The sequence below is a fragment of the Leptidea sinapis genome, chromosome 27 (genome assembly GCF_905404315.1).
Source record: "Leptidea sinapis chromosome 27, ilLepSina1.1, whole genome shotgun sequence".
Classification (NCBI taxonomy): domain Eukaryota; kingdom Metazoa; phylum Arthropoda; class Insecta; order Lepidoptera; family Pieridae; genus Leptidea; species Leptidea sinapis.
In genome coordinates this window covers 4,515,507-5,024,854 of record NC_066291.1, presented here as the reverse complement: position 1 = coordinate 5,024,854, position 509,348 = coordinate 4,515,507, and the positions used below count along the sequence as shown (strand labels likewise).

The following is a 509,348-nucleotide window of genomic DNA, read 5'->3' as shown; positions in this document are numbered from 1 at the left end:
GGCAGTATACTGGCAGTCCATAACGGAACGTATTTTTCTACATTGATAGCACTGTGCCGTGCGCGCAGTGCATATCGGAACATACCCTAAATGTTTGCTTAGGTGTTTTCGTAAAAATAAACTGATTAAAACTAGTTATGAACGCACTTCCATTCGAGTTTGATTTGACAGGAGCACAGAGTACATTTTTTTTCATTCGTTCTTGCGAACCGGTTTTAGCCAGCGGCCTTACTGCCTCGTATTTAGTATTTTCAGTTTCGGTATTTATTTTCGGTATTTTGTTTTATAAAAAAGACCGATAAAGTTTTCTCCTCCATCTTTCATTAATTTAATGTTCTTTTTCTGTATATTTTTAACAAGTTATTAACAAAACGATTCACTTTCCGCTAATAATTAACAACTTTTTTTTAATCGCTCACTTTGACACATAAGCTATCCAGTTTATGTTGTAATACTATCTCATGGTACGAATAAATGTTCGAACTAAAACAGTTTGCGATTCACTTTCCGACTTGATTTGACGTCACCTAAATTGGATAGCTCTAATCACGTCGTGGTACGAAACAGCCGCGCAGTTCATTTTAGGTCGTCAATTGAATCGCAATAAGAGTTCATGGTAGGCCCGCAGGACTTGACTATGGTTTTGTAAATTTAGACATGTGTCGTTCTTTCTATTTTATAGATCCAGATCAATACTACTCTGTTGCCTAAATGAATCGGGTCGCGCGACCCGTTCGCTCGATTGATTGGTTCTGTACCGGACAGTGGTTCACGCCTCAGAACCAGAACGTACAATAGCAATTATATAATATGTCATTTATTTCAGGCATTTTAAACCCATTACAGTAAATTGAATAAGATGTACTTAAAAATAAAATTGTATACATCACAGTACTTAATAATTAAATAACTTAAAACTAAGATTGCCCCAAAGGGGGGTTCGTACAAAAAGTAATGTACTGATAATACTATTTCCGGTTAATGTCACGATGCACCGAAAGCCAGTAATGGAGTATAGGATTCTCTGGGTGCTCAGAGCATACACTGAGAATTTCGTTTTCGGATTCGCGAATGTGAGACCAAAAAGCAGCAACTCGTGATCTTATCACTGCGAAATAATCGGGGACTCTGGCGTCGGCAAACATGCCCGACGCACTGCAATATTTGGGCAGTCTCATCAGAATACGGTATGCATTATTATACTGCACTCTGATGCTGCTTTGTGCAGTTTTAGTGCAGTTGACCCAAAGCTGACACGTGTAGAAGCATTGACAATATGCTCTAAATAGTGTCAGCTTCGCCTCAGGACTGCATCGTGCAAACCGGCGTGCGAGCATATTGCATCGAACAGCCAGAGCCCTCCGCTCGCATTCTATATCTTCGCTATCACACAAACTCTCAGTTAGGATATGCCCCAAGTACCTGAATCGGTCCACTCTATCTATGAATACACCGTCTAAAAAGACCATCGGAATTCTCTCCAGACCTTTCTTAGCCGGAAACACCATGATTTGTGTTTTTTTAACATTATATTTTAGGCCATGCTGCCCTGCATATTTTTCACAGATAGCCAGCAGTTTCCTGAGGCCTCTGATTGAGGGACTTAAAAGCACCATATCGTCAGCGTAGCTGAAGTTATTCACGCACGTTTTCCCTATATGACAGCCAACTCCGGCATTCCTAAGTTCCACAATCAGATCATTGACATAAAGGCTAAAGAGGTCCGGAGAGGTTAGCCCTCCTTGACGCACGCCGCACTCTAATCTAAAGTCATTAGAGATGGCGTCGCCCCATTTTACATAATTTGTTTGGTTTTCGTACCAGTATCTCAACAGATCTACAGTTTTTTGCGGTACATTCGACCAGGTGAGTTTTTGCCATAGTAATTGGTAGTTTACCAGATCAAAAGTTCGGCTCAGATCTAAGAAGCATGCGTATACAGCGGTGTCCCTACGTGTGTAGTAGCTAACTGTCGATTTGAGAGCAAATATAGCAGAATCCGTTGAGAGACCGGGACGAAAACCAAACTGCGCATCATCAATCTTTAAATTACAGTTTATATCCGGGTAAATTAATCTCTCCAGTATTTTTCCTATAATTGTACCTAAGGAAATTGGCCTATAGTTTTTGAGACTGGAGAGATCGCCAGTTTTATTTTTAGGGATAGGAACCACCACAGTTCTCATGAGGTTTTTTGGCAAGTAACCTGTATTTATGCAAATGGTAAAGAGCTCCGCCAATTTACTATAAATTTTATCACCTGCATAAAGTATATGCTCCAGGCTCAATCCATCAAAACCTGGAGCCTTTCCCCTTTTCATTTTAGTTGTAACACTGGCTATATGGTCCGATGAATAACGAAGAGGTTTACATTCAGTACTACTATCATTACCAGGCGATGAGGCATATTCTGCTGTACGAGTAGACAATGGGTCCACTTTGAAGTGGTGCGAAAATAAGTCGGCAATGCGTTTTGGTTCATGCTCTTTATCAACGCTCGTAGGTAAATTTGATCTATAGTTCAGACGTTTCGTGGCCTTCCAGAATTTTACGAAGTTTTTATCTGCCTGATGCGAGGCTAGAATATCCATCTTTATCTGGTCCTCGTTATTTTGGCACCACTTCAATTTATTTTAAAAATCTTACGACTGTCCGCCATTTTATCGAAAAAAGCACCAGTTTGCGGCTTACCACACCATAGCCAGTATTTGAAATAATATCTCGCTTTTTGGTGACTCTCACGAACGTGGTAGTTCCATCCCAAAACTTTCTTATGTCTTACGGGTGCATCGTGACACACACTCTTTTTGGCAGCGTCTTGTAAAACCTTAACAATACTGTCATAATAGCGGTCTAATAAAAATAAATGGGCATTACATAAAATAAAATTACTAAAATTACAATCTATACAGCTTAAAAAATGACTAGATAAATTAATATCACTCAGGTTATCACAACAATGGATATTATACCTATTGGTTTCGTTCATGTCTCTGTTACCCCAGTGAACTCCAGATAGTGTCTTATTTTCTATAGATATTGTTTTTTTTTAGGAAGTACATCCATTTCACACTTAATTAGAAGGGGAAAATGGTCAGACCAGTACACTCCAAGATCCACAAAAACGGAAATTACTGTTTCACGCGCTGCAGCCGTCACCACGCAGTGATCTAGCCAACGCTTAGACCCGCTGCCATCATTAATATGTGTAAACGTGTCCGGAGCTAGAACCTCAGTGTCAACGCACACGAGTGAATAGTCTGTGCAGAAAGCAAGCAGCTCGTTACCGAATCTAGTACCACAATGTGCGTTGAAGTCACCGAGCACATAGATAGCTTCAATATCACTGTCACTGATCACGGCTTCAATACTTCCGAAACAAGCTATGAAGTCTGCCAGACAATCTTCATTACCATTATCAAATGGTAGATAGACAGTCATTACAAGGATATGGCGTCCGCCCAAATCAATTTGCACGGCCGCCAATCTGTCACTGGTACAGTCTATGATAGATACACTCGGAAACAGTGACTTACGCCACATCAGTGCAAGTCCCCCAGTCGGCCCTTAAGAATTCCTGTAGAGGTATCCACAGCTGATTTAGCAATACAACTGAAGTGCTGACTAAGTCCGTTCACAAATCCTAAATCATGTGGGAGGAGCCAAGTCTCCTGCAAGGCCAGAATGTCAACGTTCTCTGATAGCTTCTTTATTTGTTCTGCAGATCTTTTTATAGAACGGCAGTTAAACGTAGCTAATGTTATATTGGTTGGCTTACTATTCATATTATTTATTATTACTTAAAGCAGTATATAACTGTCGTTCCTTATAACGTCGGTATACTAGCCCCGAAGGCCAAAACTTGGCATCCAAAAATGTATTAATCTTACTTGCATGTATCTTAACTTTAAATGAGTTGAAAGAGGTCTCCCTATTTTGAGTAAGACGTTCAACACTAATACACTCCTACCCCATATCGTTAATGTGTTCCTTGATGTCAGTTTCGGAAACAGTTTTTAATGCGCGGGAGATATATATGCAGCATACTGGATCTACGACCTGAATTTTACACTGAGCCACAGATGTTCCCCTCATATTTGCTCATTAGATTTCGTCGCCGCGTCGCTTACAAGCGTGCAGTCCGCCGCTACGCCGATTAGGCCCGAACTAGTATTACGCGTACGGGTCCTTTTTGCTTGGCGCGAGCCTTCCTTGTTGTACACGATGTCTCGGTAGGTCGGTGCATACGAGCTCCACGTGATTACTTCGTGTACACCTGTAGGTTGCGGTGCAGTCACAAGCGGTAGCGGATTCGGAGATGTTAAATATTTCGCCTTTTCTGGGGTCGTCATTATCGGAGGTGTATTGACACCTCGCTCTTTATGCGAGTCTAAAGAAATCCGTAAATTCGCAAGCTCATGGCTGAACTTTGTCTTAAAATCTGTCATTTCAGCTTTCATTAAGGACATGTCCTTAAGTAAGCGATTTACGTCTACATGATCGAACGACACTGGTGGCAGGCGACTTAGATCCCTCGCGACAAAAGTTGGTTGATCATCGGGGTCAACTTCCTTTAAAAGTTTTATAACATCTTTTATGTTTTTGTTTTTTCTATCTTCACCTTTCCGTTGAATATTTCTGACGCCGTCACCACATGCGTTATATAGTGCACTTTTACCACTCTCTACTTCAGAATCCGTGAAATTTGTAGCACAGATATGAACGATGCTTAACTCATCTAAAACATCTATCTTGTTTTGCACAAACGTCAAAAACTCGTTAATAATAACACCCGCCATGTTCTTTTTAGATAGACCACACACCACATATTTTGTTTTAACTTTTAACGCATAGTGCGCGAAACACGTCCGTCCGCTACGGCGATGCGAGCGATTACTTATATTATAATTATACAATACGATAGTACTAAAAGGTACACAAATTTAATTTGAAAACAAAACTTATGTTATAACGTGTGGAACTTGAACCCGTGTTCTCTCACATTCCGGTGAGCTCTCTTACCACAGAGCCTACCGTTCGAGTGACGTATCGTTGATAAATCTTGTATGTCTTGTTCAACTCTCAGGTTGTGGCTTAATCTACAGGATCTACTTTACAGTTGATAACCTGGTCAACCCCATTATTTGGATATTAGAAATTTGACTTGAGATGTCTCTCTTTCAAATCTAAACAATATCTTATTTTTGAAAGGGATAACCCTCACTTCTGGATTAACTACACAAATTTAATTTGAAAACAAAATTGATGAACGAGGCGGGCCTCAAACCCGCGGCCTCTCGCATTCGATGCGAATGCTCTTTCCACCGAGCCAACCGTTCGAGTGACGTATTGTTGATAAATCTTGTATGCCTTGTTCAACGGGTTCGAGTACATGCGTTCACTGAATGAATACACTTTAATATCTGTGGTCTCTGGCGGGTCTCTGTCTGAAGTTAAAACTTAAAATTGTATTTTCTCTATGTTATGTTGTGACTTGTGGTCACCTTGTGAAGCCTTGTGGTAAATGGATAAGTTTTGGACTTTGGTTTCATCATTTCATTCAAAGAGAAATACATTCATGTTTGGTATCTGTAGTTATAGTTGGATTTGTTGGAAGAATTGATATAGTGAGACATGTGTAATTTATTTTAATTTTGAAAGAACTCTAAAGTTAAATTTAAAGCATTCTTTTATAATAACGGTACTGTATAGTGTATACAAATAATTAATCACATGTAAAGCTAATACATAACCTAAAACATGGGCGAAGAAAATAAAATGATGTTTCACGAAATGGAATTGGACGACCGTATTTTAAAGGTACCTCATATTAATATTACAATATACATATGTTGAGTTACTGCATGGTATACTTGTTTTGATGCCCACTGGCTGATATTGATGTTTTCGTCATTTGAATATATTGTAGGGAGCAGGATCGCTTCCTTAATCCTTCAAGTCGCAAATCTGGTAAATTTAAAACTAGATTCATAAATATACTTGGCAGATTCAAAATTATTTTAGGGTTCTACGTTGCAGAAAGAGATACATAAAATTTTTCGCAGTGCCTATTAATTAATTTTTAATAAAAAAAAAGTGTAAACAATCTGTCCTTACATTCTTCAGTGAGTTTTTGGTTTAACAGTAGGTGATTTATGAGTGGTCTAATCCAAACAAGCGGTCAGGGTTCACTAACTTTTTTATACCTGTATATGTATAGTAAACATATGTTATAATAATACTCATAAATATAAAATTGCTGCATGTAAGAATGTAGTGTATAACTTCAAAGTTGATAATTATAGGTAACTAAGCATCAGGCACTTATTGAAACTTCTTTTATCAATCAGCAACATCATCTTGGTCATTTCAAGAATATTTTTCAGAAAAACTTTGTAAGCTTGTCAGTATTTGTAAATAATTATTACATTGACAATCCAAATAGCCCAGTGAACCTGCCTATTGAGCTAGTAGAGGTCCCAGGTTTGAAATGCTGTAGGTACAAACAATTATGTGATGAATATGGATGTTTGTTTCCAAGTCATGGTTGTTTATTTGTATATATGTATGTGTAACTAAGTATATCATATATAATATGTAATTATCTTGCAACCCATAGCACAGGCTTGTGCCTAAGACAATTTGTGTTAAAGTGTGCCAATATTATCTATATATATATATATTTATAATGAAAATGGTCTTTGTTTGAGACTTATGGCTACTTATTTTTTGAATTCCAACATTCCTTCATTAATATATTTCCTTTTAAAATTCGGCCAGCGGAGAGGGCGGGAACGGCTAGCATTGTATATAAATTATTTAATTTAATAGAGCTTTTATTTTAAATACCACTTATAATTAATATTAAACACAGGAAGGCTCAAAGGAGTTGAAGTTTATATTTCTTTTACTCATTAAAGTTATAGGTATTTAGGTGATATAATTTTAAACATACAAGTTTGGTGTTCCTTCTAATGTGACCCAATACCTATAACTTTAAAGGTCTGGGAATGGATATCCTTCCTTGCTTTGCTGGAGTTGAGAGGTGTTCTGAAGACCTACATAGGAAGTGAGCACTTATCACTTGTTAGCGACTTAAAGGTTCAACAGTACTCCTATTTTATAAAAATATATGAATCTCCTATGTACATGTAAATACTAATACATATTATTATATTTTATTTATAAGACTTGTGTATCAAACTTCTTTTGACTTTTATAAAATGTTCCTGTTTGCTATTAAATGATAATAAAAATATTGAACACAGATTTTATTTTTCAGGCATTATCACAAGTTGGTTGGTCACACCCTACTGTAATACAAGAGACTGCAATACCTCTCCTCTTGGAAGGAAAGGACGTCCTGATGAGAGCAAGAACTGGTTCTGGTAAAACTGCAGCATTTGCAATACCAGTCATCCAAAAAATATTGAATTTGAAAAACACTAGTACTTATCAGTGTATCAGAGCCCTTATTCTCTCCCCAAGTAAGGAGTTATGTGGTCAGGTCAGTTTATTTATTTAGTTGTATGTAATGTTCATATCTAACTAACCGTCACTTTTAAATATTACCATATACAAGGACAAACATTTTTGCAAGACCTATAAATACGTACATAATTATTAATTATTGTAATACTTTACTCTTAAATTTTGTTATATTTACGTAAAAAATATATATCCAGAGTTTTTTATACTAAGCTATTATGAATTCAGCATTTCTTGAAATATAGCTCTATTTGTTTTATTAATTAAAACACTAATAAAAAAGAGAGACAAAAAAAACTAAAATAGACTTTTTTACTATACTAACTATTTACTATACTATTACCCAAACTTTAATATAAATTTGCTCTAAAATTTAACTAATAATTAATATCATAAACTCTTGTAAGAAATTTTTGTGGAGACATATTTTTTTAAAGTGAACTTGCATGATAAATTATTTTAAACATAACCTGATGTAAACATCACTACAATAATTTATGAAACATTCCTTATCACAAGAATCTTGGTATATAGATTTAATATACAAATCAGAATTTATGTACTTATGATGTGGGATTTGAACCAATGCCTCATGTGATACACACCAGCACTTTTACCACTTAACCATCCATGGGAATGACATTATTCATAACCCTTGGTATGTTTATTAAACTCTTTAATTGTGGATTGAGCTTATATAATTTATTTAATTAAGAATATTATACTGTACAAAACTCCTTCAAATTGTACATTGTTTAATGGCTATTCCTATGACATGTTAGTTAGTTTAGCTGGGCTGATTACACACTTAGCCTCTTGATTGGGCCATTGTGCATTTTTAAATATGTCTTCTTACTCCAGCCAGCCCAGATCATTCCAGAAGTCTAGCAGTCTTTTTAAGTTTCTGCAGGCATCTGAAAGTGATGCTGGTGATTGGAGTATTTGTGCCCGTTGTTCGGCCTCACTGCTGCACTCCAGAAGCACATGTTCTGGCATTTTCTCTGCCTCCATGCATCCTCTGCACAAGGGGCTAGACTTATGATAGACAGATGCTTGTTCAAGGGACAGTGACCGGTGACTACACCTACAATTGTGTGTATATTGTCCCTGTGTAGTCTCATCAGGTCGCGGGCGAACCTCTTTGGGGGCACCAGATCCACATTCTTTGTTTGTCTGCAACCTTTGCTGTTTCTCCATTCTGTTAGGTGTGATTGTTCCGTTTTTTCTCGTAGCCTTTGGGCCTGAGGTATGGGTAGTAGTGGCTCAGGTCCATATGCTACAGCTTCGGATCCCCTTGACTCCTAGGACATGTATACAAAAGTTGGTTTCCGCTATTATTATCAGGTAGTTTACCCACCCTTGGTGAGTGAGTCATGACTAGCAGATGTCTACTTTGTTGAAAGTTATGGGTAGTCATCATAAGTCATAAGTATAGTCATCGTAAACAGGGAAACCTAATATACAATATTTTAAATTAATTGCAGATTGCTTCAGTGATTGCAGATCTCACATTGAAATGCTCTAGAGAAGTAAAGTGCATAGATATCTCAGCCAGTGGTGACATGCATATACAGAAGTCGTTGTTATCAGACCAGCCTGACATAGTGGTGGCAACACCCGCCCGAGCACTAGCACATCTTAAAGCTAACAGTATGAGGCTTAAGGAGGATCTGTCCGTTCTAGTTGTTGATGAAGCTGACCTTGTCTTTTCCTTTGGATATGAAGATGAAGTGAAGGAACTGTTAGGGTTGGTATCTTGGATCTATATAATTCAAATCGTTACCAACATGTTTAGTGTTTGAGTGTGCTGAAGATGAACCTTCCATTGTTTACCGTTTCCGTTTCGGAAACTCGTGTATCGGGAATCCCATGGTATGCCTCACATTGGCGCGATTTCGATGGTAGCGCAGCGTTCTGTTAATGCGTTTTATTTTAAGTGTAGCAATAGATTGTGACCACAACAAGTGGTCACAGAAACTCACCCATTGGTACCCGAGAGGTGCTAAAAGAAAGAGAGGCAGACAGATACTAAGGTGGGAAGATGACATAAAGAAGGTTGCTGGACCAGTTTGGAGTAGAGTAGCGCGGGAGAGAGAGCACTGGAAGGTCCTAGAGGAGGCCTATGTCAGTGGACAAGCTAGACACATTGTTAAAAAATAGAGGAAATAAAAAAAAAATACATGTAACTGCATAACTAATGTCTAAAAATAAAGGCAATCTTTATCTTTAATAGATTGCTTATAATTAGGATGATTTGAGTGAATTTATCAGAAAGCTATTGAAACAAACTATAAGACCATGCAAAATAAACCATCTTATAAACAAAGTAAGGGCCAAGGGCTTTTGGTTTTGGTGTATCTGAAAAATCTAGTGCCCTGGGGCACTGCCTGCTGAATTGAGTAAATTATATAGTAATAAAGCTGATTGAATGATATCTGTTTAGAAACAGATATTTTGATTACCTACATACATTGCTTGAATATTGTTTGGGTGTGCTGGTGTTTATTGTTACAATGTTTAATATTGTTAATATTTATCTTATATCTCTAAATAAGCAATTCTTGTATATATATAAAATGAATCTTGGAAACGACTCCAATGATTTTCATAAAATTTAGTGTACAGGTAGTTTCGGAGGCAAGAAATCGATCTAGCTATGTTTCAATTCAAAAAAATGTAGTTTTATCCGTGTTTTAATGAGAAACAGCTAAAATAACATTAGAATACCAAGGTAAATTTCGCCACTATATACAAGACTATAATAGCTCACATTGGGTGATCCGGAAAGCAGAAGACCCCGGTTCGAATCCAGATATCCTATTAGTTTTGTATTTTTGTTCAAGTTTTGTACATTCTTAAAAATACCAGCAAGGCTGGGTCATCCAGATATTTTATATATATACCAGAAGTATTATAATTTTTCACAGAAGCTTAATTTATATTTAAAAAAAATATCAAGCAAGTACACCAAATAAAAATGGCATAGGCTATTATTACGTCATGGCATATCTATAGTTGTTGGCTCAGTAATTATTTCTTTAATTATATTCTATTCTTCCTACAGTGGCTTCGAATTATTATCTATTATTTATTTTATTTTACTATTTGTCTCAGAGTATAGAAATAATGTTTCTTATTACTGTATGTTTGCAGGTTTTTACCAAAAATATACCAAGCCGTTCTAGCATCTGCCACACTATCAGATGATGTTCTAAGTCTCAAAAAGATAGTGCTCCGTAATCCGGTAACCCTGAAACTAGAAGAGCCTGAGCTGGCACCATCATCACAACTGCAGCACTACCATCTCTATGCAGAAGAGGATGACAAGGCGGCCATATTGTATGCACTACTCAAACTTAATTTGATAAGGGGGAAAAGTATCATATTTGTAAGAACAGTGGATAGATGTTACAAGTAAGTTTAGATATTACCTTCAAGAATAAACTATGATAGTTGAATGAATGAATGAACGAAATTTCCTTATTGCACTTAAAATAAAGATAACTTTTTTATATTCAAGCTTTGTCAGCAAAATTGGGCCACCTAACCACTGATCAGTGATCTCTTCCAGGTAGCCTAAAATAATGTGTTCAACTCATTGAACAATAATAACCATAATTATGTAATATTTTTTTAAACTAATTTTGATCTTGGGGTTGAAAAAAAGGAAAAGAATCAAGAATGCTGTGTCGAAAAATGGCCGATAATGTTTCCTCTTAAGTGGCCAGCCATTTTGGCAAAAATTGATGAAAGAATAGAATGCTGTATCTGTGGTCATGATGAACAATTGTCTGATATAATTTTTCATTCTGAATAATGGCCAATTCTTACTCTACAGAAAAACAAAGTTGTTGACAGACCCTCTAAATATATTTACTTTCCAGTAAATGTATTTGTTATATTTTTAGAATTACATAATCACAATTGAAAACTACTCAATTGGGGATTTTATTTAATTAGTTTGAATAAGTTGATTTGGTTTTCGATGATTCAAATATATTAAAAAAAGAGTGAAGAAAGTATTTAATAATTTTTTCTGTAAGTATGTATTTAAACACTTAGTACAACTAAATAAATGGGGCACACTAAAAGCTTTGCACTTCTAGCTAATCGGAACTATTTGAATTTCGAATATTATTTTTTTTTAAACCTTCTTAGTAATAAAAAATACAATTGGCGGGTAATCAAACATTGTCGTCGTTGGATCCCTCATGAACTGACAGCGCAGCAGAAGTGGGCTCGCGTGGAATGGTGCTTACAGATGCTAATGAAGTACCACCACGGACATTATAATGCTGTTTATGACATTGTCATAGGAGACGAAACGTGGATTTATTGTTTTGAACCCGAAAAAAAAAACAGAATTTGTATGAATGTGTGTTTGAAAATGAGAACAGGCCAACAAAAGTGAGGCAGGCGAGAAACGTATTTTTTTTCTCAGCTGAAGAAGAAGTTCGCACAATTCCACTTGAAGATCAAAGGAGTGTTAATGCCGAGTTGTATTCTAAAATTTGTTTTCCCAGGGTGTTAAAAAAGTTCGCGAAACACGTCCAAAACGCCGCGTTCTCCTACTACATCATGACAACGCTTCTTCACACACGGCCAACAAAACTAAGCCATTTTTAGCTTCCGAAAAAGTACAACTCGTCACCCATCTTGCACATAGCCCCGACCTAGCACCCTGTGGTTTCTGTATTTTCCCCAAAATCAAAGATCTGATGAGAGGTTTCACTTTTACCAATTCCGAAGAGGCAGTGATAGTCTTCAATCAGCACGTATAAAGCATGCCTTCAGATCTGTGGTCCTCCTGTTTAAAAAATGGTTCGATCGCATGAAAAAAATGTTTAAAATGTAATGGAGAGTATTTTGAAAAGTAATAAACATAATATTTTGGTTATAACATGTTGCTTTTTTTAGTTACGCAAAACTTTTAGTGTGACCTACGTATACATGCTTAAACAAATATAAATACATATCAATGATTCTTAAACATTCTAGGTATTATAAAGTTATTTTAATTTTATTATTTAATTATCATTCAAAGTAAACTTCATTATTTTAGGCTTAAATTATATTTGGAACAGTTCAAGATTGGTTCGTGTGTTTTGAACTCGGAACTACCAGCTTCAATCAGATGTTTATCTGTGGATCAGTTCAACAGAGGCAGGTTCCAAATAATTATTGCATCTGATGAAAAGGCTTTGGAGAAGCCTGATGGAGGGTTACTAAAAGGAGAAGACATCAGAAAAAAGAAAAAGGTAAAGTGCTTTTGTGTTTTGTTGAAGAAAATTAGAAAACTTGGCGCGTATTATATATACAGTATACAGGCAAAGTAAATTGGACAAAATTATCCAGAGAGCCATTTAAGTTGATGTTAAGTCGAGAAAATAAATTCTAGATCTAGTATTCTGTCTGTACAACAGTATCACTCCAGTGTTCCATTCCTTAGACTTGTAAAGTTGACAAATTCTTATATTTATTTTTCATATTCTAGCAAAAATCGAAACGTAAAAAGGACAGAGAGTCAGGAGTGTCTCGGGGGATTGACTTCCAGCATGTCTCCAACGTTATCAACTTCGATTTTCCTTTAGATGTCAATTCCTATGTACACAGAGCGGGGAGGACGGCTCGAGGGAACAACCAAGTATGATAACTTTTAGCTAATCTTGTACTTCTTTTCAATTATACGTTGTTTTTTAAATGTTAAAACAAAAGTATGGTATTTTGTATTACAACAAAATAAAAAACATGTAAAGTATTGTCATACTTTATAAGTTTTTATAAGTAGAATAAAATTAGAAACTGGTTCCATTTAGGAAATATTTTATTTTTAGAAGATTTGCCATTCTGGGAATTGTTTATTGTTTTCAATTTAACGTCTAGTTTGATACGTGCATTACACACACTAATGTGGCATATAAATCACGAGTGTTACATTACGTTTGTTACTCACACTAAATTAATAAGCGCCGCCTGTTTTCATCTGTTGTCTAGCAGGAAGAGGCTCTATCTAGACATAATAATGATCTAACCTTATCTCATCTTGATTTTCAAAAAAAGTGTTATTTTAATTGAATTTTAATTATGCAGGGATCGGTGCTATCGTTTGTTTCAATTAAGGAGAAGCCGTTGATGGAAGATGTAGAAGCTCATTTATCAAAAGGATTCAATGGACAAAAAGTAATACAGTATGTTCATTTGTACATTCTATGATAGATACTATTTTTATATGCTTTATATTAGCTTCACCTGTATGTTTGTAACCGACTTCTTTGGGCGCGATTTTGACCCACTTTGAACGGCTAGATTTCGTTCAAACTTTGTAGATTTATTTAGGACCGATGACATTACACTAATTTGATAAAACTATTCAATTATTCAATTTGCAAAATATGATGGTTAATTTATATAATTTTTATCTATAGTCGATAAGATATTGATGATGATTATTGATGTTAAAGTACTTAATAGTTTTAAAAATACGCTTTTATAGAAAATTTAACTAAGAAATGAAAAATAAATGATAGTTAAAAAATACTAAAAAGCACGCTTTATAGAAAATTCAACTAAAAAATAGAAAATAAATTTAACAAGTTTATAAATTTGACAGTAGAAGATAGTAATTTATCTCTATCTGTATAATTATATTGGGAACAGTACAATTTTGAATACTTTAACCTTGTATTGTAAACAAGATGAAAAGGAAAATTAAAATAAATTTCTACACACATATAACATATAAATTAGGCCTGAAGTAATTCTGTTTTTAATACTAAAATGATTTGCCTGATTACATGTGTTTAGTGTGTAAAGAGATGAAACAACCTTTAATAGTGCCGATCAATTCAATGTTTGCCTTACTCCTGATACAGACTCATTGACATATTAAATACTTATTTATGTACTATTAATATATATAATATGTACTATTAATTATAACTGCATACATTTTAGAGAAATATGATTTAACCAAAACTTTATAGACAATTATGATATTTCAATAGTTTATTACGTGTTCTGAATATCTTTCCATATAATTCAGATACTGATCAGTTTGAGAAAATAGGAATACTTTTTGTTGTTATTTAGTTTGATGGAAATTTATTTTTCTTTTTTGGGATTAATTAAAAATTTAATTTGAGTTAATTGAGTTGAGCAGGTTATTAACTGCAAAGTAAATCCTAGAGCCACACCCTAAGAGTTGAACAAGACGTAACAAGATTTAAGAAACAAACGTCGCTCGAACGGTTGGCTCAGTGGAAGAGTGTTCGGATGGAACGCGGTCGCGGGTTCATTCCCGCATCCTTCCTAAATTTTGCTTACAAATTTAATTTGATTGTACAAAACTTTTTTTTTTTCATTTATTATAATAGTGTATCTCTGCCGAATCAGGAAGTACTCGTTCGCGCTGGAGGAAGTGGAGGGATTCCGGTACCGGTCGCGAGACGCTTGGCGCGCTGTCACTCGTATCGCCGTGCGGGAAGCACGCCTGCAGGAGATCAAACGCGAGCTGCTCAACTGTGACAAGCTGAAGGTAAACACGTCACTGACACCGAACTAACACCAGCGACACACCCCACTGTGAGCCAAATAGCCACTCCATTCAAGTGGCTTTATGGACAGCCACTCATGGACATCTACATAACAATACCAGAGGTCTTACAGATGCCTTGTAAGCCTGTGTGGTAGGAGACTCCTTTGCACAGGATGCTGGCTAGATTATGGTCCGTGAAGCAGTAATGTGCTAGCATCGTTGTGTTTCGGTCTGAAGGGCGCCATAGGTAATGAAATTACTGTGCTGATGAGACTTAATAACTTGTCTCAAGTTGATCAGCGCAATTGTAGTGCCGCTCTGAATTTTTTGGTTATTTCAAGAATCACCATCTACCATGAAGAACTACCATCAGTTGAACGTCTTGCTCGTCTCGTCCCTTTTTGTCTTAAAAAAAGGTGTGTGAGTATGCCCTCAGCTGGAAGGTCTTCAAAGTTTATCGGTTTCGTTTTGGGAACACTGTAACCTGATTAGATGAAGCTGCTTGAGGCAACAGTGGAAGGCCTCCTTTGAAGAGGATGCTGGATAGGCGACTACCACCTCGGTGCCATTTTCTGTGAAGTAGTAATGTTTAATGATTTTTGTGTTTCGGTTTGAAGGGCGCCGTAGTTAGAGAAATTATCGGATTAATATTATGTCTCGAAAGTGACGAGAGCAAATGCGATGTGGCTTAGAATTTCGAGTTGGCAGGGCGTATCACACCATAGTCTTGCTCATTTAGGCAATAAATGTTTATTGAATAGCGGGGTTGTGGAATGCCAGACATAAAAATGGTGCGGGTAAAATTACTTACTGCATCGTAATTATTGCATCATAATGCACTATCGAATCGCGTCGTTTTCAAATAATGGCAACATTTATCATGATGACAACATAAGCTCATATATCGTTGATGAACGACTAATCTTCTCCCTGAATCGGTAAAGTTGCAATCGCGGGTGCGTTTAGTTGGGGACAGGGCGTGACTGTGTGTGTGTGTGTGCAGGGATACTTCGAACAGCAGCCGGGTGAGCTCGCTGCCATCAAGCGGGACAAGGCGCTGCACACGGTTCGCCTGCAGCAGCACCTGGCGCACGTGCCCGCCTACCTGCTGCCGGCTGCGCTGCGCGGGGACGACGGAGACGAAGACACCCCCGCTCCGGCCCCCGCCAAACGGAGGCAGCCGCACAAGTTCGGAAGTGCCAAGCGGCACAAGTATCAGGTGACTAATTAGCTCTGTATCATTTTATAATATGACTAGCCACTACCCGCCCGCTTCGCTGGGCGAATTTTAAAAGGAAATATATTTTATTCATCTTTTTACAAATATAATAAAAAAATAAGTAGCCATAAACCATCTTAGATAAATTTCGCATCGAGTGGTGGTAGTTTCATGTCGATACGATCAGTAGTTTAGGCGTGAAAGAGCCTCAAAGACCATTTTCATTATATATATACTAGCTGACCCGACAGACGTAGTTCTGTAGCTGATAATAAAAAAATACTGTTTTATAGGAATTGGTCAATAATATTTCATAACATCAAGAATTATTTCGTAAAATATGCTCCCTGTTAAGTCCCTGTTGTTATAATGAAATTGTTTCACAGCAGAACTGTCAAACCGTGCGTTAATAAATTCTCTCACAGAAAAAATGTCCATACAAAACAAATATTGGAAATAAAAATAATTATGGGTCCCAAATCGAAATCAAAATTATCCTATCTCTCAAGTTAAACCAAACTGCACTCGATGAAGTAATTCCCATTAAAATCCGTTCATTAGTTTAAGAATCCATCGAGGACAAACAGCGTGTCACGTAATTTATATATATTAAGATATATATACCAGCTGACCCGACAGACGTTCTGTTCATAATAAAAAAAAAAACTTGGAATTTCGTACAATCCGTTCTTAGCTGACCTCTACTCGGTGAAAAGAATATTCCTACCAAATTTCAAGTCTTTAGCTCTAATGGTTCCAGAGATATCGTGATGAGTGTCTATATACGTGGAAATCACTCTTATAAATTTTAATAAATTTTTATTCTATTGTATTCTTCTATTCTATATATAGATATAGAGCCCCACTCGTTGACAATGGAACAAGACTCCTTGTAAGTCACTTCATATGATGTTACTGGAGTGAATAGATCTGTGGGTACCGGATGGACGCTCTACAAGGCGAAGGCGACTAACTGTAACTGCTCTTAAATCCGCGAGCGAGGACCAATCTTATGCGAGACACGCCCTTTACAGTCGCATTACGAAATTTAAACGAACTTTCACGTATGACTTGTTTGCTTGCTCACTGAACGAGTTTAAAATTGGGGTAGTTGGTGAATGAAAAATTAGTAGGTATAGATTGTCTCTTGTAGCTCTAAGATGTATGTTTATATTAATTTAAATGCTTAAATTTAACTCAAGCCTCTATTGCAATAGATCATTCTATAAGGATAGGGGATTTATTGGTTAAATAAATAAATGTCAGCCCCGGGCAGGCCATCCAAAAATCACAAATCCAAAGTAGATTCCCACATGTGACAAATATCAAATTATAATAATTATATGTATGTGTTACATATAGCAACATCTAATTATGACAGTATTTAACTCTAGTTTTAGACAAAAAATTTATAATAAATATCTTCCAGGCACGACAGAGCAACCCCTTGCACAGCTTCGAGGTGAAGGGCCTGCAGGGGGCTTCCACCGACACCACGTGACCAGCACCTCCTGCCGACCGCGACACACACCTGTTAGTATGGAGAAAGAAGATACCCCGAACCCAAGTTCCCATCCTGGGCGGTCACTCTATAAACAGATTCATATCGCATTGCAGTATACTATCAGGCACATTATTAATTAGATAAATATAATATTATATGACTATTCGATCATTAAGGTATATCGATAGTGAACATGACAGTATATTTTTGGTTAAGCATCATTATACCTATCTACAATGATACAAATTCCATAAGTAAAAAATATATAATAACATTTATTTTATATTCACGGCTATAAGAAACTATAAACTAGTTTTCTGTAGATATATTTATTTAAGATTGTGTTAGTCGCATCTGTAGGTCATTATCAAATCATATCAAATGTATTTAATTGCATACTTTTCCACTCGCTAAATTTGTGTCATAGTTGAAACATAATTAGCCAATATATAAAAGAAGCATTGGTACTGCAATGTGTTAAGAACACTAAAGTTTTGTACAACAATCTGTAAGTTGTTTAGAGTGATCGCTTTAAAACTTGGATATTTTTTAACAAACAAGTGTATTTTATATGGAATGATGTAAATGTTTCAATAAATCCTGCTTGATATTGTGTTTCCGTTAACACAGCGCGTCGCCCGTCAGCCGATTTCGGTTAGTACCCGCCTGTGTTATCTGTTTGCCACCGCAATACCACAATATACTATGTTCAATATAATGTTTTCTTTTTTTGATTAGACTTTTAAAAGCAAACTAACAAGTAATTCTATTAGTTCGTAGACGTAATCAGCTTACAATTTGAAGTCAAACAAGTCTCCACAAATACTGAGCGTAAGACTTACTAAACGTGCTGTAGATATGAGACAGCGTCGTTTAAATAAAACAAACGAAGTCATGGAGAAACGACTATCTCAAGAGAGAAATTATACCTAGAGGACAAATTCAAAAGAGACTTGCATAGAGTGCAGAAATAGAACGCTTGCGTCATGTACTTATGCAGCAACGAACATAAGCGCATTGCAATTTGATAGCAGACAGAAATTCTGCCCCGAATTGCACCCTTATTGTAAACCGTTAAGGAGTTCCATTGTTGATTATGACAATTGCTTGACCATAACGAAGTTACGGTAGATGAGTCAAATATCCGGACAGCATATAAAAGATTTGGCCGAGTATCGTTAATTTGCTCCTAAGTATTGAAGAGTTCCGTTATTTTCTCATAATCACAACCGTACCAAACTCTCATCAAACTATCGGTGGCTTGATATTATATATATATATTCTTAATGCAGATTTAACACTTATATAGTTTTCTCATGGATGCCATTGTCAGAACTGGACCAGTGTGGACAACACGGGAAGCACCAGCTTTCAAATAAAAAAGAATCATCAAATTCAAGTTCTGAAGTAACAATCATATAAAAATACAGTTGAATTTAAAACCTCCTTTATTAAAGTCGGTTAAAAAGAGCAATAAAGCTATTTATCACGTATCACGACTCCAAAATCTACCCTACACTGGATGACCATAATGATAGCAATAGTACCTACTAAGAGAAGTTTTTGGTTTCCAGTGGTTGTATCAATATTGCAATCAATAGTGATACGCAATGGAGATAGTGGCATGGATCCTGGCCTCAGCCTGAAATTGTAACTAAGGTTGTACTAATTGTTAGGCTTATATTATTTCAAATTTATCCATGTTTAAGTATCAAATATCCTCTGGAGGAGTATATGAGAGTTCATTTGAGTAGAAGTTAGAGAAGTATGCATATCATTCATATTATTATTTATTTATTAGACATTACAAATACTTTTACAAGCTACCTTCTTCGGCAGCAGCGGTGGCCATAACGCTCACATCCATGGGTAAGGATGCCACTTGACGTCAGCCTGGAGTAAATGGTCGACGCAGAAAGGTCTCTCTGTCTCTCTCTTTTTCTATTCATTCTCGCTCTGGGCTTTCGCCTCGGCGAATGGCTGTAGAATGTCCGTAATTATGCCCCCATCCCCATACTCTGGGAGACGGGTGTGAATGTATTAAGTATTAAACTACGTACATATTTTTTTTCTTGAATGTCAATCAATATGAAGCAAGAGTCTCGTCTCACGAGAACCTAATAAGCCTAAGTACAGCTGCGATATAAATAGATTTCTATAAGGAGTCCCGACGCAAACCTTCTGGCTTTATAGCCAGATTACTTCGATTGTATGTACTTTCTCCACCGCGGTTAGAATTGGTTGGTTATATTCGCTTAACTATCTTGTTACCTTTGCGTTTTTATACTAATAGAATTAGGACAGTTCCCTCCATTACCCATAGATTGTATAAGCAGATCTAATGTTTACCATTATTATTAATACCCTTTAAAACGAATAAAAAACTTAATGGTCCGTAAAATGACTGAATCGTTTTCCATCGAAGATACAAAAAAATTAAGGTATTTTTAATAAGTAACGTTGCCTAAATTGGTTGTTTAACGGTCGAAACTATGATTTCCTTAAAACCTATAAAAATATTTTCAACTGCATTAGATAATATGTATGTTATTAAAATTATTATTGAATATTGCAAAAAAAATATACTGCAATTGCTATCTTCACCTTAGAATGAAGTATTGTTCATACTTCATCCTTACATTTTCTGATTTATGAAGTTATAGTGTGGGTTAACATGTTAAATATCAACATCATATTTCTATTGAATTACATTGTACAAAATTTTCTGCTTATATGGGGGACTGCGCAGAACGCAAGTCCCAACTATCAAAAATTGTGCGTACGACGAATTCCACTTGGAATAGGTCACAAAGTAGCTTATTCCCACCGCAGTGCAATGGTGGGCGCCACTCCGGGGCAACCGCCTTCGTGATCACGGTACACCCTACGCAAGGTTAGTATGATTTGAAAAAATCAAAACAACCTCTTATGAATATACCAATAAATTTCGTAAGCGTGTCATAATCACATTATCAGTGACATCTAGTGTTTGGCTGTCAAAACTTTAATGTCTAAATTTGAATTATTGCAGTCGATGCAATAATTAATTTATATCATGTTGACGTAATTTTAATATAATATTATTACCTTCTATTAGACTAGAAAAAATAAGAATTATTATTATAGTATGTACTTTCAATAAGAGTTTGTTTTGAACAATATTACTATGGTTATGATGTGATTATACAGGAACATGTTATTAGAATTAAAACTAGGTGGTCAAGACTCAAGGTACTAATTACTACTGGGTTGCATCGAAATTGGCGAAGTATAACACGAACTCTCATAAACTGATACCTAATGATCTATGATGATATAGTAGGGGACGGATTTAGCCGAAGTTGTATTTTTGACTTTTGATGTAGTCAAGAATTTATAGGTCCAAATAAATCACATCGAATGAATAATGGATACCTCGCTCATGTGTATTCAATATGCATGCAGATGAGACACCCATGGTCAACCATTGTAGATTTTTGTTTGATTGTTTATAATCCGATTTTACAGTCATGATTTTATGTATGGTGGTTGCGCCTTGTGGAGCTAGTGCATCTGATCTAGGTCTGAAATAATATCAGACATCTATTTGATTTTGTTATTATTTGAGTTGTGTCCTAAAACTGGTATGATGAATATTTATATGCGTTCTATAACAGATGACACACAACGATATTATAGATTTTCTTCATTATTAAAGTAAAACTTTTAGATCATTTATACGTCTAGAAAGACTGTGACAGCTGTGTTGACTGTAAACCTCTATTTTGAGCAATGCACGCACACTAGCACTAGCTAACACAAAGTGACATACAAGTCGCGAGTGTAAGACACAGCTTGTCACGCACACTAAAGTAATAAACCTGGCCTCTTTTCATCGGTTGTCTATCAGCAAGAGGGTTAATCTAAACTCATAAACATTCAAACAGGTCAGACAAATCAACAAAATATAAGAGTAAAGAGTTTCTTCATTAGTCTATATAAAACTACCAAGGTTTCAACCGTATTCGACGTTCGGGACGAATAGATAAAACACCATTTTCAAATTACAATAAGAAATAGTGCAAAATATACAGATGATATATGAACTTATACTAAGAAGTACAAAATGGAAGGGCAAGACCAATTGCGAAAATAAGAACCATATTGACCCATAAAAAGACGAGCTAAAGTCATAAAAAAAAATAAAAAGACCTAAATGGATGGACTCAGTTACTTATTCATATATTAAAAGCTATTGCCCGAGATAAATTTATATAGTTACTAACAAAGAAATAAATATATGAACTTATACTAAGAAGTACAAAATGGAAGGGCAAGATCAATTGCGAAAATAAGAACCAAATTGACCCATAAAAAGACGAGCTAAAGTCATAAAAAAATTAAAAAGACCTAAATGGATGGACTCAGTTACTTATTCATATATTAAAAGCTATTGCCCGAGATAAATTTATATAGTTACTAACAAAGAAATAATATACACAAAAACGCTATCTATTCTAGATGTATCTGGTGATTGGCGGCAATTGACGACGTGCTTGCACAGATCGCCTCCGCTGAAATCGTAGTCATGGGTGATTTCAACGGACAATGCCGAATGGCTGTCTGTAGTCTGTGGTACGTGATACATCACGTACCACAGACTACGCAGCGTGATCTGTGCATAATTTGGCATTGGCGTATAGTCTGTCCCAATTGGTTGAGTCGCCAACGCGGCTCCCGGATGTGGATAGCCACATTTATCATACATAGTTAAATCAGCATTGATTGCAAAAAACAGGCGAACTGCAAAGTTCTTAAGAGGATATATTACCGTGCCTCCAGATTTTATAAACGGCAAATCGCCCGTGCAAAATCGAAGCACATCGTCAAAATCGGCAAGCAGCTTTCCAGTTACCAGACCGGAACTTACAAGTTCTGGTCGTTGTCGTAAGCTGCTTTTAGTAATTTCAACCAGTCGTCCCGACCGCCGTTGCACATATGGAATGATACCCTAGCCTATACGTTGACCATCCCGCGGTGTCAGCTATGCCTAAAGTACAGTTCAGACAGAAAACTGTTAGGCGAGCTCTGTTTTCGTTAGACGTTAGGAAGTCGAGCGGGCTGGATGGCATTTCTCCAATCGTGCTTAGAACGTGTGTCCCTGAGTTGACGCCGGTGCTAACGTGTTTATTCCGGTACTCGTATACAAAAGGCGTAGTCCCTGACTCATGGAAGTCAGCCCTTGTCCATGCGATCAAAAAAAAAGGAGACAGTTCGGATCCGCCAAACTACAGGCCTATAGATATTACCTCCCTGCTCTGCAAACTCATGGAGATTAAATTTATGCTCTCCATAACCGCCAGCTCTCCGTATACCTAGAGGGTCACCAGTTGATCAACGACCGACAATACGGTTTTCGCCATGGTCGATCGGCAGGTGATCTCTTGGTATACCTAACACAGATGGGCGGCGGGTATCGAAAGCAAGGGGGAGGGCCTGGCAGTTAGCCTGGATATAGCGAAGGCCTTTGATCGTGTATGGCACAAGGAACTTCTCGCAAAACTTCCAACATTTGGTCTTCCCGAGAGCTTATGCAAGCTCTAGCTCCTCTAGCTTCCTGACTGGGCGCAGTATACAGGTCGTTATCGACGGTTATTGCTCGAATCACAAGTCCGTAAGTGCTGGAGTGCCCCAAGGCTGTGTGCTATCTCCCACACTGTTTCTTCTGTATATCAATGATATGTTGGACACCTCCAACATACATTTTGCTATGTAGACGACAGCACAGGCGATGCCGTATAAGTGGGCCATGCAGGTCTTTCCAGGGAAATCGTCGACCAGTGCCGGGAGAAACTTGTGTCTTCTATCGAGTCCTCTCTTGAGAAGATCGCGGAATGGGGTAAATTGAACCTTGTCCAATGTAACCCCCAGAAGACTCAAGTTTGCGCGTTTACCACAAAAAAAAAACTCCATTTGTCGTATCACCGCTATTCGGCAACACTTTCCTTACAGCCTCGCCTAGTATCGTAATTCTGGGTCTCGAAATCTCGAGCGATTGCCAATTCCGCGGCCATCTGGAGAGCAAAGATCATAAATAGAGCACGGCAATACTTCAAGCCGTCCCAAAGCGCTGTACAAAGCGCAGGTCCGGCCACATATGGAGTATCGCTCTAATCTCTGGTCTGGGGCACCTCAGTATCAGCTCGATCCATTTGACCGCGTGCAACGCAGAGCAGCTGGAATTGTCGGGGACCCAGTGCTCTGTGAACGGCTGGATCATTTGGCGTTGCGTAGAGACGTCGCTTCATTGTGTGTCCTCTACCGCATTTATCACGGGGAGTGTTCCGAAGAGCTGTTTCACCTGATTCCTGGCGCCGAACTCCACCTTCGCACGACACGCCACTAGTTAGGATATCATCCCTACCATCTGGATGTGTAGCGGTCCTCCACAGTGCGGTTTTCAAGGAGCTTTCTTCCACGTACTACGAAGCTGTGGAATGAAGTTCCTTGTGCGGTGTTTCCGGGACGATACGACGGGTACCTTCAAAAAAAGCGCGACCTTAAGTCTTAAAGTTACTTAAAGTCCTTACTTACTTCCTTAAAGGCCGGCAACGCTCCTATGATTCCTGTGGTGTTGCAAGAGAAAGTGGGCGGCGGTGATCACTTAACACCAGGTGACCCGTACGCTCGGTTGACCTCCTTTTCCATAAAAAAATGAGATTTCAACAAAAAATTTGAAATTAATACCAATAGCAAAGTTAATATTGAACCCTATTCATTCATTCGTCTCAGACGCCATTTGACATAATATCCAATGGGTGAAATGTAATTATATTACTACCACATAATATTACTCTAAATGATGTACATAACTATCTACATGATGATGTCCATATTTAAAAGCCATGGTCATACTTCAAGTTTCTGGACCGGCTCTTTGTAATACAATGGAACATAACGAGAGTAGGTTACATTTTAGTTTGTGTGATTGTCATTTGTTTTCACTAAGACATCCTTTTGAAAATTGTATTGTATTAAATGAATTTATCATCTTGATGGGAAAAGTTGCCGGAAGAAGAGGCGTAGGTCGCAGAAAAAAGTCTTGGCTGCGCAACATCCGAGAGTGGACTGGCATTGCGAGTGCGGCATAACTATTTCCCCTCGCGAAGGACAAACAATTAAAACTACCAAGCTGACCGCCAACCTTCGCTAGTCGGAGAGGCACGCGAAGAAGAAGAAATGAATTTACCTCGAGATAATATTTGCCTTTATGATATTCGCTATGGACTGAAGTCAACAAGAAAGTTGCTAGAGATTTTCAATCGGCATTTGCTGATGAAGCTCGATCTCTTAGCTCTGTGTATTACTGTATACCTGATTCAGTTTGGGGATTCAGACGTGGGCGTGATCATCTTCGGGACAATTCACCAAGCAAATTTATATTAGGTATTGGTATGAGCTACCGAAGACATTCCAGCCTAAAACAAAAAGGCCCTAGGTGATGATGGAATTACAGCCGAGCTTCTGAAAGGTGGTGGTACTCTTGTGCGTAAAATCCTCCAGAAGCTATTAAATTCCGTCATCCTTGAGGGTAAAACGCCGCAAGCATGGCACGGAAGTATAGTGGTGGAACACCTACAATATACTTCTGTGAATAACAATTCAAAAAATTAAATAAAGCGCATTTGAAGATCTTTAGGCCCATATCACTTCTGAGGCATGTATATTTAAGCTGTTTTCAAGGGTTATCACGAATCGTCTCGTGCGCAGGCTCGACGACTTCCAGTCTCCCGAAAAGCCGGACTCCGAAAAGGTTTAGCACCATCGCCCACATACATACGATGGGGCAGGTTATACAGAAGACTGAGGAGTTTAACCAGCCAATATGCTTGGCGTTCGTGGACATGAGAAAGCCTTTGGTTCGATCGAGATGTGGGCGGTGCTTCAGTCTCTTAAGAGGTGTTTGTATGGAAATGCCAGCTTGTCAGTTCGTCTCCAGGATCAGTTCTCGAAGCCTATATGACTGCAGCGTGGAGTCAGACAAGGCGATGTCATATCGCCGAAGCTGCTCACCGCTGCATTGGAAGGTGTCTTAAACCTTCTGGACTGCAACGGGCTTGGCATCAATATCAATGGCGAATACATCACTCACCTTCGAATTGCAGACGATATGTTGATCATGGCTGAGACATAACCGTAAAAAGCTAAGGAAACGTAACGGACAAACAGTGACAATTATATTAGTTTTTTTAAATATTAGCATGGATCTCTTACTACATGATGGGTGGTGCCCATCTAAGCGCCTTTTTCTGCAGCAATGTAGTATTGTTCAAGTATTATAATTGTGCAAGTATATATATTGCGTCTTCGTTTTAAGGTTGACGTAGCTATAGCCAGTTACGGAAGTCTCATTCGTTGCCCTTCCCCGTAACACCACCCGCTACCTGCTGATATCTTTAGTCCCCCTCCCCGCTACCGTCGTCGTGGTTGTCGGACTAAAGTGAAATACCTGGGCTAATGGCTCTATCTTATATGAAAGTGACGAGCGCGATTGCGGAATTTTGGTTTCAATCACGAATCCTAATCCTAACCTAATATTAATATGACGATGACCCAACTAGGGTTGGTCGCGCGGGTAATCTAAAAGATTATTTTGAGTGGACTGTATGGAAAAAAAAGGTAGCGGGGTTCGTCTCCTAGTAATACCAATTAGCTCAATGCAGTAAAATTCCAGGGACTAACCTTGATATCTTCTGCAGGCCTCGCCAGGACGTCCTTCACTTTATTACACCACAGACACAGCTTATTTTCAAATTAATGTAAATTATGAAGAGCTCAAAATATTAAATAAAAAGTTTATAATATGAGGTAGCGGCGCGGGCGCGTATCGAACGCACGTTTTGAGATGCGGGGGTCGACGTATACTCTTCACGGTCGCTTCGCGAATAATGCCGCGATCCAAGTTATCCCTTTCATTCTATGCAATGAAGCTAATCGGCGCAACCAAGGGTAATTAACTAATTATGGCGGTTCAGGTAAAAAGAAAATGACGTAATTTTAAGAAAGTGTATTAATCTCAAATTTTTAAATAGATTTGGGCATTCTTCGCTTTTTAGGCTGTTCGTTGACGAGCATTCTGGAGTCGCTGTATGCTTTCCGGAGCGCCTTGGCCTGTTCCCGCAGCGATATGGTGGAGCTTTCTATTGACGGAAGTGGCCGGTTGAGGTAGTACCCGTAAGGACCCATTTCACGCCTGTGCCATGGGTTCGTTGTAATCCTGTAATAACGTACATTTTATATAGTTCATTTCACCTTGTTAGTATCTTCTAAGTTCAAAGAGAGTCTTTATTTAAAACGTAACGTATCAATCCCTACTATGTGTTTTTAATGACAAAGAATTGGTATTCAATAAATTTTTCTTTATTAGAAAAAAATGTGTTTTTTTTTTCATAAAATATAGTTTCCGATGGACGTGTTGCTTTGAGAAATACGAAAGCGTGTAAAAAGGGAAAAATTTTTTGAATGGGTGTTTCGAGCTATGCGTATAAATCACAGACTTAGAATATAACGCATAGACTATCTGACAGTCAGTAAATGTGTGCTTTAGCTCAGTGCCGGATTAACCACATAGCAAGGGGGCCCCGAATATTAAAACCCAATTATCTCTGTTCGAATTTTTGTTAGTGAAACTTATTAAGATGTGGTATATTGAGTTAACTTGATGTCACAAGAATGTGAAACTTTACAACTTTTCCTACTCAGACAATCCACATTAGACACTCGGTAACCGACAAGGTGTTTCCAATACAAACCAAGGGCTCTTTGAAAAAAATTGCTATAGGCCCCACGCTTGCTTAATCCTCCACTGGTTTAGCTAGTTGTAAGCTAGTTTAATATTCGAAATTCTAAGGAGCTAATTCCAAACGTAGAGATGTAGAGATGTTCTTCTCGCTTGCACAGTTTCTTCGTCTATACGCTAGTATATTGTAAGTCTATGGTAGGAATTATTTGGCGGCTGAATGGGGGCTAGCCGAGTCTTTGTTCTAAATACTCGTTGGATTCCAACTCAAACGATCCGGAATGAGCGGCCGTGTAGATATAATTTCAAAACATACCGTTAATGCTCAACAAATCAAAGGAAAACAATAATATAGATAAATAGTAGAATCAACTAAAATATGAAAATGACTCGAAGTAAATATCTATCTATTGGTACTAATGGTGTAATATTTTATTAATATTTCAATAAAGTAAAGTAGTATTTAATTTATTTATATCATCACCGTGCATAACCACGTTGATACATTCACTGCGCACCATAATTACGATTCAATGTGTAAACGAAAAAAAGCGCAAACCAGGTGTGCAGTGTTTCACTGTAAATTTCTCTCAAGTAAACATTTTGTGATAAACTATATGCTAAGAGTCAAAAAATAAAATCTTCCACGCGCACGAAACGCGGTGTCACCAATGGAAAATACGAGAAAAATGATACTTTGATGCACCATATCATCATAGGCTGAGGAGTACGGCGCGGCCGAGTGTGCACGTAGAATGCCAGCGGACACGCGCCGCAGAACCAGATTATACACTGCTGCACCAGCTTGCTGCCCTCCGTCTCCTCGTGGACAACCCTGCCTTCTCTCTGTGAAACAAACAGCATACAGCCCAACGCCAACGCTAACGTAGAAGAATATGTTTAGGACTTTGGGTTCCTACAGACAGAAGCCACCGGCATCTTCCTCTCGGGTTCTTCCGGCCTCGTGGGCGCTACTTGCTGACTTATCTGAATCAAACCAAGGGTTTGGTTGATAGAGACACTTATAGTCGTGGCTATCATGCATCCAACTTCTATTATCGATAATGCCAGCAGAATAGGTCTTGCCCAAGTCAACTTTATTTATGAAAATTGCGTTACATGCGTCTTAGTTACTCAACAAAATTGAAATACTACTAAATTATCACATCCACCTCGTAAGGCATAAAGTAATAAAGAACTTACAACATATTTACACCGTGTTGAAATATTCCTGTACTATTTAACATGGATATTCAGTAAAATGCGGAACACCGCTAAAAATAAAATTATAAATCAAAACCCCGCGCATAGCTTTTCAGCATACTAATGCAGGCCAGACAGCTGGATGGAGGAAGTACTGGAACTGTTCGCCCATTCCATTAATTGAGTTGTTCATTGATAAAATCCGTGGTAGAATGATATTTACATTTTAGCATCATGGAATAAGTCCTGGTCCGTATCAGCTTATCACAAGGCAGGCTGATACTAAAACGCGAATTAAAAGCTGGACATACAAAAGGTATTTAAAATGTGACAAACTTACTTCACTGTAAAGGAACTGAACAAGAAGTTTTGTAATTTTCACAAGAATCGCCCAAAAGTGAAGACTGTAAATGATGATCCATATGAATATTAGGTGCTGAAACAAAACGTAAACATTATTTGTTAGTGCTATAAAAAATGTTAAACAGAGCAACCTTCGTGAAGCTTCTTATGTGCTGCCTCCACTGAAGAAGGTCCTATCTACTAGCATTGTTACAAAGGAAGCACATACAAAACTAAGCGTAGTGGAAACTACCATAAATTTTCCTTTTTACCATCCTACTCTTGGGGCAAGGTTTGTTTTCCTTCGGATTATCCCAGTGCCTGCGCCGTTACAGTAGCCGATGTGATACTAGAGGGCATGGATTTTTTATACTAAGCTCTGTAGTACCGATCTATTAAATCAGGTAAACTAACTTATACTTAGCTGGATCTCAGCCGCTATGCTAAATTTATTTAATAACAACGTTTAAGTTGATTATGGACCAGTACCTACATGCTGGCTAATCCAGTGATGACATAAACGTTAAAAGTACCTGAAGTATAATTTCCCAGAGCGGGATTCTCCTAAACATGTACCGCTTGAAGAGTGAGGAGACGATGCGATGCGCGAACGCAGCGGAGCCTACCGCCCACAGCACTGTTGGAACTGTGGACCAGTTGCTGTCCCCACATCGCGAGTATTCTATTAACTGCAATCAGAGACAGGTGTAAAGAAGCGAAAAATTAAATAAATTGGCTTTGAAACTGCTATAGATAGATTTAAAATGTTTCGCACCCGAATACCTAAATCTATCATTGAACGTGTTATACAACATTAAGAAACTAAAAGTACATATTGGAATTTTCTATATCTAATAATTCCATAACGTCCATAGGCGGTAGTTTTAAATTTCTATCTCGTAAACTTGCCCGTGTACCTTCTCCTTAAAAAAGCAGTAAAGCTACCTCTGGGTAAAATTGGAAAGGGCTGTATTCATTAGCAATATTGAAGCCATACCGACTTTTAAACTATCGCGTGTTGTTAATTAACTGCAGCCAACCAGATTAGGTAATCATACAAACCTGAGAGGACTGGACATTAAAGTAATCAATTAAAGCGTTCCCCATATGTTTTTCTGTTTTCAGTCGGTTTTCTACTAACTTCTATCGTATTAGATCATTATTGGAGATATTGATGTTTCATATTCTTAAGATTTCGCCGTTTTGATGTAAACATAGCAATGTGGCCAAATTTGTGACAGTGGTAGAATTCACAATGATTAGTCGTGTGACACTTGTCAAACATTGTAGGTCGTTGAGTATTTTTTCCGTAGAGTGCCGTGTGCTTTCCCGGGGCATAAAAAGGGTAAAGAGTAGAAACTTCCCAGGCCCATAGGTGTCGTGAGAAGCGTCTAGGGGCTTTTTGATTTAGGAGAGTCACGCTGTCCTTTGACGACAGCATAAACGAGCTAGCCTTGACTGGCTCAGTACGACTCTCGCACAGAAAACAAGATGTGCTTCTTGCTGCGCTTAGATTTCAAAGACCATGTCTGCCCACGCAACTCCTATACGTAACACCTTCCTTATTGGATCTTCTGCTGAAGATACATCCCGAAAGTTACCAGGTTTCCATCGATGCCCCTCTTTGGACGCCGGACCAAACACATCAGCAGTGTATTGCCCCCGTCGCAGAACACCAAAGCCGCGTATGTTATTACGATCAAATTGAGATAGGTTAGGTATGTGTATTTCCGTAGTATTACGTTCGGTAGTATGTCATAGCCAATTAAATGCGTCTGGTAAAGCTGAAGCTGGGTGCCAACAACAGGCATATATTGAACCACTTAGGTTCTTACACGTGTACTTACACTGCATATTCAAATAAGTTATATAGAATGCAAAGCCAAATTGTCTTCTCGCACACATCAACTAGCGAAACTCTCTAAAAAAAACGATTCACTCGATTGTAAGAAACGTGCAGACTGATAACGGCTATTATCTTGTAAACAAAGGAGATCACGATCACCGAAATCCACGTTATGAGCAACTGTTCGCTTTCAAACTTAGCCGGATTATACTTCGTGGCCAATCGCGATACTATAATTATCTACTACTATTTCAAACTTATGTCAAATGACTGCACGTTTCATATTAAAATAAATTTCAATTTTTACTTACGCAGCATCTACGACAGCGACGCGGACCTGCGTCTTGTAGAATGTGACACATATGGCAGTCATCATTCATCAGCCCGAACATAACTGCTATACCCTCTCAGTGCAAGAGAACCACTCCCTACTCGCTCAGCATTATTACAGCCAAAATTCTGAGCGGCATTTTAATTGATAATACAATTATAAGCTTCCGTGGCCCTTTTTTCACTCACCCATTTAACTGAAATACAAATAGTGATGGTCTTATTGCTTGACGAAAGAAAATGACTGTGCTGTGATACCTACTCGCCCACATACATTACAAAAACGATCATACACATACCGCTCAATAATTAACAATTAATAAAATAGACAAAAACAAACTCTAGGAGGATAAACTTTATTTAAGCAGTGTAGGAAATGTTAGGAGAGTCTTATGTCCTTCCAGGGGTGTGTCAGTCCACAAGCCCTCCTCCGACCGAACCTGCCTCGGAGCCGGCGCCTTCAGGAACACGGTTGCTGGGCTGCGGTGAACAGCATCCTGAGTTCTATTGACAATAATATCATTTATTATATAATTAAATATCATGATATACTTATGTACTTATCGAATTTGTTTTTACTGTTAAAACTAATTAGGTAGGTAATTACCTATCGTCGCCTCTGTTCGTTTGTTCTAATTACCATATGTTAAATGTAAGTACTTGAGATTTGTTTTAAGCTTTTATTATTGATTTGAAGGCGTTGAGGTATTTGAAGGACGACTTATCAATTATAATTTTCATATATGATGGAAATGAAATAAAATGGGAGTGCTCAGAGGAGCTGTTCAGGTTGATTCCAGCGGCCGAATTCTACCACCGGACTTTACGTCAAAATGCAAAGTACCACCCGCATCACGTTGACGTCTGGTTTTCCACAACCGCGCGTTTTTTAAGAAATTTCTTACCACGCACAGCCACTTTGTGGAATCAATATCCGGCTATACAATGTGTCCTGGCATGTAGTAATAAAACTTTATGCAGGTCAATTCTAAACTCTACTTGCGCAAAATTCACCTTAATTCGTAAAATACGGCGGTTTAAGATCTACGTACTGCAGAGGCTCAATGTTGGCCTTATTTTAAAGGCAAAGGTGTAGAGTGACTAATAATATAAAAGAGTAGGCAAATGACTGTTATTTGTGATTAATATAAGTAGGAATGTTAATATAATATATAAGATGTCTCATTGAATATAGCACAAAGTGACTAGGTATTTCATGTTAGCCTAGTTATTTGCGCTTTGTTACCGATAATATATAAAACAGGTGGTAATTACAATTATTATTTAATTTGGATTTGAAAGAAGAAGATAAAACGCTATAATTTAGACAGGGTTTAAAAAAATTAAATAGTATACCGTAACACATGCTCGGAATTTCTCAAGAAGCTCTGGCGTAGTATCGCTGGCCTGATCGACACGTCCCGCACCAAGTAGAGGATGCGAGTGTCTTGGCGCGAGGGAGCAGGTGGCCGGAGCTGTCGCAGTCGCCGCGAACGACACACGACTAGCCGTTCTGCTGACCTCCAGCGACGCGGAAGGCAGGTCTCGCCGTGCCAGCATAGCGCCAGCGCCCTCGCCGCCACTCTACGTAACAATGCCAGGTCTAAAGATCATCATCATAACATGACCCATCGTTTCACCAGTGGGAGGCTCCTTTGCACAGGATGCCGGCTAGATTATGGGTACCACAACGGCGCCTATTTCTGCTGTGAAGCAGTGTGTGTAAGCATTACTATGTTTCGGTCCGAAGGGCGCCGTAGCTAGTAAAATAACTGGGCACATGAGATTTGACATCTAATGTCTCAAGGTGACGAGCGCAGTTGTTGGGCCGCTCAGAATTTTTGGGTATTTCAAGAATCCTGAGCGGCACTGCACTGAAATGGGCAGAGCGTATCAATTACCATCAGCTGAACGTCTTGCTTGTCTCGACCCTTATTTTCATTAAAAAAAATGTTGTCTATTATAATTATTTTATCTTATTCCAAGTGTAGGTATACAAATAACCTGCGCCTTTGGATACAATGTTTGAGCTCTTCAGAAGACCAGAAAAGATCCAGTATTATACTCTTCACTTTATCGCTTACTATAATACCTACCTATATAGTATATACATACTAGATATTATATAAGGTGAGGCAAACAGGCAAGAGGCTCATATAATGGCAAGTGAAAAAGTTACCGCCTATGGATATCCGCAGTGCATATATCGTTGATATACTCTTAGCTTGAGGGTCCTTAAGTCGAATCGGTTCGGAAACACTGCAGTAAGTTATTGATTCTACATAGCTTTGCAGGGTATAAAGTTTGTTGCACGACACCCCGGTTGATCAACCAAAAATCAATATGCTGCGAGTGGAATTTTGACGTAAGAATGGTCAAGCCAAAAACTAGTGACCCATTTCCATAACTTCTCTGGTAGCCTACAGGAAGGCAGCTTCGCTATATATACAGATATATTAACTCAATATGATGCTTTTTATTGTATCTTAATAAATACAAGAGGTTATTTCAATTTAATAGACACATGCCGCGTCAAATTAATTATCAGGCACGTAGAGGCGAGCGAGCGCGAGATATTGGCAATACCGCTCTTTTGTTTCGTTACAAAGTATGCTACGTGTGGTTACGTGGTACGTGTAATATGGTAAGATTCTTTGCGCCAAATTTAAAAGGAGCGTGCACAGTCTAAAATGAATTTACTAGCCTTCTCCCTAAACCATTCAATCTAATTCTTGCTCTCCTAATAGAAGATATATCTTTGTGATCCTATGTTGGTACCATTTGTGAATCGACTCTTTTCACATCTTTTATTGAGCTGCTGTTTCTTATCACAATTTATAGCTACTACTGTATTATGCAAGACAAAGTAAAAGCCACTCTCATTAGGGCTCCACTTTCCCATTTTCTGGAAGTGAAGGTAAGTTAAATTGACCGTTATAAGTATAGATACAAATTGGATATATTTTATGGATGAATCAGTGTGTTGTGTTAGAACTGTTGTTACGTGTGCGCATCGACGATGGAGTCCGGACGGCTGGAGTAGGTCCGCAGGCGCTGGTGCACCGCTCCCACGAAGCTGTTCACTTTGTCCATGGTGCGCTGCATGCCGCGTGTCGCACGCTCGTGCAACTCCAATTGCCTGAACACGCTCACAATCTCAATAAAGTATGAGAGAAATTGTAAAATTACGCATTACTTTAGTGTAATATACATACATATAATCAAACCTCTTTTCCGTAGGGGTAGGCAGAGACCACTTCTTTCCACTTGTTACGTTACATACTTGTTTCGCTTCGTCTACTTTCATTATCCTTTCATACATGAAATGCGTTTTTTCAAGACGTCCCTGATTTGGTCTCGAAAAGTCCGCCGGTCTACCCTTTCCAACACTTTCATTCACACTGGCCCTATACGCTTTTTTCGTCAATCTTTCTTCATTCATTCTCTCGACATGGCCAAACCATCTCAGCATAATATTGTATATAAAAAAATCACGCCTCTTTCCCGCAGGGGTAGGCAGAGACCACTTCTTTCCACTTGCTACGATCCTTACATACTTGTTTCGCTTCGTCCACTTTCATTATTGGTTTCATACATGCTCTCCGATTTAGGGTACTCTTGACCTGGCCTTTTTTCAAGACGTCCCTGATTTGATCTTGAAACGTCCGCCTAGGTCTACCCTTTCCAACACTTTTATTCACACTGGCCCTATACACTTTTTTCGTCAATCTTTCTTCATTCATTCTCTCTACATGGCCAAACCATCTCAGCATAATATTGTATTATTAATATAATATTATGATATTGTAACAAAATTGCTTCTTTGATATGACCTCGCATGACCTTAGGCCGTTAGCTTTGGCGCGAAAATTATTCGATGTTATGCGTGCTGAGTATAATAAATAGTATGAGTGTAGCGGGGTATGCAGTGCACGGGTGTAATAGGCTCTTACCGCATTTACTACTCAGACGATACATAGGTGACGGCTTGGTTTACAATTTGTTGATCAATGTAACATCTCGAATGTTTATCAGTTACAAACATATACTATAAATTTACTATAATAAAGTGTGCGAGTGAGAGAAAAACAGTTGTAACGGAGGTACAACAAGATCGAGAAGGAAAGCGAATCTATTGCGAACCGATTTTGATTGACAAGTCGTAAACATATAGCCACAGTAACATTAAGGCCGGGTTCCCACTATGCCGGACCGGCAGATTTACCGGCTCGGTAAAATTGCCGGAAGAGCTAATGGCTAAAGAATATATATGAAGCTGTTCACATTATCCCGTATCCGGAAAAAACACCGAGCCCGGCATTTTTACCGAGCGTTTTGTCACTGCGAAGTGCCGGTAAAACCACCGGACCGGAGTAATGTGAACGAATTTGCGCCGTCATCTGTCCCCCGCTCGCCCTGCCCGTGCTCCCCTCACGCATTTTCTGATAAAAGAAGACGTGTAGCATGAAATTTCAAGCAGAAACTTTAATTATGCTTGTCAGAGAGACCTGTTCTGTGGGATAAGACCGAAGAAGATCCGGGATCCGGTGTAATGTGAACACTCTGTCCGGTGTTCGGTTTCCGTCAGATCTACCGGTCCGGCATAGTGGGAACAAGGCATAACTGAGTATTTTCAATATTGAATCACTAGCTATCGCGGTGTGCGTTAATAATAATGCGTGACAAATCAAAATTGGTCACGCATTATTGTAATTGGGCTGTGAGGAAGTCTATTGGTACGCGAACATACTATAGTACTCTAATTCTATGGTTACAAATAAAGTTTTTTTTTAATTTGATGGGAAAAACAAATGCAAAGTTAAAACCAACAACACAGGGAGATGCGCATTATATACGGAGAGATCAAGCGATCCGTAAATAAATAATTTGTGATAAGTGCAAAAGCTTATATTGGCATTATCATTATCAGCCGGGAGACGTTCACTGCTGGACAAATGGTTCCCCCAAAGATTTCCACGAGGATCGGTCCTGCGCTGCCCTCATCCAACGTATTCAGGCGATCTTGACCAGATCGTCGGTCCATCTTTTGGGGGGCCTACCAACACTGAGTCTTCTGGTACGTGGTAGCCATTCGAGTACATTACTGTCCCAACGGCCATCCGTCTGTCGAACTATGTGCCCTGCCCACTGCCACTTAAGTTTCGCAATTATTCAGTTGGGCTATGTGGCGGTGACTTTGGTTCTCCTACGGATCTCACTTCTGATTTGATTTCGCAGGGAAACTCTGAGCATAGCCCTCTCCATTGCCTTCTGAGCGACCATGAGCGTTCTTATCAGGCATATTTTTTTTTATTTTGCGACCTGTAGGTACGTCATATTAGGTATTATTTGAGAAGATACAAATGGTGGTATTCTATAGTATTACCAACCACTGTTCCAAATACGGCATGTTAAAACTATGGCAGTAGTGTTTCCTGACGTAGTCCGCGTAGCAGAGAGAGAGGAACCAGCATATGGTGATGTGGATCTGAGGTTGCTGCTGTTTGAGGAACCTGGTGAGCGGTCCGAGTGGAACCACGTCCACCTGCCCGCCGAGGAAGCCAGCCGTTGTCATTTCCAAGATAATGTTCGGACTCTGTTATTGTAATAAAAATACTCACACTGATTATATAATCTAAACAAAATAATATTATTTTTATTTTATTTTATTAGGAAAAGCTAACAACTACAACATACTAAATAGCCACATAAAGAAATAACATATAAGTCTAATAAAATTGTAGTCAGATACGCTATCTACATCTTACTATGTAAAACTTTGAGGTTTTCAATACTAGGTAGGTAAATAGAAAAAGTGTTTTTGCAATACTAAGACAATTATGTTAGTGCAATGAATAAAAATTGTGTCTTGATAAAAATTATGCTTTGTGCCTTAGTATTAAATGATAAAGAAACTTGATTATAGACAATAGGATGTGGAAGATTAAGGTTAACTTCGTAATGGTAAATAAAAAGAATCTTCACATAACCCACAGTTCAAAGTATGTTTTAATTCAGGATTATTCTTGTCTGTCATCAACGCATTAGTTGGGCCCTAGCTTATTGCTAGTTCGCGCATTACATTATGAATAATTTATGAAGTTTCGGGTGAATAATATTAAATTTATTAAATAATTTATTAATATATATTTGCAGGCAGTGAAACAGACTCTGAATATGAAAGCGGTACTCGAGGACCATCAACTAAGTTTTACTACAGTCATGTGACCACATGCATAAAGCACACTCGTTTTTATCTAACTAGTTAGCTGAATCTCTAAAGATTCACTAGAGACTGAGGTCGACATGTGCAATCCGCTTTACTCTGTGGTTCGTTTATAGTTACTTCGTCGGTTTTTAATTAAACATTCAGGCCACCCCGAGTTTACTCTTATAAGTGGGGATGGAAAAGTTCTAGAGGCAAACACGCATATTAAACGGGTACTCGTAATGGGATCGCTGAAAAAAAATCGTCCCCGCAGCAGAAGTAGCAATTAGTGCGCCAATTAAGAGGGTTAGGTTATTAAATAGTGTTTTATTACACGCTTTTTATATATAGCTTCACCTGTATGTATGTTTGTGTAACCGACTCAGTTAGACCCACTTTAAACGGCCAGATTTCGTTGAAGTTTCGTAGCGTATTATCGAGGACGATGACAATTAACATTAATTTGATAAATTTAATACATTTTTCAATTTGCAAAATAAGATTATTGTTAATTTAAATAAATGTCGTTAATAATTAAAATAGATGTTAATTTTAAATTTCGAAATAAATTTTCTTATTTTAGTTCGGTTTTCTATAAAAAGCGTGTTTTTCACTTTTTTTAACTACTATTTATTTTATGATTTGGTGCGATTAAATTAGGTCAGCCAAACCTGTAACCGCTATGGTGTTAATACGTAAGTACAAAAAATCGCTAACATGGAGTAGATAATAAAAAGCTAAGCATGTGTCCAACTTACGTCTCTAATAAGGGTGTCGAGATAGTACTGAAAGAACCGCATGGAGCAAACCCAGAGATGGGTCATCAGCGCTAGCATTCCGACCACCATAGTTGACTGAAATGTTCAATAAATGATGATATTAGTTACACCAGTTATTACAATTGTGTATTTTTTTTGTTTTATGAAAATACGGGACGAGACGAGCAGGACGCTTGATTCTTGAAAAGCCCTGAGTTTCTGAGTGGCACTACAATTGGATGTAGTTCCTGAAAAATGTTCACAGCCACAAACATAGCATTTTAAGGAATTCGTGTTTAAAGTTTCATAAGTATTAGTGTATACATGTGGGTTGGGCTTCTATGTCATGATGTTATTTAAAGAGTGACAGTAGGGCTGGCATTTTGTGTTAGTCGGTTAATATAAATCAAGTGACCAGTTTTGTGTACTTAACTCAATTTCGACATGATTGTGGTGTGGAACGTTTTTCTGGAATTACGTCCAATTGCGCTTTTCACCTTGAGATATAAGATGTTAAGTCTCATTTGACCAGTAATTTCACTAGCTGCGGCGCCCTTTAGACCGAAACACAGTAAATTTTACACATTGCTGCTTCACGGCACAAATAGGCGCCGTTGTGGTACCCATAATCTAGCCGATATCCTGCGCAAAGGAGCCTCGCAATGGTAAAGTTGTTGTTGTGTGCCCGAAACACCTCCAACATAGAAATATGGCGAGCAAAGATAGGAAAGCGGGTCTTTTGTTACTGTAATCGATTTTGATTGACACGTCGTAAACAGTTCGCCACGCTTAGAATTAGTTCCTTAGTATTTTGAATGTTCAACCACATAGATAACGTACACTTCGACAAACCAAAAAATGGGCGCACATTATCGTCGATCTCAGGTCGCCTACATGATATTGGCAAGATGACGCAATATTATATTTTTAATTGTGTTATTATGAAATAAAAAAGAAACATACATCTACAATATCTAATAAATATTGTCCTCTTTCGCCTGTTTCGAGGTTGATATGATATGGGTATTGTACAAAGTGAAAGGAGGATAGCGTGGAGATGTCTATAAAAGGCGATGTCTCCCTGGCTTCGACACTTCTCTCTCTTCTTCCCACAAGCACACAGCCGGTCCGAGGTTCGAGTCTCCTTAGGAGACGCCCCGCGACTGTTATTGCGTAGTCTTTGCGGGCTCCACGGCCCAAGTCCTATGTCGCTGCCTTCAGGGCTGACAGCATAGAGGAGGTTTTTAGTCGGTAGGGGGTGTCCGTGACGTGTTTCCGGGTCTTCAATAACTAAGTGTATTTTCCTCCTCTCCAAAAAAAAGGCGCCGACACACTGCCGCTTCAACCGTTGACGAGTTAGGGCGTTACTCTTTCTAATTTTTGTATGAATATTAATTTGTCGTTTTAGAATTATTCTTAAAAGCTTAGCATTTTTAATTTGTGTTGTCTGTCTATTTAATTTTACAGTTAATAAATTATATGTGAGCTTATTTGTGAATTTTAGGTAGGCGGTATAAAATTTGTTATAAAAAATGCCTTTGATATTATTTCTTAGAGTATGTTCAAAAAGAGAGTGGTAAGAGTTTATCATGATGTAAGCAGCGTCTTCCTCGACCACATATAGCACCTCCTCAACACTCACCACCAACGATTTCTCGAGTACGGTGATTTGACCGTGGTCGCCACCCACCAGCACTGTCTCCTGCAGCTCGCTGAAGAGGAACAGGGCGGCCGCGCTCGCGAAAACCACGGTGGGGCCCATCCCCCACACCTCCCCGTTGCAGCTCACCCATTTCGCTATTGATTCCAAGTGGGATTCGCTCAGATCCTGAAAGATCGCAAACTATATCATTCTTGAATTATAATACGTGTATGATTTTATCTAACATCTAAAATGTCAGCCAGGGAATAAGATTTACACAAATATCAATATTTAATTTTCGTTTCATCAGAAAAGCATAAGCCTCATACCTTGTCCATAGATATATATCCCGCCATAAATAACATTTTCGTGCGACACCGCGAAAAGGCAAAAACCAGCACAATAGTTGATTATGGCTCATCCAGAGACTTTCGAAACCAAAGTAATTATGTAGGCACTTCCTACACTTTTTCCACGGAATCGAAGTCAGTAACATATTTTGTATGTGGTACCTACTGATTAGCATATATGGTATGTGTTATAAATTTCTTATGAAGCAGCAAATGAAAAACTATCATCAAATATTCTTGTTGCATCAGCTATCACAGATTATGTAAATATTTTGTAAAATACAGAAACTGTAAAATATGTTGGTTGATTTAAAAGAGTGACAATGAGTTTATGACTTAAATAAAGCATAAAAACTTAAACTTAACTTTTTTACTTAATTAATACTTACTTAGTTTTACTTCAAATTAATTCATAGTTTCCCAATTGGTAGTACCTTAACCTAAATGGTAAGGAGTATAACTTTGACATTTTCAATCTGCATCGTTATCAGTTAAATAAAAAATAAAATAAAAATAGCATTTATTATTACTAGTAACTTAATTTTTCTTATAAATAAAACTTAGATTAGCTTAACTAGTAATTTGTCTCTCGACAAGGCCTCCTCTAAAGACTTCCTCCTTATTCGGTCTCTGGCTACTCTCATCCAGTCCGGTCCTGCTATCCTTTTAAAATCGTCCTCCCAGTATCAGTTATTAATGCGTAAATAATTTTTAACTTAACACAGTCTGTTCAACTTTTTGAAGCCGCCTACGCTCTTTTGTAATAGGGCAGCATGTGGACAACTGCTTGCAATAATTAGTTTTTCCTTTGAAAGTAAAAAAATATGAACTTTTTTGGTCTACTCGAAATATTATATCATTTAAAAACGACTTATATAAATTAAGTTACGGTAAGACAATTTTCGAGTTCACGCTTGACGGGTATTTTTAAATTACAGCAGAAGAACTTTTACTTTGTTGCGATTCTGCAAAAATAGAGACTAACATCATACCAGTGGGAGGCTCCTATGCACAGGATGCCGGCTAGATTATAGGTACCACAACTTCTGCCTGGAAGCAGTAATATGTAAACATTACTGTGTTTCGATCTGAAGGGCGCCGTAGCTAGTGAAATTACTGGGCAAATGGGACTTAACATCTTATGTATCAAGGTGACGAGCGCAATTGAGGTGTCGCTCAGAATTTTTGGGCTTTTCAAGAATCCGGAGCGGCACTGCTTTGTAATCAATTAAGGGCGTATCAATTACCATCACCGGAACGTCTTGCTCGTCTCGTCCCGTATTTTCATAAAAAACATCTCACAAGACTATATTGAGTTCCCTTTGGGCAGCCAAAAGTACGCAAGCGTACTGCTAGTTCAACGACCACAACTCCCGCAGAAGTTACGATATCCCGTACTCACGTAGTGTGTATTGAAGCTTACAGTTTTTCCCGACATGCGTGCGGTGCGCGGTGTCTACTACTCCAGCTCTTCGCATCTTCACATCTACCTTCATGCAAACATTGCATTAATACACTAGAATTTTGTAGGAATTTCGGTGTCTATCAGTTATTTTTCCAGTTTGACGTTAACGTGTTAGGAACTAGTTGGTCAGGTGATATGTTAAAATGACGCTTAGACGTTTGGGTCAATAAGTTGACAGATTTGTCAATCAGTATTGATTATCTATGATGTACATACAGTAGCTGGGCTGTACTTTTTAAAAATATTTAGCTTCTTTTACATTTAAAGATGGGCAATGTTATTTTTTAAAGAGTATCAGTACTCATAATATAGTATTAATAATAATAATAATAATAATAATATATTTATTTGCAAAAAACATAGTATACAATGGTGTTTAAATTTAAATAAATAATAAGAGCTTACATGTTTTGCCAGCACTATTCCTAGCATGCAAATATTTAAACACAATGAATATAATCAGAATTTCATTTCCATAAAGTCCTTAATACTATAAAAATTATAATCATTTAGCCAACTATATAGCTTATTCTTGAATAATCTAGAATTTAAATTTTTTATGCTACCCGGTAACTTATTATAAATACGAACACAATTACATACACAACTTTTATTATATTTGGTAATTTTTGGAACATCATGAAGAACGAGTCTTTGTGGATCACGTCGTTTCCGCGGATTTAGATCATTAGCTGATTTAAACAATTCTTTATTTTTTTTACAAACATACATATCTCGAAGATGTAAAGCGACGGCAAAGGTAACAATCCTAGTTTTTTAAATATGGGTTGACACGATTGCTCAGGATGCATCCCGTACATTGCCCTAATACACTTTTTTTGAGCAATAAATGCTCTCTTGATATCTGTGCTGTGTCCCCATAATATAAGCCCGTAGCGTAGTACCGATTCTACATGTGCGTGATAAGTCATTATAGCAGTTTTTAAGCTTGTTACTCTTTTGACTTGCTTAAGCGCATATACGAACTTATTTATTCTCTTACATATATTATCTACTTGCTCTTTCCAATTGAAGTTCTCATCTATTATTACTCCTAGAAACTTTGTATGTGCTTCTTCTTTAATTGTCGTTATTTTTAGTTGTATATTGTATTTAGGATTATAACATTTATTGAAATTGATATATACGGATTTATTAAGATTTATTTTCAAATTATTTATATCAAGCCATTGTATTAATTTATTTATAGTGTTATTAATTTCAATCTCATGATTATTGATACAGTTATTATTTTTTTCAGACGCTACAACGATTGTGATATCGTGTGTTAATAATATCATTTATATATAATAAGAATAGGATAGGGCCCAGCACACTTCCTTGTGGAACGCCACATTTATTGTGCTTGTATTCGGACAAGAAAGGGACCATATCTCCATTGTCATCTATCTTATCAATAACGACACATTGTTGCCTGTTGCTAAGATATGATGCTATCCACTGAAGTGTAGGACCCCTGATACCGATTAATTCAAGCTTATCTAGTAGCAGATTGTGGGAGACTAAGTCGAAGGCTTTCGAGATATCAAAAAATAGTGCAGTAGTTAGATTGCTATTGTTGATACTTGTAACTATAGACTTTACAAGAGTGAATACCGCTAATGAAGTGGACTTATTTTTTTGAAAGCCAAACTGTTCGTTGCTAATTATATGAAATTTTTCGCAATATTCGCTTAATCTTCTGTACATGCACTTTTCATATATCTTAGACAATATGGGTATCAAAGTTATTGGACGATAGTTATTAATATTACATTTTTCACCTTTTTTAAATAATGGCTTAACCAATGAATATTTCAGGGCGTCAGGAAAAGTGCCCGTCTCAAACGATGTATTTATTAAATGTGTTAAAATGGCAGTTAATTGATTAGCACACTCTTTAATAATTTTGGTGTTGATTTCATCATAACCTACAGAATTGGAGTTAGTTAAAGACATTATTTCTCGTCTAACCTCATTTTCTGTCATGGGTTTTAGGAACATTGAGTTTACATGGGCACTAATATTATATGATTTTTTTAATACTTTTTTGTGTTGTTTTATGTGTTAAGTTAATGTAGTGATTGTTGAAGGCAGTAGCAATATCAACGGGTTTTGTTATTGTCGTGTTGTTAACTATAATTTTTTCTATGTTTCCTTTGCAGTTTGAGTCTCGTATTTCATTTTTAATTACTGCCCATGTGGCTCTACATTTATTATCATGTTTGTTTATATACTTAATGTTTTCATTTTTTTTTGAATTCACAATACATTTTTTTAGAATATTAGAATATGTCTTATATCTATTTTTATTACTAGTATTTTTATTTTTATAGTATTTACATCTTAGTTTACGTTTATTCAAACAACTTTTTTGTAAGCCTTGACTTATCCAGTTTTGTTTATTTTTATTTTTGTTATTTATTTTTACTTTCACTTTTGGGAAGCAAAGATTGTAAAATAGACATAATAGTTCATGAAATTCACTGAATGCATTTGCGTCATTTTGCATATATATATGCGCCCAGGATAAATTGTTTAAGCATTCCCTGAACTTGCGAATATTGTCCAAATTATAATCTCTTTTATAAATAAAATATGTAGTACTTCTTTGCGGCTTTTCATTAACAGAAAAGCTTAACATTTGGCCTGTGTCATGGTCAGAGAGATAAAGCGGCATGACTGTTGCGTTAGCATTTGGAATATTGCTAAGAATATGATCTATGCAAGATGACTTGCGAGTAGGTACGTCTATGTGAATTTTCATGTTAAAATTGTAGGTTATGTCTCGTAAATGATTAGTAATATTGCCTTTTTTTAACGTGTTTATATTAAGGTCCTATAAGGTGCTATAACTATACGCATTTTAAATTTATATTTATTATTTGAGTAGCTCAAAAGGTCGTTTAATTTACATAAGAATTGGGTGGGATCTGAGTTAGGTGTTCTGTACAGGCAAATAACTAGCAGTTTATAACATTCAATCTCTATGCCACAGGCTTCAAATGTGTTTTGGGTAGCATATTTTTTTATGTATGGTAAATCTTTGAAAGGAATGTCGTTTTTTACTAAGATACAAGTACCTCCTCTTTGCTGTTCTCTGCTGAAGTTGGCAGCAATTTGATAATTATATATTTTGATAAAATGCTCATATCCTTTTTTTATAAAAGTTTCTGACAGGCATATTACATCTGGATCTTTCTGTGACGCTTTTAACTGCTGGACTGTTATTTCTAATAGTTCCCGTTTTGATAAAATACTAGCAATATTTTGGTGCATAATATGAAATGTACGGGTGTTAGGCTCGAAAAAGATTTTTTTTATTTTTTTGTACAGGGAAGTAGTAAGGTATCGTACCTTTGCTTACATTTTCGATAGATGCCGTGGGCTTAACATTTTGTTTATTTTTATCACAGTTTTGTACATCGAAATAGAAAGGAATTGTGCCTTTTTTAGGCTCCTTTCTACACGTAGTCGTGTTGCCACTAGTTGCATTACGCATAACAAATTCCCTAATATTCTTAGGGTACAAGTAGGTCTCATCATAGTCGTTATAGTCTATTACATAATTTATAGAGTTATTCAGATAGAACTAACACTGCGTTACACATTTGTTAGTGTACCTACATTTTGTCTTCCTCGTACATATTAAGTAAGAGAGAACTAAGAGTACAGATGTAATAGATAATATTTGGGTATTGAATTATTTCCTTTAAAGTTTTATCTAATTCATCTCCAAGGCCGGCAATACATAATTATCAACTTCTGATATTGCTGATGTCTATAAGCGGCTGGTTTTTGCCATCAGCGTTTGCCCGTTTGCCCCATGTAATATAAAAATTAGAGCCCAAGAAGAAGCCGGATTTTATAAGCAAGTTTGGGGACGAATTGAAACACTCAAAAATTCACAGTACGACGACTTTAGTTAGTGCCCATTCATCATACATGGTGAATAATTATTGTCCGGGCCCCGTTTTGAACTGTGACTCTAATGTAGATAAAATATACATTATTTTTCATTTTTAGTTGGCTTGTTATACTTGTTTACATTTGGTATTTTGGTATTATTTTATTTCACTTTTTAGTTAACTAATCCGAAGAATTATTCAGGAAAATTAAGTCCACACATATAAATATTTGCATAGATATCATGTTATACGACTGTGCGATACGATGAGTGCAATATAATGATTCCTATCGAGCTCTTATGAAACTTCCAAGGTATTGCAGTGCTGCAAGTATGTTTGCGAGAGCGAGAGTGCCCGACTTCTTCGCAATAATTCGCACAAGAATTGCTTCTTTTTGGGATCGAATGAGACGCTCCAGCAACGGAATTCTGATTGATGTCTCTAACAATGTATATAATAACGATATTTTCAAAAGATGGATGGACATCCATTTTGATAAAAATAGAAAATAAGCTATTTAATATTAGTAAGTCATTGTAATTTATTTTGGTTTGAGACTTTCGGGGGGGCAGTAGAAGACCCAGAGAAAATTAAGGGGCATTGAGATGGCGCAGATGGGGCGTGGGTAGATTAAAAAATATAGTCTAAAAAGGCAAAAAAAATACAGTAAAATACTCTAGAAAAACATATTCTCAAAGTGGGCGGTGAGCAAAATAAGGTTGAGGAACTATGTCTTAGACAAATAGGTGGCAACCCTAATTGGACATATATAGCTCGCTATTCTCAATATCATGCCGGAGGTATCATTACTCCTGTTAACAGTTGATTAATACTCACATACAATTCTGGAAAATTTCTTGCTTGAACAATTTGGTTTGTGTTTCGGTTAGTAATAAAATATATGTACGAAATTTTTTCATTATTTGCTAATATTATCAATACGGTTACTTATAAGACCGTAAAAGGTTAAGGTTCCTTTCACGAAAGAAACCGTGTTGTCTACGGACAACTTGGCAGGTACCCATTGAAGGTTAGTGTTGGTATTGGGGTTTTGCGAATTGTCCAGTTGCCATCTTGGCGAAGATGCGACTGCAAATTATGACAGACCATCATATTCACGAAGCTTACTTACACAAACAAGGAATTCAAGCTCTAAAGGTTGATGCATCTATTATGTATATGATAATTTATAAGTATTTATTATTTATACAGTTTATTCTTTATTACTTTTATGATTCATATATTGGATGCAGCACGAGCACCTTACTATTTTATGTATTTTACATCCATTGTAAAATACTCTATTTAAATGAAAAGAGTTGCCTTTGAGTTTATTTTATGTTATTCTCACGAGCTCTACTTTTTCCGAACATATAGGGATTCAGAAAATCAAATTACTTTGACTTTAAATATTGTGAATAAAACAAAGAGTTAGTTAAATCAAATGATCAGACTGAGCTGCGATGGCTGCCACAGATCATGTCTGTCCATTTGGTGTTTATTTCTACCACAATCACATAATATGTCTCGCTAAACATGCTAGATATATATTTATAGATACTATACAGTAATGCAGGGCCTAAATATACAAACATTTTGATTCTTGATACATAAATACGCAGTAAGGAAGGTTCCTATAATTGTAAACTAGATCGAAGAACACTTTTCGAAAGTGTTATATGTATCAAGTTACTTCCGAGCGAACATAGAGACGCCGATTTTATTTTCATGATTACGATTTTATATTTATATTATAAATGCAAGTCTATCTTAGAAGCTAAAGTAACAGCACGTACTATTTTGTTTTGTCTTACAATAATTGTGAAAAATAAAAAATATACGGCAGTAAAGCTATTTTAATCATAGCAGTAGTAGTGTGGTAATAATCGGCAAAAAAGGTTTATCTTGCAAAGAAAACAACAAAATAACAGTCAATAGGTACAATCCCAAGCTAATATATAGCTAATATAATATTATTGCTTGTAGCTATTTAGATATACTTGCGTATATAGAAAACGTTACATTTATATAATATAGTGATAAAAATATCAACATATAATATTACTTACAACCAGGCCCAATATATATCATAAAATACAAAAATAATTTAAATTTTCAATATGTGGGTATATGAACAATTTAATAAGTTTTAATATAAAAACACTTAGACACCTCTATACATGTTTTGATAATATAAGTACCTAATGTAACCAACATTGCTTGCAATAATCACACTCACAAAAAGCCATGGCAAAGCGAGTAGCTATGTTAGAAGTGACTGAAACTGAAACTAACGAACGACGCCTTTATGTAAAAAAAAAACATTTGACACTAAATTATGTTTACTCTGTACTCACGCGACCATTTCTTTTAATGTTCTAACTATGTTCGTGATGAATATTAATGAGCCTAAAGTAATACATATTAATTAATCAAAATTAATACAAAGATGCAATCGATGTATTAACCCTTGGTAATGTTATGCTGTAGTGGTATAAAATTAGAAAGAATTTGAATTAAGAAGACTTGTGTGGCGCCAAAAAAATTGTTCGCCTGTAATGTCTTAGATACTCCAATAGGTACGCTTGAATTAACATGGGAGAAAATTAATAGTTAAAATGGTTAAGCACTTTAAAATTCAGCACTACCCAACAGGCTATATCAATTACATTGGTGTGTTAATTTTAAATAGGTTATAATTGTGTTACTTAGTATCAGCTATATAAGAGTAATAAGAGTTTGTCTATTAGGTTGATTACCTTACAAATCTTCCTTATCCGATGTATTAATTACGTGAAAGGATATGAAAGAAATATTTTTATGAACATACGTTGGTAGCTAGCTACACATTATTAATTTATCATAATTATTATTCTTAAGCGAAGTAGTAACATCACATAATATCTACCTACATTTACATCGAGTATTGCTATAATATCTATTAAAATCTGCCCAACAAGTTGGCTAGGTACTCTACCGAACTACAAGAGACTAAACATGGAATAAGAACAATAATTACAACTAGATATGATAAAAATGTTTAAACATTGCTGCATTCATTGCCCGAGAATACAGAAATGCTAAAACTTTATAACTAATTTTTATGTAAAAAGTGGAATATAATGCCAATACAGTGTTTAATATATAAGAGAATAACGGTGTAATAGTTTAAATAGATCTTTATTTATGACGACAAAAATGATTATTTGTACTTGAATAATTTTACACAGCATCCAATAATATTTACTTATTTTTAACGCACACAATTATCTAAAAGCTCACTAACAGCGTAAACAATATATATAATTAAATAAAACATTCTTTAAAGGATTAAAACGCGTGTATTTGTAACTTTGTTTTTACATTAGATTTTTAGGTAAAAGTTACAGTACAATTTCATAACGACAACTACCTATGAAAAATACTATCTTGACTCATTTCATCTGCAGTCACCCTGAAAACGGGATCTATAAAGGTCTTGAAACGTTGGGTTAACTAAAATAATAATAAAAATGTAACTTACGCAAAAATCTAATGTACAAACAAAGTTACAATTACACGCGTTTCAATCCTTTAAAAAGTGTTTTATTTAAATGTGTAACACTAGCGTTAATCACCGAAAATAAGTACAATTTAATATATATCTTATAGTCTGCCCAGCAATTTTATTTATTATATATACAGCGTTACTCTATTATAGAGTCTAAAACACTCATACTAAACTTATTTACGTACTGTGCCTAACAAATAACACACTCTACAGGTAACACAATAAAATTTAATAATACTTCTATTAGTAAACAGTTTTGCAACATAATTCAAAACACTAATTTAGGAGGCAACACTAACTAAACTACATGAGTAGTAATGAGTCTCAGATCTTAGATGATTATAATAAAACAGGGTTTCAGGATTCTCGACAGTTTCAGTCGATACGAGACACTCAAGGATCAAAGTTCTCGAACAATCTTCTACAATGCACAAAATGATAGTAGACTTTAAAAAAAATTCTAGAAGTTTGGAATTTTTTCTAAGAAAATTAACATATTATCTTAGATTTTTTTAGTTCCTGTTTCATTTGACCTTGGAACGACTCGTGTTCTTCATTCACGTTATTAAGTAGGTTGTTACCTACTAGGTTTGGCGTCTCTTACTAATAAATCAAACCTTTAATCCAGGGTATATTCTGAATATTACCTACCAACTGTAAATAACATAAAAGCATATAAATTATAATATATATAGACAAATTAAAACATTAACAATATTTATAATTTACTTATCTTCTGAATAGAGATTACATTACATATTTTTACTTATTTATATATATATTATAACATTATTTTAATCACTTATTTTTAAAATATGACTATAAATCTTGAAACCCGCTCGATTTTGTAAGTACCTAGCAATTATGAAAGTTTCAAGAACGTAAATACATAGGAACTCATAGGAAAAATAATTATTTGTAATAACTACACACCTGTAATAACTACACACCTATATTATAATATATTGTAGTATAGTATGTTAACATCAACACACGTACTCTAAAATACATTCTCACACACATATTTATGAAGCTCTAGTTGTGCGACGAACTGCCTACTATGTTTTTATATAATTACACAAAGATCCTTAAATTTATTCCCGTATTCAAGAAAGTGTCATCACCACGTCCACATGCTCTTTGTAACTTTTGTTTTTTTTTTTTTTGGAACTATTTCAGCTCTTCTCCACATACAAGATACAATAGCAAACGAAATACCTTCCTTTTTCTTGCCTAATTCAAACCTTTCGAATGCCATTCTAAGTTGAATGTGGACAAGGCCTTATTGGATCACGTATTTTTTTTAAGATACCTATTTGAATATCGGCGTTAGACTGTATTTTAAAAGTAGACTAGACGAGCCATTCTATCGCGTGTGGCTTGGTGTCTCGTCCGGTCATCTGATGCGAGGGGAGTGCTAGTATGGTGGTGGGAGCGGTGTCAGTGTTGCTCGGTCACAGCGAGCACAGAGCATCAGCTGGAGGGATGGTTGTCTGCTCCGGACGCTTGATCGTTCGGATTCGCTGGAAACAAAGCGCATACAATTAATAACTTTATTAGTTATACATGATTCCAGTTCATAGAGAAACCAAATTAAAAGACGTACAATTTACAAATTATTTGTAGAAAAAAAAAACACGCGATATTTCGCGTGTTTTTTTTTGCTATTGCATGGAATGCATGCTATTGCATGGATTGAAATATCTGTTAGTAATTTCACATTGATATTATTATAGCTTTAAAAAACTTTCTTATTTATTTCTTAATAACACAGAAGATTAATAGACCGGGTGATTCAAGCTGGTTTGCCTGTCTTTCTACAAAATAATTGTGATAAGTGAATGGAGTGTGCGAAAAGGCCTCTCACTGGTGTTAACTGTACTAGTATTTTTTATGGAGAATATTTATTTTTTTCGTGTTTCGCCTGTTATATCATACATATTAGATAATAAACACCAATATTTTTGTAGAAATGCCCTTAACTTTGTATTTTATCAAATTCCACAACCAAGAGTGTATTTGCCACAAGACAATATAACAGACCTTCAGTGAGAATGAGAAACAAATTTTCCTTAAAGTGTTTCAGCCGAAATGAAAAACAGGGTTAAAGCCTTGACAACATTCAAATGGAACTGGAAAAACTATCTATACACACGGGTGGAGTACCTTATAACTCAATATAATACAAATATTAATTTATTACAACAAAATACAAAATATACAATCAGTGTTGGGGTCTCCTTTTAAGCAATGAGTTGCCTGTAGTAGGTGGCCCCGCTCTTCCATAGCAAAAACATAATAATAAGATGTAATAACCTTAACATAAATATAATTATATAACTAAGGGAAAGAAAACTACTAACAATAATAACATACTAAAAATTGATTTATTTGTAATCTAAACTTAATGTGCTGTATGTGATTGTGTGAACGAGTGAGTGTGTGTGTATTGGTGTGTTAGTTTGAAAGAAAACTTAAAGATTTAGTATCTAACTATAAGTAGGTTTTCTGTATCTTCATAATTATATGACCTTATCCACTCAATTATTATTTTCTTGCATTCATGGTATGATTTTTCATATATATTTCATATATAATGTAAAGATCATTTAGCTAGATGATAAGCGAGCGCTGCCAGTTATTCCGGTCAACGGATCAGCCTAGCTATAATATATAAATGCTGCCAGTATTCTTGGTACGCTTCCCCTTAATTATAGTTTTAATTTTATCATAGTATTTATTGTTTAAGATTTATTTTGTTTGAGTAAATAAATATTATTTAGCGAGAATAACAAACTAAATTAACAGCAGCATGGACTTCTGTTTTCCTTTAGTGGTAAATAATCATTTCTCATTAGCTCAAGCTGCGGTCTGAAGCTAGCCGAATTTTATGTGTTCCTCATCATGCTACAACCATTGTACCGAATTCATTCGTAGTTGGAGCTATGAGGGAATTCTCTACCTATTTATAATAAAAAACTATTTCTTAGAACAAGTTACATAGTGAAAATGTATAGTATAACTTTTTACATAAATGTATATACATTATCTTATTATTTTTGTAGTAATTCAATCTCCTCTTTTGTGCGTATATCTAACAGTAAAAATGTAAGTCTTTTTTTTAATTATGTATGCGTGTTTATACCATAATATTATGATCATTTAATGCCCTATGTCAAGTTATAAATAAAATCACCTACACCTTTAGATTAGTACCTTCCAGTAGGAAGAGATCGCTGAGTAGCGATAATGTCGCCTAATTGTATTACCATAAATGTTAAGTTAAATTGTAATTGTTATTTGGTGCAATGAAGTCTTTTCATTCATTAATTTCTAATGGTCGTTATCATATTGTTATCCTTCAAAAGTACAATCGTTTACAAAAGTATATAGATTTTATAACAGCTACAAAGGTAGGCTAGGCTGAGTTGCATCATATTAGCTGTTATAGTTAAGGCTTAAGTCAAATTTAACGTTAACAGTACTGCTGACTTTAACATAGACTACGGAATGTGTTGCACCATGGTATTCCTTGGGATAGTTAAAGTTAAAAAGTGAGATATCAAGTCAATATTAAATATTTATTCGAAACTTTTATCAGGTCTCTATTTAGATATTTTACATTAGCAATATAGCTTTAACCAGCGAAGATTGCACGGTTACGGTTAACAGTTTAAGTTATGACGTCATCTAAAAATTGTCAAATGATGCAACACATTTTTTGCTTAACCGGTACTTTCACATATTTCTTAAGTTAGATGATGCAAGCCAGCCTTATAATATTTTTTTATTGCAATAAGGGACGAGACGAGCAGGACGTTCAGCTCATCAGTTACCATCGTAACTGATACGCCATGTCCATTACAAATGCCGCTCAGGTTTCTTGAAAAACACATAAATTTTCAGCGGTACTACAATATCGCTCGTCACCTTGAGACATAAGATGTTAAGTCTCATTTGCCCAGTAATTTCACTAGCTACGGCGCCCTTCAGACTGAAACACAATTATGCTTACATTTTACTACCAATGGTCCAATAATCCTCCCACTGGTAAATGTCCTTAGTCGCCTTTTACGACACCCTTGAGCCTGGGAATTGCCTTTCTTATAATGCCCCGGGGAAGCACATGGAATATGCAAATATTACAGTACACTTACAGTCGCAAGGTTTCCAGGCGTGATGATCAGTTTGTATATAATATATAGCGGTATGCAGGAGACTGTGGTGCCGGTCATTGCCCAGCCGACGTTGATAGACCACTCCGGGTACACATACTCCCCGCCGAGCATCTCCTGGTGGGATAGTACCGAGAAGACGAACAGCACTAGCAGGAAAACTGGACTGGATCAGAAAGAATACTTGTTATAATTTTTTTTCTTTTTTTATTGGAAGGAGGACAAACGGATCACTTGATGTTACGTGATCACCACTGCCCACATTATCTTGCAGCACCAGAGGAATCACAGCAGCTTTGCCGGCCTTTTAGAGAGGTGTACGCGCTACTTTTGAGGTACCAATGATACTGGGGTGCGCCAGACCAAAGATGACAGCAATACTCTATATGTGGCCGGACCTGCGCTGGCTAGAAGTATTGCAATGCTCGATTTATGACCCCAACTTCTTCGAAGACAATTTGGCTTTTTCCTATAGATGACCGTGGAATTTACAATCGCTCGAGATTTGTAGACCCAGTTTTCTGATACTGGGCGAGGCTGTATGGGAGGTGTTTCGAAGAGCGGTGATACGACAAATCCTTTTTTTTTATGAAAAAACGAGCAAAATTGAGCCTTCTGGGGGTTAAATTGGAATCCTTCTCAAGAGAGGACTCGATAGAAGTCAATCATTCTTTGTACAATTCAAACCAGAAAAGTTCTTAAAGTATCCCTAAATGAGAACTACTTTTGTTGGTAGTGGTTTAATAAGGAATCTGTCACTACTCGGTAGTAGCGGTAATAACAGTAGTACAACATATGTAGGTGCTATGAAAATATTATGTGATGTATTTAGCACTTCATAATGTACGATACATCGTATTAAAAATAATTTTAAACATATGTCACCAGCTTCAGCTTAGATATTTTTTATGACAATAAGGGACGAGACGAGCAGGACGTTCAGCTGATGGTAAAAACGCTCAGGAGTTTTGAAAAACCCAAAAATTCTGAGCGGCGCTACAATTGCGCTGGTCACCTTGAGACATAAGATGTTAAGTCTGATTTGCCCAGTAATTTCACTAGCTACGGCGCCCTTCAGACTGAAACACAGTAATGCTTACACCTTACTGCTTCACGGCAGAAAAAGGCACCGTTGTGGTACCCATAATCTTGCCGGCATCCTGTGCAAAGTAGCCTCCCACTGGTTAATGTCGACGCCTTTTACGACACGCTTGGGCTTGGGATTATCCTATTCTCTTTATGCCCTGGGGAAGCACATGGCATGGGATATAGAGCTCACCTGATGTAAGACCAGCAAGCTCGCCAGAACCAGCCAGGCGCGTGGCCAAGCATCGTGCGCACGTCTTCGGAGAAGCGGTCCACCCCGTAAACCCAGCATACACCAGCGGCCTCCGCAAACACCACGAATAGTATCGCGAGCCCTGGCCCGTACACGTTCAGCAGGTCCACCAGATATACTCCGCCCTACACATTACAAATTTCATTTTTCCTAAAAATACTTCTATATGTACCACGAGGGTCGTATAAATTATGAATTGATAATATTCAAGTAAAGGTAGGTCCAATTTCGAAAGAGGTCCCTCGTCGAATCCAATTTGGATGGGCAGCGTTCGGGAAGCTCCGTAAAATCATCTCGTCCCAAATACCACAGTGTCTGAAAGAGGTTTTCAGGTACGCAGACGTGGTCACTAACTATGGGCCTGATGAGAAAGCTTATGATCGCTCAGAGGGTAATGGAGAGGGCTCTGCTCGGAGTTTCCCTGCGAGATCAAATCAGAAATGAGGAAATCCGTAGGAGAACCAAAGTCACCGCCTCACAGCCCAAATGATTGTAAAACTGTAACGGCAGTGGACAGGGCACATACTTCGACGGACAGATGGCCGTTGGGACAGTAAAGTCCTCGAATAGAGGCCATGTATCTGAAGAGGCAGTGTTGGTAGGCCCCAACAAGATGGACTAATGATCTGGTCAAGATCGCCGGAATACGTTAGATGAGGGCACCGCAGGGGCGATCTTTGGGGAGGCCTTTGTCCAGCATTAGACGTATTCTAGTTGATATGATGATGCTGATGATGATTCAAGTTTCTCAGACATTTCTCTGTATTTCGGGGAATGAAAAGACAAGTCACGCAACAGTAACTCAATGACTGAGGTGCATATTTCTGTCAGTAACAATTCACTTCAGCACAAATGGACACTTTGTCCAAAGTTTACAAGGATAATCGAATGCTAAGTAGCGTCAGAACCGTTTATATTTTATGGTAGAGGAGAACAAACGAACGGATCCCCTGATGTTAAGTGATCACCGCCGCCCACATTCTTCTGCAACACCAGAATAATCACAGCGTTACCGGCCTAAGTGTACTCACTTTATTTGAAGGTACCCATTTCGTATCGTTCCTGGAATCATCGCACAAGGAAGCTTATTCTATAGTTTAGTTATACGTGGGAGAAATTTAATACAGATTGTTTGAATGATATGCTAATGCTGTCGTGCGATGATGGAATTCGGTAGCAGGAATCAGGTCAAACAGATCTTCAGTTCATTCGCCGTGACAAATGCGGTACAGATGGCATACAATGTAGCTACGTAGAAGCTCTACGCAAAGCCAAGCGATCTGGTAGTTCACCGAGGACTGGATCCCCGACAATTGGAGCATCTCTATATTATCTTTTGATTCTTTTTTTAGTGAGTCGGTACCAAATTCCCAACTGCCTCGGCACAAATACCTAGTTGCGATTTTGATGTTGCAACGGAGTTAAATAGATAACTTATTTCATAAAAACTAAGTACACTACTTACATCCAGCATTCGTATGTGATATTAGTTGTACCAACGTATTATTAGTATTTTATGATATAAATCATTCCTTTCTAACCTATAATTTAATTAGAGCTCAATAAATGAGAAATCCTTATTTTTTATCCGTAGCTATTACCAATCCTTACGGATTTATACATTTCGATACTATAAATGTACCGCTACAATCTTTTTCCTGTCGTTTTCTATTGATGTAATAAACAGTCCCATAAACATAAATAAATATTTAATCTATAACTGAACTAAAAATCCTACTAAAAAGTAGAAAGCAGAGCTCACGCTAAAGTAAAGATATAAAAGTCGTTTCTCTGAAATTATAAAAATCTCAACTATCTTTATCAGCTAAATACTTGGTAAAATATTCTGTGCATCTATCATCCGACACCAATTTATACAGTTCATTAAACAACAAGCAAGCATTCGAATTAATTCCACTTGTGAGGTGTTGCGAGGTGTTGCAGGGGTGAGGGGAACGGGGCGGAGGGCCATGATCGCGCTGGTCATCTCCTCGAGTGCTGATGAATAATGCAATTGTTTTCATTACAATTCCCACCCTTAGTGTTACTGATAACCTAACGATCCATCTCGCCACTCAACAGTTTACGGAAATACAATGTATTTTCCTAAACTAATAAATGAAAAATAAAATTGCTTTTTTATTATACACTGTAACATTACATAAGAACTTATTCAACTTTATAATAATCTTGTTTCTTCGATAATAATGTTTGTTAAAAAAAGAAAATGTTAGGAGTCGCAACTGCAGCGTAGGCCTTTTTTAAACTTCTACGTTTTTTTACGGACTTAAAAATTGATGCATTTGAAAGAAACTTGAAATTTGAATTTAACGTTGCCTACAGATAAGTTACTTATTCAAAGCATTAATTTATCAAATTTCATATTTTTGATAACAGTGGAATGGGAACAATTCATGACCTGAAGTTGACGGCCATACAAATAAACTTGCATAACGTTATACCTGAGTATAAAACAAGAATATGCAAAATGTTGACTACATCGCTGACAACATTGTATTGAACAAGGATAGTTCTGAACTTTGCCGAATGTCAAGCAACCTTGCAAGTTGCAAATAATAATAATATCGCTGTGCGTGTGCGACGGAATAGCGAGATCGGAAGAAAGCGGTGTCTCGTTTACGTCTATACGTATATATCTCTATAGATATTAATCAGCAATGATCGGTTCAGTGCCATCCTGATCTAAGTATGCTTTGTGTATGTACTTGTTTAAGTTTTTCTATTCTTATTTTATTAATCATTACGAACTCAACTCGTGATAGCAATCCGGAAAATCTTCATGATGTAACGTTTTAAATAAAAATATTAAAAAAGGCGGAAAACGTTATACGTCCGAATAAACCAATCGTAAGGAAAATGTCTATTTGTAAACATTTTGCATATTCTTGGTTTATTCGAAGGTAGAAATCTATGACAATTTCGTTTGTAAGGCCATGAGTGAGTACAACGTATAAATAGATGAATTAACTGAATTTTTTGCTGTCTGATCCAATATCGCTGACGTTTTACAACCCGAGACCCAACGACCGATAAGCTCGTAGTGGGATACTTTCACGCCTGATTAATTCATTATTTGATCAATTTGCACCTCGATGTTTGCGTATGTCTTCAGGTTCACATTTCGCTATCAGTTTGCATTGTGAAATGATAGATTTAATATTGAAAATACGATAGTCGCCATAATGTTTACCTGTAAAATTTAAGGAACTATTTTAAATTTTCATGGATTCCATTCTCAATATTTACAAGTACAATACGATACAATATGAATCAAATTGGTTGTACAAAATTTGTAAATAACCAAATTAGGTACCTCAAACCACAGAGTTCGGGGGAAGAAACTTACACATGACATTTATGGAAGAAGTGGACAAACGAGTGTATGGGTTGATGGTAAGGGTAGACGTAACTGATAGTTTCTGATCACCGCCGCCCACATTCTCTTGTAAGTGCCTTCTTTAGTAAGCGCTTCTTTTGAAGGTAAGCCCATAGGATTCGTCTTGGAAACACTGCACAAGGAAGCTTATTCCACAGCATGGTTGTACGGTGGTGTACAAAAATCTTTGTTGTATAGTAAAAGCTATCTTACGTATGTGGTGGTGGGAAGAGCACAGATATATATGAAGACCAGCAGACCAGCAACGAACAGCTCCCGATGCCTGCCGAGCGCTCGCGGGTATTCGTCGCACAAAGCCGTCGTCACAGCCTCCAGGCCTGCAACCAAGGCAAATCATTCAACGCTGCTGGCACGTCGTCTTAGTCACCTTTCCAAACCCATATGTTTAAGCATATGAACTTTCACGAGAAATGTTAAACACAAACGTTTGCTTTGACGAATTTCGCTGGTCCTTCGAGACCGTCTGAAGAATCTTAATCGACAATATACTTCAAATAATTGAAGTGTTTCTTTTTTGTACTTGTAAAACTTATAATAGGTACTTCATTATCCCACCAATACATGGAAGGTTAATAGATATTTATATACTGCTGATATATTCCATATATGTCACTCATTTGAGAAAAGAGTGCTGATAAAATAGAGATCAGTCTTACCACCAAAAGTACTGTCTAGGCCGAGCGTGATAAGCATGAGAAAGAAGATGATTGCCCAGAACACGGAGCCGGTCATGGTTGCAATGGCCTCTGGGTAAACGATGAACACCAAACCTGGACCTTCCAGTCCCACTTCTTCAATGCTCTTGTTTTGGACATGAGCCATATACCTAGAATTATAAAAAATATTAATATAAGACTTAAAGGTTATTTAGAAAGAAGTACGAAGAAGTAAGTTAGAAAATACTTAGTAGGTAATAAAAATACATAGGTCCATGAGGTCGCCCAACGAATACCTCTTTCAGGTCAAACTATGGTATAGTTTAAAAAACTATCATTTCTCAAGTACCTATGCTTGGAAAACTCTCAGTTCTATTCTGAGTACACAATAGTCATACCTACTCGTCTGCATTTGTATTAATGTGTTGCTTCTTTCGTTGCCTATAATTAAAAATATTTTATTAATTTTGGTCTTCTTCGTGGTCTTTACGCTCTCGACAGAGCGGTCATGGTTGTAAAAAAGTTTCAACCGGGGCAGATATAATGAACCTTACAATGTTTCGCTATCTCTGTTAGAGGTCATACGAGTACAGTCGTGTTCGGAGCGGCCTACAGCAGATTTGATCTAGTCTGTCCATCGTACCTATAGTAACTTCCGCGCAGTATATTCCTTTACCCTGGACAACAAGGCGTTCTATGGTCTGGCTACCTCGTCTCAATACGTGTCCAAAGAAGGAGAGTATGTGGGATAGCATTAACGAGTGAATCTTAATTTTAATTTTGTGAGCTCACCCTAGTACAGAAAATATAACGAATCCCGCGAGAAAGCTTGTGAGACAGTTGATGGAGGAGGTGATGAGGGCATCACGGTAGCAGTTGTTGTTGAACTTGTTGTAGCTGGAGAGTGCCAGCAGCGTGCCGAACCCGGGACCCAGTGAGAAGAAAATCTGAGAGGCGGCGTCGATCCACACCTGACACAGGAGAGGGGGAGAGTACATGAGATTAACAGACACAAAACAAGACAGAAAAGTTAGAAGATCAATTGGACGTAATTCCAGAAAAACGTTCCAAACCACAATCTTGTCGAAATTGAGTTAAGACCACAAAACTGGTCAATAAACTGACAAAAAATGGCAGCCCTAATGTCACTCTGTAAATGACATCATGACTTAGTAGCCCAACTCACATGTATGGAATACTCTAATACTTATTAAACTTTAAACACGAATTCCCTAAAATGTGATGTTTGTGGCTGGGAACGTTTTTCAGGAACTACATCCAATTAAAACTATCATTGATTGTTTCCATATAATGTGCTTACATATTTTGATTAAAATTGACTTTTACTTAGAATAGAATAATTTTGATTTGTAAATAATAATGCCTGTCCTATTTGCATCTTTCATCAATTTTTTCCTATCAGAGAGGCTAGATGGGCAAGTAGTTCTGGTTTTAGAATGGGCTTCTGCAATACTTGGTAAGTCCCATATAGTTGTTTCGGTCCTTTGAAGTGGGGGTACGATCTTAACTTCAAAGCAATATACGTCAAATCGGATGGGAAATTATTCTCATTTCACGAACTGGCTTCCTGAGACTAGACTACAAGCTTTTATAAAAAAAAACAACAAAAATATCCATAACTTTACAGTTCTTATGTACATGTGATACTGCAAATTGATTCCTACTTTAGAATTCTGCAGTTTGTGCCATTCCGGCGTAAGGTAGTATCGTATGCCCTCAGTCGCTCCAGGCAGCGTCACGCCCCTCGCCAGAAGGATGAGCAGCACCACGTACGGAGCCAACGCCGTCACCCATACTACCTGCGTCAACATACAACCATGCGTTTAAAATTAGCGCCCATACACTAATGAGAACAAACGTTTTTATAATTTTTTGTTGCCCCGTGATCATGATTTTTGCAACAACATTAATTTTGGATTTACCTAGTTCACAATTATATATTATAGTAAATACTAGCTGACCCGGCAAACGTTGTTTTGCCATGTAAATTAGTTTTAGAGTTAGACCGTTTCTTGAACATTGCAACATTAATTAATTTTTTTTAAATAAAATATTTTTCTAAAATAATACCGTCACCTAAGTTACTCCTTATTTCATCAGCTGCCTGCCAATAAATGTCTCGTCAAAATCAGTCCAGCCATTTCAGAGTTTAGTCGGAACATACAGACAGAAAAAAATTGTAAGAAATGTTATTTTGGTGTATGTATGTATATATTTACTCATATACATGTAATAAAAAACGGTTATTTCAATATTACAAACAGGGAGAGAAGATGTATAGAAACCCATTTCATTTTCTAAAATAGAAGTGCTGTTTGTTACTGTGTTCTGTATGCTATTTAAAACTGGCAAACAGAGATAGTAAAATTAAAAAAAAATTCTTTGCGGTATTAGTCATTTAATTGACACCGAAATTAATTCTCAAGGAATCAATACAAAATTGTATGACTACTACTGAACATTTTAAAACAGTTTAATGTTTTATGCTCGAAGCAAATCCTCCGAGCTTGTGACGTACCTTGAAGCTCTAAGATACTTTTTATTGCATACATTTCTGTTATTCTAATCCATCTTGTTATACTTATGTTGTTTCATACCTTGCCAGCACTTCGCACACCTTTCCACAAGGAGAAGTATACAAGCACAAACACTCCGAAGACACAGAGTGCCAGCGAAGGCTTGATCGGTCCCATGTACTCCAGTCCGTTAGACCTATGCTGCTCCAAAACGTTTCGTCTGCAAGAAATCGTTTGAAAGAATATATTATTTAAATCATTACATACAGTTATTGTTTATTAAGACCAGCTGAGTAAACATCTTTTTCGTGACCATCTAACCAAGGTATTGGATTTTATGTTTCAACTTTTAATCTATTAGCACCGAACACTGAGCAGAAGTTCTGAAAGTTGCCAAAGATAACTAAGTTTATCTATTTACTTTCCCAGCTCATTGCATATCTATACAAGAAAGCTAATGGTGAGAGAGAGTGAAAAGGTAGATTTTCGAATACCCTAAAGATGCTCCAAATCACAGTCATCCGCATTCCATTATGAATCCGATGGTGTTAAGCACCTTTACAAAGAATAATATTGAAAATGCTCTTTAAAAAGAAACATAATCCTTAATCCTTCATATTTAACTGACATAGCTTCTGCTGTCTCTTTAACTAATGAAACACTTGAAAACTTCTTCTTCAAGTCCAAAACTCAAATAACACTCAAAGCTTTCAAATGAGCAGAAACGTCTAGAAAATACGAAATTCTTAAAGCCATTAGAAAATACGAAATGCTTAAAGCCATCAGAAAATCTTCAGCCTCAACGCTCATTGTTGGGCGAATTGCTCAAAGAGCCAAAACAGGTAAACAGAAGATGATTGGGCTTGTGAACTATGAAGATATACTAAGCTGCTCTTAAGAGAGGAACGGATCCAGTGTTCGTATCGTATAGTTCAACCATGCGCATCTATTGTAAATCCTGATCTGAACAAACAAACATTTTAGCTGTGATCTGTGCATCTCTTAATGTGATAGAATTTATTTCTTATTATTTCGGTTTGAAGAGCGTTGAAAATAACTGGACTTATGAAACTACTAGGACATCTTATGTCTCATACTTAGCGATGAGCCGCTGAGACGCGGTTGAAGAGCCGGTAAGAATTTTGGGTTTAACAAGAATCTTGAGTGAATGTTGAATGAATAATGTTTTTGATTTCGTCACTTTTTCTTTTAAAACAATATTTTTTGATTTGATTCACAACAATATGATCTGTGCAATAAAAATGATTATTATAATTGATTATTTTATTTTAAGTTAATAATTCCGATTGTAGACAATTTTTATTATATCGAACAATTATTCTGTGATAATAATTTACCGGACTTGCGTCACAAAGTTAGAAGTATTTTGTATTAAATAAACTTATTTTATCGATAAATGATTAAATCTTTGCTAAATTCGCAATATATATTACATTAAGATTTAAAAAAACAATAAATGAAATATTACTTATTTGTTAACAAATTCATTTTTATCACCAATATACATTAGCCTATTTGTGAAATTTAAGGAATGTATGTTGTTGTAGAAAATATTGTTTTTATGTAGTTGACGAATGGTACGAAGTTACGGTAAAATACATAATAAAACTAGTATAGAAAGAACATTAATTTAACTTCATACTAGAGCGTCCGATTCTACGAACCCACACATACAGATAATTTACACGGCCGGTAAGCAATCGTAGGAAGACGAAACTATTGAGTGCCACGCCGTACGCCGCAGTGAATGTATTTATTATATTTTTCTATGAACCCACTTTAGCGCTCTGCCCAGACGTAGGTGTTAATTGGTTAAAACTTACTATCCCGTTGCACGAAATAGGAGGAAAAAATATTGTATTTGATAGAGCTTTAGTCCACGATTATAATGCTACCACTCTAATTATAAGGTAATGCACCGCTGCCGCGGCCCGCTACGCTCGGCTCGTGCGTTGTTTTAACAGTTCTAACATAACCTAACCTAACAATTTTTTATAAATTATAGTTGATGGAGTTGGTCTTGAATTTTTAAGAAAATAACGAAAATAATTTCAAACTCTAAAGGGGTACAACAAGTAAATAAAACACAGAACACAGGATCATTTACGCAACTACGATAAAAACGGAATAAAGTATAAACATTATAGAAAAACGGAATAAACATTTATGGAAATATAAGAAAAATAATTATTGTTTTTTTAGCCTTTTAAGTCTAAAAATTATGATTGATGAAGCCGTCTAGTATATCCCAGACAAGTTTTAACGTTTCATTAATTTACTGTTTTTCATTTATAATTGACAGTTATTAGCATGTTTTTAGCCTCATCTACAGTTTTATTTATGTGATTTTACCCGTTTTAGGTTAGATTTTTTTTTCATTATTTTCTTGAAAACGGTGCATTACCTTGTAATAAGAGTGGTATCATTATAGTCGTGGACTAAAGCTCTATCAAATACAATATTTTTTCCTCCTATTTCGTGCAACTGGATAGTAAGTACAAGCCTATTAATTTCAAGGAGATCGCTGAGTTATGTTAGTTCTAATAATTGTATTGTAGTAAAGGCGATAGAGCTTAGATGTCGCATAGGGGTCATACAACCCTCAGATATCATAGTGAGATGGCGTTGAATAACTCACTCGAAGAATTCCTTAGCGGGCGTGCTGGCGTTAGGGTTGGTTTGCGGCGCGGTGACCGGCGAGCAGAGAGGCGTGTTCCACTCGTTGTCGCAGCTGGTCCAGGGGAGCACGGAGTTGATGGAAGCCAGCGAGGCCACCAGGTAGTACACCGCCCAGCCGATGATGGTATTGTAGTACATGCCCATGTAGATGTCGATCATGCAAATGGCGTACCCGACGCCTGAACAACAAACAGCAACATGTAAAAATCTAATGAAGATTGTGTATATTTTTTTCTTTGATTAACGCGAGTGTTACACATTTAAATAAAACACTTTTTAAAGGATAAGGGCGCGTGAAATTGTAACTATGTATTTACATTAGATTTTGAAATTTACATTTTGATTCTTATTTTATTTACCCGACGTTCCGAGACAGTTTCCAGGTCACGTTTTCAGGGGGACTGGGGTTGAAATGAGTCAAGATACTAATTGTCATAGTTGTTATTATGAAGTTTAGCGCCATTTATTGCCTCGGAGGTGATATTTGCTGTAGACAGATTGTGTTTGGCAAAATTTACGGACAGTGTCCTCTTCTTTTTTGGTTTGTGTAGGGTTTTCTCAAAATAATCTCTAAATTAAAACCCACGTCCCCATGAAAATGTGATCTGGAATATTTCGAAATGTCGGGTTAACTAAAACAATAATAAAATTGTAACTTATTCGCAAAACCAAATGTAAAAACACAGTTACAATTACACTCGTTTTAATCCCTCAAATAGTGTTTTATTTAGGTGGTTGTTTAATATTTTAAAATAAAATACCAGACCGTATACAAGGACTCACTGAGCACAAATTCAAGAAACATTTTATAGCAGAAGCTGTATAGTAAGCCTTCTTTGGATGGCTTTTAAGAAGGGTGGTGATGGCCAAGTCGGAAACTACGAGACATAGAGAAAAGTCGTGCCCTCAATTTATAAGAAACCAATAACTGCATATTTAGTTTTTTTATATTTCTTGAAATTTTTGACGGAATGCAAACCGATTGATTTTTCAAAAAAAAATGATCCAGTATTATTGAACCAATGGACTCTACTGCTGATAAGGATCAATCTTTGCAAATAAATGTATTACTAAAAATATAAGGAAACAGAAATATTTGAGAAATTGCTTTTCATATCTCACTGTTACTTAACTAATAAGTTGCTCATAATGGTTTCCGTTGACTCCAATGCATAAGTTTATGCGTCTCTCGAAAGACCTTACTGAATTTGATCCTAAGACAGGATTTATCCTCGATAGAATATCAACCTAATCTTTGTAAGCACTCAACAGTTTCGTAAAGATCGTTCTTGACGTAACCCCATAGGAAATAATCAAGTGGTGTAAGATCGGTTGATCTTGCCGGCCATCTCACCGGACCATAAGACAGTGCCAATACATATTTCCCCAAAATGTTCGTTCAGCATCTCTCGTGCTACACGGCTGTTATGAGCTGGGGTACCGACTTGGTCTTGGACAGCTGGAAGTACAGGTCCCGTATCCCTGCTAATGGCAAATGCTACAGTGAGCACGTCTCTTAAAATTTTGACATACTTCGTAGCATTAAAAGTTAAATTTTGATTTGTGTGGTTTTATAACAAAAAGTTTGAATGGGAGGCGAGTTTTCTTCCGTTCTTAATTTTTAATAATATATTTTTTTAATTAATCCTTATCTGCAACAGAGTCTCTTGGTTCAATAATACAGGATGTAATTTTTTTGATACACCATTCGGGTCGATCGAGTGTTGCTTAGGTAATACAGTAAGCGAAGAAACAAAAGATACTGATAAAAGTCTTCCTAAATTTAGTAAAAATATGTATCTGAAGCCTAGGACAATAGTAATAATCGTATTTCAAATAAATCAGGCGAGACTAGGGCGATATAAACAACTTATCAGCGCTCAATAAATCTAACAAACACTTAAAATTAAATTAATCGTTTAGAGCGCAAAGTTGGCGGGAAGTTCTCCATGTTTGATCAAATCAGCGCCATCTGTCGGCGCTAATCAAATGATATCGAAGCGAGACTTTAATTGGTTTAGATGTGGGTGTTGACACGAGCTTATTGCATTGATAACAAATGATTTATTCACAATATTGCCGTTTCTTTCCGTTTGTAGGGTTAAACACAGAAGAGAAAGATATTCATATTTTAAATAAATAAAGGTACCAACTACTTATTTTTGGTATTGACTTATTTTAATTTGAACCCGACGCCAGAAAGGGCATAAAATTAAAATTAGTGTTCTTTTTACGAAACTTAGTCTTTAACACATTAAATGGTGAATAACAGCATGATATGAGTGTGCCTTGATGCTATTAAGCACGGGAATGTCTAAACGCGTACGTAATGGTATGACTTATCATGGAATATCATCTTCCAATGCGCGCAGGATTGGCCTTACTCCAACCAGCCCAGCCCCTTCCAGAACAGTAGACGGTCGCAGACTACTCGGAGCAATCTTCTTCATTTAGGAGTACTTTCGAGAATTGATGCCCATTGGTTCTCACAGCTCACTCCACTCGTACAGACCAGGATAACATGACTGACCGTTTGATATTCAAACAGACACCCGCAGCACTTAGGGCTTTCTGTTACGCTGCTTGTGAAAAGGTGCTTGATAATTTAAATTTTATATAAGAGGGGCCATCGTAGATGAATCTCACATGATGTGAAATATTGAAGAAATTCTTATGTATCATTCAATGAGGTTTTATTTTCGAAGCCTTGTGGCCAAACCAGAGTCAATAAAAAACATAAGTCGTAATACTCCTCAATTGCTTTCGAATCAAAAAAGCGACATCTGGTGTTATAAATATCAATATTGTTCGGAGAAAACCGATAAACATGATAAGGTAGCGGCATGAGTAGCGTTCTGTCTTGATGTATGGGGAGATAAGTCGCTTCAGGAGTTATTTCATATAAATGAGGTCGTAATTCCTTATCTGCCTCACTTAGGCATTTAGCACACCATAATTTCACGCGTGCATAGATTAAGTAAAATATGATTAAAAGTGCCTATAATTTATTTGTTTTGTATTTGACAAAACAAACAGGTGCTCCATCTGATGTTAAGACACCTATTCGTCTGTTAACGATTGTTAATTTTTTATACTACGAATTGTGATTACTGTAGTGGCCGGGCATAAGTCAATAATTTGTTATTATATTAAATATGATATGAGTCCTAACGCATAAGAAAACGAACTATGGCTTAGGCCCAGGGCCGGATTTAAACTTAATGCCGCCCTTGGGCACCGGAAAAAAATCCGCTCCAATACTGGAATTATACTTAAACTTATAGTTTATATATTTTATTTTTCAACTGAATTTCTTGAATTATCAATTAAACCAAAAATTATTAATTAACAGAATTAATTAATCATATTGAGCAATCTTGATAAGACTACAAAATTTTTTTTTCACTTTTCAATCTTAAGAAATTTGCCGCCCTGGGACCTTGCCCCAACTGCTCCTAGTGTGAATCCACCGCTGCGTAGGCCTTTGATAATGTTTAAGTTTAGATAGAACCAAGCAAGGCAATACATATGACAATAGGACAGGTTTATTACTTTAGTGTGCGTGACAAGAAATGTATTAGGTACACTCGCGATACGTACGTAGGTACTCACGTGCGTTGCTGAAAATAGAAGTTTACAGTTTGTCGCTATTTTTTTTGACGTTTTAACAGCTGTCACAGTATTTTATGATAATAAGGGACGAGACGAGCAGGACGTTCAGCTGATAATAATTGATACGCCCTGCCCATTACAAAGCAGTGCCACTCAGGATTCTTGAAAAACCCAAAAATTCTGAACAGCACTACAATAATTGCGCTCGTCACCTTGAGACATAAGATGTTGAGTCTCATTTGCCCAGTAATTTCACTAGCTACGGCGCCTTTCAGACCGAAACACAATATTATCTAAGGCGTTAGCTTTGACTCTCGAATAATTAAATCTACACTCATGTAATTACCAAGCATCCATATGTTAATAGTGACTTCATAAAGGCTAAATGCATCCTCTATGCAATTACTACTCAATACACCATGTATGGTATATAATTACCGAAAAAATGTTATGTAGACTAGTAAAAAAATCATAACCATCCGATCGTCTGATTTCTTCAATAAAGTACAATAGTTTTTACCAAAACTTTAGAAAGGGTCAAGCTATAATGAGAGGCAAATACAAAAAAATTACAACAATTAGTACACTAATAAATATAAATATATTTTACAATATTTTAAGTAAGAAATAAAAAAAAAAATGCGATGCTTCTTATATTTGAATCGTGTTCAACATTAAAAAGCGTGTAGATATATAATATTTCATGAAAACTAATAAAAATAAAAACTATGAAAGCGTTTTTTATAGTCTACCAAAATGGTTAATGGTTAATCAGTATCTATTATTGAACATATTATTTAAAAGAAATGAAATAAATAATATGTTAAAAATTATTCCATGAAAAATGTATAAAAATTTTCGTTCAATTCGCAATTTTGTTGTGAAAAGAATGTGATAGAATTAGAAATAAGTTCTTAGTGAAATACATTTAAATGTTGTAAAACATTATTTTAATACAATACAAATAATAAATTCGAGAAATCAAGTACATAATATAATATAAAAAAAAATAACTTCTGTCTTTTGCAGAGGTCAGGATGATTGGTCAAATTATCAAAGACGGCTTGGGAAACCTGGCTTTAGGCAGCCAATAGGTCACGATCCAAAAAGAATATTAAAGTTAGAAAAATATATTGATATTCTATAGCTTGCGGCCATGTTTTGTTCCCAATTCCCATGAAAGTTGTAAACTATTAACACAATCGTAGAGTAAGCTAAAGAAAATTGTTTTATAATAAATTACTATTTTTAATTGAACGAGTATATTGTTATTTATTATTAAGTTGTGACACCAAGTTTAAAACACTTATTTTTTATTATTATGAGTAATTTAATTGTTTTATTTTTATACGCGCGATGTTATTGCAGTAGTTGCGATGTAAGGCACAATAAGCCTATAAATTATTAATAAGTGTACATATACCGTGGTAATAATAAAAAAAAATATTCATCATATTTTAAAACTTTATTACAATTACAAAAGTGTTTTGCAAGTCATGAAATAAAAGGCATCTAATATAATAAAAATGTACGTACACAGACTATATCTATAAAGTTACTATAACCAAAGAGTTTATAATGAATATAGTGAGTGTAGACAATTATAATATATATTGTGTGCAAATATCCAATCAATCAATTAGTTGAAAATTCACAAATAAATACAACTACATATAAATCTACCTGTTCACTGATTGATAATAAATGATTTTGATCCGAAAATAACAATTTCTAGCTGGACATAGGAAACACCAGAGTATTGTAGAAGTTGTAACAAGGTTATCGCTGTCAATTTTATTGATATAAACAAGATAATTAACAGCTTATGTCTGTCTAGAAATTGGTGATGGAATTTTACATACATCGGCTACTTTAAGTAGTATAGAATTCTTTAATAAGTATTTGTGTGGATACGAAAATTACTAAAAGCTTAACATCAGGCTGTAATCTGTGAAATGATACTTGTAAAAGATGGAGAATTTAGTGTAATATCAAGTTCCCAAGGGAGAAGTCACCAGTCATTGGGACTCACAATGAAGGGCACCGGCAAATATTTGCGCTGAGCTCGCAGCCCTCGCGATTTAAGTCGTCAGTTCAATGAAACCATTCAATCCAACTCCAGCCATTTCCATTTACTTACGATTTTGTTATTCAATATTGATTTTAATTATTTAACGTAGGCTTCCGTCTTAGAGTATTGCAACTTTATTTCTTATTAGTTATTACACTAGTATAACAAGAGTGCGAAGAGAGACGAGTTTCGTAAAATCGTACAAGATATAAAATACTGCAACTTGATTCGAAACATCTTCTATCGTAACCTCTGGACAAGGTCGCAGAATGAAGAAAATTTAACCTAATTTACTTTAACATCCAGTAGACTTAAGATTGTGTGTTAACTACAAAACACCCATTTGCCGTATCAACCCTCTTCGAGAAAACTCCTCCTAATGACTCACCTAGTATTAGATACTGGGTCTCGTAATCTAAACCGATTGCAATTCTGCGGTCATCTCGAAGGCAAATCCAAATTAGCATCGAAAAAACTGGGAGTCATTAATAAATCAAGGCTCTACTAAGCGCATTTTTGGCCATCCTCTAGTCTGATTTCCAGGGGTTCCAGCATCGCAGAGAATATATTGATTGAGCAAGATTTGTCTGGGATACAGTACTCTGTGAAAGGGCTCGATCACTTGGCGTTTGGTAGAGATGTCGTTTCAGTATGTATGTTCTTCATTTATCATGGAGAGTGTTCTGAAGACGTCTTTGGTATCTGGTTCCTGCTGCTGAATTGTACCTTCACACGCCACATAATAAACGTGGATATCATCCTCATTATCTGGGTGTGTTGTTCCTCCACAGTGCAGTTTTCAAGAACTTTCTGCCACGTAAAACTAAACTATGGAATGCGCTTTCTTGCGTGCGTTCGTGTAACCTCTAAGACCACTGGGTGAGACAGTTGAGTATGTGTGGCGATATTCACTTAAGATCTTTCGAAAAAAAAAACTACTAATTATCTTAAATTCTTCTCTCGATTTGCTTCATCATAGTCAAAATACGCAATCACAATTAGAAATTTAAAAGTCATATCAATATCATTTCAACGTTCTTCCACTTTTAAAAACTGTTATTAAATACTATAACTGACAATCTTCAGCGGCTACTTTGGATCTGTTAAAATAATAGATATTATTAAGTACCTGTAGTCACAAATATACGATTCATAATGAGAGTAATAGTAAGTACTTTCTATACCTCTGAGATCCTCAAGAGTAAAATTCTGTATATATTGGAACACAAGTGTTTCGAGTAGCAGCTCCGTTAAGTCAATAGCATTAGTTTCATACATTTTAATCCGAGTCCAGTGCTCACCATTTGTCTTCGCTAAAAGCATTGCCTGTTGTATATTTATAAAGGAGAGAATTGTTTTCACGCGTCCAGATTCAACCGTCGATAGCCTTTGTAAAAGGTATTTGATTAGTCACGAAGGAAATGGATGACCTCAGAATTATGTATTTGTTAAAGTGCTTTGTTGCGTAGAGTTCATGGAGGTTAAATTGTTAACCGAGTGAGTAGAAGGCACAGAAAAAATGAGCTAGCATTATCGAAAATTGAGCCCTAATAATAGCTGTTACCCGTGACTTTGTCCGCATTAACCAATGTAACCACATTAGTTGTTGTTGCTGCCACATACACATATATGAAACAATCATATATCTCTCATCGTTAAGACAGCGTACGTTAGATAAGTTTTCGATCAACCGTTTTTTATCTTTACAAATCCGACTAACGTCATGGTTCTTATTGCTTATGGAGCCAGTGAAGTGGGTCGTGGATTCAGTTCCTCCTCGGAATAAATACGTATTCTTCTGTCTTGTCTGTTGTTGTTATGCTTTTGGAGTAGTTGGTAGGTATTCTGAAAACAAACTACCATTTGCAAGAACAAATGATGTGCACCTATGTTTCATTTTTTTAGGCTCTGGAATGTAACGTGCGATAATGTTCTTTATGCTCATGAGCACAATAACGAATTTGCTAGAAACTGCGACAATCTTAATGTTAAACGAGATACAAGCATAAACTTGTGCCTACTACTCGGCTAAGTCGAGTTAGTAAGTGTTTTATTGGGCGATTAAAATCTGTGTTAGATACAAGTGACAAGTAAGTAACATACTAATAGTACCTACCCATTATGTTAGTACTCGAATATTCTTTTATTTATTGAAGTGAGTTGCACACATATAATAAAAGTTATTTTTATGTCTTATAGTAGAGTTATTGAAATTTATTAATAAAATACTCCTTTATTAATTCTTTTTAAGACGAACTAAGCACTCCTATGGAAATAATACTTTAAACACGAAAGGAAAGAAACAAAAAAGAGTGAGAGACGCACACAGTTTTCTGAAACTACCACCTTGTTATGTCAAAGAAGGCTTTTCATTATTATTAATTCCCGATTAAGCCTTAAGTCAACAATGTATATCATTAAAGCTGACGAACTTGAAACTTGGGAATAAGAAAAATATTTCGAATAGAAATCTATTAATGAATACGCGAACAACGATTGAGTAGACTTAAGTCCTCTGGGATAGGGGAAAAGAAACAGGATGTCTACGATCACTTAAGCGCAGATAATAAATACAAATAAATCTGGAATATTTGAAAAGCTTTGATCATCGTTCATGAAATATATTATTATCCCCGCCATAATAAATGAAGTTTTACGCAGAATCAGATAAACAAATTATGAATTTATATTTGGTACATATTGCCGACGATTTTCGTTTTTAGGTGCAAATACTTTGTATCGAAAAGCAACCTCTAATTTCTTATGTTCATGAAAGTAATGCAAAGTAATATAAATAGCAATGCAAATGCCCTGTACTTTTCCCGGGGCGTAAAAAGAATAGGGGAGTCCCAGGCCCATGGGTGTCATAAGAGGCGACTAAGGGCTAGGCGTAAGAGGCTTCCACCCGAATATGACAGCGGTACTAAAAAAGATTTTACCCCAGGAGGGTACCGGCTCTACCAGAGTTGGAGAATCCCTCCCCGGGCACTCTAGCTCGGGCTGCCCTTCGTATTCTGGGGAGGGCACAGAACCGCGCATGACCAAGGACAAACGAGGCAGTATCACCACGGCACCCCGCTCCACACTCAACGTGGACTTTTGCAATATTAGGGGAATTCACTCCAATTCAAACGCCGTCCACCACCACCTTGAGACGGCGCAGCCGGCCTTGTGTTTCCTTACTTACGCAAATATCTCGACCTAGCGATACGTCATATTTAACGTTCCCCGGGTACAAAATTGAGCACAATTTTTTGCCTCATGCCGGGGTATGTGTGTTCGTTAGGGAGGATATCTGCTGTCGCCGTCTCGGCAATTTTGAGGGTAGGGACCTGTCCACTCTCTGGCTCCGCGTAGATTTAGAGGACTGCGTCCGCATCTATGCGTCCATACAGGTCCCATAGTGGTAACGCAGAAACCGATCATCCCATGGGCTGCGTTCAAGCGGCAATTGACGACGTACTTGCACAGATCCCCTCCGCTGAAATCGTAGTCTTGGGTGATTTCAACGGGCACAATGCCGAATGGCTTGGAACACGTACCACAGACTACGCAGTGCGATCTGTGCATAATTTTGCATTGGCGTACGGTCTGTCCCAATTGGTTGAGTCGCCAACGCGGCTCCCGGATGTGGATAGCCACATGCCGTCCTTATTGGATCTTCTGCTGACTACACATCCCGACGGTTACCAGGTCTTTGTCGACGCCCCTCTCGGAACGTCCGACCATTGCCTGGTCAGGAGTGTAGTGCCTATCCGACGCCAACGTCGCAGACCACCAGCGACCCGCCGCGTTTGGCACTAAAAGTCAGCAGATTGGGATAGGATGCGTTCCTTTTTTGCATCCTACCCTTGGGACAGGGTTTTTTCCCTTCGGATGATCCTAGTGCCTGCGCCGTTGCAGTAGCCGATGTGATACTACAGGGTATGGATATTTTTATACCAAACTCTGTAGTACCCATCGGTGGCAGATCACAGCCCTGGTTCGATGCGTCTGTTAAAGCAGCATCTGACTGCAAAAAACAGGCGTATCGAACTTGGGTTGCGGCGCTGGGCACAAAGGATCCGAACTGCACAGTTCTTAAGAGGAAATACAACCGTGCCTCCAGATTTTTTAAAAAAAATCGTCGTCAAAATCGGCGAGCAGCTTTCCAGTTACCCGACCGGAACACGCAAGTTCTGGTCGTTGTCAAAAGCTGCTCTTGGTAACTTCAGCCAGCCGTCCATGCCGCCGTTGCACATGAGGAATGACACCCTGGCCCAAACGGCAAAAGAGAAAGCCGATCTCTTGTGCACTCTTTTCGCCTCCAACTCGACTCTTGATGACAACGGAAAAACACCGCCGACCATCCCGTGGTGTCAGAGCTCTATGCCTGAAGTACAGTTCAGATAGAAAACTGTTAGGCGAGCTCTGTTTTCGTTGGACGTCAGGAAGTCGAGCGGGCCGGATGGCATTTCTCCAATCGTGCTTAGAATGTGTGCCCCTGAGTTGACGCCGGTGCTAACGCGTTTATTCCGGCACTCTTATGCTAAAGGCGTAGTCCCTGACTCATGGAAGTCAGCCCATGTCCATCCGATCCAAAAAAAAGGAGACAGTTCGGATCCGGCAAACTACAGGCCTATTGCTGTTACCTCCCTGCTCTCCAAAATCATGGAGAGCATAATTAGCCGTCAGCTCTTGGTATATCTAGAGGGTCACCAGTTGATCAACGACCGACAATACGGGTTTCGCCATGGTCGGTCGGCAGGTGATCTTCTGGTATACCTAACACATAGATGGGCAGCGGCTATTGAAAGCAAGGGGGAAGGCCTGGCAGTTAGCCTGGATATAGCGAAGGCCTTTGATCGTGTATGGCACAAGGCGCTCCTCTCCAAACTTCCATCATTTGGGCTTCGCGAGAGCTTGTGCAAGTGGACCTCCAGCTTCCTCACTGGGCGCAGCATACAGGTCGTTGTCGACGGATATTGCTCAAAGCCGAAGCCCGTGAATGCTGGAGTGCCCCAAGGCTGTGTGCTGTCTCCCACGCTGTTTCTTCTGCATATCAATGATATGTTGGACACCTCTAACATTCATTGCTATGCAGACGATAGCACTGGTGATGCCGTATACACTGGCCATGCAGGTCTCTCTCGTGTCTTCTATCAAGTCCTCTCTTGAGAAGGTCGCGGAATGGGGAAAATTGAACCTTGTCCAATTTAACCCCCAGAAGACTCAAGTTTGCGCGTTTACCACTAAAAAAACCCCATTTGTCGTATCACCGCTCTTCGAGAACACTTCTCTTAAAGCCGCGCCTAGTATCGGAATACTGGGTCTCGAAATCTCGAGCGATTGCCAATTTCGTGGTCATCTGGAAGGCAAAGCCAAATTGGCTTCAAAGAAACTGGGCGTCATTAATAGATCACGGCAATACTTCAAGCCGGCCCACAAACTAGCGCTCTACAAAGCGCAAGTCCGGCCACACATGGAGTATTGCTGTCATCTCTGGTCTGGCGCACCCCAGTATCAGCTCGATCCATTTGACCGCGTGCAACGCAGAGCAGCTTGAATTGTCGGGGACCCAGTGCTCTGTGAACGGCTGGATCACTTGGTGTTGCGTAGAGACGTCGCTTCATTGTGTGTCTTCTACCGCATTTATCACGGGGAGTGTTCTGAAGAGCTGTTTAACCTGATTCCTGCCCCCCGAATTCCACCTTCGCACGACATGCCACAAGTAAGGATATCATCCTCACCATCTGGATGTGTGGCGGTCCTCCACAGTGCGGTTTTCAAGGAGCTTTCTTCCACGTACTACAAAGCTGTGGAATGAGCTTCCTTGTGCGGTGTTTCAGGGACGATACGACATGGGTACCTTCAAAAAAACCGCGTACACCTTCCTTAAAGGCCGGCAACGCTCCTGTGATTCCCCCGGTGTTGCAAGAGATTATGGGCGGCGGTGATCACTTAACAACAGGTGACCCGTACGCTCGTTTGTCCTCCTATTCCATAAAAAAAAAGCAAAAAAGTTTTTTTTCGTCAGCAATTTGAGGCTAAATGATACTGTGTTTTTTACGGGAATACGTGTACATTTCGATATTTGGTTTTAAAGAGCGCATTATAATATGCCAGAAACCCATTTGGGACACTACGATCCTAAAGATCTTTAATTTTCTTGCTGATCGCAAATTATCCATTCTTTGAATCATGAATCTGTGAAATGAATATTTACTGTCATATTTAATATCTATAATGATGATGGCCTGTGACATTAGAAGTAAAAGACAAATTACCAATATTAAAAGTTATTTGAAAAGTTCAGGTTTTATTATTTATTAAGTGTTTTCCCTTGGTACTTATCATCAAAGATCTAATTAATTGGGAATTAGAATAAATTGGAAATTATTTGCAGCAGTGAACCTCAAAATGAGGATTTCTGCTCCTACACCAATAGATTCTATCAAGACACTACATACCTTTGAGAGCAGGACAGATCCGCTTCCAGAGCGTGAGACAGCCGCAGCGATGGTATTGTCCCAGCGCGAGCTCCATGAAGAAGAGCGGCAGACCTCCGAACAACAGCATCACGCAGTACGGTATCAGGAATGCACCTGATAGTGCAGACTCCGTACAATAACATATTCACGGTTCAATTTAAATTTGTGTTGAAGTATTAACTACGGTTGATGAGTTTCAATGCGATAATTACATTGGTTTTTATTTAGAAACAGGTATTATACTTAATATCTTTATCCTCATATTACAATGTGAAAACGGATGAAAATTGAAATGCGTTGGCAAGTTAGTTTGCCTTGGCAATTTCTAATGAATAAGAACGATTTAGCATTGGAGATCTATATTAAAAAAATAATGCTTTACTCTAAGGTCATATGAAGGACATACCGCCTCCGTTCTGGTAACAGATATAGGGAAATCGCCACACGTTGCCAAGGTCTACCGCGAACCCCACCACAGCCAGAAGGAACTCCGCCTTCTTTGCCCATGTCTCCCGCTGCCGCGGTGGTGTCAGAGATACCACCATTGACCTGCTCTTCGGGACCTGATATAGAATCAAAGGGTTTATTATTTATTATCAGGTAAATAGTTAATATTATTTTAATTATTGTTCAAAAGTTATCTAAGAAGTCCACGCCCTTCTGAAACTAGATTGTTAGAAGGTAGCAAGAAGAAGAATGTAGAGCTTTTATATACAAGTTAATATTATAGTAGCGAGCTTTCGCTGATTGCTCCTAGAAGTCTTCTAGCACACCAACGAAAATAATATAGTAGTCTTTGCGATAATTCTGGTTATAGCGAAGGCTTTTGATTGAATATGGCACAATGTTCTTTCCACAAAACCTTTATTGTATGGGCTTTCCGAGAGTTTTTGCAAGTATCAACGGTTGTTCCTCAGACTCGAAGTGCGTTAACGCTAGTTTTAGAGGCAGGATGTGTGCTGTCTCCTATTCTATTTTTTCTGTATGTCAATCAATATCCTCAAACATGCATTGTTATTTTATGTCAGGATATACACCACCAGGCGCAGGGGAGATACAGAAAGTCGAAATTTGAGCGATTGCCAATTCTCTGGTCATCTGGACAGCCACATATGAGGTGTTGCTGCCATCTCTAGTCTAGTGAGCCAAGTACCCACTCAAACCATTTCACCGCGTGTTATAATTGCTCATTTTGTCGAGGACCCAGTATTCTACGAGCGGTTCGATCGCTTAGCGTTGCGTAGAGTCATTGCGTATTTATTATGAGGAGTATTTGGCAGAGATATTTTAGCCTGATGACTTCCGTAAACTTAAATATTATCCTCACGATCTGGATATGCAGCCTTCCTCTTCATTGCGGATATTAAGGCACTCCTTCCATTCTTCCACATACCACTAAGCTGTATAATGACCTAAATTGCCGGCAATGCTTTACTACTATACTATGTATGATTCGATTAGCTTACGTTGTTGGAGAGCGGCTGTGTTACGGAGGCGTGCGCGGAGGCAGCCGAGGTCGGCGAGTCCGGTGTAGCGGAAGCGGTCGCGGTCGCGGGAGCGGACGTGGACGCGGGCGGAGGCATCTCGTCCTCACACTCGCCCAGCCGCCGCTCCGGCCCAGGGCTTTCGCCCTAAAACAACAAAGAACAGACCGTCAGAACCACTGAAACTAAACAGCTTGTTATTTTTATGTATCGGTAGCGATATCCCTCACTTCTGAGATTCATTATCATCATCATCATCAGTCGGAAGACGTCCACTGCTGGACAAAGACATCCTCCAAAGATTTACACGACGATAGGTACTGCGCTGCCCTCATCCAACGTATTCCGGCGATCTTGACCAGATCGTTGGTCTATCTATCTTGTGGGTGGCCTGGCCTACCAACACTGCGTCTTCCGGTACGTGGATGCCATTCCGTGACTTTACTGGGATTAAGTATACAAATTTAATTTGTACCAAATTCATGGCCGATGCGGGACTCGAACTCGCGCCTTTCAGGTTTCGTCGGAGCACTCTTACCAACTGAGCCAACCGTCCAAGTACCGCATCGTCCATGAATTTTGGTAAAAAATTGTGCATTGAAATTATTACTTTTAATTTTATTAGTATATTATATCAATGGAACAGACACACGCTTTGTACGATATCTGCTTTCGTAACATAACAACTATCTCATTGTAGATACAAAACTCTGGCATCAAGTTTCGATTGAAGATTTCTTTTCAACAGTTTTTCGAAAAATTAAAACTTCGTCCATCTGTGTTGTAGTAAATAATTTGAAGTAAGAGTGAATTCAACATATTATCTCTTATATCGACGTGAGTATCACACATTTAATTATAATACTTTGAAACGCGTAAACTTACTGAAGTAATGCAAATGTTCTAGATCAGTGTTTCCTAAACCTAATACTGCCATGGCCCCGTAATTCGTGACCCATCTTACTTTTAAACCCAAGCCAAAATAATATCTACACATTTTCTAATAGTAAAAAACTTTTTAGTACATACTTTGTTATCGCCTATTTAGTCACAAGATTTTAGTGCGAAGTGTGTAGCTGTTGCTTCAACTAATTCTTTATAACTAATTATTAATTTATGACCTAATAATACACACTTTCGATACATATTCCATACGTTATTCCGAATTTAATAAGCAATAAAATTATTATATTAATAAAAGCTCATAAAATTGGAATATAATCTTTATATCAAGTTTAAACGTTTTTAATCTGTCGGATAGCCTGTTACTCGAAGTAGCGAAAACAAAAAATGTTTGCAGACCAGAATTTCAAAGAGTACAAATTGTTTTTAAATAATGTTAACAGTTTGCAAAATCAACAAGTAGGTACGTTAGTTGGACAGTATATACGTGACCATAACGTGACAGCACAGTCCCGCACTTCGAGCAGTAAACACGGTGACAATTTGGCGTGTTTGCGAACAACCCACAATCCCGTCGCACAGATTGCTTAGCAAATAATAATAATGGGGAATGACCCTTCCGTTCGTAGAGCAAACGTTCAAAATATTTGCTTTTTTTTTCCAATTGTATGTCCCAGTACTTATTTAAAACACTTGGGCTTACTTAAACCAGATCAAAATATAGAAAAATCTGATAGTTTTATTAGCTGATAGCAGAGATTCCCATTTTTTTTCTCGTAGAGAACTTTTCCAAATTTTACTGGTATCTGTGAACCTCTGCTGTTACCACCATGTTCCCAAAAAATAGCTAAAGGTGTCTTAATAAGTTACTCTAAGCTTAGCATTACTTCTCCCTGTCATATAATTCTGTAGTGACAATTAATGTATGATAAAGAGAAAAAAATGGTGAAACAAAAAACCAATCTGAAGATTGGATCTAATGATAAAAATTTGCGGAGTAGCTAGTTCATCCTAAATTCAGAATGGGCTATAATAGCCCATTGGTTAGTGACCCTGCCTACTGAGCTAGAGGTCCCGGGTTCGACTCCCGGGAGGTGCAATCATTTATATGATGAATGTGTAGACTGCGTAGATGTAGCCAAGAACATCGCGCTAATCCGTGGACGATACGAAGCATCGTCCGCTAATGAAGCCTCAGCATTAGCATTCGTGTTTCTATTAGCGGAGAATCAAACATACTCAAATTTTATGCCTTTTCACTTAACAAGCATTGCAGGCCACGCGAAAAGCCAAGTCAAAATTTTTCTTCTTTATTTTCGAAATCACATAATATCTACGTGGAACTCTCCTTACAATTTGTGAATGCCGGGTCTCCCGTAGAACCCAAGAAGTCCGCCTGGACCACTTTGAGAATCACTGGTTAAAATTAAGATATAAAATAATGACAATTCATTTTACACAGTGAGGTATTTTTACAGTACCTACCATTAGGCAGGTAATGTAAAACGACATATATTTAAACAAATAGAAGATAATAAAAATCTTAATCTACTTTTATATTGCCTGTATTTGTCTGATTTTTATGTAATTTGAATATTGTGTAGTCCGGTGACGCGCGAAGTGTGATGTTATTGGGGTCATATCATAATATATTATAACTTAGGTCGTTAAATATTGTGTTACGGATACTGTTATGTCTAGGCTACGACGCTTCACATTAATTTAGATTTGTTGAATCATGTTCTCGTACTTGAATAAAAGTAAATAATTGCCATAAAAAAGAAGCCTACCAATTATTTCTATTCTTTTGCCCTTCTTTCTAAAAAAGGGCTGAGTTTGTTGTGGGCTTTATCTCAGTTAACCCCTTCAAAAAGGTCTTATCCCTAATGAAACCTTGGTATCTTCAAAGTCATGTCTTAAATTTAACGTTTTGTTATGAAAGGTTGATAATTTTTTTCACACATTTAATTTCCTTCACGTATATTTTAAATTCACAAACTGAATCCAAAAGGACCTAAATATATCTCAATAAATTGAAGATACTCACGAAGACTAAAATTTATCATCCCGAAAACACTCAAACACTGTTAGGTCAGCGGACTGGTGCGAAATTTATTTGAAGCCATCTACTTGTTTAAAATAAAACATAAAGATTGACAAAGGAAACAGGAAAACATAAATAAATCTTTGTAGATCGATTAAATCGGAACGAATCGTAAGGAATGCAATCAGTATCATCTAAGACATTTAAATCGCTTCAAGTGGGATCACGTTTAACTGCGGAGAGAATTAGAAGTTGATTTTCTTAATGGGATAAAAGCTTATGTTTTATTGTATTAATTAAGTTAAGGATTTATCGCGGATCGCCTGAGCAAGGTTTATCAAGATTGACGTTTGTGAGGGCTTTTGCTCTCCTGTTATCTATTATCTCACTGTTTATTGCTCGCAAATGGTGAAATTAACAATTATAAGTAATGATTATTTTTTTAAGGATAATTCATACCATTTAGGTGTTTAATGGTACATTAATTCTTTATTTGCATGATGTGTGTATAAAACTTAAACTCACTTCTGGGAACAATACACAAATAAAATTTGAAAACACGTCACTCGAACGAGTTAGCTCAGTTGGGAGAGCACTCGCACGGAACGCGAGATGTCGTGGGTTCGAGTCCTGCATCGTCCATAAAATTTTGTTATCAAATTTTATTTGTGTATAAAAGTTAACAAAAATACTATACGAATCAACACATTAGCCAAAAAGGGCATGCAAATTCCATTAGCTCTACGTCATTGTATAATAATAAAATTCTAACATTACAGCACATCATTTTTTATTGTTACAGCATATTAACATCTACACAAAATATAGATATCATATTATATATGTAGTCAAAGTTAAACACAAGATTATAAAAAAGAAAATTACAAATTTAAAAAGTCAGATACAGCATAGATTATGAAATGATTGATACGATATGCTGATAAACTAAACGTGTAAACTGAATTTGGGCAAGCGTGAGGTACTCCTGACTCAGACAACATGTCAAAAAAGCAGTTTTATCGAAACTTATATTGTTTTTTTTTTATTATATAGCACATGTTAATATGAGTGCACTTATATGTAGTTAAATAATATGTCAGACCGTACTTATAATTATTTTTCAATAACGTTTATTCTGTTTATGATAGTAAATATTAACATTAAAAATTTATTATTTATTTTTCATTTTTTAGTCAAATTAGTATAATGTCATCGGTCCTCGATAAATCTACAAAGTTTGAACGAAATCTAGCCGTTTAAAGTGGGTCAAAATCGCGCCCAAAGAAGTAGGTTACAAACATACAGGTGAAGCTAATATAAAGCGTATAAAAATGGTGGCAGGGAAATTGGTCGAAAAATTTATCATACCGGAACATATTTTTTTATTATCTAAAGTATCGCTGCAGACTTTCTTAATTAATATGAGCGTTCAATTCACTGTCATTTCATTATTACTTATAAAAAACTAAGATATGACTGGACATCGGTTACGATATTGCTAATAAACTTCACAATTATACTCTCTCCATTCAGCCTAGTGAGAAATCGGTCCGAGGATCGAGTTTCCTTCCGAAACGCCCTGCGCCTGTGAGCTATATAAAATCCGCTCGATTTTCTTCATCTAGCCAAGCTACCCTGACATTTATAGAACCATCTATTCTATAATAGGCTTCCTTAATTATTTTTTTACATATAAGATTTGAATTGACGGATTGATAGCTCTGTCACTTTTGATGGGAGTATTTTTAGAAACGCATAGAGTTTCCCATGAAAGAATCGTTAACTTTTTGTAATCGGTATTTTGGAATCAACAATTTATTCTTGTATCTTGTTAGTAAAATAAAGTAATTGACTAAAATGTTGTGTTAAGTTTAGATTTTGTGCTTACATTTAAATCTATACTATTAAAGAGTTGGGGTCATTTTATTGGCAATAACTCTAGCGGAGGCCGTAAAGTTGACAAAAGACGTTAGCCCTTGCGAGTATGTTGTATGTCGCGGCTGTAGGCCCGCCTTATCTTGCATTGTTACTTTTATCATACTCTTATGTCGCAGTTAAAAAGGCCATAACGAGCCCAGCCTGATGTTTATTGGATAATATTTAGTATGAGCCTGCTATCAATGTATTTAAAGTTTTTATTTAGGTTATGATGTTTATCAAGCGCTGTTTCATTCATTCATTTATTTGGAAACAAAACAGAAGCATCATTTAATTAATTACATACAAAAGATATGAAATTTTAACTAAATATAAAGAAGTACATAAAGTCGACACGGACGAGTAAAAAAAGAAGTACTCCACGCCGTGATATTAGCAAGTGAAGCACCGTTGTGCTAGTGTGTGTGCGGTTACGGGGGATACTAGTTACACAATTTTTTCTCCCTTACATATAATAAATATATGGCCACAAATACTTACAAAGTATCGTTTTTACACTTTGTCACGGCATTTTTAAAATATTTTATTGAGACGCAAACTTATCTGTCACAAACGATGACAATTCTCATAATGGTCGCCTATCGGCCTGTAGTAGTGTAAGTGTGTGGGACTATGTATTTCCACGTTAATCGGCTTGTTTTGGTGCTACACTGTTATGTAAGGTGACACAGAGTAATTATTTTTTTACTAGTCCGTGAAATTCGATAGTAAAATATATAATAATATTTTATAATTATAATATGATGTTACCCCAAATAGTTGATTAAATTATTGCTTATTGCCACAGAGATCAGGATAAAATATATTTGTCAATCGATTGTTATTATATATACATGATAAAATAAATCATAGCATATATACAAAAAGCCGCCAGTCGGACTCGCCCATAAAGGGTTCCGTAGCAGCAAATAACATAAGATAAAAGTTCTTGTAGTTCTTTGTAAGTTTGATCGATGTATCGATAATAGTGTATTTCTTTTAAATTAAGTTTTTATTACGGACGGACAGACAGACATGACGAATCCATAAGGATTTTGTTCATGATAATTTGATGAAAATGTTAATCACAATAAACTACACAATTATTATACGTGTGTCACCGTTTAATGTGCTGAAAACCTACCAACGATTGACATAATACTTACCTTAAGAATATTTTCTAGAGTTACTTGGAATCAATTTCAGTTAAGTAAAAATATTGCGTGCGTACAAAGTACATATGTCAGAAGTGAAACCTGCATGGTGCATCAACCTCTAAACTGCATATGAATTCCTGGTACGTGTTGCTCGGATGACACATGATTTCTACCGTTATGAAAGACATTCCTACCACCACTTATATACATAATAATATCTTCTCCTGGTGTCTATGTAATAATACGTCGTGCGCTTGGAGGCAGAATATATTAATGTATACTCGCGCCATACTTAAGACAATCTCTTCTTTAACTATGATCGCCTGGTTCGCCTGAAAACGTTGTATTATGCTTCCTATCTCATTATCTCCCATGTTAAATATTATGAATTGATATGACTGCTCTTTTTACTGTCGCTTTTTCGTTTCATCGACTTTCATATAACAACGATGATAAGGAAGTTTTCACTTCAATAGTATGCATATTTCTGTCTCATTCTTTGCCGGCTTCATCCTACACATTTTTGTATTTGTGTCTCTTATCTGCCGTTTTTTCCGTTGCATCCAGTTTGAAAACACAACGATTCTAAAGAAGTTTCACTTCAATAAACTAAATGATTCGAATTATATCACCCAATCCATCAATCTCTAATTTATACATAAAACGAAAAGTTAAATGAAATGTGCGTAAGCGGAATAAAGGTGAATAATAATAAATCTGTTACAGATTCAATGAATATTTGGAAAATTCGTTAATATTCAGAATATTGATATATTATAATATCTAAGTTTTTTATTTGTTTAATTTCAAAAACTTGGAAAACCGGAGCAAAAATCTGGTGTCTTTTTGAGGTTACCCTTATTTGAGTTTTTCAATTTGAATTTAGATTTGATCAAATCGCTTAGAGAAAATGGAGAAATATTTTGATTTTTTTAACTTGAAATGTGTTTTTTGAGATGCTAGTTGTGGATATTGCAATTAATAATCTGATAGTAAATCCTTCTACTATTAATATATAATATGATTAGTATGGTGAATATCTAAGTGATTGGAAAACCTGGGACTAGCTTATGATTATTTTATAGCAATAGCAATGACAGTACAATATTGTATAAAAAGGAATGCTGGGAGAGTTGCATGCGACGCTTCTTATCTCTCAGAGCGCCATTTGCTACCGAAGACGTAGTAGTATCTGGTATATTAGAAATGACAGCAAAAAGAATTCTAAAGGAATCAATTTTTGAGAAGAGAAATGCCTTTTATGACTTTTAATATTTACCCCCTTATTCATAATAGTCTGCTAACTTAAAGCATTGCTAATTCTCACTCTGTCTTCTCCTATTGACCTAAGTCAGAATGAGAAAAAACACTCCTTAGCGGCTGTTTAAAGTTAGCGGACCATTTTGAATAAGGGGTTAATTATAATAATAACTTGGTTTGAAGGAACAGGATTGTTTGAAAAATTTCGCTAACAATGAACGTAGAAGACGTTGGATAGATGCAATTGTTACAAATCACGTTGCGAAAGAGATAAAAACTTTCATCGAAGTGAACCCAAAAGTATATATGAAACTGTGGAGACATTGCATACTTGTCAAGGTATTATGTGGTACGATATTGTGCTTAGTTAGATGCAGTTTGAAACATCGTTACACAAGTTATTAAACTTCCAATCAACAATCTTGGGCATTGATAACTCTACAACCGTGACCTTTAATCTTCATGTATGGATATTTTGATGTTTATTTTAAGGATTTCCCATGTGGTAGGAACTTCAATCAAATATCTAATATAGTACCTACTAGAAAAAAGATAACAGCCTCAATTCAGCAGGAAAAGTTATTTTGGTTCAGTCAATGTGCTGACGTGGTAGCGCTTATTAAAACACGATAAAAAACACACTTCTAGGACACTAAAAATACATATGTTATACTACTTTAATTTTGTAATTATTCGACTTCGTGCGCGTGCAATCCTTATTTTGGGCAGCGTTTTTTCATATTTTAATATACTTACTCACTTTGCAAGTATTACACTACAAACTGCCGTGGTTAATACATTTTTATAAGCACCAAACAACCATAGTACCTTAACCAACTATAGAAATTTCATCCCTCTTTTTCAGCTCACACAGGTCCAAAGTTTAAAAACGCTAGAACAAATATTTATTTGTTTATTATCATGTGCCTAAATACAAAGTTGGTGGTTGAATGGTGTTATCTTCGATAATGACGAACTTTCATACAAACTTCCACTCCCTATTTCAACCCCGCCAAGTCTTTTATTCGTGATAAAAGGTAGCCTATATCCTTTTCAAACTCTTGTCTATCTTTGTACTAAATTTAATTAAAAACGGTTCAGTGGCTTAGGCGTTAATGCATAACAAACAAAAAATAAAAAAAATATTTTAAAATAAAAATATGTAATTCACCTGTTACTAATCTAGTCGCAGTTAGTGTAGGCACGATTTCTATATTAAATCTAGTTCATAAAATAATAATCAAAATTCAAATTCAAATATTTTTATCCAAAATAGGATGTGAAATGACTTATTGAAAGTCAAAAAACTACCACCCATTCCAAAATGAATGCCTCAGGCCTGAGAAGAATGGGCGCAACAAACTCAGCGGTTTTTTTTTTATCAAAAATATGTTTTACAATTAAAGTTACATTTACAAAGTAACAAAGTAAAATTGTACAATTAGACTTATTATTTAATAGCTTGAGGGCGGTCGCTCCATTCCCAATGTTCAAAGCAAAAGTATTACGTTATTCAATAGAATTAATAATCTTAATGATTAAGAAAGTCATTCATGTTATAGTAACCTTTACCACACAAACGTTTTTTAACAATTCTATTGAATAACGTAACACTTTTGCTTTGAACATTTTCTGGGATCCTGTCGTAAAAGCATATACATCGCCCCACAACAGACTTGCTAACGCGACTAAGTCGTACTAGTCTCCACATATTTGTAAACCTTTCTTTAAAAATTACAACATTACGAGGTACAAAATAAGTAGTATTATGTATACAAACAGAGGAAACAAATGAAATGTAACAAAGGAACGCTGCTCAAATACTTTCCTTTACTTTGCTTTCAACTTTTTTTTTCTAACATTCCTTTATGTGTCCTTGATGAGAATTTTTGTCTTATTTTGCGTTTAAATAAAAATAAACCGCTGTGAAACTCGCGGCTAAATTTTAACGGCCTTACAAATATACTTGGTATAAAGTTATGTATCTTAGAATAAACCAAGAATATGTTCGTTTTTTTTATGAATATAAGGGACAAGTCGAGCTGGACGTTAAGCTGATGGTAATTTATACGCCATGCCCATTACAATGCAGTGCCGGTCAGTATACTTGAAAAGCCCAACAATTCTGAGCAGCACTACAATTGTGCTCGTCACCTTGAGACATAATATGTTAAGTCTCATTTGTCCTTCGGACCCCTTCAGAGCGAAACACGATAATGTTTACACATTACTGCATCACGGTAGAAATAGGCGCTGTTGTGGTAGGTACCCATGATCTAGCCGGCATCCTGTGCAAAGGACCCTCCCACTGGTATACTGGTATATCGTATAACGTTTCCCGCGTTTATTTGCAAGGCTGCCTGATATTCGGCAAACTTCACAATTATCATTAGAAATATTGACAGTGTATCAACATTTTTCATATTCTTTGTTTATTCTCAGGTATAACTGTATACCAAGTTTATTTGAAGGCCGTTAAGATATTATTATGTCCTTGGGATTATGTTAAAACGTCTTACACTTTTCGTTAAATATTTATTATTGGATTACAGAATAGCCACATATTTAAGGGAATAATGGAGATATGAGGGCTATTCGCGCTATAGGTCCTAACCAATCATCAAGAGGAAAATTTAAATGAAATAACATTTTAACTGTTGCCTCTCAATATATTCTTGATAATGCTATGCATGTACATAGACGCGTGAATTCAAATTCAAATATTTTTATTCAATTTGATAATGAATTTGGTAGAAGCTGTCAAAAAAGCTAAAAAAGAACACGCTGATTGTTGGTTGAAAAGATAATTTTATAAATTTGATAATTGATAATTATATAAATGAACATCAATTCCCGCCTAATCGACGCTAGATGAAAAAAATATATACAAACTAGCTGACCCGACAGACGTTATTCTGTAGATAATAAAAAAATGCTGTATAGAACGTCATTGCTCCCTGTTGTTAACTATAATGAAATTGTTTCACAGCAGAATTGTCAAACCGTGCCTCAATAAATTCTCTCATAGAATATATGGCCATATTAATCAAATATTGGAAATAAAAATAACTATGGGTCCCAAATCGAAATAAAAACTATCCTATCTCTCAAGTTGGACTAAACTGCACTCCATGAAGTAATCTCCATTTAAATCCGTTCGTTAGTTTAGGAGTCCATCGAGGACAAACAACGTGTCACGTAATTTATATATATTAAGATTAACAAAAGTATTATGTTGCAAATTGAAAAATGGAATAATTTTATCAAATTAATTTATTGTCATCGGTCCTCGATAAATCTACGAAGCTTGAACAAAATCTGGCGGTTTAAAGTGAGTCAAAATCGCTCCCAAATGAGTCGGTTACAAACAAACATACATACAGGTGAAGCTAATAAAAAGCGTGTAAAAAGAAGCCCGCTGAGTTTCTAGCGACCGTTCTTCACGGCATACTTTTTCGAATGGGTGGTAGTTTCTGACTTTAAACAAAAAAAATTTTTTAAATAAACCCAACTGCCTTCAAAAATACTATTAGAAAACAATACATAATACGATATTTTATTTCTTAGGGACAACAAACAGTTCACACAATACATTTTACAATTATTTCAAAGTATAGTAGACATTAAATTAATTTTAGTGAGAACCCACACCGTTATCCACAGGTTAATTTAATAGTTACTACTATCTTACATGATGAATAACAAAGTTTAACATTAATTAAAGTAATGTGTATATACAAAAAGAGGAAAGAAATATAAAATTAGATGTCTTAAAACTAAGTTATTTACAAAATTACTTTACATTTAAACAAAAGTGTTACCTAATGAGATTTTATATAAAAATATATATGCACTAATAAGTATAAAAATAATTGCGTATTTTTATACAATCTAATTCTAGTTACGATTGTTGTTATTTTTGGAATTAAGCCGCGTGGACCAGCCATCGCTGCCCAGCGGAAGCTAACAGCCACCCCCGTGATGTATTTGTTAGTTACCATTTCGTTTAATTTACATTATGTATTTAAAAGATTTCTGTTACATATTGTTTTATTTATATCACTTTTAAGAAACGATCACATAATATATTTAAATAAACTATCAGCAAATTAGCAATTATTAAATCAAATCATAGTAGAAGTGGTATACTTTACATGGAGTTTGTATATGTGTGTCATCAGAGAAGATACAAATATGATTTGTGTCAAAATTTATGAACGATGCGGGACTCGAACCCACGCCTCTCAGGCTCCGTCCGAGCGCTCTTACCAACTGAGGCCACCGCCCAAGTGACGCATCGATCGTAAATCCTGGTATATCTTGATCACTCTAAGACTATGGCTCTATTTACAGAATCTACTTTACAGTTGATAACCTGCTCAACCCCAATAATTGTATATTAGGGAATTGACTTGAAATCTTTCTAACCTTAACAGTTAGTTATCTTCTAAGTGAAATCTCTCACTTCTGGAAAATATATACAAATATAATTTGCCAATTTAATTTTGGTAAAACTTCAGTAAGGTAGTAACTGAGTAATAAGAGATTCAACAAAAGTTCTGACGAGATATTTTTATTACATTTCTAAATATAACGATTCTTATATTATATATTACTAGCTGACCCAGTAAACGTTGTATTGCCGATATTAAAATCGCGATACAAAAGTAACTGTTGATCGTGGATGGGTGAAAATTTGAAGGTGATATGTATTTTAATGCTGACTCATAATCAAACAAATTAAAAAAAAATGTCAAAAAAATTAAAAAAAAAATTGACGTGGACCACCCTTAACATTTAGGGGTATGAAAAATAGATGTTGTCCGATTCTCAGACCTACCCAATATGCACTCACATGAGAATCGGTCAAGCCGTTTCGAAGGAGTTTAACTACAAACACCGCGACATGAGAATTTTATATATTAGATGGAAGATGACAAAATAGTATATATAACGCAACATTTAATATAATATCTAATTTTCAACATTGTACTAATGCTATGAATAGTTTAAAATGAAAAATGTAGATACAAACAAAATATTCAGGTAATGCGAAGGGACGCTTATACTGTGACCCTTCATACCTTCGTGTCAATGCGGAGTTTTGAAATAACTATGTTGCGACAACCCTGTCGGCTAGGGGTGTCTCCGTCAACTATGACATAACGCTGTAATATGATTTTATATGGAAATTTTCCTATATACATACAAAAATATGAAATCTATGCTATTAAATTTTCACCCACACCTAAACACAATTTATCGAGCCGAAATAAGACATCTTCGCGATAAATTGGCGACGCAAGGGGAAAGAGGCGCTGCAGTGGGGGCGGAGGAGGCAGCAAAAAATTATGTCTACATCTACTGATAATATATACCTAGCCTATATGTTTATATTCATACAAAATTTGAATTTAATCTATACAATAGTGTATGCCTTGTCGGAAAACTTGTCGGAGAACCTGTCTTGTAGGAGAACTTAAGTCACGGACATCGCTCAAGTGATTGCGAAACTGAAATAGCAATGGCTGGGCTCATAGTTCGACATTCGACTCATATATATCGACTAATATATATTGAATATATTACATGATTTCATAATCGTTGACGTCAAGTTCCTTTCTTAACCACGTTTTGCTAGAGCATGGCCGAATCTAGAGATTCGGCCATCATTTTTCTAGAACGTTAACTGAATCGGATCGCGCCTAGAAGGCAATATTGGTCTACCAAATCTAAAATATTTCTATTTCTATTTTGAGGGTTATTTATGCTCAAATAAATGATGTTACTCAACTAAACGTCAAAATTTTGCAGAATACGATTCGATCTTGTTACGAGAATACGCATCATACGATTTCGGTCGAAACTTCATCACAATCTGAATTCGAAATTTAACTTTTTGACATTAGGTCGCTTTGATCCTACTCTGGTTTTGTTACGACAATAGGGGTATATGGCCTCTTGCGACGATTATCTATTCCCAAATATCAAAGACAATACGAAGTACCTATTTGTATTACGAACCCTGTAGATGCACTAACGTTCGAAATAGCCATGGAACAGATCTGTTTAAAGATTTAAAAAGGAATGCAAAAAATAACAGTAAAAACATAAGAATCTGGATGCTTCATTCAGTTTTATTTTTTCTAATAATTGCTCTCAGTGTGCAATGTAATCAAACGATTCTACTACACTACCCACTGGCTCCTCACTATCGTGAGGACAATAAATTTTATGTTCTTGGAGGTCTGAATCTCGAACACCAAATCATTATATTGCTGAAGAGATTTGTGGCGAATTATTTTGCAGTTATATTTATACTTATAAGCTACTTTGGGTGCTAAGAAGAGATTGCCAGATTTTTTAATTAAAAATTATTTTCGAGCGCTTGGGGAGTAAGCTGGTGAATGCGTGACGAGAGCGTTACGAAACGTGTGATCGGGCGAGGCGAACGGGAGTTGAGAGGGAGATATAAGTTAGTGAAGATTGAAAGAGAGTTACTTTTCGTAGTTTAATAAATAATATCATTATAACCTTAGATTAAGGATTGGTCTCTGCTGCGCTCCAAATAGTTACCGCAGATGTAGTCGCAAAGTGCGGCAACTTTTACCACGCTCAAGTAATGGGCGAGGCGTATCAATTACCATCAGCTGAATGTCCTGCTCGTCCCATTCCTTATTTTCATAAAAAAAATCTGTACTAGTTTTTACCCACAACTTCGTCTGTTTTGAATAGTTACTTTGGGTAATTTTATTTATCTTTTAGGATACTTTTCAAATAATACACATTAAAACTACTCTTTCCGCTGCGGCAGCGCTCTTCTGTGATACAGTGCATATCTTTTTCAAGCTCTAGTCTATCTCTGAACAAAATTTTATCATAATCGATTAGGTGGTTTAGGCGTGAACGCGTAACAAACAAACACATTCACATTTATAATATTAGTAGGGATTATGTCTGTCTTGTATAATATGTATATTGGCGTCACAATCTTAATATATATAAATTACGTGACACTTGTTTGTCCGCGATGGACTCCTAAACTAATGAACGAATTTTGATGGGGATTACTTCATGGAGTGCAGTTTGGTCCAACTTGAGAGATATGATAGTTTTTATTTCGATTTGGGACCCATAATAATTTTTATTTTCAATAGTTGTTTTCTATGGACATATTTTCTATGAGAGAATTGAGTGACGCACGGTTTGACAGTTCCGCTGTAAAACAATTTCATTATAACAGCAGTTTTTTACGAAATAGTTCTTGATGTTTTCAAATATTATTGGCAAATTCCTATAAAACAGTATTTTTTTTTTATTATCTACAGAACGACGTCTGTCGGGTCAGCTAGTTATTTATATTTTTATTCCTAAATGTCATTTCAGCTCCAAAGGTCACACAATGGGGTCACTGAAAATCAGTGCTGTGCTCTTTAAGGTATGGACACAACTGTTACTGAGTAGACTCCAGTTTTGGAAGACCAGTGCCACATATAATTTAGTATTACTTTCTTTTTCTTTTGTATTTAAGTTTAATGTTTAAATTTTATGTTCATTGACTTGTTTGAATGTTTGGTAAAGTTTTAAAATAAATTCATTTTCATTTCATTTCATAAAAAGAGGTTTAATGGGAGTTTAAAATAAAGAAAGTTTCGCAAATGTTATCGGGTGTAACTATAAGGAAATTGTATGAATTGGACGTAGTTAATGAAAAACGTTCCAAGCCACAAACATCACATTTTAAGGAATTCCTGTTTGAAGTTTAATAAATATTAGTGTAATCCATACATGCATGTGGGATGGGCTACTAAGTCATGATATCATTTAAAGAGTGACAGTAGGGCTGCCATTTTTTGTCAGTCCGTTCTTCTTTCGACATGATTGTGGTTTACAACGTTTTTCTGGAATAACGTCCAATTATAATAATAATATCGGTGGCTAACTAACCTTATGTTTGAGCAATCGTCAGCGTTCCGGCGAAAGGAAGCTCATATCGAATCGTAGCAGATGAGTCATGGTGAAGTTGTTGGGTGCTGTGTTGAGTTGGAGCGTACTACCAGGAGCTCGGCTGCCGAGGAACTGTGCTGGAGCCGTCAGCGAGCGTTGTAGCCTGTTGCTGTGGGCGTGACCTGTTGAAGCCCCGCCCCCAGCAACAGGTCGCGCCCACGCGGCATGTGGCCTCAATACTGATGCAGCGGGATCCTGCCAGCTAAGGACGAGGCCATACTGCAACTTCTTTAAGGTACTCTAATAAAGAAAGAAAGAAACATCATTTGTTCAATTAGATCAAAATTTCACTTATGAAAGTCAAAGATTTAAACAATAACTTAGGAAAAGTAGAGCCTGAATGAGAAGAAGTGGCAGGAAACGCATTGCCACTCTTTTTAATGAGTATTTATAAATTCAGAATTTTACATTATATTCTATACAATGTATGTAAAGTGATAGATATATCAAAATTACTCAAACATTTTGATTAATTTGTGTTAATTAAAAAAAATAAGTGATGAATCATAAAAATACTCAAAAGAGTAGGTAACAAGCGCAGAAGATACGTCCATTCGCATACACTGTTAATATGTAAAGGTATTATAATATAAATAAACTAATAACTTAAAATGGTATATCATCTGGCGCAAAACACAAATTCAAATTCAAAAATTCTTTAGTGTAAGGGTACTTATAGCGTGACGCACAGATATGTGCGGTGGCGCATCACACATTAGGTCGTTTTTTTATGAAAATATGAGAAGATATGAGCAGGACGTTCAGCTGAAGGCAATTGATACGCCCTGCCCATTACCATGCAGTATCGCTCAGGATTCTTGAAAAACCCAAAAGTTCTGAACGGCATTACATAGCATAGCGCTCGTCACCTTGAGACATAAGATGTTAAGTCTCATTTGCCCAGTAATTTCACTAGCTATGGCACCCTTCAGACCGAAACACAATAATGCTTACTCATTACTGTCTCACGATAGAGAAAGGCGCCGTTATGGTGCACATAATCTAGTCGAAATCGTATGCAAAGAAGCATCTTTTCACTTATCACACACTCTTATAATGAACTAGCTGGTGCCCTAAAATAATCTAGCAATGTATTCCAATGCTATATTAGAAAAAAAAAAGAATGCTGGGAGAGTTTCTTGCGTCGCTTCGTCTCTCTCAGAGCGCCATTTGTTTCCGAAGCGGTAGTAGTGTCTATATTGTAAATGAAATTTATATAAAATAAATGTATGTTGAACAAGAAATGACATTCGTTTTCATATGTATGTTCTCATTTGATACCCATTTTTTCATATATGGATGTAAAAAGTTTTTTTTTGTCAAAATTGAGAACTGCTCTACAAATTGTTGAACCTGTTGCAGGGCTATCTGCAAAAACATCAAAATATGCTATCAAATAGGAAATTGTCAATATACAATATATAATTATAAAAATACGACTGGGGTCGGAATGCTTCACTGCTTAATAGCCACTTGGAAGATGGTTTCGATTTTAACCATGCGTTTAATGAAGGGTTAAGTTTTAGTGAAGTTGTTTTCGTCATCAATAATAATATCTGCATGTGTAGATATCATTTATCTATGTACATGAGTGGATAGTAGTACTATTGCTGTCTATTATCCATGATAAAGTTAAACCACATGCATGTATATACAATCACATATAACTTTTTCGACCCATGTCAAATGATACAAATCATTGCCACTAGCGCCACCTTACCGGCACTCACGTAACTATGTTCGTCAGACTGGTCATGTCGCCGACTGTTGTTTGTGTACAAGTTTCATTTCAATTAGGCTAACGGATCTAGAGTTTCATTGTCATAATTAAAAAGTGTTATTATTTCCTTTTGTGCTTGGGACATTCTGTAGTGTAAAAGAAAGGTAAATTATACTATCAAGTAGAATTAACTTCAATGGTAAAATAATTATTTCGAATCTTTAGGCATAAGAAGATCTATGAGCGGACGGATAATCTAAAAACATATCTTTGCCGGAATTTTTTATTTGCTTACTAGCTGACCCGACAGACGTTGTTCTGTATATAATAAATAAAACAATGTTTTTATATGAATTTGTCAATAATATAATATCATAACATCAAAAATTACTTCGTAAAATATGCACCCAGCTGTCGTGATGAAATTGTTTCACAGCAGAACTGTCAAAGCGTGCGTCAATAAATTCTCTCATAGAAATTATGTATGGACACATACAAATTTGTTGTTTTTATTTAATTTAGCAGCATTTTCCTTTTTTTTCACCTTTTAAACCATCCCTGGACTTCCACAAATAATTCAAGACCTAAATTAGCCAAATCGGTCCAGCCGTTCTCAAGTTTTAGCGAGACTAACGAACAGCAATTCATTTTTATATATATATAGATTTGATATAGCGACGAAGAAAAATCGTAAGAGAACAGTGTGCCCTCCAGTTTACACCATCAATTATAATAAATAGTGGGCTGACAGGTCTGGAGCCGATGTGTTGCACAAGAGGTCCGCCCTCGCTCCGGCTGTGATCTTCATAGATTGGACCAATCGACCGCTCTTGCCGCGACCTAATTCTTACCAACGCTCATACAGTCAACGCCAAAAGTGTTCATGTTTATTTCAAAAGGCATAAAAGACATTTATTTTCTCAAAATTGATTCCTTTAGAATTCTTTTTGATGACATTTCTAATATACTAGTCTCTACTACTGCTTCGGAAACAAATAGCGCTCTGAGAGAGAAGAAGCGGCGCAAGAAACTCTCCCAGCATTCTTTTTTTTAATAAAATATTTTAATTTATTTATAGATAATCCCTGAACAGTTGCTGGGCCTTTATTAAAAAAAATATACATTTACCCTTAAAGCTATTATGTATCTCATGAAGCATACTAGAATTAGTTACAAGCAATCCCTTATTTCTAGTGTAATAATATTGAAAATCACTATTAAGAGTTTTACATCGCCTTACGTATTAGATCAGCTATATTTATTAAAAATGAATCCACATACAATACGATGTCATAGCACCATATCTTGCAATAGTCTTTAATAATTGTATTAATCGTGGCGTGTTTCCTGACCTTCTGAAACATGGTAAAATTACACCAATATTTAAGTCGGGATGCTCTTCTGACCCGAATAACTATCATCCTGTGTCGGTTTTGCCGACCCTTAGTAAAAAAAATTTCCAGCGCAATTGTTAGGAAATACATCAAAACTGCCAGTTAGATATCAAACTTTTTTTTAAGTAGGCATCACCAACAAGTGAGCCAGAACCCAGGAATCAGAACCGGCGAATCCCTACTACAATAGGAGTCATTAATATCAACATGTATTAAAGATCTAAGATGCCTACCTATGTACACATTTGTAATTAGCTTTGTCTGTTCATAATAAATGTTCTGAGACTTAATGAAAACATTTTTGAGCTCGACTGTACCTCAGGATCTGCCACAGCGGCTCTACTTACAATCTTTTATTTGTCACGACTTGCAGCAATTCTTTGCGATACCGGTGATTGAATATTTGAATGAAATGATACAAGAAACGTTTTAGAGGCATAAGCTCCGATGAGGTCTTGGAGTTATATAGAATACTAGCATTTACCAGCGATTTCGCGTGCATAGCTTTGGGCAGCATTTCCATTTTTATATGCTTTATATTAGCTTCACCTGTATGTTTGTAACCGACTTCTTTGGGCGCGATTTTGACCCACTTTAAACGGCTAGATTTCGTTCAAACTTTGTAGATTTATCGAGGACCGATGACATTATACTAATTTGACTAAAAAATGAAAAATAAATAATAGTAAAAAAAACTAAAAGTCACGCAAAATAGTGTAAAAAAATATATATTTTATTTTAAAAGAAATCGTGGGGTATAGGCGAATTATTATTTTAATAATATCTTAAAAAGCACCCCACGCTTTTTTTACAATAAAATATTTTTTTTTTAATATTTTCAATTTAATTTTTTTTTCTATTTTTAGTTGAATTTTATATAAAGCGAGCTTTTTAGTTTTTTTTAACTATTATTTTTAAATATACTCACATTGCAAATAATATACAACAAACGACTGTGGTTAATACATTTTATAAGCTACCAACTATAGAACATTCAACCCCCTTTTTCACTCCACATAGTTCTAAATTTTAAAAATGCTAGAACAAATATTTAAAAGTTTCATGGTGTTATTTTTGATAATGATGAACTTTCATACAAACTTCCAACCCCTATTTATACCCCGTCAAGCCTTTTATGCGCGATATGCCTTTGCCCTTTCCCAAGCTCCGTGATAAATTTCATATCAAATCGGTTCAGTGGCTTAGGCGTGATAGCCTTATAATCAAACTTACATTCACATTTATAATATTATTAGGGAAATCTTGAAGCACTGGTAATGCGAATAAACAATATTTCATTAATCTAAATTGATGAAATAATAGGAACTTGTACTATTTATTCGCTTGGAATTGAGGTATCTGTAGACAATTTCATGAAATCCTATAATTCTTGAGTAGAGTAGTAGATAGAAGGATAGTGTTAGATCTTTTGTTTTTACACAATATTTGTAGCGGTTAAATAGATTCTCCATACTTGTTATCCAAATTCAAAATAAACGTTCCTCCAAAATTAATAAGAAAAAATGCATATTCGTTGTTTGTAGTACCACAATCTAGGACTAATCTGGGTCAAAACGCAACTATTTCTAGGCTCTGTAGGTCATATAACTCACTAGCCAAATCGCAGAACATTGATTTATTCATTCCACTTGCTCAATATAAAAAGATAATACTTAATTTACACATGTGACTTAGAAACCATGTTTTCATATTTTCATTTTTATTTTAAATTATGTATTACAATATTTTTAGTTTATAAATTTTTTAAACTACTGTCCTATAAGCGTAGTAAAAATTATGAATGCTGTGGTAGCTTATAAGTGAATTAACTCTTATCCATTTTATTATTATATTTTAAGTTTAAGCATGTAAAGAGTGTAATTTGTTAGTTGCCCAAATATAAAAAATAAATAGAGTGAGCACAAAATATTTAGTGTGCACAACTCAACGATATAAATCGGTAGTTTACAGAATATTAGTTTTGATAGTATTTATAAAGCCAAAGGAATGTTTTATCGCCATATTAACTAAGAATTTAGTTACCTAATAAACTATAAAGTAATTGTTTTTTTTTTCTTAAATATACTATGAACAAGGTGTGTTTAAATATACATTTTTTTTTCGTCTCCATTATTTGATTTAACAAGTTAAGTTTATAATTTGTACTTTCATTCCTTATTTTGTTTTTATTGTAGCTATAGTATTAGTTCTATTTTTCAGAAGTAATTAGAGAGTACCCTCCACCGCCCACATTCTCTTGCAACACCAGAGGAATCACAAGAGCGTTGCCGGCCTTTAAGGAAGGTGTACGCGCTTTTTTGAAGGTACCCATGTCGTATCGTCCCGGAAACACCGCACAAGGAAGCTCATTCCACAGCTTTGTAGTACGAGGGAGAAAGCTCCTTGAAAACCGCACTGTGGAGGACCGCCACACATCCAGATGGTGGGGATGATATCCTAACTTGTGGCGTGTCGTGCGAAGGTGGAATTCGGCGGCATAGGAATCAGGTTAAACAGCTCTTCGGAACACTCCCCGTGATAAATGCGGTAGAAGACACACAATGAAGCGACGTCTCTACTCAACGCCAAGCGTGTAAAGTTGTGATCTTTTTGAAGTGAAAATCTTCTTTAGATGCATTGAGCACAAATTAAATGAAATCTGTTATGACGGTTCAAATTACTTTAGTTTGAGACTGTGTGAATAAAGATAATTTCAGTTTGAGTTATAATAACCCGACAACGGCAGTCCGTCGCCCGTATAACGTATATATTCATGTCCACTGTCAGATGTCTTATCGTGATTAAATTGAATTATATCGTAAAATTATGGTATATGAAGCACTATCTGTTTCCCCAGTTCAAAATCAAATCAAAATCACTTTATTCACGTAGGTCACGGACATGACACTTATGAATGTAAAAAATAAATCTTATTGAATTTTCGCAGCAGCTGACCGTGTAGTGTATAGACATTTGTGCCAGTGCTCCATCCTATTTTGTTTGTTTTTCCAAGTATAAAATTAAGATTGATAAAGCGATTTCTTATACCCTTAAAGGTATATTATTCCGAACATTTCTAGTTAAATGTCTATAATGTCAAAAAATGTTTCACTTTTACCGTAGTTTCATAAAACCACACAATCTTTTTTTTTAATACTTTGAATTCGTAATACTTTGTTTTGAACATATTCTGGGATCTTGTTGTAAAAGCATATACATGCGGTAGGCATAATAGAACATATTATATTTATGGAAACAATTTTTTTATTAACTATATTTAGAATACTATGATTACACTTATTTAAAACTATCATTACATCGAAGTGTACCAAGAATACTGGCAGCATTTCCACGTTGGATAGCTAGGCTGATCCGTTGACCGAAATAGATGCCAGCGCTTGGGTTACCAGTAGCCCTATTGAGGCGCGTAGATAGTACTTTGTACATTCTCTGCGCCATTTTGCCTCACGGGCGCGGCTTGGTGCTGGGCTGCTGTTTCAGTTGCCGAAGACAGCAAGCGTCGCAAATATGTCGATCTCAGTGAGTCGAACATCTTTAGGCATAATATAATAAAATAATAATAACATTGCGTTCAACGAACTTATGTGATTCCTTTGACGTGTGTTAGTGTGTGGGCGTTGTTTGCCCGCGATGGACTCCTAAACTAATGAACGGATTTTAATGGGGATTACTTCATGGAGCGCAGTTTAGTCCAACTTGAGGGATAGTATAGTTTTTATTTCGATTTGGGACCCATAATTATTTTTATTTTCAACATTTGTTTTGTTTGGACATATTTTCTATGAGAAGATTTATTGACGCACGGTTTGACAGTTCTGCCGTGAATCAATTTCATTATAACAACAGGGAGCATATTTTATAAAATAATTCTTGATGTTATGAAATATTATTGACAATTCCTGAAAAATTTATTATTTTATTTATTATGTTCAAAACAATGTCTGTCGAGTCAGCTAGTTGATTATAAAGTATAAGTACCATAAATATACAGTGACTATTACGCTTTTTTAATTAATAACTGAAACTTCTTAACAAAAAACATTTATAAGAATTATACTATAAGATGTAATACGTAGCTGTCATCTCTGGACCGGGGTAGTCTTTATGGTTTTAAAAGACTGTTTAAAAGCTGTGAAAACGTCAAAAAATTTATGTTGACCTTTGACCTTGATACGACACGGGTACCTTCAAAAAAAGCGTGTACTCCTTCCTTAAAGGCCGGCAGCTCTCCTGTGATTCCTCTGGTGTTGCAAGAGATTGTGGGGGGCGATGATCACTTAACACCAGCTGACCCGTACGCTCGTTTGTCCTCCTATTGAGCAATGCACGCATACTAACACAAAGTGACGTACAAATCGCGAGTGTAAGACGTAGCTTGACACGCACACAAGAGTAATAAACCTGGCTTGTTTTCATTGGTTGTCTAGCAGCAAGAGACTATCTACACGTATTAATTATCTAAAGAATGACCTACAATGCGTATATCAATACAGCACTTGAGATATCTTGCTACTTTCACATCTGATCAAAACATGATTGATTCACAATTTCATCAATTTAAGATTGTAATATAAATTTTAACTACCCTCCAAATTTAATATTCTGTTACATCGTTAACATTGAACAAAGAACAATACAGAGTTGACTTGAGTATTTAGTTGATTTCGGTTCATTGTTATAGTTTGTATTTCAGATATTTTATTATTTATACCGTTTCTACAGTCTCTTAGCTCCACATATTTTGTTAGTTTCTGATATAGATAAATGTAAGATTTAAGCACAAAACACGAAGGTATTGAAAGCGGACGTAAGACGACGACAACAAGATTAAAAACAGTAATTGACGCAGTATTCCAAAGATATATTCTAAAGATATATTACACTCATGCACATACATAAACACACACATACATACACACACACACACACACACACACACACACACACACACTTACATACACTTGCAAGGGTAATCAGAATATTTTTTTTTCTAATATTACATTTTATGAAAAACAGATAGCTTAAGTAGGTAATCGGAGAGCCACAATACATCCACTCACGCTCAACACCTTAGAAAGAAGGGGATGGCTGAAAAACAGCGATGCATGGAAACATAAATCCATGATTCCATGTCAGGTGAAGATGAGCCTTTTCCTTTTGCCTTTTCTTTCATCGCGTATCCTAATTGTTTATTTTATATTTGTTTGTATGGCAATAAAGAATTTATTATTATTATTATTATTATTATTATTATTATATTGACCATATTAAAACCAAAGTATTTATTTCATACTTTAGTTACCCTAAGCCTCTTGTATCATTTATCGAAAATGTAAGCTCTTATTCTGAATAAATCTACGTAATATATACGAATAAAATCTAACATATAAAATTCTCGTGTAACGGTGTACGTAATTGAACTCCTCCGAAACGGCTTGACCGATTTTCGGGAAACTTAACGTGTTAGGGTGGAGAATCGAACAATATCTATTTTTCATCCCCTTAAATGTTAAGGGTGGTCCACCCCAATTATTATTATTATTACTTGGCTTGATGGCGTATCCTGGTCCACCCCAAATTTATTTAAAAAAAAATTGACATTTTTATTTAAATTTGTTTATTCAGTATTAAAAAAATACATACAACTTCAAATTTTCACCCATCTACGATCAACACTTACTTTTGTATCGCGATTTTAATATTATTCTAATCCATCCACAAACACGAGTGTTGCAATATGGCAATCGAATATAATGATTATTGTAGTACGATAAATTTTATGTACGATATATTTGGTAGGTCCGAGAATCGGTCGTCATCTATTTTTATACCCTAAAAATTTTTTTTTTTTTTTATTATCTACTTTATATGGCAATACAACGTTTGTTGGGTCAGCTAGCGTAAATAATAATAAATATAAATTTATTTATTTCAGGCAGCACTGCCCATATATTGTTAGTATTAACTTATTCTAGGATTAGTAATATTACAAGGATTAATTTTTAGATTTAAGAATAATATTCCATTTTCTATTAATAAAATTATGTACATTATTTAATACTCTTAATATACTATTTTCATTTTATTAATTCTATCCCTAATTGAAAAAATCTTTTACCTCAGAATAGCATAAAAATCATCTACTCTGTATAAGGCACTCAAATGAGATGCACTTCAAAAACGTGGTAATACCAAGAACATCCTAAAAGCATTATTATATCTTATATCTTTAAACGAGCAATTTTTGTATATATATATATATATAATCTGATTCTCGGAAACGGCTCCAACGATTTTCATAAAATTTTGTTTACAGGGGATTTCGGGGGCGTTAAATTGATCTAGCTAGGTTTCAATTTTAAAAAATTTAGTTTTATCTGTGTATTAATGAGAAACAGCTATAATAACATCAGAATACAAAGGTAAATTTCGCCACTATATACAAGACTAATAGCCCAGATGGGACATTGGGTGATCCGGAAAGCAGAAGACCCCGGTTCGAATCCAGATGTCCTATTAGTTTTTTTTTGTTCCAGTTTTGTACATTGTTAAAAATCCGAGCAAGGCTCGGTCGTCCGGATATTAATTATTATAAAAGCATTATTATTATATATTAAAATAATTATCAAACTTTATTATTACTATTGACGTTCAATAAGTGATTTTAAATCCTATTTTGAATAAAAATATTTGAATTTGAATATAATTAGAAATAAGTCATCCGCAGGGCATTTGCCGCTCTTAATATACCAGCTGTTTTAGAGCCAAATGGTATTACCCGCCGCGATGGCAAGCGTCCTGATGGAATGACGCTGGTGGCTTGGGCACGGGGAAGGGCGCTGGTGTGGGACGCTACTTGCGTCGACACTCTGGCTCCTTCTCATGTCCATGTTACGTCAGTTGGTGCTGGGGCTGCTGCTTCGACTGCCGAAGACGGCAAGCGTCGCAAATATGTTGGTCTCAGTGAGTCATACATCTTTGTGCCGTTTGGTGTCGAGACACTTGTCCCGTGGGGCCCAGAGGCGCGGAGAATGTTCAAAATACTAACTTCGCGCCTCAATAAGGCTACTGGAAACCCAAGCGCTGGCAGCTATTTCGGTCAACGGATCAGCCTTGCTATCCAACGGGGTAATGCTGCCAGTATTCTTGGTACGCTTCCACGTAATGATAGTTTTAATTTTATGTAGTCGTAGTATTGTAAATATAGTGATAAGATTTGTTTTGATTAAATAAACTATGTATTAGAAATAAGTGTGTTGCAAAATTTAGTTCCAGTTTATGCTTCGTAGTTAAAAACTAAAAACAATGTGTTATTAAACCACGAAGATACTCAAATCCGTGTTTTAATAGACTATGCCGGCTAGATCAGCACATCTGCGCCTTATTTTTGCCGTTAACAGAAGTCTTCAAGCAATATTGTGTTTCGGTTTTCCATGAATGTTCTCAGTAGAACTGAAAATCAGATGAAAGTGTAACTTACTAAAGAAGAACGTTACTAAAGCATAAATCTTGTACAAGAAGTAAATCGATTTTATATTCAAATTCAAATATTTATATTCAAAATAGGATTTAAAATCACTTATTGAACGTCAAAAACTACCACCCATTCAAAAGAGACTGCCTCAGATATAAATTTCTTCGTCGTTTATGATATTAGATAAAAGTCTAGCTCGTTACGTCAAAAAAAACATGAATAGAGAAAAGCATAGGAAAGAACTTTTACAAAAGACTAAATATGGTAGAAGAAAATCGATTGTAAAAGAAATAGAAAATTCAAAAAATTTATTACGAGATTCAAAAGAATTGTTAAATGACGTTTATGTGGTTAAGGTTACATAGATTGGCAATGGAGCGACCGCCATTAGGCTATTTAAATTATAAATTTTATTGGGACCTCATTTTATAACAAAGATGAAGCTCGCTGAGTTTCTTTCGTCCGGTCTTCTTAGGTCTCATGCATGATGCATTAATTTTCTAATGGGTTCTAGTTTTTGACGTTCAATGATTGATTATATATTGTTTTTTGAATAAAAATATTGGAATTTACGTTATTATCCATATTCAGGTTCATATATTATTATCCAGCTGGTAGACCTGGTGAACATTTGGGGTGACATCCCTCTCATGACTGCGTCAGCTTTTTTGCTGTTCACAAATCTGGCACACTCCATAAAGATACTAAACATTTTGGTAAGACGAGAGAAGATACAACACATCATCTCAAATATGGATGAGGTCTTACGAACTGAACGGAGTGTTGAAGGAAAGAAGGTTATTGAAAGGTAACAGAAAATTCAAGCACTCTATCAAATTGTTACACGATTTTAGCATTGAATCGCATAATTATAACTGATAAAAACAATTATGTATGGTATGTTATATAGTACCTATTTTCTTTGATTAGCGCGAGTGTTACACATTTAAATAAAACACTTTTAAAAGATTAAAACGTGTGTAATTGTAAAATAAAAACTGCCGCGGTAAAGCATAGCATTTTTTATCAACTTATGGAATTATAATTATGTATTTATTTTAAAATAATTTAAAAAAAACAAACGGGAAGTGAGTAAAATTTAACTTGCAAGATTACAGACAGACAACGGGACAGGTGAAACTAAATAAAAATGCTTGTCATAATAATAAAAATTGAAAAAACGTGATAAAAAAATAAAGAAATTAAAAAAAATCAAGACGTACCCCAGGCTCGAACCTGGGACCTTCTGCACAAAAAGCATACGTGATAACTGACCGCAACTGTAATGACCGTGGCCAAATATCTATATACATCTAGTAAGTAAGTGTTAGGTTATTTTCGTTACGGAATTTCTGAATTCGGTCTCCACGCTAAAGGCCCGCGATAGAAGCTATGCAATAGCTTAAAATGTAACTTTTACGCAAAAATCCAATGTAAAAACAGTTACAATTACACGCGCTTTAATCCTTTTAAAGTGTTTTATTTAAAGGTATGTGATAGGTGACTTTTAAAAGTAGTAGTGTAAAAAACGTTAGTTAGTTAGAGGAAGCATATCTTCACAAAACGATAATTTCGCACTATCCAAATGTACTTGCATGGCACCTCCTGAGTGTTACCATAACAAGAAGGTTAAAAAAGAAAAACCCACAGGATCTTCTACTGTAGCTTGATTTATGAAGCGGACTTGTCAATGGACGAGTATCGCACAAGCACGATATGTATAAATTCATGACCTATTGATGAAAGTCGTCCTAGACAGATTGCAATATATTATTTATATAAAAAAAATATGGTATGTTATACAGTATTTTCTTTGATTAACGCGAGTGTTACACATTTAAATAAAACACTTTTAAAAGATTAAAACGCGTGTAATTGTAAAATAAAAAATGTAACTGTTACGCAAAAATCGAATGTAAAAACAGTTACAATTACACGCGCTTTAATCCTTTTAAAGTGTTTTATTTAAAGGTATGTGATAAGTGACTTTTAAAAGTAGTAGTGTAAAAACGTTAGTTAGTTAGAGTTAGAGACAGTTAGAGCCTATTAAGGCCCACGGGAGTCATCACGTCAACGCAAAAATGCTCGAAAGCATGTTGATTCATCCATAATGTGCTAAGTTAGAGGTCCCGGGTTTGAATCCTGGTAGGTGCATGCATTTATATGATGAATATGGATGTTTGTTTACGAGTCATGGAAGAAAGTAAGAAAGCAAAGTAGATCCTGTAGATGAAGCAAACAACCTTAGAGTTGAACAAAGCAAACAGAATTTTATAGCGAGGCGGTACTCGAACGGTTAGCTCAGTTGGTTAGAGCACCGGCACGGAACGCCGGAGGTCGTGGGTTCGAGGCCCGCATCGTTAAAAAATTTTGTTTTTCAAATTTTATTTGTGTATTAATCCTAGAAGTGAGGGTTATCACTTTAAAAACATAACATATTGTTTAGAAATCAAAAAATGTAAATCCTTCTTCTAATAATATTACAAGTTATTTGAAATGCGCAAACGGTAATGCCTAATGATATTAATGGTAAGTGTACATTAAAGGTACCATTTATTAGTTTCATCAGCCGTTATATTAACAGCTAAGCCTTCTTACCAAAAGGCTGTCCATAATCACATCTATCTAGTTAAATCAGCAAAAAAAATAATAATATGGCTCTTATGGATTTAAGATCTTAAAATAAAAATTCCAGAATTCAAGTAATGTTATTATTTTGTGATTCACTAACGTACTTTAGCATAACCAAATTATGAATATAATAATAGTCCCTTTAACGAAATTAAACAGTTTTAAACCATCTAGTTAAAAGTTGCTAGTTGTTTTAAGCGATTTCAATAACTTACCAGACGAACGGCTAGGCATCCGATTGACTGGATATTTTAGTCAGATGGGTACATTAACTTTTTATTGAAGGTCATTTTCCTTTACTTTTTTTTTTAATGTTCTGCCCATTACAATGCAGTGCCACTCAAGATTCTTGAAAAACCCATAAATTCTGAGCGGCACTACAACTGCGCTCGTCACATTGAGACATAAGATGTTAAGTCTCATTTGCCCAGTAATTTCACTAGCTACGGCGCCCTTTTGACCGAACCACAGTAATGCTTATACATTACTGCTTCACGGTAGAAATAGGCGCCGTTGTGGTACTCATAATCTAGCCGGCATCCTGTGCAAAGGTGCCTCGCACTGGTATTTTTCCAGCAAGAAACCCTTTTCTGGACTCAAACTTGTCTGCTTCTTGAAATCTCTTTATTACCAGGTGTAACAGGAGAACGAACACACACCTGTGTATTTTCTTCTCTCTCACACTGATGACGACTTTGGGTTGGGCGGGCTCCGGCCTGGAAAACTACGACAGGCACCTGCCACTAAGAGCTTGGTATGTTAATAGCAGTAGATAAAATATAAGTCATACATTTTAAATGTTAAAACCACACATTATAGAGAATCCTGTAAAGATTTAGAAATATAAATTATTCGATTATTTATGTTTCTACTGTGTCATTAATAAAAGGCATACTTATAACGCTTCGGAAAGAAATGGCGCTCTGAGAGAGAAGAAGCGGCGCAAGAAACTCTCCCAGCATTCTTTTTTTTGCGCTCTTTATAATAAAAATATACTATATTGTACTGTCTTTGCTATTGCTATAAAATAATCATAATGTAGTCCCAGGCTGACCGATCACTTAGGTATTCAGCTGTGGAGAAATAGGATTTACGACAGAGTCATTTTTTATTAAAACATTTAAATTTATTTATAGATAATGCCTGAACAGTGGCTGGGACTTTATTATATAAGAGTATACATTTACCTTATGAATAAACGAGAAGTAAAGTTATTGCAGTTTTGTGTCACTACAGAATTACATGACAGGGAGAAGTAATTTAAAACTTGGAGTAACTTTACACTGCGTTTATTAATAAGAAATTACGTGATTACTCTCTTATTGGATTAAAATATATACATACATACAATATAATTTGAAGTTGAACAAACATATCAAAATTTATGGATCATGAGTCATTCGGACGGTTGGCTTAGTTGGTAGGAGCGGTGAGGCGTATCCAGCATTGTCCATAATTTGGTATAAATTAAATTTGTGTAAATTATTCAACTTGTTTTGTAATAACTATCCAGTATACTCCCTTGATACTTGGATAATTTATACATCTAGATAGACTGTGACAGCTGTGAAAACGCCGAAAAAAATGAGGATTACAGTCAACCTCTATTTTGAGCAATGCACATACACTAACAAAAAGTGACATATAAATAGCGAGTGTAAGCCGTAGCTTATCACGCACACTAAAGTAATAAACCTGGCCTGTTCTCATCGGTTGCCTAGGCTCTAAGAGGCTCTATCTAGACTAGAAGATTATATACGAAAAAGACTCTACTCAATATCTTCGTGTGGTTATTCATTCGACATTTGCCAACAAACAATTTGTTATGTTTTAAAGTGATAACCCTCACTTCTAGGATTAATTACACAATTTTTACGATTATATAAAATTTAAAAGCAAAATTTACTAGCGCTCTCCCAACTGAGCCAACCGTTCGAGTGACGTATCATCGATAAATTTTGTATGCTTTGTTCTAATCTCAGGGTTCGAGTCCTGCATCGTTCATAAATTTTGTTTACGAATTTTATTTGTGTAACTGGGTTAACCCTACCTATTCCTTATTTAATTGAAAAACTGAGAAACCAGCGTCTAAGTTTAGTTTCTCTGGGCCTCCAAGCATACTTGTACTTGTAAAAATTATATACCCGCGGCCGACGGACGGCGTACGGAGTTTTATCCGACGCGTCTTATCACATCGTCGCATCGGTCGGGTAAGAAAAACCAGGGCCTTAAATCGTAATACCAAAGAATATGTAATAGAACAATACTAATAAAATATAGACATACACACGGTCTATGGAGAAATCAAGTTTTTAACTTTAAGTATGTACTTCTGAAATTGTATGAGACAAAAAGATGATATACTTATTGTGATTTTCATAATCAATAACTTGTAATTGGACTTAGTATTGCTATGGACGAATTCTATATATAAAAATATAATTTATTTCTATTTTTAAGCTGTCTTTTTTAATTTTTAATAATTTAAATTAAGTTTTTTTTTCTTTATTATTATATAGTTTTTTTTGAATCTTAGCGGAGAAAACTTGAATGATCTTTTGGTTTATTAAAATCTACTGTAATGAGTAATTAAATTCTAAAGAATCTTTTTGTGGGCTTGCTTTGTGAGTATGTCAAAACATGGCATTACTTTTGGCGGCGTCGTGTACCAGATCGTCTTCTTCCCTCAAATATGTGCGGGTGCTGCTTTTGTTCCCTGGTCGATAGTTGATAAATCATTGAATTTATTTGATGCAACAGCAAATTATGAGTAATCACGACCATCATGTTCACGAAGTATCCTTACACAAGTTATTAACTCAAGCTCTAAAGGTTGATGCATCGAATATCCGCTCAAACGCCAAGCACCTAGGATAAAACGATGGCATTAAATATTTGTACCTAAATTAATACGCTTTTGAACTTAGAACATGATTCATATTCTACTGGATGTTATATATGTATATAACAGCAATTATACAGTATTCATTGATCTAAAAGCAGCCGTCGAGTTTCTTGTAGGTTATTTTCACGAGCAAAAGGTAGACTTTTCCGAACACATATAACATTCAGTAATTTAAATGAAATATTCATAATGATCATTCAAAAGCGCTTAGTTTGAGCCAATTTTAATAAAATTTATTTGAGTTTGGCTTTGTATATACTCAGGTACCCTTACGATACAAGTAAGTCTCCAGCATTCGAGCTGACCTACATCCACCAGTCATGCGGGGTCATACTGGCTGCCTGCCTCAACGTCAGCAAAGATATTCTGGTCACCTCGCTCCTGGCGCAGTGCCGGTGTCGGCTGCTGCTCATCTCCATTCGACTCCGAGCTTTGTGTCATGATGTTGAGATCAAGGATCAGGTAAACAGTTTGTATTACGGGTAGTTCTAGAAGATTATTCTTCCCTGTGCTTCCCTGGGGCATAAAAAGAATAGGGAAGTCCCAGGCCCAAGGGTGTAGTAAGAGGTGGACATTTGAAGCATTTAGCAGTGGGAGACTCCTTGGCACAGGATGCCGGCTAGATTATGGGCACCACAACGTCGCCTTTTTCTGCCGTGAAGCAGTTTCGGTCTGAAGGGTAAATAGTGATAATACTGGGCAAATTGTGTCTTAAGGTGACGAGAGCAATTATAATGCCGCTTAGAATTTTTAAGTCTTTCAAAAATCCCGACCGGCAATACATTATATTGGGCAGGGCGTATTAACTACCATCAGTGAACGTCCTGCTCGTGTCGTCCCTTATTGTCATTAAAAAATCAATCTTTTATTTACGCGGATGCACTCAGTAAGTCTAAATACTAAATCAATGTTATTTTATATTCGGAATTTGTCGCGGAAGAGGGGAGATAAAAACGACAGTAGGAATCTTATAGTACAGTACAAGTAATAGAACAGCAGCGTATAATGTAAATACAACTCAGCGGTGTCCGTGAAATTTATACCTACGTCTGGACGGAGCGCTAGGGTTGATATATATAACCTCTCAGCTTCTAAGTTACTATCCACGCATCCAGTGTTGAATAGATCAAGGTAAATTCAGCATCGGTATAAATTTTGATTTAATAAACGGGCTTTACCCAAACAGCTTGGGTAATGCTAAGTAATCTCGGGTAAATCTAGTATGCATTTATTTTTGTTAAATAATCGATATTTATACTTGTAGCATAAGCATTTTCTAATAATATTAACGTGGCCATGGAGGGAAATAAAATAAAGTATGAGACTCATCTTCACCCTCTCATTCTCATCATGATAAACTAAAATTGAATGTATTACAGCGCCATCTGTTTTTACACATAAAGCTACTACAAGATGTTACGAGCGTTGTAGCTCATATAAAATACAAACAACTTAGTACTTCCATTTTCGTATAGATGGCCCTTTTTACAGCATTTTTAAAAAAGATTTACAAACAATCTATATATTATTAAATCTGTCTCCACTGAGAAATAGAGCCGTTTTACTGCGAAAATTAATGAACGATCGGCATAAAACTTCTACCATAAGTTTTGGAGATGGTTTTAGTAAATGTTTGTTGCTTAGATAATTTATACGTCTAAATAGGTTCTTGCTGTTGGACAACCGAAAAAAACAGGCCAGGTATATTAGTTTAGTGTGTGTCACAAGCTACGTCTTACACTCGCGATTTGTATGACACTTTGTGTTAGTGTGCGTGAATTGCTCAAAATAGAGGTTAGTTCTAAAGTCTTTTTTTTTGACGTTTTCAAAGCTGTCATAGTCTATATAGACATAGGTTTAAATGATCTAAGTAATCTTCATTAGACGGAAGGAGTTAAGTTCAGCGTGAATTACTTTTTATTCATCTAAATCATTTTTAATGTGCTTAAATATTACAATTAACTTGAATATTAATTTAGCGGCTGAATGAGAATCAAGAGCGGAGAGTGAGAAGTCAGCTAGGTAAGTGTGTGCGGGAACACCAGGACGTGCTGTGGACGGTGGCGCTGCTGCAGGACTGCTTCTCGGAGCCGACCTTCGCGCAGTTCACCATCTCGCTCGTCATCATCTGCGTCACCGCCTTCCAGCTTGTATTTGTAAGTCATCAATGTAATAAAATTACCAATCATACACTTGTTTGTTAACAAAGATTATCTGTTATAAGTACCCATCTTAGAATTCTTAGATAATTAATACGTCCCCATACCATTATGCAAGTTGTGGTAGCCTATAAGTGGAGTGTACAACATTATTGTATTTTATGTAGCAATTGTATAATGAGGGTAAAAAAAACAAAAGTGGTGTGGGTTAAATGATGCCATGAGCGTTTTTTGACCTGTGTTAGTTATACAACGTGTCGCATACAATAATTTTTCTACGTCTAGGTAATTTTAAATAAAACAATCATATATCACAAGTTGCCGTTTAAATGGGCGGGAAATGTATAGATACTTATCTATGGTGAGTGCTTTCATTTTTCTTTCAAGGAATGGCAAAGGTACACCCATACAGCCAACGTGGGAAAATTGATATATACAAAATATACTTAGCAGCATCTTGGAAAATTATCTTATTAAGTTTATTTCTTATGTTGATATTAAAATGTTTAGCCTAATGATTTAAACATGTAAATATTATGTATGTGATACAGTATATTATTTTACAAATAATATTATACATGTAAATATATGGGTTTAACATTGGGGTTGAGCAGGCTATCAACTACCAGTGGGAGGCTCCTTTGCACAGGATGTCGGCTAGATTATGGGAACCACAACGGCGCCTATTTCTGCCGTGACACAGTAATGAGTAAACATTTTTGTTTTTCGGTCGGTCGGTTTGTCTACGCGGCCCGTAGGTAGTGAAATGACTGGGCAAATGAGACTTAACAACTTATGACCCAAGGTGACGAGCACAATTATAGTGCCACTCAGAATTTTTAGGTTTTTCAAGAATTCTGAGCGGCAATGCATTATAATGGCGGCGCATAACAATTATCATCAGTCCTGCTCGTCTCGTCCCTTATTTTCATAAAAAGAAATCGTAAAGTAGATAAACCTCAACTTGAGAGTTATATGAAATTTTCATGAACGAGGTATTTGATTTACGGGTTTTATCTAGGTGTTTCCTGGAAACAAAGAAAAATTTTTTTGCTTCTATTTAAAGGAGTTGTTTATAATATTATAACATCTTAATTTAATTTGAATCATTTTATCCAAAAAACAACAATACGTTATATTATGAACGGCACTTGTGTTTTATTTTTAATTTTTTGTGATGTTTCAGAATAGCACCGCATCGGTCAGAGCGCTGTCTATGTCGTGCTATCTGCTCAATATGATAGAACAAATATATATCTACTGCTACGAGGGCAATGAGCTTTCTATTGAAGTAAATCCTTAACTTATTCCTTAAAGCCTGAATTTACTTTGAATACCGAACATTCACTCTATTTCTAAAATTTGTCTAAATTTACATTAATTGGTACTATCAGTTCTTAAAAATTAAATCTATAGCGTATAATATAATACGCCTGTTGGTTGGTTTACTTTTTTTTTTCAAATTACGTCATGTTGTAACTAAAAAAGAAATTGACCTTCGGTTAATATTTTGATTTGTTCCTGTTTTGCCCCGAGTTTTAGTTCCACATTCCTGCTTCGTTCGACGTTCCTGTTTCGTTCCACGTTTCTGTTTCGTCTGACGTTTATTTTAATTCCTATTTCGGGTCACTTCAAAAAATGTTGCTTTAGTACAGCCAGAAAAAAAAATGTGAAGTACAACAATATTCTTAATATATATAAGAGCAATAGCTTACCCGAGACCAAACGATGGCATGAAAAGAGTTCATAAACCTATTACAGGATATGTTCCCGCATATTGCAGCACAGCTATCTCAGGTTGTTTCAAAAGTAGAACAATAAAACTTGGCAAACATATAATAAACCAAGTACATTGTAAAATTATCTTGATTCCGAAGTCAACGCATCAAGATGAAGGTGGTGAAAGCGGTAGATCATAATTCGAATCACAGACAATTTGTTCTATTAACTATTCTATCAACAATTTAAAATTATCATCCTAATATAGATCGATATACAAAAGTAAAAAAAATTTAGCGGGCACACATTGTACACGTTTTTTTTAAGATATTCAGGTTTAAAACCGATTTATGTAATATAAATTTGAATTAGTATATTTAGTTATTTTAAACATACACAAAAGTATTATATGGTATGTATTTAACGGTTAAAACAGGCTCCTATTGCCATTAATTGATTCCTGGTCCTGGTCTTGAGTACTCATTTGTTGAGTTAATAATAAAAAGTTAATACATTGTCAAAAATAAGATTAATTAAAATATTTTGTACGCTGTCCGTACAAAACATGTTGTAAAACATATGAATAACACCCGAGGCGAATAAAGAACAAAAAGAGTAAACAAGAATTAAATAATAAATTAATCATTATTCTTATTTTCGAGACGAAATAGGAATAAAATATAGGTTGAAAAAAGAATTTTTAGAAGTGTGGGACGAAACATTGCGAGGCGAATGAGGAACAAATCAATATTTCTCATATATAACATAATTTTTAATTATAAAAATGCATAAAAAAATACATCGGTTGGCTTTATTTTTTTTTAACTTATCAATTATTATTTTAAACTTAAGCTCTGGTCATACGCCCTCGCCCTATGAGCAAGGTCTCTGGCGTATATTAACACCTTAATGATTATAGATGCTCAAATGAGACACGTACCATGTCGTAAATACTTTTAGCTCATGTACCGCACTTATCACGGGGAGTGTTCCGAAGAGCTGTCTGACCTGATTCCATCCGCCTAATACCACCTTTGCACGACATGCCACAAATTTGTATAGGATCCCCATCATCTGGATGTGGCGTTCTTCCACAATGTGAGATTTTTGAGGAACCTTTTTCCACATACAATACGTATTTCCAGGACGTATTTCCTGAAAAACGTTCCAAGCCTCAAACATCACATTTGAAGGAATTCGTGTTTAAATTTTAATAAATGTTAGTGTATTCTATACATGTGGGTTGGGCTACTAAGTCATGATGTCATTTAAAGAGTTACAGTAGGGCTGCCATTTTTTGTGAGTCCGTTAATATGAATCACGTGACCAGTTTTGTGTTCTTAACTCAATTTCGACATGATTGTGGTTTGGAACGTTTTTCTGGAACTACGTCCATCTAAACTGACGAATAAGTTCGTTTAGCGGTGTTTCCAGGACGATTCCGATACATGGTACCTTCAGAAAAAGCTCGGTGATCACTTAACATCAGTTGATCCGTACGCCCGTTTGTAATCTCTTCGATAAAAAAGAAGCTTATTGTGCAGACAGCGCCTTGTATATAGACCTGAGGATAAGTGGAATAAGCTTAATAGATCAGATGCGTAATAATCCCAATACTATTTAGATATAATAGGTGATGGGGTCTCATTACAGAGATCCTGCTGAGTTAGAGATGGGATGAAAAAAACGCTGAGCTTCTTGCGCCCGTTTTTCTCAGGTCTGAAGCATACTTTTTCGAATGGATGGTAGTTTCTGACGCTGATTTTGAAGTGATTATTAATCCTTCCTTGAAGGGACACTTCCACATCCTAGTTACCTTCATCTCTTTGGGCTTACAACATTTAACATTGTTAGAACATATGTAACTTGTAATATAAATTATACGTCAGCATTATCACAGTATTATATGGTATGTGTTCATTCGCGCGGAGGACATGTTTTACCCAGATTATGACAAGAAGTGTACATTGATTAATTTTTATTATCATATTACCATCACCAATCTATTTATTTAACGATGACTTGAATTATTTTTGTGTACTAGAGTGAGAATATATCGAGAGCTGCGTACGAGTTCCCGTGGTACACGTGCAGTGTGGGCACACGTCGCTACGTGCTCATCATGATGACGAGGTGTCGCCGCATCGCCAAGCTCACCGCCGCTGGCTTTACCACTCTCTCACTCGCCTCATTTATGAGTGTAAGCAACGTGTTACACTAACAAATACTGTCAAGAATATATCGATACCTGTGTACGAGTTTCCGTGGTACACATGCAGTGTGGGCACACGTCGCTCCGTGCTCATCATAAGGTGTCGCCGCATCGCATACTCACCGCCGCCGGCTTAACCACTCTCTCGCTCCCTCATTTATGAGTGTAAGCAACGTGTTACACTAACAAACATTGTCAATAATATATCGATACCTGTGTACGAGTTTCCGTGGTACACATGCAGTGTGGGCACACGTCGCTCCGTGCTCATCATAAGGTGTCGCCGCATCGCATACTCACCGCCGCCGGCTTAACCACTCTCTCGCTCCCTCATTTATGAGTGTAAGCAACGTGTTACACTAACAAACATTGTCAATAATATATCGATACCTGTGTACGAGTTTCCGTGGTACACATGCAGTGTGGGCACACGTCGCTCCGTGCTCATCATAAGGTGTCGCCGCATCGCATACTCACCGCCGCCGGCTTAACCACTCTCTCGCTCCCTCATTTATGAGTGTAAGCAACGTGTTACACTAACAAACATTGTCAATAATATATCGATACCTGTGTACGAGTTTCCGTGGTACACATGCAGTGTGGGCACACGTCGCTCCGTGCTCATCATAAGGTGTCGCCGCATCGCATACTCACCGCCGCCGGCTTAACCACTCTCTCGCTCCCTCATTTATGAGTGTAAGCAACGTGTTACACTAACAAATACTGTCAAGAATATATCGAGAGCTGCGTACGAGTTCCCGTGGTACACGTGCAGTGTGGGCACACGTCGCTACGTGCTCATCATGATGACGAGGTGTCGCCGCATCGCCAAGCTCACCGCCGCCGGCCTTACCACTCTCTCGCTCGCCGCATTTATGAGTGTAAGCAACGTGTTACATTTACAAACACTTTCAAGAATAAATCGAGAACTGCGTACGAGTTCCCGTGGTACACGTGCAGTCTGGGAACACGTCGCTCTATGCTCATCATGATGACGAGGTGTCGCCGCATCGCCAAGCTCACCGTCACCGGCCTTACCACTTTCTCGCTCGCCTCATTTATGAGTGTAATCAACGTGTTACACCGACAAATACTGGCGAGAATATATCGAGAGCTGGGTACGAATTTGGCTCCTTATGACTTAATGCTAGAGCCCTCTGCTATTATGATAGCACTGCGTACGGTACGGTAGAGCCAATGCTTTCGCAGTGATTGACACTATTAAGCAATTAAATTTTATATATATTAAGTAAATTTCATTCAAATTCAAATATTTTTATTCAAAATAGGATGTGAAATCACTTATTGAAAGTCAAAAAAAACTGCCACCCATTTCAAAGTGAATGCCTCAGGCCTGAGAAGAATGGGCGCAGCAAACTCGGCGGGCTTTTTTTTTTCATCAAAAATATGTTTTACAATTAAAGTAACATTTACAAAGTAACATCGTACAATAAAACTTATTATTTAATAGCCTGAGGGCGGTCGCTCCATTCCCAATCTGTGGTATCATTAAGAAAGTCATTTATGTTATAGTAACCTTTACCACACAAACGTTTTTTATCAATTCTTTTGAATAACGTAATACTTTTGTTTTGAACATTTTCTGGGATCTTGTTGTAAAAGCATATACATCGCCCCACAAAAGACTTACTAACTCGACTTAGCCGAGTAGTAGGCATCATCAGCTTATGTCTGTTCCTGGTGTTAACATTACGGTTATGACAGTTTCTGGCAAATTCACTTATGTGCCTATGAACATACATTACATTATCAAGAATATATTGAGAAGCAACAGTCAAGATGTTAATTTCTTTGAATTTTGCTCTCAATGATTCTTTAGGACCTAGGTTATAAATAGCGCGAATAGCCCTCTTCTGCAGCACAAATATTGTATTAATATCGGCAGCGTTGCCCCATAGCAATATACCATAGGACATAATACTATGGAATTATATTTAAGCTTGCATTCATTGAATGTAAATATGCATAAGCCTTTTTGAAGATAACATTCAACATTTAAAAGTAAGACAGAAATACAGATCATTTACATTTACATTTTACATGTGTATCTACTTATTTTTTTTTACTGTTTGTATATTTTCTAAAATCAGATGTCTTTTACAGATTCTAAAGGCATCATATACATTCTTCACTGTGCTTCGTCAAATCAACGACAAAAAAGAATAAAGTGTTTTTTAATGTTTCTGCTATTAAGTAAAATTTGTGAAATATATTTATATTTTATAATTAATGAGATAGATAAAACGTTTTGTATTGTTTGTTTTATTTCCTCATCTCGTCGCCTCTTATATATCTTCATAGGAGCTTAAATATCTTATACATAAGGTAATTAAATGCAAGCATTGAAATAATTTCGAGCATCAATTTAAAAGTATAATCAACAGTAAAATCAAAGTCATCAACAGTTCGCCTGGCTACTGAGCCGGATGAATCGTGGCGTAATAGTTATTTATGCAACTGTTGCGTAATAAGGTGTTTTAATAAATAATTATCAATAGTTGCATACAAGACTTTATCTACCCCCATAATATGAATCCTCTAAAAGATTTTGAAACAGTTAGTTTACTGCTAACATTAAAACAGCCAGTCCTAGTAGTAACCTAATATCATCCATTACTGATTATATACAAATAAACTAAGTATTAATGAAAAAATATTTATTTAAGTAGTACTTTACATTTTGTATAGTACAATAATTAAAATTCACTTGAATATTATGTTCTTTTGCAGCGTTTAAAATGTGTCGCTCATTTTATGTAAACAAAACAGTAAAAATATCGACGTTCTGGTAGTGTGGAACGCGCGTAAACGAAAATGTTCTTTTTTTGAAATTCATACAGATACCACGCATCGTGCAATAAGAATGTGGCTGTCCGTTCAAACACTTGAGCATGAAGGGATTGAAAAAAAAATAGGAGTGTTGTTACGAAATTCAGTACATCATTACAACACTCGTTTGGATGATGTAATGGTTGTTAGAACATTGGGTGTTTTAATGTTGGCAATAAGCTAACTGTTTAAGAATCTTTAGAGGATTTAAAGCATGAGTGTAGATAAAACAGCTAACGTACCCACGGAAATACCTACTTTAAACATGATTTCCAAGCAACATTTATTTAATATGTAAATCTAAAATGGTAGGTAAAACTGCAATATTGTTTCCGAAAATTATGATGCGATTTGGTGTTTGGTTGGTTGTGGTTCTTAAAATCATTACATAGTATATGACGAAGTCGCTTTCCGCTGTCTGTCTTTATGTATGCTTAGATTTTTAAAACTACGCAACTGATTTAGATGCGGTGTCTTTTAATAGATAGATGATTCAAGAGGAAGGTTTATATGAATTATTATTCATTGGATTAATATGATAGAGAAATACTGATAGTTTTAGAGGTTTCTAATGTGATGTCGCATATGAACATATTTTTTGCGCTTACATTGCAAACGCCGCCAGAACCCTATGAGATAGATCTTAATAATGTACTACAATATTATACAACTTAAAAAGGTCTACTAAAAAGCTCGCCATGGTATATGTCTATCTCTTAGGGATAGCCCACAATTACCATATTTTATCCATTACGAGAAATAATAGCTAATTTACGAAGCGATTTTAAGCAATACAGAATTCATACTTATCCAATTAACTACTTTAAATACATTGTGCATTTCACATAGATTAATATGGCCCTTTACAACATATAATTAAAATGAACATTTGCGAAGATATTACTTAAAATACATGTTGAGACATAAATAACGGGATCACTCGGAAATGCCTATGCTATACATTTTTGTTTTATTTCTACTATTAACTTGTGACAGAACGAAGTCGATCCGGGCAAAGAATATGTAATAGTACTTAGTATAAGCTTTATCTCATCAACAGATTCCTTTTAATTCTAGATATACTCCATGGTCATTACAATTCGATTCGGAATAATACCACAAGTTGATTCAACAATAAGTGTATCTGTAGTTATTATAGATATAATTGTTGAATCAACTTGTAAATTCGTTTGGTGATAGGTATTCATTAACCTAATAACAACACAAAGCCGGGGTATTACTGTCATATCTGGAGAGCGGACGATACCATTGAGAAATACATTTCAATGACGAAAATATAATACACAACAATATGTTATGTTTTAAAAGTGATAACCTTTTAGGATTAATATACGTTTAAAATTTGAAAAACAAAATATTATGAACGATGCGGGATTCGAACCCACGACCTGCGGCGTTCCGTGCCGGTGCTCTAACCAACTAAGCTAACCGTTCGAGTACCGCCTCGTTATGAAATTCTGTTTGCTTTGTTCATCTCTCACCGTTCGAATCCCGCATCATTCATAAAATTTTGTTTTTCAAATTTTATTTGTGTATTAATCATAGAAGTGAGGGTTATCACTTTAAAAACATAACATATTGTTTAGATTTACAAGAGCGACATCTCAAGTCAATTTCCTAATATGCAAATATTGGGGTTGAGCAGGTTATCATAGATGAAGCCACAACCTGAGAGTTGAACAAAGCAAACAGAATTTTATAACGAGGCGGTACTCGAACCCACGACCTCTCGCGTTCCATGCTAGTGCTCTTCCAACTGAGCTAAGCCAGCTGAAATTATGCTGAGCCTAAGCTTAGACAGCTTAATGCAAATTCAAGTTCGCGTTTTATCGAACTCAAGTAAGTTTTACGTAAGTGCAGTCTGAACAAAAACTTAGTAGGCTCTATAAATGTCAGCCTTGGACGCCGCATCCAACAGTTTACTCTCCTATTGCTCATCTTTTGGTGAAGTGTAGATACCGAGATACTTGTGTAGCTTTTTAAAGTTGCTCCGTAAAAGTTTTTTTTTTTAATTTTTATGAAAATAAGGAACGAGACGTGCAGTACGTTCAGCTGATGGTAATTGATACAAGCTGCCCATTACAATGCAGTGTCATTCAGGATTCTTGAAAAACCCAAAAATTCTGAGCGGCACTATAATTGAGCTTGTCACCTTGAGAAATAAGATGTTAAGTCTCAATTGCCCGGTAATTTCACTACCTACGGCGTCCTTCAGGCCGAAACACAGTAATGTTTACACATTACTGCTTCACAGCAGAAAATGGCGCCTTTGTGGTATAATATAGGCGGCATCCTGTGCAAAGGAGCCGCTGGTAAAGTTAAAAAATAATACAAGATGATTGTCACACTATATTAAAAGAAGAGCATCTAAATTCTAGAAGAAAAGCGAATGTGAAGATGGTAAACATGAAAATTGCTTATTTACTTTGGTTCACTCTGTACGTAATAAATCGTACGAAGCCAATGTTTATTGTAATAACTAATAACTGTCTAATAGATACGTTGTTGTGTTGTGCGAAGATTGAACAATAATAACATCAAATTGTTCAACACGGATATCAAACATTTTTGTTAGGGAAACTTTTAAACAGGAAAAAAATAGTGATAAAGTATTTTATTTGATTAACGCAAGTATCCCCACATGTAAATAACATACTTTTTAATCCTTCCTACTCGACAATGTTAATTATAAGTATTACATGTCTATGTAAGATTTGCCTCAAAATATTTTCATCTATTGATTAATGTTTTATTTTAATAACTTTTAGATGTAATAAAAAATGTTATTTTTTTACACAGGAAATGCCTGACGCGTTTTGAAGTGGAACGAAAGGGGTTATGTGGGGCTTGCACCCACTAAACCTGTGTGTGCTCCTCGACGGATCCATTGGTGGAAATGCGAGATTCACTTGCGTACTCCAACCGGGTCTAGAACCACCACCCGTAAGAGCGGTCTCCTTCAATAGCGTGCCACCTCCTCAGTCTATTAATGCGGGCGCCGAACACCTCTTACGTTCGTCACCCGCAGGCCAGCAACTCATGGAGGTCGGAGGTCATTTATCCTCTGATGCCTGGTCCGTCTCCTGCGAGATGGATGCTCCGTTGCGGATTCCCTATCACACTCCACCGCTTCCTTTAATGACATCACCTCTTCGCTATAAGGAAACAACGGCATTCCACGTCGTCACGCTCTGAACCATCGCTCCGCCATGTAGGAGAGCGAGAGGCCACCGACAGACGAGACGAGTGCACGGCTCTGCTCTGCCCAAGCTGCGCAGTCCTCCAGCGTGTGCTGCATCGTGTCCTCGATGTAATCCTCGCGATAGCGGCAATCGGATGATTTCTCTCGACCGATGCGATGCAGATACATACCGAAGCATCCGTGTCCAGTAAGCATCTGCATCAGCCGAAGGGTTAAGGCGCCATTCTGGTGCTCCAATTAATCCATCATGGTGGGTCTTATTGCCGCTATCGTTCCGTGATCTGCGCAGGGGTTGTCAGTCACTCCTGCCAATTGTCCAGTAAAGCTCGACGAAGTCGGGGCCGCCACTGTATTCGCGCATATGTCTGCGGTATAGGCACTCCACCACCTCCTGCACTTCTTTACTCCACTGATATAGGGAGGCGAGAGTATTGGCTTCGAAATCCCGTGGCGAAGTTCCAGCAAGAAGGCTCGCTGCCTCGAATGAGGTCGTGCGGTATTCCCGTATTGTTTTGATGGCCATCGCCCTTGGCAGAACGCAGTTTTGAGACGTTTCGGCACCTCAATTTATGCGCCCACACGAAAAAAAATTAAAAATTAAGTTTTTTTATATCATACAACCCCTTGTTAACCCCTAAAGAGCCTGTGCAATTAGTGATTTTGTATTAAAATCAATAAATGTATAATATCATTAATTGAATCAACATCTAAACTCAAAATGAAAAAGGTTGTTGGTCTCTGAGACCGTTTTTTAAATATTAGGCTGCGACCGACCGACCAGCAGATTCAATGTGTTTGTTCATCGATTCAACATGGGTCTTGTAGTCGAGAATAGTTTTACCTCCCTGCAAATAACACTCACCTTCCTAAGGCTTGTCGGTTTGTGGTCACCTGACGGTCTCTTTGGCTGGTGGAAATGGCTTTATCGTTGCCTAACTATTGCTGCTTTTATGCTCGTTGTTGGTAAGGTAACACGAAAGTTAGGTATTTATTTACTGATTTATTTTTGGGAAACAATCAGCGTCTAAAACATTTACAGAAAATACGTAAAGTACACACAAACCTATAAAGTTTCCACTAATATAAGTACCTAGCCTTGCCATAAATACGGAAACAAAAAAAAAATTATTGTTGCAAATAACATTTATTACTTTTGCAGTGTAATTAGTTACGTTAATATATAAATATAAAACAGTTTTAAATATAGAAAACTTATCGAAAGTGGCTGCAATACAGTCATTTAAACACCAGTTATCAAATGAAGCACGCACTCTTTACATGGGAAAATTCTAAGCTGCCAATCGTACGTATAGTTTAAGAGACTTCAAATTATCATGGCGTTTAGAGCAAGCCGTACTCTCTAAAACTGACCGTTAAGCGGTCCGTCCAGCGGATTAAGATCGAAACTAGACGACGGCTAGTCTTCAGCTCTGATGAAGTCAGAAACGTTCGTTTCCAACCAAGAATACGTAGACTGAGCTTTATTGAACATGGTGTTGTTAAGGGACTTCACTACCTTCTCAGGAATGGTATCTTGATACACTTGTGCGGATGTTTTGATACCTTTTTCACAAAAATATGGCTCAGTCACTCGTTCATAGCTACTACCCCACTAAACCTGAAGTCGGATAGTGCCCATGTTGTACTCTGTCGACTAGCTTCCTTAGAACTTTGAGCATAAATACGGTCATTTTGTTTGTTAAAATATTGCTCAATTGTAAGAAATTTCTCAACCTTAGAAAAAAAATTTCTGTGACCTCCTTTGCGTATCGATTTTGTTTATTTTAATTTAACATTTATTTTAATTTATGTTAATTGTTACAGTTTTAATGGCCAGACAAAGTACATATCATGTTAATGAGCAGTCAAAAAAAGAGGAAAAAAAAAGACAAACGGATCATTCCTAACTTAAATGAACTCATAGTTACAAGTTTTGTCTAATATTTTTTTAAAACTGTGTGATCTAGCATAAAAGTATTTTGAAAATATTAAATACTTGTTGGTGGGATATAAAACAATGACTTATTACTACTTTCACGGTAGTAACAATAATGTAATCCTTACCTGGGTATGTGGTGTTCCTCCACAGCATTTTCTTTCACATACAACCAAACCGTGGAATTAAATCCTTTACGCAGTGGTCGAAGACCTGGAAATCGGCTTCTATACGATACTATAGGGCGGCTCCTATGATTCCTCTTGTGTTGCAGGATGTGTTCTACAACTGACATGAGATCAAATATAAATCATTACCCTCCCCCAAAGATCTCCACGACGATCGGTCCTGCGCTGCCCTCACCCAACGTATTCTGGCGATCTTGACTAGATCGTCGGTCCATCAAATTGTGGTAGGTCCCAATGCACTTGTCGCCACTGCGTCTTCCGGTACGTGGTCGCCATTCGAGGATTTTACTGCCCCAACGGCCATCTGTCCGTCGAACTATGTGCTCTGCCCACTGCCACTTCACTTTCGCAATCATTTGGACTATGTCGGTAGCTTTGGTTCTCCTACGGATATCCTCATTTCTGATTCGATCTGGCAGGGAAACTCCGAGCATAGCCCTTTCCATTGCCCGCTGAGCGACCATGAGCTCTATCATAAGGCCCATAGTTAGCGACCACGTTTGTGTACCGTAAGTCATCACTGGTATCACTCACTGGTTGTAAACCTTCGTCTTCAGACACTGTGGTATTTGGGACAAGAAGATTTTACGGAGCTTCCCGAACGCTGCCCATCCGAGTTGGATTCGACGAGTGACCTCTTTCTGATCATTTCACTAATTTCCATCGATAGGTGTGTTCATTATCATTCAAATGGTAGACCTGTGCAGTATCTGGGGAGATATACAGCTGATGACGGCGACAGCATTCGTTCTCTTCACCAACATCACGCATACCACCAAGATCATTAACTTTTTGGTGAGAGCATCTCGGATCAAGGCTATAGTCGACAATAACTGCAGGGTGCTAAGAAGTGAGGATAGCGCGGTGGGAAGGAAACTTGTGAAAAGGTAAAATAAAAGCAAAAAAGTTAAAGAATTAGTTAACTCAGTCAATGAAAACGCTAAAACCTGAAGAGCATCAAAAGTTCTAATTTCTTCTTCATAAGTAATAAATTTTACAATAAATTCCAGACAGTATACTAGAAATCACTGAGCACTAATTCAAGAAATATATTAAAGCTTCTTAGACAAAGGAGGCTTACTATTATAGTATAGTAGATTAAATAGAGGATAATGATGCACGGTTCGTCTTGTTCGGCGCAGGCCACCTAAAATTGTATAATATTAGATTTATTTATTATTTTGGAGAGGAGGAAAATACATTTACGTATGTAGGCCCCGAAACGGGGCCCATATGTCGGACTCGAGTTTCCGCACACGCGGACACCTCCTACAGACTAAAAACCTCCTCTATGCTGTTAGCCCAGAAGGCTTTTACAGCGACACAGGATTGGTCGTGGAGGCCGCAAAGACTACGCAACAACAGTCGCGGGGTGTCTCCTAAGGAGACTCGAACTTCGGCCTGGCTGTGTGCTTGTGGATATGTGTATTATATTATATATACTTTCTTTCTATTTCTTATTTCTTCTAACTGATTTAGTTTCATGACGTTTACCAAGTGTTGTTGCAATATGTCATATTATTGTCAATCCCTATGGTTAATAAACCACTAGTGAAAGGGTCCTTTGCACAGGAAGCTGACTAGATTATGGGTACCACAACGGAGCCTATTTATGCCGTGAAGCAGTAATGTGTTAACGTTACTGTGTTTCGGTCTGAAGGATGCCGTAGCTAGTGAAATTACTGGGCAAATGAGACTTAACATGTTATGTCTCAAGGAGACGAGCGCAATTGTAGTGCCGCTCAGAATTTTTGGGTTGGTTAAGAATACCCAAATATTCTGAGTGGCACTGCATTATTATTTTTTGCATTAGCATTAATTACCATCAGCTGAACATCCTAATCTCGTCCCTTATATACACAAAAATAAACATATTTCTGTTTCTTTATCGTTTTAAACAACTGAATGGATAAGTACTTATAAGCTGATTATGTATGATAAGTAAGCACTTACAAACTAAACCGATTCAAGAAACTTTGTATAGTTTGAACATATTAAAAATAATGCCATATTGTTGTCTATATCTTGATAACATATTTCGATTGCAGTTGCAACAACGAGTCATTTCACCTCTACGTTGGTTATTGGTTCATCACCACCATCACCGGTATACTTTGGTCCATGTCATCGCTGTTGGAGGCTGATCAGAAACTACTGCCTATGAGAGCTTGGTGAGATCTATTTTAATAGACAATATTTCCACAGTATTTCCAGGTCCATACGACATACGTTCAAAAAGCTTCCAAAGTACACGGGCTTAAGGGAAAGAAAGTTCTTATGAAGAATTCACATTCTAGCGCTGTACAAAGCGCAGGTCCGGCCACATATGGAGTATTGCTGTCATCAGCTCGATCCATTTGACCGCGTGCAACGTAGAGGTGGATCACTTGGCGTTGCGTAGAGACATCGCTTCATTGTGTGTCCTCTACCACATTTATCATGAGGAGGACTACCTTCGCACGACACGCCACAAGTTAGGATATCATCCTCACCATGTGGATTTGTGGCGGTCCTCCACAGTGCGGTTTTCAAGGAGTTTCCTTGTGCAGTGTTTCCGGGACGATACGACATGGGTACCTTCAAAAAAAGCGCGTACACCTTCCTTAAAGGCTGGCAACGCTCCTGTGATTCCTTTGGTGTTGCAAGTGAATGTGGGCGGCAGTGATCACTTAACACGGGTCACTTTCCGAACGCTCGTTTGTCCTCCTTTTCCATAAAAAAAAAGAATTATAATCTTGCAGAAGCAAGAGAGGGCTGCAAGATCACTAACCATCAGTTATGCACGTTCGTTCTCGTAAATCCATTAAAAAGTGGGTGTGTGAGTACTTATGTACGCACGCAAGATGTTATTCTTCTTTGGTGGAACTAGGATGCTGCAATCGCTCGCCGTACCGCTTCGCTGCAGCGTTTATTTGAGCGAGGCGTGGTAAACTAAGTCTATGTACTAAAACAAAACAAAATTAATCCAAACAAAAACGATAAACAGAATCTTCTAGAAATTGGCGCCAAATTTATACATGAGGAATTAGCGGCTAATTTGGTCACATGACAAAGGCCTTCCCCAAAGATCGCCATGACAATCAGTCCTGCGCTGCCCCCATCCAACCTACTCCGGCGATCTTGACCAGATCGTCGGTCCATCCATGTGGGGGGCCTACCAAGACTACGCCTTCCGGTACGTGGTCGCCGTTCGAGGACGTTACTGCCCTAACCGCCATCTGTTGGACGAGCTATGTGCCCTGCCCACTGCCACTTCAGTTTTGCAATCATTTGGGCTATGTCAGTGACTTTCGTTCTCCTACAGATCTCCTCATTTCTGATTTGATCTCGCAGAGAAACTCCGAGCATAGCCCTCTCCATTGCCCATTGAGCAACAATGAGCTTCCTCATAAGGCCCATAGTTAGCGACCACGTCTGGCAACACATACTCGTATTGGTTAAGAACCTTCGTCTTCCGACACTGTGGTATTTTTAAAATACCACAGTATAATAGTACTAAGCAATACGTCACATTCATAAGTAAGTTTATCTGTGCAGGTATCCCTTCGACACCACGAGGTCGCCCGCTTATCAGTTGGCGTTCGCCCACCAGTCAACAGCTTTGTACTTAAGTGCTATGATGAACATTAGCAAGGACACGGTGGTCATCACTCTTATCGCGCAGTGCCGTTGCCGGCTGCTACTACTGAGTCAGGCGCTGCGCAGTCTCTGCGATGATACACACGTCACCCATTTTGTCAGTATATCTTCAGATATTTGTAACACTTCAACGACTACCTTACTGTCCTCGGTTAGTGGATGAACTGCCAACTGCCTGACAGGCATCAACATGCTCGCTTAAATGCCACTGCCTGTGGCGGCGACGTGGTGCGAGTCGTTCCCTTCCCTTAAATATGGTGGAGGGCGATGATGGCTGGTCCGTGCGTTATGCTCTTGAACGGGCTACCAGCAGGTCTGCTTCATGTTTTCTCTATTTCTTTAAATATTCAGGTTATTATATATTTTTTTTAATAATAGCTATTAGAGGCTCGCATAATGCCTTTATTTATTTGCGGTACGTGTGGATTGATGCATCTGCTGTAGGTATTCAATATTCCTTGTATTTTTAATTATTAATTTACTTTTTTTTGACTAACTCGTGTAAGTTTAGTATTTTTAGTATTTGCAGTTTGAATATTTTTGTTGCTACACTTTGCATATATTGTAATTAAAATGATTTGTAAATTGAATTGAAAATAAGAACTTGTTTGTTTGTTGATACCAAGTTTGTTTTGAAAAGAGCAACCTTAGAGTTTCATGTTCGTTATTTTCTAAGAAAATCTGCTTGCCGAATGAGCTGTATTGAAAATAAATTACATTTTTCAAGTGGAATATGCTCTACCTATGAAATAAAATATTTTTGATGTTGATTTGATTTGACTGTGAATGTAAGCTGCCGAATCTGGTAAATACGTGTTTTGGTCCTTTGACGTTGTTAGGCAGCCATAGGCTATACCTAGTCTGGGGTTAGACAAAATATGGTGTGAACCATACTACAGTTTCATTCATCTAAATAGTCACTTAATTTGCTTCGCGATGTAAACTTTTTATCAGCCTTTGGTGTTTCGACTTTACTAGAGTGTTATTTTTACTTTCAACTGTCTTCTTTGTTATAAACCTTGTCCTATTTACCTTCGATTGAACTTGTTTCTCCTGCCTCCATTACGAAACCGTTTTTTTACCGTCATCTACGGCTTTCATAATGGCTTATGGCAATGACTGCTAATGATAATGAACGGTACTGTGGGAAAATTATAAAAATAATATAGATATCTACCAATTTAAGAAGAAATGTTTTTAGAGACGCTAATAATTTAAATCATATTTTACTTTACTAATTTTCTTTTTTTTTTTTATAATATAAGAGTTTCAAAATTGAGTCAATCACAAATATGTAGCAATTTTTTAACATCTTGCTAAGGACAGCTGCTGAATGAGAATCAAGAGCGGAGAGTGAGAAGTCAGCTAGGTAAGTGTGTGCGGGAACACCAGGACGTGCTGCGGACGGTGTCGCTGCTGCAAGACTGTTTCTCGGAGCCGACCTTCGCGCAGTTCACCGTCTCGCTGGTCATCATCTGCGTCACTGCCTTCCAACTTGTATTTGTAAGCACCTTATTTTCGCTCTTTTAAAATTAAGATTAACGGCCTTACAAATAAACTTGGTAAAAAGTATATCTTTTTACCAAGTTTATTTGTTATATATATTACTGAGAATAAACCAAGAATATGCAAAATGTTTACAAATAGGTATTTTCCTTATAATTGGTTTATTTGTGTACGTATAACGTTTCCCGCGTTTATTTGCAAGGCTGCTTGACACTCGGAACTTCAGAATTATCATTGTCTTGACAGTGTTGTCAGCGAAATATTCAACATATTCATTTTGTTTCATCAGTCTGTCGTTAACATCACCTGCTCGTCTATGACATTATTATTAGGTATTCATATTTTATCCGCATCATATTCATTAAAAAAACAATATGTTGTACTTTGTTTTAAATATTCTTCATTGATATAGTAATTAAATTCTATACATACATGTGCATTTCAAGAAAAAAAACTAGGAAAACGGTTGAACCTAAAGGCCCATCCCTGCTAACTACCCGCTAATTCAAATTGTACTTATGACGATTTTGAGTTCTTCGAGCTCAAAAATATTATATGTGTTGTTCTGTTTATAATAAAAAAAACTCCTGCGGGTGGAATTTCGTAAATCCGTTCTTAGCTGACCTCTACTCGGTGAAAAGAATATCGTGGTATATATATAGATTTTGAGCTTTTCGATGAGCTCAAAAGTCAGATAAAAGTTAAATAAAACCCAATCTAATAAATTTTTAAACCGCAATTACTTTTGAATGAAAAACTGATTTTCACAGTTTTTTTCAGTTTTAGTCAATCGGTAAAGACGCTTAAAAACTATTCCAAAAAAAAACACATTTAGAATTTTTTTTCGTAGTTGTATTGATATTTCTCAAATCTACCGGTCCGAATCGGTCCGAATTGCATTCAAAATCTCAGCTTGGTCAAGCCCTTTCATATGGCGTCAACCACGATGAACTCGATCTAGCCAATCGATCGAGTTCGATAACGCTATATCGTAAGTAATTGAGGTTGTTAGTTGCATTGGTGCATGCATAGACTTATATATTAGTATATAGTGACCGGGCAGCCTGATAATACCTGACGAAATTTGATTTGTCAAATGTGTGCTAGGGTTGACTTCCAAAAAAGAGTGTCATTTATTTTTCTATTTTCAAATATATTTTACATACTTGGCAATAGTATAGTAAACGTTTTATAAAAAAGAGTATTTAAGCATAATCTATAAGTGTTATAGATTATAGAGTATGCCTACATTTTTTTGTAATTTTTTTTTTATAAATTTATTTAATCATAAATATATGCACAGTTGGTACTTAAATTTTACATCTCGCCAAACTGTTGCAACAGTTTGTTGACGAGTTTACGCTCTTAGTCTATATTATACTATTGTGCATCTATAATAAATTATACCTAATTTGTTCGTTATATTATACACTATTACTAATACACATATAACATTACACACATATCATTACTTAGTTATCAATTCATAATATTCCTAAAAACATATTAAAATCTTACCTGTATACATATAACTAAACTATACTACTTTAAATATTAACATGATATAGAGTACAATACTCTATTTTAAATTACGGTTGGCAGCCCTGATGTGTGCGTTAGCTAGTAAAATACTAACGATTTTATTCGAAGGGTGTTAGTGTAAGTTGGATGATAATTAGTTACAGTAACAATATATTAGCTTACCTTTTTTATCTTGCTGATGTCTTTTATAATGTTCTTCTCTCGCACGCTTTGTTTGTCTATCCGCTAGTATATTGTAAGTCTATGGTTGCATCTGGAGCAACCAGTGGGAGGCTCCTTTGCACAGGATGCCGGCTAGATAATGAATACCACAACGTCGCCTATTTCTGCCGTGCAGCAGTCATGTGTAAACATTATTATGTTTCGGTCTAAAGGGCCCCGTAGCTAGTGAAATTACTGGGCATATGACACTTAACATATTAGGTCTCAAAGTGACGAGCGCAATTGGAGAGCAGCTGAGAATTTTTGAGTTTATTAAGAAACTTGAGCGGCACTGCATTTTATGGGCAGGGAGTATCAATTACCATCAGGTGTATGACTTGCTCGTAACGTCCCTTATGTCAGAAAAAGAAAACAAAATCTTTGCCTGGCGTGAAGTGACGTCATTAAAACGTTACTAAAAAGGCGTCCTTTTCCTTCTCAATGTTAGCAAACGGGGAAGCCGGTACGAATGCTATCAATGGCCTGTTATCTGCTGAACATGCTGTGCCAGGTGTTCATATACTGCTATGAAGGAAATGAACTTTCCGTTGAGGTAATTTACAATTTAAGCTTTCATATAAATTAAAGTCAGTGCTGCTAGCATCAGCATTTACACGGAGGTTTTCAAGCACATGAAGCTCTGTCAAACTGAGAAACTTCTTCTGCCTTTGATGTTATAAGGATGTAAGTCGATAATAATAATATTAGAATAATGTGCAAAAATCCCCAACAAACATCATACATGTTTCAAACATATTTTAAGAAATATGAAAGAAATTTGTAAGTTTGAAGTTTTATACATGTGTGATACCTTAACTTCTCGTATTATTAAGCTGTCTCAGTAATGTTATTTTCGCCAAACCTGTATTGAAATTTGAGATTTTTCACAAGCAAGCTCTTAAAAATGTCGTAGTTTATTGAAGTATTATGAATACACAATTTACTAAAATGTTTGTTGATAACGATCTTCACTATCACAAAAAGTATCTGTCTAATACAACTTGATCTAAAGCAATATTGAAGTGGGGCTGCCGGTGTTCCTGCCGTCAATTATTCGTATGTCTTTTCGTTTATTTCCAGAGTGAGAATATATCGAGAGCTGCGTACGAGTTCCCGTGGTACACAAGCAGTGTCGACACACGTCGCTCCGTGCTCATCATGATGACGAGGTGTTGCCGCATCGCCAAGCTCACTGCCGCTGGCTTTACCACTCTCTCGCTCGCCTCATTTATGAGTGTAAGCAACGTGTTACACTAACAAACATTGTCAATAATATATCGATAGCTGCGTACGAGTTTCCGTGGTACACGTGCAGTGTGGGTACACGTCGCTCCGTTCTCATCATGATGACGAGGTGTCGCCGCATCGCCAACCTCACTGCCGCCGGGTTTCCACTCTCTCGCTCGCCTCATTTATGAGTGTATGCAACGTGTTCCACTAACAATAACAAACATTGTCGAGAATATATCGATAGCTGTGTACGAGTAACCGTGGTACATGTGCAGTGTGGACACACGTCACACACGACGAGGTCTCGCCGCATAGCCAACCTCACTGCCGCCGGCTTTACCACTCTCTCGCTCGCCTCATTTATGAGTGTAAGCAACGTGTTCCACTAACAATAACAAACATTGTAGAGAATATATCGATAGCTGTTTACGAGTTCCCGTGGTACACCTGCAGTATGAGCACACGTCGCTCCGTGCCCGTCATGATGACGAGGTCTCGCCGCATCGCCAAGCTCACTGCCGCCGGCTTTACTACTCTCACGCTCGCCTCATTTATGAGTGTAAGCAACGTGTTCCACTAACAATAACAAACATTGTCGAGAATATATCGATAGCTGTGTACGAGTTACCGTGGTACATGTGCAGTGTGGACACACGTCGCTCCGTGCTCATCATGATGACGAGGTCTCGCCGTATCGCCAAGTTCACCGCCGCCGGCTTTACCACTCTCACGCTCGCCTCATTTATGAGTGTAAGCAACGTGTTCGTGTCTAGAATATATCTAGAGCTGCGTACGTTCCCAACAAAGACAAATTAGTTCTCAAGTCTCATTAATTATTTCATTTCAGATATGTAAGGCGTCTTATTCATTCTTCACTGTATTGAAACAAGTCGAAGAAGAAAATTATTAAAAATAAGAATTCAACAATTTGTCTGAATTATAAGTATAGTAAACACAAGATAATTTTTCGTTTTCATTAAAACCAAACAATAATTCGAAAATATGAGAGTAAATTCAAAAATGATGATGAAAGGAGATTGAAACGCTTTCATATATTCCTGGGCCGAAGTGATAACAAGATGAAAGTAGCACTATTTAAAAGATAACATTTAAATAATCCATAATTGAAAATTTAGCAAGATTTGTCAATCTAGGAGCTGAGTAATCGAAGATATAAAAATGAGGTTATGTCTTAAACTATATCTTGACAGCTTATCTTTTCTAGGTTTATTAAACGCCTAGCTGCTAAGGATTTATCACATACTTATATTAGATGGGTACCAACCTTGTTTTTTGTTTTAGATAAAAAATACCTACCTATTTACATATCCCTTTCTACTACTGTAACGACATTTTTTTACATTATAATATAATACAATTGGTAATTAGATAATATAATATAGTATACCTTAATTAAAAGATAGTTTTATTTGCTCAGATAAGAATAATATATACTCATTAGCTCATACATGAACTGTAAAACAGACTGCTAGACACAATTATTACTTTCCTTGGAATTCAATTGGGTAGGTAGGTAATTAACAAGTCGGTAACTCAACGAATACAATAAGAAACGAAGTGACAATGATGAAGAAACGAAATGATCTGTCAGACTGTCATTGTCAAAGTGAAGTTAGCGTTGAGGAACAAGGATTTCACTAGTATCGATATTTTATATAAATCGATTTATTGATCGATTTATTGATATTAAAATAATTGCTCAGTTCTGTTTTTTCCTGAGAAAATAATATATTTTATTCATAATAATAATTCAAACCTAAACTATGCACCTTACTAATATTATTTAAATAAAACAACTGGATCTTAATGTTATTTTAATCGATTAAATATTCATTCGATTACGTCATTTTAATCGATTTTCTTTATTTTAATGTTTTTTCGGTTTGTAGATTGCAAAATGAACTAGTTTTTTTGTATTTTACATCAGAAAAAAATACCCTTTTTTTTAAAAGTATATTTCAACTTATTAACCATCAGGCCCAAAAGTCCCATTCTCCTTTGTGTAGTTATAGCTGACGCTTAGCCCGGTTTACCTGCGGGAGGCTTCCTTGCACAGAATGTCGCCTAGGTGGGTACTGCAAGCCCAAAGTCGATCAGGCTAAGATTAAACTATTTCTGGTTCTAAATATTCTGTAATGTAAACTTTAACATGTTTTTCATTTACTTAACTTTACAAGGCTCTTAAATGATCGATAAAAAACAGTTCGTTGTTGGCGTGTCCAAATAAAATATCATTATTTCGTATTCGCTTTTTATTTTTCCCCTTTCTCTTTGTTTTTATATGCTTCATATAATTGTTAATCCTGTCTGTTTGTTTGTTCTAATGCTTCTAGAAAATATTTCGTGCCGTACTATGCCATTATTTAGATCATCTTTCAGTTTTTAAAACTAGTTAATATTCTTTATTTCCGGTTGATTTTTAAAAACGAATGATATCTCCGACATCTTATCTCTCTACGGTACAGTTTATTATTTGATATATTAAATTATTGTAATCATTTGATGCTGTTCACGATTTGTACATGCGTCCGCGTCAGTTCGATAATATAGTTTTACAATCTGATTGTGATTACAATCAACCGTTAGAACTGCGAGTCATTAAGTAATCATTATATGCATCGGTATACAAATAATTAACAAAACACGTACCTTTATTCATTGATTTAACAATTAGATAAATGCTCTCCAAGCAAATATTATTTGCTAGATAAATTTAGTATCAACAAAATCAGAAACTTCATGGCGAGAGTTGATGGACAAGAGTAGTATTTGAATGGAGACCGCAACGACCAGTGGGAGACTCCTTTGCATAGGATGCCGGCTAGATATAGTACCACAACGGCGGCTATTTCTGCCGTGAAGCAGTAGCTAGTGAAATTACTGGGCAAATGAGACTTGATATCTTATGTCTCAAGGTGAGGAGCGCAGTTGTAGTGCCGCTCAGAATTTTGGGGTTTTTCAAGAATCCTGAGCGGCACTGCGTTGTAATGGGCAGGGCGTATCAGTTACCATTAGCTGAACGTCCTGCTCGTCCCTTATTTTCATAAAAAACGAATACTAGAGGGCTACACAATACATCGAATCACCAAAATATGTTAGTAGCGTAGCGTGCCTTTGCCGGGCCCCGTATAAAAACTTGCTTGGGGCCCTGATGAAGGGTAAAGATTTCTCACAAAAGAAAAAAAATGTTTGCATAAAATTAAAAGAAATATTTATTCATCAAAATTATCTAGCTGTCACTTTTTACAAGCAGCAAAAGTTTTTATTAATTTTTGCTTATGCACATCTGGGGCCCCGTATAATTGAGTAGTAGTTGTAGTAGCACAGGATGTCGGCTAGATTATGGGTACCACAACGTCGCCTATTTATGCCATGAAGTAGTAATGTGTAAACATTACTGTGTTTCGGTCTGAAGGGCGCCGTAGCTAGTGAAATTACTGGGCAAATGAGACAACAACATCGTAACATCTTGTCTCAAGGCGACGAGCGCAGTTGTAGTGTCGCTCAGAATTTTTGGGCTTTTCAAGAATCCTGAGTGGCACTGTATAGGGCAGGGCGTATCAATTACCATCTGCTGAGCCGTCTTTTACGTCTCGTTCCTTATTACCTTAAAAAAAGCAATAAAGAGCTTTAAGTGTTTTAATTCCTACCTCTTGATCCGTCTGATTCCTAAGTTTAATTCAAACTGCCACACGTTGGGGGCGTGTCTCAAATATAAACAATTTATTGTATTAGATATTATTATTGTATAATAATCGTAAAGATAGTGATGGTGGATAGATATCACTTCGATCACGCCGGCCGCTACTGAGTTCTCGCATGCTACTTCGCTTGATATCCCGCTTCTGATGTAAGATTAGGATGGTGCACACTGGATACATACTCACAAAATGATTATTGCCGATTCTTCTCAGTATACGGTAAAAATGTAATACTGATCAATTATAACGATAAAAATGTAATACTGATTAAATTTAAATTTAAATAAATATATTTTTTTTTATAAAAAATGCTTTTCAGCGATTAACAGATATTAATAGAACAATAGAAACATATATTATCTATCTGCGTTAGTTTAAAATTTGTGGTTCAAGTGTTCAATAAGTATTTAATTATAAATGAACAAAATCGCCACATTTTCGGTAATTTACGCAAGTGAACTGCTAATGTCATAATTAAATTTAATTAAGTCCAGTTAAGTTAAGCTAGTTTAATTTAGTTAAGGTTTTCAACCAGTGTGTGTTGCCAGTGATGGCTTACGGTACGCGGACGTGGTCGCTAACTATGGGTCTTATGAGAAAGCTCATGGTCACTCAGAGGGCAATGGAGAGGGCGAGAGAACCAAAGTAACCGATATAGTTCAAACGATTGCGAAACGGAAGTGGCAGTGGGCAGGGCATAGTACGACGGACAGATAGCCGTTGGGGCAGTAAAGTCCTCAAATCGCGAATCCATACATATAAAGTCACTTTTTAACTATAACTATGCCAAGGGATACGATGGTGCAACACATACGGTAGCCTAAGTTAAAGTCGGCGTTATTGTTAAGGGTGTTAAATGTGACTTAACACGTTCCCTGCGCCATCACTTTCAAAAAACTTTCAGCTGGTGCTTTGGATACCTAAAAGATCTCCAAACTAACCTACCATTTGGTGCGTTTGAGACCTAATCGGTCTCCTAAAGATACAGTTTTCAAAATAGTTTATATCTTCCAAAAAAACAATCAAATATATTTTGAAGTTTTTGTGGGTGAAAGATAGCCTATTGCTATATATTTTGCTAGGTTCGCACGCAGTTATGACATTTGAATAAACTACAAATACCAAAAAAAAAAATGATATCGATTGTATCTCGTACCGCAACGGAAGATAGTTCAATATGTGTAGTAAGTAGTGATGGGAATAAAATAATATCTCAGTTGTCGATTGAAAAAGGTTTATTAATTATGCAAAGTGTTTTTCATTAAAACATGGTAAGGACATTGATTGCTTGCATTGCGCGCAAATGGTAACAATTCGTTTAGTTTTTTTAGAAGCGTCAGTGCTGTTTAATGTGCGTCGTAATTTTTCGTAACAACCCACACAACGTCTTTTTTTGTCGCCACGTTGGAAAACATGATCAGTACATCTTCCTCCGGGTAATTCTGTAATAAAGTGCATTGTATAAATAATCAGCATGCAACTATGTCAGTGAAGTAAATGCGATGGAATCTAATTTTATTAGTTTCATTATTCGAGTGTCTTATGTATATTTTTGTTCTTAGGCTGTTGTTTCTTTAAAAAAATATACGGAGGTATTAAATAAAAGCTGGATGTCACAGGTCTCGACCTCCCACGTCGATGCTAGGACAACACTAAAACGAGTCACGCAGCGCCCGCGCCGCCCACCTTCCCTCTCTTGCGTCTACGAGGCGTACGATTCCACGAGTACCGACATATCTTCTAACGCAAGGAATGAAAATAATTACAGTACTGTGCGTTAGGGACCTAATCCATCTCTAATTTCTTTTTTAATGTCCTTGAATTCATCTTTAAGTAGGAAGCAAATATGTATATTTGTCCTACTCATACCTAAAGAACTTTACACGTTAGATCCTCCCGCAAGGAGTGAAACAACACTATTATATTCAACGCACAATACAAAAGTCCTGCAAGAGATCTGATAGATCTCGTAATGCAACGAACGTGTTAAACCTTAACTATAACTGCTAATATGATGCATCTCAACCTTAGTGAAGAAAAATATATAAGCATGTATAATTCATTCATATCATGCATTATTGTATGTAATAGCTTTTTTTATCATTTTTTTATGTAAATAAGGGACGAGATGAGGAGGACGTTCAGCTGATGGTAATTGATACGCCCTGCCCAATACAATGCAGTGCCGATCAGGATTTTTGAAAAACACAAGAAATCGGAGAGGCACTACAATTGCGCTCGTTACCTTGAGACATAAGATGTTAAGTCTCATTTGCCCAGTCATATCACTAGACACGGTGCCCTCCAGACCGAAACACAGTAATGTTTACACATTACTGCTTCACGGCAGAAATAGGCGCCGTTGTGGTACCCATAATCTAGCCGACTTCCTGTGCAAAGGAGCCTCCCACTGGTAAAATCTATATATAGTCTATGTAAGTGAAATAAAATAAAAATGAAATTTATTGTGTGTTCACGCCCTAAAATTGATTTATCTAAATCTATATAAGACGTTTTCACAAACTATGCCGGTAGTAGATCGCAATATGTATACATATCAGATTATACTGTTACTTTTAGCTGTGTTTAATGTAGTGTTAAGTGACAAGTCATGTTACTGGAACTCAGAATGTCCGTATTTAATGTACGCAACAAAGACACCGTATGACTCTATTCGGGGCGATATTAGAGACTTTCCCAGTATACCGAGTAAGTCTTTTTTATGTTCACTAGACCTCCTTTAGATGTTTTATTGCCAACTGAAGACGGTGCTCCGTCTGTGTTGGGTATGTTGTCAATGTTGAAGAACTGATGAACTGAGGCTAAAGTGGATATAAATGGTATTTTGAAAACAAAAAAATGTATATAGCAATATGTAATGGAATTTAGTTAGTTTCTTAATAAAAATTCTTATGCAGGCACGCTGTTTTATCAGATTTCTTTTTTTCTTTATTTTAATATTAGACTGAAACAAAACAATTTTGACTAAACAAGGAAAGCATTAATGTCAACAGCAGACTACAACAGGTGCCATACAATTTTATTAAAATATTTATTTAGGCGCGCGAGCGCTCTGCATTGGACTAAATTTTCTCATGCTCTGCAAAAAAATGTATGGAGATGAAACCTTTTACATTAAATTACAGATAAATGATGTTTTGTTAGGCAATATAATTAGCAATTTCTGTAAAACATTGTCTTATTTCTCTATATAGATAATATACCCACAAATACTTTTATAGTATTGTTTTTACACTTTTTCACAACGCACGACGGCATTTTTAAAATATTTTATTGCGACGCAAACTGATCTGTCACAGACGATGGCAAATCTCATAATGGCGGCGTACGTCTTGTTTTAGTGTAAGTATATGCGTGGGGCTATGTATTTACACGTTTACCGGCTTGTTTTGGTGCCTCACTGTTATGTAAGGTGACAGATATAAAGCTGTTAATTTGTGTATTGTTATTACTAGCCCGACCCGACAGTCGTTGTTCTATTCATAATAAAAAAAACGGGTCGAACTTCCTAAGTTTCTTAGCTGATTTCTACTTGGCGAAGGGCATATTCCTACTAAATTTCATGTCTCTACGCCTTATGATTCCAGAGATATCTTGATGAGTCAATAGATAGGTGGGAATATCTTATACCTATACTTTGTTAAGCTCTAATTGCGATGGTAAAAAAAATAGACCCTTGTGTCTCAGATACTGTGCTGCAAATATCTGAGATACAAGGCGCACAGGAGTAAAAGCAGTATCAAATAGAATTAGTAGTCTAATTTGAATCAACGTTTATAATAGTCGATATCACTGTGAACCCAGTATTGAGTCTACGCAGTCGATGATAAGTAAGCTATGAGACCTTGCTTGATGTACAGAATATGTACAAACTGTATTATAGACAGATAATATACTAAGCGTCTGGATCACCATCTGGATGTTTGGTGGTCCTCCTTAGTGCGGTTTTCAAGGAGCTTTCTTCCACGTACTACAAAGCTGTGGAATGAGCTTCCTTGTGCGGTATTTCCGGGACAATACGACAAACGTACATTCAAATCGCGTACACCTTCCTTAAAGGCCGGCAACGCTCTTGTGATTCCTCTGGTGTTGCAAGAGAATGTGGGCGGCGGTGCTCAGTTAATACCAGGTAACCCGTATGCTCGTTTGTCCCCCTTTTTCCATAAAAAAAGCGTACAGACTAACATAGTGTGCGAGACAGAATAACATCTCTAACGGCATCTCCGTAGCAAGATTGAAAGGGTAAGTTTATCTATTGCTGTTGTGTTTACTAGTTGAGGAAATTATGGGTACCACAACGGTGCCTTTTTCTGCCGTGAAGCAGTTATGTGTAAGCATTACTGTGTTTCTGCCTGAAGGGCGCCGTAGCTAGTGAAATTACCTGGCAAATGAGACTTAATATCTTATGTCTCAAGGTAACGAGTGCAATTGTAGTGCCGCTCAGAATTTTTGGGTCTTTGGCTTGACTTGGCCATCACCGCCCCTCTCAAAAAAGCATCCTGTATAGCAAAGGTCATGTATTGTAAATTGTAGATTGCGAGGTGAGGAGCGTGTGGGCTCTGATCCGCCATGGAAACCGGAATCCCAGCGGCACGGTCACCGGAGAGATGAACGAGCTCCAAGCCAAGATAAAACACGAGATAATTGCCAGCTACGAGGCGGGAAACAACTCCCTGTGCGCTCAGGTTATATTGCCATTATTGTTTTAGGCTGAGATCTATAGACTTAGACTTTGCTCAGACTTTACTTACGTAAAACTAAGCTGAGTATGATAAAAACCGAACTGGTTTTTTGCATTACGTATTATACACATTCTTAATTCCTTCTGTACCTGAACAGGACATACAAGACTTAAGAGCGTGGACATGGAACTCCACGATGGATGTGTCAGAGTCATATCTAACAGGGACTGGCTACGAGGAGATCTACGATATGGCAAAGAGGATCAGGGAAAAGTATCCTCATTTGCTAGCAGGAACTGAGGAGCACTTCTACTTTCGACCAACGTACAAACAGAGAACGGTAGCCAGTGCAATGGCGTTCGTTCATGGTCTGACCGAAGGAACAAACCTCAACCTGACTGCTGATGAACCTCTGGAACGGGATGATATGCTTCGAGTAAGTTTTGTCCTGTAAACATGCTTCACAAATTTAGATATCATTTTACATATTTAACACATGAGAGACTGAGATAGAATCTATTTTTACACTACATTCATTGGTCTGAAGTTCAGTTCTAGAGAAATTTCAATAAAATAAATAGAAGGTGGAATTTGTATGATACAGACATAATCTATAATCTAGTTAGTAGTACTTAGTTACTAGTATAATGAAATCTTAGTTATAACTTAGCTAATCTTAAATTCCAGTTCAAATAGATCACTTTATGAGCCTCTTTCCCGCCACGTATCATTTTGTTTGGTTTTTTTATTCGCATGAGTGTTTAATTGACGCTAAGATCGGCGGCGCTGTTGTGGTTCCTCTCACGTGCCAAGAATTAGGTCCTGGTTATCACAAAGTTTCAGGTGACCCTTTGCATGATCGGTAGTCCTGAAGATGACTAGTGTGTATTGGTTAGGGAGCAGCATACATTCCTAGTAAAAAATCTATGATAAAATCCCTAAATCGACGAGCCATATAGCCGAATGGATAGTGACCCCGACTACTAAGCTAGAGGTAGGTGCAATCATTTATATGATAAATATAGATGTTTGTATCTGAGTCATGGATGTTTATATGTATTTATGTATGTTTTAGTAAGTATATTGTATTAAATATATCGTTGTCTTGTACCCATAGTACAGGCTATGCCTAGTTTTGGGCAAGATAATTTGTGTAAAGGGGTATCACTATTATTATTATTAACTTAGTAATAAAGTAAGTTAAAAGCATAAAAACAAATCGAACTTGAGTCATGGCGATCAAACGTTTCATTTACTATTTATTTAGTGTAATTTTAGAGAACTCAATGTATATTAAATTCACAGCCTTATGATAACTGTGACCGCTATCAAGAAGACGTGAAAGGAGGTCAACCCTTGGCGGATGAGCTCGAAGCCTTCTGGAGAACTGAAGAATATGTAGCGGTTAGTTCTCTGCATTATATTATTACCACTATAGCATAAGCTGACGATTTCTCTTAGTTATAATTTGAAATTGGGTCAGTATCGATCCAGTTATTCAAACTGGTCGTTCTAGGTGCTATCTTTATCTCCCGTGATAAAATCTTTTGCAGTCGTACAGGATTTTTTTGAATCTTTTCCCTTACTGCTTTGACCACCTTTTTCGTACGAACACTACGTAGGCGGCCAGATCGTTTTTTGTCACATACAGAGGAGGTCTCATTGTACCTATTTATAGCCCGGTACACAAACATTTTAATAATACCAAGCGTATAGAGAGTTTTAAATATTGCATTTGGCTCCATACCTACTTTGTGTACTGCAATCACAGCGATTCGGTTCTCTTTATCACCCCAATCCATATTCATATCGCAAAATATTGTACAATATATTGGCGCCAAAATGAGAAAACTCAATGAACAATCATATAAAAATGACAGATTCCAAATTTAAATTTAACATTTTGTGTATTTTTAATTGTAACAGTATTTATGGCCAGACTAAGTATAATACGCCTTCTCCATTAATTATACAATGCAATCTCAATACAGTAATGGAACAGTATTTTAACTTCATACTAGAGCGACCGAATCGACGCACGCATACATGCACACGATTAACACGTCCGCTAAGCAATCTTGGGGAGACAAAACTATTGAATGCCATGCCGTGCGCCGCCAAGTCAGGTTCGGTATCTGTCCGAGTTAAATAGCTGTACCGCGCTGTCCGCGTCGTCAATATTTTTGCATGTACCAACCACGGCCCGCCCAGACGTAGTTATAAATTTCATGGAGACCGCTGAGCTATGTTACTGTTCTATTAGGTACTTGTACTGTGATCCAATACTGCTCAGGATTCTTGAATTAACCAAAAACAGTGAATGATATCACAATCACACTCGGTACTTTGACCCTTTATTTTCTCTAGAGTAATACTCTTAGGAAATACAAAGATTATTACGAGAGACTGGAGCCTAAACTGAGCCATATGTATTTAAGGACTCCATGTTCTTTCACATCGGGTGTTACATTTCAATTTTCTGTGATACCCACCTAGTGACATCCTATATAAATAACATTTCATCATAATCATCATCATATCCGCTGGAAGACGTCCACTGCTGGACATGAGGCCTGTCTCAAAGATCTCCACGACGATCGGTCATGCGCTACCTTCATCCAACGTATTCCGGCGATCTTGACCAGATCATCGGTCCATTTCTAGTGGACTTACCAACACTTCGTCTTCCGGTACGTGGTCGCTATTCGAGGACTTTACTGCCCCAAAGACCACTGCCACCTCAGTTTCGTAAAAATGTTGACTATATTGGCGACTTTGGTTCTCCTACGGGTCTCCTCATTTAATCAAAACTTACCTCTATATTCATTTAAGTAAGATTATAGTGTTATACTAGCATCTCTGTATTATTATTCTGGAAGTTATGGATGTTGTAAATGAAGTTGTCAACACAGATGCAGCAAGGCGTGCAAAAGCGGTTGGGTATCCCAACACAACTGACAGCGGCCGAGGTGTACACGCTGCATGAACTGTGCCGGTTCTACCGCTCCTGGAGCCCGACCCTTAGGTCCCCGTGGTGTGCAGCCTTCACCAATGAAGACCTCGTCGTCATCGAGTATAGAGACGACGTCAGGCATTTCCAACGCAATGGATATGCTTCCACGGTACATCTGTTTCATACATTTCTGTTTACTTAATCCTTTTGTTACGTACTGGAAAGATCCCTGAAAGCGTATAACGCTCGCGCGTACACGCTCTTTGTCTCTAGTTGTAATTACTAATACAAAATAATAAAAGTTTTTATATCAGCTCTTCGAGCTCAAAAATATAATTAATATTATTTCAAAAGTCTGATACAAGTTAAATAAACCTCTAGAATGTGGGCGGCGGTAAACACTTAACACCAGGTGCCCCCGTACGCTCGTTTGTCCTACTTTTCCATAAAAAAAGCTACATCAGTTCGTAAAGGAGCTTTGACATGGCAAGAAGAAGTGATAAGAAACTCCCAGCCCATTTATTAAAACATATAATAACAGAATTGCTTAGACTACTTCTAATATATAAAATTCTCGTGTCACGGTGTGCGGGACGTAACTCCTCCGAAACGGCTTGATCGATTCTCATGAAATTTTGAGTGCATATTGGGTAGGTCTGAGAATCGGACAACATTTATTTTTCATCCCCCTAAATGTTAAGGGTGGTCCACACGAATCTTATTTTTTTTTACATTTTTTTTTAATTTGTTTGATTATGAGTCAGCATTAAAAAATACATACAACTTCAAATTTTCACCAATCTGCGATCAACAGTAACTTTTGTATCGCGATTTTAATATCGGCAATACAACTTTTGCTGGGTCAGCTAGTAACACTCTAAAATTCTAAGTGGCCTGCGCAAAATCAGTCAAAACCCATGCATCATTATCTCCTATATATACAAGATAATGATGCATAGCATATTAAAGTTTCCGTGACAAAGAAGCTTTGATATATTTCTTTTGAAATTAAATATTTTTATTTATTAAAACAAGAATCTAGAAACCAGTAAGGTCCAGTATGACTTACGTATAGTTCATATCAATTTGATGACATAATAATACACAAGATGTACTTGATATAATCAAACATTATAAGATATTGATATGATCTTTGATAAGATACCGTTATATTATCAAGGTACATGTAATATTGTTATAATGAGACTTTCAATTTGTGTTAGGGGGTGTCCATTAATGACATGAGGCATTTATGAGAGTTTTTCAACCCCCCTTACCTACTTGGTGAGATATCGTATTTTCCTCAACTCTTCAAAATGTATGTTTTGACTGTAAACGTGTTGGATTATTGAGAAAAAAAAAACAAAATTCCAACTTCTTCTATTACTCTTATTGAAGAGTAGCAAAGACTAGTATGTGTGAATATTACCGTAATGTTAATTCACAATCATAGAATAAATAAATTAATATTGAAGAAAAATTAATAAGACCCATGTACTGAATTAGAATAAATCTTTTTGCACATCCTCAAGAGTGACTTCTGGGACCAACATAATATTTGAGTGATTTTCAATAATATCAACTGCTTCTTCAACTTTGGTCAGAGCTAGCCACTGTAAGCCGTAATTGCTTGCGCACAGACGCCCAGTAGCTCGTCTTTTGACAATCAGCGAGGGTCGCAATTTGTGCATTAGCACAGACACACGCCCCGACCTCCCACCGTCTGTACTTATCCGTACTTTCTTAACCATACACGCTGTCTGTCAATGGAAGGACGTATAGCTTACCAGTGATAGAAGTTTGTATGGATATTGCAATTCACGCGTCCCAATATAAGGCGATAAGAATGACTTATCGGGTATATTGGGACATCTTCAGATTATTGGGAACGGCCGTTAACTCGCTACCCGCTGACATTTTTAGTACCCCGTTCCCACCACCGTCTGTCACTCATTGGGATGGTCGCGCACGAAATTGTCAGACTATATATACACTTATTTTTAAAGTGAAGCGACGTGCGGATATTGATGACGAGGTAAGCAATGCACTCTCAAAGATAGTGCGTTGGTTTGAGACGAATAATCTGCACTTAAACAGTAAAAAAACAAAGTGTTTACGGTTCATTACACCAAACACAGCGGAGGTACAAACCAACGTACTTATAAATGACCAGAGATTGGAACTTGTGGACACTACGGTCTTCCTGGGTATCACGTTAGATAAAAAGCTTCAGTGGGGTCCACATATTACCCATCTAGCAGATAGACTCAGCTCTGCGGCATATGCAGTTAGAAAGATTAGAGAGTACACGAATGTTGCGACCGCTAGATTAGTGTACTTTAGTTATTTTCACAGCATCATGACGTACGGTAAATTACTATGGGGTCATGCTGCTGACATTGATATAGTGTTTGCTCTGCAAAAGAGAGCTGTTCGTGCTATACATCAGCTTGGTTATAGACAGTCTCTCAAAGAAAAATTTAAAGAAATAAATATTATGACTGTTTATTGTCAGTACATTTATGAAAATTTAATATATGTTCACAAAAATCGTCACCTTTTTGCTCTTAATAGTGATTTTCATTATTATAACACTAGAAATAAGGGATTGCTTGTAACTAATTCTAGTAGGCTTCATAAGATACATAATAGCTTTAAGGGTAAATGTATACACTTCTACAATAAAGTCCCAGCCACTGTTCAGGCATTGTCTATAAATAAATTTAAATGTTTTATAAAAAAATGGCTCTGTCGTAAATCCTATTACTCCACTGCTGAATATCTAAATGATCGGACAGCCTGGGACTAGATTGTGATTATTTTATAGCAACTGTACAATATTGTATATTTTTATTGAAAAGAGCGCAAAAAAAAAGAATGCTGGGAGAGTTTCTTGCGCCGCTTCTTCTCTCTCAGAGCGCCATTTGTTTCCGAAGCGGTAGTAGTATCTAGTAGTATAAGAAATGACATCAAAAAGAATTCTAAAGGAATCAATTTTGAGAAAATAAATGCCTTTTATGCCTTTTATGCCTTTATGCCTTTTATAACGTTAATGTTACCCTTATTTTAGATAAACGCCAAGCTCGGCCACTTTGTGTTACGAGATATGTACGAGAACTTCGCCGCATCAGTACAGGGCGAGGGCAGGAACCTCGTGTCGTACTTCGCTCACGACACTCTCATGGAGATGACCTTCTGTGCGCTTGGTCTGTTCAGAGACCCTGAAGGTATAGCGGCGGCAGTACGGAACCCCAACAGGCAGTGGCGGACCAGTTTAATTGCTCCCTTCTCAACTAATATTATGGCAGTTTTAAACAGGTTTGTTTAATTTACTATAATATACCAATGATGACTTACGATACGCAGACGTGGTCCCTAACTATGGGCCTTATGAGAAAGTTAAGAGAGAGAGAGAACAAGAGAGGGCTATGCTCGGAGTTTCCCTGCGAGATCGAATCAGAAATGAGGAGATCCGTAGGAGAACCAAAGTTACCGACATAGCCCAAATGATTGCGAAACTGAAGTGGCATTGGGCAATGCACATATTTCGACGGACAGATGGCCGTTGGGGCAGTAATGCACTCGAATGGTGACCACGTACCGGAAGACGCAGTGTTTGTAAGCCCCTTCACAAGATGGACCGTCGATCTGGTCAAGATCGCCGGAATACGCTGGATGAGGGCAGCGCAGAACCGATCGTTGTGGAAATCTTTGAGGGAGGCCTTCGTCCAGCAGTGGACGTCTTCCGGTTGATAATGATATACCAGAGGGGGACTTTTTTGCACATTTCATTCAACAGCTGTGTTTTCGTATAATGGGCACCGTAGATAATGAAATTACCGGGCTCATGACCATTGACCTTCAATAAACAACTGGACTCAGAATCACGCTCAAAATTGTCTGAAGCAAAACTTAGCGTCTATTAGCAGATTTCATTCAGTTGTGTTTCGACCGCGCTTTGAATAGAACGCCACGCAATGACAGTGTTCAATGATAAACTGTCCAAATAAAAGCATATAATCCAAACTAAAAAGGATGGAGAGTCGTTTTTCAGGTTAGTGCCCCATTAAATTAACAAAATTATGTAAATAACTTGACACTTTTAATCATTTACGTAAGTAGTTACCTTTAAATTGCTAAAACAAAATTTTCTTGCCTCGTATTCGCTTCCGAGCTTCTAATGAGCGTAAGTATACAATAAATAGACTTTGAACATTACTGCCACGATATAAAGTGTTAATTTGAATGAATGTTTTATAGAGATCTGTATAAGTTAATGTATACCTATATACAACGCCGCTCGGAACTTTTAATAGGCGTTTGGGAAATGGGAGTCTAATTGTTTATTGTATGTCAATGGATGCCTTATATAATGTGCAGGGCGTATCACTAATCATCAGATGAACAACTAACTTGTTTCGTTACTTTTTCTCATCAAAATCAATAATATATTTTTATTATTAATATCTGATCTGTTAATATGTGATCTGTTTCCGCATAAAGGGCGCTATTTCAGTTTTAGGTAAATTGATGATTTGAGAATCTTAAAGAGAACTTCCCGAGTCAAAGTTTTTGGGAAGTTATACAGCGCTGAGATCTAATATAGATTTGTATTTAGATGTGAGACTGCAAACGATGTGTCACACCGTGTCCAGTTCTTCATAAACGAGAAGTTGACGTCGCTGTGTCCTCTCGAGGGCTGCTCGTGGGAGCAATTCTCCTCTATTTTCACACCCTTCACTGACACCACCCTGGAGTTCTGCAGACGGGACTACAGACAACCAGACGAGCCTGTGACTGGCTCCTCAGTAGCTATCAGCGGAAGTATGATATTATTCGCTGCTCTCACCATAGTTAGATACTTAATGTAAATGATAATAACTTAAAACTGAATTGTAATATATTTATTGTAAATATAATTTTAGATTAATATATTTTATATATTTTATTTGTTTTTTTCTAAAGAAACAAAAGAGTGTGTGTACACACGTTAGAAGTTATACTTCTTAGGCGTATGGAAAAATAAATCAAATTTTAACAAATAGTTAAGATCAAAGATAGTATAAACACTCAGCATTTAAGGTTAATATAAACAAGTATAGATTTTTTTTTTATTTATACATAAATTTTTAATTAACGATGTAAATAAATTATACATACCGACAAATAACCTCAAATCTATAAAATATGCACTCAAAACAGTTTTATCACAAATTATAAGTAAATACTATCACCGACGTATATGAAATTGATTTAATAAAAACACCAAAATAATATTAATTTATTCACACTGTTTAACTATACTGTTACGAAACACCTGTTCTAAATATAAAAATACTAGAATATACAACTAGAACATAGTTATCGATTTTCATGCCACCTAGAACTAACTTCACGATGTAAAATTAAGGTGTCGGTGTGCGCGCGCATCGTAAAAATTCACTCTCATCATTTTTCTCCATCGCGCCAAAAGAAGTATAACTTCAAAGAGTAAATGTAGTTTTGTAAAAAAATAAATATTTAATATGAATGTTTTTAACATGAAACTAACAAACATAGAAATTATTGTGTATGACGGCGCGTTTGATAAGAGTGAACGAAGCATCAGCTGTCACTAACGTCAGATGTATATTGACACTGTCGTTTACACTGTTATCACACCCAGCCCCTAGCGTAACTACCAAATTGTAGGTAAATACTACGTAATAAGAGGCAGTACCACCTTACTAAAAATTTTAATTTAGTTTAGGATGAAACGTGCAGTGAGATTTTACGACGATTATATGACGATTATAGGTGACAAAGTATAATACGGTTAAGTTTGAAAGCGAACAGTTGCTTAGAACGTAGTGGATTTCGGCTGTCTCAGTTTTTTACAAGATTATAGCCGTCATCTGTCAATCTATCAATGACTGCACGTTTTATACAAGTGCTTTTTTCTTAGAGAGTTTCGCTAGGCTGGTAACAACCTCTGAGAACGCTTTGCTTTGAGAGTTTGAGTCGGCGATCGGTTCGGATCGAATCAGTGCGCTACGTGTTTGGTGGAGGGTCCATTGATTCAATTTCTTTAATTATCTTCTTTTTTTTATGGAATAGGAGGACAAACGAGCGTACGGGTCACCTGGCGTTAAGTGATCACCGCCGCCCACATTCTCTTGCAACACCAGAGGAATCACAAGAGCGTTGCCGGCCTTTAAGGAAGGTGTACGCGCTTTTTTTGAAGGTACCCATGTCGTATCGTCCCGGAAACACCGCACAAGGAAGCTCATTCCACAGCGTTGTAGTACGAGGAAGAAAGCTCCTTGAAAACCGTACTGTACCGGACCGCCACACATCCAGATGGTGGGGATGATATCCTAACTTGTGGCGTGTCGTGCGAAGGTGGAATTTGGCGGCAGGAATCAGGTTATCTATGATGATGCCATAATCGGATTTGGTACAGCGCACCATCAGACAGTCCGGTGGGCTTCTCGCACCAAATGGTCCAGGGTCGTACTCGGTACGGTCCAGATGGATTGGCGATTGGAATTTTAGCGATGGACAATGCGACTCAACTAGACCGCGTCTGATGTTTCGGCCGTATCAAACACGATCATGTGTTAAGGCTATTTCAGAACTTATGTCTAGACGAGGATCTGAGTTTACTACTATTAAAATTGTTTATTTGAGACGTTTTGACAGAAATCTAAATTACTGTGGGTAAAGTTTTTAAATTTATCAACAAATTGTATCCAATTGCATGGACCTCCCTCGCACACCTCTAACTCCTTTTCATTGACAAAGAACTGAACTTTGTAGGTACTGCCTGTGGGGTTCTTGCATCTGCAATAAATTCCAATATCTTTAATTTTATGTTTTACCAATTTGGGAGCCAGCGAAAGATGTGATATGAGGACAAAATAACATTCAAAGCAATTATTTCATATTTCCAGTTTTTCAGATAAATTATATATGAACAGGCAACGAATGTTTGATGTGACGGAAAAATTACTGTAATGAATGCTTTATTGTTGTGACGAAGAAGTCGAATCAGTGTTAAATTGAATCATAAATAATAATCAGTGACGAATAAGTGACCAAAAAAGCAAAACGTCAAAAATGAATTTACTCCATATTTTTTATTAATACGAAATTTGTGAGTTTTTTTTTTATTATGGTAAAGGCGAAAGTACGGGTCACCTGGTGGTAAGTCATCACCGCCGCCCACTTTCTCTTGCAACACCAGAGGAATCACAGGAGCGTTGCCAGCCTGGAAGTTGTACGCGTTTTTTGAAGGTACCCATGTCGTATCGTCCCGGAAACGCCGCATAAGAACGCTCATTTCACCAAGAAAGTTCCTTTGAAAACCGCACTGTGGAGGACTGCCACACATCCAGATGGTAAGGATGATATCCTAATTTGTGGCGGCCGTGTGAAGGTGGAATTCCACGGCAGAAATCAGGTCAAACAGGCCTATACATGTGGTAGCAGACACACAATTAAACGACGTCTCTATGCAACGCGAAGTGCTTAGTTGTTTCACGTCTGCCAAGCATACCGTAGTAACCGACTGTTTTTTTAACGTGATTCATTCAATTAAAATACCTTATATATTTTAAGTGCTAAAAAGAAGTTTTTTTCGTATAATCTTTCATAAGAGCTAATAATTCAACCAGTACAATATGATATCTGACGTACTTGTTCAAAATAGCTATGAAGTTAGCTGCGTATGGAGTCAGGTATGACGTTCTCCATTTTCTATCTTCCGCTCGTTTGTTGCCAGTTATTTCTGGGTCGTCCTTATATAGACCAAGGGCTGCGTACATCATGCCGAGAAGAGTGTCGTGGGAGAAGAATACGGAGAAGGATTTCACTCCCTTCTTTGCTCTCACGAACTTATTGTAAAGATCTTTGAGGCTTGAACCTCCCAATTTTGCATTCATTGGCTGACCGTGACCATTCCTGTAAACATTAAATATAAGTTGATATTGAAAACAGCTAGATTTGTATACAAATAAAGTTTGTACCAAAATTTATGGAGGCTGGGGATTCATAATCCGCGCCCCTCGGGTTACATCCCAGTGCTTTCATAAACTAAGCCAAGGGAGGAACAGATATCACTTAAAAGTAACAAACTGTTCAGGGAACTTTGGTCAAAGTCAATCATTTTTAACCGACTTCAAAAAAGGAGGAGGTTCTCAATACGTCGGTATGTTTTTTTATGTTTGTTACCATAAAACTGGGTTAACAAAGATAATTCTCTTGTCTACCTTGGAGTCGGTGTCAGCCAAGGTAGGTTTGTTACTACATACATAGTTATAGGTGAGATGTGCTCAGAGCAGGGGCCGCGCCGTGAGGACACCGATTACAAAAATAACAAGAATAGTATTAGATTAATTAATTAGATTGTATAAAAATACGCAATTATTTTCATACTTTTTAGTGCATATTATATCTATTGTTTTGGAATAGTGTTTTTGAAGTCTGTTGTATTTTTGGAAAAATTATTTTTTTAATTCATGTAAGTTTTAAAAACCCGAATCATCAATTATTTTTTCTCTCTTTCTTTCTTCTTATTCTCGTCAAAAATTCTGCTCACCTGTAGTAATGGCGTATATCTTCAACGAACTCTAAGTGTTTAAGATCTTGATTAGTAAATATAGCACACCAGGGATCCTGCAATAGGACAGTGTAACTGCGGTAGTAACGACACACGTCGTACAGAGACAGGATTTGCTTCGGCGTCAGAGGCTCCAGAAGACCCGTTCTGTTCTGCACCGAAGATTGCACCTGTATGTAAGGAAATATAAAGATATTTATACCTATATACCTATTATACCTTATATTGTAAAGAATGATAAAGATGGTTGGCATTAATGTTTCTAAAGGAGAATGGAACTTTTGGGCCTGATGGTTAACAAGTTGAAATATACTTAAAAAAAAGGGTTAAAACAAAGATAATGGCTTAAAATGTAATCGAGTGAATATTTAATCGATTAAAATAACATTAAGATCCAGTTGTTTAATTTAAATAATATTAGTGAGATGCATAGTTTATGTGCAAATGACCATATTATGAATGAAATATATTATTTTCTCAGGAAAAAACAGAACTGAGCTATTATTTTATTATCAATAAATCGATTTACACAAAAAATCGATACTAGTAAAATCCATGTTCCTCAACGCTAACTTCATTTTGACATTGACAGTCTGACAAATCATTTCCTTTCTTCGTCATTGTCACTTCGTTTCTTGTTGTTTTCGTTGAGTAACCGACTTGTTAACTACCTACCCAATTGAATTCCAAGGAAAGTTGTCTCTAGCAGTCTGGTTTACAGTTCATGTATATAAGGTTATTACCTTATATACATGAACTGTAAACCAGTAAGTATATATTGTTCTTATCGGAGCAAATAAAACTATCTTTTTAGTTAGGTATACTATATTATATCTAAATACCAACTGTCTTATATTATAATGCAAAAAAATGTCTTTACAGTAGTAGATAGGTAGGTATTTTTTATCTAAAAAACCAAGGTTGGCCCAGCTAATATAAGTATGTGATAAATCCTTAGCAGTTTTATATCTTCGATTACTATGCTCCTAGATTGACAAATCTTACAAAATATTCTATGATGGAGCTTCCTTCCTACAAGCACACAGCCGGTCTGAGGTTCGAGTCTCCTTAGGAGACGCCCCGCGACTGTTGTTGCGTAGTCTTTGCGGCCTCCACGGCCCACGTCCCACTTCGCTGTGAAAGCCAGGGCTGCTAACAGCACAGAGGAGGTTTTAGTCGGTATGGCGAGTCCGACATATTACGCACCGTTTCGGGGCGTAAATACGTAACCGTATTTCCTCCTCTCAAAAAAAAAAAAATCTTTTAAATTGTGCTGCTTTCATCTTATTATCACTTGGACCCAGGAATGTATTGGAAAGCGTTTGAATCTCCTTTACTGAATATTGTTATACTCCTTTGAATGTTATTGTAACTTTTGTACTTCATTCTCACTTGCACTAAATCTCTATCTAATATATAAAATTCTCATGTCGCAGTGTTTGTAGTTAAACTCCTTCGAAACGGCTTGACCGATTCTCATGAAATTTTGAGTGCATATTGGGTAGTGAGGTGATGGTGTGAGAATCGGACAACATCTATTTTTCATCCCCCTAAATGTTAAGGGTGGTCCACGCCAATATTTTTTTTAATTTTTTGTATTTACTTTTCTATCGCGATTTTAATGTCGGCAATACAACGTTTGCTGGGTCAGCTAGTATATATATATGAGATTTCCACGTATATAGTCACTCATCACGATATCTCATGAACCATAAGGCGTAGAGACTTGAAATTTGGTAGGAATATTCCTTTCATCGAATTCCACTCGCAGGAGTTTTTTTTAATATGAACAGAAAAACGTCTGTCGGGTCAGCTAGTAGCTTATAAAATTTTACAGTGAATTTAACAAATGAATTTTTTTCATATTTGAATTTGAATATCCAGAAATTCATTCTGGGTATTCAAATGAATCAAACTTGTGCAGATTCTGCTGTGAAGCCACTGAAGACCCCAAACACATCCTACTGGAGTGCGAGGCCATTGCCAGCATCAGGTTGGGGTGTCTTAAAGTATCTTAACTCAAAGCAGAGGGCTTGCCCTGCCTAAACCCTCTGAGTATTCTACGCCTCTTAAAAGGTGTTGAGGATGTAATTTAAACTTCGGCACAGTTCACACGTTCCTTAGCCAATAGCCTAGCTAATTAGATACTTATTTATTTATTTACGTCATAGGTTTTCAACGTAGGCGATAACGCCGCATTGCGGGCGTTTGAGACTTTCGGGGGGGCACTCGAAGACCCACAGAAAATTAGGGAGCATTGAGATGGCGCTGATGGGGCGTGGGTAGTTAAAAAAATATGATCTAAAAAGGCAAAAAATACACGAAAATACTCTAGAAAAAAACATATTCTCAAAGTGGGCGGTGAGCAAAATAAGGTTGAGAAACTATGAGATACGTGAGGAGCTCGACAAATAAAGTAAACCTACTGCAATATTTTAGCAGCTGGGCAGAGATCTCATCTTAACCTGTTGATTGTGTATCTCTTAATGATTTTATTACCACTTTAAATATCTCTAGCGAAGAAGAAGAACTGGAAGGAGACTATGGATGACTATTTATTTAATCATGTCTAAACAATTCTTATTTTTTAAAGTAGCCCTCACTTCTGGGATAAATTAGAAAAATTATAATTGAAAATAAACTTATGAACGATGCGGGACTCGAACCCGCGAACGCTTGCGTTCTGTGCGAGCGCTCTTCCACTGAGCCAACCGTTCGAATGACGTAAAATTCATCAATCTTGATACGTCTTTGTTTAACTCTCCTGTTGTCGCTTCTACAAGATCTAACAAACATAAAAGATACCGTAAAATTGAGAACCTCCTACTCTTTTGAAGTCGGTCAAAATATATTTGATGATGTCCCGTAGAACGCATGAAATAAAAGTTAAAAGTAAATTGAATACAGACTCGTTTAAAATCCTCCGTGTTTATGTACTCGTTGATCTCTTTTGGGATTTTTGGTCCGATCAGAATGTCTTCATAGCGTTTCCTGCAATACCGGTAAGGCTGAAATGTTTACAATTTGTTAAAGTGATATCCCTCACGTCTGGGTTTAATTATACAAATTAACGTAACTAAAGGTGCGGGACTCGAAACCGCGACCTCTCGGGTTCCGTCAGAGCGCTCTTATCAACTGAGCCAACCGTTTGGGTGGTGGATGGATCGTAAATCGTGTTATCTTGTTCAACTCTCAGGTTGTCTACAGGATCTTCTTTACAGTTCGGAACCCGAGAAGCGCCGGTTCCAGTCCCGCATCGTTCATAAATTTTGATTACAAATTAAATGTGTCAAGACTTTCAACACCGTCACCGCAGTTGTGTGATAAACATGATCCATGCAATTATAAATCAATTAAATCGAAACATCGACTTTAAGTCTTGGATAATTAAAACGTCTAGAGGCTCTTACTTCTAGACAATCGATGAAAACAGGCCAGGTTTTTTATTTTAGTGTGTGTGACAAGCTACGTCTTACACTCTCGATTTGTATGTCACTTTGTGTTAGTGTACGAGCATTGCTCAAAATAGAGGTTAACTAAAAACCTCAATTTATTTAGACGTTTTCACAGCTTTATATCGTAAGTCCCGTAATAATAACATTATCCTACGAGTACATTCACTATAATAAAAATCATACTAACTCTGGTTGTTAAGTCGTTTGGAAAGGAAGTAGATATTTTGAAATATTGTCTGGTCTTCCTCAAGCCTTGGAGAAAGGCGCTCGCGCTCATCTGGGTCCTCTCCTCATGCGACGCTCTCATCTGATACTCATCTAGACTCTTTAGTAATTTATAGTATCTCTCTTCTAGTCTACTTGCCAGGCTTCGCAGCTGGACAAAGCCTTCAGGTGTTAGCTCAGAGGGCGTAAGATCTAATGCGTTTCTCCATTCCCACTTGTAGAGATTTTCTATATCCTAACGAGATTTAAAATTAAGGAAACGTTAAAAAATTTAAATTTATTCTAGTCTCTGTCTATATTTTAATTCGTTTACGTGGCAATCATTAAATCGGTATTTGTTTTCATTGGTCTGTGGACTTGCATCCCGTCCCATTAAAATAAATTAAAGAAAATTATTCTCGCTTACACACATTTTGAATTTTCTGTGCAAACATCTGTGTAAAACTTTATAATTAAAAGTTAAGTCAAAACGGGCCAGCCGCATTGGAGATTAGCCGGAACATTTCTAAATTGATAAACAGACAATTCAATTTTGTCATATTACAACACACTATTTATATTTATACGCAAATGAATAACATTTATAAATTAGCTTCAATCTTGTTGTGGGTATTACAACGGATACTCCCAAGGGAATGCCGTTTCTGCCTCTCTCTCCCCCTGAGAAGGTCGCCTCCAATGAAGGCTTAGCGAGCACTTGCCCAAAATTAACACCAGGTGGTGTTTAGTGGGTATGCACTTAGCTTCGTGTCGGTCCCACATAACCATCGCAGCTGGCTGTTATCCCGGAGGGTAATCACGTTTCCTACGTCTAGACATAGAAGATGGGCTTACCTAGTGGTGGCCTAGGCACAAAATAAAAAAATTCAAGTCTATGCACGTTTCAACTTTAAATTGCGATACTTTGTAGTCTTAGAAGTTAAAAAAAACACGGGTTGCACTCCGCGAGTGCCGGCAGAAGGGAAAACTTATTATAACATCATTAACCTTGTGCATTTTTTAATATTTTGTAATGGTTAGGATATAATTACGCACGAATTCGTTTAATTCCACGCAATTGCGTGGTTCAATACAATATTATTTTATTGCTATCGTACACAAAAATGACAATTATTACATAAAAAAATTAACACTTTAGAACTATTTCAATTATTTTACATTTAAAAGTTTATTTATCTCTTAGAAGAATCAACTTTCATCCACAATAAACTGTCAAAAAATATTTCACGGCTGAGATTCGATCCCTCAATCTCGCGATGTTTCGGCTTCGCAATCACAATGATTCAACCACTGGTGACTATTGAAATACCCGATCTATAATTAGTTAGAAGTATAAATCTTTCATCCATAATTTCAACGACTGTCTAACGAATTTTCGATCAGGCCACGTGTCCTGACGCGAGTTTAATATTTTATACTCATCCCAAGAAAAGTGCTTAACGCCGCTAAAGAAGTTTTACTTCAATATAATCGATTTATAGTATATTTTTTGTGGTGTAGGTAATACTGGGTGGATTAGAGAATCTACCATTCGGTGCACCAGCATTTCAGGCATGGTTCTTCGTAAGTATTTAACCATAAATTTTAAGATGTTATAAGAACTGTACCTGTGCACATAACTCCCCTCTACCTTCCATGTGCGCGTTTAATATCTGCTTCTTGACTCTAATAACCTGTCTCATTTGATGAATCTCTTTTTCCTCGGGGTGTCTGGTACCATGCCTTGTCATCATCCAAACGGAAATGGGTTCGCAATCTAAATAAATTGAATTAATATTATTGGTAAATCATATGGATCTTTAATGGTTACTTACAAGTCTATAACATAGGTACGAAAAGTCTTTGGGAAAATATAAGTTTTACAACAGCGTCCTAGCAAATGTGGAAAACACATATGTTGCGATATTTTTGTTATTTTAGCATAAATGATATCTTTCTAATTGCAATCACAATCTGGGAATCAAAAGACCGTCCCCGGGCTCTTTAATTTTTTTTTTTTATTGTAGTGTAATAAATTTAGGTGTGCGCAGATTCTTACGCCCGTTCTACTAATATTTGAGGAATATCTTTTCGAAGGAGTGGTGTTGTTTGGTAATCAATAAGTAATTTAAAAATGCTATTTTAATCAAAAATATTACAGTTTGAGGTTATAAAATGAAAATGACCTTTAATTGTGGTGAACACACGCAAAAACTTATGAATGTATCGGGATCGATCGATCAATCAAATTTTTTTTTGTTATGAAAATAAGGGATGAAACGAGCAGGACGTTCAGCTCATGGTAATTAATACGCCCTGCCCATTACAATGCAGTGCCGCTCAGGATTCTTGAAAAACCCCAAATATTCTGAGCGGCACTACAAATTCGCTCGTGAGACATAAGATGTTAAGTCTCATTTGCCCAGTAATTTCATTAGCTACGGCGCCATTCAGACCGAAACACAGTAATTACACACTGGTTCACGGCAAAAATAGGCGCCGTTGTGGTACCCATAATCTAACCGGCATCCTGTGCAAAGGAGCCTCCCACTGGTATGGTTATAGGCTATTTTTGGACTGCATCGTCTTTTCATCGGTCACACCAAATAATACTTTTTGCTTACAAATGTTGAGCAGTCCAACTAATAACTCATTGAGTTAAATACTCAGATTCGATCTTCTAAATTCACCGAGATACTGTAAGGAAAAAAAAATATTGCATGGAGTAAAGATCCCCACTAGGACTCTTTCCCATATATTCTAGGATGATAACCTGAAGCTTGGCACTTATTATCGATACTGTGCGCCAAGAGTCTGTAGCGCGCCATACCTAAGAATTCGTTATTATGCTTAAACTTAAATTAAATATGTATTCACAGGCCAGAGGCCAATTGCGCAGAGGCGACGAAAGTTTGGAAAAAGTAATTGTGGTTGGGAACACCGAAAGCAAAAGATCGTCCGGTCGTTCTTCAACAAGATCTAACCGAGCAAATTATCAAATTCTCCACTGTTGATAGAGACGCGCTGTATTTAAGCTGGTGATGGCAGATCATCCGCTCCAGATGCAACCCAAATGGTGACGATGATCTTAAGACATGATGAGCCAACCTAAGAAAAATAATAACAGGCCATTTTCTACTCAACGTCTACTATGCCCCGTTTTTTTTAGCCCAGTGCGAGTTAGTTAACTTTCAATAACGTCGTTTTCCTTCACCGTCAGAGCGTCGAACAAACGTATACAGTTTATGAATTCGGAAAATCAAAAACACGTTAGTACGTGGCGGGTGGTGATGGAACCGGTACCTCTCGGATGAGAGGCGACAGCAGTAGCCTTTACGGTACCGACGCTCTGAGCATGGGATTTAATACATATCTGCTCTCATAAATTCCTTTGATCGTGTATGGCACAAGGCGCTTCTCTCAAAATTTCCATCAATTGGGTTTCCTGAGAGTTTATGCAAGTGGAGCCTATCACGGGGAGTGGTGCGAAGAGCTGTTTAAACTGATTCTTCACACGACATTCCGCAAATTAGGGGATATCATCCCCACGATGGTGAAGGATGCCAGACATCCAGGTCTGGCATCCTTCACAAATGTAGTTTTCAAGGAACTCTCTTCCATATACAACCAAGCTGTGGAATAAGCTTCCTTGTGCGGTGTTTCCAGGATCATAAATGGGTAACTTCAAAAGAGAGCGTATACCTTTGTAAAAGGCCGGCAATACTTCTGTGATTCTGCTGTTGCAAGAGAATGTAGTTGACGGTGATCACTTAACATCAAATGACCCCCACGCTCTTCCATAAAAAAACTTCTTATATATAACGTCAAATTCACACGTCTTTTTTATTAAATTTTCTTCACAAGTCTTTCACTCGAGAACGTGAATTAGTTGCCCCGTTGAAATTCATTGCTTTAAAGTCACTCCAACAACATACACACACGTCTGGGTGATGTATTTATTTTGTTATGTATAAATTTGTTTGTACTTACTTCGTAAGGGCTGTGTATCTCGGATGTCACCCCGGATTGTATCGTACGCAGTCTTCGTACCGAATAATGTATACGAACACATGTCGTTCCAATAGCAACTACCATACGATCCTACGATTAATATACTTAATATGAACGTCCACATATCACTCCTGCGTGACAACTGATAGCCTAACGTGTCGATTGCAAGTGTTAACAAGCGCTACACCACTAATACGTAATGTTACACATTAATAGTCCTTTTGTTTTGCAATTTTCTCAATTTGTTCTATGTATTGTTACATTTTATGATTTAATAATAATAAAAATATTGACACACTTTTACACAAATTATCTTGCCCCAAATTAGGCATAGCCTGTACTATGGGTACAAGACAACGATATATTTAATACAATATACTTACTTAAACATACATAAATACATATAAACATCCATGACTCGGACACAAGCATCCATATTCCTCATATAAATGCTTGCACCTACCGTTAGTATAAGGAGTAGTTTGACAAGGCAACGGATTGCAGGTTCTATTCAGCCACATCTAGCATTAGCTCCTTACCACTGACAAATCAAAATTGGTCACGCATTATGACGCTGTCAGGTTGTCTTTACGATAGTATATTCTAAGGCTATTATCAGCAACTCGACGTCTACCGGATGCCTATTTTGCGTGGGTGGTGGGCGGCTAATATTCTATCAAACCTATGAAGTCACCATTTACCAGAGGGAGGCTCCTATACACAGGAAGCCAGCTAGATTATGGGTACCACAACGGCGCCTATATCTGCTGTGAAGCAGTGATGTGTTAACATTACTGTGTTTCGTCTGAAGGACGCCGTAGCTAGTGAATTTACTGGGCAAATGAGACTTGACATCTTATGTGACTTGACATCTTATTTTTCAATAATCTTGAGCGGCAGTGCATTGTAATAGGCAGGGCGTATCAATTACCATCAGCTGAGCGTCCTGCTCGTCTTGTAAGAGTGATTGATAAGACGAGGTGACAGGAGACAAAAGCACATATCTGTAAGATTCTAAGTTACTTAAATAAGGTTTTATGTTACTAAACATGGAAACCAATATACTAGCGTAGAGACAACCTGACAGTCCAAAATTGCGTGATCAATGTTAATTTGTCAGTGTGTGCCTTAAATAGTAGGTAACTATTTCTTTTTTATATCGAAGATGATGACAAACGAGCGTATGACCCCACCTGATTATCAGTGGTCAGTGCCGCTCACATTCTCTTGCAACATCAGAGGAATCACAGGAGGGTTACCGGCTTTTAGGGAAGGTGAACGCGATCTTTTTGAAGGTGCCCATGTCGTATCGTCCGGAAACACCGCACAAGGAAGCCCATTCGACAGCTTGGTTGCAGGTGAAAGTTGAAAAGCCAGAATAGTATTCGAAATACTAAGGAGCTAATTTCAAGCGTGTCTGGCTGTCAATCAAAATGGGTTACTGTAACTTGTTTTTTTTAATGAAAATAAGGGACGAGAGATTATGGTAATTGATAGGCAAAGCCCATTACAATGCAGTGACGCTCAGGATTCTTGAAAAACCCCAAATATTCTGAGCGGCACTACAACTGTGCTCGTTAAGTCTCATTTGCCCAGTAATTTCACTAGGTACGGCGCCCTTCAGACCGAAACATAGTAATGCTTACTCATTACTGCTTCACGGCAGAAATAGGCGCAGTTGTACCCATAATCTAGCCGGCATCCTGTGCAAAGGATCCTCCCACTGGTGAAACTATAGACTGTACCTATAGAGTCACTTTCCTTTTCTGTCTTGCTGTATCTCTCCATCTCTCCATCCATCTCCGTTAGAGATGTTCTTCTCTTATGTACGCTTTGTACATCTTATAAGTATATTGGAGGAAAATGAAAAAACCAAATAAATTGTATGACAACGATATCGCTTTATTGAATGTCAATAGACGGACGGTCGGTTCGGCGGCGGTCCGGTAGAAGGTTGTGTGGTGTGTCTCTAAGATGCCGCGGGAACCACCGCACCTCTCGCCCGTCTGTACGATACAATATATACTCCACGGTAATAAATAATTATAAATAAATATCAACAAATTACAAAATAATGTTTTGTAAGGACAACTTTACTAATATTCGTGTAAATTTACAAATTTTAGCCTTACAGTTGATCGTTCACGCGATTTTTACACAGCTGTTATAATAAATATTGGTTTAACGAAATAATTTACAGTCCATTATTTTTTTTAAGTGGAACGTTTAGAAATCGTTTTCGGGCCCTAGGTCGAACCTTGGTGGGAAGGTGCCGAAGCCATCAAATGCTGGGCGCGAACGTGGGGGCTGAAAAAGAAAATTATATATGAGTAACAGAAAACAGGTTCTATATGATATATAACGTGCAGGGAGCATGCTAGGATTAAACAAATTTTGAGTAACTAGGTCTTAATACTCCATACCATCTTGGCATTTAGTATTAGGGACAAGTACCACAAGATGGACCGATGATCTGGTCAAGATAGCCAGAATAGGTTGGATTAGAGGAACGTAGGGTGGATCGTCGTGGAGATCTTTGGGGGAGGCCTTTGTCCAGCAGTGGACGTCTTCCGGCTTAAATAATGATGACTCCATGCACTGGATTCATTTATTAAATATAACGTGCGTTTAGAGTTACGTGAATAGAAAATTCTAGTCGTCTATAGGTATGTATCATCTTTCATTGAAAAGTCTGAATGAGCACTGTACTTGGTGCTGTTCTTGAGACGTGAAGTCAGGTCAAAACCACTTACATTGACTGCTGTGGTGATCTAGGGACGTCCTTTAATGGACGCCTGGCCAAATAAAATAAAGTATGCTTAGTGAACTTCAATTTATTGTGTCTACTGTGGTAAATAGGTCTAGATTACCTATTAGAAAATGAACCTCCTTAGAAATGGAGAAATAACCACAGCATCGCACACCTTAAATATCATTCCCGTCATGTTCATGGGTAGCGTTCCCCTACAGTACAGTTTTCAAGAAACTTTCTTGCACATACAACGACACTATACAATAAGCTCTCTTGCGATGTGTTTCTAGGTCTATACGATATGAGAACCTTCAAAAAAGGTCTGGTGTTAATAATAACTATAAAATCATTTATTTCAGGCATACTACCTTACATCATAATTGATACAAATGTGGGTATAAATTTATTGCAGATCTCGTATGAGAATCACTTAAAATATTTATTGTCTTCGTGATCTTCGTATTAATGGATATGTACTTGTTGGCAGTTAGAGATAAGCTTAAACCAGACCTAACTGGTGAAAGGCCAAATTTATCGTTGTTCAAACTAAAGAATGAAACTGCATAATTAAAGAGTTGGAAAATCAATAATCAACTTACCGCCGGGCTGACTCCTCTTGCAGCAGATCCAGCACGTCCTTTGCCACGGAATTTGCTGATGGCTTGCTCGGCTAGGTCGGCTCTCTCCTCGGCTTCCTCCAACTCTTGTTGTGCCTTGCGGAACTTGGCCAAGTTGAGGGCAGCGATTTCCTCTGCTTCCTCAATCTGCCTCTTGTAGGTCTTGATCTTCTGTTGAAGTTTGTCAACAAGGTCTTGCATGCGTTCATGGTTCTTGCGGTCCTCCTCAGCCTGGAAGGTCAATTCCTTGATACGTCTCTCAGACTTTCTAAGGTTCTTCTGTGCGTCAGCGTGCCTCCTTTGTTCACCGTCCAATTCATTCTCGAGTTCTCGTACTCTCTGTTCGAGCTTCTGAATGGCCTTCTTTCCTCCCTTAAGTGCGTTAGCTTCAGCTTCATCAAGCCTGACTTGCAGTTCCTTGATCTGTTGTTCAAGGGCCTTGCGGAGTTTCTCCTGTGTTTGAGCGTGTTCTTGTTCAGCACGAAGTTCGTCGGCGAGCCTGGCAGCGTCAACCATTGCCTTCTTTGCCTTCTCTTCGGAGTTCTTAGCCTCGTTTAGGAGCTCATCAAGATCGGAGTGGAGAGTCTGTAACTCAGACTCAAGTTTCCTCTTAGCAGCAGATAATGAGGCGCTTTGAGCAGACAATTCATTGAGTTGTTCGTGTGCGTCACCAAGTTCTTGTTCAGCTTGGCGGCGAGCACGGTCAGCTTGTTCCAGAAGGGTACGAGATTCTTCAAGTTCGTTCTGGAGGGCATTAGCACGACGCTCTGAGATACCAAGCTGTTCACGGGCATCATCACGGGCACGCTGTTCTTCTTCAAGAGCAGCTTGGAGTTCCTTGATTTGTTGTTGGTAGCGTTTGATATTCTTTTGTGCTTCAGCATTAGCCTTGTTAGCGTGGTCAAGAGCAATTTCAAGTTCGTTGATATCAGCCTCCAGCTTCTTCTTCATGCGAAGAGCCTCAGCCTTACCCTTTGCTTCGGCTTCAAGGGAAGCTTGCATGGAGTCAAGGGCACGCTGGTGGTTTTTGCGGGTGTTTTCGAATTCTTCTTCCTTCTCTTGGATTCTCCTGTCGATTTCTTGTCTGACTTGAGAAAGTTCAAGTTGAGCACGTAGGACCTTGTTCTCTTCCTGTTCAAGGGCAGCTTCAGCTTCTTCAAGAGCAGCCTGGAGCTCATCTTTCTCGGCTTCAAGGCGCTTCCTGGCCTTCTCAATTTCATGGATGTTGCGGCCACCTTCACCAATCTGGTCAAGCAAGTCCTTAACCTCATCAGCGAGGTTCTTGTTCTCACGGCGGACAGCTTCAAGTTGTTCTTGGCCTTCTTCGTAGGCACCCTTAAGGCGGAACAGTTCGGTAGAGTAGTTGCGGCATTCCTTCTGGCTAGCATCGAGTTCAGCTGCAAGATCGTCAACCTTGAGCTTCCATTCACCAATGATCTTGTCGAATGCCTTCTGTTTCTTCTCTGCAGCGTTGGCAATAGCAGTAGCTCTGTCAACCTCGAGTTGCAAGTCTTCGACTTCGGTAGCAAGGCGCTGCTTTGTCTTTTCAAGAGCAACAACCTTCTGGTTGAGTGATTCAATTGTTTCCTCTGCTTCGGCGAGGCGGGCCTGGAGCTTGCGCTTGGCTTCCTCGAGTTCCTCTGAGCGAGCAACACCTTCGGACTCGTATTTGGACCTCCATAATTGAGCTTCGCTGTTGGCCTTTGAAAGTTGGCGCTGAAGATCAGCCTTGCCTTCGGCCTCCTCTTCCACTTGTTCGCGGATGTTGTCCAAGTCGTGTTCCAAGTTGCGGAACTTGCCAAGAAGAGTAGCGCGTTCCTAAAGAAAAAAAAATATTAATTTCATAACATAACAAGTATTGAAATTGTTATTATATAGCCATTGTTATGGTTTTTGTATTCACTATATAACCAAAACCTACCCTTGATTCTTCGTCGGCAAGCCTCTTGGTGTCCTCCAACTGAGTGGTGAGGGACACCTTGATCTTGGATAGCTGTGACACTTGAGACTCAGCCTCCTCCAGCTGGCGGAGCAGGTCGGAGTTTTCAATAGAGAGCTTCTTCTTGGCAGCATCCAGGTCATTAAGGGTACGGTTGGCCTCGTCAGCCTTGCCTTGCACCTCGTTGAGTTGGTGTTGCAGTTGCTTGACGATCTTTTCTTGGGCAGCCTGTTTAAACATTTCAGTTAAAATTGCTCCCCTTTGTTTATATTATTAAAAACTATTGACTCCTTTTTCATTTTTAATGAATTGGTTGAAGTTAAGACTCGATAAAATAACTAGTATAAAATGAAATTCTAAAATAGGTGAGTCATTCACAGTAATACATTTTTGTTTATTAAATCTTAGTATGTTTAAATCCGTTCTGAGAAGTAGTACCTAATCATAATTTACACATGCAACTCATTAGTTATAATATTTAATTAGTTTCGGTAGTTTGAGAATTAGTTCACGCGATATAATTAGAATTAAGGTTATTGGGAATTACTGAAAACAAGCGGCTGTCATGCGCTTTTTATATTAGTGGTGATAATTTTTTTGAGTTAAGTATAATTTTATTAATGGTTATAACAGAAATGAAATGGTTTTGGTTGTATAAATCTTGTTGAGTTTTTCTTTATTCGAATTTCGTGAAAAGCTGCAAAGCGTCCTGCTATTGCTGATTCTAGCAAGTTTTTAATTTTTTTTTATACCTTTTCGTTGGACAAATGGTCGAGACCGGCACGAAGGTCATTGACTTCGCTAAAGTATTGAGAGCGCTCTTTCTCAGCCCTGGATAAATGGAATACAACATAGCAATTTAATATTAATATCCCTGTACAATGTGTTGGAAATACTAGGGAATCATGTAATAGTAGATATGTTCAGTGGAGACGTCATGTTTTGGGAGTTCGAAATGTGTCTGTAACAAAGTATCATGCAGGGTCACCCAGAGTGGTAGACATGCCTCTGCCTATTGGCGACATGTTACCTTTTCCCTTGCAACACTGTCAATTGCTGCGCGCGTGTTGTTAAGCTCGTTGTAGCATTGTGCGCGGTCATGTTCAGCCCTGGATTTGCAATTCGATTAATAAACGAATATAGTACATCTATACTGTTTAGTCCTAATGTTCCTTTTTAAAACAACACTTAACATATTTTGTTTGGAAGAGTCCGTAAGTCGATACCAAGGTTCTTGATCTAAAATTACTCGTGCCCACGAATTTTATATTACTATCGAATACAAATAGTAACATAAAATACTGCTTGAGAGGTCATAAGTCTTTTATTCATCCCGATTTGTTTCGATAATATTTTCTTTTTACTGATGAACAATACCCCAAGATTACTGTTATTTTTCAAAATATCACCATCAACTTAGTAATTGACATTATTCTAAATATTTTATCTAAATAGGTATATATATACTCACTTAGCCTTGAGCTTGTTGAGCTGGTCGAGCTGCTCACCCATCTCGGAGACGGCGTCGTTGTGCTTCTTGCGGAGGCTGGCAAGGGTAGCCTCATGCTGGATGTTGGCCTCTTCCAAGTCGCGGCGGAGTTTGCTCAACTCAGCTTCACGCTTCTTGTTCAGCTCAATCTGAGCAGATGTGGCACCACCGGCTTCTTCAAGACGCTCACCCAACTCCTCGAGCTCGCGGGCAAGGTCGGCACGTTGCTTTTCAGCCTTAGCGCGGGCCTGGCGTTCGGATTCGACTTCCTCTTCCAGTTCCTCGATGCGGGCCTGTAATTCCTTGATCTGTTTCTGGACCTTGCTGACCAAAGATTGTTCGTCTTCCAGTTTGGCAGTGAGAGATGAGATTTCCTTGTCCTTGCGTTGGATGGTCTGTTCGAGTTCCTTCTTGTTGCGTTCGAGGTCGGCGACGGCTTCCTGGGTAAGTTTGAGGTCACCCTCAACCTTCCTCCTTTGCTTTTCAACATCACCGCGGAGTTTCTTCTCACGCTCAAGAGAGTCTTCCAGCTCGTCGAGGGTCTGTTCGAGCTTTTGTTTGACCTTGTTAAGGTGGTTGACCTTGTCTTCGGCGGCCTGGAGTTCCTCTGAAGTCTTCTGGTTGCTCTCTCCTTGTAGTTTCTTCTCCTTGTTCAACTTGTTGATGAGCTCATCCTGGTGGGCGATCTCATCGTTCAAGTTGCGGATTTGGTGGTCCTTGGTGGCCTTGTCTTGTTCAGCCTTCTGGACTGAAAGCTCAAGGTCTTCAAGATCCTTCTTAAGTCCAGAGACTTCTTGTTCCAACTTCTTCTTGCCCTGGAAGAGTTGGTTGCGGGCATCTTCCTCTTGTGTGAGACGGTCTTGGGTATCCTTTAATCAAAATAAAATTAATTTCATTTGAGATTCTAAGCTTTGCGTCTGTTTCCTATCGATCACCGGATAACTACAGCAATAAGAGTTTTAGCTGCAATAAAACTGTATATATTGCAGACGTGCAATATAATTTTAAACTTCGCAGCCAATTCGTAAGATAAACAAGTTTATTTGGGGAACCGCAGCCAATATAACACGCAAGTGGCTGTGATGTGAATGTAAAGAAAATCGTATGTTAAAATGTTTAAGTTTAGAATAACGTGGAAAAAAAAAATATTCTATTGATGATTAAACAGTGGCGTTTTAAAATTTTTAAATATATAATAAAAATATATAAAAAAGACCGTAAAAAATACTTGAACATACCCTGAGTTGGTTTTCGAGGTCAGCCTTTTGCGCTTGGAGCTTGTTAGCGCGCTCCTGTACTTCAGAGAGAGAACCCTTCTCTCCCTCGAGGTTAGCGAGCAGAGACTGCTTCTCTTCCAACAGCTTGGCGTTGAGTGCTTCAACTTCCTTACGGAGTTTCTCTTCCTTCTCGAAAGCTTCCTGGGCCTTCTGTGCCTTCTCCTCAAGTTTCTGTAAAATCACTTCTGGTTTATCCATACCGTCCCACACTGACAAATGATTCGCCGCCATATTTATATAATCACAGCATTAATATAGAAATATAAAAAAGGAATGCAACAATAACTATTTCGTTTCGTTCGTGAGTGAAGGAAGGGTGTAGCGCGCGCCGCCGACCGTTCCGCAACTGAGTGGCGCTGGAGAATTCCAGCGAGCGCAATTCCCGCCCCCGCGTGAGTAAGGAGCTAGCGCCTACTCGCTGGAGTGGGGCGGGTTCCAGAAATGGACGCGGCAGGTGCGGCGGTGTCGCGTAACCACCAGGTGGGCGCGGCTGATTCTATTTGTGGACCCCTGATTCACGCATCTCCACCGCAGAAATAATTACGGACCTATTAATCATAGCGCATCAGGTGTGCGGAAGTACTAACCGCGATCTCATCCTCGATGCGAGTGACGTTGAGAAGGGGCTTGACCTTCTGCCACATCTTCCACCAGGGCCAGGTGCGGAGCTGCAGGTACTTGCGCAAGTTGCGTTGCACAACTTGGAGAGCGATCCTGTGACAAGTTTCATAATTATTAAATTATTCAAAGTACAGAAAAAATCAGTACTTCGAATTTGTTGCAAGCTAAATTACCTCTGTTCTTGCAGCCTCTTGTATTCCTTGCGGGACAAGTAACCACGGATGTAGGCCTGGAGCCATGACACGATCTTAGACAACCTGTCGTCACGCAACTCTTCCATCTGACCCAAGACACCGGCACGGAAGAACACCTGTTCCAGCACAAGTATAATTAACGTCCTAAAATTTAGAATGTGGCAAAAAATATGTACGTGCATAGCAAATTTATATAGTGACATTACAATTGTATAATTATTATTTAATTTACATGTGCTGAAGTAATCAAATATATTTTGTGATTCATTAAATCGTGGATATAAAAATAGCAGATAAAGTCAAGCATACAATATAAATTATATATATTCATAATTATTCATGCACAAAATGGAAGCATTAGTGGGGTCTAGCTCTACCTTCGTCTTTCCGAGTCTATACGACTCCGAATCCAAGCCGGTATGTTCGAGAATTTTCTCAGAAGCTTTTTCCGGCGATATCGGTTCTTTGATCAGGTTCGGGCACAGAATTTTGTATCTGCGTTAAGTGAGCACACAAAATAAAATGACATGATACTTATGATAATATTATGGTTGTAAGGAAAATAAAACCGGGCCTTAGTAGCGTGGGCCCTAAGGGTGAAGGATCCTGCGAGGGTACTAATACACTACTTAACTAAATTTAAATTCAACTACAAACAAAAAAAGCATTGGGAAACACACCGATCCACCTGGTGTTTTGGATCGATCAAACTTGAGTTTGGTAAACGTCAACTTTAAGTGAACATGCCTTGGTGTGACCGAGACGGTATGACTCGACATCCAAACCGGTAGCGTCCAGGATTACTTGGGCGATTTTCCTGGGGTCTGTCTCTTTGTCCGCAGCTTGGGGGGCCAGGATCTTGTAGCTACATTATCAAACAATATCGACACACGGTAAAGGAAAGTCAAACGTGATTTAAATCTAAGCCAACGTCCCATACGAACGTTGGTAATGGTTGCTCAGTAAATAAAATAATCACGACCTGCTGCGTACGTGTATTCTATCTATGAGACCATTCCAATACTTAGTAGTGTCCTTCACTAACTCTATCTGTTAGAGTCTTATTAAGTCCTACCAGTCTCTGGATAAGGAGGAATTATTTAATATAAAATATTCGAGGAAATCCTTGCCTTTGTGTGACCGATACGGTACAGGTCAGGGTCGAGACCAATTGATTCGAAGCAAACTCTTGCCGCTTCTTTTGGCTCTTTTTGCTCAGCCATTAGAGCTGGTGCAAGGATCATGTAACTGTCATTAAATATAATATTAATATGTTATAATGTTATTAATATAGTATTTTAGTTTTAGGTGTCCAGGTGCGACATGAATTCCAGAATGACACACTTTCAGAACACTTGCTCCATAGTTCATGACTTCCGATGACGTCAGTGAAGCTCAGCTGCTGTTTAATAATAACTGTCGCAGATCCATTGAATATTCCAGAATAGAAAAAAGATTGTTTAGACTAGAGATCTAAAATAGATGAGGCATACTCATCGAAACAGATAAAAATAATAAAATTCTAAACTTTATAGTCAATACACAATTTGAATTGGAAACAGATGTTTGTCCAAAAATAAATTTAAGCGATGACTCGTGCTTAGTGTGAATCTTACCGCAGTTTGAAGTCGGGGTACACCATCCTGTTGGGGAAACCTTTACGGCAAATACGGATACCCTCAAGCACACCGTTACATGTCAGCTGGTGCATCACAAGGTGAGAGTCGATGAGACCTAGGGAACAAAGCCATAGCGTTGTGGAGAATGTAACATTTTTGAAGACACCAAAATATAAGAGCATTTAAAATAAATTTCTGTGAAGTTTCTATAAATTATGTTAATGTTAGTTTGAAACATTGCAAAAATATTTAATATGCTCCAAGTAATAGTGTTGTAAATAAAAAAAAATGTATGTGGAACGAACATATTTGGGTTGCCGTGTGAGATGAGCAACAAAGTTATTTTGATAGCTCAACACCTACACGACTTGTGGTTATAGATTCCTGATGGCGCTCAGTTTATTTATATTTTGTGGAATTCAGTGAGAATTTTATTAGAAGTTATGAAATCGACCTGATAGACCGAGACATTTATTGCAGACATGTTTTATTTTTACGCCAAGTCACATTTTTACTAATTAAAATCGTTCATTTGTTCAAAATTGCAAATCTCCTAAAGTTCTTCACAGTTTTATAATTTTTACATAATATTTCATTTAAAAAGGAGCCTGTTTTTCTATGTATATGATATATATATATATACATCTATGTATATGAAAATCTATTGTTCATTTGTGGAAGATCTCAAGTATCCTAAAATTCTCATCCGATTATTTTGAATTATTTACAACACAATATGAATGTATATACGACCTTTTTTTACTAATCTTTATACAGACAAGCTAAAGTGAAACGTTGCGGAGTTTGACAAGTTTTACATAAATATAAGAACTACGCACGGCCTATTTAAAAGGACTCTTTAGGACATTAAAACAGAAATTGTTATATTTCTGTACTAGTACATAATATGAATAAAATGTCTTTTTCAAAACTAAATAATATAAACTTACTTCTTAAGCATGATTTTTTTAATTTACAGTAATAATAATTATGATGTTAAATCTTTATTTATCCATTAAAAACTTATTCTAATGTATAAATACTGTAGTATTACGAAACGTCTTATCTTAAAGAAAAGTAAGCAAAAAATTTTTATTCATATAGTTGTAGATTTATTATAGCTCATTTAGGTCAATTAAATATTATGTTACATTCGTGCTTATATGCACTTTACTGATGTCTTAGCTAAATTCGTAAACTACTCGTGTCATAAACATTCATAATGGTAAAATAAAATCTGAATGTGAGTCTTTTTTGATTTCATAATATTTCGAGCTAGTATGGAGCTACATAATTATTTTGGAATAATATTAACGTCTTTGTATAGGGCATTTAATTTTCTAGATAATTAATTATATAACTAATTTTTTAGACTTCTGATAAAACTTTAACAAATAAAAACAACAAAATCACCATAATTGTTATTGTTTTATGAAAATGGTGGATGAGACGAGCAGGACGTCAGCTGATGGTGATTGATACGCCCTGCCCATTACAATGCAGTGCCAGGAATATTGAAAAATCCAAAAACGCTGAGCTGCACTACTATTTCGCTCGTCACCTTGAGACATAAGATGTCAACTCACATTTGCCCAGCAATTTCTCTAGCTACGGCGCACTTCAGACCGAAACACAGTAATGCTTACATATTACTGCTTGACGGCAGAAGTAGGCACCGTTGTGGTACCCATAATCTAGCCGGCATCCGGTTCACGTCATTATTGAAAAATGGTGTTTAGATGTGTAATGTTGTTTGTGAGTCGGTCTGAACTATAATTATTCAATTACTTACCAGGCTGTTTCAATTCGTTGGGGATGATACAACGTACGAAGTGAGGCTGAGTAGATCTCAGTGTAGTCATCAGGTTGTTCAATTGTTCCTGAATATAGATTTATATGTTAATCTGATGTCCTTGTGTAAGTGACACATATTTTTCAATTTATCCTTTAAGCCAATCTTACAGACTTCAATAGAATTGGTCCCGCAACATTTCATTTGTTGGGAACAGAATTATTTTAATTAGAACAGTTTTAAATCTTTTTAAATACGGCAATAGAATAACATTGCGAAACTGAAAAGAAGTTTCGTTTAAATTAAAACAACAAGCGACACTCAAATGACATGAAAGAAAGTGTTTTTATAATGAAATAGTGAACACATAATTATTAGAACATATAACGTTAAGTAACACACACTGAAAAACACAACTGTTAGTTTAGTACATTAGTTGATATAGCGGGTATTCCGTTTTTGATACTGATGCTGTACGGGAAGTATTGCGTATATACATGATCAATCTTCAATGTTAAAAAGATTCAAATATTAAAGATACAGAATAGACCATATCTCTGCTGTATTTTTTAAGTTAATTTGTACATATTTCTGTATGAAACAAATATATTTAATACAGATTTCTAGCAGAGACGTATGATCTATTGTGAATCATAATGAGAACATATATCAGGCGGTCTTTGCCCTTTCTTATGATTTATAAACTGCATCAGACATTGGTGACTTAGCGTTTTCATCTACATTCATGTAGTATTCTACGCTTGATGCTTCTACATAATATTATCATAATTTGAACCTTGTAAGCAGAGGACACAGTAGCGAAGCCACCTCCCTTTTTACCGCGACCGCCTAGGATTCAACATTAAGTCAACATTAAATGCGACGATCACAACACAGCGTGGAGGACATACCGTGGCGCCCATACCGTGGCGCCCAAAACCCCGACATTCACAAGAGAGGAAACATATTGGACAAATAATTGTTAATATTTTAGGGCTAGCAACTGTGTTTTAGTTTTGTCAACGCGAGTAAATACTGATGATTCGAATACCATTTGATTTTTGTTTATGATAATTAGGGGCGAGACGAACAGGACGTTCAGCTGATAGTAATTGATACGTCCTGCCTTTTACAATGCAGTGCCGCTCAGGATTATTAAAAAAGCCAAAATTCTGAGCGGCACTACAACTGCGCTCGTCACCTTGAGACATAAGATGTTACGTCTCATTTGCCCAGTAATTTCACTAGCTACGGCGCCTTTCTGGCCGAAACACAGTAATGCTTACACATTACTGCTTCACGGCAGATATAGGCAAATTCTATCTGGCATCCTCTGCAAAGGTGCCTCCCACTGGTTTTACACATTTAGGTAAAGCTCAAGATATATATAGGTTAGGTGTAAAGTGGAGTTGCTAGCCCTGGTGCAGAAGACGTATACATGAAGCTACGTGACACATAAGCTTAAACTGCTGACGTGATCCTTGTTACCCTGTATAGTGATGATACAGTCTGGAAGGCGGAACCCTTGGCACGCTTGCCACCAGCTCCTAATTTGTAAAGTCAAAATGAAAACACTTGGTAATCTATCAACATATAACACATCATCAGTCTCTATAGTGAAAGAAAAGGGAAACAGTTGAAAATTAATGCTTTGTATTCTGCACCTGCTCAAAAAGTACCTTTGTGGAAATTGCGGTGAGGGTGCTTTTGTAAGTGATCACCGATTTCCGATACTCTCCTGCATCACCAGAGGAATCGCAAGATCGTTGCCAACATTGTAAAGCGACGTGTAAGAGCACTACGTCCAATCAGAGTCCGATCCGTATCCGTGAAAACACGGTCTGAAGTAGTCGTAGAACTATTTCTGGATCTAGTGCGTAAACTATTAAAGAAATAGTTCTACAACTACTTCGGACCGTGCTTTCACGGATACGGATCGGACGTAGTGCGAAAGCGCTCTAAGGAATCGCTTACTTTCTTCCCTCAGCGAATCATATATTATTTCACATGTTTGATTACTAAATAAATTTGAGTATGTTGCAAGAGTTCTAATCCAAAACATGATTTGATTGTAATAAATAAACGTAAAAGATTTAGTTTACTTACATTACAGTTGTTTTTATACTGTACAAAGATATTGAATTAATGAAATTATCGTTCTTAAATAACAGATATATCTTATTATTTGTATTATGTTGATAGAATGGTACATACCCTTGCCACCACCAGCATCGGCACCACCAGACTGACCAGGATGATCAGCGAAGATCTCCACCAACAGTTTGTTGGCTCCCTTCTTGAACTGGTCAACGACGGTGTCGTTGAGGGGGTCCTTGTTCTTCTCAAGCCATCCAGTGATGTTGTAGCCGACCTGGTTCAATACAGTTAAAGTAAGAGACCTACTCAACAGGTCTACAGATCTACAGGTAATCTCTATTATAGGCAAGTGAAATTATTCGTTACTTTTCTGTCTAAATTGATTTCTGTTGAATAATTTTACTACTAATGTTATTCTTGGTACATAAGTATATTTATAACCAACTTTCGACTTTATAAACGTTACCCCATCTTGGGAATGGTTCAGTCGCCAGTTCAGTTCAGGCTATTTCTTGAAGTAAATATTTTTTGTAATGCAATTTTTTGTTAAAGAAAACTAACGGAGATTCTAAGGTTTGTTCTTCAACGTCTTAGACCACACAAGATTCAAAGTTTAAATTAGTGATAAAAATAAACAGAATTGAATAAAAAAAACTTGAATTTGATAATTAATGTTCTATATGATAAATGAGGGTAGTTTTTGAAAATCAATTGAATTTGCTAATATAAGTATGTTACAAAGTAGGTGTGATACTTACGTTACCGGCGTAGTGACCAATGGCGAAGTGAGCGGCCTGGCAACCAGGCTTGGGGGGCTTGGGCTTCAGGTAAGGCGCAGACTTGCCCAAGTGGTTGTTGTTCAACTTCTCAACGAATGTTTGGTCGGTGGCTTTCGGGAACATAGACTCTTCCTCAAGGATTGAGAGGATACCCATGGGCTGGAATCGAACCAATGAGATTAGAATTTCGAAAGTATGTATTAATTTGTGTAAAATGTGTGTATTAATTAAAAATAGTTTATTTCTCCTCGCATATTTCTATGTAAGTCTTTGACTTGTTAAAATTTGTGATTGAGTTGAAAATATAGTACATAATGTAGGAATTTAAAATATATTGCTATGTGTGTAGTGTGACTTAATAACTAAATGAAGCCTTACGATAAAAGCAACATGCATTAGAGCCTTTGGTGCAGCAAAATTGGTTTGTGTGCGTCAATTAGTGAGATTGTTTTGTGTTAGCGATTCAATAAAAATAACTCTAGTAATTTGTTTAAAAGCAGTTATTTTTTAACATGTAGCTAGATTTTCCAATAATTTTAAGTGCATCGTTTCTACATAATCCAAGTTTTACATATAGGTGCAAATAAAATTAATTTTACATAGTTTCCTAATAACTCAGCTATAGTATGGATCGCGGCTTTGTATTATGGAATAAGCGCGAGCAGTGCTTTGTCTAAAAACTTGACGTAAGTAAATACAGAATAAATTCTTGCAATAGCCTTGCATCAGCTGTCAGCCTGAAGCGGCGTTACGGACCTACTATCCTTACAGCTTCAAGCGTTTACGATATACCTTTCCTATAAGGCTTATTGTCGGTTGGAGATCCATACCAAAATCTATGAAAGTCCAAGCTATCCCCTCCCTCTCATACTCTTCTTGTTCTAGGACGAACATAAAATGATTAAAGAACTGTTGCAACTTTTCGTTGGTAAAGTTAATACACAGTTGATTAAACCCGTTCTCCTGATGTCGATACATGTGGACAACGAAACGGCACTTGTTAGTAACTTTCAGTAATCGTGTATGTGTGTGTGGGATGTGCGTGTATTTGTGTATTTGATGAGTGTACAAACAAAAAACAGACAGTTCACACAGCACAGGACAACATATGCTTGTCCGACGAGAAAAGTTCTAGAAAAATCATGTTCAACTTTGCTCGTGGACTCTGGCGAGTTGCAAGCGTTCATAGTTGCATTACCGCCATCTACCTTTTCTATAAGATCAATGCAATTTTGAAGGTCCATGCCAAAGTCAATGAAAGTCCACTCAATGCCTTCGCGCTGGTACTCTTCTTGTTCCAGTACGAACATATGGTGGTTAAAGAATTGTTGGAGTTTCTCGTTGGTGAAATTAATGCAGAGTTGTTCAAAACCGTTGAACTGCAGGGAGACAATTAATAGAAAAGTTAGTGTTAGCTGGAAGTAGAGACTACGGATCACATTCCGTAGCTAGTCCCTAAACAAATCCTTGTGCAATCCTAAACTAATACCACATCTATCCCCATAGAAGTGGCGGTGGTGCCAAACAGAATTCCATCTGTTGTAGGTGCAGTACACGTGGAAGGTCGGGTTACTATTGAAGGACTATTACCTTCTCAATTAAATCGATACAAGCAAGTAAGTCCATTCCGAAATCGATGAAAGTCCATTGAATGCCCTCCTTCTTGTACTCCTCTTGTTCGAGTACGAACATGTGGTGGTTAAAGAATTGCTGGAGCTTCTCGTTGGTGAAGTTAATGCAGAGTTGCTCGAAACCGTTGTACTTTGAGAATAACATAATACCCAGATAAGAATGAAATAATTACAAGAGTTAGAACTAAACTAGAAATCAATTAGTGAGCAGGGTACGTTGATAGCTTAACAAACATTGATAACACCCAGTGTGTTATCGGGCTTCCAGTCCACCCGAGTACCTTTTCGATAAGGTCAATGCAGGCCAGTAAGTCCATTCCGAAATCAATGAACTCCCACTTAATCCCCTCTTTGGTGTACTCTTCTTGTTCCAATACAAACATGTGGTGGTTGAAGAATTGTTGCAGTTTTTCATTGGTAAAGTTTATACATAGTTGCTCAAACCCATTGAACTAGACAGTGATATAGCATTAATATCAAAGAAATTATAATTTTAAAAATAAAATAAACAGCTCCTATAATAATTTGTCAAAAATATCGAAATTTTTTAAATAAAATTCTGTGTTATTACAAAAAAAGTTAAACATGTGTTGAACACTTGTTTTAAAAATTCTATTCCGAATCTGTCTTTCTGTTGTTTAGCGTTCATCTTTAGACATAGCTTAAATTTAAACACGAGTCGAAGCTTGTCTATGGTGTTTCTAACGCATATATTATATACTTATGTAAGATTTAGATTATATGATGACGTCATATAGAGGACAGCTGACAAAAATTGCGTTTCATTCCTTTATTTGCTCCTGTATATATTAGTTTATGTTGTGCTTAACGACGTTTTAGTTAAACACAAGCTAAACTCTGTGTTGTAATAGAGAAAGATAAACTCCATTTTAGACGTCGGTATTGTTAGGCCACTGACGTTGTTATCTCACTATCTAACAAAACACGTGTCTAAGCCATGTTTAATTTTTATTTTGTAATAACACCGTACATTTTAATTAATTTTAACTTTAAAGTATATTAAACATTTTAAACTGATTCAATATATCATTAATTCATTTGTTTTGCCTAACAACTGATACTCACGTCGAAGATTTCGAATCCAGCAATATCCAGCACACCGATAAAGTGCTGTCTCTTCTGCTTGGTGTCTAGTGTCTCGTTACACTTCTTGACCAGCCACTTGAAGAGACGATCGAAGATACCCTTGCAGAGGGCTCCCACGGAGTTGAGCACCTGGTCCTTGTTACGACCCTGGGTGACGAACTCATTTCCGACCTTGATGCGGGGCTTCAACAAGTTCTTGTACAGATCAGCGACGTCGACACCAAGAAGCGTGGCAACACGGTTACCTTCCTGTTAACAAAGAAATCAAATAAATTTATTAACTTAAGCATATCACGAGTGGGAGGGTCCTTACCAGTGGGAGGCTCCGTTGCACAGGATGCCGGCTAGATTATGGGTACCACAACGGTGCCTATTTCTGCCGTGAAGCAGTAATGTGTTAGCATTACTGTGTTTCAGTCTGAAGGGCGCCGTAGCTAGTGAAATTACTGGGCAAATAAGACTTAATATCTTATGTCTCAAGGTGACGAGCGCAGTTGTAGTGCCGCTCAGAATTTTTGTTGTTTTCAAGAATCCTGAGCGGCACTGCAGTCTCGTCTCTTATTTTCACAAAAAAATATTAATCTTCTTTAGAAATTGTACTAGGTGATTAGATACAGGTGTATCATTTTATGTAAAACTAAAATGTTGAACGAAAGTAATCGTTTAGTTCTACTTGATCTTAATTTTATCTGTACTTATGCTAACATACTTTGGGCAATTTAACTAGGTATGTATATAACGTATTTTACGCAAAGGCACAAAAAAGGCATTTATTTTCTCAAAATTGATTCCTTTAGAATTATTTTTGATGTCATTTCTAATATACTTGATACCCGCTTCAGAAACAAATGGCGCTCTGAGAGAAATGAAGCGGCGCAAGAAACTCTCCCAGCAGTTTTCTTGCGCTCTTTTTAATAAAATATACAATATTGTACAGTCATTGCTATTGCTATAAAACAATCTTAATCTCTAATCCCAGGCTGTCCGATCACTTAGATATTCAGCTGTGGAGTAGTAGAATTTACGACGAAGCCATTTTATAATAAAAAATTAAAATTTATTTATATATAATGCCTGAACAGTGGCTGGGACTAAATTATAAAGGTGTATACATTTACCCTTAAAGCTATTATGTATCTTATGAAGCCTTCTAGAATTAGTATATTGATACGTACCTCTGTGCCATCAGCTTCAGCCTGTTCCTCACGACCCCTCTGCTTGAACTTCATGCCTCCCATGTGCATGACAGCGGCGGTGATCTTGTATACGTTGTCCTTCTCTTCTTGGGTGAAGCCCAGAATGTCGAAGGCTTGCTATAATTATAAAACACAATTATATACTGGCATAACCTCGATCATTATAAAAGCGTGAATGATTTAGCAAAATTCACAAACATCAGTGAGTTTGATTTTAATAAAAAATAAAGACGTGTGGCACTCGTTGACTGCCGCGGTAAAGCTATTGCATAGCATTTTTTATCTACTTATGCAATTATAATTATTTATTTATACAGTATATGATTTTTGATAAAATTTTATTTAAAAAAAAACAAGCGGGAAGTGAGTAAAATTTAACTTGCAAGATTTGATTACAGACAGACAACGGGACAGGTGAAATTAAATAAAAATGCTTGTCATAATAATAAAAATTAAAAAACGTGATATAAAAAATCAAGACGTACCCCAGGCTCGAACCTGAGACCCTCTGCACAAAAAGACATAGAAATATCTGTATAGATCTAGTAAGTAAGTGTTAGGTTATTTTCGTTACGGAATTTCTGGATTCGGTCTCCACGCTCAAGGCCCGCGATAGAAGCTATGCAATAGCTTAAAATATTATAAAGTATGTTGTGATTAACAATGAATGGCAATAAAACTAGCGACTTCATTAGTAGGCACATAAGAAAGCAAAATACTTCTTTTTACAAAGAACTCCATATTATATTATACCAGCAATTGTAAATTTCTACTAGATTGTAATCTTATTTAAACTTAAACTAAATCCGATCCGTGGACTTTGTTGCAATATTCTTGCAAGTAATCAATTTCTAATTGAAATGATTTTGAGCGTCTCAAAGCTCGTCTAAGTCATTCAAAATATCTATTTTCTCTGAACTTACGTCGGTTAACAGACATTCTTCACCGTCATCGACGTTGGGGATCGTAATCTTACCCTGGGATACGATGAAGTAATCGTATATGTCGTTAGATAACAGACACATCTCTGTGGGCGAATAAAGGTTGAACATATTTAATACGATACAATACATACCCCATCCCTAACCGGACCTATGTACCTATCTGATAGTGTTGTGTGTGTGTTGTCTTATAAAATAATCTTAGAGAGTGCTGGTTACAAATGGAGTTAAATCCTGTTTGTACAGTGCACTCCAAGTACACTATTAAACATTTGCAAGCATAAAAAGCAAGGGACCATGCATTGTGAATGTCAGAACTTTCTGTATGTAGATACGCGCGCAATATTTTTTTTATGAAAATAAGGTACGAGACGAGCAGGACGTTCAGTTGATGGTAATTGATAAGCCCTACCCATTACAATGCAGTGCCGCTCAGGATTCTTGAAAAACCCAAAAATTCTGAGCGGCACTACAATTGTGCTCGTCAACTTGAGACATAAGATATGAAGTCTCATTTGCCCCGTGATATTACTAACTACTTCCCTTCAGACCGAAAAACAGTAATGTTTAAACATTACTGCTTTACGGCAGAAATCGGCGCCGTTGTGGTACCCATAATCTAGCTGGCTTCCTGTGCAAAGGAGCCTCCCGCTGGTAAATATGCCACATGCCTTTATTGATATAACCCAACACTACTCATATAGTGTTGTAATGTGTGCTTACGTTGTCTGACATACACTTTGATGATCAAGTTAATTGCAAGCCGAAATGACGTTATAAGTAAGTATAATATAAAGAACACAGCGTTATGTGACGAGCCAGTTGTCTCAGTCTGGACTCACGTCTGTCAGTTTCATTTCCTCGCCATCATCAACACCGGGGATCACGGTCTTTCCTTGTGCCACGATGTGGTAGTCATTGATGTCGTTGGACAAAATGCACTTGGCTACAAAACGACACCAAATAACAGTAAACATTGGTGTTCTAACTATCGAATAGGGTGAACAACATGCTTTATGGGTTGGGGCACCACTAGGGGATATACAAAGGGTTCATCTCGCGGTGCCTCAAGGCGAGATATCCTGACCTGGAGCTGGTATCTCTCGGCTTCCAGGTCAGGGGCTAATACTACAGGGAGTGACACAAGCCTTCAGCTCTTAGAAGGCTGCACTTACGTCAGTCAAAACACATTCCTCGCCATCATCCACGTTCGGGATGGTAGTTTTTCCTTGTGATACGATGTAATAATCATATATGTCGTTTGACAGCATACACATTTCTAAATAGCAAAACTGCATTAAGTAAGATGGTTTAGGTTTGTGTTTTAGAGAGAATTATATTGAAAATAAATTGCAATAAAGTAATCTAAAACTTAAAACATAATTATCGTAACATAATATAAGTTCAGACTTGTCAGCAATAATAGCTTTTAAAGTCAATATTTGAGATATCTCCTTAATATTAAAAAATAAATAAATTATAATGAAATAAAAAATATTTAATTAGATCAAAAAAATTAACTACTTATCTGAAAATTAATGTGATAAATGACCACTTGAATAGCTGATCTAATTCAAATAAGTGGCATAAAACCATTGCCACTCTTTTTAATATTTACGATATATTACAAAATATTTATAAAATCTGTGCAAAAAGATGAAAAAAATACTCTAACGATTAACTTAAACAAAAGAATTCAATAAATCATTAAAAAAAATAAGAGTTATGAATATAGTAGACGTATTATCAGTGGTATTAAAACAACTTAAATAATCAAAATAAATAGTTAATGACATATAGATATAAGACGTACCCTTAAGTCCAGGAACGGATCCAGACATCATCTGGTAGAAGATGTGGTAAGAACGCTCAAGAGCTTGTTGAGAGATGACACGGGCCTTCTCCAGCAGATCTGTTCAACAAAACAATGTCGACTTTGAAGTCACATAAAACAATCATCTTAACTTCTAGAAACTTCATGTCGTAGATGCTAGAATGAACTTTTAAGTTCTTCTTGATTTTTCTTATGAGAGTAACTGACGAAAATTTATACGCCCTTCCCATTACAATGCAGTGCCGCTCAGGATTCTTGAAAAGCCCAAAAATTCTGAGTGGCACTACGATTGCGCTCGTCACCTTGAGACATAAGATGTTAAGTCCCATTTGCCCAGTAATTTCACTAGCTACGGCACCCTTCAGACCGAAACAGATTAATGCTTACATATTACTGCATCATGGCAGAAATAGGCGCCGTTGTGGTACCATAATATAGACTAGATCCTGCAGTCTAAACTTAAGTACTTATATTGATAAGTTAGTTACTTACAGGTTTCGATGTCAGCACCAGCCAGTTTTCCAGATGGGCCGAAGTGAATACGGATGAATTTACCCTAGGGAAGTACAGAACAGAAGATTAATAAATGCCTTATACTAATAACCAATTTATCGTTAAAATTAGTAAATTTTTACTTACGAAACGAGATGAGTTGTCGTTACGGACGGTCTTGGCGTTACCGAAGGCTTCAAGAACGGGGTTAGTTTGGACGACCTGGTCTTCAAGTGAACCCTTCTTCTCCTGGTTAGGGTCTTTCTTTTGTGAGGCACCAACAGTGGCGAAGTACGCAATTACTTTCTTCGTGTTTTCAGTCTTTCCGGCACCAGACTCTCCGCTGTTGGTTTTAATAATTTATAGATCAAAGTTAGAATACGTAATAAGTAATTAAATTTCATTCTTCATATTCAATTTTTGTGTGAATAATGGATAATATTTTAAAAGATCTGTCTTTAACTATCTGTTGTATCAAATATTGATTGGGAATTAGGTTGTTTTTAGGTTTAAAAAATCAAAGGATGTAGCTATCATCATCATCATATCAGCTGGAAGAAATCCACGGATCCACTTGCTGGACAAAGCCTAAAGATTTCCACGACGATCTGCTATTTAACATTTTGGGCGGCTTTGCCATAATCGCCACGCTTGACAGGCAGGTTCGTGATCGCAGTGGATGCTGCTGCACTCTCGGATGGATTCTGCTGACCATTAAAGATCGGATCGTTGTATCCCTTAGTCGCCTCCTACGACACCCACTGGAGGATGTGGGGTGGTGTTATTCTGGCGCGACACCACACACCATGTAGGATGTAGCTATAATGTCTATATATTAATATAATAAAATAATGCAATACATACGTAATCAACATAGATTGATTCTCGTGGTTGGTTAACATGTTGACATAAGCGCCGTCGGAAATGGCGAAAATGTGGGGTGGCACTTCCGAGCGACGCTTGCCTCTGTACAGCTTGGCACATCGGAAGGTGTACACGGGGAATCTCTTGTAAGGGTTGATAGCCACACAGAAGAGACCCGAGTAAGTCTGGAGTAAAACAATAGATTAGAAACGCTCTCTCAAACAAAGTACTCAGCAAAAACAATAATTGAAACACATACAGTATACCGAGACGCAGCAGTATTGTATCGATACTTTATACGCACGTCTATAGTAAAATAGATCTTCGATCAACGTTATGGCATTCATTATTTAGTTTTGACTCTATTGTGCCATTGTCGATAGAAAAACTTTTCCAGGATACTTAAAATACATAATGAGCGAGGGCATTTTACGATGCCTTTTGCTCTAAAAACACCCAGCCGTTTGGAGCAGTATGGGGCTGAAGAGTTAGATACATCAACAAATTCTAATCATCTAAAAACAATAAGTTAGTGACACAAAGGGGAGAAAAGATGACCTGTAGTCCAGCTTTACCGACTTGTCCTGTAAACGAGGGTTCAAGATCGGCTCCCAGATACCACATCCATACCAAACAGATTAAGACAGATTGTATATTGTTGCAAGATTACAAAAGTTTTAAAACCGAAATTTCTCATTATTTAATTACTGTAAATAGTTTCTCGATATGTTTAAATCTACAAAACTTCTTAAAGTTCAAAATTGACACTTGAATTATAAATCCAAGCTTGTCTTCCAAAAATAAAACACATTGACCAGATACGATAAACTGCTTGAGAGCTGTCGATGTATCTATAAATATAGATCAAACAGATGAATGGGTTTTGTAATGGTACAACATCTGTCTCGTCTGATGGTGAAAGGATGAGGGTCATGCACAGTGCAACGCTGCAACTCCTTGCTGCCGACTTACGTAGATGAGCTGGTGGTAATATCTCTGCTTCAAGTTATACAAAACTGAAGCGTCGTTGAGGTATGTCAAGTTGGACATATCCTCACATTTTTCGTATTTGGGCGGGTTGACTTGAGCAACAAGATCCTTCTTGAAGTCTTTTGTCTGTGGGAGAGACAGATTATTAAGTTTATAAGTAATGATAATGGCGCTTATTGCGCCCACTTACATAGATGAGTTTCGCATAGTATCGTTGTCGAAGATTGTGAAGAACGGCTGCGTCGTTTAAGTACGTCAGGTCAGCCATGTCCTCGACTTTTTCGAATTTCGGCGGGTTCACTTGGGAGATGAGTTCCTTTTTAAGTGTCTTTTCCTGCTCATTTGATAAATAAGTTAATGCCGGTACTTAATATTAATTTCAAACCAACATTCCAATATATTCAAATGAAAATTGAAATTCAATTAACTCATTAAAAGATAGTGCAATTTATATTTTCTTTTATATCTAGAATTATGGTTTAATTATAAGATATTGGTATAAATGACCAAAAAAACTCTCATTAATAAGGACATAAGAAATTCGAATTACAAATTTTTATATTGGGTTACTTTTTCTGCTAAACAAATGCAGTTTCTATTCTTCGAACTATAAGTCTTACCCGCTATATATATTATTAGCTGTGATTGTAATATAATGCATATAACTTTAGTTTCTCTACTTGAAAATAAAGAATCTTTGAAATATTTACTGATATAAGAAATATGTCAATTACCTCGCCTCCAGGAAGGTTGACGGTCACCAGGTCGCCCTTGGTGGCCTTAATTTCTCCCTGTACGAAGCCCTCCTTCTCGTCTGGTACCCAGCAAGCCTTCTTACCATCGTAAGGCTTGCTTTGGTCGATACGCTTCTGTTCAAGCGATACGAACAGGTATGGAGTCGGATCGGGGTCCTCTCCCTCTTGCTTTTGTGGCTTCGGCATTTCGGAGGGCTAACGAGACTGGGGCTTGTCGAGACACGAGAACAGAGCCCTTGAGCCTTCCTGTGAACACGAGACCTGTTAGTCGGGCGCTTCGACAGATAAAACAACTGAGAGGCCCCGTGCGTCTATTTGTGGCTGAAACCCGAGTAGTAGCCGCTTTGGGAACTGTGCCAGATCGCACGCCGTTTGCGTAACTCCGCGCTGCGCTTGCTTTTTATTGGACTACAGCGATGAACGAACTCTTCGCGGATGTTACGTCACAGGAATGCGATGCTGGCAGCTGGAGTGACGCCAACGAATTAACTCAGCGTGGATTGTTGTTTGCTTTTATGGCAATGGCTGTACTATTCTGATATCGGTTCGCGAATGATTTATATATCCGGTTTGATTGAGCGATGATATGATTTGACGTTCAAAAAGTGATATTATATTCCTATTTAAAAAATATTTGCATCTTAATTAGATTACTTGATGCTCATTTATTTTTAATCATTATGATTAAAACAAACTTAATTAGTTTATCAAGCTTTTAACTTCACTTGCATACTTAAAAAAGTCTATCTAAGATTTAAGTTAGCAATTCTATAAAAAAAAATATCTAATTATTCCAAATATAGATTAAGAATTAATTTGATAACTTTTTCAATATAAGATTACAGTATTTTCACCGCTATTCTCAAATTATTTAAAGTAATTGAAGTATTCGGAATACCATCAAATAAAATTGAAACTTCAAATGTAATAAGGGGCAATCAATCACTGAAAACAGATTCCGTTCTCAATCCATCACCATAGAAGTAAACAAACAATCCACTTTCATCACAATCCAATCCGTTGGCGTCCTTGAGCTGGCACTACACTCGCGGTAACTATCGGGTGTTCGGGACACTCCGGACGCACAGGACACGTACGTGCGTACTCACGTTTGAAGCCGTTCTGACCGGCCGCGGGGCGCCGCTTTCCCTTTTATACTCGCAATACGACACCACCGCTCGCGATCACCCCATTTTAGGCGGATAGCAGCGCCGTGGCGAGCGGCTACTTTCAGACGAGCTAAGCTTTCACTCGATAAGCGACGCGCGACGCAAGCGCATCCATCCTGCCTCACCGACTCGAGATTTACACATTTCAATGAAACTTTCGCAAATCAAAACACTCAATGGAGCTGATTCACGCGTATGTTTATAAAATACGAGGATGTTTAATTAAAACGTTGTTAAATACGTTAAACTTTACTTACGACTATATTGAAAAGTTCAAAGAGTTTCCATGAAATTTTATAGAGTGTTGGTTCAATCTGCAGTGTTAACATTACTTTTTTAATGGTTATATCTTAAAGAGATAAATTCTTCGAGAGATTTCGTAGCAGTATAAAACTACTTTTGATACTAAACCGACGCCCTGAGGCGCTAAGTTGATCTTGAAAGGTGTTGTGTTTTAATGAGATAAAGGATTAAGAACTAATATTTATATTGAGTATTACTATAACTACAAAGCACAAAAGCTAAATAATTTTTGTAATTTTAATACAGAAATTTTATTATTTGTCATTTCCAACTCTCATTTCAATTTTCAACATTAATAGCTTTATATTTTTATAAAGTGCATAGATTTTTATGCAACATCATAAATGTTGTGTTTCGTAGCAAAAAATTCGTAGTAAACTCGTAGTGGGTCCAACTGCATTGTATGTAGCGGCTACATTTGCTACGGTGTCGTATTCTATTATTTGAGTGAACATGCGACACGTAGCTCCATATTTGGTTGAGCTGGTTACACGTAACCGTAGTAGGGTTAGAGCTCTGACGTCATATACTTCAATTGTCAGCTGTTTGACCTTGACATTGCTATTATTTTAGAGTTCTACATAACATAAGATATTGATATATGAGTATATGGGTGATATAAACAATATTACATTAATTTTTGTAGCTGTATTTTTAATTTTTACCTAGGAGACAACAAAAAATCAGCAATTGTTATATTATGATGATTTAAAAGTGCTTATATTAATTACTCTATCACCAGTATAGAGATTATTACGATATTTAAATTTGGCTACATTGCTGTTATAACTTCTATACTTACCTTATCATGACAACTTCAAAATGTTTTACCGAAAATTTATTTATTACTTTTTAAATGCGGCCGTTTTTGCATAACATTTAAAAACTATCTTGTGGTAGACGGACTTTTTATATGAGATTAGTCACAGATAAGCGTATATGAATTTGGAAATAAGGATTGCTGTTATATTTAGCTTTGGTGAACGGATGACAAAATCTTCATTCACAATAATACTTAATTTGCCATATTATATTGAAATCCACCGTTAAAATTCCTCTTCGCCAAGTCAAGCAGTTCTATGTTGTATGCACTCCTAGTAGTTCGATCTTATACTGGAGCGATTTACATACTAACACCGAAAAGTGCAATCAACAGTCTTAATATGTATGAACAGAGTTTTGATATTCTATCAAAGATCAAAGTCAGATAAACTTTATTCAATTATCAAGTCTCTATAAATATGACTTTTAGAAGAACATATAAGTAAGTCAACGGCCACTCTTTTCAATCAAACAGAGTATTTGGCGTTTCGTAGAGACGTCGCTTCATTGTGTGTCTTCTACCGCATTTATCACGGTGATTGTTCTCTCCGCCGAATTCCACCTTCGCACGACACGCCACAAGTTAGGATATCATCCCCACCATCTGGATGTGTGGCGGTCCTCCACAGTGCGGTTTTTAAGGAGCTTTCTCCCTCATACTACAAAGCTGTGGAATGAGGTTCCTTGTGCGGTTTTTCGGGGGCGATACGACATGGGTACCTTCAAAAAAAGCGCGTACACCTACCTGGCAAGGCAAAGGCCGGCAACGCTCTTGTGATTCCTCTGATGTTGCAAGAGAATGTGGGCGGCGGTGATCACTTAACACCAGGTGACCCGTACGCTCGTTTGTCCTCCCATTCCATAAAAAAAAAAAAACAAAAAATATTTTACAATGGTTATAATATACATAACAAATTAGTTTACAAGATGCTATATGCATTGTGTTGAAAGTTAGAAGCGTTTTAAATTTTAAATATTTGAAAAGAAGTGTTAAAGTGTATAAATTTAAATTATCGTATATTGAATGTATAAACCTTTAGAGCTTGAATTCATTGTTTGTGTGAGGATGCTTCGTGAACATGGTGGTCGTGATTACTGTCATGAATTATAGTAATCGCATCCAACAAATACAATCCAAGCAGGACTTCCGCTCGTGTCTCATCCTACCTACTATGCTAGAGGTCCCGGGTTCGAATCCCGGTAGGTGCAAGCATTTCTATGATGAATATTGATATTTGTTTCCGAGTCATGGATGTTTATATGTATTAATGTGTATGTTCATAATGTATTTATGTATGCTTATATGAATTTATAAATGTTTAAATAAGTATATTCTATTAAATATATCACATTGTCTTGTAACCCATAACACATCTATGTATGCTTAACTTGGGGCAAGATAATTTGTGTAAAAAGTGCGTCAATATTATTATATATATATTATATAGATGATATATAGTATAATATATATGTACTATATTTTATATCTAATCAAGCATATTTGTTTGATATGAATTATTATTATAGTAGGTATTATAAAGTATTAACATACTAAAAATTCAACCTGAATTCATACAGAGTATCCTATGTTATCGTATTCGTAAGAAAATTGTTTTTTTATTTATTTTTATTTATTCATGTATAGGAAACAAACAGTTGATAAATATTAACAAATCTTAAAACTCACTTTCACCAGTGAAGTTTCCAACAATTATACGACACTTTTAGGTAAAAGGTAACCAACGGTAAGATAGAAACTTTATTTAAAAAAAAAAAACAACAACAAACAACCGTCTTCAAAAACACTGTTCCAAAACAATAGATATAATATGCACTAAAAAGTATAAAAATAATTGCGTATTTTTATACAATCTAATTCTATTTACGATTATTGTTATTTTTAAAATCGGTGTCCTGCCGCCGCAACGTATGCAATGTATGTAGTTACAAACCTATCTTGGATGACACCGACTCCAAAAATCACAATAATCGTAACTAGAATTAGATTAATTAATTAATTGTTTAAAAAAACGCAATATTTATACTTTTCAGAGCATATCATATCTATTGTTTTGGCATAGTGTTTTTGAAGTCGGTTGTTTATTTGTTAATTTTTATTTGATTTTTTTGATTTTTATTGATTTTGAAGTACACTAACTCACAATTTGTCTAAATATGTGTAGATATACTAAGTTTTTCAATGCAACAATGAAGTATAACCACAATTACTTGACCATAACAACGTTACGGTATGTGACTCAAATATCCGGATAGCATAAATAAGATTCGGCCGAGTATCGTTAATTTGCTACTAAGAATTGAAGAGAAAGAAATCCGTTACTTTGTCACGGATTCCGTAATCAGAACCTAACCAAACTCTCACCATACTATCTTTGAAGTAAATTCTTTCCAATAAAAAAAGAATCATCGTAATCGGTTGGTGCGATATCGAGTTATTCGTAAATTTATCATCCAATCCATCAAATTTAAGACTTTTGTTGTTTTCTCATGGATACCATTGTCAGATATGGACCAATACAATGGGACCACACGGGAAGCACCAGCTTTCAAATAAAAAAGAATTATTAAAATCGGTTCACCCAGCCGATAGTTTTGAGGTAACAACGATAAAAAAAACATACCGACGAATTGAGAACGTCCTTCTTTTTTGAAGTCGGTTAATAAATTTTATAAGATGAGAGATGATGGAGATGAGATGAGAGGGAGCCACAGCGACACTGTTGACATCATGGTCGTTGAGGAATTAAATTGACTTGAGAATCCTTTCCTTTTTTTTCGTAGGTTAAAAATAGGAAATAATCGACGTGACAGATACGTGCAGATCCTCAAAAATACGCGTACACTTTTCTAAAAAGCTGGCAACACTCCTGCGATTCCGCTGGTGTTGCAAGAGAATATGTGCGGCGGTTATCACTCAACATCAGGTAACCCTAATAGCTCGTTTGCTGTCGTCTACCATTAAAAAAAGTCTGTTACTGATCGACCGGCTAAAGCCAAGAGACTGTGTGAATACGACAAACTTAATAAAATATATATCATTCAGTTAATATCATCGTTCAGTTATTAAGATTAATGAAACATAAATATCTTGTTATTTGGCAGTAATTCCACTGATTCCGGTAATTATTTTATAATAAACAACATGTGTTATAATATATTATATTAATTTCATAAACAAATTTCAGCATAATGTCCGTGATATTTCAATTTTAGTAGAGTGATGGTAGTTGTAACAAATTCATACGGCAACCAGATTATTACACTGACGTAACATATATCGTAGTTATTTAAGTGAAACTAATTGAAGTTATAATATTACTATTATTGATTATATTACTAATTAGAATCAGAAATATAAGGGAGTGGACTAGCATCAAGACAGTCCAAGAACTATTCCACTAAGCCATGGACAATTAAAAGTTTAAAAAGTTGACTGCTGACCTCCAGTAATGGAGAGGCACTTGAAGAACAAGAATTGAAATTGATATGTTATAAATTATTTGTAACGGTATATTAATTTACCTTATCTAAGAAATGTTTCAGTTTCAATTAAAAAGGTAACATTGACCGATTTGTCGTGGTTTTGAAGTTTCTCTATTAAACCCTCTTTAGATGGTGAGGAAAGATGCACGAATTGGCGTTACGTAGAGACATCGGTTCATTGTGTGTCTTCTATCGCATTTATCACGGGGAGTGTTCCCAAGAGCTGTTTCACGTGATTCCTGCTGCCGACTTTCACCTTCGCAGGGCACGGCACAAATTAGAAAATCATCCCCACAATCTGGATGTGTGGCATTCCTCCACCGTGCGGTTTTCAAGGAGCTTTCTTCCACGTACTACAAAGCTGTGGAATGAGCTTTCTAGTGCAGTGTTTCCGGGACGATACGAAATGGGCACCTTCATAAAATGCACGTACCTTCCTTAAAAGCTGGCAACGCTCTTGTGATTCCTCTGGTGTTTCAATACAAGACCCTATAGCAAAGTGGTCAGTGTCCCTGCCTACTGAGCTAGAGGTCCCGGGTTCGAATCCCGGTAGGTGCAATCATTTATATGATGAATATGAATGTTTGTATCCGAGTCATGGATGTTTATTTGTATTTATGTATGTTTAAGTAAGTATATTGTATTAAATATATCGTTGTCTTGCACCCATAGTACAGGCTATGCCTAGTTTGGGGCAAAATAATTTGTGTAAGAGTGTGTCAAAAAAAAATGTGGGCGACGGTTATCACTTAATACCAGGTGACCCGCACGTTCATTTTTACCATAAAAAAAGAACAAATTCGACCAGATCAGACTGTGTAGATGTCAATTGATCACCTCCTTCACCATCATTAATGCGTGGCCCATCATTGTCTTCATGTACAGGGGAGGTACAAGCTAACTTCGAAATGCGCAGTGCATTTTAGGCAGTCAAATTTTTAGGAATTATAATTCTTTATAGATAAATGTCAATAAGAATCATCCCTTTTGTTTCTCTAGTTGATCTCAACTTGGTTAGCAATGTTTAAATCGTTTGAACTCTTAAAAGATTATTACATTTTTCTTCATACACTGCTTTGTTGGTTTAAAATTAAAGTTAACATATCAAGTAGGTATAAGAATCACAATAATACTTAAAATTACCTTTTCAAGTAAAAATAAATTGATCTCATAACCAAAATTATGTCCTTCAGTGGAATGGCTGTAACAATGACGTCACAACGCATGTGGTCACATATGTTGTGACGTCTTACCGTTTACAGAACAGGATTATATGCGGGATCGTGAGTCATCAACTTTGGAGACTTACTGGATATATACTTATAACTCCGCGTTTGAAGCTAATTACAAATAATTAGATATTGCACATCTATTGTTTTTTATGATAATAACAGACGAGAAGAGCAGCACGTTCAGCTGATGGTAATTGATGCGTCCTGCCCATTACAATGCAGTGCCGCTCAAGATTCTTGAAAAACTCAAAAATTCTGAGCTGCACTACAACTGCGCTCGTCACCTTAAGACATAAGATGTTAAGTCTCATTTGTCCAGTAATTTCACTACCTACGGCCCCCTACAGACCAAAACACAGTAATGCTTACACATCACTGCTTCAAGACAGATTAGGCATTGTAAGCCGTTGTAGTACCCAGAGTGAAAGAAGTGTTTTCGATTTAAGGATGTCGTATCTAATAAAATTACTGGGCAAATGAGACTTACCATCTCATGTCTTAAGGTCACCAGCGCAATTATAGTGCTGCTATGAATTTTTTGTTTTTTAAGAATCCTGAGCGGCACGTCTTCATTATAATGGGCATAGCGTTATTGTCTTAAAAAAACATTTACAGCGCCATCAATCAAGTGTCACCTTTACTCAATCTTACCAAATATTTATAAAAGCCATTGAATCTAGGCGTTCACATAGTTCTAATTTCCTTGTATTTCCACTGCGCGAATAAATCTAAGATTTACTGGAAAACTTGGCAGAGTGAACAAGGTCACTGATAGACAGTCGGCCTCTCTATTTCAACCTATCATTTACATCTCTCACTAAATCCTGTCCAATTCCGAAATATTACGAATTAAATATTGTACCATTTTGGAATCTGATTAAACGCGCCAATTTTTGATGGAAAAGGCCAAGGCACACTCGTACTTTTTTCCAGCAGGCTCTGTCAAAGTCGTGATATTTGGAAAATGTTGAATTCATAGTTCGGCAAAAAGTGTTATTTGTAAGAAAATTTGGGCAGTTGTTTTATTATTTTTTATTGTTATTAAAGATATGTTATTTAGGGTCATGGTGACACGTTTGAAATGGTCAAAAATAATAAAATAGTAACCACAAATTGGTTAAATAATGGAAAATCTGCTTTTTTGTTTAATGCCCATAATTTCTAAAGAACATGGGATGGATTTTTTTTCTGATTTTTCGGTGATGTTTACCATCTAGCCTATCGCCCCGTTTAGGCTTGACGTTAAATTTGGCGTCATCCTGTATATAAATTTGAATACCGAAAACCCATTGCCATTGGTGGTAACGTGGGGACAGTCTACCTTTTTCAATTTATCAAAATATTTATTTAAATATAGTTTGATCACCCGCCTATTAGCTTACCTGCTGTACCAGCGATATTATCTCATAGCAATTAGAGTTATTAGAATCATATAAATCAGTAACGTCATTTAATTGAATATCTAAACTGAGCCAGTACCTAGCGAGCTGAGAGCCGTACATTCTTGGCAGGAGTCCGTGACGCCAGCTTGTTGCCAGCGAGCGGGATTCGATGCCGGGATTTATTGACTTATTATCGTAAATATTATATGATGTGTATCATGTTATCCTGCTCTGTTGTCGATAATGCGCATTTATTTCACTCTAGATTCATCCATCTCTGCCAATTACAAAGTCATCAAAATTTTAAATGTTTAGAAATATTCGAGAAAAACATAATTACCCGTGTAAATAATAATTTTTTTAATCGAGGATACTTTTATCATAATTTAAAATATTATAGTGGGGCGCTCATTGGTCAAGTCATATAGAGCGCGCTTTTCCAGTTTCCTGTGACACATTTCCGTCCGTTTTAAAGAAATCACTCCCACATAAAATTTCCAGCAAGCGAAAGGAAAGCTGTTACCAATGAAAACGTTGTCATTGGTTTACAAGGAAGGTGGAAAAATTCTCTTAACACACATGGAGTGGAACTGGATAAAATCGTTTTTTTTAAGATACACAAGTTTCGGGTACCTCGATACCAAGTTTACGGGATGGGACGACACGAACACCACGAAAGGAAGTCCATAGTTTAGAGATGCATGGTAGAAAGGTCCTCGAAAACCGCACCGTGGAGGAAAAACACATATACAGATAGGAATGGCATACATGTGTGTGGCGTGTCGTACAAAGGTGATAATCGGTGTCAGGTGAAACAGCTCTTTGGAATACTCCAGTAAATGAATGCGGTAGAAGACACACAATAAAGCTCGCTTCTTCTCTACACAATGCCGGGTGTTTACCGACTACTAAATAACTAACTACGATTTTACATTTCGCGGTTCATGAGTGAAGTTTAAAAAGCACAAAATCAGACACTTACATAAATAAAAATCTAGGCGAAGTATCGCATAAACAGGACTTATAAAATATTATGTCTACAAAATTTTAGCCTTTATTTGTATAAATTTAAATTGGTTGAAAAAGTGAGCCTCACGTGTGATATATGAAAAGATATCAAAATTATGATATTCAGCAATAAATTTTAATGCCAAAGAGAAGAAGTCATACTTCCGACTAGATGCACGAACATTACTAATAGCTGACCCGACAGACGTTGTGCTGTTCAAAAAAAAAATTTTTCGGGTGGATTTTCATAAAATTCGTATCAAGGAATATTCCTACCAAATTTTAAATCTTTACGCCTTATGGCTCCAGAGATATCATAAGGATTTCATCTCCAAATAGATGAATGTTTGCTTGGTATCAAAATCCTAAAGCAAAGTTTCACGGTTTATCTCCAAAAATGACAAATTCCTATGAAAACATTCATTCCTTATTTCAACCCCTTTTTAACCACAAAGAGTAGCTTATGTGTCTATTTTTTAACCAAATATAATCACAATCGAATTCGGAGTTAGGCATGATAGCGTGACTTTGTTTGGACGTCCATTCGATCTTTCATCCCCGAACATGTCGAAATTTAATAACGCTAGAAAATATATTTATCTTTTTCTTATCATATTATCAAGTGCCTAAATACATAGTTTCATGGTATCATCCTCGATAATGTCAAACTTCCATACAAACTTCCATCTCTTTTGGCGATAAAAGATACCCTTTATCCTTTCTAGGCTCTAGTATATCTATGTACTGAATATCATCAAAATTGGTTCATTGGCGTGTAAGCGTAACAAACAAACTTATTAAAATTTATTATATTAGTAGGAATAGATTAAGTTGTCTTCACGATGAAGGTATGTCAACTAAATTGCATCATTTAAATGCGCGGTGCATGTCGACACACGTCGCGGTACAAATGACACCCAATCAACAACATCATAACACCACATGAAGCTCACTTCCTCTCCACACTCCGCCGGTGATTTATGATCCACACTCAACGTAATTGACTTTATTACTACAGATATTTCAATTTAACTACGGATTACTTGCGATAATTTGGAAAATAATTATGACAAAATATGTTCGTCAAACGGGAAGTGTAATATTACACTGGTAAATACGGGTGAAGTCGTAGGTAACGGCTAGTTGTAAATAAATCGATTCATTAATTAATATAGTGAATTAAACTATTTATGTTTAATTATATATATTTTTATATTTGTAGGTTTTTTCATCTATATCATTTATCATAGTTAATGTTTACAGAAAATATCTTTTCGTGAAACGGCTTAGAAGACCAGAACTGAGAGAAGAGAAAAAAAAACGCGAATTTGATTTTAATGGTTTAATTTCTTGTCTGAAGTTAGTTCTAGTTACAAGTCAAGATCACTGGGATAGGCGGGATGAGGGCAGCGCAGGACTGATCTTTTTTTTTTTTTTTTATGGAATAGGAGGACAAACGAGCGTACGGGTCACCTGGTGTTAAGTGATCACCGCCGCCCACACTCTCCTGCAACACCAGAGGAATCACAAGAGCGTTGCCGGCCTTTAAGGAAGGTGTACGCGCTTTTCTTGAAGGTACCCATGTCGTATCGTCCCGGAAACACCGCACACGGAAGCTCATTCCACAGCTTCGTGGTACGAGGAAGAAAGCTCCTTGAAAACCGCACTGTGGAGGACCGCCACACATCCAGATGGTGGGGATGAAATCCTAACTTGTGGCGTGTCGTGCGAAGGTGGAATTCGGCGGCAGGAATCAGGTTGAACAGCTCTTCGGAACACTCCCCGTGATAGATGCGGTAGAAAACACACAATGAAGCGACGTCTCTACGCAACGCCAAATGATCCAGCCGTTCACAGAGTACTGGGTTCCCGACAATTCGAGCTGCTCTGCGTTGCACGCGGTCAAATGGATCGAGCTGATACTGGGGTGCGCCAGACCAGAGATGACAGCAATACTCCATGTGAGGCCGGACCTGCGCTTTGTAGAGCGCTAGAATGTGGGCCGGCTTGAAGTATTGCCGTGCTCTATTTATGACGCCCAGTTTCTTTGAAGCCAGTTTGGCTTTGCCCTCCAGATGGCCACGGAATTGGCAATTGCTCGAGATTTCGAGACCCAGTATTCCGATACTAGGCGAGGCTTTAAGGGAAGTGTTCTCGAAGAGCGGTGATACGGCAAATGGGGTTTTTTTAGTGGTAAACGCGCAAACTTGAGTCTTCTGGGGGTTAAATTGGACAAGGTTCAACTTACCCCATTCCGCGACCTTCACGCGAGAGGACTCGATAGAAGACACAAGTTTCTCCCGGCACTGGTCGACGTTTTCCCGAGAGAGACCTGCATGGCCCGTGTATACGGCATCACCAGTGCTGTCGTCTGCATAGCAATGCATGTTGGCGGTGACCAACATATCATTGATATGCAGAAGAAACAGCGTGGGAGATAGCACACAGCCTTGGGGCACTCCAGCGTTCACGGGCTTGGGATTCGAGCAATAACCGTCGATAACGACCTGTATGCTGCGCCCAGTGAGGAAGCTGGAGGTCCACTTGCATAAGCTCTCGGGAAGCCCAAATGATGGAAGTTTTGCGAGGAGCGCCTTGTGCCATACACGATCAAAGGCCTTCGCTATATCCAGACATACTGCCAGGCTTCCCCCTTGCTTTCAATAGCCGCCGCCCATCTATGTGTTAGGTATACCAGAAGATCGCCAGTCGACCGACCATTGCGAAAGCCGTACTGCCGGTCGTTGATCAACTGGTGACCCTCAAGGTATACCAAGAGCTGGCGGTTAATTATGCTCTCCATGATTTTGGAGAGTAGGGAGGTAATCGCAATAGGCCTGTAGTTTGCCGGATCCGAACTGTCTCCTTTTTTGGGATCGGATGGACAAGGGCTGACTTCCATGAATCAGGGACTACGCCTTTTGAATAAGAGTGCCGGAATAAACGCGTTAGCACCGGCGTCAACTCAGGGGCACACGTTCTAAGCACGATTGGAGAAATGCCATCCGGCCCGCTCGACTTCCTGACGTCCAACGAAAACAGAGCTCGCCTAACAGTTTTCTGTCGGAACTGTACTTCAGGCATGGAGCTCTGACACCGCGGGATGGTCGGCGGTGTTTTTCCGGTGTCGTCAAGAGTCGAGTTAGAGGCAAAAAGAGTGCACAGGAGATCGGCTTTCTCTTTTGCCGTATGGGCCAGGGTGTCATTCCTCATGTGCAACGGCGGCATGGACGGCTGGTTGAAGTTACCAAGAGCAGCTTTCGACAACGACCAGAACTTGCGTGTTCCGGTCGGGTAACTGGAAAGCTGCTCGCCAATTTTGACGACGTGCTTCAATTTCGCACGGGCGATTTGCCGCTTAAAAAATCTGGAGGCACGGTTATATTTCCTCTTCAGAACTTTGCAGTTCGGATCCTTTGAGCCCAGCGCCGCAACCCAAGTTCGATACGCCTGTTTTTTGCAGTCAGATGCTGCTTTAACTGACGCATCGAACCAGGGCTGTGATCTGCCACCGACCGGTACTACAGAGCTTGGTATAAAAATATCCATGCCCTGCAGTATCACATCGGCTACTGCAACGGCGCAGGCACTAGGATCATCCGAAGGGAAACAAACCCTGCCCCAAGGGTAGGATGCAAAAAAGGAACGCATCCTATCCCAATCTGCTGACTTGTAGTGCCAAACGCGGCGGGTCGCTGGTGGTCTGCGACGTTGGCGTCGGATAGGCACTACACTCCTGACCAGGCAATGGTCGGACGTTCCGAGAGGGGCGTCGACAGAGACCTGGTAACCATCGGGATGTGTAGTCAGCAGAAGATCTAATAAGGACGGCATGTGGCTATCCACATCCGGGAGCCGCGTCGGCGACTCAACCAATTGGGACAGACCATACGCCAATGCAAAGTTATGCACAGATCGCCCTGCGTAGTCTGTGGTACGTGATCCAAGCCATTCGGCATTGTGCCCGTTGAAATCACCCAAGACTACGATTTCAGCGGAGGGGATCTGAGCAAGCACGTCATCAAATGCCGCCTGAACGCAGCCCATGAGGTGATCCGTTTCTGCGTTACCACTACCCTCAAAATTGCCGAGACGGCGACAGCAGATATCCTCCCTAACGTACACACATACCCCGGCATGAGGCATGAAATTATGCTCAATTTTGTACCCGGGGTACGTTAAATATGACGTATCGCTAGGTCGAGATATCTGCGTCTCCGTAAGGAAACACAAGGCCGGCTGCGACGTCTCAAGGTGGTGGTGGACGGCGTTTAAGTTGGAGTGAATTCCCCGGATGTTACAAAAGTCCACATTAAGCGTGGAGCGGGGTGCCGTGGTGTTGCTGCCCTGTTTGTCCTGTGACATATACGGTACTGTGCCCTCCCCAGAATACGAAGGGCAGCCCGAGCGCGAATGCTCGGGGAGGGATTCTCTGGCTCTACAAGAGCCGGTACCCTCCTGGGGTAATTTCTCTTTAAATACCGCTCTCATATTTTGTTGGGGGGGGGGGGGGGGGGGTACTTCACGCCGGTATGCTGTGCGAGTGTGGTAAGTAACCCGGACGAGTCTGGCCCGATTGTGCTGACGTCATGAGACAGCAGCGTGACTCTCCCACTTTCAAAAAGCCCGTTGTCGCCTCTTACGACACCCTTGGACCTGGGACTACCCTATTCTTTTTACGCCCCGGGGCAGCACAGGGCAAAATCTGATCGTCGTGGAGAGATTCTGGGAGGCCTTTGTCCAGCAGTGCACGCATCTTCTCACTGAAATGATAATAATGTTGATCATGATTATGTTTTTAAAGATCCTTTAAATTGGACCCCTTACACTTTTAAGCATCGCTCCATCCAGGAAAGTTTAAAAAGTCTTCTTCACTTTTTGTAAAAAAAAACCGTAACTAGCTGGTTCCATATTTCAACACAGATAAATATGAGTTATGAAAAGTTAACGAAAAAGGTAGATTAATAAATATAATAAAATTGTATTTAAATTGTTTTAGAGTTAAATATAATTAGAGTTACGTAATAAAAGTAATCAATATAAATAATCGATTGAGCTCACAACAGTATTCGATTTTTACGAACTACTTACCAGTGGGAGGCTTTTTGCACGAGATGCCGGCTAGATTATGGCTACCACAACGGCGCCTATTTCTGCCGTGAAGTAAGCATTACTGTGTTTCGGTCTGAAGGGTGCCGTAGCTAGTGAAATTACTGGGCAAAAAAGACTTAACATCTTACGTCTCAAGGTGACAAGCGCAGTTGTAGTGCCACTCAGAATTTTTGGGTCTTTCAAGAATCGACGAAGATCGGCACTGCATTGTAATGGGCAGGGCGTATCAATTACCATTAGCTGAACGTCCTGCTCAACTCGTCCCTAATTTATATAAAATAAAATAAACCTGAAAGTTGGTTATCTAGGATGATACAAACCCGAAGAAGATAGTCTTTGATTACGACAGAAATATATTTACATTTTGGTCATAAGAAGAAATTTGTGTGCGAACTGCAGTATGTTAGTTCTACGCATCAAGATGATGTGAATTGTATAAGAGTTAGTGTAAACATACAGAATTAATCATTCGGTTGCAGGAATTGGATCATATAGCTCTCCGAATTATAAATATTCTAGCTGGAACACTTGGAATTATCTTATGGAGAGCTATGATTGGCTAGCATTTTAATGTGTAAAAGTGATGAATAAAAATACATTAATTTTTTTTAAAGAGGCGGTAAATACATTTATCTACACCCATGCTTTAAATACTCTATTTAAGATTCTAAAACAGTTAGCTTATTGCCAACATTAAAACACCCAAAGTCCTCATCACCATTACATCATCCAAACGAGTGTTGTAATAAAATTCAGTACAATATTATATCATCCGTTTTCATAATAACACTCTTTTGGATGATATTATGGTTACTAGGGCTGGCTTCTTTAATGTTAGCAGTAAGCTAACTGTTTCAGAATCTTTTATAGAGGATTCATATTATGGGTGTGGATAAAGCCTTGTTTGCAACTGTTGATAATTAGGTATTAAAACACTCATGTGATATACCCCTTAATACACAGCAGTCGTATTTAGATCTCGCGGAAACCTCCTGGTAGACCTAAAAGCTTTTCCCTGGAAACCCTACCAGTTGGTTAGAGCACTGGCACGCCCCCATCGTTCATAAAATTTTGTTTTTCAAATTTTATTTGTGTATTAATCCTAGAAGTGAGGGTTATCACTTTAAAAACATTACAAATAGTGTATAAATTATTTCTTATCAAGTGCCTAAATATAAAGATTCATTGTTTTATCTTCGATAATATTGACGAATTTCCATACAAATGCCATCCCCTATTTCAACCCCTCCATTTATTTATTTTTTGCAATAAAAGGTAGACGATGTTCTTTTTCAAGCTCTAGTCCATCTCTGTACTAAATTTTATCAAAATCGGTTCGTTGGTTTAGGCGTGAAAGCGTAACAAAAAAAACTGACATTCACATTTATAATATTAGTAGGGATTATACAACAAAAGTGTATGTACATATTATGGTCAATATTTAACTATACGTACTGCACGCTATGATGGCCGTTTTGACGTTTCTCCACTCATGAAGTTTCATATTAATTAATAATTACATTGAAGGAGCAAATTACTGTTCTTTATTGCCAATAGTGACGTGTCATAAAAAATTATCGAATGTATAATTTTAGGACACAAAATTTATTTATTACATTGATTTCTAAACTATATTAGGGTCCCGCTAACATTTATTTTTTATTTTTATAAGATTCTAATCATTGGTGCATTTTTAATTATAGGGAAGATTATGAAAGAGATGTGAAAATAGATGATATTTTAGAAAACGAACTTATAATTGATATAGGTGATGATAGCAGTGACGACAGTGAAAATAGCAGTATGGACGAATCTGATTAAATCTGGCCTTTTGTTACACCTTTTTTTGGTCTTTTTTTGTATTCATATGTTTCTTATGTGCATATAAAGTATGTGTATTCATTTTAATTCCAATATTCAGTTCGTTCAAATATATTAGGTAAACATTTATATTTTTGTTTTATTAAACCTCTTTAATCAGGTTCTACTTGCAACAAAAACTAACAGATTTGATTATATTTTTTTCGAGAATAGATTGACATTTCACATCACTATAATAATATGTCAAAACGGCCATCATAGCGTGCCGCTAGTATAGTAGTCTTGTGAAAGATTACGCAAATGTCAGCGAACGCATCCGTATTGTAATTCGTAGATAACCCGGAATGTGGAACGCGTCACGCGGTAACGGCTTTGTTGTCTAAACTTAGATTAGCTGAAATAGTCTTCAGGGCGCGAGGTGTACGCTTTTAGCAGCGCCCGAGACGACCGCTCGATATGACTCGGTGTTGCCAGCCTTACAAACTATTTTCCAGGTTTTTAAATCTACTGGAAACAACTCAAAATTTTAATACACTACGCTGTTGTCACATAAATGCTAGACAAAGAATTTCATTGCCACCATTACGAAATATAATATAACTTCTCGGAATATTCAAAAAAAGGAAAAAAATCTCGGAATTCGCACATGAACTGCGGCTTATCTTCAAAAGTGTCGTGTGTCTGATAAAATTCTTAGTAGTTATTAAAGGACAAGGTATATGGATGTTTGGACTTCAGCATATTTTGAGACTATACTCTAATCTGTCCATAGCTAAGGTAAGTCTAATTGCAAAGTTAATTTCACCGGGCAATTTTATAAAATACTGAAACAAATCCACCATATTAGTGATCTTTTTAATAATACCGACTTAAAATGTTAAAATGTGCCAATTCGATCATTCCGATTTGTGTTAGTCAGATATTGGTAGTGTAGAGAGTGGTATGCTCTCGATATCTGAAGATGCAAGAAACAGCAAGATATATATTTCTTATGTAAATAATTTATTTAAAAAGTTGGGAGATATTTCCCTAAAAACAGGGTACCTTCTGTTGTATGGCATGCTAAACACATCGCTAAGTACCAGCGTTTATATCTCGACATCTAGATGAGTATCATCTTGTTGGCTGTCTCGCGAGACTATGTTCTACGACTCATTACCCTTATCAGTTGAGACCTAACACTAACTGTATACTCTTATGTCACTCTAACACTATTATAACGTTAAATCATATTCTATGGAGTCTAGTTGAGATGTTTGATTGTCAGTATTCGTACGATAATCATATCGGAACCAAAGTTTCCTTACGATTGTACAACATATAGCACAAAACGTAGCACAATCTTGTTATTACTGGCAGTGACCTACCTTGAGGGGACTCAATTGATGGCTGTAACAAAAACATATATTATTTGTGACCAAAAATTCAAAATCTTCATTTTGCTTTGCGGGTATTGTGTCCAAATTTCGTTATATCTGAGTATTGAAAGTCTTTGGAATAAGCTGAACATAATCTATTTTTTCTCTACGAATTAGCGAACAGTTATTCCGAGGTTCGAGTCTCCTTCGGAGAGGGCCCGCCCCTGTGTACTACATTTTTAAACTCAGGAGTTTAAAAATGTTGGTTAGAGCACTGGCACGGAACGCCAGAGGTCGTGGGTTCCCCCATCGTTCATTATTTTTTTTTCAAATATTATTAATTTTTAAACATTTTTCGAGCATTTTTGAAACTTTGACCTTCAAAGGGATGAAATAGGAGATTTAAGTTCTTTTTAACAAAAACTCTCTTATTTGAAAAGTATCCTAAACAATAAAAATGCCCAAAGTAACTATTCAACGAAGAAGAAGTCGCGGGTAAAAGCTAGTTGTTAATGAAATTTATTGTTTAGTTTTATTTATTTATACAATTAATCATTTACAGCCTTTATATATATACAATCTGACCCAGAAAACGTTGTATTATCGATATTAAAATCGAGATACAAAAGTAACTGTTGATCGTAGATGGGTGAAAATTTGAAGTTGTGTGTATGTTTAATGCTGACAAACAAATTAAAAAAAAATTTCAAAAAAAATAAAAATAAAAAATTTCGTGTGGACCACCCTTAACATTTAGGGAGATGAAAGATGTTGTCCAATTCTCAGACCTACCCAATATGCACTCAAAATTTAATGAGAATCGGTCAAGCCGTTTCGGAGGAGTTCAAAGTTTAACACCATGACACGAGAATTTTATATATTAGATATATATTAATATGGTAAAAAATCTAGTTTCAAGTCAGTGTTGATAATAAATATTTCGTAAATTTAGTTGTAAATTTTCTCTTATAGGATTCTTGTCGGATGTCCTCAGTTTGCCCAGTAAATTGTTTTTATATGGAATAGGAGTACAAACAATTATACTTACGTTACCCGATGATATTTGATAACCTAGAGTATACCAGAGGAATCACAATAACTTTACTGACTTTATAAACAGTCTTACGAATTCGAATACAAAAAATAGAGGATTGAGCCGGGGGCTCGGTGGTGACAGTCAAAAGTTCTACCGACTTTCTGCAGTAACTTAGTTATTTGGGACCTCGAAATATAAGCTAAATTATCTTGCCGCAAACTAGGTATAGCCTGTACTATGGGTACAAGACAACGATATATTTAATACAATATACTTACTTAAACATACATAAATACTTAAAAACATCCATGATTCGGAAACAAACATTCATAGTCATCGTATAAATGTTTGCACCTACCGGGATTCGAACCGGCTATAGGGGTCGTGTCTTGCTTATGTTTTATTGACACTGAAAGTTTTTAGAACTGGCCAGTTAGAAACATTGCTAATTAAAACTTTTTTTGAATTTCAATTTTAGAACTCTTTGGTAACCTAATGTAGTATATTGCATTCATTTGTCATTTGTTTTTGAGAATTGGCCGCAAATCTAAAACTCTTGTTACACGTGAAAATGAACCTAACGCGAGAAAATTTTCGGTCAATGATTTATTATAACTTTCGTTGTGGGCTTACTTAACAACAAAGCTATGATAGGCTGCGATTAGTATTTCTTAGTGAAGCCCCATCTCGTGCCACTATTTACAATTGGTTTAACGAGTTTAAGCGTGGACGTAGCAATCTCAATGATGATCCGCGTGAGGGACGTCCTTTAACAGCGAACACTGAAGATAATATCAGTGCTGTGCGACGCATGATAGAGGAAGATAAGAGAGAGACCTATCAATAGATACGGGCAAGCCTAGGCATTGGTATGAGTCAAGTTCAAAAAATATTACACGAACATTTCGGCGTCAGGAAGCTTTGTACCAGATGGATTTCCCATACTTTAACCGACGACCAGAAGCACCTTCGCATGGACTGGTGTCGCCAAATGTTAGATAAATTCAACAGCAGCAGTGACTCAAATGCTTTATTTGACATCGTAACAGGCGATGAAAGCTGGATTTATTGCTACGAACCCGAAACCAAAAGACAATCAGCTCAGTGGGTGGTTCCTTCGAGGATCGGCCAACTAAGGTAAAGAAAGGAAGAAGTCAAGGAAAAGAGATGATTTCCTCATTCGTTGGCCGGAAAGATCATTTCGCGACAGTTGTGCTAGGAGATGGAAGGACAGTTACTGCAGACTGGTATGTCAATCGCTGTTTGCCTGTTGTCTTGGAAAAAATTCGACAGCAGCGCCCTCGAAGCAGGTTCCTCCTTCACCGCGACAATGCTTCAGCGCACTCCACAAAACGGACTGTTGAATACTTGACTATGGCAGTTGTCGAGATAATGAGTCATCCGCTATACAGTCCTAACCTGGCACCCTGCGACTTTTATTTATTCCCAAGAACTTAAGATAAAATTCGAGGTATTCGCTTTACGAGCCCTGAAGATGCGGTGAAAGCGTACGAAAATGCCATAAAAGAGACCCCTGAGGAAGAATGGGCCCACTGGTTTACTCTGAAAATTTTTCCATATATTGTTCATTGCAATAACATTTTTTTAATATTGAGGGGAAACTTTCAAACATTTTTTTAAACTTTCTCCGTTGCAGTTTCACTTCTACTATGTGTCACAGTACACATTTTTTTACCTTACAGATTATGCGACTTCCTATATTAAGTCCACTCATACTAACCTGTTAGTGCAATATAATTAAAAAAATCAGTTTCGAGAAACCTTTTGACATGTCGAGAGTGTACTGTGTGTACCAAACGAGTACACTCTCGACAATGAACATGAGACAGAATTGAATTCAATTTCTTATAGCTTTCCAGAGTTTGACAACATAATAACAATCGAATATATTTTTCACGCTTTTTATTAGCTTCACCTGTATGGTTGTAACCGACTCATTAAGGACGTGATTTTGACCCACTTTATAAGATTTTATTTTTAGTATATTATAACGCCAGATTTCGTTCAAACTTTGTAAATTTATCAAGTACCGATGACAATATATTAATTTGATTCTATTCCATTTTTTTAATTTATATAATTTTCATGTTCGTCGATAAGGCAGGAATTGATGTTAATTTTAAATTTTAACCATTATTAGGAAGCTTTCGAATACCAGAGATAATTTTGTTCTTTTAGCGGTTTTTTTTTTATTTAATCTATTATGAATTATATATTAACGCGAATACAAACATTTATTTCTAGTAATTAATAATAATTAAATGCCTCAACGTTTTCAACGTAGTTATCAATCTATAGTTAGTCTTTTTCGTGTATACGGTAGACGGGTATACGGTTTGCAAAATGAGACTGAAGTTAATAACAATCTTTTAATTCAGTAATTTTTGTCATAGATACAGAAACACTACATAATAATTTCCCCCGGGAAATGTTGAACCATAGTCTGTATGTCTGGATTGAGACGACCAACCAATGAAAACAGGCCAGGTTTATTACTTTAGTATGCGTGACAAGCTTCGTCTTACACTCACGATATGTATGTCACTTTGTTTTAGTTATATAACTAAATTTTTTCAACGTTTTTACAGCTGTCACTGTCTATCTACACATATAAATGATCTAAGGGTTAAGCCAGTCGGAGGCTCCAGTGTACAGGATGCCGACTAGATAATGGATACCACAACGGCGCCCATTTCTGCCGTGAAGCAGTAATGTATAAGTATTTTTGTGTTTCGGTCCGAAGGGCGCCGTAGTTAGTGAAATTACTGGTCAAACGAGACTTCATCTTCAGTCTCAAGGAGACGAGCGCAATTAATCGCGATTTTTTAGGATTTTCAAGAATCCTGAGCAATATTGGAGATGGGCAGGGCATATTAATTACCATCAGCTGAACGTCCTGTTCGTCTCGTCCCTTATTATCATAAAAAAAAACCTGCAACCTGCTTTTCGAAAGACAGACCAACAAAGCTACGGATCTCGTTAGATCATGAGTTAGCAACGTGAGTGAAACACCGGGCAACGAGGAAACCTAATATACTAGAACCAGTGCTCACAACTCATGCCAAATCTATTCTTACAGTGACTCTAACCGTCCCCAAATTCAACCTTATCACATCTCTTTAGAGTTCCTTTTTCAAACGCCTAATATACGCATTAATTACATAGAAATTTCGACTTTATTTAATAAAAGATAAAGTCGTATCTTTAATAATGTTAAGAGTAGTTTATTTGTTTGTAACAAAGCATCGTTTAAACGGATTTATTGAAGTTCATCGGATATAAAAATACTTTGGAGGTTTCTATTAAAAGAGGTGTTAGAGTAATTACTGTTTGTGATACTTTAAATGAATCTGAAACAATGATTTACTTTTTAAACGTACTGGTAATAGTTTTCAGGGTTTAGCTGTCAAATTTCTGATATTTCTAGTATAAACATTTATGTAAAATTCAAATTCAAATATTTTTATTCAAAATTGTATTTAAAATCACGTATTGAACGTCAAAAACTACCACCCATTCAAAAGAGACTGCCTCAGACCTGAGAAGAATGGGCAAGAAACTCAGCGGGCTATTTTTTTTATATAAAATATGGATTACAATGTGTACAATAAATATTTATAATTAAAGAGCCTGAGGGTGTTCGTTTTATTCCCAGTACGTGGTGTCATTAAGAAAATCGTTTAAGCTATAATAACCTTTCCCACACAAACGCTTTTTAACAATTATTTTAAATTTCGTAAAACGTTTGTTTTGTACATTTTCTGGGATCATATTGTAGAAGCATATACATCGCCCAACAAAAGACTTACTAACTCAACCCAACCGAGTAGTAGGCATAACAAGATTATGTTTGTTCCTCAATATGCTTATGAACATACAGAAATGAACAAAGATACAAATACTATAATTTTAATATTAATGTAATTTAGATAATTTATATGTTAGATAAGGTCTCTGTCTGTCTAATAGCAAAGTGAAAAATTATCTTTTGTTTATTTCAAACCTTTAGATCAAGTATTGGTCTCCGCTGCGCTCCAAGTAGATACCGCACTACTTACAATAGCTTTTTTATTACGGCAACAATGACACTCATTGCATCTTTAAAATTTTGTAACATACGCTTTTCATTTTATTAAATGTTTTGAGTGTTTTATATAGTTTTCGCTATTAGTCTAAAATTCATGGACACACACAGCCGCGCTTGAACAACAATACTTCCTTCCATATAAAAATTCCACCCATTGAGCTGCCTAGTTTCAATGGAAAGACAGAAAAATGGCCTGTCTTTTATGAGTCATTTAAAACAAATATTCACGAGAATAAAGAACTGACAGACTCTCACCGTATCCAATATTTAATGGGTAAGTTAACTGATTCCGCTTTGAAAATAACCGCAGGTATAATACCTACAGGTGATTCCTATAAAATTATTTGGAATTCACTAGTTAAAAAGTATCAAGATAAACGATCGTTAGGCACACATTACTTAAATAATATCTTAGAATTAAAGGGTTGTTCTCATTCCGCATATAGTTTAAATGCTTTTATAGAAAAATATTTGTCATCACTAGCCGCTTTAAAGCAATTAGATATAAACGATTTAACAGATTTTATTCTATTGCACTGTGCTTTAAGAAAAATAGATTCTCAAACCGCACATTCATTCGAGTTATCCGTCCGCGATGTTGAAATTCCTTCTTCAAAAGACTTGATAAACTTTATTCAAGATCAAGCTAAGATTTTAGAACGTTCAGAACAAAATACGTAATTCTAATATCAACACAGGCTTCGCCCCGGCTGGGAACAAACCTACCGCTGCGACCACGCGTGAATCGCGCGCACGAACCTACAAGTCATTCGTCGCGAGCCACGACTGTACTCCTATACCTACTTCTCCCGCTTATTCAAATACACCGCTTGTGTGTGTTTTTTGTTCAGATAATAAGCACACAAAACTTTATAATTGTTTTAAATTTAAAAACGTACCTTCTGTACATGATCGGTTTAATTTCATTAAATCTAAACATGGATGTGTTAATTGTCTTAGTGTTACGCATACCATAACTAACTGTAGGTCGTCGTCTGTTTGCGAATTATGTCAAAAGCGACACCATACACTTTTGCACTTTAATAAAGATAAAAAATATGATTTTAGTAGACGTGAAACACGAACTGTTGCGCTGTCATCGCAAGATATGCCGGTGAAGCTCGCGGCACCACCGCCGCCGCCTGGGCCCTCGCTCGCGAACGTGGCCACCTCCAACCATACTACCGCCACCACCGCCACCACCGCCGTGCCCTCTGCTGGTAACTTGTCGGTACCACTGTTGCGCGATGTCCCCGGATATATTAATCCGTCGGTTTCGTTGACGGTTTTTGCAAAGCCGCAGGGGAGAATGGGGCGAGTTGTACCTGACTACGTCTTATTGATAATGGTTCACAGAATAATTTGATTACTGTTGAATTGATTGTACCGTTATGTAATTCGTTTGTTAAGGGTGTTGGTATGTCGTCTCGACCTATTCATGACTATGTTTATGTTGAGATTGAGTCTCGCTTATCTACTGAATATAAATATAAGATATACGCTTTAGTTGTAGATTGTATAACGGATGAGTTACCTTCCCGCTTTATAAAATTAGATAATGATTTAAGATATTTTGATAAGTTACCGCTCGCCGATTTGACTTGGAATATTCCAGGTAACATCGACATTGTATTGGGTGCACAGTTATTTCCATACATTTATTTGGGAAATAAATTAGATATTGGACCGCGCGCCCCACCCGCCTTATCTACTGTTTTTGGTTATGTTTTTATGGGTTTCTTTCCTTCTCAGAAAAATGATAATATCGCGCGTTTGTGTACTAAGACCGCTTCGCTTATTGAATCGACCACTTCCGCTGATTTTAATTGTAATGTCACTACCGCTTCTTTTATCTCGCTGAATTTAAATGATTTAATTCAAAGATTTTGGCAACTTGAAGAATTACCGCAATCTGAATTTTTATCGCCTGAGGAAACGGAATGTGAGAATTTGTATACTTCCACTGTGACTCGGGACGATATCGGCCGTTATGTTGTCTCTATCCCTTTCTGTAAAGAGCCGTCAGAGCTTGGAAACTCTCGTGCTGTTGCATTGCGTCGACTATTGGCCTTGGAGAGGAGATTTCGACAAGATGTTAAGCTAAGAGATAATTATAACAAGGTTATACAAGAATATATAGATAACGGGTATTTGAGTTCGGTCTCGGAGTCCGAAGTTTCGCATACAGGTTATTATATACCGCATCATGCTATCGTTCGTTCCGACAAGCCTATGCCGCGTGTTGTGCTTGACGCTAGCGCGAAAACTCATACGGGATTATCATTAAATGACGTTATTCATATTGGCCGTAACATGCAAACCGATCTGTTTCGTTTGTTATTAGAATTTCGATTATTCCCTGTCGCTATGAATGCTGACATTAAACATATGTACCTCCGCATTGGGGTTTTAAGGATCAACGCAAATACATACGAATATTATTTAGATTCAATGAAAATGAAAATATCCGCACATTTGAATTTAACTGCGTTCCTTTCGGTCTCAAGTCAAGCCCATTTTTGGCAATGCGAACAGTGAGACAGCTGGCTTTAGACATGAGTTCCCACTTCCCAGAATCTGCTAAAATTGCAGAATCTAGTCTATACACAGATGACCTAGTATACTCCGCTCCCAATGAGGAAACTGCCAAGAATTTGGCTCAGGACCTGATTAAAATGTTCGCGTCGGGTTCCTTTGATTTGGTAAAGTGGCGAAGCAATTCGCCAGAGTTAATGAGCAGTCTACCTGATACACACCGTTCCTCTTTACACTTTGACGCTTGTCAAAATATATCGAAGGTTTTAGGATTATCATGGGAACCTTTGAGTGATACTTTCCGCTTTACTTCCTGTCAAGTTTCTGAGGAATGTACTAAGAGAAAAATACTCTCCGTAGTAACCCGCTTATTTGACGTGCTAGGTCTGGTCGCTCCCGTCATTATGTACGCTAAATTACTCATTAAAGAGCTGTGGCTGAGCAATATTGGCTGGGATGATCCTACTCCATTGCACATCACACAAAAATTTAACGCCCTAATACAGGAATTGCCGCCACTAGATAACTTGCGTATTCCGCGTCATGTAGGTGTTACACTTGAGTGCACTTTAAACCTTGTTGCATTCTGTGACGCAAGTATTCAAGGATATGGTTGTGCGATTTATGCCCACTGTAACTTCCCCTCTGCTGTCACAGTGACGTTGCTTTGCGCAAAGTCTAAGGTATCACCAACTAAAGTGACAACGTTGGCACGACTCGAGCTATGTGCAGCCGTGCTAATGTCTAAATTAATATTAACTGTGAAGGAGTCTTACTCCAGCCGCTTTCCAATTTCAGAAATTTATGCTTTTTCAGATTCCACGATTGCTCTATCCTGAATTCACTCATCTCCACACCGTTTTTCTGTTTTCGTCAGCAACCGCATCGCCCAGTGTCAAGAAAACTTAAGTCCTGAATATTTCTATCATGTCGCTGGAGTTGAAAATCCCAGTGACTGCCTTTCTCGTGGTTTGCTGCCATCCCAACTTGTATCTCATCTGTTGTGGTGGAATGGCCCCTCTTGGCTGCAGCAACCACCAAATTTCTGGCCCATTCAAAGATTTTCTCCTACGGATTCCGTAGAACTTCGAGAGCATAAAGCTCATGTTTTAACCGCTACCGCTATGACCGAGCCTCCAATATTATGTGAGTTAGCTCATCGTATCTCTTCATGGGATAAATTATTGCGTACAATATGTTATGTACTCCGTTTTATTAAATATAAAAATAATGTAACCGCTAATTTGACTCCTGTTGAAAATATAAATTTGGCGGAACGAGTTATGATCCGCACACTACAATCTGTATATTTTTCACAAGATATCGCTTTACTTAAAAACTCGAAATTGCCGTCTAAGAAACTTCGACCATTGGCAGTTTTCTTAGATGAAAAAGGTATTTTGAGAGTTGGCGGAAGACTATCCAAGTCAAGTCTTCCCTTTGATGCCAAGCATCCCGCTCTTCTTCCAAAGAATAATCACGTGGTTAATTTTATTATTCGACATTACCACGTAATGAATTGTCATACAGGACCAGGACTTCTTGTATCAATTCTTAGACAGCGTTATTGGATATTGGACGCCAGAACTGTCGTAAGATCCGTAACTGTCTGTCGTACTCAAAAATGTAATTGTTGTTTTAAATTAAACCCGCATCATCCGACACCGTTCATGGCAGACCTTCCTGCGTATCGTGTCTCAGAGGCTAAAGCATTTGTGCATACTGGAGTAGACTATGCAGGTCCTATTTGTATCACTCTTTCTCGACGAAGAGGACAACATGCTCAAAAGGCATACATCTGTCTATTTGTATGTTTAGTCACAAAGGCAGTCCACATTGAGTTAGTCTCTGATTTAACCACTGATGCGTTCTTAGCCGCTTTCAAGCGTTTTATTTCCCGTCGGGGGCCAGTGTCTTGCCTTTATTCCGATAACGGAACAAATTTTGTTGGCACTAAGGCACAATTGGATGAGTTATATACATTTTTATTGACTTCAAAATTTAAGACTTCCCTTTCTCAAGAATTTATCTTGCATAAAATTAATTGGAAAATGTTACCGCCTAGATCACCACATTTTGGTTCTATGTGGGAATCAAATATTAAGAGTTTGAAGACACATTTATATAGAGTTATTGGGTTGCAGCTTCTCACTTATGAAGAGCTCCAAACAGTTCTAACCCAAGTTGAATGTATCATGAACTCACGTCCTCTTAATGTGGTATCCTCTGATCCACATCCTGAGGTTATTACTCCCGCTCATTTTTTAATGGCATCACCGCTAAAATATTTACCTGCTCCAGATTTGTCTGATCAACCTGTTCATTTAGTACAGCGTAAACATTTGTTAGACAGCATGGTGCAATTGTTTTGGAAGAAATGGCACACTGAATATCTGCATACGCTGCAGATTCGACAAAAGTGGTCTACTCCTGATAAACCAGTGGTGGTTGGAACTGTCGTATTAGTTGGACAGGATGACTCCCCCCCGCTAAGTTGGCCAATAGGGATTATTACGGAGGTTTTTCCTGGCACCGATAATATTGTTCGAGTTGCAAAGGTTAAGACTAGATTCGGTATTTTCAAGCGTCCGGTTGTAAAACTTTACCCTATACCAACTCAGTAACTTCTTTATTTTTTCTGTTAGTTTATAAGATTTATTTTAGCTTATTTTTAAGAAAAAAAAACTATTAATTAATTGACCACTCTTTGAGCCATTTTGTTTTTACGTTTTTTTGTTTTTTGTCGTAATTCTAAGTTAATCTCCTTTACCGCTTAAATTTATTTCTTATGGGATTAATTGAGATTTTTCACTAGTACTCATGATACCGCTTAGTTAGAGGTAACTATAGATAATTGGTTGTACTCTTTTATTTAATTTATTTAATATTATTTCATTCATGTTGAAAGGTCTCCGACCTTCCAAGGCTCATTGCATAGTGCACTAAAATATTAATTCTTCATTTATGTGGATAAATTATGGCGGCGTCTGGTGCATTGGGCCTTCTGCTAACTTGAAATTGTATTTAGTTACGCATGAAAGGTCTAGATTGCGCTAGTTGTCTCGCATGCGCGCTGAATACGTGCGAATAATCGACTCACGCGCCATAAAACAGTATCAAAGTAGTCTTCGAGTTGTCTGCCTGCCGTAATTGATTCTATAACCTTATAAGTGTCTTGTATGCCACGTGTCCGCTACATATATTTTGAAGACTTGCTTGTGACATCAATCTAGTTCCCGAACCGTGGATGCTTCCTGATTGCTGTTTTTATCCGCTCTGCTGCGACAGCGACAAGCCACGAATCAAGACTGATCTGCGAGTATTCCTCCTTAGGAAACCCTAAATTCAATACAGGTTAATGGATTGGTTTTTTGTATTAGTTGTCGCCATAATTATCCGCTTTCTTTTTCGAGTTACGTTCCCCGCGGTAGACTGTCTATTTACACGACAGCCTACCAACATTTATGTGTAGGGTTTAAATGCCCGTAATAAAGGGTTTAAATATATTTTTAGTTTATTCATAGAACAGCGTCCGTTGGGTCAGCTAGTTAATTATAAAACGTATTCACTGAAATATTTGCATGTCTGTCAAGATGAAACATATGCCTTGTCATAATTTTGTAACAACTTTAGCTGTAAATGTTTCTTGCATCTAAAGAACTATGACTGTGATATCTAATAGACATCACTCTACACTGAGAGTTATACGTACCGGGCGCGACTGCCTAATCCCAATCTCGTCTCACCTCATTACTTTAGTTCATTGTGATACTTAATTTTTACAAATAACTATCCCATTAATATGTTCCTAATTTACCCTAATCCCGGACAAACCCAATTTTTACATTGACATTGATCGCACCATGGCTCTCACTATAAATTTTAAAGTATTTAATAGATCATAGTGTCTCGTATGAATGAATTTAGCTGAACTCATTGCCACTGTCCTTGCCTATTTTAAGACGTTACTAACGGAATAGGCACCTGATATCTTTGCCCCAAATGTGTCCAAGTTGACAGCGTTCATGGAACACATAAATTGTTTTTTTTTTTGGAATATTGTTATTGATCACTATTTATTTGATAATTGCTATTCCAAGTATTTGGGGCAGAAAAGACTGGCGACCACGTACCGGAACACGCAGTGTTGGTTCCCCTTCAAGATGGACCGACGATCCGGTCAAGATCGCCGGAATACGTCGGATGAGGGCAGCGCAGCACAATTGTCGTGGAGATCTTTAGAGAAGGCCTATGTCCAGCAGTGGACGTCTTCCGCAGTATAATTATCTGACTTATCTATACTAATATTATAAAGAGAAAACATTTGTTTGTGTGTTTGTTTGTTTACATTGAATAGAACCTACACTTCACTGTTGAGAAGCTACACTTTCACCGGGTGACATATGCTATTTTATATCTTCATTAAAATTAGGATTCCTTATTAATACTCCAATAAAGTAATCAAAGGTGTAAAAAATTACCTAAAATATTCTTAACATCGCGTGCGCTACGAAAAGTTTTGATGATAGAATTTGCAGAACACATCATTATTTATATAAAATATTGTGACACCATAATATGTTATAAGTGTTCTGTTAATTTAAAAATTAATTTGAAATGTCGCTACTACGTACTCAGTCCTCTGTGTACGCGAACAAAGTCGTGGGGCATCAGCTAGTTTGTCACAAGTTCGATATTTCTATTATTTTCATCTACTTCACAGATTCGACGATATTTTAAAAATGGAGAAACATAAATAAAGCAAAGCATATTAAAAGGTCATTGCGATCCAATTTTAAATTTTTTAAGCTTCCTTTAGACGCTGAAGAAATCAAATTTAGGTTTGACTATGTCGTGGTCTTCCAATACATACATTACTTTCTGCAAGTAATGTAGGTTTGACAACTAAAGAATATTGATTTCAAAATTACGATTACATACCTATTTATACTATAGAAAACACTGTGCTAGCTTTTTAAGATGAGCTTATATCAGTAGGTACAGTTTTAGGTAAAAAAGATAACCCTAATGTCACCAGAAGAGGTAAGAGTCACGCGATAGAAAGAGAGGCAACTTCTAGGTGAATAAAAATGTAGGTTAGTAGCGCTGTGCGATCTGAAATACACCTTATTGTATGAACGCAACAGTCACTATTTCTTTAATTGATTTTGCGAAGTGAGACTTCCGTACTTAATTATTATATCCTTTACTATAACATAAATGTCTTTCAAGCGATTGGCCCCAGGCTATAGAAATAATAATAAATGTACCCCCTTAGTTTTTACGGTCGTCCTTCTCAGATATTAGGCATGTCTTTTTAAATGGGTAAAAATCCCATTTTGAATCAATTATTATCAAAACTTGATAACATTAACATTGGCAATTTTAATATTTTCTTCATTTTATGCTGACGGAGCTTTGTTCCGGCATAATATTCGTATTTCGTGATTTAATAAATATATGGGCTAACTACTCATTAGCTTTTTATTTTTAGTCTAGGCTGAAAGAGCCGCATTTAATGAATGATATTTTATATATTTTTGTATATTTTATCCCAAAAGTGAGTGACATACTATTAATATGTTATTAAATATCTCTTAACAGCTGAAAAAGGCTTTTATTCAAATACTTTGCACCAATTTTTAGTACTTCATTGTAGAATATGTTGGTTTTATATGTTATATTTCAATCGTAGTGTGGAATTCTTGGCGTTGAGTTTGTTCTCGAGTCGCCAGTTATTTGTTGAATATTTTTAGAACTTTTTACATTTGCGATTACGATTTATCGTTCCTATATCTAATGAAAATAAACACTCGGTTATGTTATTTTACTTACAATTTATGGCGCTCTATCGACAATAGCCGTTTGTTCAAGTAAAATTAACTGAGTTCTGATTGGTCTGTCATATTGGATCATCATTGGATCTTTAATGGAATACGAGGTCTAACTTTACAACACCTGATGGATAAACGTCTCAAGCTGAAGACAGTCGAAAGAAGCGATTTATGCACTATCGCCCAAACAGACTTTTCCAGTGGGAAAAGTCAGTTTGCGCGACCTCCTTTGCACAGGTTGCCGGCTAGATTATGGGTACCACAACGGCGACTATTTCTGACGTGAAGCAGTAATGTATAAACATTACTGTGTTTCGGTCTGAAGGGCGCCGTATCTAGTGAAATTACTGGGCAAATGAGATCTAACATCTTATGTCTCAAGGTGACGAGCGCAGTTGTAGGGCCGCTGAGAATTTTTCGGGTTTTTTTAAGAATCCTGAGCGGCACTGCATTTTAATGGGCAGGGCGTATCAATTACCATCAGCTAAATGTCCTGCTCGTCTCGTCCCTTATTTTCATAAAAAAATAAACACGTTGACTTTTCAGCCTAAACAGACACGATATCCGAATCATACTGGGGAACCTTAAGGGCTATATTTCACCGGGACAACACGGTGGCACAACCATTCGTCGCTACCAACAAAATATACTCGTATACAGCTCTATAGAGAGTTACTCACCTGGTGTCCGTTTGGTTTCGCAAACAATTTGCTGGCATGACTAGACGGAGGCGTCATACCTCGGTTTGTTTTTTTAATGAAAATTCTTATTTTCAAGACAAGACGAGCAATAGGCAGAGGCATGTCTACCACTCTGTTTAGTTGATGGTAATTGATTCACCCTGCCCATTACAATACAATCCCTAAAATAGTGAGCGGCATTACAATTGCGCTCGTCATCTTGAGACATAACATGTTAAGTCTCATTTGCCCACTAATTTCATTAGCTAAGGCACCCTTCATACCGAAACACAATAATGCTTACACATTACTGCTTCACGACAAGAAAAAATTGTCAAGTCAATGTGAAATAAACTTTATTCTAATAGGCGTAAACTAAGCGCTTTTAAATAGTCATTTTAAATATTTCTTTTAAAGTACTGAGTCTCTGAAGAAAATTTAACGGAGATACTGCAAGATAGAAAAGGTAAGCAAATCTATCGTGACTATAACCGATTTTGATTGAGTCAGCCACACTTTGCATTAGCTCCATAGTATTTTGAATATGGAACCACTAGCTAACGCACACATTGAAAAATCTAAATTGGTCACGCACTGGACAGGCTATTCCATATGTTTGACAGCAATTTTTTGTGCCTATTTGAAGCGTCACTCGCGAGCGTCCGGAGAACAAATTTTGACGCATAATACAAATGGCTGTGAAGGAATGTACAACACTCTGAAGTACTTTTGCATTCTGAATTAATTTCGTTCGTTCTCCGTGTTATTTATACTTCAAGAATCAACGTACTAAGGAACACAATTTTTTTTGTTAATAGTTTGCCACCATCTATCGATTTTTGCTGAGGTTGTCACCACTAGTTTTAGTACCGCAGACTCTCTCTACATGGCCAACAGCGCCAAAATGGTGAATATCAAACAGGCACAAAAGCACTTTGACAGCCGCCAGTCCAGTGGTATATAGTAGAGGTCAGTGGTCACGCATTATTAGGCTGTCAGGATATCAATACGCAAGTATATTCTGAGCCATAGCTTATTCCGTGTAAAATAAGCTTCGACCAATAACAGTTGATAATGAGACGGACAGATAAGGTTAAAAAACTAGGTGATCCTCAAATAAAGTTGGCTTGAAGCAATGTCTGTGAGTCACTGAAAGCATTTTACATCCTGGCCCTTTGCTATTCTTAGCAAGCTTGTACTAATCTCCGGCTATTTTTGACTCGCCGATGTAGATACAATTTACCTCTGTATTCTCAGCTATTTCGTTTTTCACATTATATTAATTTCAGTATTTATGCAATACATTCTAGATAATTTATACGTCTAGATCTAGTCTCTTGCTGTTAGAGAACTGATAAAAACCGGTTTATTACTTTAGTATTAATTAAAAGCTTGTCACGCACACTTTAGCTTTTATAAGCTACTTCTTACACTCGCGATTTGTATGACATTTTGTGTTAGTGTGCGTGCGTTCCTCAAAATAGAAGCTCTAAACTCAATTTTTTTCGACGTTTTCACAACTGTCATAGTCTAGATGGAATAAATGATCTAAGCAGTACATATTCTATCAATTGGTTAAGTGTTTTAAGAGAATTCATATGGCAAAACTAAAATGCAATTTTGTTTTATATAGATGAGCGTGCGGCACTGAGCAAATATATCGCATTTTAGCAGCAGCATGTAGTGAATCTTGTAAATTTTTGTTTGTTTAAAAATTGTTAGTATTTAGTTTTATTTATTATGTTGCTGTCACTGGGGAACTGCCAGTGACAGCAACATAATATGTCTTCAAAGAGCACAAAACGGTGTCTTGCGGACAATAGTAAATGCACCCTGGTTTGCTCGCAATGACGAGATACATAAATATCTGGACATGCCCACTATAAAGGAGGAAATAAAAAAACATTCCAGATGATACGCCGAACTCCTAGCCACTCACCCAAATTACTTGGCTACTAAACTGCTTGAGTCCTCTCAAGCCATTAGAAGACTAAAAAGAAAGCAAGTCTCATTAGAATAAGGGCTGGTTGAGGCGATGGCCTCCAAAACCCAAATCGTTGAACCAAACTCTACGGAACTGATTATAGTCGTTACCGACTGATGGCAGTCAATAAAATAAAAAAATACCCTATATAATGACGTAAATTTAATTCCAAAATAATTTTCCAATACGGAGCTAGCTCAATGGAACAACGGACACTGTCGAAATCCGCCTCAGACCCGATGAACATGGGACTTACACCATAATTATTTAAATATTTTATTACATGTAATTATATTAATATAGTACTCTGTGAACGGCTGGATCACTTGGCGTTGCGTAGAGACGTCGCTTCATTGTGTTCTGATTCTTCTACCGCATTTATCACGGGGAGTGTTCCGAAGAGCTGTTTAACCTAATTCCTGCCGCCGAATTCCACCTTCGCACGACACGCCACAAGTTAGGATATCATCCTCACCATCTGGATGTGTGGCGGTCCTCCACAGTGCGGTTTACAAGGAGCTTTCTTCCACGTACTACAAAGCTGTGGAATGAACTTCCTTGTGCGGTGTTTCCGGGACGATACGACACGGGTACCTTCAAAAAAGCGGGTACACCTTCCTTAAAGGCCGGCAACGCTCCTGTGATTTGAAATATCAATTTTTTTGTTTTGTTTTAAAAAATATAACAATTTTCATTTGATGCACTAAAGAATCCTCTTAAATAGCTGCTTATTTATCAACGCGCTGTTAATGTCATCATTGGGTATTTGATTTTATATGTCTGGATGTTTGTAATGCTGTTCATTTTCAGAGAAAGTTTAAATAAAGAATTCTGGCAGGGAAAAGATTTTTATGTTTGTGCTTAATGTTCGACTCTCTCTAACTCTCTTACGGTGTTAATTTGTTAAAATTTTTTTTTATTGACACACTATTTACACAAATTATCTTGCCCCAAGTTAAGCATATATAGCCTGTGTTATGGGTTATAAGACAGTGATATATTTAATACAATATACTTACTTAAACATACATAAATTCATATAAACATAAATATAAACATACATAAATACATTTAAACATCCATGACTCGGAAAAAAACATCCAAATTCATCATATTATAAATGCTTGCACCTACCGGGATTCGAACCCGGGACCTCTAGCTTAGTAGGTAGGATCGCTAACCACTCGGCTATACAGGTCGTCCATTTATGCTTACGGTTTTGAAGTAAAATCATTCAAGCATTTATTAACACATTGTTCAAATTGGCAAAACATCCAGCAGACGTAAGGGTTCTTTACAGAAGCCTTAAACCTATAACTTCATTGGATTTATTCTGTTGAATGGTTCCACTTTCATGCTGTCTCGAACCCTGTAGAGTATTTACGAAGAGATTAAAGTACATAGGACGGTAATAAGCAAAATTTTCATACAATATCTTTAATCCCAAGCGATAGTGGCGCTATAAATATTTCAATAGCTGTAACACGTATTCAAACAGGCGATTTTAAGCATTATTTCAGCTATCGAACGATATAAAAAGCGCTTGTTTGAGCTACAGTGAACTGTCAAAGTATCATCAATCAATAGCAGGTAAAAAACCTAAAAAATACGCTTTTTATAGAAAACCTAACTAAAATATTTGAATTTTTTTTTTTGAAATTTAAAATTAACATCATCTCCTTCGTTTTAGACGATTGATGAAAATTATATAAATAAACAAAAATCTTATTTTGCAAATTGAAAAATGGAACAATTTTATCAAATTAATGTATTTTCATCGGTCCTCGATAAATCTACGAAGTTTGAACTAAATCTGGCCCTTTAAAGGAGGTCAAAATCGCGCCCAAATGAGTCGATTACAAACAAACAAATATAATACAGGTGAAGTTAACTTGTTATGTAAGGTGACAGGGAGTCCTTATTTTTTTTCTCGTCCGTGGTATTGCAAGGACGTATAGCGTTCGGGATGTGGCCTATTACATACTCGAGCTTTTACTTTACCTTTTCCGAACTTGTTCCGACTGTCAACTCTTGTCTTGTCTCTTTGTCGGAACTCTTTGCAATGACAGGCTTTCCGCACTCGTAATGAAATATACTTTTACGCAATTTGCTAATAAAATATTGAATTATTCTTTTGTTCGTATTGTCCTCTCCATGTCATATATACTTAAATCTCTTCAGTTATCTAGAACGATTTTTAGGTTTTCCTTTTACTTTTGAATAATGTTGGATATGCTTATAAGTCGTTATAATTATAAATACTTTCAGAAACAGTGTGTGAAACCTGATCGGTGAACACTAGGGATCAGTTTAACTCTTCATTAGTCCTATATTACATAAAAAATTGGTTGTTCGGTAATTATTAAAATGAACGATGCGGGACTCGAACTCACGACCTCCGGCGTTCCGTGAAGTGCTCTAACTAGCTGACCTAACCGTTCGAGTGACGTATCGTCATAAAATCTTGTATGATTTGATCAACTCTCAGGTTGTGTATTAATCCTAGAAGTGAGGGTTATCACTTTAAGAACATAACAATTTGTTTAGGATAACAATTAAACCATTTAATTTAATAGCGATATCAGAATTTACCTCTGCGAAAGTGTTATTCTTTTATCTTGTAGGTACCAGTAGTGGTGGCGATACACAGTCGATATCAATTATATATGTCAGCTAAATGGGTCCTCACTAATTTGGGTTATCGACACGACTTGCAGGTGACTAATATTAGACCGTGTTTATGTTGCATGGGCGGAACGAACGCTGTAGCGTTTACGACGATCTATCAATATATTTATGTCCACCTCTCTACGCACCACGTGATAGCATAAAAGCTCAAAACCGAGACTTTAGTTATCCGCAAAATTTGATATAATTTATTTTAACTTATTTCAAATTGTATAAAAATACTAGCTGACCCAGCAAACGTTGTATTGCCATATAAAGTAAAAAAAAAAATTTTTGGGGCATAAAAAAGACGACCTATTCTCAGACGCACCAATATATAGTACATAAAATTTATTGTACTACAATAATTATTATATTTGATTGCCATCTTGCAACCCTATTGCGGATCTGTGGACAGAATAATATAAAAATCGTGATCAAAAACAGGGTTTGATTTTAGAAGGGTGAAAATTTTAAGTTTTATGTATTTTCAATGCTAAATCATAATAAAATTAAAAAAAAGTATTTAGGGGTCACCCTTATCATTTAGCGGTATGAAACATAGATTTTGGCCGATTCGCATACGTATCCGATATTCATACAAAATTTAATCTCTCTTGCCCGTTTGCCCCCTCCTATATATAAAAAAAAGTAAAACTCGTGCATAATAAGCAATACTACGTAATAATTGAAACAACTATGAGTTTTTAAAGGTTTTTTAGTTTATAGCTTTATGTACTTCCAACAAGTTTATCAAGTGCAGTTGAACTTGGATGGGCAATTGTTTAAATTATTTATGGAAGCTTGAAAATAGTACAGTTTCATAAGTTGTATTAAAAATTGCTTGCGTACAAATCACACATGTCAGAAGTGAAACTTCTTTGGCAAAATAATTTTTAAAACTAGTTTATATATTTTATACTAACCTGTTCTCAATCTAATGTTTTTTTGTCAATATTAGAAAATATTAATTATTCTTATTATGCTTTTTAATAAAAATGTAGATCAAATATTTTATATTTTATGAAAAATAATATAATAAATTCTCAAATAACAAGTGGCAAATTAAAATGCCACATGTTATTAGTAAATAAGTATTAAAATTTTCTAACCTTCAAACGAATGAACATAAAAAAATTAACAAAAAGATAACTAATATATTACTTACTCTGAACAACTGCTTAATATAGGATGATTTACAAATTTATCACAAAATATTTATTTATGCATTTAACTCATTATTTACACACTGTATACATACTAATGATAATCACACACAGAATACATCAACTAATAGCGTGTTTTTCTTCTCGATCTCCCTTTTTCTCTTGCTCTCTCTCACTCACTCTCTCCCTACTCTCACTCTTTTTCTATGTGCTTCAAGCTACGTTCGCCCTTTCTCACTCCCTCTCAATCGGTCTCAATCGCTCTCTCCCGCTTCTTGGACAAAAACGTCCCATATTTTCGTGTCACAAATATTATTATTATTGCTTTTCAACCGTAAAAATTTAAGCCTCATGCGCGCAAAGAAGTTTCACTTCAATAAATACAAACTATCCAAGTCCATGAAAGGACAGTTCCTGCCGATCAGTGTATATTAGTCATTGTGTTTGAGACGGCTTATCGATTATTTATTTACAGAAAGTAAATTTTACTTTTAATAATATATTTCAGTGTATATATTTTGTTTCATTTTATTACTTACATCCATATATTAATGATTGGTCTCCACTGTGCTCCAATCACATACCGCACTACCGAAGGACAATAGCTTTTTTATTACGGCAACTATTAGATGCTTGTGTGCGTGGCATCTTGACACGCAATGGCATCTATAAAATATTATAACATACGCTTCGTGTTATTTTACATTGATATTAATAAAATACAAAGTACTTACTGATGATATGTGAACCCAGTGTCTTGTTTTTTCTTGTAGTATTATTTTTATAAAGTCTTCTACGCAACTTGGCATTTTAGTTTCAATTATCAGCAAAGTTTAACAGAACATGTGGCACGTCAACGTCACACATTGTTCGAGACTAGCTCGAATACCACTTGGGCGCAGTATTAGTTGCCGCACTTTGAGACTAGATACGCCTGCGGTATCTAGTTGGAGCGCAGCGGAGACGAATCCCCAATTTAAACTTACATTATTTATGAATTAAATCGCTCAGCTTATCAAAATGTACAAACAGCTACTGCCAAGTCGGTACAGATATAATTGTTGTTGGAACACATGTGCCAACAAATAACTCTGTGGAGCATACCGATAAATATAATATGTTGCTGATTTATTCGATTCTACTGTGAGAAATATTCCTGAACAGTTATTTTTCATTCTCTATACTATTAGGAAAACCAAACCACGCCTTTCTATGAACAAAACCTTAACCTTAAGCTTCTTGTGTTTCTTATTTCATATTAAAACAGATACTTGATAGAATCATCAATATTTTCGATACATTGTAAGTATACATACATTTGAATAGTATTTGATAGAGATAATTATTGATGTATAGTTCCGCTTTATAAGTGTACCTACATCTGTTTTTTTATGAAAAAGGAGGACAAACGAGCGTACTTGGTCACTTGGTGTTAAGTGATCACCGCCGCCCACATTCTCTTGCAACACCAGATGAATCACAGGAGCGTTGCCGGCCTTTAAGGAAGATGTTTCGCTTTTTTTGAAGGTACCCATGTCGTATCGTCCCGGAAACACCGCACATGGAAGCTCATTCCACAGCTTTGTAGTACGTGGAAGAAAGCTCCTTGAAAAACCGCACTCTGGAGGAACACCACACATCCAGATGGTGGGGATGATCTGTGTCTTTCCTCAAAACAATTTAAGCAATAAAAAAATGCATTTCATAATGTCTACTGATAAATCATTATTAAATTATCATCATTATAAAGGACGGCATTAACATTAATAGGATGCCGGCAAGATTATGGGTACCACAACTACGCCTATTTCTACCGTGAATCACTAATGTATAAGCATTACTGTGTTTCAGTCTGAAGGGCGCCGTAGCTAGTGAAATTACTGGGCAAATGAGTCAACATCTTATGTCTCAAGGTGACAAGCGCAATTGTAGTGATGCTCAGATTTATTGGGTTTTTTAAGAATCCTAAGCGGCACTGCATTGTAATGGGCAGGGCGCATCAATTATCATCAGTTGAACATCCTGTTCGTCTCGTCCCCTATTGTCATAACAAATGCAGATGACAGGAGCAGCTGATAGTTATGTCGTTATTGTTACGTTTAATTTTGCGTTCCCATAAAGGTTTCCAGAAATTTCTCTGACATACTACTGTGGGTCAGTTAATAAAAGTGATCTTTCTGACGTGCAAAAACTAATTGAGGTAAGATAAATAAAAATACTTTGGAATAATAAGCAGCTATCACTACATATTATAAAACGAAGTCCTACGCCACGTTTGTCTGTCTGTCCGTTCGCGATAAACTCAAAAACTACTGCACTGATTTTCATGCTATTTCCAATGGATAGCGTGATTCTCGAGGAAGGTTTTAGTATATAATTACGTAACAATATGTTATGTTTTTAAAGTGATAACCCTTACTAGTAGGATTAATACACAAATAAAACTTGAAAAGTTGGTTAGAGCACCGGCACGGAACGCCGGTGGTCGTGGGTCGAGTCCCGCATCGTTCATAAAATATTGATGTTTTTCAAATTTTATTTGTATATATATATATAATTACATAGTTAAGTTTTTGAATACATTTTTGTATACATTAACGATTTTAGTTACATGGCTATCACAATAGATCACATTGATCGCAGTGAAACAGGGCTGAACTGAACTGGAACAAAGCCACTTTACAAACCATAACCATACATTAACGATTTTTTTGGAGGTGTCGGAAAACAAATGCCAAAAGCCGTCTGGGAATCGAAAACCCTTTTAGATATAACAAAGTCATAATGTATGATGGAGTAGTGAAACTTACATAGGTCTACAGAAAATCCCGCGATTTCTTTCTGTTAATTGTTTTATTGACACTGACATCTCTGTCTATGTCTTTATAATTTCTGACAAGAAAGAGTGGGAGAATAAAAATTACAGGTACATCCATTAATTGCACAGAAAAGAGGTTAGGCCGTACATTTAATTTATTGTAGACTTGGTGGTTAATTTTATTCTCCATCTGCATATCTTACATTATATTCATTTGCGGGCATAGAAACATTGAAGGTGATAGCGTAGTAATTTTAAGCAACAGAATATAATTGCACAGATAAATTAATACAAATAGTTCAGTAAACATGATTCCTTTCGCTCTTGGCATCCAGCGTTGTGTCAGAGAGTCCTGCAGATGAGTTCCTGTGCCTGCGCCAGCACAGCAGCGGCTTCAGAACCTCCCACCACACGTTGTACAGGATGTTGATGACGCCTATCACTGATAACCCCAACAGAAAACCCTGAAATCCAAAAGGACACTGTCTTATAAGATCTTAAGAACTTTATTGAACTTTATTCTCTATGTGTTTATAAAGCTTATTATACAATATATTAGCGAACACATTACACACTCACATACATAAACACACATATCGTCACGCTTACACACACACCAACACCTTATTTGTGTTAAGTAGGTACCAACTTAATTCAAATTCAAATATTTTTATTCAAAATAGGATGTGACATCACTTATTGAAAGTCAAAAACTACCAACCATTCCAAAACGAATGCTTCTTAGGTCTGAGACCTAAGAAGAATGGGCGCAACAAACTCAGCGGGCTTTTTTTCATCAAAAAAATATATTTACAAAGTAATATTGTACAATTAAACTTATTATTTAATAGACTGAGGGCGGTCGCTCCATTCCCAACCTGTGGTATCATTCAGAGAAAGTGAATTATGTTATATATTTACCTTTAACCACACAAACAATTTTTAACAAATCTTTTGAATGACATAATACTTTTGTTTTGAACATTTTCTGGGATCTTGTTTTAAAAGCATATACATCGCCCCACAAAAAACTTAGTAACTCGACTTAGCCGAGTAATAGGCATTACAAGTTTACGTCTGTTCCTGGTGTTAACATTATGGTTATGACAGTTTCTAGCAAATTCACTTATGTGCCTATGAACATACATTACATTATCTAGAATATACTGATAAGCAAAATCAAGATGCTAATTTCTTTGAATATTGCTCTCAATTATTCTTAAGGAAGTAATAAATAGCCCGAATAGCACTCTTCTGCAGCACAAATATTGTATTAATATCGGCTAATGATTATAGATATGGAAGAATGGGATCTTCTGACACAGGGTTTGTCTCCTAAAATAATGTTCCAACAAACAATCACGTAATACTTTTGGTACCAATAAAGAAATTTGAAATGTAAAATATTATTTACTAGACACTTCACCAAGGAACATTAGTTACATTGAAACCTAGGTGTGAGAAAGAGACGGAATAGATGAAGACTGTGAATCCGTTTTGAAACAATTTAGTGTCCATTAGTCTTAATTTTAATGTTTTATCGTTATTGCTGTATGTTTTAACGGGTATTATTAAAAAATAATATAATGGTGTCGTGTTCTGCATTTGATTATGTTGTTACATATAGCAACAATCCAACTAAAGAAACATTTCACAGGTAAATACTGATTTTTATATTTGTAAATGTATTAATATGTATTCTGTTGAAGTGCATAATAAAATAAATTAATAACTAGCACATAAGAACATTTTAAGTCACGCCGTAATGAGGAGAGCGTTTGTTATTTACGCTAGTATACTAATTTTGTGGAGTAAAGTGACAAATATACGCGGAAGTGTACCAACATCCCCAGCATTTCCGAGTCATAACTACAGATATCGCGAGAGTTGAATGCAGTGATTAAAATCTAAAATTTTTGTTCTGCCTTTCTTCAACACACATGTCTCAAACATTTTTCGCTATTTCTCTTGCTTAGCGATAAATAAAAACTCGTTTATTTTGGTACGGAACTTGAGATGCTCCCGCTCTTTACTACAGGTCCCGACTGCATTCAACTCACAAGCTAACTGTAGTGTTGATCCGTTGACCAAAAGAACTGCCAGCTCTTGGTTTCCTGTTTACTCTATTTTTTTTATAACAGTAAGGGATGAGACGAACAGGACGTTCATCTGATGGTAATTGATATGCCCTGCCTATTACAATGTAGTACCACTCAGGATTCTTGAAAATCTCAAAAATTCTGATTGGCACCACAATTGCGCTTGTCTCCTTGAGACATAAGATGTTAAGTCTCATTTACCCAGTAATTTAACTAGCGACGGCGCCCTGCAGACCGAAACACAGTACTGCTTCACGGAACAAAGAGGCGCCGTTGTGGTACTCATAATCTAGCCGGCATCCTGTGCAAAGGAGTCCCACTGGTAATCTATATGATTTATATGCATTGACAGTTGTATATTATATCAAATCAAATCAAATCAAAATCAGTTTATTCACGTAAGTCACGAAAATGACACTTATGAATGTCAAAAAAAAATTTCTTTTTGAATCTACCGCTACTTTGTAAAGGGTTGAGCTAATGAGAAGAAGTAGCAAGAAACTCATTGTCACTCTTTTATATCAAGATTTACAGATCATTTCAATTACAATATAATATGTAAAATGTAAAATGATACAACAAACACACTCAAACGTCAAATAGTCAATGTCTTACACGAGTAAGTAAAAAAAAATAAATGTAAATTAATACAAAAGTTATTGAGTACAGTAGCTGCATCATCCACATACACCATAAATCAATAAAGGTATTCTGTGAGCATTTTATAAGCGATTATAAATAAATAAACATGTATATATCCACATATGTATACACAATAACTTTTAAGAATCTAAAACCGAGTCCCCGGCAACAGGATCATCCCGCCACCACAAGCAGCGCCCGTTCACGAGCATGACGCATGAGCCAGCCATCGCCTCCCTAAACCATATTTTAGGGAAAGGAACGACTCGCCCCATGTCGCCGCCACAAGCAGTGCCATTAAAGCGAGCATGATGAAACCTGTTACGAGAACTCAGCAAACAACAATAAAATAATCCTAATAAAACCATATAATCCTACATATCATGCAATACTCACCAAACACCTCTACTTACAATTTGATAATTCTGCTTAAACTTGTAATTAATATTATATTTTTACTAACAGTAATCAAAAGCTCAATCCTTTAGGGTAATCAAATCAAAATCACCTTATTCAGGCAGATCAAGGAAATGACTTTTCTTTTTATATCCACCTCCTTTGAGGGTTGGGTTTTAATAAGAAGTGGCAAGAAACTCTTTGTGGCAATCACTCACAAATCATTTCAGTTACAATATATGTAAAGTGATGCAGCAATAATACTCAAACTACAAAATGTAAATTAATACGTAAAAACAAGAGCTATTGAGTACATTCACGGCCGACTTCTACTGTATCAACAATAATACTAGGCCATGGTACAGTAAATGCATCAATCCACACACACCGTAAATAAATAAAGGTATTTAGTGACCATTTAATTAGCAATTATAAAAAAAAAAATTAGTTTTAAAACCATGAGGTATAGTTTCCGGCCACAGGATCATCCTGCCACCGCAAGCAGCGCCCGTTCACGAGCATGACGCATGGGCCAGCCATCGCCTCCCTCGACCATATTTTAGGGAAGGGAACGACCCGTCCCACGTCGCCGCCACAAGCATATTATATAAGCCACATTTAAGCGAGCATGATGAAAACTGTCACAGGAACTTGAGTTCCTGTGACAGTTGTGACAGGAACTTGAGTTCCTGTGACTGTTTTGTGTGTGACGTGTAAATAACAAAAAACAAGAATGTTCATCTAAAATATATACAACAACACTCACTAAACACCTCTACTCATAATTTGACCATTTTGCTTTTACTATAAATTATCAATTTTTCAAAAATTATTCATAATTATAAATACAATTACATTTAATTAAGGGTAACTAAAGCTCAAATCTTTTAGAGCAATTCATACCCATGCTTTCTTATCATCTAAATAGTCCTTTAAATTGTAATATGATTTTTCCATAAGTTTATGTTTAATATAGGCTTTGAACTTGTTGAGGGACATTTCCATTATGTTCTCAGGAAGCTTATTATAAAATCCAACGCAATTACCGATGAATGACTTGTCGAGTTTACTAAGCCTAGAAGTGGGCATTAACAGTTTATTTTTGTTTCTAGTATTAATATTTTGTTTTTCATACACCTTTTGAAATTTATTGCCATTTTTATGAACATACACAAAATTTTCATATATATATTGGTTAGAAACAGTCATAATTTTAAAATCTTTAAATTTAGATCTAAGCGTCTCTCTTGGTCCCATACCATAAATTGCCCGAACAGCTCTTTTCTGCAGCACGAATATAGAATCAATATCAGCAGCATTACCCCATAATAATATACCATATGACATAATTCTGTGAAAGTAACTTAAATAGAAGTGGGAGAGTCACGCAGCCGTCTTTTGACGTCAGCACAATCGGGCCAGACTCGTCCGGGTTAATTACCACACTCGCACAGAATACCGGCGTGAAGTAGCGGCCTAGTACCGCTATGTTTCGCATAGGTTAGTGTCGAGGACCGGAGGCCATTCCCCCCCCCCCCATCCCCAACAAAGATTATGAAAGCGGTCCCTAAAGAGATAGTACCCCAGGAGGGTACCGGCTCTACCAGAGTCGGAGAATCCCTCCCCGAGCACTCTAGCCCGGGCTGCCCTTCGTATTCTGGGGAGGGCACAGTACCGCGCATGACCAAGGACAAACGAGGCAGTAACACCACGGCACCCCGCTCCACACTCAACGTGGACTTTTGCAATATCAGGGGAATTCACTCCAACTTAAACGCAGTCCACCACCACCTTGAGACGGCGAAGCCGGCCTTGTGTTTCCTTACGGAGACGCAGATATCTCGACCTAGCGATACGTCATATTTAACGTACCCCGGGTACAAAATTGAGCACAATTTTTTGCCTCATGCCGGGGTATGTGTGTACGTTAGGGAGAATATCTGCTGTCGCCGTCTCGGCAATTTTGAGGGTAGGGACCTGTCCACTCTCTGGCTCCGCGTAGATTTAGAGAACCGCGTCCGCATCTATGCGTGTGTCTACAGGTCCCATAGTGGTAACGCAGAAACCGATCATCTCATGGGCTACGTTCAAGCGGCAATTCGACGTGCTTGCACAGATCCCCTCCGCTGAAATCGTAGTCTTGGGTGATTTCAACGGGCACAATGCCGAATGGCTTGGATCACGTACCACAGACTACGCAGGGCGATCTGTGCATAATTTTGCATTGTACGATCTGTCCCAATTGGTTGAGTCGCCAACGCGACTCCCGGATGTGGATAGCCACATGCCGTCCTTATTAGATCTTCTGCTGACTACACATCCCGATGGTTACCAGGTCATTGTTGACGCCCCTCTCGGAACGTCCGACCACTGCCTGGTCAGGAGTGTAGTGCCTATACGACGCCCACGTCGCAGACCACCAGCGACCCGCCGCGTTTGGCACTACAAGTCAGCAGATTGGGATAGGATGCGTTCCTTTTTTGCATCCTACCCTTGGAGCAGGGTTTGTTTCCCTTCGGATGATCCTAGTGCCTGCGCCGTTGCAGTAGCCGATGTGATACTACAGGGCATGGATATTTTTATACCAAGCTCTGTAGTACCGATCGGTGGCAGATCACAGCCCTGGTTCGATGCGTCAGTTAAAGCAGTATCTGACTGCAAAAAACAGGCGTATCGAACTTGGGTTGCGGCGCTAGGCACAAAGGATCCGAACTGCATAGTTCTAAAGAGGAAATACAACCGTGCCTCCAGATTTTTAAACGGCAAATCGCCCGTGCAAAGTCAAAACACGTCGTCAAAATCGGCGAGCAGCTTTCCAGTTACCCGACCGGACCACGCAAGTTCTGGTCGTGGTCGAAAGCTGCTCTTGGTAACTTCAGCCAGCCGTCCATGCCGCCGTTGCACATGAGGAATGACACCCTGGCCCATACGGTAAAAGAGAAAGCCGATCTCCTGTGCGCTCTTTTCTCCTCCAACTCGACTCTTGACGACAACGGAAAAACACCGCCGACCATCCCGCGGTGTCAGAGCTCTATGCCTGAAGTACAGTTCAAACAGAAAACTGTGAGGCGAGCTCTGTTTTCGTTGGACGTCAGGAAGTCGAGCGGGCCGGATGGCATTTCTCCAATCGTGCTTAGAACGTGTGCCCCTGAGTCGACGCCGGTGCTAACGCGTTTATTCCGGCACTCTTATTTCAAAGGCGTAGTCCCTGACTCATGGAAGTCAGCCCTTGTTCATCCGATCCAAAAAGAAGGAGACAGTTCGGATCCGGCAAACTACAGGCCTATTGCTATTACCTCCCTGCTTTCCAAAATCATGGAGAGCATAATTAGCCGTCAGCTCTTGGTATACCTAGAGGGTCACCAGTTGATCAACGACCGACAATACGGGTTTCGCTATGGTCGGTCGGCAGGTGATCTTCTGGTATACCTAACACATAGATGGGCTGCGGCTATTGAAAGCAAGGGGGAAGGCCTGGCAGTTAGCCTGGATATAGCGAAGGCCTTTGATCGTGTATGGCATAAGGCGCTCCTCTCTAAACTTCCATCATTTGGGCTTCCCGAGAGCTTGTGCAAGTGGACCTCCAGCTTCCTCACTGGGCGCAGCATACAGGTCGTTGTCGACGGACATTGCTCGAACCCGAAGCCTGTGAATGCTGGAGTGCCCCAAGGCTGTGTGCTATCTCCTACGCTGTTTCTTCTGCATATCAATGATATGTTGGACACCTCCAACATTCATTGCTATGCAGATGACAGCACTGGTGATGCCGTATACACGGGCCATGCACGTCTCTCTCGGGAAATCGTCGACCAGTGCCGGGAGAAACTTGTGTCTTCTATCGAGTCCTCTCTTGAGAAGGTCGCGGAATGGGGTAAATTGAACCTTGTCCAATTTAACCCCCAGAAGACTCAAGTTTGCGCGTTTACCACTAAAAAAACCCCATTTGTCGCATCACCGCTCTTGGACAACACTTCCCTAAAAGCCTCGCCTAGTATCGGAATACTGGGTCTCGAAATCTCGAGCGATTGCCAATTCCGTGGCCATCTGGTGGGCAAAGCCAAATTGGCTTCAAAGAAACTGGGCGTCATTAATAGAGCACGGCAATACTTCAAGCCGGCCCACATTCCTGCGCTGTACAAAGCGCAGGTCCGGCCACACATGGAGTATTGCTGTCATCTCTGGTCTGGCGCACCCCAGTATCAGCTCGATCCATTTGACCGCGTGCAACGCAGAGCAGCGCGAATTGTCGGGGACCCAGTACTCTGTGAACGGCTGGATCACTTGGCGTTGCGTAGAGACGTCGCTTCATTGTGTGTCCGCATTTATCACGGGGAGTGTTCCGAAGAGCTGTTTTACCTAATTCCTGCCGCCGAATTCCACCTTCGCACGACACGCCACAAGTTAGGATATCATCCTCACCATCTGGATGTGTGGCGGTCCTCCACAGTGTGGTTTACAAGGAGCTTTCTTCCACCTACTACAAAGCTGTGGAATGAACTTCCTTGTGCGGTGTTTCCGGGACGATACGACATGGGTACCTTCAAAAAAAGCACGTACACCTTCCTTAAAGGCCGGCAACGCTCCTGTGATTCCTCTGGTGTTGCAAGAGAGTATGGGCGGCGGTGATCACTTAACAACAGGTGACCCGTACGCTCGTTTGTCCTCCTATTCCATAAAAAATAAAAAAAAATAAAACAATCTTGCAGTTTCAATGTCTGTTAAGGAACGAATCTCTTTTATTGCGTATGCAGCAGAACTTAGTCTACTTGATAAATTTTCTATATGAGGGCCCCATTGGAGTTTGGCATCTAGCGTTATTCCAAGAAAAACAGCGGTATCAACTATATCTGTTTTATTTCTCGTTCGTAATATCCGCTGAGTTGACTGGCTTAATAATAAATATATTTCCATAAGTAAACAAAATTAGAGCGTGATTCATGATATGGTCGTGGCATTGGATATGAATCATAGAGGCAACAATCAACCAAATATTCCACCAAATGTCCAGCACAGGTGGCATCGTGCCAACGTACTCCATTGAAACATTGACTATGAACATTCTTAGACGGAGTGTCCTTGTTACTGCATATTCGTTCACTGCTGGCGCCACAATTGTGTATTCTCGTTGTTGTAACTTTTTTTTAATGCAAAAAAGGGACGAGATAAGCCTACTGGGTCCCCGACAATACACTCGACACCCATACACTCTTCTATTATTCTTCATAAGATGCGTCCAAGCTTCACGGGATGCGATTACTAAGTACAATTTAATAAAAGAAATCTACGGCAAAATTCCATATATATAAATGCCAAAATTTTCGGATTGCGTATGTTATTTGTAACTCAGCTCTCCAAAATTTTAATAAATTTTAAAAGCTGAGCATTATTTTTTTTTACTTCACTCATGTTCTATCATCTATGGCATTCTGTACATAATTTAGGCTCTATTTGTGTCTATTGGTCACCACAGCCAACGTACGGGTGCGCTAGCGCAACAAATATGTTCAAAATCACACATATACGATACTAAAAAGCCGTGAACCAACTTCCTTGAGCGGTATGCTCATAGGTTCACAGGTCTTGGCCATATATTCAAAATTCATATTCAAATTCAAATGTTTTTATTCAAAATAGGATGTGACATCACTTATTGAAAGTCAAAAACTACCACCCATTCCAAAATGAATGCCTCAGACCTGAGAAGAACGGGCGCAACAAACTCAGCGGGCTTTTTTTTCATCGATAAAATATGCTTACAAAGTAATACTGTACAATTAAACTTATTATTTAATAGCCTGAGGGTGGTCACTCCATTCCCAATCTGTTCAAATTCAAATTCAAATATTTTTATTCAAAATAGGATGTGACATCACTTATTGAAAGTCAAAAACTACCACCCATTCTAAAATGAATGCCTCAGACCTGAGAAGAACGGGCGCAACAAACTCAGCTGGCTTGTTTTTTCATCGAAAAGATATGCTTACAAAGTAATATTGTACAATTAAACTTATTATTTAATAGCCTGAGGGCGGTCACTCCATTCCCAACCTGTGGTATCATTAAGAAAGACATTTATGCTATAGAACCATACAAACGTTTTTTAACAATTCTTTTGAATATCGCAATACCTTTGTTTTGAACATTTTCTGGGATCTTGTTGTAAAAGGTACATAGGTACAATCTAAATCACGAGCGTTTTAAGGGCGGGCAATACTCTTACAACATCAATGGAATCTAGCTGAGGATAAATCAAATCAAATCAAACCAAAATCATTCGCGAAATACAGTTCTGTCTATAAGTTTTTTGTCGCATCTTTCATAACACTGTCTTTACAATCATAATTCTATATTCAGAATACTCTTATATAAATTAATGCACTTTGATGTTTCTGCTACACGTATGTGATGTTCGTAGAATATGTCGATGAAACTACCGTTACGCTCATATACTTGTACATAATTAATATAATAGAATATTAACTTACATAATATTTATAAAAAGCTATTTTTGCAAACATATATTTAAAAAAATAACGTCAATACTTGACATTTTCTTTCTTCTCTTTTCTTTCTATATACGAACACACGACTCACTTTATGCAAGACAATCACAGCATTGCTATTTTTCCGTTACACACCCATTGCATTATTGTGATTTAAATATAAACCTCGAAAAAATATATCAAATCGCGGGAAAAGATTAGTGGAGACATAAATACACAGAAATTTTAATAATAAAATTTTTGGTTAACAATCGTTATTCAATCCAAAAAAAGTGCGTAACTTTTTAGATACGAATGTGCGTAAGGAAATAATGTATAGAAATCCATTTCTAATGCTTCGGCGAGTCAACATCGCCTGAGGATGCCTCATGTAGAGGCGAAACAGGTGTCGAAATGGTTGAAGCAGAGATTTATCTTGCCGATTACCCGGTCGTTTGTTCGACGGTTCAACGTGGACAAATTCTTTTTTTTATAAAAATAAGGGACGAGACCAGCAGGACGTTCGGCTGCTGGTAATCGATACGCCCTGCCCATAACAATGCAGTGCCACTCGACTGCCATAAGATGTTATTTGCCCAGTAATTTCACTAGCTACGGCGCCCTTCAGACCAAAACACAATAATGCTTACACATTACTTCTTCACGGCGGAAAAAGGCGCCATTGTGGTACCCATAATCTAGCCGGCATGCTGTGCAAAGCAGCCTCCGGGAAAGGAAGAGGAACTGGTAAACTTCGGTGAAGTACGCTTACAAACTCTAACTCTAATTGTTTTTTTGTTCGGATATTGAATATTTTGATCGAAAACAACATTGGCTTGTAACAATTAACAAATGTCAATGCTTTTAAAATAATAGCTGTCAAACAAACTTCAATACTCTGCGTTCAATTCGTCAATTTGACGTTTGCAATTCATTTAAAAATTTATTAAAATAAATGGTTTGAATTTATTTATTATTATGGAAAAAGAAGGACAACCGAGCGTACGGATCACCTGGTCTTAAGTGATCACCGCCGCCCACATTCTCTTTCAACACCTGAGGATTCACAGGAGCGTTTCCGGCCTTTCAGGAAGGTTTACGCGCTTTTTTTGAAGGTATCCATGTCGTATCGTCCCGGAAACACCGCACAAGGAAGTTCATTCCACAGCTTTGTAGAACGTGGAAGAAAACTCCTTGAAAACCGCACTGTGGAGGACCGCCACACATCCAGATGGTGGGGATGATATCCTAACTTGTGGCGTGTCGTGCGAAAGTGGAATTCGGTGGCAGGAATCAGGTGAAACAGCTCTTTGGAACACTCCCGATGATAAACGCGGTAGAGGAGACACAATGAAGCGTTGTCTCTAGGCAACCCCAAGTTATCCAGCCGTTCACAGAGCACCGGGTCCCCGACAATTCGAGCTGCTCTGCGTTGCAAGCGGTCAAATGGATCGAGCTGATACTAGGGTGTGCCAGACCAGAGATGATAGCAATACTCATATGTAGCCGGACCTGCGCTTTGTACAGCACTAGAATGTGGGCCGGCTTGAAGTATTGCCGTGCTCTGTTTATGAAGCCCAGTTTCTTCGAAGCCAATTTGATTTTTTTACAAGAAACAAATGTGAATGCTTTTTAAAAATATTGTTAATAACTGTCATACAAACTTCAATACTCTGCGTTCAATTCGTCAATTTGACGTTTGCAATTCATTTAATAAATTATTTTAATAACTTGTTTGAATTTTTTACAATAAACAAATGTGAATTCTTTTAGAATATTGTTAATAGCTGTCAAACAAACTTCAATACTCTGAGTTCAATTCGTCTCAATACTCTGTGTACAAAAACAAAACAAAATTTATCAAACAAGATTTGATAAATCGGCTCAACTTTTAAATAAATATAAATAGCGCGGGTCTATATTAGAATAATTTGTAAATCATGTTTTTAAATATAATAATTGAATCAAGTCGAAATTCAAAATTCTGTCTCGACAGTAACCTAGAAAATTTCAAAAGCTTTCTATGATTCAAATGATTTAAGTTTTCTTTGATTGAATTATTATGAACTTGATTCAATTATTATATATTATATTATTATGGATTTATGTATAATTATGGATTTCCGCAAAGTAACGCCTAATTCAATAAATTAGCTTTCTATGAGTCCAATTTTTTTAAATCAGTCCAGAAATAGCCGAGAAACAATTTAACACAGAAACCAATTGGAGTCACCCGGTGGGAGCTCCGCTCAGCTTCGTTTCGCTTCATCTTTTGGTGTGAAGTATAAATAACGAAGTCTGGGTCTTTTTGGCTAATTATGCCCTCGACTTAAGACGGATTTCTTCGCTTGATGAATTATATTTTGTATTCTACATGTTTAGGTTATTTGGGTAAGTTTTTTAGTTTTAAGTATGTGTTATCCTATAAGTATCTTAAAATATTCAAATGTTTATAAACCACAGTGTTACATACACTGAGCGGTGTCCATTTTCGCATCATTCTTGATTGTACCTTTCATATTATATTTTCATAAATACTACGTTACCTTAAGCGTTATTGCTATGTTTTACTTTTAGGTGTTAATGAAACATTGTAAATTAATACGCTTAAATTGTTTTCCTTTATTTTGATAAATTGTTTATTTATTTGATGTGAAATAAAAATATGTCTGTCTTTATTCTGTTGATCTCTCAATTCCTGGGAATATAAAGTAGGTACTCACCACACTTCCTCCGAGATCTGCCAGAAACAAATTCCAATCGTAGTTGTACTTCTCTTCGAAGACTGAGACCATCATGTTGTTAAAGTGGATGTAGATCTAAATCAAATTTACAATAACTATTGGTTAGACTCTTTAACTCTCTCGTCAATTAAACTGACGCCCATATGTTTGCTTAAATAATAATAATAAAATGTATTCAAAAAATTCCTGTTATAATACATAACTTAACTTTTAACGTTTAGTCAGGTAAAGATCAGTCTATAACGGATGGCTTACGATAGATTTTAGATATTTTTTAAAGAAAAAGTGACGTGATGAGCTAGACTTCAACTAAGTGAGGGATAAGTTATGTCTATTACAGTGCAGTGCCAGACAGGATTCTTGTAAAATTGTGAATTTTGATTGGCATTACAATAGAGCTCGTCCCTGAGATATATGAATAAAAATGAAAACGGATATAAATATTTACGTAAACTTATAAAAGAAATTGTAAATAAATAGTCATAAAAGTTATTTTGCGGATATCCATAATTATTCAAATGTTTTGATCTCTTCTATCACTATCTACCTACTGCAGACTAGCCTTCCAAGATCGGCAGTGCCCCAGGGCACTAGATTTTTCAGATACACCAAAACCGAGAGTGCCATACGGCACCCTACTCCCTCACCAAGTTAAAATCCTTATTTTGTTAATAAGGTGGTTTATTTTGCATGGACTTATAGCTTGTTTCAATAGCTTTCTAATACATTCACTCAAATCATCCTAATTAAAATAATACGCATTGACAGAACTCTGCGCTAGTACCAAAGTCGCGCTGATGTGAGGCAAACCGCGCGATCAGAGTTTCCCGGAACGGAAAGGCTAGTCTCGTGCCAGTATTTGGCGAGTCAACATCTCCTAAGGATGCTTTGTGTTAAAGCAAAACACTTGTCGAATTTATTGAACATGAATCTGTGTAGAATTTACGCTCAAGAAAACTCACAACATTTGAATAGTCATAAAATGTTTACAAAAACAAGTGCGCAAATGTGTTAATTCTTATTTAATTTTTATATTTACTAGCTGACCCAGCAAACGTTGTATTGCCGATATTAAAATCGCGATACAAAAGTAACTGTTGATCGTAGATGGATGAAAATTTGAAGTTGCATGTATTTTTTAATGCTGACTCATAATCAAACAAATTAAAAAAAAATCGTGTGGACCACCCTTTACATTTAGGGGGATGCAAAATAGATGTCCGATTCTCAGACCTACCCAATATGCACTCAAAATTGAGAATCGGTCAAGCCGTTTCGGAGGAGTTCAAAGTTTAACACTATGACACGAGAATTTTATATATTAGATTTTAATAATTGTGTTTTATATTTTTTTTTAGGCAATTCTGTTATGATCGTGAAGAGTTTATTATAGAACCTTACGCAATTTTCCAAAAATGAGCTATTTGCCTTACTAATGAGACTTAACAACTTATGTCTCAAGGTGACGAGCGCAGTTGTAGTGCCACTCAGAAGTTTTGGGGTTTTTCAAGAATCCTGAGCGGCACTGCGTTGTAATGGCAGGGCGTATCAATTACCATCAGCTGAACGTCCTGCTCGTCTCTTACCTTATTTTCATAGAAAAAAAAACTAGTTCTAATCTCGGTATTGTAATTTTATGTCTATGCAATATTAATGTTATACAATTCACACTTTTTAACATATTTATGTGTATTTTTCTTAGTAAACATAATATTTTGATAGATATGCTCTGATGGCATAAGGTATAAGATGTTGTCTCATTAGCCCAGCAATTTCTCTAGCTGCGGTGCCCTTCATCACGAAAAATAATAATGGTTATAATTTTGTGCTTCAAAGCAGATAAAGGTGCCTATCTGGCAGATGAGCATAAGAAGTATAGGAATACACAATACCTGTGTCTGCAGGTTGGTCTGCTGCAATCGTGGCGACCACAACTTGGCCTGGTTGTCCCAGATGTAGTCCTTCTGTCTGTCTGTCACAAACGCGTTGTACAACAGCGCGCGACATATTCTAGGACACCCTTCATGTTGGTGTTCTTCGTGTTTCCTGCAGTGTCGACCAGATGTTTATTAGGTCTGATAATATTAACTAGTGATACTTATGTAGTAATATTTTTGAGTAAGCTAGTAACTACACACACATAAACATACACGGCATGCACACACAGACACACACAAAACATAACACATCAACACATGAAGAGTTTGCCCATCTATTTTTTTTTGGACATATTGAAAGACATTATGATAGCGATCACTATCCATACGAATGTTTCCAGCTGATGAACGTGACGTCACTCGATCGGTTGGCTCAGTGGAAGAGCGCTTGCACTGAACGCGATCGTTCATAAATTCATATCATCGTTCATACATTTTGTTTTCAAATTTAATTTGTATCATTTATTTCTATGTTTATTTTGTTTTATCCTATAAATGAGGGTTGTCACTTTAAATAAAATAAGAAATTGTCAAGAAATAATGATCAAATTGCCACCAATATCAAATATATGAATGTTAACAATATGTTATGTTTTTTTTAAGTGATAAAACTCACTTTTAGGATTAATATACAAATAAAATTAAAAAAACAAAATTTTATGAACGAGGTGGTACTCGAACGGTTGGCTCAGTTTGTTAGAGCACCGGTACGGAACGCCGGAGGTAGTGGGTTCGAGTCCCGCATCGTTCATAAAATTTTGTTTTTCAAATTTTATTTATGTATATGAATGTTGTCTTATTTTAAAAAAGAATCACAAGAAATTATGTTTGACTAAGATTTAAATAGAAGCTAGGATAAGTTAAACTTCTTCGCAAATGTAAAATAAGAGAGAAAAATGGCACAACGAAATCTCTCAGACATGGAAAAATGAAAACTTCTTAGGGCGCACTGTGGACTTTATTTTGTAATTATTTAGTGAGACTGAGCTGTCACGCTAGGTTTTTTTTTATAACTGGCTCCGTCAACTGAATGTTAACGATTCGGCCAACGTCAAGGTGGAGAGATTTTTTATTTTAATTTAGCCGATTGAAGTATATAAAGAGCTGATTTAAAAGGAAATGATCGGTTGATATAGCTGTGGTTTTTTTTGTGAACTGAAGAACAGGCAAGAAGAGTTTGTACGGTTAGTAATAAACACCCATAACACAACAATATTAACTAAACTAAGTTTAAGGGAGAAATGTGTGAATGTAAGTGGGAATATGTGGCTAATAGAAGCGTAGAAAGTATTGAGGATAGAAATTACAATTTAATATTATTGCGGGAGATAAATTTGTTAAGAATCTTTATTAAAGGGGAATGGCATAATGTCAGCTCGAGTGACTAAGGTAGCATGTTAATCAGAGTAATTTATACACAATTATAATTATTTTAAATATAATATTAAATTTTAAATAAAGGTTAAAACATAGTTTTCATTAATCTATCTTTGATGAAGTTTTTCCTTTTGTCTTGAGATCTACTACTAAATCAATAGCTTTAATGGTGTCTAATGTCTCACGTTATATAACTAGAGATGAGGAGTCTCATATCCTCAAAGTTGTCACAGTACGGTAGGCTGCTCTCCATCCAAGGACCTGAACATCCAACGTCTTTGCCCACTTCATGCCAAACATGCCTGTTGGTACACTGAAAACATTTTAATTAATATACAAATAAAAGCAGTGACAACCAGTGGGAGGCTCCTTTGCACCTGATACCGGCAGAATTATGGGTACCACAACGGCGCCTATTTCTGCCGTGATGCAGTAAAGTGTAAGCATTGCTGTGTTTCGGTCTGAGAAAATGAGACTCGACAACTTATGTCTCAAGGTGACGAGCGCTGTTGTAGTGCCGCTCAGAATTATTGGGTTTTTCAATCATCTTGAGCGGCACTGCATTGTCATGGTCAGGGCGTATCAATTACCATCAGCTGAACATCCTGCTCGTCTTGTCTCTTATTTTCATTAAAAAAAAAACACCAGAGGTATGCCGCCTCCGAGCTAGCCATGCCAGCAAATTGTTTGCGAAACCAAATGGACGCCAGGTGAGTAACTCCCTATAGAGCTAAATATTATGTTTGTAGCGGCGACCGGGTGCGCCACCGTGGTGTCCCGGTGTCTCTTATTGTCATAAAAAAAATGTGGAGAAACTTATTGCCACTTCCACGGTCATTTGGAAGGCAAAGCCAAATCAGCTTCGAATAAGCTGGTCGTGATTAAAAGAGCACAACAATACTTCAAATCGGACAACATTTAGCGTTCTACAAAGCGCAGGACCGGCCACATTTTGAATGTTGTTGTCATCTCTGGTCTAGCGCACCCCAGTATCAGTTTGAACAATCTGACCACATGCAACGCGAAGCTGTTTGAATTGTCGAGCATCCAGTGCTCTCTGAACGGCGATTCATTGTGTCTTCCACCTCATTTAACACGGGGAGTGTTCCGAAGATCTGTTTCATCTGATTTCTGCCGCCGAATCCCACAATCGCACGTGTGTGGAATGAGCTTACCAGTGAGAGGCTCCTTTGCACAGGATGCCGGCTAGATTATTGGTACCACAACGGCACCTATTTCTGCCGTAGTTGTAGTGCCGCTCAGAATTTTTGGTTTTCAAGAAACCTGAGCGACACTGCATTATAATGGGCAGGGCGTATCAATTACGATCAGCTGAACGTGCTGCTCGTCTCGTCTCTTATTTTCATAAAAAAAAAGCTTCTTTGTGAGGTATTTTCGGGAACTAGGGTACCATCATCATCATATTTTAATTACAATAGATTATGTGAAGTGATTGCATATAGGAATAAAATAGTTTTAAAGGGATATATTTTTTGGAGAAACATGTTGTAGAATTTTCTTTGAATTGAGAGTTTTAAACTTAAAAAATCGGCTCCCATATCACACTGCCATTGTTAAGGACAGATACCACAAGTTCTTGCACATCAAGCTTAGACTCTGGTGTATTTCCTCCAATTAGTATGTAGATACCTATATCCTCTTCTTTATAAAACCTATATATATATATATAAATTACGTGACACGTTGTTTGTCCTCGATGGACTCCTAAACTAATGAACGGGTTCTAATGGGGATTACTTCATGGAGTGCAGTTTGGTCCAACTTGAGAGATAGGATAGTTTTTATTTCGATTTGGGATCCATAATTATTTTTATTTTCAATATTTGTTTTGTATGGACATTTTTTCTGTTAGAGAATTTATTGGCGCACGGTTTGACAGTTCTGCTGTGAAACAATTTCATTAGAACAACAGGGACTTAACAGGGAGCCAGTATATATATATATATATATATCAGAATCGTACCTAGCATAAATTTATATAAATGTGTTAGGTTAGGTAATGTTGACGATCTAAACAGATAAAAACCACGTCTGCTCGTTTCGTCACTTTAACAGTAAGCCTCACTTGATTGGCGCTGTAGTTGTGGTCATCAGTGCACGGGTGATAGTCATCGCTGATCATCACGTACTCGTTGACGGTCAGCTTCACGTCCAAGGTCTCTCCAGTGTTGATATACACGTAGTCAACCAGACCCCCATTGTATACATTCACTTCTGTAAGTGTGTTAGCTTTAAAGGTTCAATTTTGGGTTTGTAACAAACATTTCAATAATCTTTTCTTCAGTGTTAATTTAAATAAAACACTTTTAAATGATTAAAACATTTACAGTAGATTTTTGCGTAAAAGTTACATTTTTATTTTTATTTTACTTGACCCAACGTTTCAAGACCCGATCTCGTTTTCAGGGGGACTCAAGATCTGGGGTTTTCGCGCGTTTTAATCCTTATAAAGTGTTTTATTTAAACATTTCGATATAAACAAGAAGGTATACCATTTGCTATAGACTTAGAATATCTAGAATATTCGTATAGACGATCTGACAGCCTGATAATGCTTGACTAACTTTGATTTGTCAATGTGTGGGTTAGCTAGTTTAATATTCAAAATGGGCTTGCGTTATATCAACTAACATTAGCAATAACAAACGTATGTTAAAGTACCGGTTTAGCAAAAAATGTATTATAAGTATTAAATGACGGCATAACTTTTAACTGTTAACCGTAAAAGTCCAATCTTCGCCGGTTAAAGCTATTGTTAATGTGAAATAACTAAATAGCGACCAGTTAAAAGTTTCAAATAAATATTCGATATTGACTTGATATTTCACTTTTTAACTTTAACTATACCAAGGAATACGATGGTGCAACACATTCCGCAGTCTATGTTAAAGTCAGTGTTTAAATATTTAGTACTTAAACCTTAACTACAACAACTAATATGATGTAAGTTGTAACCCAACCTCACCAGATAAGTCAATGCGTATGGCTGACTATGCACGACTGGTCACTCGGTTACAGTAACAAATTGATTCTCTTTCCTTTTCTATCTTCCTGTATCTCCGTTAGAGATCACACATTTTTCGGTTGTTATATAAGTATACCATGTATAAAACATAAATATCATTCGGCCTAAAAATGTAGGTCTTTGATAGGTGTACAAAATTTCAATTTAATCCGACGATTTGGAATAATGCAAAATCAGTTTCAACAATTCTGATACTTAAAGGTAAAGCCGAGTTCACATATAACGAACGGTTTCTTTCGACTGATTTCTTTCGCTGTCTATTATATATGTATTATATGAACCTGGCCTAAAGCATAAAAATATTGATTTGGTCTCGAAGATTACACAAAATCAAAATATATATTATGTCGCATATGATAATAACAGAGATTCGGAGATTCGGATCCCTGAGTGACTTGATCAAATCACGGAGTATCTTACATAAACAACATGATTTTATCATTACTCGAAATAAATCAAGTGATTTGATCAAATACTAGTATTAGTTCCGCGTATTGGTTTCGTAAAATGATAAAATCGTGTTGTTAATTGAACATCCCCCGAGATATGACCAAATCCCTATGACATATTATACAAAGATATTATATTTGAATAAAAGTGATCAAATGGTGTTATTTTTTCATTAGCGCGCACATCGTGTAACTCAAAAGTGTCCTCATTGAAACACATTTTGACATTAACGTTTGTGTGCACTTAATATCTAAGTGCAAGAAACAAAAAGTTCGGTTCGCGACTAGATTATTTCAAATAACATTATTTTTGATTCCAAAAATGCAGAAAAACATATAACCATGGGTTGTCTTAATTTTTTAGCCATCAGTTGTTATTAATTAATAATAATTTAAACTTTAAATACGACCCGTATGCCCTAGACACTCGCCCACGCCCTATGAGCAAGGTCATTAGCATATATTAACGTCTGAAATTATATCAGTGACTTGCGCGGAACACCTTTTTCGATGATTCTGTATAAAACGTATACATAATTTAATAATTAAATTGGATCTGAAATTCTAAGGACTTTATGATTTATTAATTAGAGTGTTCCACTACGACAAAGAACCATTCACTGGTTAGAACCTCAGATAATTAATACGTCTAGATAGTCTCTTGCTGTTAGACAACCGATAAAAACAGGCCAGGATTATTAGTTTAGTGTGCGTGACAAGCTAAGTCTTACACTCGGGATATGTAGGACACTTTGTGTTACTTTGCGTGAATTGCTCAAAATAGAGGTTAGTTCTTAACTCAATATTTTTCGGCGCTATCACAGCTGCCATAGTCTATCTAGACATATAAATGATCTTAGGTTCTAACCAGTGAATGGTTCTTTGCCGTAGTGTATATGAACATGGTATCCTGGCGGCAGCACGCTCGTGGGGTTCCCCAGATCCTCGGGCGCGTGTTGCAGCAGCACAGAGTATCCTCGTTCCTTGCCAGCATAATTCTCCAGGTGTCGAGGAGTTAGGGTGTAGCAGCGACCGGTCACGAAACCCAGCGTTGATGTCACTACTACATCTGTTTTAAATGACAAAAAATAATCCAAAAAGGTATTTATATTATATTACATTATACATTTTAGAGCCAAACCCGCCGCGATGGCAAGCATCCTGATGTAATGACTCTGATGGAATGGCTCGTTCTCATGTCCAAGTTACGTTAATTGATGCTGGGGAATTCATTAATGCTGGCGTGACAGGCAGGATAGCCCGTGACGCCCCAGGGCATCTACATAAACGCCACATCTACATTGATGTGGTTCATTCAGTTTTATAAATAGCCTGAGTGATACACATATTTACAATGTTAAATTGTCAAGTAGCGTTCCAATCAACGCAAAAGGCAACGCTTTTAAACCAAAAACCAAAACACGAGCACGCTCTGTTCTATCAGTAGATTTAATCAAAAGATCATCAAATGCTGACTTACAAAGAAGTGCGTCCCATGCTTTTTGACAATTTAAATCGTCTGGAAAATTTTGAATATTTGCAATATTTTGCCAAGCATTGTTAGCTTCGTTCAAATACGCAATCTCTGAGTTACCTGGTACAAGACTTACAATTCTAGTAACCAAAGGCTGCGCACTATGAACTGTAGATAGAAATACTGATAAGGCAACGCCCGAAACTACCTTAACCACCAAACCGTATCGGTAAAGAGGCATGAGACCATGAATGATCAGTAAACGCGCAATTCAGAACGGTTTAATAATTTGGAAATTTCCATAACGGGCTAGACCTTAAGAGGTACGTAAATTTTGTAACAAATAAACAAGACCATAGTTAAGGCCATATGAGAATTAATCTTGCATAATCTGTCCGAAAGGTTAACAGTATGAACGTCTAAGATCGTTGGAATTGAAACAGGAAATAATGGAGCTCCAAGAAGGTGAAGTGATTTCTTATTCAAAACTTTAATATTGGGCCAGAACATAAAATTTATTGATAATATCAACCCGGTCTGAAATTTCGAAATTTTTGCTAATAAAAAGTTCGCGTTACGAAAAATTTAACTCAAGGCTGATTAAGCTAAAACTTTCTATTACAACGTTCAAATTATCTAAAACAGAGCCCACTTCACCACCCAAAGTACCATCATCTAAGTACCTAACAATAAATATTTTTCTTCAGATTCCAATGAATCCAATGGTCCAAGGTATACGTACTCGTCAACAATTTCGAGAGTAGGTACAGATCCTAATTATTACGGGAGTAGGTGCGACATGGACATTTGACATGATCTTCGTCTTGTTCATGATCGTTTTAAGACCTACTCATTGGGAAGCTGTATGTGTTGTATCTGAATTATCAATAAATAAATTTAAATCTTTTATTAAACGCAGTTTTATGTCTTATATGGAATTGAATAGTATTATAGATGTTTTTTTTTGGATTTCATGTTTCAGCCTTGTATTGTTTTACTGGAGTTTATTATTTTAAAAATATGTATATGTTTAAACTTTTGTGTAATTAATATGTATGTATCTGAATTGTATTTGCTGTGATTGACGTTGACGAGCGATCTTTTAATTTTATGTCAATAAAATATTTTTGACTTTTGACTTTGACTTTTGAAGTCATCGAGTATATGGCTTAAGTCTTCCATAGTATCAGCCATGATAACTATATCGTCTGTGAATCGAAGGTGAGTGATGAATTTGCCGTTGATATTGATGCTCAGTCCGTTTCAGTCCAGAAGATTAAAGACATCGTCCAACGCAGTGGTGAACAGCTTCGGCGATATGACATCACCTTGTGTGACTCCCCGCTGCAATCGGATATGCTTCGAGATCTAATCTTGGTGGACGGACTGACACGACGGCGTTTCTATACAAATATTCCAGAACTATACAAACATTCCAGAGGTGCTACATTGATTATCGATATATAATCAATGTAGCACCTCTGGAGAGACTGAAGCACCGCCCAGGTCTCGAATCAAAAGCTTTCTCATAGTCCACGAACGCCAAGCTTAGTGGCTGGTTATTCTCCTCCGTCTTCTATTCTATCTATATAACCTGCCGCAGCGAATATATGTGGTCTTAGTGCTAAAGCCTTTTCGGAATCCAGCTTGTTCGGGAGGCTGGAAGACATTGAACCCGTGCACGAGACGATTTGTGATAACCCTTGAAAACAGCTTATATACATAGCTCAGCAATTATATGGGTCCTAAGTTCTTCAAAACCATTCTATCGCCCTTTTTGAAGAACAACACCACTATACTTCAGTACCATGCTTGCGGCATTTTGCCTTCGACGATGACGGAATTGAATAGCTTCTGAAGGATATTGAGCAAAGGAGCCCTCTGAAGCTCGCCTGTAATTCCATCACCACCCTGCGCCTTGTTGATTTTAAGATGTTTTAGGGCTATACTTATCTAGTACAGGCTGACGTCTGGGGTCTTCAGCCTTGTTGGTAACAAGTGCCCGTGCCGTCGTGTATAACTGTCCGTAGAATTTCTTCAGTTCCCTCAAAAGGTCGGACTTAGACGAAGCTTTTTAAGCTGCCGTCACCGGTCTTTAGCTTCGCCAGTTGGCTCTAGCCAATAGACAAAACTCGTGCGAATGCTTTGGAGCCATTGTTACGCTCTATTGCCGCCTTCACACAATACAACCCCCTAAAGCCTCACACACTTTACCTCTTTATAATATTAGTATAGATTAGCTGTAGTTATAAACTTTATAGTGACTCACTGTCTCTTTGTTGGTCCAGTCCAAACTGTACAAGTACTTCATCCTGATCGTAGGTGATCTCCTTCCAGAGCTGGTCCAGGGGGATGTGGGAGAAGTTGAACTCTCTCCAGGTAGAAGTGTAACGAGGATGAGAGTACAGATTATATTTCTGTAAATTTTTTTTTTATATATTTGGATATTATTATAACAACATCAAGTAACTGTTCAAGTCAGATATAGGTTTTGCAACATTTATTTTACGCAATTCTGTATTGCAGGTTGAAGAAACTAGACAACTAGAACTCACACGAGGATTCCTAACTCATAAAATAACGAGACAATTAGTTTAAATTTGATGATTTAATGCAACAAGATGAATGGAACAGAATTGGCTATTCAAGTACTCCCTTTGGACAAATTTAAGTTGACGATCAAACAAAAATAAAGTCGCAAAAACTATACCATTAATGACTTTTTGAATGGAAAACAAGGGTGGAAATAAAGTGCTCAGCCCAACATAGGCAAACAATAAAAATTGGAATCCATGTAATTCTAGCATGTTAAATAGAATTGTATTAATGTTGTGATGGGTTTTTCTTTGCAGTTCTTTTCCCAGAAGATACAAGGTTTTGGCATGCACTGCCATAGGTAAACTCATTGGATGTAAACTTTGCTTCCTTTTGCTTATTGACATACGCAATTGACTTTTTGTGTCCTAAGGGAGAAAATCTTTGAGTCTTAGAATTAACGTGAGAAGTTTATGTAGCAGAGAGTGCGATACGCAATATGAGAACAGCGACGCAACATTTTGCCATCAAATATTCTTGTGTGAGCTAATGGATCTTGTTTTTATACTCCCACAAACTTTAAAATAACCTTTAAGCTTTACCTTGCTACTTCTCAAATTGAATGCATCAGTATCTTTCAAGTTTTATTTACCTGCAAATTAGTTAAATATTACACTAAAATGGTCATGTCTCCATGAGTCATCAAGCTTATTTTGTCAGATTCAAGAGAGTCAAGACGTACCTATGGTTTATATATTAATTTCTTGACAGGCGGATAGGTTGACTCATGGACTACATATATTTCAGGGTTCCTTTTTTATTTCAGAGGTGCAAAATCATCATCGTCATTACGGCCGGAAGACGTCCACTGCTGAACAAAGGCTTCCCTCAAAGATCGCTATGACAATCGGTCCTACGCTGCCCTCATCCAACCTATTCTGGCGACCTTGCCCATATTGTTATTACAATTTTGTGCGGGGCCTACCAAGGTTGCCATTCGAGAACTTGTGGAAAATCTTAAGAAAAAGGAAATAAGTCACCTCAAGCTCGTGGTGCTTGTATGGAGGCTCCCTGCAGAAGGTCACGCTGGGGTATATTATGGTCTTGTTGAAGTCGAAATGGGTGTGCGTGGTCACAGGTATGAACGTCAGCTTCTGTACGCACGTAACTACCTGTAAATACACCAGGGTCAAATTATACATAGAGCAGATTATTACCTAGATCACATAAATAATTCATTTAATATTCCAGCACTTTAGTAGTATGAGGTGGTTTGGTTATTTTTCATGAAGGGTTTAATATTTATACAAAAAATATTAGTTTACTAAATTACGGGGTATTCTCATTATAAGTCGTTGCTTGAGGTGACTGATTGTTCCTATATTATTTTTGATATAGAAGAGGAAGAAAAACATGATCACCGCCACGCATACTCTCTTGCCACACCACAGAAATCACAGGACCGTTGACGGCCTTTTGGAAAGGTAAAGGCGTTTCATGAAGAAACTTATGTGTATCATCCTGAAAACACCGAACAAGGAAACTCATTTCACAGCTTGATTGGACGTGCAAGGAAGTCCTTAGAAAATCATTTGATTTTTATCTAAATAAAGAGTTGTCAATTGAGGCAACAAGGGCTGATATTAAAAATAACACCAAGTATATATACCTAAGTAGTCAACAAGTAAACCTAATGTAATTAGAAGAATAGTTGAACTTAAGACTTCAAATATTGACATTAAAGCATGGTAACCAAAATGTAAAATGAAATATTCTCTAAGATTTTTTTTACAAAACAGATTAAAAACGAACTCCTTGACATCTGTGATTTTAGCCCGCAGCGTTGAAATACCTTAACCAAAATGAGTTAGGCTTGAATTGAAGAATAATGGCTTCGAGTAAGCCATGTGGACACAAGCTACGCGAAGACGAGACGTAACTCGGCTGATCTGAGCATTTGGGCGAAGTTCTTTAGCTTAAAGCAGCTATAGATGACACTAAAATCAGTGGCAATATCGGGACTGTGCTAGTGGGTATGAAATCGGCTATTCTCTACACACGTCGCTGGCAGTCAGTACGTAACCGACCGTGCAACAGACTGCTCGTTGATCCGAGATGCCGCCGACACTCTCAAAGCAGCAAAAAATAGTCATTGTCTTTGCTCTTACTATGGTGCCACCTAACCAGAGACGAAAAGCCGCCATTAGTGTAGTTAATGTGAGCGGCAAAGTCGAAAGCAAGAGCGACGTCAGCGTCATCGGTTTTCTTTTGAGTCGCGGCTACCGTTCATCCCGCCCGCTGCGTCGAAGACACCAGGCGATAAGGCCAAAATAGCATCGGGAAAGAATTTTTTAGCCCTTAAAGCCTCAGCAGATAGAGATACTGGCGGTAAGTACTTAGTAACCATTCTCAATTCTCACCTGTTGGACGAGCACTCCAATACAGACGAGTGCCACCATGGTCTTGATCAGGTTCGGTCCCTTGAAGCAGTTCAAACATTTCTGACGTACGGTAGCCACTTGGTCTTCTTTCTCCTTCGAATTTAAAAGAACATTAAAAATATGAACAATTCTGTAACTATCTAAAATATGTATAACACTTTAACCAATCTTCGTCTGTAGATACAAATGATAAAAGCCATTTAAAAAGCTATCATCTATCATGTATAACAGTGATTTTTTCTGTGTCTTCGTCTCCGATTGAGAAACAGTATCACCGATTTTGCTTCGGGTTTGCTGATATATTGTAGAAGCTTCTAGTGTTTCTTCTAGTATAAATAAAATATTAATAATTTGAACTACATTTATGTAAGGCAGAACTTTACATTTATAATCAACTAGCTGACCCGGCAAACGTTGTTTTGCCATATAAAGTATAATTCCCGCAATAGTTTTATAAATAATAAATAGCCTATTTGTTATTCTGGTGTGTAAGCTATATTATTGTAAAGTTTCATCAAAATCCAATCAGTAGATTTTGCGTTAAAGAAGTTCAAACATACATCCAGACATACAAACATTCACATTTATAATATTAGAATAGGAATAATATGATATACCTACATAGAACGTCTGGAGAAATAAAATAATTTTAGATAAGACTTAATATTGGCCGTAATCGAATAGTTTTATAATGATGAAGGTAAACAATTTGTAATTTATAAAGTGATATCAAATTTAATTTGTATAACCCTAGAAATGAGGGATAATTTGAATATCTAATCGAAGAAGTTAAGGATATCACTTGAAAAAAAAACAAATTGTTTAGATTTGAATGAGCGGCATCTCAAGTCAATTACCTCAATTATTGGGGTTGAGCAGGTTATCAAATGTATAGTAGATGATATAGATGGAGCCACAACCTGAGATTTGAAGAAGGCATTCCAAAATATACGATCCATGCGTTACTCGAACGGTTGGCTCAGTTGGTAAGTGCGCTCGGACGGAACCCGAGAGTTCGTTCATTCGAGTCCCACATCGTTCCTAAATTTGTATAATGATGTAGGTAGTAAGATAGATTAGTCTTCAGGCTCTCTGTTGATGGAATCCCAGATTCCAAATTTGACTAGATTATTAATTATATTATAAAAAAGCGGCCAAGTGCGAGTCGGAGTCACCCATGCAAGGTTCCGTAGCAGCAACATAATATAAAAGTTATATAAAAAGGAAATTGACATCAAATTTTTTATATTGAAAAGGCAAAAAATCTTTGCTCAAAATCATACAGTGCAAAACATTTATATACGTATTAAAATCTTGTTCAAACCAATTTTCTAAAAATACGGGACGAGACGAGCAGGACGTTCAGCTGATAGTAATTGATACGCCCTGCCCATTACAATGCAGTGCCGCTCCGGATTCTTGCAAAGCTCAAAAATTCTGTGCGTCACTACAATTGCGCTCGTCACCTTGGGGCATACATAAGATGTCAAGCCTCATTTACCCAGTAATTTGACTAGCTACGGCGTTACCCATAATACTACGGTACCCATAATCTAGCTGGCATCCTGTGCTAAGGAGCCTCCCACTCGTAAAGTTCCTTAAGAACTTCCTCCGTCGCATATTAACTAAAAGCAATTAAAATTGGTATTAGATAGTTTTAGAATAGTGATGTCAAGGACGGACACGACAATTGAATAATTAAAAAAAAACTGACGAACAAAACTCACAGACTCGTTCACGCTGACCGACATGATATCTACAGCTATGAGAGTCCACCATCCAGTGCGGAATACCAGCCGAAACACTCGTAGGAACAGACAGGTACTAACATTAGTCTTCTAATCTAAATTAGGTTCCGTAACAATTTATAAGTGTCGTAAATTGTTGTCCAGATACAGGCACGGTTATTGATACTAGTTGTGCGCCCCGACTTCGTTCAGGCTAAATGTTATAGTGAAGTAAAAAAATGTTTTGAAGTGAATACTTTTTAAACGGCGTTGAGCACTCTTCTTGGATAGCTATACAATGTTGGGCTCGCGTCAGGACACGTGGCCTGATCGCAAATTTGTAAGACAGTCATTAAAGCTATGGATGAAAGATTTATACTACTAACTAATTATAGTTCGGCTGAAAGTTAATTTTTCTTAGGGATATAAATTCTTATTTTTTCTGTACGATAGCGCAATAAATGAATATTGTATTTAACCACATAAATGCTAGTACTTTTATACTGATCAATAAAGCAATTCGTGCGAAACTATTCCCTTACTATTCGAAAATATTCAAAAATGCATAACGTTAATGTTCAAGTTTTTATTTCTGCCGGCACTCCCGGAGTGCAACTCGTATTTTTTGTTCTCCTATTCATTATTAAACCTTGCGTTCTTATTATATGCATGGTTGTCTTTTTTAATGGTTCTGTTTTTTGCCTCTTGTGGTATGGAACGCTTACAGGATCACTTTGATGTTTTTTTTTATGGAATAGGAAGACAAACGAGCGTACGGGTCACCTGGTGTTAAGTGATCACCGCCGCCCACATTCTCTTGCAACACCAGAGGAATCACAAGAGCGTTGCCGGCCTTTAAGGAAGGTGTACGCGCTTTTTTTGAAGGTACCCATGTCGTATCGTCCCGGAAACACCGCACAAGGAAGCTCATTCCACAGCTTTGTAGAACGAGGGAGAAAGTTCCTTGTAAACCGCATTGTGGAGGACCGCCACACATCCAGATGGTGGGGATGATATCCTAACTTGTGCGAAAATGTAATTCGGCGGCAGGAATCAGGTTAAACAGCTCTTCGGAACACTCCCCGTGATAAATGATGTCTTTCCGCCTATCCATCTGTCTGTCGCGTGGTGGTATCTATTTGAAATTAAAACGATATATCAACTCAAGTGTACACTCTTTTGACTGCAAATCTAAGAAGTTAATACAATGACGTTCTATACATATATGGACAATTCACCTCATACAAAAACATAGCCGAAATATGGCACATGCCACAAATGAGAGTATAATAAGCTTCGACTGCCATATCAATACATTTCTGCGTTTACTCCAGTTCTTTAAGATATTATTGGCCAATAGGCAGCAATGTAAACATTTTTTCACTATAGCTACGTATTTTGAATTTAGATCCCGATTTGGACAGTGACATCAGTGGAGCAGCAGTTAAGTATTTTTTTAAACCCTGACGAGAATGAGGTTGCTATAAGTTTTACGTTTGTCAGTCTGTGCCTATTTTCTGATCTGTTCAGTTGGAGGTTTTTAATAAAATATCACACTCATATTATAAAGGCAAAGGTTTGTATGTTTATTTATTGGTTACTGCGTATATTTGTTACTTCTTAACGCTCTAAATGTTTTTGAATCTAATAAGTTAAGGTAATGAGAGAAACAAACACTCAAAAATAATACTTTATTAAAATGTTTAGTTCCCTGAAATAAATTTAATTTGTTAAATTTTGTCTTTGAGACTTAGACATATTTTCCAGATTATTTTTTTTTAGCATTTGTAGTGTAAGCGGCCACCAACATATCTTTGTATGACAGTTTTTGTCAAATTATAAATGTGGCTCACTCGCTACACTCGACTTATTTGGTTTGTAAAATTCTTCACATCTCCCCCGTGCTACTATCACGTAAAAGCTGAAAAAGATAAGCTTTATGGGAATACAGACGTATTTTATCTATACGTAGAAATTTCTAGTTAAGACGACACTAAATGCCAGCGACCTTGAGCGATATGAGTTCACGGCTTCCGGCCCGCTATCTATGTAACAAAGCCAATATTTTCAAAATTCTTGGGTAGAAAACAGTTTATATGCTTACAATCCTCATTATTCATTACTAATCTGAATAAATATACCTACACAAAAATGTAAAGCTATAAGACTAACTTTTCTGAGAGTTGTACTAAAAAAATGCGTCATGCCATGCCAAAAAACTTGTTTAACTGCAAGGAAAAGTAGTAGTGGTAGTTAAAAAAGGCTCTGGAGTAAAAACTATAACTATTAAGCAAGCATTAGAAACCTACAAATAAGACTTAAGTATATGTGTAACAGGATTAAGTAGTGGTCATAGCTCGAAATGCTATATTTTCTCCAAAAAACTTGTCTGAAAACACCTTGTTTGCATGTTTTCTGCTTACTCTTCGCCTTAAAAGTTTAATTACAACTTCAAAGCTAAGGAATTAAAGATATTGTTATGCTGAGCGAGAATTGTGATTTGTTATTGCAACCGGTGTAAGTACGCCTATTTTGAGATATTTTAACTGCGTTCTGCGTAATTTTATTTTGATGATATTGCGTCATAGCAAATCCGTTTTAAAGTACTTATTGACTTTTGAATATTGGTGTAAGTTAATCTATCTATATAAAAGAGAATGTATGTTTGTATGTTCCCTAATAACTCCTAAACTATTCGACCGATCTCAATGAAATCTTTTGTAATAGATTCGTTGAAGCTCAAGGAAGGTATACATATTATAATTTATATGGCAAAACAACGTTTGCGAGGTCAGCTAGATATAAATAATACATTCGGAAGCTTCACATTTGCAAGCTTAGGTTTTGTTTGTTTTCTTTATTATTTTAATGCTGCTTGTTTCTTCAGAATATAGATTTGTATACAGTGGAAAGGGTTTCTCGAAAGGAATCGTGTGATACACATAAAGAAGAGTGAAGCGGTCCCAGAACATAAATCAATGACAGAGATTCAGTACATAGTAGATCTACTACCGTAGAGGTCTCGGGTTTCGAATCCCGGTAGGTGCAAGCATTTATATGATGAATATGGATGTTTGTTTCCGAGTCATGGATGTTTAAATGTATTTATGTATGTTTATACGAATTTATGTATGTTTAAGTAAGTATGTAAGTTTAATTCTATATATATTATTCAAACAAAACAAATCTTATAACTATATTTACAATACTACGACTACATAAAATTAAAACTATCATTACGTGGAAGTACGTATATTGTATTAAATATATCAGTGTCTTGTAACCCATAACTATATATGCATAACTTGGGGCTAGATAATTTGTGTAAAAAGTGTGTCAATATTATTTTATTATTACTACTACTTAATTTATACATCTATTTTGCAGTCGTTGAAGATAACATAGCAAAAGACTATGTAACTATATAAAGGTAAGTAATACCATTACTAGCGACGCATTGTAACTTCTATTGAAGTCTCCTTGTATCTTGCCTGATTGGCTTCGAACTTTTATCACAGATTCATTAATAAAATTATTACATAAAATGGAAAAAGCTTGTTCATTTGATTTCTTGCCTCGTTTTGGTTGTATAGATATATTCTTCGAGCCTAATAAGTGTGTGAAATCACATTTGAACACTCAGAATGGACACATAATACGCTCAAAGAAAATATCGATATTTACATTTTATGTGAAACATACACATTACATTACATATAAAATACACAGCCTTTTATGCCGATTTTTTTGTGGTATGTAACGTTTTTCAAATTATTATGATTTTTTGTAGTTATGTAGGTATAGAAGAAAGCATGAAGGCATAAAAGGCATTTATTTTCCCAAAATTGATTCCTTTAGAATTATTTTTGATGTCATTTCTAATATACTAGATACTACTATCGCTTCGGAAACAATTGGCGCTCTGAGAGAAAAGAAACGGCGCAAAATACTCTCCCTGCATTCCTTGTAGGTATACATTATATGCACAATTGTACTGTCTTTGATATTGCTATAAATAATCCAAATCTAGTCCCAGGCTGTCAGACCACTTAGATATTCAGCTGTGAAGAAGTTGGATTTATGGCAGAGCCATTTTTTTATTAGAACATTTAAATTTATTTATAGTTTATGCCTGAACAGTGGCTAGGACTTTATTATAAAAGTGTTATACATTTACCCATAATGCATGTATGAATAGATGATCCCTACATACCTTAGTTATGGTTTGTATACATACATACATACATAAAATCACGCCTCTTTCCCGTAGGGGTAGGCAGAGACCACTTCTTTCCACTTGCTACGATCCTTACATACTTGTTTCGCTTCGTCCACTTTCATTATTCCTTTCATACATGCTCTCCGGTTTAGGGTACTCTTGACCTGGCTTTTTTGTGTGTATTTGTATACAGAAAGCCTAAAAATCATTCATATCATTGCTTATTATTTCGGATTGGTATTGAGTCGTTGAACAATTGAGAGATTTACAAACTATAGAGCCTCATGTTCTTGGTCTAGAAGCTGTGAAATACTTAGTCCATGGTTCACCAAATAAAATATATTTACACTGTGATGCTCATATTTCCGGATCAAGTTGTGCAAGCCTGGCTGCGACTTCGCTCCCCAGTAGTGACTACATATAACTACTACATGCTAGCAAACATCGTGAGTAAGCAGCGATTTTGTCAGAGGAAATAGTCCATGGTTGTTTCGCTAGATGTCGTTGAAAGCTAAGTTCATATTAGGTACTAGCAATAATTTTAGACACCGCGCGATTTGTAACATGTATCGTAGATATATAGCCCCTTAAACGTAGCATGACTAATTATTATCATATACAATTTTAACCATAGTAATCTTCAAGTGTTTACAAACGTAGAATTAATAAATAATGTCGGTGATGTCACCACGGTAATAGCAAGGAAGCCACGGTGACTGCCACAGAATACCTTTGAATATACTTGTGCCACGGAATTAGAAATACAGCGGGCTTAAACACAATACGATCTACTACGCCTTCTAGAAAATATCAACAGAGACTCATTCGGTAATCGTTGATGCTGGTTGGAACGTGACGGTGTTGGTCTGTGACGGAACGGTCTAGTGACCATAATCTCATAAATAATATTTTTTTACCTGACAAGTGGCACAGTTATGTAATTATATGTATAATGGATAAACTAATTTATAATTCACTAGCTGACCCGACAGAAGTTGCTCATATAAAGAAGAAACAAGAAATAAGAAATAAATCAAAAACGTATTTCTGAATGATCCATTTATTATCTATTATAGCCCCCGCAACCTTCTTAGGGTAAAATTTTGTGAGATTCGTTCTTCGCTGACCTCAACTCGATGAAAGGAATATTCATACCAAATATAAAGTCTCTACGCCTTGTGGTTCCGGAGCTATCATAATGAGTCAATACATAGATGGAAATCTCTCATACATATTAAAATATATAGATTACCGACCCCGACAGCCCCTTGCGGGTGAAATCTCGTGAGATTCGTTCTTAGCTAACCTCAACTCGACAAAGGGAATATTCATACCAAATTTAAAATCTCTGGACGTTATGATTCCGGAGATATCGTGGTGAATCAACACATCGGTGGAAAAATCTCATATATTAAATCTCTAGCTCGTTTCTTGCCCTACATCTACCGACCCCGACAGCCCCTTGCGGGTGAAATTTCGTGAGATTCGTTCTTAGCTAACCTCAACTCGACGAAAGGAATATTCATACCAAATTTAAAATCTCTGGGCGTTATGATTCGTGATGAAACAATACATATATGGAAATATCTCGTATATTAAATCTCTAGCTCGTTTCTTGTCATACATCTACGTCTACTAAACAAGCTATAACTTCACATGTAGTATTATTATTGTGGTTTTAAATAAAAAAACCGTTTAGTTCAAATTATGTACTAATATTTACAAAACAAAATCGAACTGCATCAGCTCAAAAAATACGCACTTAATAGATACATTATAAGTACAAGTACAATAAAAATATATTTACAAACAATCACAATAAATAATACGGTAACCTTAAAAAGTTTATAATCAAAGTGTACCTTAATTCGAACTTGAGACCGCAAAGCAAGCATCTTTCAAAATCAAATGTTAATGACACATGTCTTATCACAGTATCGACACCAAAGAGGATGTAAATACTACGTAATAAGAGGCGGGACTGCCCAAGTAAAAATTGAAATTTAGTTTAGTATGAAACGTGCAGTGATTTGACATAAGTTTGAAATAGCAGTAATAAAGTATGCCGGTTGGCGACGAAGTATAATCTGGAAAAGTTTAAAAGCAAACAGTTGCTTAAAACGTAGTGTATTTCGGCTATCTCCGTTTTTTACAAGATTTTAGCCGTCATCTGTCAATCTATCAATGACTGCACGTTTCATACAATCGAGTGAATCTCTTTTTTTTTAGAGAGTTTCGCTAGGCTGATCGACACGTTTTCCTTGTTGGAGAGTGAATTGGATCGACAAACAACGATCATTGCTTCAGCTTAGTGTGTAAATAATTTTTAGGGTTCCGTACCCAAAAGTGTAAAACGGGACCCCATTATAAAGACTCCGCTATCCCTCCGTCCTTCACCAGGCTGTATCTTAAACCGTGATAGTTAGATAGTTGAAATTTTCACAGATGATGTATTTCAGTTGCCGCTATACAAATACTAAAAAAGAGCACATTACTGTTTGAAGGCAGAAAAAGGCGCTCTTGTGGCACCAACTTAGCCTCGGACTATCAGATCATATTAGATTAGCCTAGCCGGCATCATGTGCAAAGAAGCCTTCCACTACTATAAAATAAGATATTAAGTATTAGTTCTTTCAGAATTTATCGCTAACTATGGGCCGTTTGATTTCTCATGGTCGTGGTCACTCAGAGAGGAGATCCGTAAGAGAAGCACAGCCACCGACATAGCTCAATGATCGTGAAACTGAAGTGGCAGTGGGCAGGGCACATAAGTTCTCGAATGGCGACCACATACTGGAAGACATATTGTTGGTGAGCCTAGTAAGATTGGTCAAGATTGCCGGAACAGATTGGATGAGGGTCGTCTTAGAGATCTTTGGGGGAGGCCTTCTTGCATCTTTCGGTTGAAGTCATGACAAACATGTTACACCTTATTCTTAGGGAATTTATTTACCAACGTGATCCCCGTTACTTTAGCTCCGCTGTTTGTTCATCCTTTCGTCTCTCTATCAGCAAGCTTTATATCATAAGCCGTAAAAGTTAGACAGCTGATATTTTGATTGCGTGTGTAATTGCTGCTATAGTAACATAAACAAGATTGCGAAATACGAATTTACATTTTGTTTACAGATCCTTATAGGGCTTTCTCTCTTATTTCTTTTAAAAAAATCTATTTAAAACATCTTGTATGATGCTACGGTGCACTTCATATGCCGATTTGCACTTGACCGCTTTTGCTTTTACTTAAACTTGCTTTCCCAATATGTCTTTTATATAAGTAAATACTAACTTTAAAATATCAATCTAATAATTATTTTAAAAATCAACAGTCGAAGGAATAACAAGGTATCAATTAAACTTTTGGCACCCTAAATAAGTACTCACGGCTGTTTGCATACATTCAGAGGGGCAATCATCACAGAAGGACTAATTCAAGCACGTGTCTATCAAGCTCGCAAAATATTTGAAATAAAAGAAAAAATACACAAAGAGACTATCGCGGATAGCGAGCTTGGCAGTATCGTCACCCCTGCGTTTCCTGTTCCTTTCACCTTAGCGGCTATCTTATTTGTAACATTCTTAAATTTATTTACGAACTTATCTAAAATATCAGATCTAGGAGTCACATCACAGGCTGTATGACTTATCGCATTCAAAACTGGGGCTGTAAATACTCTAAAGTTGACTTCATTAGAGTCCAATTTTCCGTACATCCATATAGGCATTCTATTGGAGAGAATCCACAGGTTGTCGTCATAGTCTACTTTGATATCGGTCGGGTATATCATCTTCATGTCATCCATATAAATCCTGCCTTGATTCTTCATTAAGTATTCCTTGTTTGTTGTACGCCAACATGCAACTGCATTTAAATTTACCAGAGAATAAAACAGGATCCCAGTCTTCGGGTCTAGGAAAGATACACTGGACTGTGCATTTGGCCCACGATTACCCAGAAGTTTGAATGCATTAAAATTTGCATCCGCTACGGATTGATTCCGCAAATATTCAGTTGAAACTGAAAACTCGTTGTAACTAGCCATTGGGTGAAAGTACAAAGTACTGTAGTTATCAGCATTAGGGGCTGATAGTGCCATGCCGAAAATGGCGTCTGTCCAACTAAAGTTGTGTCCTTTTACGCTGAAGTCACATGCCAATGGATCAGGATGGAAGTAGTGATGCATGATCCTCCATGAGTCGTTCTTCTTCCAAGAGTATACAACGATCCCAGGCTTCCCTAAATCACCAGCATACGCGAATGTATCATCACAGTCTGTATCTTCGACGGCAATATTTGCAAAGCCAGAATCTTCTTTAACCTGTTCCTCTGGGAGCACGTAATTCCTCAAAATTGTATCAGTTTCCAAGTCGAACACCAAAAGAGCTGGTGGATACTTAGTGGTATTATTTTCCAGGTTTCCAATTTTCCCATTATCGAGGACCCATAAGCGGTTGCACTTGTCAGCGCGAATCCGAAACGGTGATACAATTAACGGTTTGCCATTGCTGGTATCGTGTGCTGCCCAATTCGGATATGGTATTAACTTTGGGGATGTGCTGTTATCTGAAATATAAGAAGTAGAAAAATTTAAGGTTATTTTGATCTGAATTTCGACTGGTGTTCATTTAATGGATATTATTAAAAGTAGGAGGCTCTCTTGCACAGGATGCTGGCTAGATTAGGTACCACAACGGCGCCTATTTCTGTCGTGAAGCAGTAATGTGTAAACATTACTGCGGTCTGAAGGGCGCCGTACCTAGTGAAATTTCTGCGCAAATGAGACTTAACATCTTATGCCTCAAGGTGACGAACATAATTGTAGTGCCGCTAAGAATTTATGGGTTTTTAAAGAATCCTGAGCGGCACTGCATTGTTATGGGTAGGGAGTATAAATTACCATCAGAGCTGAACGTCCTGCTCGTCTCGTCCCATTTTCATAAAAAAAGACGTCTCCTTAACTTGTAAATTATTGCACCCGTATCATGATGATCGATGGTAAGATAATGCCTTCATTACTTTGGTCTTGTTACCAGGATCGCCGGGATAGTAAAAAAAATATCGACACATATAGGATATAAGAAGAAATCAAGCCTTTTAAATAAAAGTTGTTTCGGTGCTGTTTTTAATACTAAAATATAAATTAAATACTTTAAGTACTGTTTAATCTTTGACCTCCACGGCTAGGTTGCAACGATATATCGGGAAACCGATTTAATCAATATATTGAAACCTAAAAATATCGATACTTGTCGATATCAATGGTACGCCGTATATATCGATATTTTTAAAGAACTTGCATCGCTATCCACGGCCTCCGCCCAGCTTCGATGAAAAAGCATTTAAGCTACCAGCATAATAGTGGTTTTTAGTTTGGTTTGTAAGGGCCCTGTTTTTTAACCACTCGAAAAATAAGTTTAGTATATTATACTCGTTAAGTGGCGTCTGCAATTCAGGATTCCACTTTCGCACAACACGCCACAAATTAGGATATCATCCCCACTATCTGGATGTGTGGCGGTCCTCCACAGTGCGGTTTTCAAGGAGCTTTCTTCCTCGTACTACTAAGCTGTGGAATGAGCTTCCTTGTGCGGTTTCTAAAAGTAACTGAGAAGATCCAACATACCATGTATATTGACGTAGGCAAGACTGACTGGCACTCCGTGTCGCCACCGTGGCACCGTCACAAACATCTTGGCTCCGTGGACCTCCAGCCCCATCGGGATGTTGTTCTCGGGTACGAAAGCACCGCTTGCCAGGGCTTGCTGCCTATCTTCCTGGCTCGGAAACTCGAAGTCCAACTGATTCCATTCATACTTGATGTCGAGCTGTTCCATGCAAGTGCTGATGGAGACAACCTGCAGGATGATGAGGGATCTCATCATGCCCATTTTGCTCTGAAATTTAAAGATAATTGGTCAAAATACTTGGAATTAAATGGAATTTTGGATGCTTTTCGACATAAGGGGGTAATCAATCTTTCGTGATGGCAGAATTAGTATTTTATAGTAGAGTAGTTAAGTAAACATTATGGTGAGGCGTTTTTGACATAAATGAAACTGGACCTGTTTTTTTCCGAAATTATAATTATTTTTCATGCTTGGTTATTGAAGTTTTCTTTAACCCCAACAATATGTGTTCAAAACTTCATTACAATATGATAGATGTCATTGTTAGAAATGTTGTTAAAAAACCAAAAATTATATGTTGGCCTACAAGATTTGAGGAGTTCTCTCAATTCCTCTTGGATTCAATCATATCTGATTTTGTTTCTGTAGTACTACCTAAGATGTGCAAAAAAATATTGTGGGTATGTATTTGAAGTCAGATAAAAACATGTATTCGCAGTGTTAACATTTGATCGTTTTGAGAACGTGGAATAAAAAGGTTGCATGAGTTTCCAAAAAATTTGAATTCTTGTGTGAAATCTACATAATTCTTGGCGATGACTTCCCCTAATCAATTTCAAAGTCAAACTCAAATAAATTTCATTAAAATAGCCTTAAAGCCATAAGAGCTTTTGATCGTCATTATAAATATTTCATTTAAATTAAATATTCTATATTATGGTTCGAAAAAGTAGAGCTCGTGAGAAGAACATACAAGAAACTCAACGGCCACTCTTTTAAATCATAATTATTAGTAAGCAAATTGATTTGTAAGGTGCTGCGTTCAATATATGAATCATGGTCAAGGTTAAAAAGCGTTATGAATATCAAATATTTCATAAAAGTAATAAAAAATCAACTGTATAAATATACTTATATTTGTATAATTAAACCCAGAAGTGAGAAGAGATCACTTTAAAAATAACAAATTTGGAGGCTGATGGGTCTATAATTGGAGATTTCTTTTGAATCGCCTGTTTTGAATAGTAGTACTATATCCGTGCTTGTCCATTGTTTTGGTATCTTTTTCGTTACTAAAATAAGATAAAATAGCTTAGTAAATGGCCTAATCAGTGTATCTTTTCCAGCAGCGATCATCTCGTTAGTAATGCCATCTGGTCCGGGGCTTTTATCCAGTTTTAACGTTTTTATTGATATTTCTACTTCACTTTCGAGGAACAATGGAATTTCTTCGCATATATTTTGCTTCAATTGAAAATATTTCTTAGGAGATTCTGTCGGCATGTATAGTTTTTTAAAGAAATTTGTCGCAACTTGTACTAATTCTTTCCTATTTGTGACTACTGCTCCTGTTTCTGCCCGTAATTGATTCATCAGTTATTTGTTGTTACTTAAATGCTTGTTTGCCTTCTTGACTGCTCCTGTTTTTTTTTTCAAATAATTTTCTATAATGCCACATCTATATTTTTTTCTATTTCTCTCTATTTTCTTTTTAATTCTTCTATGTATTTTACTTAGTTCATGTTTTTCTTCTTTTGTTTTGTTTCCTTTTTCCCTTAATATATGTTTTCGTTCATATAGTTCCATTACCTCTTGTGTCATTATTTCCTCCCTTCTATTTCGCACTTTCTATGGGCGTGAAGTAATTTTCACACTCTCTAGAATCATTTTTTGAATGCTGTCGTAGTAAGTTTGTACTGAAGTACTCTCTGTGTCTTCGAAGTTAGAAACATGTAAGCTGTAGTTTTTGCAGTCAAAGTTGTTTGAAAGTTTAGTATTGAATTTACATCTTCACTGCTTTCTAACGGCTGCACTACCCCATAATATAATACCTAATATTCTTAACACCCGAAAATCATACATTTCATTTCATCATTTATTTGTGGTCAGGGGAATACATCAGATGTTACAAATCACAATGAAAGTTCTCCATTCCTTGCCCGCATGCTGTGGCGTACTAATAATAATTAATAACAAGTTGTCAAAGAAAAATAAAATATACCTACTTAATGCCAGTAAATTGATATCTAAATAATTGAAATTGGTAAACATTAGTTAGGAAGTAATTAAATTAAGTAAAATGATATTTTAAAATGTCATTTAAGTGAAGCATCTGAAAAGGAGTCTTTTATAGAATAGTACGATTTTGTCAGTAAGAGATTTCTTTTTGTACACACTGTACACGTATAATAATATAAACCTCTTCCGACAGAAAGGTGTAAATACATCTAGATCTTTACGCAGCAACAATCTCGCACATTTACTGGTCACGCCAAACCATAAGCTGCGTAAATCGGAGAGATCAGTATACATAATGGGTCCATCTGTGTATAACAGGCTGCCGAACTCGATCAAGAAAGATGCAACTTCCACAACGGTGTTTAAGACACAACTTCGAAAATGGCTTCTCGAACATACGTTTTACTCAGTTGAGGAGTTTTACAAGATGCCAGTTATTTGACTAGGTATAACTTATTTTACAATACGTAAAAAAAAAAATATTTTCTTTATATACATAACAATATATAATTACATAAAACTGTATTATTCTGAGGTAGGACTTCCCTACCTATTTAAAATGATTATTTGAATTTTAAATTGACCTATTTTTGCTTTTTGACTTGTAACATGGTGTTATTAATAAATGATTTGATTTGTTTTGATTTGAAACGTTCTGTGATAGTGGTTGGTAGCTTGTTAAATATTCTGGGTGCCATTTCAAGAACATTATTGTACATAGAAGCTGTGTTCCTACCATGTAAACGTAATCTATTCTTGCTTCTCAAATTTATATTGTGGATTTCAGATGTTCTGACAAATGTATCAGGGTTAGTTTTCACAAATAATTCTTTTTCATAAATATATAATGACGTTAAAGTAAGAATTTTAAGTTGATTAAATAATAGTTTACAACTATCCATTATTTTAAGACCACACATTGACCTAATGCAGCTCTTTTGGGCTTTTAAATTATCTCTTTTTCGCATGAGTTTCCCTACATTACATTTTATTAGTTAGAATTTTTGCCAGCCTTGCGAATATAAATGATTATTGTAAGTTATGCGATTATTGTAAGTTATTGGAATGAACGCGAAACAGGTTTGAGGTTCGCAAGGCGTGGGGCGCAGGTTGTGACGTGGGTCAGTGACTTTGAATGGTAGGTTTCCAAGGCTACGACATTAAGGTGACATTGAAAAGACTCTTAGATACCTCATGGCTACGTGTATAAACAAGCACAGTTAATATCTATTTGTAAACAAACGTTTCATTTAATTGACACATGAACGGTTACGGAAGTCACTTTTTTTTTAATAGGACAAATTTCATCTAATGATACAATCTCTTTGCAACACCAGAGGATTTGGAGCAACATAAGCGTTGTAAGATTAGATGATTCAAAATGGACGAAAAGAGTTACGGAATGGGAATGCTCTAGACAAAGACGGTTGAAAGAGGGAGACAAAAGAGTAGATGGTGTGATACTTTTACTGTAAGAATTGGACCGGACTGGATGAGAAGAGCTAGAGACAGAGCGTATTGGAGAGGTTTAGCGGAGGCCTTAGCCGTAAAGGCAACTACTACTTAATTTTTCAAATGTTTTGAGTTTTCTTTAGTGTTAATTCCGCAAATCTTTTTCTTTAAACAATTCGACACATGTGTCGCCTCTACACGAGGCATCCTCCGGAGATGTTGACCCGCTTCTCGATTCTGGCACGAGACTCAGTCTCGTGATAATTATGGATTTCGGCAAAGTAAAGCCTACCTCAATTTTTATTTATTAAAGTTAATTTAGTAATAATTAATATGTATAAAGTTAATTTTATCTAATAGTATTTTTTTTTGAATTGGAATGTAGTAGAAAAAAGGGTTTTTTTTTTTACTAAATGTTGTCAGTCGTTTAAGCGAGAGTTCGAGTTCTCCAGCTGTTTAACTCGTGTAGATATGGAATCAATGAAATTTTTAAAGAACTAGAATTTTATTTTATTTTACTATTAGATATTATGGTATATTTTTATACTATTTTAGAACTATGGCTATAGGTTTACTAGGATTATAACACTTGATTATACGTCATATTATAAGTATATATTGAGCAGATTGTTTCAAGAAAAATTTGACCCGCATACTTGATGCGGACGACTGTCATTCTACAACTGCACATTTTGCGAGAAACTTCTTGCCTCGCACACACTGTTTCTGGAATCAATAACCGGTTGCAGTTTTCCCGAACTGATACGACTTAGAGCATACTCTTGCCATAAAGACCTGACAGGCGTCTTTTGACCTAATGTTTTGCGAATGTCCATGGTCGGTTGCCTCGTCAATTCCGATCGCGCGAGTCTCTTGCACCTTTGCCTCCTCTTATATAAAAAAAACATCGAACCTGAATCTGCTTTTTCAATAATCATCATCTTTTCGGCCGGAAGACGTCCACTGCTGGACAAAGGCCTCCCCCAAAGATCGCCATCACGATCGGTCCTGCGCTGCCCTCATCCAACCTATTCTGGTGATCTTGACCAGATCGTCAATCCATCTTGTAGGGGGCCTATCAACACAATGCCTTCCGGTACGTGGTCGCCATTCGAGGACTTTACTGCCCCAACGGCCATTTGACCCTCGAGCTATGTGCCCTGCTTCTTCAGTTTCTCAACTACTGGTCTACGTCGGTGACTTTTGGTTCTCTTACGTATCTTCTCATTTCTGATTCGATCTCGCAGGGAATCTCCGAATATTGCCCTCTCCATTGCCCTCTGAGCGACAATGAGCTTCCTTATAAGGCCCATAGTTAGCGACCACGTCTGCTTTTCAATATCTCAATCTTAATTTCAAATTCCTTTAAGTCCATCATCATTAAAGAACTGTTGATGTAATACGTAAGTATCCATCCCTACTCTTTGGTATAACTATTGTGTTTGGAGGGTAAAGGTAATGAGAATCATCTGTGTATATGTAAAAAGTGTCCGTCAAAATGCATTAAAATAAGGGTGGCGCTACAGTAGCATCAGGGTAAATCTTAAAAGAAGCGCCAAATATAAAATAATACTAATCACTCTAGATGCACGTTTCTCTTTAATAATTCTTTACTTTGTACGACGTAAGTTGTTGAAATTTTCAATAATCAACTACTTTAGTCGACAATAATATAATTTTTTATAACTAGACATACTTCAATTCGTTTACAATTGCTACATTCACCACACTTCATAGCATACCCTGTGCCTACACCAGCGCCATTGTGGAAGCTTTTTGAACTATTATTTACAGCATAAGCTGGACACCTTTTCAACTTTTCCCCCCACATCAGATGATTCTCCTTGCCTCTACCCTCCATACTATTGTGAAGTTTGTCAACAATATTTTAACGAGAATAATCGATGTCCAATTTTATCTTCTATAGATAGTAAAAAATCCGTTACGAAATTTTTTTCGAACAATTTCCCTGCCACATACACCTATCCACGTACGGACATCCAGAAAAAATTATTTTTAATGTTATTATTTACTATGTTAAACAGAATAATTGTTATTGAAATATATTTTATGTACCTCGCAGATTATTTTACTTAATATAAGTGAACCTGAGTCATATTAGCCTGTAAGTGCGATATATATAATTAAATAGTACTTAAAAAAAACAAATTTACGCTTTATAGAGAAAACCGAACTAAAAAATGAAAATATTTCCTACTTTTTACTCTGGTTTATTTATAAAAGCGTGTTTCTTAAATATTTTTAAACTATTATTTGTATTGTTGAATTAAATTGGTATTCGAAAAATTCCTAATATTAGATAAATCGGTTCAAATAATAGTTGAAATTTAAAATTAACTTTATTTCCTGCTTTATACATGAAAATGATATGAATGAACATATTTTTTTTTCAAACTAAATAATGGAATAATTTTATCAAATTAATGTATTGTCATCGGTCTTCGATAAATCTACGAAGTTTAAACGAAATCTGGCCGTTTAAAGTGGGTCTAAATTGCGCCCAAATGAGTCGGTTATTAACAAACATACATACAGGTGAAGCTAATAAATTTGACATGTCGAGAGTAGAGCACTACCTCAACGCTTTGTTTACGAGATGTGCAAAATTAATACTTCCATTCCAACTAAATTAATACTTCCAACCCATAGATAACACAGTTAAGAGGTAAAACAGGTTAAAATGTTTCGTATTAAAATTCAATCGGCGGGAATTCCACCTGATTCGCACTTCAGAAATCCTATTTATATTCAATTCAATTCAATTTTAAAATATCTTTATTATCATAACAAAATAAATAAAATGTACAAAAGCCAGTGTATATTATGTCCTAGCAGTACAACATCATAAGATCGTATGTTTTACGAACAAGAAGTCCATCACAAACCTTTTAACATACAGGTACTTAAATTAGAATATTATATATACATTCACATAGGGAAATATAATTAAAAAATAAATAATATGTACGCGTAAACGTGATGCTTTGCCTCACGTCTTAAAGACGTTAAAGCCTTAAAATGTTTCGTATTAAAATGCCATAGGCGGGAATATCAAATGATTCGCATTTCAGAATTGGTTACTGGAAACAATAAACAATTTCATTCAATTTATTTTACAAACATGTACGAGTTTCATTGTAATCAAACATTAATATACAATATCATAACATAAACTTAATAGGCATTCTATTGTCTTACTATACAAATAAAGAACTAATCATTGAGGTATACTGGTCGTTGTGGAGTATAATATTCAATTGTTGGTCGGTAACTACCACCAATAAAGATTAACTTGGTTGTGTTTTTAATATAAGTTCTTAGATCATTAATTAAACTATGACAGCTGTGAAAACGTCGAAAAAATAGACTTTAGAACTAAACTCTATTTTGAGCAATTCATGCACAATAACACAAAGTGTCATACAAATCGCGAGTGTAAGGCTAGGGTTACTATGGATGCGAGTTCTGACGAAAATTTGTTCTGACGAGTTCTGACGGATTCGTCAGAAGAAACAAACGCCTGGTATCCAATGACAGTGTTTACACTGGCAACGACGAACGCGTCAGAACATGCACGACGTCGTCAGAACCACTCGAGCGTTCAAACGAGTTTGATTTTTTCGCACGACCTGCGTCTGCGAATTTCGTGTGATTTGGTTTCCACCATGGATAACGATAAATTGATCAGTCTCGTGTACGAGAACAGGTGTTTGTGGGATATGAGAGACAAAAATTATCATAACAGATATATTTCTCGGCAAAAGTGGGAGAAAGTTGCTACAGAACTCAACACTCTACATTTTGAACTATCCTTTGTCGTCTCTTATAGAAAATAACTCGTTGACATGCTCTGTCTTTCCGCCATTTAACAATAATAATTTAAATAATGGGCTTTCAAGAAAATCAAATTCGTCCAATTTCGCTGGACGGCAGAAACGAACTGACTATCAGAATAACAGAAAACGCGCACAGTGTAAACGAGGATTTCGGACGTACTCGTCAGAACAAATTTTCGTCAGAACTCGCATATGTATGCGAGTAGTTACTATGTAGTAACCCTAGCCTAAGACGTAGCTTGTCACGCACACACTTGCTTGTTTTTATCGGTTAGACAACAGCAAGAGACTATCTATACGTATAAATTATTTAAGTATAAGTTATTAAATGATCACTGTTGAAATTGAGGTTTTAAAGTGAATAATTTCTTTAGAAGCTCTGATCACTTAATTTTTTATGCGGTATCAAATGAGACTGACCTATCACACTCGATTATGTAACCCTTTTTCGGCTAAACCTTGTACCAGTCGACAGAGGGAACGTCAACGGTCAGCGTCAGCAATCGTTGTTTATAAAAACACAGTTTTATAACAGCATTCAAGAAAATTGCTAATAAGGATCGAATTCTGGGAAGCAATGACATAGGTACGACAAACTTAAGGAAAATCTTGTACTCGTATTTTAATAAACTGATTCATATATTACACATTACCTTAATCGATATAACGCTCAATATTATTTTTAAAAGAGTCGCAGTTTTCTTCATAACATTATGTTCTAATTTCGAATTGTTATTTTATCTTCACTTACTCTTTAATCTGTGATCATAAGCCTGAGGTCTTAAATGAAACAACTGTCACTTCACCGACATCATCATCATCATCAGCCGGAAGACGTCCACTGCTGGATAAAGGCCTATGTCACTTACTACAATTGAAATTAGAACTTTAACTAAATTGGCGCTAATTATTTAGATTTTGTGCAACATTTCGTTGATTACACGTGCGAGCTGTGCAAGTTTTATCGATATCGATTTGTATCTATTATCGATATCGATTTGTATCGTGACAAGAATATGATATAGGGTACCTACTGGCGTCCTTAAGAGAAATAAACACGCACGGTACCTGTATTGTACGCAGCGACCTCCCTCAATGTCATACCTTTCTATTTCTGTCATTATATCATTATAATAACGGAGTCGGCTTATGAGACAAACAGTTCAAACGAATGAGTTAATTATTTAACTAGCTATGAATACTTTACATATTTTTAAAGTGAAACTTCTGTAGGCTTGCTGGGCACTTTTTTGTAGTGAATGAGACAAAGAGTAATGTATACACAATTATATAGAATGGAAATGTACTTTATGAATATAGAACAACAAAATACAGATATCACGGGAGTTAAATGCAGAGTTCAGGAATGCGATAGTGCTGTGATGATTATTATAATTGATAACTTTAATCGTGAGTGTGTCGATAAATTTAAACAATGCTTAAAGTTTACCATTTTAACATAATAATTAAATCTCAAATTTTTGTTCTGTCTTTCTTCAACACACATGTCTTAAACATTTTTCGCCATTTCTCGTGCTTGGCGATGAATAAAAAATCGTTTTTTTGGAACGGAACCTGACGGAATCGGATCAGTCATTATTAAACTAAAAAAAATAACACGGGATTGCAACTTTAGTATTAACGTAGCGTGCGGAAAGCGGGGGGACATGTTTCGGCTTTTTACCCCAGGCCCCAACTGCATTCAAACCCCGCGCTAACTGTAGTTGATTCTCGTATTATTCACCAAGCCTTTATAATATTTTTACTTCTAACATGGTGCCGTATGCACGCACAGTTTTATATTCAAGGTACATCATCATAAACACTATATTTTCGTCTGCTATTATATTGTTTATCGCCAGTTCAAACACTTATCGGGCGGCCAATGTTATATGTCGTGGAGTTTGCCTAGATCTTCTGTGGGCCATATTTTATAGTACGTTATACCATTTATGTATGACAAAGTGCATTGTAGTTAGTCAGTGCTCGGAGAAACAGTAGCTCTGTAAGGCTCGGTTTGCATTATACACTGGATATAAAAAAATATGTTCGACTGGAATGAAACTATTTCAAATCATTGAATTTTCAAGGTGTTGTGGTATGCCGATTTCGTACTCTATCGTGAGTATGTTTTGCTTGTAAAACTACCTACCTTACGAGCAAAACATACAACCTTCGCAAAGCCAGTCAAATATAGCATGTGGGTCGAACATGTTACAATACTGGCTTAAACCGGTTGAGCTCGTGAAATTTATTATATTTCTGTATGTTATGTACATAGCATTATGTTAAACAATGAGCATACAACGAACTGGTTTCTCGGGTATCGTTACATAACAGCGATTCTTGGTGAGACATTATATATCTTATTCGTGGAGAACTTATATCTCGATGAACAGTCTTGGCAGAAGTCGCTGCATCAATAATTTCTTCACCTGATACAAATCCGTTTGAAATACTGTAGAACGCCTCTAGCGGTGAAATATGGAACTTATTTGAACAGCGTTGAAATTGGGATTACTTTTTACAAGTCATATGGCCCAGTGGTTAGAGACTAGACTAGAGAATTATCTAAGGAAAAACGGATTCGAATCCCGGTATGTGTAAACAATTGTATGATAAGAATCGGGCAAACTGTGTCAAATAATAGTTTATGATGAGAAGAATTACCAAATTGCAGCGAAAACTCATCAGTTGCTATAACTTTGAGGGACTGTTAGGTGTTGTTGGCCTTTAATGACAACTCAAAAAACAAACAATGACAATGACCTTAAAGGCCTTTATTGATCTTAAATACACATTTTATATTAATATAAACGAAATGAATATTTTTGCTTTTATTTTATTATGACAACAATCATTATCAATTCTTCGTCTCACGCCAAAGCCCCTCTACGAACTGATATAGATAGCCTCGAAATTTACAAAGTGTTGTTGCAATATATTATATTATTGTCATTCCCTATGGTAAATTGACAATCCAAAAGAATGCCAGTTGTCAACATGATGAAGTTATTAGTTTAGTTCTTATTTTGAAGAAAACCGATGGTGAAATTCGGTTGCTGGTGTATATATTCGATGTCTTCGCGGTAATACGCTATCAACACGACTTATCACGCGGTGATAACGTCTTAGTGCAGTAATTGTGAGCTGGCCACAGACAAATACATAAACAATGCTATCTGTCACCTTTGACTTGTTAGGGGCAGGACACACGCGTCGTACCACAGATAAACGGATAATATCATTTATATATTTAAATTTAACAAAAGCAGTCAAGTGCGTGGCGAATTTGCACACGAAGATTCTCGTACCATCGCACAAGATAAGACGCAATGTACTTTTAAATATTTTTGTAAAAAAAAAGGAAGATAAGATTCTATTATAAAATTTTATAAGAAAACATTTGCCATATAAGTTTTTATTATTTTTTGTTATTGCAGCAATAATAATTCTCACTCTGTCAAAATTTCAGCTGCCTAGATATAGTGGTTTATGAGATGGAAACTCCTGACAGACATACCTACTTCTAGAGTGTAATTTACTCAAATAATATTTAATCAGTAAGACTTTTAATATTAATAACGTTTATATTATCATTGCATGAGCATATGCAGACCCCAATTGAAGAAGAAGAGAGAAGAGCCCAAGAAATTGACCACAATTTAAAACCATAATGTTTTTTGAATAAAATTAACAAGTTGCGGTGATGAAATTGTGCTGCATCAAGTAATAGAGTGTCCTTGTTTACATTTGGGGAAACATTACACACCGAATAAAAGAAGCCATTCAAATCTAAAATATGTAATAGAAATAACAGCTATAAATTAGCCTATTGCAACAGATGGCAGCACCACAAATCTCTATTTTGTACCGTTATGCGATTTCTTTTTAAATAAAACGTATTTCTGCCGCGAAGCAGTAATGTGTAAGCATTACTGTGTTTCGGTCTGAAGAGCGCCGTAGCTAGTGAAATTACTGGGCAAATGAGACGTAACATCTTATGTCTCAAGGTGACAAGTGCAGTAGTAGTGCCGCTCAGAATTTTTGGGTTTTTCAATATTTCTGAGCGGCACTGCATTGTAATGGGCAGGGCATATCAATTACCATCAGCTGAACGTCCTGCTCGCCTCGTCCGTTATTTACATAAAAAAATTATAATATCATCATTAATAACGATGAAGCCTTGTGCATTGTGCATCATTTTCCTTGAATATTAATTAGGATATTACGTGTTAATGATTGACAGTGGCTATTGTAATATTATATTCATATTGTAAAGGTCTCATTATGTTGAAACTCTATTTAAGGCGAAGAGTAAGCAGAAAACACGCAAACATGATGTTTTTAGACAAGTTTTGTGGTGAAAGTATAGCATTTCTAGCTATGAACACTATTTAATCCTGTTACACATATCCTTAAGTCTTATTTGCAGGTTGCTAATGCTTGCTGTTGGTTATAGTTAACACTGCCGAGCCTTTTTGAACTACCACTTTTCTTTGAAGTTAAACAAGTTTCTTGGCATGGCGTGACGCATTTTTTTGGTACTTCTCCCAGAAAAGTTACTCTTATAGCTTGTACTTTTTTGTGTAGGTTCATTTATTCAGATTAGTAGTGAATAACGAGGATTGTAAGCATATAAACTGTTTTCTACGATAATATTAGCTTTGTTACATAGATGGCGGGCCGACAGCGGTGAACTCATATCGCTCAAGGTCGCTGGCATTTAGTGTCACCTTAAGCTAGTCAACCAGGCTAAAAACGTATGTGCCCAAACCGTACCAGCCGCGCAGAGACTTAATATCGACATTGGATTAAATTATAAGTAATATAAGTACAGTTTCGGGGAGCCGAATCTTTTTTGCAAATTTTCTCCTCTTTATTGACTCTTTTCATAATTTCTTTAATAGTTTTTCATAATTTCTTTAATACTTTAGTTTTTGGACGAATTTCCTTACGGCAGGCTTGGAAGAGATAGGGATTTTGCTGCGCGAACAAACTGAAAAAAATGTGAAACTAAAACTGTAACTAAACCACATATAATGGAAGTGCTATAGTGGTTTTTGACGTATTTTAAGCAACATTTTACTGAATGTTTTTTTTATAATACTTTTTTTAATAATTTTTGAGTTATGAACGAAAAACGAAATACCATCTTTCGTTCATCTGATTTTTTGATAACACTTGCAATTTCTCTAGTCGTCATTCTGAATCGAATGAGCAAGTTGGACTCGCAGACTGTTGTCAAATCTCACCAATATTTCAGCTTTACTCTCCAGTATTTACTTTTTCCCAACTCCAACGAGTTTGCACCTATTTTTCAATATTTACTGAACGTCCCCTCATATATCAAATTTACTTGTTGTTTGTTTGTGAGTTTGTTTCTATGTGGAAGGGAGAATATTTCTTGAAAACTGTCATGGGAATAACACACAACGGAGAGGATTAAAGGTAACTTGGTGCTAGAACACAAAAGAACTCTAAAACCTCTCCCCATGGTAAACGCGGTAGAAAGAAATGATGATGGGACTATGACGTGACTTTTGAAGTTTTTAGAGACTTCGTTATTTGGTGTAACAATTAAGAGATTTGTCGAAAACCAGTGGTAAATAATAATTAACATAGGTACATGTACCTCAAAGACATCTGGGTAAAATTTAATTTGTCTCTGGTTGTATTTGACCATAAAAGCCATAAATTTCATTCGACACGGTATTCTACTAGAAACTGATATAGGAACTGCACATTGAACTCTTATTAATAGGTTGAACACGTAAAGCGCTCTGATTAAGTTACATAATGAAGTAATTAGCAAACTTCTTGTCAACCACAGTATAACAATGAAGAAATAGAAAATTAACGTAAAAGTAAAGGCAACCTACTTATAGTTTTCTTGGTGTTACCAGAGATGGACGCAAAGCACTTCTGCCAGAATCAAACTCAAAATCTCTAAATTCAAATTCAAATGTTTTTATTCAAAATAGTATATGAAATCACTTATTGAAACTCAAAATAAATGCCTCAGACTTGAGAAGACCGGACGTAAGAAATTCAACGGGGATCTTCTTTTTTTAATGAAACTTTGATACAAGAAAATAATAATTTTAATTGCCTGACGTCGGTCGCTCCATTATCAATCTGTGATATCATGTAGAAAGTCATTTATGTAATAGTAACATTTACCACATTAACGTCTTTTACATTTCTTTTGACTTTCGTAAAACATTTTTTTTTATATTGTCTGGGATTTTGTTGCTTTTACAACAACAGAAGACATACTTGACTTCGGTTTGTTTCTGGTATTTACATTATGGTTTTGACAGTTTATAGAAAAATCATTTATGTACCTATGTACATAAATAACATTATCAAGAATATACTTAGAGGCAAAAGTGAAAATGTTTATTTCTGAAAATTTTGCTGTCAATGAATTTGTAGGACGTAGGTTATAAATAGCGCAAATAGGCCTCTTCTGCATTAATACCGGCATTGCCCCATAACAATATGTCAAAGGACATATTACTATGAAAATCATCATTTCAACTGTAAGACGTCCACTGCAGGACATAGACCTAAGTACTATGAAAATAACTAAAGTAAACTTGTCGAGCCGTGTCTATGTCAGTATATCCTTCAATGTTATCTGAATCAAAAACATTTAACAGAAATACAATAAAGAAGTAGGTACTATGGATGATGAAGACGCAATAAAAACCTGATTTCGTTTCCACAATGAAACAGCAGATATTGTTGTAATACCTGTATATAATCACTAAGTTAACTCCAGCACTTCTAGGACAGACTTCGAAGGTTAATGAATAAATAAACTTTGATAAAGCATACTATTAATTAGCCTTCAATACCTATTTTACTTGATAGGCAATTAATTATTATGACCTAATATCTAATTACTATGACCCATTCGACGATAATAAATGTAAGGTTGAGGTTTTATTCTAATCAATATCTATATCATGACGGCCTATAGTCTCTATACTGTCTCTGACGCAAAAGGAATCACAAGAGAGATAATTGAAAATTTGGAGTAACTTTTCACTGCGTTTATTACAGACTGTGTCATGGAATTCCCTGTTTACGAAACAAACGACAATCACAAGAGTTATTAACAAATCCTTGATTAAGAAATGTTCACTTCCGCATTTACCGTACCAATTACACGTAGTAAGGCCTCACGGAAAGATCCGATGAAATCCTTAACGTTGACATTTCCTGTGCACTCACTGTGAGGTGAGCTAGTGTACATGAGTAATTGATGCAGACGATAACAGTCTCTATGATTATGCAGGTAAAATATGTACTGCTTTGAGCCTGTATCTGTCTTCAAGACGACGTCTATAGTGCCGTGACCTACAAAATATGCTAGTTAATGTTCAGTCTCAACTTTTTCTTGACAAGTTAATATGTCAATGGTATATGTTATATAATATACCAAATGGTTCCTAGATAGTTAAGTTGTTGTTTAAAACACAACTTTAGTGTTATGTTAATTTATAAAAGATAAATGTCTTTTTTGACATGATTTCCTACGAACTCTTTTAGATGACAATGGCGCACTAGAATCACTTCGAAAAGATATGGCGCTCTGAGTGAGACAACTCTCCCACTATTATTTTTGAGATCTTTTTTAATTTTTTTAAAAATACCTACACTTTATAGATTAATCATCATTGCTATTGTTATATTAAAAAAAATCGCTATATAGAGCAAAATATATTGTAGTGTATAGTAACTACTGTTAACGACTTGACAGCAAGACTTGAGAACAGCTGAACCGACCTTTTCTTAATTTCGGTGAATGTACTTATAAAGTGGAATATTTCGCGTAAACGTAAAATCACATTCTAATAACTATATGTCAAATGAATAATTATTATCACAGAGTAGGAATACAAACATATTTAAATCATCAATTCGGTTTCCAGTGCTTCCGCAACTAGTATGTAACCACATATTTCACCCGGCCTTTGGCGAGTTTGAAAAGCTATACGACACTTGTGATTCCAGTCCATCCCTGGATTTTGCGCAGCGACAACTTCTTCCTATGCCATCTTTATCAGCTGAAAAAGCTCGTATCAAGAGGGACTGAGTGTGTAACCTAGATAGGCTTTTCTTTTTTCGATGGTTTGTATGAGTACGGATAGATGCCTGCTAGACGTATCAACTCAACATTGGTCACTAGATGCATCCAGCTCATGGCCAGGATATGTGTCTATATTTACATATTTCAAATTCTTCTATAATGTGGTAATGCTATGTGTGGTAAGTATGGGCCATAATATATAGCATTGGAGTACACAAGTGTACAAAGATATATTGAGGCTGCATCTGCAACGTACCATTTTCATGTTATTAAAAGTACTATGGGAGGTCTTAATACGGGTTTTTAAGTCACTGTCCCAGTTTTCATTCCATATGGCAAAATACTTTTAATTACGAAACCGTTCCAACACCTTGCCTGCTACAGCAATCACAGAGTTTATAGCCTGTTTTCTTTGTCACCACCATGATTTTCGTTTTGGAGATATTCATACGCTGACTCACTGTGGGAGCTATCAGGACTGTGTCCCACGCATATCCAAGATTGTTGACGTTTCGCCCGTTAATGGTGCTAGATTATATAAAGTATGGGTCAGAGTACACACCCCTGGTAGACGCCTCTTCTAATCTCCACTTCGATAGTTTCCTCACGATGTACATGGACTGTCTCTCTCTGGTTCAAGTACAGGTTCAGGATGATACTTACATCTTTTTCATCTACCCTAATGTTAGTCAAGATTGCTATAAAACGATCGTGCAAGACTCAATCAAACGCTTTTTCGTAATTGTTAAAAGAAAGGATCCTCTTGTTGCATATCTAATGCATATTATTTTTGGACACAAACTTGTTTAACAAACAAAGCCGCTCTTGTTCCTACTTCAGCTATAAATCCAATTACCTAATTTTGTTTATACATTTGTAATGGTTATTGACAAATTCACCCCTAAAAGTTTTATCTCTACAGATTGAAGTCTGTCGAGTCAGCTAGTGTAAATATTACGACGAATAAATTACAACAAATATCACCAACAACAAAATACCCTAGCACAATTGGATTCCTTTTCTTTTGAGCTTTGATGCCAGAAATGAATGTACCACCCGGAAACATTGTAACGCATTTCCATAGAAACAGCTTGTTTAAAAGAAATTTTTAACTGAATTTGCAATCTCCATTATATGATTCGCAATAAATATAATGATATAATATTCATTTAATATCTACTCATTGAATATTTCACCTTCAATATGATCTAAGTGATTACAAGCAATAAAACTCTCAGAACTTGTAAATTGATTTCATATAACAGCTGTGACCTGATCCAATACTAATAACACTTTCTACACTGACAATATAAATACGACTCTATTACAAGCTTCATAGAATATAATGTTGAATGCACTAAAAGTTTGTTTTTCTCAATGAAAAATGTCAATAAAATTTCATTTATGTCGCGTATCATAATGTCAGAATCACGAACAGACAGACAGACACCACTTGAGTAAACATATTGAGCTTATTAACATACTGTGTATATTAATACCCTTGGAACATTATTATAGCAAGGACACCGAAGGTAGTTTATTCATACTATGTAATATTTTTAGCATAAAACATGTAAGAGCACTCAATATTAAGGATAGACTTCTTTCCGATCTTGAAGGGTGAGCGAAATTGATGTGTGCAGTTATAACACACGACCAGTATTTAGGACCAGTACTGACGCACATCACAAAAGATAATCAAGCCCCCAAACCAGGCATTGCCTGTACTGTAGGTCAAGTAACAATTGTCGAAGACAGCAAACGTCGCAAATATGTCGGTCTCAGTGAATCTTACATCATTGTGCCGTTTGGAGTCGAGACTTTGGTCATGGGGATGTACAATGTACTAATGGAAACCCAAGCGCTGGCAGCTATTTTGATCAATGGATTAGTCCTGCTGTCTGACACGGAATTTCTGCCAGTATTCTTGGTACACTTCATTTATCAAAAGACGACCTTTGACATTTACAGTGATCATAAAAGAGTTAAATCGGTTCACAATGATTGGCGGGGAATTTTCCTTAAGAATAGGAACAGGTCAAATTCATAATATATATTTTGTGTCAAACTTTCATATGCTGATGAGATTAAAAATCTGGGGGTAACCACTTTTCATTTGAATGATTAATTATGTAAAACACATCCAGACAGTCGCATCGGAGGAGGGCGTGGGGGTGATATTACAAACTTACTACGAAAAGCTTAATCATCTTTTAGATCATTGGCTAGTACCTCTCACTAGTTAGGGAGTTGGATGTTCTGATGATGCAAACGTTTGTAGTTTGTATTGAAATACGACCTTTTGTTTACCACTTATGGGTGTTTAATACGTACTTATGTATATACAACTGATTCTTCTTTTGATTGCCATGAAATTTAACTATTTGGACACTTTTAGCTATCACACGATAGTTTATCAAATTGAATAGATAATAACATGAACACGAGTATTTTTTTATGTTGTTTTATTTTATTTTTGTTTAGGAGTGGATTTGTTTAAAAAAAATGTTTTTGACGAAATTTGACCTTGTAAGTATTTAGGTACCAACTGCGCTCTAAAATAGAATATTGTACTCTATATAATGTAGTCGTACTCTATAATCTATAACACTAATAGAGTATGCTAAAATACTTTTTTTTACAACATTATTTTGAATCGTAGCAAAAGCCATTTTTAATCGACTTCAAAAAGGAGGAGGCAATCAATTCGATCGGTATTTTTTTTTATGTATGTACACCGATTACTCTGAGATTTATGTTTTTTTTTACATAGTTTGGCCCAGTAGTTTTCACTTAATGAAAATTTATATGAAATTTTTGTCTACCTGGATGACATAATTGTTTTCTGTGTACGGTTTTTTTTGGAGTTTTCATTCAGGTTGATTATATATTATTATGAACTGACTCTAAAACGTAAAAAATAAAAACTACGTTTAAAAAACTGAAAGATATCAAATAACTAAAAATTTAGTTTAATACACCCACCCGCCGCCCACATTCTCTTGCAACACCAGAGGAACCACAGTAGCGTTTCCGGCCTTTAAGGAAGGTATGCGCGCTTTTTTTAAAGGTACCCATGTCGAATCGTTCCGGAAACACCACACAAGGAAGTTCATTCTACAGCTTTGTAGTACGAGGAAGAAAGCTCTTTATAAACTGAAAAAAAAAATCTCAGAACACCATCAACATGTACCACATACAAGTTTTATAAGTCGTATTTGTATGTGATACAAACGTAAAATTATGTAAATGATCACGCTTTAGCGAAACAGATTTGTTTCTAAAACATTTCAAGCATCGTTAGAGTCGGTTCTGTATGATTTATTTGTTTCCAATTATAAATGATTTGTTACGTTGTTAGATCCTAGTGCTTTGTCTGCCTTCAATTCTAAAGATTTTTTGTGCCATTCTTGTCTCGGGTATGTTTAAGTTTCTAATAGTAATATTAATAATAGGCAGTAATAATGTCAACAATGTTCCAAACGTTAATATCATAAGGTGACTGAAAGCGTGCTTTTGAAGTGAAAATTGCTAACGGCTCTTAGTACTTTATTATATGGGACTTAACGAGACTAAGACGTCACGCTCGGCATGTAGCGCCTTGAGTTGACTAAGGGTGACTCGTTCTGTGTGCAAGTTTTGACACGCGACGTTTTTAAGTTATGAGACGGTATTACTTACCAAATTTATATATATAGTGCTTAGGTCAACGGAAGATACCCTAAAAATGTTGATCCCTTTGAGAGTGTTGCAATATAAGTACGTTTGTTGCACTATAAACGGCCGTTTTTCACTTAAACTTAAAAAAGAAAGAAAGAAACTGTAGACCTGAGTATATCGTTTAAATTTCATCTCAATACCTCCACGCGTATGCGAGGTAAAGGGTCTTGACAGACAGACGGACGGATGAGTGGGCGGACGGACAGCAAAGTGATCCTATAAGGGTAGCGTTTTTTTAACCCTGCCCGCCAAGCGGGTCTCTAGTCAACTCGAGCTACTACATGCCGAAGTGGCAGCTTAATGCTCGGTTCACATTAGTCCAGTAAGTCAGAGAGTTAATCCAGTCAAGCGCTGGACTAGATCATATCATCCACATTATACCGGTCATTCAAAAGGTGTAAGATCGGTAACACTTTAGTGACAATGCCTTAAGGAAGATACGCGCATTTTTTTTAATGTACCCATGTCGTATCACAGCTTTGTAGTACGTGGAAGAAAAGTCCTTGAAAATCGGACTGTGGAGAACCGATACAAATCCAGATTGTGTGGATGATACCATAATTTTATGCAAAATATTGTCATTTCAGATTGTTTACAAACGCCGAAAGGATAAAGTAGATATAAAGTTGTATTTAAATGGAAATATTGTTTAAAACAGCTTTTATCATAATATCTGGCCCAAGGTCGATTCTTGAAACATTTCCATATGGGGTTTTTACTAATATATTTACATACATATATAGTGCTTCGGTTGGTGGCTATTTTTCGTGTTCAATCAATTTAGATTTATACCTACATACTAACAAAATTAAATATTTTTGATATTTAGCGTTTGATATCCATAAAAATAAGTTAATGACAGGTTCGTACCAAAACTCGCACTTTTTTAATCTTAAAGTTTTTTTATGACAATAAGTAAAATAATAATGGTAATTGATACACCCCGCCCATTGCCATTGCACTGCATTCAGTGCCGCTCAGGATTCTTGAAAGCCCAAATATTCTGAGCGGCATAATAATGCTTACACATGACTGATTCACGGCAGAAAAAGGCTCCGCTGGTACCCTATAATCTACCCGGCATCCTGTGCAAAAAGATATGTTTGATTCCCAGTCGGAATGAAATGGTTTCCATTTCGTATTAAAAACTCCTTTTAATATATATGTATAACCGACACCTTATTGTACCTAATGTAGGCAGCACCAAGCTCAATAATAAAACAAAGACTAATAAAATTTAATGCCCACATGACATGTCTCGATGTGCTTAAATAACGCGTAAGTCCATAGGCTTAAGCTAGGACACACTAAGATTACAAAATGAATTCACAATTACACTGGTTGCGATATAACTTGCGTGTTAGCGGGTTATTGATTCTCGTTAGCAATAAGCCAATATATCAACCTAACGCAACTTTAACCAGTTCAGGTTCGATGTCAGGCAGGTCGATTTTTTATAGAACATTAGTAAAACTTATGGTGTGTCATTAATAAACGCGGTTTAAAGTTATTCCAAATTCAAAACTTATGTTATGTGTAATTACACAAAAAGTTGAACATGAGTTTAACATTCTATTCTATCTGTTGTTTTGCGTTAAACAACCTTTAGACATTGCTTCTATTTAAATACGAGTTGAAGCTTGTCTGAGGTGTGTCTAACGTATATATTATATTCATATGGAATATTTAGATTACATGATGACAGTCAGATGACAGCTGTCAAAAATTGCGTTCCGTTCCCTTAATTGTTCCTGTACTATTCAGTATTCAGTTTATGTTGTGTTTAACGACGTTTCAGTTAAACACAAGCTGAACACTGTTTTGTAATAGAAAAAGATAAACTCCATTTTAGACGTCGTTAATAACACCGTGTCTTTATCTTAACTTTGTCAATACAGAATTACATGACAGGGAGAAGTAATTTAAGACTTGTAGTAAATTTTTATTGCGATTAAAAGACAGAATATGTAGTACCTATAGAAGGGCAGAAAAGCGATTCAATTTGGGTTAGGTGGTTTTTAGTAATACATATTCTTGCTAAGATTGATCCTTAACAGCAATAGCGTCCATTGGTCCAATAATACAGGATGTAATTTTTTTGAAAAATAATTTGGATCGATTTCCGTTAAAAGTTCAAGAAATTTTAAAAAACTAAATATGCAGTTATTTATTTCTTATAAATCGAGGGCATGACTCCCTTCACGACTTTTCTCTAAGTGTCGTAGTTTCCGACTTGGCCATCACCGCCATTCTCAAAAAACCACCTGTATAATCTGTCCGTATTCCATATTAGGATCACTGATTTGGATCAAAGAAATTAATCTTATGGATGTTAAAAGTTATACATTTTTATCAATTACCAACGGTTTGGAAAAGATTGAGCTTTAATGAGAATAAGTAACAAGAAACTTATTGCCACTCTTTTAAATCACTATTTATAACTTCATCGTTTTGCAAATTATCTGAATTACAATCTATGTAAATTGATGCAACAATAAAACTCAAACGTCATAATTTACACGAATAAATGAGAAAATAAGTGTAAATTAGTTAAAAAATTGTTATATCCAGTTATCAATAGAAGCACACCCCCTTTACTTTGCAAGGGAAAATTCTTCACTGACAATGGTACGGATTGTTTTAGGGACTCCAAATTATCATGGCGTTTAGAGCAAGCCGTACTCTCTAAGACTGACCATAAATCATGATCCACCGGATTAAGATCGGGACTAGACGACGGCCAGTCTTCAGCTCTGATGAAATCCGAAACGTTCGTTTCCAACATAGACTGCGTAGACCGAGCTTTATGACCCGGCGCCGAGTCTTGCTGAAAGGACCATTCTTGTTTATTGAACATGGTGTTGTTAAGGGGCTTCACTACCTTCTCAAGAATGGTATCTTGATACACATTCCGATGTTATGATACCTTTTTCACAAACGTATGCCTCAGTTACTCCATCATAGCTAATACTCCACCAAACCATCACTGAAGTCAGATAGTGCCCACGTTGCACTATGCCGACTAATTGAGAAGCCGATGTTTTGCCACCTTTGTTGAACCACCTTTTTCGTACGAACACTACGTGGATGGCGAGATCTTTCTGCCACAAACAGAGGAGGTCTCATTTTACCTATTAATAGCCCGAAACACAAACATTTTACTAATACTAAACATATGGAGTGTTACAAAAATTGCATTTATCCATACCTACTTTGTGTAATGCAATCACAGCTATTCGGTTCTCTTTATCACCCCATTTTAATATCACAAAATATGGTACAATGTATTGGCGCCATAATGAGAAAATACTAATATATAAAATTCTCGTGTCACGGTGTACGGGACCGAACTCCTCCGAAACGGCTTGAATGATTCTCATGAAATTTTGAGTGCATATTGCTTAGGTCTGAGAATCGGACAGCATCTATTTTTCTTCACCCTAAATGTTAAGGGTGGTGAAAAATACCAACACGAAATTTATTTTTTTATTTTTTTGATTAAAAAATACATTCAACTTCAAATTTTCACCCATCTACGATCAACAGTAACTTTTATATCGCGTTTTAATATCGGCAATAAAACGTTTGCTGGGTCAGCTAGTAATCATATAAAAATGACAGATTCCAAATTCAAATGTAATATTTTGTTTATTTTTAATTGTAACAGTATTTATGGCCAGACTAAGTATAACTATAAATATATAAAATAGTTCTATAAATTTGACAACATGAAGCAGGGTTCTCGATGATAAGGATCTATCTCATATTGGAAGCATGGCAATGTAGACTCTACAGTGTAGAGTATTAAACATCGTTATGTAGAGATTAACCCCCTTATTCATAATGGTACGCTAACTTTAAACAGCCGCTAAGGAGTGTTTTTTCTCATTCTGACTTAGGTCAATAGCAGAAGATAGAGTGCGAATTGCTTTAAGTTAGCAGACAATTATGAATAAGGGGGTAAAAGACTAAAAATACTCGTTTTAGAAGACAAGAAATAAAGAAAAATCATTTATTCGCTTTTGTCAGAATGTTACGAATGTCATAGTTTTTACCGACACTTCGGAAAAGTTGCGCTTTAATGAGAAGAAGTGACAAGAAATTATTTACTACATCTTTTAAGTAAAAAACTCAAATTGTGTAAATGAAATATAATATCACTCGCCAGAAATTAAATGAAAATTACATTTATTGCGTCGAATACTGAAAAAAAAAAGATCTTATATTTATTGTAGTCTCTTCTATTGGGATAATTTAAATTAGCATGCAAACTTTACTTAAAATTAAAAAAGAAACTCAACTTAACACTATAAAATTTTTTGTCGATTAACCACTTAAACAGGAGCCCAGTAAATCGTTTCTGTGGTAACTTGTTTTATTTATTTATTAAATATTATCAAAGTCAGTTTGATATATTGATAATTTCTTTATTACAATATAGTACGAAAGTAAATGAGATTACCTAATTGTAATCGCAAATTTTATTATTACTTTCACTGATTTACTTTATAAAAATGCTGCCACCATTTCGAGCTAACCGCATCACAATGCCTACTGCAAGTGCATTTTCTAATTTTTTATATTGACAACTTTCGTATTAGATTTACAACTTGATTGATGTTCTAAATAAAGTTAGAACTACAAACATTAGTAAATTTATTGAAGTAGGCGTTACTTTGCGGAAATCCATAATTATACAAATGATTTGAGTTTTCTTTAGTGTTAATTCCGCTAATATTTGTCTTTAAAGTTTAAATCGTGCCAGATTTCGGCGAGACAACACGTCCTGAGGATGCCTCGTGTGGAGGCGAAACACGTGTCGAATTGTTTAAAGACAAATATTGGCGGAATTAACACTAAAGAAAAATCATTTGAACAAAGATTAGTGTTAATATATAATTGATATAGATCTGTACAATTGAAGATTAATACACATTGGGTCAATAGAGATTCTTCACTGCTATAGCACATTATTAGGACTTGTATTAAATCGTTCGTGAATTCAAAAAAAATTTAGTATACACATGACGATTCCCTCAAGGAGGTAAAATAATACCGGCTCTAAAGACAGTTTCGCTAAGAATTCGCTTTGACTGGACCGAGTTCCTTTAACACTTCAATCAAGATGGATACTGTTAGACATAAACAAAACACATCACTTACCTTGCAACGCTGTGCGGAATGCAACAACTTTGTGTTGAATGTAAATAAACTTGTGTAAATAGCACTGTGAATGCGAAGTTATTGTCGAAAGTGAACGCGACCGCCCGTGTTGGAGAACTGGTGTAAACTGTGCTCAAATGATTTAACATTCGGTCGCTAACAAGCCGGTAGTCAGCAGTCACAGCTCGAACTAGAATATTAATCGGTGACGAATGGCGAGCGCAGGGAGACGATCGACAATCAGTTTATCTTACTTACGAGTTCAGTATCCAACGGGATCACCAATAGCCTTAACACTCAGATTATGTAAACATCTAGATAGACTGTGACACATGTGAAATCGTTGAAAAAAAATTGGGGTTAATAGTTAGCCTCTATTTTTTTCCTTTAGGGAACATAATAGTATTGTTATTATAATGTTGCCCCACTTGCATTCTAATCTAGCCTTAACTTAGACTAATAAGTACTTTATTCTACTATAACTTACGCTCTTAGATAGAAAACCTCTATTTTGTGGAATGCACGCACTAACACAGAGTGACATACAAATCGCGAGTGTAAGAAGTAGCTTGTCACGCACACTAAAGTTATAAACCTCGCCTGTTTTCATCGGTTGTATTACAGCAAGAGGCTCTATCTAGACGTATAAACTATCTAAGGCTAAACACATGGTAGGATTTGGTTGGACCGTATCATCCGACGTGGTGTGTTACCGGGCAATATGTTGCATTGTCCGGACCGTACTAAGTACGACGCCGGATCAACCGGTAAGAGGCGCCCACCCGACCGTCCGATAATTCAGGCGTACCAAATCCGACCGATGTTTTAGGTCATAACACTCTGCAGTCCCTCCGTCTGTTTGTCCGACTGTCTGTCAGCGGCTAGTATCTCATAAACGCTCTATTGCCGCTGAAACTACAAGAAAAAAAAATAGCGGCTGGTGAAACATGCAGGGGTCTGCAAACAATGTACAGACTTAATTGCTACTTTCCCCAATTTATTATTAATAATAATTTTCTACACCGGCGGTACTCAATTTTATATATTTACTATAATGTTTTTTTTAATATGTTACATTTATAAATGTAGGAAATAATAATAATAATAAAATTTATTTGAAGTAGGCGTTATTTTGCGGAAATCCATAATCATCCAAATATTTTGAATGATGGGCCATCCATATGCACGATACACGGTCCTCAATACGTCGTGATTTACGTGAACTCTTGAATACCCGACCGTTTGGCAGGGAAAAGTTGAGCTATCGACTTGGATGTCCGACACGTGTAACAAAATACCCCGTAAAAATATGATTAAATGTCAAAGCCAAAAAGTCTGTCAACCCTAGTAAGCTGTCATGTGAGGGAACCAGATTATTAAACAGAAAGGCCTACGTACCTATTTTCCCTAATAATTGTCTACTTTAATAGTTTTTCTATTTTTCATTTATAAATGTTTGCTACTTACTTACTTTTGGGATTAATTTGAGAACCAAAGAAACATCGTGTTTCAGCATCAAAGAGTATAATAATATATAGGGAAAAGAGAGCCCTCTCTTCGCATTATGAGCTGTCTATTTGAAAGCTGGCGCCATCTGGAGATTGGCCCCTAAAACAACTATATATAAGCTCGAAATTATAAAAATCATTTTTAATGTTCTGACGCAATTAAATAACTAACTCTACTTTTTAATGTAGGTATTGCAATTTTTACCATGTTGAAATTGCGCGTGGAGTTAGTTATCTAATTTTGTCACAACATAGAACATAAAGGATAGATTTAGTAGTGTAAATATGCAAAATGGAACACGAGAGCTACATACATGTGCAAAGGCTAGGCGTAGCCGCCATTTTATGACCAGTGGGCAGTAACAACAACAAAGAAAAGTTGAAAGGTTTCAAAGCGAGTGACAGCTGCCAAAGCTTTCATTTTCGGGCCAACTAACAGATGGCATGATGGAGCTCCGGGACATTTTGCTCGCAACGTATGAGAACATCAGTGAGTACAGCGAACGTTATCGCTTTCCGCGAGGATGGATCAGCCGTGGTTGATCGGTGCTATGGCGTGCTCGTTCTTCGGACTTCACACCCTTGGACTTCTTTTTGTGGGATTATGTGAAGGACAGAGTGTATTTCTCCACTTGACCAACGGTTGCCGAGATGGAACAGCGTGTTGGATCGGTTTTGCATCAATAACACCGACGATGGTGCGAAATGCCACACAAGCCATATCTCGAGATACACTTTGAGCCGTTTATTATGAAAAATTGTTTAGGTTGTTTCGTTAGGTTGTCTTTTAGAATTTTTGTCGTTCCGCGAATTAGGCAGAAATATAGGTACAGGGTGGACCAAAAGTCCGTTTATAATTGGAATGATGATTTAAAAAAAACTAATAACAGTAGATCAAAATTGTTTTTTGTTTTCGATAGTTAACAAAATGGGAATTTATTTCTTTAAAATCACATCATCCATATGCAATCCTTCATTATTCTGGCATTGCTGCAATCTAGAGCGGAAATTTTCGATAACAGCTTTACATGTTTCTGTTTAGATGTTTTGGATTTCTGTGCGAATACGATCCTTTCATTCGTCAAGAGTTACTGGGTTGGTTGGCTGGAATGCAGGGGTTTTTGATCACCATGACATAGTGTCACTCCAATAGCGACAATTTTGTCTATTAACATGCCCATTTAGGTGGAAGTATGCCTCGTTGAGAAAAAAATGTTTGTAAAACTGGTGAATTGCTCTACCATTTCGTTCGCAAACTGCAACCTAGTGGCATGGTCCTGAGACCTTAATTCCTGCACCATTTGGATTTTATAGGAATGTAGACTTAAATCTTTCTTGAGAATGAGAAGAATTCATCATTATCTGGGCACGTTAAGGACAGTAGACCCCTTTCGAGTTGAAAGTCCAGGTTTGTCACGAACAGACGATTTTACTCGCACCACGTTTTCGGCCGGCCAGATCGAGGTAAATCCATTGTTGAACCCGTCTTCTCAAACTTGAGCACCCATTTTTAATTAACACATCTGATGGAGCTTGATTTTTGTGTCGTATCTTGTAATGATTGCAAAACTTTCGTTGAGCTAAGGTCGCAGAATCGTTGTTTCGATAGTACTCGCGTACACAAAACTCACGTTGACTACCGCTAAACAACGCAATGGTACTAAATTCCCATTGGCTGCTCTTGCAATGTGTAACCCCTCTACCCCCCTCTGCCGCCGCTGCTAGATGCGGCAACTGATTCAAATGTTAACAGACTTTTGGACCACACTGTACATTCTGCGTAGTTTATTCTTTAATTTTACTGAAATAGGGTTTGCACATCAGTGAAAATGATTAAAATTTTTAATTTTTTGGCGTATGTTATATAGCGTTATTACGGTTCTTAAATATTGTTAATGGACTCGTTATAAGGCTCTATTTAAACTCCTTTCTGCTTTACGGGTAGTTTTGTAACATCCTGTATAAGTCCTACTTATTAAGCATTCATTATAAATAAGTTAATGTATTTTCCTCCCCTCAAACAATAAAAAACTAGTTGTGAAACGGCTAAAAAACGCCCTAAATAATTTATACCGACGTCAAGATAGATCCACTTGCTGTTACGCAACGCATGACAACAGGCCAGGTTTATTCCTTTAGTGTGCATGACAAGCTACGTCTATAGATTTTGTTTTGGTGTGCATGAGTTGCTGAAAATAGAGGCTATCAGTTCGCCGCTATCATGTTCAAGTTCAAGTTTTTATTCGTAAATACACGTCATACTTAACATAAAAATACAATTAACTTATAAATGCATTGTATGAGTAGAACGAGCGCTCTATGAGCCACCTTTTATGTTTATATTTAAAACTGTTAAAATTTGAAACGCTTGTGATTTAGGAGTTTATTATAAACCCGAGGGCTCATAGCGTGTATTGTACGGAAAGCTTTTTCCAGGCTATGTGGGACTTAGGCGATTCGCATACCGCAGCTGGTACTGGCTCGTGTCGCCTCTTTTTTTATACCGGTGTGAGCTCGGGCGTATAGTCCTATCTGTAGTAGTGTTGGTATTGTCAGTATAAGTTTTGTTTTCATTATATTAATATTTAAATAATTAAAAAGGCATAAAAGGCATGTATTTTCTCAAAATTGATTCCTTTAGAATTCTTTTTGATGTCATTTCTAATAACTACTATATACTACTACCGCTTTGGAAGCAAATGGCGCTCTGAGAGAGAAGAAGCGGCGCAAGAAACTCGCCCAGCATTCTTTCTTTTTGCGCTCTTTTCAATAAAAATATACAATATTGTACAGTCATTTCTATCGCTATAAAGAAATCATAATCTAGTCCCAGGCTGTCCGATCATTTAGATATTCAGCAGTAGAGTAATAGGATTTACGACAGAGCCATTTTTTTATAAAACATTTAAATTTATTTATATAAAATGCCTGAACAGTGGCTGGGACTTTATTATAGAAGTGTATACATTTACCCTTAAAGCTATTATGTATCTTATGAAGCCTACTAGAATTAGTTACAAGCAATTCCTTATTTCTAGTGTTATAATAATGAAAATCACTATTAAGAGCAAAAAGGTGACGATTTTTGTGAACGTATATTAAATCTTCATAAATGAACAGTCATAATATTTATTTCTTTAAATTTTTCTTTGAGAGACTGTCTATAACCAAGCTGATATATAGCACGAACAGCTCTCTTTTGCAGAGCAAACACTATATCGATGTCAGCAGTATCCTCCCACATCATCCCACAGGTTTACCCGAAGACCGTTTGCCATTTACATCGACTATCTGAACTCTTTCGCTTAAATATGATTTTAACAGATTTAGGGCTCTATTTTTCACTCCATAATGCTTTAGTTTTAGGGGCAAAGTTTCATGGTGGACGCAGTCAAATGCTTTGGACAAATCACAAAAAATGCCCAAAGCATCCTGTGACTCATCCCAGGCGTCAAAGATATGCTCAATGAGTCTAGTACCCGCATTAATTGTTGATAAGACCCTAGTGAAACCAAATTGATTTTTGTTCATTAATTTACAAAAATGCATTTGGAGCTGTTGAAGCAAAAGTTTTTCAAAATTTTTACAAAAAACCTTTACTTTCTAACCATTTGCCGACTTTTATGATTTCATCATTTATGACCGAGTCGTATTGTCTTTTTGAGTTTGTGTCAGGGATAATGATTGTAATGTCATCAGCATATAACACACACTTATTTTCTGTAATATTTGGTAGGTCATTGATATATATTAAAAAATAATGGTCCAACTACACTGCCCTGAGGTAAACTGGCTTTACTTTCATTCCAACTTGATTCATATTGTACTATATTTAATCTTACGTCACAAAAAATGGAGGTCTAACCTACATCAAAATTGTTTTACCCATAAACCTAGCGGAAGTTTCTCTCGTAATCGAATATATTGAAAAATGATTTAAATATTCTTCCCTTATTATAATATTTTGGTTTGAGGTGATGATCTTGTTACCAGTGTTATTATCAGTGAACGCATAATATAAAAAATGGAAGCAGTCTTGTCATACTATCTACCGTAGATTATTAGAACCAAAAATTCACACACTTAAGTCACAATACAATAAACTATCACTAGCATAATAAAAGAGTCTTATCGGTATTGAACCAAGGCCGATATTAGGATGTGCTTTGACAGTTATTTTGTCATGCGCACAACGTGACTGGTTCTCGGCATGACATGATTACGGTAACCATGGGTTACTAACTGGTTCGTATGCTTGATATATTGTCATTGTTTGTCAAATATGTGGTAATAAGAAGTTAGTAAAATGTGATAGGTACTACCTACACTCTACAGTATGCATAATGCCATCCCTCAAATAAAATACATTTTATTGTATTTTTAAGTAATTGGTCTGCTTACACGTGAAAAGTGATTCAATTCCCGATGGGACAATGATTCGTACAATTTCTGTACCACCTTACAACACATGAATGTATTTTAAATCCTTGTTTTATCTGTGTTTAAAATCTCGTCTGACAGGCATCCAATCGTACTCACTCGCCTAACCGAACTGATCCGCGTGCACTTACGGTTTTGTTTTAGTTGCGCTATTTTGTTTATTATGTTTTATATACGTTCACTGTTACCAATGCTTTTAATAAATTAAACTAACTAAATTGTCAGTGTCAAGTGTGCATGGCTCTGTCTTTGCCATTAACGCGAGAAAAAAAAATAACAATGTCTGCATGGCTCTACCTATGCCTTTAACATCTAACGGAAAGAGAAAAACAAATTACCAAACCTAAACTGTCACTGGACTGTTTTTACTTTTAGCAGTAAAAGTGTTCTGTAGTATTTAGTAAATAAAAGGTAAAGGTAAAAAAGACTTGACTTAAAGGTCTTACTTACCAGGTCATAAAATCTCAAAAAAAAAGGTAAAGGTAAATATTTACCTATACATTATATCTTTAAAAAATTTAAATAGGTTCTTGATATATAATATAGATAGAGTAATAATATACTGACAGTACCTAACGTAAGGCAAAAAAATGAATATAAAAGAGAAGGAAAAAATGAACATAAGAAAATAATATTGTTTATAAAATTATTAATTGCTATGTTGTTTTCTTAACTTAAATTAATTTGTATAGATAGATTATAATTTAATAAACAAAAAATAGAACAATGCGTTTGTTTACAAGTATTGACGGAGTTTTATGGCTTGCATTATTGTTTGTGATTTTTGCTCAGACCAATTGCAATAGAATTTGTGATTTTAAGGTGAGACTGACACAAACACTGCACAATGAAGGATTTCACAGGTAAATAATATTACTTATATCATTCATAATCACATTCATCACAGCTATAAACTCTTTTAATGTAGTTTTTAAAGTTTGGTTATGCTTGCTTAACCTAGCTTAGGATAGGTATTATAAAGAAACTAGTTTAGAGTAATAACAGAGAAATTAACATACTGTACTTATTAAACATTAATAAGTTTTAAACATATTTACACTGGAGTTCCTGCAGAATTTGAATTTGTGAGGCAGAGCAAACAATTTAGAACAGTGCCCGAGACTTGCGACTCAGGTGTAGGTCTAGGTAGTCCTCCGACTAATGTAAGGTACATGTGCACTTATCTTTACTGCTGCTCCTGCTCTCATTGCGGAGCCAAATTTGCTATTAACTTGTTAGTGCAGCTCAAGATGTTTGTTCTAGGAAAGATTGTAGAGGTGGTCGTTAAATCAATAAACTGTTTTTATTAACAGTTTTATATCCGTTAACGAATTAACTGTTTTTCGTCAACAAAAAAACCTGTTGAACATAATAAGCTAATAAATTCAATCAACGTCTTGACCCGTAACTTGCAATAAATGAAGAAATTGAATGCCTCACTAAAACAGTTTAATTCAAAACATTTGACGAATATGCGAACGAAAACGTTGACTTGATATTATATTGACAAAATATAAACCTATTAAAAACCTAAATTATTAATAAATGCATTAACCGATTTTTCAAAACCCGTTGACGATTTAACAGTTTTTTCAACCTATTGACCATTGACAAAAAACAGTTAAATTAAATAAATTTAAAAACCTTCAATGGCAGACCTCTAGCAGATTGTGATTAGTCAAGGTTATTTAGTAAATTGTAAAGAGACCTTGTTAGTTAAATTTTTTAATTTAAATTTAAATTATTTCAGAAACTTGACCTACTATATAGAATACACATCACAGGATAAAATTAATCCTTATAATGGGTGCTCCGTTGGTCTGGAGGTGGTGCTGCCACCTGGTGTGTATGCCAGTCCTGATCAACTGGCCAGCATTAAATCTAAGGTAATTCTCAATTTAAGTTATTATTTTAACTTGAAATACACAAAAGAGTTCTAGCAACAATCAGTGACTACTTATTTTTATGAGAAGGGCAGACAAGAATAGCTAGAATTTCAAGGATAAATATTTACTGCCAAATACCAATACAAAGTTTAGTAGGACAATTAGCCCACTTTGGTCTGTAGTAGAATATTTAATTATTTATTTCAGTAATTATTAAATGGAAGTGAAGTACACTGCCATTCTGAGAATTTAATAGAGAGATAAGAAAAATAAAAGTAAACTGAAATATTTTCGTCATATCAAGTGTCATGATAAGTACCACATCCTCCATCATTCAATGAAAGGAAAACAGAGATCAGGTAGAATGTGAAATCTTGGCTGAAAGTGGTTTGGATTAAGCTCAGGATCTCTATTACATGCTGCTGCATCCAAAGTGAAAAGAGTTATAATGATGCTCTGCTGTGGAAACTGTCCAAAGTTTCTGAAGAAGAAGGCCAATTCATTAGGTTGATTGAATTTTTTTGTATGCCTATTCTGTAATTTATAGATGGTTGTGTATAATTTAGATTTGCATTTTTTTATAACTTTTAAAGAGATATCAGAGCTTTTAAAATTATCTTGTATTAGGCGTAGCCAATATTCAGCAGAATTATTTTCCCATTACAGCTATAAACATAATTTCTACCTACTTGTTATTGTAGTTTCTTTAATAAATGATATTTTGTTAGTTTCTGAATATGCTGGATGGATGTTACAAAACCACCTCTAAAGCCGAAAGAAACTTAAATGGGGCCTTATAATGAGTCCATTCACAATATTTAAGAACAGTAGTAATACTGTATAACATACCCCTATTATTTTCATTGATGTGCAATCCCTATTTCAGTAAAATTAAAGAGTAAACTACACAGAATGTACTGTCATGACAGCTTATGTTAAAGGGTTGACAAAATTTTTGGCTTTGATAGTTAATTATATTATTTACGGGTATTTTGTTAACATTGTATTTAGTCACTATATTTTATAATTGAGTATAATATTTTTTTTTGTTCAATTAAGAATTCTGATTATTGTAATGGACATCTACCATCAGTTAAACATCATGTTCGTCTTGTCAATTATTCTCTTAAAAAAAACTAGTAGTCTTCGCGCTCTTGCACACTGAAGAAAGTTGAGAGCCGTTATAGAGTACGCAGCAACTGTCACTTTGTTTGCCATCACAGCATGTCAATCAGTCATTTTACTGCATTGGCATCTTAAATATAGATGTTTCACATCAAAAACATTAATTATAAAGAGTAATGTGTAGTATATGTGTATTACAGAGTATAGCAGTGTTCAAAACCAATGTCAACACAGAGTCAGCTGCACATGAGGCGGACATAGTGATTGTGCATCTGCTGGGCACAGTTTATGAGGGTGTAGCCGAGCTATCATTACCGGTGCATGCGCGTTACCATTCGGCTGTCGACGAAGGCACGTAAGTACACATTCATTTATTTATATTTAGGAGAAATATTTCGCTCAGTTGCATACAAATCACACCATCGGATATTACATCAAAATGTAAAAATTCTTGCCTTTCTAATTAGATAAAACATCTTCTTTTTCAACCTTGACCTACCCAATGCTGAGTAAAGGTCTCTCTCTCCATTATAGACCATTTTGTGCGGTCCAGAGTTTTCCGCATCCAGTCCTTCCCAGCCGCTCGCATCAAATCGTCCGTCCATCTTGCTGGCTGCCGCCCAACATTCCTGAACCCCTTTCGTGGTCTCCACTCCAACAACTTTTTACCCCATCATCCATCGGACCTACGACAAATACAGCCCGCCCACTTCCACTTCCTAGAGGCTATGGTTTTTGCTATGTCAGTTAGTCCCGTTCTCTTGCGGATTTCGGTGTTCCACACGTGATAGCATAGAGAAATCCCCAACATAGCTCTTTCCATAGCCCTTTGGGAGACTTGTAGTCGGCGGACGAGCTGCCGAGTCAGCGTCCAAGTATCGGCTCCATAAACCATTACTACATTAGTGATCGCATAAACTATCACGTTATAACGAATTTTCAGTGCGGCAACAGTGGTGATATTGCCACCTCGAGCCTATCTCAACTGTGGGGTGAACTCCCTGGAAAGATGCGAGGAGCCGCCGCGGGAGACACCAGCCGTCAACCACTTCTGTGCTCACGTCCCTCAGCAGAGATGCCCCTGGAGGGAGACACCTCTAGATATGGTACTTACACAATTATCTGACGGAATTTAAGTGTTTGTTTTTTTTATGGAAATAAGGGACGAGACGACCAGGACGTTCATCTGATGGTAATTGATACGCCCTACCCATTACAATGCAATGCCGCTCAGGAGTCTTGAAAGACCCAAAAATTTTGAGTGGCACTACAATTGCGCTCGTCACCTTGAGACATAAGATGTTAAGTCTCATTTGCCCACTAATTTCACTAGCTACGGCGCCCTTCAGACCGAAACACAGTACTGTTTACACATTACTGCTTCACGGCTGTAATAGGCGCCGTTGTGGTACCCATAATCTAGCCGGATTCCTATGCAATGGAGCCTCCCACTGGTAACCACTGGTTGTTTACCATACTGTAGCCATATTTGATGTTTGCTTACGATACTGTAGCCATATTTGATGTTTGTTTACAATATTGTAGCCATATTTCATGATTGTTTACCATACTGTAGCAATATTCGATATTTGTTTACTAAACTGCATAATATATATTTGTTGAATTATCACAGTACATAGCCATATTATGTGAATCCTTGTAAACGAAACTGTAGTACATACTTAACGTTATAGCCATATGAGTTGACTTTACAGCCTTATGCGATTGCTTTTTCACAATACTTTACCCAAATTGAATAATATTTCTTATATGGGTCATACTTAATTTGTTCAGAATAATGCAGCCGTGTCTAAATCGAAGTGCACATTTATTGATCTTTCCATGTTCATGTCTCTATACTATATTTTATACTAAATAAATATTAAAGCCCGATAAATCAAACCAACATATTATGCTAAAACTCTTTTCAAAATATTTTAACCGGAAATGTAAAGGCACTATATATGGTATAGCTGTGCTGTCCAGGTAATGTATGAAATATTATTAATGTTATGGTACATTAAATAAATTCAAATTAAAATATTTTTATTGAAAGTGAAAAGGAAAAGTGATTATCATAAAATGATTTAATTATAATTTTTTATTATACTATATTATATCTTTATGAAAAAGAAGCCCGCTGATTAAATATATGATAATATAAAAAGCACACAATTTTAAATGGGTTGTACACTTTAATAAAAGTTTTACTTTTATCGAAAAAAATTATTGATGAATCCGTGTGATACATTCGTCATACAAATTATGGCTGTATGGGCTTGAACACTTTGCCTGTCCTATTTTTTTACGAAGGATCAAAATCATTTCATGACAGTTTTTAGCCTCCCGCCGCGATGTCAGCGCTCATGTAGTGTTTATTTACATGATTTACCTGTTTTAGGTTAGATTTTTTTTTCGTTTTTATCTTGAAAACGGTGCATTAAATTGAGTGGTATCATTACTCGTATAATCGTGGACTAAAGCTCTATCAACTACAACATTTTTTACCTCCAAATTCTACTAAGTCCAACCCATTTTAAATCCTATTCTTAATAAAAATATTTGAATTTGAATAAACATTCACAATACCCTATTTTGTTGCCGTAGTCACATTGGGATTCTGTAGATACTTCATGCCACATATAATCACACTATAATTGAAGGAATTTAAGCATCGGCAAATATTTCAGTCTCTTACCTATTTAAACAATGGGATTAATTATTATACAAATTGAATTTGTAACCAAAATTTATGAACGATGCGGGACCCGAGAGTCGTTCGAGACAAGTCCATGCGAGACTCAACTCACGAACATTCATAAATTTTTGTTGATAATTTAATTTGTAACCTATTTGTTAGGAGCTCTTAACATTTGGTAAAGCTCTTGTACTATATATAGTGATACAACAATGATTTAACCTAACATTAATTTCATATAAAACCAGAGCTCTGGGCCGCTGCGATGGTCGGTGCCTGTGGGTGACTCGGGTCATCTGCCACTGGTTGCTTCTGTGAGCGCTGCTGTCGCCGCACTAGGCTCGTTCTACCTTCTGTACGTGATACACTGCGTGACAATTCGCCTAAGAACCGCACGTGCCGATAAGAAGAAATAGCCAATGAATCGAAGTGTAGTGTCGAAATAGCGAATTTCGGTCAATGACCCGCACAAAGTATCATGGGTTTTGCCATAAATACTGAAACAAAGAAAAAAAAAATCTAGAGCAAATAACATTTATTACTTTTACACTGTGTTAGTTTAATATATAAATATCAAACAATTTAAAATATTCAAAAGCTCGAAGTGGTCTCCATTGGCTGCAATACAGTCATTTAAACGTTGAGGCCAGTTATCAATAGAAGCATGCGCTCTTTGGGAAATTTCTTCACTGCCAATCGTACGGATTGTTTTAGGGTCTCCAAATTATCATGGGGTTTAGGGCAAGCCATACTCTCCAAAACTCGAAAACTGACCATAAATCATACAATCAGCACTCTGTCGACTAATTGGCAAGCTTCCTTAGACAAAATAACGATGCTTTGAGCATAAATAAGGTATTTTGTTTATTAAAATGTTGGTCAATTGTAAAAAAAATCTCATCCGTAAACAAATTTACATTAATTTTATTTTAAAGGCTGCAAGTACCTAAGTCATCTTTTAAGATACGCGACATGTTTTAGGTTCTATGCTCATTTCCCAAGATAAAATCTCTTGCTTTGACAGGATTTCTTCGAATTCTTTTCCTTACTGCTTTGACCACCTTTTTTTCGTACGAACACTATGTAAAATGCCAGATCTTCTGTCACAAACAGAGGAGGTCTCATTGTACCTATTAATAGCCCGGTACACAAACATTTTACTAATACCAAGCGTATGGAGAGTTTTAAATATTGCATTTGGCTCTATACCTACTTTGTGTAATGCAATCACAGCGATTCGGTTCTCTTTACCACCCCACTCCATTTTAATATCGCAAAATATCGTACAATGTATTGGCGCCAAAATGAGAAAACTCAATGAACAATGTTAATATAAAAATGACAGATTCCAAATTCAAATATAATAGTTTGTTTATTTTCAATTGTAACAGTATTTATGGCCAGACTAAGTATAGATATGGGGAAGGGCTGTTCCACGGTCTCGTTAAATATTTTTATTGAAGATATTCGTTTGGCGCGTGAGGATATAATTAGCAGAGTGAATTTTTCCCATGTATCCCACCGTCATGCAAATTCGACACCTTGAGGTTAGCTGTTCAACGAGACCATTTGTATCATACTTCAGCTACTAAGCCACTTAACGTTACTCATATGTCTACTGACCCACAACCAATGGACAAGAATTAAATAAATTTCAATTTATGTACATGTTTTTAAATAAAAGAAATAATATCACTCTAATTGTATAAAGATAATGTCATGATCACGGACTAGTAAAAAAAGAAGGACTCCGCGCCGTGATATTAGCAAGTGAAGCACCTTTATGCTAGTTTGTGTGCGGTTACGGGGTATACCAGATATACAATTTTTTCTCCCTTAAATAATCATATATCCACAAATACTTTTATAGTATTGTTTTTACACTTTTCCAAAACGCACGACGGCATTTTTAAAATATTTTATTGCGACGCAAACTGATCTGTCACAGACGATGGCAAATCTCATAATGGCACGAACGGCTTATATTAGTATAAGTGTATGCGTGGGGCTATGTATTTACACGTTTACCGGCTTGTTTTGGTGCCTCACTGTTATGTAAGGTGACATGGAGTCCTTCTTATTTTACTCGTCCGTGGTCATGATACGTTATTTACTACAGTACACGTTATTTAACTAAATTATGCGGTATGTATCGATATTCTCATTAATTGTTACGTTCAGAACGTGAGGAACATTAAAAGATATAATTGAGATTATAACCTGACCAATTCTCAAACATTTTTTTTGGTTTAAAATAATCAGCATTAAATAGACAAGTCACACGGCTCAAATGATCTCATAATTTATTTATATGAACACATTTGAAATATTTCTTAATTATAACAGTAGTTATGTTGATTTTATGTAAGTTTTATGCTAATTTATAACCAACTTTTGTTGTACAGAAATAAATATTGTTTTGTCAATAACCAGATTTTTTTTCACACCACCTAAAGGTTTTTATTACGCCCTTCCCACCGTAATGATAGATACAAGCATCTAAAATTGTCCTTAATCAAGAGAAGTCTTTAGTCCCAAGAGCTGATAACAAAACTCAAATGTGATACAGTTTGTGAGGATTTGTAACAAAAAAATAATTTCACAAAATTGAGGAGTGAGTGATGGTTTGATGGCATGAACCAAAAATTAAAAAAGGGAGGTTCTACGTTTGAATATTTTTTTAAACTTTCAAAAGATAGTGCTGCTAAGAATTTTTGGGGTTTTTCAAGATTCCTGAGCGGCACTGCATTGTAATGGGCAGGGCGTATCATTTACCATCAGCAGAACGTCCTGCTCGTCTCGTCCCTTATTTTCATTTAAAAAAAAAGACAATGCAATTTGCAAATTGCATTGTCTTTTTGCAACAGGTTGAGCTTTAATGAGAAGAAGCGGCGAGAAACTCATTGCCACTCTTTTAAATCAACATTTACAGCTACATTTTTTTACAAATCATTTCAACTACATTGAAATGTAAAGTGATGCAACAAAAATACTGAAAAGGAATGCCTTACAGGAGTAAAGCCATTTAGTTTGGCAAATACTTAAATCAATTTAAATAATATAAAAGATTTGAACATCAAAATATGATAAAGACAATATTTTAGTTATACGTAAGTATATATTTCTTTGAACAGCGCCATCTACATTTATCTTCGAAAATTCGAATGTTCCGTAGTTGTGTCATGTAATTGTCTCAAGTTGGCGCTTAGCAAAAGGGGATGGGTAAGTGTATAATTGTAAATGAATCTATTCGATTAATATTCTCATAATTCTTTAAATTGACACTTGTATATATAAACTGTATTTATTTTATGGAAAAGGAGGACAAAACAGCCTACGGGTCGGCTAGTGTTAAGTGATAACCGCCGCCACATTCTCTTGCAACACCTGAGGAATCACTGGAGCGTGGCTAGTCTTTAAGGAAGGTGTACGCGCTTTTTTTGAATGTCATATCGTCCTAGTAACACCGCACAAGTACACGTGGAAGAAAGTTCCTTGAAAAACGCACTGTGGAGGACCGCCACACATCCAGATGGTGGGGATGACATCCTTATTTGTGGCGTGTCGTGGGAAGGTGAAATTCGGCGGCAGGAATCAGGTGTAACAGCTATCAAATGAAAACACACAATGAAGCGACGTCTATACGCAACGCCTAGGGATCCAGCCGTTCACAGAGCACTGGGTCCCTGACAATTCACTCTGAGTTGCACGCGGTCAAATGGTCACGGATGCGCCAGACCAATACTCATATTTTCGTTGGCTTCAATGCCAATGCTCTGCAGCCAAGATATAAGCTCTTTTGATACTGAATGTTGGAGCTTTTTTGTTTTGTAAAGAATGTTACTGCTTACGAGTACTATTCACACTACTTATTAGTTAATGATTTCCCAGTAACGTTAAAAACCACTTTTATAAATTCCTCTCTTCCTGTTGTTATAGTTCATTTAAAAGTCAAATATTGAGTGCGAAATCGTTTTCTGTCCTTGCGGTTACCACTTACCAGTTGTGCCGTCTCATTAGTCCACGATTCCGGTGCAGTGTGGCAGTAAGCCACGTCTCGACCAGAAATATGATCTCATCCCAATTTGAAATATGTTAGACATTTCTTGAAAAGTCTACCCGTGCCAAGACAATATTTGTGCAGACCATTATTATTTTGCTTATATCTTGTATTTTTATAAGCAAAGCCTATTTTGAGTAGGAATTTTCTATTTATGGGAATCTAACAATACAATTTCTATACATACTTACATAAGAACGAACAGTCAATTTCAAGTTTTTCACTAATAGTATATAGCGACTTAAATTAATTCTACTAAAGTTACAAAGAACATATTTTGTTCGGCAATGACTGCAAACTGCCTTTAAATAGATATATCTTAAAGTCTCTAAGAGACTCTATTAATTTTCTTAGTGTTGGATATTCAGGAAATCTCTAATACGTGTATATTATATAACCTATTCATGGTTGTGGATTGATGCGGTGTAAAAGTCAACAATCGCAGTAATTTTCGAAACTCCTTGTTTTTTCAGCGTTGACATTTTTTTCGTGTCTTCCTCAGTCACTTGAATCAATGATGGCTTGCCATACTTGTCTTGCATTATACGAGACACTCTCGTACCAACGATGCCAAGAATATCTTAGTTATCTCAATGATTTATCTATAGTTTTTTAATTGCGGTACAGGCAATAACGGTCGCCACTTTTTCACGTCCAAAATTATCTCGGCAGCGAACCACAATTTCCACATTCGCTGATGAATTTCCATATACTTTTTTTTCAGAATAACAGCTAACAATAAATGGCTGATATTAAAATATATTTTGCCAATTACGAGGCAATGCCAATACGTATTTACCTGATTTTGACATTCGATTTATGTTAAAACCGATTTTAGTAGTCTGTGGTTAGACGCTATCCATAGGGTTGCCATCCGTATGTTATAATAAAGTAGGTATTGTAGGTACTCTATTTCAGGTAACTGTTTACTTTATGAGAACAATATAGGACACGAAAATACATAATTCGTAAGATTTGATTTCTATGGGATTTTGAAAAGTTTTGTCAAATTTTTGCGTCAAACGAAATTTTTGGTTTAGTGCTGAATCAATGTCGCTATTCGCCAGCGCCAGATCATTTAAGCACTCATTTTAAATAATTTGTGATCGCAACCTAACCTCAAATGTCAACAACGTCAGTGTCTTTGTTACAATATTTTGTTGTTTGTTTAAGGCATGGACAAGATACACACCTACCAAACGCGATTTCGATAGTGATCAAATGCATAGTGTATACGTTACACTTAAATAAAAGTTTAAAAAATTTTTTATACAACAAAACATAAAAATAAACGATTGCAGAAGCATAAAAGTAGTTATTTCCGCCACGTCAGTATTCTAAGAAATTTTTTTTTGTGATGAATAGCAAATTGTGCGACGATAAAAACAAAACGACCATGAATTTGATAGAAAATGAATTATCTATTTATTATAATTTAAAATAGAGATTACACACGTGCTGTGCAATTGTTTCATAGAGTTGAGTTTAGTAGAAATATAATACAAACTGCAACAAAAAATATGTTTTCAACATAATAATTAGAGAAAAATATTGTAGATTATTTTGATGCTATGTACTTTTTTTTGCTCACTTACTATAAATAACCAATGTACTTTAACTGTAAAAAAAAAGGTGGCAGCCCTAGCTATGCATGGCACATCACTAAGTGGTCGGTACCCATAACGGACTACAATATTATCTTAAAAAACAATATAACTTAAAAAAAGGTGTGTGCGTGTAATCTTTACGCGCGATTAAGGTAAAACTTAATAATAATTAACTTTAGGAATAATTAACAGATACCTACATTAATATATTACATTAAATAAAGCCTTGTTACCAGAGCGCTTTGGAGCTTTATTAGTTTTTTGCTATTTTTTTCTCGAAAACTCTAACGATATCTTCATCTTTTGAGCAAAGTGAGTGAGATTTTATATATTTTAGAAATAATGATATAATGTTATATTTTTATATTATTATTCATCAGAAAATAAACACTTAAACTTTTTACAGGTGACGTTTATCAGGTTCTTGATTATCTCTATTATGCTTATTTATTGATGAAAGAGTATAATGTTCCTGGGATTCCGCCATTTTATTTGACTGATTATTATTTTCATTTTATATTCTATTTATAATTCATTAATACCATATGCACATTTTAAAATATTCACTTATTAAATAAGATAATTGATAATAAGAAGTTGAAGGTTATATTAGCACATATTACTATGACGTTGTTATTGAAAATTAACGATTATGGCTGTATGGGCTGGAACCCTTTGCCTATCCTAATAATGGACGAAGAAACCAAAAACAAATTTACGAATGTCGCAAATGTCAGAAAAATTCTGATAACTTATATATTATATATTACAAAAGTAGTAATAAATTAGCAAATTATACGCTTGGAGATTGAATTGATTGAATGTTTTTTTGAACCATAAAATTATAACGGCTTAAAAAATTGTTTCATTTGACATTTTTACTGAGCGTTCCTTCCGCCAGAAAAATTTTCTAAGTTACCCCAAGTCGTGCCTATAGAAGTTTTGCTTGAATACGAGACTAGATATTGTGAGCTTTTAAAATTATAAGCCTAATTTTGACAGACTACAATATGTTTAAATTTAGTTAGCGGCATCTATCAGCGTACATCTGAAACTTGAACGTTTCATGAACTTTTTGATACGAACCTTTACGCCACGGTAAAAGTTTACTAGTTGGTCACCGATACAATTCTTAGCATTGTTCTGTTTTAATCATTATACTACAATGGCCCATATTAATGAGTTGAATAATTAATGATGCCGCAAATAAATAAAGTCAAATGTCAGTAATAAGTGCGTAGTTTTTTCCAACTTCTACAAACGAATCAGATGTTGTGTTATGTCGCTTCACCATCGAAACGTTCATGTTGAGTACGCGTAGTTAAGTGCATCTGTGATGAAGATAGTAAGGATGGTCGCTTGGTTCACGTCCGGCCTTAGTCGGGAGCGGGCGGCGTCGGTGGCGCCGCGGAGCGCGGGTCGCGGAAGTCGAGCTGCGCCGGGCTCGCCGGGAGTATCGGCCGGGAACGACACGCCGCGCAGCGCCGGGCCACGCTCGCGAACTTACCGTACTATCACCGCTCGACTAACTATGTCTTGAGCGATTTAATTAAACAGTTTTTCTATGAAATACATGACAAATTTTCGGATAGATGAAGGAATCTGTCGAGAGTAAGGTCAGGCCGGGGGCGGATCGCGCGGATATGGATTTGAGATTAGGCGGTCGCGGCGGGCGGGGTGCGCGGGGAGCGCGGGGTGCGGGTCGCGGGCGGCGGCGGATCGATGGTGGGCGGGGCGCGGCGCGGGGCGGGGCGAGCGGCGCCGCCAGTCCGGCTCGGGGCCGCGTCCGCGCGGTCGTCGCCTGAGAGAGAGTCGCGGCGGCCGGAGTGTCTGAGCGAGCGGCCGGCGGCGGCGGCGAGCCTCGCGCCGCCCGCCCGCCCGCCCGCGGCCGCAGCGCCCCGCCGCAGTGCCGCAGCGCCCCGCCGCAGCGCCGCAGCTACCCGCCGCAGCGCCGCGCGCGTACCCCGCTCCGCCGCGCCCGCAGCGCCGCCGCGCTCCGTCACCGCACGCCGCGGCTGCGCCCCGTCTTCCTCTGGGCTCGCCAGCTCGACGGGACCGTGCAGGAAGTTCGTTGTGAAGACTACGATCCCCGGAACCGTATCCGGATAGCTAGAACCCCGCTCGGTTGGAGAGTCATCCCGCGGACCGAGATATTCAATTCTATTAGAGTTCCCCCGCCACCCCCCGCGACCTCCCGTCGCCGGATTCGCAGAGAACGGCGGCGACGCAAGCGCCGCGGTCGCCTGCGACGACGAGCTCATTCTTCGAGCACCCCGGCGGAAGTGCCCCCGCCGGCCCCCGCCGTCCCTTGCGCGAGTGCCGAGAACCACTGGTCAACCCCAGACATAGAGACGCACATTCCATCTCACACGATAGCGGTGCCGCGACCGTTACCGCCCGTCGCCGCGACGCCGCTCGACAACCTCCTGGCTGTCGCCGAGTTGGAGTTCAACCAGCAGCGAAACGAGGAGTCCCTTATCCCGATCAGTCCGTCATCGTACGGGTTCCTGCCACCCGAGGAGTCCGCGCCCGACGAGATGTCTTACGATATGGGCCAACAGAAGGTGACAGATGAAATATTCTATGAGCGTAAAGTCCCCTCCGAACGTAACGATGATTTTACGACAGACATCTCCGAACACAAGGATCTGTTCGAGACAATCAGTGAAGCGCACTATCTCCCGGAACTAGCCGGACCACACGACGAAGCGCTATTAGAATCTCTGGTGGAAAAAGGCTGTGAAGACAATCAGATTTTAGGGCAGGCGCTTGATAAACTCGCACACCTAGTACACAGTTCCGGTGATTATCCGGATCCAGAAAACGATAATATGTATTTGGGACATGCACCAGTGTCTGATATAATAGAAAGATTGGAGCAATCACTAGGATCCCCCAGTCGCAGCAGTATGACGGCTGCGCAAGGTTTGTTACATTTGCACCATATAGGTGACCACCTTCAACAATCGGAAGGCCCGCAGATTGATACCCAAGATTATATCTCTGATGAAGTTTTCGTATCGCAAGGTACTACTCAATGCACACTTGAGACTGAAACTGCTGGGAATGAGATACAAAATGGTGATGCAATGAAGAACATGCAATACAATGACAAAGGTGAAAAGGGGCTAGAAGATAATATCAGTGTTAGTGACGTTATGTTCCCAGACCAAGTACCAGATTCAAACCACACATACGAAACTAGCCACTCCCATGACCAACATCCTTTACCAGATCAAAGTGAAATTGCATTGTCTAACGATGGTGATGATGATATGTGTATAAATGATACATCTAAGTTTGAGAAGAGTGAGGCTGAAGCCATGACAAATGATGATAAAGACATAAGTATAGAAGAAACGGAAATTGCGCTTTTTGAGGTAAAACAAGAAGAACTTGGTACTAATGAAGATAGTTCGCTTCCCACTGACCTAAGTATACAGACTGTAGAGGATTCTCCTAGTCCTGTAACATTACCACAGGATGAGGTAACGACCGGTTTAGAAGACAATGCATCAAATAAAAGCGATGAACAACCAAAGGATTTAAGCGTACACAAGAGGCTGTCAACACCAATGTCATCTCCGAGGCGACTTGAGCTGCCCCGGGCGCCTTCTAGAGAGTCTGATGCGATGCAGTCGCCGCAGCCGAGCGGGATCCCCGCTATCCCTTCCTCACCAGAAATATTCACAATGCCGCTCACGAAAAGTAAACAAACACTATTTTTGGAGACGCTTCTGTCATCACCTTCGCCAAAGATGTACACATCCGAAGTGACGATAACAAAACAACAATGTGAACCATTGAATCTAGGAAAACACAGAAAGTCGGCAAGTCCTACTGTCTCTAGTTGTTCTGATGAAATAAAGAAAGTGTGTAAAGGTTTCGGAGAGCCCCACGAGAAGAAGATAAGACGGGATTCAGTAGATGATTTAGCTAAGATAAGTAAAGTTTTTAGTAAGTGTAACGATGACAGTGTATCAAAAAAGTTAGAGCGACAGCATAGCAAGGCTAATGATGGAAATGCACCGCTACAGCAGTTGAATATGTTAAAGTCGAGATCCGACTTCACACTTCCTGATCCTCTATTAATTCCGAAGGACAGGCTTGAGGCTATATTGGCAGCGCCTTGTCGCGAGATACCTGCCCTGCTCATACAGAGACCGGAACTTAGGCTCCCGGCGACGTTTGCTTTCCCGGCTATCCTGCAAGATCCGGATATACTCGTCATATCACTAACACAGCTAGAACATATATTGATGGAAAGAGAGTCCAAATCGCTAGCATCACCAAAATTAAAAGATAGTAAACATTCGTCGTCAAAGAGTAGTTCCAACGTAGAGAAAGCGAACACTCCACAACCCGACCAGATGAGCCAACCCAAGCCGATACCATCCATCAACGCGCTCGCCGGGGATATTGACGCGGCCACGTCTGCCGCTTTGAACCAGATGCTATGGCTGCCGTACCTCAGCCAGCTCGAGGCGATGGCGGCCTGCTCGCAGAACATGGACTTCATCAAAGCGTTGAACTCGTCAGGATACAACCCTGCTAATTACGCTGATATATCTCAGATGTTCAATCCTGCCACTCGCTTCATGGGGTCGGGAGGGTTCCCCATGATGCCATCTATGGAGTACGATAATCGCATGCAGCTAGCGATGTGGCAGGAGGCCATGTCGCATGCGAATGCCTCTGGTACTCACAGAACTAAGACGGCGACTGTCGCAGAACAATTGAAGGAGTTGTCGAAGTCTGGCGACGTTCAAAATCCGCACGTGCACTCGACTAAGAACCAGCAAAGCAAAGTGCACTCGGCTGCTCGGACCAGCCCCATCGCGCAGAGCTACGGCAGCCAGCGCGCCGCGGCGCACGCGCACTTCCTACAGGGCATGTACCCCGGGGGAAGCGGCGGTGCAAGACCGGGCATGCAGCTACCCGGGCTTCAGATCCCGTACTTCAACCAACAAATGATGGGCAGTCAGCGGTCGCCGCGCAGTCAGCAGAAGAGGCCGAGCTCGCCGTACTACCCGAACAACAACTACCTGCAGTCAGTGAAGCAGTCTGAGGCTGGTCAGCAGCGCAGTGGCAGCGCCAGCTCGCAGGAGTCTCCACGTCCAAGGATCAGCGTCAGGTCACTGCAGAACCTGCTGGAGCCGAGTGCGAGCGGCGGTGGCGCGGGGCGGCGAGGGTCGAGCGTCTCGCTGGCGGGGCGGCGGCGCGAGGAGCCCGAGGTCGGCAGCACCACGCCGCTGGGGGAGCCGCAGCTGCCGGCTGGTCTGCCCCCGGCCGCCGCGCCCGCCGCACACCCGCTGCCACCACACCACCCGCATCACCCGCACGACCCCGCCTCCTTCCATCTCTGGCATCCACTATTCGGCAAGTAAGTCACTATTTATTTTTCAACTCTCAACTTACCAACAATGTACCCTAAAATGACATTACTATTTTTAAAATATTTGTTTGTCTTTATGCTTATTCTTCTGTAACCCAAACAAAAAAGGTTAACAAGACGTTAAAATGTAGGGGTGAATTGCTCTTGTGGCAGAGGGCGAATGAAAGTAGATTGTCTGCAAAAATTATAGAGATAGTGTGGATGGAAGTGTTGGAATAGGTCGAGGATCAAATCAAAATCTCTTTATTAATGTAGGTCACGGAAACGACATTTATGAATGTCAAAAAATTACTTTTCGTGATGTAATTGATGATGTAAGTGATTTTATCTACACCCATGCTTTAAATCCTCTATTAAAGATTCTGAAACAAACACCCAATGTCCTAATAACCATTACATCATTCAAACGAGTGTTGTAATGTTGTACTGAATTTCATAACAACACTCCTATGTTTTTTTCGATCCCTTCATGTGCAAAGAGTTTCAAACAGACAGCCACATTCTTATTGCTCGATGCGTGATATCTGTATTAATTTCAAAAAAAGGACATTTTCGCGTGCGTGAACAAGCGTGTTCCACACTACCAGAACGTCGCGCACCGTAAAAAAAAGTAGGTTATTCGAATCCCCGAAATTTTTCTTCGATATTTTTTTAGTTTTGTTTACAAAAAATTTACAATTTAAGTTTTTTAAACGCTGCAAAAAAACATAATATTCAAGTGAATTTTAATAACTGCACTATACAAAATGAAAAATCACTAGTAAAATAAATAATTATTTCATTAATACTTAGATTATTTGTATATAATCAGTAATGGGCTGGCTGTTTTAATGTTAGCAGTAAGATAACTGTTTCAGAATCTTTTAGATTCATGCTCTAGGTGTAGATAAAGTCTTGTATGCAACTGTTGATAATTAGGTATTAAAACATGTTAAAACTATTATCACACGAGGAAAATAACTAATAAAGGGTCCAGGTGAAGATTGCCAATAATAAGAAAGCGTTTGATTCTAATGCAAGAAGTCAGATATATAGCAACTTATGGTACGTCATATCTGCCCACCCCAGTGGGAGATACACGTGATTACATTATATATTATATCCAAAATCTATAGTGTGAATTGATAACTGCCAATGTAAGTTGAGCTCAAACCGGCAAAATCGATCATATTAAATAGGGTTCAGCTTAGGAAAGGCTTATTATCTATTAAACCGCAAGTATTAGCGACATAAAGCACCCTAGTAGATAACAGCTAAAATTGGTAGGCTATATATTATTGTATTAACACACACACATAGTTCTATTTCTATCACCATGAAATCAGCTTCAAAGTCCTCGAAGGTGAATACTGTTTTTTTTTATCTATTTATTGCCAACAGGTTTACATCTTAGTTACGACCAGAATTCATATTCATATTATAAATAGAGATGCAGACCCAATTGCAGGCAAACACGGCTTGCGTTTAAAAAAATATCGCTCGGTATGGATACAGATTAAACATTAATAAAAATATCGAAGCTTTTACAACATAAGAAAATGTTGAATACAAATTACTTTTTAATTTAGTTCTAGAATCACAAAATATCTATGCTAGTAATGTAACTGTTGTTGTGTCCGCGACACATCCTGGACAGCAAGCCGTTTTGACCCAAATTGGTCCTGGTATTCATTACATAAAAGGGCCTATAATTACTTAATGTATAATTAGGTTTGAGGACAACCAGGGATATCTGTGCAAACAAACAAAGGCAATCCATGAAGCCTTTTAGAGTTTTAAACAACAGGATTGTATCCAACACATAATGTTCAAGCTCTTATCCAGCGCTATCTTCAAAAAGATACTGTTTACTTTTTCTGTATATCTCTTTGTGTGGCCAGCTGATAGCTTTTGTCTTTCGGCATATCATTTTTGATAATATTTTTTAAAATATGACAAAAGCCGAAATAGATGACTTACCATTGGGAGGCTAAAGGAGCACATGATGCCGGCTAGATTATTAGTACCACAACGGCGCCGAAGGGCGCCGTAGCTAGTGAAATTACTGGGCAAATGAGACTTAACATATTATGTCTCAAGGTGACGAGCGCAATTGTAGTGCCGCTCTGAATTTTTGAGTTTTTCAAGAATCCTGAGTGGCACTGTATTGTAATGGGCAAGGCGTATCAATTACCATCAGCTAAACGTCCTGCTAGTCTCGTCCATTACTGTCATATAAAAATATATTAATAATACATGTACAAAATTTAAACTTATTTTATACATATTGTACTATACCCAAATATATATTCAAGCCACATCCAGTCTTTCTTAATCCATATAACTATTGATTGTCATAATTATTATGTATGCTAGACTAAAAATGGATTGAATTATAATTCATTCATTAGAAACTATCATGATTTTGAATACTATTTACGTACTAATCAATCATATTTGAATTAACCGTCAGTAGTGTATGACGTTGTTTCAAACATTATTAAACTCAAACAAACAACACACTATTAGTGTGTTGTTTGTTCGAGCAACGTTAAAATATCTGAAAACTCAACGATTCTTGAATCATGAGTTAATAATATTGTCCTCCATGAATGACCATTACAGAGAACACAAACTAAAGGGAGCTAAAAGCATATTATCATGTGAGACTTGTAGCTCCTAGTTAACAGGAGCATTTAGAAAACATTATTAGAAAATCATCCAAGATTTATCTCCAGACTTATAAATAATTCTCTTTAAACAACAATTTTATCAAGCATTCAAATTAAAATTCAAATATTGTTATTCAAAATAGGATTCAAAATCACTTATTGTACGTCAAAAGCTACCACCCATTCAAATTAGACTGCCTCAGACATGAGAAGAACGGACGCAATAAATTCAGCCGGCTTTTTTTTTATACAAATATGGATTACAATGTAATATCGTACAATAAACATTTATAATTATAGAGCCTGAGGGGGTCCACTTCATTCCCAGTCTGTGTTATCATTAAGAAAATCATTTATGTTATAATAACCTTTCCCACACAAACGTATATTAACAATTCCTTTAAATTTCGTAACACATTTGTTTTGTACATTTTCTGGTAAAGCATATATACATCGCCCAAGCATTGTCAGAAGCATCTTAGAAGATTTAATAGAAAAAATTCTAATAAAATTTCTGTAGCAGTATTCTTGTGCAAATTATCAACGTAGTAACAGATAAGCCTATAACAAAATTTTTCTGCACCACCAGAGGGGCGTTGCCAGGCTGTTAAGAAAGTGTGTGCGCTTTTGTTCAAGATACCCAAGTCGTGGCGTCTTGGTGACACCGCGCTAGGAAGCTCATTTCGTAGTATGGTTATAAGTAGCAGAAAGTTCCATAAAACCTTGAACCATGGATTATAGCGGTTTGTGGCGTTTTGTGCGTCTTGCAAGCCATTGACCACAGCTTCGTGGTCAACGGGTCAACAGCCAGCTAATCAACCGGAAGAACTTCCATCCACCGTACCGAAACATTTACAGTTTGCGTTCAACAACTCCATTTTTCAAACAGTTGATATATTTCATGATTCTCTCATTATCTTACTACTTTATATCATTACTAAAAAGGCAAAAAAATACTGTGTTTCTTGCGCGGTTTCATGTCACTCAAAATGCCATTACCTTTCGACATCCATCATGAATACTATTTCTAATCCTCTAATTCCAAACTTCATTCCTGTAGTATTTCCCATGTGACCACACAGTAACTGTATAACACTGTGGAACTAATTAAATACTGGTGAGATTCTTTTGGCACATTACTGGCCTCTTATGTTCATTCCGAATTTTTGGGGTTTTTCAAGAATCCTGAGCGTGCATTGTAATTATGCAAGGCGTATTAATTACCATCAGCTGAACGTCCTGCTCATCTTGTCCCTTATTTTCATAAAAATAAATATAACAAACGCAAATATAACCCCGTTTTGTTTCAAATACAGAAGGTTTGTTCACAATTGATAACAAAAACATTGTCTCCCGACCTACTTGAGACCGGAAACGCCTCGTGCGGAGTGCAGTTAGCTCAAACCGCGAGGGGAGTGATCCCCTGGGTCTCGTCTCGAGTCACGTGTCGTGAGTTCATTGTGAGTCGTGTCATTCACAAGCAATTATAACCGGCAGCACACTTTGCCGCCGCCCGTGCCCTCGCGAAATCCCTCCAGTTACGATAACACTCCAAAAGTACTCGTTACCTTATACATATTGAAGCGTCAACATCGCATGGTACTCCCAGGTGGATCTAATTGAAAAAAGCAATGTCTGGGATGATTTGTCGGAAAACTAATCAAATTTGCACAAAATAAACAAATAACTAAGTATTTTTAAATGCTATGAATCCTTTAGTGCTGATTCCGCTAAGCTAAATACCATCAATGAATAAAGATTTCATTAATTACCTCGATATATCATTGGCCGTAACTCGGGAACAAACTGGAGCTTCTTCCCGTGTTCCTGTGTCCGTCCTGACTGGAACAACTTAGCACTTATTGCCCTGGGTGACACATACCAAAGACATAGGGCTCCATATACGCCTTTTGAGTATGCTTTTGATCATTGTTCAAGGGTGTAAAAATGTAAATAAACTTTTATAATACAGCCCACTTGAGATTGAAACGTTATCTATAAATATATGATATCCGGACGACCGGGCCTTGCTAGGACTTTTAAGAATGTACGAAACTTGAACAAAAAAAAATGTAATAGGACATCTGGATTCAAATCGGGATCTTCTGCTTTCCGGATCACCCAATGTATGGGTCACTGAGCTATTATAGTCTTGTATATAGTGGCGAAATTTACTTTTGTATTGTAATGTGATGTAGCTGTTTCTCATTAAAACACGGATAAAACTACATTTTTTTTAAATTGAAACCTAGCTAGATCGATTTATCGCCCCCGAAATACCCTGTATATTAAATTTTATGAAAATCGTTGGAGTCGTTTCCGAGATTCAGATTATATATACAAGAATTGCTCGTTTAAAGATATAAGATAAATGTTTTATTTAAATAAATCTCTATTGTATCTTATAATACAATTGCCGATCATCTATATTCTACACGATTGAGCTACCACACTAACTGAATTCCAACGTCCTAAAATTTAAACTAATAATTGATAAAAGAAATTGCCGGGACGAAATCAATCAACCTGGCCGTCCCTAAAAAATATTGTTTAAGGTAGAAAATACTAAAATAATTCGTGTCTAGACTGAATATAGAGTTATAGACCTAAGGTCTAATTCAATAATAATTAAATAATGGATGTATTTAGAATGTAGATCGTTCGTACTGTAGCCAAAGTGCAGCGGCGACCACGAAACTTTAGTGAACGTATCCTTATAACTGGGTCAGAAACTTCGTGTATCTCTACCTGTATCACTGTGGTTCATATTTAGAATATCTGTAGTAATTCCTTTATTTCTATGAATCGTGGTAACACAGTTCTTAGCAATTGGTAGACGCACAGCACAATTCGCCAATATGTCGGCATATAATTCGTCAATATTGGAATTTTTCTATTTATGCGTCTTTAATACACAATACATAGGTATAATTCAATAATCTTAATATATATATAAATTACGTGACACGTTGTTTGTCCGCGATGGACTCCTACACTAATGAACGGATTTTAATGGGGATTACTTCATGGAGTGCAGTTTAGTCCAACTTGAGAGATAGGATAGTTTTTATTTCGACTTGGGACCTAAAATTATTTTTATTTTCAATATTTGTTTTGTATGGACATTATTTCTATGAGAGAATTTATTGACCCACGGTTTGACAGTTCTGCTGTGAAACAATTTCATTATAGTTAACAACAGGGAGCAATGACGTTCTATATTATGTACGTCATTGACAGGGAGCATATTTTACAAAATAATTATTGAGAAATTAAAAAAAAAAAATATTATTTTATTTATTATGCACAGATCAACGTCTGTCGGGTCAGCTAGTATAATATAAAATAAACATTAGTTTGTATTTGTAGTATCGATATATAACTACACAACACTAACCTGCTATCGACAGTAGAGACGAGATCCCTTGTTCCATGTTCCATTCAATCTATACATGGGACAGTAGTCCATCAAATTAAATTTTCAATACTGTTTGAATTTCTGAGGTACCTTTTCTGTACGCTTATCAATTTAACTTACATTGAAGGGGCTGTATTTAAGATGATATTCATTACTAACAGCCGTTCCCAATATTCAGTCTATCTCCGGTTGTGGCCTACTTAAGATAAAAAACGTAACTATCATTGACTTTTCTGTCCTAATAAACTTATCGACGGTAACTGACCTTATCCGTACACGCTGTCTGTCAATGGGAGGACGTATAGCTTACCAGCGATAGAAGTTTGTATGGAAATTGCAATTCACGCATTCCAATATAAGGCGATAAGAATGACTTATCGGGTATATTGGGACAGCTTCAGATTATTTGACAGCTAATTACTGTCAGTAGAAGGTAGTCATTTATCTTTATCTGTAGAAAGTATATTGAGAAAGCCCGTTAGCCATCAATTCTAATTAAAAAATCGTATATGTCTCGGGACGCCCTGCAAAATTGATAACTTAAACGAATCTAAGAACTAATTTAATAATGAAATTGTGTAACTTGAGAAAATCTTAGGTTATTACTTAAATATAAGATATATTAATATGATAATGTAAGGAAAGGTTATTTATTAATAAATAATATATTTTATTCTTAGTTACAATTCTCAAATATGTATTAATATAAATACTTAATCCTATAAAAGTTACAATTGGTTAGACTGAGAAAAGAGGTGCTGCCTACCGCTGCCATATGCGTGAGAGAAAGAGAAGCCAGACAGATTGGCGCCGTAACGCGTTACGTTACGAAGCGGTTTACTATAAGAGGTTATCACTTCAAAAGTTTTTAAAAACAAATACATATTATAAAATAAATATACCCCACGTAGCTTAGATTTATACGTCCAGATAGACTATGACAGCTATGAAAATGTCGAAAGAATTTGAGATTAGAACTAAACTTTTTTTGAGAAATTTTGAGCATTCCATGCACACTAACACAAAGTGTCATACAAATTGTGAGTGTAAGACGTAGCTTGTCACGCACACTAAACTAATATTCCGGGCCTGTTGTCATCTGTTGTCTAACAGCAAGAGACTATCTAGACATGTAAATTATATAAGGTTAGTAGTATTTATTTCCTGAGTTACAGTATCTTTTTATAAATACTCAAATTATACTCACAGAATACACATCTTTTAGTAGAATGTATTTCAATCGCTCTAGTGAAGGTAGTTAAACAACTAACAAACATCGGCTTAAAAGACATTTATTCTCTAATAAACATAGTATCACTAACGTGAGAATTTTATATTTAATAACAATATAACATAACTAAATTGTATTACGACTAAACATGCATAAAACAAAATGTTAACCTAATGAAGGTACATAAAAAAACATGATAACATCAATATTTATACGGCTTAAGAGCGGCTGAATGTGGCTAAAACCAAAGAGGATGTAAATACTACATAATAAGAGGCATTTGCCTAAGTAAAAATTGAAATTTAGTTAAGTATGAAACGGGAAGTGATTTGACATAAGTTCGAAATAGTAGTAATAACAGTATGGCGATTGGCGACGATGTATATTCCGGCTAAAAGTAGTGGATTTCAAACGGAGTGTTTTTACAAGATTATAGACGACTATAATCTGATGACAGATGACGGCAATGATGACGACATTATTGCCGTCATCTGTCAAATGACTGCACGTTTCATGCAATCGAGTGAATCGCTTTTTTCTTAGAGAGTTTCGGTAGGCTGGCTAAAAGTACGGTTAATTATTATTTAAGATCTTGTGAAATTAAATACTACAACAGCTGTAAAATCGTTTTAATTGAAGTGACAGTTAGGTCATAATTATTTTATTTGCAAACTACTATTACTGTTTGCTGTGGTAGAAGTATTGCGTGACTAAATTCATTAATTTTCATTAGTATTTTCATTTAGGGCTGCTGTCGGATCACATAACCATCGATCAACTTTAAGATAATTTGTAACGATTGAACAGTCGTTTTTTAAACTTCCTGCTGACAGCATTAAAAATTTTAAAAAATCGTGAAGTTATTAGTTTTACCCCGTTTTTCGAAAATCGAGTTTTCATCAGATCTCGACGTTTTAAGGTTCTCGAAAGCTTCCCTGACCCGCGATGGTGTCCGTGCGTCTGTATGTGTGTGTGTGTGTATGTGTAGATTTTGAATACACTTCGGACCGGAGATTTTAAGAAATCTCAAAAAACTACGAAAAATTTGTTTTTCAAATGTGTTTTTTTGGAATAATTTTTAAACGGCTTTACCGATCGACTCAAAGAAACTAATCAGCTCTTAACATAAAAAAAACACGTCGACCGCCGCCAAGCCGGACAAAAGCGTTCGTGAGTTATCGTTGACGTGTTTTAGTTATTGTTGAAGTGTTTTTGTTTTGGAATTACTTTGAAACTCCGAGTTCGATCAATTGAAATTTTTATAAGGCTCAATAAATAACACAAGTTATATTTTAACAAAACCCTAGAAATGGGGCTTTCGCCACCAGGTTATTTAATGGGTTTCGATAAAAAATGATTTTTTTTATGAAAATAAGGGACGAGATGAGCAGGACGTTCAGCTGAAAACCCAAAAATTCTGAGCGGCACTACAACTGTGCTCGTCATCTTGAGACATAAAGAGTCTGGTCTCATTTGCCCAGTGATTTTGTAATTGAATGATTTCAATGTAACTATATTCAAACATGCGGTACAAACATCATAGGAGTGGATGTTATAAAGATAAATACTTCTGTTCACAATCAGTTTAACATCTGTATAACTGTGAAACTCATCGACTTATTAATTATAATTCCACAATATCTATGTCTCTAATCTATGCCATCTACAACCTTTAAATAGCTCGAGAAATAATAACGAAATGAGACCGTGCCTTAATTAATAATTTCTCTTATGTTTTGAAGACTGTGTATAAAATAGAAATATTTTTTTTAAATAATGTAACGTAACGTGTAAAGATTCGTTCAAACTGAGGCGAATCCCGCGCAATTTTTGGGACATGATTCGCTCACGATGACGAAAGCTTACTTCTTAAATTTTAATGTGAACGAATAGGCGCATCAGTTGCAGCCAAATATACACCTATAATTATAGTAACCTTTATTTACCACACAAACGTCTTCTTACAATTCCTTTGAATGAATTCTTAATTGAACGAATTCATGAATTCTCAACACATGTTCATTGTTCATTTTCTGGAATCAAGTTTGTAAAAGCATATAACAAACTCATTCAACGAAAGACTTAAAAAAAATAAGTCTTAATTGCTGTTTTTCCAACAACAGCTTGTTCTTCGACAAAAGGCTCCTACGTCTTCCACCTACCTCTGTCTCTTGCAAGTGTAGTCTATTCCGGACCGGCAAATAATAGCAATATTAAATAAAATATAACTATTATGTTATAAATATTTAAGAAGCGCCTGGTGAACAATGTATTTCCAAAGGCCGTACATGAGTTATAACTTATATTATATATCACGTGAAGTATTGATTTGTCCGTTAGCAGCTCTCAGAATACTCGTTTCCTCGTTTCAAGTAGACGGCTTCCGTTGAGAGCTGACCCACTAACTCTCATATCGCCATTTGCAATCACATCAATATTGTATCGCTCGTTTGGCGCGCCTATTTATAAGTTACATAGAATACAAATAAAATAGACAGCACGTTAAAGTTTGAGACTTAAGATAGATTTGAATAAAGAATTCTATGTATTCAGGATATGTAAAGCTTATTCAATGTTTTGCATATAAATTGGATAGAACTCCTTTCTTTCGTTCAAAGCAGTGATTTAAATACACAATACGAAACTGTTTTGTTCTTTTATGATAAGTAATAGACGATAAGCCCCATAGCTTCGAACAGGATTTAAAACGAAAAAAAATTGCGTGCGTACAAAGTAGACATGTCAGAAGTGAAATTGCATTGTGCATGAACCTCTAAACTGCAAATGAAGTCCTGGTACATATTGCTAGGATGACAGATGATTTCAACCGCTATGAAAGACATTACTATCACTGCTACCATATAATTTATGTTCTCCTGGTGTCTATGTAGTAATACTTCGTGCGCATGACGTCAGAATATATGAAGGTATACTCGCGTCATAAATAAGAACAATCACTCATTTTGTTCCACGTTAAATCTTATGAATTTTATGTGTCTGTCTCTTTTTACTGTCTCAGTTTTTCGTTTCATCGACTTTAAAATCACAACGATGCTAAAGAAGTTCCTTCAAAAATACCACTGTGTTATATAAAGTAGCAGTAGCAGTAACTGTGTAAAGATAAAATAGAAATACTTTAAAAAGAGAAAAAAACAAATCAAAGGGCGTAATTAAACAACTTCTTCAATTAAAGTGTCAGGGCGGGTATTTCCAAATAGTCAAATATGAAAGACGGTCAAATAAAGTCACGCGTTCTTGGTAAAGAAGTATCGCTTTCGAGACAGACTTTGCAAGAGATGAAGCGAAGAGCCACCTTATTGGAAAGAATCTAGAGCAGACCTGCCAGAAAAAGAACAGGTTGGAAAAAATAAAAAGAGGCCTTTACCCCAATAGGTAATTTTTACTCAAAGGTAACATGAATTTTATCTATATCCATACATCTATTACCATCGGGAAAAAATTCGAAATTTGAGCCCGGTATTAATAAATGAACCGGTATTAACTTCAGAAAGTCCACAGAAATATTATAAATTATAACGAAAGTATAAGTACCCTTAATTATATTCGATTTTATAACCAAGTAAATCGTCTGACATGAGGTCAAGTGAACTCCACAAATACACCTCCATACAATATTCATACGATGTAACTTAATGTATGCTCAACTAAAATCGATACAATGATCTAAATGTGTCGTGGAAAAGCAATTTACTTATTTATTATTCCATGAAGGTCCCGTCTCTGACGCAAGAATATATTATTATGCAGAAACGTAGGGAGTTTTGTTTATCTAAAACAATCTATAGAATTCTGATGCCCCTGCAATACCCATTATGCAAAAGTTGAACTTTAATGAGAAGATATAAAGGCAGAGCTCTCGATAAAATTATTGTTCAGCCACATAGTAGCCCATTCGCGAGCATGATTTATGGATCAGCCTTCGCCTCCCTCGATCATATCCTAGGGAAAGACTCGCCACAAACTCTTTTCTTTAAAAAGGGGGATAAAAGCGACCCTTCAGACTACAAACCTATGTCTATTTTAACTTCATCAGTAAAATATGCAAAAAAATTATCGGAGACCAGTATTGTTTTTTTTTAAATACATGAAATACATGAAAAGCTATTCAATAGGAGTATTTTGTGTCTTATAAAAGGCGTTCGACTGTTTTGTTCATGCTACCCCTTTCTAAATACTCATTCGCTTTGGTGTTTAAGCATAAAACTGAGAATCTTTTGAGACTATAATGAAATAATACAAGACAATCAGTCATTAACAACAGTATCACAGCCACTGGAGTAGCAATTCGATTGGGTGTACCACATGGTTCAATATTAGATCATTTACTATTCGGCACTTATAATTTATACCATATAGCATGTTTCCTTAAAACATGTTGTGAATATATAAATCTATTCCAAGAGGTTAAAAGCTGAATCCTAACATATCCTGATTCCACTCGCAACAAGGGTGCAAGCTCTCTTATTCATAATACTCAACTTCTAAACACATCTTCGAGAAGACCATGAAATACATCCAACCAATTTGTGCATCCAATCTGCATTCATCCATCGTCCAAACCACCGCGATCATCCAAGGTTTCCTTTTTGTTACTGTAATCAATTTTGATCAATAAGACGTGAGCTACGCTTGGCTAGTGCCAATATTAAGGAGCTAATGTTCCTTAGTATTTTGATATAGAATGTAAAACTATTAGCTAACGCTCATACTGACAAATTAAATTCTAACCCCCTTATTCATAATAGTCTGCTAACTTAAAGCATTGCTAATTCTCACTCTGTCTTCTTCTATTGACCTAAGTCAGAATGAGAAAAAACACTCCTTAGCGGCTGTTTTAAGTTAGCGGACCATTATGAATAAGGGGGTTAGTCTATGTAATAAACAATATATGTACTCGTATTTCTACAAAATATACTTTGTCCAAGTTCGTGGGAAGTGAACGGCTGGACTGTTATGCTGGATTGATTATTTAATTACACGATAGCAGACTATTGTATCCAATTAATATAGACTGAAGGTTGATTCAAATCAATCGACCTATATCAAGTATCTATTGAAATACAGAATAGCTTTTTGAGATTTGTGGAGATACAAAATTATGTCAAGAGTGTAAGAAGTCTCCTGGGCTTGAATTTCGGAGAAATAGAAATTGTATATTCAGTTATTTTGTCATCTGTTACTGCAGCAACAAACTTTGTTCATTCATTTTTCAAATTTTCTGCCACTTGTTTGTATAGCACAACTAATACGCAAAGGAATTTATTATTGTTCATGGAAATAATAGCTCCTATAACATTCATTATGTTTAGTTCCAAAAAGTATTTAGATCAGAAATTTGATTCAGTCAGTTGTAAGTACTAAGTACATCTAGATCAATGTAACGATCTGCGATGTACAGATTTAATGAAGGCTCTAGTGTTGATATTCTGTCTCTGTCGCGCGTATGTGGGTCGAGTATGTACTTCCCGCTCGCACACACATCACGGCCACAGCTCGATTGATTGAGCCCGGGCTAGCAGCCTCTACCCACCGCCGTCGAAGCCCGGCACCCAGCGCTCGCAAGCTGATTGATTTGTGCACGTCATATATGTAATTATATGTTGCAGTCTAACGCCAGATACCTTCAACCTCGAATCATATATCATCTTTTTCAAAAAACTTCCCTTACAAAGATGTTACATTTCTGCCTTAAATCAAATCAAATCGAAATAACTTTATTCATGTAGGTAACGGAAATGACACTTATGAATGTCAAAAAAAATATTTTTTCTTATTGAATCTACCGCTACTTCATAAAGGGTTGGGTTGAGAACTCATTAGAGATGAAGTAGTAAGAAACTCATTGCCACTCTTTTAAATAAGTATTTACAATTTCATCATTTTACAAAAGATTTCAATTACAATATAATATGTAAAATGATGCAACAAACATACTCAAACGTCAAATAGTGAATGCCTTACACGAGTAAGTCAAAAAAGTAAGTAAATTAATTCAAAACAAAAGTTATTGAGTACAGTAGCTGCATCATCTAACATGCAGCATAAACTTAACTAATTATGGGAAATTAATAAGAAAAAATTTGTTTTTCTTCCGCTCGGAATTGCCTTCTTCAAATTCCTATGATGAAAAGTGCTGTACAGAGTGTCTATGGATATTTCCATTATTTCGTCTTCCTATCTTCTTTTTTTCCATTTGTTGATTTTCTCATAAGTATGTCAAACAAATTAAATTATTCCTTAGGCTTGTGTATAATAAAATTAGTTATAGATTCATAGGAAAAAAGGCTGTCTTACTTCTTACGTTTATTTTTACTAAACAATTATTCTTGATGCCAATTAAATTACTAACAACCCATTGTAAACAGGTATAACAACTCACCCAGTATTTTTTTTGGCTCTTATAAAAGTATCACCTATTGGTGTTCGTTATGTTATGTATTCATAACATAACTTTAAATAGTGTAATTTATTTATTATATTTAAATAATAAAGTTTTTACTTAAGACAATCATGTCCCAGACTATCTCATCGCTTAGAATTTATATTTTTGTTACGCAAGTGGAGGACAAACGAGCGTACGGGTCATCCGATGTTAAGTGATCCACGCCGCCCGCATTCTCTTTCAACACCAGAGGAATTACAGGAACGCTGCTGACCTTTTAGAAAGGGATATTATGCGATTTTTTGGTGGTGCCCATATCATATAGTCCTGGAAGGAACACAAGGAAGCTCATTCCGCAACTTGTACGTGGAAGTCAGTTCCTTGACGCGTGGAGGAAATCCACAAATCCAGATGGTGTGGATGATATCCTAATTTGTGGTATGTCGACACACAACGAAGCGACGTCTCTACGCAAAGCAAATTAGATTACTTGCAGTTGAGTAATAAGATTAACTGCAGAGCCATTTTTAATTAAAATTTTCACATTTAATTAGAGACATGTCTGAACTTTTTTCGGGACTCTATTATTAGTGCAAACATTTTAATTTTAGCTTATTGTGTACTTTATGGAGTCTACCAGAATTAGTAACCTAAAGTTATCTGGAGAGAGAGGAGGAAAATACATTTACTTACGTATTTAGACCCCGAAACGGGACCCAAGTCAGGCTCTTAAGTAATCTGTTGTTGTTGAGGGTCGAATTGTCCTCAAAGTTATATTTTTGCCTATTTATTTATTTGAAAAAAATCGCCACAAACATACAGGGTTATTGGTAATGCGACAGTGATAGGGGTGACTATTTGGACTACTTGTAAATGAATTATTTTTGAGTCATCAGGTTTTGTAGCTTTAAAATTTATTTAAAAATAAAGTTTCAATTTAAATCTAATTTTTTCTTCTAATTTATTAAAAACTAACACTGGTTTCTTATCAATATTAAAACAACAAATTTAAAAATTTGAAATAAAAACGATGTTATTACAATAATTCGTTCAGATTTTTTTCACTAAAATATCTGAATAACAAAAAAAATATAATGAAACTTGGCTTGCAGATTATTTTAAAAACCGGACTGTCTCTTAGTTCTCCTCCAGTGCATAACAACTCTAGGAACTTCTTTCAAAGAAAAAAAAAGATCACAAAGGAAGCTAGCGGAAATTCGTATTCGAACCAAACTTATGTCGTTCATTAAAATTTCCATAAAATGAATTACAGTATAAATAGTATTATAAATATAGTGGAAGTAACATGATATTTAAATAAGCCACAAAAAACCTCTAACTGTGGTCAACTCATCTCAAATTTGGAAGAATTATAAAAAAAAAATGGGTATTTTACCGATATTAATCACTGAACTTTTGCTTATATCAAACTGAATATTGTTTCAAATCTCAATAATCTTCTTATATATAAAATTCTCGTTTCACAATGTTCGTTCCCGTACTCCTCCATTTTCACCCATCTACGATCAACAGTTACTTTTGTATCGCGATTTTAATATCGGCAATACAACGTTTGCTGGGTCAGCTAGTAATATATATAAATTACGTGACACGTGTTTGTCCGCGATGGACTTCTAAACGAATGAACGGATTTTAATGGGGATAACTTCATAACTTCATGGAGTTCAGTTTGATCCAACTTGAGAGATAGGATAGTTTTTACTACGATTTGGGACCCATAATTATTTTTATTTCCAATATTTGTTTTGTATGGACATATTTTCTGTGAGAGAATTTATTTACGTACGGTTTGAAAGTTCTGCTGTGAAACAATTTAACTATGGCAACAGGAGGCATATTTTACGTAATAATTTTGTTATGAAATATTATTAACAAATTCATAAAGATCAGTATTTTATTTATTATGTACAGAACAACTTCTGTCAGGTCGGCTAGTTGTAATAATATATATGTTTGCAATGATAATATTTCTATGTAGTTTGTCCAATAAGTCGTGACAAATATCGCGTAATTCTAGGATCTGGATCTTAAAAGTTATTTCTCGAAACTGACAGTAATTAAACATTTTCAAAATTTCCATCGCGAAACTATTAAGCTTTTATAAATGCATTTGAGTTAATTAAACTGCAACAAAATGAAATCTATTAGGTGTAGAGCACTCAAAGCGACCTAATTAAAGTTTTATTGTTTGCTATATAGAGTAAAATTTAACAGCCATATAAAATTGTACAAAATAACTAGCTGTTATTTCATAGCGGTAATTAAATGAAAGCAATTAGTTCTGGGGTCCGATAGCAGATGTCACCACTGTTCTTATTATTCCGCATTTTTGAATTTGATAAGGTTAAATTACCAAAACTCTGCTTCCGTTTACTAAATTGAGTAGGTACCTACCATAAACTCATAGAAGCGTATAGACAAACAGAGATACAACTAGATAAAAATGCAATACGAAACTATATTTACTGCAACGGATTTTGATTGAAAAGTCGTAAACAGTCAGTTCACGCTGGCTGTCCACGTAGTGTTCGTGCGAAAAAGATGGTCAAAGTAATAAGGGAAAGAATTCAAATAAATCCTGTGCGAAAGCAAAATATTTTATCTCGAAAAATGAAGATAGCACCTAGAACGATGTTGCGTATTTTAAAAGATTACTTAGGACTTGCAGCCTATAAGAGACGTACTGGTCATTTCTCAAGTGATAATTTAAAAAAGAATAGGGTGGTAAAATCGAAACAACTACTGAAGCGGTACGCAAAGGGAGCCCACTGATTTCTTTTTAATTTAACAAACAAAATGACCATATTCATGCACAAAGCTCTGAGGAAGCTTCTCAATTAGTCGACAGAGTGCAACGTGGGCACTATCCGATTTCAGTGATGGTTTGGTGGAGTATTAGCTATGAAGGAGTAACTAATCCATACTTTTGTTAAAAAAGGTATCAAAACATGGGCACAAGTGTATCAAGATACCATTCTTGAGAAGGTCCTGAAGCCCCTTAACAACACCGTGTTCAATAACCAAGAATGGTCCTACCAGCAAGACTCGGCGCCGTGTCATAAAGCTCGGTCTACGCAGTCTTGGTTGGAAACGAACGTTTAGGACTTCATCAGTGCTGAAGACTGGCCGTCGTCTAGTCCCGATCTTAATCCGCTGGATTATGATTTATGGTCAGTTTTAGAGAGTACGGTAAAAACGCCATGATAATTTGGAGTCCCTAATGTAATCCGTACGATTGGTAGTGAAAAAAAATTCTTCACTGAATGTAATGAGTGCGTGCTTCTATTGATAACTGGCCTCAACGTTTAAAGGTCTGTATTGCAGCCAATGGAGACCACTTCGAATCAGATTTTTACATTTTAAATTGTTTTATATTTATGTATTAATTAAACTAACACTGTATAAGTAATAAATGTTATTTGCAAAAGAAAATTTTTTTTTCTTGTCTAGTTCTGCGCAGGTCACCTAAAATTGTGTTATGTTTTATTGAGTACCTTTACGAACTGATGTAGCTTCATGACATATACCAATTTTTGTTTAATATTTTACCAGTGGGAGGCTCCTTTGCACAGGATGCCGGCTAGATTATGGGTACCACAACGGCGCCTATTTCTGCCGTGAAGCAGTGATGTGTAGACATTACTGTGTTGCGGTCTGAAGGGCGCCGTAGCTAGTGAAATGACTGGGCAAATGAGACTCAACATCTTATGTATCAAGGTGACGAGCGCAGTTGTGCTGCTGCTCAAAATTTTTGGGGTTTTTCAAGAATCCTGAGCGGCACTGTATTGTAATGGGCAGGGCGCATCAATTACCATCAGCTGAAAGTCCTGTTCGTCTCGTCCCTTAAATTCATATAAAAAAAATTACAAAGTGTTGTTGCAATATGTTAATATTATGTTATTGTCATTCCCTATGGTAAATAAATATATTTTTTTTTCATCTCAAAGCTTTTATCTTCCTAATATGTCAACGTCAGTTTAGGATTGTTTGGGTTTAAAAGCACAATGTTCCTTCCGTATTGTAAGTTAACAATCTATAGAGAATAACTGTTCTTTATGCCAACCAGCGTTTACCTCGTGAAAGTTGTACCTAACGCGGCTATAAAATTTATATTTAATGTAGGATTAGTCAGTGCAGCTTAGGATTTAATTAATTTACAGAGCTGTTCTACAACAACATTCAAATTAGAAATTATATTTAGTAACTTGCATATAGCTTATTAGTTAAATTAGTCTTCCTCTGAAAACGAGAGAAAGCGGTACGTAGAGATGCTAGGTAATTAGTAGCTCATATTTTCATTTGCCTATTGTTTACAGAGGATTATTTATTTATGCACACAAACAGACTAGAATACATTAATATTCAGTAATGCAGTTATCAATATTTACTCTCATCTGAAGAAGCACCAGTAGGAGGCTCCTTGACACAGGATGCCGGCTAGATTATGGGTACCACAACGGCACCTATTCTGCCGTGAAGCAGTAATGTAAAAGCATTACTGTGTTTCGGTCTGAATGGCGCCGTACCTAGTGAAATTACTGGCCAAAAGAGACTTAACAACTTATGTCTCACGGTGTAGTGCCGCTCCAAATTTTTGGGTGTTTCAAGAAGAATTTTGCATTGTAATGGGCAGAACGCATCTATTACCATCAGCTGAACGTCCTGCTCTTCCCGTCCCTTATTGTGATAAAAAAGCCCCTCATATATAAAACTGTAATTACTTTCTTTTAAACGCTTATTTCTATCTTTTGTGAGGTAAAACCAATGAGTACAGCATGTTTATTTATGTTTATCAGCAGTCTCTTTCCCAATAGTAAGGTGGTCTCTCATAACAGCCATACTGTTTTATATTTACTTGTCTATTTGATGATTGGTGAACACAAACCGTAATCAATGAAGCGAGTGACTGTCGCGGACCGGTTTCGTTGGACAGACTCTACATTCGTTGGCGTAGGTCAGGGCCTTTTAATTATCCATTGCACTTTTAATTATTGCAACTCAATATTGCGTATAACTTTAAAAAAATTAAATGAAAGTTAATTAATAAGTTAGTTTCATTGATTTTTAATGGTTCGTTATTCTGACGGAAGTAATCATAACAGTTTATCTATTTTGATTTAGTTTAAGGTTTTATTAATTTTATTATTTACTTCATTACTTCTTATTAATTAATGTTATACTTGTGAAGCATCATATGGTTGAGCATATGCAATGGTAGTTAATGTAGTTCCCGACCTTGAAAGACCCAAAAATTCTGAGCGGCACTAAAACTGCTCTCGTCACCTTGAGACAACTGTCAAGATTCCTGATCTTAATGTTAATTCTCATTTGCCCAGTAATTTCACAAGTGCAAAGGAGCTTCCCACTCCACGTATTGGGACCCTTTCTGAGTCGTAGACATCAAGTTGCAATCGCGACACGTGGAACGGAAGCGTGACCGCTTAACCGCAGAATCGGACCGCGAAGCTAATTGCTAGCGAGTGCCGAGTTCATTACAATTGGTCACGCAGACCTCGCCGTACTAATTCTTCGGTACGTATATATAATACTCAACCTACTGTAAGTCGACGCGTGCAAAAAACCTGCTGCGGCATATGAACCCCAGGTACGTTTGAATTGCGTGATGGGCGAGTCTTGACGCGCGTAAAATGCATTATCCCGACCTTATGACCTAAAGGCGATTGCATTGAGGTGGTTCTTCAGACTTTTATTATCCTGACAGCTTCAGTTGTTTTTGCAACTGCATCCATCAGTTACAGAAAAGCGAGTAACCCAACTCTAGCCATATATGAACATTTGCGTACGACTTCGCCGATATTGGATAACGAGTTTCACTAGTGGGAGGCTCCTTTGCACGGGATGCCGGCTAGATTATGGGTACCACAACGACGCTATTTCTGCCGTTATGTTTAAGGCATTATCGTGTTTCGGTCAGAAGGGCGCCGAAGCTAGTGAAATTACTGGGCAAACGAGACTTTACATCTCATTTCTCAAGGAGGCGAGCGCAATTGTAATGCCGCTCAGAAAATTTGGGTTTTTCAAGAATCCAGAGCGACACTACATTGTAATGGGCAGAGCGTCCAATTTCCATCAACTGAACGTCCTGCTCGTCTCGTCCCTTATTATCATATAAAAATGTTTTCTAAGTTTTAACCATTGCATATGGTCAATCATATGATGTTTCACTAGTACAACATTAATTACTACGAAGTAATACAATAGTAAATAATAAAATTACTGAAAACTGCTTAAACGAAATCAAAATAGATATTATTATTTCCGTCAAGTTAAATCACCAGGTTCCCTCATAAAAAAATTGTTTGTTCGTCTGTACCTCCACAAAGTCCCACTCCTTAGAAACCGGCCATTATGAAACAACACAGGCGCACTGAGTCTAAATTAATTTCTTTGCAGAATTTTACAGAAACGATAGGTCTGTCTTGACCTTTACTTAATAGGTAAAACGTTATAAAAAAATATCGTTGCTCAGTTTTGTAAGTTTATATGAAGAATGCCTTCCCCCGCACGGCGTATAGTTTGGGGTTAAATGGAAGGTCATCCTAATTTGCTTCGAAAAAGCTGGGCCAAAATTGTAGCGCTCTACAATAGAGTGACTAAACTCAGTGGAATTAACACTAAAGATATTCCTAACATTTAAATAAGTCAAAGTCAAATAAACTCTATTCAAAATAATTATATTGCAAATAAACATTCAAAACTAACATTCAAACCAAGCGCTTTTGAATCGTCACTGCAAATATTTCGTTTAAATTACTGAATTTACCATAATTATGTTCGTAAAAAGTTGATCTCGTGTGAAGAACATACAAGAAACTCAACGGTTTCAATCTAATAGAGTATTTTACAATGGCTGTAAGATACATAAATTAATATGTAAGGTGCATCCAACATATGAGTCGTGTTAAAATAATATAAATTATTTCATAAAAAGTAATAAATAATTAACTGTATAAATATAAATAATTATATTGGATACATAAACCTTTAGAGCTTGAATTCATACATCATGAATACTGCCACAGTTAGTAATTCCATCCAACAAATAATAATGGACTTCCGCAAAATAACGTCTGATTGAATAAAAATATCTATCATAATATTAATGGCAGTTTTATATTGACACACACTTTTTACACAAATTATCTTGCCCCAAGTTAAGCATATATAGCCTGTGTTATGGGTTACAAGACAATGATATATTTAATACAATATACTTACTTAAACATACATAAATTCATATAAACATACATAAATACTTTTAAACATCCATGACTCGGAAACAAACATCCATATTCATCATATAAATGCTTGCACCTACCGGGATTCGAACCCGGGACCTCTAGCTTTGTAGTTAGGATCGCTAACCAGTCGGCTATACAGGTCGTCGGCTATATAGTTCATAAAAGAATTCTACAAATTGGTTTTTAATTTCAATTAAATTTGAAATAAATAATTTGATTTGAACTTCCTAAGGACTTATACTTATTATTTTATGTCCAAATGGCGGTTGCTTTCCGGTCCAGTCTGTGCTGCACTTTATTTCTTCGATGTGTAATTCTTAACTAATCCGTTGTTGAGTGTAATATGTGGCATCAGTAATTTACGTTCAGTGTATCGTTCTTCGCTAGTATTGCATTAATAACACGCTCAGGTGAAGCCCAGATTATCATCAGACGCCTCATAGCAAAAGTTTCTCTTTGTTTCTGTAGCCCTCGGCATCATAAAACATTGAAATAAGTTCAAGTTCTTCCCCTTTTTTCATTATAATTTATTTATTTTGGAAACAAACGGTTTGAACATTGAATATAAATATATTAATAAAACGTATCCAATAACAGTTTCCAATGTTACCAAAAAACGTATATCAAAGTTGGAAGAGAAGATGCAAAATATAATTGAAATAATAATATTAATAAGACAAAGGTCTAACAATTGAAAATAAAAGGATAGATTGTTCTGGGCACAACTGAATTTTTTTCAATTTAGTTCTAGTTCAGGAACATAAAAGAGAGAAAGACATAGATATAGAAAAGTTGTCTTTATTAAAGGAAAAATTCGCTGCAAGTTTCTTAATTTAATTTAGTGATAGTAATAGATATTTATGTCGCGGATTTGTTAAGATTATTTATGCTTTCTTGGAATTTATTTGATCTACAATGTCCAGTGATTACTGCGATTCCAGAGAAATTCATTGTCGTCCTTATCATCATTATCATATCAGCTACGGCTGTTGAAAAATGCCAACTGTTGGACCTGTGGGGTATTTGGCAAACAAGCCCCCCACCTATTTGATAAGTATTGCACCACCACTTTCCTAGCTATGTAAATGTTATTTAAAAGAAACTACGATTTGCAAGTTCGTTTATTACAAATTACATTTATACAATAGCTTATACAATTTGGTATGAAATACATTCTTCTTCTTTGCCCACTTTTCCTCTGCAGAGGTTGGCTATTTTTACCCCGGCAGCTCCAGCATGGAACAGGGTACAAGCCAAACCTTAAAACTCTGGTTTTTCATCAATCATGTCCACCTTCTACCTGGTCTCCGTTTCCTTTGATCTTTACCTGTATGATGATATGCAGCAGCTTGTACTTATCATAATGCAAGATATGGGGAAAGTATTCACCATAAAATCAATGACATTTGGTTAAATATTAGAAATCTAAGTATTCCGGGGTGAAAATTGTGAGAACTTTAAATCCAGCACAAAGCACTTAGTTCGTCGAGTAATTGTGAGTGAAAGCGTGTCTTGGAAAATGTTGTATCGGATCTAGGTGTGCGTTAGTATACTGGCCAATGCTAATGGCGAGTAAATTTACAGACTACTCCACTCGCGTGTGGACCATCCCAAATTCTTATCAACATCGTTCATGCTTTTTTCTTCTACTAATTTCTGCATATTTTTGGAGATTATGACGTATTTCCTAAAACGTACAATATATTTTTGTAATTATTAATTTAAATGCGTTCGGGTGTTGATAATATTAAGTACTCAGATTTTAATAAGGCCTTGTTGTAATCTACCATCAGCTCGACAGTTTTGTATTTTTTAATATTTCTTTTTCGAACAAAGTCCATGTGTACATGCTACAGTTATTTATTTATTTCAAATATAATTGAACATTGAGTTAAATGAAATAATTGTAATTCACAATAATTTTATTTTTGTTGCATCTCTTTACCTAATACGGCCGTATTTAGTATTGGGAATACTAATTGAGGCCAGAGTACGGATATATTCACAACCTAAAATTGTAAATATTAATGTTACTAAAGAGTCGGGAGAATTTGTTTTCAAAATCTGAATCGTTCATATTTTCTAATTTAAATGGTATTTACCGCGTATCAGTAAAACGAAGATGACGCACGCTTCGACATTGAAATATCGAGAAATACTAATATCTTGAATCAAAACAAATTAACTATTATTGAAGTCTTAAATAATTTCCATAACGTTATATTGTCTTCTATTATTAGAGTTTCTTAACCCAGATTCTTCGTTGTAAATAAACAATGCCAATGGCATTTAATTATTATTATTATTAATCTATTTTTTTTCACTCCTTTTGGAGAATTTGGCACTCACATTCCATGCATCCGCCAGCTTCAAGATTTCTTTAATTAATTCACATTGGAAGTTTTCTTGCATGTTCTGCTTCAAAGTGTTTTTATTTTTTCTAAGGTAGGGACGTTTCCCATTACGTTAAAAAATGTACAACACGATAATTTTGATATTTGATATGGCTCATTTGTGATAAATATTATTTTCTTTAAAGTTTGTAATGTGAACAAAACCAGCCAGATACAAATAGTCTAAGTCAGCTAAACTTTAAGGTTTAAACTAAGCGCTTTTGGATCCTCTAAATATTTCATTTAAATTGCTGAACCTAACATACGTTCGGAAAATAGACTCAAAAATTGTAGTTAGTATTTTACAATGGCTGTAATGTAAATATTACACAGAGGTATTACAAGTTAATAAATACTAGGTATATGCGAATTGTCAAAACATATTGTACCTATAGGTAGGTACCTAGTCATTGTAATTCTGGCGTCGACTTAGGCCCTTAGACCTCTAGAAATAGCTAACCTGTAAGTTTAAGAACACTGCTTAGTTCAGTTTATTTCTTATTGGACACTGTTTCAAGAGTAGCATCGACCCACATCCCGAATTGTGGGTTAAAACAAAAGCGTACAGAACTGGCGAAAATTATCCTGAATCATTAAGCAGAAGGCTATAAAAGTACCAACTGGCAACTACCTATATCAGGCTGGTTGCGAGAGTTGAGTAATGTCGAATGTACGTAGTGCGGGGTGAGCGGGGTCGGCGGTCGATACCCCCGGGGCGGGGCGGGGGGCGGGGCGGGAGGGGAGCAGCGGTGCGGCAACGTCGCGATCAGCTGTTGCTCAAATATAATGTATATTCAAAACAGGCGGTTGCAAGTCCCTCAGGAGACCGAGACGGGAATGTAGGGCGAAGGAATTGATTTCGGGAAAGTAATGTTTCTCGGCAGACCGTGACGAGCAGTGGGGTCTCTGTGACCCTCATCGCCCTACGTCACTGAGAGGAAATCGGATAGGTAGAATCTGTTATAAAATTTACAATCGAAAATTAAATGTAATGCAACTTATGTCATTTTTAAAGTTTAAACTCATGGTTGAAGTAAAGTAAATAAAGTTGTAGTAAAATACTTCTACCATACATAGCAATATATACCTACCTACCATTACGAGTATTTAAAAAAAAATTTTTATAAGTAAAAACTTGACTATTGATTGACTACCTATTGATTAAGAAGGTATAGGTACTGTCTGTCCGTATGCAGTGCTGCTTACGATTTTTGAAAATCTAAACTTGTGAACAACTTTGTAATGAAACATCAAACATGAAACCTTAGATTAAGGATTGTCTCCGCTGCGCTCCAACTAGTTACCGCAGGCGTAGCCACAAAGTGCGGCAACTAACACTACGACAAAGTGCCCGTACTCAAGCCAGACTCGAACTATATTATGTCTGTTAAACTTCACTAATAATTGACACTAAAATGCCGGGTTGCGGGGTAAAACATTGTTAAAAATAATACTACAAGAAATAAAGACACTGGGATTACATATCAGTAAGTATTTTATTAATTTTAATGTAAAATAACACTATCCGTATGATACAAATTTTAAAAGACGCCACGCACACAAGCATACAATAGTTGCCGTAATAAAAATGCTATTGTTCTTAAGCTCTAAGCATGAAACATGAGATCCCAATAACCTAGTAATTTCAATCGCTCGGCGCCCTTCAAATCGAAACCCAAAAAGTGCTTAGCGACAGAACTGGCACCACTGAAGCTCACAGATGCAATTATCACATACTTTGCGTGTTGTCTTACTTATTACCTGTTGATAATACGGGGTAGGTATTTACCTACGGTTATTTAACCGTTAAAATGTACATAATAATTAGTTACCCATATATAAATTGTTCTTTATTATCATTACAAAGCATAGTGCTAGTAAGATTTACGACGACGAAAAACTTACATAGGTTGGTGTGACTAACGATGTTTTGGTGTTCTCTTTAATTTCAAATAATACCTTTGTTTATCACAATATATCATTGTATACACATGGCTACTTTTTTTATGGAATAGGAGGACAAACGAGTGTACGGGTCACCAAAGAAGTGATCACCGCCGCCCACATTCTCTTGCAACAACAGAGGAATCACAAGAGCGTTGCCGGCCTTTCAGGAAGGTGTACGCGCTATTTTTAAAGGTACCCATGTCGTATCGTCCCTGAAACACCGCACAAGGAAGCTCATTCCACAGCGTTGTAGTACGCGGAAGAAAGGTCCTTGAAAACCGCACCGTAGAGGACCGCCACACATCCAGTTGGTGGGGATGATATCCTAACTTGTGGCGTGTCGTGCGAAGGTGGAATTCGGCGGCAGGAATCAGGTTAAACAGCTCTGTCATAATGTCAATGTTTAAAGATCTGTCTATTCCAGTAGTATTCGAAATGGCTGTAACCATTTGTGTTTTAATTTCACCAGCACATATAATATGGTAAACATTGCTCTCACTGATCGAGCCGATTCACCGGAATGAGCGTTACATAGCCTACCATGATGGCCATGTTACATTCAATACCTACAAAATAAAAGCTCACCACACCAAACGAAATATTCACTTCAAAAATACCTAAGTTATATAACGTTTTTTAATTATCTAGAGACCCGCATGAGTCGTGATGGGTTTTGTAAAATAGAGCCAGGACGCGCTGATGCAAGCCCGCATCATAATATCATAAGAAATTATATTATTATAAATGATTGGTTGGTATACTGATAGCGATCTCTTAATATTGTTGTGTTATTGAAGAAGTAAACAAAGTATAATAAACTGCTTTCTGTATCGAGGCTTTCATGACAGACCGGAGAGGATATAAATTAACGGCCTTAATTAATCTTGGTATAGAGTTATACCTAAGAATAAACCAAGAATATACAAAATGATTACAAATAGACATTTTGCTTGTGATTGGTTTATTCGGATGAATAACGTTTCCGTTGTTTATTTGCAAGGCTGCTTGACGTGGATCGGAAAACTTCAGAATTATCATATTGATATTGTTGTCAGCGATATAGTGAACATCTTAATATATATATAAATTACGTGACACGTTGTTTGCCCGCGATGGACTCCTAAACTAATGAACGGATTTAAATGGGGATTACTTCATGGAGTGCAGTTTAGACCAACTTGAGAGATAGGATAGTTTTTATTTTGATTTGGGACCCATAATTATTTTAATTTCCAATATTTGTTTTGTATGGACATATTTTCTGTGTGAGAATTTATTGACGCACGGTTTGACTGTTCTACTGTGAAACAATTTCATTATAGTTAACAACAGGGAGCATTTTTTACCAAATAATTCTTGATCTTTTGAAATATTATTGGCATATTCCTATAAAACAGTATTGTTATATTATCTACAAAACAACGTCTGTCGGGTCAGCTAGTTTTGTATAATTTTTTGTTTATTCTCAAGTACAACTTTATACCAAGAGTTAAAATGCCGTAAGAGTCGATAGGGAAATGTAAAATATATGAGTGTGGAGAATTAAACTTGCTTGCTTGACTCTATATTTTGTAGGTTTTTAGTTAGACTAGGAGCTCACACTCAGTCTGAGATGTATACAGGATGTAATCGTTACCACGCGAATATATCTTAATTATTATAGATATCAAAAAACTTTAAACTGATATCGAAAATAAGTTTCCTAATCATTAAAATGACATCAATAACCATGTTAATAATTTACCTGTGGCTCCTTTGCACAGGATGCCGGCTAGATTATGAGTACCACAACGGCGCCTATATCTGCCGTGAAGCAGTAATATGTAAACATTACTGTGTTTCAGTCTGAAGGGCGCCGTAGCTAGTGAAATTACTGGGCAAATGAGATTTAACATCTTATTTCTCAAGGTGATGAATGCAGTTGTAGTGCCGCTAAGAATTTTTGAGTTTTTCAAGAATCCTGAGTGGCACTGCATTGTATCGGGCAGGGTTTATCAATTACCATCAGCTGAACGTCCTGCTCGTCTCGTCCCTTATTTTCATAAAATATCATAGTAAAATCTTTTTAAAAATCATACGAGAAGCAAACGCAACGCCAGGCAACCCAGCCATTCACAGAGCACTTGTCTCCTATTTATTTACTTTGGCAGCAGTCTTTATGTGCGCTGCGGATATAAGATTTTGTCTTAACAAAACAATAACAGTATGAAAGTGACGGAAGTCCTCAATAACTAATAATAATAAACAATTCAATCAACTGATAGTTAAAATACAGTTCTGTGAAGTTTAATATTAAATACCAAGAACGTGCCTCACTCATACTAATATAGAATCTCTTAAACTTTTCAAACGACTGACATTTTGCTTATTCAATAAACATTGATTTATGCGATGAAAGTCTTGCAAACTTCAATCAAGTAATGCGACCTTTGTCTGTTTATATTATGAGTGGATTAGTTATATTTTGATTTTAATAAAAATATTTCAGACAAATAAACATTATCTTATTTCCTTGCAGTCAAAGGACCGCCTAAATTAATCTTAATAAAATATAGAATTAGGTAATTTGTATTTAGTTATTCATTACATTATGAAATATTTTATATTCTTAAATATTTTTGGATAACCTCAACAAATAAAGGATTTTTTATTTGTACTTCTGTTCTGTTCCGAACGTAATCTTAAAATATGATCAAATTGGCGGAAGGTTTGAGTGGCTCTACACTTCTGCCGTAAGACATCCACTGACACACAAAGGCCTCCCCCAAAGATCGCCATGACGATAGGTCCTGCGCTTCCCTCGTCCAACCTATCTTAGCGATTTTGACCAGATAGTCGGTCCATCTTGTGGGGGGCCTACCAATACTATGTCTTCCAGTACGTGTTCGCCATTCCAGGACTTTACTGCCCCAACGGCCATCTGTCCGTCGAGCTATGTCTCTTGCCCACTACCACTTCAGTTACAATCATCCAGGCTGTCCTTGACTTTGGTTCTCCTAAGTATCTCCTCATTTCTGCTTCGTATCCCAGGGACACTCCAGGCCATCTGCAATACACACTGGTTAAAAGCCTTCGTCTTGAGACACTGTGGTATTTGGGACGAGAAGATTTTTCGTAGCTTCCCGAACGATGCCCACCCGAGTTGGATTCGACGAGTGGCATGTTTCGCGAAATTGCACCTGCGTAATTGTATTGTTTGTTTTTTGTGTGTAGCTATACACTTTCATGAAATAATTTCGCTCATCGCTCAAGAATCTAACCTTGTATATATATCATTTAAGTTTGAAATTAGGTGGACTCAAAAGAACTCATTTAAAGTAATGTTTTAATTTGAAATCGTCAATTTAAATTCCATCGAAGTTGTTAATTTAATGAAGAAAAGTATAAATAACTTCATTGGTTATTCACTGTGACCTGTGTTCTAACTTCTAACAATAGCCAAGAATATGTAATAGTGCAAGTTGACAATACTATCTGTGTTAATTAATAATTGACCGCCATGTCAATAGTCCAGTACGATATACCAGGAAGTACTCCGCCATAGAATTATTGATATTGTATTACAGATGTAATAATTATCTATAATATATATAATTAGTATTTATAGTAATGTTTTTATTTCATTGTTTGTATGTTTATATTTTGTTGCCCCAACTAACCTTAAAGATGCTTCATTTTATATATACCTATAGGTAGTTCTGAAAATCGGTTGTAAACTGTTATTTATAACCCACATTTTCTTCTTAATTATTAATTTATATGGCGATACAACGTTTGTCGAATCAGCTAGTATTTTAAGTAACTTTTCGATACTTTGTATTTCTTTTATTTTATTGTAAAAATTTTTTTTTGGTTGATAATATTATAAGTTATGATGTTAAAGTTACATCATCTAATAATGAACTACTGTAACTATATAGAATTATTTTTCAGTTGCTACCTTAAAATAAGATATGTTTACAATACTATGAAATCTCTAACTTTTTTATTCATTTTAAATAAATTGTTTGACAAACGCTTTGGTACAGGCGGCATCAATACTGCTCAGGGAATAATGAAAAAATTATCTGAATCATTATAAAATCCATGCAGACGTGGAAATGGGGGGAAAGAGAGGGAGTGGATAAACGGGTAGGGCAAGGGAGTTGGTAGAAACAATTAGTATTTTGTAATTAGGTAGTGAGGTACAAAATATAACTAGAGCTCGCTGATGTAGCAGCGCTGCAATGAAATAATAACAGCAATTAATAAAAGTTTAAATAAAACCCTAATGGGTTCGGATTATTTATAACTAGCTGTTACCTGCGACTTCGCCCACATTTAGCACTGTTACCATGTCAGTGTTCATAAGAAGCGTTTTCGTTCGACAGTTTTTCTCGGACTTACTTTGCAAATCCGAAAAAGTTTCTTCATTTATCGGGTTTATATGCCTATGAAATGAATTCAAGCTCTAAAGGTTGATGCATCCTATATAGGATAACTTATTTTTATACAGTTTATTCTTTATTACTTTTTATTAAACATTTGGTATTTAAAACTATTTTAACTAACACATTTCATATATAATTGCATGCAACACCTTACAAACTAATTTGTTTTGTATATTACAGCCATTGTGAAATATCCTATTTGATTGAAAAGAGTGGCCGTTGAGTTTCTTGTTCTTCTCACGAGCTCTACTTTTTCCGAACATATTGTCAGTTCAGTATTTTAAAAGAAATATATATATTGAGGATTAAAAAGCGCTTAGTATAAGCCTAAAGGTCTCTGCCCACTACACCGTATCATACCATGACCGTGCTAGGAGCGTATCAGGTACGAAAAGCAACACGATACCACAGTATACTGTGACGATACGCTCTACTATGGCCACTGAACGAATTGGCACGCGACGCTACTAGTCGGTGACGGAACGGTCCAGTGGGAACAGTTTCATACTTTTCAATACAAATAATATATATTTGCCTGATACGCTCCTAGCACGGTCATGGTATGGATACGGTGTAGTGGGCAGAGACCTTAATTGAATAAAGTTTTATGACGCTTCCAAATAATCTGGATCTACCAGAGATTATTCCTTACAGCCTCATAAACTTTATCCATTTAAAATATTGGTAGTGTATGAGTATAGTTTAGATTTAAAACATTACTTATTGATTTAATAAGGCATAAAACTTAAACAGATAGCTAATTAATTTGAATGGCGCGAGGTTCATAATAATACGGGTATCATATTACATTTAATAATTAAAATCATACAACATAAATCGGTGTTATTCCAAATAAAGGCCGGCAACGCTCCTGTGATTCCTCTGGTGTTGCAAGAGATTGTGGGCGGCGGTGATCACTTAACAACAGGTGACCCGTACGCTCGTTTGTCCTCTAATTCCATAAAAAAAAATTTAAACATGGCTCAGACAGGTGTTTAGTTAAACAATAACAAAGTCAGTGACCAAACAATAACGACGTCTAATATGGAGTTTATCTTTTTCTATTACAAAGCAGTGTTTAGCTTGTGTTTAACTAAAACGTCGTAAAGCACAATATAAACAGAAGTCTACAGGAACAATTAAAAGAACGGAATGACATTTTTGACAGCTGTCATCTATGTGTCATCATATAGGTATCTAACGGCCGTTCCCAATATTCAGTCTATCTCCTACTTGAGATAAAAATCGTAACTACCGCTGAATTTTCTGTCCCAATAGACTTATCGATGGTAACTCACCTTATCCGTACACACTGTCTGTCAGTGGGACGACGTATAGCTTAGCAGCGATAGAAGTTTGTATGGTAATATAAGGCGATAAGAATGACTTATCGGGTATATTGGGACAGCTTCATATTATTGACAGCTAATTTCTGACAGTAGAAGGTAGTAATTTATCTTTATATGTAGATAGTATATTGGAAACGGCCGTAAATCTTCCGAATATGATCTATCCGTTAGACACAACACACAAGCTTCGACTCGTGTTTAAATATAAGCAGTGCCTAAAGATGTTGTTGAATTCTAAACAACAAAATGACACATTTTTTTTATAAAACTTTTTGAAAACAAGTGTTCAACACATGCATAACTTTTTTGTACTAACACAGTTAATATTCAGGCTATTCGCACACGTGCCTATAATATAACGCTATCTAAAACATGACTCAGACGTTCTGTAATTTTATGCTATTCATCTGATGGTAGATTTAAACATAGTGTTCTTGTAACAGTAAATACAAAGTCTTTTAGGGGAAGCCTTTATCCAGCAGTGGACGTGTTCCGGCTGAAATTTATAAGCAAATGCAATCTTCTTCTTGTAGACTTTTAATTATATTACATTGAGTGTCGGCTGAAACTAATTTATCAGTCCGTATGACAGATGTAGATAATTTATACCTTCAGAGCCTTTTGTTGCTAGGCAACGAATGACAACAAGATAGGTTTATTACTTTCGTGTGCATGGAAGCTACGTTTTATACTCGCGATACATCAGTTACTTTGTTTAAGTGTCGTGCGATTGCTGAAAATATCTTCAAACAGTTCGCCGAAATTTTTTCGACGTGTTCACAGTCTATCTATACGTATTTAAAGTTATCTAAGATTCAGACCATTCCATTACCAGACCGCAAAAATTTTAAATTTAGGATAATGCTTACTCACTTTAACACTTATAAGTTACTTCATATAAAACAATTCCGGTACTTGGTCGACAAATTAATGATGCCTTATACTCGTGCAATGAAACAGTCTCACATAAATTCATCAGGTAATATTAATTTCAAGCATTTTGGGGTGGTAACAGTATTCTATTCATGGTCATTTATAGTATATTGGTTAGTTTAGCTGAGCTTTTTACGCACATATCCTCTTGATTAGCTATTGTGCGCGTCAATTTATCTGCTTTACTACCATAGCTGTCCTGTACCGTAGGCTGTCTTAGAAAGGCTGCTGCAGGCTTACTGGAGTTATGCTAACATTCATGAATTCTGCAACCTTATTATTGCATCTATAATTACCTCTTTAAATAGTATGACAATAATTATCTCTAAAAATGTTAAACTAGAGTTGGGAGACATAAAGGCATAAAAAGGTATTAATTTTCATGTCATGTCATTTCTAATCCTACCACCGGTTCGGAAACAAATGGCGCTCTGAGAGAGGAGAAGCGGCGCAAGGACAGGAGCTCAAACTAGGTAGAACCTGTGCTATGAGTCACCTGGCTCCCCCCACCCTTAAATAATTATATAATTGCATATGTTGTCCATATTATTGAGACTAAATATAAAATATGTTTGTGTGTATGTTCGTTTGGATTATGGATATTTGTTTCCGAGTCATGGATGTTTATATGTATTTATGTATGTTTAAGTCTTACACCCATAGTACAGAAGGGGTGTTCTCAGAGATGAAGAGTTGAGTATGTTTGTTGCTATCGTAAATAGGTGCTTGTTCAAAGGATTAGTGCCCGGTTACAGTAGCTTTAACATTGCGTATATTGTCCCTTTTAGTCTGATCAGGTTATCATCAACTCCACTCCTTGTTTGCACTGTTACGTCTGTTCTGTTTCGAAGGCTTCTTCCGTTTTTTTGATTGATAATGATCCGTATGCTGTCACTGCGGGTGTCCCTTTGGTCAGATTATCTACTGCGTTAGTCTTTTCTCTAGTATCATGTGTTTTTTAAGCTATTGCATAGCTTCTATCGGGGGCCTTGAGCGTGGAGACCGAATCCAGAAATTCCGTAACGAAAATATCCTAACAAACCCCATACTAGATGTATATAGATATTTCGCCACGATCACTACAGTTGCCGTAGGACAGCGGTTATCACGATGCTTTTTGTGCAGAAGGTCTCAGGTTCGAACCTGGGGTACGTCTTGATTTTTTTTAATATTTAGTATGTCCAGGTTAAGATTCATGAAAATAATGAAGCTATAGTTAACGGGCTACCACAATAGATCACATGGTAGCAGTGAAACAGAGATGCACTGTACCTAAGCCACTTTACAAATCATGTCTAGGTTCGTATTCGTTTCACACTGCAAACCTGTCTACGTACATATTAAGATGGAATAATAATCGCGTATATCCAGTACAAGTTATAATTAAAGTCTACAACGACAAAGTAACCTCGCCAGGCCACTCCTCACCTACTTACAGACACAACAATGTACGAATGTTGTTTGTCTATATATAGTTAATTGCGTGCGAGTCCTTATTTGGTGACAGACAGACAGACGCCGCGTATATGTCATGTCGTAGACACGTGTGTTGCGACACGGTCTACTGCACACCGCAATGATAACTGGGCATCTAAAGGCCTATTACAGTTGACTAAAGACCGTCTTACGGGCGTTCCCAATATACTATCTACAGATACAGATAAAATTATAACCTTCTACTGACATTAATTAGCTGTCAATAATCTGAAGCTGTCCCAATATACCCGATAAGTCATTCTTATCGCCTTATATTGGGACGCGTGAATCAAAATTTCCATACAAACTTCTATCGCTGGTAAGCTGTACGTTGTCCCATTGACAGACAGCGTGTACGGGTAAGGTGAGTTACCGTCGATAAGTTTATTGGGACAGAAAAGTCAACGACAGCGTCCATTTTTATCTCAAGTAAGAGATAGACTGAATATTGGGAACGGCCGTAACAAAATGTTTTCGATCAGAAATCTCATTGACAACTACCGTGCTAAAACTTAATGCAGTTTAAAGTCTATGGCAGCAAGCTTTCTTTCTTTATAATTTTTAATTAATTAGGTATTCCGAAGTGGGTATTCATTTATATTTATGGTTAGTGACCCTGACTACGAAGCTAGAGGTCCCGGGTTCAAATATCGGTAGGTACAATCATTTATATGATGAATATGGATGTTTGTTTCCAAGTCATTGATGTGTATGTTTTAGTAAGTATTATATATTAAATATATCGTGGTCTTTTACCCATAGTACAGGCTATGCCTCGTTTGGGGCAAGATCATTTGTGTAAGAGTGTCTCAATATTGTTATCTAATATTGTTATTATTTATAGATAAATCAGAAATATTTTGATTATTGCTAACTTCGAAGAAGTCTCGAGGCTCGTTATGGTTAAAAATTAGAAATTTCTTATAGTTTGAAGTTTTTATTTCCCCAAGAACGTCAATTCTATAATTGCTCTCCTGCCATCCATTCTATATTTTACATTAAGACAGTTTTCGACTCAATTGATTAATGTTCTATTGTAAACTCTTTTAATAAACTTTAAATAATAAAATAAGTGTAAGTTAGTATTTTATTTTTATTTTTTACACCTGACTTAATAATATTTTATGCTTAATTTATGAACAACTCGTGAGTCAGTCAGCCTATATCGAAAATAGTCTAGAAGTCCAAACTACATATTCTTTTCTACAAAGTGTTTATGTTAAATTCCCATAACTCTAAGGCTTCAACGACACCATATATAAGAATCAAACACTGGATGGATGATTTTTTCACTTTTTCATTGTTTTTTATTTTTCATACAAATTCTATTAACGATTATCAAAATATCACACTTTTGCGCTAATTTTAAACATTTTGTTAATGTGCTTTAGAAAGTTATAATAATCCTAAGTCATAATATTTGCAAACAGTGGGAGGCTCCTTTGCACAGGAAGCCGGCTAGATTATGGGTACCACAACGGCGCCTATTTCTGCCGTGAAGCAGTAATGTGTAAACATTACTGTTTCGGTCTGAAGGGCGCCGTAGCTAGTGAAATTACTGGGAAAATGAGATTTAACTTCTTATGTCTCAAGGTGACGAGCGCAATTGTAGTGCCGCTCAGAATTTTTGGATTTTTCAAGAATCCTGAGCGGCACTGCATTGTATTGGGTAGGTCGTGTCAATTATCATCAGCTTAATGTCCTGCTCGTCTCGTCCCTAATTTTCATAAAAAAAAAACTTTGTAAATCATACAATATCATGAGATCTTCGTGACCAACAAATTCGTAGGGTGTCACGGGCATATTCAACCTGCAGCAATGATTATGTTGCGGTACAAGTTACGACAAGCCCCCTGTCTCCCCGCATGCCAGTGGCGAGACGTCAATTACATTAATAAGCCCCGCGGCCATTTGTAAAATCCAATCAACACGGCCGCTCTCCAGTCTGACAATTATCATTATAATAACCTAAACACATGGTCGGATTTGGTCAGACCGAACCATCGGACGCGGTCTGGTAGCAGACCATATTCGATGTATTCGTCCAATGCATAAATTTATTATTATTACTGTCCGTACCGTACCGAGTACGTCGGCGGACCAATTGGTAAGAGGCGACAACACCAGACTGGACCATCCGATGGTACGGTCGTACCAAATCCGACCATGTGTTTAGGCTATTAGGCCGTCCGCGTCACTGTGCTTGACTAGGTATTATAGCTAGGTCTTACTATCTTAATTTTTATCAATGGAGCTCACTGATGGTAGGGAACCACTACCACCCATTGCATCATAATAATTTTTATGATCGCTAATAATATGCGCACAAAATACCTTTATTTATTTACGGTGTGTATGGATTGATGCAGCTACTGTACTCAATAACTTCTGTTTTTACGTATTAATTATACGCTTTATATTAGCTTCACCTGTATGTTTGTAACCGACTTCTTTGGGCGCCATTTCGACCCCCTTTAAAAGGCTAGATTTCGTTCAAACTTTGTAGATTTATCGAGGACCGATGATATTACACTAATTTGATAAATTTATTCAATTTTTTCAATTAGCAAAATATGATTTTTGTTAATTTATATAATTTTCATCTATAGTCGATAAGGCAGGAATTGATGTTAAAGTACTTACTAGTTTTAAAAATACGCTTTTATAGAAAATTTAACTAATAAATGAAAAATAAATAATAGTTAAAAAAAACTAAAAAGCACGCTTTGTATAAAATTCAACTAAAATATAGAAAATAAATATAAATTGAAAATAGTGCAAAAAAATATATATATTTTATTTTAAAAAAAGCGTGGGGTGCTTTTTAAGATATTATTAAAATAATAATTCTTCTACACCCCACGCTTTTTTTTACAATAAAATATATTTTTTTACATTATTTTTAATTTAAATTTATTTTCTATTTTTTAGTTGAATTTTATATAAAGCGTGCCTTTTAGTTTTTTTTAACTATTATTTATTTACATTAACTTTTTTTGACTTATTCGTGTAAGGCATTGAGTATTTGACGTTTGAGAATATAAGTTGCATCACTTTACATCAGCTTTACATCGTCATCATGTAATTGAAATGATTTGTAAAAAGGTTAAACTGCTAATGTTGATTTAAAAGAGTAGCAATTCTTACCGCTTCTTCTGGAGGTGGAGAAAAATATAAAAAAAGAAAAGAAAACTTTTGCGATTCATAAGTGACGTTTCCTTGACCTACATGAATAAAGCGATATTTGATTTGATTTGTGATTGTTGATTATTCTTTCACGAACTAAAGCCACTGCCATTGTCAAATGACTATAAATACCACAAATTAAAGTTTATGAAAAGCTTGAACTCTCTAAGTTTTGCGTAAGTCTTGAGTGTAAGTATGATCTATAGATCTCAACAGTCTGAGACCAAAACCGCAGACACATCGAGAAAATTGTGAAAGTATATGCACTTATTGCTTATTTTCTACGGAACCCAAAAAACCATTCTGTTTACCCCAGCTAGGCTAAATTTTTTCGCGTACAGTGTTTTTATTATCACGAGGAAAGTAGTACTATTTCTGATATGGCACTTGGTACTTAGCTAAGCAATCCCCATCGCTTGATGTCAGCGCCTAATTAATTAATTAGCTGAAGTAATGTTACACAGGGCTGTCACTCTCAATTATAATCTAACAGCACTGAAAAACTATACACAAATTTAGCACCTTTAGTAAGTGGGAATCGCTATTTGTCATGATTTAGGATTCAAAATAGTAGAAAGTGAGATTATTGTTACATGTCACAAAAAATAATTGAAGTACAATCTTCTTGAGCACCGTTGCGATTTGAAACTCGATGAAACGAAAAATCGACAGTAAACAGATATTTAGTGATAATATTAATTTAATCATTTTACTTACCTACTTAACCTATTTTAATTACTAACCCCCTTATTCATGATAGTCTGCTAACTTAAAGCATTGCTAACTCTCACTCTGTCTTCTTCTATTGACCTAAGTCAGAATGAGAAATAACACTCCTTAGCGGCTGTTTAAAGTTAGCGGACCATTATGAATAAGGGGGGTATGTATTTACTGTGCGCTTTAAGATGTAAGTTTGTAACCCACTTGTTATAACATTTCCGTTTTCAGTGTTCCATTTACGCTTAAATGTCTTAAACCTGAAGTGTTTTGAGACTCCTCATTAAATTTCTCATTGTACTACTGTCATGGCTGGATGATTCTGTCATCGGGAACCCTAATCTTGTTTTGTAAAAAAAATATTATATTTTATATTATATTTTCCTTAAATACTTCAAATGATTAAAATGTCCCCAAACGTTTATGAATTTACAGTGTCTGTGGATTAACACATCCAATGTAGGTACTCAATAACTCAAGGTTATTTTTACAATTTTTTTATATGTATTCTTATATCTTCGTTTATTTAGTTTTATTACTTTGCATGATTATTATTCTTTTCAATAATACATTTAAATGGAAAAGAAATTAAATGATGAAACCTTGAATACAGACCAAGATGTTGCGGATGCTTTTCAAACATTTTTGCTGATATTCTAGGTTCCACCAGACAGTCTCTAAAGTCATCTGCCACTCTTGCTGAATCTTTAATTATGTCAAATGTAAAGGAATGTCAAATAGATTTCAATTTCACTTATGTTAAACACAATGATGTAATGAAAACCTTTAAACGATCAGAATTGAAAAAAACATGCCTATCTTAATGGCTCTTAAGTTAAAGTAATTCACTCCGACCAACCTTAGAGTTGCTTCCTCGTTTTCCCTGGGAAAATCTGCCTTCCAAATGAGCTATCGTATAAAAAGTTACCTATTGCAAGTGTATACTATAAATAATAAATTTTTGATTTGATTTAATTTAATCGAAGCTGCTAAGATTGATTTAAAAGACTGGCAGTGAATTTCTTGCCACTTCTTCACATTAAGGCTCAACCTTGCCGAAGTGGTGGTAAATGGTAAGACTTATGAATGTCAAATTAATAACTTTGATAGTCGTTTTTATACGTTCATGAAATCAAAGCGTGAATGAATCCTTAATGTAAAAAATACATCGACTGAGTAAATAGTTCCTTAATTTATGAAGGGGTTTTAAAAATAAATTGTCTTTTGTTATCTTGTGTCGAATATAATTTTGTAAACAGAAAAACTCGTTACTTAAAACGTTAGGAGCTGTTGTCGAAAGCTTTCTGCTAGATTACACGGAGCCTGGATAAATTTAAGTAATTAATGAAATATAAATGTACTGTTCTGTCGTGTCGCTAAGCTTTGTATAAAAGACTACTTCAATAATTCGTTACCTAGTCTTTTCATACATCGATTATTATGAAGCTTTCGATTACTACCTTCAAGATATAAATACTTACCCAACATAAAGACCGGCAACTCATCTCTTGATCCGTGGTGTTGCGGGTTTCCATAGGCTGTTACCTCCCATCGCGTGAGCCACTGGCCTGTTGGCCTGTCTCTTATTAAAAAAACATTATAAATATCTCAGCTATAGATCGATATCGTTACGTTTAGAATATGAGTAGAAAGGATCTTGCATATGTGGTGCCAACATGCATTCTTTGAACACCAATGGAATTGAAAACGCCATGTTATTTCATACTGGGAACACCGTGCCATGATATTTCTTCTTAAGTATGGATGTTGCAGAATAAGTAAGGATGCTATTTGATTGACTGTGTCGTGTTGTGCATACTATTAAATACAAGACTAGCAACGCTTAAAGAAATTACTCGTGAGTATAATTTTTAATATTATGTCAGACATGAACGGACATGCAAAGGGCTGGCCCGCTCGTAAGCCATTAATTTTTTAATTTAAGCATTAGGGAGAGAGAACTGACACCAAAGCATTTTATTGTTATTTGTGAAAGTTAAAGATATTTTAAATTCTTAACACCTAAAAAATATGCTAGGTATATTTGAATCATGATGAAAATAAGATTTAATTATAGCATAGGTAATTGTTTATAATACAACCAAACTTTGGTTATTTGATTTTTTTTCTAACAATAAGATACAAACCGAGAGTGCTTTTATTTCTGATATCCACGGACGAGTAAAAAAAGAAGGACTACGTGTCACCTTAACAGTGAGGCACCAAAATAAGCCGGTAAACGTGTAAATACATAGCTCCACGCATACACTTACACGAGATTTGATTTATCTGTTACAGATTAAGTACTTTGCTTCACAAGAAAATATTTTAAAAATACCGTCGTGCGTTGTGAAAAAGTGTAAAAACAATACTATTTATGGATATATGATTATTAAAGGGAGAAAAAATTGTGTAACTGGTATACCAAGTAACTTTCTTACTAGTCGTTCTCTTTTTTTACTAGTCCGTGCTGATATCTTACTAGATATTAACTACTGTTAATTCTAGTCAGAGTATTCGGTACATAGGTAATTATAATTTTTTAACTGTCATTTAGGTAATGAGTTTGAATACGGATCACTCGGTACGTGAATTATTTTAATGATTTTTATTTAGTTTCTTTGAGGACAATGTTTGATATTTTTCGGTTGTTAATATTGATCATTGCAAGTTACACTTACAAACTATTGAGCCAAGTGAGGATGGAAAATTTATAAAAAAAGTTAGATGTGATGACCCTGCGTCGCATCACAGGCGCGGTTCCCCGCGTTCCGAACATGTCCCGCGAGGAATGCAGGCGCGTTGGTCGCGAGCGTGCGGCGCGCTCACCTCGTGACCTTGACACGCGACTTGCGACCTTATCTCCGCGCACCACACGCTAGCTTCCCCTGCCGCCCTGCGCACATTGACATTCAAACGTGTACTCTAACCGTACGTGATAGAGCTTCATTTATTGCATATTAATGTGCGATATTTTGAGTTTAATTGAATTCGTAGTAGTTTTTTATACAATGAGTGAGGAAGTTGTAGAGGAAGCTAGGGGGGGTCGAGACAAACAAACAAATGATAATTGTTTTGGCTCGTTATTGCTAATGACGTGTTTTTAATGACGGGGATTGTGTTTGTGTCAAGTGTTGTGGGTCCTTACGTCAGTTTGTGGGAATAATACCTTGAAATATCGTAACTTTGAAACAGTTAACTGTTTGATTGATAAAAATAAGGGACATATTTTGTAGTCTTCGTAGAATTTTATTACATTCATATCACCTCAGATATTTGGTCGGTAATATATAATATAAAAATAATAGCTCTTAAACTTGTTATTTCTTATACTTGCAAACTAATTGGAAGCCTGTTAAGTTGTTACGTTGAAAATACTTGTTTAAAGGCCGTATCCAGAAATAACAAACGACGGCTTAAGGCTGCTAAGTAGAGAAAGAGAAAGAATATGTGTGGCAATGTGAGTAAAAGAGAAGGGAGATCTTTAGCTGGCTTTTGTTGTTAGATTGCTACTTCTCTGTGTTTTAAAAAACATTTTTTAGGCACAAACCTTATATTAAGGATTGGTCTCCGCTACGCTCCAACTAGGTACCGCAGCAGTCGCAAACTGCGGCAACTAATACTACGCCCAAGTGGGCGTACTCGAGCTAGTTATGAGTAATGTGTGACCTTGACGTGACACATGTTCTGTTAAAATTTTCTAATAATTAAAACTAAAAATGCCGGATTGCGTAGTAAAACTATGCAAAATAATACAAGAAATAAGAAAGACAGCGGGATCACACATCATCAGTAAGTATTTTGTATTTTATTAATTTCAATGTAAAATAACACGAAGCGTATGTTACAATATTTTATAGATGCCATCGAGTGTCAAGATGCCACGCACACAAGCATCTAATAATTGCCGTAATAAAAAGCTATTGTTCTTAGGTAGTGCGGTATCTAGTTGCAGCGTAGCGGAGACCAATACTTAATCTAAGACAAAAACTTTAACTTACTCAATTATAAAATAAACTCAACTTGAACAGGGATTCGCCCCGCGCGGGCGTCATTGTTGTACTTATCTTAAGCTAAACCGGCAGATCTTAACCCTTTCGTGGCTTAGGTGATATGGCGACCATTTAAATTCAAATATTTTTATTCAAAATAGGATGTGACATCACTTATTGCAAGGCAAAAAACTACCACCCATTCCAAAATGAATGCCTCAGACCTGAGAAGAATGGGCGCAACAAACTCAGCGGGCTTTTTTTTCATCGAATAAATATGTTTACAAAGTAATATTGTACAATTAAACTTATTATTTAATAGCCTGAGGGCAGTCACTCCATTCCCAATCTGTGGTATTATTAAGAAAGTCATTTATGTTATAGTAACCTATACCACACTAACGTTTTTTAATAATTCTTTTGAATAACGTAATACTTTTGCTTTGAACATTTTCTGGGATCTCGTTGTAAAAGCATATACATCGCTGCACAAAAGACTTACTAACTCGACTTAGCCGAGTAGTAGCCATCATAAGTTTATGTCTGTTCCTGATGTTGACATTATGGTTATGACAGTTTCTGGCAAATTCACTTATGTGCCTAAGAACATACATTACATTATCAAGAATATATTGAGAAGCAACAGTCAAGATGTTAATTTCTTTGAATTTTGCTCTCAGTGATTCTTTAGGACCTAGGTTATAAATAGCGCGAATAAGAGAGAATCTCCAGACTAATGGAAACAAGCCATTATATAGCCATCAAACTGCCGACTTCAAAACACTAGTCGGAGGGGCTTAAATACCTAAATCAGCAATATTGGACAGTGTAACAATGTTATTATGTGGTATAAAATATATATGGTGTTAAATGTACCGGCGTTAAGACAAACGAAGCCTGCGAGTTAAACATCTCTAACGGAGATACAGCAAGCTAGGAAAGATATGCGAATCTATTGTGTCTGTAACCGATTTTAATTGACAAGTCGTAAACAGTCAGCCACGCATGAAATTAGCTACTAAGTATTTTGAATAATAAATAACTAACGCACACATTGACAAATTAATATTAGTCACGTCGTCTATACGTATATCTTATCTAATCTAATATATAAAATTCTCATGTCGGGGTGTTTGTAGTTAAACTCCTTCGAAACGGCTTGACCGATTCTCATGAAATTTTGAGTGCATATTGGGTAGGTCTTTTTTCATCCCCCTAAATGGGTGGTCCACGCCATTTTTTTTTTCATTTTTTTGACTTTTTTTTTTTTAAATTTGTTTGATTATGAGTCAGCATTAAAAAAATACATATAATTAAAATTTTCACCCATCTTCGATCAACAGTTACTTTTGTATCGCGATTTTAATATCGGCAATACAACGTTTGCTGGGTCAGCTCGTACGAGTATAGTATATTCTAAGCCAATGTGCTGTAGGTAAATAACACGAAGAAATTTATTTGCAACTAAGGCTGTAATCATAGACTTTGCTCAGACTTAACTTACTTAAAACTAAGCTGAGTGTAAGCTTAGCATTATCTTTGATTTCGTTTTTATTGTCATTTGACAGCTGAAATTGTGCTGAGCAGCCCAATGCAAGAGTCATGGTCGCATTTTATCACAGTCAGCTAATTTTTACGTAAGTAAAGTCTGAGCAAACTCTAAGTATGCTCTATAGATCTCAGACTAAGTAGTCGTTGTATGAACACAGAGCATGTAACGGTAATCGTGTACAAGAATGCTAATCTACATTTAAAAGGAGGCACTGCAAACGGATGAATTATCGAAATCATTACTCAAATGACGGGAACTTACATTTTATGCCTAGTTTTTTTCTTTCCACAATTCACATTGCCACAACTTCCAGTCTACATAAATATCAGTGATAGGTTTTACGTTACATAAAGTTTTTTTTTATATTATTTACAATAACATGGAACGATAGTATTAAACATTGACTCCTTTAGCACATAAATATAATATAAGTTATCAGATGACATGCTTTCAAAGTACTTTACAAATTATTGTATTTCAGCCTAATCAAATGCAATATTCAAATAAAACATGATGTTGAAAGGCAATTACATTTTTATATCATCTTTACCTACCTGTGAAGATTAGTTAAAAAGTTAGGACGGAACCCGAGAGGTCGCGGGTTCGAGTCCCACATCGTTTATAAATTTTGGTTACAAATTTAATTTAAGATTAGTTATGTACTGCAACCTTAAATATGCGTAACGAACGACGAAACGAATTATTACTATTATTCATAAATTATTATGTAAGTGTAAGAGATTTGAAGTTTTTAATGAGACATAAATATCCTTAAACCTAACATTCTCGCTCGAAAGTTTTATAACAATACGAAAAAATGCAATTATAAATTTTAACGAAAACATTTCGTTACAAGCTTTTATATTTTAAGTATTTGAAAATTTTAAACCACTATGCTTTCAATAAAATCCGCTTAGTGCCGCGAGCGTGTGACAGACAGAGAGTAAATACGTTTATATATATATAGAGACTTATGTGAAATGCTGCAGTTGTGGCGAAGTATATATTTGTACGAGAGGCTTGCACTTAATGTACTACAAGCACCTAACTACAACGTAGACTAACTAATATTATAGACGGACCGTATGAAAACCTTTCAAGTAAAATGTCTTCCACAAATTATTAAACTATTTATAATAATTATTATTTGTATCCATGGCATATTATAATAATTATAATTATATAACTAATTAAACTGTTATTGATTTTAAGTAAAACTGACAGGTGATAATAAATAAGCAGTTTCTTTGTACAAAATTATTTAATATATTGAAATACTTTAATCGAGGCTACAATTGTCATTGTTACGACTGAGTTTGACAAGATATATAATGCGTAATGCATAATTGTTATAATTATATTTTAGTAGGAGACTATATCTAACGTGAATTAAAAGATACCTATTAAGTGATTTATTTCTCAAATAAAAACTAATTCATTATATCTTATGGAAATAATAACATAAATCGGTTCTCTTATTATTACTATGGTCAGTTGAAATAAAATGGACTAGATATACTTATATATAATACGGACCAGACTCATGCTCGTCAAGTGAGTCTTGGAGAAAACGAAGAAAAATTAAATTTTAAAGAAATTTTTGAAAATCAAAAAAGGAGTTTATTTATATTTCAAAAAGTTTCAAGGTTAAACTATGAGCACATCTAAAGACATGGCCCATTTTGAAACAACTCTTTTGAGACAGAGAGGTCACTCGACAATTTATTAGGGGTTAGACCTTAAACCTCAATGGAAGATACAACTTAATTCTCCAACTCATGTACGACGAATAAAACGGGTCAGTCATTATTCGCGATGGTTTATGGCATGGACTCTATCTATGTTACAGTAGAGCAGTAGGTTCTCAGAGTGCGCTTTACTGCCCACAGACTACAGAGTATAAAGTACATCGTCGCTTGGCGCGATGAATGGCGGCATCACACGGCGGGGTTGTCGACCGCGCCACGCTGCATGACTGTTCGTTCGCGCGCAAACGGCGCATAGACAGTAGACACACATACCTATACAATTAAACATACACAGGGCTTAGATAACACAGTTTGTTTTGTTGTGGTTGTACTGTGTGTGTGGGTATTGTTGTTGTATATGCTTCGCACAATTCTTAATTATGGCAGAGTAACAAATATTTAGCTATTTTATTAATTAACCAAACATGTGTAGTCATGTCTGTCGTTAAAAAAGAGCTATTATAATTATAGAGAAGCTATCCAGAGGAATGCCTTTCTAGGTTTTGTAAAGTTTAAACGAAAATTTGCTGCAGCGCTGAAACAGAAATATGTCGTCTAACCATATAGAATAAACTCGCAGCGCTGAAGCGCTTATACTTACAGTATTACGCGACCAAAAGATGATTTTATATGACGTAGCATTTAAATTAACAATATTACTTTACTTTTTGGTTTGTGTAATAACGAAATTATTTACTATTTATTAACAATTCTTAAACAATATATAATTTTATTTGACTACTGAATTATTATTTATCACTTTAGTTCGAATTCTTGCATTGTTTGCTCCACGTTGGGAATGTCATGGCGTGACTAAAAGTACTCTTGCAATATTTTTCATGAAACTTTGAGAATAAACTCTCTGTTAACCGCTCAATCGCTTGGTGTTTACTTTTACTATCACATACCAATTCCCCTGATCACATCACACCAACGAAAGTTTTTAACCAGTGTGTGTTGCCAGTGATGAAATACGAAACACAGACGTGGTCACTAACTATGGGCCTTATGAGGAAGCTCAAGGTCGCTTATAGGGCAATGGAGAGGGCTATCCTCGGAGTTTCCCTGTAAGATCGAATCTGAAATGAGGAGATCCGTAGGAGAACCAAAGTCACCGGCAAAACCCAGTTGGTTGCGAAACTGAAGTCGCAGTGGGCAGAGTACATAGCTCGATGGCCGTTGGGGCACTAAAGTCCTCGAATAGAGACCACGTATCAAGATGGCCCGATGATTTATTCAAGATCGCCAAAATAGGCTGGATGAGGGCAGCGCAGGACCGATCGTCTAAAGATTTTTGGGGAAGGCTTTTATCCAGCAGTGGACGTCTTCCGGCTGACATGATGATGATAACATCACTTATGCCACAAATACCCTCCTCAGCATTTGGATGTGTAGCGTTCCCTACGCACAGTACAAGGTCCGGTTTTCAAGGAGCTTTCTTCTACGTACTACCAAACATTGATATAAACTTTGCTGTGCGATGTTTCCGTGTTTCTATTTTTCACGACGTAGGTAGGAGGGAAGTTCATCTGGTGTTGCAGGAGAGTGTGGGATCAATGTGATCTATAACCTCATGGTAGATAATAGACTTACATAGAGCAAATCTCCTTCGCCTTCCAATTCTATAATTAAAAACAGAAACCAACAAATATTTATTTTATTTCAATCAATCAAAAAATGTTAGGATAACTCACATTTTTATGTATCATTATTTAATTCTACCAATAGCTCCTCTTTGATCCTCTCGAAATGTGACACTGTCGTGTCATCTGTCACTGTCAGTTTGACATGTTACATCTGCCCTCGGTTCCAAATAGTCACTTGAGTGATTTTCTGTCTGAAGTCTCTCTGTCTGGCGCGATACAATAAATAGATGTGTAAGATACGACGCTGTCTCACTCAGTTGAAATAATATCCTCTCTTGACACACTCATATAATGAACCGTGAAGTGAAGATGGATTGATCATATTTTATAATCAACTAAATGAAACCAATAATTTCATCTTAACGAACTGAGAATATTGAACGTATAATAATTACGTGGGAAATGTATTCTAAATTCTCCGTTTTCTAGATATCAGAAACAAAAATAATGAAAATACTTCCTTTTTTATGTTTCTGATAATATATGTAAAGTTTTTTTTTTAAGCCTTCGGTTACAAAAAAAGCTTTACATATATTATATCTGGATCATTTATACGTCTAGATAGACTGTTACAGCCGTGAAAACGATAAAAATGACAGACAATGAGGTTGACTGCTAACCGCTTTTGAGCAATGCACGCACACTAACACAAAGTGTCATAAAAATCGCGATTCTACAACGTAGCTTGTCACGCACAGTAAAGTAATAACAGGATTACTTTCCTATTTTCATCCTCTCATCAACAGGGTATATCTAGACGTATAAATTATCTATGATATTTTAATATTCCGTGATACTAGGTACCTATCACGCCCCGGAATCAAAGCAAAGGAGACCGATGTATATTTACGAGTATTTTTAGTTATGAAAGTCATTTAATCATTTTCAACATCGCTCTCTTAATATTTTGTCATGATACGAGCGGCGCGTCTCTTTCTTGAGATTTACAATCTCATAAATCTTCCAAATCCACGATAAAACGTCATGTTTTCGTGAAGTGCTCTAGCACTTCACGAATATATAAAACGATATATTAAATCTCTATCTCGGCTTATGAGTTTCATAAATTATTTTAAACTGTGTAATATCGGAATTAACTTGGCAGTTGCCAGCATAGCCTCATGATGACGTAAGATAATTTGATATTTAGGTAAAGCTCAGTTCTCTAAAATTACATTATATAATTAGAAACGACGTGTTTGATTATAATAATTCATATTTTTAATAAAAACTCAAGGACTAATGCACACGAAGTGTCAAAGTGTACATAAACATTCTCCCTTGTAGGTACCTCCAGAAGAATCTCAGATATCTCAACGTTCGCGCTTTGAATCGTCTTGAAAATAAAACCGGCATTAGAATAACCAAAAGTCTTGTACTATTAGGTATAAATTCTTTGCTAAAAGTCAGGAAACAGTCTTTGAGTAAAGCAGTGATCCACCTTTTCAAAACCATATTTATGAATGCCGTATTATGGAATCACTGAGTTATATGAACATTTAATACGTAAGAGAACATCTACATTCAAAAATCTTAGGTGGCATAATGGCATGGTACCTTTACCTCAATATCAGGTAAAATACAATTCAAGTGCGCGAAACCATAGTCGAATTAACTTGCGTGCCGCTAACATTTTTTCAATTATAGTCCACAACATTAAAAGTATGAAGCTAAACCTTAAATTTAAGTACTACAACGCTGTGGAATGAGCTTCCTTGTGCGGTGTTTCCGGGACGATACGACATTTGTACATTCAAAAAAAAAGCGCGTACACCTTCCTTAAAGGCCGGCAACGCTCTGGTGATTCCTCTGGTGTTGCAAGAGAATGTGGGCGGCGGTAATCACTTAACACCAGGTGACCCGCATGCTCGTTTGTCCTCCTATTCCATAAAAAAAAAGTAATGCGTTGTTTTATAGTATAAAGGTTAAATACATTGCGCAAAAGTGTATTTGGTGTTACTTATAGATGAAATTACTTGTTTTTCGGCTTTTATATCATATTACGAATAATACAGTCAAAAACTGATGGGAATTATTATATATAAAGAGAAAAAATAAACTCTTGAAGGAACACCTTTATCGTCATTGTAACAGAGTTCTGAATCACTATAGTGTTTTTTAATTTATCAAATGTTGGACGCGCTATCTACGTTCTGAACGATGGCACTAGGTCTAATTAAAAATAATTATTTCTAAGAGCAGATAAATGATTCATTCAGAGTTACTGAATCATTGAACTGATCTGTTTTATTATCTGTAAATTACCATTAATGTAATACAGTCCAAAATACTTACAATAAACCTCTACAACTCAAAAATCTTTTCATACGGCTGTAACTGTAGCTAGGCTGTAATTGTATCTAAGCTGGAATTCTAGTTAGGCTATAATTGTAGCTGTCTGTAATAGTATCTAGTCTATAATTATAGCTAAGTTGTTACTGTAGCTAGGTTGTAATTGTAGCTATGATATAATTGTATCTAGGCTATAATTGTAGCTTAGGCTGAAATTGTAGCTAGGATATAATTGTATTACTCCACTGCTGAATATCTAAATGATCGGACAGCCTGGGACTAGATTGTGATTATTTTATAGCGACTGTACAATATTGCATATTTTTATTGAAAAGAGCGCAAAAAAAAGAATGCTGGGAGAGTTTCTTGCGCCGCTTCTTCTCTCTCAGAGCGCCATTTGTTTCCGAAGCGGTAGTAGTATCTAGTAGTATAAGAAATGACATCAAAAAGAAATCTAAAGGAATCAATTTTGAGAAAATAAATGCCTTTTATGCCTTTTATTGTATCTAGGCTGTAATTGTAGCTTAATTGTAGCTAGGCTATAACTCTGTAGCTTGGCAGTAATTATAGCTAGGCTATAAATCTATTATTGTAGCTAAGTTGTAATTGTAGTATGGCTGTTATGAATGTTTGGCTGTAATTTAAACTTGGCTAAGCCCTCTGTTCCCGTACTTTTCTTGTTATTTCTTCTCCGATTAAAAATAAATCATTACCTCCGTAGCGAACTCGTATATTGAGTTTTATGTATTGGCCTAGAAAGCCTGTTAGATATTTATACCGAGAGCTGGCTAATCGTTCCACTTACCTTACTACTTATCTGCGCTTGCTAATAATATTTATTTAAGTATGTTAACTTTATTATTGCATGTGTAAATATTTTCTTGTTTACTCTATGTTTCTGTTTGTTCGATCTAAAGAGAGCTAAAACAAAGAGCACGTTCCTATTGAAATAATTACTATAGTAAGAAATTAATTTATATTACGGTCTAAGTATGAAACAAAGATGTATGAATCGAAGAATCGGTCATTCGAGCCGTTAATTCTCCTATTTGGCACACCTTAACGATTTTATAAAAATACGTCTCATAAGAAGCCATTATTAAAGCAGCTCTTGAGGAATTCAGATAGATGGAAGCATGTGAACTTCTTCGGTGCACTAACTTAGAGGAGGAGTGATCACCTTTTATCAGCACACTCGACCGTTTCTGGATTACAATTGTCAAAAGTATCATCAATGCAATCAGATGCACCATTTAATTTAAACTAATAAATAATTAATTAAACCTTAGTTTGTCTTTGACGTGCTAAGACTTAGATCACAACGTCACTGTCATGGGCAGATGATGGTGGGTGGTCATCTGCTCGTTCCATCATATACATACATACATAAAATCACGCCTATTTCCCGTAGGGGTAGGCAGAGACCACTTCTTTCCACTTGCTACGATCCTTACATACTTGTTTCGCTTCGTCCACTTTCATTATTCCTTTCATACATGCTCTCCGGTTTAGGGTACTCTTGACCTGGCCTTTTTTCAAGACGTCCCTGATTTGATGGAAACGTCCGCCTAGGTCTACTCCTTCCAACACTTTCATTCACACTGGCCTTATACACTTTCTTCGTCAACCCTTCTTCATTCATTCTCTCGACATGTCCAAACCATCTCAGCATAGTTCCATCATATGGGCTTTGTGATAAACAAAGCTGCACGTTAACTAAAATTAGGTCATACTATGAAGTACCGAAGTATAACTAATTGGCTTATATTATATGTTAATTAGCCTACTTCTGACGATTAGTGTCGGAGAGACTTGAGGAACCAAACATTGCACAGACATAATTAATTATTAAATAAGTAATTAGTTGAAAATTTTAAAGAATAAAAAGTACTTTAAAAATAAACTTAGTATACTACCGTAATAGACAAACACTCTCATTACGGCGAGACTAAATTTAAAATGATCATGTGTGCTAGTTTTACAGATGTGTTGGTGAGTTAATGAAGTGTGTAGTATTTTTCTTTTGGTCAATCCCTATTACAAATATTAACAAACGGCGTCATATTCACGTATTCAATATTTTATTATCTAACACAATATATTTTCTGAAATGATTATAATCTTAAGAAAATAGAGTGTTTATTGCGTATTTTATTTGTATAATTTACTATTTCAGTGCATAATTTGTTCTACGAAAATAAACATCACGAAAGTAGTATTGAAGAATCAGTATTTACCTGTGAAATGTTTCTTTTTTTGTTGGCGAATAATTTTCAGTATAAAAGTAAGATCCCAGAAAATGATCAAAACAAAAGTATTACGTTATTCTAAAGAATTTTTAAAAACGTTTGTGTGGTAAAGGTTACTATAACATAAATGACTTTCTTAATGATACCACAGATTGGGAAAGGAGTGACCGCCCTCAGGCTATTAAATAATAAGTTTAATTGTACAATATTACTTTGTAAACATATTTATTCGATGGAAAAAAAAGCCCGCTGAGTTTGTTGCGCCCATTCTTCTCAGGTCTGAGGCATTCATTTTGGAATGGGTGGTAGTTTTTTGACTTTCAATAAGTGATGTCACATCCTATTTTGAATAAAAATATTTGAATTTGAATTTGAATAGCATTTATGTGGTTAAATATAATATTCATTTATTGCGCTATCATACACAAAAATGACAATTTATATTTCATAAAAACCTCAATGCTTCAGAACTATTACAATTATAATACATTAAAGAAGGTATCTCTCAGAAAAGTCTACTTCCATCCATAATTTCAACGACTGTCTTACAGATTTTCGATCAGGTCACGTGTCCTGACGCGAGTTTAACATTTTATACCCATCCCAAGTAAAGTACTAAAAAAGTTTCGCTTACAAATAAAACAAGGTGCAATTTTTCCAGTAAACCGAACTTCTTAAAGTAAATAAAATGACTTTGAAATATTCCATTACATTCGCACAGGTAATTAACCTACTTTAAAACGTATAATAAAGTACTGTAATTAAATCCAGACCCAACTGTGCTCGGATAGAATCAGATAGTTAATGATATAGGAATCATGATATAATTTTAGGTTCCCATTCCCTACGCTAGCGGAACAATATTTAGAGGTTAGATAATTTGGCCTTTATTTTCAATTTTTCAGCCACGCACGCGCACCAAAACAAAGTGTTTGTGTTAGTGTAACACGTAGCTGTCATGCACACTTTTTTTATGAAAATAAGGGGCATCCCTTGAGGAGCAGGACGTTCAGCTGAAGTTAATTGATATGTCCTGCCCATTACAATGCAGTGCCGTTTAGGATTCTTGAAAAACCTCAAAAATTCTGAGCAGCACTACGTCTACTACTAAGTCTTATTTGCCCAGTATTTTCACTTGCTACGGTGTCCTTCAGATCGAAACACAGTAATGCTTACACATTACTGCTTCACGGCAAAAATAGGCGCCGTTGTTTTACCCATAATCTAGCCCGCATCCTGTGCAAAGGAGCCTGCAACTGGTAAAATAATAAACCTGGCCTGTTGCCATGCGTTGCCTAACAGCAAGAGACTATCTAGACGTAAAAATTACCTAATGGATAGAGTTATTTCCATATGTACATTTTTATTTGCACAGTCATATAAAGCTTAGATACCCCATTACGATCAATTACAAGTAGGTAGCCACTAACCGTTTTTTTAATTTGATTGAAAATTATACCTACTCACAGTACAAAAATCGCCCGAAATTCAAACGTAAGACTACTTAAATAACTACGAGAATATTGTTATAGAAATACACATGACTCGTAAATTACTTCTTCGTAGATATAGGACGTGGAAAATAAAGAATAATTTTAATTCACGGGCCTTTAGATAAAACATATTTGTTTAAGAGTTGTCATGTTCTTTTCCTAGTAGACTTTAAGTTTGGCCAAGATCTGCCACAGGTAAAGTTATTATAGATCATGTAAGTTTCTCTTTTTGAAGTTATACCAAAGAGGATGTATATACTACGTAACGAAGTGATATCTTTTGGCGCATTAGGAAAAAATATCAGTGGTAAAAGTGGACGATGCGCGCGCACATCGTCACGTGTCAAATTGACACTCTGACGTTAGGTCAACTAGACCATTTGTATCATACTTCAGCAACCAAGCTTCTTGTAACTCATATGTCTACTGAACCACAACCAATGGACGAGAATTAAATAAATTTTAATATGTTATTTCAATTTATATACCAGTTTTCAAATAAAAATAAATATTTCTCTCCAATTGTATAAAAATAATTAAATGATGTTTAATTACACGTTCTTTAACTTAATTATTCATTATAATAATATTTTCTTTGGTTGTATTGTTTTTTCTACCAACGTAAAATATCACGAGGAATAATTTTTTTTATGGATTTTTGTTTTCTTACGCCAAAGATGAATAAGTTCTTGCGTACGTACATTAGTACACACACACACACATTATTTTAGCGCGGTACCTACGCAATGCCTGCGCATATTTTTAGATGAGATAAAACTCGCGACATCGTTACGAGTCCATTATTAGGACAGGCAAAGGGTTGAAACCCATAGAGCCGTATTCATTATTTAATAGTTAATTGTCAAAGCCATCTTTGAAGATTTTTACAAAATTGTTCTTTCTAAAAGCCTAGAATAGCACGAGGAATAAATCGTTTTAATGATTTTTGCTTCGTTCGGCCAAAGAAGTATAACTTCTTGTGTGCATACATAAGTACACACACACTTTTTCTGTTTTTTTGTGTCACTTTGTGGCCTACGGGTAAAATAAATATCTTTAAATCAGCGAGTTTCAACTTTAGAGTTGGGCAAGCCTGTGAGGATTATAATAATATTAGCTTTGCTATATCACGTTTTAGTATTAGTGTGTGTGTCTGTATGTGTGCCAACGTTGGATAATGGCACTACTAGAAAGGTCGACAGCGTGACATTATTGCACGCTGTTTGTCTTTATACAGCAATAGATAATACCTTCATTTTACCAGTGGGAGGCTCCTTTGCACAGGAAGCGGGCTAGATTATGGGTACCACAACGGCGCCTATTTCTGCTGTGAAGCAGTATTGTGAAACATATCTGTGTTTTGGTCTGAAGGGCGCCGTAGCTAGTGAAATTACTGGGCAAATGAGACTTAACATCTTATGTCTCAAGGTGACGAGCGCAATTGTAGTGCCGCTCAGAATTTTTGGGTTTTTCAAAAATCCTGAGCGGCACTGCATTGTAATGGGTAGGGCATATCGATGTACCATCAGCTGAACGTCCAGCTCGTCTCGTCATTTTCATTTAAAAAAAAATTAACTAGTTGCTGCCTGCGACAGTCGCCGTCGTCCTTTTGGATGCTGGTTATATGCGGGTAGTCTGCTAATACATTACTTTACATTAATTGTCATAACCATAATGTTAACACAGGAACAGATAAACTTATAATGCCTACTACTCGGCTAAGTCGAGTTAGTAAGTCTTTTGAGGGGTGATGTATATGCCTTTACAAAGAGATCACAGAAAATTTTCAAAACAAAAGTGTTACGATATTCGAAAGAATTGTTAAGACGCGTTTGTGTGGTAAAGGTTACTTTAACATAAATGGCTTTCTTAATGATACTACAGATTGGGAATGGAGCGGCCGCCCTCCGACTATTAAATAATAAGTTTAATTGTGCGATATTACTTTGTAACTAAGTATATGTTTTATGAAAAAAAAAGCCCGCTGAGTTAATTACATTTTTGGCTTCGGTATTATTTGTAGAGCTGTATGTTATAAGTAGTAAGATTTTTTTTAATTATCACTGAACTTCTTGATTTTATTATCCATATATAGATAATTAGAACTCCCCGCTTACCATATCTGGGTTGATTCTAGAATTTTACATTAATTAAAATATCAGAAAATCTTGAGCGGTGAGCGAAACCAAGCTCAATTATACAGGTACACAGACGTGTATGTACACTGTGCTATTAATATTAAATATAAATACGCATATATACCAATATGTATCCTATTACCGAACACTAAAGTATAGAATAGCTTGAGAGTTTGTGAGAAAATGTCACAATTGCGCGACAGGGTGTGCCGTGACACAGTGTTGCGGTCGTGAGGTCAATTACCGACGTGCACATTCAAATATTGCAGTTCGTCAGTGAACATGTCTTGAGTTATCACCATTTGTAGCATATTACTATAGAAATGTTTATAAAAAGGTACCTAATAAAAAACTTATAAGTTCAAATTCTTGCAGAACGACTATCACATATCCCTACTAATATTAATTCAAATTCAAATTAAAAACATCTTTATTCACTGTAAAACTTTATAATATACTAGCTGACCCGACAGACGTTGTTCTGTATATAATAAATAAAATAATGTTTTTTATGACTTTGTCAGTAATATATCATAACATCAAGAATTACTTCGTAAAATATGCACCCTGCTGTCGTAATGAAATTGTTTCACAGCAGTGCTGTCAAACCGTGCTTCAATAAATTCTCTCATAGAAATTATGTATGGACAAATCAAAGGAAAAACAAATTTGTTGTTTTTATTTAATTCCGAGCAGTTTCCTATTTATTCACCTTTTAAACCTTCTCTGGACTTCCATTCAAGACCTAAATTTTCCAAATCGGTCCAGCCGTTCTCGAGTTTTAGCGAGACTAACGAACAGCAATTCATTTTTATATATATAGATAGATTTAGTGCAAGTCAGAATGAAGTACAAAAGTTACAATAATATTCAAATGAGTATAAACAATATTCATTGACAAAATTTAGAAACATTAATTCCAACTGTCTTTATCATTCAAATAATCTTTCACATTATAATAGGCCTTAGATGTTAATTTATTTTTTACGATACATTAAATTTTTTCAATAAGTAATATTATAATATTCTTTGGGAGTTTATTATAAAATTTAACACAATCCACTTTAAAAGATTTAACAATTTTACGGAGCCTAGTAGATGGAATTGCGAGTTTATGTTTGTTTCGAGGATTGACACTGTGTACATCACTATTCTTTTTTAATTGGCTAATATGTTTATGAGCGTATAGGAGGTTCTCGTATTTGTACTGACAGTGTACTGTAATAATATTTATTTCACTAAACTTTTCTCTCAATGAATCCCTTGAAAGTATTTAATAGACTGCTCGAATTGCCCTTTTCTGCAGCACAAATATGTTGACAATATCTGCGGCCCACGTTATAATTCTGTAGGACATGACACTATAAAAGTAGCTGAAATATACAAGTCTAGTCTAGTCTATTATAAATGTGAATGTAAGTTTGTTTGTTAAGCTTTCACGACTCAACCATTGAACCAATTATGATAAAATTTAGTACAGAGACAGACTAGAGCTTGAAAAAGGACATACCATACTATACCATTGCAAAAAATAAATGGAGAAGTTGAAATTGGGGATGGCATTTTGTATGGAAATTCGTCATTATCGAAGATAAAACCATGCTTTGTATTTAGGCACTTGATAAGAAATAATTTCGACCATTTTTGAAACTTTGGGAACATTTTTGAAACCTACATTGGGATGAAATATGAGATGAAAGTTCACAGGGAAATACTAATAGAGACTGTCTATAATGACAAGGGATATGCGTTGTATCATAGAAGAGCGCTGCCAGCAGCGGAAATAGCATTTTGTATTTGCATTACATATATGAAAAGTATCCCAAATTTTAAATTTCTTATTTATTGTTTTAGTTCGGTTTTCTATAAAAAGAGTGTTTAGTTTTTACTATTGACAGAACAGAGTCTGTCGGGGTAGCTAGTAATAATATTATATATTTCTTCACACAAGTTATACCTTCCTATAAATTTATATGAGTATGGATTGGTTATGTTTTTAGTTGCATCTACTTGTGATATATCGTGTCGAGTCACAGTTTAAAGTGCAGTACGTAGAGTAGCCACTAGTCACAGTACACAGAGGTTGCAGTAACTGCCACTCGCGGTCGACCAGTCCACTTGGTAACAACCTTGACGGTTACGTTGACCCCACTGAGACGCGAACTGCATACCCTCCCCCCTTCCCGTTCACCAAGCACACCCACAACTAACATACAGACAACAACATGCAGAACAGTGTTACTGATTACTATATTTTTCTTTCCTTTAGAGAACTAATAATATAGTTATTATAATGTTGCCCCACTTGCATTAAAATCTAACCTTAACTTAGACTAATAAGTAATTCTACTAACTTAAACTGCTAGATAGATTAAAATAAGAATGTGTTAAATTACATTGGGGCCCCCATATTGAAGGATTGACGAACAGACTTAGTTCTGAAGCATACGCGGTTATAAAGATTAGACAATTAACTGACATAGTTATGGCGCGACTTGTATACTTTAGTTATTTCCATAGTATTATGTCCTATGGTATATTGCTATGGGGCAACGCTGCCGATATTAATACAATATTTGTGCTGCAGAAGAGGGCTATTTGCGCTATTTATAACCTAGGTCCTAAAGAATCATTAAGAGCAAAATTCAAAGAAATACCATATTGAAGGGATGGCGTACAGACGCATACGCGATTAAAAAGATTAGACAATTAACTGACATAGTTACGGCGCGACTTGTATACTTTAGTTATTTCCATAGTATTATGTCCTATGGTATATTGCTATGGGGCAACGCTGCCGATATTAATACAATATTTGTGCTGCAGAAGAGGGCTATTCGCGCTATTTATAACCTAGGTCCTAAAGAATCATTGAGAGCAAAATTCAAAGAAATTAACATCTTGACTCTTGCTTCAATGCTGCAATTTATTCTTGATAATGTAATGTATGATCATAGGCACATAAGTGAATTTACTACAAACTGTCATAACCACAATGTTAAAACTTTACAACAGGAACAGACATACTATTTTGAATAAAAATATATGAATTTGAATTTGTCCATTAACACATTTCTTAATGTCTTTATTTAGGGGAGGTCACTTTGTTCATGTGTCTGTTATAATATCACTATTTGTATATTCTATTAAGTACACTAATTCACTAGCACTACACTTACTCAAAAGGTTTTGTTCGTTTTGGTCTTTTTACTATATCAGTGGTGTCAAGGTGATGATGAAGTCTATTTTGACGAGCTTCAGCGAATTTTTGGATATTTTTGTCAACGAACTCAATGTTAAGGTTCGCGTTTCGTTAACGGATTTTATTCTCTGTTCGTAAAAATTGCACCTGACTGCCGCACTTTTAGGATTTCCATCTATCCGGATTAATCCGGTAATGTCCGGACTTTTAGACTCTAGTCTGGATTATGTCCGGCTCTCTAAAGGATTACTCTAGGAAGGAAATCTAAACGAGATCAACTTAAAAGTCCGGGCTTTTATCGAAATGTCAGGCCTTTGTTGTTATACGAGTATTTTCAGTTGGCTGAGTTTTATATTATTTCTGAAATGTTATCGATTTGTCTAAGTATTGCAGTTTATAAAACACTGAAAGACAGACGGTCTTTTTTTATGAAAACAAGGTACGATACGAGCAAGATGTTCAGCTGATGGTAATTGATACGGCCTGCCCATTAAAATGCAGTGCCGCTCAGGATTATTGAATAACCCAAAAACTCTGAGCAGCACTACAACTGTGCTCGTCACTTTGAGACATAAGTTGTCTAGTCTCATTTGCCCAGTAATTTCACTAGCTACGGCGCCCTTCAGACCAAAACACAGTAATGCTTACACATAACTGCTTCACGGCATTAAAAGGCGCCGTTGTAGTACCCAATAATCTAGTCGGCATCAGGTGCAAAGGAGCCTTCCACTGGTAAAACGCCGGATGGACAGTGATGTGTTAGTGATTGCGTTCCTGTTGACCTGTTCCTTTGAGAACGAACATCCAATAAGCCCTGTGATAGTCCTTAGATTAAAAAATTATTCACCAACGAATTCAAATATTTTAAAATTATTGAATGATTAAAACTATCACCCGCTTGCTGACAAGGGCACAAGAAACTCAAAAATCAAAAAAACGTTAAACAAAACAACAATAAATATTTAACCTTTACACAAAAACCTAATATAAAAATACAGTTTCAATTACACCCATTTTAATCCGAGGTTACTTAAAAATAGCAAATTATTTAAATAATTCATACTAAAGTAACCTTTAACACCGAGATATTTTTAAACTTTATAACTAATAATTTAAATTTTATAACTAATGTCTTCGTACATTTTCTGGTATTCTGTTGTAAAAGTATAATATGTTCGCGATGAACAAAAGAAAGATTGAAGAGCTGTTTAACCTGATTCCTGCCGCCGAATTCCACCTTCGCACGACACGCCACAAGTTATGATATCATCCCCACCATCTGGATGTGTGGCGGTCCTCCACAGTGCGGTTTTCAAGGAGCTTTCTTCCACGGACTACAAAGCTGTGGAATGAGCTTCCTTATGCGGTGTTTCCGCGACGATACGACATGGGTACCTCCAAAAAAAACGCATACTCCTTCCTTAAAGGCCGGCAACACTCCTGTGATTCCTGTGGTGTTGCAAGAGATTGTGGGCGGCGGTGATCACTTAACAATATATAATAACTTATTCCTTAAAAAAAAGACAGTTTGATATCTTCTTAAGAAGTATATTTCGTCTGTCTTAACAGGATTAGATACAATAGTTTCTTGTGTAGTTCAGGTGTCGTGTGCAAGTTGTTGAAGTAGAATAGAATCAATGAATGAATGAATGAATGAATGTTGTATTTGACAGTTAGATGAAGGATGAAGTATGAATGACAGAGTAGGTAAACGGAGTAATATAAGAGTTATTTGATTAGTTTAGGTGTATGGCTCGATGCAATAATAAATTTAATTTAATCCAGTCGACAAAAGGAAATCTGGCGTCGACAGTATAATAATAATAATATTGACAATAGAATCAATGAATGAATGAATGAATGAATGTTGTATTTGACAGTTAGATGAAGGATGAAGTATGAATGACAGAGTAGGTAAACGGAGTAATATAAGAGTTATTTGATTAGTTTAGGTGTATGGCTCGATGCAATAATAAATTTAATTTAATCCAGTCGACAAAAGGAAATCTGGCGTCGACAGTATAATAATAATAATATTGACACTCTTTTTTCACAAATCATCTTGCCCCAAAGTAGACATATATAGTGTTATGGGTTGCAAGACAACGTTATATTTAGTACAATATACTTACTTAAACATACATAAATATATATAAACATCCATGACTCGGAAGCAAACATCCATATTCATAATATAAATGATTGCACCTACCGGGATTCGAACCCGGGACCTCTAGCTTAGTAGGTTGGATCTCTAACCACTCGGCTATACAGGTCGTCATTTATACGTCAGTATAATACATACATGGCCCAACAAAATACTTTTTAATTCGACTTAACCGAGCTGTAGCCATAACAAGTATATATTTTTACCTGCATGCTCATCTATGGTAGTATGTTTACACACCAAGCACGTTTCACAAACTTGTACAATAATTTAATTTGTAGGTATATTGATGTATTTTTACCAGTGGCTCATTTGCACAGGATGCCGTTTAGTTTGTGGGTACCACAATGGCGTCTATTTCTGCCGTGAAGCAGTGATGTGTAATCATTACTGTGTTTCGGTCTGAAGGGCGCCGTAACTAGTGAAATTACTGAGACTTCTTATGTCTCAAGGTGACGAGCGCAATTATTGTAGAGCTGCTCAGAATTTTTGGATTTTTTAGGAATCTTGAGCGGCACTGCATTGTAATGGGCATCGCGTATCAATTACCATCAGCTGAACGTCCTACTCGTCCCGTCCCTTATTTTCATTAAAAAAATACCCCATACGTATTTTTTTTTTCAAAACTTTCTTAATAACCCCAAAATGCTTGAAATTAGAAATTATACAGAAGCAAATCTCTAACTTTTAGTCGTCTCGTCACAACATATTCCAACTATCTTTGTCAAAATATCTAAAAATTTATCTTTATTTCTTTGAATATAATATGTCTAAGTAGCTTTAACCCGCGACTTCGTCCGCTTGAAATAGTAACTTTGGTCAGCTTTTAATATGTTTTTACTTTGCAAATAAAACACATACAAACTGCTGTGGTAAATACATTTTTATAAACTACGTTTTTTTTCTTTATTAATTTATTTCTTATCAAGTGCCTACATACAAAGTTTCATGGTGTCATCATTGATAATGACGTACTTCCATAGAAATTTCCACCCCCCATTTCAATCCTTCCGAACCTCCTATTCACGATAAAAGGTAGCCTATGTCCTTTTCCAAGTTCTAGTCTATCTCTGTACTAAATTTAATCAAAATCTCTTCAGTGGTTTAGGCGTGAAAGCGTAACAAACAAACTTACATTTACATTTACAATATAAGTAGGAATACTGATACTGAGATCTATATAAGAGCGTACTTAGACTTCTTTTTTTTTATGAAAATAAGGGACAAGACGAGCAGGACGTTCAGCTGATCGTAATTGAAACGCCCTGCCCATTACAATGCAGTGCCGCTCAGGATTCTTGAAAAACCCAAAAATTCTGAACGGTTCTGAAAGTCTCATTTGCCCTGTAATTTTACTAGCTACGGCGCCCTTCAGACCGAAACTTACACATTACTGCTTCACGGCAGAAATAGGCGCCTTGCTCACACTTTACTTACGTATAGCTTAACTGAGTGTAATAAAACGCGAACTTTACTCTGCTACCTTAAGCTCAGCATAATTTCAGCTGTCAAATGGCTATAAAAACGTATTTAAGTTTTCTTTAGTGTTATTGAGTATCGAGCCAGATTTTGGCGAAAAGAAAATCCTTATGTTAACATCGTCTGGTATCTATAGGAATAATATATATCTGTGTTAGCACATCCCCCTAACCCACATCCATCCATCCGTGTCCCCCCCCCCCCTCCGAAGCCCCCCGGGGGAATCGCGATCAGTAGACCGATAAAGACTTACAGTGTACTAAACGACAGAGAATGCTATAAGAACTTCGTCAATAATAATTATTGCTATTAGTTTTCATTAACGGCTCCATTTGACTTTTATTTTGTTATTATTATTCATGTTTTTCATTTGTTGGAATAGGAATACAAACGGACCTATTAATTCACGCCATGATAAATGATTCTATGTAACTTCCACGATTCCTGTTTATAAGACTGTCTGTTTGATAATGATTTTTTAAATACATAATTCAATTCAATATAACATGTAAATATAGCATCTATTTCAAAAAAAAAATCTTCTAATTGCTTCATTAATTTGGCAAACTAAATTGAAACACAAAAATATATATTTTTTTTACTCTTTAGTACTCTTGAAATGTGTCCGAGTTTTGTAGTAGTAACCAGCTCACTTGTAAGGTATATTCTACTGAAGAAAATGAGCATAAACTCTATTATTTGAATCTCTACACATTTATGATAGATCAGCTACGAGATTACCTCCAAGTTCATAGGAGAACTAAACCCACCCAAATCATATATCGAGGTACAAGCTATTAAAGAAAATATCTTTTGTTATATTCAATAACAAAACAGGCTTATCTTTATGTTACCGTAGATAGAGAAAATATATTTTATTTTGTAAAATAGGAACACCAATTATATAGTTTGAATTCCGTGGATCTATTTTGCCATACATATTATTCAGGCACACGTCCTTTGATCAAAAGAAAGAATATTGTCAACTTGACAGCTGTCCATCACACACACACACACACACAAGGCAAATGGTCAAACTCACAACCAAGGCATGATAAAAATTCAACGTTAATCTTAATGCCAAAAGCTTTGTACGTTTATAATTTTAAATTCAAATTAAAACAATCTAAAAGGCATTTATTTTCTCAAAATTGATTCCTTTAGAATTCTTTTTGATGTCGTTTCAAATATACTAGATTCTTCTTTCTACCGCTTCGGAAACAAATGGCACTCTGATAGAGAAGAAGCTAAGATAAGAAAGAATAACAAAAAAGGAGACTTTTTATTTTGTATAGCAAATAAAAAGGCGAATTAGAGCAATGCAATACCAGCCTCTGGAGAAATTTGTCTGCTTTCGGTAACAACTTTTTTATTTATAGAAAAACATCAAATATATATATATACTTGATTGGCTCAATCTGCAATAAGTATATCTAACAGATTTGTTGCTTTTTTATTTACGCAAATATTCAATTTTCTAAATAATAATAACAGCAATAGCTCACAATCTCACCCAGCTATAGCTAATGATCTCAACCAGCAATAGCTAACAATGTCACCCAGCAATACCTAATAATCTTAAGCAGCAATAGCTAACAATGTCATCTGGATGACATTGGATGATATTGCTGGCAATAGCTAACAATCTCACCCAGCAATAGCTAACAATCTCACCCAGCAATAGCTAACAATGTCATCCAGAAATAGCCAACATCTCTATCAGCTATAGGTAGAAATCTCAACAAGCAATAGCTAACAATCTCACCCAGCAATAGCTAACAATGTCATCCAGAAATAGCCAACATCCTTATCAGCTATAGGTAGAAATCTCAACAAGCAATAGCTAACAATCTCACCCAGCAATAGCTAACAATGTCATCCAGAAATAGCCAACATCCTTATCAGCTATAGGTAGAAATCTCAACAAGCAATAGCTAACAATGTCATCCAGCAATAGCTAACAATGTCAACCAGAATTTGCTTACATCTCAACCAGCTATAGGTAAAAAATTTCAACCAGCAATAGCTAACAATGTCATCCAGAAATAGCCAACATCCTTATCAGCTATAGGTAGAAATCTCAACAAGCAATAGCTAACAATGTCATCCAGCAATAGCTAACATTGTCAACCAGAATTTGCTTACATCTCAACCAGCTATAGGTAAAAAATTTCAACCAGCAATAGCTAACAATGTCATCCAGCAATAACTAACAATGCCAACCAGAAATAGCTTACATCTCAACAAGCTATAGCTAACAATCTCACCCAGCAATATCTAACAATGTCATCCAGCAATAGCTAACAATCTCACCTTAAAAAGTCTCAGTTATTTTTTATCTTACCTATATACCTATCTTTGCTTACAAGCTACGTGTTGTAGTGTACAGCATAGAAGCCTCCATCAATGTCTTCCCACCTACTGTATACAGCCTGCGCCTGCACTTACAACACAGTATGACTGTACATATATACTATAATAAGCGACATCCGTTTCCGGCGAGGCGGTTCCCAGGCCGATCGTATCAATATACACAACATTGTTTCGCAAGGAATACTTTTTTTAATGCTTTTCCTTTCCCGGGGCTCTCTTGAATTATTGCCGACTCGAATAAATAATAATCCAGCCAAAAGATTTAACTCACAGAATATTGGTGCTTTAATCGTAAAAGCGTGGGAATCTGTTTGCATGTGAAAGACATTTTTGATATGTACAGCAATATCATTTTACAATATTAATTGTATTGTAATATTGAAAATTTCGTCTAAGCAATTATGCTTGAAAATAAAATACATGTTTCTCCAAGCTCGGATGGGCAGCGTTCGGGAAGCTCCCGTCACAAATTCGATTTATAAAAAGATTTCGAAATAAAAGCGTCCCAAAGTGTCTAAAAAAGTTTTTTAACCAGTGTGTGTTGCCAGTGATGACATACGGAACGCAGACGTGGTCACTGAACTTAAGGTAGAGGTACCATGTCACAAACACTAGAAGGATTGGACCCCTCAAAATTGAAACATCAGGTGACATCTATTCCACGTAAACTGAACTTGCTTACAATGAGAATTGCTTTTGGGTCTGGTGCGCGAATTTGAAATATAGAGAGCTCGAATTCGTACTAGTCGTCTATAATTGGCACAAACGACAATATTATTTTCTCATATCTGGCAGGAATCTTCAGGGGTCTCATTGGAAACGCAGAAACGAAATAGGGTTGTAAAAAACTTCAGTATTTTACTTGTCCGGTATGAAAGAAAAAATATTTTGCAAAGCTATTAGGTTGCCAAATTTTGGTAAGAAGTTCTATTACGCGGCTTACAGTAGAGTGAACAGGAACAAAATGCGACGTAACGAAAAAGCGTTAAATGACTTTTATCTTCTTGCGTGCAAACATAACTACACGCACACTTTTCTTTATATAGCATGATATAAATGAAAAATAAAGCCAAGGCTCTTCTTCCTGAAGTCACGAATTTTATAAAAATAGTCAATGATATTATCAATATCATATTGGAGTTACAAAGGTGTGACTTAGTTCCTTACAGGAGAACTTTTTTTTTAAAATTCATAAGTCCTTTTAAGTTTACATTAGGTATATTTATCGAAATAGAAACGCTCACTAGCTTATCTTCACAGTGTCGTGTTAAAAGTAGATATAATCTTTGATACGAAATGAAGCAGCAAACATTGATACAATTTACTATACAAGGCATATGTGGTAAATGTTACGGATTTACCTCATATATAAGTACTAGTCGTTCCCGCCCGCTTCGCTGGGCTAATTATAAAAAGAAATAAATTAAATTTTATTCATCTTATTACAAAAAAATAGGTAGCCATAAACCATGTAGGATAAATTTTGCATCGAATGGTGGTAGTTTCATGTCGATACGATCAGTGGTTTAGGCGTGATTGAGCCTCAAGCAAAGACCATTCATTATATAGATATAATAAATATGTTCGACCGGAAGATGTATTAGAGCAAGTTCTGTACAAGTTGGCGTCTCGCTATCTATAATAGCCCATTAGTTCCCAGCTAATGCTCCATATTACGATCCCCTAGCTTGCAACACACACTCAGACAGAAGAGTACTTATAACGTCCTGCCAACTCTTCAATATCCCACTGAGATAGCTAAAATTCGCTCACGTTTTCCACGAAATTATTTCCAAGATTCAATCTAGCTTTCTGGATCTCGACTTTAGAATCAGGGGGCACGGCAGTGCTCTCGCCAAGTTGAGCAAAAACAAGCGACACGGCCGTACCATCCTTTTCTCGAAGCAGTTCAGGCCATTTTCGACCCCCTAAAGCTTCGTTGTGGATAAAATTATAAACCTGAATTTTCAGTAACCAAGCAGGCATTGTATAAACACGGTATATTTAAAATTTCATTCATATTGAACCAGTACTTTAATAATTAAAACTGACTGACTGACAGATTATTAAAAGTTTAAGGCACCTTTAGAAGCATCAAATTTAGAATTAAAATAGTATTAAGTGTATAAATCAATCAAATATCTAATTGAATAGTATGATATGACGTATTACTTGAGAGATACATTGTGTTTTTAATAAAAATATACACTTATTTTCATGCGATGGCATGACATGAAATATTTTCAATATTGATATGGTCCCTAACGGATGTTGTTAGGTTAGCTACTTACGTTATAACTTAATACAGTAGTATCCTAAAGTAGGGAATAAATAAATTGACCGACATGGATCTCACAACTTTATACGATAGAAGAACTAAGTCTCGAGACTCGGTTTATTTACAAGTAATGATTTTGATGGCATTTTAATTTTGCGCATAAATTTTAGTGCCAAGCAGTGAACATCCGACTAATATCTTCCTATTCGTGGCGAGCGTCCGTGCAGAATGCGCACCCCAGTATCAGCGCGATCCATTTCACCGCGTGCAACACAGAGCAACTCGAATTTTCGGAGACCCAGTGCTCTGTGAACGGCTGGATCACTTGTTGCGTAGAGACATCGCTTCATTGTGTGTCCTCTACCTTATTTATCATGGGAAGTGTTCCGAAGAACTGTTTCACCTGATTCCTGCCGCCGAAATCCACCTTAGCACGACATGCCACAAGTTAGGATATCATCCCCACCATCTGGATGGTCCTCCACAGTGCGGTTTTCAAGGAGCTTTCTTCCACGTACTACGAAGCTGTGGAATGAACTTCCTTGTGCGGTGTTTCCGGGACGATACGACATGGGTACCTGCAAAATAAGCTCGTACACTGTACTGTTATTCCTCTGGTGTAGCAAGAGAATGTGGGCGGCGGTGATCACTTAACTCCAGGTGACCCGTACGCTCGTATGTCCTCCTTTTTCATAAAAAAAAAAGAATGGGATGTCGCTATGCCAAATTAATGGCTGACAGGCTTGCCCTGCATGTTTCAGTATGACAAATCTCTCTGTTATCCCTACTTAAACATTTTATTGAGATAAAACCTTTAGTTGCGAATGCAAAAGGCAACTACTAGTAATATATAAAATATGGAAGTAGTCTTGTCTAGCTATCTAACGTTGATTATTAGCACAAAGTCACAATAAACTATCATAAAAAGAGTGTTGTTAGTATTAAATCTAGGTCGATTCTTTATGACATATACAATATAATATATATACGTAGACTGGTGTCAAGGTATGCCAAACAAAACAAAGCAATTTAAATAATCTTTTGTCTATGTTCTACTGAATTTAGTTCGGCCGTGTCTAAATTGTCTCTGTGTCCGTGAGGCACATATGTCTCGAAAGTTTACTTATAAACTATACTGAGTACTATTAAGATGAACTTATATACATATTTATTATAAATAATTTAGATATTAATTTAACGTAAAAACTTTTTAAATCTATACTAATATTATAAAGCTGCAGTGTTTGTTTGTTTGTTTGTTTGAACGCGCTAATCTCTGGTACTACTGGTCCGATTTGAATGACTCTTTCAGTGTTGGGTAGTCCATTTATCGAGGAAGGCTATAGGCTATGTTTTTTTTTTCCAAAATTAGGGATCCGTAATAAAATTGCTATTTTGTAACACAAGGTGTAAAATCGAAAACCTATTTTTGCGTGCGCTGCAAAAACTATTGACAATAGAACAAAATGATGTACAGGCTATAATATAGGCAATATTTTACTACTTATAAAACTATCGCGTGAATTATACTTTATATGGCAAAACAACGTTTGCCGGGTCAGCTAGTATTTTATTTTGCACATTTTTTTACTGTCACTATGTTTGATGTTAAAATTAATCTTTTTTATATCCCAACATTCTGATATGCATAAAGACAATTGTAAAAAACAATTCAAATATGTTTTTCATATGTGAAAACTAGTAAATGGCTTTTTGTTATAGATGTCAACATACACAAATAAAATTTGACAAACTAAAATTTTATGAACGATGCGGGATTCTACCCACGACCTCCGGCGTTCCGTGCCGGTGCTCTAACCAACTGAGCTTACCGTTCGAGTACCGCCTCGTTATAAAATTCTGTTTGCTTTGTTCAACTCTCAGGTTGTTGTGGCTTCATCTACAGGATCTACTTTATAGTTGATAACCTTCTCAACCCCAATATTTGAATATTAGGAAATTGACTTGAGATGTCGCTCTTGTAAATCTAAACAATATGTCATGTTTTTAAGGTGATAACCCTCACTTCTAGGATTAATACACAAATAAAATTTGATTCGTTCATAAAATTTTGTTTTTCAAATTATATTTGTGTATTAATCCTAGAAGTGAGGGTTATCACTTTAAAAACATAACATCTATAAAAAACATAACATCTATCAAAATAGTTATAAATAGCTGTAAGTTTTCTTAAAAAATAAATAAAATGAATGTCGTATGTAATTCGGGAATCTTAAGCGAGGTGTCGACAGTCGGCAGAGAGGCTGTGTTATATCGATCTGTACGTGGTTTTGTGAGTCGGGGACGTCGCCCTCCGGCGGAGTCCGTGACCCATATCGAGCACCCGCCTGCTTACAATATCCTCTTTCATGTTGCACGTCACACACAAGACTTAATTTATACTAGATGTATGGCAGCCTGCAACATCGCTTACTAAGCCTGAGATCTATAGAACGTACTAAGACTTTACTTAGGTAAAACTTAGCTGAGTGTGATAAAACGCGAACTTGACTTTTCAATTGGGCTGTCTTACCTTAAGGTCAATATAATTTCAGCTGTCAAATGACTATAAAAACGAATTCAAAGATTATGCTTAGCTTATACTCAGCATGCGTTAGTATTACAGAATTAGTTAGTATTATCTATTCGTAGTCTCCAAATTATATAATTAATGTTGAAATAACTAAGTAATAACTAATCATTTTTACCAGTAGGAAGCTCCTTTGCACAGGATGCCGGCTAAATTATGGGTACCACAGCGGCACCCATTTCTGCTGTGAAGCAGTAATGTATAAGCATTGCTGGGTTTCGGTCTGATTGGCGCCGTAGCTAGTTAAATTACTGGGCAAATGAGACTTAACATCTTATATCTCAAGGTGACGAGCGCAGTTGTAGTGCCGCTCATAATTTATTTGCTTATCAAGAATCTTGAGCGGCACTCCATTGTAATGGGCAGGGGGTATCAATTTCCATCAGCTGAACGTCCTGCTCGTCTTGTCAATTATTGTAATAAAAAAATAAATACAAATCGCGAGTGTAAGACGTAGCTTCTCACGCACACTAAAGTAATAAACCTGGCCTGTTTTCATCGGTTGTCTTGCAACAAGAGGCTCCATCTAGACGTAAAAATTATTTAAAGTAAAACCTTTATCAGTCTTCAAAACAGTACTCTATCGACAGATGCATTTTGTAAGTATGATTACTTACTATAGCACTCTACAATTTAGTATCAAATGCGCCACCCTCACTTTGCGGCGATTCACGGACCGTTTAGGCCCACTTCCGAACCATTTAGGCCTATTTACGAAAGCTCGCTCTAGGTCGTTGCCTTTCCATTAATGACGACTAGTGGTTTGCTTCTTGCTTCAAATTCCCATAATGTAACTATATAAATATAAATTACGTGGGTATTATAATAAATACAATATTTACTAATGGTAGAATGTTACCGATTGCTACGACGGTACAGAGTGGAATCTAATAGCTACAACTAAATAAAGTATTTTCATTTCATTGTTTAAATAAACGAAATAGTCCAGTCATTATAGTAAGTTCACCTCGGAATTCGAGATACCCAGCTGTAAGTCTGTAAATACTTGTATAATGACACCCTAAAAGTTGTTTCAAAACCTACATATGGTAGGGTGTAAGCAACTATCAAATTTCAAGGGCACAAAAATCTATTTTTTGCTATTTGTATTTATTATCAATATTGTAGAATACAAAATTCTCTACAAATTTTGTTCCAAAAATTTTTTTATACGGTGAACCGTTTTCGAGATAGGGGGCGGAGAGCGCGCGGTCACTCCATCACTTCAGGTCAACCGGTGCCTCCGGTCGAAAACGCGCCATATATAGTTGATGAACTATCGATAAATCAATGTATTTCTCCCGAGTGTTGTATCAATTTTGAGCAAATTTTAAATTAAGAACATCACTGTAATATTATGCATATATATTTTTGTAGAGAAACTTCTTAAGCGGCATTGAGCACTTGTGTTGCAAAAATGTTAAACTCGCGTCAGGACACGTGGCCTGATCAAAAATTCGTAAGACAGTCTTCAAAATCATGGATGAAAAATTTATAGTTTTAACTAATTGTAGTTCGGCTATTTCAAGTCAATGCTCATACGATCATTGGACCAGTGGGTTGAATGATTATGCTTGCGAGTTCGAGGGATCGAAACTCAGCCGTGAAATATTTTTACAGTGAGAGTTTTCTGAGAGACAAACTATTTATTGAAGAATAATTGAAATAGTTCTGAAGTATTAATTTTTTTAGGAAATATAAATTGTCATTTTTGTGTACGATAGCGCAATAAATGCATATTGTATTTAACCACATAAATACTACTACTTTTATACTGATGAATAAAGCAATTGATTCGAAATTATTCCCTAATCATTACAAAATATCAAAAATGCACAACGTTAATGTTCAAGTATTCTTATTTCTGCCGGCACTCCCAAGCCGTAGTTTTTTTTACTTTTGTATTTTTTTGTTATTCACTTATATAGATATTATTATTCTATTATATAGATAGATATAGATATTATATAGATTTTATTATTCTCTAACCTCTGTAACTTATATTACTCTGTATAGTTTGTTTTTGTTATTAATAAAGTTATACTTCATTCATTCATAACATACCGATAACCGAGTGGTTAGCGATCCTACCTACTAAGCTAGAGGTCCCGGGTTCGAATCCCGGTAGGTGCAAGCATTTATATGATGAATAATAGATGTTTGTTTCCGAGTCATGGATGTTTAAATGTATTTATGTATGTTTATATGAATATATGTATGTGTAAGTAAGTATATTGTATTAAATATATCATTGTCTTGTAACCCATAACACAGGCTATATATGCTTCACTTGGGGCAAGATTATTTGTGTAAAAAGTGTGTCAATATTATATTATTATTATTCATTCAAATTAGGGGCCATCCATAACTTACGTCACACTCTAGAGGTGGAGGGAGGCTAAGGGACGGGAGGGATGAAATGCTTTGTGACATCATAATATGCTAAACTCCAAAATATTAAAACTCGAAAGTTCTACGTAAAGCAAAATAAATAAAATAATACTCGATCTTTATTTATAAGGCTTATGTAAGTTTAATTTGTCGGTGAGTGAACAGGCAGAATGCGTCTAATAAGGCTCGTTTGGCTGTGCATGAGGGGGTGTTGGTTCCAACACTCATGTACGGAAGTGAAAGTTGGGTATGGCAGAAGAAACATGAAAGCAGAATAAATGCAGTTGAGATGAGAGCGTTGAGAAGTATGATAGGAGTTAAACTGAGTGACAGGATAAGAAATAGGGAGATAAGGAAACGTTGTGGTCTGAAAGAAGATTTTGTGACAAAAATTGAGAAAGGTATGCTGAGATGGTTTGGACATGTCGAGAGAATGAATGAAGAACGATTGACGAAGAAAGTGTATGAGGCCAGTGTGAATGAAAGTGTTGGAAGGGGTAGACCTAGGCGGACGTTTCCATCAAATCAGGGACGTCTTGAAAAAAGGCCAGGTCAAGAGTACCCTAAACCGGAGAGCATGTATGAAAGGAATAATGAAAGTGGACGAAGCGAAACAAGTATGTAAGGATCGTAGCAAGTGGAAAGAAGTGGTCTCTGCCTACCCCTACGGGAAAGAGGCGTGATTTTATGTATGTATGTATGTAATTTATCGGTGAGTGCCAGCCTGATATCCGATCTATTGAAAACATTTGATAAAGAGCCATATTTATTTTATTACTTACTTATAAATCTGAAAACAATATGACGTCATGGCAGGGTGGAGAGTTTTCACGAATGTGAACCTGTGACAAACACGGGGAGGCGGGTTCAAATTAATTAAATATGAGTGACGTATTTTATGGATGGCTTTTAACTACAAAGAGGATGTAAATACTACGTAATAAAAGGATCATTTATACGTCTAGGTGACAGCTGTGAAAATCGAAAAAAATTGAGGTTGAAAGTTTACCTCTACTTTGAGCAATGTAGCTTGCCACGCACACTAACGTAATAAACCTTGCCTCTATCTAGACGTATATAGTACATAACAATGGAACTTTTAACATTAGGTTGACATTAGAGACTTGACATTACGTGACATTCAATATGACGTGACAACATGATATTTTCTTGGCCGCGTGCCAGACGTAACACGTGGTAATAGATACACAATCTGTGAATGTATCGTGTAGTTTTACCAGTTGGATGCTCCTTTGCACAGGATGCCGGCTAGATTATGGATAACACAACGGCGCCTATTTCTGCCATGAAGCAGTAATGTGTAAACATTACTGTGTTTCGGCCTGAAGGGCGCCGTGGCTAGAGTAGAATTTTTGGGTTTTTCGAGAATCCTGAACGGCACTGCATTGTGATGGGCAGGGCGTATCAATTACCATTATTTTCGTCTCGTCCCTTATTTTCATTAATAAAAGCAGTGTACATGTATTATGTACGCACGCAAGAACTTCAAGAACTTATTCTTCTTAAATAACGTGTAATTAAATATCATTAAATTGTTTTTATACAATTAGAGAGATTTTTTTTTAAACTTGTACATAAATTGAAATTTATTTAATTCTCGTCTATTTGTTGTGGTTCAGTAGACATATGAGTTACAATAAGCTTGATAGCTGAAGTATGATACAAATGGTCGACTAGGTGACTAGCTAACGTCAGGGTGTCGAATTTGCGTGACGGCGTGCGAAGTATAGCTTAAAAAGTTAAATGTGAATTCATAAACTTAAAAAACTAGTACCGAGCATATCTGTTGTAACGTAGTTTTGATCGCGGTATAAAATGTCTCCCCCTAGGTGTTACTTAACAATGCTTGAGGCCACAGAACAGGTAGAGTGCTTGAGACACCGCTTTAGACAATTAGTGTGTTTTTGAAAACTTCTGTAGCCGTGTTGGGCTCTTTTTGGTAGGGGAATATCTTCAGGGTTCGCGTCACTAACATGATCCTGACTAGCGCTAGGGATTAATAAATAATTAAAAACTATATATATTAATAAGACACTTTTTGGATCGGTAAATTCTCGTGAATTCGCGTCACCGAAAAGCTTATAGCAGTATATCTGTAGCTATACAGCTGACATATTGTGAAACATTAGTGATGTGCATATCTTATAAGATATATTGAATGGATTTGGCGAAAAGTTCAATGTGTATATACTGTGCATTGTTGAAATAGTGTTTTTGTTTGATTAACATATTGTTCATAATAATTATTTAATTGTTTTAAGCATTATGAAATTTGTAATTTGAATAATAAAAGTTCTCAGTTGCCACTTCTATCGGCAATCTTTCTTTTTTTAGTTCTTCGGTAACTCTGTTCGTTGACATCTGTATCTAGTTCGTCATCGTTTGATTCTATTCAATGGTAGAGTATTACTATAAGCAGATACGTCACTGATAAGGCTGTCTCGTTTTATTCAGCAACACAAACATTTTTTAATTCCTGAACCATTACAAGACAGGAAGTCTTCTACAATGTGTCTAGATCCATTAAGGAGTATGTGGAGTTCTGCGAGGAGAAGTTTGCCTTGACTACTGCCTCAAACTTATAGGCAATGTGAGGCGTTGTTCCACGATGCATTACCAGAGGAACATTCTACGACCCGTACTATGAAACGTTATTCATTCAGCAGTGTTTCCAGAGAAGCGAATTACCTCCTGTAAGTCTGGAAGTGAGTTTGTTATTGTCTGGTATTGAAAGGTTACATGAGTGATGGTGGTCACTTACTTAAGCGACACGTAACCTCGCGATGCAGGCTGCGTCTAGCTCGGTTAAAATTTAATGTCATGGCGGCGACGTAGGGCAGATTATTTCCTTTCCTTGCAGGCGAGCGGAGCGATGACTGATCCTCATACGTCATGCACGTGAACGGGAGATGCTTGGAGTTACTGGGTCTCGACATTGCGAAATCTCTACCTTAAACTTGTTTAACTTTATAGTATTTTTTCTTAAAAATCTTTTTATTTATTTTCAATGTATGTTTCTTTTTGTACCCAGAAATTGTGACGCATAAATTATTAAAGAAAATATTAAATAAAAATTCGGGGTCTATTCAGTACTTTCATGTTTGTTATTTGACGTTAATTGGATATTTTATCAACATTTTTAGCAATTTATTTGACTGAATATTCCATGGCTAGATTTAGTCATATTGTATTAATTCATGAATATTGAATATTTATGAAGTCACACTCCGCTTGACTTCACTTGACTCAATTATCATAATCGAATTATTCCAATACACGTCATCGGGGAGCGTTAACTTCGTTAACGTTCGTAATTTTCACGACAGCATACATAATAGTGTATCTGAAATTATATCTTTTATAGGTTTATAGAAACATGAAATATTTTTGGTCCTTCGAGCCGGATGATTATGAAGAGTATACCTACTCTTATATATGATGGTGATAAATTCTAATTGTGAATATTAAAAAAACTAAATGTTATTTATTAGCAAACTGATAAGATTTTATAAGATAGGAGTTTGAGCCAAACTAGATTAGTGCATAAATCATTGGGCGTATAACAGGAATAAATAACAAATAGTAGAACTAACCCCATCTTTCTTGCAGAAATGATAATATACAGATATGATATATATACTTAGGTATATACTCATTCAGCATAACTTAGTCAGTGAAATATTAAATATCGCAAATCTTACCTACAACCACTTTGGAACATATTTCGTTATTAATTCATATAAAAACCCAGCTATGGAATAAGCTTCCTTGTGCGCTGTTTCCAGGACGATATGACATGGGTACCTTAAAAAAAAGTACACCTTTTTTAAAAGGCCGGCAGCTTTCCTGTGATTCCTCTGACGTTGCATGAGAATGGGGGCGGTTGTGATCACTTTACATAAGGTACACTCGTTTGTCATCCTCATCCGAGAAAAAATCTTCAATATCTGACATGTCCGTTTGACAGGCTATTTGTGTGTTTATGTATAGATGTTAATATATCAGACTTTTCCAATTGATATGAGTCAAAATGTAGGGCGCGACGTTTTAGTGTAGTAGCGCCATCTATCGATCAAGTGATAAAAAATAGCATTATTACAACTTGCGCAGTACCTACAATTTTAAATAACTAGCCATGGTAGGTGTTACATATTCCAAGATTATTTCTTATAAGAACCGTTTCGTACTGGTTAGTTTTATGCTTACAATTTTTAATATTACATCAAACATTGGCAGAAATAAATAAATATATATAATTCGGGGTAGCAGCAGGAGGGAGGTGGAGGAAGGTACATGTTGCGGGAGACGGGGGGGTCGTATGACAGGGGGGGGTCCCCAATACCCCCGGCCGCCGGCTGCGTGCCGACCCACCCTCCCTCCACCCTCAAACTACGCCACACATCGCTACCGACACTATTCACAAAATAACAATCATAATTGGATTTGGAAGCTCCATCTTGTTATTGTTGTCTTATTTTCCAAACAATGCACAACGACTCAATTATTGTTCGAATTGTTAGAATAATAGACTATTATTTATCAGACCACGTAAAATAGTAACGTTCTACCTTAACTACGTGTATATACATGATATATATTTGATTTTTTTTGGGATGTCATGCGAGCAAAGAGGATGTAAATACTACGTAATAAGGGCGGGTAGCTGCCTAAGTAAAAATTTAAATTTAGTATGAAACGTGCAGTGAAATTTGACATAAGTATGAGATAGTAATTACGATATGCCGATGAAATATAATTCGGCTAAGTTTGAAAGCGAAAAGTTGCTTAAAACGTAGTGGATATCGGCTTTCTCTGTTTTTTACAAGATTAATACCGTAATCTCTCAATCTATCAATGACCGCACGTTTCAAAGAGTCGATCGTAACGCAGAATTTACGGCCGTTTTCAAAAACGTATCTCTAGTTACGGATACATTGCTGTCACCGTTTAATGACAAGATCTTATCTATCCATAATTCTGTCCAATAAAGATATACGGCCGTTTTTAATAACCTATCTATCCTTACTTTAACTTACTAGACGTAGACAAATCTATCCTTTTACGCTTACTTACATTTGAATAACCTATTGAGAGATAAGCGTAAAAGGATAGATTTGTATCTAGTAAGTAACTAAGGATAGATAGGTTATTGAAAACGGCCGTTAATGAATACATTTTTTACTTGCCAAAACGCGAACTATTTTGTACTTGCCAAATACATTAATGAAAATCGCATTCAAATGAGATTAGCTAGCAAACGGCAAGAGACTCGCGTGATGGATAGTGAAAAGCACCTGCACATGGACATCCTAAACATCAGATACATTGCCGGTCATTCAGTTGGGAGAATGCTCGAAGATTGAAGGTGCCTAAGTCCTATCGATTCGGGAATACAGTTGGCAATTATTCCCACAGTACGAGGCAAAATATTTTATTACGATACGCGGAATTGTGGAAAGCTAGACATCAATACGAAGTGGGTGGAATTTCTCATTTTGACGTCCGCTGATGAAATTCAGCTGTCTCTCTCAGCAACGTGAACAACTAAAACTAAAGAATAAAGCCGATCGGATAAATTGATCTTCGATGATTCGAGTCGCTCTTCGTTGTATAATGTCAATTGAGCTGGTACTGAAGAGTTCCCGCCCAGAGTTGAGAACATTACTCCATGTACTCCATTTACAAGTGGGAGGCTCCTTTGTACGGGATGCCGGCTAGATTATGGGTACCACAACGACCTATTACTGCCGTGAAGCAGTAATGTGTATTCATTATTGTTCTTCTGAAGGGCGCACTGGGCAAACGAGACTAAACATCTTATATCTCAAGGAGACTAGTGCAATTGTGGCTCCGATCAGAATTTTTGGAATTTTCAATATTCCTTAGTGTGAATTATCATCAGATAAACGTCCTGCGCGTCCCTTATTGTCATAAAAAAAGTAACGCCGAATTTGAGCCACGTGATTACATTACTATTTTATAGCAACAGCTACATCAAACGCGTAGATAGTACTACAAAATTATTAAGTAAATCAGGTACGTCCTAATTATTGAATCGCAGTGAGAAAACTACGCTGAAACATATAAAAGTTGCTAATAAAAACGTTACTTAAGCCAGAACATATGAAATATTTACGTGTTGTTTTCATACACATAATTATGTATGAATTCATAAAGAAATACAATCATACAAACCCGTGCCTCCACATATCTTCTAGAGACCTCCAGCGTCTTTAACAGAACGGTCGTACCGCTAAGCAACCGTCCGATACAACAACGTTCAAAAATCTCGATATATATTAACTGTTCGGGTGTTATACATTATGACACTAATAAACACCAAAAAGTAACAAATTGCTTATAAAGAAATGTTGACGACGAAAACATCTACTTCTGTTTATTAAATAACCTTTTACCTTCAGTATCTTCCTACGCTAATAAATAATGAACAATTGTTCACGTAACTGCTTCAAGTAACGTTTAAGGTTAAATCAATGACAAAGCAATTAGCCTTACTAATAGACGACTTTAAGTGAACGCGTAGATATAGCAGATTATCTAATAAGCCTGTTTAAATTGCCAGTCACCACAGTATACCCTCAAAAATTGTTGGGAAAATACACAGAAAATAGACTGAGCAAATAGCGATTCAAGACTGCAAATTTTGGTGGTCTGACAAATCTAGCCAAAATTCGAGTTCGCTCTAAAGCAGCCACGTGCACCTTTTTGCTCAGTTATCAATTAGCCCAAACAGTACTTATGAAAAAGTACTGCAGTTTATTATAAACTTTTAACCGTTTTAATAAACTCAATTAGATTATGTTGTAAATTAGTTTATTCGCCCCTCCGAGACCTTTTTTTTTTGTTACTGCGAGTAGTTAATCTTACCAACGTTGGAGCGAACTAGAGATATGGTGGGGGGATATATGACGTAAGTTCATCCAAATATAAGGACAACTAATGGCCGACTAGTATTTCTTACATGTTCTGGTCTGTATTTACGTTACAGCTCGTTGGTTATTACTATGCGATCGTTCCTGACTCATCATGACTAAGGATCGTAGTCGACTGAGGATGTTTGTGCTGTGATACATCTTACGATCTGCCTATAAATTGCATCTCTGACAACCGAGCAGAACTTAATCGAGGGTGGGCCTTTCACTTGATCGCTCCATCTGGAAAGGGAAACGTCTGCGGGCTCGTTTCCCTTCAGTGTTCCCAACTACGATCAGCCTTATAAGGCTCTCATTTCTCGTCCTCATTATGTGACCAAATAGCCGAAAATTCTCTGCTGACAAATAGTAAAGAGGCGGCTATGGACACGAAGCTGCGAAACAACAGATGCATTATGTTTGTGGCTGGAAATACGAAGCATGCACCTCCAGCACCACATCTCAAATGCTTCTTTGTCTTTCTCCACGTCCACGTTTCCACTCCATAGGAAAGTTGGGAATATAATAGCGCGTATTTACCGTGTCTTTGCGATCAGGTTACGATAGAGAAAGAAGGAAGTGCAACTAGAGTGAATTTGTTATGTTTAGGGAATTTAATTTGTGAATATTAATGTATAAGATAAGTAAATAATTCAACGGAAAAGTATTTATAGTTTCAAATCTCCAACAGAGTTAGCAGAAGTCTGTAAGTAAGTAGCAGTTAAAATCCTACATTTTCTTTCAAACTGAGAATAATCGCGGTAAGGAATCAGTGTGTCCTGAAACCCTCAGTATCATCTTCTTCTTTATACGGGCGCTTTCCGCAACTCGACGTCATATGCGCCTATTTTGCGTGCGAGCGTAGTGGCTACTCCAACCAGCCAAGCTCCTCCAAGAAGTCACCCAACTTCTTAACGTCTCGGAAGACTTCCCGAAGAGCGCCTGGTGACCCCAGGTGCTTCGCCCTGTAGTTTGCCACCCCACTGCATTACAGCAGAACGTGAGCGACTGTTTCCTCTGCCCCCAGGCAACCAAGTATATTCAAACCCTCAGTATAACAAAAAAAGCGTCTTTCGAAATGTAAACAAGCTGTAATGGAAACACGAAACAACAATAATAGAAATTCGACCTTACGACCTATGGCACATAGCTGAACTTCGCTTGTGCTAGAAATCTATTTACATTCTAGAACACAAGGTCGCGTGTACATATTTTAATGATCCATAATAGTTATGAATATAGATTCTATAATACTACAAATAAATTACTAGTGTAAGGCTTCTTAGCACAGGAAGCCGGCTACTTGGGCACCACGGCTGTGTGTCAGCAAGCAGTGATGTGCAATTATTTTTGAAGTGAAACTTCTCTATCGTCGTACGAGAGAAATTTCATAGCAATATCGTCACGAATTTCCGTTATGCGCCATGTGGTTTTTCTTCACCAAACTTCAGTATGGTGACGTAAGTGATAAAATGATAAGATTTATTATTATGCATGTCTTAAATAATAAAATAGCTTTAAGTTAGTACGGAAAACAGCTTTCTTAAGCCTATTTACCTAATTTCTGTGAAGTTGTAAATAATAGAAAAATGATAGGTCATTAAGTAGTTTCATTTCTTACCTCTGTACTACAGTAATGTGTATTATCATCACATTTTTTTGAAGGCCGTTGCTAGTGAAATTACCTACTAGGCTAATAAGAATCCATATCTTATGTCTTAAAGTGATAAACGAGATTGCGATGTCGCAGAATTTAAAATTTTCAACAATTCTGAGCGGCACTGCAGTCAGGTTGTATCATTTACCACCATCAGGTGAACATCCCGTCACAATTTCTCATAAAAAAATTGGCAAAGACAAAACAGCATGTTTGTGAGTATAGGTTTTTATAATAGTGCAACATATTTCACTAGTATTTCGTAAAATTGAGGTGAGAACCAATCGCTAAATGTTTATAGTTTCTATATCTCACAAGAGTCGTGCGTGCGTCATGTTGCGTGCATATGTTCATGTTGTATCTTCATACATCGGCCGCAGTCGTTTGTTGAATAATGCAACGCGGAGCAAGTATTTGTGTCAAGTTCGTGAAACAGCTCTCTACACTTGCTTAGTAACTACTGCTCAAGACAGAAACGGTAATTAACTAATTAGTAACTATTTAACGTTACGGTATGGTAATATTAGGATATGCTTATTATCACCGATCAGTTATTTCTTTAAATATAGGAGGTTGTCTTTCCACAGAAATGGTTGTCTTTCTTACATTGTGATAGACAGGCAGCATCAACAGTATTGGATCCCAAGTTCATTTACGGCCGTTTTCAATAACGTATCTCTAGTTACGTATCCATAGTTATGTCCAATATAGTTATAGTCCAATGCTTTATGTTGATAGGTTATTGATAGGTAGGTAATTGATAGGTAAGTAAGCGTAAAAGCATAGATTTGACTACCTCTAGTAAGTTAAACTAAGGATGGATAGGTTATTGAAAACGAACGCTATACCTCTAGATAGACTATGACAGCTGTGAAAACGTCGAAAATTTGAGTTGAGATCTAACTTTTATTTTGAGCAATTCACACACACTAACACAAAGTATCATACAGATCGCGAGTGTAAGACGTAGCTTGTCACGCACACTACGACGTTTTTACGACTGTCTAACAGCAAAATACGAAGATCTAAGATTGGATTTATTTATTGGAGAAAAAACAGTTTCAATTAATTATAAAAATATAAGCAATAAAAAATATCCAATCGTACCCTTAAACATTTCTCACTAAGAAATAAGAACTAATAATAAACTAATTACTAAAATTGTGAAAAAACGAGACGTGTGGACAAATTAATAATGATTAAACTACTTTATACCTTAAAAAACGCGGCCGTTTGGATGTTTGAAAAACTTAAATATATATAAGATATATCTTACACCGGTCCACTTACCTCACAGCCACAATTTCCGATGATCATAACAGCTGTCTCTGTATCTCATTGTATGACGACCCGAATGTTAGCCGAATGGTTAGTGACCCTGACTACTAAGCTAGAGGTCCCGGGTTCGAATCCCGGTAGGTGCAATCATTTTTATGATGAATATGAATGTTTGTTTCCGAGTTATGGATGCTTATGTGTTTTTATGTATATTTAAGTAAGTATATTGTATTAAATTTATCGTTGTCTGGTACCGATATTACATACAGGCTATGCCTTGTTTGGGGAAAGATAATATGTGTAAGAGTGTGTCAATATTATTGTTATTATTATTATTTGTAGGTTATTTGTTTTAATACAATGTCAAGAAAATCGAAAACTATATACTTAATTAATTATTTATTTATTTAACACCAACAAGACAAACACTAACAAAAGCATAATAATATATTTACAATAAATAATAAATTCTAAGTGTTGGCTTAATAGGTGTTACACAAATGCAATAAAAAAATTTTAACAAAAAAACAACCGACTTCAAAAACACTACTCTAAAACTATAGATATAATATGCACTAAAAAGTATAAAAATAATTGCGTATTTTTATACAATCTAATTCTAGTTACGATTATCTATTGTAATTTTTGGAATCGGTGTCCTTCCGCCGCGACCCGCTCTCGCCTCTCACCTCCTCACGACTCAAGCACATCTCACCTTTTAACTATGTATGTAGTTACAAGCCTATCTTGGATGACATCCTTGGAAGATATCCTTTCCAATAAAAAAAGGATCATCGAAATCGGTTGGCGTGATATTGAGTTTTTCGTAAATTTATCATCCAATTTGCTATACGTATGTATAGCAAATTTAAGTCTTTTATGATTTTTATCATGGATGCCATTGTCAGATCTGGACCAAATTACAATGGGACCACACGGGAAGCACCAGCGTTCAAATAAAATTATCAAAATCGGTTCACCCAGTCGAAAGTTTTGAGGTAACAAACCTAAAAAAAAAGGACGAATTGAGAACCTCCTCCTTTTTTGAAGTCGGTTAAAAATTATCTGAATATTTACAAATTGAATTACGGCCGTTTTCAATAACGTATCTGTAGTTACGGATACATTGCTGTCACCGTTTAATGATAAGATCTTATCAAACCATAGTTATGTCCAATATAGTAATTATAGTCCAATGCTTTATGACGATAGGTTATTGAAATGTAAGCAAGCGTAAAATGATGGATTTGTCTACCTCTAGTAAGTTAAGCTGAGGATAAACGGCCGTAAGACATCAATCATATTTTATAATAATAATTAAAACATGCATTATTTCCCAATTATATAAAACAGACTTAAACTTACCAATATTTATTAATTATTCGAATTAAATATTTTGCCTATAAATTGCATTTTATTTTTATTTTATGCAATATAAATGAAATAAAATTACGAAATATTTTCTAAAAAAATATCAATATCAATTTTTATATGTGAAACTGGGTAGGTACCAAGTGTACAACTTGGTCTATCTGCATCATGTCAATATTCTGCAATCTGTATGGCGCAGTGTTTATTTTATTATTTGCTGTGTAATGGCCATTGAGTTTGACGTCGGTATGTGCGGTCATTAACCTCGTCATTGCTAGACCTTATAGTTACGATGTACCAACTAATTCTATTCTTACATTCCACAGTTTATGTACAATACTTACCTAACTATATAAAATAGTCCCGTCAGCCAATGTTTGTTATTTTACGAAAATAAGAGACGAGACGAGCAGAACGTTCAGCTGATGTAAAGTGATACGCCCTGCCTATTACAATGCAGTGCCACTCAGGATTATTGAAAAACCTGAAAATTAGCTTAATAGCAGAAATTGGCGCCGTTGTGGTACACATAATCTAGCCGGCATCCTGTGCGGAGCCTCCTCCTGGTTTTTTGTGCCTTACCTTTGTAAAAAGCACGATAACTCAAGCTTAAGTCCTTTGGGGAAATTTCCAGTTTATAAAATTAATAGTAATTGTTTTCAAGTAAATGACATTAACTCCTTGCGAGTATTAAATTGAGTTGTTTCGAATAAGTCGAGTAAAATTTGTTTTCTCTTCGTTTCAGTCAAAAGAGCTACAACAGCCCGTGGAGTTGGACGACCGTGACGGCCACGGGCGACTGACCGCGAGCGCCGCGCGGGCCCCAGCCGCCGCCCGCGCAATGACCGCGCCCCCTGGCGGCCGACACAGTGCTGCGTGACAGTTGACAGTGACACTTGACACAACCAGCAACAGACTATCACGAAACAATCCGTGGTCCTTTGTACCGTACCTACCTTCGTATTGTAAGAAACAACCCGTCAAACTTAATAGTGTCGAGTTGTGTGTCATATACCTAACAATGTAGACGAAAGGCTAACATTATTTTTCTATGTTCTATAGTGAATTGGATTATATTATTATGATAATTGATATTGTATTTAGTTCCCACTTTAGATACCTACTGGGTTAGCGTCGGAACTAGGGATGTGCCGACGGTGACAGTACATCGATCGCTTTACAATTTATGACCATATTCAACAAAATGGGCTGAGTACATTTTCACAGTCGGTGCATCATTAGGCAGACTCTATTGATGAGCGAATTGTTCCGTCCGAACGCTGAACCACACAACACTCTGTGTTCACACAACCCTTGTATACTCTAAGAGCTACCACGATCAAGTTTCGAATACCTAATAATAATAAGAGTTTAGCAACAACTATTAACCCAATAATATACAGAAATAACTTATATGGTGTGTGATTAGCAGCGTGCTGTGTGAAGTAACATACAGTTGTAATCCATTATGGCGATGGAACTTAGCGACGAACTAATGTGCATTTCATTGTTATTATTTCAGTGTAATTAATATACGCATAATACGTATTGCCTATGTGAAGCGGCCACGGGTCGCGTTCACAAACAAACAGTGCAATCCTCCATTTATGTATGTATGGTAGTTAGACAAGTGAAGGTGCATCACTAGATCGACACGGGCATCACAGTACGTGCAGTCACGGTCACGTGACGCGAGTAGCGACCGCGAGCGTGACACGCCGTGACACGTCACTAACCGTTATGTAGTCTATACAGAATTGTTAGACATAATTGTTAGATCAGTAGGCACACGTTTTACAAATCTTGATCTGTCATAGTAATATGATATAACGGTTGTAACCAAGATGTCGCTATATGTATAATTTGTAAAGACTTCAATATTTCATACAGTTGAGTGTTGTGCATCTTTTAGCTAATATTACCTAATATCGGGATAGAAAACAAGTTATCTACAAGTTTCGGACGCGAAGCGAACGTAAATCGCATCAACTTAACCGAAACATTGATATTTTACTGTTCCTTTGCTTGTATTGAAAAAAAAAATGTTAATTGTAATTATTTCTATTGTTACATTTTTTAAGTTGTATTTTATGGAATGTATCGTTACTGTAAATATGTTATTATTTCACAGTTCTCATCGTACGATCTCCGGCAAATGCATGAGTACTCGTAAGTTAGTGAGAGAGCGAGCGAACGTGCACGACCGACACTATCATAATCATTACGTGAGATAGAGTCAAAAAACGAATTATGTTGTCTCAATATTTTTAATATAAATTAATAGACCTTTATTAACTAACTAGAAAAAACCCACAACGGTATGTAAAATTACATAAAGAAAGGCTTCAAATACATAATATTGTAGTAATCTAAAATACCATAGAAGGATGTCTGTAGACACGCTATATACATATCATATACACTGCTGTTTTTTCAATTACCATAAAAGAGAACTAGTTTATCAGTTACCATTACAGAACACATGGGTATCTGAGAAAAAAAACATCAAAAAATTGTTCAACGAAAATAGCAAAACATTGACATATTTTCATTAACAATTTAATTCATAAATCACTAGGCAAATGTAACTTCGCGTCTCCTGTCCCTTTCCTGGCCTCGCGATTTGTTAGTGATAAATATGTACATAATTTTAGGCAGGATGTAACAGTTCTGTGACTGTCCAGTATAAAAGATAGTGCATATTTACGGTCTCTACATTATTCAACCTTTTATTTTTCTTTTTGATAATTTAAATCTAGCAGTGTATATAATAGGACTTCATTCAGTTTACATGATGACGGTACCGTTCGCCACCTCGCTCTCAACATAGTATCTATAGTCCTGCTGTATGTGTTAAAGCCACACGAATACAGTAACAGACGTAGTGTAACGGTCGCACTAACACAAACATGGGTCGTGTAATGTTTAGCTGAGGATAATATTTATTTTGTTATTTAAGTTAACTAATTTTATTGTTTACGTTAATTTTCTTGTAAACTTTATCTGTTTTAGAGAGTAAGTATCAATCACACGCGAGGGTGCAGGCGCGTGATCGTCACTCCATCACAACTTTGCACGCGTCATTCGACCGTGACATTACCCGCGCCTATTGACCGCGACGTCAAAGTGACGATATCGACGCCCGTGCCCTTGCGCCTGACTGAAAATCGCGACTCACTATTCCGAAACGTTTCCTCGTGTTATTTATCGACTTGAATAAATCAAATTACGCTTCTAAAGTGTACTATAATTATATATATACATAATATTATGTAAATATAGGAGACTACTTATATCTATTAACTATATTAGTGAATGTTGTAATTTGTATATAAGTAATGAAAATTAAATTTTAAATACATAGATACATGTGTGTTATCAATTAATTACCTTTGATATGTACCTAAGCGGTACCGAGTTTACATGTTAGCAACATACAGAGACGGTGGCACAGTGGATAGGGCTGTCGACTCTCATACGGAGGGCTCCCGCGTCCGTCGGTGCGATTCCTCATTCAATTCATTTACATTCGACGCTCTCACGTTGAAGGAAAATATCGTGAGGAAACCCACACAACATAGCAAGTGGCTACCTCGCAGCTGCAAGGTAATTCAATGTTTGTGTGTGAAGTTGACCAAAACCACATTTGGACCTAAAAGTTCTTAAGCCTAAGTCTTGGCGTTTTAACGTAAAATAGGCGCACAGTAGACGTCGATTGGTGTAAGATAGCCTTACCTATACAACGAACAACAGTAAAAACAAGACATTTAAAGAGATTAGACCGACAGAAAAAAGATTTTCTATGAAGTCCGCGACTACCTCATGGTGTCCATGACGCGATCAAAAGTAACCAATCACAAAGCGGTATGGCAATTGCACAGCAATGTGTCCCTGCACTGTATATTATACGACTAAGTTCTAAGGTAATTGTGTTGTCTAAATGCCCAGAGGCAGCAACTCTCATGATTTGGTAGCATTATTCACAATAGAATACGATCTAATATAAGTATGAAATTGCCGTTTTATTGTAATAGGTACTTCGAATTGACATAGAACCTTGTGAATGAGTGAAACTTGTGAGTTTTTTTTTCTTTTTTTTTAGTTTCACTCAACTGGCACCTAATTTCTACTTTTAATAAAATGTGCAACATCAGATTATCGACTTCTTTACGATAACCATGAATGCAATGGCTGACCCCAGGTCAAACGCTGCAGCAAAGCAAAGCTTACCAATAAAAAGGTAATGGTAACCGTTTGGTGGTCTCAGCATGGTGTTATCCAAGCTTTCTCCGATCTGGTCAAGCAATAACGGCGGGTGTCTACTGTGCCGAACACCAAAGAATGATAACAGTCTCGACTCATGAATCGATCTTCACCATTATTGCTACATGATAACGCGAGACCTCATACACCAATTAACCAATAACACAACACGAAGGAAGTAAAGTATAGAAATAGGTATGTTTATTGTTTTATACAATGTATATATGTACAATAAATATTAAGTATAGTACAATTAGAATGGTACAACACAGTACAACAATAAAGTACACACATCGCGGCGCAGAGACAATTTCGGCTATTGAACTACAATTTGCTAACCCGCTCATTTTCATATACGGCGCGTAAATAAAAAATATTTATATACTTACTGTACAAAATGGAATAAAATCATGGTACAACCGTGTACTACAATAAAAAATGGTAATCAGCGAATAACAAACGTTATTTAAGTAATAAGGATAAATACAAACATACTAACTACAGATGTAACAATGCATATGGTATGCGGAAATGGGAAATATTTATTGCCAGATATACTTAATAGTTTGCTGCAGTAACATATTAGAAAAATCTAGAAAAGGCAGAGTATATTGAAAAAACTATTTTTAACGTATTTATGTCTTATGCCGAGATCTATAAGATCGTACTAAGATTTTGCTCAGACTTTACTTACGTAAAGCTGAGTGTGATAAAATGGGAACTTGACTTTTGCATTGGGCTGCCTTAACCTAAGGTCAGTATAATTTGTTACACTACAAATAAATAAAAACCAGAATTAAATGGTTCTATGTTTAACATAAAACTTTGTTATTTCATTCGTAAACTAAAAACAACATATGACTATGTAAAATTGAATATTTTGTATTAAATGTGCTGCCATCTAGTGGTTCATTTTTGCAAAAGTATAGCTATTGACACATAGAACCTTGTAGCATTAATAATTTAATAAGTGCTAAAATTTTAACATAGAGAGAACCTTGTAATAGTGAGCCAGCAATATGTGTAAGTATTTAAGAACAATTTCGTGCCCTTGATAAACCTTATATGGTTTACATTTTAATATTTTTTATTGTGAACAATACACAATAAATAAAAAATAAAATAGAGACTATATTTTATTTTAATGACTGCCTACAGCCGGTTATTAGCGCGCCTTATATAAATGTCCTCTTAGTCACTAAAATCACTTAGTATAAGAAATTGTCTCTACTCTGCGATAAAATTTTAACTACATACATATAACTAACATAGTTAAAACCTGCATTCAATATTAAATGTACAGTCAAAATTGAATTTGTGACTTTCACATTGAAGTATGAGATGTTCAAGTGTGACCAATACAGTTGAACACTTGGATTTTATGACTGTGATACAAAACTTTACAAATACATTTTAGAGAAGATATTTATTTATATATTTATGCCTGAGTTGTATTTATTATTGCGAAAGTGAAATAGTTAAACGGGTCGAATCATTTTGAGAATTAATCAAAGTACTTAATTAGGATAATACTATGAACAATGAGGATTTAAAATAAGATTAAATTTTACTACAAAACTAGAATAGAATAGTCAATTCAGATCCAATAGTTAACATGAACCTTAAAGAACGCAATTTGCACGACTAGGTACAAGGGTAACATTTAATTTTTTTGAACTGGCTGATTAGAAATAAATTCGAAGAAGTTTTTTTTAAATTTCGAATTTAGAAATATCTGCGAACCCGATGATGTACTCGTATTGCGATAGCAATCAAAATGACCTAGAGAAGAGTATGACTACTTCTCTCAGTGGTTCCATCGAATGCGATGTTGCTAAGAAAGCAATGGGGATACATACACACATCAAAAAAGTCAAAGCAACATGCATGATATTACAAATTTACCATTTATATTACTTAATTTCTAAGTTTTTATATACTCAAAGTGCATAGGTATGTAAACTTTTTTGTTATTGATGACATACTGGCTGGTTGTAAAAAAAAATCGATTATGTTTTTTTTTTCATAAAATTAAATGAAAGGGAATTTGTTTAAATTTAAGTGCGTTTTTATTGCTACGTTTAGTCTTGATTTTATAATTTTACCAACTATTTAAATTAAGTTAGCAACAAAATTGAATTGTTAGATATTCTTTACGTCATGGAGCGACGTCATTTGACGGCAAATTAAATGCAAAGAGCTGTAGGGAGGTTGCAAGCGGGAAGTAATCAATCTCAGGTATATCGGCATTTTGGCATTCATAGAAGTGTTATTTGTCGTCTTTGGCAGCGCTAGAATAATACAAGGGAACCCGCTGGACAGCATTCAGGCCGTAAAAGGAGTACAACCATCGGCAAGACCGGTACATACAACTGACTGCAAGACACCAGCCGATGTTAACCGCTCGAGAGATAAGTTTGAGGCTACAAAATTCAAGTGGTGTTAATGTAAGTCCCCAAACTGTGCGAAATCGACTCCATGAGTACGGCCTACGAGCTCGACGCCCAATTAGGTGCCCACCGATAACTATTTCCCATTTTACATCATAGGACCCTCAAAATATTATTTCAAAAATAAAATACAACGTTATAATGTGAAAAACCATCCTAAAATATAAATTAGTACATATTGCTTAGACTTTTTTGATGTGTGTATTTGAATAAAAGTAAAGCTAAATGCTTTATCAGTATTTATGAAACTAAATACTTTATCCAGTTTTATATTATCAACGAATCTCGCATCTATTTTACAGTGTTATGTTTGTGTATGTGTCATTACTGTATCACGAACGATATGATGACCTCTCTAGATAGAACCATGTATATTGTGTGGCTTAATGGCATTGCTCGGGGCGATGTCGTAAAGCGGGTGCCTGCGATATGCTACCCCACTCGCAGTTTATTAGAAGTCTTTGGTCTAAAACATGACAGATGGTAGCAGAGACAGCGGCAGCATATTTAAGACTGTTCTAATCTTGAGCTTCTCACAAAGTTCTTATTTTAAGTCGTGTCCATTCCTGAGATCCCGTTAACTACTAATTCTCAATCCTATATAAATACAATACTGATCAAATTCATTCCATACAGAACAAATTATAAATTTAATTAGTTTTTTATTACAATACTAACAACTAAAATTAAATAATACTCTCGAAAATTCCAGCTCATAACTATCTTACCTTAGATCATTTATACGTCTAGATAGACTGTGGCAGCTGTGAAAACGTCGATAAAAATTGAGCTTGACAGTTAACCTCTATTTGAGCGACGCACGCACACAACACAAAGTGTCATACAAATCGCGAGTGTAAGGCGTAGCTTGTCACGCACAGTAAAGTAATAAGCCTGGTCTGTTTTTATCTGATGTCTAGCAGCAAGAGGCTCTATCTAGACATATAAATTATCTAAGACTATGTCATAAAGAATAAAACGTTCATTTTTTAGATTAAACTTTGGAAACATTTCGTTTCAAACGTGTACACGATTAAATATGACAAAACATAATTATTTACATGTAAGATTTTTTTTAATTAACTTATCCATAATCATAGCTCGAAGGCAGGGGCGTGCATTGGTTTTCTAGCAAGGTAGACACTCTAGATTTAATTAGTCGTAGTTGCGTTTAGTCCGACATTACTAGGTTTTGAGGTCTAAATATTGAAGTTGTTTATCGAATATGCAATCTGGAGACGGACTGCCTACCATAGGTATTTAGGATTTAGCGTAAGGAACCAAATTAAATCAGCTTTAACACTAGTGCTATATTTATGTATGTTATTAACAAGGTAGGCACTGCCTAATTGCCTATATGATATGCACGCCCCTGCTCGAAGGTTAATCTTGGAACCTTCATCGAACGACTAAATAAACATACCATAATAGTCAAACTGAATAAAATACATTTATAATTGGACGTAGTCCCTGAAAAACGTACCAATCCATAAACATCACATTTTAAGGAATTCGTGTTTCAATTTTAATAAATATTAGTGTATTCCATACATTTGTGTTGGGCTACTAAGTCGTGATGTCATTTGCAGAATGACAGGACTGCCATTTTTTGTTAGTTCGTTAATATGAATCACGTGCCCACAGTTAGGAATACAAAACTGTTCCTAACTCAATTTCGATATGATTGTGGTTTGAAAAGTTTTTCTGGAATTACGTCCAATTGTCAGAGTCATTTTGTTTTGATTGAGAGGCTTACATCTATAGACCGTACTCAGACTTTGCTCAGACTTCACTTTGGTAAATCTTACCCGAGTTCAAGTTCAGTACAAACTTTGATTTGGTATTTAAAATACAGGCCAGTAAAAAAGTATAGTGCGCGTTTCATTATACACAGTACATTGTCTATTACTATTAAATAGTAACTATTAATTATTTACCAGTGGGAGGCTCCTTTGCAACGGATGCCCGCTAGATTATGTGTACCACAACGGCGCCTATTTCTGCCGTGAAGCAGTAATGTGTAAGCATTACTGTGTTTCGATCGTCGTAGCTAGTGAAATTACTGGCTGTCTCAAGGTGACGAGCGCAGCTGTAATGCCGCTCAGAATTTTTGGGTTTTTCAATAATCTTGAGCGGTACTGCAATGCATATAAGGCAGGGCGTATCAATTACCATCAGCTGAACTTACCGCTCGTCTTATTTTCATAAAAATAAATTCACTGTTACAATAGAAAGTATAGTAAAATACAACAGTATCCCAAAACTTATTTGATAATTAGTTTTATTGAAATAAGGGGAAATCGATGAACGATTATTTATTTATACATGATTGCGAAATGCGATCTTGTTTATTTTTGTTTATGGTATGAGAAACGGAACGCATTTTAAGATGCGTGACAAAAAAATTGTACACACGTTGATGACAGGTAACAACTAATGTACCTACACCCATAGAATAATAACGCTCAGAACGATAGTTTCATTCATAGTTCCTGTCGATATAGAAGTAACATTATAATGAATGTGTGCGTGAGCGTCACGTACTTACATTCGCCAACACGCACACAGACAGCCAAATTATGTTGCAAGTGAATAGACATTTCCCTAAATCGGTCAATTGTAAGAAATACTAGATTATATGTAATAAAGAAAGTAGAAATAAGATATAAATTAAGAATTTAATAAAAACAGCACGTATTTAATTGTTGTTGCAACAATTTTTGAAGTGTAAGTTCTTTAGAATCGGTGGTTATTGAAACTCGATGAAACGAAAAAGCGAGACGATAGAGGCGCCGTTCCCAGCAATATCCGAGGTTATCCGAGAGAACGAATTTGGGATCATTTTTTAAATCCAAGATGGCGAAAATTAATGATTTCAACGTGATTGATATCGAATCCGAGGTTCTCGAGGGTGCAGGTTAAAATAAATATTTATAGTGTCTATTCAAAGCGCTTAGTTTAAGCCTAATTGAATTAAGATTATTTGACTTTGACTTTGAATACTTATAACATCATGTGGCGTCGTAAATTATAGGCCCCTATCAATCTACCAATAAACACAAAAAAAAACTATCCCAGCGGAGGAACTTGGAATATACAGTACTTTCATAACTGGCAACATATTTTTTTAATTGCGTCTGTTTTGTCTACAAAATATTTTGCTGTTTTGGCCAATATATTAGCTTAACTTAAAAGTTGTGAAATTGTATTTAGGTGTGAAATGTGATTTTCTTATCATAATTTTTATTATAAGACGCTTTGAGACACCCTTTCACTGCACAGTAAGTCATTTTTTCAATTTAATTTCGCGCACTGATTGTCCTGGAAGTTGACAGAATGACACTGACGCGGCGGGAAACGTATGTGGTCATAAACGACCACATTGAAACTGCTTCATTTCGCTTGGGCCTACTCATGATCTAGGTGTTATTATTCTAAGCCTACACCAATGTATCTATAATACGGTAATTTTAAAACGTTGAAAAAGGTTTGTTAGGTCGTCTAGGGGACTATAGCTTAAACTTAGCAAATTTATACTATTTGTCATGTTTTTAAAGTTTATTACTTTACCTCACTTCTAGGATTAATTTTTTTGTGTATTAATCCTAGAAGTGAGGGTCATCACTTTAAAAACATGACAAATTGTTTAGATTTACAAGAGCGACATCTCAAGTCAATTTCCTAATAATATGCAAATATTGGGGTTGAGCAGGTTATCAAATGTAAAGTAGATCCTGTAGATGAAGCTACAACCTGAGAATTGAACAAAGCATACAAGATTTTATGACGATACGTCACTCGAACGGTTAGCTCAGTTGGAAGAGCACTCGCACGACCTCTCGGGTCGTGGGTTCGAGACCCGCATCGTTAAAAAAAATTGTTTTCAAATTATTATTTTTTTATGAAAATAAGGGACGAGACGAGCAGGACGTTCAGCTGATGGTAATTCATACGCCCTGCCTATTACAATGCATTGCCACTCAGGATTCTTGAAAAACCCAAAAATTCTGAGCAGCACCTCAATTGCACTCGTCACCTTGAGATGTAAGATGTTAAGTCTCATTTGCCCTGTAATTTAAATTACAAAATGTAAATAAAAAATAAAATTTTATGAACGATGCGGGACTCGAACCCACGACCTCTCGTGTCCCGTGCAAGTGGCCTTCAGAACGAAACACAGAAATAGGCGCCGTTTATTGGGTATTGGGTGGTACCCATAATCTAGCCAAGAAATGTCTATAAATACCCACCACGACTTAACTCTCTATCTAAGTCTGATCAAAGTCAAAGCACGCTCTATAAATCTCAGTCTAACCTTACATGTCAATGTTTTTTCTGTTATATTAAAATAATAGTTGTAACTGATAAACAACAATCATAGTTACATAATCTAGATAAACGCTAATAGTTCATTAAACGTTACAAAATAAATACTTAAATTTAACATAATATTATGGTACAGGGGTCTGCGTACACGCATGCGCAATACGCTGCGGTACTCGTATACAATGACAGCGAGGCGCACCGCGACATCTGTTGGACAAAATACGAAACATAAATAAACTAATAGAGAATATTATTTTATGTGAAAGCTTCATAAGATACATAATAGCTTTAAAGGTAAATGTAAACTTTTATAATAAAGTCCCAGTCACTGTTCAGGCATTATCTATAAATTAATTGAAATGATAAAACATTAAAAATGGCTCCACAGCTGAATATCTAAGTGATCGGACAGCCTGGGACTAGATTATGTTTATTTTATAGCCGTAACAACGACAGTAGCATATTGTATAATTTACTAAAAGAGCGCAAAAAAGAATGCTGGGAGAGTTTCTTCCGCCGTTTCTCCTTTCTCAGAGCGCCATTTGTTTCCGAAGCGGTGGTAGTGTTTGAACTAAAAAGACTTCTAAAGGAACCTTTTGAGAAAATAATGCCTTTTATCACATTTTATATACAAGAGGGGACAAACGGGCAACAGGCCCACATAACGCTTAGTGGGGAATAAACCACCAATCTGCGACACCAGAGGTCAAGAGATGCGTTACCGGCCTTTAAGGTGGGAGTAATATCTAAGCTAGAAAATCCCAAAATGTTTGTGGGTTCAAGAAAACTGCAAGCGGTCATTGATTCCACAAAGCGGCTGTATTCAGGCAAGAAGTTTCTGATCATAAAAAAATTTACAGTAACAATACAACCTTTGCCGTAACTCATAATAAAGGGATATAATTCACATGTCATACTTGATACTTACTAAGCCACTCACTTCTTCTCTCTATTTGAACGTCAGCTTGAAGTTCCGCGCCCTGGAATCAACATTGAAGGGCATTAATAACTGTTTAAGCAGCATCGTATTGGTCATGTCCAAATCAAATTAAATATTAAACTTTTTTATTCATTTAAGTCAAAGAAGACCAAAATGAACCTCAAAATTTAAACATAAAAAACCATAAAAGGGGGCACAATTTAATGTGTAGAAGTGGCACGAAATGAGTTTTCACTAAGGTGCCATTCTTTTAATTCAATTATTACAGCTATCATATAATATTACAAATTTTTGAAGTGAAATCTTCTTTAGCATCGTTGTGATTTGAAAGTCGATGAAACGAAAAAGCGAGACAGTAAAAAGATACAGATACACAAATTCATAAGATTTAACGTGGGAGAAAATGAGATAGGAAGCATTATACAGTGTTCGGTACCAGGCGATCATAGTTGAGAAGATTCATTTCGTTGATTGGTGCTATGAAAAATACAAAATGTTTTACGGCGCTTGCGTATATTACTTATTGACAATTTACACATTTGCTTTTAGTACTTATATTACCCTGGTATTAGAGTAAAAGGAATTGCCACGCCTTTACAGCTTCAACTTATTTTGCATGTATGCGTTTAATAAGAGGTGATACTTCTCTTTGACTGGTGTAGTCATCGTGTCGAAAACTGTAGCCATCACCGCCATGGGTCGTTCCCTTCCCTAAAGTACGATCGAGGGAGGCGATGGCTGGCCCATGCGTCATGCTAGTGTACGAGCGCTACTTGTGGTGGCAGGATAATCCTTTTTTGAATTTGATTGATACATCTACTGTACTCAATAACTCTTAGATTTTACGTATTAATTTACATACATTTAGTTTGTTGACTCACTCGTGTAAGGCATTCCTTGTAAATTTTTGAAGTTTGAGTATTTTTGTTGCATCTTTACATAATATATTGTAGTTGAAATTATTTGTAAAACGTGGAAGCTGAAAATGTTGATTTAAAAGAGTGGCAATGAGTTTCTTGCCACTTCTCACCATAGCCCAACCTTTTCCGAAGTGACAGTAAATGTAAAAAGAAAAGAAAACTTGACATTCATAAGTGTCAATTCCTTGACATACACGATTGTCAAAGTTAGTGAAAAATGATTACTTTGTAATCAGTAAAGTTCTTAAAATTTCCGAGAGATGGCGCTGTGCCAAAGGTTTGTTTGCTTTGGTTGATATAGCCAGTTTTAACTGGGCGGGTCAGACTACTAATATCGGGCGGCAGCGGTACCTGCACGCTATTCGTTCAGCTGCAGTGACAGCCGCAGCGCCTCGCTACACGCGCGCGGCTCAGTAAAGTTCCTAAAATTTCCGAAAGATGGCGCTGAGCTAAGGCTTTGTTTGAGTTAATTGATGTAGCCAGTTTTAACTGGGCGGGCGGCGGCGGTACCTGCGCGCTATTCGTCCAGCAGTGACAGCCGCAGCGCCTCACTGAGCGCGCGCTGCTCGTCCACCAGCTGCGACTGGTGCGCCTCGTGCTCTATGGCCGACAGCGCGAGCACGGCACGCAGCTCCTCGTCGTCGTCGCTCTGTTCCCGCACCTCCCCCTCCCGCACCTCCCCCGGGCCCGCAAGCGGCGGACTGCCGGCCGCGCGCGCAATCGCCAGGGACTCCTCTATCGCTCTACACACACCACACACGTACTAGCGCTAGCACTTACAAACAAATACAGTGCATATAATATATAATAGACGTAGGGACGCATTGCGACCCGAAACGAATTTGGAATTGTTGGATAATTATTGATAATCACATTTTTTTCCCAAATTATACGTCCAAATTTGTAAATATTTCCTTTACATTATTACTTATTAAAGATATGGAACTAATAAGAATGCTGGGAGAGTTTCTTGCGCCGCTTCTTCTCTCTCAGAGCGCCATTTGTTTCCGCAGCGGTAGTAGTATCTAGTAGTATAAGAAATGACATCAAAAAGAATTCTAAAGGAATCAATTTTGAGAAAATAAATGCCTTTTATGCCTTTTTATGCCTTTTAATAATCAAAGAAAATATTTAAAAAACCACATTTTATATGATACATTTTTAGATATCCCATTTTATATATTATTTCATACGAAAGCCAAAAGTCCAAAGAATTGCTGGTCGTCATCCAAACCCAAAATCCCATCAGCTGGAACTGCTCCCTGGGATCATTTCCTTTCAATTTATTGGTACGTATTTCGACATATGTATGTAATAAATCAACTCATTCAAATAAACTAAGTAAGTAAGACACCATTTACAAACCTCACTGTTATTTACCCAAATTGAAAAATTACATTTCTGTGTCTTTTTCAAATATTGGATTTCTTGTGGCCATTAATATTTCTATCAAATATTACATTTAAATCATATTTCATAGTAATTTATTACATTACAATCATTGACGTATAATAAACAACTAAACTCAAAATCTCACAAAAAAATTGTCTGAAGCAAGAGTTCGTATGGTTTTGTTTCGACCGCGCTTTGAATACAACGCCACGCAATGAAGTGTTCAGCAAAAATGTTTCCAAATAACAGCATATCCAATCTTAGAAAACTTGATTCAGATAATTCCCCCTTTAAATTCACAAAATTGTGTAATTAACCTGACGTATTTAATAATTTTGCTAAATATGTAATTACATTTTAATTACTTAAATAAAATGTTCTTGCCTCCTGTTCGCGTATGGACGTGACGTGGTGTTTATACTTCTAATGAGCGTATACAATAGGCTTTGAACATTACTGCCGTGCAATAAGGTGTTGATTTGAATGAATGTTGTAATGTCATCTGTATAAGTTAATGTATACAACGCCAGACCGTTTTGATGACCATTTAATAGGCGATTGGGAGTCCAGCTAACATTACAATAAAACCATTTGTAACGAACTACATACAATAAGGCAACAACAGTTGTTTAGAATGTACAACTAAATATGTACTCAAGCGTTGATAGGCTACATCTATACTAGTATCATTGGAGTAGTGATTCTGTGGTAAGAGTTAACACAGTGTCAGTGCGTAAATGATTTATGTATGAAAAAACTGTTGAATTGTATCGTAATATCGGTGACATACCTCTGCAACATGGTCTGCTCGTGACGCAGCAGGTCAGCGTCGCGGGGCGCGGCTGCCGGCGCGGGGCTGGAGGGGCGCGGGGAGGGCGCCGGAGAGGGCCGTGCGCCGCGTAGCGCCTCCCACACGTCCACCTAAACCAACCACATTGACAATAATATACTACACTATACTATACTATACTATATACGAGTATACTACTTATAGTCGTAAATGAGGAGATCCATAGGAGAACGAAAATTACCGACATAGTCCAAATGATTGCGAAACTGAAATGGCAGTGGGCAGCGCACATTGTTCGACGGAGAGATGGCCGTTGGGGCAGTAAAGTCCTCTAATGACGACCACGTACCGGAAGACGCAGTGTTGGTAGGCCCCCCACAAGATGGACCGAGGATCTGGTCAAGATCGCCGGAATAGATGAGGGCAGCGCAGGACCGATCGTCGTGGAAATCTTTGAGGGAAGCCATTGTCCAGCAGTGGACGCCTTCCGGCTGATGACGGTGATGATGATAGTCAGAAATATAATTCGAGATCAAAAATATAAACAATGGTTTTGCCAACTAAAAATAATAACCTTTTCCATTGTGCGTGTTGAAATATACTAAAATATCATTTTAAAATTATAAGTGTGGTAAAAATACATAAAAACAAATATTGCACACCGTTTACTCTTTGTAAAATAGCACAAAATACAACCAAAAATTCAAATGTAAATTAATTGTACAAACTTTGTTTTGACACTGGCAATATGATAGAAGCTCTAAGCGTTTTTCTCGTGTACACAAGAAAAAGGTAAATAATATTACAGAAAATCTTTGCCGTAGTGACAGGTATGACTGGTTGCTAAATTGTTTTATTCATTCGGTTTCTGACTTCATTGTGATTGAATATGCTCTTCATGCTTTCCCGTTGTAGTTGTTAAGTTTTCTTTATTATGGTTATCAATTTTGTTTTATTTTATTGTTGTCATAACAAAATGAATCATAGATGCTGATCCAGCTTCGACCGCCGAAAAAGAGACGTTTTCAACAATTTCTGTGTCTGAAAAGATTTTGATAATGAATGCCTATAAGCAAATCTACAAAAGTTGGCCAAAACATCAGTGTTGGTCTTTAGTATTTATCTTCAGCTGAACGGGTTGATTCCAGCGGCCGAATTCCACCACTGGACATTACGTCCAAAGTACCATCCGCATCACGTTCACGTCTGGCATTCCACAACCGCGCGTTTTGCTAGAAATTTCTTGCCTCGCACAGCCACTTGGTGAATTTGCGGTTTTTCCGAACAGATACGACTTAGGAACTTTTAAGAAAAAGGCATAGTCCCACCCTAAAGGCCGGCAGCGCAATTTTTGATATATCTGTTGTTGCGAATGTCCATGGGCGGTTGCCTCACCTCTACCCATCCCGTGTGCCTTTTGCCCGTTTGCCCAGTATTATATAAACAAAAAATGTTTTGTTTTTATTAAAGTCTTGTTGTATTTTGTGAATACTCATGTATACACTTTAAAAGATGCAACACGTCGAACGTCAGTTATAAGTTATTAATTACTAAATGCTTAGTGTAAGATCGATAGTATATCTATTATTAAAATAAAAATAATTGGCATAACATATTATAGAAGTTCAATGGCACTTCCATTTGTTTAACTATCCGGTAACCGTATATGGACAAGAACCACAGTCGTTCTGGATTTAGCTAAGTGTTTTAGGTTATTATAGCATAAATGATTTTCTTAATGACACCACGGACTGGGATTAAAGCAAACACCCTCAGGCTCTTTAATTATAAATGTTACAGAGTTAAATGTAAAAGTAAAGGCCATTTATGAGCCTACACAAGTAAAAAATCAACTAAAAATTACAATGCTTTCCACTTAAGAGTAGGTACTACATTAGTTAGTAAGTCTTTTGTTGGGCGATGTATATGCTTCTACAATATGATCCCCGAAAATGTACAAAACAAATGTGTTACGAAATTTAAAAGAATTGTTAAAAAACGTTTGTGTGGCAAAGGTTATTACAGCATAAACGATTTTCTTAATGACACCACGAACTGGGAATAAAGCGAACACCCTCAGGCTCTTTAATTATAAATGGTTTTTGTACGATATTACATTGTAATCCATATTTTATATAAAAAAAAAGCCCGCTGAGTTTATTGCGCCCATTCTTCTCAGGTCTGAGGTAGTCTCTTTTGAATGGGTGGTAAATTTTGACGTTCAATAAGTGATTATAAATCCTATTTTGAATAAAAATATTTGAATTTGAGTTTGAGTTACCTGGTCGCACTGGGTGCCGGGCTCCATGAGGCTCTGTCGCACGGCGAAGTGCATCAGCTCCTCGTCGTCGGGGTCGTCGTGGTCGCCAGGGCCACCAGTCTCTCGGTAGCCGCTCCCCACCCGGAAGCAGTCGTCGTCGACGAGACACGACAGGCGCTCGGCCTCCTGGAGGGTGGCCACGCCCGCCACGGGACTCGTCGTGCCGAAGATGTTCATGAACGTGATGCGCGCGTTCAACACGTGGAACAACGGGATCTCTGCAAGATACGTTCAAACAGCTTGTTAACTCACCTCACTTGGATTATACAGCGTGGCGCTATAATAGCGACATTAAATAAACACATGGTTAGAACTACTTAACTGAGGCTCATTTGAACAGGATGCCGGCTTGATTATAGGTACCACAATGACGCCTATTTCTGTAGTGAAGCAGTAATGTGTAAGCATGACTGTGTTTCGGTCTGAAGGGCGCCGTAGCTAGTGAAATTACTGGGAAAATGAGACTTAACATCTTATGTCTCAAGGTGACTAGCGCAGGTAAGTAGTGCCGCTCAGAATTTTTGGGCTTTTCAAGAATCCTGAGCGACACTGCATTGTAATGGGAAGTGTGTATCAATTACTATCACCTAAACGTCTTGCTCGTCTCGTCCCGTATTATCATAAAATAAAATTAAAAAAGACTGTAATCATAATAAAAAATATTCACAAATAAAATAAAATACACCTAAAAAATCAATTTTCCATAATATCATTTCGGAACGTCCTGTAAGTAATCTAGTAGCTGTGAACATTGACACCTACTTCGTGCCGCGACCACGTAATTATGATTACAATTTTGTTTCCTAAATATATGATTTGTTTGTTTGAAAATTTCTAAATTTCAGTTATTTATATTAAAATTTAGAAGTATCAAATGTTCGGCCGAAGTTCGTATTCGATTCAAACCACATTCGGCCCATCACTAGTAATTATTAAAGTTAATCTTAAGCATCATTTTAATGGTTTACAGAACCGGACCTATTTTCACTGGGAATCCAGCAGGCAGCTGCATCTGCACGAAGTCCTTTAGCTTGGTGAAGTGCGGCGACGATAAGGTCGCCATCAACTCAAGAATTGGCATTATCTGCTCTTGAAGCTGCAAAACAACACACACTTGGTTAGAACTGACGTTACAATATCAAGCGGAAAGGAGACCTATTCAAATCTAATCAATTATTGAATATTAAATTAGATCAAATCAAAGTCAAGGAAATAAAACTTATAAATGTCATAAGATTTTTTTTCTTTTTAAATTTACCGCCATTTCGGTTATTTCATTTAAAAAAAAATGATAAGAAGTTGCAAAAAACTCAAATCCACTTTTTTTAAATCATTCAGTCAGCCTTTTCCTTTCCCTATAAAATGCGGATCCGTAGCGATACCAGATATCACAGATAATGATCACGCTTGTCACGCACACTAAAATGTAAAACTGGACCTGTTTTCATCGGTTGTCTAGCAAGAGGCTCAATCTAGACGAATTAATTATCTAATCTAAATTTTTATATTTACCAAACAAAACAGGGTATTTAGCCAATTTTGTGAAAATATTTCACTTTGAGTACTCGAGTGAGGCTTAGTAAGCCTATAGGGATAAATCCTGAATAAATACTAGTCAACTTAGGTCCTATAATCGAAGTGCAACAAAAACAGGCGCGATTTAAGTGGCATCGTAAGTCCTATATTGAGTAAAAAAAGGCAACAGCAGATACTTACTGATAGAGATTGCAGTCAGGATAAACGGATCCGGTAATTCAGCGAATCCGGCATCATTAAACGTTTAACGGATCTGGTACCAATATACCGGATCCGGCGACCAGATCAGGTGCTAGCAATTTTTGGCAAAATAATAGACCTTTGACATTACAGGAAGAATTACAATTACAAATCCAGCAAGAAACCACGCATACATACTAAAAATGTGAAAGTTTTTGATAAAATACTAAGAAAAGAATCAACCTTTGAAAGTGACGGAGTTCGAGGAGAATACTTGTCTGCTATTCACGATTATTTACTTACAATAAAGCCTACAAGTGTAGAAGCTGAAAGGGCCTTTTCTGCCGCAGGTTATATTTTCAGCTCTATTAGAAGTGGACTTACAGATGACACAATTAACACTATTTGTTTTCTACGAACCTTTTTTTACAATCAAAATTGATTTTCTTATTATACACAATGAATATGTACTATACAATGCCCTGTACTTTCTCCGGTGCATAAAAAGAATAAGGGATGCCCAGGCCTATGGGTGTCGTAAGAGGCGACTAATGAGTTTTACTATAGCTACTACTCTTTAGTTTGATCAACTTACGATAAATAATTATTTTATGATGAATTTTTAGTAATAATTGTCTTAGTATTTTTTTTTATGGAATAGGAGAACAAACGAGCGTATTATTATTTAGCGTACCTATTGTTAAGTGATCACCGCCGCCCACAATCTCTTGCAACACCAGAGGAATCACAGGAACATTGCCGGCCTCTAAGGAAGGTGTACGCGCTGTTTTTGAAGGTACCCATGTCGTATCGTCCTGGCCTTGGTCATGCGCGGTTCTGTGCCCTCCCCAGAATACGAAGGGCAGCCCGAGCTAGAGTTCTCGGGGAGGGATTCTCCGACTGGTAGAGCCGGTACCCTCCTGGGGTAATATCTCTTTAAGGACCGCTTTCATAATCTTTGTTGGGAAGAGGGGGGGGGGGGGCATGGGGGGTGACCACAGGTCCTCGACACTAACCCATGGCAAACATAGCGGCACTAGGTCGCTGCTTCACTCCGGTATTCTGTGCGAGTGTGGTAATTAACTGTGCTGCAGAAGAGGGCTATTCGCGCTATTTATAACCTAGGTCCTAGAGAATCATTGAGAGCAAAATTCAAAGAAATTAACATCTTGACTGTTGCTTCTCAATATATTATTGATAATGTAATGTATGTTCATACGCACATAAGTGAATTTGCCAAAAACTGTCATAACCATAATGTTAACACCAGGAACAGACATAAACTGATGATGCCTACTACTCGGCTTAGTCGAGTTAGTAAGTCTTTTGTGGGGCGATGTATGTATATATATATATGCTTTTACAACAAGATCCCAGAAAATGTTCAAAACAAAAGTATTACGTTATTCAAAAGAATTGTTAAAAAACGTTTGTGTGGTAAAGGTTACTATAACATAAATGACGTTCTTAATGATACCACAGATTGAGAATGGAGCGACCGCCCTCAGGCTATTAAATAATAAGTTTAATTGTACAATGTTACTTTGTGAGTTTGTTGCGCCCATTCTTCTCAGGCCTGAGGCATTCACTTTGGAATGGGTGGTAGTTTTTTTTTTACTTTCAATAAGTGCTTTCACATCCTATTTTGAATAAAAATATTTGAATTTGAATTTCATTTTGAATATGAGGAAAATAAAACTAGTTGTTTATCTAAGCACAGATTAGTATCCCGCCAATTTATGTCGACTTTTTAAATTCCAAATATGGAACTTACCGCGTAATTGTTGCGGCTAATTCCGCTCAAAGAAGTTTGCGCTAAGTTCACACTGGCTGTTTAGAAAGTCACATGGCATTTCTTTTGATTAGTTTTTTTTACATAAAACTCTTCATAGCTGATGACCTTGACTATTATAACAGCAGTTCTATTTTCAAAGTTTATTCCGGCCCTTGGGTGGGAAGTAATTTGTATGAGTTTTTCCCTCTCTACGGAGGGAAGCAGCATTTTCCACCCAATAATCAGATCAAAACAACATTACTTTCCGAGTATGAGAAATGAAAATTATATTAAATTTTATATTAAGTTACTAAAATCATTTATCTATCTGTGAAAGTGAAATCTAGACGTACCTACTTATAATATCGTTAAAATTTTATTAGTTACCTACACTACTAGATTTTAATTGTTTGCTTTTTTGTCTAATCTTAAATTCTAATCCAATATGAAATAAGGTTCACTTTATATAGAGTATGTTTTTTATTTATAAAATATCGATATTAAATATGTGTTTTCACTCGATTAACTTAGTAACAGTTCATTTTGAACCGAAAAGTGAAAATTATCCTGATTTGATCAATCCGGCCTGATCCTGCCGGAACGATGGGAACCCGGACGGATCCGGCCGGACTGAAAATGACGCCGGATTGCAATCCCTACTTACTGAACAACCTTAAAATAAAATATGCTTTTTCATATGACTAAATTATATTTTCTGTATGGTATTGGGTATTTTTATTTCATTTTACTTTTGATTGTATTACACTGTAAAATAATATCGTAGGTATTTTAAATTCAAAATTGTAAGCCTAATGCGCTTTGTAACTAAAACATTAATTAAAAAAAATATTATATGGCCATAAAAGTCCTATAATTATTCTGACAGTTGACAGTTGGTTGACCCTAGAGTTAGAGCGAGCAACCTTCTGGATGCGGTGTTATGCCACAGAGATACTGGTTACACCTAGAAAGTCACAAACCAAAACGTTTTCACAATAAATGTAAAAAAGAATAGCGTATAAATGTTGGGACTGCTACGAGGTCACAGAATGGCTCAAGCGGAATATCGGCGCTGGACATGCATAATACTAAGTGGTTTTTAGCTGCAAATAAACTATTTTATTATTATTATTAAATCGATAGCACAGACTGTTACACTGGTACCTGTAAGGGATAGTCTTCGCAAAGCCAGAGCGTGCCCCGGAATTTTTGCACCTTCGTGGTGACTTCCCGGGGACGCCCCACTTCCGGCTCGTCCACATCCGCGCAGAAGTAGTCCTGCCACCGCACTGCGCCCGGGCCTGTCTCCGTGTACGCTCCACCTTCATCCTGACCTTCGGTCTCGCCTGCTGGTACAAATTCATTTTAATATCTATGGATCGACATATGTTAAGTGATACATTTACCTGAAGGGCGCCGTAGCTAGTAACTATAAATTACTGGGCAAATAAGACTTAACATCTTATGTCTCAAGGTGACTAGCGCAATTGTTACCGCTCAGAAGTTTTGAGTTTCTGCAGGAATCCTGAGCACTGCATTGTAATGTGGGCAGGGCGTATTAATTACCACCAGATTAACGTCCTGCTCGGCTCGTCCCCTGCTGTCATAAAAAAAATATAATGACGCACAAAATATTGTCAAAAACTACTTTACTTCATAAACAACCGCACTAGTGCTGTAATGGTAAAGATAACAGCACGCGATAAATGCTTATGAAATCAGTGATATTTATTGCTTCAATATTTTCTTTCGTTTTAATTTTAATTTTGTATGCTATATGGCCAATGTATTCTTATAATTAACAATTAAAGATTAATACGTGTACTCAACGAAAGCTGTTTGATATTTAAATATTTTTATTCAAAATAAGATATAATATCACTTATTGAAAGTCAAAAATCCACCATTTGCAAAAGTAAAGCAGGCGTTTTTTATGAAAAATATGAATTACAATGTAATATCATACAATCAACATTTATAATTAAGCTAATTCCTGTTCCTGGGTGATGGTGGTTAATGGCGTTAATTTGTAGATAAAAAAATTAAGTTTGTTTCCCAACAATACAGAAATAATATAATAGCCACATCGCTAGGTACATATTTAAAGTTTCGTGTTTGTTAACACAAAATATGATTTATAAACAGATTAGGGGCGTGGCTTAACCGGTTTTTTAATTAAAACATCTAAATCAATTAAAATAAAAAAAAACATCTAAAACAAGTTTACCGCGAGAAATGGATAACATCACCGCGTTCGCCTGTGGAGAGGGAAATGAACGCATAATTAGGTAGCGTTCACTGAATGAAGACGCACCTATCATTCGAAGCTAGCGATAATTAGTTTTTTATACAACTGATAACAGAAAGACCGGTTGTTTCGGATATTACATATCAGTAGATCATAAAAATAAATACAAAAAGCAGGATGCACTTCGTTGGAACTCAATTTGAAATTAAACAAAAACAGATGCAGCGGACGGAATGTTTTGCTAACGTGTTTTGTTAAAAAATTGGCGCAGCAGACTCGGCTTTATAATCTACACCAATGCTTTAAATCCTCTATTAAAGATTTTAAAACAGTTAAGTTATTGCCAACATTAAAACACCCAATGTCCTAATAACCATTACATCATCCAAACGAGTGTTGTAATGAAATTCAGTTTACAACACTCTTTTGGGTGATGTAATGGTTACTAAGACTGGCTTTTTTAATATTAGCAGTAAGCGAACTGTTTCAAAATCTTTAATAGAGGATTCATATTATGGGTGTGGATAAAGTTTTGTATACAACTGTTTATAATTAGGTATTAAAACACTCATGTAATATTATTACTAGTATAAATCAACATTCGTGTTTTAATACCCCTTATTACACAACAGTTGCATAAATAACTATATTATAATTAACAAGCTAACTTCAAACGTTGTTTCTAGTGTTTGACCGTTTTTTCTTAGACCTTTATTAAGCAGACAGCCACGACCACGAAAAAGTCATTTCTTTTTTCGGGTTACTATAATATAGATAAGACACTCTACGTGGCTTTTTATTGGTAAGAAAAAATTTAAAATCGTTTCAGTAAATCCAGAGATTCAAATTATTAGAAAGTATTTTATTTATTTGTCAACATTTCAATGTTTTTATATTGTTTGCTATTCGTAAAGTATCATTCTATACGTGTCTTCTAAACACAAAAAAAATAACCCTTTAAAACTATTGCAATACATACAATACATAAATTTATATTAAGGACACAACAAATATTTGTCCAAATAATGTAGTGTAAAAGTCAAAAATCATCTACTTTAAATACTAGATGTGATAAAAGCGCTTACTATCAAATGTGCGTTAGAAATAAATTAATAATTTTTTTTATATTTATGGTTCACTTTTTTGTAGGATTATTTAAGATAAACATTTTCATTAAACATCATTTGGAATACCTGTGATTTTTGAGGAGCAAGAATGAACAGCTTGCAGATTGCAGATTTCTTTTCTACTTACTTCACACATCTTTTATGTTTTGTATAATTCACACTATAGTATTATAAATTATAGCCTATGTGTTATTCTGGGGTGTAAGCTATAATATTGTAAAGTTTCATCAAAATCTATTCAGTCGTTTTTGCGTTAAAGAAGTACAAACATACATCCACACATAGAAACTTTCACATTTATAATATTAGTAGGATAGTGGGGTGTTAGCGTACCGTCGGGCGAGGCGGCGGGTTCGCAGTCGTCGGAAGAGGGGGGAGATGTTGGCGACGGGGCGGGGTCTGGCGCGGGCGCCGCCGCCAGCAGGGGCGCCAGCGGGGACGCCAGCGGGCGGCGCGGGGCGCGGGCCTGGCGCGGCACGTGCTCCCAGCGGGCGCGGGACACCACCTGCACGTCGTTGGCGGTGAACACCTTGCACTCGTACCCGCTCACGCTCTCCGTCTTGTCCTGCCGCCAGCCCCAGATGCCACTCTTACTCCTGCACGTGCGCAAATAAATTCAAATTTCTATATTGGTCCCAAAAGTTATATTAATAGTTATTTGTTCAACAAGTGAGCAAAGTTATTTTTTGCTGCGAGTGCTGACTTTAAATCACGAATTGGCGAAGTAGTCTAGAATTGAATAACGAGCGTAGCGACTGATTCTAATATAGATTACTGAGGTAGTGAGTGATTTAAAGAAACTAGACAAAAAAAATTTGCTCTCGTGTGAAACACACAACTTTTCACCTCGACTATCGAGAAAAGTGTTATAGGTTATAGTAAGAGAAACAAGATAATAAATTTTTGTGACAATGAGATACTACGCTAGACTAAAATGAGTTTCGGAACGCACCGGATTGCACTGTTTATTTTTTTAACGCGGAGTAATTCCCGGTAGTATGGTCACGAGGGGTTCGAAATTTAAAATCACTTTGTCTCATGCTCACAGCAAAAAGCATTTTTGCTGCGAGTTTTCAGGTAACAATAGCGCCGTTTTCGTGCTGGAGAGGTGAAAATGATATTATAATCGGTTGGGAACTTCTTTTAGGTGACAAAACAATTAATTATTTATTTCTCTTTAGTTTCAATTAGTATTGCATAAACACTATTTCTATGTACCTAACATTGAATACCTCAAAATTTTACATAGTAAGATGTGGATCTGACTACAATTTTATTAGACTTATATGTTAATTCTTTATGCTTTTCTAATAAAAAAACCTGTCTCAGAAGATCCCGCTCTTCCGTTCTATAATCATTAACAGCCGTTCCCAATATACTATCTACAGATAGAGATAAATTACTTCCTTCAGCTATCAATAATCTGAAGCTGTGATAAGAATGACTTATGTCATTCTTATCACAGCTTCACATTATTGACATCACATTTCCATACAAACTTCTATCGCTGGTTACCTATACGTCGTCCCATTGACAGACAGCGTGTACGGATAAGGTGAGTTACCGACGATAAGTTTAGTGGTGAGAGAAAAGTCAACAATAGTTACGATTTTTATCTAAAGTAAGAGATAGACTGAATATTGGGAACGGCCTTCAGTAGGTACCTGCTTAACACTAATGAGTTGTGTGTGTGTGTGTGTGTGTGTGTGTGCGTGTGTGCGTTTGTGTGTGTGTGTGTGCGCGTTTGTGTGAGTGTGTATTTGTATGTTTATTCGCTACTATAATGTGTAATAAGTATTAGAAATAAATAAAGAATAAAGTTCTTAAGAATTTACTGCCTATTTTTTTTTTTGTTAGAAATATAAAGAGTTAGTGGAGTGATAAATTAATACTATAGAGTAGGCAGATATCAACTACTTTTTTTTTTGTTATTTAAATTCTTAAAAGCGCATCCATCTCCTCATATATTTTGGTAATTATCCATATTGTTACAACTTCTTTACAGTATATAATAATGTTTCGGATATATATATAAATTACATAGTTATTAACAATGTTGTAAAGTCGTGTACAAACAATTGTTTGGGATAACCTTACATTTACATATTTATCTGGAGGAAAAAAAACAGAACATTAATTATCTAAAATATAGGTACATATAATATTGACACACTTTTTACACAAATTATCTTGCCCCAAGTTAAGCATATATAGCCTGTGTTATGGGTTACAAGACAATGATATATTTAATACAATATACTTACTTAAACATACATAAAGTCATATAAACATACATAAATACATTTAAACATCTATGACTCGGAAATAAACATCCATATTCATCATATAAATGCTTGCACCTACCGGGATTCGAACCCCGGACCTCTAGCTTAGTAGATAGGATCTCTAACCACTCGGCTATACAGGTCGTCATATAAGTGGCTAATAATATATTTTGCTAAAACAATAATTGTTCCTCAGAAATTTCTCACTAAAATTTAAAGTTTCTAATGTGACAATGACAGTTTAATTAACTAACGATTACTGAAAAAGAACATAAAAAAAGAAGACTAATGTATGAGCTTCATTATTGATCATATATTGCAGTAATTCTCTTGTTAACTATATTTTTAAATTGTGCTAATTTAATTATATTAACATACTATCTGACCCAGAAAACGTTGTATTGCCGATATTAAATTCGCGACACAAAAGTAACTGTTGATCGTAGATGGGTGAAAATTTGAAGTTGTATGTTTTTGAAATTTAAAATAAATGTCAAGAAAATAAAAAAAATAAATTTAAGGGGGTAAATTTAGGGAGTTGAAAAATAGATGTTGTCCGATTCTCAGACCTACCCAATATGCACTCAAATTTCATGAGAATCGGTCAAGCCGTTTCGGAGGAGTTCAAAGTTTAACACCATGACACGAGAATTTTATATATTAGATAAATCAATATGAACACAGACAGTTGCTCAGTTTATCCAGTGGGAGGCTCCTTTATACAAGATTCCGGCTAGATTATGGGTACCACTTCGGCGCCTATTTCTGCCGTGAAGCAGTTATGTGTAAACATTAATGTGTTTCGGTGTGAAGGGCGCCGTAGCTACTGTGCAAAAGAGACTTAACATCTTACGTCTCAAGGTGACGAGCGCAATTGTAGTGCTGCTCAGAATTTTTGGGTTTTTCAAGAATCCCTCGCGGCACTGCATAGTAATGGGCAGGGTGTATCAATTACCATCACCTGAACGTCGTGCTCGTCTCGTCCCTTATTTTCATAAAAAAATTACAAAGATTTTTTTGAATGAATTCCTAAGTCTATTAATTGAAGCGCGGAAAACCAGCATTGCCAGAATTTTTATGTGACTAGGAGGACAAGCAACCACACATATTAGCATCTCCTATGTGTTGCAACACTAGAGGAAACATACTTGCCTTGCCTGATTTTAGGCAACGACGTTCTATACATATATTAGGACATATCATTCGCAGTCTAATAGCGTAACAGCAAAAATGTGCTCAAACACAATGTAAGCACACTTTTCTCCTTAGTTGTGTGTAACTGTCAGTCGCTGTCCAAATCGGGTTCTAAATTCAACATATGATCCTTAACTGAATGATTGTTTTACATTGTTGCTTATTGACCAACAATATTTTAAACAACTGGAGTAAATGCGGCAATGGATTGAGATTTGAGACATGTTCCATATTTCGCCGTTTTTTATACGAAGTGATTTGTCTACATGTATAGAACGTCATTGGGTTTAGATATATTTATGCGCTTTTTTAAAGGTATACCCATGTAGAAACGACCTAGCAACATGGCACAAGAAAGATCTTTATTATGTTGTTGGTTGGGAAAAGAGTATTTTTTTTTATGAAATAGGAGGATAAACGAGCGTACGGGCCACCTGTTGTTAAGTGATCACCGCCGCACACAATTTCTTGCAACACCAGAGGAATCACAGGAGCGTTACCGAAATTTTAAGAAGGTGTACGCGCCTTTTTTGTAGGTATCCATGTCGTATCGTCCTGAAAACACTGCACAAGGAAGTTCACTCCACAGCTTTGTAGTACGTGGAAGATAGCTCCTTGAAAACCGCACTGTGGAGGACCGCCACACATCCAGATGGTGGGGATGATATTCTAACTTGTGGCGTGTCGTGCGAGGATGTAATTCGGCGGCAGGAATCAGGTTAAACAGCTCTTCGTAACACTCCCCGTGATAAATGCGGTAGAAGACACACAATGAAGCGACGTCTCTACGCAACGCAACTTTCATGCACTATCGTTAGGGCAATACACTGCCAACGATGACGTTAGAGAGGTCCCTTTCTTCCGCCGCCGGCACTCGTAAACTTTCCAAAGCGAATTCTAGCTAAGGAAGATATTTGCACACACTCCGACAATCTAAAAATAATATAAAGTATTATTTTTCCACTACGTATACTGTTTGACTAAGATCTTACCAAAATCAAATGGTTAGCTCAATGATGAGTTTCAATGTTAGTTATAGGATTCAAATGATTCGCTTTTTACCTACACTGAGTTCTTGGGTGGTTGATGGGGGTAATTTGTAGATAAATCAAATTAAACAATTATTGTCAGTTAGTGCGCTGGTGACAATTACATAATATAATGAGTCGACCGACCGTCCGAGTTCAACACTCAAGGCAATCCTTCACGAGATTCCGTGCAATAATTGAAATAGAATTACGGTACTGGGGATCTATTAAAATTATTTTTCACCTTTCGAAGCTAATCTTGTCGGTGTCCAGGTAGTTGATGTGTATCGGCCGACGCAGCCGGTGCCGGATGTACCGCGCGCGCGGCGCAGTCTGCTCGTCAACATCCGCAGCCCGTGCGTAATACTCGCGCCACCTGGTGCCCTTCAGGTGATCTACCTCCAGCAACTCAGCGCCGTTCTCTATTAACAATGTTATTTTTTAATCATTTTAATTATTTATTTCTCTTAAAAACATAGGTTCACAGCAACTAAAAAAGCGAGTACACCTTCCTTAAAGGCCGGCAACGCTCTTGTGATTCCTCTGGTGTTGCAAAAGAATGTGGGCGGCGATGATCACTTAACACCAGGTGTGGCCGGAGTCACCTTTTAGGAAAATAATGCCTGTACCAGGTGTCTCCGCTCTTCCTTTTCAGCAATGTGCTATTTTTAACAAAAGTTTTATTGACATAATAGTGAAATAATAATAAAGTTATGAAATGAATAAAAATTTACAATTTAAATATTTGGAAAGTTATTTTTGAACACCTTAACAATACAGGGATATAGATTTATAATTACAATTTTTAATTCTTAAAGATTTTTTAAATTATTAACTTAAATGATAAATGTATGTAAATGCGTGAGTGTGTGTGTGCGTGCGATACTGTGTGTGTTTGTGAGTGTTGGGTGCATGTGTGTATATGTTATGTGCGTGTGGAATATTTTCTGTCTGATCTATGTAAAATGTTAGTTTAGCTATATATGATGATGTGACTTCACGATCAAGACATTAGTATATTACCTAATTGTAGGAGATATGGTCAATGTGCACTTGCCCAATCATATTGACACAAAATGATAAGTGTCAGTAGGTGACTACTACTTGGCTGCAGAAGAAATCGCCGCAGTGGTCATCTAGCCAATATTCTATGCTAGTCTCCCACTGATTAACACAAATATTAAGCTAAAGTCATACTAGGTCTATGTGTGTGTCTAACCTAACCTAACACTCATTATTTGCACAAATAAAATTTGAAAAACAAAATTTTATGAACGATGCGGGACTCGAACCCACGACCTCCGGCGTTCCGTGCCGGTGCTCTTACCAACTGAGCTTACCGTTCGAGTACCGCATCATTATAAAATTCTGTATGCTTTGTTCAACTCTCAGGTTGTGGCTTCATCTACAGGATCTACTTTACAGTTGATAACCTGCTCAGCCAAAATATTTGCATATTAGGAAATTGACTGAAGATGAAGATGTCACTCATTGTTTGAATAATACAAATATGAATTTAATATTTAGGCTTCCTTTCTGCCTGTTCTATCTGTTATATTACGTTACCTGGTCATATTAAGACTTAGTAGAAATGACAAAGTGTACGCTCTTAACTCCAAAGAAGCATAGAAAAAGGGCAACGTGGTCCTACGATGGTCACGGTTTAATGGGAGATGTAGTCATGGATAATATTTTCATGTTAAAATCATTACACTTAACACTTTAATGTCAACTTAAGAAAAAAACTTGTTAATGTAAGTTGCCAAGATGCTGCTAGTTTTATTTTGTAATGTTCTATTTTCCCACGTTGATTGTGTGGGTGTACCTTTGCCATTCCTTGAAGGAAAAATGAAACCACTTACCCATAGATAACTCTAATATATAATAAATACGGCAACTCGAAATTTGTGGTATATGTTTGTTTAATTTTGATTTTATTTAAAATTACCTAGCCTTGAAAAAATATTGTATGCGACACGTTGTATAACTAGGTCAAAAACGCACGCATCCATTGCGATTGTCACCTGCGGCTAACATTGCAACCAACGCCACTCGTGTGTTTCAATCATCATTATACAACTGTTGCATAAAATACTATTATGGCGCATACTAGTATAAGTTACAAGCAACTTTTAGTATTGTAACTGTGGAGATCGCTATTTTGAGCAAAATGATTTCGAGTTGAGATGGTGAGTATTATAATAATCTGAAAGCAGTAAATGCCAGACCCCATTAGAGCATCGCTGCGCTGCGCGTCGCTTCACGTCGCTCGCATTACAACTACGGTAAGCGGCAGCTCGCGTCATTTCCGTACCAGTTTGCGTGCGAGCAACATTACAAGATGAGCGATAGTTACGAGGATTTGGTCATTATTTCTTTATTAGTGCAGCGCCGCGGTAATGCGATCCGGCCTTAAGAGTGCGGTCAGCGAAATGTCAAGTAGAGTGTTGGGTCACCGTTTGCGCTGTACACGTAGGAGCGGTCGCCTCGCTCCCAGTTGCTGCCAGAGAAGCCCAGCAGCGTGGTGTCGAGGCGCACGTTGGCTCCGCGCTTGAACACGCGGTACGTGTCGGAGGGACACAGGCGAGCCACCAGCGGCACCCACGAAGAGAACTCCCACTTCATTTCCACGTAAAAGTCGGGCGCCAGGCTCAGTTTGTCCAACAACTCGGGCACGCCGGCCGCGTGTCGCACGTTTCTCTGCCAGTCGCGCCGCCCGAGCACTAGCGCCAGTAGAGCCGCGTCGCCCCGCGCCGTCGCCTCCTGCACCGCTGACGACATTACGTGCATCATGAACACTTTCACGCATGGTTTTCACTGTATATGTGCATTCAGACGATACACGTACAGTGAAAAGACATTAACTCCATAAAACACGCCACAATTAAGATATCATCCCCACCATTTCAATGCCTCGCGTTCCTCTACAGTGCAGTTTTCAAAAAACTTTCTACAATGAGCTTCCTTGTGCGGTATTTCCAGAATAATACGACATGGGTTTCTTCAAAAAGCTAATACGCTTCTAAACCTCAAATAACGCAAGATCACTGCAGAGTTATATATTATAGTTATATTTTATAATCTGCTGTTATACGAAGTTGAGGCCTTGACCTTGACAAAGGATCTCCTTTGTTGCACTTTTGTGCAGACGACCAGAAACTTACTCTTAATTAAAATTGTATAACTCGTTTAACATTTTTGAAGTGAAGCTTGGTTATCGACGTATGAGAGAAATTTTATAGCAAATCGTCATGATTTTTTTTGTTTTAAGTGCCACAGTAGGTACTGAATGACAACTCACAACTCTGTCATTTAAATTTTATTGCCTAGTCAGGAGTGTAGTGCCTATCCGACGCCAACGTCGCAGACCACCAGCGACCCGACGCGTTTGGCACTACAAGTCAGCAGATTGGGATAGGATGCGTTCCTTTTTTGCATCCTACCCTTGGGGCAAGGTTTGCCTTCTGACGATCCTAGTGCCTGCGCCGTTGCAGTAGCCGATGTGATACTACAGGGCATGGATATTTTTATACCAAGCTCTGTAGTACCGATCGGTGGCAGACCACAGCCCTGGTTCGATGCGTCAGTTAAAGCAGCATCTGACTGCAAAAAATAGGCGTATCGAACTTGGGTTGCGGCGCTGGGTACAAAGGATCCGAACTGCAAAGTTCTTAAGAGGAAATATAATGTGCGTGCCTCCAGATTTTTTAAGCAGCAAATCGCCCGTGCGAAATCGAAGCACGTCGTCAAAATCGGCGAGCAGCTTTCCAGTTACACGACCGTACCACGCAAGTTCTGGTCGTTGTCGAAAGCTGCTCTCGGTAACTTCAACCAGCCGTCCCTGCCGCCGTTGCACATGAGAAATGACACCCTGGCCCATACGGCAAAAGAGAAAGCTGATCTCCTTTGCGCTCTTTTTGCCTCCAACTCGACTCTTGACGACACCGGAAAAACACCGCCGCCTGAAGTACAGTTCAGACAGAAAACTGTTAGGCGAGCTCTGTTTTCGTTGGAAGTCAGGAAGTCGAGCGGGCCGGATGGCATTTCTCCAATCGTGCTTTGAACGTGTGCCCCTGAGTTGACGCCGGTGCTAACGCGTTTATTCCGGCACTCTTATTCCAAAGGTGTAGTCCCTGACTCATGGAAGTCAGCCCTTGTCCATCCGATCCAAAAAAGGGAGACAGTTCGGATCCGGCAAACTACAGGCCTATTGCTATTATCTCCCTGCTCTCCAAAATCATGGAGAGCATAATCAGCCGCCAGCTCTTGGTATATCTAGAAGGTCACCAGTTGATCAACGACCGACAGTACGGCTTTCGCCATGGTCGGTCGGCAGGAGATCTTCTGGTTTACCTAAAACATAGATGGGCGGCGGCTATTGAAAGCAAAGGGGAAGCCTGGCAGTTAGCCTGGATATAGCGAAGGCCTTTGATCGTGTATGGCACAAGGCGCTCCTCTCAAAACTTCCATCCTTTGGGCTTCCCGAGAGCTTGTGCAAGTGGACCTCCAGCTTCCTCACTGGGCGCAGCATACAGGTCGTTGTCGACGGATATTGCTCGAACCCGAAGCCCGTGAATGCTGGAGTGCCCCAAGGCTGTGTGCTATCTCCCACGCTGTTTCTTCTGCATATAAATGATATGTTGGACAACTCCAACATACAGTGCTATGCAGACGACAGCACTGGTGATGCCATATACACGGGCCATGCAGGTCTCTCTCGGGAAATCGTCGACCAGTGCCGGGAGAAACTTGTGTCTTCTATCGAGTCCTCTCTCGAGAAGGTCGCGGAATGGGGTAAATTGAACCTTGTCCAATTTAACCCAATTTGACTCAAGTTTGCGCGTTTACCACAAAAAAAACCCTATTTGTCGTATCACCGCTCTTCGACAACACTTCCCTTAAAGCCTCGCCTAGTATCGGAATACTGGGTCTCAAAATCTCGAGCGATTGCCAATTTCATGGCCATCTGGAGGGCAAAGCCAAATTGGCTTCGAAGAAGCTGGGCGTCATCAATAGAGCACGGCAATACTTCAAGCCGGCCCACATTCTAGCGCTCTACAAAGCGCAGGTCCGGCCACACATGGAGTATTACTGTCATCTCTGGTCTGGCGCACCCCAGTATCAGCTCGATCCATTTGACCGCGTGCAACGCAGAGCAGCTCGAATTATCGGGGACCCATTGCCCTGCGAACGGCTGGATCACTTGGCGTTGCGTAGAGACGTCGCTTCATTGTGTGTCTTCTACCGCATTTATCACGGAGAGTGTACCGAAGAGCTGTTTAACCTGATTCTTGCCGCTGAATTCCACCTTCGCACGACTTGCCACAAGTTAAAATATCATCCCCACCATCTGGATGTGTGGAGGTCCTCCACAGTGCGGTTTTCAAGGAGCTTTATTCCGCGTACTACAATGCTGTGGAATGAGCTTCCTTGTGCGGTGTTTCCGGGACGATACGACATGGGTACCTTCGAAAAATGCGCGTACACCTTCCTTAAAGGCCGGCAACGCTCCTGTGATTCCTTTGGTGTTACAAGAGAATGTGGGCGGTGGTGATCATTTAACACCAGGTGACCCGTACGCTCGTTTGTCCTCCTATTCCATAAAAAAAAAATTAAATCAAATTATTGCGCAAAGAAACAAATATTTAATCACCATTGTTTTCGCATTTTTTTGAAAAGGAGAAAATATTATTTAGGTGTACTTCTCATAGATGGTGTTTACACACATCAGAAGCTGTTACAGTCTACTATTTTTTTGCTAACTGTTTATTTTTTAATAATAATCGAAAATTTAAGCCTCTGCTAAAATATCTAACCTGTCCAGCCATCTTTCTCGCAATTAACATTGGCTCCAGCATCAAGCAGCACCCTCACACAATCAATGTGGCCGATGGTGATTGCCAACATCAATGGAGTGCGGCCACGAGGGTCCTTGAGCTCCAACTGATCATCTGTATACTAACAACAAAGATATGAGTAACCACACCTAATGAATTACATATTTATATCATCAGGAGACAGTATACTAGAAACTCAAAAGCTAATCTCATATGAACACAATTGTGTTACTGCAGTGAAGTGTGTATTACCCATGTGATATCGGTAGAGTTGCCACATAAAATTGGTTCTTAATGATAAAAATATATATTATACATAGATATGAAAAAAAAACAATAGTCTATCAAAAAGCATTATTGTAATGTTCAGGAACTATTTATATCAATATTACAACTATAAATTTTTTCCCCTCTCCTACTTGTGGCCAGTTTGAAAATTCTTTGTACCTTTCTTTTTGCAATCATACTATTTGGTTCTTTGTCGAACAATATTTTGGCTATGCATTTTTAGTTAAGAAAATAAACGGCCAGCAACACATCTCTTGACACCTGTTGTTGCTGATGTCCATGGGAGCCTCTTGCCTGTTTGCCCCTCTATTTAAAAAATATATATATATTGAATTAATGCAAAAATGTATCCTATCTCTCAATTACATGGACAGCCCAATTTTCATGGGGACTGTACGTTACTGCTCACAAGGGGATTAACATTCCTTAAAATAATATTTTTGAGCAGTAATACATATTATTGCCAAGACATTTCCCATAAAAGATACTATAAATGGGCTGCCAACTTGGAAGTTTTGAAAATTGATAAAAAAGTTGGAGTGATCTTCCATTTAATTGAATTTGTTCACCATCTTTATATTGTAATGGGGTACATAACAGTATTAATATTGAAAATTGGCAGGTTCAAGATCCCTGGTTCCTGTGCTCACTTAAATAAAGTTTTTATAAGGTTTTTGTTGGGTTATTTTTCCCAACAAAGTCAAATAGAATCCTGCAACCTAATTATATATTACAAATATAATAATTATACATAATTCTAAGTAATAAGCATGTTAGCAGCTAATGTGTCTGGCTTCACCACAACTCTTAATAAGATTAAACAGTTCAATGAATAGGTAAGTATAACAAAATGGCTATAAAAACAGATTTGTTAATTAATTAATAACAGATTAACTAACAATTAACAAATTTTACACATAATATTCTGGAATATAAACAAATATGTAACTTCTTACACTTGTACTATGCTACTTCATATAGGTTTATCATAAAGTTTTATTGCTTTTTAAGTAATAAATACTACCTAAAGCAATAAAAATTCACTATAGTCAATTAATTACCTCAGTATCTTGTAGTACCGTTTGTAATTCTGTATGTTTATTGTGCCATACAAGCCAATGTAAATGATACTGGGAAATCACTTCTTGCTCTGATATAGTCATTATTATCATATAATAAAGAACCCTGAGTTCTGTTTCATCCACACCGCACTTCTACTGGTCTAGAAGATAACAAACAGAATACAATATTCTGGCACCCGATAGTATTCAATCATACACCAAACTTTTGATGCCGTATGCCAAATAGTGATTCAATTATTCATCACAATAAAAAAAATAAACACAAATAATAATTCAGACTCCGGCGAAATTAATAATATTAAACTAATAACATTTGCAGATTGCAATTTTGACTTTTGCACTGTAAAATGTAAATATAAATACTACTACTAATAGCAAATGTCATTTGTGAAAATTGTCAAATTGACAACAATTTAATATTAACTTTTTTTTGGGATTTCATGACGTGGTAGGTAACTAAGTCAAGACTTAATATTAACAGCAACAAGATAATATTAGGCAATCTAGCGTACTGAGAGGCAAAGAGGATGTAAGTCGACATCTGAGAGGATCGTTCACTAACTTTTTCAACCGAATACAAAAACAGTAGGAGGGTTTCGATTCAAAGGTATTTTTTAGTGTTTGTTAGCTCAAACTTTGCCGCTTATGGACCGTTTATTGAAATCATGGCAGCCTCTGCTTGCGATCATTTTTTTTGCTGGTAACCATGGTTTATCGTAAATATTTATTTATTTATTCAGAAACAGACAGTCTTACAAATGAATTACTAAATTAAATAACAAATACTAGATCTAGAGTTTCCTTAATTAACAGGTTTAATAGCGAACAGTCTATTATAATTATACAAACATATAAAAATACTTTAAGAGATCATACAAATCGTATGAGAATTTAAATAAAATTGTTTTAAAATTTTGAAAAACTGGAACAGGAAGCTATATCTACACTATAATCATGATGAAAATTATTATTGTAAAATTTACTCGCACGACGAGCAAAACTATTTTCTACGCAGCAACTAGAACAAGAATTTATATGAAATAATTAGTTTGAATGATATGTGCGTTTTTGAAGGCGAGGTATTTTTATGTTTATACATTGCAGCAACGAGGGACAATCCATAATATTATTAATTATTTTGTACGAAATAACAGTATCAATAAAATGACGTCATTTATCAAGATCTTCAATTCTATGTCTGTTTCCCGATATGTCATAATCAGTGTAGGTATATATTACCTGTTTTATAATCTAAGGTCTTCGTAAATTTATTTTGGATCCTTTCAATTTGATCAACATGAATTTTGAAAAACAGAGGATGCAAATTCTAAATTACTTCTTACAAAATTTTATGAGTTTGTGTGTTTTTAAATGGCTTTCCTATTCTCAACATAAATCCTAATTTTATATGCGTTTTTTAAGAATGTTATCAATGTGTGGTACAAAGGTAAGCTTTGAATCAAGGATAACACCCAGATCTCGCACTTCAGTAGCTCTTTTTAATGGCTTACCAGAAATAGTATAAGCGGATATGATCGGGTATATCTTGTGTGTGTAAGTGATCACATGATACTTATCAGGGTTCAAGAATAAACTATTACTCTTGCAATATCCTATATATCGAAAGAAGTGAGATCTGCTTGTAATGAGTAGCAATCGTGCACACTCCGCACAATTTTAAAGATCTTTGTGTCATCTGCGTATATTAGCATATTAGATCCATTCACAATGCTAGAAATGTCATTAACATAAAGTATAAAAAGTAACGGGCCTAAATGAGAACCCTGCGGTATGGTATACCCGAGCTAATATTTCTGTATTAAGAAGAATAGCTAGCGAGAGCAACAGCCTGACTCCTATTATCTATGTATGATTTTATCCAGCGCAGAAGATTATCATGTACTCCAAGACGCTAAAGCTTTAAAATTAAAGTTTTATGGCAAATCTTGTCAAAAGCTTTGGCAAAATCACTGTACACTGCGTCCACCTGACAACCTTCATTCATTGCATTAAGTATAATTTCGGTTATTAATGTAAGCAAGTTAGATTCCACACTACGTCCTGTGTAAAAACCATGTTGATATTATTCTGAGTACTGAAGCGGAGAGTTGCGCAGTAACAATCTTCTCAAACAACTTACCAAAATGGCACAGCTTGGAGATAGGTCTGTACTTACAAATGTCATCACTAACTGTTCCTTTTGGTATAGGTGTGATCCAGGCACGTTTCCACTACGAAGGGAATACACCTTCTTGGTTAGAACTCTGTTAAAGTAACGTTATTGGCAAAGCAAGACTTGAAGCACATGAACGAATGAAAATAGGATGAATACCATCCGGCCCTGCACCCTTATTCACGTCAATAGATTTTAAATATTTAAATACTAAATAATGTGTCATTTCTACCGATTTTACCTATCTATCTAACAAGGCGCAGGCAGGTAATTCACAATTATCTAAAAGTTATTACACTTGTGCAACTAAGTCAAAAAATTATAGCAGGGTGTCTCGATGGCCTTGCCCATGAGGTATGTAGGCACAACATATATTTATATTATTGTATTTACTATCTCGGAAGAGGTACAGCCCCCCAAACAGCTTCAAAATGTGCTGGAGACGGGACAGGCCAGTGTCGGCGCACAGGGTGATAGTCCCCCCGCAACGCAAGCGCCGCGCCTCTTGCCTCAAATGATCGATCCGCACGGAACACTACGTAGTTATTATTAAAATATTCTCTATCGTAAAAGTCTGGAGTAAGCCAAGTCTCGGTCAAAGAAACAAAATCATAATTAGATAAGAACAGTCGCGCCAAAAATTTATGTGATCTACCACGAAGGCCTCTCGTGTTTTGATAATATCCATACAATTTATTTTTATCCATTTTTAAAAAATTTCATTAAGTATATTATACTTATACTTTATGAACTATTACAATTTATTTTTATCCATTTTTAAAAAATTTCATTAAGTATATTATACTTATACTTTATGAAAATAATAAATAATAATAAAATAAAAGTGACAAATCTGCAAACAGCAAATTATCTGTGGAACTAAAATGACTATTGCTGTATAAATCAAAATATGAATCTACCCGCAATAATGTAACAATAAATAAGAAATACACGAAGATACACAACAATTTGAACAACACATGATGATAAAACGTCACAAAGATTAAAATTATAATACCTACTTAAGAATCGTTGCAATGAACCTATTTGCAAATAATATACAGTTATTAGCACTGATCTCTCGTATACTATATGTAGAAAAATAGTAATTACCTGTTTCATTATATGAATAACATTGCATGTACGTAGTAATTTGAGTTTATTTAAATCGGATGGCTTACAGATATGAATGACTTTAGACTTTTCACATTTACGCATCAGAATCTTACAGTCACTCACCCACAGGTAATCATACTTAAATCACAATTTAAGTTCACGAGCACGCTGCAATAATAGTTTATTCTCGGATGTAAGGTGATCCCCGACGTAGATGCTCGTGGCAGGACCGGCTACTGCCGGTCCGCGGTGGTGAGGGCACGCCGCGCACGTACCGCCGACAGGAACTGGTCTTTGCAAAAGCGCCTCGTGAACTTCACCAATATCGCGGGGACGGGAGCCTGACCGTTTTTAACTGATTTCATATCAAAACGACGCACACGGTGTATGTGATCGATGTCCTTAAGGTCGAATTGATGACCTACTTTGGCACTTATATTATGTAATATAGTTTGAAGGTTTTCCCCATTCATTACTCGCCACCTCCACCTTGAAAATAAATATGTTTGAGAGGTGGTGAAACATCTGGCAGGTTTCCAAAACTTCTAAAGGCGTCTTTTATGGTGATATACAACCTGTAATCCCTTTAAAACCGTGGTTCTCGAAATTTAGATTCCTAGCACTCCAGTATTCCTAGCCAAATTAATAATTAGAGAGCATTCTCTATGTGACTGTGGACTTGATGAGGGAAATGTAGACCATTTATTCTTTAATTGCCCTTTAATGAAGTCTTCCTTGTACAACTTTATACCTCCTGAAATCCCCCACCCCACCTCCATGAAATGCCTCCTCACCTTTGTTTCCCTCCTTTTGTAAATACTTTATGTAACTATATTAAACAAAATAATATTAAGTTATAACACAATAAATGTTTTATATAAGTAATTATCAGTGTTTGTCCATTATAATCTAACAGCATGTATATTTGTTTCAGGTATAATAAGAAAATAAATCTGTTTGATTCTGGGCACCGGTCATTACTATAATCACTTGTAAATTCGTTTACACCGATCAAATGACACACTCTAAGCTTGTTGTTCTACTGAAACGTGACAAGAATAAAGAATAGAACAGAATAGAATCGACCGTTCGCTACGACACGTCGAAGCTTACTGAAAATTATTAAACATAAAACTTTAATTTGTGTACATTTAAAAAAAACAGATGACTATAAAATAATAATTAACAATGTAATACCTGTTTAGACCTGGCAGCCCTAACGTTGCGGCTGATTGAGAGCTGGCAACCACTTTATTTTCAACTCCTTACATAATTTCCTTTAATATTACGTAAAATTGATTAAAAACATATTCTTGCTCACACTTAACTGGAGTGAGAATCGTTTATTAAAATCATGGCAGCCTCTGCTTGCGGCCATTTCTTAACTGGCAACCATGGTATATAGTAAATATAATTTTGTATTAAAATTAAAAAAAAATAGATGATTACAAATTATCAACAAAAATGTTGCTGTGCTGAGAACTTATAACCATATTTTTATTCATTCTTTACGTACTAAAATGATATAATTTATCAAAAGAAACATATAGGTACATCAGAAAATTAATTCAACTAAAATAAATTACAGGTACTAGCAGCCAAACTTGTATAGGCAACTAATACATTGTATATTCCCTTAACGTTTATTTAAACTTAGTTTATCAAAAAAACACGTACCGGCAGAATCGAGCAGTGGGATCTTGAACTATTATGGGTTTAAGGCTGACTACTTATCTGAAATTCCGCAGGACAATCATTTCTTTTAAGACTCATATATCAGGTATTTAAGTAGTTACAAATAAAGACTCATAACATAATATTTTAACATTTAATACAAAAATACATGACAAGTATAATATACCTATTGAGCTGAAGTCCTGTATAACAAGAGAACACGTCACACGAAACATCAACAGTTCTGAGATCAACAATTATTATATTATTAACGAACTCACGAAGAAAATACATAAAGTTTACAAATATACTCCAGGACAGCTCAATGTTAACTTTTATTTTAATAATATGTAATTATCAAATAAATACAGTCACAATTATGACCAAGAATAAAATTACTACACATTATTGTAAATACCAAAGGGTAACGGACATTTTTAACAGATGCTTTAACCATAGTTCATAGAAAAATATTACTTTTACAAAAATTTTATTAATGTATATCAGTAATGTAGATTAGATTGTCCCGCAATCTAACAGCCACTCAATTTTTCTATTTTTTTCTTCAACTCTTGATCATATAGTCATTAGTGCGGATAGTTATTAAAAAATTTAACGAATTATATAATGTTAAAAATTTAAGGAAAGATAAAGTAATAACAAATTTCCTTAAATAGTATATGCTGAGAATATAGCTAAACACTTCTAAAGAATAGATATGTAGTTGACTGCATAAGTCTTGAACACATTTATCATATTATGACAAGTTCTTTTTGGTGGATGGGCAAGAATTAATATTCTTTACTGGAAAAATATTTTTGTAAATATAATTTGAAAATTTATTTTATAACTTTACATCCTTTATAGCAAAATCTTAATGAAAAAGTACTGCTGACTGTGTAGAACACTTAGTTACTGTAAACTACAATGATATTATTTGTAAAAAATTCTATTTAAAGCATAGATCTCACAGTTATTGACAATGATAAATTTAATTATAAAAATCTAAATGTATACAAACTATTTTTACCATAAACAACAAATTTCATATATAGAACATAGTATACGAGTATATTGACTCTTTTTATCACTGAGCCCATGTCTATGAACAAATATAGATTTTGAAGAGAGTAGCCTAGTTTGTTATCGCGTAGATAATATATTTCGCCATCAAAAGGGTGACAACCATTATTTGTTCCTCCCAGCACACAACTGTGCCGGTGTGACAGAATGCCCATACTTTACTCCACAATATTTCACACAACGGTCTTCTTTTCATAGCAACCTTTATCAAATTTAACAACATGCTCGCCCCTACAATTGCTCAACAATTTCTTGGCTCTCGACAAATCCTCCAAAAAGCACTTGCCCTTCTCAGTTCGCATAATCTGTGTCTTAGGTGGCAAATTCTTAGATAAATGATTTATGAACTTTTGCCAATCTTTTATTAGGAAGAAGTGTTTATCCTGCTTCGTTTCTATTGGTATTTCACCATCAGAGTGTTCAAAGAAAATATTCATGACTTCCTTTCGAACACGTTTACCTCTGGACTGACGCAGCCGGGACAGTATTACATTATCAACATCTTTGTGAGCGGTAATAATTGGCTTATCATAAATGTTGTTGTATAGATTAGTGTTTTCAGCTGGCCCCACTATATACACTAAGTGGGTAGCCAACTGGAATGCTTCCTCGGCCCACACATATGGGTCTCCATGAGAGGTATTTTTGATATCTCCATCATATGAAATATCGAATCCATACTCAGCTCGGAGATACGAGACTAAAGACGCCACACATTCTGCATGAAGCCTGTTTGCAGTTGGATATACAATAAGAATTCTTGGTGGTGGAATTAGTTCTGAAAAGATTTTAAAAATATATTATAACGTAATATTATGGGTACCTACTTTAAATATTTTTAGGATATAGCAAGCACGGCAGGCGGAAGAAATATCAAAATGTTAAAGATCAATCTAGCCTTGGGGAACTCCTGCTTTTATGTTTCTACTTAGAGACCAGAGCTGAAGCCTTTGAAAATGATAAAAAATGACAAAAAAATAATAGTAGGATGAAACAGATTGGAAAAGGAAAAGAATATAACAAAAATGGAGGAAAGATAAAATTCGTTATTCTTGACCCCGAAAACCATGAAGAGAAGTTGGTAAATTTCATAGGCGCCATCTTGGATTTTGACCCGATATTCGTTATTGTTGACCCCGAAAACCATGAAAATGACACCCATGAAGAGAAGTTGGTAAATTTCATAGGCGCTATCTTGGATTTCGATTTTGACCCGATATTCGTTATTGTTGACCCCGAAAACCATGAAAATGACACCCATGAAGAGAAGTTGGTAAATTTCATAGACGCCATCTTGGATTTCGATTTTAACCCGATGTCGATTTAATATAGACCTTATATTTAGGGATGAACTTAAAAATCACTAATTCTACAAAAAAATAAGAAACATAATTTTTAGAAAATCTGACTGCTTACAAAATATGTAAAGTATCAAAGACAGTATTGTAGAGCTTATACAAAATATTCATGTTCGTACAGCGATCTTTTCCAGTACGAGCTGCTGCTTACAACTGACACAGTGTCTACCCACGACGGCGGCCGAGCGCGGACTGACGTTGTTTCGATAGATCTTTCTGTGCAATGCGTACGGAGTGACAAAATAAAATAACCCTTAATACCACACTTTAAAGCTCATGCTTTTCAGAAAAATATATGAATTTTAGACGATTCATTTATATTTTTTTCTGAGATTATTTATAACATATTCATTAATTTATTTCCCGTGTTTTTGAAAATATTATATCTGCATTCCTTACGTAATTTTTAAGAGACAAGATAATGTAAGCAGTAGCAGAAAACTGATCCTGAATGAAGCCCCATTTCGTCAATTTTGTGTGAAGAGGTAACGGATAATCGTTTTTACGACATAAAATATCAAAATTTCAAAGCAAAAATTTCCCGCTAATTGGAGATAAAGAAGTAATCTATTTGTGGCAATTTTTAGTTTTGTTAGAATTAGTTTCATTTCATCACAAACTCTACCGAAAATTATCTTATTTTTGTCGGATTCGTAAACGTCCTATGGAAAATAGCAAAGTTGTAGGTAATAAAACGATCGTGTAAGAAATAGTTGAAAGTTGCGTGGCAGGAAACAAGGCCGTGTTTCCACCTGCAAGACTTCCGCAACTTCCGCGAGAAATGTCCGACAGTGTCTGACAGCAGCTTGCAAGTGTAAACCCCGTTGCAAGTGCTGTCGCGACAATTTGTCAAGCGCTTCCTGCAAGTAGTTGCGAAAGCATGTCTAAACATGTGCATCGACTCGCGACAGATCTCTCTGCTTATCGGTCTAGTTTCGTATGTCTGATATCTCGCAGCAAGTATCGCCCGCACGGCTTGTGTTTTTATGTAAATTGAAAATAACGAGTCAACGACAAATTCGTGATTGTGAATATATACTTTATTCGGTTGAATTCACGAATTCACGAGACGTGAAGAAACTATAAAGTTAATAGGATTTTATGAGTGCAATCACAAGGCGGTTGCAGTGTTGCACTCATAATGTAAATAATGTGGGACAACCGGCATGCGGATTATAAAAACCGAATTAAAAAAAGCTTTGTGCTTAATTCCGTCGTAAAATAATTATCTACAACTGAGAATGAACTCCCAAAAATCGCAGCGTCAAAACGAGTCCCTTTTTCCCTGGGTGATATCGAATCTCTGAAGTGTGTGTCTTATGTCGGACTAGTAAAAAAATAAGGACTCCGTGTCACCTTACATAACAGTGTAGTTCCAAAACAAGCCGATTAAAGTGTAAATACATAGCCCCATGCACACACTTACACTACTACAGGCCGATAGGCAGCCATTATGAGAATTATCATCGTCTGTAAATATAAGTTTGCGTCTCAATAAAATATTTTAAAAATGCGGTCGTGCGTTGTTAAAAAGTGTAAAAACGATACTATATAAGTATTTGTGGCCATATATGATTATTTAAGGGAGAAAAAATTGCGTAACTAGTATCCCCCGTAACCGCACACACACTAGCATAACGGTGCTTCACTTGCTAATATCACGGCGCGGAGTCCTTCTATTTTTACTCGTCCGTGGTAATAACACTTCTAAATCAACTGCGGTCATACGAATAAAATTGAAATAATGTTGAACATCTTCCAGTTGTATTTCACGTAATAAATTATGGTAAGCACCAGCTTCGTCTACCAGAAATCCATTCTCGAACCCAAATTGATCTCTTTTTCTAAAATTATTAATGCAGCTGCTACACGTGCGCGTCTTGGCGGCATGTTTTCACAGTATAGAATAGAATAAATTGCGATAGTTCCGATCGCGGCACTCGTAAGATCTCGTGTGTAAATACTTCCGCGATAAGTTGCGATAGTATAATCTGCGAGCTTCTCGCAAGATATTTATAGCAGAAATAAATTGCAGGAATTAGTACGACATGTAAACAATATTGCACGTAACTCATGCAAGACTTCCGCGAGTTTTCTTGCAGGTGGAAACGTGGCCTAAAACCTGCTCGCCAATACGCATGGTTTCGTCAATGGATTTCACTGGGAATGTTTCTTGCTTAATATATTATTCTGGAGATTCTCTTTACTTGTTCGGAACCTTTATGTTAGCATCTCAACCTATTTGAAACACATGTTTTTAACATTAAGTGGCTGGTTAAAATCACGTATTGAAGAGGGCTATGATCATGTGTCTGTCATTTTGAAAGCAGGCATCACATCTCTATTGTGTCTGACATTAAAAGTTGACACTCTTAAGATTCTCAATAAAATTAATACGAACATAATTTGAAAACTTGAAAAGGAAAACTCATACATACCATGTCCAAATTCTCTGCACCAATACCTCCTCACAATTACCAAAGCAACATAATAAACAAAAACAATGCTTAGAATAATTGCTGCTAAACTTGCAATGCATATTTGTGTGGTTAATGGTTCACTATCATCAGGGTCTGAAAAAAAAATGCTGATTAAGTGTCTTATCAGAGATTTATAGACCAAGACATACTAATGTAGTTAAGAAAATTTTGTTATACAATACGAGTCTATAGAAAGTACTGTTGGATTTCCCTACGTAATTTTATTTTCAATTAATTCCTCAGTCACGTAAATATGTTTAAATCATAAACTTAGTATACTACCATTATAGACATACACTCTTCTCATTACGGCGAGACAAATTTTAAGTAGTTTTACAGATGTGTTAGTGAAGTGTGTAGTATTTTGCTTTTAGTCAATCCCTATGACAAATATTGATAAACGGCGTCATATTCACGTATACAATATTTTAGTATCTAACACATATTTTTTAAAATTGATATAATATTTAGAAAATAGTGTTTACAGTGTTTAATATAAGATGTAATACAAAATATTTTAGTGAATATGTTCTACTAAAATAAACACCACGAAAGTAAAAGTTAAAACACAGTATAAATTACAAACGAAATAGGTACTAAAATTAAAACGCGGTCCAATTTGACAAGAGACTAATGGACACTAAATTGTTTAAAAACGGTTTCACGGTCCATCTATTGTCTCTTTCTGACACTCTTTTTTCTATTTTTGTATAGTAATGCATGTAAATAAGTGCAGGTATGATGGGTGATTCATTCTTATTGGAAGCAAAACCATACCATATCATTGATACTGAAATCAGTATGACAAAACACAATATTTTAATGACCTGGCATAATCAAAAAGGTAGGTATAATTTTTATGAATTAATTGAAAACGAGTATCAAAAGACAATAAAAGTGAAAAAGACTCTTAAGTGGTCGTTTTCTGTAGAGGTTCAAATTGGTATTCCAAATAAGAAGTCTGATTTGTCAGAAATTATAGTTACATATTTTATTGAAAAATCCTCAGAAAATTATGGCATTTTAAATGAAGTTAAATTAAACCATCCATTAATGACTCTCTTCATCTAAGGATGTGGTTTGGTTTTTTTTAGAAGTGAAATGACAAAAATAGATGAAATGAATTGGATCATTAGAATTGGAACATGGAACAGGAGTGTGTATATCATATAGGCAATTAGGCAGTGCCACATCCAGTGTTTGAGCCACCAGTGGGGAGAATGTAAAAACGTATTTTTTTTTTTGTTAGAATTGAATAGTTACGGATAATTAAATATCAAATGTTTTTTTATAACTTCTTTAAAACTCAGCTGAGTTTGTGAATTTGCTTTAATTTAATTGTCGATTCTCTGTTTTAGGTTAGTACTTACCTAATTATTTCATAGTCATATTCGTTATGTAAAACTTATCTGTATTTAATAAAATAAAACTCTGTTTTACATGAATCAAATCAAATGTAGTAGTATCTAGAAGTATAAGAAATGACATCAAAAAGAATTCTAAAGGAATCAATTTTGAGAAAATAAATGCCTTTTATGCCAAACTAAATATATCTTATAACCTAACTTCTATTTAACACCCACACATACAATTTTTCATTACGCTAGATTTAGTATCTAGCATATTCCTACGGTAAGCAATTTTTTTCATATTCCAAAGCTCAACTACGACTAGTTACATCCACAGTGCCTACCTTACAAGAACGCACCTGACACGGATAAAGTACAACAAGCTTTAATTGTTGATGTAGTACCAAAAATTTAAAAATATAGTAAATATAAGTACATACTTATATACATCCGGGGGCTCTCCACATACTGGCATGCATAGACACCTGTTTTACATTTGTCATCTATTGGTGTTACTACAAAATAGTAAGATCCTGATTGAATCAGTAGACTGTGGTCATAAGTCACCTCCTCGGAGGTGTTCTTCAGCTCAATCATTTTCGTTTTGACAACATTATGGCATTTACTTGTATTACCACACATCTTCATCACATCTACTTGGTATGTTGTAATTGTGAGATGACTCGGGGGTGGCATGATGTGGAGTGTCATAGAGGATTTAAATATCTCAACATATATAAATGGCTTCCAGTCTTTTGCACTAATTGTAGGACCTGAAAATAATAATAGTTTTAAGAAATAATTATTATGAAAATAAAAATATTTTTATATATTTCCTCCTACTTTGTATTTTCTTGACACAACATTAAAATTTAAATATGAGGAACTGGTATCCTTTTAAGTATATATTTTTATATATTACGGGTGAGAGGTTCACACGTTGTAATGTGGTGGCACCTGCGCAAAATGCAAGTGTGGTGGCCTGTAGTCAAGTACTGTAGCGCCTTAATGATTATAACATGCTTTTTAGAGGCTAGATTAGCCTTCTCTTTCATGTATCCATGGAACAGAACATTGTATGATATATGAGTATGCCTATACAGGCTTTGGAGAGGTGATCTCGAATGAATGGGAATACCACAATGGGAGACTTTAGCTGTGAAAAATTATGTCTTCTTTTGTCATCTTAGGTTTACAACTAAACTATAGTACAAAATTTTGCAGGCTCCTTTCTGAGACAAATTGACAAAGACAAGGGAGATGCTAGCTCTGCTGTAAGGGCAAACCCTGTGCATAGCAATGATTACTGCTAATTTGCAACATAATAATTGCTATGCATAAGAAGCATTATATAGGATAGATAGCACAGAGTCATGAGGGACAACCAGTGTTATTTGGTTTAATTTGCAGTTATTTTAAGTAGTCATACAAAGTGTGAATGAGAAGTCACAAAGATGAGATAATTAAGTTGAGCTGTAAAAATATCATGAACCTTGTTTTAGACAATATTGAACACAAACCCCCTTTGAATAACATTGATAAATTAAAATACAAAAAATCAAATACTGTAATGTATTTCAACTAAATAGCATTAAATAATGTACACTTACTAAGCATCTGAGCAGATGGAATATTAAACAAATATTGTCCTCTGTTAACAATCACATCATCAGAAGCCTCAAAGTCAAGCATCAGACCCTGTCCATTGTAGTTTGCATCAGTAAGCGACCAATAACAATCATAATACAGCACTGATTCATCATTTATCTTCACATCATTAGATATTACTATATTCCTACAGTGACTCTCCTGGATATTATTGTATTTTTGAAAGCGAAACTTCATGGCTGAAAATTTGTTCAAGTCAGTCAGTCAAATTAACAAACAGTGTATAAAATTAAATGTTAATGCTATAGTAAAAATACTACAATACACAGTCAATATAAGAAAGTTACTTATGTGTTAGAATTTACCCTTTTTTTTATGGAAAAGGACAAACGAGCGTACGGGTCACCTGTTGTTAAGTGATCACCGCCGCCCACAATCTCTTGCAACACCAGAGGAATCACAGGATCGTTGATGGCCTTTAAGGTGTACGCACTTTTTTTGAAGGTACCCATGTCGTATCGTCCCGGAAACACCGCACAAGGAAGCTCATTCCACATTATGGTCTACTACATCAGATGCTTATTAATAATTCTTAATTCTGCAGCTATGATATAAAAACTTATTCTTATTTCCTTTAAATGTTTTTCCCTTAAGGTTCTTTTGGACTAAGCTAGTGTTTTAGTTGAGTAGCAAGTAATTTAAGTGAAACAAGTTTTACTGTTGTTTCTTAACTCTAGAGACATTAAGGTTTTGGGGAACTAATGAATTTGAGTAAAACAACAAGTTTAAACTTTATTCTATTAACCAGAGAGTCGTACCTCATGGTGGAGGCACTACATAAAAAACAATATAACTATATGAATTAATTCAATTATAACTTTACTAATCTACTCAATGAAATTTGTTGTTCACACACATTTTAGTTATTAAATTACTTATGGCTACCAGTAATGGTTTCACACAATATTCTTTATAATTTTTAACTAGAAACTTACTTTTCCACTTGATATTCCTAAATGTAATGTTGAGAACTGTATAATTAACAGAATAGAAAGAGTGATCATCATGATGCTCCACTGGCAGGATATAGGGACTCAAACTGACACCACCAATTTGTGCATTGTTTGTATCATCAATGGGTCGAAACTCACTGCAACTCGAGCTATTTGGTGCAATATACTCCACTTTACAAGTTTCATTGTCTGAATGACCGGTGCCTAGTATCTAAAAAATACACAGACTGAACACCTTCTCCTTTTTGAAGTTAGTTGGCTTACAAGGCTGCAGCTATTACAATAACTGGTACAAAAATAACAGGAAAAAGTATTTTAGACAGGTACTTCACTAGTCAATAACATGGATTAAATTTCACAATTGACAGAACACAAAGAATTGGGATAAATAATTGTCATAAAAATGTAGCACGGTCAATTTATCTTGAATTGTAATGCAACTGAAGTTTTTACCTGAGATGCAATTATTTTCCCTACACTATTCAAGGCTAAGTAAAATCGATAAATCAATATAGCCAACCAGTAACCAGGTAATATAATATATGGCCGCCAAGATAATTACACTCACCTGGGTAGTACAACTGCGCGATAATTTTGTATTGTTTTCACATAATTGGTAACGTAAGTTTGACTGATCAAGGGAAACAGAATTTTTAACCATATGCAAGCAAAACAATATAGTAAACAAAGATTCCATAATGCACTTTTAATACTAGGTATTTAAAAGTAAATTATAGCGTATCCATTTTTGATCATCTCCGATTTTAATGCTAAAACATTGTTAATGACTAATATAATTAATATAAACCAAAAAAATAAAAATTGCGCAGTATTGTTTACCGTCCCACTAAAAATCGTAAGTTCCTACGTCTAGCTAAAACAATATGGCTCCCTTTTCAACAGGTTAATGTCAACCCAAAAAGTCAAAAGTACCACAGAAAAAGAAGTAGTCGTAATAGAGTATTGTTGCTCACAGCAATAACCAGTAATCTAGGATGAGAATAACACTAATAAGTTAGAGTGAAAACAGAAAAAAGGGCGGGAAACCTAAGATCGGTCGCACGTACTTTTTGATAATTTAACATTTTATTTTGAATTTCATGTAAATTTTGAGATATTTTGGTCAGATAAGCTTTAGTTTGTATATATTTTAGTAGTTAGCTGTACCTACAACCAATAATATCAATTAATACAAATGTCTGTAGGAGTCACTCTCTTCATCTGCACTATCACTATTGTTCTTTAGAGATCAGAAGGCTATTTAGGAATGCAAGTAAAAGTCAGTTGTGTGATGCCAATCGAGAACAGGTTATTTATTTACACAAACACCATACGCAGTACACAGTATGCAACAGACTAGTTAGAGCACCTACGCGCTACCTATCCCACGATGTTGCAAGTAAGTATGTTGATTACGTCATCGATACATCATACACGCTACATATTCACTACATGTCTAATATCTAACTTGTAAAGTAATACCTTCGTAGCATTATAGATCGTAGAAATATTAATCGTGCATAATAATTACTGTAATAAGCGTATGCCGAAAGATTCGTTCTGAAAAGAACATTTTATTTTATATAACGTAATATTAGCTCTGATAAGAACCATTTCATATTGCTGTACATCAACTCATAGAATCATACAGATCACCAGTAGTCCGATGTACGAGCATCGTCACGTTCTCTCGACGACCGCTGATATACTCACGTGATCAGTCATATGCTCCGCGTTACACAACCGCACAGCAAGGCCGAGCATCCTCGAATGACGCGTCGGGACTCGGGGGTCGATCGCTATTCATGCAATTTTAATCAATGAGCGACAGAGTAGGTGCTGAATGCTCATTGACATCGTATGATCGAGGTTCGACGCGAGTTTACACAAACCGCGCTCTCTGGCCGGCTTACTGCGATAGCATTAGTTTAAGAGCGAGATAGAACACATAATATTATTCTCAATTCTTATTGAATGAAACGTTTTACTATTGGTTAAAATGTAAGCTTTAGTATTGGTTTGTATTTTCTGAACTTGTAAATATTTTTTAAGTAACAATTGTAAGTCAGTCTCTAAATTGGTGACCCCGAACAAGAACACCGACGGAAGGACCCCGAACAAGAACACCATCGGAAGGAACCCGAACAAGAACACCGACGGAAGGAACCCGAACAATAACACCGATGGAAGGAACCCGAACAAGAACACCGACGGAATAAACCCGAACAAGAACGCCGACGTAAGGAAGCCAGAACAGAAGATCACCGATCCTCTGGCCAGCTACACATCGAAGAACAGCTCCACCAGCTCGCAGAAACGACGAATTCCTGTTTGACGAATCTCTGCTCAAGGAATATCAACCCGACGAAGAAATGGAAGACACAAACCAGGCTCAGCCACTCCCAGCGCCCACCGCGACAGAAATCTCCACCATTTCACTGTCGATGCGCATACCACCATTTTGGCGGGAAAATCCAAGATTGTGGTATCACAGCTTTGAAGCCGCCACCGATGATCTCGAGAGGAGTCAAGCCCAGCTGACACAGATGGTGCTCATCCAATTAGAGAAGGCTGACATCGAACAAATCTCCGACATCCTATTTAACATACCGAGAGACAAAAATATTCAGCAATCAAGGAACGTCTCATATCGGTGTATGAAGAATCCGACAGCCGCAAGTTCCAGAAGCTACTCGCCGAGATGGAGCTCGGAGACCAGAAGCCTTCACAGCTACTGCGACGCATGCGTAGCCTTGCAAGGGACAAGGTTACCGACTCCACCCTCCGCATGATGTGGTGTAAGCTGCTGCCAGCCCACGTCCGCTCCGTGCTCGCCGTCAGCGAGTCATTCAGCGCGAAGTCCACGCTGGTGGAACTAGCGTTCCTTGCTGACACGATGATGGAGTAAATCCAGGAGGGAGCAGCCAGCCAGCCATCAGCCGTCTCCAGCCAGCCACCAGCATCAGGTCCAGAATCATCGACGTCAAATCAGGTAGATCACACACAATTCCTTATTAACGAGATACGAAAACTATCACTAGAAGTCGAACTCAAGTTAAGGCCATCTCAACACTATCATCACCACCGATTTCACTCGTCATCTCGCAATAGAACTTCGTCACAACACCGTTCCCGCACACTCAATAGCTCACTAACACTTTACTGTACCATCGCCGATTTGGTAGTGAAGCACAACGTTGTACTACGCCCTGCAGCTTCAAGAAAGAGCCATCGGGAAACTAGAACGGACGTAAGCTGCGGCGGAACCCGGCGTCCTTCACACTTCATACCGCCTTTTTGTCACAGACAAGAAAACAAAGATGTCATTCTTAGTAGATACCGGTGCTAATATATCCATCCTACCAAGAGAACTAGGCCTGAAAGCAACGCCTCTACCATTTAAATTGTAGCGTGCAAACAACACAACAATTTCAACTTATGGTGAGAAAACAGAACTCGATCTCAACCTCCGTCGACCATTCAAGTGGAAGTTTATTGTAGCTGACGTCTCGAAACCAATATTAGGTGCCGATTTTCTCAACCACCATCAACTTATCGTAGACTTAAAAATCGAAGATTAATTTATGCCGTCACAAATCTTAAAATCAACGCGCCACTAATGTCAATGACCTCACCCACAGTACGAAGTATCAATATACAGGGCCCGTACCACGCGATACTCGCCGACTTCCCCGGTACCACGAGATTAATATCAATGGCATTATCGCCAAAAATTAACGTGGAACATTATATTGAAACACAAGGACCTCCATTACATTGCCATGCTCGTCCCATTCCACCTCATCGTTATGAAATAGTGAAGAAAGAATTCGAAAACATGATGCAACAATGACTCTGCAGACCGAGTAAAAGTCCATGGTCTTCACCACTCCATATATTACCTAAGAAGAATGGCGATATACGGGTATGCGGTTATTATAGACGATTGAACAGCATAACCAAACCCGATCGTTATCCAGTGCCGAGAGTAAAGGACTTCACCCATCATCTGTCTGGCAAAACAATATTCTCCACAATCGACCTCAACCACGCTTACCAACAATTGAAGACCAGGGAACAGGACATAAAACAGCTTTCATCACACCAATGGGTTTATTCGAATTTCCTCGCATGTGTCCTGGTCTGAAGAATGCGGGACAAACATTTCAGCGATTTATTCACGAAGTGCTCCGTGGATTAGACTACGTTTTCCCATTCATCGACGATTTGCTCATGAATGATCGCGATGCTCAGCCTCAGCAAACGAGACTGAGCATCGCGATCACCTAAGAACAGTTCTTAGAAGATTGGAAGAAAACGGTTTCACTATCAACCCCGCGAAGTGTAACTTAGGCCAAACGGAAGTCAAATTTCTTGGATACATCGTATCAAAAAATGGTATACAGCCACCAGAAGAGAAGATTAAAGCCATTACCGAATATTCAAAACCGAAAACTATAGAAGGTTTAAGACGATTTCTAGGCATGTTAAATTTCTATCGCGACCACAGACCGAATGCTGCATCAATACAAGCTCCGCTAAACGCTTACCTACACCATGTCAAGAAACGTGATAAAACAATAATTGAATGGACCGACGAAGCATCACAATCATTCGAAGAGTGCAAGAATAGTATATCCAAAGCTACCTTACTCACCCATCACATGATGCCCTTATCGCAATATTCTGCAATGCGTCTGACAATGCAATAGGTGCCGTCCTACAACAATACATCGAAAATAATTGGCAACCACTCGGTTACTTTTCAAAGAAATTCTCAGAGGCGGAGAAGAAATACTCAGCGTATGACAGAGAACTCTCAGCCGTCTATAAGTCAGTGAAACATTTCCGTAAGATGTTTGAAGGACTAGTTAATTATTATTAATTAATTAAGTTTGAAGGACGAATTAATTATATTCACAGACCACAAACCCCTCACATTCGCTATGAATTAAACACATACTGCAAACGAAACGCCACGCCGAACGCGCCAATTATTATTCATCAGTGAATTCACAACCGATATTCGACACATCAGTGGAAAAAACAATATTATTATTATACGCATTAAGTCGCATAGAAACAATAACCGTATCACCTACGATCGACTACAGCGAATTATCAAACGCACAAGATACGGCAGCATAACACAACTCATTAAACAACCAAACTTAACCTTCAAGAAAATAAATGTACCTAACACGAACCTAGAATTATATTGCGAAACATCAACAAGTCATTTACGTCCTTACATACCTACAGAATTCTGCAAACAAATTTTTAATATTACTCACCCAGGAATACGAACATCACGTAAATTAATATCTCAAAAATTCTTTTGGCCATCAATGAATATCGACATCGGGAAGTGGAGTAAAACTTGTATAAATTGTCAGAAAAGTAAAATACAACGCCACACAGTCAGCAAAATTCAATGTTTTGACGCAAGCGATCGTTTTCAGCATATACACATAGATATTGTTGGACCTCTACCTACCTCTGCTCAAGGACATCGTTATCTGATAAAAATGATCGACAGACATACTGGTTGGCCTGAGGCAATCCCTAGCGACAATATTACAGCCGAGACAATTGCAGATATCATATACAATCACTGGATCTCAAGATTTGAATGCCCAGCGACACTAACAAGCGATCAAGGTCGACAATTCGAAAGCTCTCTTGTTGACCAACCTCATGAAAACTATGGGAGTTAAACGGATACGAAGTAGCTATAACCCAAAGAGTAACGGAAAGGTAGAACGCTTTCATCGTTGCTTGAAGACAGCGCTTCGTTCAAGGTTAACGAACACCTGTGCATGGGTCAATGAACTACCAACCGTATTATTAGGCCTGCGCGCAGTTCTACGACCAGACACAGGCGTTAGCGCCGCCGAACTAACATACGGCTATAACCTTCGTCTACCAAGTGATTTCTTCGACATAAACACACAAACATCATCTACCTCATTGGATCATACCTACGTTGATAAATTACGTACCCATATGGCAGCTAATAAACCACACTCACCTACTTCACATCGTAATAACAAACACATATTTGTTCATCAAGACTTACATACATGCAGTCATGTGTTTATTAGAATAGATTCAGTAAAACCACCATTACAGACCATATGAAGGACCGTACCGTGTTATCAAACGAAGCGGTAAAGTTTATACCATTCAGTTACCAGGTCGACAAACAAACATATCGATCGACCGTTTAAAACCTGCATATTTATTAAATGAAACTGAAGAAAACAATACATTATATTCATTACCTTTACCTGTACAAGTTACCAAAAACCTTTCCGATACCATACCTAACAAACATACCACCAATACCCAAAATACCAAGTTACCAGACCCTACGAACAACTTGACGTCCCAGCCTATCAAAATGTAAAGGACAGGCCGACACATCAAGTTGCCGGTGCGTTTCACTTGAAGGGGACTCCTGTAGCTGTACCTACAACCAATAATATCAATTAATTCAAATGTCTAAGCATGTAGCATTATAGATCGTAGAAATATTAATCGTGCATAATAACTGTAATAAGCGTATGCCGAAAGATTCGTTCTGAAAAGAACATTTTATTTTATATAACGTAATATTAGCTCTGATAAGAACCATTTCATATTACTGTACATCAACTCATAGAATCATACAGATCACCAGTAGTCATCTCATCGATGTACGAGCATCATCACGTTCTCTCGACGACCGTAGATATACTCACGTGATCAGTCATATGCTCCGCGTTACACAACCGCAGAGCAAGGCCGAGCGTCCTCGAATGACGCGTCGGGACTCGGGGGTCGATCGCTATTCATGCAATTTTAATCAATGAGCGACAGAGTAGGTGCTGAATGCTCATTGACATCGTATGATCGAGGTTCAACGCGAGTTTACACAAACCGCGCTCTCTGGCCGGCTTACTGCGATAGCATTAGTTTTAGAGCGAGATAGAACACATAATATTATTCCAGAAACAGTCACAAGTAAAGTTGTTACAAATTTAAGAGCAGGCACATGTTTCGTCTTGACAGACATGCAAATATTTTTGTGGTTTCACTTCTCAATATTATAAACCTTACACAATCAATTATTACTAATACATTTAATTTATCAATGTAAAGCCTACTAAAAGACCCTACAATACACATTTACAATAATAAATGAAATGCTAAGAGATAATGTAGTAAAAATAATCACAACACAATATAATATTATTGGTAAAAATAGTATTGGTGCCAGTTACCACTTCGTTTGATAATATTCATATATTCAATAAAAACAATATTTTTTAATAGTGTTAATAATTTATATTTAAATCTATGTAACACTGTCTCCTCTCTTATTTCTCTTGGTAATTTATTAAATCCAGCCACAGCTCTTATACATCTCTTTTGAGCCAGTAATATTTTGTTTAAGTTTGTGGAGTTAAAATTATCAAAAGAGAACCTTAAAATTAGATATTATTTATATTAATTTATAATATATATATATATATATATATATATATATATATATATATATATATATATATATATATATATATTATTAGTTAATTATCGATAAAAATTATGGGTTGATTCCAACCCTGTATGTTTATTATATTGGCAGCTATGATATTACGTCATTAGTTGATTATGTTGGTATCAAGATTTAGTACAATACAATACAGGCGACATTTCTCATTATTTTCTATGGCACAAGAGTCAAGAGACGGGATCTCTTGAACGTAGTGTTTAAATTCTCTTTGCTCCTTGGTGGGATACCGAATGTAATGAGGCAGTAAAGAGAAAAAAATATGCTGAAATTACATACTGTCAATATTTCACTGATGAGAATTTTGAAATTTTTACAAAGTGAATGTCAGGATCGGGTAAATTTACTGCTGCGTTCTTCAAATGCTCTATACTCAGCCCATAATGACCTAGCGATTTGCCACGTGGCATTTCGGCAATTATATTAGGTATTTGTTTGGCCGACACATTAAACAGCTCACCGGACATGACGGACCCAGTATTCAGCGCTTCCATAGAAGAACCCAAGGGAGAACACACTTTGAAGTGTTCCCCCTTGGATTATACAAATGGGCTATGTCCCTGCTCTCGCATAAACCCTCCACACTTACAGGCTGGCCAGGCTATACATTTAACTTATTAGTCGACTTCTAAAAGCCACAAATTTTTTTTCCAGCTCGATGTTCTGCACTTATATTCTTTCTTATCTGTTCTTTGTTATCTTGACACCATTTCAATCTCTTTTTAAATTATTTCCTTGTATTACACATATCATTATAAATATTTCCAGACCTGGGTTTATTGTGCCAAGCCCAATTTTGAAAAAAAAAGCCTGGCCTGCCTGTGCGCTTCACTTACATGTTTATTCCACCCCACTACATACCGTTTTGAGGGTGACTTACATTTTTTGGAATGGTAACTATTAAAAGCCGCTTCTGAAAATACATTTATAATACTATTATAAAATTTATCTAGTCTATCTTTATGTTCCCCTTCATTACATAAGCCAAAACTACACATATGGAATTCTACTGGAAAATGAAGCATTTTAAATTTACTATTACATAATTCTCTATATTTTTTTATCTGTTCTTTAGTTCTGTTTCCCCAATTTACTTTATTATTTTAAATATCGACTCTTTATTATGTATAATGTCTATCACGCTCAATTTAAAATATCACAGAAAATCAAACTTCCTCCGGAAACATCGGTGTTTACTGGGTAATGAGACGGTATTTTTAAGGCTATTGAATATATTATTGTACTTAGCTTCCAAAAACAATAATTTTCTTTGATTCAAAAAGTGCCTTACGGTCTCTCAAAAGGTTCCCATTTAAATCTAAAAATTTTTCTTCTGTTGTCATAGAAATAAGAAATCTATTAAATAAATGCAATCACTTTGGTCTGTCTGTGTTCTTTGTATGGATCTCTAGCCATAGGGACATTCCTGGTGATATAAAAGCAGACCAACTAGCTACGAAACCGTGGACGATGGCGACTTTTTCCCTTATGAAGTTTATTGCCAGGATCTAGGTGCTCTTCCTTATAGTTCACATTCAGGATTGCTGGAATATACTTTGGACTGAAACTTGTCAATCAAAAGGCAGGAGATATTTTAATCTTCAGCTACTTATTTCATATAAACCATAATTTTTCCGTGCCAAATGCAATAAGTTTGCATGTTCTTCTATCATAAGAATGCGTTTGATTCATGTTTGCACTCCTGTTCATCTTATAGTATAGGCTTAGGCATTGTATTTACTGACATGTGTGAATGTGAATCCGATAAAAATGATGTAGATCACATTTTCTTTTCATATCCTCTATACGACCGCTCCTCATTCCTGAATGATCAAATACCTCTTAATGTTCCTTTTCCTACCTGTATATCCTGTATAATTATATATCCATGTAAATTTTACAAAATATTGTCATCTTTCATCCATCAGAACCATACTAAAGTTTAAATATTTGTTGTGTAAAGGTCGGAACGCATTACAGCGGCGCTGCGCGTAGCTTCATGTCGCTAGACGGTACCTATCGCACTACAACTGCACTAAGCGGCAGCTCGCGTCATTTCTACAACAGTGCGTGCGAGCAACATTACAAGATGAGCGGTAGCGACGAGGATTTGGTCATTATTTACTTGTTGTGTGCAGAAGAAGAACATATAAGGAAGAGAAAAAAAAAAAGATATCAAAGTCAAATAAACTTTATTCAATTATGCTTAAGCTAAGCGCTTTTGAATCGTGACTATAAATATTTCTTTTAAATAACCGAATCTACCATAATGTTTCGGAAAAATTTGAGCTATTGAAAAAGAACATACAAGAAACACAACGGCCACTCTTTTCAATCAATTGAGTATTTTACAATGACTGTAATACACAAAATAAATTAGTTTGTAAGGGTATGCATTCAATATAAATCAAATTATTAATTTATTAAATGTACCTAATAAAATTAATAATTAAATTATTTTTATTTTGTAAAATTAATTAAATAATAAGATGAAATCCTATAAACTTAACAATTAACAGTATGCATATTAAAGCGACGCGCCGCTTGCTGTGTCGTAGCGTCGCTGCACTGCGCGTCAAAATATTCTCTCGGAGGCAACTCTGCCGCGACGCGCAGTGTAGCGACGCTCTGGTGCGACATGTTCCATACAAAATGGTTGAAATAATATTTTAACGCTTAGTGCCACGCAGTGCAGCGCTGCGCAGCGCCTCGCTAATGCGTTGCTGCCTTAAGTGTAATTGTATATGTGTGTACTAGCTGCCCCGACAGTGACGTTGCTCTGTTCATAATATAAAAAAAATTGCGGGTGGAATTTCGTAAAATCCTAGCTGACCTCTACTGATGAGTATAAATCTATATATATATATATAGATTTATGAAATTTTTATTTACGTATCCGTTTTTAAATTAGCTTCCCAATTTTTAAATTAGTCATTGGCAAAAAGTAAATGCTATTGCCAAAAGAAGAAGAAAAAAAATCTAGGATGAAAAAGTATTTATTGTGGACTTACAATTCATTACAATAATTACTGATTATAGTGAAAATAATTAACATTCGTACACATTATTTAAAATGTTATGGGATTCTTATATTCTTTCAATTTTTTTACAAAGCAAGTAATATTATTTTTAAATTAAAATTACATGATTTCTATCCAGTATGGTGTCTTAAACCCGCATAATCACCATGTTTCCTAAGACGTTACCAAGTTATTTCTTATGAAACAATTTGGCTTTACTAAGTGACGTTCAACAACGGATGCAGGTGCTAATGAAAAATATTTTTAATGCCTGGGTGGAATCACAGAATGCACTTGATATCTTCTGTGATTTATCTAAGGCCTTTGATTGTGTTAAAAATTCAACACTGGTCAGGAAGCTTAGTCACTATGGCATAAAAGTAACTGCGCTCGATCTGTTGATTTCATATTTAAACAATAGAAATCAAAGGGTTACGTGAATCGCAGGAAATCTCCTGGGACTCCTCTCAGTATGGGGGTACCACAAGGGTCTATTCTTGGACCGTTCCTTTTCCTTACATACATTCCTCAATATATACTTAAACTTTATACTTAGAATGCCTAATACTAGGCCAAGTCGAGTTAGTAAGTCTTTTGTTGGGCAATTTATATGCTTTTACAACAAGATCCCTTTTACAACATGTTTAAAACAAATGAATTACGCAATTCTAAAAAAAACTATTAAGACAAGTTTGTGTGGTAGGTTATAGCACAAATAAATTTCTTGATGATACCACAGGTTGGGAATGGAGCGACTGCCCTCCGGCTATTAAATAATAAACTTTATTGTACGATTTTACCTTGTAACCATATTTTTGTATAAAAATAGAAGCCCACTGAGTTTCTTGCGCTCGTTCTTCTCAGGTCTGATGAATACTTTTTCGAATGGGTGGTAGTTTTTGATTTCAATAAGTTATTCCTATCCTATTTGGAATAATAATATTTGAATTTGATGAACAATTTTAACCACACAATAATTATTACCACTTTACTTCCTAAATATTCTTCGCATATTGTATTTTGGTTTGAGCTGATAGTCTTGTTACCAATGCTCTAAATACATAAAACAAAAACTTCATATTTGTAATGTCTTCATACTTCAGCCGACATTAAAAACGAAATCTCTCCTCCCTGGTTTGTTAAAAAGAAAAAATACTTATACAGAAAATTTTACACCACAATTTGTCGGTTACGTCTGGGACATTCTCGTAGTGGTGCTCATTTATTTAGGATCGGTGTTTTAGATAGAACTTGTCAATTCTGTAATTTATCCATCCAAACTCTTGATCACATTTTCTTTGACTGTCCCCAATATAATCTTCAAAGATTTACATTGATAGACTGCCTCTTGGTTATTTATAAGAATGCTGAAGACATCCCGCGCTCACTTCAGCAGTTATTGAAAACTTATGACTGCTTCGTGGCGTGCCGCTTTACAAATTTATAGTTTCAACGGTAGGCGAAATTTGAAAATACGGCTTGGCTTTTGACACAATCCCTTACACAGACTTAAAACATATTCATCCATAAATTATTATTGGACTTGTGTTTATAATGTAAATTTTAATGTATAAATGTAAATATTATATTTGTAGTTATACCTTAAATTAGTTTCATATTATCTTATAATTATATTCAACTAATATTCATCAATATTACTTATAATTCATGTATAATATGTTTCTTATAACGTATATGAGATTTATATTTTAGTATTATGTGAAATAGTACTATTTATGTTTGAAGATGATATAAAGACTTAGCTTGACTTTGAACAAGCTGAGTTACGTGAAGAATAGAAAAATAAAAATGAAGACTTGGCTGTATGGGCTTTTGACCCTTTTGCCTGTCCAGATGGACGAAAAAAAAATCTTCATACTTCATGGTTGACAAATGACAATTGTTTACACTTTAGTTTACAATTTACATGCCTTTAGTTTAATTATTTACTATTATCAAAATATTAAATAAACATTGATATTATAACCTGTAAATCACTCAGTAGTAGTCAACTTTATTAGAGATAAGTTAACAATGATAATTATTTTGTTTAAAATATTTTTTTTTGTAAAAATCATTAACTATCCCTATAACTAATTGATAATCGCTTAAAATTCTTATGATCATTAACGTAAAGCGTAAAGAATGTGTCCTGTGCTAATTATCGTGAAGGAATCCAATTACTTCCTGATCCTACTTAAATAATCTAGGAATTAAAAAAGGACAAACTATGACGGTAAGCACATTGTTTTATTTGACATCTATTTTAGATAGATAGGTTTTTTTTAGTACTTTTATTAGAGTAAAACCAATTGATGAACCTGAATAACTTTTACCAATCAATGTTACAGTACCCGCTATAAATCTTACAAATATTGATCTTGATGGTAGTTTGTGTGACTACCACAGTTTATGAGTATTATTACCAATAGGTTACTACGGGCTGCTATCCGCAACTCGACAACTATGGTGCGCCTATTTTGCGTGGTGAGGTGAGCGGCTAATCTTGCCATTGCAACTCCTCAACTTAGTTAATCAGAGTCCTCAGTGACCCCATGTGTTTGGCCCGGTATGTGGCCACACTCCTACAATCCAGACTGATGTGTGCGGCTATCTCTTCTACCATGCAGGGTCAACACATAGGACTGTCAGTGACACCTATACTTAAGTGAACAAAAGGGCTGTAACCTGTTATTACATGAGGTAAATTCTTCAAAGGTTACCTCATTCAATTGTTTTCTGTTTAATTAAAAAAAACATACAAAGTAATTATAAATAGTAGATTCAAGAAAAGGTAATGAGAAATAATCTTTAACAACTTCTTCAATATCTTAAAAATAAATTAAAGTATACACATATTGTGTTAATACTTGTCATCCCAGTCTATATTTAAGGATGTGTGTAGGACAAGTTGCGAAATAGGGAAGAGGAAACTGTATTCCAGTGAAGTCCACAAAATATTTCAAATGGGTTATACAAGTTCACAATGGAATGAAACACACAATAGCACTTCTGTTTTTATATATCAATTTAACCCAAAAACATAATTAAGTGATTATTAAACTGTGTTTTCTAACTGAAGGCTATAAATGTTTTAATGGATTTTGGAGGTAATAAAATAACAGTATGCAATGTTCCAATTAGCAGAATAACAAAATGTATATTTTCAAGTAACGTTAAAGAAAAGTCAATATGTGGTACTAAAGATGCAGTGTACTATGTTACAGCATTGTGTAAGTAAAGATTATCAATTTATTATTATTTTGTTTACATTCGAATATGTGTACAATAAAAGCAGGTCTAATCTTCTGAGGTCAGTTGCACTCTGTTCACTTACAAGATAATGTAGTCAGAAGAAATAACAAAAATAATATTGTAGCTGTTTACATGACATATTCAGACATCTACTTTGAACATTATATTATGCTTTTTCATATGAAGGACATCTTTGTGCTCTTTTGCACTAAGTAAGGATCTTCAGCTTCCACTCCATCTGCTGATTTTCCCATAAAAGCTGACCCATATCATATATGTATATACATACTTATAGGTATATATACATTATTATATCTTGAGGAGGTGAATGGGCCTGTGTTCACAGTCAGGAGACACACATTTTCTTAACAATTTGTTATGTTTTAAAGTGGTAACCTTCACTTCTGAGATTAATTACACAAATAAAACTGAGAACAAAATTTTATGAATGATGCGGGACTCACACCCGCGACCTCTCACATTTCCTGAGAGCACTCTTTCCAACTGAGCCGACCGTTTGAGTCATGTATTGTTGATAAAATCTTGTAGGCTTTGTTCAACTATAAGGTTGTGGATTCATCTATATCATATTATGGAATTACACATTACACATTTTCTAATTGTATTTAGGAATAGGCATTTATAATAGCAGTAGGGTTGGCCCTAAGCCGTTTTAGGGCAGGACCTTTAACTACTGTAAGTAGCTAAACACATGACCACAAACTTATCAACTATTTATTTATTGTTATTTACACTATATGTACAATGTCACTAAAATATAATTATTGCTAACTGAAATTACAATTTTTGTGTCTAACTCATAATATCTAAAGCTTATACTCCACTACATTGCTAACACGATTTTAATCGATTGCGAAAATACAGGCGCACTTAGGGTTGATTTACACTACCACTGCCAATAAGTGTTGGTCTAGCTAAATTATAATATTATGATTTTATCTGTTTAGAATTGAATGAATCATGCATTCATATTGATATTTTTTGACTTGTTCAAGAATATTGTACTTGAGTATATTGTAAATACATTCATGGACAAAAGTGGAACACAAGAAATAAATAAAAAATAAAGTTTTAGAATCTCTATTTTTTCGAATCGCATTTGTTATTTATTTTGGTTGGTTTTTTTATTTGTTCATCATTATCTACCTTTGCAGTTTAAAATAAACAAATAATATCTAAGTAAATACCAAATCGATAAACTTCATGTCACTTTGTCTGTTTAATACACACTTTCTTTTGTGTTCCATGACTGTATTTATGTATTGTAAAAAATTTAAATATCAACTGTTTAAAATTGAAATTCTAGTCGATTTTTCTCAACATTCGCTGATTTCGGAATAATGGCCATAATATAACATATTTAAAGGCAGTCAGGCTCTATTTAAACGTGAATATTTTCATATTTAACGCTGTATCGCGTGTAAAAGAACACCGCGAAAAGTTAAAAACTAATTCGTTACTTTCATATTGATTGTACCTTTACTGTAACGTGTTATATTTGTGGGTTAACATTTTCTGGTTTGTAACTCCTTCGTTGCATTAGGTCTTGTCCACATACAAAGAACAACAATGAACGAAGACAGATAAAGTTCGCCTTTGTCTATCGCCTCGCTACACGTACTCTGTTTTTTCTGTTGCATAACTTTCTCTCATTGTCTTCTTTATGTGTGGAACCGGCCTTACTTGTTATCTGTATACTAAAATATTGTTGTGTGTCGAGATAACAAACAAGTCGCAGATGGTAAACAAACAAACTAATGAATTAATTCGTTTTGTGTTCGTAACAAATGACTATTGGTCAGATAACAATGGCACGGTCGCGTACCAACGGTTCAGACACGCGTCAGAAATATGCTGTAAGTGTTCATCTTGGTCGTAGTATAAGTTCTACTATACAATCAATTGCCTACATATAACCTCCCAGGCATAGGCAAACATTTCGCTACCTTTTTTTCCACTCGCATTAACCCCTTTCATACCAGCTTTCGTATTCTTGGTACTAGTCACCTTGTATCTTTTCAGTGAACATCAAACGAACCTTTTTTGATCCTCTATACACTTTTTACTCCCTATTTAATCTATTTTACCCATTGACTGAGTGAAACTAATTTGGTGGGGGTGTTTGTAATATAAGTTGACTGTTTTTAGTGGAGATAATGTGTAATCAATAAATTGAGCCAACAATTATGTGATCAGAAAAGAAAACAATTATATTTTCTTCTATTGAACTAATTACAAGTGTAGTGGACAACAGGCTTTATGTCATCGCCTTGTGACCGACGCGATAACTGGCCGCTATCAAGCAACACAGTTTGATTGTTTATGTAAATCACTAGTAATTTAACCCCAGAGAGATGAAGACACTTGAAAATATTATAATTTATTTAAGTGTTGTATAAAACTTGAGTTTCTAGAACAAAGAAGACTAACGAACAGAATAAAAATAAATTATTTTTTAAATCTAGTGTCAAAGTCAACTTATTAGAGTAGGTAGTGTAGAAATTAACAGTGCACAAGTTGGTGATATTGGTAACTGGCAAAGCGTGAGTGGTGCTTATGAATGGAGGGTGCCAACATGGTAAAGTTAATAATGAGATATACTATTTTTTATGGAAGCGACAAACGAATGTACCTTATGGTTAGTGATTACCGACGCCCACACGCTGTTGATGTATTGTTATGGGAACGTTCCCCAATGAAGTTCATTCCAGATTGGTACTGCGTGGTAGAAAGGTTCTTGATAACAACAGGGGAGGAACTGTCTATCAGATAGTGATAGTTAATTTTGTGGCGTGTGGTGTGAAGGTGGAAGCTGGCGACAGGAACAGGCCAGTCAGCTCCTCAGAACATTCCCCGTGATAAATGCGGTATAAGACACACAACGAAGCGATGTCTCTAAGCAGCACCAAAAGATCGAGCCGTTCATACAGTACTAGATCACCGAAGATTAGAGCAGCTCTGTGTTCAAATGGTTTGAGCTGATTCCGTGGTGCATCAGAACAGAGAAGAGAACAATACTCCATATGTGGAGAGACCTGCGCTTTATAGACCACTAGAATGTAGGCTAACTTGGAGGAGTGATTAAATTTGAATTTAACTTTTCGTTTGTTGCCTCGGACCACCATTAGGTGGTCCAAGGTGATTTTTATATTTCTCTGTTCGTCCTGTCTATGCTTTGTGGGTAAATTTCTGAAAATCGCACTGAGGTTATTCCCCATTCCTATACCGTTAACGCCATAAATATTTGCAGAAAGTGAGTTATAGCAGTGGTAAAATACTTCCATATTATATTTTGCTGTACATACTGTCTGCGCTGTCTCTAAATTTCAGATTTCACCCAAACCCTTATTGAGCCAGAAATTTATGGTCATCTGGTTATGGAACGAAGAAACTGAACCCCAAACAATGGTGGATGTATTGTGCTAATTAAACATCGAACAGACAAAACTCTCATAACTATTTTGTAATATGTAGTAGGAATGCGACTCGCAGCTGCCGATAGCCGAGCGAGCGACGCGACCAAATTGTTATTTCAAATAAATACTCGTTAGATGAACACGTTGCCGTATATAATTACCTTGGCTTGAAATAAAAAAAAATCTCTGTCTATGTTATAATTTGAATTTGGAACGCAATGTGTGCAACTGTGCAGGCGGAGGGACGGGTGATGGGGCGACGCTTTGTGCTAACACTGGTGATCGGGATATCGGCAGGTTTTAGTTTTGCCTACATTCTGTTAACGTCGGCCGGAGTCAACCGGGACGTGGCCTGGTCTGTTTACAGGTAATGGGCGTATTTTTTTTTAAATTTATGTTTGTGGCTATGGTATCGAGTAGTTAGCACTTGCATGATTTATGTGTTATGTGCTTTGCATGCTAGCTTAGTATATGCTTTGTATGTACATGCTCTATACAGATTGTCTTACTTATTCTATTTTTAAATCAAATTAATAATTTTGTAAACACGTCTATCATCCGATATGTCATGTTTTTCCACGAAGCAAATAATGAATCGGCGCCGCTGCCGGTTAGTATTCGCTATCGTTATTAATAATACATTCTGCTGAAAACGGAAATAGTAATCGGCGAGATAAAAAAATAAATTTGTTTTATTTTAATTTATACATAATACACGATATTATATTAATAACGAGAAACAGCGAAATTTTAAATACCTTCAATATTTAAGTGAATTTTATTATTACACACGATAAAAGATAAATCGTAAACATTAACCCCCTTATTCATAATGGTCCGCTTACTTTAAACAGCCGCTAAGGAGTGTTTTTTCTCATTCTGACTTAGGTCAATAGAAGAAGACAGAGTGCGAATTAGCAATGCTTTAAGTTAGCAGACTATTGTGAATAAGGGGGTAAATATAAAACTTCAATTTGTGTACATTTAAATTAACTGTTTAGACCTGGCAGCCCTAACGTTGCGGCTGATTGAGAGCTGGCAACCACTTTATTTTCAACTCCGTACATAATTTCCTTTAATATTACGTAAAATTTATTAAAAACATATACTTGCTCACACTTAACTGGATTGAGAATCGTTTATTAAAATCATGGCAACCTCTGCTTGCGGCCATTTTTTAACTGGTTTATAGTAAATATAAAATATAATTTTTTATTAAAATTAAAAAAAATAGATGATTAAAAATTATCAACAAAAATGTATGCAGACTATTATGAGTAAGGCGGTAACTGACTTCAAATATATTTCAGCTCCGAGAAGGTTATGGGCCACTTCCTCTCAAGTCGTGATAAGTAACTTCGGCTATAGAGCCTTTCCTAATTCAGACAAATAGAACGCAATCAAATTCAAAATTCGATTGTAACTTATGGAAAATCAACTCATCTAAAATCACTTACATAAAAATGTTTCGCATATTGGATGTTGGTTGGACCACTCGCAGTTGTTATTTTTAGAAGTTTAAAATAAAATACTATTTAAATAATTAAAACACCTATTCCGTCTTGAAACTATAGGTATTTTACATTAGGTGCTAGCTAAAATTATGATTTCTTTTTACGTAACCCGACGTTTCATTACCGTTCAAGGTCAAAGTTTTCATGTGGATTGTCGCTCTTCTTACCAAACACTTAAAATCAGTAGTCAGTAAATTATCCGCATTATAATATTTTCAAAACGTATTTTCCTTGCGTGTTGTTATGCTCGAAATATGTTTAAAAACAACGCTACTATGTCCTCCTTTTCTTTAAAAAAAAAAAATAAATAAATAAGATGATAATAATAATAATATTGACACACTTTTATAGAAATTATCTTGCCCCACTCTAGGCATAGCCTGTACTATGGGGGCAAGATAACGATATATCTAATAAAATATACTTACTTAAACATACATAAATACATATGAACATCCATGACTTGGAAACAAACACCATTAATCAGCATATAAATGTGTGCACCTACCAGGATTTGAACCCGGGACCTCTGGCTCTGTAGGCAGGTTTACCAACCACTGGGCTATATGGGTCGTCAAATAATAATAATGTCAGGAGCCATAAGGTTACATAATATATAATTAATGTATTCTCATCGAACTAATGCATATCTCAAAATGAGAGTGTTGATATAATATTATAATAATGTTTATTATTATCACGAAACAAAAACATAATGAATACCAAATGAATAGGTCTGTTTTGAATAATCATTCGTTACCAACGAACCAGTGAGCACCGCCACTGCCACCGATGACTCAGATAGTGAAAATAATTTATTGAAATTTGAAAATGTCATGACGACCTTAACATTATCAAAATATGGTTTTGTTTGGAAATTATAATTTATGGATTCTTTTATTGTTAGTCATTCGTTACAGTAAGGTGTTGTTTGAAATTAAGTAATTTTCTGCCAAATGAAATTTGTCGTAAAATTTCATGTCAATGCTACAGAGCTGAATGTATAATAGCTCATACTCTGCATATTTGATGTGTGTTGTACTTGTGCACAATAATTATTGACGCTCCTGGGTCATTTGGAGAGAGAAGATAGGATATACCTGGACCTGAGTACTTAAATGGATGATTCTGAATCACTGTTCGGTTTTCTTTACAAAGCTAATTAGTTCCGTATCTATTTTTGCTAGTATTCCTCAGCGCAGAGTTAGGATGCATCACTAGTTTGATGAAAACAACATCGACGTGTCCCTGCACTGGGCCCACAGACGTGAATGTTATCTATGCGGTTTCAAGGAACTGTGCAATGAACCATAAAACTAATATTAATTCAACAACACTCCTAGGTAATTTTTAACGTCTTTTTCAAATAAAAGTGACAAAATGAGTGAAAACTACATACGTCACACTGATTATGACTGTAATGGAGTTTGCAAATTTTTATTACCAGGGTGAATAAAGCCAACATGTGACATCAAGGAATTGTGTAATATTATGTAAATGTTAACATTGAAAAACAATATACTATCTAGTCTGTTTTATTCCTTTATAACGTCTTCATTACCGTTCATAATTCTGGCGTTTCAAATGTAAATATATACATATTGTTTACTGGTTTGCATATGATTGCTGTGTTGCTGTCGGAATATTAATTTTTTACTTAGGAAAAGTGTGACAATGAAGTTTAGAATTAAAATTATTTTTGGTACTCACAAAGTACGGGGCAGGGCGCTCTAAATAGGTAGGTACTTTGGGCATGACAATATGACTGATTTTAAGACGCACATGCTTAATGAAGCGAATTTCGAGATGCTTCTATTAACCTCGTCGTATTTAAATCAATTTCACTGCGTTGTATGTGTGGGGTGAGACTGATTGATATAATTCTGAATGCGATAATACGAGCGCGCTGTGGTCTGAAAGAAGATGTCGTAACACAGATTGAGAACGGAATGGTTTGGAGAAGCGAATGAGTGAAGAAAGAATGACTTATCAATTATTTAAGGCAAGTGTGTGTGGGCAAGTCGGTTTCGGGAGACCTCGTAGACCATCATCATCAGCCGGAAGACGACCGCTGCTGGACAAAGGCCTCCAACCTCCCCAAAGATTTCCACGACGATCGGTCCTGCGCTGCCCTCATCCAACGTATTCCGGCGATCTTGACCAGATCGTCGGTCCATCTTGTGGGGGGCCTACCTACAACTGCGTCTTCCGGTACGTGGTCGCTATTGGAGGACTTTACTGCCTCAACGGCCATCTGTCCGTCGAACTTTGCCCACTGCCACTTCAGTTTCGCAATCGTTTGGGCTATGTCGGTTACTTTGGTTCTCCTACGGATTTCCTCATTTCTGATTCGATCTCGCAGAGAAACTCCAAGCATAGCCCTCTCCATTGCCCTCTGAGCGACCATGAGCTTTCTCATAAGGCCCATAGTTAGCGACCACGTCTGCGTACCGTAAGTCATCACTGGGAACACACTCTGGTTGAAAACCTTCGTCTTCCTCGTAGAACATTCGTCGACAAAATTGGTAACGTTTTGAAAAAAGGAAAGGTCCGAAACAGCCGGAACCGGCTATCTTGTATGAAATGAGTATTAATGTATATGAATGTACGCCAGGTTTGTAAGGATAGAAGCAAGTAGTGTTCTGTTGTCTCTGCCTAAGTCGACAGGAAAAAGGCTGGTGTGTGTGTGTGTATGTGTTGATTTATACACACTGTGTGTGTACACTCGTATGTATCAACTTTTTATTGTCTTTCAAAATTTTACTGATATTCGGGAAATGCTCGGTGACATCAACAATACTTCTGTCAAATGGGACGAGAACAAATGTATCCAAGACAAAATCTCTATTATTAAATAATTGTGGTAATTACTCATCCTATGACGTGTCACAGTCTGGATGATTCCAAAGTATCCGATGATTCAAAATTCCATTCCAATTGTATGAATTCTAAGTTTTGAGTTACATCATCACGGAAACTGCTTCTATTCTGAAGTCAAATTGTTATTACAATTACATATAACGCATTGTGTCGTATTTTACATATAGAAATAGTGATCGAATGAAGCAGCCATGTATGTGCGTATTGTTAGTTTAATTTTACTGAAGAACATTCCTTTAGTAGATCTTCGTTTAGGTACATTTGAACAGGATGGTGATAAGATATTTTGTTCACTACCAACATTAATTCGATACGTTATGCAAATGAATTCAAACATTTGCATAACGTATCTAATGAATGTATACACTGTTAAAATTTTTTGCTTTCATCGAACGAGTTTCCGATTGGATTTATTATGAGTTTAGCAAACTGATGCTGAAACGTACAATCCGTAGCTTACGGTCTTTATATTTCTCCTATCGTCGCAAATCGTAATTTAGTTATAAACTTAAATCTACAACTAATTTATTAATTACACCTGGGTTCGAAGCCGCTTTTCGGCGAGCCACTCTTACAACTTTTTATTAGCTATGTGTATTTGATTTAAATATTATTTATATAAAGTGCAATTAATCTGGGAATCCAATTTCTGAAAAGCGACCCCATTGATCAGAGCGTATGTCAATTTTCAGTCAAACGTCTCCAGTGATAGGATTCTTTGCACAGGATGCTGGCTAGCTATGTACCATGGCAGCGTAGCTAACTGTAGTTTTTTCTGCATCCAAACAGTACTTAGTGTGCAGCATTATTGTGTTTTGGTCTGGAGGGTGCCGGAGCTACTAGCTACGATATTTAGTGTCAAAATTATGAGTGCATTTTTTCATACGTAAATATAAATGAGAGGGGGCTAACGGGCAAAATTCTCATGTAATAGTTGGTGAAGCAACCTCCCATGGACTTCCTCAACTCCAGGGGACAAGAGATACTTTTATGTTGGTAATATGCTCTAACCTTGAAGGTCCTTAGTCGTATCGGTTCAGGAAAACTGCAGGCGGTAATTTATTACACAAAATGGCTTTACGAAGCAAGAAGTTTCTCGCTAAACGCGTGGTTGTAGAATGCCAGATGTCAACATGATGTAATTTCGATGGTTTCGGCATTTACGATGCCACTTAGAATTTTGGTAATTCCAATAATCCTGAGCAATGCATTGTAATAGAAGTATCGCTAATTTTTGACCTTTGAACTTGTCTCACCACTTAGTCTCATAAAAAAACAACTATGGCGTCATAGCACATAAGCACAACCAAGCGTGCCAAAATGGCAAGCGTTTAGAGTTCGCGTCGTTTCCCTATTTTTATCCGATTTTAATACCTACATTAAGACACTTTTCTATTATTTAAATACTGACACAAAGAAAAAAAATATTATATTGCCAATAACATTTATTACCTTTACAGTGTGTTAGTTTAATACATAAATATAAAACTATTAAAAATATATAAAGCTTATTCGAAGTGGCTAACACCGCACTCCATTTTAATATTGTACAATGTATTGGTGCCAAAATGAGAAAACTCAATGAACTCCCAACTCAGTATAAAAATGACGGATTCGAAATGCAAATGTAATATTTTGTTTATTTTTAATTGTAACAGTATTTATGGCTAGACTAAGTAAACAAACAATAACTATGAATGTTGCTCTTCGAAAAAGCTATTGTTGAGCACACGCCTCGAATTACCATTTGTATAAAAGAGGTCAATATCATATTCTTTGAGTAATTTACTAATTTATTAAAATTCTCGCAAGCACGGCACAAAAATTAATTCTGTCGAAAACTACTTGACTCTGTACGAACGTAAAAATGTTAGATGTTAATTGTTTACCAGTTCCTGCTCCTTGGCACAGAATGCCGGCTAGATTATGGGTACCACAACGGCGCCTATTCCTGCCGTAAAGTAGTAATGTGCAAGGATTATTGTGTTTCGGTCTGAAGGGCGCCGTAGCTAGTTAAATTACTGGTAAAGTGAGACTTAACATCTTATGTCTAAAGGCGACGAGCGCTCAGAATTTTTGGTGTTTTCAAGAATCCTGAGTGGCACTGCATTGTAATGGGCAGGTCGTATCAATTACCATCAACTGAACGTTCTGCTCGTCTCGTCCCTATTATTATATAATGAATGTTAGTATGTATGTGACATAGTTTGGCAGGGATGTGGAAGTTGAAGTAATGAATGAAGTACGACTGTCCCATAGATTTTTACAATCTTGTCACAAATTTAAAAAATATTATAGGGCGCTTAGTACAAGACACCCCTTTTTTGTGCAATAGAAGTATTTGCGTTAAAGAGTGAACCACGCTTTAGTTCATACCGCTTTAATCTATTTTGAATGTGTGCCCTTTAGTTTAATTTCGTATGGATGCTAGTAAACTAGCTCTTGAGTGCAATTGAGGCTTTGAATATTGATACCCAAAAGCAATTCCAGTATAAATATGGTCAGGTGCCGCGCACATGCCTCGGATGTTGTGGCTGTGTCGTGTGAGCCCAAGAAAACAGCTTTCTTGCAATTTTTATTATCGTAGTTACTCCATGACAATTTTCGTAAACTTAATTTTGCTAATGGAGGTACATAATTATTGATACAATTTAATTATGCTGTCATCGTGTTTGAAATAAACTTTTGCATTTCAGAGAATCATCACGAGATCTGGACAGGCACCCAATAGTGAACGTGGTCGAACACAGCAGCGATGAGCCCGTCCACCGTGATGAGGACCGCTCCGTGGCCGACGAGCTCGCTAAGCGGGTCAGGGTTCTGTGCTGGGTGATGACGCAGCCCAGCAACCACCAGAGGAAAGCCAGACATGTAAAAGCGACGTGGGGGAAGCGGTGCAACAAACTTCTGTTCATGAGCACCGCTGAAGGTACGGAAAAAAGTAGCTTTTAGGGCACAGTAGCATAGAAAGCAACGGGAACTAAGCCTACCGAAGGATTGTAAGGAGAGTATTTTTAGTAAAGTTGTTTTTTTTTTTAATTTCAAATAAAGTTGTTATATTATTCAAAGAAAATATCTTACAACTATATTTACAATACTATGACTACATAAAATTAAAACTATCATTACGTGGAAGCGTACCAAGAATACTGGCAGCATTACCGCGTTGGATAGCAAGGCTGATCCGTTGACCGAAATAGCTGCCAGCGCTTGAGTTTCCAGTAGCCTTACTGAGGCGCGAAGATAAATAGTTTAATTTTTTTTTTAAATTTGATTGTCTCATGCTCGGTTTACTTTATCATACAACCAGAACTAAATCCGTCAAGCTGCCGCTTAAGTGTCTACCTTCAAAATACTGTGTATTATTAGTATTTCTTATCACGTCGTCTGCTCGCAGTTCGGATAAATTGATATACCATTATATAGTGCCTATAATAGAATTTGTCACAACTTTTTTCCCCGGTTCACTACTAAAAGACAAGTATGTCAGGACTCAGTACTATGGAAGTCAGTTATCTCTGCCCTCGCTACCGTGACAGGCAGGATAGCTTGCATAGGATACTGGCTAAATGGTTACCACAGCAACTCCTTTTTCTGCTCAAGTTCTATTTCTGCTGTATTCTGAACGGCGTCGTTGCTAGTGACATTACTGATTACTTCATGTCTCATGGTGACGGGCTCGTAACTTCTTGATATAAAAAGATGGTCACCTGAAATCGAAATAGGGTTAACATTGGGGATGTCTTGCAGACAGCTCCCTGCCCGCCGTGAAGCTTCCAGTGCACGAAGGTCGGGAGTACCTGTGGGCCAAGACGAAGGCGGCCTTCCGCTACGTGTACGAACATCACCGCAGAGACGCCGACTGGTTCCTCAAAGCTGACGATGATACGTGAGTACAAACATCATATTAAAATACATTAATCACGGGGAGTGTTCTGAAGTGCTGTTTCACCTGGTTCCTGCCGCCGAGTTCCACCTTTGCACGACCCGCCACAAAGTAGGATATCATCCCCACCATCTGGATGTGTAGCGTTCCAGCACCATTGGTTTTCAAGGAACTTTCTTCCACGTACTACAAAGCTGTGGAATGAGCTGCCTTGTGCGGTGTTTCCGGGATGATACAGCATGGGTACCTTCAAAAAATGCGCATACACCTACATTAAAGGCCGGCAACGCTTCTGTGATTCCCCTGATGTTGCAAGAGAATGTGTGTGGCGGTGATCGCTTAACACCAGGTGAACTGTACGCTCGTTTGTCCTCCTTTTCCATAAAAAAAAATTAACATACAGATACGCCCTAAAGCACTACCGCTAAAGTGAGTGGCTCAATCATTATTCATATTTGCTGTCCCGATTCGCGGCCGCAAAGTACAGAAAAATCCTGTACGCTCATCGCCATCCAAAGAAGCTTCACAAGTGGTCGGAAAAGTGCAACGTAGTAATCATCCTCCGTCAGTCATGTTTTAATGGGATGTGTCTTATCAAGGAATCCCAAAAATTTTCGTGAAAAAAATAATTGTAATCCGTGATTCTTACTTAGGTATCATTTGGATTTTGATCACAATATAGAATTAAAGTTGTTTTTTAGTAAAACTTTAATTATATTTTTAAAATATCGCACTAAATTGTGGAACTCCTTATCCTTCCAGAACTTTCTACGATTTGCTAGAACAAACATTCAGTGGTTTTTCATATTTTTTAGAAAAAAAAATGTTATTTAACTATAAATAGAAACTCTACATGAAGTTAATGTGCACAGATAAGCACGGTGATTATTTATGTTACATTTCAATGTTACCCGCCATTCATTTGCATTTGACTGTGCTGCATATAATTATTATGATTTACGATCGCCACCAGCCGCCATTGTGCGCTTATCTGTTTGAAAAATATTGTCTGCTACGAATTATTTGCATTTTTGTGATGCGTGTGTTGCACAAACTAAATGTTTGTTGACGTTTCACAATCAAAACTAAATTATACCTGTACTGTTATATATTTTTTGTTATAGTGACAATCTAGTGATAATCAGGCTAGGCTTACGCGTTATATATTGCTCGTTTAGAATTTGATGGGAGCGGAAGAGAACTGTCAAATTACGTAATATTAGACTACATTAATGAACTGCTCAAAGAGCTGCAAGAAATGTACATAAATACCACGAAAATCAAAACTCGCTGTAAAAGATACTCCCTGAAAAAAGAATAGGTTAAAAAAAATGATTATTGAAAATTAAAAATAAATTGAATGGCTCTATGTACCCGAAAAACCCGTGAGGTTTTCGTGATACTTATTTCATAAAAATGTTATGTATTTGTTGTGTATTGGCCAATAAACTAAAAAAAAAGTAAACAATTTGTAATTTTTTTAAAGTGGGGTTATCACTTCTGGGATTAATTACTAATTTGAAAACAAAACTTATAAACGATACACGGAACCCGAGTCCCGCGTGCGAGTACTCTTCCACTGAGCCAACTGTTCGAGTGACGTCACCTTCATAAATCTTGATGTCTTGTTCAACTCTCATGTTGTGGCTTCAACATCAGGATCTAGTGCTACTGCTTCACGGCAGAAGAAGCCGGCATCTTGTGCAAGTCAATGCATGTAACCTCAGAAGATATGCATACTTTTTATACAATGTTCCACCATAAAAAGAAAACTAGCTTGTCATTCACCTGTCTTTTGTAATGTCTTGTAATAATAGAAAAATTATAATGTATTATACTTAAGAGACTATGTTTTCTGTATATGAATGTTTCTGTATATATAATAAAATCGAGACGAATCTACTCGTAAACTTAAGCCCCTACGTAACGTGTTTGTTTTACGGCAGTTATACAGCTGAAATATCGATGTTTTGCAAGTATTACTGTTTGCCTTAAGAACAGTAAATAATTAAAACAATGACTAAGTACACCTCGTGTAACATACGGTACGCAGTACGAGATACCACAGACATTTACGTGAATTAAGTGGAAATTGCATATTTTCAGAGCAGCGATAATGGTAAACCCAATGATATTATATACAATAAAGAGGTAGATATCGCACTAGCGCGCGCAAAATGTTGCCGACAAATTCAGACTATTGTAGTAATTTCATTTAGTCGGCTAATAGCAGCGAGCTAAGCGGAACGTTTTCGTGGCGTGACAATAATAATCTAAAATGCCAACCTGTGTGTTAAGAAAATGTAAATACTATGTTTTCAAGATATATAAGAGTGAAGGTATTTTATACCATACGAAATTATATAAATGAACGTCGTATTTGTATTTTATCACGATTTTATTTCTTATTTACAAATAAATCTCGAATTATTAACGTGGTGGTTCGAGCAAGATAGAGAATATGATGTCAACTGCAGCGCGACAAGGACAAATCATATGTGTCATAGATTAATCCAGAAGTGAAATCGTAGGCAGAATACATAGCGTTCGTAACCGCTTGATTGCGGAACTTGAGTTTTCTTGTTAGTTAGTGAGCGTCTTTCTTAAATAATATTATGATGATTATAATAAGTTCTGGCTTTCAAAGTCTTGTAATAAAGGTGGTATAGAATGAGATTAGTAATAGCAGACTATTTGATATTTTATTAGTACTTAATCTTGGAATGTACGTACCAGGAGGTCTACTCGCAAAATCGACAACGACACATTTGGAACGATACGATAATACTACGAATATACCGCAACTACCCTGTCTGCTGCGGGATGATCGAGGTAGTATATTTTAGGACAATTTAGGAAATAATGTAAAAAAGGCATTGTTGCAGTGAATGTTATACGAAATTTAATATTTTTTAATAAACAAGTGCGTGCGGCTGAACTATCAAACTACAAAAACAAGTTTTAGGGTAGGTTGCGGACGTAGACAGTAAGTGCTATCTGCTTGCGTAGGAGTTTTTTCAGTGAGAATCAATGGATCATTTTCTGTTACTCCCATTATCTTATTGTAATAAACCCTCAACAGAAATACATTAATAAATAATATAATATACAAGAAATAATAATTGTAAACTTAAAACTTTTTGAGAGCCGTCGTTAGTTTGTAAAAATGGAACCCTTATTGTTAATACATTTCGGTTTTGTTTTGATATATCTGTATGTTTTTTATTATTTTATGCACAAATAATTTATATCATCACTATGGCTATATATTATAATCAATATTAAATTATTATTTTTTAAATCAATAACACCTAATTTAAATGTAGTTTTACTACTTTATAACTTTTATTACATGAACTCATGAACAAATCGTATTTTAGGCATAAATCCCGTACACCGTGTACGGTTAAAAATCATATCTGGTGAATGATTCTGTGTTTTTGCTATGCAAATACGAAGCAATTAGCAAATTAGACTTATCTCCTTTTCACTTGCGATAATTGCATTTACTATCCTTCTTTGACGTGTAATCGTAACGTAGTGTGCTATTGCAATGTTAAATTATTCATGTGTGCATTTGTGTATCATTTACAAACACCGAATTGTCTAGGTAACCTATCTATACTTTTAAATATCATTGGGTAAACCACTAAACATTGTTGCATCATTTTAGAAGTTACACTTGTACTACCAACATGGATTTAAGCCTCTAAAATTGTAGATGCTATTTAACACTAAGGTTATAGGGATTTTAGGTGTAAGATAAATCTAAAAATCTATTTCATCCATTTCGATAACACGCTCCGTTAAAGTGAAAACAAAAGACTCCCATTCTTATTATTTCTTTTTTATCTACCAATTTTTTCATCATTATCAGCTTTTTGTGTGTTGCATGTCGCGTGACGGTCGGGCGGCGCCTATAGTTCGCAGCAGCTGACCGTGTAGTGTATAGACTATTACTCGTTTGTGCCAGTGCTCCACGCTATTTTGTTTGTTTTTGTCAGTGTTTAATGTAAATGTTGTTTGTCAGTGCTTAATGTAAATTGTAAATGTTGTTATTTATTTAAGTGAAACTTATTTGCTTTTGGTAAACAACGACACAGCTAGTGAGCTCAAAAACCTGATCAACGAGGAAAAAGCAAAGAATAGTGTTTAAATAGTTAGTTTCAGTTCTACCGTGGTTTCATAAAACCACACAATCCTTTTTTTTGGTTCCAAAGATCTCTTTCTCACTATTTATGGAACGCTCCTTGAAATAAATATCTCTAAATGACCCTTGGTAGGGTTTGATTCACGGTGACCATTGAAGAATCTATTGCTTTACGAAAAAAAATAAATATAATTTTACCTATCTTTATTTAGAGGAGACGAACTCATTTATGCTATGCCAAGCCTCCTTTTGATCAGACAGTGATTTCCAGATATTAAGGGTTTCACTTAATACCAGCCTACTTTAAATAATTTCAGATATGTGGTGGTGGAGAATCTCCGTCATATGCTGTCGGAGCACGATAGCTCGGAGCCGATATACTTCGGGTGCAGATTCAAACCGTTTACACCACAGGTAAGAACACATGGTAGGAACCAAAACTCTGCCGCCACTGCTTGTCTGTAAAAAAATCAAAAGGACACAAAGGTTATCATTACGGAAATATATTTTTCCCTGTTTTGACACTACCATTGCAGTATCCACTCGCATTAAACAATTTCATACAACTTCTTATTTTTTGTATCTTCCCCCTTTTTATAGGATTCTTGATCTGAACGGAAAAACCAACACTGTCTAAAGAATTCTGAGGAAATCAAAACAGGTGGAAATCTGAATGTACCTAATTCTTAAAGATCATTATTGTGATGAAAGACCACACCCTTTCTGTGGTCAATTCCGTCCCCATTTCTGTTGATTTCTTGCTATCTCATTAGTTGTATGCTATACAGATCAGAATCGCTAGTTCTTCCCAGCGGAAAATGCTCATAACGAAAAATGTGTCATTTTCAGTTATCAACCTTAAAAACGGTTCGATTTGACGTCTCAATAAACAATCGCAAATGAGTACACGGTTTATTGGTTATCTTTTAGTGACACTCAAATATCAAGCTATCAGTCAAGACCGCTTGTGGTAAATCCCCAGTTCCTCAGCTATGTCATAACTAGATATAGTGCTGATGATGTCACGTTTACAAAAATGGCGTCCATTTTATCCGTAATAGGGCAACTAATCTTTGACATAAAAATTTCATTGATTGAAAATGCTAAAACCAATTTTGTACTACTCTTACTGGTTCTGCATTGCTCCATTAAGGTCACAATTTTTTTCGCGATTTGCGTTGCAAGTTTTCCCAATTTTTCTTTTTTTTATGTAATCCGATGTATGTCTGGTGTTGGCTGTGACAGGGCTACATGAGCGGCGGCGCCGGGTACGTGCTGAGTCGTGAGGCTTTGGAGAGGTTTGTGAACAAGGGGCTCCCCTCACCGCACCTCTGCAAGGCGAGCGACCACGGCGCTGAAGACGCCGAGATGGGTGAGTGTTATTAACGGCTTTGTCATAAATCCTTGCTGTCTGCATCCAGTCATTAAAATGTCTAAATTTGTAAATGCAGTGTTAGAAATTTATACAGACATAAAATAAATAAATGAAAGATCTAAACACAATTCAACAACAAGGCAAATTTCGATTAACATTATTTGATAACAACTTGATTGCATTTAAATGATATTGAATGTTGATGAATGAATTGGAAAACAATTGGAGAACCTTCTTTAGACGGATATAGAAACATGAAATTGTGCGGAGACGGACACCAGTCTTAGACAGAATCTAGGGGAGATTAAGGTGTTTCAATCTCAGATTATTGATACATCTAGATAGATTGTAAAACCTTTGAAAACGTCTATTGAGGTTGACTTAATCTCTATTTTTAGCAATGCACGCACAATAACACTAAGTGACATACAAATCGCGTCTCGTCAGTCACGCACACTAAAATAATTAACCTATCCTGTTTTCATCGGTTGTCTAGCAGCAAGAGGCTCCATCTATATCTCTCTATCTCTATCGGCGTTTCGATTATTGATTTTAAATCTAAAAAAGCATGAACGTAACAGTACCTATCATGCCTGTATGTTTCGTACCTATCACTTAATTAGTTTTGAATATTAGGTTGGTGGTTAAGTTGGTCATCCCGTCGCCTTCAGGGCTTTTCTGCAATTTAAACTGATATTACACAAACACGAATATCATCCCCATCATCTGGATGTGTCGCGGTCCTCCACAGTGCAGTTATCAAGGAACTTTCTTCCACTACAAAACTATTTCTATTTCTGTTTCCGGGAGGATACGACATGGGTACCTTCAAAAAAAAAAGCGCGTATACCTTCCTTAAAGGCCGACAACGCTCCTCTGTTTCCTCTGGTGTTGCAAGAAAATGTTGGCGGCGGTGATCACTTAACACCGCTCGTTTGTCCTCCTTTTCCAAGAAAAAATAGATATGATAGAACGTGATTAATGGAAAACACACTGATGAGCTAGTGATATGTAAATCCGCAGGTATCTGCATGGAGCACATCGGCGTGAAGGCTATGGACTCGCGAGACGCTCTCCACAGAGGGCGCTTCTTCCCCTTCGTGCCCAAAACTCATCTTTTTCCAAACAGGGACAAGAGCTTCTGGTACTGGAAGTACATATACTATCCGACAGATGAGGTATTTTTCTCTAACACCTTAATCTATATATATAAAAATGAATTGCTGTTCGTTAGTCTCGCTAAAACTCGAGAACGGCTGGACCGATTTGGCTAATTTTGGTCTTGAATTATTTGTGGCAGTCCAGGGAAGGTTTAAAAGGTGAATAAATAGGAAAATGCTGCAAAATTAAATAAAAATAACAAATTTGTTTTTCCTTTGATGTGTCCATACATAATTTCTATGAGAGAATTTATGGACGCACGGTTCTGCTGTGAAACTATTTCATTACGACAGTAGGGTGCATATTTTACGAAGTAATTTTTGATGTTATGGTATATTATTGACAAATTCATATAAAAACATTATTTTATTTATTATATACTGAACAACGTCTGTCGGGTCAACTAGTAATTAATATTTTTGAAGTGATAACTTCTTTAGCCGCGTTTGGCACTTTTTGATAGGGGAAATTTTAATGGGTTCGCGTCACTGATATGCTCATGACTGGCGCACACGATAAATATATAATTAAAAAAATTAAATATATATAATTAGTGAAACATCGAATGAGTATATACTGTGCATTGTTGGAATCGTGTTTTTGTTTGATAATTTATAAATTTTTGAAATAAGTTTTAAAAATAAATTGCAATTTTCCACTTCTACCGTTTATCGGTAGACTGTACAACCCAATTTTTTTATCGTATCTATCACCATCGTCTCGGTTTGAAGACAACTTTCTAGCGACAGAAACATGTGGAGATTTTGTAGTTGATGCGTAGTATAGTACTTTCATTAGTTTGTAATGCAAGAAAATAACAACTTTTTTTAAATAATCATATTATTAGACAATTCTAAACGGTGTACGGGAACCCGTACACATTTCCTCATTTTTCTTTCTTCATTTTCACTATATAGTCACATCACTATACAATTTGAGGAATTATATCACATCTTAGATAATTTATACGTCTAGATAGACAGTAACAGCTCTGAAAACGTCGAAAATTTCTTGCATTAAGTAACATACAAATCGTGAGGTAAGACGTAGCTTGTCACGCACACTAAACTAATAAACCTGGTCTGTTTTCATCGGTTGTCTAGCAGCAAAAGGATCTATCTAACCGTTTAAATTATTATCTAAGTTGTAAATTAAATAACCTATAAAATTTGAGGATTTCCCTCTTGGATCCTATCAGAACTGTACCAACGTGCAAATGTGACTATTCTGCGAGTATGTATGTGAATGTTGCCAGTGATCACATACGGATTGCAGACGTGGTCGCTAACTGTGGGCCTAATGAGGAAGGTCATGGACGCTCAGAGGGCAATGGAGATGGTTATGCTCGGAGTTTTCCTGCGAAATCGAATCAGAAATGAAGAGATAAGTAGGAAACCTAAGTATCCGACATAGCCCAGATTTTTGCGAATCTGAAGTGGCAGTGGGCAGGGCACATAGCTCGACAGACAAATGGCCGTTGGGGTAGTAAAATCCTCGGATAGCGACCACGTACCGAAAGATGTAGTGTTAGCCTCTCACAAGATGGACCGACGATCTGGTCAAGATCGCTGGAGTAGGTCGGATGAGGGCCGATCGTCATAGCGATCGTTGGGGGAGGATGTCCAGCAGTGGACGTCTTCCGGCTAAAAATTTATGAATGTTACAGGGGCTGGACTGCTGTTCCGACCACGCGGTGTCGTTCCATTACGTGGAGCCTGAGCAGATGTACGTGTTGGACTACCTCATATACCACCTGCGGCCGTACGGCGTTCGATACGGAGCGGCGCGGGACGATCACAACCGCTCACACACCCCCTACTAATCAAGGGGGGTTTACCTGTATATAAATGAAAGTGATTCCATTTTAACGACACATACAAATAAATGACAGCTATATTATGAGACATTCCATCAAAGAGGATATAAATACTACGTAATAAGAGTCGGGACCGCGTGAATAGTAATTACAATATGGCGACTAAGTATATATAATCCGGCTATGTTTCAAAGCGAAGAGTTGCTTAAAACGTAGAGGATTTCACTTATCTCCGTTTTTTACAAGAATAATCTTGTTCACGGCTATAAAGCCACCATTTGTTAATCTATCAATGACTGCATGTTTCATACAATTGCATACAATCGCTTTTTTCTTAGAGAGTTTCGCAAGGCTGCATTCTATAATCTGACGATCGTAGTGCGATTAGATTGGGGCGTTATCACTGTACGCTTTATGAGATGCGTTTCGACTCGGATTATTTCCTTTATGGGCATCTGATTCGCGCCGGTATTATATTATATATCAGGGTTTATTCTGAAACATACGCATCCCATAATACCATAGTTTGCATAGTTAGTTACCAAAGTTATCATAGTTATGTTCAAAATGTTTTCTTACCGAGTTCAATCTCAACACAGAGACAAAGCTCAGATTTTGATTTCAACAATCATTTCACGACTTTGTCATAAATTTTTCATATTTGTTTAGTATCACTTCAAGGACAAATATGTTTGGGGAAATATGTAGGGGCGTTAAAATATTGCTTGTGTTTACTGGACTAGTCATCTACTAGGTTAAGTTAGATATTTACAGCCTTACAAATAAAACTTGGTATAAAATATACCTGAGAATAAACAAAGAATATGCCAAATGTTGACACTATATCGCTGACAACACAACAACAATTATTCTGAATTTTTCCGAATGTCAGGTAGCCTTGCAAATAAACGCGGGATATGTACTACATAATAAGCAAAATGTCTTTTTGTAAACATTTTTCATATTCTTGGTTAATTCTGATTTATAATTTTATAGCAAGTTTAACTGTCAGGCCGCTTGAGTTCGCGAAGCAATACAATTTTGGGCGATGACCGAATACACCTGTCTCTGTCACTTGCTTGCAATTATTATCTCTGTCTCGTTCATACCAGGGGCTAAGGTTATTAACCGAAATTATCATTGTTTTGCGACTACACAGTGCGATATGCGTACTATATCACTGCATAATATATAGTATAACATATTATTTAATATATTTATATAAAATTGCGTTTGTAGTAAAGTAAGGTAGTAAATTTGTATAGGACTTTACAAATTTAATATATTCCTATTAATTTTAAGATTGTGTAGTAATATAAAATATGTATTAACATTTGTAAACAATTTGTTATATTTTGAACTGATAACCCTCACTTCTGGGATTAATTGCACAAAATAAATTTGAATTCAAAATATATGAACGATGCGGGACTCGCACCCGAGATATCAACGATAAGCAACTCGAACGGTTGGCTCAGTGAAAAAAGCGTTCGCACGGAACGCGAGTGGCCTCGGGTTCGAGTCCCGCATTCTTTAATAAATTTTGTTCTCAAATTTAATTTGTGCAATAAAAATTTAAAGTAATCGAGAACTGAATAGGTTTTTCATGCATTTGAATAAATTAATGCAAAATATTGTTAATGTTTCCAAATATTAACAGACAGAAAATATTTAGACGGAAGTTGTTATATATATATGTTGTGAATATATAAGTTTCGGGTTTTTAATTCTGCATTTTTCAAACCCAACAATGTAAAAGACATAGTTATATAATATTTATATTAAGTTATTATTTTTTAGTTAAATAGCACTAGTCTTACTGAAAGCAATCCAAAGATTATCGTATAAGTACGTAAATGACTGCATATGACGCATGTTTGTGATAATTGTAATGATAAAAGACCATTAAAACCATGCACGTCACTTAACAGACACATGTGACACTCCATGTTCAGTCTTAAGGTACGGGCGCAGTGATATGTAAACGGAGTCATGGTGCACCACGTACACCTTAGTGTTTCCAATTTTTGGTTGCTATTGAGGCTGCATAATATTTTTGCTCCATAATAAATAACAATAAATTAAAAATACTTTTTAAGTTTATAAATACATCATAAAATAACAATAAGTATTATGTTATCCAAAATTCTAAATAGCAAGTTGGTCCACTATTACAAACAAAATGTGCGTATGTGAAATCTCGCTTCGTTGAACATAAAAATAATATGTTACTGTTTTGCATTGAGGCTGAGATCTATAGACCGAACTTGTTCAGTCTCGTGCCAGATTATGGCGAGACAACACGTACTGATGATGCCTCGTGTAGAGGCGAAACACGTGTCGAATTGTTTAAAAACAATTAACACTAAAGAAAACTTAAAACATTTGTATACGAACTTGTAAAACTTATCTGATTATGATATAACGCGAACTTGACTTTTGTATTCGACTGTCATATAAAGTTCAGTATAATTTAAGCTGTCAAAGGGCTGTAAAAATGAAACAAAAGATTTACGTTAAAGTTTTACGTCAGTATAGTCTAAGTACGCTCTATTGATCGGTTTGAATGTGAACAGTAACACAATTATAAATGAATATACGTAAGTTAACGTCACATTATAAATAAGTAATTATATACATTCATTTATGTACTGTAAGCAATTTTTATACCTCAGATTAAGGATTGATCTCCGCTGCGCTCCATCTATACCGTATAAACGATGCCGTGGGCGTAGTCGCAAAGTGTGGCAACTAATACAACGCCTAAGTGGGCGTACTCGAGCCAGTCTGGAACAATGTGTGACGTTGGCTTGCCACATGTTCTGTTAAACTTTGCTAATAATGGAAACTAGAATGCCGGGTTGCGTAGTATAACTTTGTAAAAATAATACTACAAGCAATAAGAAAGACACTGGTTTTAGTCATCAATATTTTGTATTTTATTTATTTCAAGGCTAAATAACACAAAGCGTATGTTAAAAAATTTGAAAGATGCCATTGAGTGTCAAGATGCCACGTACACAAGCATATAATAGTTGCGGTAATAAAAGCTATTGTTCTGAGGTAGTGCGGTATCTAGTTGCAGCGGAGACCAATCCTTAATCTTAGATAATGATATTATTATTTTGGACTATCAGAAAATGATTATTATAAAAATAACATTCCAATAGTGAGATAGCATTTAATATTCACACTCAAGCAATTGTGTACAAAATATTGTAAAGTATATAATTCAGGTATTCTATTTCTATACTACTTCTACAGTTTTTTCAAAGTAAAATATAGGCAGCTTATCACCAAAGTGTTACGATTCTAAAGTAGTAGCAAGTGAAAATAAGGTCAGTATCTATATATATAAGGAAAATATATAGTAGCTACAAAAAAAACTAAAAAACACGCTTTTTATAGAAAACCGAATTAAAAATTAACACAAATTCCTGCCTTATAGACGGTAGATGAAAATAATATAAAATAACAAAAATCTTATTTTGCAAATCGAAAAATGGAATAATTTTATCAAATTAATGTATTGTCATCGGTTTGAACGAAATCTGTCTGTTTAAAGTGGGCAAAATGAGTTGGTTACAAACAAACATACATACAGGTGAAGCTAATAAAATGCGTGTAATAACAAGTTTATTACAAGCAGTTGGCAGTTGCATACCTAATAATATGTAATCAATATACATACTTTTATACAATATATTAAAATAATAGAAATGCTGCTATATTAACCTCGTTAAGTATAATTTTATCTTGTATCTATCTTCATGTCTTACAATAAAACCAAAGATAAAAAACTCAGGCTTAAATATGTTGAAGAATTACGCTATAAGCTTAGTTATTTGATTTGAATAATATGTACTTTTTATATTATAATAAATCTTATTTTTTGTTGTCATTGTCCAGTTAAAACTTGATATATTTATAGGCAATATAGAAAATAATCAAATATGAAAAAGCTATCATGCTTTACATTTATGTCTTGTCCAAAATAATCTACGACACTCGCCTGCGGTTCCGCTTTTTACTTGCCTTAATTTTTTTATGCCATGTAGTTATTGACGTTTAATAAACTACTAGTCTCCCAATCGGCTATTAAAAGGTCGTCAAAAAATGTCGGAGCGGCATCTTACATTAACTTATAAACAAATACAGAAAACATTAAAACATTCACTCAAATTAACACCTTATTTCGTGGCAGTAATGTCCAGTCTACTGTATACGCTCATTAGAAGCTCAGACGCGAACACGAGGCAAGAACAATGCTTAGCAATTGAAATGTTTTAGAAAAATGATTAAAAATGTCAAATTCGTTTTGGTAATTTGAAGGGGTATAAGTACCCCAGTAACATGGCATATTGTATTGGACAGTTTTTCACTGAACACTTAGTCATTGCGTGGCGTTGTATTCAAAGCGAGGCAATTAACAACTAAAAGTAAACTCTGCCTAAAAGACACGTAGGCAGTTTTGCTTTAGACAATTGAGCGCGATTGTGAGTTACGCCACAATGCATATAGTATAAAATTTGAGTGGAAAAGAATGCCGGCGGTGGGAAAGAGTGGCAACGCCATTTTAGATATTTTTTTCTGGATTGCTTAAAATTATTAGTTTGACATTTGGATGAAAATCGCAGCTATATATTGCGTGAACACCTCCTTTAAAAAATATGATATTATTCTGGAGTATGGTTTTTTTAGCATTTGTGATTATATTGAATCTCTCAGTTTATATCTTTGAAAAGCTTTTATAATATTTATATTATTTTTCCTACTTTTTTTGCTCAATTTATTGTATTGTGATTTTAAATATATTTGAAATTTGGTTTGAACGAATTTGTTTTATTTATTTCACCAAGGATATAAATATTGCAAATATTATATGTAAGTATATATCTCTACTCAATGCTAGAAGGTCTTTTAATTTTCTCGTACTTCCTATCGATCCCAACATTTGTTAATATTACAAATGCATAATATGACCGTTCGATGCATCTATTTCATACCTCACTGAGGATGCGAGGACAATAGCAGGGTTTAAGTTCTGTTCTAAAACGTGCAAAACTGAAAGATGCATCATGTGTCTATGATGCAACTGCTGAACTAACTTACTCGACGTTGTGAATTCGCCATTGTTCACTGAGTGGAGAAAAATTGTATTTTTTGTGATGTGATGGTATGTGCAGGGCCACCTATGCATTTATACCACACCAGAAAACTTAAAAACGCATTGGTGGCATTTCAAGTGCGCGATCTTTTATATGATCTCGTTAACACAACAATTCCTAGTGGTGGGCGTTTTCACAAATAAACTTTTTTGTTTAACATGATTTTTATTTAAGTTCGATTCAAATATATAACAAACCTATATATTAAGAATCTATTTTACTTATAAATAATACAAATTAAGTGAAAGAGGAGAAAAAGGATCGCCTTCCCATGCTCCGGAATCCGGCGAAGGATTCAGTTGCTATATTTATATTAAAGCTATGTTAGTCAAAACTTTACAAACTAAACAAATATAATATAATTAAAAAAACAGATCCGTGGTAATTTATGATCGAACTGTGGAATTTTATTAAGTACAAAAGCTTATATCAATAAATGAAGACTTACGCTATGTTAAATCATCTACCTTTAGCAATAACTAACATGTAAAAGTACCGTTTAAGCAAAAAATGTGTTGCACCATTTGACAATTTTTAGATGACGTCGTACTCCATCTGTTTACTGTAACCATGCAATCTTTGCTGGTTAAAGCTATTGTTAATGATAATAGTGTCCTGTCACAAGTTTCAAATCTCATCGCTCGATTCGGCAGGTATGTGTTTTTTTTGATAAAACTAATTATAAATGAACGTTGGAAGTAAAGTATGCAATGTTTAAGTGATACGTTGCCTATAAAAATTGGAAGCAAATACCTGTAATTAATTTTCTGATATAAATTTTAAACTATGTTTTTTATGATTTGACACTTTAACTTTAGCTATACAACAAGGAATACAATGGTGCAACACATTCCGCTGCCTATGTTAATGTCAGCGTTACTGTTAACGTTACATTTAACTCAAACCTTAACGCTAACAGCTAATATGAAACCAACCTTAGAATGCTACTTGACTCGCTGTCAGGTGTGATCGGTAAGCAGAAAGAACTTAATAATACAATATTATCTAAGTACAAACCACGTAACTCAAAAGTATAATTAAGTTAACAGTTGTTTTTTTTGTATTTTATCAAAATTTTCAATAAATTAATTTGGTTCAAAATAAAACTTAGAAAAGCTCAATTGAAAGTACCAAATTAGTAAAAAAAAAGTATATTTTTTATTAAGAGAAGCGAGGGATACCTATTGTTTTTTTTTAAATAATATTGACACACACATTGGCATGAACTGTATAATGGATATCCCTCACTTCTAGGATTAAATATACAAATTAAACAATATATTTAATAACATATATACATCGCTCTAACTCGCCATATTAATTCAAGAACACTGGAATCGATTACTAGTTATCAATAAGCATGGGTTCACAGTTCGATTTTAGTTTATCAACTGCTGAATCGAATGCTATTAAAATTGTTTAAACCTTTCGACGTTTGTTTCTTAAACTAGCTACTGTTGAACGAAATTCGATAGCTCTACGTTATTCATGACTTTGATAAAAGAAGCACTTAAGTTGTAATTATATTTTTTTATTCAATATTTTTTGTTGAACAAAATATAATGTTGGTTAACTAAAATCGAACCAATAGGGCAGCCAGCGTGTAGATACATGACTACTTGACCCAAACCTCACACATACTTAATATAGAACCTATAAACTATAACCCCCTTATTCATAATAGTCTGCTAACTTAACTTAGGATTGCAAATTCTCACTCTGTCTTCTTCTATTGACCTAAGTCAGAATGAGAAAAAACACTCCTAAGCGGCTGTTTAACGTTAGCGGACCATTATGAATAAGGGGGTAGATGTATGGAGCTGCTATATTTATTGTTATTAAGTACAAGTCATGATGGTATATAGAGTTGAGGATTAAATAATGATAAGAATGCTATTATAGGCGGCGCTGTGACGTCACAACGGATATGTGAATGTACAACTATAGCCTGATCTCTATTTGAAGATATCTAGACATTAGATTCATTCATAGAAAAGTAACCTATACTAAAAAATTAAAAATAAATTGAATTCCTCGAAGATGTCCGTACTTTTTGTGAAATCATTTTTAAATGTCATTAAGCAATAAATTATATTCATGAACTTTATTTTTCAGTTGAAATTGTCCTATTTATTGGTGCGATGAAATCTACTATCAAAGTCAAATAATTTTTAATATTTGAACTAAAGCAAAGAAAAAATATTAATCCAAACTCTCAACCATTCTGGTAATTTTGAAAAAATCAACTTTAAAATTTTATTGTTACAAGTTGTCAATGCCTCATTTTAGACTACCTGGTGTTGACTAAAGTTAATGACGGTAAGCGATACAGCACGCTCAACAGGATAGAGTACAAAATAAAGACCAATAATATGATAATATAATTTGGATAATTCACATTCACAAAGCTTACTAAAACCGAGCCCAGTTTGCTCTACAACATCTGGCATGCACAGCCAATACATTATTCTTAGATAATTTATACGTCAAGATAGAGCCTCTTTGCTGCTAGACAACCGATGAAAACAGGTTTATTACTTTAGTGTGCGTGACAAGCCACGTCTTACACTCCCGATTTGTATGTCACTTAGTGCTAGTGTGCGTGCATTGCTCCAAATAGAGGTTAACTGTCAACCTCATTTTTTTCAACGTTTTCACAGCTGTTACAGTGTATCTAGATATAAGACATTAATGATTCAAGTGCACAATGCAACGACCGCCCTAGAAATTATAACGGGGTTAACACCGCTGGACATCCACATTCATCCACATCCACACACAGAAGCAAAGATGATGGCTTCTCGCCTAAAGTAATTAGGAGTAGGGACGAGGACAGCCTGATGGCAGATCTGTGCAATGGAGTTATGAAAGAATATCACTCTGTGGGGCCCGATTCGATTGGGAACCTAAAGCGTGTATCATCCAAAAGAACTCCCGCATACATCTACTATATTCACCTGACTGCAAGTAATACAGCGGATGTCTGGACAAAGACGAAACGGTCAAGTTTTATGTTATCCGGGAAGGTAAGCAAACAAGACGATATAAAGAAAGTAAACAAAGTTTCAGGGCTTCCAAACATTTTTATTTGAAGAAATTTCTGGGTTCCCTATTCTAATCGCTGTCGTCTGTATTAGACAAAGATGATTCGTCAACAACAACAATATAACTGAGTATAATGTAACTCAGTAACAGACCGTTTGTTTACATTCTTTGTCTCGTTGGCCTTATTAGTTTTATTGTGGTAACAGGATATACTAATATATATATATATGTAACTATAACATACCAAACTATTTACCCGCGCTCTATAAACTATTTTAATTATTGTTGTGTTAAAAAAGAATTGTCGGCGGTTATTACTTAGCAACAGTTCAATGATGATTGTGAATGGGAGATAAGATTAGCCTTAAGGACTACGGTAATAAAGCTATCCAACACAAGTTAACTTCTGGCTCAACTACAATAATATTTTTTCTTTAAATTTATGACTAGCCCCTCTTGCAAGGAACTGGGGTTAAAAGCCTAGTCCACACACAAAGAACATCGAATAATACTTAGCTAAATGTCTCCTCTTTTTTCCAGTTACATGTTCTTTCCCTTCGTTACATGTGGACCCGTCCTTAAACAAGACGCCATTGTTTGATCCTTGTACACATTCGTTTTGATGCAAATCAAGGTATTATACCCACAACTAGTACACACTTCTAAATACTATATACACAACATTATATAAAAAAGAAATAAGGTACACACCTCCTGTACATAACGTAAATGTTCACTCACACGAACAAACCAAAAGAAATCTAAAACTATAATATTAATGTATAGAAAATATTGATTATGATTAAGGCTTCCCTCATTGGAAATAGCTTCTCTTCTTTCTTGATACTCTGAAAATTAAATGTACATATTATTTTATATTATACAGAGATTTCTAGGAACTATATATTATGCCTTATGTTTAATATTAGGGAAGGAAGACAGCCGCCCCATAAATATAAAACAACAAAAATACTTTTTGAGATAGCTTTTACAACACATACAAGACGACTTATATAGCCCAGTGGTCAGTCTCCATGCCTACTGAGCTAGAGGTCCCGGGTTCGAATCCTGGTAGGTGCAAACATTTATATGATGAATACGGGTGTTTTTTTCCGAGTCATGGATGTTTAATTGTGTTTATGTACTAACGTAAGTATATCTTATTAAATATATCGCTATCTCACAACCCATAGCACAAGCTATGTCTAGTTTAGGATAATTTTTGAAAAGTGTGTCAGTTATAGGTGATACTGACACTGTAATGGGCAGATAGTGCGGGCTCAAATCAAATGGATCATATAATACATGCTCTGTCAGTTAGTTCCTTAGATGTGAATAAAGAAGCACAATTTTTAATAATATAAGTCATGAAATGATTTCAAAGATTGATCAATATTGCGGGTTTCTATGATAAAGTAGATTTCATATAATAGTATGCCACTAGTTGAATGTTGTTATCATTAATATCAATAATCTCTAATCTACATATTGTTTTCCTTTTAAATATTAAATAATGCAATTGTAACATATTACATTATTTTTAAATATCATATCATTGCATTTACTGTAACAATGCCAAATAAAACACCCCTCCATGCATGGTATACTCTAAAAGGCGCTAAACTGTTCTGCCCTTACTATTTTAAAAAGATCTTCTACTTTACAAAGAAACCATCAAATTACCCCGAGTCGACCGGCGAGAAGAAGAATCCCCTGGGCTTGAGAGTGGCTGAAGCGAGGCGCGGCGAAGACGGTTCCCGCTCGGGGCAGGCCCACTGCGTCCAGTAGTCACTCGGCAGACGGAGCAGCACTTGCATCACCTGGGTGAATATAACAAATCAATATCCCTTCGCGATCCGATCCTCTAAGATCCGAATACGTTGATTTACCAGCGATTATGGCGCGTGAGAGTATTATTTTACGTGTAGCAAAGAAATGCTTCTGCAAAGTAATTACGGATAATTTCAGTTAATTAATCCGAAAGCTATCGAAACAAGCTATAAGACCATACATAAATTATTGATATTGTGTCTTATTTTATTACACACACGACACAAAGTTGAAAAACCGTTATGTTTAAGAATAAATTAGTATTTTCATACATACTCACGCCTTGTTCCCGTCGGGGTAGGCAGAGACAATATAATGCCACTTTCTTATATCTTTACAAACCTCACGCGCAATGAAAACAATTAGTTTTTTTATTTAGTAGTCTATGGTTTTATAATCAACTTTATATGTTCTTTTTCTAAAAAATAAACTAAAGTATACATGCTTTCATAGCAATAATTTGAGATATTAATTCCAAAAGACTAAGATTAATCCATTGACCTTGACCGACCTTGAAGTGCGAGATCGCTTGTTTATGTAATTATATTTATATATTTTACGATGGTTTTTCATGAAAGTAAATATATTTTAACATATTCCAAAATAAATAAATGATATAAAAAAGACAACGGAAACGATACTTCAAAGTCCGTATTAAATTTGAATGGATGCTATTTCAAGTCGAATTTATATCAACAAAAACTATATATCACAGTTTAATAATAATAATTATAATTTAAATATATCTTGCAAGTATAGTCTAGATGTATTATAAAATATCATCTTATCAAATATTGGGTAAAACTTCGAAAAAAAAATTCTGCGCATTTCACTATCACGTCGGCGGCCGATAAAGACTGAACCCTTTTTCCATTAACTTTTGTATGCCAACATTCCAGTTTTTGGTTCTTATTTGTACAAAATTTAACTGACTTAATTCTATTGTAATTTCAAAGGAAAATAAACAAAATAAGGCGAGAAATCGAATGAGGTTGTGTGGATTTTTTCGTGTGGTTCGTTTCGCACAAAATCGCAAATCTACCCAAGTTCTTTACCTGTTGTTTTGAAGTTTTACATAAAATTCTATGCATATAAAAAAGCATTTGAAAAGAAAGAAAACAAATGAAAAAAAAAATTAAAAACACATCAGAACCTTCTTATCGTGAAGTTAGTTGACAATAGAATATTCATGCTTGGTAGTTGGTACAAATTATTAATTTAAGTACATAGACAGAGTGTTACCAACATTGAACATGTGTGCAGTGGCTGTGTACATCTCGGCCGACTCTGTCATCATGCCATACCCGACCACAGTGGGAGCAAACACCTTACTTAAGTTGTCTATGCCCATTTCGCACTCCGGGCTCTCTGCCACTCTGCAAACAAATCAAACCATTAGAAACAATTATAAAACTATTTATAGCTTGTCACAAGTGTGCCAGGCTTTTGAAATATACTGCCATATAGAAGAACATCCAGTTTGAATTTTATCTTATTTATTACTAATATGTTTTAACTGAATTAGACTTTCCTCAATACTTGAAGTTAAATAAGAACTTAACAGGTGGCGCATCATTAATGCTGTAAACAGACGCCAAAAAATCTACAATATTAGTGTCAATGAAAAAAGACTAGCATATGGCCTGGTTTGATTACCGCCATGTACTGTATTTGTGTTTCGATATCAGTTTATTGTGTATATACGTCACATATACGATGAAGGAAATATTGCGACGAAATCTAAACCACTTCCGAAGAAATTCAAGGTTTGTGTGTAAAATTGACCACAAGATGGACCGACGATCTGAACAAGATCGCCTGAATACGCCTGTTGGATTAGGGCAGCGCAGGATCGATCGTCATGGAGATCTTTTGGGGAGTCCTTTGCCCAGCAGTGGACGTCATCCGATTGATGATGATGACCCACTTGTATTATGCTAGAGTGGTCGTCAGTCTAGGCTCAAACGAGCCCAAACTCAGGGCTGTTTACAAGTATTACAGACGACGAAAATAGACCGTGAACGAAATCCCAAGATTTTCGAAATGTGACCCTAACATTATATTGCATATTAAACTCTGTGACTTGCATGGCCTTAGATATAAACTTGGTATAAAGTTATAACTATATATATATATAAGAATATAAACCAGGAAATGCAAAATGTGGGCTATATTTCTGACAACACTGTCAATACAAATGATAACTCTGAAGTTTGCAAATAAACGCGGGAAACGTTATACGTCCGTATAAACCAATCGAAAACAAAATGTCTAATTGTAAACATTTTGCATATTCTTGGGTTATTCTTTGTTATAACTTTATACCAAGTTTACCAAACTTTATCATGGTGAGTGTTCCGAAGAGCTGTTTCACCTGATTCCTGCCGCTTAATTCCACCTTAGCACACGACACGCCACAAACTAATCATCCCACCATGTGGATGTGTGGCGGTCCTCAACAGTCGATTTTCTAGGAACTTTATTCAAAGAACTACAAAGCTCCGTCCATGTGTTTCCGGGACAATACGACATGGGTACCTTCAAAAAAAAAGTGCGTACACTTTCCTTAAAATCAGCAACGCTCCTGTTATTCCCCTGGTGTTGTAAGAGAATGTGAGCGGCAGAGATCACTTAGCACCAGGTGACGCGACCGCTTGTTTGTCCTCCTTTTCCATAAAAAAAAGACGTGTGGCACTCGGGGACTGCCGCGGTAAAGCTATTGCATATCATTTTTTAACTTATGCAATTATAATTGGGTGAATCAACTATTTTACCCACACTTTGCTGTCCCCGACCATTTCTTATTAAAACACGCTAATTAATTATATTTACACACATAATGAGTATAGCTTTAGTATCCCAGATTATTCGGCACAGTGGGAACTTGGTTATGTTCTCGAAAATATATAATTTCCATGAAAATTTATGGTAACAAAATATTCCTGTCTTAAGACCACATTCACATTTGAACTTGCATTCTAAGTTTACTTATACTTCTGGCTTTCGATTAATTTTAATTATACAAAAAGACAATAAGTAATAGTTTATTGTGTGTATAACAAAATAGAGATGGACCAAATTACTTTTTTATAAAAAAATCTCTAAACCGTGTCCCTAACTAGAATAATTTTACCTTCGTATGCTGAGTTACACTTGTAAATTTTACCCGGAAACACTTAGATGGCGCAATTTGCCGTAGGTAGGTTCATATGTGTTTGTTTTTGCCCGCATGGCGCGGCGGTGTCCTTTGATAGCGCCGTCGAGTCGCTAGTCCGCGAAGAACGTTAGCAGGGTGTGCGTATCTTTTTGAGTCGTCTGCTGAGTGACCGCGATTTCTCGTTGTAAGTTTATTATTGTGGACGAAAGAAAGATAGAAGTAAAGTGTACAGCGAGAACAAAACAAGAAGTTGAAAAAAAACTGTGCGAAGTATAAGAAAAGACTGAATAGAAACAATATAAAAGAACGGCAATCTAAGGATCAGAAAAAAATGTATAAGCTATTGACACGTTGGATTAAGGAGCGACATAAAATAATTAAGAGCCAGAAGGAGCAAGGATTGTTTAAAAGCCTTTTTAAAAGTGCTGACATAGCTAAATGTAGAAACAAGACACAGTTAAAGAGAAACATTGGTAATAAACAGACAGTACGCTAAAAAGAAAACCAGACTTGGCCCTAACCTGTTTAAGAAGAATATTCATCAGTTTTTTCTACGTGATGATGTCTCCAGAGCTACAGCTGGGAAAAAAGAAACAGTAACTCGAAACCGCGAGAAAGTATAGAAGAGGTATTTATTGGACTCAATGCGAAAACTATACACAGATTTCAAACAAGAAACTTGCTCAACATGCAAAGAGAAAGATATAGAGAAGTATGTTAAAGAAATGTAACCGGAATTGTAAAGTACAGTGAAGGGACAAGAAAGGAAGAAAATTATGAAAAAGATGGTAAAAAATTTGGTGCCAAAAAAAAGTATTCTTACGTGTGTAAAGCGTTGACACCTATTGAAGAAGACGGCGAAGTGGAAGTCATGTTCCCACGGGTCGTAAGTGACTATGCAAAGACGTTCAGAATTGATACGAATGATATTAGCTTTGTCGGATATGATGACATTATAAAAATCTTACCAACTCCGGCCTTTTTAGGAAAAGGGCAATATAAATTTGAAACCACGAGTGACGTTTTCGAAATGTGACATAATATTTGAAATTATTGTTATTGTTAATTTGTTATGTTTATTGTAATATTTTATCCCATATTTTTGAGTTTAGTTTTTTCAATTATGTATCTTCCATTAGTTTTACAAACAGCGTAATACTATGTCTCAGGCGTTACCCAAATTTGTCTTTCTTTACTAGTGTCCCCAATATAAAAAAAATATTTCCGATCATAATATACTATTTTTTTCTATTACAGTTTTGAACTTACCAGTACGTCATTCTAACAATTAGCAAGCTTTTATATATGATTGATTTTCAATTGTAACTATTATGTATTAAGTTTTATTAAGAAATATTAGTAATTATTTGTCTAAAGGAACCAATGTCTATTAGTTTTTTACTTTAAGTTAAGAATAATATGAAGACAGATTATGCCAAAATGTTTGATAATGCATCCCAGAGTAAATAAACAAAAATGATTAATGGTTTGGTGTTTAATTTACCATTTGTGTAACATTGTATGCATGTAACTCAGGTGACAGTTTGAGTCGTAATTTTCTCAAAAAACTATCTAAAATATAATTTTACGTCGCTGCTCTTCTAGGTTATTTAAGTAGATGATATTTCTGATGTCCTTAGCAAATCACAATAGGGGAATATTAATGTTATTTTTTTTTTCATAACAATATCTCTGACCCGTCTTTTGTGAAGGTAAAAAAGTTGATTCTCCCAATTATTTATTTATTTCATTTATGCAGTATTTTTTTTTGATAAAATTAATTTAAAAAAAGCAAACGGGAAGTGAGTAAAATTTTACTTGCAAGATTTGATTACAGACAGACAACGGGATAGGTGAAACTAAATAAAAATGCTTGTCATTATAATAAAAATTAAAAAAACGGATAAAAAAAATAAAGAAATTAAAAAAAAATCAAGACGTACCCCAGAGTCGAACCTGGGACCTTCTGCACAAAAAGCATACGTGATAACCGCCGTTCCGAGGCAACTATAATGACCGTGGCGAAATATCTATATAGATCTAGTAAGTAAGAATTTCTGGATTCGGTCTCCACGCTTAAGGACCGCGATAGAAGCTATGCAATAGCTTAAAAAAGCCGGTAGATGACATGTGGCATGTCCTACTTGTGTAGATGCAGCACGAGGAAGGCCAGCGTGTCCCTGTTGGGTCGCGGCAGCTGGCTGACCGCCTGGATGACGGCGGCCGTGGCGTCGGCCGGCTCCGTGACGCGAGCTGCCTGCATGAAGTCGCTCCACAGCGCGTTGGTGACGAGCGGCTCCCGCAGCGAGCGCAGGAAGTCCTTGACGCAGCCGCAGATGATGTGCACGTCCACGCCCGACAGCTGCGGCGACCCGCAACCGCGCAAGAAGCGTTCCTAATGGAAACACACTATAATTATTTTGAGACTCTGAATGTTCAGGTATTAGTCACATTGATAAATAACGAAAGTTATAGATAATGATATACTACGAATGGTATTCTCTTCCGTGACAGCCGGGTCACGTGATTGGCCTCAGAATACGTCATCATTTGCGGTGACCGTTCTCAAACTTTTTCGAGTGAAAGAACTCTATAGATTTGAGTGGCATAACAATAGCGATGAAATGGCGAGATGTATAACATATATCGATATAAGAGATGTATAACATATACATGTCAAAGTATATGTCGGACCCTTCCCAAGTAGATGTCATATACACTTACTTTAAGAAAGCATTTGATAGAATTGATCATTCTATTCTTCTTGACAAATGTCAAGTTGTTGTTCTAAATGGTTTTAAACCTGCTACTATGTGTATTCCTTCAGGAGTACCACAAGGATCCATTCTGGGCCCCCTCTTATTTAATATTTTCAATGACATATCCTCTAATTTTAAACATTCCAAAATAATACTATACGCCGACAATATGAAAATACTTTGCCCGGTTAATTGTGTTAGAGACGCTGAACTTTTACAAACTGATCTAGATAAATTTGTTAGTTATTCTGCAGAACACAAATTAGATCTCAATATTTCAAAATGCTTTATTTGCACATATACTAGAAAACAGAATGTCATAAATGAAAATTACTCAATATCTGGAACATCAATAACAAGAGTATCATCCATTAAAGATCTCGGAGTTATCTTTGATTCAAAGCTCTAAAGCTCTTTGATTAAAATCTACACATAAACAATATAATTATTAAGGCTAATAAAACATTAGGGTTTATCATAAGGATGTTTTCTGAACTAACATCAATTAAACTGATGAAAATATTATACTGTGCTTACGTTCGTAGCCATCTAGAATACGCATCTCAAGTATGGAATCCAGTTTATAATGTGTACATTAACCGCATTGAATCAATACAGAAAAGATTCCTACGTTGTTTACAATTCCGTACAAAAAACTATTACCATAATTACATGTCACGCTGTAAAAAATTTCATTGTTTGCCTCTCCAAGAAAGGCGACATGTTGCAGACATTACTTATATACTAAATATAGCAAACGGTAGAGTTAACTGTGCAGAACTGCTAGATCAGATTGGCTTACGAACCACTATCATCGCTCTCAAAGGCGAGGCAACCTACTTGAAATACAATCAGCAAAATGTAATTTTAGACAGAACAGTTTTCTTATAAGAGCATGCAAACTTTATAATGAAGTTTATAGTGAATACGACCTTGACTTATTCAAGACAACACCATTTCAATTTAGATGTCAAGTAAATAAAAACTTTTAATTTATATAAAGTAAAAGTAGGTTATATAATATTATATTAAATGTAGGTAAACGACTATACACAATAAATAGTTATTATTTGTGAAAACTTGTAAAAAGCTATCTTTTAATATGTATCTAGCTGTAAGTTTTCTAAAGTTGTAAAATAAAATAGTCTTAGGCCATTGTGGAAAGAGAATACCAGGAGGAGTATTTATTTATTTATTTGTTTTGATCTCCAACAGTTATACATATTAACTCACATCTAACACATCCCTTATATATAATTTATATTTGTAAATACTACCAATTATAGGAGAACACATAATTACATAACAATAATTATAATATACCTTTAAAGTGACTAAAAACTACCTAAGTTTCTTAAAAATAAGCTATTATATATAATAAATAATATATATAATTTCTGAACACAAACAAATGTTGCACATAATAAAAAGTTAATGTCTTATTAATTTGCCAGCGCGTCGCTATATTTTTTCACAAAAAGTAACCTGTCACAACCAGTGTCCAGTGTTGCAATGTTTTTACACATTCCTTGTATACGCGTGACATAGTTGATGTAAGAGCGTCCTGTCCAAGATTCGTTCGAGCGTTATTGGTTTTAAAGAAAGGACATGGTTTACGAGGAAGTCTTCGAGGTACATTTATAATGAATCTCTCAGCTCATCAGTTAATTATTGTCATCTATTTTTCCATTGAAATCTTTATAGAGAAATTTCATATCTAGAAGAGATCTAACTGCTAGTGGTTTCATCCTAAAGTAATCGAGCTGGCTTTTGTAGCACTCTCTATAACTTGAGATCTTAAATCGGAAGATTAGGTGTTTAATAAGTCTCTTTTGAACACATTTGATTCTGTAAATGTTATTTTTGTACGCGGGAGACCACACTTGACAATAATAAGTTTGCAACGAACCAAGCTGTTGTATAATTGAAGAATTGTTGTTATCTTTTTGAAATCTTTAGAGTGTCTATGAATAAAGCCGAGCAATTTGAAAGAAGCTGTCACTATAGAATTTAAGTGTTTATCGAATTTTAATTTGTTATCAAATTATATTATTATGCTGTGTATATTATTATACCATGGTACAAATGAACCATACAAGTAAGTAAGTACCTTGAGCCGCTTGACATCTCTGTCGACGGCGCTGATCCGATAAATGCCGCGCTCGCTCAGGCCACGCTTCTCGATCTCATTGATGCAGTGAACCAACAGTGCCGGCACCATGGGCGGCGTGCTCGGTGCGTAGTCGGATATTGTACCCTCCTGGACACACCACACATTCATCAATCATATATATATCCATAGTTTCAGAAGAGTCACATTTAAGTAAAAAAATAATAATAATATTGACACACTTTAACACAAATTATCTTGCCCCAAACTAGGCATAACCTATACTATGGGTACAAGACAACGATATATTTAATACAATATACTTAAATATACAAAAATACATATAAAACATCCATGACTCGGAAACAAACATCCATATATATATGATGAATATAAATATTTGCATCTACCGGGATTCGAACCCGGCACCTATAAGGCAGTAGGGAGGGTCACTAACCACTGAGCTATATAGGTCGTCAGGTATATGTAGTGGTTTTATACATCTTGTTTTTAAAGTAAACTTGTGATGTTGACGCATAATATCAATACCAAATCAAGTTAAAAGGCTTTAATTTTCTCAAGTTGATTCCTTTAGTTATTGTTTTTGATGTCACTTTAACCACTGCGCAACAAATTGCGCTTTGAGACAACAAATGGCGTATGTAACTCTCCCAGCATTCTTTCAATCAAATTAACAAGATTAACAGATGTACCCAAAGATAATTTGTTTTCTTACTATTCATTCTTGTTGTAAAAATTTCAATTATGTCATAGCCAGAAACACGACGAAAGACCTTAGTCTTTCGTCGTGTTTCTGGCTTCTTAAGATACAATTTTTATATTATTATTACCAATATATAATTTATATTTAATAAATTTCTGACATTCTAAGAGCGACACTTGCAAAAGGGCTCTATTCAGTTTGATATGACCTGCAGACACAAAGCTTGACTGGTACATACAGTGGGCAAAAAGTAGCACTCTTGGAGTATGATTGGTGGTATTTAGAACGCATTCTAACCTGCGTAGTAAAAGTGAAGACATGATAATATAGATGAGTCAAAGAATAAATTAAACAGAGTAATTATGGTATGTTAAGTGGTTTTAGTACAGTTTAGTGCAGCCCTCTTTCACTGCGACCAATGTGATCTATTGTGATAGCCACTGTTAACTATAGCTCACTGCTAAGATTAATTCTTATCATGAATCTTATTTATATCCTGATGTATGTCAAGTGGTTGAAGAATTTTAGAATTCCCAAAGAGATGCTACGATCGATTCAGAGAGAATGTGTAACGGGGTTTTATCTGCGCTATTACATAATCTAAACGCTCTGCCTCTCGAGGCCTAAGATTGTGATGTGCTTGTTTTATCTGCAGTGCCCCGTTAGTGTCCTGGTTAACTTGCGTAAGTTTTCCCTACTTAGCCCTAGTGCCCTATCCTCTTAGCCTTAGTTAGCTTAGGTCCTAGTAACAGAGTAATTTGTACTCCAAGTGAGAGGGTTACCTGCGCGGCAGTATGGCGGCCAGGCGGCACGCAGGGCAGCGGCAGCAACAAGCGACACTCCAGATGCGTCTGCGCGCGGCACTCCTCGCATTTCACCCCCGTCTTCGCGAACTTTATGCTGCAAATGTAACTTATTGTTACTAATGGTGCTAATAATATAAAGGCAAATGGGGTAACTGTGCGCAACGAGTATGTATGCACAACCCCTTTATTTATGAATGGAGAGGGGGAAGTTTGTGAAATGTGTAGGCGAATTTATAGGTTTGTTGGTGGAATATTATCTTATGCAAGCAAGACCCATGTATCTTTAGTTTACTGACAAAATAAAATGTTAAGAATCTGGTGGTGTAAAGGTTAAAATTTCTATCAAAGATTGTCAGATTGTATTAAGGACAGTAACTTCATTTGTTTCAGTCAATAATGTACCTGAGCTTTTTAATTAGCATAACATTCGAAGTTATGTTATGTCTCAATGAAGTTATGTAGATATAATTAAAATCAGTCTGCTTAGGGCATTAAAAATCCACTTAGTTCCCTTAGTTGCGTAAATTTACCCGATACGATTGCGCACACTTACCCTTAGTAGGAGGAAAGTGTACACATTTAGATCATGCGGATTAATGCGTTTTTTTCCGAATTGTTACGGTTTTAGAGTCTAACTAAATACCCTATCAGAATCATATTTTTATTTTCCTTACATGCTTATCGTTTAATTTTGACACTAGTTTAATGCTTAAGTGCGCACACTTGCCCCATATGACTACGCGAGCTGAATGATAAAAATAATTAGTATAGTAAAGAATATTTTAATCATGTCTATTTTCAGCATTGCCATTGTGACTACACTGGGTTGAAAGTATATATGGATATTAGCTTACTTTTAGGAAAATAGAAGATAATAATTTACAATTAATGACATTTACGATGGAATTTGAACAAAACGCATTATAAAGTTTTGTTTTTTTTTTTATGGAATAGGAGGACAAACGAGCGTACGTGTTGTTAAGTGATCACCGCCACCCACAATCTCTTGCAACACCAGAGGAATCACAGGAGCGTTGCCGGCCTTTAAGGAAGGTGTACGCGCGTTTTATGAAGGTACCCATGTCGTATCGTCCCGAAAACACCCCACAAGGAAGTTCATTCCACAGCTTTGTAGTACGTGGAAGAAAGCTCCTTGTAAACCACACTGTGGAGGACCGCCACACATCCAGATGGTGGGGATGATATCCTAACTTGTGGCGTGTCGTGCGAAGGTGGAATTCGGCGGCAGGAATCAGGTTAAACAGCTCTTCGGAACACTCCCCGTGATAAATGCGGTAGAAGACACACAATGAAGCGACGTCTCTACGCAACGCCAAGTGATCCAGCCGTTCACAGAGCACTGGGTCCCCGACAATTCGAGCTGCTTTGCGTTGCACGCGGTCAAATGGATCGAGCTGATACTGGGGTGCGCCAGACCAGAGATGACAGCAATACTCCATGTGTGGCCGGACTTGCGCTTTGTAGAGGGCTAGTATGTGGTCTGGGAAAGATACCCAAGATTGCACTTTTGTGAATAAAAATATTATTCACCAACAGCACACCCCAGTACCTCGCCTAGTAAAAAAATATTGGTTTTCCAAAACAGAACGAACTTAAAATCATTGACAACACCGGATGTGTGGTGGTGGTTGTATCTTTTTTCAATTTAATATGAGGCAAAGCCAAGTATGGTCACCTGATTTGCAGTACCTATACCTACCTAAATAAGATATTAATATAATAATAAGGATATTTGTATTGGGATGAATTGGACGACAGAAATGTTTGGATATACCATTACCAATACTCACATCTTGCCGCACGGGCCACAGGTCTCTCGCTTGTAGAAGGTCTTGGCGACGAAGTTGTGCTGCTTGACACGGTGTCGCGGGGAGCCGTACCCCGCAGACACCACGGAGGGCGTCCGCTGCGGAGCGCGAGGGGTGTCTGTAGCGCTCTCTGAGTCTGGACGACAATGGTACGGGTTAATAAACCAAAACATTAACAATGCGATATGTTTGTGAGATACATTTTTGAGTCGAAAACTTTTGAGGCGCGTTGACCACTATGTTTTAAGGGTATCGAACGGACCCAGCTGTCACTAAGAGAGAGGGATCAGTAAGTTTAAAATTAACTAGAGGAATTCACAATTTTATTATAGTAAATTTTGAAAGTGTTTTAATTTAAAGAAATTAGTTGTATTTCGCATTATTAACCTTGCAGTTTGCACATCTCTCATGTGCTCTTAAGCATACATCATTTTTGTATATGATAAGAGACAAGATGAGGAAAACTTTCATTTGCAGGTATTGAAGTAACTATTAATGCTAATATTATATTTCACTTGTCACTCACCCGATTTCACTCAGACTGTATTTATGTGGGAAGTAAAAAACCTTTTTAACAGCAATGTGCTTCAAAACCAAGATTGGGTATGTTTATCTATTCTTACATTATTGCAATTTAAGTAGGGATCTCTAACTTTTTTTTTTACAATAAATTAAGTAATTGATGTACATAAGTTCCTCAGATGATGTTAATATACTAATCTAGTGGCGCTATAATGGCGACATGAAACGAACACACGGGTTAATTAATCTTTATCATAAAAAAATACTACTACTTATTTTCTTACAGGTTGTTCCAAAATTATATTATGGTAAATTTATTTATGCATCTATATATAAAAAGGGTTTTCCACGTATATAGTCACTCATCGCGATATCTCTGGAACTACTAGAGCTAAAGACTTGAAATTTGGTAGGAATATTCTTTTCACCGAGTAGAGGTCAGCTAACAATGGATTTACCAAAATTCCATCCGCAAGAGTTTTTTTTTATTATGAACAGAACAACGTCTGTCGGGTCAGCTAGTATTATTATATAGGAGTTAAGTGAAATATGTATTTTATTTTTGAATATATTTTTGTGATGACGGTTAAGTAGTTCTACCCTTTTGTTTATTTAATGTCGTGTAGTGTCTTTGTAGCTTTGTTTTGGGATACATTATACTAGTGCTGCAACGTCCATAAACATAAGCTAACCAGTTTTGGGCGGCGCAGTGGGTTCTGTGGGCGTGTGTTCCTGCTTCACAGGTCTTTCTTGTCGGTCCGATAGTCGATGTGCAGGCTTGCGATTCACTGAAGGCGCTTCATCACTGCTTTCTGATATTGGTTGCTGAAACATATTAAGATTAACATGTAAAAGTGCATTTGCATATAGTCCAGCCTGGTTAATGGGAACTGGACCTGAAATGAGTGAGCATGCACTTTATTTAAATGTGCTAATGGAGAGCAGTTAGCAAAAGTCACTTTGTTTGTTCTTTTGTGTTTTCCATGTTTCACTCTTTATCTCTGCCAGGATTTTAACCCAAATTTTAACTAAATTGATTGCCAATATTCATCAGTAAACTTAAAGCAAATATGAACAATGGCAACAAAATATTAGAATATATTTTATTAATTGCTAATGCTAACTTATAGGTACTCGTAAGTAAATACTAAATACACGTCTCAGCTAAATGTTTTGATATTTTAAGGATCTCAGATAAGTCATTATTTTTTGTTGTAACTTACGAAGTTCTGTGGAGGCTTCAGATCATGGTTGGTGGGAGCTCGCTCCAGAGTGAGTGTTGTGGTCGCCGTGGCCAGCACTTTCGCTCCTTGCAGCTCTACCATCTAGAATCACACATCATGCATTATATACAACGTGAACCAGAAAGCGCATAACATCCCTTCAATGGTACGTTATTTGGGTCATATGCAATAGTATGGTGATGTTTAAGTTTTAATAAATAAATAAAAAAAAAGAAAAAGACTTCCCTACGAAATAAAAATATTATTTTTCAATTTCTTTTCTTAGACAACCCTAAATTTAAAGAGACTGCCAGTTTTAGGCGGGGCCTTTGTTTATAAACAGAATGAGGTCACCTACCTATGGACTTAAACATAAACAATAATCTATGATTAAGGAGTACGCACACTACATGAAATGTGGCTTGTGGAGGAGTCTATTAGAATTTCTTATTGGATAAAACATTTTTGAATTAAAATGTCAAGACTCATTTGCCCAGTAATAAGAACAGCTACAGTGCCATTCAGACCAAACCATAATAATGCTTACACATTTTTGCTTCACGGCAGAAAAAGGTGCCGTTGTGGTACCCATAATCTACAATTACAAATTTGGAATTATTGTCAATGTAACTTGAAGAAAACTTCAAATAATTCTACATTGAAGTGCTTACGTAATAACTTATCAAAAATGTGAACTCATTTAATTTCGAACATAATAAACAAATCTTGAATTAAAAATGGTGCAGTGTGTAGGGTGCCTTTAGAATAGACATTTACATACACACAGAGCAGTAAATATCGTGTTTCAAGGCACAATTCAAAGAGTAATAATGCAGACAGGCCGATCTTTTCAACCTAACATATTTAAAAAAACACAAAATGTAAAAACACAGTTACAATTACACTAGTTTTTATCTTTTAAACGTGTTTTATTTAAATTTGTAACACTCGCGGAAATCAGAGTAAATACTAACATAACATAGTTTCATAATAAGATTAGAATTAAAAAAATCTTTATTGGGTAATACATAACTACAGTAAATACAAATTTAGAAGTATTTTCAATGTCAGCTAAAGCAAATGCACATACAAAATAACTTTGTCTTCATGGCAAAATGAGAACACAAATTGCTTCACAGCTGCAATGAATCGTAGGCATTTTACTATTATCTGATATTATGTTACATCTACGTTTTTCATCTGTTTAAGGTCAAAGAGAGTTCAAAAAAACAGCTGATTAGGGTTGAGAGAATCATAGTTTTACCGAAAACTTAGCACTTTAAATATTGTATTAAAATATAATGCTAATTCATTTCTGACTTCACATAGTCATAAGAGATGACCTAAGGAATGTCTGGTTCAAAGCATAGTATACCCATTTAGTTTCACCTTGTATATTGACAGTTTCATACAAAAATTGTTCTCAATAGACATTTTAATTCTTGTGCTCTTTACATCATTATTTAGGTACAAAAGAATACTGGAGTTGATTAAGAAATTTGTTTTGCGTTGGCGGGGCAAGAGGTAGACCGTGGACTCACGCCATGTTGCTACGGTTCGATCGTCGCATTCTACGCATTTTATTGGTTATCAAATTCATATACATAGACCAGGGTCGATAATTTTTGAAACCAAAAAAAATTACAGTAGGATGAAACCCATTGGTAAAGGACGAGAATATAACAAAAATTAAGGGAAAAATAAATTACGGGCTCTGAGTCCGCTCTGTCGGGAAGTGGAAAAGTGTTTTAGAGTAAAAACCGGTTTATTTCGATTTCCGGCAAAACTACAAGTCTTATGGCAAAGTTGTAGGTAATAAAGAGATCTACAACTTTTGTATTTACACTTTTTTCACATAACCTCAAAATTTAGGTGAAAATATCAAAAAACCAAGTTTTTGGTTTTTTATTTATATCTTTTTCAAAAAAAAATTTTTTCTACGAAATTTGGTGAAAACTTTCCTTATTATGTCCCAAATACACTGAAATTTATTTGATTTAAAATTTTTATTTTTCGCCTTATTTTAACTTAATATCAAAAAAGCACCCTAATTTTCAATCGAAAATTCTGACGTCAACATATCAGCTTTTTTCAAAAAGTTTGGGGGCTTTTTGTTCGTTAAAATATCTACTTTCTGATGGTGTAAAAAAATATAAATTACAATTGTAAATGTTCGGAAAATTTAAGTCAAACAAAAGGCTTTGCATAAAGAATTCATACCTGTTGTTTCGTAAGCAGCAAAAATATGGATTACAATTAATCAAATCTATTTATAAATGTAAAAAGGATAATGATTCAGTGTTAAATTAACTTCTTTTTTCAATTTTATTGATTTTCTAATCCATATTTTTGCTGCTACTTAATAACAGATGTGAATTCTTTATGAAATGCCTTTTGATGGCCATAAGTTTTCCGAACATTTACAATTGTAATTTATATTTTTTTACGCCATTGGAAAGTAAAGATTTCAACGAATAGAAAGCACATAAATTTTTTGAAAAAAGCTGATACTTTGACGGGTGAATTTTTGATTGAAAATAAGGGTTCTTTTCCGATATTTGAGTCAAAACAAGGTGAAAAAATTAATATTTCAATTCAAATAAATTACAGTGTATTTGGGACATAAAAGGGTAACTTTTTACAATATTTCGTGAAATAATTTTTTTGAAAACTTAAACTTTGAGGTTATGTGAAAAAAGTATAAATACAAAATTTGTAGATCTCTTTATTACCTACAACTTTGCCACTTAACTTTTTGCCATAGGACTTGTAGTTTTGCCGGAAATCGAGATAAACCATTTTTTACCTTAAAACTTTTCCACTTCCCGACCTCAGATCGCCCGTAATTTATTTTTCCCTTAATTTTTGTTATATCCTATTATTTTGTTTCACTTTTTATCATTTTCAAAGGCTTCGGCACTGGTCTAACATGTTCGTTACGTTTTTCTTTTTCCAATCCTCTGGTTTATCCAACTCTTCCATAATTGAATATAAAAATGGTTATTGAAGAGAGAATAATGAGATAGTAATTAGAACTGATGCATGAAACTAAATATAAGACAGGAATGTAGTAAAAAGGGGTCAGGCCAATGGTATCAAAAGTTACACACTTCATACTCTTCCATCAATTGATAGGATTGTCATTAACTTATGTCTAAAATATATATCTCCAGGACACAACTGTTTATATTTTGTATGTATATGTAATAAGTATGTGGTAGACAGTTGTGGTTTTATATGTATACTAATCTAAGAAGAGTAAGTAGGAATCTTTAAGGCATATAAGGAAAAGCAGAAAAGACATTTATTTGCTCAAAATTGATTGCTTTAGAATTCTTTTTGATGTCATTTCTAATATACTAGATACTACTACCGCTTCGGAAACAAATGGCGCTCTGAGAGAGAAGAAGCGGCGCAAGAAACTCTCCCAGCATTCTTTTTTTGCACAAATAAAAATATACAATATTGTACCGTCATTGCTATTGCTATAAAATAATCCTCATCTAGTCGCAGGCTGTCCCAAATCACTTAGATATTCAGCTGTGGAGTAATAGGATTTACGACAGAGCCATTTTTTAATAAAACATTTAAATTTATTTATAGATAATGCATGAACAATGGCTGGGACTTTATTATAAAAGTGTTATACATTTACCTTATACCTTAACACTATTATGTATCTTATGATGGTGATGATTTGATCACTAAAAGGGGCAAGATGTAAATAATACTTTACCTTAGTAGCAGAGGAATTCATGGAAGACCGGCGTTTCTTGCTGGCCGGCTGTGTCTCACGCGCCGCCCAACCGCCCTTTTGCACCCATGAGCAACGCGATGAAGACAGAGACCAGTCGTTCTCGGAGCGGGAGTACGACATCTCTGACAACAATGACCCTGGAGTGTTTATAAAATTGGTTTTATTTTTATTTTTCTCAATATCTGGCGAAGAGTATTGACTTTTATATCATGGCGAAAAAGTAATAGAACTCTGATTCCATTCAGCCTACAAAGTGGGAATGAAGTTCATAATATATATTGAATAGAATTCAAAGTAGAAAAGTGGAGTTAATGATCACCACTTTTATTTTCAAGAAATGGGTGTGATGCAGAAATGAACCTCAGTGACCATGTTTAAGAAGAAATTTACAATGTACAGATCCACTCTGCTGATATTGGATCCTTGATTGAGTGACTTTACAGTGTATTAAACCGATTTATTTTATTAATATTTTTTATTTTTTATTAATAAAAAACAAATTTTACAGTACATACATAAATTAACAAAAGAAAAAATAGTTCACTTTCGTTAGAAACTTAGCTATACAGATAATACTGGTAATTTTACAAATAAAAGTAAAAGTACTTATAAAAATAATTGTTAAGCATGATAAGTTGATCGGTGGTCAGTCAAGTCTTAAAAAGTATTTTTTTAGTTCTGTTTTAAATTTGTCTCAGTCAGCGAGTCGGTCAAGTCCAATGGCAGTTTATTAATCAGTCTATGTACTATGTAAAATATATACTAATTGGAATGGGATTGTTTGTGGAGGGTACTTGGTGAGCTTGGCGTACCTAATCACCTAACAGCACTGATCCAGGCATTATATTATAACAGCCAAGGAGTTGTGATGGTTGACCAGGTGACTTTGGGTCCTTTTGGTTTTGAAAAGGGAGTTCGACAAGGCTGTATACTTTCGCCGATCCTGTTCAACGTATACGGCGAGTACATCGTACGAAAGACCTGCGACGGCTAGAGCGGTGGAATCAACATTGGCGGGCATAAACTCACAAACTTACGCTATGCTGACGACACCACTCTGTTAGCAGCCAACGAGGCTGAAATGCATGAACTTCTTAGCAGGATGAAGAGCGTCAGCGCTGAGCTGGGTCTCGCTATAAACAGGTCTAAAACTAAGGTTATGGTTGTGGATCGGTCTGGCAGGTTGGAGCTTACCGGAACACTACAATTAGAAATGATCAACAGATTCAAATACCTGGGCTCTGAAATCTGCAACGATGGTTCTTGCGAGTGAGAGATTCGTCGTAGGTTGGGCATGGCAAATTCAAATTCAAATATTTTTATTCAAAATAGGATTTAAAAATACTTATTGAACGTCAAAAACTACCACCCATTCAAAAGAGACTGCCTCAGACCTGAGAAGAATGGGCGCAAGAAACTCAGCGGGCTTTTTTTTTAATATAAAATATGGATTACAATGTGATATCGTACAATAAACATTTATAATTAAAGAGCCTGAGGGTGTCCATTTATTCCCAGTCCGTGGTGTAATTAAGAAAATCGTTTATACTATAATAAACTTTCCCGCACAAAAGTTTTTGAACAATTCTTTTAACTTTCGTAACACATTTGTTTTGTACGTTTTCTGGGATCATATTGTAGAAGCATATTCATCGCCCAACAAAAGACTTAACTCGACCCAACCGAGTAGTAGGCATAACAAGTTTATGTTTGTTCCTCGTGTTAACATTATGAATGTCACAGTTTCTAGAAAATTCCTCAATGTGCTTATGAACATATAGAACATTATCGAAAATGTATTGAGAAGCAACAGTCAAAATGTTTATTTCTTTAAATTTTTCTCTTAATGATTCTTTAGGACCTAGGTTACAAATCGCGCGAATCGCCCTCTTCTGCAGCACAAAGATGGTATTAATATCGGCCGCACTGCCCCATAACAATATACCATAGGACATAATACTATGAAAATAACTAAAGTATACTAATCTCGCCGTATCTATGTCAGTTAACCGTCTAATTTTCTTTACCGCATATGCTGCAGAACTAAGCCTATTCGCCAATCCTTCAGTAAAAGGCGCCATGTCACAATCACAGTAGAACCATCAGCATAAAAACCAAGACCAATCTTGTGTGATCACTGGTGTTTTCCATTTTCATATATGACGCTGAAACATGGACTTTAAAAAAAGCCGACCGAAAACGAATCAATGCCTTCGAAATGTGGAGCTGGAGAAGGATGTACATACCTTGAACAGCACACCGAACAAATATGTCGATCCTGAAACGGTTGGGCATTGTGACTAGGCTCTCTACCATCTGCTTGCGTAGGGTCCTAGAATACTTCGGCCACATCGCCAGAAGGGATGAAGACAACCTGGAGAGAATGATGGTAACAGGGAAGGTGGAGGGGATAAGACCAAGAGGAAGGAGCCCTATGCGATGGACCGATCACATTCGCAATGCACTTGAAACCACTGTACACGACGCTTTACACTCTGCTTCCGACAGAGGCAGATGGCGGCAAATAATACGCAACAAAGTACTCTGTCGAGATGATCACGACCTTCAGCACTGAGGAAACCGACGCGAGGAGGAGATACTATGTAAGCTGTTGTTCTTTCACCGAACGCATTGGATGCCCGAGGCATGTGCAGCCGGTTTAGGCTAACAGCGCGCGTATACACGGGGTGATCTATCACTGTTTTTAATTTATTATTAAAATAATTTTCTTTTAGTATTGAATATACAATTTGCTTAAATATTGGCAACACTTGACAATGCTTAAAAAGCCCGCTTTCGTTACCCAGAAATTTACGTTTAATTTGATTTGATACTATTTTTTTAAGAATTTGAATTTTATTAGTTAATAATCAATAAAAATCAGGGTATGAATTGTAAGTACGGCCGTAACTACTCAGTCCATACTGAACGTACGATTCGGCAATCGCGCATTATTTTATATTTATAGAGCATTATTTTGAGTATATAGGCTATGCGATTTTTAAGAATTGTGATACATGCAAGGAATTGTCTAAGTTTGTTGCATACATAGTCCATGTGATAACTCCATTTAAATTTATCATCTATTGTTGTGCAACATATAAACTGTCTCAATTGGCTGAGGGTGTTTGTTGTATGTTGCCAATGCACACAAAGAAATACACCCGACCACAAAAGAAGAAGGCCAATCTTTTGGGTAACTTCTTACTTTTTAACTTTAGTATTGATGACAATGGAAAGCCAACCATCCTGCGCCAGGACAGATCTATGCCTACTGCCACTATGTATTTGTCATCATAAACTATAAATTTAACTTATAATAACCCAACAGACGTTGTCCTGTACACACGTCTTAAATTTGCAAAATCTGTCCAGCCGTTAAGAGGAGTTCTTATTTATATGGACAGAGAGAATTATATTATATGGACGGAATTGAGAATCTAAACCAATCTCAAATTCACTGAAACAAACAAAAAAATCATCAAAATCGGTCCAGCCGTTTAGGAGGTAGTTCAATTGTGAATCTAAACCATCCTTGAATCCCCTTGAACTCACACAAAAAATTTCATCCAAATCGGTCCAGCCGTCTAGGAGGAGTTCAGTGACATACACACGCACAAAGAATTATATATATAAAGATGATAAAAAATACTTTAAATATCAACCAAATAAATCTTGCTTGTTATTGGCTATTATTATAGCTTATAACATGTTATAATTTGGAATAGAGGATCATTTGAAGTTATTTTCTAATATTATAAAATTAGAAAATAAGTTATTTTACAAACACACAAAATACATATTGAATAGAAGTATCTAGCATACTTGTAAATATTTATTTAGTAAAATAGCTCTAATTATAATAATCAGTAAGCGACGGAACGTTATCGTGAATTTCACTTCACTCACACTGATGAAGGAACTCCGAATGGTCCAGAACTAGTTGGTACTCACACCGAGAATTTTGCATTTGCATTACAAAATAAGTTAATCATGTCTCACAAAAGTTTTAATTATTTACATGTAAATATGCCATTGTTCAAAATTTGTAATATCAATAATGTCACCTGTAGTATTCAGTTCTGGTACTCCATTTAGTTTAGCATTGTGATCTTGATGTGCAGTGCCATTCAAGAAGGCCAGCTTCTGTAGTGTCTCATCATTCAGTTTGCTACGGTTATCATTGAATAATAAGTCTCTTGCCATTTCCATTTGCTTACTCTGAAAATATTAGATTACAAAATTATAAACATTTTAAAATTATAAAACAGATTGGAGAAAAAGTTTCATCACATATTATATGAAAACTAAACACATTTATTACAAAGATTATTTACATTTAATATCATTTAATTGCAATAAATTTGTATAGTGACATTTTGTTTGATGCAATCTTTCGGGAAGAGATGTGATACTGATGCTGAAAAAATTATTGACTTCTGATAAAAAAAAGGGATAAGAGGTTTGGCAGTCCTGTCTTGATGTTAATCTGACACTGTCTAAAGAAGAGAACATAACAGGTCTCTTCAGACTTCAGAAGAAAACTTGTAGATTCAGGAAATATGATAGACTCTTCCCAGACAAACTATGTTCATTTCTGTTTAGTGGCTAAAGATATGTGTGGTCTAGCATTATAATTATGAAAGACCACACTCTGTCTATTGATTTATTAAGGCTACTTTCTCTCAAAATTCTTGCTTTAATCTCATCAGTTGTAGACAGTAGAGATAAATGGTTCTGCCTGATGGTAAAAACTCATATTGAACAATGCCCTTCCAATATCACCTAAGTGCAAGTAAACCTAGGTTTTTTCACAGGATCTTTCAACACAACCTTAAACGGATGGTTTTGTTGACATAAACTTTTCATCACCAGTTAATAATCTTTTCAATAATGCTTCAGTTTCATTGTGTCTATAAAGAATTACAAATGAGTATATGGTTCATTAGTTTTCTTTTAATGAGCCCTTATGCCATCTGAATATATAGCTTTTTTGAGTACCTAGCTTTTTTTCAAATGGGCCAAAACTATTTTGTATTCAATCTATGACCACAAGTCAGTGGTGCAATACAAGTGTAGGCAATTCAATAAGCATAATTATTGAAAACTAGCAATGGTACTATTTTAAGTTAACTCTAAAGGCTTCGTGAGCAGTCGAGTCAACACAAGAAATTAACACAAGTTCATAATGTCTGACTGGCATTGTCATGCTTCAAACTGGAATATAACGGTAAAAGTACATCACTGTTTAGAGGCAGAAGTTGATGTGGTTGCAGCAGTATTTAGTGTAGTAGCACTAGACAAACACTGCTCATTCAGTTAGACCTACTGCTACTATAATATAATAAATATAAATGAAATGACTTACTAGGTCATTATATTTCTTCAATAAGATCTTCCTCTCTCGCTTCTCACCATCAAGCAGTTTCCTGACATTTGCAAACTTAGCCTCCCACTTCCCTAACGCATGGAGAGCCTCATCTAGCTCTGCTTGTAGTCTTATTGACTCAGCCTCCGCTGCAGCCCACTGACTGCGCACCCATTCCACTTGCTTTAGAAAAGCCAAGAAACCTTTAAAACAATTTCAACATTTTACTGTAAGTGTGACTTTACCCAGCACCAACGTTCATCAATATTAAAACTTACTTTCTTCAGCGGCTACATCATTAAGAACATTATTTATGCGGTTTAATTCGTCGAATTGCGCCACTATGGATAACGTGTTGCCTAAGCTGGAATCTGAACTTTCTGTACTCATTTTATCCATTGCTCTTGAAATATGGTTCACTGAGATGTTTGCTTTCTGAATAAAAATTGTAAGAGTTGATCAATATATCTCGATTACCGCAACTTTGAAAACAAATACCGAATTTTTAAAGCCTAACGAATAACGACCAACCGCGCTATCAAATAACAAACTTCAAATCTAGGTATCAAGAGCCAATGGCAACAACACCAAAGAGAATTAAACCACTACGTTTAAGAGATTCCCAAAGTGATGTAACTTGGGGTCGAAATCGGTTTAATAAGGATATAAGCATACAAAATCTGACACTGGGGGTGAAAGCCTTATTAATTATCACAAGTTTTTATTTGAAATATTCATGATACTGTATTAGTAGTGTTATGTGTACCAACTTGTGTAAAATGACTAATATTTTAGTAGGAAGTACCATATTTGCACTTTTAAAAAACGAAATCAACAAGCCAGCAAGTAGAGAAAATAGGAAAAAAGTAGAGATTGTTTTTCTTAAGTAATAAGACTATGGGGTTCTAAGACAACAATTTCAGGGGCTCTTGTCCAAAATAGTTTGTATGTATGTAATCCTTGGTCTAAATTGAAATGCCACACATGTGTAAGCTGTGCGACGGCTGTTTGCTTCGTATTTTCCAGTTAAAAAGACAAAGAAAACATACAGAAGTCGCGGTTGTACGAGTCAACACTGGTCACTTTATTGAACTTACCTTACAGTCTGGAAGAAAAGTAACGAATTCCGAGAAAGAATGTCAAATGGCTTTTGGCAGCCGTTAGTTTACAGACATAATATGAATAAATAGTGTTAATATTCTATGGAAAAAAAATATTTTATTTCGAAATGTAAAGGTTGAATAGATAGTCAATTATTTTCTTATTTGTTGATTAGTTAGTGGTAGCTACAAATAATTTAATATATGAAGTTTTAAAACCATTTAAATAGAGACAGTAAATATTCTCTACTTATTTAAATTACTGTTGTTATTAATTGTTTGTTTGTTGTTAAATAACAACATGTTCTTTTTATATTAGAAAAAAGAACACATGATTATTTGCCGAGTGAGATAAAAGTCAGCACTTCAGCCAAGTCTTAAACACTTCAAAATGTGATGGTAGTCGTCACTACGGAGTTGGTCGCTTTTGTTTCGATCGCCGTATAATTTTTTTTCATTACTGTCCAAATAATGCAATAACTATTTTTAAATTATTATTATGCTAATTTGACCTAGTTTTATATCGGTATATGTAATATGATAAATAAATAAAAAAAAAATTCAATAATTATGTCCTTCGAATGAAATTTGACTTGTTAACACCGAAAGAAAGGCACTTTTGTACCATACTGTTGCGGTGGTTATTTTCGCAATTATCAACAGCACACTAAATCATTTTAGTGCATCAGCACGTTGGCTAATGATTGTGGTTCAACCTAACTGAACACAAATATCTCACGTTTATATGTTTACTCAAC

The 509,348-nt window shown here is 36.4% G+C and overlaps 17 protein-coding genes, 1 long non-coding RNA gene and 1 other non-coding gene across 68 annotated transcripts; 7 read left to right on the top strand and 12 right to left on the bottom strand.

Moving 5' to 3' along the window:
• Nucleotides 1-5,490: 5,490 nt before the first annotated feature.
• Nucleotides 5,491-18,463, top strand: LOC126972791 (probable ATP-dependent RNA helicase DDX56). Its single transcript, XM_050819842.1, has 10 exons — nucleotides 5,491-5,820; nucleotides 7,283-7,507; nucleotides 8,973-9,235; nucleotides 10,642-10,902; nucleotides 12,551-12,746; nucleotides 12,983-13,132; nucleotides 13,579-13,676; nucleotides 14,881-15,022; nucleotides 16,026-16,241; nucleotides 17,671-18,463. Exons 1-10 carry the CDS (start codon nucleotides 5,761-5,763, stop codon nucleotides 17,740-17,742), a joined length of 1,683 nt encoding a protein of 560 aa, XP_050675799.1. The 5' UTR covers nucleotides 5,491-5,760; the 3' UTR covers nucleotides 17,743-18,463.
• A 2,017-nt stretch (nucleotides 18,464-20,480) lies between these two features.
• On the bottom strand, nucleotides 20,481-20,646 carry LOC126972935 (U1 spliceosomal RNA). The gene has a single exon (XR_007731227.1). It is a non-coding gene; the product is annotated as a U1 spliceosomal RNA (small nuclear RNA).
• Nucleotides 20,647-26,776: 6,130 nt separating this feature from the next.
• On the bottom strand, nucleotides 26,777-30,305 carry LOC126972872 (uncharacterized). Of its 2 annotated transcripts, none has more exons than XM_050819979.1 (5): nucleotides 30,131-30,305; nucleotides 29,602-29,757; nucleotides 29,067-29,162; nucleotides 28,230-28,369; nucleotides 26,777-27,001 (listed from the first exon to the last, which is right to left on the bottom strand). In XM_050819979.1, the coding sequence occupies exons 1-5, from the start codon at nucleotides 30,173-30,175 to the stop codon at nucleotides 26,809-26,811; spliced, it is 630 nt and encodes a 209-aa protein (XP_050675936.1). In that variant the 5' UTR covers nucleotides 30,176-30,305; the 3' UTR covers nucleotides 26,777-26,808. The 2 variants fall into 2 exon arrangements, with proteins under 2 accessions (XP_050675936.1, XP_050675938.1); XM_050819981.1 differs by lacking the exon at nucleotides 30,131-30,305 and adding an exon at nucleotides 29,844-30,009.
• Nucleotides 30,306-31,584: 1,279 nt separating this feature from the next.
• Nucleotides 31,585-41,792, bottom strand: LOC126972838 (uncharacterized). 2 transcript variants are annotated; one of them, XM_050819932.1, is made up of 7 exons: nucleotides 41,605-41,792; nucleotides 39,853-40,038; nucleotides 38,211-38,306; nucleotides 36,635-36,840; nucleotides 34,249-34,383; nucleotides 32,601-32,826; nucleotides 31,585-31,748 (listed from the first exon to the last, which is right to left on the bottom strand). In XM_050819932.1, the coding sequence occupies exons 1-7, from the start codon at nucleotides 41,638-41,640 to the stop codon at nucleotides 31,656-31,658; spliced, it is 978 nt and encodes a 325-aa protein (XP_050675889.1). In that variant the 5' UTR covers nucleotides 41,641-41,792; the 3' UTR covers nucleotides 31,585-31,655. The 2 variants fall into 2 exon arrangements, with proteins under 2 accessions (XP_050675889.1, XP_050675887.1); XM_050819930.1 differs by having other exon boundaries at nucleotides 32,601-32,828; nucleotides 41,626-41,792.
• Nucleotides 41,793-47,006: 5,214 nt separating this feature from the next.
• Nucleotides 47,007-92,942, bottom strand: LOC126972785 (sodium-dependent serotonin transporter). Its single transcript, XM_050819829.1, has 13 exons — nucleotides 92,816-92,942; nucleotides 77,570-77,734; nucleotides 76,510-76,666; nucleotides 76,083-76,217; nucleotides 63,910-64,129; nucleotides 61,332-61,470; nucleotides 60,399-60,533; nucleotides 59,506-59,684; nucleotides 58,714-58,883; nucleotides 58,250-58,374; nucleotides 54,580-54,764; nucleotides 53,283-53,466; nucleotides 47,007-50,648 (listed from the first exon to the last, which is right to left on the bottom strand). The coding sequence occupies exons 2-13, from the start codon at nucleotides 77,684-77,686 to the stop codon at nucleotides 50,580-50,582; spliced, it is 1,815 nt and encodes a 604-aa protein (XP_050675786.1). The 5' UTR covers nucleotides 77,687-77,734; nucleotides 92,816-92,942; the 3' UTR covers nucleotides 47,007-50,579.
• A 17,829-nt stretch (nucleotides 92,943-110,771) lies between these two features.
• On the top strand, nucleotides 110,772-117,297 carry LOC126972891 (odorant receptor 63a-like; the record flags this gene model as incomplete). The annotated part of the gene is made up of 5 exons (XM_050820004.1): nucleotides 110,772-110,784; nucleotides 111,043-111,176; nucleotides 112,366-112,470; nucleotides 114,943-115,098; nucleotides 117,235-117,297. Coding segments are annotated over 5 exons (471 nt in total), but the record flags the coding sequence as incomplete, so codon positions are not given.
• A 4,698-nt stretch (nucleotides 117,298-121,995) lies between these two features.
• Nucleotides 121,996-132,385, top strand: LOC126972846 (odorant receptor 94b-like). Its single transcript, XM_050819940.1, has 7 exons — nucleotides 121,996-122,146; nucleotides 123,978-124,194; nucleotides 125,356-125,478; nucleotides 126,845-127,043; nucleotides 130,644-130,748; nucleotides 131,276-131,431; nucleotides 132,273-132,385. Exons 1-7 carry the CDS (start codon nucleotides 121,996-121,998, stop codon nucleotides 132,333-132,335), a joined length of 1,014 nt encoding a protein of 337 aa, XP_050675897.1. The 3' UTR covers nucleotides 132,336-132,385.
• Nucleotides 132,386-137,695: 5,310 nt separating this feature from the next.
• LOC126972813 (multiple inositol polyphosphate phosphatase 1-like) lies at nucleotides 137,696-147,751 on the top strand. Its single transcript, XM_050819884.1, has 7 exons — nucleotides 137,696-137,856; nucleotides 139,702-139,853; nucleotides 140,008-140,286; nucleotides 141,156-141,254; nucleotides 142,763-142,972; nucleotides 145,874-146,121; nucleotides 147,422-147,751. Exons 1-7 carry the CDS (start codon nucleotides 137,790-137,792, stop codon nucleotides 147,672-147,674), a joined length of 1,308 nt encoding a protein of 435 aa, XP_050675841.1. The 5' UTR covers nucleotides 137,696-137,789; the 3' UTR covers nucleotides 147,675-147,751.
• Nucleotides 147,752-147,998: 247 nt separating this feature from the next.
• Nucleotides 147,999-160,909, bottom strand: LOC126972814 (multiple inositol polyphosphate phosphatase 1-like). Of its 3 annotated transcripts, none has more exons than XM_050819886.1 (7): nucleotides 159,536-160,909; nucleotides 156,690-156,838; nucleotides 155,045-155,317; nucleotides 154,312-154,410; nucleotides 151,382-151,572; nucleotides 150,481-150,744; nucleotides 147,999-149,625 (listed from the first exon to the last, which is right to left on the bottom strand). In XM_050819886.1, the coding sequence occupies exons 1-7, from the start codon at nucleotides 159,591-159,593 to the stop codon at nucleotides 149,454-149,456; spliced, it is 1,206 nt and encodes a 401-aa protein (XP_050675843.1). In that variant the 5' UTR covers nucleotides 159,594-160,909; the 3' UTR covers nucleotides 147,999-149,453. The 3 variants fall into 3 exon arrangements, with proteins under 3 accessions (XP_050675843.1, XP_050675842.1, XP_050675844.1); XM_050819885.1 differs by lacking the exon at nucleotides 159,536-160,909 and adding an exon at nucleotides 159,052-159,448; XM_050819887.1 differs by lacking the exons at nucleotides 155,045-155,317; nucleotides 159,536-160,909 and adding an exon at nucleotides 159,052-159,449.
• Nucleotides 160,910-160,949: 40 nt separating this feature from the next.
• Nucleotides 160,950-184,333, bottom strand: LOC126972739 (myosin heavy chain, muscle). 43 transcript variants are annotated; one of them, XM_050819689.1, is made up of 25 exons: nucleotides 184,038-184,333; nucleotides 183,286-183,429; nucleotides 182,314-182,498; nucleotides 181,597-181,792; nucleotides 181,450-181,513; nucleotides 180,937-181,035; nucleotides 179,106-179,209; nucleotides 178,162-178,299; nucleotides 176,966-177,235; nucleotides 175,839-176,009; nucleotides 174,228-174,407; nucleotides 173,587-173,743; nucleotides 172,861-172,919; nucleotides 171,373-171,460; nucleotides 169,578-169,695; nucleotides 169,092-169,209; nucleotides 167,941-168,077; nucleotides 167,734-167,860; nucleotides 167,108-167,317; nucleotides 165,852-166,738; nucleotides 165,133-165,211; nucleotides 164,363-164,608; nucleotides 162,424-164,259; nucleotides 161,826-161,867; nucleotides 160,950-161,379 (listed from the first exon to the last, which is right to left on the bottom strand). In XM_050819689.1, the coding sequence occupies exons 1-24, from the start codon at nucleotides 184,242-184,244 to the stop codon at nucleotides 161,844-161,846; spliced, it is 5,844 nt and encodes a 1,947-aa protein (XP_050675646.1). In that variant the 5' UTR covers nucleotides 184,245-184,333; the 3' UTR covers nucleotides 160,950-161,379; nucleotides 161,826-161,843. The 43 variants fall into 43 exon arrangements, with proteins under 43 accessions (XP_050675646.1, XP_050675626.1, XP_050675656.1 ...); XM_050819669.1 differs by lacking the exons at nucleotides 161,826-161,867; nucleotides 179,106-179,209; nucleotides 183,286-183,429 and adding exons at nucleotides 180,299-180,402; nucleotides 183,494-183,637; XM_050819699.1 differs by lacking the exons at nucleotides 161,826-161,867; nucleotides 172,861-172,919; nucleotides 179,106-179,209; nucleotides 183,286-183,429 and adding exons at nucleotides 172,169-172,221; nucleotides 180,299-180,402; nucleotides 183,494-183,637.
• A 40,401-nt stretch (nucleotides 184,334-224,734) lies between these two features.
• LOC126972819 (uncharacterized) lies at nucleotides 224,735-256,473 on the bottom strand. The gene is made up of 10 exons (XM_050819896.1): nucleotides 256,439-256,473; nucleotides 250,199-250,312; nucleotides 248,819-248,950; nucleotides 247,513-247,660; nucleotides 244,638-244,838; nucleotides 242,361-242,509; nucleotides 240,460-240,587; nucleotides 238,853-239,006; nucleotides 236,940-237,035; nucleotides 224,735-225,061 (listed from the first exon to the last, which is right to left on the bottom strand). Exons 2-10 carry the CDS (start codon nucleotides 250,235-250,237, stop codon nucleotides 224,897-224,899), a joined length of 1,212 nt encoding a protein of 403 aa, XP_050675853.1. The 5' UTR covers nucleotides 250,238-250,312; nucleotides 256,439-256,473; the 3' UTR covers nucleotides 224,735-224,896.
• Nucleotides 256,474-257,859: 1,386 nt separating this feature from the next.
• On the bottom strand, nucleotides 257,860-286,502 carry LOC126972808 (protein yellow). Its single transcript, XM_050819876.1, has 3 exons — nucleotides 286,325-286,502; nucleotides 261,790-262,060; nucleotides 257,860-260,729 (listed from the first exon to the last, which is right to left on the bottom strand). Exons 2-3 carry the CDS (start codon nucleotides 262,052-262,054, stop codon nucleotides 259,612-259,614), a joined length of 1,383 nt encoding a protein of 460 aa, XP_050675833.1. The 5' UTR covers nucleotides 262,055-262,060; nucleotides 286,325-286,502; the 3' UTR covers nucleotides 257,860-259,611.
• A 6,264-nt stretch (nucleotides 286,503-292,766) lies between these two features.
• Nucleotides 292,767-300,410, top strand: LOC126972892 (phosphatidylinositol-glycan biosynthesis class X protein). The gene is made up of 5 exons (XM_050820005.1): nucleotides 292,767-293,135; nucleotides 294,023-294,158; nucleotides 295,484-295,638; nucleotides 296,227-296,389; nucleotides 298,230-300,410. The coding sequence occupies exons 1-5, from the start codon at nucleotides 292,999-293,001 to the stop codon at nucleotides 298,395-298,397; spliced, it is 759 nt and encodes a 252-aa protein (XP_050675962.1). The 5' UTR covers nucleotides 292,767-292,998; the 3' UTR covers nucleotides 298,398-300,410.
• Nucleotides 300,411-305,638: 5,228 nt separating this feature from the next.
• LOC126972758 (uncharacterized) lies at nucleotides 305,639-394,676 on the top strand. The gene is made up of 2 exons (XM_050819780.1): nucleotides 305,639-309,031; nucleotides 392,055-394,676. The coding sequence occupies exons 1-2, from the start codon at nucleotides 306,186-306,188 to the stop codon at nucleotides 392,110-392,112; spliced, it is 2,904 nt and encodes a 967-aa protein (XP_050675737.1). The 5' UTR covers nucleotides 305,639-306,185; the 3' UTR covers nucleotides 392,113-394,676.
• A 1,075-nt stretch (nucleotides 394,677-395,751) lies between these two features.
• On the bottom strand, nucleotides 395,752-404,849 carry LOC126972899 (uncharacterized). The gene is made up of 3 exons (XR_007731210.1): nucleotides 404,719-404,849; nucleotides 403,277-403,328; nucleotides 395,752-402,555 (listed from the first exon to the last, which is right to left on the bottom strand). It is a non-coding gene; the product is annotated as an uncharacterized LOC126972899 (long non-coding RNA).
• A 44-nt stretch (nucleotides 404,850-404,893) lies between these two features.
• LOC126972908 (ankyrin repeat domain-containing protein 13D-like) lies at nucleotides 404,894-414,454 on the bottom strand (the record flags this gene model as incomplete). Its single annotated transcript, XM_050820010.1, has 6 exons — nucleotides 414,428-414,454; nucleotides 413,365-413,546; nucleotides 409,689-409,806; nucleotides 408,672-408,928; nucleotides 406,391-406,521; nucleotides 404,894-404,951 (listed from the first exon to the last, which is right to left on the bottom strand). Coding segments are annotated over exons 1-6 (765 nt in total), but the record flags the coding sequence as incomplete, so codon positions are not given.
• A 17,938-nt stretch (nucleotides 414,455-432,392) lies between these two features.
• Nucleotides 432,393-442,033, bottom strand: LOC126972792 (uncharacterized). Of its 2 annotated transcripts, XM_050819844.1 has the most exons (7): nucleotides 441,984-442,019; nucleotides 441,712-441,913; nucleotides 441,126-441,354; nucleotides 440,133-440,369; nucleotides 438,963-439,295; nucleotides 437,132-437,266; nucleotides 432,393-434,113 (listed from the first exon to the last, which is right to left on the bottom strand). In XM_050819844.1, the coding sequence occupies exons 2-7, from the start codon at nucleotides 441,838-441,840 to the stop codon at nucleotides 433,509-433,511; spliced, it is 1,668 nt and encodes a 555-aa protein (XP_050675801.1). In that variant the 5' UTR covers nucleotides 441,841-441,913; nucleotides 441,984-442,019; the 3' UTR covers nucleotides 432,393-433,508. The 2 variants fall into 2 exon arrangements, with proteins under 2 accessions (XP_050675801.1, XP_050675800.1); XM_050819843.1 differs by having other exon boundaries at nucleotides 441,712-442,033.
• Nucleotides 442,034-453,648: 11,615 nt separating this feature from the next.
• Nucleotides 453,649-480,024, top strand: LOC126972834 (glycoprotein-N-acetylgalactosamine 3-beta-galactosyltransferase 1). 3 transcript variants are annotated; one of them, XM_050819923.1, is made up of 8 exons: nucleotides 453,649-453,954; nucleotides 458,647-458,777; nucleotides 465,501-465,733; nucleotides 466,555-466,693; nucleotides 471,158-471,254; nucleotides 472,086-472,212; nucleotides 473,239-473,393; nucleotides 475,043-480,024. In XM_050819923.1, exons 1-8 carry the CDS (start codon nucleotides 453,949-453,951, stop codon nucleotides 475,196-475,198), a joined length of 1,044 nt encoding a protein of 347 aa, XP_050675880.1. In that variant the 5' UTR covers nucleotides 453,649-453,948; the 3' UTR covers nucleotides 475,199-480,024. The 3 variants fall into 3 exon arrangements, with proteins under 3 accessions (XP_050675880.1, XP_050675881.1, XP_050675878.1); XM_050819921.1 differs by lacking the exon at nucleotides 453,649-453,954 and adding an exon at nucleotides 457,151-457,572; XM_050819924.1 differs by lacking the exon at nucleotides 458,647-458,777 and having other exon boundaries at nucleotides 453,651-453,954.
• A 2,234-nt stretch (nucleotides 480,025-482,258) lies between these two features.
• On the bottom strand, nucleotides 482,259-508,019 carry LOC126972782 (rac GTPase-activating protein 1). Its single transcript, XM_050819825.1, has 13 exons — nucleotides 507,769-508,019; nucleotides 507,491-507,693; nucleotides 506,190-506,343; nucleotides 502,102-502,259; nucleotides 498,366-498,467; nucleotides 497,835-497,967; nucleotides 496,603-496,756; nucleotides 494,768-494,885; nucleotides 493,262-493,411; nucleotides 490,537-490,787; nucleotides 486,482-486,611; nucleotides 485,089-485,225; nucleotides 482,259-484,253 (listed from the first exon to the last, which is right to left on the bottom strand). The coding sequence occupies exons 1-13, from the start codon at nucleotides 507,887-507,889 to the stop codon at nucleotides 484,220-484,222; spliced, it is 1,845 nt and encodes a 614-aa protein (XP_050675782.1). The 5' UTR covers nucleotides 507,890-508,019; the 3' UTR covers nucleotides 482,259-484,219.
• Nucleotides 508,020-509,348: the final 1,329 nt, after the last annotated feature.

What these genes read in the sequence shown, in the direction of transcription:
- LOC126972791 (XM_050819842.1), top strand. Translation starts at nt 5,761, where the DNA reads ATGGGCGAAGAAAATAAAATGATGTTTCACGAAATGGAATTGGACGAC. An exon ending in ACAGTGGATAGATGTTACAA is followed by an intron (nt 10,903 to 12,550) that starts GTAAGTTTAGAT and finishes TCATTATTTTAG; the next exon opens with GCTTAAATTATATTTGGAAC. An exon ending in ACATCAGAAAAAAGAAAAAG is followed by an intron (nt 12,747 to 12,982) that starts GTAAAGTGCTTT and finishes TTCATATTCTAG; the next exon opens with CAAAAATCGAAACGTAAAAA.
- LOC126972872 (XM_050819979.1), bottom strand. Translation starts at nt 30,175, where the DNA reads ATGGGGAACGCTTTAATTGATTACTTTAATGTCCAGTCCTCTCAG. An exon ending in TTAATGTCCAGTCCTCTCAG is followed by an intron (nt 29,758 to 30,130) that starts GTTTGTATGATT and finishes CTCTGATTGCAG; the next exon opens with TTAATAGAATACTCGCGATG. An exon ending in CCTCAGCCTATGATGATATG is followed by an intron (nt 27,002 to 28,229) that starts GTGCATCAAAGT and finishes ACGTTATTACAG; the next exon opens with GATTACAACGAACCCATGGC.
- LOC126972838 (XM_050819930.1), bottom strand. An exon ending in TACTCGAGAAATCGTTGGTG is followed by an intron (nt 38,307 to 39,852) that starts GTGAGTGTTGAG and finishes TGAACATTTCAG; the next exon opens with TCAACTATGGTGGTCGGAAT. An exon ending in TCGACACCCTTATTAGAGAC is followed by an intron (nt 36,841 to 38,210) that starts GTAAGTTGGACA and finishes TTACAATAACAG; the next exon opens with AGTCCGAACATTATCTTGGA.
- LOC126972785 (XM_050819829.1), bottom strand. Translation starts at nt 77,686, where the DNA reads ATGCCTCCGCCCGCGTCCACGTCCGCTCCCGCGACCGCGACCGCTTCC. An exon ending in ACAAACTGCAGAATTCTAAA is followed by an intron (nt 59,685 to 60,398) that starts GTAGGAATCAAT and finishes CTCCTGTGTCAG; the next exon opens with GTGTGGATCGACGCCGCCTC. An exon ending in CTCTTCCCACCACCACATAC is followed by an intron (nt 54,765 to 58,249) that starts GTAAGATAGCTT and finishes TGTAATGTGTAG; the next exon opens with GGCGGAGTATATCTGGTGGA.
- LOC126972846 (XM_050819940.1), top strand. Translation starts at nt 121,996, where the DNA reads ATGGGTCTTGTAGTCGAGAATAGTTTTACCTCCCTGCAAATAACACTC. An exon ending in CTACTGCCTATGAGAGCTTG is followed by an intron (nt 125,479 to 126,844) that starts GTGAGATCTATT and finishes TTATCTGTGCAG; the next exon opens with GTATCCCTTCGACACCACGA. An exon ending in ATACACACGTCACCCATTTT is followed by an intron (nt 127,044 to 130,643) that starts GTCAGTATATCT and finishes TCTCAATGTTAG; the next exon opens with CAAACGGGGAAGCCGGTACG.
- LOC126972813 (XM_050819884.1), top strand. Translation starts at nt 137,790, where the DNA reads ATGTACGCAACAAAGACACCGTATGACTCTATTCGGGGCGATATTAGA. An exon ending in AGACTTTCCCAGTATACCGA is followed by an intron (nt 137,857 to 139,701) that starts GTAAGTCTTTTT and finishes TGTAAATTGTAG; the next exon opens with ATTGCGAGGTGAGGAGCGTG. An exon ending in AACGGGATGATATGCTTCGA is followed by an intron (nt 140,287 to 141,155) that starts GTAAGTTTTGTC and finishes TTAAATTCACAG; the next exon opens with CCTTATGATAACTGTGACCG.
- LOC126972814 (XM_050819885.1), bottom strand. Translation starts at nt 159,196, where the DNA reads ATGTGGACGTTCATATTAAGTATATTAATCGTAGGATCGTATGGTAGT. An exon ending in AGATACACAGCCCTTACGAA is followed by an intron (nt 156,839 to 159,051) that starts GTAAGTACAAAC and finishes CAATTTATTTAG; the next exon opens with ATTGCGAACCCATTTCCGTT. An exon ending in ACACGGAGGATTTTAAACGA is followed by an intron (nt 151,573 to 154,311) that starts GTCTGTATTCAA and finishes CCTTACATACAG; the next exon opens with GTGCAATCTTCGGTGCAGAA.
- LOC126972739 (XM_050819669.1), bottom strand. Translation starts at nt 184,244, where the DNA reads ATGCCGAAGCCACAAAAGCAAGAGGGAGAGGACCCCGATCCGACTCCA. An exon ending in ACTATGCGAAACTCATCTAT is followed by an intron (nt 182,499 to 183,493) that starts GTAAGTGGGCGC and finishes GTTTTACTCCAG; the next exon opens with ACTTACTCGGGTCTCTTCTG. An exon ending in CTGTATCATCACTATACAGG is followed by an intron (nt 171,461 to 172,860) that starts GTAACAAGGATC and finishes ATCTATATTCAG; the next exon opens with GAACAATTGAACAACCTGAT.
- LOC126972819 (XM_050819896.1), bottom strand. Translation starts at nt 250,237, where the DNA reads ATGGTGGCACTCGTCTGTATTGGAGTGCTCGTCCAACAG. An exon ending in CGGCAAAGAACCATTCACTG is followed by an intron (nt 242,510 to 244,637) that starts GTTAGAACCTAA and finishes ACACACTTACAG; the next exon opens with AAGTGAATGTATACAATGGG. An exon ending in CAGATCTCGGAGGAAGTGTG is followed by an intron (nt 225,062 to 236,939) that starts GTGAGTACCTAC and finishes TTTGGATTTCAG; the next exon opens with GGTTTTCTGTTGGGGTTATC.
- LOC126972808 (XM_050819876.1), bottom strand. Translation starts at nt 262,054, where the DNA reads ATGGGCATGATGAGATCCCTCATCATCCTGCAGGTTGTCTCCATCAGC. An exon ending in TGCCTACGTCAATATACATG is followed by an intron (nt 260,730 to 261,789) that starts GTATGTTGGATC and finishes CTTATATTTCAG; the next exon opens with ATAACAGCACATCCCCAAAG.
- LOC126972892 (XM_050820005.1), top strand. Translation starts at nt 292,999, where the DNA reads ATGCGTTTGTTTACAAGTATTGACGGAGTTTTATGGCTTGCATTATTG. An exon ending in TGGCCAGCATTAAATCTAAG is followed by an intron (nt 294,159 to 295,483) that starts GTAATTCTCAAT and finishes TGTGTATTACAG; the next exon opens with AGTATAGCAGTGTTCAAAAC. An exon ending in TCGGCTGTCGACGAAGGCAC is followed by an intron (nt 295,639 to 296,226) that starts GTAAGTACACAT and finishes ACGAATTTTCAG; the next exon opens with TGCGGCAACAGTGGTGATAT.
- LOC126972758 (XM_050819780.1), top strand. Translation starts at nt 306,186, where the DNA reads ATGTCTTACGATATGGGCCAACAGAAGGTGACAGATGAAATATTCTAT. An exon ending in TGGCATCCACTATTCGGCAA is followed by an intron (nt 309,032 to 392,054) that starts GTAAGTCACTAT and finishes TCTTCGTTTCAG; the next exon opens with TCAAAAGAGCTACAACAGCC.
- LOC126972792 (XM_050819843.1), bottom strand. Translation starts at nt 441,840, where the DNA reads ATGGAATCTTTGTTTACTATATTGTTTTGCTTGCATATGGTTAAAAAT. An exon ending in CGCGCAGTTGTACTACCCAG is followed by an intron (nt 441,355 to 441,711) that starts GTGAGTGTAATT and finishes TGTATTTTTTAG; the next exon opens with ATACTAGGCACCGGTCATTC. An exon ending in TAGGAATATCAAGTGGAAAA is followed by an intron (nt 440,370 to 441,125) that starts GTAAGTTTCTAG and finishes ACAAATTTTCAG; the next exon opens with CCATGAAGTTTCGCTTTCAA.
- LOC126972834 (XM_050819921.1), top strand. An exon ending in GTGGCCTGGTCTGTTTACAG is followed by an intron (nt 458,778 to 465,500) that starts GTAATGGGCGTA and finishes TTTGCATTTCAG; the next exon opens with AGAATCATCACGAGATCTGG. An exon ending in TCAAACCGTTTACACCACAG is followed by an intron (nt 471,255 to 472,085) that starts GTAAGAACACAT and finishes TGGCTGTGACAG; the next exon opens with GGCTACATGAGCGGCGGCGC.
- LOC126972782 (XM_050819825.1), bottom strand. Translation starts at nt 507,889, where the DNA reads ATGGATAAAATGAGTACAGAAAGTTCAGATTCCAGCTTAGGCAACACG. An exon ending in TGTGGCCCGTGCGGCAAGAT is followed by an intron (nt 494,886 to 496,602) that starts GTGAGTATTGGT and finishes TTACATTTGCAG; the next exon opens with CATAAAGTTCGCGAAGACGG. An exon ending in CTCGTGCTGCATCTACACAA is followed by an intron (nt 486,612 to 490,536) that starts GTAGGACATGCC and finishes ATTTGTTTGCAG; the next exon opens with AGTGGCAGAGAGCCCGGAGT.